The sequence below is a fragment of the Trachypithecus francoisi genome, unplaced genomic scaffold (assembly GCF_009764315.1).
Source record: "Trachypithecus francoisi isolate TF-2019V2 unplaced genomic scaffold, Tfra_2.0 Lachesis_group7, whole genome shotgun sequence".
Lineage (NCBI taxonomy): Eukaryota > Metazoa > Chordata > Mammalia > Primates > Cercopithecidae > Trachypithecus > Trachypithecus francoisi.
Genome location: NW_022681472.1, coordinates 7,025,741 through 7,602,456, shown reverse-complemented (window position 1 = coordinate 7,602,456; position 576,716 = coordinate 7,025,741). Strand labels below are relative to the sequence as shown.

Below are 576,716 nucleotides of genomic sequence, written 5' to 3'. Positions count from 1 at the left end.
AGTGCTCTTTTTGCCACATCATGTTAGTGGATACTTCATAGACATGTGACTTCACCAGTAATGTGACTTCACCTGGTGAAGGTGATGTCTGCCAGGTCTCTTCACTGTGAAGTTACTGTCTTCCCTTTCCCTGCTGTACTATTTGGAAACAAGTCACTAAGTCTAGCCCTTCCTGGAGAGGTGAGGGTGGAGATGAAACTCCACCCACTGGACAATGGAGTATCTATATGTATTGTTATGAATTCTCCTGTAAGGAAGGTTTGTGAGAGAAGACTTTTTTTTCTGAGACAGAATCTAGCTCTGTCACCCAGGCTGGAGTGCAGTGGTGTGATCTCTGCTCACTGCAACCTCTGCCTCCTGGGCTCAAGCGACTCTCCTGCCTCAGCCTCCCGAGTAGCTGGGATTACAGGTATGTGCCACCACACCTGGATAATTTTTTTTTGTATTTTTTAGTAGAGGTGGGGTTTCACTGTATTGGCCAGGCTGGTCTTGAACTCCTGGCCTCAAGCGATCTGCCTGCCTAGGCCTCCTAAAGTGCTGGGATTACAGGCATGAGCCACTGCATCTGGCCTGTGAGAGAAGACTTTTTAATTCCACTTTGGAATATTTAGGAAATAATGTATGCTTGAAGAACACAGGAATTTGACCAGTAGCTTCTATGACGGGAAGTCAGATAAGTTATAGGTCTTGGTCATATGGATGCTGTAGCCTCATTCTCAAGGTGTGACTATGGCAAGCTAAAAAGAAAGAGGGTGAGTTTGTATTTAACATGACATTAGTGACAGAAACTTAAAGGGCTTCAAAGAGAACACCAAACACGAAGGAAGTGGCAGATGGCGCCCACTTGGAATGAAACCTGAACCTTTATCTGTAAATAAAAAGGAAGGTGGTGTCTCATCCTTTTTCAGATTCTGGGAATCAGAATCAGAATAATTTGGCTCAGAATCTTGGCTTCTGCAAAATTAAGCAAATGCCATTTTTAGCCTCTGAACACAGCTTCTGGTGATTTCTGATGCTGCTGCACACTTTAAACTCCCGGAGGAGGCAAAGACACATATTTGAATTATCCTCAAACACACACACATTTATGCTGACAAATTCGCAAAGATGTAACATCATTATGACAATGGGTTTATATGATAAACAAGAGTGCCGTACCATATAGGACACCATCCCCAGAAGTTTACAGCTGAGAAAAGCATAAAATATTTCTCAAAGGGTAGAGGTAAAGACTTGCACTTAATAGTACTTCATGAAGACCAGTTAAAGACATATACCTCTATAGGCCCCGATGATTATTATTGTTGTTTTTTCAATCACAGGATAATGAATTATGTTCTTGTATTATACTACTTCTCCCACAAGACTGTAACTATATTTTATCAGACACCAATCACCATTGCATCTGTAGCACATAGCATTATAGCTGATCATGAGGATTTCTGCGCCTACATGAGGGAGCCAATCCCTCGTCTTGACGGTAGGGGTCGCTGCTCCTGGCCTTACTCACTTGATGTGAACCAGTGTTTCTCTGCGCTGTTGACCTTCCTGTAATCCCTCATACAATCTTCTCAGGGGAGAATTCTGCCTTTAATTTTTTAGGCGTCTGGAAACACTTCAGCTCTCTAGGCTCTCAGTTCTTGTATCCAGCATAAACATATTGTTAAAAGATAAACTGAGGCATATTCAAATATTCAAGAGTTAACTTTAGCAAACAGTAGTTCAGGAATGAGCAGTGCCAGGGTTCCTCCTGCTACGAAACCCCAGGAGCTGGGTCTAAGTCCTGCCGCTCACTGCAGGTAAAGCCAATCATGGAGACAAAGAAAGTCCTTCAGGTGGCGTCCCCGAAGAGAAGTGGAGATTGTTTCAAATCTGTCTCCCCAACGAACTAAAATGGGAGGGGGTGGGGGAAGGGGTGGTTTATACATTAAGAAATGAAGGTAACCACCCGTGGAGAAAACAGCAGTTAGGGAGGCGCATGGGAGCAAGCGCGAGGAAGAAGGGGTCTGTGTGTCCTCCAGATGCGGCGACCTGGTGAGTTTCAGTCTCTTGCCTGAGGGTTGGTTTCCCAAAAAAGGAACTCGGACAAGACAAATATAAGTTTCAAGTTTTAAGACTAGGAGGGTCAAATTCTCTGTTTATTCCTAAATATCATTCCTATGGGGGGAAATTGGGCGGCTTTCAAAGGGGATGAGCACGAGGGGAAGGCTTTTTTTATAAGGTGAATGAGGAAGCAGAGAAAAGAAATTATTTGATGGACTCAAGTTTGAGCAGTTCCTTGATGGCTCTTTGTGTGTGCGTGTGTCCAAATTTTCTTTCCATATAAGGACAATATCAGATTGGATAAAGGTTCACCCTAATGGCCTCATCTTAACTTAATCACCTCCTTAAAGAGCCTATCTCCAAATACAGTCAGATACCGGGGCCTAGGACTCCAACACAGGAATTTTGGGGAACACAATTCACCTTGTAGCAGTGCCTCTGCCTGGGACAAGAGACTGTGGTTTGCACTGCTCCCGGGACTCCGCTTTCTGGCAACTTCTGGCAGATACCCCAAGACAGAAACTGCCACTGTAAGGGAGCCAGCCAGATGGATGTCCCGCATCGAGCCTGATTCCTGACGTGCCTTGGTTAGAATAGGCAGATAGCCAGAGATGAACAGGCAAGGGAGCCCCTGGGAAAATAAGTCCTGAAGGCACTGCCCACTGACAGTCAACAAAAAGACAGTGGCTATGCTGGCTACTTCGGCCCTGTGATTGGGCTCCTCCAACCCGGAAGGGGGCTTATCGCGCCTTAGCCTGAGATAGCCATGCTAGGAACTTTCCCCGCTGAGAAGCATGCCAGTCCTCCAATAACTCACTGTGGGGTATGGTTTTGCTCAGTGTAACAGTAAAAAACACACCTCTGAGTGGAGATTTTAGATACTAATGTGACATAAGGAACGTGTACTAGCATGTACAATCAACAGAGCAAGCGTGCCTAAGGGGACTGCCTAAAACATGATTGCACGTGACATCCCCTCATGCCCCTTTGTGAGTGATCACGTAAGATTCTCCTAAAGAGAGACCCCGGCACTGGCTGCTGCTGGCTCACTCCCCAGCAGCCACACCGCCTCGTCTTCCAGAACACCCTGTCTCTTTAAATAAACACTGCTACGGTTATTTTCCCAGCTGGACCAGCCCAAGTGGTTTCCCACTCCTCTGTCGGAGTGTACTCTTGTTTCCTTAACAAACCTTTGGCTTACATTACGAATTGTCTCTTGGCCCAATTCTTTCTCTTATGTTAGACCAGAACCGAGAATTCCCGCACCTCCGAGTAACACCCCCTTCCCAGTCAGCCTGGTCTGCGCGAAGCTGATTGGCGGAGCCAAGTTCACCTGCCTGAGAGTTCTGGCTGCCATGCAGGGAAGACAAGACTTAAAATGCAAAAAGATCCCCAAATGTAGAAGACTCTTCAGAGTGTGATGGCAGCCCCATCACTACTATGCATGAACACATACCACCAGAATACGGCACAAAACAGAAGAGTCTCATTCATGACGGCCAAAAGGTGGAAACAGCTCATGCTTAGAGAAGGAGACCCTCCATCTCCAGAACCATTTGTACTGTAGAGCGGAAACTCTGTCCCCATTAAATACGAAGTCCTCATTCCCCCCCACCTTAGCCCTTGGCCACTCCTGCTCTGCTTTCTGCCTCTCTGACACTCATCTTAGGAGAGACATAGTTTCCTGGTCTCCCCCTCCCTTGGACCTCCACTGAGATCTGGTGCCGCGTCTTGGCTTCCTGGGGGTTTGTGTAGTGAGCGTGGGTGGCAGAGCCAGCGGTGCTTGGAGAAGGCCCCATGAGAGCTGGCTCCACAGCTTCAGCTCCTGGAAGGAATTAACCTGCTCAGTGCTGCTCAGAAAACAGGCAGCTTCAGTACCATCTGAGTAGTAGGTTAGCATGAAATTCTCCAGCCTCACCCCAGATATGACCAGACAGTTTTCAGGAACTCAAGTTGACTTTATGGAGCCAATACTTTCAAAGCCCTCTTGAGAGAAAAAAAAAAAAGAAAAGTGCTGGTACCTGGCTTATACGGTTCCTTGCCTTACAGATGAGTAAGAAAGGTCGCTTCCTGGCCCAGGAAACTTGAAACATCTTAAAGACTCAGAGAAGAGAGGAATTCACCCTATAGATTTTATAGGTAGTGAAGGTGAAGTCTAATTTGAAGTTGAAGACGAGTTCTTGATTTGATTTTCTAGCGTTAAGCGGCTTTTTAAAGTACAATATGAGATTCTTTATGAAAAGTTCCAGCAAAGCAAACTAAGCAAAGGCCTTTTGGTGAACTACCGTTCTTGCTGCATTTATGAAAATGATCAGGCCAAGATTAATTAGCAGTATTAACCTCTACCAAATTAGAGGTATTCCCTCCACTCTTTCTGCTCCTTCTCACATCATCAAAAAGCATATCTAACATGTTCCAGGGGCTATGCTGGACACACACACGTTCCCCTATGATTTGAAAACATTCACTGCATTCATAAAATACGGGTATTCAAACTGATTGCTGTGAGCCATGTAGATAAATGGACAATTTCCCAATTTTTTGTCTTAGAGATTTGAAATTCTTTTCTTTTAACTTTCACAGAATTTGCCAGCAGAGGGCCCCTGGAAAAATCTCAAAGGCTTTGTCTTTCACTGTGTAAAAGAAATGTTAACTAATTAGGTATATTTGATAGGTTAAGTCACATGGGAGATGCTGTCAAATGAAAAGTGATACTTAACCTTCCCTATGTTATATTTCTATAGGTAAATGTTGATAATATAAGTATTTCAGAACTGCTGTAAAGTTCATAGAAATCTGTCCATATGTTTGCTGTTCCTATTATGTGTGGCATAATGTCATCAGTCATAATTCCAGTTATTATGTGAAAATGTTATATGCTACAGAAATAGCTAACTTTTCTTACTAAATGAACTCTTATCAGATCTTTCTGGCTATTTTAAGTCTTTTGTTGTTCACAGGCTGTTTTACTCTGATGCTTTCCTCAAGCTTTTATAAGCGGCTGTAATCCAGAAGTGTCACCTTTAAAGATATTCACAAAAATAAACTGACAGGAACAGGTTTCTGAGAACCTGAAGATCATAGCAGTGGACTGGGTCAGAATTTTTAGAATGCTCATGAAGAAACTGACAGGTTCATGAGACTTCATCCAAGATTAAGCAGCACAGGTGAGCTGCAGGGGAATGAAAAGACTGAGAAAGCAGGATTACAGTTTTTATTGTGGAACATTTCTTGTGCTTCAATGTTTTGTTTGCCAGATATAAGGAACCCTTTTCCCCCATCCTCTTTAGCTATTTATAGCCTACAGCTATGTGGTAAAGTATGCCTTTATAAACAAAAATGAAACATTGATTTTTTTTTCCAGACTTTGGAAACTCCGCACGGACTTTGGAAATGCTTGTTGAGTATTTCTGTTTTCATTGCAATGTAGTTATTTTGCATAAGCTCAATAAGAATCTGTTCTCATTATAACAAGACATGATTTTATGGGAAACATTGGTCATATTACATGGGTTTTGACTGGAATGTCATATTTGAGAATGATGTACACAAAATTAGGTATGACCAGACAGTTTTCAGGAACTGAAGCTGACTTTATGGAGCCAAGGCTTACAAAGCCCTTTTGGGGGAAAAAGAAATGTCCTGGTACCTGGCTTACAGCATTCTTTGCCTTACAGATGAGTAAGAAAGGTCACTTCCTGGTCCGGAAACTCAAAATATCTTAGGGACTCTAAAAAGAGAATAATTCACCCAAATCTCTAGGTATTGAAGGTGAAGTCTGGTGATGAGTTCTTGGCTTGACTTTGTAGCCTCAAGCAGCTTTTAAAAGTCTAAAATGAGATTCTTAATGGAAAGTTCCAGCAGCACAAACTAAGCAAAGCCTTTTGGTGAGCTACTTTTCTTGCTGCACTTACTAAAATGATCAGGCTAAGGTTAATAGAATGAAACTTATCTTGCAAACAAAATAGTCTTACTTTGATAGAAATAATGGTGGTTTTAGAAAGAAAAGTTACATTCCAATAGAAAACTATAGCACAACCTGAGAGTTATGAGGTTCTGTCCCTGTTCTTTATCTTTGAGTTTTATTATCGGCCTGTGAACCTGACTGGTCTTGCTCAGTTCTTCTAGCTTCCTTCCATATCTGGTTACAACTCTGTAAAGTTTCCAGTTTTCTCCTACCTTCCTGACCTGGCATCCCTAAAAACTAAAACTTTCATTTTCCTGAAGCCCTGCAAGTTGAAGATAATAGGAACTTATATAAACTTCAGAGAAATACCCACAACAAATCCAGTAGACAGCCTTCATGCCTGTTGATGTGTGGCCACTCAGAAGGTTCAGTAGAACACTCAATACCATCACCACAAGCATTTGGCTACAAACCAGGGACTCTGTCGATGGCCATACCCGCCATCATGGCTCTACCAACTGAAGGTGCTTCAAGCTTGGCTGGCTGTCCTCTCGACTCAGAAACGGAGTTTCCAGTTATTAGTCTTGTTTTCTTGTGTTTACATAGAAACTCCACTTGTTAAATATCTGACTGTGAGGGCCATCCAGGAGGCCTCCTCACCATCAAGTTCCAGCAGATGGATCAGCTCAATGAACAAAAGGTGACTGAACAAGAAATTGGATTTCTATTTTCCAATGGAATTAACAAAGTTTCTTCTCTCCTTGAACAAAAGGGGGGCACTAACAAAGATTCTTTTCTTTTTTTTTTTTGAGACGGAGTCTCGCTCTGTCGCCCAGGCTGGAGTGCAGTGGCCGGATCTCAGCTCACTGCAAGCTCCGCCTCCCGGGTTTACGCCATTCTCCTGCCTCAGCCTCCCGAGTAGCTGGGACCACAGGCGCCCGCCACCTCGCCCGGCTAGTTTTTTGTATTTTTTAATAGAGACGGGGTTTCACCGTGTTAGCCAGGATGGTCTCGATCTCCTGACCTCGTGATCCACCCGTCTCGGCCTCCCAAAGTGCTGGGATTACAGGCTTGAGCCACCGCGCCCGGCCAAGATTCTTTTCTTGATCAAACTTTAGACAGGCTCCTGAACCTTCTCTTAGGTCCATCTGTGCACTTCTTTGTAAAGTCCACTTCTAGTCTAGTAAGAAACCCATGAAGTCAGTTTAGCCAGAACCCTCTACCCTACATGTCTCATCATCCTCAGTGTCTGGGTGTCTTATCCTCCCCCACCCTCCAGGTGGGGTCTGATTAGCCTGGCCTACCTTTGAGACTCCTCCTAGGCCAGGTTAGCCAGAATCCCCCTACCCCTGACTTTCCTCTTAGTAATTTTCCATTCCCTGACCCCAATCTGGCTCCTTGGATATCAGTTCTCACTTGCCAAGGCTGTATTCAGAGTGGAGCCAAAATTTCTCCCCTACTACAAATTCCCATTGCAATTGTCTATGCCTACTGAGATAGTCTCAAATAAAGTCGGCCTTCCCGTGAATAACTTTTTTTTTAAACAATTAATGGTTCGCAATAGAAAGAAATAAGTAGTCTTCCTTAGAAGAAATTTAATTAAATAAGACAAGTTATATATTCTTTAAAATTTACAAATGGTTAAAACTAGAAGGAATAGCACTTTGATGAAAATTTGTTAAATCTGCAAATGAGAAAACAATAAAAACCTACTTGCTCAATTGGTATTGAATTAAAATTTTATGCAATTAAATCATGAATGAAAGGCTGAGGAGCTTCAGTTGTCTTGCAAAGATAGAGACTTTAAAAGTTGTGAAATGCATGTGCTTTAGAGATGATGAGAAAGAAGAAAATTTGTTTTAAAATAACTTGTCCTGGAGTCACAATAAATTTTCTGCTGAGATAATCATTACATGTGATTACTTGTAATTTGCTTTTGTTAATTTTTTCAAATATATTCTTAGGCAACTGGTTAATGATTGATCCCTATTTCAAGTTTTAATTTGTCATTCTTCTGGACACTATTTTAAGATTTAGTGACGTAAGTTAATGTTTATATCTGTGTTTGGTAATGTTGACTGAATCTCTCTGTTCTGGTTGATTTATTTCTAATCAGTCAGCTCATTGTCAATTAGATTTTCAATAATGAAACCTTAAACACCTATTTGATTTTTAGCCATTGTATTGAGTTGTTCTTCACCATTTAGTCATTGTGATGGCATTATGTAATGATGCTGAAATGTAGAATGCAAAGTAAATAATGAAAGCAAAAACCTGATAAACAGAGATTAAAAAAATCCTTATTAACTCACAGCAACAGATTGTTTTAGAAATATGTACTCTTTCTCTTTTTAAGAAGCAAAATACAAACAACAACACATTTTATTTATTTATTTTTATTTAAACAGTTTTTTAACCTTTCCAACTGGGATGAAAAATTTAAATAAATGTCAGAAATCTCACTAGTGCATGGTGATTTGGTGGTCACTTCAGGACCAGTGCAGAATCTATGTTTGCGTTTATACAAGCATGTTTATTCTTTCTTCATTCTAACAAAGGTAACTCTTTCTGCAAAAATAAAGGTTTTTAGGTATATATTTTGCATGCTAAACAATGCAACGCTACTCAGACTGTGGACCCCAGCTAGCCTGCACACTTTGGCCTGGGATGAGGACAGGGGAAAGCCAGCATTGGAAACTTTCACAGCAATTCGAATCTCAAAAAAAAAAAAAAGAATTTATATGTATGTTTTCTTCATTTTAGTTTTCCAAATTGTCATTATCTTTTACAAAACTATTTTCGGTCCTTGATAAGCTGGAGGAAAAATAAAGCACAACAAACAAAACCAAATCTTGCCCACCACACTTGTAATTTTTGTGCAGTGCCAAGATCCTTCCACCAGATGGCGCCTGACCGTCAGAGTTGCTCCTGAAAGGCTGGGGAAATTCTGGGCTTGAGTGGCCACCGTGTGTGCGGTACCCTGCACTGTTGAAGTTTCTGGCTTGGAACGGAACGTCATTCCTTAACAACATATGCCAATAGACTGCTACTCGGTATAATTCTTTTAAGGGTATTATTTCACTGAGGGACGGGTGAATTTTGTGAGAGCACCTTCTGAGTGACTCGGGGTTCTGATCTCACACCAGGAAATCACGGTATGTTGTGAGGATGCAGGAGCGTTCCCGACAAGGGAGGCTGGTCGTTGGCCTTACAGACTATATTTTAGGAGAGTGGTTCTTAGAATTTCGTGTGCATCCGAGTCACCTGGAAAGGCTGTTAAGCCAGGGGTTGCGGAGCTCCAGCCCCGAGGCTCTGACTCAACAGATCTGATGCAAAGCCAGGAGATTTCAGGCTGCCGACGAGGGACCACACTTTGAGAACCTCTGCTGTATGACTAAGGGATGGGTCTTGGAGTTAGACACTGGTTCAAACACAAGCCTCTGAGATAGTCAAGTAACCTGGGGCAGGTGACCCTGCTGTTTCAGTGGAGGGGCTGGTGGTGGTAAAAATGGGTTGGAACAGTGTGGGCAGCAGGTTAGCAGAGAGCCTGGTCTCCAGCGAGAATCTGGACTTTGTGGAGTTCAAAGGTTGAACAATTTTGAAAGAGATTACAAAAGCGCAAATGCAAAGTTAGATGAATATTTAAAAAGCAGACCAATGTCATAATTGCCAGAAAACCCAATTGAAACAGCATCATATTTTTATTAGTTGCCTGACACCTCTCATTTATCATTATTTTTTACTGCACTTTTCTCCTTCTTTTCTGTCCATATAACAATTTTATGTACTATGCTTTTCTATAACAAAATTAGTAAGTCTTAACTCTAGCATTCTTGATCAAGATTTGTTTATCATTATTAATAGTTCAAGAAATTTCTTTCAACTTCACAATGATGCCATATAAAGTTTTAGGGTTGTTATCAAATTAGGTAAAACTATCAACTCTCTTTTGTGTATGAGCTGTATGATTTCAGGGCATTCCAAGTTTTCCTGTGCAAGTGCCAATCTTAAGTGCTTCGTGAATTCTTGATAGTCTAGCCAATTAGTTGTGGATGTCTTTGTCACAGTATTTTCTGTTATTGTATTATTGTAATATTGTATACAATATTATTGTATTGTATCCTTTCCTGTTTGCTACTGTAAAAGGTTACTCTTTGGGAGGCCGAGGTGGGCGGATCACCTGAGGTCAGGAGTTCGAGACCAGCCTGACCAACATGGAGAAACTCCGTTTCTACTAAAAATACAAAATTAGCCAGGCGTGGCGGCACATGCCTGTAATTGCAGCTACTCAGGAGGCTGAGGCAGGAGAATCACTTGAACATGGGAGGCAGAAGTTGTGGTGAGCTAAGATGGTGCCATTGCACTCCAGCCTGGGCAACAAGAGCAAAACTCTGTCTCAAACAGCCTGGGTGACAGAGTGATACTCTGTCTCAAATAAATAAATAAATAAATAACAACAATAAAAAACGGTTACTGAAAACTTAGTAGCTTAAAACAGCTGAAAACCTCAGACAGTTTTAAAATGAGCAGATCATCTTGTTACATTTAAACTCTTTAAAGAAAAATTCAAATTGTATGACACCAAATCCAATTGTATGACACTAACCCCAGAACACAATATACATCAGCTGCAAAATACCATACCAAAGCAGTCAACATCTCCAGGTGCTGTGGAGGCAAATTTTCTCCTATAAGATTAAGAAACTAAGTTGTGTATACACATCTCCTGCAACGCCTGAAGCTCAGTCCTGAAGCTCAGACTTCGTTAGCTCTTAGCATAGCTGCCTCTGCCAGTGCTAACAGTTAGCTGTTACTGTGTGATGGGCTCCCAATTTCAGCATGTAGCATTCTCCTGAAGTGTTAACAAGTTTAACTGAGCTGAAAAAAAAAAAAAACCCACAAGGAATTACTAACTCTTGTAAGTATTTGGAGGTAATCTCAGTGGTAGAATACATACACATATACCTTTTAAAAATGAAAAAGTAACTTTCATTTGAAGTCAAGAATTGAATTGCAAAGTACAGGAAAATTGGTTCAGACAGTATATTTCTTTTACAATTGTATTCAGCTTCTAAAGAATTATTGCAAACCAGAAGCAATAAATCAAACAACAAATGACAATGAAACTCCCAAAGCGTTATCACAGTGTTTTCTGATTTATTTTTTATTTTATTTTTATTTTTGCCAGAGAACTCTGTTTTACTTAACTTGGTGGATCTCTTCAAGCTTCAAAACAAAAACCAGATAACTAAACACCATTTGCAAACATTAGAAACCAACCCAAACTTAGATTATTTACAAAAATTCAGGAAGGAGAAAGGGACTCCTAGAACTTAGATTGACAAATGAAATAAAGCAAAACAAATACAAATGCATTTGAATAAATGATAGCCTCATTATTTCCACAGCCCTACCAACACATTCCATCTGTACATATGACTTTGTACATCAAGGAAAAGCAAACAGTATCATTAAAATCCCTGGATCCTTCAATCCCAAGGCTTATCTCTCCTGGTGAAGAGTTTCTATATTTTTATCCTTTGGCTTCTTAAGGAATCAGACTCCCTGCTTCCTGGAACATTATAAAGATGTGCACATATTTAGTCAGTCGATATTGGTTAAATACTCATTATGTTCCTTCCAGATATTACCAGATATAGGGATCAACAGAAGTTCACTGTCTAGTAAAGAAAACGGATTCTTAATGAATTAATAACAGAATGATATTAATGATAAATAGAATAAAGTCTAAGGTGCTAATCACCAAACAAAACAGAACATTTAAGAAGTTGGGGTGAGAATTTTCCTTGTTGTTATCAATAACACTCATTTTCATAATTTACCATCCTTGTTAATCACTGAGCACCAGAACTCAGTTCTCCTTGCCTTATTTTGTGTAATATCTGGCATGGCTGATGCCAGGGCCTCGAAGGCTGTGAAGGCATCTGGGGAACATGCAGCATGACTTGGAGAAGGAGGAATGGGTGTGTTTCCAGATGCTTGTTTTAACTTCTATGGCACAGAATTAGATTTGGGTTCTTATTAAGGCCTGAAGCAGTTGGAATGGTCTCTTTGAGTGAAGGCTGTGGTGGTGTTAGGGATGGGAGGCAGAGAAATTCTAGGCAGAAAAGGGTGGGGTCCCTGGAAAAGCCCCACCCTCAAGCCTGGAACTGCGGCCCATAGTGACAACATCCCTGTTTTCTGGTTCAAATATTGCTTTTTCCAAAACCGCCCCTGGCCCACCCAACCCTCCATCCTGTTCCCATAAAAACCCCAGGCTCCACTGGCAGAGAGCAGAGAAGGGAAAAAGAGAAGAAGCAGCTGAACATTGGAGAGAAGCAGCTTGACTTCAGAGGGACAGTTTGATGGTGGGACTTCGGAGAAGAGTCCAGCTGGAGATGACCATGCTTCAGAAGAAAAATACCTTCCCATCCATCCTCTTTCCAGGTCCCCCTCCCACTGAGAGGCACTTTCATCAGAAATAAACTCCCCAAATTTACTATCCTTCAATTCATCTGGGTGACCTGATTTTTCCTGGATGCTGGACAAGAGCTTGGGATATAGAAGGCTGTCACACTAACCCTCTGCCCTTGCTGACACACAGCAACTGTCTCATGCAAAAAGGCAGAGGGCCTACTGAGCTGTCAAACACTTAAGCAGTCTGTGGATGGCAAAGCTACAAGAGCACTGTAATACACACCCTCTGGGGCTTTGAGGGTTGTGGGTACATCCCAATAGATGATGCTGCGAGGCTGCACAGGGTTTTGCTCCTACTGGTGCCCAAAAACACTTGCTCCAGGGCCTGCACCCACTTACCTCTGTGCTCCCCCTCCCACGAGGGGTTGAAAGCTGCGGGCTGAGTAAGCGAGGAACCTCTGTCATGAGGCCTGCAAAGTGATCAAGGGAAATTTCCTGTTTCAGTGTTTTCTTTTCTTTTTTTTAACCTTTTTAAAGAATTGTGGTGGCTGGGCACTATGGCTTACACCTGTAATCGCAGCACTTTGAGAGGCCAAGGCAGGAGGATTGCTTAAGCCCAGGAGTTTGAGAACAGCCTTGGCAACATAGCAAGACCCTGTCTTTAAGAAAAAATAAAAAATAAACAAAGAGTTGTGGTAACACACAGATTATATAAAATTTAGTATTGTAGCAATTCTCAAGTGTACAGTTTAGTGGCATTGAGTGCACACACATTGTTGTGCAGCCATCGCCACCATCTAGTACCAGAGCTTTATCAATGCCACCCGTGAAAAACCAACGAAGAGTCGCTTCCCATTTCCCCCAATTCCCCATCAGATCCTAGAACCACCACTGATCTGCTTTCTGTCTCTATGCAGTTGTATACTCTGAATCCCCTTCTTATTTCCATTCCTGTATATTTTTTAGTTATTTTCTTAGTGGTTATCTTGGAGATTCTAGTTAACATTTTAAACTTTAAACAACCAGGCTTAAATTAATACCAGCTTAGCTGCAATAGCATATGCTCTATTCCTATACATCTGTGTTCCTCCTTTTTTATATTGTTATTGTCACAGATTACATCTTTATCCATTTGATACTCATTAACATAGATTTCTAGTTAGTGTCTTATGCCTTTGTCTTTTAAATCACAGAGAGGAAAAAAGGAGTTACACACCAAAAATACAATAATGCTTGCTTTTATATTTACCTTTAGGGTTACCTTCACTAGTGATCTTTATTTCTTCATATGGTTGGTGTCCTTTCATTTCAGCCTGGAAGGTACCCTTTGACACTTCTTGTAGGGCAGGTTAGTAATAAATTCCCTCAGCTTTTGTTTATCTGAGGACATCTTACTTTCTCATTCACTCTTGAAGGATAGCTTTGCCAGGACAGTTGACAGATTGGTTATCTTTTCTCCCCAGCACCTTAAGTATGTTATCCTGCTGCCTTCTAACTTCCATGGTTTCTAAAGCGATATCAGCTAAAAATCTTATTGAAGATCACTTGTACGTTTTGCTTCTCTCTTGTTGATTTTAAGATTTGCTCTTTTGACAATTTGATGATATCAGGCTGTTTTGCTGTGGACCTCTTTGAATTTATCTTACTTTGAGTTCATCAAGTTTCTTGGATGTGTAAATTCATGTCTTTTATCAAATGTGGGATGTTTTCAATTATTATTTCTTCAAATATTTTTCTGCCTCTTTCTCTCCTCATTTTCTTTTTTTCTATTAATTATTTTTTAAAGAAATAAAGACAGGGTCTCACTGTGTCACCAAGGCTGGTATCAAACTCCTGAGCTCAGCTGATCCTCCTGCCTTGGCCTGCCAAAGTGCTGGGGTTACAGATGTGAGCCACCATGTGTGAGGCCCCTCTCCTCACTTTCTGAGACATCAGTAGGTCTCTTAAGTTCAGTTCATTTTTAAAAATTCTTATTTTTTCTGCTCCTCAAACTGGATAATTTAATTTCACCTATCTTCAAGCTCACTGATTCTTTGTTCTATCTGCTCAAATATGTTGTGGAACTCCTCCAGTAAACCTTTGACTTCAGTTATTGTACTTTTCAGCTCCACAGTTTCTATTTGGCTCCTTTTATAATTTGTGTTTCTTTATTGATATTCTTAATTTGCGGAGACATCGCTCTCCTGATTTCCTTCAATGCTTTTGTTCATGGTTTCCTTTGGCTTTTTGAACGTATTTAAGACATTTGTCTTTGTCTAGTAAATCTACTGTCTGTGCGTCCTCAGGGACAGTTTCTCTTAATTCTTTCCTTCTGTGAATGAGCCAAACATTCTTATTTCTATGTGTGTTTCATAATCATTTGTTAAAACTTGCATTTTAAGTATTATGATGTGCAAAGGAAAATAGAAAATGAAGGAAGAAAAGAAAATCTACCCTCCAGGTATTTGCAGATGAGTGTGGTGCTGGGACACTCCTTTAATGCTTAGCTGAATCATTTACAGCGCTGTCCTTGCCTGTGCTTCTTGCTTGCACTGAGCCTAAGACCAGCCAGGGTCTTTTCAGGCCTTTGCTCAACATAAGCTCTGTCCCAAGAATGTACTTTTTGGGTTTCCTCTCATATGCAGTAACTTTTCAAAGTCCCTGTGTCTCCTCAAAATCCCACTCACTGGTTTTCCCTCCCAGGCTTTTGACAGTTCTATTGTTCACCCCATCTGCTATCTTTTTTGCTCCCAATGGCTCAATGCTTGTCCCAGTTGTTATTTTTTGCCCTAGGTAGCAGCAGTTTATTCATTTGGCTTTCATAGTTTTCAAGAACCAAGTAGTCTCTGCATCCTGATTTAGGCATTCCTTTGGGGAAACCCCCGTCAGATCAAAGCAGACAAACATAATTCCTTGGAAACAGAGTCTGTTCTGCTCTCTCCAGAATCAGACACTCACACTGGGAATGCAGGCTACCATCTGCAAGACCTCCACTGTGCCTGGGAAGGGGATGCTAGGCTAATGCCACAAAGATCTCTTATCCAACTTCAGCCACCTTTCTCCCGCCTAAATGATCACTTGGTTGCTGTAAACCTTTGACCAGTTTCCAGAGCTCTGATAAGCTTGATTCTGACAGTTTTCCCAAGGTTTTCAGTGTTTCTGGGATGAGATGGCTCCTGGATGTTCCTACTCAGTTATTTTTGCAGACATCATTCTAAATATGTATTTTAATAGTATTTTAAATATCCATTTTCTTTTTTTTATTCTTTTTTTTCCTTCTAACTTTTATTTTAGGCTCAAGGGGTACATGGGCAGGTTTGCTACATGAGTAAATTGCATGTCGTGAGGGTTTGGTGTACAGATTTTTTTGTCATCCAGGTAGTCAGCATAATGCCAGATAGGTAGTTTTTCAATCTTTACCTCCTCCCACCCCTCACCCTCAGGTAGGCCCCAGTGTCTGTTGTTTTCTTCTTTGTGTCCATGTGTACTCATTGTCTAGCTTTCACTTATACGTGGGAACATGCAGTATTTGGTTTTCTGTTCCTGTGTTAATTTGCTTAGGTCATTATCCATTTCCTGACCTGTAATCACTTCTAGCATGCACTCAGCCAAGTAAGCATAAAGCATCACTTTCTGTTTTACATGGGGGAGACTGCTGTTAAAACTCTGAATGAAGCCTCCATCCAGATGTATATCCTTATCAGTTCAGCTAGGGGCATTGATGTACATCTCGTTTTTTTTTTTTTTTTTTTTCTTTTGAGACAGGGTCTTATTCTGTCATCCAGGCTCGAGTGCAGTGGTGCAATCACAGCTCACTGCAGCCTCAACCTCCCAGGCTGAAGTGATCCTCCCACCTCAGCCTCCCAAGTAGCTGGGACTACAGGTGTGTGCCAAGCCATCATGCCCGGCTAGTGATATGCATCTAATGACAAGACTTCTGTCCTTTGTTCCTAGGGAAATCAACATTTATTATTGATTTACTTAAATTGCAATTTCTTCATTATCTGTTTGATTTATTAAATCATCACATGATCCCACTGTATTGACAATGAACATGAATTGTCACAAGGAATTCACAGAGAAAGAGGAAATGCATGGACAGGAGGGTGGGAGAGGGCAATGGCGGACTTTTCTGGCTGGTGCACACATTTGAAGTTCTGCAGGGAGGGTGTGGAAGACAGTGGATTGTGTATTTAACCCTGTGCAATGTCACTGCTTCGAGACATGCTTGGGGCCATCAAGGTCACTGTGGGAAAGATGAATTTCTGAGATATGAGAATTGTTAAAAGCAAAGTATTTCCTACAGAAATTTCCATGTTAAGCTGAATTGTTTATTTCACCATAACATGGTAATACAAAGAAAAAAGGCAGAGCCTTCTGAGCAAGAAGCTGACATCTGGATTCTGGGCAGTTGCTAAGTAGTTCAGCATAGCCTGCGCACTCTCAGAGTTAGGTTACTTGAAGATTTTTCTATTGGTCTAAAACCTCTTCAAGGGCAAGCATCCCAGCTCTTGTTTTTTTTCCTCCCCCATCCAAATGCCTGTGCCAGTGCTTCATGCCTAGTATCTGCTCAGCAAATTTTTGACATGCATGAATATGCCCGAACATCCTCATTTGTAAAGAATAAAGTTTAGATTTAATGATTTTGGAGGTCTTTCAGAATCTAATATTCTAACCCAAAGCACTTTAAGCCAGTTATTTTGATGTCTTTGTTACATATTCAACAACTTTACCAGAAATTCTTTTTCTTTTGTTTAAGAAACAATATTAAATGTCATGCTGGACATGAGAAGTCAGGAGCACTGGCTCTACAGTCAGACCTGACTTCAGATCCCGACTTGTGTGGCTTCCTGCAAAGGTTGAGATAACAACTATCTTATAGTGTTGCTATGTAAACAATAACAACGACAGCAATAATAAAAAAATGATAGCTGGGCATGTTGGTGGTGCCTGCAGTCCCAGCTTTCTGAGAGGCTGTGTCAGGAAGATTGCTTGAGCCCAGGAGACCAGTCTGTGTAACATAGTAAGAACCCATGTCTGGCCGGGTGTGGTGGCTCACACCTGCAATGCCAGCACTTTGGGAGGCCGAGGCAGGTGGATTATGAGGTCAAGAGATGAAGACCATCCTGGCCAACATGGTGAAGCCCTGTCTCCACTAAAAATACAAAAATTAGCCAGACATGGTGGTGCAAGCCTGTAGTCCCAGCTACTCAGGCGGCTGAGGCAGGAGATTCACTTGAACCTGGGAGGGGGAGGTTGCAGTGAACCAAGATGGCACCACTGCACTCCAGCCTGGCGACAGGGCGAGACTCCATCAAAAAAAAAGAAAAAAAAAAGAATCCACATCTGAAAAAAGTTAGGAAAAATAAGCTAAGGAGTCCTGAGTCCCTTCTACCAGCCAGGAGTGTGGCACACACTACATGTGAGGTAATGCCTTTGATCCTCACAGTTATCCAGTGAGGCAGGGCATTGTTACCCCATTTCACAGATGGAGGCACTGAGGCACTAAGAGTCTAAGCAACACGCCCAAGGTCGCACAGCTGGCAAGGGGAGAATTGGGGATTGAAACGCCAGCAGATTAAAATGAGGGGACGCCCATAGTAAGTGTTGAGGGATGAGTTGTGGAAGGTGGTGTCAGGATCTTACATAGGATACAAATGCACAGTGAGCAAGGCGAGTGCGTTCCCTTCGAGTTCTTGCAGATGAATAGGGAAGGTAAAAGTGTAGACTTCCACGATCTCATAGCGAAATCATACGTGCCACAGGGCACCCTGGAGAGGATTTGGGCCGGCAAGAGGATTGGAGGAGTTGCCACGGCGTCTGGCCCTTCCCCAGAGCCTTATAGGATATTGACAAGCAGGCAGGAGGGTATCTCAGGTAGGGAGAGCTTGAGAAGGTAGGAAGGAGCACCACGTGATGACGGAATGATTCCTTGAATAGAGTGTGGCTTTCAGGAAACGAAGTGGAGGCGGCCACGCCAGGAGGCAGTGAGAGCGTGGATGGTGGAGGCCCTGAGTGTCACGCTAAGAAACTGAATTGTATCCCGCAGGTAATGAGGATTTTAGTGCCAGTCTGAATAGCATCTTGTGTACTTCCATAGAATGTCCTGCCTTTGACGAGGTTGGAGCCGCTGTAGCTCTTGGCCTAGAATTTGAGCTAAACAAATGGGTGTCGTATGGAAAATGGCTCCAGACGCACGGGCGGACTCGGGACCCGGGAACGGGAGCATCTGCTCCTCCTCGCAGCGCTCCAGCCGACTCCCCCCACTTCACGGTTTTAATACCAGCATCATTTGGTAGTGTTTGCCACCTGCTGAACAATCTCAAAGTCAGGTTGCTGTTCTCTCCCCAGTCTCCCCTCCCCCATTGCTACTCCACAGGCCGCTTGGCTTTGTAGAATCATTTTCGAAAATGTTTATAATGTCTTACTACTGCCTGTTCCATCTGCTCCTCACTCATGGAGGTCTGGCTCCTTCACAAGGCCCGGAAGTCAGGCTCTCAGTGCCAGGAAAGGTTAAAAATGCAGCTCTGATCTTTCTGTCATGCGGTTGTTTACTTTCTTTGCATCCATCCTTCCATAGATGACTTAAAGCTATTTTCCCTTCCAAGAAAGTCAAGTCTATTGCTCATTAGCCAACAAATAAAAAGAAAAAATATGGCTCACTTTCTCATTAATATCAGTGAACCAGTATGACCGTGCTAGCACATACATGCATAGGAATGCATTACACACATGCACATGTGTGCACACATGCTTGTGCACACATGTGCACATACGCACACCATGGTTCAAAATAAATATTTTATAGGCATGTTATACTCAAATTCTGTGTAGGAGACCACCTATTTGTATGCTTTATTACTTTTATAAATGGTAAAATTCATAACAAAAAGTCATTCTCACTCAAGAGATGGAGAAAATCAATACATTCAAAACACAGAGCATCAAGGCAGTCTGAGTGAAAATGATATAGGTTTGCAGATAGGTTTTTGAATTCTGTAGGAACATTTGACAGGAACACATTTTATCATTGTAATTTAAGAACGATCAGCAAATTTAATATAAATGGAATGTTTTTGAAATAGAAATATTTAATAGAGGCTGTAAGAAAATCTGTTTTTATCCCTCCTGTTAAACTATATTATTCTTTTGAAGAATATAGTCATGGCAAATTGTCTGCAGTTGTACATATCACTTTTTTTGTCTTCATTTAGAGGGCAATACAAGTTTATAAAAGTTGGCTTCGATTATCGTCCTTGTTTTCTTTATTTTATAAAGTCTTATTTGAATATTTTTACATTTTATCTGCTGCCTCTGGAGCATGCATTTTTGTTTGCCAATATGAGTATGCAGAAAAAATTAAGGCAAGTACCAAATGTCTCAATCAGCAAATAGCAAAAGCTATCTTTTGTTTTATAGTTGTAGCAAGAACTCCTCCTAGTGGACTTGCTCAGAATTAATTTACTACATTTGTAGAGAAAGGCATGAGACATAGTGATTGCATAAGGTCAATGCATCATAATAGTCAGTACATCATACTATTTCACTAATAGTGCAGAAACTGTTTTTCCACCATCATAGAATAAATTGAAATAACTTACAAAGCACATAGAGCAAGTATTGGGAATGAAAACAAGCTAGATTGGACCTCTGGTTATTATCTACTTTATATTGTGTCATTTTATCTGGAAAAGAAATGTAATTCTAATTATGAATTATTCACTAAAACTTTAAAAATTTATTGATAATTGACACTTTATAGTTGTACATACTTACAGGGTACAGTCTGATGTTTTGATACACCCTACTGTGCAATAGAACAGGGGTCCCCAACCCTAAGGCCATGAACCAGTACCAGTTCATGGACTGTTAGGAACCAGGCCACACAGCAAGAGGTGAGCAGCGGGCAAGCAAATGAAGCTTTGTCTATATTTACAGCCACTCCCCATGGCCGGCATTACCGCCTGAGCTCCCCATCCTGTCAGATCAGCGGCAGCATTAGATTCTCACAGGAGCATGAACCCTAACTGCCCATGTGAGGGATGTACATTACATGCACCTTATGAGAATCTAATGCCTTATGATCTGTCACTGTCTCCCATCACCCCCAGATGGGACTGTTTCGTTGCAGGAAAACAAGCTCAGGGCTCTCACTGATTCTACATTATGGTAAGTTGTGTAATTATTTCATTATATGTTACAATGTAATAATAATAGAAATAAAGTGCACAATAAGTGTAATGCATTTGAATCATCCCAAAACCAGCTGCCAACATCCCCTGCTCCACCCCTGGTGTGTGAAAAAATTGCCTTCGTGAAACTGGTCCCTGGTACCAAAAAGGTTGGGAACCACTGCAATACGACACCAAAAAGTAGTCTTGCTATGTGATTGTAACTTTGTATCTGTTGGCCAACCTTTCCCCATCCTGCCCTTCCCCCTCCTCTGAATATGCCAGCAATTTCTAGATGTGCTCTGGATGTTTGTGAAATTGCTTTAAAAGTTATTTTTTTTTACAGATACAGAACAAGATGAATGCTAAATGTCTGATTTTACAAAAAAAAAAAGCACAAACGTGATGACTATTAATTCTTATTCAGTCAAAAGCCTACACTCTGAACGCTTCCTTCTAGATAGGTACAAGATAATGACGGGCTTAAATAAATGTGTCAAATTATAAAACTTTAACACAAGAATAATAAACTGCAGTTTATAATCTATGAAAATATTATATGGAAAAACTTTCAATGTGTTCATTCTGGAAGCAAAGAAAGAGTGTAGTGGAAGAAGATAATGTAATTGTAGTTATCAGAATGACACGAGATACTGTTCTTTTTGACTGTATTGGTTGGACACTCTTTAGCTTCTTCCCAGAAGTCTGTGCTGGATATTTTCTCTAATATCCAGCTTACTGAACACACATGCCAATAAAATCCCAAACATGATTGTGAATCTTTGACTAGAAGACTTACTTTGACTACATTTACTACAACATTGCTGCACTAACTTCCTTCCTCATTTAGTAGCTATAAATGATTCTTCAGCAGTGAAACCCTTAGCATGTAACATTATTACAAGATTACAAGGTGAAGAACCACAGACTTTATCTAATAGTCCATGTTACAAATGATAAAATGACATTTTTAAAAGAGGCATATGTCTCCAGTTCATTAAAATAAAACAGACCTTTCCCTGGGATACAGTACTTCCTTGTTTTTGTTCTTACAAACAGATTAATTATAGTCCATGACATTACCCCACAGCTTTATAATAAGAGAAGTTGTAAGCCACATTCTTGACTCAGATTACTTATTAGTAGTTCAAACAGTGCAAATGGCTTTCTGAAATAAAGCTTTTTGTGATTAATGTACCTCTATCCTGCAATTTAATGAACATATTTCGTATTTTTATTACTAACTACAATTCCTGTTTATTCATGACATATCATGCTGTAAGCATAACATATTGAGTGCACATATATGTTTATTAACCATTACTGCTTTGAAACCTGTTGGCTTTTTACCACTTTCGGAGAACACATTCCTCCACCCCCACCGCAGTCTCTGAACAAATTTATAATTTCCCTGTTACACCTGGAATGCTAAATGTAAACTAAACAAATACTGCACCACTTAACGCTGTCTTATGGTGGTCTTTCTATACCAGTCATGACTTATTCCAATGGCTATGCTTTAAATCCGAAACCATTAAGAGAGGACTGTTCCATGCAAACTCGTATTTTTAGCATGGTGGTGGGACCGTGAGCATGGTGGAAGGCTTGCTGTCACGACAGGGGGAAAGACACACACTTTCCAGGCACCTGTCACACACACATCCCCCATCAGCATGGCAGAAACAGCCGCTGATTTGGTTTGTTTAGGACACATTTTACTTCTCATACATCACCAAATGTTCTCTTCAGGCAACCAGTGTAGTCTGGTCTCTGGACATTTCCTGGGGGCATTTCTATACCACTCAGTGGTGCCCAATGTGAGCTGGGAGATGGTGTCAAAACACGAACGGCCCAGCCTACCCCAGGGGTTCTCAGTCAGTAATTCTGAGTGCAACCCTAGAATCTGCATTTCCAACAAGTGCCCAGGGAAGGCAGATGCTGTTGGCTCGCCACTGCATTTTGAGGACCCCTGAGCCACCAGAATCTGATCTTCATTAAACCCAAGACAGATCCCACACTGTCCAGATGCATGCCATTTTCTTTAATTCCTTTATCGACATTCACGTCATCTCTCTTGGTATTTGGTATATACTAGATTATATCATTTAAGATATATTTGGTTTGACTGTAAACTCCTTGAAAGCAGAGTACATGACTGACATTTCATTAGAACATTAGAACTGTGTATCTCAAAGTGTGGTTTACCAAGTACCTTTTTCAATACCCTGGGAGGCCTGTTTAAAAGCACAGTTCCTGGGTGCACCCCAGAAAACAGGCATTGGAGGTGGAGTTCCAAAATGTGCACGTTGACAAGTCCTTTGATCACTCTTCCGCGCCCTGAAAATGTAGGGCGACTTCTGGGAAGCCCGGTCCTGCTCTGCTGCCGGTCGGGGTCGCATTACCAGCTGCACGCAGGCTTGCGTGGGGCTCCGGAAGTGCGGCGGGTTGAGGGAGCCGAGCGCTTAGCAGCACGCACCAGGCTTCGCTAAGCCGGGCCTGGGTGGAGACGAGCCTTCTCCTTCCTCTTCTGGGGGTCTGGAGGAAGCTTTTGGAGGCTCCAGCTCAGCAGTGAGGTGACTCCTCAGCTCCGAGCTGAGAAGCCCTTCCCTAACCCCTGTCGTGGGAGGTCCACCGTGAGATGGGGAGGGAAGAAGGACACCAGCCTAGCTGGCCGCACTCGGCTGCACCAGCCTGGAGGTCATGGTACGGGGTGGTCACAGTCACAGATTTCTAAAGGAAATAGAGAAAACATAGGGAACCATCTAAGTTTGAATTCCATGAACTGTCTCATTCACCACCAGGCTGTTTACCTCAGTTGGTGTAGGACTTACTTAAAGTTTTCTAGAAAGGCCAAGGAAGGATGAAGTTAAGACCGGGACACAGTCAGTGTAGCTGGGACCGTCAGATCTTCCTCTAAGATGGCTTCTTCATGGAATGTTTGGCGCCTCTTGGCCCTTTGCCTTTTTCTCTCCTCATATGTGGTGTTGCATCTTCTAGGCCCTCTCTACATAGCTTGGGCTTCTCACAGCATGGTTATCTCCAAGATTGGCTCCCAAGACACAGGAAGCGGCAGCTGCCCCCCAGGTAAGTGCTGCCTGGGGCGGCGCCTCTTCCTTCTGCTGCGTCTGTTGGTCGGAGGGGTCACTGAGCCCTGCTGCTCGCGGTTGGAGAAGCAGACTCGCCTCTTGATGGGAGTGGGTGAGGCCACATTCCGGAATAGCGTTTGGGGTGGGGGATATTGTCGTGGCCATCTGTGAAAATATAATCTGCTACACTTAGGAATTAAAATTGGCAAAACACGTTTGACTGATTGGACACAGAGTGTGGGAGAAATGAGTCAGGGATTATTCCAAGGTTTCGAGGTGAGTGGTTGGGGGATGATGGTGGCTCTACTAACGCTGCTTTATGTGAAAGGTAAACTGAGTTTTGGACGTGTTAGAATGGTTGGATATGTGGTATTAGGAAATAACGAGGTGGAAATATTCAGTAATTAGCTTAAGTCTGATGTTTGGATCTGGGTACATCATGTGGATTTAGGAATCAGCATTTATTTGGAATCCTAAGGCAAATGATAACACATAGTGAGAATGATCAGCATCCATGGGCTGGGGACAGAAAACTAGGACAGTTGCCATCAAAGGAGTAGTAGAAGAATGAAGTCCAGTTGGAGGGGAGGACCAGCTGTCCTGGAACCAAGGACGCTCAGTCCTTTAAGAAAGGACTGATGCAGTGTCGGGGAGGTATGAAGTAAGACTGGACTGAAAGATACTCTCTGACTTTTTGACCAGTTAATTGAACATCCGCGTGAATATACCATTTCAGCAGAGCTGTGGTAAGATGGAGAGAAGACAGATGAGTTGAGGAGTGAAGGCGAGGAAAAGAGGAGGCGCTATACATTGGGCATTTGGATAGGAAGGGGAGGGGATGAGTTAGGCCTTAGCATGAAGAAAAGTCTCTGTAAAGATAGGAGGTAAATAAACATACCGATGGGACAAGGTGAAGGAGAAGAGAAGTGGGAACACAGGAGAATAAGGGCCGCGCACAGTTCTGGAGGAGAGGGGATGGCGAAGTCCCTGGGCGGAGGCGGGGGTCTCAGGGTCTTACTCTGAGCGTGTAGGGGAGTCCTGGGGTGAGCGTGGCCACGGAGACTGTGTGAGTGGAGGAAGGTGCTGTGTAGCCTCTAGTTTGTTGATGAAATTATAGACAAGTTTATCCCTTCTGAGACTGAAGAAGTTAGGAACTGCCCCAGCATCTTGAGGAAAGTAGTCAAGATTTGGAATATTTAGACAAGGAAAGGAAATGAATCAAGGATAAGAAAAATGGCTGACCGGGGGGATGATTGTCCAGCTGAGTGGCAGACTACGTATTTTAAGGACAGCATTCTGTATGACTTTTTAAATGTTTTCATCAGCATTGGGGAAGTATGGAAAGAAGAAAGGGCATAAAGGAAGTAAGGATGTTTTTGAGTGAGTAGTTCTGGTAGCCAATTAGATCCAGAAAGGAGTCAAAGAGAGAGAAGTGAGGTTGGGCAGACACAAAGTAAGGATCTGCTGTGAATCCTTGAGCTGAATTACTCAACTACAGAATTGAATAATGGAATAATTGTGCTCTTTCTCCTTTCTATTTCCTGTGTGTAGTTTTATGGTATGGCTACCCTGTGAATTAAATGAAGTCCATACATATAGAACACATGAAAACACAATAACACACATAGCAAAATGAACAAGGACACCTCAGAGCTACTTAGTATTCGACAGTGCTCAACGATTATTAAAGTGTATTTGTCCATTTTCAAACTTTCAGTTATGAGTGAGCTCTGGAGATCTAACACACAGGATGGCGACTTTTGTTAAGAGTACTGTATCGTACACTTGAAATTTGCTAAGACTTGTTAAGAATACTGTATCGTACACTTGAAATTTGCTAAGACTGTAGATCTTGTGTCCTAACCCTCACACACACAAAATAGTAACAATGTGTGGTGATGAATATGTTCGTTAACTTGATTGTGAAAATCATTTCACAATGTATATGTATATCAAATCGTTGCATTGGACATCTTGAATTATACAATTTTTCTGTCAATTATACCTCAATAAAGCTGGAAAAATACATTTTTGTTCCTTTAAAAATCAAGTTATGAAAGAACGTATTCTGAATATAAAATATCCAAATAATGTAGAAAGAGCAAAAGATACAAGACCCTTGCCAACCCCATTTCCCACCTTCTGGAAAGTACCACCTAGCGTCTGCGGTGCAGTAGCAGTTTCTCAGTTCCATCGGATGAGAGGCTCCCAAGCAGGGAGTGGAAAGAGCAGGGCTTTGGAGTACGGGAGTTCTAGGACCAGCTCTCTGTGTCATCTGTGTGATCTTGGAAAGGCTGCTTAAATTCCCAGGATCTCAGTTTTTTCATCTCTAATTGGGTACTTTCAACAGGGACCTCTTTTCAAATTTGAGACAGAAAAAGGAATGGAGGGCAAAATTTTAAAAAATGTATTGAGTCAAGAAAATTTCCACCCTAAGGAGATGTATTATTTCCAAGCTGTAGTTTCTCTTATGGGGTTGGCATAAGTGCTGAACAAGATCAAATGAAAGAATATAAATTGAAGAGTTACAGTGATGTCAAGGTTTTTTCTCCCTTCAGAGAAAGAAAATGTTTCTGTGAAGTGCCAATACAATTTTGCCAGCTCTTTAGTTCAGCTGAGGTATCTTTAGAAGAATGAGGCTTGAACACTACTTAAACATGGCAAAAAAAGAAAAAAGACAACATAAAACAGCAAAATTGCATCTTGCTTTCAAGGTTGCATCTTGCTCTCAGGTAAGAAGGCCGATCCCTTGTCTATTGCTGTCACTTGAGAAAAGTTGATGATTTTTCTATTGCGGAGTTTGTTTTTTTCTCTTACCAGGGATGAGTGTATTGTCACTGACCAGATAATTAACCTTTTAGAGGCCTTGGTACAAGTCTCTCGCTGCCCAATTCTGTTCAGGAGAATTTTCCTCTGCACTTGTGACATCAGAATTCAAACTAAAAGACTGGGATGAATGTCACAGAAGTGACTGTCCAGGCAGCTTGGCCACTCCCAAGCCCTGTCTCCTGCACTCAGGAGGTTGGATCTGAAAGCAGCAGTGGATATATCCCTTGTGGCCTCAAGGGCCCAAGGAGTCACCCTGCACAGTGAAGGATGCAGAGTGCATGTTTTAAACAAAAAACATTTATTTGGTGTTTTTTTTCAGAACCAGAAGCATTAGGTTTGGGTGGTGTATTCCACTCACTGTTCCTGAGGAAGACACTCAGCATCTCTTCTGATTTGTGACTTACTCTGTTCCAATGAGGCTAGTACCAGTAGAAGCACAGTAACTAAAGCATGCAATTTTCTCAAAGCTGCAGTCTTTCACCAGCTTGTTCCTGGTTCTGTGTGCAAACCTCAGGCCCTCATGACTTGCTTATTTTGTATTAGGAGCTGCATAACAGTGAGAGGAAGGAAAGAGAGGGAAAAGAATGACATTCAAAGCCAACCTTGGCTTTGTTGCTGCCAGCTGATTGGAAGGGCTGCTATTTTCAGGGAGGGGGATCAGGGATTCCGTTTTGAGATAAACTAGTTTTTGAGCCTCTTTGGGTCTTAGATCTTTGTTTTGAGAAAAAATAAAGGCTTAACACAAAACAGGGTAGAATTTTGGATTTGGGGGAGTAGTGCTGAGAGCCTCACACAGCAAGGCTCTGAATTTCTGAGACTCTTTCAGTTACAGTCACTTCTACAGACAATCTTCCTTTTGACCCTCAACTCAACCCAACCCATCAATGGGCCCCACTTCTCACTTCTTGTGAGGGAAGCACAAGGTAACCTGAGCAGTGAGAGGCCAGGACAGGGACATTAAAACTGCTGCTCTACCCAGTAGAAGGCTCCATCAGGATATCCAACTGGAATTTGAGAAGCACATGGTGATATGCCCAAAGTCCCATATGCTTCTGTTTCCATTTTCATATTTGTATATATGATAATGCAAAATTAGGAAAAGACGAATTTTAGATTCCACCTCAGTAGAGTTTCAACTACTTAATTTTTTAAATTCACCTAACAGATTTACATTTGTCTCTGCACAAAGTAGTCTGTTCTTGAGAAAATTTTAATGCTGTCAAGGTAGAGCTATTTTGTGTATTGACTTGGTATTTCTTTTTCACCACAGTACAATAGTCCCCAAATTTTTATTTTTCAGAGAATATTCACCATAGGGGTCAGATAATAGAATTTAAAAATTCTGTAGAGTATCTTAGTTATGCTGCTTTCACTGAAGTAACAGATAATTCAACTCAAAGTGGCTTAAATATGAAGGGTATTCATTGGCTCATGAAATCGGGATTCCAAAGGCAGGAGCACTTCCAGAACTGATTCACTCAGCAGCTCAGCCTGGTAAAAGGGTAAGGGTCTTCCTGACTCTCTCCTCCGCCATCCTCCACGTCACTTTGCCTGTGGCTCTCAGGATCATATCCAGCCATTTACTAAGTCTCCAGGCTTTCCCATGGTGTCCAAAGAAGAGTGGTACCCTGAAGCTTTCACAGAAGAACTAATATGATCCTTCTTGGAAGGCCCTCCTCTGGTCTAATTAGCCTTAACTGCAGCATAACTTAATGCTGAACCAATGACCAACAGGAGAAATGACCCACCCAAACTGGATTAGAAGAATCAGTGTCCACCTCGGATATGGGGGTAGATTTGGCTTCCTGGAGTCACGCGGACTCATGGAGCACGGTTAGAACAAATCCGAGAAAAAAGGATAGAGGAACGGATGTGGAGCAGACCCCCAGAGAATTCCCAACTGTGGCACATCTCAGGTGACATTCCATTTTATCTACGTTAGCGTGACCTCCAAGAAAGATCCTGTGTTAATACAGAAAACAATCACTACTCAGACGTTAGGGTGGCCTCCAAGAAAGATCCTGTATTAATATATGAAACAGTCACTACTCAAAATGGTTACCGGGTGGTGGGGTACAGTTTCCTGGGGAAAACAACCAACTCTGGGCCAGACATCCCATGCTTGAACCCCTTTTTCTACTTACAAGCAATATAAGATTTAGTCAATTAGTTAATTTCTGTGAGCCTCCATTTCCTAATGAAGTGTGAGGAATGACAGCAAGCCTAAAAGGAATGCCGTTGTAAACCTAAAAGAAGAATAGAAGCACACGCATGTGACTTGACACTGTAACCACATTCCCCAACAGCTGGAAATAACATGGACACAACAGAGCAAAACAGATCTTCCATCTCTAAATCCTGTGATGTGAGTATACAGGACCAATGTGAGTTCCTGTTTCATGTCATTTTGTAACATCTTATGGGGAAGGGATGCCTTTTATAAGTTATGTGGAGTAGCTTGCCATATGCTATAGTCTTGTCAATGGCAGAACCAGTTTCAGGCCACCAGGCTTGCTAACCCTTTGTTGTAACAATTCTTGATGTTTTACATGTAGTGTGATGAAGAGAACATTCATTTAACGCACACTTATTGCACACCTTGTATGTTATAGGCAGTTCTGCAGGCTCTGGGGCTGGCTGCAACAGTGATACATGATATGCATGTTCAGAGGGCAGTTTTATTTCCTCTCAGCAACTTGTTTTATGTGTAGGAAATTTTGGGTGATGGCTTGTGAATGGCTTGAATTCCTCCAATGGTTTGATATATTCTTTACCTATAACCACAACTGGTTATAACAAAAAAGTCAAACTGGTGTCTTGTACTGCTATTAATGTTATTTTCTCGATCACAGGAAATTGGCTAGAGGGAGCTTAATGTTAGCTACTTTTTTTTTGAGGGCTCTCCATGTGCCAGGCCTTGTGCTAAGCACCTTCCAATTCACTTATTCCTAAGGATAGAACATCCTCGGGAGCAAGCTACAGTCTCTAGCTGGGGATTTGCTCCAGCAGGTAGGCAGGCCCAGGCCTCTGCTAGCCTGAGGGCAGGAGGCTTGGGGTGACCAGATGGCCCACACAGAGAGGCATCTAACAGCAGGCTGCTGTTCAAGCCAGGGGCTCTGCCTTGAACACTGACTCTAGGGAAGGTTACTTTCCTTTGACCTGCTGACCTGTCAGCAAGAGCCCTCTCCAGATATGCTGTAGTTGACATTTACTTTAGTTTAGAAATTGCATCTTTACTTGCCATGTCGCTAACTTTATGTAGCAACTTCATCTTGTATGATTTTGCATATCAAATCTGGCTCTGTAGAAAGGGCTGTTTGGGGGCTTCCTTGCAGACCCTGTGCCCCATATTATGTTGCAATGTATATTGAAGCTCTCCACTCTGTTTCTTTGCTAAGATAGACGGTGAAGTTTAAACACGTAGGCGATGCCTGACGGGGCCTGGGAGAAGCACAATTTCAATCAAGTGTGACTTCATCAAGTGTCCCTGTTGTGGGTGGAATGGGGCAAATATCTACAGCACATCCACAACCAGGAGCTCAGTGTGTTTGGGGCTCTAGGTGGTGTCTGTGTCTAGACAGAGCAGAGCTGTCTACCTGGTGGCTACCGGCAGTCACGGCAAGTGTGCCTCATCACAGTGTATGAAGTGGATGCAATCTCCAATTGCTTCCAGACATTCTTGACAGTCAAATTTAACTATCTTTTGCTGTCTAACTTGGTTTTTTAAAATTGAATTTTATTTCCAGAGATGTGCTGCACAACAGCAAATCATCAGCAAGAAGAGAGAAGACAGAGAACTAAATTACACCCTGATGTCTACCCCTCTCATTTCTGCCATGCACCATGGTCACCCCCATTTCAGAACTGTCACCATGAACACTGTGCAAAGCATCAGAACACCAGGCTCCAATCACAGGGCCTGCTGGCAAAGACAATGCTAGCTATAGTGTGCTATTTTGAGCAGCTTGACCATATGTGTACAAATATTACTCTACATATTCCTATCAATAGTTTCTATTTTTGCTACATTTCCTAGGATATGATTTGATACTCTTTAACAAAATTCCCAGATAGCTGAAAATACCATAGATACAACAGAGCGGGAAACAGGAATGGTGAGAGAAAATCATTTTATACACCAAAGGACAGAGGAAAACTGATAAGAAGTACACAAGAAGAAGAAATGAGGACAATTATAGGCACATTCATTAAGACCATTAAAGGGTTATTTATGAATAGCTTCTATAGCCCTCGTTAAATGTTCCCATTTGTTTTTAATTTCAGCGTATCATCAAGCCAGTAAATCTTCACATTTTTCGAGACTGGAATACAGAGCTAGTCTTAGATATATTTATCCACCCCCCCCACCCATACATCCTTGCATCTATCTATCCATCCATCCATCCATCCACCCATCTGTCCCACCACAATTCTAATTCAACAAACATGCATTGCATACCTCCTAGAGGCCACACTCTGCAAGGCTGTGAGGATGTTGTCATGTGCCTTATGATCATTCTTTAAACCATTTGTACCCTCAGTTTTTGCATATGTGGAGTGGGAATAATTATGTCTACAGGGTGCTGCCTTCACTCATTAATGACCGATGTTTACTCTTTGAAGGTTTATGTTGCCCAACAGATTGACCAGGGTGCCTTGTGCAGGGCCTGATGGGTAGCAAGGTCTCTGCTAGTGGGACCCACTGTGCGAAGACCTGACTGTCTTGGGGAGAAAGAGGGGGTTTGGGGAAGGTGATGACACACTGAGAATTCCATACTGACCATGTGACCTTGAGCAAGTTCTCTCTGTTCCTCAGCATCAATCTTTAAAAAGTTGATATTATAATATCTACGGAGGGTTCCTGTGGGCATTAGAGATCATGTAGGAATAAAGGCTTAATGCAATCACTGGCAGAAGAGTGGGGACTCAAATATTAGTGCATTTAGGAGGGATGTGAAATGCCCCTTCGCTTCCAAGCAAATATTCCCCCAGACTCTACTCTTGTGTGTTAAAAGTCACACTGGGCAGTCCAGTCTGTTAAACACACTGGGAGAAGTACTAAAATCATCTATGAGGGGAAGGATTTTGCTGGGCTATTAGTGATGAATGCTAATCAGATGGGTGCGGCAGTTTCCAGAGCCCAGATTCTGAGATGAGGGAAGAAGATTCTGATGGTCCTAGGTCCCAGGGGGTGCTAAAGGGAAGGGGCATTCTGGGAAGCACACCAGGGCAGCTGTGGGTCCCAAGTATGGGCACTGAGGCCCCAGCATGGAGAGCAGGCTGAGGAGGGGGAGCTCTGCAGGGGAATGTTGTCTGGTGCACACTGTGCTCAGGGGCAGCTTGTGGCACACAGCAAACCACACCAGACTGACAGTCATTTCTTTTCTCTTCTCTCTCTCTCTTTTTTGTTTTTTTTGTAGACGGAAGGTGTCACTATGTTACCCAGGCTGGTCTCAAATTTCTAGGCTCAAGCAACTCTCCTGCCTCTGCCTTGCAAAATGCTGGGATTAGAGGCATGAGCCACTACACCCAGCTGACAGTCACTTCTTGGGAGCCTTTGGTAGCTCTTTCTGTAGGATGATTATTACTAATAGAACTGAACATGATCTTCAGGGATTGATAAATTCTTTTTTTGTTTTTTGTTTTCTAGAAGGCATCTCACTCTGTTGCCCAGGCTGGAGTGCAGTGGCACAATCTTGGCTCACTGCAACCTCCGCCTCCTGGGTTCAAGTAATTCTCCTGCCTCAGCCTCCAGAGTAGCTGGGATTACAGGCGTGTGCCACCATGCCTGGCTAATTTTTGTATTTTTAGTGGAGACGGGGTTTTGCCATGTTGGCCAGGTTGGTCTTGAACTCCTGATCTCAAGCGATCTGTCTGCCTCAGCCTTCTAAAGTGCTGGGATTACAGGTGTGAGCTACTGTGCCTGGCCTGTAAACTCTTATCAAAAACCAAAAGCCTGTAATCCCAGCACTTTGGCAGGCAGAGGCAGGAGAATGACTTGAAGCCAGGAGTTCGAGACTAGCCTGGGCAACATAGTGAGACCCCCCTCAATCTCTACAAAAAACTAAAAAGAGTAGTTGGGCATGGTGGCTTGTGCCTGTAGTCCTAGCTACTCAGAAGGCTGCATTGGGAGGATTGCTTAAGGCCAGGAGGTTGAGGCTGCAATGAGTTATGATTGTGCAATTGCATTCCAGCCTGGGTGACAGAGTGAGACACTGTTTCTATTTAAAAAAATCTTAAGGCCGGGCAAGGTGGCTCAAGCTTGTAATCCTAGCACTTTCGGAGGCTGAGACGGGCGGATCACGAGGTCAGGGGATCGAGACCATCCTGGCTAACACGGTGAAACCCTGTCTCTACTAAAAAATACAAATAAACTAGCTGGGCGAGGTGGCGGGGGCCTGTAGTTCCAGCTACTAGGGAGGCTGAGGCAGGAGAATGGCGTGAACCTGGGAGGCGGAGCTTGCAGTGAGCTGAGATCGCACCACTGCACTCCAGCCTGGGCGACAGAGTGAGACTCCGTCTCAAAAAAAAAAAAAAAAAAAATCTTAAAAACATAGCTCAGAAAGGTAAAACTAAACATCATAGGTTCTCACTTATAAATGGAAGCTAAGCTACGAGGATGCAAAGGCAAAATAATGATATAATGGACTTTGGGAACTCGGGGGAAGGGTAAAAGGGAAGTGAGGAATGAAAGAGTATACATTGGGTACAGTGTACACTGCTCAGGTGACTGGTGCACCAAAATCTCAGGAAGCACCACCAAAGAACTTTTCCATGCAATAAAACACCATCTGTTCCCCAAAAACTATTGAAATAAAGATAATAAAATTAAAAATATAATAAAATTTAAAAAAGTAGCCTAATGATCATTTTTTAACCATTAAGGCACTGGAATAACTAGCTTAGCATTCTGCAGAGTGCATTGGAATATTAATTGCCTATGGCAAAGGAGTCCTATGTTCAATTCAATTTGGGATTTGCTGCAGGTATTGTTCTTTTCTTGTATAAGATCAACATGTATTAGCACATTAAAAGCACTGAGAAGTCCTGCAGTAAATATAACTGCTTAACATCAGTTAAGCCAGTGTTTCCCAAAGTTATTTGACCACAGGCTACTTAATCAGGTCCCACAGAATCTCTGAAACATGGATCTCTGGACGAGGTTGGCATAATGGTGACATAGTGTGGGTTCTACTATTGTGTATCGTGTAGCCTGGAATAGTGTCTTCGTCCACTTCATGTTGCTGTAACTGGATCCCTGAGACTAGGTAATTTATAAAGAAAAGAGATTTATTTAGCTCACAGTTCTACAGGCTTGGAAGTATGGGAAGCATTGTCGCGGTACCTGCTTAGCTCCTAATGGGGGCCATGTGCTAGGTCAAAATAATTTATTTTTGTGAGAACCGTTCTGGTCTTGCCAGAGTGAGAACTCACTCACTGCTGTGAGAACAGCACTAAGCCACTCACGAAGGTTTCACCTACACGTCCCAAACACCTCCCACTAGGCCCCACCTCCCAGCACTGCCATACCAGGGACCAAATTTTAACAGGAGCTCTGGTTGAGACAAACCACCCATGTCCAAACTGTAGCAAGTAGTACTCAATTACTGGAGTTTCTGAGGTCAGAAATAAAGATTCATTCATTCAATCAGTTCATTGGTACTGAGGGCCTATCTTGTACCAAGCACATCTCAGCGCTGGAAACACAGCAGTGAACAGAGAAGTTGAAATTGCTGGTGTCTCAGAGCTTACATTCCATTCAAGAAGCAGATAGTAAACATGTGAACATCTAATGTGCAGGGGAGAGCTGTTGCTATGAAGAGAAAAAAAGCTTAATCCCAGAGGGTGCTCCTTCCTTCCAGGTGCTGGAGGAAGGCCGCCAGGCTGAGGCGACAGTGGAGCAGATGTCTGATGAGGAGCAGCAGTGAGCCACTGGGACATCTGAGGAAGGGCCTTCCAGGTAGAGAGGGGGTGATTGCAAAGGCCCTGAGGTGGAACCCTCCTGACCTGCTCTAGGAGCTGCCGGGAGGGGAGGAGGGGAGAGGAGGTTGGGGCAAGACAGATGGACAGAGCTTTCCAGGGCACAGCAAAGATTTGGGACTGCACCCTAAGGTACTTGCAACCCTTGGAGGGTCCTGAGTGGAGGATATCAGGCTGGGTCTTTGTTGGCCCCTATGGCAGGTGTGTGCAGGGTAGACCCACAGAGGTGAGGCACTAGCGGGATGGTTAGGAGGCTTCTGCTCCAATCCAGGCGAGAGGCCACAATGGCTGGGTCCAGGCTGGTGGCAGTGGAGATGGTGAAAAAGAGTTGAATTCCATAGATATTTCTAAGGTAGAGCTGACAGTGTTTGCTGATGCATTAAGTATGGAATCAAGTTAGTATCCTGCATGTTGCTGTGCACAGCAGGTTTGATGAGCAAACAGATGATGTAAACCAGCTGACTCCCAGAATCACTCTGGGATATTCAGACCAGCTGTGCGACCTGGAGCAGGGCATGTACCTTTTCCAACTGTCCTCCCTTCTCTTTGTAACAAAGATCAAAATGATACTTACTTCATAGGATGAGCTGAGACAATGCAAGCCTTGTACCTATAGGGGTTCCACATCATATGCCATCAGGGAAATGCAAATTTAAACAACAGTGACTTGCCACTACTCACTTATTAGAGTGGCCAAAATCCAGAACACTGACAACAAATGCTGGTGAGGATGCAGAGCAACAGGACCCCTCATTCATTGCTGGTGGGCGTAAAACTTGTACAGCCACTTTGGAAGACAGTTTGGCAGTTTCTTATAAGAGTAAACATACCTTTGCCATATCATCCAACAATTGTGATCCTTGGAAACTTGATATCCACATAAAAACTTGGACATGGATGTTTATAGCATCTTTATTCTTTCTTTTTTTTTTTTTTTTTTTTTTTGAGATGGAGTCTCACTCTGCTGCCCAGGCTGGAGTGCGGTGGTGCAATCTCGGCTCACTGGGGTCAAGCAATTCTCCTTCCTCAGCCTCCCAAGTAGTTGGGATTACAGGCACGTGCCACCATGCCCAGCTAATTTTTGTATTTTTATTAGAGACGGGGTTTCACCATGTTGACCAGAGTGGTCTGGAACTCCTGACTTCATGATCCTCCCATCTTGGCCTCCCAAAGCGCTGGGATTACAAGCGTGAGCCACCACGCCTGGCCAGCAGCTTTATTCTTCATTGCTCAAACTTGGAAGCAACCACGATGTTCTTCAGTAGAAGAATGAATAAATAAACTGCGGTACATGTAGACATTGGAATACTATTCGGCACTAAGAAGAAGTAAGATATCATGGCACGAAAATACATGGAGGAAACTTGAATGAAGGTTGCTAAGTGAACGAAGCCAGTCTAAAAGCCTACATAATTTTTGATTCTGACTATGTGACTTTCTGGAAAAGGCAAAGCTGTGGAGACAGGAAAAATGATCAGTAGTTGCTAGGGTTTAAGGAGGAGGGAGGGATGAATAGGCAGAGCACAGAGGATTTTTAGGGTAGTGAAATACTTTGCATGACAGCAGAGTGTTGGATACCTGTCATTATATGTTTATCCAAACTCATGGAGTGTATAACACCCTGATGAACCCGAATGTAAACCATGGACTCTGGGTGATAATGATGTGTCAGTGTAGATTCATCAATTGTATCAAATGTGCCACTCTGCGGGGCCTATCGGTAACAGGGGTGGCTGTGCAGTGTGAAGCAGGAGGTATATGGGAAATCTCTTCACTTTCCACTCAGTTTTGCTGTGAACTTAAATTTGCCTTAAAAATAATGATTTTTTTAAAGTACCTACAAGGGCTCACCTACCACCGATAGGCATATTTAGAAATGGAAACGATTGTTGCTTAAATAACCACAATTTAAAAGTGCATGTATCAATTAAATCAATATAATTAAAGAAATAGATATTGAGAAAGGGAGAAAGTTTGATTCTTAATTGTCAGTTTGTTTTGCTACATGAACAGGAGAGCAAGTTCGCACAGACGCTGAGAGAAAATGATGGGAGATGCCTCTATGTGGACAAACATCCAGTGAAAGTTGTTGGTCTGTGAGCAAATGGGCAGCACCAAATGTGCATAACTAATCTTTTGTTCTATTTCCTGAATGCAGTACAAGAGTCAGGTCTTTAGAAATCCTTTTCTCACTTACTGGAGAAGCTGCTGTAGCCAGGTACTCTCAGTCTGAAGTCATTAAAAACTCCTCCTGTATTTCCAGCTACTACGGAGGCTGAGGCAGGAGAATCCCTTGAACCCGGGAGGCAGAGGTTGCAGTGAGCGGAGATCGCGCCGCTGCACTCCAGCCTGGGCGACAGAGTGAGACTCTGTCTCAAAACAAACAAACAAAAAACCAAAAAAACGGAAAAAACAAAACTTCTCACTACAGCAGCAGCAATGGCCTCCCTTGCAAAATAACGCCAGGCTGTCAGGAAAGAGCCGCTGGGAGGGGAGGAGGTAAACGAAAGGATCTCGCGAGGTCGATCTGTCAGGTTTGTCATGAGGATTTTTTCAGGTTTGTCAAGAGTGAAAGAGTCGCTGATTACAGGACCTCCTTTGCCTGGAAAGGCAGGCAGTGGTCAGTGCTTCCTGTTCAGGGGCCACCGCAGGGGACTTGCCTGGCAGAGCAGGGAGGGAGCTGCAGGGCGGGAGTGCCACCTTCGCAGGGGGAAGACTCCCCCGTGGCAGCCCTTTATGCAGCGTGAGTATTTGTGCACCACACAACACTACTTGGCAGTCTCATGTGGACAATGCAGTTTTACAAGACGGGCAAGATCCTCAGATGTGAACTTTACCTCAGTAAATAAAGCCATCTGTCTAATCCAAAGTTTTCTTTTGTTCTGTATTAAAGTGGCTTCTAAGGAAAATGACTAAGTGTTCAGCTATTTCAGGAGAAACATGAAACACTGTTTCCTTTTATTTTTTTTCCCCTGTTTTTATCTTTAAGGAAAATAACCACTTTAAAATGAAAGTGTAAAGAAAAATTTCCTGTAGAGTTCAAGTTGGGCAGAGTGTAAATTATTATGAAAAATGCTAGGATAGTCTGAGAATTTATTTTGTCAAGTTTTTAAAATGTGGTACAACACAAAGTAATTTTAAAAAATCGTGTATTTATAGAATAGTCACACTAACCTGATCTGTCTATCTTAAATTTATAAACCAATAGAACTACAATTAAACACAATAAAAAAGGCTTTTTTTGTACTCTGCATTGCAAATTTAAAATTCCTCTCCTTGAAATGATACATTTAAAAATTCCTGAAGTCAGTTTGGAAAAAGACTGGGAGCTTGACCTAGTCACCTCCATGGAGGGTATGCGTCATCACAGACTTAGTGAGACCATAAATCAAATGAAGAAAGCCGTACCAAGCAAGACAGTTTTCATTTTCAAATTGAAATTAACTTATGCTTAATTTTGATTTAAAATTGAACCAAATAAAAAATAAAACAGGGAAATACAAACTTCCGAGTTGTTACTAGAACTTAATTCCTTTTGGAAATTAACTAATGCTGAAAATATGAGCTAATATAAACAAATATAGGCTGATAATATTAGCCTGTGCTGATAAATGTTAATAAAATGGCAAAAAATTTATTATTGATAAAATTGCTTTTTGAACAGATTCAGTTAGTTGATTATGATTTTGGGCATCTAATTTAATTATCAAATGAAAGTGACAAAAAGATAATTTGGTAAGTTACCTAAAATTATTTAGATTTTGTCAGCTTCCTAAGATGATGAATATCAATTACAAATAAAAAAGTTGAGGAAAACATTTTTCAATAAGATCTGTTAAATCCACTTAGAAATCTTCACCCTAAAGTTTGTTGATAATTTTCTATTCTGAATTTGGTATGTAATTGTTTGGTAGAATGCTGTCCTGGTGTATTATATTACTTATGAGTTTTTATTTTTATTAATTTCACTGTTCAGTATTGATGAACTCACTATTGAATGTTGATTCTTGAATGTTCTTCCTTCTGATCAACCGCATGTCTTTTTTTCTTTTCCTTTTTTTTTTTTTTTTAAGAGACAGGTTCTCACTCTGTCCCTCAGGCTGGAGTGCAGTGGTACAATGATAGCTCACCACAGTTTCAAACTCCTGGGGCTCAAGTGATCCTCTTGCCTCAGCCTCTTGAGTAGCTGGGACTATCAGCACACACTACTATGCCTGATTAATAGAGATGGGGGTCTTGTTATGCTGCCCACGCTGGTCTCAAACTCCTGGCCTCAAGTAATCCTCCTGCCTCAGCCTCCCTAGTGGCTGGGATTACAGGCGGGAGCCACCATGCCCAGCCCAACTGTTTTTTTTTTTTTTTTTTTTTTGAGACAGGGTCTCACTCTTTCACCCATGCTGGAGTGTAGTGGTATGAGTACAGCTCACTGCAGCCTCTGTGTCCTGGGCTCAGGTGATCTGCCCCCCTCAGCCTCCTGAGCAGCTGGGCCTATAGGTGTGTACCACCACGCCCAGCTAATTTTTGTACTTTGTAGAAATCGGGTTTCACCATGTTGCCCAGGCTGGTCTTGAACTCCTGAACTCAAGGAATCTGCCTACCTTGGCCTCCCAAATTGCTGGGATTACAGGTATAAGCCACTGTGCCTGGCCCCAGATGCATTTTTGAGTGCAACTTAAACTCATTTTGTCTTGTTCTTTGCTCTGAAAATATCCCTTTAGGACAAATAAAGAGTAGGCTTTATGAACCAAAATAAGAGAAACATTTATGAAAATCACCCAGTGTATCACTGTGTCTCCAGTCTAAGTTGTTACAAACTATTTAGAAATGTTATACTGTGTTATACTTAGTGCTGTATGTAGCTTTCACTTTATTTGCTCCATTATTTTAAAGCAGAAGTAAATGTCTTGCATATGTATCAAGCAAAGTTTTATTTTGTGTAAGGCCCTCAAATGATACACCCACAGACAGGTATAAAGTGTTTGGGATCAAGGTGCTGTGAGTGCTCAGAGCCGGGATGTAGTGAAAAGATGAGCCTACAGAAGTGAACTGGTTCCACATTATGCAGTACATTTACCAAAAGTTTAAAAAGTGTGGATCTGATTCCTTAGATGAGTGGCCTGCCTGCGTCCTTGTTTGCTCCAGTGGCAGGAGGGTTGAAATGTGAAGAGGTCAGCAGGTAAATTACAAAGTCTTGGCAAAAGATTTTGACGGCTTGAATCAAGGTAGTTAAGAGAGAGGAAATAAATTTGGATAAATGTGTTTCATGGATGAAATTTGTGAGATTGTCTGGCCAACACAGTGTTGTGTAAAAAGGAAAAAGAAAGGTGGTTCTTCCTGGATCCATAATGATGCTATTAACCACCACAGGTCATGCAGGAACAGGGATGAGAGTGGCATATTACTGTGAAAATTACCAAAACACTGCAGTGTACTGTTAACACCAATTACCAGTTTTAAACACTAGAACCACAAGCAATAAAGTTTAACAACCCTATCCTAATTGAAGTCACCAATGAACTACTTCCTCAACACTGAACTACTTTCACTTCTTTATGTATATTAAGGAACTAAGAAACATCAAAGACCAAAAAAAAAAAAAAAAATATCTATGTACCTCATGGATAGACATTTAGGTCAGATCCTGTGAGAGTCAGTAACTCAACCAGCAGGTTTTGTTGAGGAAATGCACATAATCTTTACCTTGTCCATCACTGGGTAGACTCTGCTGATATTTTGGTATTTATGCTATTGAAATCATGCTAAGAGTGACATTTTCAAAGTTGTTTCTGGATTTGATAGCATGGAGGCCTCAAGTAAGGAAACCAAATAGCCTGTGTTGTGCTCTGACATACGCATGAGAGGCTGTGTTGCTTTCCTACATAATCACAAGGTAGGATTCAGCCATTTACACCATCACGCATTCCACCAGCACGTGTCAAGAACCTAAGAACCTTCTGCAGGCCTTCCCTTCAGTGAGGGCTTGCTCTTCCTCTAAAATGTGGTAGTACTTACTCTCCAAAGCATTTCAACAACTGGGGAAAGCATAACATAGGTTATAGTCTTTTAGGTAAGTGAGTTAGTGGCAATTATACCAAATGTTAAAAAAAATGTGTGCAGTATACTAGAACAGGGGTCCCCAACCCCTGGGCTATGGACCGATACTGGGCCGTGGCCTGTTAGGAACTGGGCCGCATGACAGGAGGTGAGCAGCAGGCAAGTGAGCATTACTGCCTGGGCTCTGCCTCCTGTCAGATCAGCGGTGGCATTAGATTCTCGTGGAAGCACAAACCCTATTGTGAACTGCACATGTGAGGGATCTGGGTTGCCTGCTCCTTATGAGAATCTAATGCGCAATGATCTGTCACTGTCTCCCATCGCCCCCAGATGGGACTCTCTAGTGGCAGAAAAACAAGCTCAGAGCTCCCACTGAGTCTACATTATGGTGAGTTATAGAATTATTTCATCATATATTACAATGTAATAATAATAGAAATAAAGTGCACAATACATGTAATGCACTTGAATCATCCCAAAACCATCCCCCCTGCCACCTCATCTGTGAAAAAATTGTCTTCCACACAACCACTCCCTGGTGTCAGAAAGATTGGGGACTGCTGTACTAAAAGATCAGATATGTTGTTTTATGTTTAACTTGTTTAAATGTATGTGGGTGTCATTATGTTGATTTTTTACTTCCTTAGGGTCTGAACCATTTCAAAATGTCTCTATCAAAGTAGTCATTGTTTAGAATGCTCTTGAACCAAATAAAATAAATATGATTAAGATTCAGTTTTACTCTCTGGTTTAATACTTATTTTCTTGCTCATGATGGAATTCTCATTCCTAACCACATGGCTGAAAGGACAATTTTGTTCACCTTAACAAATGCAAAGTTCTCATGCAAATGTTTTTGAAACTGCTGGAGTCTTGCTCTACCTGATTTGACTGCTAGTTTGGATTTTGTTTTATTAATGCACTTGGGTTCCAAGTAAATTTTCAAAGTTTAACACACCTCAAGATATTGTTCCTTGATTCTAAAGCAGCACTTAAGTTATCCACTGAAAAATTATAATGTAATAGATATTTCAAAAGACATTTTAAGCATCATTTAGAATTTTAAGCCACTTATCACAATTTTAAATAATATGTGAACTGATTTGAATCTTACCATGAAGTGCTATGAAAGTTGAATTTTAAAGTTTTATAAAAGTTCAGTTACTATTTCACTCTTTTTGATTGTTGTTTGAAGCAGAAATATGGTGTTTTCAAGAGCTAGCCTAAGATGTAATGAGAGAGAACCCCACCTTTTGTTATTATTTGCTTTATTTCTATAGTAACAGGGTGCTGGGTATTTGCTTTTCAAATGTATTTGGTTACAGATATTAATACTACCTAGAGCTAGCACCAAACTGTTTCATAATAAAACTCACTCTGAACACCTGTCCTAAGCTTTACTAATAACATGCATTGTTATTTTCCAAATTTCATAGACAGGGACAATGTTGAAATTATGACTGTATTTTTGACCAAAAAAATCTTGCTTTTGGATGAAAGTTGCATCAAATGACTGAAATTGGTGATGGATATTTTTCTATTGCCATTTTCTTAGGAATTACATAGTTGAAGTTGGCTCAACATTGACGGCTATCTTGAATAACATGGAATCCAATGAGATGGTCTCAAGACTAAATGCTTTAGTTTAGCTTTTCAGTATCTTCAAATTTGTTTGCCTGTTATTGCTGTATTTAAAACACAGTTTCTCAAAATGATTTTTGAAAAACAACTTTGACACAGTTTTTTAACCATTCTAGAAAAGCAATCTTAGATATTTAAAAAATAAATGGTCAGTAAATGTCATTATAAATGTTGATAAATATGTGCCATTTAGCTCCATTATTTATTCGAAAAATTGGGGCTGGGTTTATAAACAAAAATTTTGTGCTTTAAAACAAAAGCTAAAGGAAGACTTATCTTTAACTTTCTCCCCCAAGAAACTTCTTGCACATTTTGATCAGTTTGGATTGTGGCAATAATCTTCATTTACATTGTCAGATTTATTGGCAGGAATAAGCCTGAAGCTTTTACTTAACAAAAGAACTGTCTAAAGATTTTTTTTTTCTCTCTCTGTTATTCACTTAATTATACAACAGCAATATTGGTCTTTTGTAAGATGAGAGAGAAGGAAATTCCTATATTAATCAAAATTTGGCACAGGTAAACCTAGCCTGAGAAATGTTGAACCCAATTCTAAGACTTAGACATGGGTTTTTGTTTGTTTGCTTGCTTTTGTTTGTATTTGCTTTTACATGAATGGTAACTTCTAAGAAAAGATTTATCCCACCTAGTTCATTTGGATCCCAAATATTTAAAGTCAGTAATGTATGTGTGGAATTTGCTTTTCTAGTTATAGGTACATAACTAAAGGTAATGCAAAATGTCAAACACCACACCAAATAGTGCTTTGTATAAGACCCCTGTGGTACGTTTTCTCTGATGGACTCTGGCAGGCCCTGCAGAAGGTACTACTCTGAGGCTGCAGACATGCCCGTGCCAGGGTCTCTCTCTTACATTTCCCCTCCTGGATTTTTGTTTATTGTTTATACCATTGAACCATGACAGCTTCTGATGAATTAGATGAAACACATAGCAAAGAGGTCAAAGAGCAATTAAAATAGTCTCAGTCACTCAATAAGATAATAGGCTGTAGTCTTTACAGTAATTAAGAAGGTCATAAAAAAGTTCAATTTTTCACAAAAAGATATTACTGAATTTGTGATTCAGTCTTACACAGAGAACTAAATGCAAATCCCCTGCATATAATAGGTAAATCTGTATACATTAGCATGAAAGTTTTGAATATGGACAAACAGGGGAAAAGGAGAAGTTGCTACGGGGACTAAAGTTGGAGTCACGTGGCTTCAAAGTTTGTGGAAAGTTTTCTTTCCTTTTTTTTTTAATGCTTTGTATGTGTCAAGGTTTTAGATGTGAGTTCTTCAAAACTGTCAGACGACGTTTCCCTTCAGCTGGTTTGGAGCACATTTTCCAACTGCTTTTACAAGTAAGAATTTAAACAATTTTAAAGAAATTATATGTTGGCTTTTTAATTCAAAATTCAGATGAAAGTACTGCTGTGTTTTAATTGCTAACAATTCTTCTCTTTTTGCTTGTCATTTTCTTTCTGAGACAAATGAAGAACATCTTAGAGTTTTACTGCCTGTGTAAAAAAATGGTCTTACTTTCCAGTGTAAGATTAATTATGTTTCGTTTGGGATGCTTCACCCTCTCCTTGTTATTTTTTGATTAGTCTGTGCTTACTTTGAAAGGAAATTTAGTGTATATTACCTTGTTAAAAGCCTCCGTATTGTTTACACTTGGTGACTAAAGCTAGATGAAAATTGCTTGATGTGTACATAAAAGCATGTATTCCATACTGAAATACCTGACCCACACTGGTTATACAGGGTAGAGAAGCATAGCCACAGTTTTATTCACTCTTAAGTTGTGAAACATGTTTTTTCCATATTCTGGTGAGTCACTCTGTCCTGATGGAACTGCTGCGTGTTGCTCACCAGCACATCTGCCACAAGGCTTTAAAAACCCCAGGACATGGCCTGAGGCAAGTCTCCCAGGGGCCCATTGCACCCTCACAGTCATGGGATCCCTTCGCCACTTCCCTGTAGAACTTGAATGTGAAACATGGAGCTCATGGTGGTCCCTGCAATTGTCCCGCTTCTACTAGTGCTCTCGGGCATCTCACAGATCTGGGCTTCAGATGTTCACCTAAACTTAAGAACCTCATGGAACAGATACTGTGTCGTCTACTTTGCAAGCCTTTCTCCCTCTCCAATGACCCTGAAATAATGTAGTATTGTATGAATAATAGGCACTCAAAGTATTATTGCTAAACAAGTAAAATTTATGTTTATGTTTACAAAATGGTTATTTTGGGACATCATAAAAAATCTCTTGTGCTATGATTTCTACTTATAATTTCTTGACTCTGACGGCATAATATCTATCCCATAATCCATGTAGAGTTTGTGGCAAAAATATTTTCCTTCTTCTATTCATTGTATGGAAGAAAAGGTGTGAGGTGACTACTTTTTTCCCTTAAAACAACAATCCACAAACCTAGCTGGTAAGCGCTATATGATATCTGATGACTAACACTTATTATTAGTAAGCCTTAAATCCACTTCGTGTATTTGTTTTGGAGACATTGGATCAATAGGTTGCTGAAGGCAGGTACTGACATGAATTTGTATTTGGTTGGATTTGAGTCAGCAAAGAGTGACATTTTATTAATATTTTACATATTTTTTCTGATGGGGCGGAATTTATAATGTCCCTTGCTTTCCCTTGCTGATTTTCTTTCTCCCTGCTTCCTTCCTTACAATAAGTCCTCTATATGATTTACTTTAATTACTTAAAAGGGCTGCATAAAGTTATTTTGTAGGCATAAACATAATGCCAAAGATATGTAGTTGAACAGAGGGATGCTGGTGATAAAATAGATCATGATCACTAATTATATTAATGACAAAAACTGTCATAGGTGCTAATTTGAGTTAAAAAATAATTTTAGAAAAGATACAAACCATCACAGTGAATGAAATATTCAGCTGGAAAACATGGGGAAGAGGAAATAAGGGCAGGGAAATTTTATGATTCTAGGATGTTTATCTAAGGGTCACTTCTAGTGGTGCATTGCGAATTTGGCTCTGAGCTTCCTTACAGCAAACTGAGATGGCATGACTGTAATAGTCACGTCATCCATGTATAAATATGCTGGTCACTCAGGGTAAGTAAAGCTTTTCCTGATACTGAAAACAATGAAATGGATACTTCTCATTCTTATATAATGAGGACATGGAATGATACTGGACTATGGTATTAGCAACATCCTTTTAATATTTACAATACTGAGTTCCATACACATTTCTTATAATGTCCTTCAGTGCCCTGTAGACCATCACGTCAGTTCTAGGAAGAACCCAACAATATTGTATCTAATATTTTGATACAAATATCTTTTTTTTTTTTTTTTTTGAGACGGAGTCTCGCTCTGTCGCCCAGGCTGGAGTGCAGTGGCCCGATCTCAGCTCACTGCAAGCTCCGCCTCCCGGGTTTATGCCATTCTCCTGCCTCAGCCTCCCGAGTAGCTGGGACTACAGGCGCCCGCCACCTCGCCCGGCTAATTTTTAAAAATTTTTTTAGTAGAGACGGGGTTTCACAGTGTTCGCCAGGATGGTCTCGATCTCCTGACCTCGTGATCCACCCGTCTCGGCCTCCCAAAGTGCTGGGATTACAGGCTTAAGCCACCGCGCCCGGCCTGATACAAATATCTTTAGATCCATGACAGTCTGGCTGGATCCAAGTATAAATGTATCTTTCTTTTTTTTTTTTTTTTTTTTATCAAAGTAGTATACAATAGAGTAGCATCTTAGGTAGAGGTTTGATTTTATTTATTTATTTATTTTATTATACTTTAAGTTCTAGGGTACATGTGCATAACGTTTATATCATGTATAACTCCCCAATGCAATCCCTCCCTCCTCCCCCTTCCCCCTGATAGGCCCCAGTGTGTGATGTTCCCCTTCCGGAGTCCAAGTGATCTCATTGTTCAGTTCCCACCTATAAGTGAGAACATGCGGTGTTTGGTTTCTCTTCTTGTGATAGTTTGCTAAGAATGATGGTTTCCAGCTGCATCCATGTCCCTACAAAGGACCAAACTCATCCTTTTTGATGGCTGCATAGTATTCCATGGTGTATATGTGCCACATTTTCTTAATCCAGTCTGTCACAGATGGACATTTGGGTTGATTCCAGGTCTTTGCTATTGTGAATAGTGCCGCAATAAACATACGTGTGCATGTGTCTTTGTAGTAGAGTAATTTATAATCCTTTGGGTATATACCCAGTAGTGGGATGGCTGGGTCATATGGTACATCTAGTTCTAGATCCTTGAGGAATCGCCATACTGTTTTCCATAATGGTTGAACTAGTTTACAATCCCACCAACAGTGTAAAAGTGTTCCTATTTCTCCACATCCTCTCCAACATCTGTTGTTTCCTGACTTCTTAATGATTGCCATTCTAACTGGTGTGAGATGGTATCTCATTGTGGTTTTGATTTGCATTTCTCTGATGGCGAGTGATGATGAGCATTTTTTCATGTGTCTGTTGGCTGTATGGATGTCTTCTTTTGAGAAATGTCTGTTCATATCCTTTGCCCACTTTTTGATGGGGTTGTTTGTTTTTTTCTTGTATATGTGTTTGAGTTCTTTGTAGATTCTGGATATTAGCCCTTTGTCAGATGAGTAGGTTGCAAAAATTTTCTCCCATTCTGTAGGTTGCCTGTTCACTCTGATGGTAGTTTCTTTTGCTGTGCAAAAGCTCTTTAGTTTAATTAGATCCCATTTGTCAATTTTGGCTTTTGCTGCCGTTGCTTTTGGTGTTTTAGACATGAAGTCCTTGCCCATGCCTATGTCCTGAATGGTACTACCTAGATTTTCTTCTAGGGTTTTTATGGTATTAGGTTTAACATTTAAGTCTCTAATCCATCTTGAATTAATTTTCGTATAAGGGGTAAGGAAAGGATCCAGTTTCAGCTTTCTACTTATGGCTAGCCAATTTTCCCAGCACCATTTATTAATAGGGAATCCTTTCCCCATTTCTTCTTTCTCTCAGGTTTGTCAAAGATCAGATGGCTGTAGATGTGTGGTATTATTTCTGAGGACTCTGTTCTGTTCCATTGGTCTATTTCTCTGTTGTGGTACCAGTACCATGCTGTTTTGGTTACTGTAGCCTTGTAGTATAGTTTGAAGTCAGGTAGTGTGACGCCTCCAGCTTTGTCCTTTTGACTAGGATTGTCTTGGCAATGTGGGCTCTTTTTTGGTTCCATATGAACTTTAAAGCCGTTTTTTCCAATTCTGTGAAGAAAGTCATTGGTAGCTTGATGGGGATGGCATTGAATCTATAAATCACCTTGGGCAGTATGGCCATTTTCACGATATTGATTCTTCCTATCCATGAGCATGGTATGTTCTTCCATTTGTTTGTGTCCTCTTTGATTTCACTGAGCAGTGGTTTGTAGTTCTCCTTGAAGAGGTCCTTTACATCCCTTGTAAGCTGGATTCCTAGGTATTTTATTCTCTTTGAAGCAATTGTGAATGGAAGTTCATTCCTGATTTGGCTCTCTGCTTGTCTGTTACTGGTGTATAAGAATGCTTGTGATTTTTGCACATTAATTTTGTATCCTGAGACTTTGCTGAAGTTGCTTATCAGCTTAAGGAGATTTTGGGCTGAGACGATGGGGTTTTCTAATATACAATCATGTCATCTGCAAACAGGGACAATTTGACTTCTTCTTTTCCTAACTGGATACCCTTGATTTCTTTCTCTTGCCTGATTGCCCTAGCCAGAACTTCCAACACTATGTTGAATAGGAGTGGTGAGAGAGGGCATCCCTGTCTTGTGCCAGTTTTCAAAGGGAATTTTTCCAGTTTTTGCCCATTCAGTATGATATTAGCTGTGGGTTTGTCATAAATAGCTCTTATTATTTTGAGGTACGTTCCATCAATACCGAATTTATTGAGCGTTTTTAGCATAAAGGGCTGTTGAATTTTGTCAAAAGCCTTTTCTGCATCTATTGAGATAATCATGTGGTTCTTGTCTTTGGTTCTGTTTATATGCTGGATTACGTTTATTGATTTGCGAATGTTGAACCAGCCTTGCATCCCAGGGATGAAGCCCACTTGATCATGGTGGATAAGCTTTTGGATGTGCTGCTGAATCTGGTTTGCCAGTATTTTATTGAGAATTTTTGCATCGATGTTCATCAGGGATATTGGTCTAAGATTCTCTTTTTTTGTTGTGTCTCTGCCAGGCTTTGGTATCAGGATGATGTTGGCCTCATAAAATGAGTTAGGGAGGATTCCCTCTTTTTCTATTGATTGGAATAGTTTCAGAAGGAATGGTACCAGCATCTCCTTGTACCTCTGGTAGAATTCAGCTGTGAATCCATCTGGTCCTGGACTTTTTTTGGTGGGTAGGCTATTAATTGTTGCCTCAATTTCAGAGCCTGCTATTTGTCTATTCAGGGATTCAACTTCTTCCTGGTTTAGTCTTGGGAGAGTGTAAGTGTCCAGGAAATTATCCATTTCTTCTAGATTTTCTAGTTGATTTGCGTAGAGGCATTTATAGTATTCTCTGATGGTTGTTTGTATTTCTGTGGGGTCGTGGTGATATCCCCTTTATCATTTTTTATTGTGTCTATTTGATTCCTCTCTCTTTTCTTCTTTAGTAGTCTTGCTAGCGGTCTGTCAATTTTGTTGATCTTTTCAAAAAACCAACTCCTGGATTCATTGATTTTTTGGAGGGTTTTTTGTGTCTCTATCTCCTTCAGTTCTGCTCTGATCTTAGTTATTTCTTGCCTTCTGCTAGCTTTTGAATGTGTTTGCTCTTGCCTCTCTAGTTCTTTTAATTGTGATGTTAGAGTGTCAATTTTAGATCTTTCCTGCTTTCTCTTGTGGGCATTTAGTGCTATAAATTTCCCTCTACACACTACTTTAAATGTGTCCCAGAGATTCTGGTATGTTGTATCTTTGTTCTCATTGGTTTCAAAGAACATCTTTATTTCTGCTTTCATTTCGTTATGTACCCAGTAGTCATTCAGGAGCAGGTTGTTCAGTTTCCATGTAGTTGAGCGGTTTTGATTGAGTTTCTTAGTCCTGAGTTCCAGTTTGATTGCACTGTGGTCTGAGAGACAGTTTGTTATAATTTCTGTTCTTGTACATTTGCTGAGGAGTGCTTTACTTCCAATTATGTGGTCAATTTTGGAATAAGTGCGATGTGGTGCTGAGAAGAATGTATATTCTGTTGATTTGGGGTGCAGAGTTCTATAGATGTCTATTAGGTCCGCTTAGTGCAGAGATGAGTTCAATTCCTGGATATCCTTGTTAACTTTCTGTCTCATTGATCTGTCTAATGTTGACAGTGGAGTGTTGAAGTCTCCCATTATTATTGTATGGGAGTCTAAGTCTCTTTGTAGGTCTCTAAGGACTTGCTTTATGAATCTGGGTGCTCCTGTATTGGGTGCATATATATTTAGGAGAGTTAGCTCTTCCTGTTGAATTGATCCCTTTACCATTATGTAATGGCCTTCTTTGTCTCTTTTGATCTTTGATGGTTTAAAGTCTGTTTTATCAGAGACTAGGATTGCAACCCCTGCTTTTTTTTGTTCTCCATTTGCTTGGTAGATCTTCCTCCATCCCTTTATTTTGAACCTATGTATGTCTCTGCATGTGAGATGGGTCTCCTGAATACAGCAGACTGATGGGTCTTGACTCTTGATCCAGTTTGCCAGTCTGTGTCTTTTAATTGGAGCATTTAGTCCATTTACATTTAAGGTTAATATTGTTATGTGTGAACTTGATCCTGTCATTATGATATTTACTGGTTATTTTGCTCATTAGTTGATGCAGTTTCTTCCTAGCCTCGATGGTCTTTACATTTTGGCATGTTTTTGCAGTGGCTGGTACCGGTTGTCCCTTTCCATGTTTAGGGCTTCCTTCAGGGTCTCTGTAAGGCAGGCCTGGTGGTGACAAAATCTCTAAGCATTTGCTTATCTGTAAAGGATTTTATTTCTCCTTCACTGATGAAACTTAGTTTGGCTGGATATGAAATTCTGGGTTGAAAATTCTTTTCTTTAAGAACGTTGAATATTGGCCCCCACTCTCTTCTGGCTTGTAGAGTTTCTGCCGAGAGATCTGCTGTTAGTCTGATGGGCTTCCCTTTGTGGGTAACCCGACCTTTCTCTCTGGCTGCCCTTAAGATTTTTTCCTTCATTTCAACTTTGGTGAATCTGGCAATTATGTGTCTTGGAGTTGCTCTTCTCGAGGAGTATCTTTGTGGCGTTCTCTGTATTTCCTGAATTTGAATGTTGGCCTGCCCTACTAGGTTGGGGAAGTTCTCCTGGATGATATCCTGAAGAGTGTTTTCCAACTTGGTTCCATTTTCCCCCTCACTTTCAGGCACCCCAATCAGACGTAGATTTGGTCTTTTTACATAATCCCATACTTCTTGCAGGCTTTGTTCATTTCTTTTTCTTCTGTTTTCTTTTGGTTTCTCTTCTCGCTTCATTTCATTCATTTGATCCTCAATCGCTTATACTCTTTCTTCCAGTTGATCGAGTCGGTTACTGAAGCTTGTGCATTTGTCACGTATTTCTCGTGTCATGGTTTTCATCTCTGTCATTTCGTTTTTGATCTTCTCTGCATTAATTAGTCTAGCTGTCAATTCTTCCACTCTTTTTTCAAGATTTTTAGTTTCTTTGCGCTGGGTACGTAATTCCTCCTTTAGCTCTGAGAAGTTTGATGGACTGAAGCTTTCTTCTCTCATCTTGTCAAAGTCATTCTCTGACCAGCTTTGATCCATTGCTGGCGATGGGCTGCGCTCCTTTGCAGGGGGAGATGCGCTCTTATTTTTTGAATTTCCAGCTTTTCTGCCCTGCTTCTTCCCCATCTTTGTGGTTTTATCTATCTCTGGTCTTTGATCACGGTGACGTACTGATGGGGTTTTGGTATAGGTGTCCTTCCTGTTTGATAGTTTTCCATCTGACAGTCAGAAGGACTGTCTGTTGGTCTGTTGGAGATTGCTTGAGGTCCACTCCAGACCCTGTTTGCCTGGGTATCAGCAGCAGAGGTTGCCAAAGATAGAATATTGCTGAACAGCGAGTGTACCTGTCTGATTCTTCCTTTGGAAGTTTCCTCTCAGGGATGACTCCACCCTGTGAGGTGTGGGGTGTCAGACTGCCCCTAGTGGGGGATGTCTCCCAGCTAGGCTACTCAGGGGTCAGGGACCCACCTGAGCAGGCAGTCTGTCCGTTCTCAGATCTCAACCTCCGCGTTGGGAGATCCACGGCTCTCCCCAAAGCTGTCAGACAGAGTCATTGGCGTCTGCACCGCCCCCGCTGCTTCCCCTATTGGACCTCAGCTGTGGGCTGTCCCCAGAGGTGGAGTCTACAGAGACAGGCAGGCTTCCTTGAGCTGCTGTGAGCTCCACCCAGTTCGAGCTTCCCAGCGGCTTTGTTTACCTACTTAAGCCTCAGCAATGGCGGGCGCCCCTCCCCCAGCCTCGCTGCTGCCTTGCGGATAGATCGCCGCAGACGGCTGTGTTAGCAGTGAGGGAGGCTCCGTGGGCGTGGGACCCTCCCGGCCAGGTGTGGGATATATTCTCCTGGTGTGCCTGTTTCCTTAAAGCGCAGTATTGGGGTGGGAGTTACCCGATTTTCCAGGTGTTGTGTGTCTCAGTTCCCCTGGCTAGGAAAATGGATTTCCTTCCCCCTTGCGCTTCCAGGTGAGGCGATGCCTCGCCCTGCTTCAGCTCACGCTGGTCAGGCTGCAGCAGCTGACCAGCACCGATTGTCCGGCACTCCCTAGAGAGATGACCCCAGTACCTCAGTTGAAAATGCAGAAATCGCCGGTCTTCTGTGTCACTCGGGCTGGGAGTTGGAGACTGGAGCTGTTCCTATTCGGCCATCTTACTCCGCCCCTCTAAATGTATCTTTCAATGAATGGGTCATTTTTTTCCCCCTAGCAGCAGTAGCCGAAAAAGAGCTAATTTATTGTTAGTAAAATATTTGCACACTTTGAATATCAACTGATGGTGAAGTGAGACTTCTCTTTGCAGAGTGAGGTGCCCAGAGCAGGTACATGTCAGAATCAACATCCTCCCTGTGCAGATGGCTAAAGGAAGATGTTTTTGACAGGGCCAAAGTTGTTTTAAAAAACGTTTCTGTATTTAATACGAGGATTTGAGGCTTTAATGATATGGAACATGGCCACAAAAGTTTTATTATACTTTGTCATTGAGGTCCTTAGATTTTGTTTAGCACACATACATGTATGCATACCTGTGTACAAATACACACATATAGATGCGTAAATCTCCACAAAAATATGTGCTTCATAAAAATATCTAATATTTTTATTTTGAACAGCTTCAAGGATGTGACAAAGTTGACAAAACTTCACAGTAAATATCTATAGACTCACAACTGAAATTCTACCATTAACACTTTAGTATACCTGTTTTATCACATGTACTCATCTCTTGTTCCTTCTATCCATCAGAGTAAATTGCAGACATTTGACTAAATAATTATTAACACTCATTAATTAGAGAGTTCAATATTTGTGTATAATTTTTGTGTTAGACAAGTATTATAATTTATATAACTACATATCAAATATAACACGTGTGCTTGTGTATCTCACAGATCTGGGCTTTAGATGTTCACCTAAACTTAAGAACCTCATGGAACAGATATTGTGTTGTCTGCTTTGCAAATCTTTCTCCCTCTCCAACTATCCTGAAATAATGTTGTATTTCACATTATATTAGTAATAATACATGCTAAATAATATAAAGTATTGCTTGTCTTAGCCTTTTTAGTGTTACTACAAAGGAATGTCTGAGGCTGGGTAATTTATAAAGAGAAAAGATTTTGGCCGATGATTCTGATGTCTGGAAAAGTTCAAGTTTGGGCATCTGCATCTGGGGAGGGCCTCAGGCTGCTTCTACTCATGGCAGAGGGTGAATGGAGCTGTGTAGAGGTCACAGGACGGGACAGGAAGTGAGAGGGAGGAGAAGTGCCAGGCTCCTTTTGCCAACAAGCTCTCTCAGGAACAAATAGAGCGACAACTTTCTCACCCTCCCACCTCAAGGAAGGAGATTCATATACTCAGAAATCTGCCCCCCATGACCCAATAACTCCCATTAGGCCCCACCTCTAACAGTGGGTACCAAATTTCAACATGAGGTTTGTGGGAATAAATAGCCAAACTATATTATAATATATATCATTTCATATAATAATATTTGTGTAATTTTAATGTATAATTTACAGATACATTTACAAATCTTAGGTACACACTAGATTTGACTTTTGGAAAATGTACACCTTGGTTTATCTAAAGAAAATATTATTTTTACCCGAGGAAGTTTCTCCTACTTCTTCCCAGTTAATCCCCATCTTTAACACCCAGTGGTAATCACTGTAGTGATTCTTTTCTACCATAGATGAGGGTTGCTGTTCTAGAAATTCATATGAATGGAATCGAACACATTGTATTCTTTTGCATAGGCCTTTTTTCACTCAGCATTGTTTTTGAGATTCATCCAAATTGGTGTATGCATCAGCTGTCTTTTATTAAAAAAAATACTGCATAGCATTCTATTGTATGAATTTGCCACCATTTGTTTATTCATTGACATGTAGGCTATTTCCAGATTTGGGCTATTATGAATAAAACTGCTTTTAGCATGCTTGTTTTAATTTCTTTTGGGTATATACCTAAGGGTGAAATTGTTGGGTTGTAGAATAGGTGTATGCTTAGTTTTGTCACAAACTGCCAGTCCATTTTGCAAGGTGGTTATTCTAGTTAACACTCTCATCATCAATATGTAAGAATTCCAGTTGCTCCTCATCTTTACCAGCATTTGGTGTTATTGATCTTTTTAGTTTTAGCCATCCTTGTGGCCGTGTGGTGCTATCTTGTTTGGTTTTACTTTGGATTTTGCTGATCGCCATGATATTAGGCACTTTTTCATGAACTTACTGGTCACTTCTACATCTTTTCTGAAGTATCTGTTTTAAATTTGTCCATTTACAAAATTGAAATATTTGTCTTATTCTTTAGTAGTAACAATTCTTGATATATGTCAGGTGCAAGCAATTTGTCAGATAAAGGTTTTTTGAATATGTTCTTTATGTCTGTGAATGTCATTCTTGTTGTTAGTGGTATCTTTTCATGAGGGTAAGGTTTTAATTTTGATCAAGTCTAATTCATTAATATTTTTCTTTCATGATTATTTGTTTCTATAACTTTAGAAACCTTTGCATACATACTCACAAATATGAAAGCTATTATGTATTTTCTTATGGCCTTAGTCTTTACATTTAGGTCTATGGTCCATCTTGAATAAATTTTCGTGTATGGTGTAAGGTATTGAATGTCATTTTTTTTTCTCCACAAAGACATCTGGCTACTCCAGTTCTATTTGTCAAAAAGACTATATCTGTTCTCCATTGAATTATTTTGGAGAGTTTTCAAAAAATGAGATAGTCTTTAAATATATGTGTCTGTTGCTAGGCTCTCCATTCTTTTCCTTTGATTTGTCTGTTGATCCTTAAGATTGACACTATCCTGAGATTCGTACTTGGCAGTATTTCTTGAAGTCAGATAGCTGTAAGTCCTCCAACTTGGATATTATTTTACAAGATCACTTGAGGCTATCTTGGTCCTCTATCCTTCCTGTAAAAACTCTACAATCAGTTTGTCAAAATCTATTTTAAAACTCTGTTGGGATTACAAATATGATTCTTTTGAATCTATAGATCATTTGGGGAGGAACTGATATCATACCAATATTGAGTTTTACAATCTCCGAACATGGAACATCTCTTCATTTCTTCAGGTCATTAATTTTTCTCAACAATGTTCTGTAGTTTTAAATCTAGAGATCTTGTTTCCATTTTCTGTTAAATCTATTCCTTGATATTTCATACTTTTCAGTGGTATTGTAATTGGATTTAAAAATTTTTAGTTTTCAATTGTTTTATGTTAGTATATAAAAGACATTATACATACAAATATCAGTTAAAGAAAGATGGTTGGTATCTGTTGCAACCTTTTATCCCACAACTTTAATATCACTTGTTAGTTCAGTGATTGTTAGAATTTTTTGTACTAATAATTACGTTTTATGCAAATAAGAACAAGTTTACTACTTTCTGTCAATTTTTTTGCTTGTTATTTCTTTTTGTTGGCCCTTCACAACAGCTAGAACCTCCATATGTTGAATAGAAGTAAAAAGACTGGGTATTCTTCCCTTGGTCTTGTTAGGAAGAAAGTGGCTAATATTTTACCATTAAATATGATATCAGCTATGGGCTTTTCTTAGATCCCTTTTATTAGACTGATAAAATTTTCTTCTATTCCTGGTTTTCTGGGTGTTTTCTAAAATTAAAAAATATTTTTTTTTGTTAAATGCCTTTCTATGTCTATTAAAATGATCATGTAGTTTTAATTTTTATTCTATTAATGGGATGGATTATATTGATTCTCAAATATTAAACCAACCTTGCAATATTGGGGTTAGCCCTACTTGGTAATAATTGCCAGGTCTAATTTGCTAATTTTATTAAGTATATTTGCATTCATTTTCATAAAAGATATTGGTCTGCAATTTCCTTTTTGCTTTTGTAATCCTTGCCAGACTTTGGAATGACCTTATCTAATGAGTTGGAAAGTGTCCCCACTTCTCTATTTTCAGAAATAAAATTTATATAAGATTGAATTAGAATATACCAGTGAAACCTCTGAACCTGGAGTTCTTCATAGAAAGTGTTCTGATAACAAATTCATTTTTTAAAATAGTTATAGGGTTGTTCAGATTTTCTGTTTCATTGCCTCAATTTTTGAAGGATGTATTTTTCAAGGAAATGTTCTATTTCATCAAAGTTTTCATATTTGGTAGTATAAAGTTGTTTTTGATAATATCGTTTATTATCTTTTAATGTTTTAATGTTTGTAGGGTCTGTATTGATAACCTCTTTTTCATTATTGATGTTAATAATTTGTGTCCTTTCTCTTGATCAATCTGGTGTATCAATTTTGCTGGTCTTTTCATGAAACCATACTTTAATTTTGTTAATTTTTTATTTTTTCTATATTTTTAATTATTTCATTAATCTCTGTGCTTATTTTCACTGTTTCTTTTTTCCTGCTTACACTGGATTTACTTTTCTCTTCTTTTTATAATTCTCTTCTTTTTATAATTAATGAAGCAGAAACAGTCATTAATTTTAGAACTCTCTTTTATATTCATTTAAAGCTATAAATTGCTTTGTAAGCAATCCTTTAGCTGCATCTCCCAAGTTTTCTTACGCCATATTTTAATTTTGAATCACAATTTTCTTTGTGTTTTGTTCTTTTATATTTGGATTATTTAGAAGTGTGCTATTTAATTTCACATATATAAGGATTTCTTGATTATCTGTTTGATTTCTAATTATATTCTATTTGATTTCTAATTATATTCTGTTGTGGTCGGAAAATGTTATCTCTGTGACTTCAAACCTTTTAAATTGATTCGGACTTATTTTATGAACCTGTACTTTTTTTGTTTTAGTAAACTGTATGTGCTTGAAAGGAATTTGTATTCTGCAATTGTGCTATAAATGTCAATTAAAGAAAGATGGTTGATAATCTGGGTAATTATGTTTTGTCTCATTATTCTATCAATTGGCAGGAGAAGAATGTTATAATCTTTAATGTTTGTTGTGAAATTGTCTATTTCTTCTTTTACTTCTAATAGTTTTTGCTTCATGCATTTTTAACTTTGTGCCAAGCATACATATTTATGATTGTGATGCTAATGAAGTAAACTTTTTTTCATTATGAAATGTCCCTTTTTATCTCTGTTGCTACTTTTTGTCTTGCAGCATATTTTATCTGATGTTAATGTAGTTACTCCAGCCTTCATATAACTGTTTTCATAGTGTATCATTTTCTATCTGTATTAGAGTTCCTCAGAGAAATAGAACCAACAGGACATAGTTGGATAGGTAGGTAGGTAGGTGAACAGATAAAAGAGGATTTAGTATGGAAATTAGCTCATGTGATTATGGAGGCTGAGAAGTCCCACTGTCTGATATCTGCAAGTTGGTGATCCAGGAAAGTGGGGGGTGTGGTTCAGTCTGAGTCTGAAGACATGAGCCTGGGGATGGGGTGTGCTGGTGGGGAGTGGCGATGCGGGAAGGGATCCTGCTGGTGTAAGCCCTGGGTCTGAGAACCTGAAGCTCTGATGTTTAAGTGCAGAAAAGGATGGGTGTCCCAGCTCCAGAAGAAAGAGCAAATTTGCCTTTCCTCATCTTTTTATTCTATTCAGGCTCTCACAGATTGGCTGATGGCCACCTACCATGGGGAGGGCAGATCTTCGTTACCTACTGTACCGATTCAAATGCTAATTTGTCTGGAAACATCCTCACAGACACATCCAGAAATAATGATTAGTCAGCTATCTAAGTATCCCTTAACCCAGACAAGCTGACACATAAACTGAAGCATCACACTCTCCATTGACATTTAACTATCTGGATCTTTATTTTTATAGTGTGCTTCCTGAGACAGTGTGTAGTTGGGTCCTGCTTTTTTTGTCTCTCTGCCTTTTAATTGAAGTACTTAATCCAACAACTTGAAAAGTAATTATAATTAAGTTATCATTGATATGAACTTATTTATTTATTTTTGAGACAGGGTTTTGCTCTGTCACTCAGGCTGCAGTACAGTGGCATGATCATGGCTCGTTGCAGCCTTGACTTCCTGGGCTCCAACAATCCTCCCATCTCAGCCTCTTGAGTGGCTGGCACTACTGGAATGCACGACCATGCCTGGCCAATTTTTGTATTTTTTGTAGAGATGGGGTTTTGCCGTTTTGCCAAGGCTGGTCTTGAACCTCTGTGCTCAAGTGATCCACCAGCCCTGGCTTCCCAAAGTGCTGGGATTACAGGCAGGAGCCGCCATGCCCGGCTGATATTTTACTATTTATAGTTTATGTTTTTTAATTACTTTGTTTCTCCTTTCTTACCTTTTTAATGAACTTTTGAGTATTTATTAGAATGCCATTTTAATTTATCTATTAAGCTTTTCGATCTTTACCTGTTGATGTTTTCTTTAAGTGGTTGTTCTAGGGATATATCTTCTTAAGTTTTCACAATCTACTTAGAAATAGGATTGCATACTTTATGAAATGTAGAAACCTGGTAGCCATGTAGGACTGTTTACCATCCCCATGCTATTATTTATGCTAGAGTTGTCATATGTATTACATTTACATACATTGTAAGTCTCATTAAATTATGTTGTATTTTTTGCTTTAGTCATAAGTATTTTAAAGAAATTAAGAATTATAATAGTCTTCCTATATTTACCTAGATTTTGACCATTTCTGATGGTCTCCATTCTTTCCTGAAAATCTGAGTTTCCCTCTAGTGTCATTTTACTTCAGCCCGAATAACTTTTTAAATAGATTTTTTATAACATGTTTTCTGTCAACAAATGCTTGGCTTTTGTATTCTTTTTTAGTGTATTTCCTTTAATCTCATTCTTGGAAGATATTTTCACTGGCTTGACTCTTTCTTTCCTCACATTAAAGATGCGGTTTCCACTTTTATTTTTCTTTGGCTTCATTAGCTTCTGGCGAGATGTCAGTGATCACTCAAATATTGTTCCCTGTAATGTAATGTGTTGTTTTCCCTCTGGCAGTTTTCAAGACTTTCTGTCTTTAGTTTCCAACAGTTTGTCTCTATGTAGCTAGGCATGGTTTTATTTGTTTTTATCCTACCTGGGATACACTGAACTTGAGCCTGTAAATTTATATCTTTCATCGAATTGGGACTTTTTTGGCCATTATTTCTTCAAATATTGTTCTGTCCCATTTGCTCTCTTCTAAAATTATTTAATATGCAGCTATAGTATATAAAACATTTGACTATCATCCCACTGGTCTCTGAGACTCAGTTATAATTTTTATTTTTTCCTTTTCTTCAGATTGGATAATTTCTATGGCTTCATTTTCAAGTTAATTGACTTTTTCCTCTGTCATTTCCATTCTGCTGTTAGACTTATTCAGTGATTTTTTTTTTAAATTCACAACTAAAAACAGTTTTAGAATTTCTGTTTGTTGGTTTGTTTGTTTGTTTGTTTGTTTCTGAGACAGAGTTTCACTCTTGTTGCCCTGGCTGGAGTGCAATGGCATGATTTTGGCTTACTGCAACCTCTGCCTCCTGGGTTCAATCAAGTGATTCTCCTGCCTCAGCCTCCCGAGTAGATGGGATTACAGGCATGTGCCACCATGCCCAGCTAATTTTTGTATTTTTAGTAGATATAGGGTTTTGTCATGTTGATCAGGCTGGTCTCGAACTCCTGACCTCAGATGATCTGGCCGCCTCAGCCTCCCAAAGTGCTGGGATTACAGGTGTGAGCCACCATGCCAGGCCTGATTTTTTAAATATGTGTTTTTATCTCACCGCTGAGCTTCCCTGTCTTTCCGTCCCACCAGGACAAATAGGCATTGAAGCATCTTTTCTTTGTGGAACTGTGGTTTATTATCCTGCTAGTGCCGCTGGGCTTGTGGGCACCTTCCTGCTCATCCATTTTCCAGTTCTCTACCTCATACTGTATGTCACAGAGATGCCATTGACATTTATGTTAATGAAAAAATTATCAACATTCATTAGTGTTATCTGATCTATCAACAGACATTCTCACAGATTCCAGTGCTTGCCTGGGGCTGAGAGGCAGATTATACCTAAAGTGTGTGGAGGAGGTGTCGGTAGGGGAGAGCAGAGGAGGAAATATGTAGGCTGCTCATTACAGGTTTATCTCAAAGCATTGGCATGGTCTTGTACTGTTTTTTACTCTTTAGTAACTATTCTTTTAATATTATGTTAATATTATATTTTATATACTATATAAAATAATGTATAGCTAATAATATAATTATATAAAATAATATTTTAATATTATGAAATATTCAATACGAAATTTCTTTGATTTGTATCTTAAATGGCTGGAGTATATTTTCAAATATTTTCTTCTCAAGAATATATCAGGGATATATATTTTTAAAGCCCACCCCACTTTTAAATCCACATATAATTCACATGCCATGAAATTCATTCTGTTAAAAACTGTACAATTCTGTGTTTTTGGTATATTCACAAAGTTGTGCAACTATTACAACTATCTAACACCATGTAATTTCAGAACATTTCTAATATCTCCAAAGACATCCTGTACATACTTGTAGTCACTTTTCATTTTCCCTTCCCCTTATCTTCTGGCAACTGCTAATCTACTTTCGGTCTTTACAGATTTGCCTATTCTGAACATTGCATGTAAATGGAATTATACAATATTTGTCCTTTTACATATCTGTATTTGAGTTATTTCTATTTTGTGGCTATTATGAATAACTCAGCTATGAACATTTGTGTGCAAGTTTTTGTGTGGATATATGCTACCATTTCTCTTGTGTATGTACCTAGGAGTATTGTGTATTTACCTAGGAGTGAAGCTGCTGGGTTCTAAGCCCTGTCATAGAAATGGATTCTGTTAGTGTCACACATTAGTGATAATACCACTAATGAAAGTATCTTATTTTAAAAACTAAGTAAATATTTATTTGTAAGTGTGTGCACGTGTGTGTGTGTGTATGTATGTTTTTGAGATGGAGTTCTGCTCTTGTTGCCCAGGCTGGAGGGCAATGGCACCATCTCTGCTCACTGCAACCTCCACTTCCTGGGTTCAAGCATTCTCTTGGCTCAGCCTCCCGAGTAGCTGAGATTACAGGCACCCACCACCATGCCTGGCTACTTTTTGTATTCTAGTAGAGACAGGGTTTCACCATGTTGGTCAGGCTGGACTTGAACCTCTGACCTCAGGTGATCTACCCACCTTGGCCTCCCAAAGTGCTGGGATTACAGGTGTGAGCCACCATGCCCGGCCTCACTGTGTTTCTTTATTGTTCTGTCCAGCAGCCTTTGTTTGTGTTGTGCTGTGTGCATATGTGTGTTTGTGTGTGTGTGTTTTCAGCTCATTTTCATCAACCTTACTTTTAGTGGAAAAGAAATTCTTTAGTGGAAAGTCTTTTTAGTGAATAGACTTCTAAGATTCTGGCATCAGGCTTTGGAGGTTGTGTGCTTTTCTTATTTTCTGTTTTCTTTTTTCATAGTTACTTTAGTGGGAAATTGAGAGACATGTCTTCGTTGACAGATGTTAATGAAACCAGATGTTTGAGTTCCTCTTTCCTCAGAGGTTAGTCTGTATCTTGGGTCTGACAGTGGATCTATTGTTACAGGGTTAAAAAAAGGCCCTAACAAATTGTCAAGAAGTCAAGCCAATACATTCAGAGTAGAGGTGGGACCATGGTGGTGGTATGAAATTTTCACAGGGTGTTTTGTTTAGCACCTTTTCAGGGCGTTTTACTGGGATCGCTTTCAGGTGTAGTTGACCTTAGTTTTATTTTTATTTTATTTTTTATTTTTTTTTTGAGACGGAGTCTCGCTCTGTCACCCAGGCTGGAGTGCAGTGGCCAGATCTCAGCTCACTGCAAGCTCCGCCTCCCGGGTTCACGCCATTCTCCTGCCTCAGCCTCCCGAGTAGCTGGGACTACAGGCGCCGCCACGTCGCCCGGCTAGTTTTTTGTATTTTTAGTAGAGACGGGGTTTCACCGTGTTAGCCAGGATGGTCTCGATCTCCTGACCTCGTGATCCGCCCGTCTCGGCCTCCCAAAGTGCTGGGATTACAGGCTTGAGCCACCGCGTCCGGCCGACCTTAGTTTTAAAAACGCATCAGAAATAAACCTCAGCCAGCTGTCTTCCCAAAACAGGTGATGACACAAGCAAGCCACGTGAATCCAGAAGCGCTGCAAGAGCGCGGAAGCCCTGGGGAGGGAGGAGACGAGACTGTCATGGTGGCCCCCTGGGAGGAGTGGGCGTTTTACCCTCAGAGCAAGGCCAGGACTGAGTGTGATGTGATCCATCTTGAGTCTTAAGAAGTAGAACAGTCTGGTTGTAGGGTGAGCATCGGATTGGCTGGGGCAGAAAGGGATGCTGCATAACCCTTTGCCCTTGTTGGTGGTTTAAACTCCAGTGATAGCAGCAGACATGGAGAAAAATGGATGGACAGGTCGAGATTTAAAGACATTTTGGTTAGAAATAGCAGAGTGAAGACATTTATCTCCTTGAAACTGCTAAAAGCAAGAAAAAAGGTAAAGGAGGAAAAACTTACTTTTCATAATCCTAAATCGTGTGATAAAAATATTTGCCAAATACAATACAGTTTGAGTGGAATGAATGGAGAGCACACAAAGCGGAAACATATTTCTGAAATTTCATGTTGGGCCACATTTTCCAGCAGTGGGTGGCACAATTCTAGTGGGGCCAACCCATGCTCCTTTACATGAACCGAGGTGGTCTGGGGTCACAGGGTACCTGCAGGGTTCCCAACCTCACTGCATATCACAGAGTGGAAGGGTGCCCGGTGGAGGCAGAAGCTCCAGATACATCTTTGTAAGGAACAACTGCCAGGTGTCAGTTGCTCTGAGGCTGCTATTCACAAGCACACACATACATACGTTTACACACAGGCAGTCTCAACCACGTCGCAAGCCCTCATGACATACAGGGGGTATGATCAGCAGTCATACACACCACTATTACTCATGTAGAGAAATGATGGAAATAAATTATCAATTAAAATAACAGTAAAACTATAGAGTTTCTAGAAAATTACCTGGCAAAGAATGAACAATATCTTTAGGGTGAAAAATTAGAAACAATTTAAAAACATTTTAGAAACACCAGATAGTGATGAAAATGTTAATTTTTCCCAAATAGTTTATACATTCAATTCAGTTTGAATTAAAATCCCAGCAGATGTTTGTGGGTGCTTGGGGAACTGATTCTGAAATGTATATGAAAGAATAAGGCTCCACAAAAAGGTTTGGCAATTTTGAAAAAGTAGGGCAAAGAGTTGGCATGCATCCCATTTTACAAGGCCATCCTCATGGAATGGGTGGTTGTCTGTGGGAGCCAACCAAGAACCTAGCAAAGCAGAGAAGAAAACCCATGTTCATCAAGCTTGATGTGTGATAGCAGAGGCAATGTGAATTAGTGGGAAGCATGTCTTATTTGTTGATGAGACTTGAAAAATTGGCCCACTATTGTATTTGGAGGAAAATTTTAAACCCTTTTAACTTTGGACATACAGGTGAGCTCCAGGCCAATACATACTCTAAGTGTGAAAAATAAAATTACAAATTAAATAGAAGAAAATGTAGGAAAATATTCTTGTGACTTTTAAGTAGGAATAACTTATTTAAAATTTGCCAAAGTAAAAACCAAAAGTGAAAAAATAGATGGATTTTATTATGTCAAAACTAAATATTTCTATTCTATAAAGGACAACAAAGACAAAATTAGTAACTGGTTGATGGACTAGATGAAGATATTTGCAATGTCCAATGCCAACAAGAATCAATATCTAGACTATTAGAAGTCAGAAAGGGAAATACAGTAAACCTGATAGAAAATGGACAAAGGGTATAAATAGACATTTTGCAGAAGAAGAAAACTGAATGTTTAATAAAGCATGTGAAGAGATGTTTAGCTATCTTAGTAAATGGGAAATGAAAACAACAGTAAGAGATGACTTTGAGTCCATATGGATAGGAAAAATTAGAAAACTGATTCACATTAAGTGCTGGTGAAGACATGAGTAATAGAGAATCTTTGAACACTGTTAGTTGCAGCTTCAACTAGTCACCCAACATCTAAATAATATTAAGAATATATGTTTCTATAACCCAGGGAGCCAATTCCTGGTTACTCCTTCCAAGAAAAATTTTGTACAAGTCCATGAAGAGATATGTACAGAAATATTTAATAAATCATAGTTTTGTTAAGGAATTGGAGGTAAGCTGGGTGGCCATAGGTAGGGGAATTGAGGAATAAACCCTGGGCCTCATATGTAAGGTGTTGGACAGCAACCAGAAATAACAATCAAGGATTTACCTAGAGTCATGGTTAGATATCAGAACATACAGTGAGTATAAAATAGGAAGAATAGTTCAGAATATTATTTATGTAGGTTAAAAATATGCACACAGTAAAATACTATATATTTTTACAAATATACACATGTATTAATAAGTAAGCATATAGAGAATTTATTAGAAGTATATATAAATTAAATATAATAGGTGGCTGTGCAGAAAAGTAATAGTAATAAAGGACAAAACATAGAAAATAATAAAATAAAATAAAAGAGACCTTGTATAAATAAAGATTTATGAAAGGAACTAGGAAATATTATTTCCCAGTTAATGCACCTGGGGTCTCAATAGAGATACAAAGTGACATAAAGACAAAGCAGAAAAATTTCAAAGACATAAAGAAGAAGAAAACTTTTTTAAAAATAAAGGAGTGTCCAAGTCTTCAAATTAAAACGGTACCCTTTGTCCCAGAAGAAAAGAGACAAAATGATCCTTATGATATTCTGGTAATGTTATAGGCTAGACAGAGGCAGAACTCTGTGAATCAAAACAAACAAAATATAGAGGGAAAGTCACGTTGGTCTCAGACTCAGCAGCATCTTTTAATATGAGGAGATAGTGGAGAAATGTGAATTTTATATAGCGCTTACTTAGTTCTACTCTAGTGGCAACAGATACTTTCAGTTATCAAAACTCAGGAAATATTGTCTGAGCCTTTTTGAAGAAACTGATGAAGACATCTAGCCAAACAGAGATAAAAAGAGAAACAACTGAAAATAGAATCAAGGATAAATGCTACCCACAGGGATCCTGGTTACAGGATTGGATGTAAGCTTCCTAGATCTCGATGATGTAGAAGTAACAATAGAATGCAGGAGAGCAGGAGTGGGATGGAAGGGCCAGAACAGGAGGTGAAGGGCTTTCTTCATGCTGCACTTTTAGCCCACGGAAGACTATACATAAAGCACATAAATCAAATACAGAGATTTACATATACAATCATTTAAAAACAATGGCATAAGATAATGGTTTATTGAATTAGAAAGGGAGGGGAGGCAGATAAGGTGGGGGAATTGTAATATACAAACATTACTCTTTCATGGATGAGAGTCAATAAAAATAGTCTAACACTGGTATATCAATAAATGGAACTGAAACATGTATTAAGGAAAGTTAAGGAGTGGCCACTGGAGAAACTAAAATTCAAGTAAGTGAGCATTGTGGAAGGAAAGGAAGTTTTGGTTAGATGGCAGAATTTCAGAAACAGTGATCACAAGAGTGGTGCCAATTGTTCTGGTCTACAGAATGGGGATCACAGGATATTTAACCTCCTCAAAACCTATGTGGAAGTGGTGATTCTTTCCTATTTTTTGAAACGAAAAGTCTCTCATATTTATTACTGAACCCTGCCAACCAACGCGTTCATAACAGATTCAGGGAGAAAAAATATATTCCCAGTAAAACATGTCCAACTCTTCAGAGAGTGATGACATTTTCCGCTCGATATGGTAACGTGATTGTGACCTTCAGGCAGCATAAGTATGTGTGCCATCTCATGTGCAATTCCTTAGAGACCCAGCTTGGTTCTTTTCCAGTGCCTCCAATGGCTGGGTGCGGTGGCTCACAGCTGTAATCCCAGGACTTTGGGAGGCCGAGGAGGGCAGAGTTGCACCTGATTTTATCACTAGTTTTCTTCCCAATCCACTGGGGAATGGGATGATTTTGCTTTTGTTTCTTGGTCAGGAATCGCTTAATCCTTAAAGCCTTGTGAGAAGACATGGTGAGAAGCGGAGTCAAGCACACACCAAGATGGCAGAAAGAGGAAGAGAAGGGGCTTGACATCTTTTTTTTTTTTTTTGCATGGAATTTGACTCTTGTCACCCAGACTGGAGTGCAGTGGTGTGATCTTGGCTCACTGCAACCTCTGTTCCCAGGTTCAGGTGATTCTCCTGCCTCAGCCTCTCAACAGCTGGGATTACAGGCACCCACCACCATGCCCAGCTAATTTTTGTATTTTTAGTAGAGACAGGGTTTCACCATGTTAACCAGGCTGTTCTCAAACTCCTACCTATTGTTTGTGCTGTTAGCTGTCAGTCCTTTTTTTTTCCTGTAAAACTGATGTGGGTGGTCTGCCTGCCACTCCGTGCATCACTTTCAGCATTGTCTTGTCCCAGTTCAAAATGAGTTATCCATTTACAAACTGGTGATTTCTTTTGGGCATAATTCCCATAACCTTTTCATAAATCATCAGTGATTGTATTATTCCTCTACCCAAACTATACCATAAGTATTGTTTTTTTGAGACAGTGTCTCGCTCCATCACTCATGCTGGAGTGCAGTGGCATGATCACAGCTCACTGCAGCTTTGACCTCCCAGGCTCAAGACATTCTCCCACTGCAGGCTCAACAGTAGCCGAGCCTGCAGGCATGTGCCACCACGTCCAGCTAATTTTTGTGTTTTTTTTGTAAAGAAGGGGGTGTAGAGAAAAAAGTTTCACCATGTTGAGCAGGCTGGTCTTGAATACTTGGGCTCACATGACCCACCTGTCTTGGCCTCCAAAAGTGCTGGGATTACAGGCCTGAGCCACTGTGCCTGGGCTCATTATAAATTTGATGTTTCTTCTTGTTTCAATTTTAGCAGAATATATATTGCTTCAATAGAGTCTCTTTTCAAATTTGTGTATTTTCCTTCTGAGTGTCTCAAACTAGAGCCTGTTCAGACATGTTATAACAGACTTGAACCAGTGTATTTTGGTGCAAAAAGTGTGAAATTCATGCACAATTTTCTCATAATACATGGTTTTTCATTAACTTCTTGAAGATCCTTTGTACTGGCAACCTGTAATCAAGAGGATATAAAAATGATTGTAGATATCCCAATGCCACACATTTCTGGCATGCAAGGATAGTTCAACATATACCACTTGAACAGAATGAATGATGAAAACCACATCATCTCAATAGATGGAGAAAAAGCACAAAATTCAACATCTAATCGAAATCCTAAACAAAATAGGGAAGGACATTTACCTCAACGATAGAAAGACCATCCATGAAATAACCACAGCTGAAATAACCAAGCAGGGAAAATGAAATACTTTTCCTGTAAGATCTTGCATGACGCAAGAATGCTCTCATCCATTCTATTCAATAAATACTGGCTGTCCCAGCCAGAGCAATTAAATATGAAAAGAAATAGAACTCATCCGAATCAGAAAGAAAGAAGTAAAATTATATTTTTATGTAGATGACATGCTCTTCTGTGTAGAAAATCACAAACAGGCAGTCAAAATACTACTGGAACTAATAAACACATTCAGCGTATTTGCAGAATATAATATCAGCACCAAAAATTAATTGAATTTTCAGACATTAAGAATAAACAATTTTAAAACAAAATTAAAAAACACTTCCATTTGCTAGAGAACTTAAAGTAAGAAATACTTAGGAATAAATGTTAAAAGGGGAGAAGTTTGTACCTTGAAATCTACAAACATTGATCAAAATGATTAAAAGCATATATAGAGATATAACCCATATTTATGGATTGGAAAAATTAGTATTGTTATATGATTATATAACCCAATTTGGTTTAGAGTCAACACAATACCCATAACAGTTCCTATCAGTTTTTGTTAAAGAAACGAAAAACAGGCTGGGAAAAGTGACTCATGTCTCTTGGCCATGCTCGTCTCAAACTCCTGACCTTAAGTGATCTACCCATCTTGGCCTCCCAAGATGCTGGGATTACAAGTGTGAGCCAGAAGTGATGATTATTTCTAAGGTGAGTCCTTCTGAGTCTGCCTATGAAATGGAACGTCCCTGTTGATACTGGGGCTTTTTGGTGTGTAGCAGATGGAACAGGTCCCAGTCTCAAAACACAGTAATATTGGGAGGCATGTGTTTTAATGACCAACATAGCTACGTTTTCTTTTGGGACACCGGGGGGTGGGGGGGGAGGGGGTAAAAGGAGAGGTCTGTAGGAGATAACAAGAAAGAAAGCTCCTTTGATGCCTCTAGATTTGGCCGTTTCTAATTAATTACAGGATTTCTCAGATAAGCTCCTCAGATAGAATGCCAGACTGATGAGATTTTTTTATGTTGGATTCAGTGACTTGGGGGAATGAAAATCCCTGCTTGAGATTCTTTTTTAGTTACTTTGGGATTAAGCTTCCCAGATCAGATACAGGATACCCAGTTAAATTTGAATTTCAGATAAACAAGTAATTTTTAAAGTTTATGTTCTATGTGATATTTGGGGTGTACTTTTACTAAAAATTATTGTTTTTCCAAAATTCAAATTTAACTGATGTCTTGTGTTATTTGTTAAATATACAACATTATTTGTGATAAATGGGAAGTTGCCCCAGGAGACAAAAAGAAAGGAATCCTTTTCTAGAAAAGTTGTCAATTAGCAATAATCACACCTCAGATAAACCTCAAAGTGCTGGGACTAATTCAGGTTCTTTCTTCTCTTTAAGAAAGTGGAATCTCGGCCTGGCGCAGTGGCTCACGCCTGTAGTCCTAGCACTTTGGGAGTATGAGGCGGGTAGATCACGAGGTCGGGAGATGGAGACCATCCTGGCTAACACGGTGAAACCCCATCTCTCTCAAAAAAACAAAAAAAAAATCAGCCGAGTGTGGTGGCATGCGCATGTAGCCCAAGCTACTCGGGAGGCTGAGGTGGGAGAATCGCTTGAACCCAGGAGGTGGAGGTTGCAGTGAGCCAAGATACATCACTGCACTCCAGCCTGGACAACAGAATGAGACTCCATCTCAAAAAAAAAAAAAAAAAAAAAAAAAAAGAAAGTGGAATCTTTCTTCTTTCTTTTCTTTTCCTTCCTTCCTTCCTTCCTTCCTTCCTTCCTTCTTCCTTCCTTCCTTCCTTCCTTTCTTTCTTTCTCTCTCTCTGTCTTTCCCTCCCTCCCTCCCTTCATTCGTTCCTTCCTTCCCTCCTTCCTTCCTTCCTTCTCCTTTTGTTTGATGGTGTCTTGCTCTGTTGCCCAGGCTGGAGTGCAATGGCGTGATCACGGCTCACTGCAACCTCCACCTCCCGAGTTCTGGCGATACTCCTGCCTCAGCCTCCTGAGTAGCTAGGATTACAGGCACATGCCACCATGCCCGGATAATTTTTATATTTTTAGTAGAGACAGTGTTGAACCATGTTGGCCAGATTGGTCTTGAACTCCAGACTTCAGGCCATCCTCCTGCCTTGGCCTCTCAAAGTTTTGGGATTACAGGCGTGAACTACCATGCCCAGCCTGGAATCTCCATTTTTTCTTATGTCAGGTGGGCATATATCAGCAGGGGAAAGAGGTCACTGTTGAAGCTGAGTGGATAGTAGAGATAGTTATAAAAATGTTAGTCTGAAATCCTTCAATGAGAATAAGGTTTATTGTTTTTTTTGTGAGAATGGGAGGTTGCCAGTTTTGGGGATGATCCTATATATTTCAACAGCTCCCCGCTTCCCTGCATGGCTTTGCCCCAGCACCCGGCTATGTTGTGGCTCTTGGTGCTTAACATTTCAACATTCATGAGATATAAATTGTCCTGAGCTCTCTCAGGAAATTAAATCTTTGGGAAAATAGATTAAGTGGAAAATTGCTTCCCCTTCCTCCTGTTGTTACTGAAAAAAAGTAACATCTTCTTCACAAAGTTATTTTGAGGACAAAATGAAATAATATCTATTAAAATGTATTGTGAACATACAGATTTGAACTGAAGACTGTTCTGTGAATTTAGTAAGGATATTATAAAGTTTTTGTTAAAATTCTATTACAGATTATTTCAATCATGAATCAACTCTTTTAAGGTAGTGTTTTTGTCACATTTTTATTACCCCAAAGTGAATAATTATTCATTTCATTAATTCATTTTCATTATCAGCAATTAAGATCAAAGTGAATTATAGGGAAATGACTATATTACTCAGAATTGAAAGGTTTGTTGTCTGTACAAGCGAGTCTTGGATTAAAAATTTAGGTTCTTATTTTTATTTTAAGGACAAAATTTATCTTGGTACGCTTGGTAAAGTATGCTGTTTTCTCTCTAAAGGAAGATAAAGGAAGACAATTTTTTGGTAGACAGATTCTGTGTGTAAACATGTATCTCTAAATAGTAGGATGTAAATCAAATATTGGCAAGTCAAATTTTATTAATTAAAAAGTCCTTCTCCAATCTGAAGGATGCTGATTCCCAGAGGCATAGCTGACCTACAGTAGAGCAGGGATGGAAAGGACTTAGTTGCCCACATCAGGTGATGGTACAGTAGCTCCCCTGCTAGTTCTACGCAACTTGTCTTTGTGTGAAATGGCAGGAAATGCTAAATAGGAAGGAATCTGTATGGGTAGAAAGAGAAATAAAACCAGTGCTCTTAAAATGATTTTCTGCAATTTAATCTGAACGTATTCACATATATTAAGAACTTCCTATTATTAGCATGTAAGTATTTGCCATCCATACATGGCTTTTCCTAAGGTTTTTTCCATGTTGTCACCAGGGCATTGTGTTAAAATGAAATCCTGGTCATGCTACTCTGCTCACACCCTTCTTCAGGCAGCACTCCTGCATGAAGCTGCAGTAGTTGAGCCGGGTCCTGGCCTGCCCATCTCCGTAGCCTCAGGCTTCCAGTCTCCTTTCCTTGCACGTGGCCATCCGCGAGGACTGGACGAGGACTGGTAGTGTTTCCGGACCTGACAGTTATAGTAGGGTGACAAGCGATATCCTGAAGACAAGTCCAAAACGGAGCTTCTGGTGTCTTGCCTTTACCTGTAAAACCTTTTTTCTCACTTGGTCTTACTGTGTCAGTACGCGGGATTTTCATTCTCCAGTTTCTCAGGCCCAGAATCTGGGTGTTACTGATCTCTGTCCACAGCTCACAAATCTCAGCATCCAAACCTCCTGGCACCGACCCCGCGGTCTTCGGACGCACCGGGATCCCAAGGCTTCCTGCAGATCCAGCCCTTCCGCCCTGGGCTCTGCGCTGCACTGCCGCTCAGCCTTCTGCGCGGGATCAGCCCTCAGTCCCAGCAGCTTTGGGGAACTGAGAGTCAGATCCCCACGTGCCTCTCTGCTCAGGTCTTTCATGGGTGCTCCATCGCACACAGAGGACATGCCAGTTCCTTAATGGGTCCTGCGGGACGGACCCCTCTCTTTGCTCTTTGACTTCTCTCCCTACTCCGCTGCCCTGCTTTCTGGATCTTTTGAACACATCCCATGCTCCGTCGTCAGGAGGTACCCGCCTGCTCCGCTGCCTCCTCTCCTCCAAGGCTTCCTTCCAATGTCACCTTCCTCCTGAGTCCTTCTCGAAAGACATCTAGACTGCACACCACACCGCACACCATGCACAAACCACACTCCCCCCATACCATGCACACACACGCCACACACGCACGTTACACACACACCACACCATGCACACACACACTACACACCATGCACACACGCCACACACCACACAAACCACACATTACACACACAGCATACACCACGCACAAACCACAAACACACACCACACACTGTGCACAAACACACATTACACGCACACCACACAACATGTACACGTCACACACACCACACCCCATGCACACACATGCCACACACACACTACACATACCACACACAGACTCCCCACACCAAGCACACACAACACACACATTCTACACACCACACACATTCCACACAAACCCCATCCATCACACACACTCCACACACCATGCACAGCACACACATTCCACACATCCTACACACCCCCCCACACACACCACACACACCACACCTCCCCCACACTCCACACATCACACCAGCCATACCACACACCACAACACATACAACTCCCTACACCCTCCACACACCCCACCACACACACAACACACACAATACACACACCTCACACACTACACACACCACATACACCACACACCACATCCCCCACACTATGTGCCATACACATGCATGCCACGTCCACACACCACATGCACACAACATACATTCACCATACACATCACACACCATACACACACACACATGCCACACACGCCGCACACACACACACCATGCATTCGCATGCCACACACAGAGCCTCCACCACACAGAAACACTCCACACACACCATGTGCTCATTCCACATAAACACCCTCATACACAAACCCATCCGCTAGCTACGTACCATGAACACATGACACAAACATCACACACACCCGAAAAACTGTATTCGAAAGGACATGTGTGTGTGTGGTGTGGGGAGTCTGTGTGTGGTATATATGTAGTGTATGTGTGGCATGTGTGTGCATGGGGTGTGGTGTGTGTGACGTGTACATGTTGTGTGGTGTGTGTGTAATGTGTGTGCACAGTGTGTGGCGTGTGTTTGTGGTTTGTGTGTGGTATGTGTGTAATGTGTGGTTTGTGTGGTGTGTGGCGTGTGTGCAAAAGTACGTATCGTGTAGGCCTTTGCTTAAACTAACAGGATCAGACCAGCACCGTGTGGGTAATCACCTGGAACTAATGGCGATCCAGTAATTTTGTGACTCCCACAACCCCCTCCCTCCCCAGAAAAACCCCAACAGGAACCCACACAGGGCTTTTATCCTGATGAAATTAGGTAGGCACAAAGAACAACCCCCCAACCCCAAATTCAATGAGTAATTTTGGAAAATGGTGGTCATCTGTAAGGTGGAAATCCCGTTTTCCTCTTTGGGAGGCACTAGTTGAGGTTTCAGTTTTGAAGTGAGGTTCCTCATTATACGAATAGTTACTCTGTTTTAACTTTATACTTGCAGGAAGATAATTTCTGAATCAGTGTCTAGAATCACTACATAGACCTATTACCTGAGGAACAATGGGTAGAGGGAGTAGTAGGAGATAGTGGAGAGATGTACATTATTTTTAAAAATAGAGATGCATTATAATTTACTTAACACTTTTACTCATAAACATCAGGATTATGGAGACTCTCAGGGTCTTACAAACTTGAGTCATAGAAAATTAACAAAACCCTGAAGGATTTTTAAAGAGAAAGTTTAGGGCAGAGGCTGCCAGATAATGGCCAGGCTGCTTACCTGCTCTGAATGCTCCTGCAACAAGTTTTGGCATAAATGAGCGAGTGTCCTTTATTTTACGCTAAAATTGTATCTTCTCCATGGAAATATTTTCCCCCCAAATGTTTCTTTTCTCTTTGGGGAAGAGAAATGGGCAGGGCTATGATTAAGCTATTTGTTTTGGAATAAATAAAATACATTTTCACTGGACTGTTAAATTATAACTTTAACTGGAAGTAGATTTACTAGGTCAGTGGCTATGGATTGATTCCATATACCCAGGGACTGTGTTTCCTTTTTTAAAGTAAGAGGATGAAGAGGTGAGCCTAGGACCAAGCTTCACCAACCCTGCCTCCTCTGTTGTTCTTCCTCCAAAGGCAAAATGACCCAGAATGTTTTTGCACCTGGGATTAATTTTTAGTTGAAATCCAGTGCTGAAATAAACAAGAGGGGCAGTTTGCTTCCACTGTGGAAAATTTGGTGAAGGTTAAGTTATCAGTGATTCAAGCCAAGCCATATTATACATGGTGATTCAATTGATAGAAATGGTCTCCATTAAAATTTTTTTCTGTGGGCTGCTAATTGCTATTTTCAGCCTACAATTTCTTGCAGATGATTTGTTTGAAACCATGATTGTGGCTTCTGCTAAACCCTTTGAAATTCAGCCTTTTAATCCTATGCTTTACAAATGGTTTTAAAAGTACTGATCTAATTAAGCAAATTGATGCAAATATCACTTGCCAAGACCAAATTCTTCTTGTCTAATGGACACTCTTTGTTCACATCATAACTTTAATTAAACTCATAGATTCTGACATGCACAGTCAAATGTGCCTCGATCATCTTCGGCATCAATGTCCGTGAAATTGGAGCATGTCTAGGTTTCATGGTACAGCAATGCCCTGGACCTTCCAGCTTAAAAATATCACTAACAATGTGGGGTTTTTTTTTTTATTATTTTTTTGCTTGTTGAGTCACCAGAGTGCTTTTGTCTTTATGAACAAACATGGTCTGATGACTTATAGTTAATGGTTAGAATAATATATTGATAAATTACTGCAACTATATCCTTTATATCCATCCAGTTTATTTTTGTTTTAGATGTTGTGTTTTCATATCAAGTTCTGTGAGTCTTTTTATATCTTCCCTTTTCTCACTAAATTAAGTTCACATTTCCTTCTAGATTCTTGAGCATAATAAACACATTTATAATAGTTATTTTAACATCCTAGATGTTAAATGATGAAGATGATTTCCCTGTTTCCTTTATACTTGGATCATATTTTTCTATTTCTTTTATACCTGGTAAATTTTGGTTGAGTGTTGGCCAGTTTTGGCCATTGTGAATGAAGTTGGGTACTGGATTTTGTTGTATTTCTTTAAATAGTGTTGCACTTAGTTCTGGAATGCAGTTACTTATAACCAATGAAATTCTTTCTAGATTTACTTGTAAGTTTGTTCAAAAGAGTCTAGAAGTCTTTTGTCTAGGGTTAATTTAGTCCCATTCTTAAGGCAATATTTTCTGAGGATTCTGCTCAGATTAAGAAGTCTTTTCCCTCTGGCTGATGTGAATACAAACTGTTCCCAGCCTCCTGCTTTCTGGCTGTTTGTTCCCCTGCTTTGGGTAGCTCCCTTGTGTACACAGATCAATACTCAGATGAGGACTTGAGGGAAGTATAATTAACGTCTGCAAATCTGAGGAGTTTTCTCCATGCGTATTCTTATTTCTGGTGCTGATCTGTGAATTCCAACTACCTTGTCCTCCCAGACTCAGATCTCTTGTCTTCTCAACTAAGCCAAACTGTCAGGCTCCTGCCAGGGCTCAGGCAGTACTTCCCGTTTGTGTTCATTTTCTCAGAGGTACTAGCCTTGCACATCTGTTGTCCATTGCCTGCATGTTGTTGTTTCTTGTGTTTTGTGTGTGGCTTTCTAGTTTAAGGTGGAAGGGAAAATCTGATTCCTATTACTTAATTAGGGCCAGAAGAGGAGGTTACCATGGCCCCCCATTATCAGTGGGGGATAGTTCCAAGATTTTTAGTGGATGCCTGAAACCTCAAATAACACCAACCCCCGCCTACACACACACACAGAGTCACGTGTTCTTATTGATGGGGATACGCTCTGAGGAATGCACCATTAGGTGATATTGTCATTGTGCAAACAACACAGAGGGCACTTACACAGCCTAGGTAGTGATGCATATTACATGCCTAGTCTTTGTGGTATAACCTATTCCTCCTAGGCTACACACTTGCATAGCATGTTACTGTAATGAACACTGTAGACAATTGTAACACAATGATAAATATTTGTGTGTTTAAACATACTGAAACATAGAAAGGTACAGTAAAAGTACAGTATAAAATATAAAAAATAGTACACTTGTTATTTCCCCTTCCCATGAATGTAGGTTGCAAGCCTAAAAGTTGCTCTGGGTGAGTCAGTGAGTGAATGTGAAGACCTAGGACATTACTGTGCACTACTACAGGCTTTATAAGCACTGAACATCTAGGATACACTAAATTTATTTAAAAATTTATTTCTTCAATAATAAATCAACCTTAGTGTACAATAACTTTTTTACTTTGTAAACATCTAAACTTGTGATAACACTTAGCTTACAACACATACACATCCAGCTGTACACAAATATTTTCTTTCTTTATATCCTTCTTCTATAAGCTTTTTGCTATTTTTAATATTTTTAATTTTAATTTTGCTGTTTAAACTTTCTTGTTAAAAACAAAGACACAAACACAGCACATTAGCCTAGGCCTACGCAGAGTTAGGATTGCCAAGGTCATTTCTTCCACTTCCACATCTTGTCCTACTGGAAGGTTTTCCAGGGCAATAACAAACACGGAGCTGCCATCTCCTAGGATACCAATGCCTTCTGGATACCTCCTGAAGGACCTGTGTGAGGCTATTTTACAGTTAACATTAAAGAAATAATTAGAAAAAGTACACTCTCAAATCATGATAAAAGTATATAGTACATACACAAACCAATAATGTGATAGTTTATCGGCATTATCACACATTCTGTACTGTACATAACTCTGTGTGCTATACTTTTATATGACTAGCAGTGCAGTGGGTTTGTGTACACCAGAATCACCACAAACATATGAGTAGTATGTTGTACTGTGACATTAGGACAGCTATGACATCATTAGGTGATAGGAAGCTTCCAGCTCCAGTATAATCTTATGGCACCACCACAGTATATGTGATCCGTCGTTGACTGAAATGTTGTTGTGTGGGGTATGACTGTATTGTTATTTTTCTATGTATAATACCTAAGATAAAGTTTAATTTATAAATGAGGCATAGTAAAAGATTAGTAATGATAACAAATAGAACAATTATAACAGTATACTGTAATAAAAGTTATGTGAATGTGGTTTCTCTCAAAATATCTTATGGTCCTATACTTACCTATTTTCAGACTGCAGTTGACCCCGGGGAATTGAAACTGTGAAAAGCAAAACCTCTGATAAGGAGGGACTACTGTATCTCTTTTGTGTCTGATAGTGTGCTTCACATATTAAGGGGATGTGCTAGGAAATAATTCAAAAAAATCCTCACTGCGCACATGCTAAGGGCAGGCAACAAGTTAAGCACTCTGAGGAATTATTAACTGAAGAACAATCAAGAGTCGTGCTTACTCCTCTAACCATAAGCTCAAAGAAACAGGAGCAGAATGTGTTGTGTGTCATAAAAGAGATAGGAACAGCATATTATAGGGTGAGAGGGTGAAGAAAATAGGCTGAGCTCTGAAAAAGAGCAGAGCATGAACACATAAGGGAATGAAAACTGATGACAAAGAGAAGTATGTTGGGGTCTGAGGAGCCGGCGAGAGGCAGGGAGAGGCCATGGCGGATGAGGTCAAGCAGGGGTCATTAAAGCGCCATGGTGGGCAGGGGCTTCACTGGAGCTGAGTTTGGCCTCTTTAATTCATATTATGACATTCTATGGTCAAGGGAGGCATTCTGTTTAATTTTAGTGCATAACAACTTATGCATTCTAAAAAATTCTGTTTTGGAATTTCTGGTAAGCTAATGAATGATCCTCCAAATATGTCCATGCCGTAATCTCCAGAACTGTGAATGTTAGTTTCTATGGCTCAAGGCACATTGCAGATGTGAATTAAGTTAAGGCTCTTGTGATGGGGGGTTGTCCAGGTGGGCCTGGTGTAATCATGAGGGTTCTTACAGGAGGTGGAAAGAGCCCTCAGAGACAAACTAGAAGGGGCTGTGATGATGGAAGCAGAGACTGGGGTGATGTGCTTTGAAGATGGAGGAGGGGGCCACAAGCCTAGGAATGCAGGTGCTGCTACCAGCTGAAAAAGGCAAGAAACCAATTTTCCCCTCAGGGCCTCCAGAAGGAACCAGCCCCGGGACACCTTGACTTTATCTCAGTGAAACTGAATTTGGAGTTTTGACCTTTTGAGCTGTCAGAGAATAAAAGTGTGTTGATTTAAATCACTAAATTTGTGGTAATTTGTTACAGCAGAAATAGGAAATGAATACAGAATTGTATATTCAAAATAACAAATTAAGGTGTCTACTCAATAACATTTTCTTACTATCTAAATGGAAACAGAAGAAAAGAAAATGGGAAAAAACCATACTGAGTTGCTTATACTGTGAGTTTCTGCACAGGATATATTATTAGGCACACAAAAGGTAAAGGGGTTACTGGTAAATGTTTTTTTTCTCTAATCTCTGTGACTCTGAGCACTGTTTAAAGTCAAGATACAATTTTCTGATTCTTTAAAATCAATAATCATCATTATCTTAGACACGGGAAGGGCAGCAATGATACACTTAAGAAATAATAGTTGTTGACCATTCTGAGTGCATAACAGGATTTTCTGATTGCATCATCACAGCGACACTATCGGTGGGTACTGTATTGCTATTTTCCTCGTTTTTCTGGCATAGATAGAAAAGTGAATACCTTTTCCAGGGTCACATAGATGAGATGTGTTAGAGCTGCTGTTTGCACCTCAGCCTCCTACCTCAAGAAGCCCAAAAGGCAGTCAGAAGTTTTGTTTACTGGTTGTGCAATTTGTTTATAGTCTCACAGGACAAGCTTTTCATGAAGATGGATAATCTTATAATATTGGGTAATCCTGCTGAGACCAGAGGGTTTTTTCCTTCCCTTTTTTCCCCACATAGAAATAGGCAAATCTTTCTTCTGAAATGGTGGGGGACATTTTTTAAACACTGTGGCTATGCATCATGAGGTTCAGTTGTTTGGCCCAAGTTGACCTACTACTTGAATTAAAAGAAGATTCAAGTCAGATGGATGGCTAGTTCTATCAGACATACTATGTAAATTCAGGTGCAGGGAAGACACAACAAAACCCAATTCTACTGTCTTGTCAGACAACCATACCTATGAGCTTCTCTACTTAGATGGGTAGACAACCATGCAGATGAGTGTTACCCAATAGAAATATAATGTCAACCACATGTACAAGCAACATATGCAATTAAAAATTTTTAGTGACCACATTAAAAAAAAGGAAAAATTAGCTGGCTTGGTGGCACACACCTGTAATCCCAACTACTCAGGAGGCTGAGGTGGCAGGATTGCTGGAGCCTAGGAATTCGAGGCAGCTGTGAGCTATGATCGTTCTGCTGTGCTCTAGCCTGGGTGACACAGTGAGACCTGGTCAAAAAAAAAAAAAAAGGAAAAAGTAGTCTTAAAATCATTTAACTCAATATAATCAGAATATTAACATTGCGATTGATGAGATACTTTACCTTCTTTATTTGGTCATACCAAATCTTTGAAATCCAGTGTGTGTTTTACACTTACAGCAGATTTCAATTTGATTGAACCACATTCCAAGTGCTCAGTGGCCAGCTCAGTGTCCTAGGAGCTTCCATATGGGACCCTGTGGATATACTGTTTCTTTATGTAGCTCATCCTGTATCCTGATATCCACTGACACCCTGGAATTAAGGAGAGCTAGAAATTCTCTTGCGTTTTTGGGCTACCAAGGAGGGTTCTGTAGGAAATAACACTGAGATCCCAGTATGTGCTTTGCAGTGCCCCATGTCCCACCCAGGGACTGTGTATTTTGGCCATCAGAGGAAAGAGGGTTTCTAGCTTCTTTCTTTCTCTTTCTTTCTTTCTTTCTTTCTTTCTTTCTTTCTTTCTTTCTTTCTTTCTTTCTTTTTTCTAAGACGGAGTTTTGCTCTTTTTGTTAAGGCTGGAGTGCAATGGTGTGATCTAGGCTCACCACAAACCTCCGCCTCCTGGGTTCAAGCAATTCTCCTGCCTCAGCCTCCCCAGTAGCTGGGATTACAGGCATACACCACAACGCCTGGCTAATTTTATAATTTTTGCATTTTTAGTAGAGACGGGGTTTCTTCATCTTAGCCAGGCTGGTCTCGAATTCCCAGCCTCAGGTGATCCACCTGCCTCGGCCTCTCAAAGTGCTGGGACTACAGGTGTGAGCCACGGCACCCGGCCAAGTCTTTTAGTTTCTAGTGCCCTGGTGCGGGTGTGTAAAATCAACTGCTCTTACTACACAGGCAGACATACCTACACACGCAGCTCGGATTCTAGCAATAGAACTAGAATAGGTTGTCACCTAGTTCAACTATGGAGAGAAGCGGAGTAGTGTTTTTTCCAAGATTTCAAGTTTATTTTTATGTTGAGAACGTCATAGTCATTGAACTTGGCCACTGCAACAGTAGAAATGGTGGTGGTGGTGGTGTGTGTGTGTGCGTGCATGTGCATGTACGCACGTGTGACTCATGCATAACACAAAAGTGAAAAATGCTGTTTCTAGCCAGTGTTTCTGAGAGAGCATCTTGGAGCAGCTGATCAAGCAGCACTCCAGCATGATAGGATAGAATGCCTCCCTGACCCGCACTCCTCTGCAGACTGCTTGGCTCTGTGAGCCCGCTTCATTTATTTCCTGTTGAGGTTAAGTCTCATTCCAGTCAGCTTGTTCATCTAATTTTGTGTTAAGGAATTATGTTTTCATGCTAAGGAAATAATACATCTTTAAATTTACTTTTATAAGTAGCTTTTTGATTTTTCTTTCAGCAGTTTGGCGTGGAGCAGTCTCATAGAGCATGGATCCTATGGAAGAATATGACAAAGAACAAAATGCAGTGTTTGCATTAAGTTTACTATCTATCTAGAGGTGGAAAAGTAAGGATTCTTTTTTTTTTTGAGACAGAGTCTCTCTCTGTCCCCCAGGCTGGAGTGCAGTGGCGCGATCTTGGCTCACTACAACCTCCGCCTCCCGGATTCAAGCGATTCTCCTGCCTCAGCCTCCTGAGTAGCTGGGATTACAGGCACCTGCCGCCACACCAGGCTGATTTTTTGCTAGTAGAAACAGGGTTTCACTATGTTGGCCAAGCTGGTCTCAAACTCCTGACCTCGTGATCCACCCGCCTCAGTCTCCCAAAGTGCTGGAATTACAGGCATAAGCAACCGTGCCCGGCCAAAAATAAGGATTTTAAAAAGCAACTCTTGCAATAGTTGAAATAAATGAGATTACAAGTGGTTTTCTAGTTAATCCTGATGCAAGGAACATTTCTGATTAAAGATCCTGAGGATCCTAAGTAAGGGGCAGCGTCACAGCCTCATAGGTTTGAGAGCTGCAGCAATGAAAATAGTTCATAGCTTGTGCCAAAGAAGGTAAATGATACACAGCACACAATGGAACACCCAGAAGTAGACAGGGACTCAAAGGGGGAGTTGTCAATATATTAAAAAGGGCATGTAAAATTCCTGGTGAAGAGATTGTTTATTCAATGACTATGTAGATACTTGGGGAAAACAAATATTGATGTCTACCTTTATATCAAAATAAATTCTTGCTTGACAAAATTTTTATTCGATAGGCAAAGAAACAGACATGGGATGATTGGTCCTGATATGTTCAGGGAATAATATGCAAATTAATTAGGCTGTGCAGCGGGATCAGGTTGGCACAGCAGATAGGGGCCCATTTGTAAGGAATCTTGAATGCTGGGCTTGAGAGCTGAGACTTGGCAGGGTGTGGCAGTGGGGAGATTTGCATGGAATCTTCCTGGGTGGAGCTGTGGTCTAGGAGGATGCTCATTCTTTTCACATGCTAGCCTGGTGTATTACATTCTTATACGGTATTATGAAGCTCCCAAGCACACTGTGATTTTAGAATATTTTAGCACTTCTAGGAAAGCCTTTCATTTGTCTATTTAACATATCAAGTGAATGAAAACTTGCCTAATGGAATGTTATAAAAACAAAATGCTTATTGGTGTTGTTTTTATTTTTCTAAAGATCAGACATGGTGCTTGATATTTTTCTCAGTGGTCTACTAGTTCCCGAAGAAGTTTCTCCTTTTATTCATCTCTATATTTACACTGCTTGTTACAATGCCTGGCACATTCAACAAATATTTATAATCACCTATTGTGCCAAGACACGAGTGCAGGCACTGAGAAAACACTGATTAGCATTTATTTTCCCCCAAGTATAGAAGTGTGGCGCAGTCTCTGCCCTTAACAGAGCCTGGGGCCCAGCAGGGGAGACTGGCAGCTCGGTGAGGATAACTTCAGGATGGAAAGACCCGACAGTGCCATGGGAACAAGTGCAGGAGGACTGACTTTGGTCCAGGGTGAGGATCAGGGAAGAGTTCCCAGAGGAAGCATCCTTTATTCTGTGTGCCAGTCATGCAGTTCCTAATTCTCAACTCCAATGCTGTCCTCAAGTACCTGGGATGCTGGGGAAGGAAGTCTGCAAACCACCTTGGTCCTCAGACAGAGGATCCCTGTTAGCATCTGACAATAGTGGGGCCTATAGGGAGGCTGGCCAGCAGAATGGGAAGCAAGGTCATGGGCCATCCTGTCAGCATGCTCTGGTGGTGGCTGTTAACATCTTTCTTTTCTGGGCATTCCTGAAATCGCCCTCCTGTGTCCCCTAAAAGGTGAAGCATGCCCCTCCTCAGATTTTCACTCTGCTCTGTGGGTTCCTCCCTTTCAAGGAGGCACCCAGCTCCATGCAGGGCCCCATCAGAGCTTCCCATACTGAGGCTTTGTTCCTCCAGCCCTGGGGCAGGGAAGTTGCTTTCCACAGGCCTGATCTCTGGGCTATTGCAGCTGTTCACTCTTTTATTCCTCTAAAGCCTGTGAAACTAGTTCCCTGTATTAAATTCCACCTGCCAAAACACCTAGCTTGTTTCTTTTTTTTTTTTTTTTTTTGGGACGGAGTCTCGCTCTGTCACCCAGGCTGGAGTGCAGTGGTGCATCTTGGCTCACTGCAAGCTCCACCTCCCAGGTTCACTCCATTCTCCTGCCTCAGCCTCCCGAGTAGCTGGTACTACAGGTGCCTGCCAAGACACCTGGCTGATTTTTTTGTATTTCTTTTAGTAGAGACGGGGTTTCACCGTGTTAGCCAGGATGGTCTCCATCTCCTGACCTCGTGATCCACCCACCTCAGTGGGATTACAGTCGTGAGCCACCGGACCTGGCCTAGCATGTTTTTGATTTGGGGATTGGAGCCACAATCTTTGAGGATGAAGAGTTAGCTGTGTTAATAGTGGGGTTTCTGGAAAGGGAGAAAAAACTATTTTAACATGAGTTAGTGGCTTGATCCATTTGTATTTTAGAAGAATCCTTCTGGCATGACAGGTGAGTGAACTGGAGAGAGAAGGATGGAAAGCAGTTACAACTGATCACCAGCCTCTGCCCAGCTGCCTAAGGGAAAGGCCTCAGGTTGCTCCTAAATACTTACCCTTTCTCCACCATCCAAATTAGCCACTGTCCCCAGAAATCTCTTTTTCAACAATTCTGACTTAGTCAGTTTGAGGTCCACCACAGCACCAGTGTTTTTAATGCATTCCAAGCCCTGGCCCTGGGCCAGAAGTCCTCACACTTACGCTGCATCAGAGTCACCTGAAAGACTTGCTGCATCATGGATGGCTGGGCTGACTCAGGGATACTGACTCTGCTGTTCCAAGGTGAGGCCTCAAAACTTGCATTTCTGGAGGGTTTCAGTGCTGCTGATGCACCTGGTCCGGAGGCATCTGAGAGCCACTGACCTAGGCAGGCATCACCCTGTGGGCCACAGTAGCCTTCTGCCTGGTGCCCTTCCTTCCACTTTTATCTTCCTGTGCCCCATTGTTCATATACTCGACAGGGAGATTTACAAAAAAGCAAATTGGATCATATGAACCTCTTTATCCCTTATATTTCCTTGCTTCAAACTCTCCAGTACCCTCCAATACAGTTAGAGTAAGATCCAAAGCTCTTAACCCACCTATGAAAGTCCTCTGCTATCCGGCCCCCACAACCCACTGATCTCCCACCTCGGTGGCCTGCCTTCCAGTATGCCTGCCACAGGCTTTCCCCTGGCTTCTGCCTTGTCCGCTTTGCCTGTGATGTCCTTCCCTTGCATTCACATGGCTGGCTTCTTCCTATCATCCAGGGCTCAGCTCAAATGCTGCCTCTGAGCCTCCCCACCCCGAGAAGTGACTCCGTCTCATGAACTGAATTTTATTATCTTTACAACACTTCCCTCTTTTTGGCGTGTGGTTGCTTGGTTACCTGTGCCTCCCTCACGGGAGGTAAGCTGTACAAAAGCAGGGACACAGTCTGTCTGTGATGGGCCACTGTGTCTGCAGCACCTACCAGGAGGCCTGGAATCTTGGAGCCTTGGAAAAAATACTAGCGAAATGAACAAACTAATAAACTATTGTAAGGAAAAAAATATCCAGAGAAAAGAGACAAGCAAACATATACGTATTTTGAGGGTGACCAACCTTTCCGGTTTGCCTGGGACTCAGGGGAGTTCCCAGGCTGAGAGGCTTTCAGTGCTGAAATCAGGACAGTCCTGTGCAGTAGGGACGAGGTGGACACCCTGATGTTCACCTGTGTGCACTGGAGACCTTCCAGCACTCTTGTGCTGAGTATTCATTCCTTGTTCTCTTTGTCATATCCTAGCACTGCCTTATTTACTTCCTTCAACTTCTTTAACTTTGAATACAATTGAGCATTCTATAGCCAGGAAGCACCTTCACAAATCATCCTGTCTTTTGATATTGCTTTCATGTTAGACCAATGATTCAGTCTAGATTTCTTTAGTTATTTCATCCTATTTGATATTGTTCCTTTAAAAAAAAAAAAAAGCTTAGGTTGACATTTAAACAAACCCTTGTGCTCTAGCTCGAGGACATTTCAGGTTAGACTTTTCACAAGGTAAGATCAAAATAAACAACACAATTCTAAGGAAGAGAAAAATCCAAGGGGTGTTGAATGACAGAAGACGATCTGGGGAGCAAAGTGGAGTAGTAGGCCAGTTTAGTAGGCTTAACCCAATCCAAAACATCATGAGTGAATAAATTGTGTAGCGATACTCATAACTGTCATGGGGAAAGGCAACGTGTTCCCGTTTGGGCAATGGTACATCTGCTGGTCCATAGGTATATTTGATTTTGACAAGATGCTCTTTCCTGCCCTCCTGTCCCAAGGGACAGCACTCTCCCATAAGCCAGTACTGCCGTCACTGAGTTCCTGTCTTTTTTTCTTTAGACTGTAAGCAGAGGATAAGAATATGGGTTTAGGGAAGAATATGCACTTCCTTAAAGAAGAACAGTGTGCTTTTTTCAGTTGAATAAGTGCAGAACCATTTTTCTATTGATAATCCTAATAATAATAATATAGCTTGACACTTCCTATGAAACAGATGTAGTGCCAGGTTCCTTACACACATGAACTCATATGAAACAGGTGCGTTATGACTCTGTTTCATAGATGAGAAAACAGCATAGCAAGGATAAGTACCATGTCCAAAATCACCTCGCAGGGATTGCAACCTCTGTCAGCCGGATTCCAGAGCTAGATCCCAGATTTTTGTTGTTTATGTAAAATAACATTACTGAGGTAAATGACCTGGGGTCTTGTCTTCCAGAAATCTTGAATTAAAAATACTTTCAGCTGGGCATAGTGGCTCACACCTGTAATCCCAGCACTTTGGGAGGCTGAGGTGGGTGGATCACCTAAGGTCAGGAGTTCAAGATCAGCCAGGCCAACATGGTGAAACCCTGTCTCTACTAAAAACACAAAAATTAACCGGACGTGGTGGTGCGCACCAAGATCACGCCACTGCACTCCAGCCTGGGTGACAGAGTGAGACTCCACGTCAAAAAAAGAAAAAAATATATATTTTCTGTGCTTTAGTTCAAAGCAATTCTTGCAGTGTTCAAATGCTCTGTGTTAGTACCAAATGGTAATTCTTCACATTTTGAATAATGTTATCATTTCTGAAATAAATACAGTTATCACTCTATTTGATGTAACCAGGGCACTCAGGTGCCATTAGAGAGTACACTGCATTTTGCACGAACTGTTCATCATGTGCCTAATCTCCACCTTGGCTTGTGGCATCATTAAAACATTATATATATATATTTCTTTTTTACAAGGATGAGTTAAGGGAAGTGCTTTTAAAATGCTTTTACAAAATCATTCTCAATAAACCAAGACATTTAAAAAATAATTCAGTCAACTTCAGAGAGGTCCAGCATATCAAATACAAAACTGACAGTTAATGTCCATTGTTCAAATACTCCTGAAATGATCAGAGGCTCCTATGAGGGAGAAATTTGAAGTGGCCACATTTGGCATCAGGTTTTGAGTAAATGGTGTTATTTGTCTTGGGATGTAATTGGGGTCAGCTATGCAATAAAGAGGTTTAAACTTTATGCCTGAGCTATTATTACTGGACCTACCCCCGCCACCTTCATTAAACTCTGGCTCCATTACCATCACTAACAATTGTTATCTCGTTGGGAGTTATCAATAAGATTATAACTGTTGTCCGAATCTGTTAGCCAAAAATTACTGACTCGGCATTTGAAGTTCAACAGCTGTAGGGTTTGTGTCATGCGGCAGGACTCTTCTTGATACAATGCATATGTCCTGTGTGTGAAAGGGAGTTAAAGTATTATGTAAATGCATGTATGTTAAATTATGTACATACACACATTTTTATGGGTTTGTACGAAATTGTTTGCCATATTTGGAGGTACAAATCACTTTATCAATGGAAATAATGTGAATTGCTACCATCTTCTTTTAAAAATTTGCAATGTTAAGGAAGGAACTATGTAATTTAAAGCCTAGAAGCCATAAATAACTTTATTACATTAAAACATATTACTTTTCTTTCCATGAATATAAGACATATACAAATTATATAAATATGGGGACTAATGATTGGAGATTTAAAACTGAAAAATCATAAAATCTGAGTGTACTCTTGAAGAAAACAATGTGTAGTTTTATCTTTTTTCAGTTACTCTTTTTTCTTGACATTTCATAATTTTTAGTACTGTAACATAATATGGAAATCCTGAGTGTACTTATTATATATCAGTTTAGTGTATGAAATATAATTGAAATGATATAGTCTCTTACTGTATGAGCCATTTAAAAATTTTGCTTAAACTCTTATGGTTCATGAATTCCTGTTATGGAAAACTCTCTTTCTGGCTAAGATTATTTTAATGGCTCTCACTTTAAACTACATCTACACCATCTGTTCTTCCTTTTGTTCTAAATACTAAAAGAAATTAATTTAAATGCATCATAAAAGAGCCATTTTATGTTTTTTAAATTCCTGTGTCTTGACTCTCAATCTAAATGTATGTTGGTGATCTCCAAAAACATCTGGAGTAAAACAGCTGTCCTTTGACATCTGACTTGGAATATTTCCCAGGGAAGACAAGAAACCATTCTAAAATGGATGTAATTACAGACTCAAATGTACGTCCCCTCTTCCCTTGCCCTGGCTAAAGTGTACCATTGCTACTCAGCTAATAAAGGACCGGCAGTTCTAACACAATGCTGCTGTGGTTTTATGAGTAAACTGAGTTTTTATACTCAGGTAAAGCTTTCTTCCCCTCAGTATTTTATAAAATATTAGCACTTAAACATTTTATTGATTGGTTGCATTTTCTCTTTAGCCAAACCTTAGGAAACATCATTTCTCGAGTGCAGGGAATAGTGCTGACAGAGGCTAGTTACGGTCACGGTCACAGCAGTGTTTCAAATGCCTGAGAAGTAACAAGGGAAGGGACCCAGGAACCCGTACAACTTCACATCTTAGTACTTGGCAGTGTCAGGAAGCAGTCAGCAGTAGCTCATTGTGAAAACTGAAAGATGTTTCCAAGGAGAGGACAGCTAGAACTCAGCTTGTGCCATAATTCCTGCCAAGTGTACTTTCTGTTTTTTTTTTTTTTCTTTCTTTCCATGCATGTAATCACACACTAAGGCTGCAAATGACATAAAATATGATGTCATTATCCTTGCACAAATGACACTGTGGCAAATTTGGCTTTCTCATGACAGCTTTTGGGAAGATTAGCAGCCTGTTCTTGATGCGGTGGTGATCCCGACAATTGCAGCATCCGTGTTGGGAAGCATCAAGCGGAAGGGTGTTCTCTGTCCCAGTGAGGACACCTCAAACCACTCACCACACCAGGAGCTGCTCCCGTGGAGGACTTACTATATGGCACTGACAGTGCCTGCACTCTCTTTACTTCAAAAGCTCCAGTTATAGGATGGCATTTCTTTGGGGCTGGCTTCTGGGCATCAGGACTTTGCTTCAGTTGTTTCCTATGGAATCCCAAAGATCTCAGTGACATTCATGGAAGTGAATCGCTGTGGCTGTGGGTGTACTTTTGGCACCACCTGTTCTTATAAGTTTGTATTTCTCTCTGTGATCTCCCTGGAAATATGGTGGCCTAAGAAAAAGTGAGTCCTGCTAACAGCAGACAGCTGAATGTCATCATGATGATAAGAGTTTGGAAGACAAAGGATGGGGCAGGGGAATGATTTTCATTGCAGGTCATTGAATCATTGGAAGAAAAAGAATGGATTGATATGATATACAGTAGAAGGAAAGAACTTTAGTTTTTAAAAGAGACATAGTAAATCTCTAACCAATATTTAAAAATGAACAACAGGGAAGCTGATGTTTCATTCAATAAGTAGAACAAATACCAGGGTTAAAGAAAACATATTTCAGTAAATACAGAAGGGGCAGTGAAGAACAGAACGATCTGGAGAAAGAGGACAGAATTGGTCTAGAACAGTAGAAGGATACATAAAAAGTGGTGAGAAAGGGACAGGAGTCATTGGTGAGGAACGAGCTAGGGAGGCCATTCTAAGCGAGTGTTGGATGAGTTTATTATTATTATTATTATTATAACTGGTTATTCATCAGGGTGTGGACTTCTAACTGCATCACTTCTTAACTAAACTTTTTGCCTTTTGTAGGTAAAGATCTCTTACAGATGCCAAGCTGCTTCAAAACCTAAACTTTTTTTTGGATAGGCATTGAAAATTCAAATGTCCAGTCTGTATTGGTCCCTTTGGCTTCCATAGAGGCTGTTCTGCTCTTGGATCCTCCATAAAGAGATTTACATAGTATTCCTGTTTTTTTTTTTTTTTTTTTCCCAACTGTGCTCTGCAGTTTCCAAAAGAATTGTCTATGAGCTTCCTTAGAAAAAATTGCCTATAGAAAAGAGTGGTAAGGCTGTGTGTGGTGGCTCATACCTGTAATCCTAGCACTTTGGGAGGTTGAGGCAGGCAGATAATGAGGTCAGGAGTTCAAGACCAGCCTGACCAACATGGTGAAACCCCGTCTGTACTAAAAAAATACAGAAATTAACTGGGTGTGATGGCGCACGCCTGTAATACCAGCTATTCGGGAGGCTGAGGTAGGAGAATCTCTTGAACTCGGGAGGCAGAGGTTGCAGTGACCTGAGATGGCGCCACCGCACTCCACCCTGGGCGACAGAGACTCCATTCAAAAAAAAAAAAAAGAAAAAAAGAAAAAGAAAATAGTGGTATGTTGAATTACATTGGCACTGCTAAATCACAGAAGATCATGAAGCTAGAAACAAGCTACCTTCCAAATTTTATTTCTTTGGCCCCAATCTTAGGGAAGAATGCTGCTGCTTCTCCTAAAACTTTGTAGTCTTCTCCTTCCAATTCCTGGGTTTCTAGCACAATTTTCATGGCTACCTTGTTGGATAACAAGAATGTGAAATAAGTAACCAAAGATCTGGGCTTGGGACCTCACGCTGCGTTTGTGTCTATGAGAAATGACTTCAAATAGCTCTGCCTTAATTTTCTTCCGGTAAATTGAGAATAATAAAAACAATTTCAAATGTCTTCAGAATCCAGGTAGGAAATGTAAATGTAAATTAGTAAAAAACAAAACAAGCCCATCTGCTAGAAACATAATCACATTTTAGTTTCACTCAACTGTGGTTTAAACACAAGTACATGTACTATACATACACCACAAAAAAAAAAAAAAAAGCATGTTTGTTGTTCTTTAGTTAAGAAGTAGAAATCTGACATTTTACTGTTATACCAAGGTCTAAAAGTCAGGTCTTCCATTTTGTGTTGTGATGTAAGTATGGAATTCAACTTTGACTTCTTTACCTGGGAGAGAGATTTAGATGAATTCATTTTTATATTAGAAAAGCAGCTGTTCACAGAGGCAGACACTTAAGCACATAGATACAATCTTTGTGTACCGATTTTTATTGTCTTGAAATAGTTGAAAAATTCTGGTATTTCAACGTTGTCACGTTTGAATTTTAGTGTTTCACTAAAGTTTGACAATGTCCATTTCTACCTTTGATTCACAGTTTCAATATTATTTCAGAAAGGAAAAATTAACCTATTGTTTTCAATAATTCTAGTTTTGAATGTGTTAAAATCACAATGATATGAATATGGGAAACAATATGTAGCAGCTTTATTTCTTGTTGTTTCCGTCTTAAAACTGGAAAGTTTTCAGTTCTGCCTGGTAATAGCTTTTTGGCAAACTGTGTCTCCCTCTAGTGATACAAATCATTATTCTCTTAAAACTATGGTAAAGGTTGGATCCTCTAAAGAAATGTATACTCCAATCCAGACAAGAGCATATTATTTAAAAAATAAAGTTAATACAGTTACTCCTGGATCATTATGGTGTGTTGTAATTACAGAGGGAAATCCCATTCATTCCTTCATTCATTCCACATCCCTTAAATCTCTCCTGAGTATCCACTCACGACAAACTAGATGCTGAGGAGATTTAGGTGAATAAGCCACTGTAATTGTTTGCAATGTATAGTCACAACAAAATTGTCTCAAGAAGCATTTCAAACATTTTCATATACTGTTTCAGAATTCAATTATTTTTGTCTAGAGTGTTTATTTTGGGGACCTGGGACATCTTCCCTAGCTCAGGCTAGGCAGCCTCCAAAGTAAAGCACATCTGCACAGGCACAGAGAAGAACTTCTAGGGCTGGAGAGATCTCCCTAAATAAACCAGGAGCAGAGGTGCAGGCTCAATGCGCTTCTAAATCAAACAGGTTGCAGACAACCTGGGTCTGCTACCTTCAGAATGAAAGAAGACTTTTTTGTTTGTTTGTTTTTGAGATGGAGTCTTGCTCTGTTGCCCAGAGTGGAGTGTAGTGTCACAATCTCGGCTCACTGTAACCTCCACCTCCTGGGCTTAAGAGACCCTCCCACCTCAGTCTCCCGAGTAGCTAGGACCACGGGCATGCACCACCACAACTGCCTAATTTTTGTATCTTTTGTAAAGGCAGGGTTTCACTATGTTGCCTCGGCTGGTCTTGAACTCCTGGCCTCAAGTCATTCACCTGCTTTAGCCTTCCAAAGTGCTGGGATTACAGGTGTGAGCCACCACTCCCAGCCAAGAAGGTGGTTTTGATAGTAAAAATAACAGTGCCCCAAGTCTTGATGACTGGCTTTCATGGTTTGGTGGGCCTGTGGGGTGAGAGTGGTTAGGAAGGAGGAGCAGAAGACCTCAAGATCCAAGTCCAGGAAGATGCCCAATACAGCTCAGCTCTACCTAGATAAATCTCGAAAAGCAGAGCCCACATCTATCGGGGAAAATTCAGCCCCCGATATTTCAACGTAGGTTCTTTTCTATTTCTCTAAGTGTCGGCTGGTCTGAGACATAAAGGGAAAGAGTACAAAAGAGAGATATTTTAAAGCTGGGTGTCCGGGGGAGACATAACATGTCGGCAGGTTCCGTGGTGCCCCTTGAGCCATAAAACCAGCAAAAAATTAGCAATTTTCGGCCGGGCGCGGTGGCTCAAGCCTGTAATCCCAGCACTTTGGGAGGCCGAGACGGGCGGATCACGAGGTCAGGAGATCGAGACCCTCCTGGCTAATACAGTGAAACCCCGTCTCTACTAAAAATACAAAAACTAGCCGGGCGAGGTGGCGGGTGCCTGTAGTCCCAGCTACTCGGGAGGCTGAGGCAGGAGAATGGCGTAAACCCGGGAGGCGGAGCTTGCAGTGAGCTGAGATCCGGCCACTGCACTCCAGCCTGGGCGACAGAGCGAGACTCCGCCTCAAAAAAAAAAAAAAAAAAAATTAGCAATTTTCAAAGGGGAGGGAGTGTACGAACAGGATGTGGGTCACAGAGATCACATGCTTCAAGGGCAACAAAAGATCACGAGGCAGAAGGTCAGGGTGAGATCACAAGGTCAGGGTGAAATTGGAATCACGAATGAACTTCCATGTCCAGTTGTGCACTCATTGTCATTGATAAACATCTTAACAGGGTTCAAGAGCAGAGAACCAGTCTGATTAGAATTCACTAGGCTGGAATTTCCTAATTCTAGCAAGCCTGGGGGCGCTGCAGGAGACTAGGGCATGTCTCATCCCTATCTACATCTGCATCAGGCAGACATTCCTAGGGTGGCCATCTTAGAGGCCCCCCCCGGGAATGCATTATTTTCCCAGGGCTGTTAATTGTTAATATTCCTTACTGGGGAAAGAATTCAGTGATATTTCTCTTACCGGTTTTCGGTAATAAGAGAAATATGGTTCTGTTCTGCCTGGCTTCCAGGCAGTCAGACCTAATGGTTATCTCCCTTGTTCTCTGAACATCGCTGTTATCCTGTTCTTTTTTCAAGGTGCCCAGATTTCATATTGTTCAAACACACGTGCTTTACGAACAATTCGTGCAGTTAATGCAATCATCACAGGGTCCTGAGGCAACATGCATCCTCAGCTTACGAAGCTGACAGGATTAAGAGATTAAAGACAGGCATAGGAAATTATAAGAGTATTGATTGGGGAAGTGATAAATGTCCATGAAATCTTCACAATTTATGTTCAGCGGTGGCAGTAAAGACAGGCATTAAGAAATTATAAAAGTATTAATTTGGGGAACTAATAAATGTCTTCACGATTTATGTTCCTCTGTCACGGCTTCAGGGGGTCCCTCCGTTTGGGGTCCCTGACTTCCCACAACACGCGTCAGCACCCTCAGAGGACTCACTTGCAGTGGGTCCTACATGTAAACAGCCTCAGAGGGCTGAAGAACACTGAGTAGAACTAGCGATTGGGAGTTGGGTGGGATCTGGGTTCAGGGGGAAACAAAGAGCAGCCCACTGCGTAGTACACCCTCTGGGACTCTCAGCTGCTCCGACCCTTTCAGAGGCTTATTGCAGTGTAGTTACTTTTGGAAAGAATTAGAAGTATCCAAGAAGCATCACTTTTATTATCTTCAGAGGCTGTATTAGGGTTCTCTAGAGAAACAGAACCAATAGGCTGTATCTCTGTATCTCTGTCTGTATCATCTGTCATTCATCTCTCTAGATTTATTTTAAGAATTGGCTCTTGGGATTGTGATGGTTGGCAAGGCTGATATATGTAGGGCAGGTTGGCAGACTGGAGACCCAGGGAAGAGTTGATATTGTGCAGAATTCCCTCTGTGTATTTCTGTCTGTGTCCAAATTTTCTCATCTTGTAAGGACACCAGTCACATTAGATTAGGGCTCACCCCAATGACCTCAGTTTTTCTTATTCACTCCCATAAAGACCCCATCTCCAAATATGGTCATGCTCTGAGATGCTAGGGGTAGGACTTCAACTTATGAGATTTTGGGGGACACGATTCAGCCCAGGCACATTTTGTGTGTAAGAGATGATGTACAAGTAAACCGACTCCTCATATCAGTTTTAGGATGACTTAAGGCCTATATCTGTACTGTACCTAACACTGTATGGTTTTAGCTACTTTAATAATCCATTAGTAGACAGCTGCTTTCCTTGTGGCCAAATTTGCAGATATGGAAACTGAAGCACCCAGAGATGAAGTCTTTGCCCAGTGGTATGAAATCAAGAGGTGGTAGCCCTGGGGGCTGAGCCTTGGCAGCTCAGCCCCAGGGAGACACTTTCCTTTTTTATTTTTCATTTTTTATTTTGGAGATGGAGTCTCGCTCTGTTGCCCAGGCTGGAGTGCAGTGGCACGATCTCGGCTCACTGCAACCTCTGCCTCCTGGGTTCAAGCGATTCACCTGCCTCCACCTCCCAAGTAGCTGGGCTTATAGGCACCGGCCACCATGCCTGGCTAATTTTTGTATTTTTAGTAGAGAGGGGTTTTCTGCCATGTTGGCCAGGCTGGTATCAAATTCCTGACCTCAGGGTGATCCGTCGGCCTCAGCCTCCCAAAGTGCTGGTATTACAGATGTGAGCTACCACGCCCAGCCAAGGCACTTTCATCAGTAGACCATGCTTGGAATTGTTGAACTCCGCACTAAAATGATGCTCCTCAACTTATGGTGGGACTCCTAGGGGCCTAGTTAAAATGCAGAGTCCTGGGTTCGGCACCAGACTTACTGAATCAAGATCTACTATGAGCGGCCAGTGATGGAGAGTTATCTGTATCTTTAACAGAAACCCTCTAGGAACATTTACACCTGTGGAAACTGGAGGATTACTAGAATTATCTTGTAAGTTTTTTCTAACTTGGATTCTTGCAGCTCCTGATTCCAGTGTTTAATGGCCTTCATTATCGTGTGTGTGTGTGTGGGGGGAGCTTTTTGTTTTGTGGTTTATTCATTTATTTAACCAATATTCACCAAGTAATATTGCTAGGTTCCAGGGGTTTTCAAGGATACATCAGATGTAAAACTTCTCTTCAAAGACCATGTGACATTATACTGATATTATTAGGTTTTAAAATGTTCTTTCAAATGAGAAATATCTGTACCTTATTCAATTTTGCAGGCTCTATTTTTATAAATGTGAATGCCTCTTTTATTTTCTATTCAGGAATGGCCCTATAAATCATGTATTTTAGTTAACTCTCTTAATTTTCTGGTAGAAAGGTGAATAACATGCATTATTATCTATACATAATCAGGACTATGTTTTTGAGAGAAGAATGGCAAAAAAAAATGTATGCCAGCTGCTGCTATTATTCAAGGCTTTGTATTGCTCTTGGGTTTTTATGAATGTATTGAAGTGTGCAGGTGCATGAATGCTTATAATTCAGATAAAAATGTTAAACCTATCATTAAAACAGTTCTTTAAAAAAACACATAATTCTTTTTATGATAAGCCAAAATAATTTTACTAGTTCCTAATGTCCTTCCTCCAAAAATTTGGTGGGAGAAATGTGGTTGCCTTCTGCCCTTCAACACTGATTCCTTTCCACTGGAGGTAGTCCCAGGATACAAGCAGGTGACTGAATGCCAGGTCCATGCAGGGGGATCAGTGCAGGCTGGTCATTGCGGATGCCATTCCCGAGAGTCCCGGGACTTAGCTCACCTGTGGTTCCAGAGTGTGTCCTGGGACACAGCAGCTCTAATGAAGACTCACTCTCCTGTTTCCTTTTTCCCTCTTTCCCCAACTTCCCTCTTTCCCTTGGCAGTTGTGATGAAGGTAAACACGTGAGTAGGCACAAGCCAAACATCAGCTCCTATAGCAGAAGTGGTCAAGGCTTACAAATTGACTGCTCTTAATGCATACATTCTTTTCTCTGTACAGAATTTAAAGTGTTGATGGGAGTGGGCATGGGAAAGTAGAAGTGAGTAGGTTTTCTTCCTTTCCTAAGATCAGAAACTTTCTTTTTTTTTTTTTTGAGACGGAGTCTCGCTCTGTCACCCAGGCTGGAGTGCAGTGGCTGGATCTCAGCTCACTGCAAGCTCCGCCTCCCGGGTTCACGCCATTCTCCTGCCTCAGCCTCCCGAGTAGCTGGGACTACAGGCACCCGCCACCTCGCCCGGCTAGTTTTTTGTATTTTTTAGTAGAGACGGGGTTTCACAGTGTTAGCCAGGATGGTCTCGATCTCCTGACCTCGTGATCCGCCCGTCTCGGCCTCCCAAAGTGCTGGGATTACAGGCTTGAGCCACCGCGCCCGGCCCTAAGATCAGAAACTTTCAAGAGAGTTGGGGTGAGTCCTGCTCCAGGAAGAGAGTGGCATTTTTAAAGGATGCGGTACAGTTGTGGGCACACGGCACGGAGCCAGTGAATACTTTTTGTATTGAATCCAGGTTAATTGCTAGGGTTTTGGTTTGTGGATTTTTTAAAATTTCTACTTTAATTGAGAGTGGGTCTCTTAAAGTCATACATATCATCCAACTCACTACAATCACCTAGCTAGTTGGTGGCAAAGGCCCTGGAACTCTCCCTCTGAGCAGAGAGTGAGGCTCCTCCGACCAGACCCCAAGGCAGGTACTGGACTTCCACTGGACTTCCAATGCCTAGTTTTAAAGGCGAAATAAATGATTTGGGCATAGAGCATCTAAGTAAAATAAAGGAAGAACAGAAGTATAAAATCTTTTCTATTAAGGCTATTTTATTAGTTCAGTTTATGGGCTGACTATAACTCAAAATGTAACGTATTTGCTTTATATATGTTTGTCATATTTTTAAGATCTTGAATGAAAACATTAATTTATTACCCAAGATGACTGAATAAGTCTTTCAAAAAATCTTTATTTACAAGAGAGCTTACAAAAAATAAAAAACCCAACAGTTTTGGAAAATTTTAATGCTTTTTTAAAAATGAAATAATGTAATAGACTGATTGGAGGATGGTTTTTTGGGGAGCAACCTGTAGGAATTCACTTTTCTATGAAAGAATGCCACGAAGCGTGTGGTAGAAGGACAATCCAGGTTTGTTAATATGCTAGACACAGATTTAAGGGTTTGTGCTCTTGTGTTACTTATGGATCACATCTATTTTTAATTTTTCCTGGAAATATTCCATGAGGCCCATTTTTCTATCCTTGAAGGAAACATTGATAAGAACATGGAAATAAATCTAGAGACCAGACAATCCAGGACCACAGAGACCTGGAGGCAAGCAAGCTGACCTGCAGCCGAGCTGGCGTCTCCGGGCTCTGCCTCTAGGGGCTTCATTCTTTGTTGCCTTGTCCACTCCTGTGGGCATTGTCCCTCACCCCCTGGACTTCAGCTGCTTTCCAGAACTCCCCCTTCCCCTCCCCCTTCTTCTTCTCCTTCTCCTTCTTCTTCTTTCTTCCCCTTCCTCTTCCTCTTCTCCTCAGAGTCTCACTCTGTTGCCCAGGCTGGAGTGCAGTGGCGTGATCTCAGCTCACTGCAAGCTCTGCCTTGCTGGTTCAAGTGAGTCTCCTGCCTCAGCCTCCCAAGTAACTGAGAATATAGGCATGTGCTACCACACTTGGCTAATTTTTGTAGTTTTACTAGAGATGGGGTTTCACCATGTTGGCCAGGCTGGTCTCAAACTCCTAGGCTCAAGTGATCCACCCACCTTGGTCTCCCAAAGAGTTGGGACTATAGGTGTGAGCCACTGTCACACCTATAGAACACCTAAAGGAGCCCGGTCAGAGCTCCTTTTCTTGACTGGACCCTTTCCACATGCCATTCCTTTGGTCAGGAAATAATTCCATTCCTTATCTAGTTCTTACTGCTTTCCCCATCTCAGATTAAACATCATTTTTCCAGGGAAGCCCTTCCTAGTTCCATGGAATGGAAGAACCCCTTGCTATTTTCCCCATTAGGTTGTAGGTGTCTCCTTTCCAAAAATGCATCCCAGTGTTTTATTTGTTCTGTATCTGTCTTGGTCGCTGGACCACAAGCTCCCAGAGTAGAACTGGTCTTCATGCAACTTTGAACAAGCCACTTGCTGACCTTGTGTCTCAGTTTCCCCAAGTGAGAACAATCATATTTTGCACTTAGTGTTGTCATGGGGATAAAATTCATTTGTGTAAAGTGGTGAGAGCGGGCCCTGTTATGCAGCAAATGATGTCTACATGCTTGTTAGTGTTATTACTACTAAGGCTAAGGTGTGCAGAGACTCAGAGCTCACTGCACTCAACTTCTTTCTCACCCCTCAGTGGCCCTTAATTGCATCCAAAGAACCCTCGAGCTATAGAGCACAGCTTCCAGACCTCTGCTCTGTAAAGCCAAGGAATGTGCTTATAATCTGGATCTTCCTAGAACAGTCCAGAATCACTGATCAATTTCAGGCCTAGCATTAAAAACAAGGATAAATTTGAACTAATGGATCACCTAGAGATGTTCACAAACAGCGTTGAGTCAGAGGCAGCCTGGCCATTAAGGGTTTTGTGGGGCAGCCATCAATAATTAAGCCAACATTTGTGTAGCATATACCATGGTTGAGGCAATGCCCTGGTAAAACACTGGCAAAAAAGACCAGTCACAAAAATAGTAAATGCACAACTGGGTTTGAAGCTAATAATCAGGTGTCAGAGTCATACTCTTCTTTCTTTTTTCTTTTGGAAATGGGGGCGGGGGTCGGGGAGACTCGCTCTGTCTCCCAGGCTGGAGTGCAGAGGTGCAATCACGGCTCACTGCAGCCTCAAGCTCCTGGGCTTTAGCAATCCTCCCACTTCAGCCTCCTGAGTAGTGATGAGTACAGGCGCATGCCACCATGCCCAGTTAAGTTTTTAAATTTGTTACATTTTAAAGGTTTTTTTTTAGAGACAGGGGTCTTCCTATGTTCCCTGGGCTGGTCTCCACATCCTGGGCTCAAGCAATCCTCCTGCATCTGCCTCCCGGGTAGCTTAGATGACAGGCTGGAGTCGTGATCTTAATAGCTGCAGTCTAATGCCTCTCTCTCATTATGGCGATTTGGTTTTTGTATGTTTTGGGTTCAGCATTTCAGGAAAGGCTCTGCTACCATAAAAACTTAAAACTGTTTCGCTAGAGCATGCCTGGATACCAAGGTCTTTTCAGACTTTCAGTGGGCGTGTTTTTTTATTTTCCCAGTGCTGGTACTGAGGCATGGGTTTGCCTATAATATTTGTGCTGGGCTGTGTGGATGTACAGAGCAACGTGAATGTGGGGCAGGTCTGGCTGGATGAAGAAGGGAGAGGTGGGAGCTGAGCCTCCAGGAGCACCCATGTGTTGGCCCTGGGCCCCATCTTCACGGAGGGCACCCCCTCAGTCCTCCCGCGCAGCCCACCGTGAGTGTGTACTCCCCATCTCACAACACCGGAGGGAAGCCTGGATCTGGGAGCGGGCCCTAACAACCGCAAGCTGCAAGGTAGCCTGAGAAATGGCTCTGGAGGGCGGCCACAGAGCACGTTTCTGCAGCTGCCTTGTGCTAATAATTTAATCCTCGTCTATACCTTCTCCTCCTCCTCGTCAGTTTGTCTTCTTTCAAAGAGTCAAAAGAGCAGATTACCGTCACCGGCCACTACGCCCGCTCTCTGATGCAGGCTCACCTACGTGTAGAGGATAAGTGCGTCAATGTGCACGGCTCCTCTCCCTCCAGCTTTGGGAACACCCAGCTCCGAGCCTGGCCGACCCGCTTTCCTCTCGCCTCATTGCCTAACTGGCACGTGTGCTGCACGGAGAGTCTCCAAGTTCCAGGCTGTGCTAATATTTCCTAAGTTGACTGCCTTTGCTGGGACTTCATTAGGAAAGGGCTGCTTTTATGTTTTCTGGATAGGTAAAGGGGATTCCTTTCCCTAAGCCGAGTTCCGGGCTCACCTGAAAGTGGGAAGTAAAGAGGCTTCTTAAATTAATGGCATCAAATTGAACATGTACAACAATCATAAAGCGACAAGCCTTTTATAACATTGGAGAGCAGTATCAACTCTTTTTTTTTTTTTTTAATCCGATGCTGTTCTTTAAAAATGTTTGTTGTGTGCACGGAACAACTGGTTGCATACTGAGCGGCAGCCCATGGGCTCATTGTTGTAAACAGACAGATCTGGGGTGGCTGCTCTCAGCCTCAGTTCCTCGGCGCTGGCGGCCTATAGGGGGCGCAGCGGAGGCAGCAGAGCCCTGGAACGGAGCGCAGGGGCCGCGCCATCTGGGTCCGCGAGGACGCGCCTGCAGAGGCGCGCCTGGCTCTACGCTCCACTCCAATACCATCTTCTTCCCTTTTGCAGCTTCCCACTTCCCATCTGTGCCCACCCACGGGTTTCTCAAAGAATTAAAAAAAAAAATTGGCATGGTTCACGGGAAAAGAATCAGGAATATGTGGGCTCCCGCTTCCTAGGTTCACAGTGCTGGAGACACGTGGCCGCTGCGGCCCGGCCAGCTTCTCACACCCATTCTGTAGCTCTGATCCGGCGTGACCTGCCGAGGCTGTGCATTTTGCCGCGCGGTGGAGACGGGAGTGCTAGTTGTACTTTATAAGTTGCCAGCAAAACGTTTTCTTTTTCTTTTCATCTTTGCCAGTACTGCCTGCAGACTCCAAAAGGCATCTTCAGAAAGCTGATAATTAAAGCTATGGAATCCGAGCATGAGTAATCATTACCTATTTTGCTTGGGCGCAGTTCTTTAGAGAAAATATGTCCTCTCCAATAATTATTAGGTTATCATCTTGTCATATTGACCTCTCCAGGAGCCACAATTTGAGGATAAATGTTAGGTCAACCTTTGGTATTCATTCTCTGATTCCGATAAATCTAGTATTCCAGGGGAAAAAGTCCAAAACAAAATAAACAACAAACCCCAAATCCTAGGCAGCAGTCATTTCTGAATAGAAGACAACTATATGACTGTTTTAATGATATTTTAAAAAAATGAGTACTTAATAAAATGGCCGTTTTAGCGAGTGATAAACACTTTGAAGCAGCCAGAAATTCAGTATCTCACAGCACATTTTGTGGAACGCTGTCTACATTCTGCCATCTTCCTGGAATGTTCCGCCATTGCTCATAGTAATAGCTTCTTATTGACTGACGAGTATTTGTGTATAGATGGATTACTGCAAATTCAACTTCTCCAAAGACTATAGCCCTAAACAATAGGTACCTGTAGATAAAATGCTTTGTTGACGTGCTTTGGGAAGTTCAGAGATAATTGATGGACAAAATAAGTACGATATGGGCAGACCAAAGGATCTCTATTTTGGCTTTTTTTCTCAATGAGGAGAGAGATTGGGAAGTAGAAAGAATGAGCTGAGTCAAGAGGCTGTCCTCAGGAGGAAGACCCGTGATTGTGTCTCTCAAGGCAGTGTCCCTGGCATGGCCCCAGTGGAAATTCCTGGCTTGCTTTGTCAACTTTCCCGAGTCCTGGGCCTCAATATCAGCTCTTAGGAGAAAAGACTACATTACAGCCCCAGGAGGGAGGTGGTGTGAATGGGGCTCCTTGATGAATGGATGAAAGGTTTTCAGTAACAAAGAGCATCAGTAGTTTGTGTTTCATCGGCTGAACCAAATCACATGCCCCAAAGGTCTGTGTTTTACTGTCAGTGTCTTTGACACCACCCACTCTTTCTCCACACATACCCATTCTCATCTTGAGGAAGGGACTCTGCTTGGCTGTTCTGGAATTTTCTTAACCAGCAATTGTTTTTGTTCTTGATCATATTTTATCAGGTAAGAACCCCATCTTTTCAAATGTGCCCCCAGGTTACCTCATCTTCACTTAGCAAGTGAAAAAAATATTCAAAATTATACGTAAGAAAAATTTTCCCATCTGAAAATTTGAAGCACTAGAAGTTGAATTTTGCAAGTTTGTTTTGGGTAATCAGCAAGCATATTTCCCTTGGTTGGTTCAGCAACAACATTTCTGTCCCGTCATCTAGTTAGGGATGAATGGCATATTGTGGTTTCCAAAACTGAGACTACATATGCTGCACCCAAACTTGCTCAGTTTGGGAAGCTCACAAGTAGGCTTGCCTTTGATTTTTTTCATTCCCCTGAGTTTCTCTTTTGGCCAAAGAGAAATCGCTTCTGTGCCATTCAAAATACTTGAACTTATCTGCAACCCAGAGTAGAGAAGTAGCTAGTGAAGCCCTTCTTGGAAATTCTTTGGCATGTGGGATGGGGTAGGGTGTAAAAGGAATGGGAAGGTCACAAAAGGTCCTGGAGTCTTTTTTTCTTTTTCTGGAAAAATGATCAATGTTGATCCACAAAGAGAAACTCAAAAAAAAAAAAAAAAATGCTGACAGAGTTTGCAAAGTGCCTTGAGTTTCTCTAGTAAGCTTGCTAAAGTACTCTTTGATTAGTCTTCTTTTGATTATCAATAATTAAACCTTGCATAAGACTAAGCTTGTGCCTTCTATATGCGGTACAACGTCATAGATATGTACGGTTCTCTGAAAGACATGGGGGCAGAGAGAGATTGCCTTTGGAGAAGTACATGAAGATAAACTAATGTAGTAGTAAGAATGTTTTAGAGGCAATCAAGAAATTTGAGAGAAAATATATTGATATAGATTTCTCTAGAAAGACAGGCATAGCTTAAAATAAAATAATCAAATAAAAACAGGCAGAACAACTAGCTGGCTTCCATGGGCCAGGTGCTTGACTCTGGGGAAACCTCAAGGAACGTAAATTGTAGGGTCTCTGTTTTCCTGCAGCTTCTAGTCTAGCAGAAGAGTTTACCATGTGCACCTCAAGTAATTGATATGTTAAGAAAACACAACACAACAGAGTCAAAATACAACTTAATTTTGTTTCTGTTGTTCTTGTAAACTTTATTCAGTGGGACCAACGACCATGACCCCTGGATGAAAACTCTAGCAGGCTCCACGGCTCTTCTGCTCATTCTTAGATAATTCAAAAAGTCTTCTGGTCAACTGGAATCACAGACGCAGTTTCATTTCAGCACTTACAGTGTCTGGTTCCATGCAACAATAAAAAACTGACTTTGGCCTAGCTACGCCCCCTCCACATGTCCTGCCTGTGTGCCTGCAGTGGGGAGGGGAGGCTGAGGAGGCACTGCTGTCTCCCAGCTCCTGCTCCCAGGCCATCTCACCGCAACTGCTATGGTGGTAGGGGGTGTGTTGGGTGCGTGCTGGAAGGAGAGGTAGGAACTTTAGCCCCTTCTAACCTGACTGACTGGTGTTCTATTTTCTGGTCTGGCAGATGGTTTGGGTCAACTTTCTATGATGGACTCTCCGGAGCAGTGAGGCTTTGGAAGCACCCAGTAGCTCCTTTATTCTTGCAGCTCCGTCATTCCTGGTGGGTGCATCTCCCTTCCTTCAGATCGTCAGTGGACCCTACCTTCCTTAGCCCTGGCTGTCCAATGGATAACCTCCACCCCCTTCTTGCCCGGGTCTCCTCCTACCTCTAAGGATCCCTTTTGCACATGTTGGACAGGATTTCTCCTGCTGACCCAGGACACACAACTCCGTCCTCCATCCCCACCTGTGGTCAGCAGGTGCAGTCTGTGCTGCATGCATCCGTCCACGCTCTCTGGCTCTGTCCCCAGAGCTGTTTGCCAACGCCTCTGCCATCTTAGGCAGATTCTGGGACAGACCCTGCTGCATGGTCTTCTTGTGTTTGTGTGGCTGGCTCCCATCTCCCAACTGCAGGAACAAGCCTTGAAGCCCCCGTTCCATGGGCCTTGGGGACGTGGGACAGGAGGCCAAGGAGGTCCCTTCACGACCTCCTCTTTTTAATCTAAGCTTTTTCCATATCCGTGATCTGGCTGAGGGATCCAGAGTCGCTAAAGAAGTCGTTGAGCTGTTTCCTCTGCACTCCTTGGCACAGGGGGAGGGTAAGTGTCCTACTGGGATCTGAGTAGGACACAGAGGGAAAGAGTCTGTCCTAAAATCTGGTTACTCCTCAGATCCAGTGAGCCAAGTGCAATCACCATAACACAAAGAGAAACTGAATTCCAGGTGGTTTAAATAACCTACCCAACCGCAGCAACCCGGTGACGAGCTTAGGCCTCAAACCCGGGCCCACTGAGCAGATTCTGTATTGTCACTGCAGAGGCATCATGCATGTTCAAGATGAAGGGGCCTTGAGGGGAGAGGGCTGCCTCCTGACAGATATTCGGGGCAAGCAAGTAAAGAAACTGGGGTGAGAAAGTGAAAGATCCTCCGCCCCTCCCCCTTTCTTGACTCCCACCGGCCTGCGCGGCCCACGCGGCGTGGACAACAGACCCTTGTGGGCCACCGCGGAGGCCGTGCCACTCGGCGCCGGCCCCACGGCCATCACCGGACCGCTGGAGATGTGACTGGGCTCGGGACATGAGCCCGCTTGTTCGCTCACTCTCAGTGAAAAGAGTTTTGAAATGAGTTCTGAATAGACAGCATTTTCTTTGTGCGGTTGGTAAATAACACAGAGCAAAGTTAGCAAGTTGCAGCGCCTCTGCGTTCTGATTCTATGGAACCTTTTTGTAGGGAGAAGGGCAGGATGTTTTTAACTGAATGTGACCTCACGGGAATACTAGAGGTAAGGAGGAAAAGATGATTGAGGTAAAAATGGGTGTTTTACATCTCAGAAACCATGGCTTTTAATAAAGCCACATGAAGAGAGAAGCTGGCATCATCCCACACAAAAACCGGTGCCTGGCAGAGTTGTGAAAGGTGCTATTCACATTGGTTTGGCGTTTGTGTAGCTTTGATTGAAAATCAATGGCTTTCTTATGATAATTTTCATATTTTTTTATTCCTTAGAAAATAATAAAATTTCTGAATGGGGCAGCGTGGAGAAATCCTAAGAGAAATAGCATAAGAGCATTTTGGAACACATCCAGGAAAAGATAACTTTCGACACACCTGTAGACGTTCGCCAGGTAAAGGTAAGAAAAAATATTGTAAAAAGTACATTTAGGTTATTTTAATACGTCGTACTGGGTTGAACGTTGAGAGAAAACACATACCACTGACACGAGATGGGCGAGGAGGAGTTAGGAGGGCTCACCTTCTGCCCCTCCCTCTCGTGGGCATGGCCGTGGCAGCCGTGTGTCCACCGTGACCATCAGCGACCACCTGAGTGGTTTCTAATGCCGGCTGTGGAGCAGTCAAAGACATGTTCACCAACCAGGTCAAGGGGATCTGACTGAGTATGATACTCGGCAGACAGTTCTGCGAAAAAGTCAATGTATTTAATACTGCAAATATTACTTGTACAGTATGGAATTTCTTTTAGATTTATATTTGCACTGGGACTGACTCATTTTCTATTTAAGATTTTTAAAAACATCACTTTTTCTGTGCTCAGACGAGAAGTACATCTGTTGCTTTCACATAATAAGCATCAAATATGAAGACACGTTGAATGCTTGAACCATTTGTTTGTCGCTATAGGAGACCTGCAACATATGCATGCTATATGGCTGTTTACTGGAACACAGGCACTGAGGAATCAACCTTCATGGTTCTTCATGGTTTCTTTGAGCCATAAGATTTTTAAAAATCTCTAGCTAATTTATGTCACTGAAAATGAACATTATTTTGGACTTTTGAATGGGTATTTTGAAGGAGGTTCAGAAGGACAAAGATTGCATTGGCCACTACGCAGTACTTGGGATTGTAGATGAGTTTCTTGAGCAAAGCATAATAACCACTTTTATTTGTTGGTATGATATATACACATAACGTTAGCACTATGACAAGATTGTTCTTTCAGTTTGCATAGAAATTAGCTGTTGGTTCTCAGGACTGTGCAGTGTTCTGTCTCATGACTGTGGGTTAGGGAAAGCACTTGTGACCAGAGGAGAGCAGACAGTGAGGCTTACAGTGCTGTTGCAGTCAGGAAGAGCTTCTGATTTTCTGGCAGTTGGTGAATATATTTATTGCACATAACTTGGAGCCTTGAGCTTTCTAACTATTTCAGATAAATTGCTGTCAAATTAGCAGGAATGGTCCCTTCAGCTCAACCTAAATAATTTATGCCAAAGTAGTGATTCTCTTGTAAGCCACCTTCATGCGGCCAGGATAAAAATGACATTCCTAGCAACATGGTCCTACATTAAATTATTCATAGTCCTACATTAAATTATTTTGATGTTACTCAAAAATAACATCATTTTTCTTACTGACTTTGTAACCAAACTTTTTAGGTGAGACGGTGTCCTTACTTTGTGACTTTGCAAGTTATCTGGGAAAACCTGTATTTACAACAGAAATAAAAATAAAAAAAAATCCAAACAAAAAAAAGCTTTGCTTTGATTATACCTTTAAACGATTTGAATTAAAGTTCAGTTATATACATCACCATATAGGAAATCTAGGCCCTTGAGCAATGTATTGATGAATTGGGGTGGAAATGTAGGAGGATGGAAACGATGGCGGCACAGGTCTCTTTTCCAGAAACCATTTACACAGGCTTACCAGAAGAGGGCAGGGCAGAGCAATGAACTCTCCAAGGAGTTTCCAAACAGATGTCTTGAAACCTGAAGTGAAAATCTCTGCGTGAAAGTAGCCGTTTTTGGACAGCGTCCTCCACCAAAATCATAGATCTCTAAAATAATAATAAAACTCCCCATACATGCTAATCTCGAAATGGGCCCCTTAACATGGAAGGATTGAGTTGCAAGGGACAAAATTTTAATTCCCTGAGGTCATCAGAGATGTTTTCACTTCAATTTTCCTTTTGATTTATTTTATTATAAAAGACTATGTGAAGTCTAGTATTAGTCATGTGCACAAATTTTCATTATACAGCTTTTTGGGGTGATTTTTTTGATGAAAGTATTGAAAAAAATCACAAATTCAGATTCGTGGAAGATTCCCTATGTAACACAGCGTTTGAAGCAAAATGCAGCTTAAGGAAGTTTCCCATTAAATCCATATTCCTTGATGCAAAATGATACCACATTGTTTTACTTGTTAATTTTTTTCTTCTCAGAATTACCACCGAAAACATTTTTTGTTTTATAATAAAACACTTGATACTCTACATTAGACATACATTTTACACTTGAAATCTGGAAAGAAAAACCTACTAGACTGGAACAGAATTCCAAAGAACGTGAGGGGACAAATCTCTGGAGTCATGTTATATTTTGCTTTAGGGTTACTATAAAATTCAAGTTTCATCGTCTATGCATAAATGTTTAGGAGATCTAAATGTCTTTTCACTAAATTTTATTCTGTAATCTGAAAGTTAGCATTTAAGATGATCATTCTTATAGGCTAATTAGGATGATAAAATCCTTTCCTCTTTTCAAAAGTTCACGAGCGCATAACAAATTGGAACTACTTTTACAAGCCAAGTGTCCCTCTTATGCCATTAGCTTTTTTGGATTTACCTTCTAGATGACTTTGACTCATGTTAACTTCAGATATTTGACATATCAAGTATGGTTGTCTTCAAAGGTTTCCCAGGCAACTGCAACAAATTCATCTGGTTCTAGTCAAAAGTGCCCTTGAACTCTCAGCTCACTTCCCTTCCCTATATGAGTAATGTGTGTAGCAAAAGGAAAAACACCAAAGACTTCATGTAACAGGCTAATGTGAATGATTTGGTGAAGAGAGGGATGGATTTCACAAAAGGATCCACTTGGATGTTAAGACCTCAGCTGGCTGCCTGAGTGTTCCCTTTGTCAAGCTCTCGTTTGCGTTTAGGGGGAAGGCCACAACCCACATCATGTGTTCTGGGTTCTGTTTAACTCTTCCTCACAGTTCCTAGGGCCCCAAACTCTTATCCCTGGGTAGCCCCAAGGATTCCTTCAAGGCCAGATCGCCAACCCGCCAGGGAGTGACTGCCCCCAAATCTCTGAGAGATGCCTCAGGCCTCCAGCTGATTCACACACACGCTGACCTGTGAGAATCATTCTCTGCTTCTTGTTTCTCACATAACCCACTGGGAAGCAATGGTTAGAGTCTTGTTGCATTTTCAAAGCTTAGAGGAAGAGTTTTATAATTACCTCCCAAATAGTTCCTGAAGAATAGAGGAGAGAGTAATTGGAATCTCTGGTCCTGTTGTTTGTGAAAGGTTCCTCTGCTTAACATTGATTACGTTCTCTGTTGTGTTTAAAAGAAAATATTTCACCTCATCTAGGCAGACAGTGAAGTCAGACCATTACCTTTTTTGCCCTTTATTTTGACTCTTGTCTTTACAGTCGACTGACTAGTGCCTGGAATGATGGCAAATAAGGCAATATAACATGGACAGCCTGCAAATCCCACTCATGGAGCTCTGTAAATGGGAGCAGATTGCTGTCTGAGTACAGGGCTTCTGCAGACGTCTCCTTATCAACTCCACATTGAACTCAAAGTCTAGAGAGCTTTAGCAATTAATGATGTGTCATCTGGATCCAACTATAAAAACATGGTGACCACCCTTTCCGCCACCCCTCACCATTCCTTTCTCCTTGGATTTGTTGTATTTCGTTCTATTCAATATGCTTACTGAGAAGTAAACATTACATTGAAATGTGTCTAAGTAGGCAAAATTTTAAGAATCTACTTTTATGGGTCTATAACAAATTTTAGGAAGGCTATTTTCATTGATATGTGAAAGTATATTATAGTTGCTTTAGCTACTAGCCTTTCCAACAGCTACATTTACCACTGTGATTGTCACTTTGAATAATCCTTGGGTTATTAAAATTAATATAGATAAATATAATTTTATAGTAGGAAATGTAGTTGTCAGGATGTGAAATAATAGTAATCAATTTGAATAAATATTTGCTATTTGTTTTCATAAAAGTTTTAATCCTTAAGAGAGAACTCTGACCAAAACAGGAATGTAGCAGGATCAATGAAACAGGTGGCATGAATCATCTCACTGGCTTTTAATTAAAAAGGATGCTGTGGTTGTTGGCGTGGACTGGACTGCGCATAGACAGTTTTAGAATTTCTTAAGCTGAAATCCAGCTGGAGAGTTCTTAATCGGAATGGACTTATTTTGATAACTTATAATCTGTGTATTCAGAGCATTGATGTTATAGTTTTGATACCTAAATTACCGTTTTAAAAATTCAAAGAGATATATGAATTCCGAGTCTCGGACAGTTATTCCTGAGCCAAAGGATTTCTGTGCAATGCTAATATGTATAATAGAGAATCAGTTTTTCACTGTACAGTTTTGTCATCATGTTTCAATAACTGAATGAATATTCTGAATTAATAAGCATAACGTTTGTATAAGCTAAAGACTAGTCTAAGCTCTGCATTCAATGATGGGAACCTTAAACAAATGTTTCTTTTCATCAGCTTGTTCAAAAGGCATAAACATAATTACAGTTCTGAGGTGATAACATATTGACTGCTTAAAATAGTAAGTGGGTCTGGACAAGGTAACTTAAAGTTATGGGCTGCACGTTGTTTTGAGTACTTGGAAGAATCTGGAAAAAATAATTTTTTTAAAAAAAGATATGCTTACTGTTTATCTTATAGAAAAACAGTCTGAGCATTAAACACCCACTAGAATTTTGGGGGTTTTGTTTTTCTAAAGCATTGGTTAAAATTCAGATAAGTTGATACTTATAGCTTGAGAGAAAAGATGGGGAAATGGTAGAAATATCAAATGATGAGTTAGTTTTAAATTTCTCAGAATGCTCAGGGGATAGTGAGAGAAAGAGGGACTTGCTGGCCATGTCCCCACACCTCCGCTTTGCACCTTCTGCTGAGGTTAGTTCCCGAAAACAGTGCTGGGTCTTTGCGCTACATCTGGTTCGGCTTCTTTTCCTCCTTCCTTCTTTATCCGTCACATGGCCTGCCCTCTATCTCTTAAATCTTAGGTCTGTTGTGAGACTGGGGAAGGAGTGGTGTGAACACATGCTCCTGGACCTGGAAACGCCCCTCTGCCCTGGCTCCTTCTGTCTTGGCAGAGCGTGTCATTCATTCTCCCAACAAATACCTGAGCACTTCTCTGTGCAGGGCGGGTCTCAGTGCTTTGGATGTGCTGTCTCACTTAATTCTCTTAAAAGCTCTTAGAGGTTGTTCCTGTTACCTTCATTCTACAGATGATGGGACTGAGATTTTCAGAGAAGTAAGGATAAAAATTTAAGATCAAGGCCGGGCGCAGTGGCTCAAGCCTGTAATCCCAGCACTTTGGGAGGCCGAGACGGGCGGATCACGAGATCAGGAGATCGAGACCATCCTGGCTAACACGGTGAAACCCCGTCTCTACTAAAAACTACAAAAAACTAGCCGGGCGACGGGGCGGCGCCTGTAGTCCCAGCTACCCGGGAGGCTGAGACAGGAGAATGGCGTGAACCCGGGAGGCGGAGCTTGCAGTGAGCTGAGATCCGGCCACAGCACTCCAGCCTGGGTGACAGAGCGAGACTCCGTCTCAAAAAAAAAAAAAAAAAAAAAAATTTAAGATCATAAAACCCCTAAGTGTTGACGTTAGGATTTACGTCTTGAACCACCTCTTTGCTCATTGCTGCTTCAGAAACAGACCTGTCTCTAAGGCATTTATGCCTTAGTACTGATATTTCAAACTTTTTTATTTTGAAACAATTTCAAACTTAGAAAAAGCTATAAGTACAAAAGTTGTAGCATAAATAATTCCAGAATCACCCAGATTTCCCAGTCGTTCACCTTTGAGCACATTTGCTTTCTGTCATCTATCTCTATTTCTGTGTGTATGTATGTGTGTATGTGCATACATACGTATGTTTATATTTTTCATGATGAAATATCTGTGATGAGTTGTAGATGTGATTCCCCTTTACTGCGACACATCTCAGTGTACGTTCCTAAACACATGGATGTTATCTTATATACCCACCAGACAAGTTCAAGTCCATGAAATTAACAGTAATACAACATATACACTTTATTCAAATTCTACCACAGTAAAGACAAACAAAGCAAAACAACTGTGGTCTAGGATTCAATCCAAGCCCATGCATTGTATTTAATTGTCATGCCTCTTTAGTCTCTTTTAATCAGGGACATTTTCTAAGTCTTTATCTCTCATGATCCTGACATTTGTAGACAGAGAGGCCAGCTACCTTGTAAATTTTTCCTGTTTGGGTTTTTCTGATGTTTCCTCATGATTTGATTCAAGCTATTCATTTTGGCAGGAATTCCATAGAAGTAATATGATGTTCTTTGTAGTTTGTGATGCGTGATGTCAGGAAGCACACAGATTGATTTTCCACATTACCAGTTTGTTAATTTGGGTAAGGTGATATCTGCTGGACTTCATCATAGCAGAGTTACTATTTTTACTTTTGTAAGTATCAATCAAAGCAAAGTTACTCTTTTTCCTTTTGTAAGTATTTTACCTTGTAAAAAGATATTTTGGGGATATGTAAATATTTTGATTTTTATCTCATTGGTTTTAATATCTGCTGATGATCCTTTCCTGGATCAGTTATCATCATCATGGTTGCCAAATGGTATTACCTATCTTTGTTGGCTTCGTTATTGAGTGATTTACTTATTAGTCTAGAGAGATACAGTGTCTCTAGTTTCTAACCTGTAGTCTTGTGTGGTTTTATTATTAATCTAGGAACACACAAAATGCTCCACAATACTTATTTCATTGGATTTTCACAACATATCTACTAGGTAGACATTATTATATCCACATTTTGTTTGTGAGGAAACTGAAGAAATAAGTTGGCAACATTTTCAGAAAGAAAATGTTAAAAATTAATCCTTAAATAGCATTGATGATGTCCATGGTAAATAGAGTGAAGTTTTAAAAGTACAAAACAGAATTTAAAAACTATCAGAAAAAAATCATTATAACATTGTGCCATGATTGATAAACTTTGAAAGCAGAAACCAGGGAAAGAGACAAGACTTTACCTCACCCTGACATTTGAGCGAGGTGAGGTGAGTGGATGAAAACCTGAAAAGCTTTACCACCATGGCCCAGCTTGGAGAGAAGACTGGAAGGATACACAAATTCCAAAGGAAAGAAGGAGGAGATCCCTGAATATGGAACTTGGATGTTTTTCCTGGGCTGAAAAAATGGAGAACAAGAGGAAGTAGGAAGGTTAGAGTCATCAAAGCTAATTTTTATCTTAGCAAATAGCAGAGATTTAGCAGGATGGAAAACGAAAGAGAAAGCAAGACACAATTCTTTAGCTGGCAGAGGGCCAAGCGATGAAGGCGGAGAAGACCCCAGGTGAAGTTTGTCTCCCTTGCTGTAGGACCTCAACCTGTTGATTTTCCTGCCTTTTCCCCACTCATGAAGAAGGGAACTATATGATCCCTGGGGAGAAAATCCAAAACAGGGTAAGGGAAGGCCTGGGGCAGATTGTGTGTCTGGCTCCACTGAATTGTGGTAAGGATCCAATGTGCCTCTAGGTGTGTAGCCAGAGCACTGATGCAGGATCTTAAAGTGAAGAATCCTAGTCCACCAACCGTTAAGTACCCAAACCCAAGGGGAAGCTCCTTTTGACTTCTTCCCATATAGTCAAGTCGAACAAGAGTAGTAGAAGAGAAAATAACCAACTCCCCAACTTGAGTTCCAAGGAGCAGATAAACGGGTGTCAGAAATGGTGGGGCATGTGATAAGTAAAGGAGAATTTATCCAAAGTAGTTCAAAAAGACAAAAGAAGTTGAAAAGCAGTACTGGTTAAATAAGCACACAAGAAAGGAAATGTCATGGAGACCAAAGAAAGCATTACCAAAATGAGAACAGAAAAGAGAGAATAGCACATGATGGGAAGGAAAGGCAAGAGAAGTAAAATGTAATGAAACATGCAAGAGATATATCTCTGAAATCCATCTGGAGGATCTCTGGGCAAAGATGGTAGATTGTACATATACATCTACTTTTGCTTTCTCCCAAATCCTCACAGAAATAATAAAGATAATTTTAAAAATTTTACAAGCCAGGACATAGATGAATGAGATGTAAATGACCTAGCAGGCCCCTCAAAATCTAAAGACAATAGATGTGAAGTTTATAGGGCAAAATCCCCCAGTGGCTAAGAAATTGGGAGTACTTGGTAATTTTAGAAATGGAAAGTGAAGTGAGGCAGTTGACATAAAGGAGCCTGATTGGAGGTCCATAGAAATAGAGGGATATTGCCAATACTCCCTCCCTCACATATCGCTGGAGACCAGCCACCCTCACTGAGGCTGATGACACAGGCTTGTTTTTTGAAATTGGTAATACAAGAAGATTTCTCTACTGAAGGACCCCAGCCACACCTGAGTGTACACACCCCGAAGTCAAGTGGATTGAGTGAATATTTGCATTCTGGAGGCTGAGATTCCCATCCTCATTCTCTCCCCTACCAGCCTCCTGCAATAATAGCAGACAGGTCTTTATCATCCAGAAATTCCCCTCCTGGGATTTGGACCCAAGAAGAAAGCTCCTGGAGATGTTGACAGCGGAAGACCACCTGCCAGTCCAGCTCCCAGTCACCAAGCCCACTCCCATACCCAGAGCCCCATCAGCCCTCCATTATGTCACCCTTCAATGTTAGAGGCTAACCAAGGCGTACCAGAGAAATGACAAGTAAGCAAAACTGCCAAACAGAGCAAAGCAGCTTGGAGGAAATGGAAATGACAAAGATGAAGAAAAAACCCACAACTCATATTAATGTCCCCAAAGTGATGTAATCGTGAAACAGGTTACTTGGAGAACAACAACAAAAAACTCCTAGAAATAAAAATAATTTTAAAAAGTTTATAAAGTGATGGCAAAATACAAATGTTCCATAGAAGCATTAGGAGGTGAAGTTGAGGAACCTTCTTTCCAAATGGAGAAAATATATCAGTTGAAATATAGGAGGAAAATAGCAGGAAAATTTGACACTAAGGGGAAGAAATCATCCACAAACCAATTCAAGATAGTTCCAGGAAAGTGAGCTCCTCAAGTTTCTATTCTTATAGGGTTTGTCTACAAGAAGAATGAAAACACATAATTAGCACACCTGTAGTTCTGAAACTGTAGAACTTTGAGGACAAAATAATGAACCTTTAAGCTTAGAGAAAGAGAGAGTTAAAGAGAACAATCACAAAATATGATGATTTTTGGACTATGTCATAGAAGCAGTGGTACTTAGTCCTAACCTGGATTTTTACACATAGCCAAGCTATCAATCAAGTGTGAAGGCTGAATAAAGATGGTTGAAAATATGCAAGAGTCAAAAACGTTTTAAACATTTTAACTTCCAGGTTTCCTATCTCCAAAGCTACTGGAGGATATGCTCCACAAAATTGAGGGATTAAATTAAGAAGGAAGAAAAGGTGGGATCCAGCAAACAGGGGTCTATTACCAGACAGAGGTGAGGGATTCCAGAATGTGGGTGAGTGAGGTTTGAGGATGATAGTTCTGTAGAGCTAGAAGCCGACTGGTACAGAATGGAACAGGCAGGATGTTCTGAGACAGATTCTCCAGGAAGATGAATTGATAACGTGCCCGAGGCATCTGAACGTCCTGAGAGGAAATTTCTGTGACTGCATAAAACAGTGTGAGGTCAAATTCATAGTAATGTCTTCGAAAACACTGCAAACAATTATTGGGGTGCAGAGCTGTATTTGGGGAGCCTGAAGCTTATAAAATTGTGGGGGCCTCTTTTGAAATAAGAATACAAAATAATAAATACACATTTATGTTCCAGAACAAATGTTTATTTAGAATGAGTAAATATAATGATAAGAAATTACACATTTAAACATGCAGACATATATTGAAAGCAAAGCAAGTTAAAGATACCGTTTTCATTATTAAATTGTTTTTATTGATCGACAGCCTTTATATTCCTATATTATTATTATTATTTGTATTTTAATAGAGATGGAGTTTCTCCATTTTGGCCAGGCTGGTCTCGAACTCCTGACCCCAAGTGATCTGCCTACCTTGGCCCTCCAAAGTGCTGGGATTACAGGCGTGAGCCACCATGCCCAGCCTATTCCTATTTTGTTTTTAATACTTTTTTGAGCACCTCTTTATTGACAGTGCTCGTATAATATTTTATATAGAAAGAATGGAAAGCTAATCCAATCTTTTTCTAATGTGGTTAATCAAATTTATTTATTTTTAATTAATGATGGCTTAGAAAGCTTTCTTTTGGCATTACTATTCTTTATGAGATTATTATAAATGTTTAATATTTCTTCATTATTTATGGCAAGGTGACAATAGATCTTGTTCAGAACTGATAATCAGTGTGATTTACCTGATAGCCAAATCGAAAATCAAACTACTATGCTATTTAGATATAATGGTAGCCACTAAAAGATTTAATCAAATGTTAGACCAGAAGCCCTTTCCATCAGTGACCAGGTTTGGTATCTGCTAGGAGGGAAAAGCCTGGTATCTGATCACCAGTGTTTCTGTTCTTTTTGCTTTATAGTTTGTAATTTACTGAGGCATATTTAATTCATGATTAATTTTGTTGATGTTTAAGTTACTTATAGTCATATTAAGAGTTAGAGAGGAGTGATATCAGCAAGATGACTGACTAAAAGTGCCCAACACCCATTTCCTGGCCTACCCCCACAAAAAATGAATAAACAATGAATAAACAACTACATTTTGATCAGAGTGGCTGAAGAAGAGTGTGGGAGTATAGCAGGAGTGGCAGAAATCCAGTGGATCACAAACATTAAGTCTGGGCTCACACAGAAGGAATCATGCCACCCCTTGCCACCCGACCTGTGCCAATTCTCTTATTCAGCTCAGAACCAAGAAAGACTCCTTCCTGTGGGGAAAAGGTAAGCAGGAGGTACCCAGCAGCCCCCATTACCATTGTGGACACAAGCAGTCTTCACTACTGGAGAATCCTACAGTCCTCCAGGTCCCTGAGCTCAGCTTGGGGAGCTGCCTGGAGTTCACATAGCTGCACTGCTGCAAAGGAGGAGCCCACATTGTGCCTCACCTCTTATAGGCCAAGCTGCTACTGCACTATGCCATCTGGAAACTAGAGCCACTGCTAGAGTGTGTCCTGCTTGGGGATCTAGTAGCTACTATATCCCTTTATTGCTGAGGGCCAGCCAGCATTGCATCATGCTCTCAAACACAGTAGTGCAACATTCCCCAGCTGAGCCACAGCAACTTCTTATTCCCTGGGAACAAGCTACCTAGAAGCCACTCCATGTCCCCCGTCCAAGTTGCTACTGTGCCCCAGCCCCAGCTACTTGGACTCGAGGCCCAGTAGAGCAGCCATGCACTTCAGTGCCTGAACTAGCCCAATGTCCCACCCCCAGAAAATTGGAAATTTGGTCCAGGGGAGGAGCTACATCCCTGGTATCCAAGCCCTTATGGCAGTCTACTCTTCAGGTTCCTGGATCCCAGCCCAGCAGAGCAGCCACACCCCATAGTGCTGAGCTGATGTGGTATACTAGCCCTTAGAGAAACAGAGTGTTGGCTGAGCTGTGCTGCCCCACCCCTGGACTGAACAGCTGCCGTGCCCCACCTTCCTGGGTCTGGACCAGCTCTCTGGAGTCTGACTTGATGAGACACACATCTCCCTCAGAAGTGGCACCTGCTTCCCAGAGCCCAAGCAGTAACTGTGCTCCACTATTCTTGGGTCCTTGCTGCCACTGCACCTGGCCTCAGAGAGACTGACCTACTGCTGTATCCTACTGCTCTGGGGCCACAGTCATCACTATGCAGTACCTCCACTTCTGATGCCTGAATTGCCATTGTGTACTGTTGGTTCTAAGACCTGAATTGCAGCTGTCTCCTGCTCTCTGGGGACTGAGCCTCTAGAACATCCCTTCTTCCCTGGAGCCATGTCAATGCTATGCCCTGATCGCCAGGATTAGAGTCACAGCTACATCCCTGAACCCTGGGCCCAAGTTACTGGGAAATGCCTCAGAGTCAAAGTTCTTTGCTTGGTGGGAGACCTGCATCCACCTGTGCCTCAGAGAATGAACCTGTGCCCACATCTCAGGTGCCACAGTAGTTCAATAAGACACTGAGCCTAGGACCCCGATTCTATAGCCATTCCAATCACATGTGTCCTTGAACACAGTGATGCTATAGCTGCCTGTGGCCCATGTCATACCTGATACCAACAGGGATCCCCTCAGCTAAGTGTGCCTACTGTGGGGAAAATGACAACAGGAGAACCCCTAATGCACTTGCTGCCAAGAACCCTAACTACCATGCCACCACCACTGCCACAAACAGCCTAAGACACTGAGGTACTCGCAGTCATTGCTGATGTTAATCACAGCTGAAGAAGCTGCACAGAGACTACACTACTATACCCACTCAGAACCAGAGCCAAGTACCCTGCTGACCTGACATCCTAGGACTCATCTACAGGCAAAAAATCTTACCCTATGAAAGCCCTCTTAGAAGAGACAACTGTTCCACTGGATGCACAGGCATCAACATAGGGACATAAGAAATATGAAAAAGCAAGGAAACATGACACCACAAAAGGAAGAACATGATTCACTAGTAACTGGCCACAAAGAAATTGAAATAGAAATTGCTTAAAAAGGAATTAAAAATAATAATTTTAGGGAAACAAGAGAATACAGATAGACAATTCAACAAAATCAGGAAAACAATTCATGATCTGAATGAGAAAGTCCACAAAGAGATAGCTATCATAAAAAAGAACCAAACAGAAATCTTGTAGCTGAATAACTCAATGAATAAAATTTTAAAAATTGACAGCTTCAACAGCAGACTAGATCAAGCAGAAGAAAGAATATCTGAACTTGAAAAGAAGTGTTTTGAAATAACCTAGTTGGGAGGAAAAAAGAGTGAAGAAAATCTATGGGATTTATAAGACACTAATTAAGTGAAAAAATATTTCAATATGGAGTTATCAGAGGGAGAAGAAGCGGAAAGGCATGGAAAACTTATTTAACAAATGAGTTGCTGAAAAATTCTCAAGTCTTGGGAGAACAACAGACATGCAGATTTATGAAGCTTAATGATCTCCAAATGGGTTCAACCCAAAGAGGGCCTCACCAAGGCATATTACAATAAAAATGTCAGAAATCAAAGACAGAGAGAGAATTTAAAAAGCAGCAAGAGAAAAATGTCAAATGACATATCAGGAAATCTCTATTAGACTATCAGCAGATTTATCAGCAGAAACCTCGCAAACCAGAAGAGAATGGAACAATATACTGAAAGTGCTGAAAGAAAAAAAAACCTGTCAGCCAAGAATATTACACTTAGTAGTGCTGACTTTCAGAAATAAAGGGGAAATAAAGTCTTTCCCAGAAAAGCAAAAGCTAAGGAAATTTATCACTACTAGACCTGCCTTACAAGAAATATTTAAGGGAATTCTTTAACCAGAAACAAAAGGATGATGATTACTATCATGAAAACACATGACAATATAAAGCTCACCAGTAGAGGTTCATTCATTGTCAAATTCAGAATATGTAATTACTGTAGTGGTTGTGTGTAAATCTTTCAACTTTCTAGTATGAAGGTTAAATGTCAAAATGGTCAAAAATAACTATGGCTACATTAAGTTGCTAAGAAATATGCAATATAAAAATATGTAAATTGTGACAACAAAAACATAAATTGTGGCTGACAGGGGAGAAGTTAAAAGTCTAGAGTATTTTTATGTGATCAAAGTTAAGTAGTTATCATCTTATTATAATCTATTATAACTATAAGATGTTTCATGTAAGCCCCATGGTACACAAAACAAAAAATTATAACAAATAAACAAATAAGGAAGAAAAGGGAATCAAAGCTTACCACTACAGAAAATCATCAAATCACAAAGGCAGACAACAAAAGAAGAAGAAAGGAAAAATAATCTACAAAACAACCAGAAAGCAATTAACAAAATGGCAGGAGTTAAGCCAATACCTATCAATAATAACTGAATGTAAATAGATTAAACTTTCCAATCAAAAGGCAGAGGGTGTCTAAATGAAGAGAAACCCAACATCCAACTTCATGCTGCCTACAAGAGACCCATCGTAGCTTTGGGGACACACATAGGCTGAAAGTGAAGGGAGTGAAAGAAGATATTCCACGCAAATAGTAACTGAAAGAGAAGAGATGGCTATGTTTATAAAGAGACTTCAGGTTAAAAGGTAAATAGACTTCAAGTTAAAAACTGTTGTAAGAGACAAAGATTGTCATTATTTAATGGTAAAAGGGCCAACCTACTAAGAAGACATAACAGTTGTAAATATATATGCACCCAGCATTGGAATACCTAAGTATATAAAGCAAATATTAATGGACATGAATGAAGAACTAGATAGCAATACAATAATAGCTGGGGATTCAACACCCCACTTTCAACAATGGATAGATCAACCAGACATAAAATTAATAAGGAAACACTGGATTTGAGCTTCACTTTAGGCCAAATGGACCTAACAGACATATATGGAACTTTCAATCTAATAGCAGCAGAATAAACATTCTCTAGTGCACATAGAACATTCTTCAGGAAAGCCCCTATGTCAGTCCACAAAACAAGTGTTAACAAATTCAAGAAGACTGAAATTATATGTAGCATTTTTTCCAACCACAACAGTATGAAACTAGAAATCAATAACAGGAGGAATCTTGAAAAATTCACAAATATGTGGAGATTAAACATGTTCCTGAGCAACCAATGTCTTAAAGAAGAAGTCAAAGGGAAATTTAAAAATATCTGGAGAAAAACGACAATGGAAACATAACATATCAAAACCTATGAACTGCAACAACAATAGTTCTAAGAGGCAAGTTTATAGCAATACATGCCTACATTAAAAAGAAGAAAGATCCCAAATAAATAGCCTAACAATATGCCTCAAGGAGCTCAAAAAAAAGAGTAACAAATGAAACCTAAAGTTAGCAGGAGAGAAATAAAAAAAATCAGAACAGATATAAATCAAAGAGAACAGAAAAACCATAGACAAAATTCATAAAACCAAGAATTGGCTCCTTGAAAAAAATAAACAAAATCAATAATCCTCTAACTAGACTAAGAAATAAAAGAGACAAGACTCAAACAAATAAAATCAGTGATGAAAGTGAAGACATTACAACAGACACATCAGAAATAAAAAGGAGCATAACAAACTATTCTGAACAATTGTATGCCAACAAAAGGGATAACATAGAAGAGATGAATAAATTTCTAGAAAAAATATAACCTACCAAGATTGAATCAGGAAAAAATAGAAAGCTTTAATTTACCATAACAAATCAAGAGAATAAAGAAGTAGTTAAAAACCAAAAAAAGCCCAGGACCAGATGGCTTCAGAGCTGAATTCTATCAAACATTCAAAGAAGAATTATTACCAATACTTCTTCTATTCTTCCAAAAAAATAGAGATACAGATAATACTTCCAAACACATTTTACGAGGGCAGTATTACCTTGATACCTCAGCCAAAGACACCACAGAAAAAGAAAACTACAGGCCAATGTCTCTGATGAATGTTGATACAAAAATTCTCAATAAAATATTAGCAAACCCAATTCAACAATGCATCAAAAATATTATACATCATGACCAAGTTTATTGCTGGCATGCATGTTTGGTCTAACATACATAAATCAATGTGATACATCACATTAGTAGAATGAAGGAAAATAACTCCATGATTATTCTCAATTGACATCTCAATTCTGTGTCTCAACTGATGTGGACAAAACATTTGACAAAGTTCAGGATTTTTTTTCGGATCTTTCAGGATTAAAACTCTTAACAGTTTAAATACAGAAGAAAAGTTCCTCAACATGATAAAGGTCATTTATAAAAACCCACAGCTAGCATCATGATCAGTGGTGAGCAACTGAAAGCTCTTCCACTATGATCTGATACAAGGCAGGAATGCCCATTCTCCCCACTTCATTCAACCTAGTACTGACTACTAGCAAAAGCAGTCAGACAAGAAAAGAAATAGAAGGCATCCAATGACAAAAGAAGAAAGAAAATTATCTCTATTTGCAGATGACATGATTTTATATACAGAAAGCCTGCAGATTCCACAGAAACTCTTAAAACGAATACATGAATTCAGTAAATTTGTAGGATATAAAATCAATATAGAAAATCAGTTACATTTCAATATATAAATAACATCCAAGCTGGAACAAAATCAAGAAAATGATCCCATTTTGATTGTCTAGAGATGCTTAGGAATAAATTTATCCAATACAGTGGAAGATTTGTATGCTGAAAACTGTAAAACATCAAAAAGAGAAATTGAAGAAGGCACAAATAAATGTGTCCATGTGTAGGAAGAACTAATATTGTTAAAATGACCATGCTACTTAAAGCAATATACAGATTTAATGCAATCCTTATCAAAATTCCAATATTATTCTTCACAGAAATTGAAAATAAACTCTAAAATTTGTATGAAACCACAGAAATGCCTGACTAGCCACAGCAATACTAAGAAAAATAAAATTAGAGACATCACACTTCCTGATTTAAAATTATATTACAAAGCTATAGTAATCAAAACAGTATGGTACTGGTATTAAAACAGAACCATAGACCAGTGGAACAAAATAGAGTAGCCAGAAATAGATTCAAGCATATACACTTAACTAATTTTTGACAAGGGTATAAACAGGACATAATGGTTAAAGGATAGTCTCTTCAATAAATAGTGCTGGAAAAATCAGATTTCCACATGCAAATGAATAAAAATTGGACTCTTTTACCACAAAAGTCTCAAAATGGATAAAAGGCCTAAATGTAAGACCTGAAACCATAAAACTCCTAGGTGAGAATATAGGGGAAAAGCTACCTGACATTGGTCTTGGCTGTGATTTTTTTTGATATCACTCAAAAACCTCAGGCCACAAAAGCAAAAATAAATAAATAGGACTATATCAAACTAAAAGTTGCTGCACAGCAAAGAAAGCAACCAAGAGGAACAATATTTCAAACCACATATCTAATAAGGAGTTAGTTTCCAAAATTTATGAAGAACTCTTATAGCTCAATAGCAGAAAAACATAACCCAATGTAAACAAAAATGAGTGAAGGACCTGAACAGACATTTCTCCAAAGAAGAATGGCCAACATATATATGAAGAGGTGCACAACATTAGTAGTCATCAAGGAAATGCAAACTAAAACAACAATTCTATTAGTTATCACTTCATACCTGTTAGGATGATTATTATCAAAAAGACAAGAGGTAAATGTTGGTAAGGGTGTGGAGAAAAGGGAACCATAGTACACTGTTGGTGAAAATGTAGATTGATACAGCCATTATGAAAAAAACTATGGAGGTTTCCAAAGAAATTCAAAATAGAACTACTTTATCATCCAGAAATTCTCTTTCTGGGTATACATCCAAAGGAGATGAACTTAACATCTTGTAAAGATGTGAAAGATGCAAATATTCATTGCAGCATTATTCACAATAGCCAAGATATGGAAACAACATAAGTGTTCATTGATGGACAAATGGATAAAGAAAACGTGTTATATATTTACCAAGTGATATGGTCCGCTTTGTGTCCTCACCCAAATCTCATCTTGAATTGTAATCTGAATTGTAATCTCCATGTGTTGGGGGAGGGACCTTGTTGGAGGTAATTACATCATGGGGGTGGTTCCCCCATGCTGTTCTCATGAGTGAGTGAATTCTCATGAGATCTGATGGTTTTTTATGGGGCTTTTCCCCCTTTGCTTGGCACTCTCTCTCCTGCTGCCTTGTGAAAAAGGACATGTTTGCTTCCCCTTCTGCCATGGTAGTAAATTTCCTGAGGCCTCCCCCGGCCATGTGGAACTGTGAGCCAATTAAACTTCTTTTCTTTATAAATTATCCAGTCTTGAGTATTTCTTCATAGCAGTGTGAGAACGGACTAATATAACAATGGAATATTATTCAGTCTTACAAAGGATCTTGCCATTTGCCACAACATGGATAAAGCTGGAGGACATTATGCTAAGTGAAATAAGCCAGACACAGAAAGAAAAATAATATGTAATCTCACTTATATGTAAGATACATAGAGAGAGAATAAACTAGTGGTTACTAGGGGTGAGGGTGGGGAAGGAAATGGGGAGATGTAGGTCAGAAACATAATGTAGTCGTGTAGAATGAACAAGTCTAGAGATTTAATATAACGTGAAGACTATAGTAAATAAAATTGTATTAGGGATTTTTGTAAATAAGTAGTTTCTAACTGCTCCTGTCACAAAAAGTAACTATATGAGATGAAGGTACATTAATCTGCTTCACTGCTGTGACTATTTTACTACCTATATGTTTCCTGTAATATCATGTTGTAAACCGAAATATATACAATAAAATTCGTTTTAAAAAAGAGTTAGAAATTTTGTCTACCATTTATTTTTGTGCTTATTGTTTGTATGTTTAAATATGTGGGCATATGGATTTTGTGTGTTTTACACACAAATACTTTTTAATTTCCATAAACATATCATTTTTAGTAATTCTGTAAAAGTTTTCTTAAGTTCAGTTTCTAGGTTTAGTTAAATTAAGTTTTCGCCTATCCCACCAAGTTTGCTTGAATCCTAAAATTAAATATTTAAGTTGGAGAGCACTTTCAGTTTTGTGGAGGATACTGCTTTTCCAGGCATGCTCATCCCCAAGGACAGATTTTGGCCAGTGGCCAAGCAGGATATGACGTCACCAGTACCCTCAACAGTTTTCTGTATTTGGATCCCAGTAAGCACATCAGTTTCCTCCCTTCCTCATGTTAAGTTCTTTCTCATGGACCACAAGAAAGTCAGTGTCTGTAATTTGGCTTCTCTCTGACCATGGGAGCTTTATATTCACCAGACATGGTTCTAGCACCTAAGCCACAAGCTAGCTCTCCCCAAAAGATTCCTGGGCTCTTACCTAGATATCTTCATGGTTCCCTTAGGCCCTCACTTCCTTACTGAAATGCTAACTTTCCAACAATGTCTTTCAGGATCACCCTGTTAAGCCGGCAAGTCCCATTCCACTCCTAACAGCTCTCCCTACTTGCAGTTTTGTTTCTTTGCTCTGCGAAGCACTTATCAATCTCCAGTGTAATATGTTTGATTTCTCATCTTTATTTATATGCTCAAAGAACAAAGCAGAGGATTGTGTGTCTTTTGCTCACACATCTGTCTCCGCCCTTAGAACAGTACTTGGCACATAGTAGATGCTCAGTGAAGTGCTGTGGTACAGGGCAGAAGGTGGTGGTCCCTATGTTGAAATAAGTCAAAGTCATACTCCAGCCCAGCCAGGACACTCTGTGATATCCATAATTATAAACTTTCTCTGATAGAATTTTTCCAATGAGAGACCTCCCTCATGACTGACGTTAATAGACTTTCTGGCCTCCTTGCCATATGGTTCCGGAAGTGTTCCCTTCTTGGTGCGTATCCACTCTCATGTCTTGAATCATTGCGCCTGCTGTGTTTCTGTAGTTTCTTTTCCCTTCACTTGCTCAGCATGTTCATTTTCAAAAGCCAACAGCTAATACCAAGCACAGAAGACTGGTTTTGAAAAAGGTAAAATTTTCATTCATTTAGCAAGTGTTCTAAGGTTCTTTGCTTAAGGAATTTATACTCCAGTTGGAGAAACAAACAAAACTGTGTGGGTGATGATATAGTAAAGGACCCAGGCAGAATATAAGGTGCTAGGTTGCCCTCAGTGTTCATTTTGTGGTGAGAATTAAAATATGAAATATAAAAGCAGTTTTCTAACTTCCCTTCCCACACCATTTAAAGAGAGGGAGCTTCGAGGAATATTTTCTTGTCTTACAGAGAGCATAGGAATTACTAGGGTTTAAAAAATTTCTGAGACATGAAGAAGAGGAAAGAGGAGGTGGAAGGGGGAGCTGGGACTCGGGAAAGATCCTGCTCAGGCAGGGATTGGAAAATAGAGGACAGGAAGTCTGAGCAGCTCTCATGGGATGCACTTTTGGAGAGAAGGAGGACTAAGGAAGATTTTGAAGACTTTTTTTGGTATGTTTTGAGGATTATAGCCTACCCCAGATCCACTTCCCTCAAGAGTACGTGAGGGAAATTGTGAAATTTTTCTGAAGATATATATATATTTTTAATTTTAAGAAAGATTGGAGTAGGGAAGGGCAATTTATAGCAAGACCAAAAACTCAAACACCCACAAAGGAAAAACATGACAGGTGGAATTGGCAGAAATTACTGAGGGAATGGCTACTATAGGGTTCACGTGTGACAGCTTGGGATGGCTCCTCTACATCTGGAGAGACTAGGATGCCCTTCATTAAGACAGGGGGGGCCGGGCGCGGTAGCTCAAGCCTGTAATCCCAGCACTTTGGGAGGCCGAGACGGGCGGATCACGAGGTCAGGAGATCGAGACCATCCTGGCTAACATGGTGAAACCCCGTCTCTACTAAAAAATACAAAAAACTAGCCGGGCGACATGGCGGGCGCCTGTAGTCCCAGCTGCTTGGAGGCTGAGGCAGGAGAATGGCGTGAACCCAGGAGGCGGAGCTTGCAGTGAGCTGAGACCCGGCCACTGCACTCCAGCCTGGGCGGCAGAGCGAGACTCCGTCTCAAAAAAAAAAAAAAAAAAAAAAAAAAAAAAAAAAAGACAGGGGGATGGAACGGTGCCTGTGGGACATTCTGGTAGAGAACACACCACACATTAATGGGTATTGCTGTCAATCTGTGAGTATGAAGATATGATGAGAATTACACTTAGATGATCTTGGCAGTAGCCTTTGACTTGTGTTTTGGAGCGGAGAGAGACAGAGATGCATGTGCACGTGTGTGGTGTTTGGACGTGTGCCTTATATAAAGAACATTATTAATAGTTTCATGATTTTTTTGTTGTTGTTTTGAGATGGAGTTCCACTCTTGTCACCCAGGCAGAGTGCAGTGGCAGAGTCTCAGCTCACTGCAACCTCTGCCTCCTGTGTTCAAGTCATTGTCCTGCCTCAGCCTCCCAAGTAGCTGAGATTATAGGTGCCTGCCAACACACCCGGCCAATTTTTGTATTTTTAGTAGAGATGGGGTTTCACCATGTTGGCCAGGCTGGTCTCAAACTCCTGACCTCAGCTGATTCGCCTGCCTCAACCTCCCAAATTGCTGGGATTACAAGGCTTGAGCCATTGTGTCCAGCCTTCTGCATTTTTTTCATTTCCCATAAATATGCAAAATTACTGCCTCTTGAGTGTGACTTTATTTTGTCTTGTAGTAACAGTTTTTCCGAGAGGAGTGTATCTGCACTTTTACATGGTCAGTGAACAGAAAATGATTGACCATGTGAAACTGGTCAATGCAGTTTGAGGACATGCTGCAATACATGTTGAGGACACTAGTTCAGGACTGAGTCTATATGGTGATGCTGGCTGCACATGTGTTATTATCTGCTCTACATTTCTCTCCCCTGTTGTGGACTCTAAGGGGTCTGTGCCACAGGTCTGAGCATCACTGACCATGTTTTCCAAAAGTGACAGAGAAGGATACATCATTCTTAACACTTTCCTATTTTGAGTTGATCAAATTAATTTTACTAGATGTGTGGATTGCACCACGGAGCCAGCCTTGGAGTAAACAGAAAGTGGGGTTTCAGGGTTCTCAGGAGGGCCTAATGCCTGCTCAGAACTTTGTCCACCCAAAGTGAATTCCATATCAAAGCAGGCAAAGAGGGTCTAGAGGCAAGGAACTTAAGGGTAATTTGTGCTGACTTCCCAGAACTGAATCAAAAGGAAAATCCCATCTCTCCACATCCAAGTAACAAAGGATCAGAGGCTACTCCCTTTACACAGTATCACAGATGAAAAATAGAAAGTACCTCTGATTGGTCCCTTCCCACAACCAGTCAGACCAGTCAGACTGGTCATGGGCCAAGTCTTCATGTGTAACTTTGTAATTTCCTTTCAGCCTTTGATTGGCTGCCTTCTGCAATCAATCAGACTGGTCATGACCTACTCCTTCATTTACATAGTGTGTAACCAAGTAACCAATGAGAAACCTCTAGAGGGTGTTTTAATCCCAGAAAACTCTGTAACCAGTGCTCTTCAGCTGTTTGCTCTAGCCTGCCACCACTCTGTGGAGTGTACTTTCAACAAATCTGTTTCAATAAATCTGTGCTTTCATTGCTTTATTCTTTCATTGCTTTGTTTGTTTCTGGACTTGTGGTCAAGACCCTGCATCAGTAACAATATTGGAATTTTATCTGTTATATTAAGGCCATTATTTCCACATGGGTATAATTTCTGCTCTATTAAGGCAATGTCTTCCCTATTCTTAAGCTCTTGGTAGGCATCTCTCTTGCTAACCTCATGCCTCATGTTCTACTTTCCCAGCATAGTGAACCACTCATCTCCACCAGCATCTCCACCTGCGCCATCACCACCTGCTTTATCACCATCCTCACCACCACCACTACTACTGCCACCGCCACCACTCCCCACTTACCACCACCTTCACCATCACCATGCTCATCACCAGCATCAGTAGCTATTTGTCAAAACTACTCCTTGCTAGGAAACTGTGCTAAGTTCATGTAGATGTTCTCCTTCAATTCCAACATAAATCCTCTCAGGTAGATATTCTTAATTCAGTTTACCCTCAACTCCATGCACAGATCCTGGCACGTAAATGTGTTGATTGAATGCATTCTCATTTTTCTGATGAGGAAATTAAGGCTCAGAGAGGCTAAGTAGCTTTCTGAGGTTAAACAGCTAATCATTGATGGATCTAAAACTCAAAAAGACATGTGGACTACTGCCCCTCGAATACTGCCTGAACCCTCCAAACTCCAGACCTTTGTTACCTCTATTTCTACTCTTCCATCTACTTGGAGTGCCCTTCTTCCCTTTTCCTTCCATTCAGAACTCTTCCCTGTCCTTTCCATTGTTCAAGTCATAGTTCAAATCCCACCTCTTCCCCAGGGCTCCTTGGGTCAAATGTCTCCATTTGAAATTACAGTCATGTGTTGCCCAATGACAGGGATGTGTTCCGAAAGATGCATCCTTAGGTGATTTCATTGTCCTGCAAACATCAGAGTGGACACAAACAGATGGTAGCGCCCAGTACACATCTAGGCTATAGGGTACAGTCTATTGCTCCTAGGCTGTACAGTAGGTTACTGTCCTGAATACTGTAGGCAGCTGTAACACAATGGCAAGTCGTTTGGTATCTAAATATAGAAAAAATACAGTAAACATGTGGTATTATAATCTCATGGGACCACTGTTATGTGGCCCATGATTGATGGCAATGTCTTTGTGAGATGCGCGACTGAAATTCTCCTTCCTCCATGCTTCCATGGCAATTTGTTTGCACTCCACCAGCCCACTTGTAGTATCTGCTTTCTGCTGACCGGTGTGAATGTCTGCACCCTTGCTGGTCTGTCAGCTACCTGGCTGGTGGCTGAGTTTACAGCCTTTCAACCTTTCCTTTCTGGTCTAGCACAGTGCTTTGCTTGCTACTAGGTGTTACAGATACATTTGTGAAATCAAACAGTATTTACCCAGGAGAATGAGAGAAGGCTCTGGGGGTGGGTTCGCACCAGGGGAAGGGGGTGAAAGAGCAGAGGCGCTGACACCTGGTAGGACAGGGAGGAAGCAGCATGGGCCAGCTGGCCACGGAGAGCACCAAAGACAAACTTTGCCGAGTGCACAATAGACAGAGGCTGGTCCTGGGTACACACAGCATCTTTTACAAATAAAACAGCTTTATTCATGGCAAACCAGAGAGAGGAAGAAACAACAGGTGCCAAAGATGAATAGACTGTTGTTATCCATTTATTGATTGGAAACCAATCCTAGATTTCTCTTCTTCCTGTTTTATCAAGTGGCCTCTGCCCGAGTGTAATTTTTACTTTTTAGTGCCGTCTGCACCTGTGGCCTTTGGACCTAATGTTTATGACAGATGGGCCAGGCCGTGTTTGCACCATTTAGTGGGTACTTTCCTTCTGTAGCGCTCCATGCCACCGTCGCTGTGGCACGGGCCCAGCGGGCATGTGTGTGGGGAGAAGTCCACGTCTGCAGCCATTGTTCAGCTGCTGTCCTCGGAGTCTAGCCCTGTGCAGTTGGGTCCACTTATTGCCCATCATTTCTCTTTCTTGCCAGGTCACCATCCCTCAAAATATAGTGCTCAATGCAAGCAAATCAAGGGGATGGGGACATTCACCTCAAATGTCGGAATTGGACATATTTCGACAACTTTTCGCTCTCTTGTTTTTTATAGCTATTATTTTAGGAAAATATTTCCTGATTCTGTTTTGGTTCTTCTTGTAAAGAAAGTTTAAATGCATCTTGTCCACTGACATAAGAGGGAAGCCTTGCTTTTTTGTCTTGAGAGACAGAGTGATGTGCGTGTAAATAGTGCACTTTGGACTTTTTTTTAACAGAGATTTACCTGCTGGCTTCGTTGCTTTTCGTCCTGACAGATTGCTAAGTCAGACTTTAGATCAGCACAAAGTCAATATTTGCCTAGCAGACAGGGAGATAACGGGAAGGGAGGAAGGGAGGTGTGCCGCTCGGAAGCTGTGTCAGCCCGAAGACATTGACTCCACATCAGAGTTCAAACAATCTGCTCCCCACTTTCCCCGCTTCTCTGCAAAGCAGCATGCTTGCATGGGAAATGGCCCTGTCTTAGAGCCATTGGTTCCCTCTTTCTAGAATCAAATACTGGCCATCCGGTACCCATCTCTAGCCAACCAGAAGAGAGCATTCTATTTGGACAAGAGAGGAAAGTGGTAAAACATGTCTCTCCAGATATTTAAATGTTTAATTAAACTTTTTGCTATTGTTGGAGTAAATATACAGAAAAATGCACAATAGCCAGCTGTATCTGTATTTTCCTTGTAAACATTTCCTGTTAATCTGAGCGCCACTACCTGGTCTCTGGTTCCTGGCTTTCTCTACTGCCCCACGGCTCTGGTTGGCTCAGGAGCAGGTAGACCAGGTGGATGAGGTGAGGCTCCTTTAAGCAAGGTGGCGAACACGTGGCTGGACGAGGGCAGCCGCTCTTCAGAGAGCAGCTTCCTGTGACCCAGGGGACCTGCACGACGCAGGAAGGCCCTTGCATGGCCAGTCGGGCCGCTCTTCTGCAGTCTCCTTACTCCGCATGTACACGGGCGGTGTGTGCAGAGTAGGAGAGGTGCGGGCTCTCTGGGGCCCAGCAGATTTCCATTCCTGCTTTGCGCTTCCCAGGTGACGACTCAAGGCAGCTTCCTCCCCGCTGCCTCATGCCTAGGGTTGAAGGAGTCGGTGTACCTAAAGCACACAGCCAGTGCTAAAGCCTTTAGGGAGGACTTTGGTGTGCTCAGAAGAATGTGCCTTGACCCCACCAAAGACGATGGGATCGTACATTCCGGCGTCCCTGGGTTTTCCTCTTTTAACATCATCACATCCCATCATTCAGAAGGGCTCCTCCAGGCCGTCTCTGGAGCACATCATCCCCTGTACAGGGAAAATGCAGCTTTCCTGCAAACCTCCACTGCTAGACTCCTCACCGGGCTCCCTGCTTCATTCCCTTTTCCTCTCCACACCTTCTCTGACTGCCGGGCGCCAACTGGGAGCCTGACGGTGTTGCTCCCTTGCTGGAGCCCTCCGCACTCTTCTCCTTCAAAGGAGACTTCCGCGGTCTGTGCTGAGGCCTGGGAGCCCTACAGTCAAGCCCCACAGTCAAGCCCCGGGCAGCATCTCCCCTGAGCGCCAGGTTCGCCTCACCTCCTCTTGGCTGTGTGGGTCTCTGGGCTTCATGCAGCCCGGCCCGCCGCACGCTTCTCGGGCCCTGGTCTGCCCTTCTCTCTCCCTCCTCGCAGACACCTAGTATTGCTTGTTCTTTATCCTCCGGGTTTTCAGTGGAGAGACACCTTTTGAGAAAGGCCCTCCCTGACCTCTCATCGGAATAGACTTGTCTCTCCTTTCCTACGCTATTCCCTTCCATCCTTCCTCTGGGACACTCATTCCTGCCGTCAGTTACGCCATCGTGCACTGTGCGAAATCACCCAACAAGCACCCCGGGGCTGATGGGGAGACTGGGACCAGTACTCAACACTTTATTCGTAGCACCTTAAAACACAGATGGAAACCTAGTAAAAACGTTAGCACTTTCATCCAGGGTACACGGCTCAGCCGTGTGCAACGTGCTGCCATAAATATGGCACTTTACCTTGAGAAGGAAGACCCGAGGCTTGTTGTGGAGGTGGGAGTTGGAGGCGGATGGGAGGAGGAGTCTGAACTCGAGGAGAGGGGACTCAACGATGAGTGTGGGTGGCTGAGGCTCTGCAGCTCCTGGGAGCTGGGAGCCCGTAGGAATTCAAGGTGTGCTCGGAGCGCGCTGGCGTTTTCCTGGGCCCTGCTCAGCCGGGTGCACATCTCCGTGTTCGCCCAGTGTTTCTCACAGATGACATTGCACATAAGCAAAACAAAATTTGCCTTATGCTCCTTATGCTCAAATTGCTCCTAGTATATCAATCACGTTGGAACAAACTCGCATTTTCAAAACAAGCGTTACAGCAAAACTGACTGTATCTATATTGAATCATTTCATCTCTCTCCCCTGCAAGCGTAGACTCCGGTCAGAGCGGACACTCTGCTAGCTTTCCACCTTCTGTAGAATAGTGCCCGACGTGGGAGGGGGGGCGGGATGCTGGCAGTGACCTGTCCAGTGGACAAATGTCAGTGTTGGTTAAATGAACTCAAAACAGGAGTTATGTTTAGTCACTGATCATGTCACTTTTACTTAAAACTTTAGAAGTTACTTGTGTTCACAAACCAGTTCTTTTCTTTTTCTTAAAAAAAAAAAATTGTTGCAAAATGTCTTAGGCTGTCAAAGGATCTATCCAGACATTCCTGGCAGGCAAGTTAACGTAATTATTCATCTGCTTGGGTCATGGTAACTGTTATGAACATACACTTTTTATGCCTTTTCTAACACTAGCCCTGAGAAGAGTCAGCATTTTGTATATCCTTCAACAGTGGTAGAATAATGAAGATAATGAAAGCGAAATTTCTATTTTGTGAAGAAGCAATCTTCTCCACAAAATAAGCCTGACCTGTAAAAAACAACATCGTCTTTTAGGGAAAGAAACCCAAAGTCAAGCAGAGACAAACAGTTTAAGAGAAATAGGATCTCGCATTGCCTTGGCTATTGACAATAATGATTTTGAGTTTGGTTTAACCCCAAAGCTAGGGGCACACTCTAGTGGAACAAACATATTGGTAATAGTGACAGTGACTTTTTTTGAAATATTTTTACCAAAAAAAGATTCCATCAAAAATGTTACTTGAACTCTCCAAGACAGAGGAGAAAAGGTAAAACAGGCTGAAAATAACTTGGCCAAGAGATTTAGAGATGATAATTTTTCATTGTATCTATCATCAGTTGAAATTTTAAAATCTCTGGACTTTTTCAGTTTGGAGATAGAAGACAAAAAACCAAAATGAAGGAAGGGACGGATAGATGGATGCAGAAAAGAGGAAAGAAAAAGGCTAAGAGAGAGAAAGAGGAAAGGAAAGGAAGGAGGGAAGAAATTATACGTAAATTTGGTATTATAACTTATCATGGAATGACAGTGACAGACTTTTTCTTTTGGTTTTTTAAAAAGCTGAATATGTTTTCCAAAGTGCTTCCATTTAGAAAGCCCATTTAGAAAGTGTTATTTTAATTATACTAGTTGGATTACTAGAGCATTTATCTCTGATAGCTTTTCGTGGATTTGAGGAACAGAAAACCTACAGGATGATATGATAATATGTTATGATCTTAGGATAGTGTGACTGTTTTCTGGTCTTTAAATTGGTCATTGTAGTAGGGTGGTTGCTTTGACTGGCACATTTGACATGGCCCTGACACAAACTCCACTAAGGCAATGCTTTGATGTCTCTAGAGTTAGCAGGCTTGTAAGGAGAACTCTCTACTTTTAAAATAAAAAGAAGGATAATATTCAAAAATGAACAAAAGTATCTATTCACAAATTTAGGAAGAGATGGCTTGGGTTGTGTAGGACATCAAGAGTAACATTCCTTTATAAAACTAACAATTTTGTTTTAGCATTAGTTTTTTTTTTTTATAAAGAACCAAAATTTGTCTCCCTAGTTTTTCTCATTTGCTTGCATTTTTTTTTTTTTTTTTAAAAACAAGACTGCCTTTTCTAATTATGAGAGTGGTAAAAACTCATTTAGAAAGTAGAAAAAACCTGGAAATAAAAACAATAATACCATTGCACAGAATCAAAGTGCTAAACATTTTGATATTTCATTGCAATCTTTTTATGTATTTGTATTTTTGACGTAGTTGGATACACTATATATACCAGTGCATTTCTTATTTTAAAATTTTTAAAAATTTATTTAAAATTGTATAATATAAATTCTATCATGGCATTAAACATGCTTTATAAAAGTAATTTTCAATGACTGTCTGATATTTTGTCCTGTTTTATGTAACCAATCCCTTCTCATTGGATGGATGTTTCTACTATCTCTAGTTTTCCTGTGATGAAGGAGGCAATCAATGTCTGTGTGTATGTGCATCTCTGTCTGCATTTGGATTTCCTTCTTCATAATCAAGTCCCAGGCATGGAATGACTGGGGTCAGAGGGTGTGATGAAGTAGGAGGCCTGTAAGCTACAGAAGAGGTGCTGACATTTGTGAGGGCCCTTCCCTAGGATGCGGCAAGAGAGTGAGAGGTTTTCCTTATTCTCTAACCAAGTTCAGAAATCTCCACTGCAGCACCCTGACAGGGGTCCCTCGACTCTACTGCAATTCCGTCAGCTGTTCTCTGTTTTACTTCCCTCACTGAAATCCATGCAAATAGTGATAACATGTTGGCTTTATTGCATGCATGAACTGGAAAAGTCTTCTTTTTTTTTTTTTAAATTTGTTTTCTGTGAAGTTAAGTGAGAGGGCTCTGGGACAGTAGGAGGCATGGCAGAGTGGGCAGCAGGTGGAATGGGAGGCCCAGGAATCCAAGCTGAGATGTCTTTTTTTTTTTTTTTTTTTTTGAGTCAGAGTCTCACTGTTGCCCAGGCTGGAGTGCAGTGGTGCGATCTTGGTTCACTGCAACCTCCACCTCATGGGTTCCAGCGATTCTCCTGCCTCAGCCTCCCGAATAGCTGGGATTACAGGCTCCTGCCATCACGCCCAGCTAATTTTTGGTTTTTTTAGTAGAGGTAGGGTTTCACCATGTTGGCCAGGCTGGTCTTGAACTTCTGACCTCAGGTGATCAGCCTGCCTCAGCCTCCCAAAGTGCTGGACCAAGCTGTGATCTCTTATGTGTGCTTTGTCGTTTCATCTCTCATGCTTAGCGTCCCTTCCTAGGGAACTCCATGGGATACCATAGGGTGGATTAACAGTTGGGGATGCATTTCTTAGCCATGACAAGAGTTTCTGGGGGAACCAGCTCATCCTTGCCAGCTTCAACACACATTTACATTCTGTATTTCTAGTTCAGTCTTGTCAATCAGAACCTTAGATGTCAATAATTCTAGAAACTGAAAAATTTCTGAGTCTCATGTTTCTATCTTAAGATGGGTGGAGGGTTGTTGGACACATTAAATGAAATAACTTGTGTGAAAGTACTAGTCAATGTAAGGTACTACTATTAGTAATGTTAGTATGTTTCTCTTGAAATGAATTAACCGACTGTAAGTGCTGCCGATTTCTTTCATGTCCTCCAACAGTACCCGGTGTAGGTACTGATGCCATACTGTGCTCACAGCACTGAAGATATCCAAAGTGGCACATGGCATAGTTCCATTTTTAAGGGGCCCAGTGATGGTGATAGATACACACACACACACACACACACCCCTGTGCACACACATAAAGCCAAAATGCATGGTAGAAATGGATGAGTGTTATAAGAGGGAAATGAATGTATAAAAGTAAAGTGAAAGCAATTAGAATGACACTTGGGAAAAGACAGCCGAGACACCTCTACTCAAGAAGCGATACTTAAATTAGCCATTGAAGATTTTGAACAGGCTGTTAGGAGGGTGGTGGGGTGTGTGGCATTGTAGATTGGAGAGAGAGTTGAATTAAGGTGTGTAGCAATGAAAGAGAATGGCTGAATCAGGGAATATGGAGTAGCCTGGAGTGTGTTTGTGAGAGAGTGTGTGTTTGTATGAGTGTGTATTTGTGTGTGAAATGGGAGTGTGTGAGAAATTGTGTTTGTGTGCGTGTGTGTGTGTAGAGGATGAGTGAAGTGGGGAAGGAGGAAGGAACAAAGTGGGGGGACTTGGTAGGAGGCAAAGCGGAGAAGAGTTTGGAGCTGGATTGTGGTGCTCCCTGACTGCTTTGTTCCTGAGATTTGCCTGTAAATTATCTATTAAAATAGGAGAATAATAGAAGTGACATCCAGCAGGCACTTAGAGATTATGCTGCTATCATCAGGCCTTCTCTTTGCTTTGATTTCTGTAAAAATGTTATCATGATGGGATAGTAATTGCCAGGGGATAGAAATAGGTTGTAATTTTGGCTATACTGCATGTTTGCATGTTCAACATTACTCTCCCATTTATGTTTCCAAAATCTCAACTCTGATTTAGAGTCTTGCTGTATGACAAGGATGGAATGTATGAAGTATATCCTGAGTATGGTATAGAGGTGCATTTCTTTTGGAAATCGTGTTTAAAAGTTAAAAGTCCTGTAATCTCAGCACTTTGGAAGGCCTAGCTTGAGCCCAGGAGTCTGAGATCGGCCTGGGCAACATAGATCTCCTTTCCAAAACAAAGCAAAACTAAAACAAGCTGTGTGAGGTGGTGCAGGCTCATAGTCCCAGCTACTCAGGAGGCTGAGGCAGGAGGATCTCATGAGCCAGGAGTTTGAGGCTGCCGTAAGCCATGATTGTGCCACTGCACTCCAGCCTGTGCGACAAACTGAGATCCCATCTTTTAAAAATAAATAAAAATGGGGCCACGAGCGGTGGCTCACGCCTGTAATCCCAGTACTTTGGGAGGCCAAGGCAGACGGATCACAAGGTCAGGAGTTAGAGACCAGCCTGACCAACATGGTGGAACCCTGTCTCTACTAAAAATACAAAAATTAGCTGGCATGGTGGTGTACACCTGTAATCCCAGCTATTCAGGAGGCTGAGGCAGGAGAATTGCTTGAACCGGGAAGGTGGAAGTTACAGTGAGTCGAGATTGTGCCACTGCACTCCAGCCCAGGTGATAGAGCAAGACTCCATCTCAAAAATAAATAAATAAAAAAGTAATAAAAATAAATTAAAAAATAAATAAAAGTCATCAAGGTGAGGGCTACCACCCATGGTTTTTCAGATCATTTTATGTGTTCATTATATATTTATCCGAACTCAGGGCTAACTTTTAAAACATTCTGTTTGTGTGTTTTTCTTGGGGAAAGAGCAAGGAAAACAGTTTAGGATAATAGAATTTGTTCTCTTTCTTTAAATGACTAGCAGTAAGCCACACTGAGAACCTGCACTTGCCTGTTTATCTTTCTAATAAAGTTAATTTGAAGGCTGAACCCTGAAATAGAAGTCGCCCTTTGAGTTTACTCTTCTCTTTGAGTTTCAGAACATAAAAGGTTAAGAGCTTGCTTCGAGTTCAGTAGCAGAGAAGTGAGGGAAAGTAGTAGAGAAGAAGAAGAGAAGAAGAAGAAGAAGAGGAGAAGGGAGAGAAGAGAAGGAGAACCCAGGCTTTACAACAGAAAGGTTTACTGGAAAGCATGTACTTTGTGTTACCAGACAACCCTTGTGACACATTTGCTCTGAGCCTCTTCCTCAGAAGCTGGCTGCTGTCACAGAATGTCCACTTCCCCAGGGAGTGTCCCCCGAGAGCCATCTCTCCTGGCTGTGCTGTACTTTGTCGCCAGGGTCTGGAAATTTATTAGTTTCTCTTTCATGTGGCACTTTCTTACCCTATATCTTTATTAAAAAAAAAAAAAATTGTAAATGAACTTCCTTGAAGGAGCTTCTCTTCCTTCCTGCTTCTGACTGCTTCACGGTGATTGTACTCCTCGGATTCCTCCCCTTTCCTGTGAAAATCTCTTCTGTTTTCCTTTCCTTTCATCTCTGTTCATCCTCTTCTTTGTGTCTTTTGGACAAGATGTTTTGTGTCTCAGCGATTCCAAGCAAACAAACTGTTCTGCTATACAAAAAGAATAAGAAAAAAAAAAAAAAAGAGAAAATGCCTTGAAACACTACAAAGTCAATCACTTGCCTTTAAGATTAAGCTAAAAATGTTTTCTTGAGCTTCATGCTTCATGTCTGAACATCTGAACATCCCACCACTTAACCAGATGATAACAGTGTTTTTTTATTTTTGCTTCTTATTTTTTTTTTCTGCCAGTAAACCATATCTGTACTAAACCAGGGCCACCTTTCAGTGAGAATGAGGCAGGAAGCTGCCCTCTGTCATCCAAACATGCCTCTAGCCCTATTTATTTATGAGAAGCTTTGTACTGGATACAAACTGCTGTAAATGTTATCCAGCTTTACGGGAGACATCACACGGTCCTGGTAATCTGATAGAAGGCTTTAAATGGATAGGCGGCTCTGCCAGGTTTGGATGCCAGGAGGTTTTGGGCTTTGAGAGAAAGAAATAACAAACAAACTCCAAATCAGGATCCCTAACTACTATTGAATCACATGCCCTAGGAAACATCTTAAGTTTTTCCAGAGAGGGTTTTCTGTGGCCTGTGGCAAATCTGTAACTTAGGTTTTTATTTATTTTTTAATTTTTTTTAATGCAGCATATAGACCTTGAAGCTTACTTAGTAAGTTATTATTGTGGTCTTTTAAATTTCATGAATTTTGTTCACAAAAAAGCAAGATTAATGAACATTGTGCATTGTTTGTAATGTGCTTCAAATACACTGTTTCCAGTTTGGAAGGAAGGCAGGGAAAAATCTGAGAAAATACTCACAGGTTGGCCTCAGATGGGAGAATTCTAGTCCTGATTAACAAGAACACATACTAATAACACTCAGTGCTCAGTATTAATTGATGACATTCCAGGATCTGGTGCAATCTGCCCAGCAGTGTATGATAATTATTAACGCGATGAGTTAACATGTTGTACTTATGAGATGAATCCAAGAATCTTTGCTTTTGGGGGATGGCAAAATATATTATGGCCAGTTTAGAACATTAATAGTATGTATTAAAATAAGTTGTAAGAGCAGCTGTTTTGATAGAAACCAATGAATTTGTAAATATTTTTAAGTAGTTATGAAGTATTTGTTAAGTCTTGGAGATGGACTGTAAAAATTAAAGTTACTCCCTTCAAGGATTTCTGTCTCATTTGGGAGGCAAAACTACACAGAAGAAAACAGAGAGAAGCATAAGACGGCATATGATTCCTCTCCATGCTCCATGGTGCTGACTGTCTTTGTTGGGGAATGATGTCTGGAATCTTCCGAGAAGACGTTATGGAAGGTGAGATGACTCCCCTCACTGGATAGGAGCTATGTATAGGGTTCCAAAAGCATGTGGCGTGTACTGGTTCTTAGTCTGCAGGTAGCTGGGACATGCCTCTCCTTTTCCACCCTACAGAAGAACTTTCTTCAATTGCTAAATACAGGGAACTTGTGGAGATATTTAGGCTTCAACAAGAATGAAAGTTAGGTAGCAGTGAGTTCCACGTTACTTCATCAGGCCACCACAATACTGACCATATTTATAAACTTCTTCTCTTAACACTTTCTGTATTTGCAGTTAGGAGAAAATACCAGAAGGAGAGACTGTTGTTGAGAGGGGCCCTGCCCGTGAGCATTCACGGAACTCTAACGCTCCATCCCTGGGGCACAGCCTGAACTTTCCCTTCTGACACCCAGTACAGCTTACGTTGCAAGGATTCATTCATTCATAGTCAATAGGTATTGATTGAATGCTGATTCTCTCCTGAACCATCATTCCCTCAAAACCATGATGTTAGGGTCTAAAGGTAAAGCAGGGAATAAGATCAATTGCCAGGCCTCTAGGAGGAGATTAATACTTTTTTTAAATGAATGAATTTAGGCATCGGCATTTCCATAATTGTTAGATTCTTCTGGATGACACTGGATAGTATATCATATGGAAAGATATTTCTAACTATGAGATTGGAATTTGCCTCTAATGTTTTACACAAAGATAGAAGAATATATAGGGAGTGCTAGGGAGAGGAGACAGATGTGTTCTTTCTCTATGGATCAATGCAACATTGTGCAGTGCACCTTTGAACAACACGGAGATTAGCGGTGCCCATCTCCCATGCAGTTCAAAATTCCTCATATACTTTCCACTCCCCCCAAACTGAACTACTAATAGTAGTAGTTGACTAGAAGCCTTACTGATAACATAAACAATTGATTAACACATATTTTCATGTGCGTTATATACTGTATTTTTACAATAAAGTTAGCTGGAAAAAGAAAATATTAAGAAAAAATAAGGAATGGAAAATGCGTTTATAGTTCTGTACTGTATATATGAATATCATAAATTTATGTCATCTGTTTGCAAGATGATTTGTCTGAAATGGCAGGCAATTGCAGACCTCAATTTACTGTCCATATCAAACAAATCAACTTTTTCTTGTAATGTCATGACTTTTCTCTGCTTCTTGGGAGCTCCTCCAGGATCCCTAGTGATACTTTGTGTGGATCCCATGGTGTTACTCAAGGTTTATGGTATTGCACTAAACACGATGAAAAATATTCAGGAACTATGAGAGATCGCTTTTTTTTTTTTTTTTTTTTGAGGCGGAGTCTCGCTTTGTCGCCCGGACTGGAGTGCAGTGGCCGGATCTCAGCTCACTGCAAGCTCCGCCTCCCGGGTTTACACGCCATTCTCCTGCCTCAGCCTCCCAAGTAGCTGGGACTACAGGCGCCTGCCACCTCGCCCGGCTAGTTTTTGTATTTTTAGTAGAGACGGGGTTTCACCGTGTTAGCCAGGATGGTCTCGATCTCCTGACCTCGTGATCCGCCCGTCTCGGCCTCCCAAAGTGCTGGGATTACAGGCTTGAGCCACCGCGCCCGGCCGAGAGATCGCTTTTTACCATGAAATGCAATTTACTGGAGAGAAGAGCTGCTCACGTGGAGATGATGAATGTTACATGGCATTTTGAGCAGATACTAGCAACACTTGAGCTCACCGTAATCACAACAGGAGGTGGCTACAAAATTATTACGGTGGTACAATGTGTTCTAAAGTTAATCTTATACAGTTATGATTTTTAATACTTCATTTTTCTATTTGTTTATATTTCTCTCAACTGTGAATGATGCCATGTGTGGTCTATAAGTGTATGTGTGAGTTTTGATAAACTTTAACTTTTGTAATATATTCGCGTGTATTTTATGGTAGTAAATGATACAATAGACTAGTATCTACATATATTAATATTTTATGTATTTGTGACATACCTTTTTCTATTTTTTTCAATATTTATAGGCTACAAAATCCATCTGCATTTTTTTTGAAGTGTTGGAAATGTCCCCCAAATTTTGTAATATATTCATTCAAAAAAATGTGCATATGTGGATCTTTGGAGTTCAAACTGTGTTGTTCAAGGGACAGCTATACTTCACGGTGCACAGGAAATAGTTACCTATGAGCTTGGCTCTATCTTAGCCTTAGAAATAGATTGTATTGGCTGGGCGTGGTGGCTCATGCCTGTAATCCTAGCACTTTGGGAGGCTGAGGCAGGTGGATCACTTGAGGTTAGGAGTTCGAGACCAGCCTGGCCAACATGGTGAAACCCCGTCTCTACAAAAAATACAAAAATTAGCTGGGCATAACTGCACACACCTGTAATCCCAACTATTTGGAGTGCTGAGGCAGGAGAATTGCTTGAACCTGGGAGGTGGAGGTTGCAGTGGTTGAGATTGAGCCACTGCACTTCAGCCTGGGTGACAGAGCAAGACCCTGTCTCAAAAAAAAAAAAAAAAAAAAAGAAAAGAAAAGAAAAGATTTTATTATTACTTTAAAGAAGATGTGTAGATAGCATTATTTGATGTGGCAACATTTGATCTTTAGTAAAATTTCTAATGAGGTACAATATATGGAATACAAGAGTTACGACACAATCGAAAGCATGATGAGGGACACAGAATCATTGCTTGCAGCAGCTCATAACGACTCCATGGTTCTTACTCATATCACATAGGTCTTGTTTTGCTTACCATTACAATGTTTGATGCAATCAAGAAAATGAGGTAGGAATTCTAGCACATTCAATATTTGAGTGATATTCTCTCATTGAAAAACAAATGGGAGAATAACATTTTAATTCTCCAAGTACTCAGTCTTTATTATCTCTAAAAGTATTCAGATTAAGTAATTAACCAGATAAGTTATGGCACAAAGGGAAACCAGTCAGAGGTGAAGTTTCACACTCCCCAATGTGTGAAAAACTTATGCTTGGGTAGCATATATATATATAGGATTTATTATATCTTAATTAAATGCACACCTGAAGATCTGCCTCTCTTTTTCACATGACTGCCTGCCCTCCTGGCTTAGGAAAATGACACAACACTTTGAGAACATTAAAACATGTGATTTTCAGTGCACATGCACCTTACTTTGTGGTTCAGCACAGACATTTTTGTAAGAAAGGATGCCCTTTTTAGCAATAAATAGCTCATTGCTCTTTTTTCTTAAAAAAAGTAATTATTGTATATACCTTATAGTTGTATATACTTCTGGGGTACATGTGATATTTTGATAGAGACATACAGTAGGCAATCATCAACCAGGGTAACTGGAGTATCCATTACTTTAAACACGTATAAAATCTTTGTATTAGGAACATTCCAATTCACTCTTTTAGTTGTTTTAAAATATATGATAAATTATTGTTGACTCTAGTCACCCTGCTGTGCTACCAAATACTAGGTCTTATTTAATCTATTGAGCTGTGTTTTATATACTCGTTAACCATCCTCTCTCTATTCCCACTTCCCTTCCCTGCCTCTGATAATCACCGTTGTATTCTCTATCTCCATGAGTTCCCAAACAAATTTTTATCTCCCATGAATAAGTGAGTACATGTGAAATCTGTCTTTGTGTTTCCAAATTATTGTCTTTCTATTCCCAGATTATAATGCCCTCTAGTTCCATCCATGTTGCTGCAAATGACAGAATCTCATTCTTTTTTATGACTGGATAATATTCCATTGTGTATATATGTACCACATTTTCTTTATCAATTCATCCACTGATAAAGAGTTTGCTTCCTAGTCTTTGCTATTGTGAATAGTGCTACAATAAACATGGGAGTACAGATAACTCTTAGAAATACTGATTTCCTTTCTCTTGGGTATACATCCAGCAGTGGGATTGCTGGATCATATCATAGTTCTACTTGCAGTATTTGAAGAACTTCCACACTGTTCTCCATAGTGGTTGTACTAATTTACATTCCTACCAACGGTGTATAAGGGTTCTCCTTTCTTCTCATCCTTGCCAGCATTTTTTATTGCCTGTCTTTTGAATAAAAGTCATTTTAACTGGGTGAATTGACATTTCATTGTAGTTTTAATTTGCATTTCTCTGATGATTAGTGATGCTGAGCATTTTTTCATTGCTCTTTCTAAGGTTGAACTCCCCTCATGAACCACAACATGAAATGTTATCCTTTCACTATATCTTGGAGCTGTTTCTTCCCATCATTTGGCCCATGTCAACTTAGAGAACAGTAACTAAATATCCCGATTTATCAGTTACCACATAGATCTAGAGTTGTGAGGTTGTGTTGCACTAAATCAGATATAGGTAGAAGCATAAACACCAGAAAACAACAAAGTTAGTTGTCCTGTGCATTCTTTATTGAATCTTACTTGAATGGGTATGGTCAGCATTTAGGTTATGTAATTATTTTTTTTCTAGGTTGAAAAATTTTAAACATGTTGTATACAGCAATACATTGTGGCCTACATCACCAATGTTTTCTGTGTACTAATAGTGATGCAAAAATACATTTGGCTATGGTTATGGTGCTCCCTTGATCTACCTTCGAGTGTATGTGGCATCCTTCTTAAGTACATGTATTGTCATAAGAGGGCATCAGTGTTAACCCTAGACAGACCATTAGTTAAGATATATGGTTTCACATTTATTTAATTGGGAACAGAGTTTAGCTGCATTTTAAGTACTTAAAAAGGATGAAAATCCTGGACCCATTAAAGCCCAAATTGACTGAGCTTAGATTTATGAAGGTATTATGAAAGGAAAGGCATTCATGTATTACCTTAGAATTCGATCATGTAAACTCAGATTCAGCCAGATCAGTGATGGGGCTGCCACTGACTTCCTCATCCTGTCCTCCCTAGAGAACAGGTGTGGCTTAAATGCTCACTGTGTACCGGGCTCTGTTCTAGGTGCTTAGGATGCACAATGAGTGAAGGAGACAAAGACACTCCCCATAAGGGGCTTGGCGTCTAGTGCAGGGAGACAGACCATCAGTAATAGCAATAATAAATAAGTGAACCACAAGTATTTTAGAAGATGATGAGTACTATAGATGGAAAGAAAGAGTAGGGCAGATAGGGGAAGCCAAGGACCCTGGGGGTGAGTGAGAAGCAATTTGCAGTGTTAAGTCGTCATTGTGGGCTACATAGGGAAGGTGAGGTTTGCACAAAGATTTGAAGGAGGCCACAGAATCAGCTGAGCAGCCTCCTGGGAGAAGAGTGTCTTGGGCAAAGGAAAGAGCCAGCACAGAGGCCTCATGGTGGGTAAGCTGGGTGTGTTCAGAAAAGGATCCCGTTGTGTTGAACTATGTGTGGGTGGAGTGGAAAGAGAGAAGGTCAGAGAGATGAAACAGCAATGAATTGCATGGTCCCTTAGAGGTCACCGTGAGAGTGTTGGCTTATACTCTGAGTAGTATGGGGAAACATTGCAGGTTTTGAGTAGATGAATTTTGATTTCTGTGCTGATAATCGGTTGTAGGGGGCAGGTGGGGGCAGAGGCAAGGAGACCTGTAAGGGGCTGTTGCTCTCCAGGTGAGAGATGGTGGCGGCAAAACCTGGGTGATTGTGACAGAGCTAGTCTAGACAGCCAGAATCTGGATGTGCTCTGAAGGTAGAGCAAGTACAATTTCCTGAAAGACTGAAGATGGAATGTGAGCAAAGCAGTAGATGCAAGGCTCCATCCTAGCTTTTGACTTGAGCAAGTAGAGGGAGGAAGTTGCCTCTTTTAATATGGGAAAGGCTGCAGGTGGAGCTGGTGAAGAGCTGCAGGGGGGCTGGTGAAGACCTGCGGCTCGGTCTGGGCGTGTTGATTTAATGTGCATGCTAGACATCCTAGTGAAGATACCAAATAGGCAGTCGATATGAGTGTGGAGTGCTGGAGAAAGGTCTCGGCTGCAGAAGCACATTTGGAAGTTGTTGGCATACAGAGAGTGTTTAAATCTGTGCCATCACCATGGGATTGAGGATAGAGAGGAAAGAGGACCAAGGGGCATTCCACTGGGGCATTCCACAGTTAGGATGAGGCAAGTAGGAGGAACCAGTGAGGGAAACTGAGAAGAAATCATCAGTGACCACGAAGAAAAACAACAGAGTGTGCTGTCCTGAAAGCTGAGAGAAGAGAGAGTTAGGAGAAGAGAGTAATAGCTCGGTCAGATGCTGCTTATTTGTTCAGTAAAATAAGGCCTGAGAATAGGTCCTGGGATCCAGCAAGTCAAGGTTTTCGGGGGCCCTGGTAAGGGAAGCTTCATGAGAGGCAAAGGCTAAGGCAGTGGTTTTGAGAGAGGATTTGAGGAGGAGGAGTTTTCCTGCAAAAGGGAGCAAATAAAAGAGTTGATGGCTGCAGGGAAAGTGGAGTCAAGTGAAGATTTTGTTTTTGTTTTGTCATTTTGGTTTTAAGATGAGAGAAATAACAGCATGTTTACATGCTGTTGGGAATCACGCTGCCCAATTAAAAAATAGGCAGAGAGAGAGAGAGAGAGAGGAGAGAGAGAGAGAGAAAGAGAGAGAGAAGAAAGAAAGAAAGAAAGAAAGAAAGAAAGAAAGAAAGAGAAAGAAAGAAAGAAAGGGAGAGAGAAAGAAAGAAAGAGAGAGAGAAAGAAAGAAAAAAGAGGATGTTTCTGAGTGAGAGAAGACAGGATCAAGTTGAAGAGGGATTTGTTTGGACTAGGAGTCTGGAGAGTTTGTGTTAACACATGAGGAGGAAAGGTCTGTGGCTTCTGCAGCCTTCGGGTAAGTGTAAGTGCATGAGTGGAGTCTGTGAGTTTCCTGTGGCTGTCCTAACAAAGTACCACAGATATGGTGCATATACACAATGGAATACTATGCAGCCATCAAAAAGAATGAGATCACGTCCTTTGCAGGCATATGGATGAAGCTGAAAACCAGTATCCTCAGCAAACTATCGCAGGAACAGAAAACCAGACACTACATGCTCACACTAATAAGTGGGAACTGAACAATGAGAACATGGACACAGGGAGGGGAACAACACAAACTGCAGCCTGTTGGTAGGGGGACGGGTGGGTGGAGAGCATTGGGGAAAAGAACTAATACATACTGGGCTTAATCCCTAGGTGATGGGTTGATCTGTGCAGCAAACCTCCATGGCACACGTTTACATATGTAACAAATCTGTACTCCTGCACATGTACCCTGGAACATAAAAAATAAAATAAAGGAAAAAATGGAAATTCATTTTCTCATAGATCAGGAGGCCAGAAGTCTGATATCAAGATGCCAGTAGGGCTGCTTCCTTCTGGAGGCTCCGAGGGAGTGTGTTCCTGCCTCTCCCACTTCTGGCAGCTGCCAGTGCTCCTCCGTGTTCCTGGCTTCTAGATGCATCACCCAGTCTCTGCCTCCATTCCACATGATCCTCCTCCTCACGTGCCTCCTTTGTGTCCCTGTATCTTGTTTCCTATTCTAAGGACACCAGTCATACTGGATTTAAGGACCACCCTAATGCAGTAGGACCTTATTTAAACTCCATTACGTCTGCAAAGACCCTATTTCCAAATAAGGTCATTATTTATGGGTTTTTGGTAGACGTGGATTTTGGGCGCACTCTTCAACCCAGTAGAGAGTCTCTGGAAATTATCTGTGGATTGGCTCAATTTTTTCTGTTAAGTAGAAAGCAAGGCCATCTGCTGAGAGAGAGGCAGGCAAGGAGGTACTAGAGAACTGAGAAACAGAATGATAGCAAGAACTGTTTGCCCTGGAATGTGAGGAGTGCACGCCCCAGGAGGATGTTGTAACCTGTGACCTGGAGGCCCCACTTGAGATGTGTGCTCCTGAATTTGTGGGAGCTGGGTCAGCATGGTATTGGGTGCTTCTCCAGCCTTGCTCAGTTACATGGGTGCGGGGATGGAGCAGGCATAGGGTTGGATGCTTCTGCCAAACAAGTACGACATAGCGAGGGAGAGGCAACAGAGTTGGGGGCATATCTAAGAAATGTATTAGAATAACTGACCCTGAAACTTACATTAGGAAAAGAGGAGAGTGAAGACAGGAAGATTGTGAAGATCAGTGAAAAAGACAAGTCGTCCGGTGACCTAGGAGGGTTTGGGGTGGGGGTATTGGAGGAGGTGCTAGCAGGTAGCACTCAGGGAGTGGGATGCATGAGACTAGCTTGTGTGGAGTCTGCTGGCTTTGAGTCTGGGAAGGAGCTCCTGAGAAAGGGCGAATAACAAGATCACTGGAGAGGAGGGCTCAGGAAACCGAGAGGGCAGGGGTGGGAAGCACCACCTGCACATGCACTGACATTACCAAAAATTAATACAGGATGGCAGTGGTCACATCAATAGAAAGCAGGAGCTAACATCTTCCAGAAATGAGGAGAGATGATTGGGAGTTGATAAGTAATTATAAGTTGGAGATGGTATGTGATATCACTTGATAGCATGAGATTCAACAGTGGGGACTTTGGGGAGGAGGGAGGGCTTATTCTCTGAAAGGGGAAAATGAGGATGTCACCTTCTGTCTCCCAGGCTAATTGAACTGTGTGACCCCTTCCCCTCCTTTCCCAGAAACAAACTCTTATATGACTTTCCACTAAGGACAGGAGGTGTAAGTGGAGCAGCTCTGGCTGAAGATGGGCAGAGACCTAGGAACTCTGTGCTGACCTCATAACTGAGGCTCCTCTGCAGAACTCCTGGGTACCCCCAGAACATGGCATTCTGCTGAAGGGAGTTTTAAGAATAAGCTGTACAAAACTTTTCACGGTGTTTTAAAAAATCCTTTTAATTTTTTATTTTGAAAAAATTCAGGTATGCACTGTACAATAAACATTTATACTATCCATTACCCAGCTTCATAACCATAAACATTTTGCTATATAGTTATGTGTCACTTAACAATGGGGATACGATTTGAGAAATGAGTTGTTAGGTGATTTTGTCATTGTGCAAACATCATAGAGTGTACTTACACAGACCCAGATGGTACAGCCTACTACATACCCAGGCTGTATTGCTCCTAGACTACAACCTGTACATGTACAGCATGCTATTGTAGGCAGTTGGAGCCCAGTGTAAGTATTTGTGTATTTAAACATATTTAAACATAGAAAAGGTACTGTAAAAATACACTCTAAAAGATTAAAAATGGTCCACCTGCACAGGGCACTTACCACGAATGGAGGTGCAGGATGGAAGTTGCTCTGGGTGAGCCAGTGAGTGAGTGGTGAAGGCCTAGCACATTCTTGTGCAGTGCTGTAGACTTTATAAACACTGGACACTTAGGCTGTAATAAATGTATAAAAAATTGTTTTTTCTTCCATAATAAGTTAACCATAGTTTACTGTAACTTTTTAAATTTATAAACTTTTAACTTTTCTTTAGCTTTCTGACTCTTTTGTAATAACACTTAGATTAAAACACAAACACATTGTACAGCTGAATAAAAATATTTTTTCTTTACATCTTTATTCTGTAAGCTTTTTACTATTTTTAAAATTTTTACTACTTTAAAAAAATTTTAAAAACTTTTTTATTAAAAACTAAGACGCAAACCCACACAAAATCCTAGGCCTACAAAGGGTCAGGATCATCAATATCACTATCTTCCACCACCACATCTTGTCTCACTGGAAGGTCTTCAGGGGCAGCAACATACGTGGAGCTGTCATCTCTATGACAACAATACGTTCTTCTGTAATCCCTCCTGAAGGACCTGCCTGAGGCTACTATATACTTAACTTTTTTTTTTTTTAAATAAGTAGAAGGAGTATACTCTAAAATGATGATAAAATTATAGTATGGTAAATACATAAAGCAGAAACATATTTATCATTATTAAGTGTCATGGACTGTATATAACAGTATGTACTAGACCTTTACAGACTGGCAGTGCAGTAGGGTTGCTTACTCCAGCATCCCCACAGACATGTGAGGCATGCATTGCTCTGTGATGTTAGGATGGTTGTGATATCACTAGGCGATGGGAGTTTTCCAACTCCATTATAGTCTTATGGGATCACCGTGTGTATGCAGTCTGTCATTGACTGGAATGCCACTAGGCAGTGCATGATTGTATTTATTCCGCTATTGCCTTTTCTTTGGTGGAATGCTGGAAAAGCGTAAAGCTTATCATGTCATTTTATCCAATATACTTCAGTTCAATATGCATCTCAAGAAAAGGATATTTTCTTAGATGATCATAATGTCATTGCCATAACTAAAATTAACACTATATATTTTTTTAACAGCACCTAATCTCTTGGTGTCTTTTCAGTCATACGTCGTATGCATGATTTGACACAGTTTTGAGAGGATCATTGTCATACATGAAAGCCTATATGGCTTCAGTGAAAGTTTGAAAATTGCTGTCCAATAATAACCAAATGATTAGTTTGCAAACTAGTATATTTTTAGTTGCCATTTATTGGCCACTTTCTATATGCCAAGAGCTGCTTTCAGAACTTTGATTAGGACTAGCTCATTACATTCATTAAATTCTTTCAATGTTATTATGGAGTAGATGCTACATTATTCGCCTTTGTTTTACCTAGGAAGCTAAGAGTCTAGCAGCATATAGCTCACAGAGCCAGGAGGCAGTGGTGGAGCACAGTGGTTGGCAGCATAGCTCCCAATAGTGAATTGCCCGGGTTCAAGTCTTGTTAAACAATAGGATACTAGTAAAATCACCGTGCAGTATTGTTTTGAGGATTCATGAGTTTATATGCATAGTACCAGGCACATAAGTGTTGCCTAGTGTTGTATTAGGATTTTAGGATTTTAATCCACTTTTATCTGACTCCAGAGCCCAAGCATTACACTACTATAAAAGCCACTACATTTTGTAAATTAAGACATAGAAACATGTTTCTCCTTTTACATAGACTGGATCAGTTGGCTTATTTCAGTACACACATGCAAAAATTAATTGGCGGGGATATACATAGGCAGAGAACTAGGTTTTGTGATTGCCTCTTAGCAACTTCAAAGAAGAAGAAGAGACAATGAGTAAGAGCCCCTGAAGGCAAGGGGTGATGATAGAAAGGGGCCCTCATAGCTGCAGAGTCAGAAGTGCAAGGAAAGTCCATCAGTCCCAGATGCAGGCCGTCATGAGGAAGCCTGCTTGATGCTAGCAGTGTGATTATTTCAATAACATTGAGTATTAACTTCAAAATCTGAAAACTTGTAGTTATGTTTTGTTTATGGAATGTCCAGAATGCTTAAACATGCATGTGTAGCTCCTTTAAGACTCCAGAAGGCCTGACCACTGGGTACATCATGGGCCTAGAACAGTGTTGTAGCTTCCCCCCTCTAAGCAGTTCTAGCTCTTTGCTGCTGAACATGTGCACACACATACACAGTCACACACATGCCCACACACATACACGCACACATGTGCCTGCCTCATAAACATCCTTATTGAAGATCAAAGAAATATTCCCATTAGGCGTTTGCATCTTTCATATTAGAGCTTAACCTACTTTGGCCCTTTGTTTACCTTGTCTTGGTTGTCACAGGAAGTTCCTTATTAGAGGCTAGACCCCTCACCTCAACCCTGAATTGCAACAGTCTTTGTCATCTCTTACAACAATCCCCAATGCAAAACCAAAGTGGTGCTTCTATTTTGGTTGGGGTTTTATTTACAATGTAGTTCCCATGGAGCATGAGCTCTCACAGCTAACCTGGTCAGTGTGTGCACATGCGTGTCTGCGAGGAGTGGGTGACCATGCGCAGTGAATGACATCTGAAACCTGCATTGGTCTGACTAGGTGAATATTCTTTGGCAAATACTGCCACATGCTATTCAAGGAAACACAGAGAACCCCTCCAGAGCATTTTCAGGCAATTGTCTAAATAAACCATGTAGCATTTTTCATGAACATCATAAGGATGAATTTGGCCCTTGAGCAGGGATGGTGATTATTTTTTATTATTACCTCACCTTTGATAGTCACACATTTAATGAAAAAGGCCACTAATATCTAGTTCAATTTGTGTTGTATGACTAGAATCAATACGTTTATATTTTCTGTCTTCAGCCAAGTTTCTTTTTTTCTTTCCCTTTTTATGACATTTTAAATGTTGAATCAGGGATGAACAGAATTCCATATTGTTTGCCATATGTATTAGTTATAGGTTTGGCATCTGTAATGGAGATTTATAAAAAAACAGTGGCTTAAACAAGATAGAAGTGTATTTCTCTCTCATTTAACTGTCTGGGCATAAGTAGGCTGGTACGTTGTCAGAATCCGGGCTCCTTGGATCTTTTTGCTCAATGATACCAAAGGTTTTGCCCTCATCAACACAGTACCAGATGGCTTACCACGTCATCCACAATCCAGTCAGCAGGAAGGAGAGAGTATTTCTCTTTTTCTTAAGGGCATGACTCAGAAATAGTATACTCCAGTTCCACGCTTTTCCCTTTGGCCAGAACTTAGTGACAGGACCACAGCTAATTACAAGGGAAGCTGGGAAAAGTGTTTTTAGTCTAGGAGACCATTTGCCTGGTTAATATTTAGGGGCTTTATTACAATAGAAAAGGAAGAAGAATTTGTTTGGAGGTCAATTAGCAGTCTCTACCGCATCATAGAAATGTAATTTTCATTCAGGTTCCAATAGACATTATTAAATAGTGCATATCTTTTGATATCTGGCAGATATGGCTTTTGGTCACTAGAATCTGCTTTTCCTTTTTTCAGCAAACGTGATTGCTGCGGTGTGGTTGTCAAGCAAAGGACTGACTTTCTGGCCCTTTTTGCTGTTAGGTATGGTTAGGTGATGGTTTCTTAACAGTGGAACGGGATGTAAAAGGAGGAGAAGAGTGCCCCACCTAGGCTGAGGGTGGTATGTAGTAGGTACCAAGGACCTTTCTATGTTTATGCCATTTGATTCCAATTGGTAGTGATTCTAATTTCTTGATATTTATCCTAAGGATAGTTTAACTACTCTTTTATCAGTCAGTGTGTTCATCCTGTTATTGTTGTTGCCCACTATTTTTTCAGGCATTTTTATAGATGTTTGAAGTATGTATGAATCTTCCAGGTTTTTTTTTTTTTTGGTTGTCTGAAGACTCTAAGGAGTGATGTGGCCACAACATGCAGAAACCTGGATCTCTGAGTCACTATGTGGCAGTGAGCTCCCCACTGACCAACAACTCTTCCTTGGTGTTATACGAGAAAAAACTAAGAATCCATTATATTTGAACATGATGCATTTTGGCGTCCTTTAGTTAATATCACTTTAGCCTACCCTAACTAATATATTCTCTCTTTTTAGGTCTCCATTTGCTATTGATTCTTTTAGTCATTGTGTTGTGAAACTAAATGATCCACAAGAAACACCAGAATTTTGATTTCTAAGCAGCTGGTGAACATTTTTGGGTTGTAACATTTCTCCAAATTTTGTTGTTATTCACAAATTCTCCATTTGTTTGTGAATTTTGTTCTCTGTCAAAACATTTAAGACTATTTTCCTTCTTTTAGAAATTAAACAGCAGTTTTTCTGAGACTGGTATTTTTTCATGACAAATAGGTTTTTTTCCGTCTATTTTTGGGTGTTAGGGATGCTTAATGAAAAAAGAAACACAACTAAGTGTGTACCGAGAGGCAGGAATTCCATATAAAACTTGCAAGAATTTTCCCCCCAAGAGATTGCCATTACAATATATTCTTAGAAAGCAAATATCGTGTACCTAGGAAATCCAAAGCCTGTTAAGCTAGAGAAATAGACAAGACCCTATCTTAACACTAAAATCCCAAGTGAAAATGATGTTATAATCCTGCAGAAGTACTAGCTCAGACACCTTGTCAATAAGCTTCACTAGACTACTAATTTTTACAAAGTCAATCAAAATACTTAAAAGGTCAAGAAAACATGGCAGTCATTTGCTTCCCCCCTCCAGATGTGAGTTCTTAGTTGAGGTTGGAGTTGTCATAGGTTGAGGAATGGAAGGTGATCAGGGGCTACAGGCTCAAGCACCCTATTTTATGATCATTCTCCCCACCCCCAATAATACCAGTTTAGTCAGGTTTGTTGAACTTGTTAATTGGTCACAATAAGGTCCAAGAGATGGGACCAAACACTAATTGGTGTATGGGTTGGACAGTCTTAAACCATTGCCCCCCTTTTGGGGCTATTGTAATTGGTTGGGTTCTTTAATGCTTTTGATGGTTAAAATTTAATGTAATATTCATCACACACATTTTCCAGAAAGAAAATTGCAACATACATCAATGACCTTTATATGTTTATATACTTTGATCTGGTAGTGATTCCAATTTCTTAGTATTTATCCTAAGAATATTTTTTAATTTAAAAATTTTTAGGTTTTATTTTTTTGAGACAAAGTTTCACTCTGTCGCCCAGGTTGGAGTGCAGTGGACCGATATTGGCTCACTGCAACCTCCGCCTCCTGAGTTCAAGCAATTCTGGTGCTTCAGCCTCCCGAGTAGCAGGGATTCCAGGCATGTGACCTAGAAGGTAAATTATATATTTTTTGTGTGTGACAGCGTCCTGCTCTGTCACCCAGGAGTGCAGTGGCACGATCTCGGCTCACTACAGCCTCCACCTCCACTTCCCGGGTTCAAGTGATTCTGGTGCCTCAGCCTCCCAAGTTGCTGGGATTACGGGCATGTAGCACCACGCCCAGCTAATTTTTGTATTTTTAGTAGAGATGGACTTCACCATGTTGGTCAGGCTTGTCTCGAACTCCTGGCCTCAAGTGAACTGCCCGCCTTGGCCTCCCAAAGTCCTGGGATTACAGGTGTGAGCCACTACACCAGGCCTATCCTAAGGATATTTTAACTGTTTAATCAATCAGCTCATTCAACCTGTAATTATTGTGTCCCGCTATTTTCTAGACACTTTTATAGGTCTTGGGAACATAGTGTAATGAATGACACATAGTCCCTGAACTCGTGGAGTTTGCACTACATTGCTAAAACTGATTAACAAATTAACAAATAAGTACAAACAATAAGACAATATCAGGTAATTAATTGGTGAAGAAAATAAAAGCAGGGTAAGGAAGTGGCTGGTGAGGAGGCTGGTGTGGGTGCTTTTTATACAGTTCACATAAGGGAGGGCAGGGGCATCTTTGAGGAGGTGACGTGGGCAGTTACCCAGATGAAGCGATGGGTCTCGTCCTGTGAACTCTCACTGTGTGAATATCCCAGGCAGGGGAAATAGCAAGTGCCAAGGTCCTGAGAGAAAATGAACAAGACTTATTCACAGAATAGCAGGAAGCCCAGCATTATTGGAGTGGGCAGTGAGGCTGGAAAGAGAGACAGGGGCCAGATCCTGTAGGGCCTCCTGGGGCAAGGGGAAGCCTGTAGGTGTTGTTCTGAGGAGAGGGGGAAACACGGTAGGATTTATGTTTTAGAAAGCTGCCTCTGCTCGCTGTAGAGAGTAGTGGTTTTTGTGAGGGGCAAAATTGAAACAGGGAGAGGCCAGAAAAGAGGAAGCTCAGAGGTAGGGGAGCAGAGGTGGGGAGCAGGCACGGTGGGAACAGATGGGCTCTGGGCTAGTGCCTTGAGTGCTGAATCAATTGTGACTGAGGTCCTGAGACTGCATCCCTGGGTTCAAGTCCTACCTCCACCCCCTCTGGACAAGTTGTGTGTCCTTTCCCAGTGTCATTCACCTCATTTGTAAAGTGGGAACAATGATGGTAATTCCCTCAAAGACTATTGTGTTGTCTAATGAAGTGATAATCCATGAGATCCACTCAAAACTGTGCCTGGCTTTGGTAGGGCCGAGGCAGGAGAATTGATTGAAGTTAGGAGTTTGAGGCCAGCCTGGTCAGCAGAGTGAGACCCCTATCTCTACAAAAAATAAAAAATTAGCCAGGCATGGTAGCATGCACCTGTAGTCCAAGCTACTCAGGAGGCAGAGGTGGGAGGATTACTTGAGCCTGTGAGGTTGAGGCTGTAGTGAGCTGTGGTTGCACGAACACTCATACCAGCTTGGGTGACACAGCAAGACCCTGTCTCAGAAACCACCCCCCTCAAACCCAAAATTGTGCCTAGCATTTGATAAGTATAAGATATTTGCAAACTATTATCTTTATTGATGTGTTATAGTATAGTCATGAAAATAACGTAAGTTTTTTTAAAAAACTAGTTTCTGGTTTCTATGAGGAAAGTTACCTGTATATATTATGTATATAACATTTTTTAGTCATATAAATTTTTTAAAGTTTCTTTGTTTTCAGGAACACCTCCATTTCATTTACTTCTGTTTAAAATATATTCCTAACTCTTAATTCCCCGTTTTATTTTAAGAAGTTATAAAACATGTCCTCCATTTTCACTGTGGTCTGCAGTGACTGAGTGTGAGATGACTCAGTCATACAATCCTGGTTCTTGCTACAGCCTAAATTACAAACCAATTCCAATATACTGTGTATACTCATTTGAACACAAGCAACTGTAGGCAAGCGAGATGTCAAAGATATGGAATGCAGCGAGAAAGACATGATGAGCCTCAGGCCTGGCTCCCACTCTCCTATTAACCAGAGTCCTTTTCCTTGCAGAGCTGGTTTTGGGAAGTCTTCTTAGATTTCCTCATTTCAATGTATTTTTTTTTTTTTAATATGGGCCAATCTACTAGAGGATGAAAAAAAAGGCAAAGGTTAGCTATAAAATAAGAAATACATATAGGAGGACACCCGTGCAATGATAAGTCATTATCTAATTTTCAAAGAAACTTTGCTGCAGCCTTTGTTTTACAAACTAGTGAAAGAGTGTGAATTGTCTGAAGCAAGAGCTTAAAGATGGTTTCATGTGGTTGAATAATCCATACTGTCAGGAAAGTACCCCTACAACTGGAATAATGTAATAGATACCATAGTCCTTTCAAATTGTGGGGATCTTGAAAAATAATGTCAGACATTCCCATGCTTTGATTGAGCCATTGACTTTTGCCAGTGATTCCTGTACTTCCTTCTTTGTAGAATAATCTTGCCAGAGGCATGCCTAACGCACCTAGAATTAGGACTGGCCTTACTTTTATAAAACTGGATCATGGTTATTATAAAAGTTCTGAAGTTGTAGAAAAACTCTCACATGCACAGATAATATCCACCACAACAATTGAAGTGAGAAATAATATAACCCTAGGGAAAAAAACCACTTGAATTCTTCTACATTATTGGGTTATAACCAAATTGAGGGTCTGAAGAGTTCCTTAGTTGGGCTCCTTATCTTGCTGAGGCCTAGCACATGTAACATGCTTAATATATGTTGAATGCATGAATGAACAGGCACTGCTAGATAAAAAAATTATAAACCAATTCCAATATTATGATAAAAACACAATACTTTGCCAATGTAACGATCCAAGAAAATAATGGCATACTTAAAAATATGCAGCATAGAGTTCTCTATAGTGTGTATAATTCACATTGAGCCCATGATAGAAACCAATCACATGATTGTTTTATTAATTAACAGGCTGAACATGAGAAAGAGATATATAAAAGACTAAAAGGAAACAGCTAGGAAGATATTCCTAAATAACCCCCAAATGGGCTGATTCACAAGAAAGATTCAAAAATTCTAAATGTTTACCCACTTAATATCATAGCCTCAAAATATGAAACAAAAAATGGAAAGAATGTACAGGTGAAATAGACAAATCTACAGTCACTGTGGGAGATTTTTAACACACCTCTTTAGTCATTGACAGGGCTTGTATTTTAGGGAGGGTTTTGAATTCCTGATGCTGAAGTCCAGAAGATGTGGACCTTGGATACCAAAGGCATTAAGTGTAAGAAGGACCCTACAGGGAAGTCTGTGTCCTGCTGGAAGGAATAGCCTGGAGAAATCTACCAAATACATAAATTTGAATAACTAAATTTAAATAGTCATGGGTCAAGGATTGCTTGCATCCTCAGCAATGCATCAGAAAGGGCACTGAAAAATTATATTTGCAGAATTCTATGGGAAAAATGTATTATATAATTATATCTAACAAGAATGCGACTTAGTCTGCATGCCAAGCATTGCTCTAAGTATTAACTCATTTATTCCCACAATAATCCTATGTTTGTAGGTTGTACTATGATTGTTTAATCTCATAAATGAAAAAATCTAGGCAAAGAGAAAATAAATGTGCCTAATGCTGCCGGTTGATGAAAACAGCATTTGAACGGAGGCAGCCTGACAGCCACAGCTACTCACTGAACTGTGCTGCCTAAGACTGCTGGTCACTGATTATTTCTTGGTTTGATACGATTTCTGGCAAAATTGCTAAATGAGCCTATTTTGTCTACCTTTAAAAATATGGTAGCTTACATTATTTATATTTGTGCAATGTAACTTTCATACCAATGTAAGGGAATAATTTTTAAATGTCTGTGAAATGACATCACATTACTGTATTTGTAAAAGTGACCATTAATGCAACCGTTGGTTAATCTGAATTGACTGGGAAAACATCCCAGGTTCAAATTCACTCGGATAGCATGAAATGAAAGCTGATTTTATAACCCTCCTTTTCTGATAAATTAAAAGCCAGGTAGTGTTTTTAAAATTTTGAACTAGCATATTGGTTCAAAGTGTAAAGAATATGGATAAACCAATAATTAACCTAAGACTGAAGCAACACCTGCAGAAAAATTATTTTCAGACATACTGGGTTTCATCCTGAAAGAAAAAAAAATAAAGTGTGAAATCAACAAATGCTTGGAATTGCAGAGATGGAAGTAAAGATCTGATCCCTAATCAGTTGAAATGATCACTAATAAACGAAATATAGAAATAAAACCCTACCTCTCAGCATGATCCCAAATGCATTTTTTTAATAATTAAAAAATTTGTTCTTAGAGATGTTAACTCTTTCTTTCTCTTTCAGCCACCTTAATGTTTCTTAGCATCGTTTAGCTGTTATGCAAAAGATTAAGATTTGAAATTAGGTGAAAAAATTGTTAAAAGGAATAGAAATATGCAAAATAATTCATGCCACTTTATGAATTATAGAGAAGTCTCAAAAACATGAACAAAAGGAATTATTTAAATGTCATCCCATTTAAATGGTAAATTCTCCATGACATGTTTTTCAGCTTATTGGCAATGAGTGAACTGATCGACATGGTCCCTTGTTTTGAATGTCCTTTCTCTCCCTTCTCCCACTCTCAGGCATATTCATGCCTTCCATATGTCTTGATCAATCTGCTGATTTCACTAATACTTTCCCATCCCCCTCAAGACTCTAGTGATTCATCTGAGACTCTGGTGTGATCAGAAATTAGAAAGTCCATTGATTATATATTGTCTTTTTATATAAATATTTCCCTGGTCCACTTCTTGCTTCTTGTTTGATGATTGAAGGTAAATTTCAAGAGTATTATAGCCAAAGATAATCGATTCTATATCTAAGTAAAGGAAACTATATAGGCTTTAAAATGTTGCACGATAACATTTTGGGGGAAAATATACTACAGTGAAATATTTTGAGACCAGGACCTGATAAAATACATCACAAGCTTATATGCAACGCATGGTTTTCAATTCAGGAAGTAGTCAATGGTAAGAGAAAACTCACAATGGAAGGCTTTACAATTTTTTCTTTGAAATCCTCATGCAGTTTAAGAAGACTGGAGAAAACACATTTCAGCAGGCTTGGCAGTCACTCAAATTTGTGTGCTCTAAGTTTAGAACCAAACTCAATCTGCACCTCCCGTTCGAGTTCTGTTCTGTGCTGGCAAAACACCGCTTGCTTGTTCAGAGGGAGAAGGAAGGCTTTGTAAAACTCAAAAAACTTACTGGGCATTAAATAACTCCCCAACAATTATATTGTTCTCAGCTTAAGTGAAATTGAATTAAACACATATGGGTGACATTTTCCTTCTAACACATGGCTATAAAATAAATCGAAAAATACTTAGCAACACCTGTTTGGGTTTAGCAAAACTTAATAATGCCTACAATTTGCCTCAGTTCACTTGAGTTTTCCAAGGTGCTATAGGATTTCCTAGCTCTTGTTTCTATATTCTCATCATCATGTCCTTGTATATTTTAAGAAAATACTTGTTTAGGTATGATAATTTTTTTTTTTGGAATTTTTTGTTGAAGTCCAACTACCACAATATTTTGTTAAGGAGCAAAAGCTGATATGTGAGAAGATGTACCATAATATATTTATATTTAATTATGTAGCCTGAATGAAGCATACTTCACAATATATTTATATTTAATTATGTGGCCTAAATAAAGCATTTATTTAAAATAAGATATTTTAAATATATATTTGTATATGCTTATAAAAAGTTCAACCTAAGTATTTAATATAAACATGCATATTTAATTATTTTTCATACCAACTCTCTGAAATTTGATAGCTGGATCTACGTAGGTACGAGTACAGTATGCTGGAAAGACTGACAGGTTAAGATTTAGGGGACTGAACTATAAACTTTGGCACAAAGTAGCAAGTTATTTAGTTTATCCAAAATATTTTCCTAACTATAGAAGAATGGAGTTGAACTTGATAATATTTAAATTAGTTTCTCATACTAATTTTATATAAGTCAGTGATTCCAATAAGAAGTTTGAAAATTACTTGTGATTTCATGGTTAACAATGTGAACTTGGTTTGCTACTTGTTGCTGTATTTATTCTTATCACAAATGGATGCAAGGCAAATGGCACATTCCAAGTTCTTTTAAAATTCTTCAGACTATTCACTGTGTACTTTTATCAATCTTAATGTGTAGCAGCCAAATTTAATTATAGCAATCAAAATGTATGTCAGTAGAGTACTTAGGAATCTCAGCAGTGCCATCTCCAATACCCTGCTTTATTTTTTGCTCCCCAGAGCTGTGACATTATATAGTATAATAGTTATGAACATAGTCTGTGAAGTTAGACTCTTTGGATTAAAATCCCGGCTCTGCCATTTTTTTACTACTTGAATTGGGACAAGTCATTTTATCTCTCTGTGCTTTGATTTCTTTATCTGTTAAAAGGAGATCACCTGTTTCACTGGAAAGTTCTGATGAGTTCATGATTTTGTACTCAAAGTGCTTAGAGTAGTGCCTGGCACGTAGTAAGTTTTCCACACGTTAGTTATTTCTTTGCTTCTTATGTGTCTACTACATTCGTATTTAAGCCCTATAAGAGCAGGAAACCCATCAGCCTCGTTCATGGTGGTTATGGCAGCTTCGCTTTCTTTGCCTCTTCCTCTTTCTCCTTTTTTAATTGAAGTAAAATTCACATAACCGAAAGTTAACAACTTTAAAGTGTAAAATTCAGTGGCATTTAGTAGATTCACAATGTTGTGTATCTGTCACCTCTATTTAGTTGCTTAAATGCCTTTTACCATGTGGAGGCAATTCCCTTCTCTTTCTATCATAGTTTGTTGAATGTTTTTGTCATGAAATAGTATTGAATTTTTCTCAAAGCTTTTTCTGTATCAATTGAGATATTATGTGTTTTTTTTCTCCATTCTATTAATGCCATGTCAATGCAGTTGATTGATTGTGCACATATTGAACCATTTTTTTTGCATTCCGGGGATGAATCACACTTGGTCATAGAGTATAATACTCTTAATATGATGTTATTAAATAGATTTGGTTCTTAGTATTTTTGTGGAGATTTTTGCTTGTGTATTCACAAGCAATATTGATCTAGAGGTTTTTGTTTTTTTTCTTGTGATGTCTTTATCTGGCTTTGGTATAAGGGTAAGGCTGGCCTCATAGAATGAGTTAGGATGTATTCCTTCTTCTTCTATTTTTTTTTGAAGAGTTTCAGAAGAATTTGGGGTTAATTCTTCTTTAAATGTTTGGTAGAATTCACCAGGCCAATTCACTGATACTGGCCTACTCTTTCATGGTAGTTTTCTGGTTTATTATTATTACTTCTTCAATCTCTTTACTTGCTAAAGGTACATACAAGTTTTCTATGTCTTCTTGAGTCAGTTTTGGTAGTTAGTGTGTTTCTAGAAATGTTTCCATTTCATCTAGGTTATCTAGTTTGTTGGTATACAATTATTCAAAGTATTTTTTTGTAATTCTTTCTATTTCTATAAAGTTAGTAGCAATAGCTCTACTTTTATTTGTGGTTTTAGTAATTTGAATCTTCTCTCATTTCTTGTCAGTCTAGCTAAAGTTAGTCAATTTTGTTCCCTTTTTAGAATAAACTACTTTAGGTTTTGTTGATTGTATTGTTCTTCTACTCTATTTCATTTAACTCCACTCTAATTTTTATTCTGCGGTTCCCTCTAGCTTTGGGTTTAGCTTGCTCCTATTTTTCTAGTTCCTTAATGTGTAAAGGTGGTTATTAATTTGGGATCGTTTTTCTCTTCGAGTAGAGGTGTTTATAGCTATAAATTTCCCTCTGACCTTGGCTTTCGGTGGATCCCATAGATGTTGGCATGTTGTATTTTCATTTTCATTTATCTCAAAGCATTTTCTAACTTTACTTATAACTTATTCTTTGGTCCACTGGCTGATTAAAACGTGTATTGATTAATTTTCATATACATGTAAATTTTTCAGTTTTCATTCTGTTATTAATTTCAACTTTTATTCCATTGTGGTTAGAGAAAATACTTTCTATAATTTTAACCTATTCAAATTGATTGAGACTTGTTTTGTGGTTCAACATATGGCCTATGTTAGACAATAATCTATGTGTGTATTGAGAAGATGTGTATTCTGCAGCTGTGAGGTGGAGCGATCTAGACATGTCTTTTGGGTCTAGCTGGCTTATGCTATTGTTCAAGGCCTCTATTTCCTTATTGATCTATTCATTAACACAAGTGGGGAATTAAAATTTCCAAATATTATTGTGGAACTATTTTTCCCTTTGAGTCTGTTTTATATATAAATATATATATTTATAGATTTGGGGGATTTGTTATATGTAAATACGTTTATAATTGTTATATCTTCATGATGGTTTGACCCTTTTGTTGATAAACAGTATCTTTTGTGTCTCTTTTAACAATTTTTGTCTTATATTTTATTTCATCTCACATTTGTGTAGTAAAATCATCTCTGTTTCGGTTACTATTTGCTTGGAATAGCTTTTTCCGTCCTTTCACTTTTAATCTGTGTATTTGGATCTAAAGTGAGTGTTTTATAAGTAGTATATAGTTGGGTCATATTTGTTCATATCCGTTCTTTTGATGACTGCATTTTGATTGGATAGTTTGTTCCATTTACATTTAAAGTAGTCACTGGTAAGAAAGGACTTACTTCTGCCAGTTTTCTGTTTCTTTTTTGTAAATTTAGAACTTTTGTCTCTCAATTCTTCCATTAATGCTTTCTTTTATGTAAAAGAGTGTAATTAGATTGCTTATAACACAAAGGATAAATGCTCGAGGGAATGGAAACTCCATTCTCCCTGATGTGATTATTTCACATTGCAAGCTTGTATCAAAATGTCTCGTGTACCCCATAAATATATACACCTACTATGTACTCACAATAGTTTTTTTATATTTTTATTTTAAATTCAGGGGTACATGTGGAGGTTTGTTACATAGGTGTCATGGGGGTTTGTTGTACAGATTATTATGTCAGCCAGGTATTAAGACTAATACCCATTAATTATTTTCCCTGATCTTCCAGACTGAATAATCTCAGATGACTTATATTGAAGTCCATGAATTCTTTCTTCTGCCTGCTCAAATCTACTGTTGAACCATTCTAGTGAATTTTTCATTTCGGTTAATGTGGTTTTCAACTCCAGAATTTCTATTTCCTTTATTTTGAAAATTTCTCTCTCTTCATTGATATTTTCTATTTGGTGAGGCATTTTTATGTTTGTTTTCTTCTTTCTAGAAGGCATTCTATGGTTTCCTTCAACTCTTTGAACATATTTAAATTTTAAAGTTTTTGTCTAGTAAGTCGTATCAATGTTCAGGCTTCCTCAATGACCATTTCTACTGATTTCTCTTTTTCTGTGAATGGGCCATTTTTTTTTTTTGTTTCTTTTACATGCCTTATAAATTCTTGTTGAAAACTAGACATTTTGAATATTATAATGTGACAACTCTGTATATCAGACTCTCCCCCTTCACTGAGGTTTGTTGCTCCCACTTGTTGTGAGTTGCTACTGTTTGCTTGTTTAGTGACATTTCTAAACTATTTTCATAAAGTCTGCCTTTGTGTGTGTATGTGTGGCCGCTGAAGTCTGTGTTCTGTTAACTTAGAGGTCACCTAGTGTTTTGACAGAGTTTTCTTAAATACTTGGGGCTAATAAAAGAAAAAGAAAAAACAATAAATATTAATAAATACTCTCCCAGTCTTTTCAAACTGACTCTATATTGGGACACTCCTTTAATATTTAGCCAGGCTGTTTACAAGTCCACTTTAGCCTTCAGTTCCTGCTTGTGTGAAGCTTGAACGTCAGCCAGAGGTGACAGCTTAGGGTTTTCTCAGGCTTTTTCAGAACATACATCCAACTCTAAGCCTGTGCATATCTTTCTTGATTCCCTGTGTACATGGGAACTGTTAAAATCCTTTATTCTCCCATGTACTTCCTTTTCCAACCTTTTTCTTCCACTGCTTTTCAGCCTGAGTGTTGCTTGTCTGGTTGTTATCCCTTGCTCCTGGCTGCTGTGGTCAATACTTGCAATTTTTTAGCAAAAACTTTTCAGGAAGCTGCCCTAGTCCTTGTAATGCTTCAAGTCAGATGAAATGAAGGCAAGCCCTGTTCCATTTGTTCAGGAAGCTACTCGGTGGATCAAAATGGACAACCACAGTCGCTTGAGAATAATGCCTACATTGCTCCCTTTGAAACTAGAAACCTGAACCAGCAGTGTGGGCTGCTTGACCTCACTATCACCACTTACCTAAGGATTGGAGAATGGTAGGCAGTTTAAGATGTCACGGTATGTTTTACTGCCAAACAGTGACTTCTTTTATTACCACACCTATGACTCATTGTCATAAATTTTTGATGGAATTCCAAAATTCTGTAGAAGATGATTCTGATGGTTGTTGCCAGCTTACTGCTTTTGTGGATGAATAGAGACCTAGAGTTCCCACTTCTGTCGTTTTCAACCTAGCTTTATGTCCCCTTTTTTAGTAATCTTTATTATCGTTATCCACAAATGTGAACATACCAGCCTGTGTGTCCTTATTCTGTCTACATTTTTGCAAACAACTACATTTTGGCTACTCTAGGGATTGGGGGCATACAGTTGGGAGGATGAAACTGGGACGAGGCCCACACAGGCAGCGGAGGTAGGTTCACGGCCATTAGATAGATCCTTCCATAAGCCCAGTTACCAAAGCATGGTCTATAAATAAGGGCACTGGCTCCAGGTGGGAACATTCCTTTGGCACTGTGAACTTCTTGATGGAGTGGAAGGGAGAGGGTGGTCATTGGCGGATAATAAGGGCCTAAGTCTTTCCCAAGTCTAGGAGTGGGCTGGGATGTTCACACTTGTGTCTGCAGGAACCCTCACAGTATGGAAGGGAAAAGGGGATGGGCCAACACCCCTGTGCTGCTGAGTTCCCTCTAGAGCTATGAGGAGTCTGAAAAGTCTCCATTTGGACATGGCCTTCTAGGCTTTTATGAAGGTGTAATTCTCAATGCAAGAGAATGGAATATGTTTTATCTTAATAGTCTTTGAATTTGATTTATAATGTTCAAGTATTTAGACACATGGGGAGCCCATATTTGTGCTCTAGTGCCAAGCACTGCCAGCATTAGAGGTGGGCTGTTGAAGGACATCTGTCTTGACCAGTCTAAAGCTTGAGCCTCTTGATCCCTTCTCTTTCTTGCTCAACTTCTTCACTAGGCATCAGGGACAACACACTCTCTTGAGTTTCCTCTTATCTCACTGGTAATTTCCCTCACTTTCCTTTGTTTATTCCTTTTCTCTTTCCATGTAAAATAACACTGGAGGGCTCCAGGGCTCAATCCAGGGTCCTCATCTCTTTCTGTCCATGCTCTTATTATTATATCTCCATCTCAGACTTCTCTTGTGAAATCAAACACTATGTATCCCCTGCCTGCTCAAGATTTTTACTTGGATGTCTTGACTTTCTGTATCAGAGACCTGCTTCATCTTTCATTTACTCAGGCTTCACATATTATCTTTGACTCCTTTCCTACTCTTGCATACCACATCCAGTCATTCAGGAAATTGTCTTGGCCATGCTCTGAAAATACTGTATCCTGAATCTGACCACTTCTCAAGACTCCCCCTGCCTTTACCCCATCGGGGCAACCATCATGGCTCATCTGATTGCTGCTAGAGCCTCTAGACTGGATTTCCAGGTTTCACCTTCACTTGCTGCAGATTGTGTGATTCTTATAAAACTAAAGTCAGATCATGCCTCTCTGCTTCTCAAAAATCTCCAGTCACTCCCCATTTCATTTTCGGTAAAAGCAAAAGCCCTTCCAGAGGTCAAGTGGTGAGCACATAACTCAGTCCTGGCTGGGGACAACCGAGTATATGACAGTGATTCAAACTTTTGGAAAGATTGGTGCTCTTTGGTGCTGGACTTGGGCAGGGAGAGTAAAAGCCTGTATTCGGAAGACGCTGTTCAGCAGGTGGAGTGGGCTGGCCCAAGAGCAAAACACTGAGGAAAGGGGCTGAGAAATAGAAATAGGCATCTTCTGGACTTTGTAGCTACGCCATGGGCCAATATACATAACCTAGTTTGGCTTAAAGCAGATGGAGCTGTATTTCTATTTCCTGCAACCAGGAGTCTTAAGTACAGCAGAGGCAAAGGGAGAGGCAGAAATTGACATTCACTGAACATTGCCTTTTGGTCAGGCACCATGCTAGGTGAGTTACACTAATTATCTTATTATATTCAACTCTTTCTTTTCTTATTTGTTTACTGTTCTAGTCCATTTCCCTTACCTAACTAATTATCTTACTAACTGAATTATCTTTCAGTTCTTCCCTGGCATATGCTTTGAAACACCTGATTAAAACTCTTATTTTCATAATAATACATTCACTTTGCCTCCCATAAATATTTATGTAAATAGTTTCTCTATGTTAATTCCTAGGTGCTCATATATTTTTGTGTGTGTGTCTGTGAGAGTGTGTTTTTATTTAGACTAGAAACTTTCTGGCAGCAAATGTAACATTTTCTATTTCTTCTTTATCTCCTCTCAGCATCTAGTACCATTATTTGTTGTGACCAAAGGACTTACTAAAACATTATTTATAGTGGTTAAAAATATTATTTGCCACAGGGCACTACATTATTTATGGTGGCCTTAAAATAATTTATTTATAACGAGCCATCTAAGAAAGATTATGCTTATTTTATCCTTTTAGAAATTTAGACAAAAACATGTAAAGTGCTTCGACAGTGTGAGGTACATTATTAAATGTTCAATAAATTGTATTATTATTATTATCTAAGAATTGTCCCACATTAGCATATTCTATTTGTCTTTTGATACATAACTCTACCTTTGAATACCGTCATTTATGTCCACATCTTACTCCCTTTGATATACAACAAACCCCTTGATGCTGGATCGCTGTGCACTGCCTATTTGTGGGAAAAAGTGTGGAAAGAACAGGAGTTTAGAATCAGACTGGACTGGATGATTTCTGAGTCTACCATAATAGCTGGAAGATCACAGCTTGTTTATTTTATTACATGCTGAACTTCAGTTTGACCCTTCCGTGAAATGAATATTGGTCACCTAACCCTTAGAAAACTCGTGAACAAGAAATGAGGAATTTTAAATACATGCTGCCTGGTATATAGGTGGTAATTCAGCAGTTAACATTTCTTCTCCGACAGTTCTCTGCAATGTTTTGCCCAGTACCGTGGTTTTCCCTTTTAATGAAGGCAGATTGAAAACACACTGGGCTTATTTATTCATCCCACTGGAGCAGGGGATGGTGTCTTCTTCATGTGTGTCACTAGTGCCCAGCACGGGGCCTGGCAGAGAGTAGAGGCTCTTTGATTGTTGCTGATCCAAACCTTTCACACACCTTGTGTCTATCTTTACCTGGAAAACAGCCCTAGACCTAGCCGATGGGTTCATTCAGGTGACATTGTGACTTTCACTTAAAATAAACTCATAAATATACAGAGAAGAGATGCACACATAGATTCTGGGGAAAATGAGGATTGTGAATCTTTAAATCTCTGAGCACTCTCTGGGTTCCATGACCATGTTGAAGCTAGTTTCAAAAAAGGCACCCAGTTGAGAGTATTGATTTGTCTTTGTGCTCACTGTGTTGCTTGGATATCGAGGAAATCTTACATTACACAATGTGCAAGTGAGCCTAATGCCTGGGGAAAGCTGGGGCTTGTGGTCTTGTCCGCGCCAAGTGCAATCTAGGCTGACTTTGTCTCCATTGTTTCTCCATCGCCTCTCACTCCTCAAGAGTCACTCTTAGCAGACGTGGCAAACCGTGCCAAAGTATATGGGTGTACAAAGAGGCGGGGGGGAGGTGCTCTGTTTGGCATTGGAACCTGCCAAATCGACTACACTTAGCATTTCTGGCTCTTTCATCCACCTGGTTTCCAACTCCAGGTGCTCTGCAGGTTTGGGTTTTCATCGATGCCACATGCACATTGTTTTCTGAATTTCCATTGCAGCTACTTGCATATAAATTGTTTTGATCTCTATAAAATTGGTTCCAGTATTAACACACATTTGTACCAATGATTGAAGTACTCTTCTCAGACTCTGTGACTGCATAACATGAAGTTCTTGTTTTTCTACCCAATCTTTAGATTCTAGAGTTTTAACTGATTGTTCATTGTTGTGAACCACCCGAGGTCATGCCATTTGTCCTTAAAATAAATCAAAGCTAGATCAATGGAGTTTTAATTTGAAGTTGAAAGAAGTTGCCCCAAATCTTCACTCATAATATAAATATTGGAAGATCACATTTAACTTTTAAAAAGTATTTTTCCCTCTCCCACTTGAGCTGGTATAATTAACATTAGTTCCACTTGACAGGACAATTCATGTGTTTGCTTCCAGAATTACAAAGAAGACGTATAAAAAATTTGTCAAAGATGGCAAATAGAAAAGATGCTGTTATGTCATGAGAGTTCAGTATATCTCAGTGTTGATTTAATAAGCATTGGGCCCCTATGGGGAAGGAACCACTGTGTGAAAAATATGTAGTATGCAATTAAGCTTTGTTTTCAAGGAATCTGTAATTAAGTACCTAGTAGTGAGGAATAACTGGTGTGTAGAAAAAATTGCTAACAAGACCTGAAAGGCAAATCAGTGTACTCTGCAGATTCGGTGGAGACAGCGCTTTCAATTGTTCATGGAAGGCTTCCTGGAGGAAGTGTCACTTGAAATAGGAGTTTATTGTTTTCTCATCTCATCAGATGCTGATAAACTAGAAAGTGGTAGCGAAGTATTCTGAAATGATCCATTTTGTATGAAGTAAGCCTTATGCCAAATGATGTGTTGGAAAATAAATATATTTTGATATTCATTCATTTAACAAACATTAATTTAGCATCTACTAGGCGATACCAAGACAGACTTATTATCTGCTATTAACACACTAACATTTATTGAGAGTAGCAGTCAAAAAAAGACGGCCGGGTGCGGTGGCTTACGCTTGTAATCCCAGCACTTTGGGAGGCTGAGGCAGGTGGATCATGCGGTCAGGAGATAGAGACCATCCTGACTAACACAGTGAAACCCCATCTCTACTAAAAATTTGAAAAATTAGCTGGGCGTGGTGGCACACGCCTGTAGTCCCAGCTACTCAGGAGGCTGAGGCAAGAGAATTGCTTGAACCCGGGAGACAGAGGTTGCAGTGAGCTGAGATTGGGCCACTGAACTCCAGCCTGGGCAACAGAGCGAGACTCCATCTCAAAAAAAAAAAAAAACCATCTCAAAAAAAAAAGTATATATATATATATATATCAAGTGATACGAGGGGTGAGTGTTGTGATGAAAATGGCATAGAGGGGTGATAGAAGGCCCACGATCTTGCCTCCCCCACTTCCTCTCTGGGAACATACAGGGTTTGTTGTAGTCTGTCTCAAAACTTTGAAAACAAGTTTTCAAGAGTTAGAAAAGGATTGTTCGGTTTGTAGTTGCTGCTGTTTCCAAATGAAGGATGACTGTACCTCATTTCACATTAAAATAGGGATGGTACTTGAGTACCCTCTGATGTTTGGGACCATGATATAATTTTCTAGCTGTGGGGGTCTCTGCTGTCTAAATCAGACCTTGCATATTTGTACACAGGAGATCACCAGATTCGTTTGTCTTAAGGCCAAACATGTCACAGAAGTTTATTTTTCCTCAGATTTTTGGGAAACAGTCTCTAGTGCTATAATCCACTGTGTTCCTCTGTCCCTAATAGAATACAAGGACAGGGATACCTAATAAGAGCTTCTAATGCAAGGAGTTATTTTTCATGAGCATAATGATCAAGTTAGAACCTCAAAGGATATTTTAACCCACACACTTTGGGTTTTCTGTCTTAGGAGACCTGGATGGCTATTGTCCCTGGTCCCTCCATGCTCATCCCCACACTTCCCACCCTGCTCCCTCCTCAGACTTCAGGCTGGTATCTGTGATAGGAGGCCCTGCGGGGTGTGGAACAGGAGGAAGGGCGTGGAGCTGCTGTGTTCAATTCCTGATCCCTCTGTTTCTCCCCGCACAGTTGCTGTGGGGAGAGGTGTGCCTATCTCAAAACCTCCAGCCCCTGCTAGGTGCTTTCCAAACAGTCCTCTTCCTTCCCCCTGACCCCCACCTCCCCCTCCTTGTTCTGCCTGGGATATTCCACGATTCCTTACTGATTCCCACATCCTGCTCACACCTTTGCAGTCTCTTTATATAACACTCCTCACATTACCCGGCTTGAGCGTGCCATCTGTTTCCCACCAGGACCCTGACTGATACACAGAAAACCTAGATTTGTAAGTTGAGCTACACATTTGTGCTAGAAATCAGAAATTTGTTTTGCTTCGATCCTTATAAGTCAGATTGGTTTCCACTCAGTATTCTCACACCTTTATATTTGTCCCAGAAAACAGAGTTAAATGACTACTTAGGTATAGGAAAAGATGATCATTTTGTTTCAATTTGAAAAGCATTACCCTATAATATGGAGTGAGGACCTATTTTTAGATGGTTGGGTGGGATGAGGTCAAACTCTATGCAACATGTTTGAGTAAGTTACATTAACAAAACGTAAGAGTAATACACTATCATATTTTATTGGTAAGCAGTAGGTTTAGCTGAGAGAAGCAAATACTTAAAATACAGTGATTAATAAAGATAAAAAGGCATCTCTTATTCATATGAAGTTTAGAAGGTTGGCAGTTCAGGACAGTTATGGCAGCTTTACCCCACAAAGCCTTCAGGACACAGGCTCTCTACCACGTCTCCCCCATTGGGAAGGATAAAAGGAAAAGAAGAAGGGAAGGGAGAAAGAAGGAGATATTGTCAAGTGCTTCAATGTGGATGAACCTGGAGGACCTTGTGATTTCCAGATTGAACAAAAAATGAGCAAGGCTTGGAAAGGCAAATACCGTACAGTCTCACTTGTATGTGGAATCCAGAAGTGCAGAGGAGCATGGTGGTGACCAGAGAATGGTTGGGGCATGGGGGTTGGGTGTGGGGGAGATGTTGGTCAAAGGGTACAAAACTTCAGCTAGAAGAAATCAATTTGAGAGATCTCTTGTATAATAGGGTGCTGCAAATATATTGCATCCTTGGAAAATGCTAAGACAGTGGGTGTTAAGTGTTCCCAGCACACAAATGATAACTATATCTAATAATGCATATGTTGATCAGCTAGATTTAGTCATTTCACAATGTATATATACTTCAAAACATCATGCTGTACAGGATAAATATATACAATTTTTTTTTGAGATGGAGTTTCCCCTTTTTTTTTTCCCAGACTGGAGTGCAATGGCATGATCTCGGCTCACAGCAACCTCCGCCTCCTGCATTCAAGCAATTCTTCTGCCTCAGCCTCCCAAGTAACTGGGATTACAGGTGCACACCACCATGCCCAGCTAATTTTGTATTTTTAGTAGAGACAGGGTTTCACCATGTTCACCAGGCTGTTCTCAAACTTCTGACCTCAGGTGATACGCCCGCCTCGGCTTCCCAAAGTGCTGGGATTACAGGCATAAGCCACCGCACCCAGCTGAAATATATACAATTTTATCTGTCAGTTAAAACATTTTTTTAAAAATAGAAGAAGACAGGACAGTGGTGAGGCATGTCTGCTGTTTTGAACCAAGATGTTCAGAAGCTGCCGGTGGTTGGGCTTTCTCTTATTCAAAGCAAAGCAAAGCCTCATGGTCTTCCTTAGTTCCAATGAGGCTGAGAGATGCAGTCCTTATCTGAGGCATCCACTTGCCTGGCTTTTAACTGTAGAACTGAGAGAACTGGGGTTGGTAAGTCATTTCTGTAAATGATCAGATATAAAATATTTTAGGTTTTGTGAGCCACATGTGATACCTGTTTCTCCTCTCTTTCTTTTCCTCCCCTTCTTTCATCTCTTCCTTCCCCTTCCTCCACACTTAAAAAATGTAAAAACCAGCTCATGAGCCACTCAAAATCAGGCTTCAGTCCACATCTAGCTCATGGACCATAGTTTGCTCACCTCAGTTTCTTCATCTGTAAAATGAGAAAAATATTGATACACATCTATATTTAAATATATGTTGTCTTAATGTATATCCATATTAAATCAACTCATCTAAAGAAATTGGATTGGTGCCTGGCACTCTGGAAACACTCCGTCTGTGGTGCTGTGAGAAGGAAGTTTATGCCTTGATCAAGTGCATAGGCTCAAAGCCAGACGAGGTGGATTTGAATCCAGGCTCCACCATTTCCCGAGATGGGTTTCCCTGGGCAAGTTCTTTAACATCTCTGTGCCTCAGTTTCTTCATTTTTCTCTTTGGGTTGTTGTGGGAATTAATGCATAAAACTTCCTAGAATAGTACTTAGGATACACTAAGTAGCCATTAATGGCTAACTATTCATACTATAAACCGTGTTTTTATTTATGAATTTTAGGAAATATCTATTGACACATCAACAAGAAAAATGAGGAAAAATCACGTTTATTCTATCCTTTCTCTCTCTCTTCATCCCAATGTTTGATATATAAATATTTTTAGCTCTTCTATTGATTACTTTGACATTGCCTATAATGTATTTGAACTGTTCTGGTCCATATCGATCACACCATTTTCTATCAACACCCTGCTTTGTAAGATGAATATAAGCACCTCTGCTGTTTCCACTGCTTTCCTGTCTTCCATGTCCCACTTCTCATCAATTTATACTTTCAGAATGTTGAGGAATGTCTGCATTTCATCTTGTAGTCACAACCAAGCTTTTCCTGCTTTTATAGTAAAACCTATTTATATTTTATGTCATAACCTTACAGATTTATATTATTTATTACTTCTTACTTATTATTTCTTGCTTACTATTTATGTCACCATAACCTTACAAATAACATTTTGTTCTAGACCAAGAGGCATTGTGCCAGGACTACCTAGCTACCTTCGTGTGCCCAATGCTCCGACTGCTGGATCACTCTAGGGAGATTGTTCCCATCATCAAGGCCAAATAAATCTTTTCTTACACGCCTTTTATTTCTTCAGATGAAACCACAGTTTAAATTGCTTTTTACTTAGACCATGGTTTTGTTTATATTTTTTGGATTTTCCAGAATTTCTCTTTGCTTTCCCCTGCTCCAGCCATTTCCTCCTTTCTCCCCAAGAGATTGTTCATCTCCCATTGTCTTTTCCTAAAATCGTACCACTCATTCCATTTGGTCCTTCTCCGTCTCTCCCCACCCTCGAAATCTTTCTATCCTCTTGAATCCACAGCTATCCAAAAATGTCTTTATTTTGATCTCACACTTGAAGTTTTGCTGGAGCTAACATTCTAGGTTAAAACAAATTATTTTCCTTCAAAGCTTTTAAGGTACTATTCTACTAACTTGTAGCAACAGTGTGGCTGGCGAGAAGGCTGATGCAGTGTGTTTATCATTGCTTTACAGTTGGCTTTATTTTTCCTACTAGAGCTTGTGATGATAATGCGTGTGGGTCATCACATTGTTTATTTATTGAGCTGCCCACTAGGGGCCTTGTAGTCTGGAAATTCAACTCCTCTTTCACTATGGGAAATTCTTTTATTGTCATTTCCTCCTTTCTACTTTCTCAGTTTTTCTAGGGCTCTTTTTCATTGCATGTTGAAACTATTGGACTGGTCTCATCTTTTCTCTCATATTCCTGGTCTTTTTGTCTTTTTATTTTACATAATATAAAATTTTCTTTTTTCTTAACTTTGTGTTTTAGGGCTTCTCTTCAGATTTTTATTTTGGCAATTCCATATTTAAATTTTGAGAGAGTCCTCTTATTTTCTGTTTAAAAATTTTATGTATGGCCTTTTTCTCATTGTATGCATATAATATCTCAGCTACTATTTTTAATTTTATTATTTGGGGTTGTTAGTTTTTCATTTTTATTGTGTTCCCTGAATTTACTCTAATTCCTCTGGGGTCAGTTTTTCCATTGATATATTTGGTCTTTCTCTTTCTCGTGATTATTTTTTCATATAACTAATGATCTGTTTATGATTTCTTGGGTAGAAAGTATAACTGTTCTTTGTTATTATATATTTAAGATATTTTTGAAATTCTGTATCTCTTCTTTGAGTAGAAATTCTGGCTGAAGATTCTGGGCAGAGTAGAGAAAGATTTAATCACTAGGAATCTTTGCTTTCTAGTAAGCAGATAAGAAAGGAGTCAAGCTGAGGCCCTACCAAATGTCAGAATAAGAAGGCTTTTCCCTAGAGGTAGAAACACATGCATGAGATGTCTTGGAGCTTCCCAGACACTTAATGACAAGTCTTTAGAGGACAACTGTCAGGTTTTGCCTGTGTGGACATTTCAACTTCACATCCTCTATGGGCGTGGTTGGAAGAGCTGGGGTGGAGATGAAGGCAGCTGGGACTGCTGCAGGTTTACTCCTGCTTACACCATCCCCATCACTTTTAGACTCACTGGAGTTTGTCAGACAGACTGGTATTATCTCTTCTGCAGCCTCTTAACAGAACATTCTGGGTCATAGCTTTCTCCCTTCATTTCATGCATCCATTCACTCTCATCTGCTTTTCATTTTCTTGAAATGTAGTGAAGTCATCATTCTTTGACAAGCCCTCTCCAATTGTTGATGTGGGGTTCTTTCCTTTTTTTTCTTTTTAAATCAGTTTTAACATTCATTTCTGTGGAATATCAGGAAGGATAAGAGACAAATCTGGCTGACTAATTTGTCATCTAGAGCCCCAAGTCTAGGTTTATCTTTTAAATTGAAAAATAAGGGATATTGTTATGATGAGTATGTCCTGGAGATCTAGTGTACAGCATGGTGGCTATAGTAAATAATAATAAATACTTGAAAATTTTTAAAAGAAAAAGAAAAGTGACATTTTTCCTAGTTTTGGTTTGTTTGGAAATTAAAGAATATGTTATATTTGTATGTATTGCGAAAGCAAAGCATATTAGCCAAGCACACAAACTTTGGAATCAAAGTCACTTAAGCTCAAATTCAGTGACTGCCATATTGTAACATCTCAGTTTTCTTATTTATACAATGAGAATAACAATGACAATAATAATGACAGTAATGCATACCTTACAATCAAATAATAAGATAAAGTATTAAACATGGTTATTGGCACATGGAAAAACTTGCAAAGTTATCAGCTTTATTATTATTAACTAAACCTTTTTATGGTTAAATGTATATATTAACTACAAAATGTGAATAATTTCAGGTGGTGTATCTATTTTGGTATGTTACTGATTAAGATCCTCCCTCATTAGAAATGGCAGTTATTGGTCGGGCGCGGTGGCTCATGCCTGTAATCCCAACACTTTGGGAGGCTGAGGCAGGCGGATCACCTGAGGTCAGGGGTTTGTGACCAGCCTGGCCCACATGGCAAAATCCTGTCTCTACTAAAAATACAAAAACTAGTGGAGCGAGGTGGTGGGCTCCTGTAATCCCAGCTACTTGGGAGGCTGAGGCAGGAGAATGGCTTGAACCCGGGAGACAGAGGTTGCAGTGAACCAAGATCGTGCCATTGCACTTTAGCTTGAAACTCCGTCTCAAAAAAAAAAAAAAAAAAAAAAAAAAGGCTATTATTGTAGAGGTCTTTAATCAGATTTAATGTATTTCATCAGGGATGTAAGACACTTTCCAGGCTCCTGTTTAAATTATTCTAACATTTTTCGACATCTTAAAAAATGGTAAGACTCTAAAACTTTGTTACACACACTGTATTAGTTTAGAAAAAAATAAGGCTTCTTTTATAGTATCTTGCTCTTTATTAATTGGCTGAACTACTTAGAACGCTTTGGGGGCACATTAAAATTCTACATAAAAGGAGTCTTAATAACTTTTTGATAATAACAAAAGTTCTGACTAAATTTAAATTGATTTTGTACCTTAGTATTAATAGCTGTACAGCTATTATATAGCTATTAATGATGATACAGCTATTATAATTACAGCTATTATAATAAATGAGGGAATTATTTTACTGGTTAAACATTATATTATCATCTGCATAAAATGGTAATTTTTTGCTGCTTGAAAATACTTTATTAGCATAGCCATACTGTGTGTTTATGTTAGCTGAGAATACCTTCCCAATAGAGTGTAATATTTCCTTTAAAATAGCAGGAAATATTAATACTTTCCAGTGAAAAGATAAATGAGTACTTAAAATACCTTTAGAAGTACTTTAGGGGTGTGGAGTCTGGGTTTGAAAAGAAATTTTTACAAATCTGTAATTGAATAAGGTAATCCCATTATTCTACTTAACTTCTTAGCTTGCTGAGTGGTATCTGTGTATCAGAAATTGTTAGTTCATAGCGACCATTTTAATCCTGTGGTGATACTTTTAATTCACTTACAAATGACTCTCTGTGTGAAAGGTCATAGGAGCTCTGTCCTTTACGGTCAGCGATGGCTCCACTGCGTGTGAGGGATTTGGTTTTTGGCCACGGGGACTTTGCTCGGAGGACTAATGGAACTTTTATAAAGCCAGCACGGTCCCCACCGTTTGTTCTTAGGGGAGATTTTATAATCAAGCTTTAATGACAGAAACGTCTATGGTTGGTACATTCAAGGACATCGTTCCCAGCTCTGTGAGTAAAAGATATGATCACCTCATATAAAGTAGGAAGGGAGATGAGGAGCGTGAACCTGAACTGTGCATCTGGGAGCAGTTCAGGCACGGTGCTCTGTGAAATATGGTAGTAAAACCCAACTCTCCTGAAGCTTTATTGTCTGGCGGGTTAGTAACGGCCTGGTTTATTTCAGTACGCAGGGCATTCAGTTGCCCTCCTCGCCCCCACCTCTGCCCTGGCTAAAGAGCTTTACTTCCTTGAAAGCTCTTTCTGAACCCTCCAGTCCCTTGTTTATGATAGGCACCTCTTCCTCATCCTGCTGACAAATGCCGCACCTGCTTGCTTCGTCAGTTCAAGAGCTTCAGTGCTGTTGACATTTTGAGTCATTCTATTTTGATGACTGTAGGCAACGTATTTCCAGATTGATACCTCATCCATATGTCTCTCCCTCACACAAAAATGAAAATATACCTTGTTCTTTCGTTTTGCCATTCACTTTTATATGACACTTACAAAGGTCAACATCCAAAAGGATTATTGCCTTGTGTAATATAGTTGTGCAGTAGTGATGGGGAAACATATCTTGTCTTGGGATTTTATAAAATGTTCTTAGGAGAGCAACAGTGAATTGAGGTGGATGAAACAGAGTCCTGGATTAGAGTGTCCTGCTACTCAAACTGCAGGCCCTGGACCAGCAGCTTCACCATCTTTTCACATCCCATTAGAAATGCAGGCTCTCAGGCACCATCCCAGACCTCCTGCATCAGAGTGCTCCTTGCAGGCCCCTGGAAGGTTTGTGTGCACGCTGAAGTTTGAGATGTGCTGCACAGCTGGCTGACGCACGTAAAGTTGTTTCTAGAAATGTCACATCTGATGAAAGACTTTACAACATAATAAACTAACACTCATGTTCTCATCTCCATCGTGGGCTGGAACATCATAAACCATAATGTTTGTTGAATGAATAAACAAAAGACCTGGGCTGCTCTTTGGCAACAGCTGTTGGTCTCCTAGATGGTCTTGTAATATTTTGGGGGTGAGAGTTATGTGGAGTCATATATAAGGTCCTAGAGTCTTTTTCCTTTTCTCTTTCTTTTGGCTTCATTTCTGTTCTGGATTCCTCCCATGAATATGATTTCTTTTTGTTTCTTTTTGGCTGTGAATACAACATATTTTTTAATTGACAAGTAAAAATTGTACATTATTTATGGTGTAAAACATGATATCTTGATATGTGTATACATTGTGAAAGGGCTAAATTAAGCTATTTAACATGTGCATGACCTCACATATTTATCATTTATTTTGTGGTGTGAACACTTAAAAGCTACTCTCTTAGGAACACTAAAAAGTAATCAGTATACTATTATTAACTGCAGTTACTATGATATGTAATAGATCTTTTGAATGTATTCCTCCTGTCTACTTGAAATTTTGTGTCCTTTGACCAACATCTCCCCAGTCCCTCCACCCCACTAAGTACAGCATATTTCTAAAGGCCGTACTCTTTGGAAAAATATTCCTTAAATACAAGGAGGTGGGTGCTCTTTGGCAGCCCATGAGGGGATCCTGCCACACCAGCTGTCCCCTCCACTGGGCCAAGCAGTGGGGAACTGGGAGCCTGAGGGGCAGAGGCTGCTCTGCGTCCAACAATACAGCTCTGGGAGCCATGGATCCTGGATGTAGAGCTGCAGCATTGAGTGGGAAATGCAAGGAAAGTCTCACTATTCTATCAAAGTGAATGTCAGGGAGCACACACCAACTCTGTCTTATTTATAACAAAATTCTGACCACAGACTCTTTGGGGATAATTTAAAAATCTGGACATATGTGGGAATATGATGTACATCCTAACATTGGTTGAAGGACTCTTGTGATGACGTTGGGCCCTCCTGGATGCCCCAGGAAAATCCCCTCATCTGAAGGCCTGTTGATTAGCAGCCTTGATTCCCCTTTGCCATGCAAGGCAACGCAGTCTTCATTTCCAGGGATGAAGATGCGGACTTCTTTAGGAGGCTGTTACTCTGCCCAACACAAACAGATGTGCAGAAAAGGTCTCCAAGTCTTAGCAAATTTTTAGACACTTTAGATACTTTCCTTCAGTGTCTTAAGAAGTTGAACCTTATTTGCATGTATTTCAACTCAAAGTCAACCATATCATCCTGATGGAAGTCAAGTGGAAGAACTGCGTTTTATCTCTTTCTGCGTGTTTGATTTTGGGATCTCCAAAGTGAAAAATAAAACAAAAAAAAAACTTTAACTTTTTTAAGGGGAGTGGATGACAATTTATTTCATGTGAACTAAGATGCCTAGTAAGCTGCATTTTCTCATGTGAACTACAGGGTGCAGTTTGATTGGGGGGGGTTGCAGTTAGAAGAGAATAGACTTTCCTAGTATTTAGCATGATTTAGGATAATGTCAATCTCATTCACCCCTGTATTTTTATGCCTTTGGCCCCAGGACTCCAGGAAATCTTAGGTTTTCAGTTGTGCCCATTTTAAACTCAGGAAAGAGGCATAGAAACTCAGTTCTTTTGTGAAGCATTTCTCGGAACTCTCCCTTCTCATTGTTGTTAAGGTTCATTGCAGGCACTTCGCAGTTTTTTATTTCTCACTGCACAATTAAGACGAGTTTGGTGATGATAGGGAGGTATATTTGAACTTTGGAAGTAGGTGGAGAACAAACAGCACTCCTATTCCTTGTGTAGAAAGCACTAGAGTGTGTCTTAAGGAAAGTGGGTCATGTTTTCTAGCAGTTTTGTGGAGTGAGGGGCAAGGGGACAGATAACAAAGCGAGTGGAGAAATTTTTATTTTTTATTTGAGAATGAGTGCAAATCATCCATCTCTTCTGCACTGAGATACAAATGAAATCATACCCAGGTGATATTGCAGGCCACTGATACATGATGAAAACACTGTAAGTAGACTTTTTGGAACATTAAAATGTGGCTCTTCTCCACTTTGTCCATGTGGTCATAGAGCCACATCTTGTCTCTGAGTTTCCTGCACTGGCTCCAGGCCCACAGTAGGGGAGGACCAGAAGGAAGACTGAGTAGTTCTCTGTTTATTCATATGAGTCAGGAACAAATATAAGCTTCAGGGCACATCAAACGTACACCAATGAAATGTGCCAGGGCTTGAAGAATTGTTGGTCTGGTATCGATGGTAATAGTTCTGTGCTTTAGCTTTATAACGACTTTGAAAGAATTTCAGTGTTGGAATAATGTTGTAACTCTTTCTTAGAGTTGAGGCTCACAGTCTGGCTGAATAGGTACACTGTAACTGTGCACCAAAAGATGGCATTGAACTTCAAAGCAAATTTGCATTATTAACTTGCCTTTGCTTTTAGTCAGTATACATATGAAGAAATAAGACTTTGAATCTAGGAAGCCCTACAATCTTGTGTGTAAAATAACCCAACTTCATGCTATTTAACACTTTACAGCAAAATTAATACAGGGTTAAAGGCAAAGCAATGTAACTTACAGAAAACAGCAGTGGTAAAACATTATTTGGCAAATTATTTAAAATGCTCCTAATGCCAATATCAAAGGGTGAGAAAACTTAATAGGCGTGGGAAGAGAAGAGCAATTAAAGGTGTCAAAAGATCCATAAAAATGAGTAACATCCAAATAACTAAAATAGAACTAGGAAAGAGATGACATGGGAAAGAAGAGATGACAGCTCAGAGCAGTGGCCCCCGAGCACCCTTTGTGTGGCCGCGAGGAGTGGCCTTGGGCTGGCCTCAAGCCCAGCAGAGGGTGAAGCGATGGTGCTGAAAGAGTGAGCTGAGCTGTCTTTAGACCTCAGGCCTCGGACCTCAGCCCAGTGCTCCGTCACTGTACATAGGGTAGAAGCCATCAGGCAGATCTGTGGAACTGGGGACTCCATAAAATTCAAAACTTGTATGGAGGCAGGATTCTGAGGTGGCCCCCAAGATCTGCGAACCCTGCTGTATGTGCCCTGCAGGATCCTGGGACTGTGAGCAGGATGGAGCTTACCTCCACGGTGAGGTTTTGTTGTGTGGTACAGTTGGTTTAGGAAGGGAGCTTATTCCCAGTGGCCTGACCGAATGTCCTGAGCCCTTGAGATCTAGGTCTAGAGGTTGGGAAGGAACATGTCAGAGAACCCCAGCAGGAGAGGAGTTAGATGTAAGAGAGTTTTCTATAGTTGACTTTGAGGATGGGGTCCACATGGTAAGGACTGAGAATGGCCTCTTGGGGCTCAGAGCAGTCTGGTGCCAGCCAGCAAGAGAAGTGGGACTCAGTCCTACAGCTACAGGAGTGAATCCTGCCACAGCCTGGATGGGCATGGAAGAGGTTTCCAGCCCCAGATGACTGTAGATCTGCCAAAGCCTTGATTTTGGACTTGCGAAACCCTAAGCAGAGAACCCAGCCACTTTGCAGGTGAACTTCTGACTTAAAGAACTGTGAGTGTGACAGATTGGATTAAGAACATGTGGCACATATATACCATGGAATACTATGCAGCCATAAAAAATGATGAGTTCGTGTCCTTTGTAGGGACATGGATGAAGCTGGAAACCATCATTCTCAGCAAACTATCGCAAGAACAGAAAACCAAACACCACATGTTCTCACTCATAGGTGGGAACTGAACAATGAGATCACTTGGACACAGGAAGGGGAACATCACACATCGGGGCCTATTGTGGGTAGGGGGGAGCAGGGAGGGATAGCATTAGGAGATATACCTAATTTAAATGATGAGTTAATGGGTGCAGCACACCAACATGGCACATGTATACATATGTAACAAACCTGCACGTTGTGCACATGTACCCTAGAACTTAAAGTATAAAAAAAAAAAAAAAAAAGAACTGTGAGCTACTTGGGAGGCGAGGTGGGAGGATCACTTGAGGCCCAAGTTTGAGATTAGTCTGGACAACATAGTGAGACCCTCTCTCCCCCCCAAAAATTTTTGAAAATAGCTGAGTGTGGTGGCATGTGCCTGTACTCTCAGCTATTCAGGAGACTGAGGTAGGAGGATCGATTGAGCTCAGAAGGTTGAGGCTGCAATGAGCTGTGACTGGGCACTGCACTCTAGCCTGGGCGACAGAGCAAGACCTTATCTTTAAAAAAAGAAAGAAAAGAAGAAAAAATAAAAGAGGCTAGGTGTGGTGACTCACACCTGTAATCCCAGCATTTTGGGAGGCCAACGTGGGCAGATCACTTTAGTCCAGGAGTTTCAGATGAGCCTGGGCAACATGGCAAAACCCTGTCTCTACTAAAAATACAAAAATTAACTGAGAGTGGTAGCCTGTGCCTGTGGTCCCAGCTACTTAGGAGGCTGAGGTGGGAGGATCACCTGTGCCTAGGAGGTCAAGGCTGCAGTGAGCCGAGATGAACCAGTCTATCTTGGATACTGAGGGATGACTGTAATTCCTGTAATTCATAAAATATTTTAAGTTAAAATTATAGATTTTAATTTTGTATTAGGAATCCCCAGAAGACATGCCATTATAAAGGATGCCTGACTGGGCATGGTGGCTCATGCCTGTAATCCCAGTACTTTGGGGGGCCGAGGTGGGCCGATCACCTGAGGTCAGGAGTTCGAGACCAGCCTGGCCAACATGGTGAAACCCCATCTCTACTAAAAGCCAGATGTGGTGGCACATGCCTGTAATCCCAGCTACTCAGGAGGCTGAGGCAGGAGAACTGCTTGTACACAGGAGGTGGAGGTTGCAGTGAGCCGAGATCGTGCCATTGCACTCCAGCCTGCGTGACAAGAGTGACACTCTGTCTCAAAAATAAATAAACAAGTAAATAAATAAATAAAATTAAAAAGGAAGTCCTTGAAATAGATGTAGTCATATTCTCTACATAAAGATGCCATCTAATTCATCCTGACATTCTTAACCTGGTAGACACTGTCACCAAATATAAAGGGTATGGGCTGGAGTTTTAGGTCAATTTGGCCTTAAAACTTGGGAAATGAGGAAAACCGGTTAGGCTTATTCACACAGTCATTCTTCAATGACCACTGCTGAGTGAAGCAGGATTTTGTACAACCACTGCACTGAGGCTGAGGTGCCCTGCAATGCAGCTTACTGAGGGCTTTGCTGTACATAGAGAAGCTTTCGTATCCCTGAGAAATGCCCACTCTATCAATAATAATGACAGTTGATGGCTTAGCCTGAATAAATTAGTTCCAAGAGAGCATGTGATATATCTTTCTGGGTTTAGCCCCACACCCTCACACTGCTCATCAGAGATATTTCCCTGATACATATGGGAGAGGCTAAGTGATTGAACCACCAGTGAATGGAGCTATATAGATACATCACCCGTCTGGATCTTTCGAGCCAATGGTGGAATAGTTTTCTTTTAATTCCTGTTCAGAGTGACTTTGGCTCATTTCTTCTTTTCACTCGTCCAGGGTGAAAAGACAGAGAGAGTACTTGCAGTTTCCACTCACTAGTAGACAGGCATAATAATAATCAAAGAACATGAAGCTGAAGCCAAAACCTTTGCCAGACGAAGAGAAACAAATTGCACCGAAAAATCATCCCAGACTTCCTGGCGGTTGCAGTGGCAGCTCTTGTTATTGTATTTCTCAGCCCCATCTTTCTGTTTTTCTTATGGCAAATGTCACATTGTTGACTTTCCATCGTGTAATGTCAAAAAGAATGATCATTAAGCAACCTTTTGAAAAAACAAACATCTTTACTTGGTCTATGAAAGATCTGGAATAAAGAAATTTCTGAAAATGTTTCCTGCGTATTTTAATGGAGTGGGCACTTGAAAAGGCGATGTTATTCTGAAAGCACTAGTTGATTGTTAGAAACTGGTTGCATTACTTTGTGTCAAAATCATGCACAATGAAGGTAGATGGTTTTCCTATTATTTTAAGGGTAGAAAAAATATTTTATGAATGACTAAGGAGTGTGACAGAAACTACAGAAGGGGCATGGTAGGGGTCACTCTGAGCCTCAGGGCTTACAACCCCTGCCTACATACACCACCCTGGAGTGTCAGAAAGTGTGGTCTTTTAAAAACAAAATTAATTGATTATATTTCATTGACAGATACAAACGTGGCTTCTTGCCCAATTCCAATGTTTATGTATTTTCTTTCATAATAAATATGCTTGTATCACTGACAAGCTAGGAAGCAAGATGTCACTAGGTCTACCCACTTCCCACCTCACCCCACCTCACTTGTGAATAGTGAAAACCTATGGGAAGGCTTTTCCCGATTTCCTCCTTCTCCAGTTAATACTGGTGCCATTGTTTTTATCCAGCTAGCTATGCTCGTCTTTCCTTTCTTCCTGACTGTGGGAGAGCAGAAAATGTAGACCTGGCTCCAGAGACGACTCTGTGAATTTTCTTGCATTTTCACCTAAATAATCCAAGAAGCAGGCCGATGTGGTGGCTCATGCCTGTAATCCCAGCACTTTGAGAGACCAAGGTGGGCAGATCACTTGATGACAGGAATTTGAGACCAGCCTGGTCAACATAGTGAAACCCCATCTCTACTGCAAATACAAAAAATTAGCTGAGTGTGGTGGTGCGTGCCTGTAATTCCACCTACCTGGGAGGCTGAGGCAGGAGAATCACTTGAACCTGGGAGGCAGAGGTTGCAGTGAGCTGAGATCGTGACACTGCACTCCAACCTGGGCAACAGAGGGAGACTCTGTCTCAAAAATAATAATTAATAATAATAATAATAATCCAAGAAGCAGTGGGGACATCGGTGAAGAATCCCATCCACTACATTTCTGTTCACTAGTGCCTCTTGAGATATGAGTTAACTAGGTGAAGACGGCTTCAAGGAGTGTTCTCTGTGAAGAATAGACAAGACGGGCAGCAGAGGAGGGGAGATGATGGGACAAGAGGGGAGACGGATGGGGGCCACACAGGCTGACCTTGTAGGCCACGTGGAGATTATTGCTTCTATTCTAACAGCGCTGGGAAGCCTCTGAAGTATGTAATCGGAGGGCGAAGGGAGGTGCTTACAGAGGACACCTTGTTGGCTGCAGTATGGAGAATGGATTAAAGGAGGGAACAGAGAGGATATCCAATCAGGAGGACGTTCGAAGGTCCCGGCAAGAGGTGGTACAGGTTGAGCACCCCTAATGCAAAAATCTGAAATCTGAAATGCTCCAAGATCCAAAACTTTTTGAGTGCTGACATGACACCACAGGTAGAAAACTTCAAATGTAAGTACTTCACACAAACTCATTCATGTGCAAAATTACCAGAAATATTGTGTAAGATCACCTTCAGGCTAAGTGAATAAAGCATATTTGAAACATACATGAAATCCGTGCTTTGACTTGTGTTTCATCTCCAAGATATCTTATTATGTGTATGCAAAATGTTCCAAAATACTAAAGTATCTGAAACTTGAAACTTTTCTTGTCCCAACCATTTTGGATAAGGGATAATTCACTTGTATTCCCTTGGGTTTGGGAGGAGGTGGAACAGAGAGGACTGGTGGTGGATCGTCTGAGGCAGGTGAGAGGGAGGGAGATGTCTAGGAAGATTCCTGGATCTTGGGGTGGTTATGCTATTCTCTGGAACCTAGAACCTTGGAAAAGAATATTTACTTATTTAAAATTTTACTTTATTTCAGATAGAGAGCTTGCATTCCATTTTGGACGTATTAAGTTTAGGGTTCATTTTAGAAAATCAAGGGATGTCCTGAAGTCATAAGATAGCTAATTTCTCTATCATCTGGTGGGAAAAAATTGAGAAAACAAGGTAAAATTCTAGAAATACAATTCTATAGTGTTAAGGCAAAAATCAGAGAAATTTCCAATTCAATTTTCAAGACACTCTTTCATATACTGTAATTTTGTTATTTTTCCAACAAATTGTGGCAACATTTACATTTTCATGATGACTTCTGAGACAAGAAAAGGGACGGTGGTGACAGAAGGTGGGTGGAGCAAGCTTGGAGGTAGCTCTGTGGGTTGGCATGAATGGGCAGTTGGTGAAGGGTTCCTTCTGAGTCATTGGATTTGCTGAGAGAAATGAGCAAGGTGGAGCAGGTGAGCTGGTTCGATCCAATCCTTAGAACCATAACTGCCAACGGAGAGAAAATACAGAGGTAGCTTTAAGGAAAACGTATTTTTTTTTCACATTTCCCTTTGGGAAGACATACCATTTAGCCTGATTTTTGAGCAGAGAGATACAAAAAGCCCCATAGTCCCTCTTAAACCTCAATCCTTGGAAACATACTTTATCAGATCCTTAAAATGAGGCAAATATTTTCCTATAAGAATGTCCTGTAGACCATAAGAAGGAAACTAAATAAAAGTTCAGTATCTGTCTGGATATCCTTGTACACATTTAAATTTTCTAGTGGTGTCATTGCATGATCCAGATTTCTACAAGGAAGAGTGATCTTTCTATGGAAATTTCAAAGGTGAGTTATACATGTGAGTGCTTTCCTTTTCAGCCAAAACACATACTATTAAGAACAATTGTAAATCAGGTGAAATAATTTTTTTCCTTCACATTTTAAACCATACTATCAGGGGAGAATTAGGAAACAGAATTTGCCAAATGTGACATTTTTTAGTGAAAATTTATTTATTTATGTCTTTATATTAAATTAGAAAATGAAGGCAACAAATCGAGATAAGCTAAATGTTGCTGGCTAAGGTGTGGAAGAAAGATTCAAATTATTTCAACTAAACAGGATTCTGTGGCATCAAATATCCTGCAGAGAATATAAAACAAAGTTTTAAATGTACAGCATATGTCCGTTCTCAGGGCCATCAAACTGCATTTTTATTACCTGGTCTGAGAGAGCAAAGGGCCTCTCCTGCAATATCTGAGTGCTGCCCTGTAGCTGACAAGGGTCTCTCCGGGGATAGGGCTGACCCACTCCCCCAAAACAATTCTCTTTTACAGAAGTGGAGCCCCCTGGCTTTTCTGAGACCTTGCAGAAACTTGTCTATTTCTTCTGCTAAAGGCAATAAACTTGTGCAATTATTAATACTGAATATATGTAGAAGTAAGATATTCTGTTTGGTGTGGCCCAGTTTCAGTAGCAAGAGAGTCATACTTTCCTGGGACTGAAAGATTCACATATTGTACATAATAGTTTTTAATGAAAGTCGGCACAATTTCAAAGTTTATCAAACTTAAAGAAAGAACTAGAGAAGTATGTTCCTCTTTTTCTTTTCTAGAACTTATGTTTCTTATTTTCAGGTTTCCTTTGTCTCCTCCCTGGCTTCACCCCCACCCCAGTTTTCTTTCTCTGACTTTACTTTGGCATTGCCTATTTCTATCATTTGCTCCTTTCAAGAATCCTATTGTTCTCAGAGTTCTTTTCTTTCTTTTCCTTCACCACATTTTTTTCTGTCTCCTTTCAACTGAAACTACAACTTATTGGTTCAGCCCACTGGCTTCCTAGGTAAGAAAATGTGTTTGACTCATTGGCTAAATATAGGTGCCCCTGCTGAGCTGGTTGCTTTCTTTAAAGAATTCTCAGTGGTGTTCTCTCAGCTGCTTGTCTTTTCTATTTAACCTCTTTTTTTTTTTTTTTTTTTAAATAGAAAATGCTATGCAGGTCTTATTTGGTAGAATGATTAGTTATATAAGAAAATGCAGAAAACTATCCCTCGAGAAACACTTAGGATAACCTAGTTGAAGAATTTCCTCTTTAATACCTCAAATATGTATCTCACTTTACAGCTCATCAATGGCTCAAAGCAAAGTTGGGTCTCTCCTCTGGCCCAGAAAGGTAGACATCAACTTGATGGATGAGAAATTGGGCTCCAGAGTCCGACAGGCTTAGGTCTGAATCCCGCCTCAGTTCATGTTGTTCTACATTTGTGGCAATTGATTCAACGTCCCCAAGAGCCAGTATGCTCAGCTGCAAAATGGAGGTAGTAATAAGGTCCTCTAGGGTTATTGAATGATAGTTCTATGTGCCTTGTGCATAGGCAGGACCCACTGGAATTTTTTTTTTCTTTGACAGAGTCTCGCTCTGTTGCCCAGGCTAGAGTGCAGTGGCACAATCTCAGCTCACTGCTACCTCTGCCTCCCAGGATCAAGCAATTCTCCTGCCTCAGCCTCCTGAGTAGTTGGGATTACAAGCACTAGCTAATTTTTGTATTTTTAGTAGAGACGGGATTTCACCATGTTGGTCAAGCTGGTCTCGAATTCCTGACCTTGTGATCCCACCACCTCGGCCTCCCATAGTGCTGGGATTACAGGCTTGAGTCACCGTGCCTGGTCTGAATTTTAATTAAAAAAAAAAAAAAGCTACTTTGGATGCTCTTGGGAAAGTGCAAGTAGTATCGTTAACATGCCTTCTATAGCAATAAGAATGAATGAGTTCTAGGTCCAAGTGAATATGCTTCCATTATAAAAGAATTCTCTTCTCTTAAATTGAATGTGGAAAGAAACAATGACCAAGGTTTAGGCACTTCAAGATATTTCTTAGAGAAAATGTTGTGATCATAGTTCTTAGAAATGATAAAAAAGAAAAACATACATCAATACAGTATAAGTAGGACCATGCTCAAAAATTAAGACCCATCAATCAAATATTTCTACCCAAATATTACAAATATTATTTATCCAAAATAGTAATTTGATTTTAATTACTGTTTAGATTGTTTAGTATAATATTTGATATATAACTGATAACAATGAGTAGTTATACTTACAATGGCCAATGTAACTCATTTGGTTATATTTATTTTATATATTTGTTTTATATATGTATATATACATACACACTCACATAAATATATATTTGTTTTATATGTGTATATATGCATACACACTCACATCAATATATATTTACATACACTTTTTCACACAGAATTATTTGACAAAATTGCTTGACTTTTTAAAAATAATTCTGTGATGATGGCAGAATGTGAGGAGTCCTTCCTTCTCTCCCCAAAACCCCCAAAACATTTACTGAGGGCTTGCTAAATGGGAAAATTTGGCTCCAATTATCTATTATTATAGGTAATTGAATTGACCACCTTAAGCCAACTGCTCACCCACTACATAAAATCATGATCCCCAAACTGGTGTTTCCCAGTGGGGCTTTGCACTTTGAGATGCACATGAAGGACCTGTTTAAAAAGAAAAGTTTCAGTAATTACAACAATATGTGATAGTTCACTTGTTCATTCATTCAGTCATTACATTTATTCTGTGACTATGATTTTTCAGCCATATTTCTAGTTTTTACATAGGTAGATGTTAATGTCCTACCTAAAGCCGTGTCTTCCCTGAGTTTTCTCCCTCTTCGCTTCTCATTGCAGAGACAGGCTGGTTGTGTCAAGTCTTGGTTATTTGTGTATGTGTGCATAGGCCCATACAATGCTCTGGAAATGACCTCTTAAAAAATAAATTTTGTATTTATATGGACCTTAAGATAATTTAGGAGATATATATGTGTGCATAGATATATGCATATGTTAATATATGTGTATATTATATAACAAATATTATTCATAAATACAGATAAACATATATGTGAATAAATACATAAAGGACATGAACACATATTTGTTTATATCTATATCAGAGCTTCAAGTGGAGGTGGGTTGACAAGATGTACAGTGTGCTAATTGAACCTACCTCTTCCATTTGAAGGTGTGGCTCCTCAGATGGCTCGGCAAACAAGAGGTTAAGGGAGGAGGAGGAGCAGACAAAGTCAATAAAGTCAGTTAATTGCAGGAAGCAGTTGCACAGCAACTGCAGCCAGGGAAACTGTTCTCTAGGAGCAGCCAATCACACAGGGGACCGAGTTCACCAGGAAGTGCTTGCCTCCGCCTGCCCCTTCCTCTGTGCCTTGGCTCTCCACTGTCTGTATGTCTTTCCATCTCTCTGTCTCTGTGGCTTTCTTTTTCTGTGCCTCTTAGGCGCTCCCTCTTGGTCTCTGCTTCTTTGCCTTTTTTGTCTATGGGCTTGCTAAGATGTACACACACGAGGTTTATAGAGGCAGACAAGGAGCCCTTTTCTAGCTTGTCCTCTTCAGTTCTTTGCCCATTGCCCAGACACAGTGTTTACGTAAGGTAAAGGCAGGCTGTGCACTTCCTGCCCACGCCATCACCTGCCAGGTAAGCACAGGGCATGCCCAAAGCCGGTCATCTCCACATGTTGGATGTGACGTCATAATGTGTGGACGCTGTATTGTATCAGCATAAACTCCAACGTAGCCATCAAAGTAACTTGACTTATGATAGAGAATGACCTGGATGCCATATATTCTATCAAAAGATTCCTGGGCCCACCATTTATTTTTCCTTTATCCCCTGTAATGAATTTTAGATTAGCTACTCTTTGAAAAAGGACATTTGCTATCAGAGTTCTGGTTAGGCTTTTAATTTTTATGAAAGAGGTGTATTGGCCTACAGCCTAGAAGAGTCTTATTATTTTTTGTCTGTCAAAGCTGGGACTGGCAGGGGATTTCCCAGTATTAATTAATTAACTCCAGGCTCTTTTGGCAAAATGCCTTGAAAGGGATGGCCTGTCCTGAGTGACCCTCTCGTGTACTTTGTGCCAGTGATCATTAAACTCGCAAAATTGTCTCACCTGGTTCCTCAGGACATTAAATGAAGATAAGAATAATAAACTCTCATATTAACATAAAGGAAATATTAATCTACTAGACACGTAAAGAAAACGGTGTAAAATTCCTTCTGCATCCTAGGGCAAATGAATATCTTAAGATCATTTTTAATGTTTTTTTGCCCAAGGTTCAATAAGAGTCCTGAGATATTCAGGGCTCTGTCACACTCAGTCATTTATAAAACATGTAAACATGCAAGACAAAGGGCCCTTGGAGCCCACCGTGGCACTCCATAACACAACAGAAACATTCACAAGCCAACCCACTATTAGCTAGGAAAACAGATGGCTGATCCTTTTGGATATAGAGAAGGGTAGGTAGTGATATTTTGCAACCTCTTTAACCTTCTGGAGAAGCACTAATAGAAATTGGGTTTGGGTTCAACCTTTCCTGGTTTCTTTCTTTCCTTTCTTCCTTTCTTTCTTTCTCTCTCTCTCTCTCTCTCTTTCTTTCCTTCTTTCTTTCTTTCTCTCTCTCTCTCTCTCCTTCCTTCCTTCCTTCCTTCCTTCCTTCCCTCCTTCCCTCCTTCCCTCCCTCCCTCCCTCCCTCTTTCTTTCCTTCCTTCCTTCCTTCCTTCCTTCCTTCCTTCCTTCCTTCCTTCCTTTCTTTCTTTCTTTCTAGACAGAGACTCACTCTGTGGCCCAAGCTGGAGTGCAGATGCAGTGGTGCGATCTCGGCTCACTGCAACCTCTGCTTCCCAGGTTCAAGCAATTCTCCTGCCTCAGCCTCCTGAGTAGCTAGGATAACAGGCACCTACCACAACACCCGGCTAATTTTTATATTTTTATAGGGACGGGGTTTCACAATGTTGGCCAGGTTGCTCTTGAACTCCTGACCTCAGTTAATCCATCTGCCTCGGCCTCCCAAAGTGCTGGGATTACAAGCATGAGCCACCATGCCTGGCCTCCTGGTTTCTTTAGAGACTTCAGGATTTCACAAACAACGAACATGTTCTGAGAGGATCCTGTGCTGTCATGAACGTGCAGTTTGGGATCTGCTGGAGGCTGTCTCCATGAAGCCTGCACTCACAGGAAGTAAGAAATCTCCCAACACCTGTAACTCAAAGGGCAGTGCCAATCTTTTTTTACCATTCCCCACACATGGAAACACACACACACAGAAACACACACACACGCACAGAAATACATACATAGGAATACACACCCAGAAATGCACACAGAAAAACAAATGCAGAAACACAAACACAAACACACACAAATATACACAGTATTCCTCTAAAAAGTTTCTCCTGTTTTTTAGTCATTGGAATATGCTGAGTGACAGAAAGCAGAATTAATACCAAATTTTAAAATGAACTGAAATAAATGAATCATCAGGGCATAAAAGGTGATGTTAGAGAACCATGGAAATACGGCTGGGGAAAGTTGTGTTTTATGAATCAGTCACATTACCAAGTTTCAATGTGAATTACCTGAGGGCTGGGGGAGAGCCAGCACTCCCTACCCCAGCAGACAGAAACTTCCCCTGTTTATCGGCAGTGGGCCTGGCACACTTTCATCCATATGCAGTCCACTTGCTGAAAAATGCTGGTATTTTTTTATTGGAAAAATTAAACTGTAAGTTATCCCTGAAAGGCTTGCATCTTTATGATAATTTTCTAAATTATTATCATTTTTACAAACATGTGAAGTCACACATGCCTAGGATAATGCTGTATACAGTAGGCTGCAGATCTCAGTGCTAGGGAACACATAATGTGAGGTGCTGCTTAAGCAGACCTGGGTGATGGAGGGAGCTTATGTTGTCATTAAAATGTCTTTAAGAGTTTTATAAATTCTGGAAGTATGAACACCATGTGCTAAGTTGTGGATGTGAATCATAGTTCACGTCCATGTTTTCATTTCTCAATAACAGTCAATAAATGCTAGTTATTATTATTATCACCATAATTATTAACAGATGGGGTGAAAAGTTATATCAGAGAGCAAACCAGTGTTGAGCCACTACTGTGTCTAACTCTCGTGGCCATATGGTGAGGTGTCTTCATCCTACTAATGTCATTTTACATACAGCAAGTTATGGCCAAGACCACCCTGTTAATAAGTTCTCATTCTGGTTCTATTACTCTAGGCTGCTCATGATTGAATAGCTTAGGAGGCAGGAAAACTATTGAGGCTTTATTAGTACAGGATTTGCACTTCCCTTGTGTGATTCAAACTTAATCACAAACCGAAACTAGGATAAATACTCAGAGACAGCTCTGTTTCCTGGGGCTATTCTCTCACTCTGCTAAGGCTATAGGATGCACTTTAGGCTTTGTTTCTTGAGTTAAGATTATTCTCATGTTCCTGAAAGAAAATGTTCCTCCTCCCATTTTCCAGATGGGATATCAGCACACGTAGCCATCTCAGCTATAAAGACAATTGCAAGAATAAGATCTCCGAACATGAATTAATGATCATGGCTGAGTCTCCTATTGAGTTTTCCTATGGAGGCATTTCAGGGGCCTGAATTACAGCTAAAATGGAGTGGCTTTGTGTGTGCCCTGTAAGAGGGAGGTATTGCATTGAAGCAAGTGTTGGCTCAACTTCATAATGAGAAACCTGGATACTGATGGGGTTTAGCTTTGATTGCATTCTGGAACTTACTGCACTCAGCTGGGTGTAGTCCAGCAACTGGGTGGCACTGGCAGAGGGAGGCCTGCTTCTACAACAATTACTGGTCAATTGCAAGTGATTATAATGGCACCATGTCTAAAACAATATGGAGAAAAATGCTGCCTGGAAAACATAAAACAGTGGTGCTCTACCACAGAATGAGCAAGATGCTGAGAATATCAGAGTAACCAGAGATGCTGGAAATTCAAGTTGCTACTCTAGATCACAGGACGATTGTACCCTTTTAAAAAATCTCCGTGGAAGCCGGGCGCGGTGGCTCACGCCTGTAATCCCAGCACTTTGGGAGGCCGAGGCGGGCGGATCACGAGGTCAGGAGATCGAGACCATCCTGGCTAACACGGTGAAACCCCGTCTCTACTAAAAATACAAAAAATTAGCCGGGCGTGGTGGCGGGCGCCTATAGTCCCAGCTTCTCGGGAGGCTGAGACAGGAGAATGGCGTGAACCTGGGAGGCGGAGCTTGCAGTGAGCCGAGATCGCGCCACCCCACTCCAGCCTGGGCGACGGAGCAAGACTCCGTCTCAAAAGAAAAAAAAAAAAAAAAATCTCCGTGGTATATTTTCAACTACGTTCTTCATCACAGACAGTCAGAACAAGATGCGGTGGGTTCTATACAGACTCTCTTTTGGTGAGTTGAGACGGCTGGACAGAATTCAAGAAAGAGCAAGGCTGACCAGTCTTGCCACATGAATCCATCCGATAAATAAGAAGAACTGAGAAAAATACCTTACTGCATCTAACTTCACTTCTACCAAAAGAGACATCCCATTGGTATGGGAGAATGCAGATTCCAAGAGATGACTGTATCTGGAAAACATCCTGGAGATCCTTATGAGTACGTGATCAGTAGGTAATTGCTCTGATATTTGCAGACAGCATAGAAGAATTATCACTTTTGCTTTTACATCCTTTATTGGTTGTGAGTGATTTGGCCACAGGAGGTTGCAAGCAACTGTGGACCAAGTAACAATAAAACCAAGCTTAAATGAAGGCTATGGGGCTCCCTCTCCAGTGGCACCTTGAGAGAGTGGGCAGTCTCCCTTGAATACTGCCTCTCTGGCTCCCCAGAAACACTACTTGGAGTTGGCCTGGGCCAGTGGACTCTTTGCAGGCTGTCGATTGGCTGCTGCCAGTCCTGTGGTGGTTTCCTCACTCCTGTGAGAAGCTGTGACATATTCATTCTTGGCAGTCACCATCTCAGGCGTTAAATCACTGTCCTCAAATTTCCAGAGTTCTGACACATATAATGGGCTTGGTAGGGGATCTGCAATAATTCTTTTTCAGTATTTATGAAATCGTGTGCTCCCTATGGCTTCTGGGCCTTTCAGCTGCCTTTCAGATATCCCTCCTATAAATTTTCCATGATTATCACTTTCTAGCTTTGAAATATACATTTTATGCATTGTTATTGGGATACGGGAGGCACCATTGACTTTGCCTTCTGTTGTGAATTTGTAATATGCCTATAGCCTCACCTGCCTAAATATATAGTTCACTTGTGTCCATTTTAATACAGAACGAGCTTCATTACTATGCATCTTTCATTTCTGCAAATCTGAATCCTGTGGTTCTCCCCAATCATATAAACCTTCACACACTAAACCAAAGGTCACGCCAATAAACATTTCCTACATGGTGGTGCCTAATGTTGCCAGAAAAGTCTTGCTTTTAGCATCCTGTGCCTCTATCTGTGGTAAATTCTCTCATTCCCAGTTCTTGTGAACTCACTCTGTCCTCGCCTTTCCCACTGCTGCAGGCCAAATCCCACTGTCACCATTGTGGAAATGAGACTCCATGGTAAGATCGAGGCTTGCCAATCAAATTTTAGCCTCATTTTTTTGAGTTTATACCCCACTGTTAGAAATATAAGCAGTTGAGACTGTGTCTTGTGTTTGGAGGCACAAGGCTTTTTAAATTTTTCTCTATGCTTTGTATTTTTCTACCTATAACCTCTAGCTAACTATGGATGAGGGTCTGAAGTCAGGCTAGGACTCAACCAAAGGTTTTATGAAACAATGACTAGGTATTCTCTACAGCATCTCAGAAGCAGCTTACTGCTGATATCCTAATATATTGAAAAGGAACACTTGGGAGAAATGAACAGTTTGTTGGGACTTCCAACAAATGGGTATCACGGGGCTAGCTCCCATTTATTTATGAAGTTGAGTGGCTTATGTGATCTTTTTTCTTTAGATCCTGGGTTAGCCTAAGTGAGGATGGGTAATAGCAGAAAAAGAGTAGCACAGAGTCCTGTTTGGAAAGTGTCTGGGCAAAAATTCCTAGCTGGAAATAGGGAAATTTTAAAAACATAGAATTTTATATTTGAATTTTAATATACTGAAGATCAGAAAAGTCACTCTAAGTATAAAACATAGGGGAATTATTCTGTTTTCGTTTTATCATTTTAAAAAATTATGTTGTTATTAATTCATTAATATGATGTAATAATAATTATAACAATGCATAGATACCTTGTTCTAATTAAGCATTCAGGATGCATAACGATTATAGGGAATATGTCATTCTTAGATATGGTAATACCAGAAACTGACCATTCTTAGATTACCTCCAGCAGAAACATATGAATTTCTGTTCTGTTGTAAGCAATATGGATTCAGGCATTTACAGATTTCTTAACAGGGAATAATAAACTAATTCCTTTTCAAATGATCTCTTCGGGTCTTACCTATTTCCATAAATAGGGCTATCGTTTTCTCAGGTACCCAGAGTTGGAACTACACCGAATTAGTCATGAAACATTTCAATGATTTCCTTTGTCAGATTTTTCTTTTCCCCCTCTCTGCAGTATATTCCCTCCCTCATCAGCAGCTCCACCATTGTAATTAACTTTTCTGTATTTCCCTCCCTCTCTTCCGTTTTTTTTGACTCATCATTTGCTCAGAACATTGCAAATTGGTTAATTTTCATAAGGTGACATTTGATTTTGCAGCTATTATCTTTAAAACCTCTATTGGTCCTTCATTGCTTAAAAATTAATTCCTCCATCCTTATAGACTAATATTAAAACATTTTTTTTTTTTTTTTTGAGACGGAGTCTCGTTCTGTCGCCCGGGCTGGAGTGCAGTGGCCGGATCTCAGCTCACTGCAAGCTCCGCCTCCCGGGTTTACACCATTCTCCTGCCTCAGCCTCTGGAGTAGCTGGGACTACAGGTGCCAGCCACCTCGTCCGGCTAGTTTTTTGTATTTTTTAGTAGAGATGGGGTTTCACCGTGTTAGCCAGGATGGTCTTGAACTCCTGACCTCGTGATCCACCCGTCTCGGCCTCCCAAAGTGCTGGGATTACAGGCTTGAGCCACTGCGCTCGGCCTAAAACATTTTTCAAATGTCCAACTTATTTTTCCAAACTTATTTCCCAGTGGGGTTTCACAAGGGGTCTTGATTGGCTGTTTGGATCAACATGTCTGGACGTTAAGTCCAGCTTTGTCACATATTGATTTTATTATTTAGAGCAAATGTAATTGCTATAGTCACTGCCATAAAAATAGAACTTCCTTCATAGACTCTGACACAGATTAAATGAGGTAATGAATATCAGGTCATGTTTCTTTGCCCAGTATAATCACTAAAAATGTTAATTATTTTTTCCTCTCTTAAAGGACATTGATAATATGTACCTTATAAAGTTGCTACAAAGAGTAATTGAAATGGTTTTTTGTAAAGCACGTAGTGTGCTACCCGGCATAGAGTAAGCCCTCAGAAATGGCACAATCATAGCTCCTGAAGTCAGAGTGATCATCCCTACTTCCCATTGCCATGCATCTGCCTATATGTTTCCTTCCATCTGGAGAGCCTTGTCTTTTTGCTATAGTCCATCCTTCAAAGTACCTTTCTAGGCCCCTCCTCTGTGAAACCTTACCTGCCCATAGTGTTCCTTTAGTCCCCAGAACTCTTATGACCCATGCTACACATTTGAGACGTCTATCTGGTCATTCTATCTATCTGTCTATTCATCCATTTTATCCATCCATCCATCCATCCATCCATCCATCCATCCATTCATCATCTATCAACCTGTAATTGACTGCTAGTGAGATTGTTCTTATTGTCTTGGAATTAAGGACAGTAACAAACCTGAGGCCCAATGGCACTAAAGATCCCAAAGGACCTCATGCCACCTCTCCCCAGAGCTTCATGATAGGAACCAGCTCAGAAGGGACCCAAACACCAACCACTGCCATCCTCATTCCCAACTCTCCAGAGATCCATTGTTTGTGACAGAGTCTTGGGAACATTCTCCCCCCATAGCCAAGGAACAAGGGTTGAGCTTCAAGTTGTGAAGCCTGGAGGGCAGATGAAATGCCTTGTCGTGGTTGGACATGTGCCCCAGTGGTAAGGTGAGCCCCCTGACATGTTGGGACTGCTCTTCAGATTACTGAAACCTTAGACAAATGGCTGCAGTTAGAGGAACAAAGAGTACCTTGGATCTTTCCCATTACAAAGGTCATACTTGCCATCTCTGTGTTATTCTGTCTGGAAAAGTGAGAAGAGTGAGCACTGAAGGCAGGCTGGAAGTGGAAGTGTGTGGGAGCAAACCATACACAGTCACCCAGCCTCCCCCTCACCCAGAGTCTCTGAGCTATGGATTGGTCTAGAAGCTCAGAGACTGATGGGAGGCAGAGGGTTTTGGATTTAAATTTAAACAAGACCAAGTCGGAAGTACTTAAAAGAGACACTGTTGGTACCTGAGCTTGACTACAGAGTTACTCAATCCTCTCTAGTTCTCACTGTGGCACTAAACACCATCTCCAGCAGGAAAGACAGGACAGCTGTAGCCCAGCAGGAGAAAGGAAACTCTAAAAAGAAAGGTATTTGAAGTTTACATCCCAGCACGCTGGACACCACAATAAACCAGAAACGCTGGACAGATCTTTCTCCTTTGTGACAATGTTAGCTGCCTCCTTCAGGAGGACATAGTACTTCTTAATTCCTTAAAGTCCCTGCATAGTGGCTGTTAAACATAGTTTGATGGTGCCACATGTATTTCAAATTAAATCTTTCACTGAACCGCAAATAAAAAGTAGATCAAATGGAACATCTGTCGTTAAAATACGGGTGGGAATGAAGAGCTCTAGCCTCTTGGCCTCTCCTGGTTTTATGTGATTTTTAAAAAATTCATAATTCTAGACATGTTGCTTTTGTGTCTAGAGCCCAGCTCTTTCTCTCCATGCACAGAGTTCCTGAACATAGCTATTATGTAGAATGGGACCCTATTTCTTGGCCCAGGGCTCCTCCGAGGAGCTAGGTCTAAGGCAACCTGTTTGACTCCTACTGCTCTGAAGCCCTGAAGACATGCCCAGTGAGAAATCAGTGCTCAGTGAAGGGCTATCACTAGATGGATGAGAGATAGCAAGTTGCTGATTCCTTTGGTGGTGATGGTGGATGCAATATTCTCAAAGTGTTCAATAACACACCAAATCATCAATGATAGCTATCACAGTCTTTTAAAGTGAACTCTTGACTGTGGTATTTTCTTTGCCTGGGATTATGATTTCACTATGGATATTGTTTAGTTTTTAACCAAAATGAATTACATGACAAGGGAAGTTCCGTATTCTTTGGATGTCGAAACAATTAGTGCTCTATTTGATCTACTCTACTGGAAAGAAATACCTTCACGTGAAGGAGCAAGACACAGCTTCATGATCACACTGAGCTCTGTCTCTCTGGACCAGCAGGACAAATAATTCATCCTTAGGGATGAGACAAACGGTTGAGTGATATTTTATTGAAAAGAATGCGTCAGGAAATAACCACATTATGTATAGCTTATTCTGTATTATATAATTCAAGTAGTTGTTTGATTAGAGTTGTTTTGATGTAAACAAGTTGATCAGATATCATGGTCACAATGTTTATAATTTTATTTTTAATCATTGTACATATGATAAACAACAGCCAGTAATAGTATTCATGAAAACTGCCCTTTGTTGCAAGTTCAGAAATTCAATCCGAACTAACTCAAGTAGATAAAGGGAAGGAGAGATCTACTAGGAAAGTATCTGACTATCTCACAAGACAGCCAGCCTGTGGAAAAAATGAGAATTGTAGAAAAAACTGAAGAAAGGAACTCACAGGTTGCCAAGACTCCTCTCCCTCCTCCTTGCCTTCCATACCAGCTTCATGCTTCTCTCTCATTACAGAATATTTTTCCAAAAATTTCAGAGAAGAACCCTAACTGACCCAACTTGTTAGAAGCCCACTTCCAACTCAATCAAGAGTGCCAAGAAGGCAGCATTGTATTGTACAGAATGGTTGCTCCCACAGTCACTAGATGGATGGGAGGGAAGGCAGGACGCTGGGAACAAAAGCAATGTGTCTAGTTTAATAACTTAAAAATATGGCTTTGCTGTGATTATTTAGGAGATGATAGAGATGTTCTGTTTAGTGGGTAAAGACTTAGAAACAAAGCACCTCTAGGCTCTATTTAATGGTAATTCAAATGACATCTCTTGAGTGGCAAGGCATCAGGGTGAGGGCCTACTTCCACTGGATAGATCTCTACAAGGAATTTTAAAAACATATTTAAAATACATTAAATCCTTTTCTGACTTAATTACTTAAAAACTTTGTTTGCCACTGTTTTTGACAAGCATTGTGAAACTCATAAATGACCTAGTTGGTGATTGTATTGGCATCACTCTGTGATACTAGGAATATGAAAATAAGCTCACTGCTTACCAGGAGGCAATGGGGTGTTCTCCTTTCACAGCTGTTTGCAGCTAATTTCCATTCACATTAGCCAAAATGAACTAAATAAACAAAATAACAAAAACGTTGTGTCAATTGCTTGCACTTCGTGGCCATTGTCTTGATTATTATTTAAATAGTGATTGATTAAAATCGATCCTTTAGAAAATAGGTCCTTTAAAAATGCTTCCTGGTCGTTGTCAAAGTATTTCACATTGACAGAGAAGTGTAGATGACACTGCAGCTAACAGTTAATAGCACTACCCAGATATAAGAGTATTATCATGTTGCCAAAGTTCTTTAGATCTTCCTTGAGAAATTGAATGGTCATTCCTAGGCCCAGCTTCCTCTGTGCTCCACCCTGGCCATGCTCCTTTGTCCCCCCCAAAAAGTAGCCTCACCCTGAGATTGGAGTGTCTCTTCCTGTCCAGGTTTTTATATTTTCTGCACACATGCATATAGGCATAAACAATACATGGCCCTGCTCTTGTGTGACTGAAAATCTGTGACTTTGGTGACATGCTAAAAGAATTCTTCTACAACTTGACGTTTCTTCACTCCAATTATGTTTACTGAATGTAAACATTTTGAAACATAATGTCAAAGGTAAGTTAGTCAAATATTTTAACTACATTTCACGGTATGAATGTACTCCACTATATCCCTATTGATGAGCATTTCTTAATTTCCACTGACATGAACAATGCAGTGTGAGCATCCTTGTGGATGTCCTCATACACAGTCTAAAGTTTCTCTAGGCTGTGGCTGAAAATCTCCTGTGGCTGAAAGGCTGGGTCATAAGGCAGATGCATCTTTAGCTTTTCTAGGTGTTACCAAATTGTTTCAATGTTGTCTTAATTTACAGCAGTGCCTGAGCTGCTTTGCTCTGCATCCTCACCAGATTGGGTATTATGATACCTTTTAATGTTTGCCGATCCGATAGTATCTCATGGTATTTTCAGTTAGCACTTCCCTGATTATTCGTGAAATCGAGCATTTTTGTTTTCAGGATTTGGGTGTCCCAGTAAGTTGATTGTGAATAGACTTGTCTCACCCTTTTCAAAATTAGGTTGTATGTGTGTATTTATTAATTTACATGAATTCTTTATAAATCCTGAAAAAGAATTCCTTGTGAATTACATGTTTTACATATATCTTCTCCCAATATGCAGCTTACATTTTTATTTTTAAATTCAATTTTATTTATTTGTGGTAAAAAAAAAAAATCAATAGTATGAACATTTACACAGCCTCCTTTCCATGTCTGCCCTCCAGCCCTGTGGGTTTCCTCCACAGAGGCTACCTAGAAGATCATTTTCTTGAATATCCTCCGTAAAACATTCCTTGGCATACAAAAATATATACACACATATATAATATATGTAATTCTTTCGTGTTTACATAAATTATAGCAAACCACACAATGTTTCTGTACTTTCTACTTTTACTTAACGCTGTATCTTTAAGGAAAATGTTTACATACTACATATATATAGAGAGAGAGATTTTAAAATATAGGCCCACATTTTCTTGACATTCCTCTTATTGAGAGTTAGAGAGTTTCTGTCTCCTCCTCTTGAATCTGGGATTGCTGGTCTCTGTTTCAGCCAGTAAAGATGGCTGTAGTGATGTGATGTGACTTTCAAGACCTGGTCAGAAAAGGCCTTCCAGCTTCCACCTGGTCCTCTTGGAATACTCACTCTTTGGGGAAGCCAGTTGCCATGGAAGAAGTCTGCCTATTCTGAGACCATCATGTTGGAGAAGGCACATGCAGGCACTCTGCTAAGGTCTTCAGAGGATTGCCAGCCATGCAAGTCCAGCCTGGTCGAACCTTCAGATGAGGTTGCCCCAGCTCACATCTGACCAGAAGCAAACAAGAAACCTCAATCGAGAATCACCCAGCTGAGCCCTTCCTGAATTCTTGTCTCACAGAATTATGAACCAAATAAAATATTTGTTGTTTTATAATACTAAACTTATGGGATACTTTGCTACACAGCACTAGTAACTAAAGAATTACTATAGCACAAAAAAGGGTTTATGGTAAAAGAAAATTGTTAAAAACTATAAAGGAAGATATTTCATAATGATAAACTAAAACAGAGAAACATATTGTAGATGCATATTTATGCATCAAAAATGAAGGTCTGGAAAATGGAAAGAAGAAATGAAAAAAACTATAAGAAGATATCAATGAATGCACAATCATAAAAGAACACAACAGGCATTTCTCAGATAATAACAGATCTAGTAGACAAAAACCTATAATGATTTAGAGGATTTGAATGGCATGGTTAATTAATACATACATATGTACACACAGAAATGCTTTGTATTGAATGAAAGCAAATGCATTTTCTTTCAAACATACCTGAAATCAACAAAAATGGATCATATTCTCCTGAACTGAAAGTTTTCACAAATAAAAAAAGTTACAGGCCACTTTCACCAATATTTTTTTTTGTTTGTTTTCTGAATGGTGTCCTAAAAATACATATTTTTAAATTTCCAACTTTTATTTAAGTTCAGGAGTACATGTACAGAATGTGTAGACTTGTTACATAGGTAAACATGTGCCATGATGGTTTGCTGCACAGATCATCCCATAATCCAGGTATTAAGCCCAGCATTCACTAGCTATTCTTCGTGATCCTCTCCCTCTTCCCACCCCCCAACCTCCAACAGGCCCTGGTGTATGTTGTTGTCCCACCCGCCCATGTGTCCATGTGTTCTCATAATTTAGCTCCCACTTATAAGTGAGAATATGCAGTATTTGGTTTTCCGTTCCTGTGTTAGTTTGCTAAGGATAATCCATCCATGTCCCTGCAAAGGATATGATCTTGTTCCTCTTTATGGCTGCATAGGATTCCATGGTGTATGTGTACCACATTTTCTTACCCAGTATATGTACCACATTTTCTTATCCTAAATGCCCATCTTATCATTGATGGGCATTTAGATTGATTCCATGTCTTTGCTATTGTGAATAGTGCTGCAATGAACATACGTGTGCTTGTGTTTTTATAATACAACAATTTATATTCCTTTGGGTATATACACAATAATGGGATTGCTGGGTTGAATGGTACTTCTGCATCTAGGTCTTTGAGGAATAGCCACTGTCTTCCACAATGGTTGAACAAATTTACACTACCACCAACAGTGTAAAAGCGTTCCTTTTTCTCCACAACGTTGCCAGCATCTGCTGTTTTTTGACTTTTTAAAAACAGCCATTCCCACTGGTGTAAGATGGTATCTCATTGTGGTTTTGATTTACCTTTCTCTAATTATCAGTCATCTTGGGCTTTTTTTCATGTTTGTTGGCTGCATGTATGTCTTCTTTTGAGAAGTGTCTGTTCATGTCCTTTGCCCACTTTTTAATGGGATTGTTTGTTTTTTTCTTGTAAGTTATTTTTTTCCTTGTAAATTTAAGTTCCTTATAGATGCTGGATATGTCAGATGCACAGATTGCAACAATTTTCTCCCATTCTATAGGTTTTGTGTTTACTCTGTTGATAGTTTCTTTTGCTGTGCAGAAGCTCTTTAGTTTAACTAGATCCCGTTTATAAATTTTTGCTTTTGTTACAATCGCTTTTGGCATCTTCATCATGAAATCTTTGCCTGTGCCTGTGTCCTGAATGATATTGCCTAGGTTTTCTTCCATTATCAATAATTAATGTGAATTTAGAAATGTACAATAAAAATGTGGCCAAATATTCCACGTAATATTTCTAAGTAAATTTTACCATGAGAAAAGTCAAATGGACATGGTAAACTATTTAAAATGAGAAATAATGAATAATCCATGTGTTCAGCTTTGTAGAATATCATGAAATTAGAATGCAAAAAGAAAAATTTATATCCTTAAATGAACGTATTAGACAAAAAGTTGAAACACAAACAAACTGCATTTTAAGAACTTTTATTGTACAAATGAAACAGCTAGATAATTCCAGAGAAAGTGGAAGAAATAGTAAATAAACTATTTTTTATGATGGCATAGGGAGAAACAGTCAGGTCCAGCAATATAATAATTTCCTAGAGTTGATTTAACAAATTGCCACAAGCTGGGTGGCTTAAAACAACAGAAATGTGTCCTCTTACAGTTATGGAGACTAGAAATCTGAAATTAAGGTGTTGTCAGGGCCACGCTCCCTCCCAAGGCTCTAGAGTAGATATGTGTTTCTTCCAGCTACTGGTGGTTCCAGGTGTCCCTTGACTTGCGGGAGCTTCACTCCAAGCACTGGCTTCACCTTCATTCACGTGGCCTTCCCCTGTGTCTTCTCTTCTGTCTCTTATAAGGACACATTGTTGGATTTAGGGCCTACCTGGGTAATCCAGGATGATCTCATCAAGATCCCTAAATTAATTACTTCTGTAAAGACTCTTTCCAAATAAGGTCACAGTCACAGGTTCTGGGGATTAGAATGTGAATATATCTTTTTTGAGATGACCGTTCAAACCACTACAGTCAAAAGATGGCTTTGAAAAAAATCAAAATATGAACACAGCTTGCTACGTGAGATTAGTTGAAGTTTGAATTAGAGAGAATAATACACATTTATAAAGTTTAAGACTCACGATAAACATTGTTTGTGAATTGGGTAGAGATGAAGCCTTCTTTAAGATAAAGGACATCTTCCTGAATTCCTGATAAGGGTGATACTTTAGAAAAATCCCCCTTGAAGCCAAGCATGGTCATTCTCACCACTTCTTTAATGCATGGATCTGGAAGTCCTTGCTAATACAGTAAAATAAGAAGTTTAAAGATGTAACATATTCAAGAGAAGATATACCATACAGCACATGACCACTGAGCTAGAAAGTCAAATAGAATCAAGTGGCAAATGCTGAGAAGCAGACATTAACAATGCAAAATAGTATCAGCTTTTTTATATATAGGTGATAGTGACTTAGGAAATGTAATGTGAGGATGGGGGGGGACTACATTCAAAATAGTAATAGTAAGTCTAAAATGTCTACAGTAACACCCAACCAAAATAACCATCATCCTTATGGAGAAAGTTATAAAAAAAAAATGAAGTTCATAAAATAAAACTTGAATGTGGAGTTATCTTATGTTCATGGGAAGACTCGATATTATAAAACTGTAAATTCTACACAAATTATAAAAAGTTTTGCAAAAATTATAAAGTTTGCTAATATCACAGGTAAATGAGGATCTGTGCACAGCACTCTCATTGCTGCTGGGGGAGCCCCTACCAGCACAGGCTCTGGGTGGCATTTTGATGATAACTATTAAAATTTAAAATATGTAAATCCTATTGCCTGGAAATTCTACTTTGTCATATTTGCTCTCAAGAAATACTTGCATAAAGGGAGACACATTCAATGATGTTATGACATTCTCAGTGGCCATGATTATGGGATAACTTAATAAATGTTGGTATATTCACACTGAAATTCTAATTAGAAATTTTAATTTGACCTGTGTTATTTAATACGTATATGTCACATCAATGAACCTTTTAAGTTGTAAGATATGCGCAATTGATACCTTTCACCTAAAATGCAAAACACCACAATAATTTTAATGGGTCCATTTATGTGTGTATCAATAAGTAGAGAAGATTCCAGAACACTACACATTAGACTTCTCATAGTGATTATGTTTCAGGGTGATGTCAAACGTTAGTATAATCTGTAATAATTTTCATTTTCATAATGGGGCTTTTTTCTTGTTTGACTTGAGTACTTTAAAAATAGCAGAAGAAAGAGCAAATAGTAGGGAGGTATATAATCAAGAAAACATGGGAAAGATGGTTAACTGAAGTTTCTAATTTAAATTTGCTTGACAGCGATGTAGCTAAGTTGCAGTTACTCATAACACACACTTTCTTTAACAAACATTCACCAGCACTACTCTATTCTGAGTACTGTTTTAGGTATTTGGTATCAGGAACAAAATAGGTAAAAGCTTAGAAGCTTCCTCCTACAATGAAACCTAAATTTTTGTGGAAGATGGCTGACAATACAATAATAGTAAGTAAATTAAAGAGAATACAGAAGATAATAAGTACTATAGACAAACAAACAAACAAGCCAATAGGTTAAGGTGGATAAGTGGGGGTACAGTTTTGAATAGAAATGTACATGTTGGCCTCCTTGAAGGGACATCTGAGCAAAGATTTGGTGAGGTGGAATCGGCCATGTGGATCTGCTGCCTTAGTGATGTCACTCACCTCCCAAGGTTGATGGGTCAATGAGGGGCTGTTATATATGCCTAATTAAAAATGTGTTCTTTACAATGAAGCATCTTCATAAATAGCCTCTTCTATTTTCTACCACATCAGAAGAGAGGATCACCATGGAAATATGGCAAAGCCTTGTTGAATTTCCTTACTGAATAGAGTCAGTTTTGTTTCTATACAAGGGTGGAAATAGGATATAATTAAATCAACACTACTTTAATTGTTTTAGTTTATTTTACTTTGGATAAACAATGTAGAATCACAGCATTGGCCATATATGAAAGAGGAAATCTGATGTCTCTTCAAGATTGAGCCTCCCTGCCAGCATTTCAGTTTTCTGAAGAGTGATTTGAAGCCACACCATCTCCAGTGGGGGCCAGGGTTCATGCCCTTTCTCCTGGCCCCCTCTGTCCACTGTTCTTCGGAAAGTGAGGTCTGAACCTCTTAGGTCCCAGCTGCTTTAGAATCGAGGCTGGTTGGCTGTGTCGGGGCAGGAGTCTCTCCGTGGAATGATTAATCGCTGTGCCAATCCCTGCTGCCCCAGGGATCTGGAGGGAGGACTAGGCAGTCTCACAATGGGTGGGTAAGAGGGAAGGTGCCAGTGGGCACAGAGGAGGCTCTGGTTGGGGCCAGGGAGGGTTCTAGGGGAAGATGGGACTGAAGAATGATGGAGGCCGTGGTTGGTTGGGTTGTTGGACAGGCTAAGGTCACAGGCATTTTCAATACCCTGGAAAAGGGGCCATCAGCAAAAGGGAGAGGAGAAAGCTGGGCTATAAGTCATTATTTACACAGAATCAGAACCTGAAGCAGAACCAGCTATTAATCTGGTCTGCTCTGGAGTTAGCACTAGTTAAGCTGAGTTTGAGGCCAGTGCCTTTGATGACTGTCAAGGGGACAGGTACAGTAATGTCTTCAGGAAACAGAGGCAGTGAGACACCTCAGCTGTTACATGCCCTACAGTAGGGGCAGATAATTCCTAGCAGATTCAAAGGGTCCATTAAATGGGCCTGTTGGGTCCATTAAAGAATGTCATATTCTCCACATCTGTATCCCCACCCAACCAGCATCACACAGTCCTGTGCCCATGGCCTGGAGGCAATGCCATGCCATGGCCACTTTCTGGAGCAGGTTCTCAGTTAGGAGTGTTGGAGGTTTCCTGGGAGTTAAGGCCAAGAAAAGACAAAAGGGAGAGCAATTGGGACAGGGCAGGAGAGGCTCAGACCACCATGCAGCTCTCAGGCCCCATTTTGGGCAAGAATGGTGGGCCCTGGTGCCCCTGTGGTACTGTTATCAGCAGAGACTGCCAGGGAAGAGTCTGGCTTTGGCTCGAGAACTGTGCTGGGTCCTGAAAGTAGCCCAGTGGAGCCATCAGCTGACTGCACTCCCATGGCCGAATGGAAGCTCTTTCATTGTGGCCACCACTCCCTTGTCAAGGGGCTCCACTTTTCCTTCTGTGTTTGGGGAGCAGTACCTCTGGGATCCCAGTGGCCTCTCTCTCTGGGCAGAAGTTTCCAGGACTGAGCTTGTGGGAGGAACCACAGCTCTCATTGCTGCGGGTGACCTCGGGGCAGCAACGATCCCTTCTAAATTCCTCTGAACCTCAGCCATTGCCTCTGCTGGTCTCTGTGCTTACCCAGTAGTGTGGTCCAAGCTCTCCATCCTAAGGTGTCTGGGCCCTGGTAACCACACACTTCTCAGGCAAGGGTGGCTGCACTGTATTTGTCTCTTCACAGCCAAGGGGTGCCCAGATAGACAGAATCCTGCACATATTCCTTCCTACCTTAAGTATAGAATAATCCTGCCACAATTGAACTTCTTTTACCTCTTTCAGAGACACTGTCTATAGGCACTCAGAATGGCCCAGCATTTGACGTACTGTCGTAGGCTTTCCTACAATATAGCCTCTAACAAAACTAGGCTGTCCCAAGCCCTGGTAATACAGTTGTTTACTTTTATACTAAGACATTTGGGGAAACACCAAAGTCTGCATGTAGTGTGTACCCAGGCACATTTTGAGGGCTTCTTGCTGTGAGACCTGAAGTTCTTATGAGGTTGTCTAGAAGGAAAAAAAAAAAAAAAACATGCCAGCAGGGCTTGCAGTGGTGCCATGTGTGCTGAATATGTTTGCAGCAGGATCAAACATGTGTTCCTTATCAGGGAGCAGAAAATCATGAAAGAGTTCAAGGTACAAACACAGAGTCAGAATGCTAAATTTAAAAATGAGATGTTTTGAGCAGTAACAATTAAAAGGCTAAAACAAAATGAAACAAGAAGAATCCTGCCACAATTTCTTAAAGAGCTTGGGCTTGTCCTTCCATGGAGTGGGGAGAAAGGGGGTTATTCTGCTGGACACCACACAACCATAGGTGCAAGCTGGGAGAAGAGCCTGGGAGCACATGGCTTTGGGCTACCTGCTCATGCAGCTTACCTGTGTCCTCAAGTCTCATTCAGAATCAATCTTCAAGGACCTAGTTCAGGATGGGCTGTTTAGGACACATAGATACTTGGCATCCTATGGTACCAAACATGCATAAAATTCTCAGTTGTGGATACAATGCCCTTGCTCTAGAAACCCAGGGGCTGGCATTGTTTCCTGCCCTGGAGCTTGAAGCTTGACACAAATGCTACACTGTGTCTTTTTTTCATCACTGACCCCTCCAACATTGTAGGGTCTGTATAGCTCAGGTGGCCAAGGCAGCAAAGCAGCTGGCCCTGCAAAGCTGTGTTTTTCTGCAGATCCACTCAAGCTAACTGCTTTCTCGTGGCCAGGCATTTGGGCTGGAGCATCACTAAATGAACACTGCTGTGCACTCCATGTTTCTGGCCTTTTTTTCTGATTGGGATAGAGAAGAATGCACTCACTGCATCAATATCATGTGGCTGATGCTATATTGATCTGCTCTAGCAAAGATACTATATCTGACCATTCTCCTAGGATCCATCTGGTTTCAGGAAGATCCATTCTGGTGAATCGAATGAAGATATGATAGGGAACACCATGCTACATCCTTGAGACCACCAAGAATGTCATTAATCTCTGTCACTTCTCTTCTCCGTGTGAGGCTGTTTTTGATTTATCGTACTTGAGGTAGTGGAGGGGGTCAGTTATAGAAATTCCTTTGAAGGCATGTGGCATTATGAAGACATTAACTGCTGGAGGCAGCCTGTTAACAGCCCTCCTTGTGACAGAGTAAATGACAAGCGCTTCCCTGAAGGGTCATGGGTGCCACCTGTCCACATCTGGGCCCTGACCTTGAGGAGTAGATCGATCATTTGAGAACCCTAATAAATTGGATATAGATAGAATATGGGCTTGAGTGAGAAAGATGTCCAGGCCTGTTTCAGCAACTGTTTATCTGTCTGATTTGTGTAAGTTATCAAATATCTCTCCACTCATTTCCTGAATAATAAAGATGGAATAATAACCCATAACATATCTCATGAGGTCTTATGAGAGGTTAATGCAAAAGTGTATACGAACGGGATTGTGTTTAAATAGCAATAAGAACATGTACAAGATACTATTTCTGCGAGCTTGTTTTTCACCCAGTTACTAAATGCCGACGTTGTCCAGTGGTTTCATATTTCTAAAGATTATGCTAAGTGCCTGATATGGTTTGGCTGTGTCTCCACCCAATCTCATGTTGAATTGTAATCCCCATAATCCCCTAATCCCCACATGTTGAGGGAGGAACCTGGTGGGTGGAGATTGAATCATGGGGGCATTTCCCCCATGGTGTTCTCATGCTAGTGAGTGAGTTATCACAAGATCTGATGGTTTTGTATATGTTTGACAGTTCTTCCTTCACGTGCTCAGACTCTCTCTCTCCTGCCACCATATGAAATGTGTTTGCCTTCCCTTCTACCATGATTGTAAGTTTCCTGAGGCTTCTCCAGGCGTGCAGAACTGTGAGTCAATTAAACCTCTTTTTTTATATAAATTATCCAGTCTCTGGTAGTATCGTTATAGCAGTATGAAAATGGACGAATACAATGCCTTTAATGAAGTCTTCGAAATGGGATCATTAGATCATTTTTTGATGAAACAATAGAACTATAGAGGGGGAAGTCTCACAGGCAGGAAGGGAGGAGCCAGTATGGAAAATACTCCTTGACAGAGGTCTTAGGAGCTGCTAGGAGCAAGGACAACGTTAGGCTTTAGGCTGCAGCAACTTTAAAGCCATAAAGGTTTTTAAAGTTCAGGGGAGAGAACATAACAAGAGAGACTGTGAAAGATGCCCTCAATGTCCAGCTCAGCCTGGTCCTCACTGATGAGCCCTGCAGGAACAGAACATGTCCAGGAAAGAATGTTGACAATGGACCCCTTCCCTATCTGCTTCTTCCTCAGCCTTCACTACTCACCTGTTTGCTCTGGAGAGGATCTTGGAGTTTTCTGTCTTTAGGTCATTTCCATGTCCAATCCATTGAGAGGTCTGATGAGTGCTCTAGAATATATCTTGAAGCTGACCACTTGTCCCCGTGCTCACTGCACTACCTCAGTCTGTGGCATTCCTGGTGACTGCTGTTGCAGCTTCCCAGTGGCACCCAGCCCACCTGCCCATTCTCCGCAGAGCAGTTGGGACCTTTGAAAGTGTGGCTTGGGTCTCATTACTCACCTGCTCATGGCTCCCAAGACTCCCTGCTGCACCTTGAGTGAAAGTCAAGCTCCTTATCATAGCCTAAGACACCTACCTCTCTCTGGTTAAACTGGAGGCCACAAGAAGAAACAGAGAGGAAGAGAAGGTTGGAAACAGTAGACTGCAGCCACATTGCAGTGGCCCCAGAATAGGAGCCATTCATGATCACTAGAGTACAAAATGCAAAAAAAAATGAGTAGACTTTTAAAAATTTCCTCTATTTTTCCCTTTTATTTCTTTGTTCAGCATTTTTTCTTTCAAAACGAAGCCTAGAATAACACTAACAACTCCTGTCCACCTTGCCTGCATGAAATTTAGATATAATTCTAATTCAAAAACACAATTGAAACTATGTCACAGACACAAGGGATTATAGTGGAAATATTGAGCAACCTTCAATTAAGGGGAATAAAAGACATAATAGTTACTCAGTGCTCATTTTGTTTATAATGTACATGTGTAGGTGTGTAGAAAAACTTCCTTGTGGAACTGTTGCTGTTTTAGTATCACAAACAGACATTACACAGAGTCCTTTGGTTGCTTTACCTACCTGCTCCTAATACTGATGACATCTGTAGCAACCAAGATGCATAATTGCCGGGCCATCATCACTCCCATTAAACTGCAGGAAAGAAAAATGAGGTCTCTTGTTCTCTTCCTAATCCATATTTTAAGCATTGCAATGCCATGAGTACAGAACATGTCACAAATGTAGGATTGAAAATATATATAGATTAAACACTAAATGAGGGTTTGCATGACTAAACATGGCCTCTCTGAATTCAGGATGCAGAATGTGCATTTATTGATTTCTGTCTTTCCCCTGCCCCAAGCACAGTATACATTATGCACGTAACGTAGAACGTGGGGCAGGTAGAAAAAGAATGGCGTTAACATCATTGTATTAAATGCTTCTGCTTCTAGTCCTGGGTGAGGAAAGTAAAATAGTTTGGTTTATGAGATTGTGCTGCTGACTCTGGAGTCCATAATGTCCTGAATCTGAGTAGGTCATGGTGGTCTGGGCTGCAGGTATTTGCAGGTAGGAGAAGGAAGCAGATGATGTATGGTTTCCCCCACCCACACCCTACATGCTTGCTATTTGGGTACTACTTTCCTATTTATTTTATATTTTTGCATCACTTTACTATTATTTATTCTTACTATTGTTTACATAATCTCACTGTTTAAAGAAGCTGTATTTTAGTCTCATGATAAGAAAATAATACTCATATTTCATAGTTTCCATGAGCCACGTGATTTCTCTTTTTTTTTTTTTTTTTTGAGATGGAGTCTTGCTCTGTTGCCCAGGCTGGAGTGCAATGGTGCAATCTCGGCTCACTCCTAACTCCGCTTCCCAGGTTCAAGCGATTCTCCTGCCTCAGCCTCCTGAGTAGCTGGGATTACAGGCATGTGCCACCATACCTGGTTGATTTTTGTATTTTTAGTAGAGACGGGATTTCACCATGTTGGTCAGGCTGGTCTCCAACTCCTGACCTCAGGTGATCCACCCACCTCGGCCTCCCAAAGTGCTGGAATTACAGGGGTGAGCCACCACGACTGGCCTATGCTGCTGGATTTCTAGCATAATTAAAAGGAACTCATAATTGACCGTTGCACCTTGGGTAGTCACCGCCACCCACCACCCTCACTCCCTCGCCACTTACTTGGCTTTGTTGTTCTTCACTGAGCCTAGCAGTACCGACCCTTATGTAAGATCTCGATTTCAATCTTTATATTCATCAGAAAGAAGATGAGGTTTTGTTTTTTTCGCTTGGCTTCCCCTGTTTTGTCCACTGCAGTGACTGATACACAGTAGCCACTTAGCTAATGTTTAATACATATTTATAGAAATAGAATATGTCCATCTGTGTACCATGGTGAGCACTAGCTTACTTGCAACACTTTGTTATAGCCTTGGCTTTGGCACTCATCAGACAACTACCCCAGACCCCCTGAGCCGCCACAGGCACCTGGACAGCAAATGTGGAGGGTGCAGTCCAGATGGAGCTGGTGGCCATTCTAGCATCTCCCCAATTGTTCCCTGTTGGATATCAGTATATCCAACATTAGAGAGTAGTCAATCAAGTTGTACATGCAGTGTATATTATGCAATCATTAAGTGAGTCATGAAAAGAGTTTCAGCAGCAAGGAGTTACCCATTGGTCCTTGGATAGCTTCAGAAACCTGGCCAAACCCACTTACTTCCCTGGACACGGTTCTTTCAGGAAGGCGCATATGACTCATGTAATGAAATTCAAGGTGACATTTCTGGAAAATATTTCTTACTCTCAAGAACTTCCAATCATCAAACATTTTTTCCTCCGAAAGAGTAGAATGGAGAGAACACAGGGCAGGAGTGAGTAAGGCTGTCTTTCAGCTGTGGCTCTGCTTATTTCTGGCTGTGTGAGTTTCAAGAAACATTATCCAGCCTGTCTGAGCCCATATCTATTAAATGTGAAATAATGGAATTGTCTGTACTGCCAAATTCACAGAGTTATTTTGGAAATTAAGTGAGAAAACGTATAGTACAATGTTCTACAAGATACAAAATAACAATAATATTCTTTGCTTTGGATTTTAAAAAATAGTGAGAGTGGCATAGCTCTGTGCAGGCACTTTTGCTCACCACCGATGTGGTTTGTTTGCCTCGGTTTAATTGTGCTCTGGGACCAGTCTTGGTATGAGAGAGCAGACTAGAGTGAATGTTTAAAAAAAAGTATAAAAATGTAGAGAACAGTTTGATGCATGCTCATTCATTCTCCCTGGGTCTTCCTGGCAGAGCTCCTATGACCTTCAACACGGTTCCAAAGTATGTCACTGGCAGGAATCAGGGAGATAAGAAAAGGCTCTTTAGGTTTCTTTAAAAAACATTTTGTGCTCCTATTTCAAGATGAAGACATTCATGCTACCCAAGTGTCTATTTTCTTCTCTCTTTACTTCATTGTACATGTGAAAATTTTATTTACCCTTTCCAAGCAAAATATCAGTATATCCAACATTAGAGAGTAGTCAATCAAGTTATACATGCAGAACATATTATGCAATCATTAAGTGAGTCATGAAAAGAGTTTCAGCAACAAGGGGTTGCTTAGGCTACTGTAATAAGTAAGAAAATACAGACAAGTGTACACAGCATTAAAAACTGCATGTCTGGGTATCACATCCTCATATACACATTCATACATAAGAAATAAAAGGGCTATGTCAAAATCTTAACAGTGATTATTTGGTTGCTAAGAGATGATTTTTCTTACTTTTTCTAAATTTTCACAATTGTCTGCATATTGCTTTTATAAATCAGAAAAAGTATAGTCATTTAAAGTTATGCAGTGGGTGAGGGAAAATCTAAAAAATAAAAATCTGGAGTTCCAATAGTTAATACTGTTATGATATATAATGTGTATATGACTTCCTGAATTCCCTAGTAATTAAAGATTATTGTTTATCATGGACTTTGACAGAATGCCCAAAAGTATGATGAAGATAATATAACTCTTCTAACCATTAACAAGACTGAGTTTTGTTCACTGTTTGTCTTCCCCTCTGGATCTTATTCGAATTACCACATTTTGGAGCTTGGAATTTGGGCTAATTCAAAGAACTTTAGGGAATCATTTTACAAGTACTGGTAATTTCATATAATTCTTGCTCTAGAATCGCCTCTGGTATATTTTCTTCTTAAGTCAAAACTCCAGCAGTTCACATCTTGATTTTTTTTTTTTTCTAGAGACAGGACCTCACTATGTTGCCCAGGTTGGTCTTGAACTTCTGGACTCAAGTGATCCTTCTGCCTCAACCTCCCAAGTAGCTGGGGTTACAGGCATGAGCCCCTGAGCCCAAATGAATTTTTGATTTTTTTATTCTACAGACAAAACCTTAGTTTGAAAGTTGTACCTGAGAACATTCGGACCCTAGTTTATATTTCAAATAAACGTTGGGCTATTAAATATGCTAAATCTAATGTCTAAATGTATTACATATTTATAAACTTAATAATATACTAAGTTGATGCAAAAGTTACTGTGGTTCTTGCCATTGAATGGGACTTTTCCATCAAAGTTTGGGAAATAGATTTGATTTCTATTTCTTTCTTTCATCTATATTATATCAATAATTAAACCAGGTAAGTCCAGGATCCTCAGGGCCCCTGGTTTCCACTTGCACCACCACTGACCTATTTCAGGCCTTTGCTTCTTTCCGGGGCCACCACATTCCAGCAAGTGTCCTGACTCTTTTTCTGCTATTGTACTTTGTTCTTCAAACTGTTATCAGATTAATTCGGCTACTATATAGCCCATTATATTTTCTAGAAATCTTGCATGGATTTCCCTTTTGACCTCACATACCGGACTTACTATACACCCCTTGCCTTGGTGCACGATGCCCTTCACAGTATTTGTTTTCACGTATTTATTTCTTCATGTATTTGTTTTTTTCAACAAACTCACTGCACACCTTCTCTATGTCAGCCTGTTCTGTTCTACATATCAGGGAACACAATAGACCAACATCCCTGCCCTTAAGGATTCTGCATTGCAGCAGAGGGACCAGAAAATCAGTGTAATAAACAAGGGAATTGCTGAGCATGCCAGAATGTGATCATTCTAGGGAGGATCCTCAGCTCACGGCAAAGAGGCACCAAATTAGCCTTTTAGCTAAGACGACCAGAGCTGGCATCACTGAAAATATGACATTTGAGTAAAGATTTGAAGGAGGTGAGGGAATGAGCAACACGAATGTGGGGAAGAGTGTTTAAGCCTAGGGAACAGTCAGCCGTGCTGCCTGATGTGGAGTGTGGCTGTGTGGCCAGACCAATGTGGCCGAGTGGGGAGGTGTAGGGGAAGACGTCAGACAGGTCACGGAGAGCCACTGGGTCTGCAGCCTCAAGGCCATTGGAAGGATGAGGCCTTTCCTCTGAGAGACACAGGGAAGCCCTGAAGAATTTGCAAGGTGCTTTATCTGACAAACACTTTAAAAAAAGCATTCTGGCTTAGTTGAGAGGACATAGTGAAGAGGCAATGGTGCAAGCCAGGAGTCCTGTTAGGAGACACTTGCAGTCATCCAGGCAGAAGATTGAGTGCTTGCACCATGGTGGTAGATGGGCACCCTGCAGGTGGTGAGAAACGGTCTTCTCTGGAGATACTGTGAAGGAAGAGCCCAGAGGATTTGCTGATACACTGGATGTGGGGAATGAGAGAAAGATAGAGGTCAGGGAGGCTTCTAGGTTTTCACACTCAGCATCTGGATGGATGGGTTGGCATTAGCTGAGATGGGGAAGACTAGGCAGCTATGGTGAAAGGGAAGGTAAGAAGTTTTCATATGAAATTTTTATTTCACATCCTAGAGAAGATGCAAGTAGGCCGTTTAACAGACAAGTGAGTTCAGAGAAGAGGTCCAAGCGGGATCTACAACTGTGAGAGCTGCGAGCTCAGAAATTGTCTTTAATGCCCTGAGACTGAATGACAGCAACATAGGAATGAGGGTAAGGAGAGGATCAAGGAGACCAACAGCTTAGTACTCATGCACCACACAGACACAGGTGAGACCGAGGAGTGAGAATCAGGCATGGCCACTGAGTTGGGAGGAAAACCAAGCAAGGTTTTCTAGGATGCCCAAGTGAAAGGCTTTTTCCAAAAGGAGGACATGACCTACTATATTAAATGCTTCCATTTATTGTGATATAAACCATTTTCTAGCCATATCATATAGACATTACCTAAACTATATTATTCTTATGCTACATTGGATTAGGGACAGTCCATGAGCCAGACCCTAGAATTTCCTACTACTATTTAAGCTATTATTTGTTTTTAAATGATCTTTCAACATTTCAGCACAATGTACTTCTTACATTTTTAATTACATGGATTACCTAAATTTTACAGTCATTAAAGAAAAAAGAGCAAATACAATTAAAGCATGCTATAGACTGAATGTTTGTGTCCCTTCCAAAATTCGTATGTTGAAATCCTAACCCCCATGGTGATGGAACCCTTATGAATAGGATTAGTGCTCTCGTAAGAGAGACCCAGAGAGCTCTCTTGCCCCTTCCTCCATGTGAGAACACAGCAAGAAGACGGACATGTAGGAACCAGGGAGTAGGCCCTTCCCAGACACTGACTATTCCAGCACCTTGATATTGAACTTCTTGGTCTTCTGAACTGCAAAAAATAAATTTCTGTTGTCTAAACTACCCAGCTTATGGTAATTTGTAATAGCAGCCCAAGTGGACTAAAACAAAGCACAAAAAAGAAAATCATCCTAAACCCAACAATATGCACATCATTGTTCATTTAACTTGCTTGTAAGTTTTGATATGATAAACATCATTTTAGTGAGCTTCTTTTATGTATGTATCTTTCTTAAGTTATATAAGATAATTTCCTTCCAGTAAGTTTTTAGAATTAATATTTCTGGATCCAAATGATTTTTAAAAATTCCATCTAATTGCTTAAATTAATATAATCTACATTTTAATTCTCTGATATTTTTTCTCTCCTTACTTTTAACCTTATCAGTACAGATAGGATGGTGTGCAGGTGCACATGTGGCTGTGTGTGTGTGTGTGTGTATATGTACTCACACAGTGGTCTTTTTCAGATTTACTCTATTAAGAAATTCTTCTAGTATTTTAATTGGAATTTTATATGATAACTTTATTTTAAACATACAGATTATTCCTATCTAGGAACATAGTCTCTTTCTTCATTTAACTAAGTTTATTTTATGTCCTGCAGTTATTTTAATCTTTATTGCTTTTTATGCTATAAATGACTGTTATTGAGAAGTAATTTTAGGCTTACAGAAGACATTCATGAATAGTAAAGGGTGCTTTTTCCAAAACTATTTTAGAGTAAGTTGCCAACATGATGCCCCATCACCCCAAATACTTTAGTAATTCCTACAAGAAAGGACGTAATCACAATATAGTAAATTACCATGAAAATCAGGAAATTAACTCCTTGGATTTCCACCATGCAATCCAGAGACCCCATTCAAGTCTCGCCAATTGTATCAAATAATGTCTGTTACAAGAAAACGATTCAATCCAGGACAAAGCACTGCATTTAGTGTCTTATTTTTTTATACTCTTTCAATCTAGAATAATTCCTAAGTTTTTCCTTAACTTGCACTACTTTGATGCTTTTGAACACTATGGATCATTTCATAGAATGTCTGTCCATATGAATTTGTATTTCTTCATGTTTGCATTGTTTGTGGATCTTTGGCAGGAACATCACAGAAGTGATGTTACCTTCTCTTCATTGCGGCCTATCAAATGTTGTGTAAGTTGTATTGGTCCCATTACTTATGTCCACTGTGATCTCTTGATTAAGGTGTGTCGCGTGTTGAATTGCGTGCCCCCAAAAGATACATTGAAGTCTTAACCCTGATACTTGTAAGTGTGGTCACATGCACATACCTTTGGAAATAAAGTCTTTGCAGATGTAATCCAGTTAAGATAAGGTCATGCTGGATTACAGTGACCTTAAATCCAATAACTGATGTTCTTTCAAGAAAAGAGAGACATGAAAACACAAACATAAAGGGATGAAGGCAACATGACAAAGGAGGGAAAGACTGGAGGGATGCGTCTGCAAACGAGGGGACCCCCAGGACCGCCCATGGCCACTGGAGGCAAGAAGTGGCAAGGAAGGGTCCTTCCCCATGCCCTCAGAGGGTTCATGGTCCTGCTGACACCTTAACTTCACACTTCCGGCCTCCAGGGCTGTGAGAGAATAAATCTGTGTCATTTTAAGCCACCAATTTTGTGGTAAGCTGTTATGGAGTCCTTCAGAAACTAACACAAGGTAGTATCTGCCAGGTTTCCCTATAATAAAGTTACTCTTTTTTCCTTTTTAATAAATAAGGATTTTTTTTTTTTTTGGAGTGGGAGGTCCTTTGAGACTAGGTAAGAAAGTTTCCTATCAACCTTCACCCATTAGCTTTTAGCATCCATTGATGCTTCTTGGCTGATTTAATTATTACTATTAGGATTGACAAATGATGATGTTTCTAATGACTTCATTCCTCTTACATGAATTTTTTGGTATTCTACGCTAAGGAAGGAGCTGTTTTGCTCTAGTGTTTAAAATATATTTTTATACCTGTATAGATTTATTATTCAAGGGGTTATAAGTTCCTATCATTATTTATGTTGATGCTCAAATTGCGCCAGATATGGCCAACAGAACTCTGTCAAGCTGGTTTCATGTCCTTTTGACATAGTCCCATAATTTTTTCACACTACAAAGTGTTTAGGTCCACTTTGTACTTTTCTGCCCTTGCCTCAGCCTTGGATTCAGCCATTTCTCTGAGGACTCCAGTTCCCTGCTAGTGGAGAACAGTACTTAGCAACCAAGACCTGGGTGCTTGGTGTGCCCATTGCTGTGGAGGTGTGGCTGCGGACAGACTCTCTCACTGAACAGAGTTAGGGAATAGATTTCTGCATAAACAAATAAACATACATAAATACAGGCAAGCACGTACCGTTGAAATCTATATTTATTTCTACATCTATCAATTTATATACTTATTGAAAAGCATATACTTATTGAAAACAATGATTCTATACCTCCAATTCCAGTCCAGCACCTGAAGGTTTGTTTAATTTTCTCCCTTTCTACATTTGTAGCATTCCTCTCTGACATTGGGAGACGTGGCTTTGAACATCCCCAACATATATTCTTACTCATTTATCATCCCTGTATTTAACCAATCTCTGCCACTGTGTCCACTCTCCACCCCGTTGCTCCCAAACTTCTCCTGCACCTATGTGGATGCCCTCCTCAGAAACAGACAGGCTGCCACTCTCACTCTGCATAGATGCCCTCTGCAGGCTCGGAGTCCCGCAGCCCCTCTGAGGGAAGCCATCTTCACTCTGCTGTGGCTCTGACCCCACGTGCTAGTCTTCCTGGACTCTGTGGACACTGTCCTCACATGGCCTGCACTCCATTAGCCTTGCCAGGGCGTGCCCACACCACCTCCTTATTTGGATACCTTCCTCAGCAACCTTGACTCTGACATATAGTACCATCCTGGGAGGAAACAAGGAAAGGAGGAAAAAAAGGAGGAAGGATGAAAGGCAGGCAGGAATAATATGTTTCATCATTTTTCAATTGCTTTTCTTAGATTTTTACAAGCAGATCATAATATCTGCAAATAGTGATGGATTTTCTATTGACTTTCTAGTATTTCATAGAATTGTACTTTCAAAGAAATGTTGAATAATGTGACAATAATTTATCTTAATTGGAAATGTTTTCAGTGTTTCAATTTGTGTAAATGTGGGCAGTTGATTTGAGATACACTTTTTTATATATCATATTAGAAATAAATATCAATTCTTGTTTTACTGAGTTTTTATCAAGAATGTTGAATTTTATCAAATATATTTTTGACGTATGCTGAGATGATAGTTTGCTTTTCCTCTATGACTTAGTAACATAACCAGTGCATTATTAAATGTTTTAATACTGAACCATTCTTACACTTTTAGAGAAGATAGTACTTGTTTATAGCACACCATTCTTTAACTATGTGATTAGATTTAATTTGACTATTTTTCAGTAATTTGGTGTCACTTTTGCTATCTTTTTAATATTTTGTTATCAAGATTATACTATTTTAGGAAATTGAAAAGATTGTTTTTCTAATTTTTTCCTCAAAAGAGTTAAATAGAAATTATTTGATTTGAAGAAACCTGCTTGTAATAGCATTAACATATATGGCCGTTTTGAAGGGAAGGAGGCATATCTCTGTGACAACTTTAAACATTTCTTCCATTATTAGAAATCTATTCAGACATTCTACCTTTTCCTGATGACATTTTGGTAATGTGCATTTTCCTAGAAAATACTTTGTTTCATTGATATTTACAAATTTACTCTCAAAGAAAGTTGTAGTGTTTAAAATCTCTTCTGTATTTGTGGTTATATTCCATTTTGAAATGTGTATGGTGAGTCTCTGCTTTCTCTTTCTCTTTCTGTCTCTCACATTTCATTCTGACAGTTCTGCTAGTGGTTTGTTTGTTTTTTTTTCTCCAGGAGTTAGCATGCTTTTCTGTAAAGGGTCAGGAGTAAATTTTAGGCTCTGTGGGCCATACGGTCACTATCAGAACTATTCAACTCTGCTTTTCTAGCATGAAAGCAGCCAGGGACAGGATGTAAATGAGTACAGCTGGGTTCCTATAGAACTTTATTATAAACACTGAAATGTAAATTTCATATAATTTTCATGTGTCATGAAATATTATTCTCCATTTCCCCCAACTATTAAAAAATGTAAAAACCATTTTAAATTGAGGGTCATACAAAAACAGGTAGAGGGCAGGATTGGGCCCATAGTTCTGTCTGCCAACTCCTAGTCTATGTCATAGATTTGGACAAAAAGCAAAAAAGAAAACAAAGAAAGAACCGCTTAAATATATTTGTCATAGCTACATATAATTCTCTGTTCTCTAAGTTACTTACCATATTAAGAATTTAGTCATCTTTTTAGTCTACTTTTGTTAAAATTTGTTTTCTAAAATCTTCTTGAACTTAATGTTTGGTTCCTCTTTTATTCTGTTCCATGAATGTTCAAGTATTCAAGAATCTGTATAATAATATAACACACAGCCATCTCCTCAATACCTGGCTTAATAAGTAAGAAATTACAAGCAGAGAAACGCAATTCCCTGTTTGGCAGGATGGTGGAAGAACCAACTTACATACCCTCTCAATGGAAACATTTTAAAAATCAAGAAAGCTGGATTATTTGTGTTTTGAAATATACCACGAGCTAAATAAGCAGAAGGAATCAACAGAAGGCTGAAAACCATTTACAATCAGGGACCTCAACGAGTTTATCAAAAGGTGTCAAAGCAACTTGTGTCCTAAGAGTGTTATCTGCCAATGCTGTGGTCTAGAGCTTCTGTTTTGATGACACAAGAGGCACAGGAAGGGAGAAATCCATCATGGGCTCCCCAGAGCAGAGCCAGGACCCAGGGGCTACACCTCAGGGGAGGTAACACACCTTAAAATGGCATGACTTGAACTGAGCTCTGTGGCAGAAAAGTAAACTTCCATGAATATTTGTAACCCAGAGGTGAAGCTTACACCCACTTTTGGCCTGAGTTCATACCACTTATGTGGTTGAAAAGCTGAAATTGACGATTTAATTTAAAGTGGTCTCAGGTTGATAATACTTTCAAGTGATTGGCAAAAAAGTAAATAAAAACCTGCTCCAAAACAATGCTACTTCATGTAGACCTGAAAAAATTTCTGCAAGACACATGGACTCACATTTTAAAATCTACAAAGGAAATAAGAGAAATAACAGAGCAAAGCACAGCCTCCACATGTTTTAGAGAGGGTAATTATCCAATTTCGAGTAGAAAATAAGTAAGTTTAATATGTTTTAAGATAAAAAGAGAAGCTTGAAAATACAAAACTGGAGACTGATATTTTAAAATTGACTTTGAAGATTTGAAAAAGAACACAATGTAACAACTAGTAATAAAAATGTGATTGAAAGTTTTTCAAGATTACAGGAGAACAAACTAGACAAAATTAAAGAGAGAATTGAATTCATGAATAGAAGGTAGACTAAAAACATTATCTAAAATGCTGCCCAGAGAGAAACAAAGAAATAAGAACTATGAAAGAGTAGCTAAGAAATCACATAGCTGATAAGTCTATACATGTACACATATGTGTGTATACATATGTGTGTGTACGTGTGTACGATTTTATATATATGTATATAAATCTGAGCCCTAGAGGGAAAAAATAGATGAGTGGGGATGAGGCAATATTCCAAAATATAATCACTGGGAATTTTACTGAATTGTTGAAAGATACCAAGGCCCAAATCCAGGAAACCCAACAATTCCAAAGCCAATTAAAATACAAAGAAATCTACACGCAGTAATAAAAATTCAGACCAAAGAGAATGACTAGTTAGGGAAGAGAGATCACTTACAAAGACACAGAAATTAGACTGACAGCTGAATTTCCAGCAGTAACAATGGACGCCAGAGAGGGGAGATTATCTTCATTGTGCCAAGAGAAAAACCCAACAAAACAGTCCTTCAAGATTGAAGAGGAAATAAGACAATTATTAGTTCTCTATTTCAGGTAGAAATAGTATCTTGAATGGAAAGTATAAAATGTAAAAAGGAATATGTGTAAAAATAATGGTAAATCTATTGATATAATTTCATATAGTTTCATGGCTCCATGCAGTTGAATGCTAAGCTGAAATCTCCATCTTCAAAGGAAAGTTTCTCAGTCTTTTTTAAATTTTAAAATAATTGTAATACATGCCTGTCACACATGGTTTGGAAAAGAGAAAAGTAGAAAAATAAGTGTAAGGTACCTGTAATTTATCAGTTGTTAATATTTTGATATATAACTTTTAGTCACATCTATTTATGCCTTTTACTTAATTAGATTAATGCTAATTGTCTGATCCAACATTTTGTTTTGAATCATGACCATAAAATGAGGCTTTCTCCATGTCATCAAATATTCTTCAGAAACATCTCTTTGTAGTGCTACTTAATATTCAATGCTTTGAATGTATCATAATGTAGCTGAAACCAGCTAGATGCCCAACAATCCCAGTTCCTCTTTCTGGGCACACAGATTGTTTCTCTCAGCCTCTCTAGCATTAATTTTGAGCCAATAACTGCACTCTGGCCAGTGAAATATGTGCAGCACTGAAATGTACCATTTCCAGGGTAAGCCCTAAAATGCCTCATAGGGTCCCCCTCTAGCTGAAAGCCAGGGACCAGTGGAGGACTCTGATGAAGCTCTCATGGCCAGCCCTGCATCAGGGTCTGAAATTCCACCTGGCAGTGTCAATTTAAAAGTAGAGAGCTGGGTCCAAAGGGTGCAAGAACGAGGTTATAGAAGATAACATAAAGGGAATGTCATTGGGGAAAACAACGAGAATTAAAATGTTTTCTATTGTCAATTAATTTCAGGTGAGAAACCCCGTTTTAGACAACTTCTGTGAACAGCTCTCATTTACTCATAGTTGTGGTAATGGTCACTTTGTTTCCTGGGCATGCATAGCAGACATTTAGAAAAATGTCCATTTGGCTTTCTTCGTATGTGACTTGTCATTATTCTTTGCCATTTGACTGATTAACTTAAAATCTATTTTTTTTAAATCTGGGAATTAGTTATACATTACATGTTTGTAAACAATTATTTCTACTTTATTAATAGCTCTTATAATTTATGATGTTTTGATGCAGGCACCTTTAACTTTTCAAATTTTATAAAGTCAAACCTATTTTTTGTTGTTTATAATTTCTTCCATTGATTTTATCTTAGAACCTTAGTCCTGCCAGAACAAACATACTATTTTTCTAGGCTGGCTTTAAGTTCAACATTAAATTTTTACTGTTTAATTTGTCTGGAATTTATTGTGTTATATTTACAAGTTAGGAATGCATGTAAATTATTGTTCAAAAACTTCTTTAAAAAAGATTGTACCACATATTGTCTGCTTATTGAGCAAGTACTCTGTGCTTTACATGCACTGCTTCCTCCTTGCAGGAATTCAGTGAAGTAATGCAGCTATTAGCACCCAATTTTAGAGATGGGGGAAGGGGGCTGTGGCACTGTCACATACTTCATGTACAATGACAGGGCCTGGAAGTTGGGGAGCCAGGCTCTGAGCTCGTGTGCGACTGCACCCCCCACAGCCTGCACTGCACTGCAGTGTCAGCACGCAGGGCTGCAGCTGGTCCTTGTGGAATCAAGGTGAAGCTTTCTACACTACACACAGATTCTTATATGAGTTGGGATCTGTTCACGGGATGTCAGTTCTGTCCCATTTATTTCTGGGACTTGCGCATTATTATCTCATTATTAGGTGCTAGTAATTCTTATAAAAACCATATTAGGCCAGATGTGGTGGCCTAATATGTTTTTTTAATTATACCCTATTGATATTTTCTTTAGGAATTCATGCTTAGAACATGTCTAGTCTTGATTCTATTTGTTTAGTACTTAATTGCACACTTGTCTTAGTTCCTGTACTAGACTGCAACCTTTTTAAAGCATGCGAGATTTATCTGTAGCACCAGGCACTGTGATTTCTCATGGTTATTTAATAAATCATTGTCTGATTAATTATTTTAAAATGAAATACATTGATTCTATTTAGCTTAACATAGTATTATAGTGCCTACTATGTGCCAGACTTTCTTCTAGTGCACACAGTAACTTGGAAAGGTAGAATCAATTACTGCCCCATTCTAGAGATAAGGAAGCAAGCAAGAAAGTAAGTAAGCTGAGTTACTTACATTATTACCACCAGTAAGTGACGGTCAGAACTCGAGCCTGGGCTTGCTGGTGTGCGTGCTCGATGTTCACTGTGCTGTGTGCCTCTCTGCTGATGGGAGCATTAGGTGGTGAAAGATGGGTGGCTTTTGACATTCTTGCAGAGGACAGGGAGTTCCCTCAGCCTAGGAGGGGCTGGTAAAATACAGGTAGGCTGTAAAAGCACTTTGGGCCAAAGAACCAGCTTCCCTAATGTGGGAAAAGCAGAAACATGCCATTTGTGGAAATCAGCCAGACGTCAATGAAAGGTGTCTGTTCAGAAATCAAATAACCGTAGGGGAAAATATGTTACCAACAAGTCATTGTTATTTTTAAAAATAATTTTTGATTGCTACTTTTTCTTTATCAAATCTAAGCAATTGAAAATTCTCCTTTCCCCTAGCATTGCACTATTTCTTTTTTTATATGCATGATGTTAAAACAAAATGACGCCAAGCAGCTGCCGAACTTGCTTGTTAAGTTTGGCTTGCATTTTCCAGGCAGGGGTTAAGTTAGGGAAATTACGTTGTCCCCATTTTTTCTTCCAGAAAGACATCATGGTAGATTATCTGGCTGCCACCACTCATCCCATGCAGCTGCTCCCCTGTTCTGTTTGTCCTAAGCTCCCTCGAACTCTGCGGAAGTCAGATGGGACGCAGAACATACGGGGAGGCAGGCTGGCTTAACAATAATAAGGAGGCAGATTGAGCGTGCGGGGAAGAGGCAGGCAGAACTGGCGCTGCAAGTCCAGCTTCGACAAACTATTTTCTATCTGATGTGCTAACACATTGCTGGAGCTTGTCTCCCTTAATTCAAAAAAAAAAAAAGAGAAGCTCTTTAATTTGAGCCTCAAAATTGTCCCTGAAACCCCTTTACTTTTCAGTGTTTGACCTTACTAAAGAGGTACTATAACCACTCCATTTTTAAAAGGGGGAAGTCAGAGATATGTCAGAGAGAGAGAAAATGAAATTTTGCATCAGGCAAAATTTCTGTACTGATATTTCAGAAGGCTTCATAATTCTGTGGCTGTATACAAATGATCCATTTTGTTAATCTGAATTTCGAGGGTCATTAAAATTTTTTTTCTCTCATCTGGAGTAGTTTATTACTTAGAGAGAGAGGGGAAAAAAGCCAGTTTAAAACCAGGTAAGGGAAGAAAGCTGACAAAAACATAAATTAGAGGAAGAACTTAATTTAAAAAGTGTCAAAAAGGATAGATAGTCTTAGTTCAATAATAAAGCCTGGTTCAAGAGCCTTCTATCTTTAAATAAAGCGTTCAAGCACTCTATTACCTGTATACAACCAATCTTTGATTTCCAATCTAAGTCTATTTTTGCTTCTCGTGATTAGCATACAAATGTGAAAAAAAGAAAAAAGTGGTTACACGCGTGACGATTAGGACATGCCTTTGCTTTAATGTCACTGGTTTGTCAGGCTGGAGGTGATGAAATGAATTGCTGCCTAGCAGACTCCTTAGAGGTAAATCTTGTCCGAAAATGACTCCTATCCATCTCCTTTTATTTTCATTCTAAGTTCATCATACAAACGGCAAGCATATAAGCATATATTTGTTTTAAGAGATAAAGCACAGTGGCATATAGCAACTTGCAAATGTATGTGAGAAGGCGGTAAGCATGGCTCCTGCAGCAATACCATCCTCTCCACAGATTAGCCGTAAGTCCAGAGAGTTAGCCTAAATGTGGGGCTCTACCCTGCCAAGAATCACATGTTCCATATAAGAACTGAGAGGATGAAGTATAGAGACAAATCTTATGGTGCTCCTGACTCAGTGCCCAGGAAGAACTGAGACTGCAGGAATCTGCTTTAGTTTTCGCTCTGGGCATATGTTGAAAAGCACCACCTGTCTTATTTACTTTTGTATGAGCAGGGTGTAAGCCTGCCAAGGCTAAAATGCAAAACTCTCTAATAATATTGTCAGGGAGGGACAGATGCCAGATCCCTGCCTACCAGTTTCCTCTGAGCCTTCTCCAGAGTCTTCCCCGAAGCCTTGGTCCCTGGTCAGGAAGGGCCCTGACTTGCTGAGGCTGTGCTAGAACGACAAGTTCCTGGGGGTCTTGGTCCCCACGGGAGGGGCCTCACAGGGATGGAGGAGAACCCACAGCATCCTGCTGACTGATGGCCCCATTTACATCCAAGGCAGTTATTATGCATGAAACCACTCAAGCATCATTTGTTTCAGGGAGTTCAACCAGTCAATTTTTCAGTTCCTTTCTGGTTCAGGGTCAGAAGCAAGTGACGGATCTCAGGTTGGCTTCATTTTGGGCCAGTGATACTTCCCACCTTATTCAGAGCAAATTTGTTTAAAGACTCTTCCACTTATGATATGTGGAAACGTCCTTTCCTTGTGCCTCACAGAGGCCCTGGAGAAGCTCTGGTGGGACTGGAGCCCCATTAGCACTGCACTAAAATTCACCTAAACAGATAAACTGTGCCCTGGACTCACTGGTCGCTTGAAGTCATATACCTGTGAGCCTTGTGCAGTGAGGAGGATGTGTGCAAAAGCACATGGAAAAGTGGGCTATGGGCCACTGCATGAAACTCCGAGTCAGCTGTGAAAGTCACTTGAATTTGAACTTAAAGGAAATCATCTTTCTCCACTTTGAGATGAGGCTTCAGATTCAATTCTAGGACAAGAAATTATTGATATAGTCTTGGAGCTCCACTCAGAAGTTTACTAACATTTGTGTAGTGTGTTACAGTTCAAAAATGATATATTATTTATAAATAATATCCTATTTAATCTGCATGATAATCATAGGAGGAAGGCATTACTCCCATTTATCAATGAGGAAACTGAATCTCCAACAAGCTCAATCAAATTTCACAGACAAAAGAGAAAACAAAAGCAACAAATATAACAAAAGCATAAAAAAATTATAGGTCATATAAAAAACTCCCTCAAGAACCATGCTCTGGATGTAAGAAATGAGAGAGCCAAGCGTTGTGACAAATGTTATGTTGGCCACTGACCTGAGAGACAGAAACACTGGGGCAAAGCATTCTCCTTTCACTTTTATTTTGGGGTGCAGAGCAGAAGAAAGCTGTTTCAACACTAAGCAGATAGGAAAAAACGCACTTACCACTAAGCACGTGCTCCCTAAGTTACCCGTCACATTGGCACATGCGCTGCACACATGAAATCACCCAGCCTTTCCCTCTTCCCTACAGATCAGTCATGGTGGCCATCTCTGGTTCATGCAGCAGAGTCAGGGCTTCCCTGTCCTGCACAGCCTGGCCCTGCAGAACAGAGCAGCCAGTGCTGCCTCCTGACCCTCCACTGCATTGTTTCTGCTCTCCCTTGCCACCTTTGGTAATTCTCTAGTGTAGCAGAAAGTGAGATGAAAAACTAAAACCCTTCCTGTATCATGTTGGAGAATGCTACTTCACACAAGTGGCAAAACCACATTTTAGGGGTATGCATGTGGACACATAAGTATCTACACACAAGGAATTCAAGGTCCAGAGGGAAAACATATAATTCTCATGATTGATTAATTGCCAAACTTATATAGACAGAGCTGAGGCTATCCTAGAATGATATAAAATTTGATGAGTTCTGGATGCCTATTTGTTCATAGGAAAGAGGCCAGAATAACTTCATTATACACAGATCCCATATCTGAGGTTTCCCTTCTTTATTGGAAGGGAGGAGACCGAATTGATTGACAGGCCAATTTCTAAACACTAGTGTCTCAGTATTACAAAACCAAGGCTTTGTGTGTGTTTGCTTGTGGAATGAGGTTTTGTAGATGAGTCCCATCATTTAAAAACACTCAATTGTAAATCTGAATAAAAGTAAAAAACAATTAAACTCAATAGACACACATTGGAGTTAAATGGCTTCCTCGGTATTCCCAGTGATCGCTGACAGGAATGCTGAGCCAAGACTGTTCCCCATAGGAGAGTGTGTCAGTAGCTTATTCATTTTATGTTAATAACACGTCAGAGTCCAGAGTGTAAAGATTCTGTTCGATAGACACACACCTGAGGCTGCTTAAGGCATTAGGTACATATACTTGTAAGAAATAATATCTTCTAGTATCATCACATCTCCTAGCAGATAGTTCATACACACATAATATATTTAATCAAGCATTTCTGTCACTGATACACACACACAGGCACACACACGCATGCACAAAATGTAACCAGTTCTGTTTGTCTTCCCACTGTCATATGATGTGGTACCATCTGGCATCCAAGCAGCAGTACCTCTGACATCAGTGCATTTCTGTGTGTAAGTAAAGTGACACTGCATTATTAAAGCATTTAAATAGGTAGTTCTTAAGCACTGTGCAGAAATAAATGTTTTTTCAACATTAATGCATGGAGCCCCAGAAGTGGTATCAGTGAGCATATGTCTGCTTTGCAAGTTAAATATATTTTCTCAAAGAAGAGTTAATATTTACTTTAGAGATTTTCAGTAAATAAAAGTTGTTTATGGTGGGGTGTGGTGGCTCACATCTGTAATCCTAGCACTTTGGGAGGTTGAGGTAGGCAGACATCTTGAATCCAGGAATTTGAGACCAGCCTTGGCAACATGGTGAAACATCGTCTGTACAAAAATATAAAAATTAGCTGGGTGTGGTGACGTGCACCTGTGGTCCCAGCTAACTCGAGAGACTGAGGTGGGAGGATCACTTGAGCCAAGGAGGTCGAGGCTGCAGTGAGCCATGTTCTTGCCACGGCACTCCAGCCTGGGTAACAAAGCGAGATTCTGTCTCCATAAAAACAAACAAACAAACAAAAGCAAAAAAAAAAAAAAATCCCACAAAACTTGTTTATGTACATTTTCTTCCATCCATTATATGAATATTATGTAAAATAATGGAAATCACATCTATGAATGAAACTGAAAAGTGAGAATTTGAAGGATACAATATAATAAAGGTTTTTTCTAAATCAAAAGAAGATATAGAAATACATATATGTTTTAATGAGCAGTTGTAGTTCTTTAAAGTGGATTTATCTAGAGTATAATTTATGTAAAGCACTCATCAAGTGCTTAAATTGGTTAAATTGGTTCTGCAAAATAGAAAGACTGCAAAATTAATTTAATATTCAACTTAACAATTTCCAACAATGTCAAACTTTTCTGATAAGTGGTTAAGCTAAAGGTGGTGGTAGGTCCATCTCACTTTTTCAAAGCAAATAACAACCCTTAACAAGCAGTCAGCATCTCCACACACTGATAGGGCTTGCCCTGTGTGCCAGTGCCTTGCCAGCCACCGTGGGCATCATGTGGGTGCAACTAAGAAACAGACTGTGTGACCTGCCTATGGTGGGGAAGAAAAGGCGTTGGTTGAAAAATGGGAGCTTAACCAGCAGATGTTTGGTGACACCTACTAGGTAGGGTTGGGGCAGTGAAAAAGGCTGATGGAATCTTTGTTCTTCTGCAGCTCATATTGTGGTGGGAAAAGAGATTCCTCCATAAGCTGATGGTATCAGGCAGTGATGGATGCTATGCTGAACTCAATGGGGCTCCTTGATGGACAGAGACAGTGACGTGGGATGACTGCGGGGTGGTGTTCTGAACTGGCACTCCACAAGGAGATGCTGTTTAAGCTGGTGATGGACAGACACCAGCAACCGACCACCAGGAGATCTGCAACACAGTGTTCATGGGGCAAACAATTGGTACGAAGCCCTAAGGCGAGAACAAGGTGGTGGAGAGTACAAACAAGGTGGTAATGAGGAAGTCAGGGAGGAAAGCACAGGAGTCCGCGAGGTTCTCTATCAGGAAAACCAGACCTGACCTCATCTGGTTGGTGAGGAGAGGATGGGAGAGTGGCGGTCAGGGCTGGTGAAGAAAGGCTTCCCTGAGCGGATTCTGTGGGCTAAAAGGAGATAACTGGATGTGCAGGGTTCAGAAGGGTCTTCCACACCTCATGCTTGGTCCTAGAGGCACACTCAGAAGTAAGACTCAACATCCCTGCCTCTTACACAGAACTCTGTGTCAGAGAACTTCCTCTGTACTGAGGAATACTCGCCTCTGTTGATGCATACTTGCCTCAATACAGAGGAAGTTCTACTGATGAACCTCCCTCTTTCTAATATCAAATGGGGCAAGTATGCATCAACCTTTTTTGGCTTCTCCATCCTTTGTGCTTTAAAGATAATTTTGAAAGCATTATTTATTGATACATAAACATTCCATCATCTCAAGCTCTTACTCATTAAGCATCTTCACCTATGAGCTGGTCTGAAGGGTAGCATTTCCCTTTGCGGGAACACAATGTGTTCACTGAAAATCCATCAGGAGAGTGAGATATCTCCAAATCCTGTCATATGCCCAGCCCACCAAGGAGCTAAGGATGCTTATCAAGGAGAGATAAGGTCAGGTGGGAGCCTTTAGTGAGCTGGATGTCAGCAAGATAAAGGGTGGTCACATGAAGGAGGAGTGGATTTGCGGCTGGGGCTGGGCTAAGGGAAAGGCAGTGAGAGATCAAAGCTGCCAGAGATAGATGGCCTCTATGTGAGGAGGGACATGCCCCCACCAGAGTTGTACCCGGTGTATCATAAGAGTTCGATGCACCTGAAGATGCTGCCTTAAGACCTGTGTTCCAATCCTTGCTCCACCTTTAACTGACTCCATGATCTCAGGCCAGTCACTTTGCTTCTCTCAACTATCATTTCCCAGTCTATTAAAAAAAAGGGTATAATCACCCCCATCTCTAACCAGGGGTAAAAGGCAAGGCTTGTCAAAGAACCTAGCACCCAGTTGCAACCCTGTAGATGTGAGTACTACCTTTCCAACAATGCAATATGCTCCATGTGGCTCCCGCTTCCCACCACTGGGATGGACGTCAAAGAGAAGCTGATGAGTGCCTGCAATGTGGAGGGTGAGAGAGTGAATTTGACAGAAGGTGATCATCAGTTACTTCAACATCGTGAGCAGCCCACCCCAATGGCTTATTTTCCTATAGAAAAAAGTGAATGACATCGGCTGGAGGAGCCCAGAGTAGCAGGCCTGCTAGTAGTATGGTGGTCACTATCAAAATCCTCATGACACTGGGGTGTTATGGGCAAAACTTCCTGCTTCCTGAAGTCTTCTTAGTTCATATCATCATTAAGTTACAATGGAAAGACCTAGGTTGTTGTTGTTGGTTTCTTTTTGTTTGTTTGTTTGTTTGTTTTTTGAGACAGGGTCCTGATCTGTCCCCGAGGCTGGAGTGCAGTGGTGCGATCACTGAAGCCTCAACTTCCTGGGCTCAGGTGATTCTCCTGCCTTAGCCTCCCAAGTAGGTGGGACATCAGGCATGCACTACCACCCCTGACTAATATTTTGTATTTTTTGTGGACACAGGGTTTTACCGTGTTGCCTAGGCTGGTCTCCCACTGCCTTGGCCTCCCAAATTGCTGGGATTATAGGCATGACCCACCGTGCCCGGCCTAAGACCCAGGCTTTAATGTAAGCTTTCTTGAAAAATTCAACCCTATTTTTACCATCTGTAGAGGGTTAGCATCTAAGATGCTTTCTGGCCTGCAGGGGCTGGAATTCTTTGATTCAGAGGAAAGATTGTTTGCTACAGCTCAGTTACCTTTCGTTGCAGTTACAGGTGCAGATGGAGAGTTCCTGAACTCTGGTGGTCATGTAGGAAAATGGAGAAAGGTTCCAGGACCTTGCACACATGCCATGAATCTCCAGGTGCCCAAGGAGGCAGAGCTAGTGGTGGAGTCAGCAAAGCCCACACTGCCAAGATTTCTCACCTTCCCTCTTCTCCTTGATGCTGTTATCAGAATTCCATCCTGTACTCAGAATCTGCTCTAGCCAATATTTTTGATGACTTTTTTTGATGTTTGTGGGCCAATAACCACAATCTTTATCCTCCTAAAGTTTTCTGGTGATAATAACACTCTTTTTTTTTTGTTTTTTGAGACTGCTTCTCACTTTGTCACCCAGACTGTAGTGCAGTGACGTGATCTCGGCTCACTGCAACCTCTGCGTCCCAGGTTCAAGTGATTCTCCTGCCTCAGCCTCCCAAGTAGCTGGGATTATAAGCATGCGCCACCACGCCCAGCTAATTTTTGTATTTTTAGTAGAGATGAGTTTCACCCTGTTGGCCAGGTTGGTCTTGAACTCCTGACCTCAGGTGATCCACTGGCCTCTGCCTCTCAAAGTGCTGGATTATAGGCATGAGCCACCACGCCTGGCCTATTAATACTCTTAATAGGCAACACTGAATGATTACCTGAATTTCTTATTGTTTTAAAGGCATTTTCTCATTATACTTTCTCATCTTGGCCTGATCTTGTTCCTTTCCTTCCTCATGCCCTTCTTCTGAGTCTAATTTGCAGATTTTCTGAATCTGTGTGAGGATGAAATGCTCCCACCCAGCACATCACAGTGGAAGTGAGTGGCTTCTGCTGCTACTCAGGGTAATACCAAGGGATGAACTGGTTGTCCCATGGAAGGGACTTTTGAAACACTTCTAGCAGTACTGAATCAGGCAAAGGGCGGGGTGATGAAGTGGGCATTTAGCTTCAGTTCTGTTTATGTTTGAGGTAGATTTCTCTCAGATTACTTGGAGAAAGAAAGTTTTTCACAGGATACACATAACATGCTTCAGTTTATGGTTGTGACTGATATTTCCTGAGCCTTTGAGCCCTTTGCATGGAAAAACTGCTCAAATCTGCTTCAGTCGGTCTTAGAGCTTTCAGGTTGGTCCCTGGGTCTTTTGTTTGAAGCCCTCGGAAGCTGAATTGACTCCTGTAAAATTAGTGTAAATTAAGATGTAATAGGTGGGACTCTCAGCCCACTAGCTCGGATATGTAACTTCATTTTAAAAAATGCCTCTTAGTTTTTAGTTCAGAGCGTCCATTATGCTGGGTGAGCAGAAAAACTTAACTTCAGTTCTGCCTGGGGTTGCCTGTCCACCTTTGTATATGCAGTGCCAAAGCTTGGGGGTTACTTGGTTGTTAGTGCACGCGGTTTACTCTCTGCATAGCCTTGAGGCGGGGCAGCTCCCTTCTCCTTCATGGCCACTGGTATCTTCCCTTCTCTCTACTTGTTCTGGAAGAATTTCTATTAAGGATTTGTTTCAGATGTTGCTCTGTGTCTGAAATCCCCCTCAACTGGACTAAGCTTTTAAATTCTGTATTTCTTTGCTTGTTTATTGGTTTTCAAAATAAAAGCGCTAGGAAGACTTGGAGGCTCCCCTACGTCCTCTTTGGGACAAAGAACACACAGACATCATCTTCTTGAATGTAATAAAACACAAAGAGAAAAATAAACTGGTTAATATAGCAGAAAATTTACCCAGATAATTTTACTGTAATCTTAGCATACTATGTAATGCTTTAAAAAATGTTCAGCAACTCTTGCAAAACCTTTGGTATTGTGGATAGATTCTATGTACGTAGAAATTTGGGGATGACCATCATTTTGAATTTCTTCTAATTTATCTGGACCTTCATATATCCTGCTGTTAATGTTTAAAAGGCTTACTGAAATTCTAGATTTTTTGGAAAAGTGTTTGTATAAAAAATCAGTAACATGTTTCAGCCTTGGATATTGTAGATTTTTGCCCAGTTTTTTTTTTTTTTTTTTCTTTAGACCAGTAGTTTTGAAACTTGAGCATGCCTGTATCACACTTAACCAGAATCAAGCCCTGGTGGATTGGTTAAACCACAGACTCCCAAGCCACAGCCCCAGAGTTTCTGATTCAGGAGGTCTGGGGTGGGGTTTAAGAATCTGCACTTCTAACAAGTTTCCAGGTGATGCTGGCCCAGAGACCATGCTTTGAGAACCAAAGACTTGATTATCTAGTAGCCAGATACTATTGCTGTGAAGCAGTATGGCTTGGTGCAGTGAGCATGAATTGTTGAGTCAGACATAACTGGTTTCAAACGTGAGGAAAACCTCAAATGCTTGACCATGCATAATCAGTACAAAATGGAGGTGACCCATATTTCTGCACCTATATGTATATCCTAGCTACTGGCCAGCTCTCACAACTTTTTGTCATCTTTATAGCCTGTTAAGTTAAAAGAACTTGCAATAAAGAAGAGCTGATCATAATGATGGTAAGAATATTTTTTACTTATGTGAAGATCACAGACAGCTTGAAAGCATCACGCATGAAGAGGTAATGTAGCATAAGACAGTTATGGAATTTGGGTCCGATACCTGCATTTGAAGCTCTACTCTGCTGTTTTCCACACAATGATGTGACTTTAGGCAATGCAGTTAATTTCTTCAATGCTGTTACTTCTTACATGTAAAATGGAAAAAAAATAATGCCAGCTTTGTACTGTGCCCAATGCACAACACAATGTTACTTCCTTTTAAAGCTCATCCTCTTCCATTTTTGAGTGTGGACATTTGCAAACTGACCAAAACTAAACTTCATGTGCAGGAATATTCACTGATACATGGTCCTCTAAACTCCTGGAGAATAACTTCGATTTCAGTTAATTATTCTAGGCAGCCAAACGAAGTTAATAGGAAAGAAAGGCAAAAACAAACTCCTTTTGGCAAGGATATAGCAGAAAGATTTTTTTAAAATCTTGTCTGGCAAAAAAATAAATGTCTGGAATCATCAAGTAGTGGTAGTAGCAGCAGCACCAGTGGATGTTGTAGTGAATTAAAGACTAAGAGGCTTGACCAGATGGTTTAGTGTGAAGTGTGTAAGTTTAACACTGTCCTGGCTCCAGGAGAAGTGGAGAACTATAAGGCAAAGAGAAGTAACCTCAAAAGTGGTATTTTGATTTGTCAATGCACCTAATTCAGGAGAGACGTGCTTCTCTTGGGAAAGAGCCACTGAGGACCACGAGAAAAATGTCACAGAAATTGGATATATTCCAAGGAAGTTGAAGGCCTTGATAGCATTTCTCAGCATCAGCAGGGGGCCCATCATTTCAGGTCACAGCCTTGAGTCCCTCTGGGGACTCAGTATGGTTTCAAATTCTAGCCTTGATCCCCAGGCTCTCGGATTGAAAGCTTTGTGTGTTTCTCATCATTGGCAGCCACCTTTTTCTTGGACTCAGAAGCACCTTTTGCTCCCTATGTAACGCTAATGGCGACCACTCTGGGTCAGAGTCTGGAATCTGACTTCTTGCGTTAGGAGGAGAGGTTGGGCACAAATGACAAAGCAGATAAAGAAAACACAAGGCAATTCTGTCGTTGAGGTATAGACAGTTTTCTCAGCAACAGAAAGTTAACAACAGGTGTTGGATATATGGAACAAGAAGTTCCATCGTCATTACATGTAAGGAATTATATTTTTAGTCTCTATTTTTTAAGAGTGAAAATCAGACTGTGTAAGGGGAATGGTCCAATATCATTGGTTTTAGTTTGGACCAGAATCGAGCATTATGGCAACGATGAATATGAGGATAAATGTTTAGTTTTCTCATGTAATGGATACCAAATCCCGAGAGTCTTGGAACTAAAAAGGGTCTTAGAAGCCACCCATCCAGCTTTAGTCCTTGTGGAAAATCTCAGAAGCATCCCACAGACAGCCATCCAGTCTCTCCCCACACCTTCCAGTGATAAGTTAGCACATTCCATTTTGAACAGCTCTTATTGTTAGGAGTGTTCTTCCTTATGTTTGTTCAACATTTCCTCCCTCTTGCCTGTGTCTTTTGTCTTAATTGTGCCTTCTGACATGAGACAGAATTATAGAAGGGAAATAAATCCTTAAAGGTATGATAACCAATTTTCCTAAAAAAAATTGTGATGAGAATGAGCCAATGGATAATTAAAGCTACATTTGATTTTTTGGGGGGGAGGGGTTAGTCCCCCTGAGGGTCTTCACATTCCCTAGTCCATTTTAATTTTCCATTCCTTCTCAGTTCTCAAAGCTCCGGAATTGTGTGGGACTCATGGTTCATCATCAGTAATGTTTTCTGTAAACTGGACTTCTTGAACCTGCTGTTCTAACCAAAACCTGGTGCTTCCAGAGGACACTGCCTCCCCTTGAGTGTGGCGCTTTTCCTCTCTCAGGTCCACCCGGTGAGACAGGTGTCCTCCTGGCTCCCTGTCACTGCTTCTAGACCATCCTGGTTCCTCCCTGCATAGCCATGCCCTGTGTTCTCTCATAGAGATGGTCACTTGGAGACACATTGGTCATCCCCCTCATTTCCCTGAGCTCTGGGCTTACACTCTGGGTGATATTTTCTGGGCGATTTCAACATCCACATAGAAGCTGTGTCAGAGATGATTCTTTCCAAGACCTAGCCCTTCAATTACTTGTATCCCTCCTCATGCTCAAGCGTCTGCCACTGGCTTCCTTACCTCACTTTAAGAAATACCTTTTGAGAAGACATTTATGCAGCCAACAGACACATGAAAAAATGCTCATCATCACTAGCCATCAGAGAAATGCAAATCAAAACCACAGTGAGATACCGTCTCACACCAGTTAGAATGATGATCATTAAAAAGTCAGGAAACAACAGGTGCTAGAGAGGATGTGGAGAAAAAGGAACACTTTTACACTGTTGGTGGGACTGTAAACTCATTCAACCATTGTGGAAGACAGTGTGGCGATTCCTCAAGGATCTAGAACTAGAAATACTCCTTCCTGTGTCCAAGTGTTCTCATTGTTCAATTCCCACCTATGAGTGAGAACGTGCGGTGTTTGGTTTTCTGTTTTTGCGATAGTTTGCTGAGAATTATGGTTTCCAGTTGCATCCATGTCCCTACAAAGGACATGAACTCATCGTTATTTACGGCTGCCCAGTGTTCCATGGTATATATGTGCCTTCTGACGTGAGACAGAATATAGAAGGGAAATAAATCCTTAAAGGTATGATAACCAATTTTGAACAGCTCTTATTGTTAGGAATGTTCTTCCTTATGGTTGTTCAACATTTCCTCCCTCTTGCCTGTGTCTTATATCTTAATTGTGCCTTCTGACATGAGACAGAATATAGATGGGAAATAAATCCTTAAAAGTATGATAACCAATTAGCCATCCCATTACTGGGTATATACCCAAAGGATTATAAATCATGCTGCTATAAAGACACATGCACATGTATGTTTATTGCAGTACTATTCACAATAGCAAAGACTTGGAACCAACCCAAATGTCCATCAAGGACATACTGGATTAAGAAAATGTGGCACATATACACCATGGAATACTATGCAGTCATAAAAAAGGATGAGTTCATGTCCTTTGTAGGGACATGGACACAGCTGGAAACCATCACTCTCAGCAAACTATTGCAAGAACAGAAAACCAAACGCTGCATGTTCTCACTCACAGGTGGGAATTGAACAATGAGGACACCTGGACACAGGAAGGGGAACGTTATACACTGGGGACTGTCGTGGGGTGGGGTGGGGGAGGGATAGCATTAGGAGATACACCTAATGTAAATGACGAGTTAGTGGGTGCAGCACACCAACATGGCACATGTATACATATGTAACAAACCTGCATGCACATTGTGCACATGTACCCTAGAACTTAAAGTATAATAAAAAATTAAATAAAAAAAAAAGAAATCCCTTTTGAGCACACTGCATTCCCTAGTCCAAGCAGTTCCTCTGATATTCTAACTGTAACATCCTTTGAACACAGCAGGGCCTAAAGCTCGCAATTCCATAATCAGCCTTTAAAATCACCTCCATGCACACTACCTTGGCTCTGCCTCTCACTTGCTTCATCTTGCTGTCTTGACAAAATTCCAGTCTTGGTGAAATCCTATTTTTGCCTCCTTGCATGTGTACCAATGTGGGTTAAATGCTTCAGGAAAAATCAACCAAGCTGAAGGATCCCATTGTAAAATCGGCCCCAATTCCACGTGGCCATCACCATGGATTTCCCGTGTGCATTCATGACAAAAGTTTCTACTCTTGTAGAAGACTACTTCATATCTTTTCTTGTCTTCTCAAACCTCCCATGCTTCCTCCTCCATATTCACTCTCAGTTGATGAAATTTTACCAAAGAAGTTGCAGACTCAGAAGAGAACTTCTGCAAGTTCCCATCTAACTGCCTCCCAGGGATGTGACATGCAGTTCACTTTCCTGCCAGAACTGTCAGTACTCCTCTCAATCACTGCTCCATGCAAAGAAACTGCCCCTGTGAAAGCCAACTGTGCCTTTAACACGTGACTTCCAGCAGCTGAGTCTCGATCTCGGTCTTCCTGTACTTGGCCTCTCAGCAGATTTGACATGACTCTCCTTTTCCTGAATCTCCATCACTACCATTGACTTCTGGAAGTGTCTTTCTTTTTCTTAACTGGGCTTTCAGTTCACTGCCATCTCCTCATTTTCTTCCTGTCTCACTGGCTCTTCCTTCTTTCTCAATTGCCTTTACTCATTCTTTGTCAGTTACCAGACCGTGGAGAGACCTAGGTCACACCTGAGTTATCTCATAAGCAGTCTTGCAACTTTGGACACAATCACTGTGCTGCCAATGCTCGCCTTTCCCTGATCTCTAAACTCATTACCAAACCTTCTCAGCATCTCCATCTCAATGTCTGACAGTCACCTCCATCATGGTGGGTTACGCACGAGTGCCTTATCTTTGCCTTAGCTCGGGTCTCTCCTAGTGGGTGGACAGTTTCCACCCACTGTCAAGCCCAAAACTTCGGAGCCATCTTTGACTTCTCTCTTTCTCACCCGTTCCATATCTCATCCACCAGCAAGTCATCAGTTCTAACCAAAATACATCCAGAATGCGAACACTTCTCCTGGGCTCAGTCCCCAGTGCCCTGATCCATCCTTGATCATCTCTAGCCTGGACTGTAGCCCCTTACTTGGTATTCCTGCTTCCACTCTTGTTTTCTTATATACTCTTCATGGCACAGTAGCCAGAGTACCTCTTTAAAAGCGCACATCACATATGCCACTCTTCTGCCCAAACCCCTCCATTCTCTTGGATGAGAAAGCCAATTCCTTACTATCCAAGGTCTTGCATCCTCCTCCTCACTCCCGAAGGCACTGGGCACCAAACTTTCTTGGGGCCTCTTCCCTTGCTGTTCCCTGTCTAAGTGGCAGATGCTGTAAGAGCCCCACCCTTCCCCATGACTCACCCCAGTGGCACTGTGGCTCTGGAGGATGGTTCTAGTACTGGCCGAGGGGTTCATACCTTGAGCACCTAAGCTTCTCTGCCTGTGGACTATTTTCTGAGATTGTGCTCAGCTTACACAAGGTAGACCAGGGGTGCCAGGGAGGTCCCCACATCCAGTAATGGAGGGTGGCACCTACCCAGCTTCCTTACTCCTGGTGGGGCCATCCTCAGTGTGTTTCTCACAGGCCCTCAGAGGTCCCCAGTGACTTGAACCTCCCATGGCCCACAGTGGTCAGCCACCCATCGGCATACACTTAATTTTTCTGTGTAAGCTGTTACATGATTAGAATTTTTAATGTTGAATCAACCTTTACTTACTGAAATTAGCCCAATTTTGTCACAGTGGATTATCTTTTTGGTACATTATTAGATGGGTTTAATAATATTTTGTTCAGGATTTTTGTCTATGTTCACAGGTAAGATTATCCTGGAATTTCCTTCTCTTGGGTTTTTTCTTCTTTTTTCCCCCCTGGTTTTGGAATTATTCTACTTTACTTCATAAAATGAATTGAAGGATGTCTGTCCCCTCTGTGTCTCCTTTCTGTATGAGTTGCATGTGATTAGAATCATATCTTTGTTAATGTTCTGGAAAAAGAAGTTCCAGAAAGCTTAGCTTTTTAATTTTATTTTTATTTCAATAGGTTTTGGGGGAACAGGAGGTGTTTGGTTACACAAATAAGTTCTTTAGTGGTGACTTCTGAGATTTTGGTGTACCCATCATCTAAGCTGTGTACATTGTACCCAGTGTGTAGTCTTATATCCTTCACCCATCTCCCACCCTTTCCCCTGAGTCCCCAAAGTCCATTGTATCATTCTTATGCCTTTGTGTTCACATAGCTTAGCTCCCACTTATGAGTGAGAACATACGATGTTTGGTTTCCATTCCTGAGTTACTTCACTTAGAATAATCATCTCCAAATCCATCCAGATTCCTGTGAATGTCATTATTTCATTCTTTTTATGACTGAGTAGTATTCCATGATGTATATATGCCACATTCAGGATGTTTAGCTTTGTTTTGTTTGTTTTTCAGGGGATAATTTAATGTACTATTTCAATTTAATTAATTCTGTGATACCATTAGCTATCTAGATCATTCTGAGACAGACTAGCCTATTATGTTTTTAGAGGGATTTGTGTCTCCAGTCTTCAAATATAAGATTGCTCAGATTATTCACATTCCTAATGTTTCCATGAGTTTTCCTTCTTTTGCATTTCTAATACTGTTTATTCGTACTATTCTTCTTTCCTTGATCGTTCTCATCTGAATTTTTTCTTTATTTTATTTTATTTTTAAATTATACTTTAAGTTCTAGGGTACATGTGCATAACGTGCAGGTTTGTTACATATGTATACTTGTGCCATGATGGTGTGCTGCACCCGTCAACTCGTCAGCACCCATCAACTCATCAGCACCCATCAACTCGTCATTTACATCAGGTATAACTCCCAATGCAATCCCTCCCCCCTCCTCCCTCCCCGTGATAGGCCCCGGTGTGTGATGTTCCCTTTCCCGAGTCCAAGTGATCTCATCGTTCAGTTCCCACCTGTGAGTGAGAACATGCGGTGTTTGGTTTTCTGTTCTTGTGATAGTTTGCTGAGAATGATGGTTTCCAGCTGCATCCATGTCCCTACAAAGGACTCAAACTCATCCTTTTTCATTAGTCTCTTCAAACAGTGCTTGACTTTGTTGATCCTTTTAATTTTATCTTTCTTTTCATTTATGTTAAATTTGCTATTTGTTATTTTATTTCTTAACATTTCTTTATGATTATTTTCTTGTTTGTTTTTCCAAATTCTTAAACTGGCTATTTAACTCATTACTTTTCAAATTTTCTTCTTTTTAATGTAAAATATACATACATTTAAGGCTACACATTATCCCTAAGTAGACAACATTTCCTATATCCCGTGAGTTTTAATGCGTAATATTTTTGTTATTTTTCTGTAAGAGTGTTTTCTGATTACTACGAGCTTTATGAGCTTTTTAGAAGCATTTAAACTTTTAGTTTTTTAATGTGTGGTTTTAACTTACTCTTTGTTATCGATTTCTAAGTTAATTACCTTTTGCTTACCTAACATGGTCTCTATGATATTACTGATTTGAGTTTATTTTCTAGTATATCATCATTTTTGTAATGTTCTGTGTATGTTTATAAAGAATGCTTGGGGTATATGTGTCTTTTAGTTCAAGTTTGTGTATTATTTAAATCATCTGTGGCCTGACTGACTTTTGTCTGATTTATCAGTCAGTTACTGGAAGGATTTGTTTAAAACTTTTATATTATGATAGATGTGTCCATTTTTATTAGATTTGTCTTAATTTTTGCTTTACATGTTTTATGGCTGTGGTAATGGATGCTTACGAGTCCCAAATTGTTATATGTTCCTGATAAACTGAAAATTTTGTCATTATAAAATAACTTAAAGTCATTAATAAAGCCATTTAATAATGCCTTTGCTTTTGAATCAATTTTGCCAGATATTAATATATTTTCTTTTGATTTGTGTTTGCTTGATACATTTTACAACTTTTTACTTTCTGCTTTTTGTTCTTAAGTTCTAGGTGTATATTATACACATATAAACACAAGTGTATATACATCTCATCCGTAATATAAATATGTAATATGTACATGTATATATGTTCATGTGTACATAGATTATAAAGATTTAAGAGGACATATAGTTGTATTTTTAAAAAGTGAAAATGTTGTTTTTTTTAAAAACATGAAAATGTTGTTTTATGACTAGTCCCCTTACATTTATTGTGATTTTTTATATATTTCAATTTATTTTTGCCATTGTATCTGGTAATTTCTCTTTGCTCTGCTTTTTCTTTGTTTCTTTTCCTCCTTCTTACCTTATTTTAAACTGATTAATTTTTTTAATTCAATACTTCATTCTTTTAGTGGTTATTCCTACAAATTTTCACATTTATGTTTTACTTAAATTTAAAATTAACCAAGACCTTCTCCATTCTCTCAAACAATGCAACCATGGGCTTCTTCAACTCAAACCCACCCTCCTGCCTCCTGTATTATTTTCAAACTTTAATAATTTCCCCCAAAATAAGGTGTGAGTCTTATTCTTTCTAGCATTGGTATCTGTTTAGCCCACAGACTAACCCTCCTCTCCAGTCATCATTGCTTTTGCTAGTCAGATTTTCGTTTTGGATGATTTCTTTCCTCCTGAAGTACATTCTTTAAGAGACACCGTAGAGGTGGGTCTATTTGTAGTGAAGTCTTTTGATTCGTGTTTATTCGAAGATGGTGAAGACAGAATTGTTCACTTTGCATATCCAGCTTGGTGGTGTTTCTCTTAGTTTCTCTCAGCCTTTAGAGATGCTCATCCACCAACACCTGGCTTCTTTTTTGTTGTGGAGAAGATAGCTACCAACTCACTCTATTTCCCTTCAAATAATCTCTATTTTACAAATATTCTTGTCTCTTTATTAAGTATTCTGCATTTTTACTGTCTTGTATGCAGGTTTAGATTTTTAAAATTTATTCTGGGTAGAGTTCATTGTGACTCAGAAATCTGAGGAAATTTCCACCCAACTTCTCTTTGAATATTGCAGTTCCCCGATTCTTCTTACTGTTTTTTTCTGTGATTTCTATTAGATGTGAGTTAAGATTTTTCACTCTGTGTTCCATATCTTTTCATAACTTTAATATTTTAATCTCCTTATCTCTGTGCTATAGTCTGAGTAGTTCCTTCAGATGTGTCTCCCAGTTCTTCACATGTATCTAATCTGTTGTTAGGTACACATGCCAAGTTTCTTATTTTATTTGTTATATATTTTTTATTCCTAGATGTTATACTTAATTCTTTGTCAGTCCACCTTGTCACTTTTAATAGTTTCCTCTTCAATAATCATAGATTAGATATGTTTACTGACTGCTTTAACTATGCTAAATATTTTATATTCTCTAACTGTTATTCCCACAATTTGCAGTCTTTATGGGTCCGACACTGCTGTCTTTTTCTTCTGTTTACTCTCTCTCACTCATTAGTTTTATTATTTTTTAAAAAATTATTTTCTGATTTATTATTGTCTTTTAAAAGACTTGAGCATTCGTATGCATTGGAACTTTACCTGCGGGATTCTTCCAAGATTCGTTGCAAATCTCTTCCTTCAGGGGAATTTGTACTTGCCTCCAGCAGGAGGCAACCCAGACCACTTGAAATCCAGCAGCACATCAAAAAGCTTATCCACCATGATCAAGTGGGCTTCATCCCTGGGATGCAAGGCTGGTTCAACATTCGCAAATCAATAAACGTAATCCAGCATATAAACAGAACCAAAGACAAGAACCACGTTATTATCTCAATAGATGCAGAAAAGGCTTTTGACAAAATTCAACAGCCCTTTATGCTAAAAACGCTCAATAAATTCGGTATTGATGGAATGTACCTCAAAATAATAAGAGCTATTTATGACAAACCCACAGCTAATATCATACTGAATGGGCAAAAACTGGAAAAATTCCCTTTGAAAACTGGCACAAGACAGGGATGCCCTCTCTCACCACTCCTATTCAACATAGTGTTGGAAGTTCTGGCTAGGGCAATCAGGCAAGAGAAAGAAATCAAGGGTATCCAGTTAGGAAAAGAAGAAGTCAAATTGTCCCTGTTTGCAGATGACATGATTGTATATTTAGAAACCCCATTGTCTCAGCCCAATCTCCTTAAGCTGATAAGCAATTTCAGCAAAGTCTCAGGATACAAAATTAATGTGCAAAAATCACAAGCATTCTTTTTTTTTATTATTATTATACTTTAAGTTCTAGGGTACATGTGCATAACGTGCAGGTTTGTTACATGTGTATACTTATGCCATGTTGGTGTGCTGCACCCATCAACTCGTCAGCACCCATCAATTCATCACTTATATAATGTATAACTCCCCAATGCAATCCCTCCCTCCTCCCCCCTCCCCATGATAGGCCCCAGTGTGTGATGTTCCCCTTCCCGAGTCCAAGTGATCTCATTGTTCAGTTTCCACCTATGAGTGAGAAGCATTCTTATACACCAGTAACAGACAAACAGAGAGCCAAATCATGAATGAACTTCCATTCACAATTGCTTCAAAGAGAATAAAATACCTAGGAATCCAACTTACAAGGGATGTAAAGGACCTCTTCAAGGAGAACTACAAACCACTGCTCAGTGAAATAAAAGAGGACACAAACAAATGGAAGAACATACCATGCTCATGGATAGGCAGAATCAATATCGTGAAAATGGCCATACTGCCCAAGGTGATTTATAGATTCAATGCCATCCCCATCAAGCTACTAATGAGTTTCTTCACAGAATTGGAAAAAACTGCTTTAAAGTTCATATGGAACCAAAAAAGAGCCCACATTGCCAAGAGAATCCTAAGTCAAAAGGACAAAGCTGGAGGCGTCATGCTACCTGACTTCAAACTATACTACAAGGCTACAGTAACCAAAACAGCATGGTACTGGTACCAAAACAGAGATATAGACCAATGGAACAGAACAGAGTCCTCAGAAATAATACCACACATCTACAGCCATCTGATCTTTGACAAACCTGAGAGAAACAAGAAGTGGGGAAAGGATTCCCTATTTAATAAATGGTGTTGGGAAAATTGGCTAGCCGTAAGTAGAAAGCTGAAACTGGATCCTTTCCTTACTCCTTATACGAAGATTAATTCAAGATGGATTAGAGACTTAAATGTTAGACCTAATACCATAAAAACCCTAGAAGAAAATCTAGGTAGTACCATTCAGGACATAGGCATGGGCAAGGACTTCATGTCTAAAACACCAAAAGCAACAGGAAAAAAAGCCAAAATTGACAAATGGGATCTAATTAAACTAAAGAGCTTCTGCACAGCAAAAGAAACTACCATCAGAGTGAACAGGCAACCTACAGAATGGGAGAAAATGTTTGCAATCTACTCATCTGACAAAGGGCTAATATCCAGAATCTACAAAGAACTCAAACAAATCTACAAGAAAAAAACAAACAACCCCATCAAAAAGTGGGCAAAGGATATGAACAGACATTTCTCAAAAGAAGACATTCATACAGCCAACAGACACATGAAAAATGCTCATCGTCACTCGCCATCAGAGAAATGCAAATCAAAACCACAATGAGATACCATCTCACACCAGTTAGAATGGCAATCATTAAAAAGTCAGGAAACAACAGGTGTTGGAGAGGATGTGGAGAAATAGGAATACTTTTACACTGTTGGTGGGATTGTAAACTAGTTCAACCATTATGGAAAACAGTATGGCAATACCTCAAGGATCTAGAACTAGATGTACCATATGACCCAGCCATCCCACTACTGGGTATATACCCAAAGGATTATAAATTATTCTACTACAAAGACACATGCACACATATGTTTATTGCGGCACTATTCACAATAGCAAAGACTTGGAATCAACCCAAATGTCCATCTGTGACAGACTGGATTAAGAAAATGTGGCACATATACACCATGGAATACTATGCAGCCATAAAAAAGGATGAGTTTGCATCCTTCGTAGGGACGTGGATGCAGCTGGAAACCATCATTCTTAGCAAACTATCACAGGAACAGAAAACCAAACACCGGATGTTCTCACTTATAGGTGGGAACTGAACAATGAGATCACTTGGACTCGGGAAGGGGAACATCACACACTGGGGCCTATCATGGGGAGGGGGGAGGGGGGATGGATTGCATTGGGAGTTATACATGATATAAATGATGAATTGATGGGTGCTGATGAGTTGATGGGTGCAGCACACCAACATGGCACAAGTATACACATGTAACAAACCTGCACGTTATGCACATGTACCCTAGAACTTAAATTAAAGTATAATAAAAAAATAAAATAATAAAATAAAATATGTAATCCAAAAAAAAAAAAACAAAAAAGAAAACTAAACTCTTAACTTGGCCTTTTTTGGGGCCACAACAGTAGGTGAATTCTAGTGCCATGCACATGTGAGGGCCGAATTCTTGTTACAAGTTATTATTATTGTTTGAAGGTGGGATTTTCACTTTACATATCTAGGTAGGTGGTTTTCCACCTTTTCTCAGAGGCAGGTCCGAGGCATGACAGTGTTCTGTCAGTGACTCTTGGTAGGGCAAGTGTGTTTGTGTGTGCGCTTGTGTTTTTTTTCTAGTTCTCTTTTCATCATGAGCGTTTCTTTCCAAGGCTCTGGGCTTCCCCAGGAGTGGGGGTTGGGAGTAGAAGGAAAAGGGGTGGTATCTCCAAATCTCCTCTCCAAATTGAATAGCTAGGATAGGGCTTTATCTCCATTCACCTTTCAGAGTGAACTAAAACCAGAGCTCCAGGGAACCAGAGGTTGGTAGATGTCCCCCAGATATCTGTCAGCTTCCTTTCTTGCCTCCATGTGTATGTTATTTAATCATTTGCCTATGTTTAAAAACATTCTGTATATTCATTTTTTTGCACAAGAAGGTGTTTTTATTTTTACACCATTGACTCTCCATATAGCCCAGCAAATAGAATCTACATAATGCCTTATCATCCTCTGTGAAGAAAGCTCTTTCCCAGAATGTATGATGTCAGGGGACAATCATTATGCTCATTCCTGGCCTAAAATCTGTTAAGAGGATGCTGTCAACGTTTAGATTAAAATCCACGCATCCAACTCAAGATAAGCAAGCCAAAATGTGTAGCTTTCAGAGTCATTGGTAAATGTGGTATTGTTATTATCAGCTAGGAAGTTCTATCTACTAAAGCGTATTGTATCTTTATAAAAACAATTAATAATATTTTGTGCATTTATACAATATTATGCAAAACCTAATGATGTGTCCTGTTCACTCCAATTACCCATTTTCTGTTTTATGGCTGTTATCAATAATGGAATTGCTATCAGGTCTGTATGGTTGCTCTGATAACACAGAAAATAAAAGATTATGAGATAAAAATGGTCTCAAAGGATCACTTTTTCTTCATATGAAAATATGCTCATCTCAGCAACAAGACCTGGAAAATATAGAACTTTTAAGTAATCCTTGAATTAAAAGATGACCTAAAATGCTTTTGTTATTTTGTGATTTCTAAGTATTGCTGATGGTGAGATTAAGCATCTAAGTTTATTTCTACTCTTAAAGTTATTCACCTTGATGAAGAAATACAGTATTTTATATGTTTAGCATGTTTTTAAGAGCATATTTATTAGTACTTCAAATCCTCTTTCCGATGAGGCAAAGCATAGATAATCAAAACCACAAACATAGATAAAATGATATTTAATACATTTCTTCTGCAGTCTAAGAACATCATGATATGGTACATTCTTTCCTTGGTCAGAAATCTCAACATTGCAGTGGAAGAAAGTGGAGAAAAGTACTACATTCTGCTATTAGGGGGGTATCATCACGCTTTAGGATAAAGAGAAGATCCTTGATTTCCATGGTTCAGGGCCTGGAAGCGGAGAGGACTTGAGGTGGTTTATGATGTCACCCAAGAACCAGGCTCGAGATGAGCAGGAGTGGATGTGAGATGAGCAGGAGTGGATGTGATGGTGACGAGTGTCTTTAGCTGGTCTCTGTTTCTCACATCCAGAGTGCTTCCTGTGGCTCCTGAGGCCTCTCTCAGCACCTTGCCACCCCATGCCTTCTGCAGTCCTTCAGGCAGTCTCTGACCCAAGAGGTCTCCAACACAGTTGAAACATAAAGTTGGGGGGGGCGGAGCAAGATGGCCGAATAGGAACAGCTCCAGTCTCCAACTCCCAGCGCGAGCGACACAGAAGACCGGTGATTTCTGCATTTTCAACTGAGGTACTGGGGTCATCTCTCTAGGGAGTGCCGGACAATCGGTGCGGGTCAGCTGCTGCAGCCTGACCAGCGTGAGCTGAAGCAGGGCGAGGCATCGCCTCACCTGGAAGCGCAAGGGGGAAGGAAATCCCTTTTCCTAGCCAGGGGAACTGAGACACACACCACCTGGAAAATCGGGTAACTCCCACCCCAATACTGCGCTTTAAGGAAACAGGCACACCAGGAGAATATATCCCACACCTGGCCGGGAGGGTCCCACGCCCACGGAGCCTCCCTCACTGCTAACACAGCCGTCTGCGGCGATCTATCCGCAAGGCAGCAGCGAGGCTGGGGGAGGGGCGCCCGCCATTGCTGAGGCTTAAGTAGGTAAACAAAGCCGCTGGGAAGCTCGAACTGGGTGGAGCTCACAGCAGCTCAAGGAAGCCTGCCTGTCTCTGTAGACTCTACCTCTGCGGACAGCGCACAGCTGCAGTCCATTAGGGGAAAGAGCGGGGCCGCTGCAGACCGGAACGACTCTGTCTGACAGCTTTGGGGAGAGCTGTGGATCTCCTAACGCGGAGGTTGAGATCTGAGAACGGACAGACTGCCTGCTCAGGTGGGTCCCTGACCCCTGAGTAGCCTAGCTGGGAGACATCCCCCACTAGGGGCAGTCTGATACCCCACACCTCACAGGGTGGCGTCACCCCTGAGAGGAAACTTCCAAAGAAAGAATCAGACAGGTACACTCGCTGTTCAGCAATATTCTATCTTCGGCAACCTCTGCTGCTGATACCCAGGCAAACAGGGTCTGGAGTGGACCTCAAGCAATCTCTAACAGACCAACAGACAGTCCTTCTGACTGTCAGACGGAAAACTATCAAACAGGAAGGACACCTATACAAAACCCCATCAGTACGTCACCATCATCAAAGTCCAGAGACAGATAAAACCACAAAGATGGGGAAGAAGCAGGGCAGAAAAGCTGGAAATTCAAAAAATAAGAGCGCATCTCCCCCTGCAAAGGAGCGCAGCCCATCGCCAGCAACGGATCAAAGCTGGTCAGAGAATGACTTTGACGAGATGAGAGAAGAAGGCTTCAGTCCATCAAACCTCTCAGAGCTAAAGGAGGAATTACGTACCCAGCGCAAAGAAACTAAAAATCTTGAAAAAAAAGTGGAAGAATTGACAGCTAGACTAATTAATGCAGAGAAGATCATAAACGAAATGACAGAGATGAAAACCATGACACGAGAAATACGTGACAAATGCACAAGCTTCGGTAACCGACTCGATCAACTGGAGGAAAGAGTATCAGCGATTGAGGATCAAATGAATGAAATGAAGCGAGAAGAGAAACCAAAAGAAAAAAGAAGAAAAAGAAATGAACAAAGCCTGCAAGAAGTATGGGATTATGTAAAAAGACCAAATCTACGTCTGATTGGGGTGCCTGAAAGTGAGGGGGAAAATGGAACCAAGTTGGAAAACACTCTTCAGGATATCATCCAGGAGAACTTCCCCAACCTAGTAGGGCAGGCCAACATTCAAATTCAGGAAATACAGAGAACGCCACAAAGATACTCCTCCAGAAGAGCAACTCCAAGACACATAATTGCCAGATTCACCAAAGTTGAAATGAAGGAAAAAATCTTAAGGGCAGCCAGAGAGAAAGGTCGGGTTCCCCACAAAGGGAAGCCCATCAGAATAACAGCAGACCTCTCGGCAGAAACTCTACAAGCCAGAAGAGAGTGGGGGCCAATATTCAACGTTCTTAAAGAAAAGAATTTTCAACCCAGAATTTCATATCCAGCCAAACTAAGCTTCATCAGTGAAGGAGAAATAAAATCCTTTACAGATAAGCAAATGCTTAGAGATTTTGTCACCACCAGGCCTGCCTTACAAGAGACCCTGAAGGAAGCCCTAAACATGGAAAGGAACAACCGGTACCAGCCATTGCAAAAACATGCCAAAATGTAAAGACCATCGAGGCTAGGAAGAAACTGCATCAACTAACGAGCAAAATAACCAGTTAATATCATAATGACAGGATCAAGTTCACACATAACAATATTAACCTTAAATGTCAATGGACTAAATGCTCCAATTAAAAGACACAGACTGGCAAACTGGATCAAGAGTCAAGACCCATCAGTCTGCTGTATTCAGGAGACCCATCTCACATGCAGAGACATACATAGGCTCAAAATAAAGGGATGGAGGAAGATCTACCAAGCAAATGGAGAACAAAAAAAAGCAGGGGTTGCAATCCTAGTCTCTGATAAAACAGACTTTAAACCATCAAAGATCAAAAGAGACAAAGAAGGCCATTACATAATGGTAAAGGGATCAATTCAACAGGAAGAGCTAACTCTCCTAAATATCTATGCACCCAATACAGGAGCACCCAGATTCATAAAGCAAGTCCTTAGAGACCTACAAAGAGACTTAGACTCCCATACAATAATAATGGGAGACTTCAACACTCCACTGTCAACATTAGACAGATCAACGAGACAGAAAGTTAACAAGGATATCCAGGAATTGAACTCATCTCTGCACCAAGCGGACCTAATAGACATCTATAGAACTCTCCACCCCAAATCAACAGAATATACATTCTTCTCAGCACCACATCGCACTTATTCCAAAATTGACCACATAATTGGAAGTAAAGCACTCCTCAGCAAATGTACAAGAACTGAAATTATAACAAACTGTCTCTCAGACCACAGTGCAATCAAACTAGAACTCAGGACTAAGAAACTCAATCAAAACCGCTCAACTACATGGAAACTGAACAACCTGCTCCTGAATGACTACTGGGTACATAACGAAATGAAAGCAGAAATAAAGATGTTCTTTGAAACCAATGAGAACAAAGATACAACATACCAGAATCTCTGGGACACATTTAAAGCAGTGTGTAGAGGGAAATTTATAGCACTAAATGCCCACAAGAGAAAGCAGGAGAGATCTAAAATTGACACTCTAACATCACAATTAAAAGAACTAGAGAGGCAAGAGCAAACACATTCAAAAGCTAGCAGAAGGCAAGAAATAACTAAGATCAGAGCAGAACTGAAGGAGATAGAGACACAAAAAACCCTCCAAAAAATCAATGAATCCAGGAGTTGGTTTTTTGAAAAGATCAACAAAATTGACAGACCGCTAGCTAGACTAATAAAGAAGAAAAGAGAGAAGAATCAAATAGACGCAATAAAAAATGATAAAGGGGATATCACCACCGACCCCACAGAAATACAAACAACCATCAGAGAATACTATAAATGCCTCTACGCAAATCAACTAGAAAATCTAGAAGAAATGGATAATTTCCTGGACACTTACACTCTCCCAAGACTAAACCAGGAAGAAGTTGAATCCCTGAATAGACCAATAGCAGGCTCTGAAATTGAGGCAACAATTAATAGCCTACCCACCAAAAAAAGTCCAGGACCAGATGGATTCACAGCTGAATTCTACCAGAGGTACAAGGAGGAGCTGGTACCATTCCTTCTGAAACTATTTCAATCAATAGAAAAAGAGGGAATCCTCCCTAACTCATTTTATGAGGCCAACATCATCCTGATACCAAAGCCTGGCAGAGACACAACAAAAAAAGAGAATTTTAGACCAATATCCCTGATGAACATCGATGCAAAAATCCTCAATAAAATACTGGCAAACCGGATTCAGCAGCACATCCAAAAGCTTATCCACCATGATCAAGTGGGCTTCATCCCTGGGATGCAAGGCTGGTTCAACATTCGCAAATCAATAAACGTAATCCAGCATATAAACAGAACCAAAGACAAGAACCACATGATTATCTCAATAGATGCAGAAAAGGCTTTTGACAAAATTCAACAGCCCTTTATGCTAAAAACGCTCAATAAATTGGTATTGATGGAACGTACCTCAAAATAATAAGAGCTATTTATGACAAACCCACAGCTAATATCATACTGAATGGGCAAAAACTGGAAAAATTCCCTTTGAAAACTGGCACAAGACAGGGATGCCCTCTCTCACCACTCCTATTCAACATAGTGTTGGAAGTTCTGGCTAGGGCAATCAGGCAAGAGAAAGAAATCAAGGGTATCCAGTTAGGAAAAGAAGAAGTCAAATTGTCCCTGTTTGCAGATGACATGATTGTATATTTAGAAAACCCCATTGTCTCAGCCCAAAATCTCCTTAAGCTGATAAGCAACTTCAGCAAAGTCTCAGGATACAAAATTAATGTGCAAAAATCACAAGCATTCTTATACACCAGTAACAGACAAGCAGAGAGCCAAATCAGGAATGAACTTCCATTCACAATTGCTTCAAAGAGAATAAAATACCTAGGAATCCAGCTTACAAGGGATGTAAAGGACCTCTTCAAGGAGAACTACAAACCACTGCTCAGTGAAATCAAAGAGGACACAAACAAATGGAAGAACATACCATGCTCATGGATAGGAAGAATCAATATCGTGAAAATGGCCATACTGCCCAAGGTGATTTATAGATTCAATGCCATCCCCATCAAGCTACCAATGACTTTCTTCACAGAATTGGAAAAAACGGCTTTAAAGTTCATATGGAACCAAAAAAGAGCCCGCATTGCCAAGACAATCCTAAGTCAAAAGGACAAAGCTGGAGGCGTCACGCTACCTGACTTCAAACTATACTACAAGGCTACAGTAACCAAAACAGCATGGTACTGGTACCACAACAGAGATATAGACCAATGGAACAGAACAGAGTCCTCAGAAATAATACCACACATCTACAGCCATCTGATCTTTGACAAACCTGAGAGAAACAAGAAATGGGGAAAGGATTCCCTATTTAATAAATGGTGCTGGGAAAATTGGCTAGCCATAAGTAGAAAGCTGAAACTGGATCCTTTCCTTACCCCTTATACGAAAATTAATTCAAGATGGATTAGAGACTTAAATGTTAGACCTAATACCATAAAAACCCTAGAAGAAAATCTAGGTAGTACCATTCAGGACATAGGCATGGGCAAGGACTTCATGTCTAAAACACCAAAAGCAACGGCAGCAAAAGCCAAAATTGACACATGGGATCTAATTAAACTAAAGAGCTTTTGCACAGCTAAAGAAACTACCATCAGAGTGAACAGGCAACCTACAGAATGGGAAAAATTTTTGCAACCTACTCATCTGACAAAGGGCTAATATCCAGAATCTACAAAGAACTCAACAAATATACAAGAAAAAAACAAACAACCCCATCAAAAAGTGGGGAAAGGATATGAACAGACATTTCTCAAAAGAAGACATCCATACAGCCAACAGACACATGAAAAAATGCTCATCATCACTCGCCATCAGAGAAATGCAAATCAAAACCACAATGAGATACCATCTCACACCAGTTAGAATGGCAATCATTAAGAAGTCAGGAAACAACAGGTGTTGGAGAGGATGTGGAGAAATAGGAACACTTTTACACTGTTGGTGGGATTGTAAACTAGTTCAACCATTATGGAAAACAGTATGGCGATTCCTCAAGGATCTAGAACTAGATGTACCATATGACCCAGCCATCCCACTACTGGGTATATACCCAAAGGATTATAAATTACTCTACTACAAAGACACATGCACACGTATGTTTATTGCGGCACTATTCACAATAGCAAAGACTTGGAATCAACCCAAATGTCCATCTGTGACAGACTGGATTAAGAAAATGTGGCACATATACACCATGGAATACTATGCAGCCATCAAAAAGGATGAGTTTGCGTCCTTTGTAGGGACATGGATGCAGCTGGAAACCATCATTCTTAGCAAACTATCACAAGAAGAGAAAACCAAACACCGCATGTTCTCACTCATAGGTGGGAACTGAACAATGAGATCACTTGGACTCGGGAAGGGGAACATCACACACTGGGGCCTATCATGGGGAGGGGGGAGGAGGGAGGGATTGCATTGGGGAGTTATACATGATATAAAAGTCATGCACATGTACCCTAGAACTTAAAGTATAATTAAAAAAAAAAAAAAAAGAAACATAAAGTTTTATAGCCTTTGGCCGGGCGCGGTGGCTCACGCTTATAATCCCAGCACCTTGAGAGGCCAAGGTGGGTGAATCACCTGAGGTCAGGAGTTCATGACCAGCCTGGCCAACATGAAGAAACCCCATCTATACTAAAAATAGAAAAATTAGCTGGGCATGGTGGTGGGTACCAGTAATCCCAGCTACTCAGGAGGATGAGGCAGGAGAATTGCTCAAACCCAGGAGTCAGAGGTTGCAGTGAGCTGAGATCACACCACTGCATTCCAGCATGGGCAGTAAGAGCAAAACTCTGTCTCAAAACACAAAAAGATTTTATAACAGATAATTCTTTATTTTCCACCTTCAAAATAGAGTATTTAACTCCCTGTGGAGATAAAGGCATGGACTTGGTTTTGTTGATGGTAATTGAGCTGATCTGCTGTGGTGGCATTGGGGGTGTGTGATCGGAAAGAGAATGGGCAGAGGAGCACCAGGAAGGACCGAGTACTCACTGAGGCAAGGTGTTTGCCTCCTGCCACACAACATAGGCTCCTGGAATGTCTAGCATAATTTTCCTAAAAGAACTGGGAAAATAACTTTTCTTTTTTTGGTTTCATAGAAGTCATCTTATGTTTGATGTGCATGCGTTGTGTGTGGTGTGTGTAGCTGTGGTGTGTGTAGGTGTTGTATGTGTGTGTGAACGTATGGTGTGTGTATGTGTAGTATGTGGCGTGTGTGGGGGGGGCTGTGCATGTATGGTGTGTATGTGTGGGGTGCGGTGTGTTTGTGTGAGGTGTGGTATGTAGTGTCTGTGTGGTATGTGTGTATGTGGTATGTGGTGTGTGGTATGTGTATGCATGGTGTGTGTGGTGTATGTAGTGTGTGATTATGTGGTATATGTGTAGTTTGTCGTGTGTGTGTGTGATGTATGGTATATGTTATGCCTGTGTGGTATGTGTGGTGTGTGTGCATGTGGTACCTTGTGTGTGTTTGATGTGTGTGGTGTGTGACTTGCATGTGTGATGTGTGTGTGTGGTGTGCGTTTGTGTGTGTGGTGTGCGTGGTGTGTATGTGTGATGTATGGTATATGGTGTGTATGTGATATGTGTGCATGTGGTGTGTGTGTGTGGTATGTATGGGGGGTGTGTGTGTGGTATGTGTTTGGTGTGTGTGGTGTGTAGTTTGCCTGTGTGGTGTGTATGTGCTATGTGTGGTGTGTGGTGTGCGTTTGTGTGTGTGGTGTGCGTGGTGTGTATGTGTGATGTATGGTATATGGTGTGTATGTGATATGTGTGCATGTGGTGTGTGTGTGTGGTATGTATGGGGGGTGTGTGTGTGGTATGTGTTTGGTGTGTGTGGTGTGTAGTTTGCCTGTGTGGTGTGTATGTGCTATGTGTGGTGTGTGGTGTGCATGTGGTGTGTGTGTGGTATGTGATATGTGTGGTGTGTGTTTCGTTGTGTCGTGTGTATGTGTGATGTCTGGTGTGCAGTGTGCATGTGGGGTGTGTGTGTGGTATGTGGTATGTGTGGTCTGTATGTATGATGTGTAGGATGTGGTGTGCATATGGTGTGTGTATGTGTTGTGTGGCGTAGGGTGGTGTGTTTTCCTGGGTCCATAAAGAAGTGCTTCTCACATTTGTTTCTTGCTGCTTGCTATACTGATGAACTCTGACCTCCTAAATTTAGGGGACTTCCGATTGTTTTGTGTCACTTATGAGGTGTGGGTATGAGAAGCACCATCTCACAGTGCTATGAAGAATCTCATCTTGGTAATTGTGCAGATTTACTCATGAACAGGGCTCGCAGGTTTTATTGGCTTCACAAAATGGTTTGTGATGTGCTTCTCCTAAAAAATATTAAATGATTTATTCTAACAGCTTCATTTTACAGATATGTCTGCTTAGTTTCTAAAAACCATAGCCTATTTTCTATAACTCCTCCAACTTTTTAGTTAGAGGATAATAATTTACCCCAGATACACATCTACTTTCCGTGCACTTGCATTTCATAATGAAGGAATGATTATGGTTTGGACCTTCAGCTGTGATGGATTGAATTTGCAAAGCGTGATGGTATGACACACGAAATGCCCTGAGACAAAATCGCTTCAAAGTTGATAAACTGAAACAAATGAATTTAAACTTGAACTGAACTTTAGCAAAAGTCATCCATCTCATTTTATTTATAATTTACTTTTTAAAAGGACATAATAAGCAACATCATATCTAGACAGCAGAAGACAGTGTCGTTGCCATTCACAAGGTCACAAGTTTTTATTTACTCACGTAGTTTCCCTATTTCCAGGTTCAATAGTTAAGGTTTATTTTTAGTTTTTGCTTAAAGTAAAAAAACAAAAAAGATATGGAAACATCTTTCATTACATTATTTTTAAGTATTTAAATTCAAATTTTATATTGGTTAATGTCTAGGGCTTTTGCTTTCTGTGTATCATACAGAAACCAAACCTACCAATGCTGGCAAGTTTTTAATCTGGAGGAATAAGTAACATTCTCAGTTTAAAAAAACATCAGAATTGAAATGTCACAAAGCTCTTGTGACTTTTGACTTGACTTAAGATAAAAACATAAACAACGTTCTGTATATTTTCCTCAAGTAAGTACTTAACAAGTAAAAAGGTGAAATTTAAACAAAATGACACTTTCATAAATAGTTTTCTTTGAAACAAAAAATTGGGGAAAAGAGAAAAATACAAGAATTATTAAAATATGAAATTAACCGGTTTTTATAGACTCCAAAACATGACTGGAGATCTGGACAAGTTTTAAAAATTGGGTTGTTGCTTATAATGTGATGGTTCCTTGAAAATTGATGTGTTGCGTATCAAAACTATGTGCAACGAGAATGCAATACAATGTGACTATGAAAACAAGTCAGTGCATGCATGAATTAAGGTGTTGAAGAAGACGGAGTAAACAGGACCTACCCCTGTCTCCTTCTCCCCACTTATTACGTATTTTTAGGAAATGGCTGATTTTTGATAGAACAAAAAAAAAGAAATTTGCGACGGAAACATCATACAACTCTTTTTCCTATTTCTGTTACACTCGCTACTGGAATTTTGCTTGAGAAATAACTGATTGCTGAAAGCCAAGTTTGCAGGTAAAGGAAATGTATACTTTACATATATACATACATTTCTAGTATTTAACATATATATGTATATACACATGTGAATGTCTTATCTACATGAAACATTTTATCTACATAATGTATTTTATGTTAACCTTTTTTGATGTATTTTCTTCTAAAGGAATTCTGTGTAGCACCTAAATATCAATCATTACATTTCAGGAGTGAAAGTGTGGAAATAGGATACTGTTTAGTGATGATTGCATTTGATACATTTCCATCTTTTAGTCTCAATTATTTTCAAGGTTCCTATTAACAGTTAGCCTATTCTTCTTTAGCTTCTTTTAAAAAGTTTGCCAAGTTATCCGGTTTAAGGCCAGAAATGTTACTACTGTAGAGGCCTTCAGTGTAGTGAGGATACACAGATGTGTCATGATTTAAAAGAAATTCACTTAAGAGAGTAATGTCAATGGGCTATAGAACTGCTGAACTTGTCTGAAGCATTGTGGAATAAAATGTATGAGAAATATAGTATGTGTAATTGAGATTTTAATGAATTGCCTTGTTAATCCATACACTGTATGCATGTTGCAACATTTTCCAGGCTTAATTAGTGTGCTTGATGATTATGTTTACTTTCTGATATACACACTGATTAAGCATTGTCCATACACTGGAGCTTGAAACAAGATCAATCTGTAAAGTAGCACCTAGTCATCTAACTGGGGACTCAAAATGCAAATTGACCAACTTATGGAAAATTAAATTAGTTCTAATAGAACCCATTTTGCCTGAGCGGCCAGTGTCACATTATAAACAGTGTTCTCTTGTTGTAAAAGAAATAAAAGGCTTCTGTTGACAGATCCTTGTATACTTTTAAGCTCAAAAAACTGAATGCATATAATGTTAGAGTTGACTGTAACTCTTAGACGTGGGGAATTGTGGAATATTCCGAGTTAACCCGTACTATTGTGCTCTGGAAATGCAACTCATTCTGCTATTATGGCATTTCGGGTCCTGGGGGCTCTCAGGTTTCAAAATGTTTTTTATTAAGATCTCCTATGAATTACAACTTTTGTAAATTTTCTTCTGTTGTGTTGAAATTCTCCAGATAGTTCTTTTTTTTTTTTTTTTTTGAGACGGAGTCTTGCTCTGCCACCCAGGCTGGAGTGCAGTGGCCGGATCTCAGCTCACTGCAAGCTCCGCCTCCCGGGTTTACGCCATTCTCCTGCCTCAGCCTCCCGAGTAGCTGGGACTACAGGCGCCCGCCTCGTCGCCCGGCTAGTTTTTTGTATTTTTAAGTAGAGACAGGGTTTCACCGTATTAGCCAGGATGGTCTCGATCTCCTGACCTCGTGATCCGCCCGTCTCGGCCTCCCAAAGTGCTGGGATTACAGGCTTGAGCCACCGCGCCCGGCCCCCCAGATAGTTCTTTTTTATTCAAATTTAATTTATTCTACTAGATGTTTATTGACCAACATGTGAGTATAATTTGGGCTCAGTCTGTCCTCCCCTGTCCATGATTCCCAGCTTAGACTGCAACTCAGGCTGGTTTCAGCTGGATGATGGATAAAGCTGTCCAACTATTGCTTAACATAGATATGGATGTAATGTTAGTAAATCAGATGGACTTTTTGGCTCTTTTCAGAACCTTTCCAATCTTTTTCTTTTAAACATATAGTCTTCAAAATAATTGTGTTGAAAACACTTAATTGAAATCTGCTGTCTTAACAGATTTTTAAGTGCACATTATTGTTGACTCTAGGTACAGTGTTGTACAGCAGATCTCTAGAGCTTATTTCATTTTGCTTGACTGAAATTTTATGCACATTAATAACTCCCAATTTCTTTTCCCTCCCAGCTAATTTCCATCTTATTATTTGATTCTATAAATTTGACTATTTTAGATAACCTCACATGAGTGGAATGCAGTGTTTGTCATTTATGAAGGTTGTTTTCACATCTTAACTATGGTGAATAATGCTACAGTGAATATGGGAGTGTTGAGACCCTGATTTTAATTCCTCTGGATATATACCCAGAAGAGGGATTGCTGGATCATATGGTAGTTCTATTCTTAATTTTTCTGAGGAATCATCATACTGATTTCCATAATGGCTGAACCTGTACTAATTTCCATTCCCAACCACAGTGTACAAGTGTTCTCTTTTCTCCATATCCTTGAACACTTGTCTTTTTTGTTGTTGTCTATAATCGCCTTCCTGATAGGTGTGAGATGATGTCTCATTATTTTAATTTGCATTTCCCTGACGATTAGTGATGTTGAACATATCTATATCTATATCTATATCTATATCTGTATCTATACCTATACCTATATATCTGTTGGCCATTTGCATGTCTCCTTTGGAGAAATGTCTATTCAAGTTCTTAGGCTATTTTTAAATTCGGTTATCAGATTTTTTTGCTATTGAGTTGTAGAAGTTCATTATATATTTTGGAGATTAACTCCTTATCACATATATGGCTTGCAAATATTTTCTCCCATTCCGTGGGTTGCGTTTTCACTTTGTTGATTGTTCCCTTTCCTGTGCAGAAGCTTTTCAGTTTGCTGTAGTCTCGTTTGTTTATTTGTGTTTTTGTTGCCTGTATTTTTGGTGTTATGCCCATGAAATCACTGCCAAGAATAATGCATGAAACTTTTCCCCTTTGTTTTCTTCTAGGAGTTTTACAGTTTCTGGTCTTACATTTAAGTCTTTAATCCATTTTAAGTTGATTTTTCTGTATGGGGTAAGATAAGGGTCTCCAGATAGTTCTTAGGGAAGAAAGTCATGTATTCAACATTTTATGAACCACTACTCTGCCTTAATCTACAAAAACTTTAGGCATGTCTTCTTGTTCTGTCTTCAATTTAATGACAAAATATATAAACTTAAGTTTAGCCTTTAATAAGTGAATAGACCAAAACTTTATTTTAAAGTTACTTGCAGCACCAGTAAGAAAGCATTTGTTCATTTATCTGTGTATTCCACAAACATTTGTTGAACAGCTTCTTCTCAGTATTACACACTGTACAATGCACTGCAGTTGTGTAAAAAATAGCTACTCTCTTCAGGTAGATGATGACTTAAAGAAGAATATGTTAGGAAGGAAGCTAAATGACAGAATCGCAGTCTGAATGTTATTTGGAGGTATTAATAATGCACGGGTGGAGAACAGAGAAACTAAAGGAAAACTATTATTATAAACCACACGGGTACTCATACTCATGACTTCTGTGAGATCTGTTTCCCGCAGAAATCTTAAATTTCATGATTCCATGCACTTTCAGGGAGGGAAAACTGGGGAAGAGTTATGAAGTGGTGGTATTGAGTATCTATTGGTAAGCCCCTAGATGTTACACATGGCAAGGAATAGTGCCTTAATGAGATTTGAAAGCTATTCAACAGCACTACGGATTCACTATTGGAAAGAGAATGGGAAAAGTCTCTCCTGGATCCATGGAGGCAGTGTGCGTTGGTACCACTGTAGTGGAATACAATCTGGAAGAAGGTATCAAACACTTTAAATACATGAATACACTTTGGTGCAGTATTTTTATTTTTAAAAATCTTTTCTGAGATAATTCTAAATAAGGAAAGAGACTTTAAAAAGTTATAACCCTCTTTGGGAGGCTGAGGCGGGTGGATCACGAGGTCAGGAGATTGAGACCATCCTGGCTAACATGGTAAAACCCCGTCTCTACTAAAAACACAAAAACTTAGCCGGGCGTGGTGGCGGGCGCCTGTAGTCCCAACTACTCGGGAGGCTGAGGCAGGAGAATGGCTTGAACCCGGGAGGCGGACCTTGCAGTGAGCCGAGATCACACCACTGCACTCCAGCCTGGGTGACAGAGCGAGACTCCATCTCAAAAAAAAAAAAAAAAAAAAAATTATAACCACTTGATTGAGTCATAATTCACATAATACACACTTCACCCACTTAAAGTACACAATTCAATAGACTTAAATAAACTTGAAGAGTTGTGTACACTTCACCACTATCAATTTTAGAACATAATCACTACTTCAAAAAAAAAAGTAGCCTTCAGTTATCACCCCTTACCCCTGCATCACCCCCAAACAACCACTTGCCTACTTTCTTTTCTTGGAAGATGCATTTTTCAAAGTTGTGTATATTCAGGAAGTACAACATGATGATTTGGTATGTGGATACATTGTATAATAATCACTATAATCAAACTAATTTCATATCCATCACGTCACAGACTTACTAATTTTTAAGTTTCAGTTGTGCAAGATGAGTAGGTTTTAAAGATCTAAGGCATGGCATGGGGACTTCAGGTAACAATGCTGTACTATATACTTAAAATCTGTGAAGAGGGAAGGTCATGAGTGTTCTCACCACACACACACAAAAAAGGGAAAAAGACGTTTTCAAACAAGGATGTCCATCACAGCATTGTTTATAATGGAGAGCCACTAAAAAGCCCCTGGAGCACAGCAGGGGAATGATTGAGCTTATCACAGAGCAAACATTTGATGAAATGAAGTGTGTTGATGTCATCCACTAAAATGATTTTTACAGAGTTTAGATGATTTAGTTCTTATGCTATGAGGTTAAATGAAGTTAAAAGGTAAATTTTTATATGCAATATATTCACAACAATATAAAACAAGAAAAACATTTTTCCATGAGAGAAATTCTGTAGGAAAATAAAACAAATTATTGTCGTTCTATTTTATTTTCCAAATTTTCTCTAGATAAATATTACATGTGTGGGGAAGGGGAAACTAACTTATTAAAAATTACAGATCACTTACAAGGGATAAAAATGTGGTTTTGCTCTGATTAACACAAGCTGTTTTTTAAACTCAAGGATGACTTTGACTTTTCTTCAACAACATAAGTTTTAAGAGCCTTCACAGACTCACTCGGCAATTTCCATCTCTGAACTTGTAAGAGAGAATGTTTCTGCAGAGAGTGCTGGGTCAGAGATCTAATATACGGCCCAGTAAACTGGGCCTGCGCCAACTTCTATCAACTTCCTCATCTGTAAAATAAGGACATCCGTAAAATAATTCCCAGTGACTTCTAAGGACCATCTCCCATTTTGACGACATAATCCCACCATGAAATTGGCAGTGCAGAGAAAAGGGTCACTCTCCTCCTGGCACTCAAAGTATACATGGAAGAGTCACTCCGAGGAGAATCCAAACAGCTCATAATGTGTTCTAATTTGCCCAAAGACCACTCCAACACGTGGCTTTTGATTGCATGGAGTCACCCTTATTTGCACTGAACTCGCACCTAGCCCAGCTGCTTGCTGGCCTAACAGGCAGCTAGTATTGTCTCAGGAATGTCTGTAGCAGTGACATAGATTTTGCCTTCATGTAGTTCTAACATCCTATTAAGTGACAACCTGCAGATCTTTCTGAAGCCTGGTTTCCCAGAACTGCATTAATCTTACCCCTTGGAATGGGGCATCTGGTTACACCTGTCATCACCATTTTCTTGGAGAAAACCATCAGATTCAGGCTATGTGAGAATGCATTTACCCATTTATCTCTGCAACAGAATTCATCAGAATGGTTTCCTGGGTGTAAACCCTCAGTCCACATCCAGATAGAGGGTGATGGGTCACTTATTCAGGTGTAAAGTCATTGCCGCCCAGCATTGGCCTACATCTTTGATAGAAGTAATATCTAGTCATAGTGTTTGAAGACTATCCTGGGTAGTCTAAAATTTTTCTGTAGGTTAAGTTACAGCAGCAGAACTGTTCAGTTTGGACTCCACACACTGATGTCGGCATTCTATACTGAGGAATAGCATCAAAACGTGCTGTGAGGATGCTGCAGAGGGCACTGCCCGCTGTGTTCTGCAGAGTAAGACAAACATTCATTCAGTCTGACCTCAGTGCCAAGAGTAGCTGCACTTCTCCCAAGCAGCAGGTCTCCTATGACCTTGTTGGTGCTGTGAGCTGTGTAACAGGTGCCCCTTACATGGTGCTTGTCAAGAGGCTTTACAGCAATGTTGGCGGCGTGCGCCACCTTCCATCCCCAAGGGATCAGGGCTTTCTGCTCTGCATTCTTGTGTTCTTCAGCGTATGCCTGGCCTCTTTTATGTCTCCTAGCTTGGTTTTTTCTTCCTTTACTCCTCCTCTAGATTTATTACACATCTGTGCATTTCATGAATTCCTATAAGCTGCTGTAAGTTCTTTCTAGGCAAACAATATATTGGTAGATAGAGATAGATAGATAGATAGATGCTCTTCTCTGCTTCTGTGTCCCCACCCAGCCATCTGTAGAATGCGCCAGTCCTGCTGAATGTCCGGAAGGAGCTCTTCCTTCATGTGTGTCCTTGGTATGCTCTAGCTTTTAAAACCCGTTGAGTCAGGAGCTAGTCTATACATCTTTTGTCAATGCTTAGTACAGTAGTTGAAACACACTTAAAACTTGCAGACAACTCTTTGAATAGGAGAAGACCTGGGAAGGCTGTGATTGCTGTCTTCATTACCACTCAGTTGCTGGAGATAAAGAAGGATGAGGATTCATTTTAGGATGTACAGACCCATTCACAATGGACCAAAATACTCTCTGATATTTCTCAGTATTTGAATTTTGTCCTAATCGGCAAACACGCAGTGACACATTCCGACGCATTCTATTCTTCCCAAAGGGAACTTGCTAATGAGGGTAAACAAATAACAATAAGTCACCAAGTTCATATTTTGGCGTGAACTATGATCGTTACATGTATTTTCCTGGCCTGTGTCCTATTAATCTCACTCTGATCTCAGATGTCTGCCCTAGATGAATTAGATACTGAGATGGAAGTGGAAATGAGACAGCAGTCGAGGAATTCCCAGAGAGAATGTGTCTAAGATCAGCTCAGGACCTGGCAGCCAGAAGTTTCTGCTTTTTGCCACCAAGCCTGGCAGTCATGTGCTCTCCGTGGATTCCCAGGTGAAATGTGTTGAGAGAATACCCTGCTTAACATTTTTCTGCAGCAAAGGAAACATATAACACTTATCTTAAGTACAGGCTGCATAATAATTATTCCACCATGCTGTTTTGGTTGGCTAATAATAGGTATGTGTTTCCCCATTCAATACTAAAGCTCTTGGAGATGTGGAACTTTTAGTACACCGTCTTCTGAGGACACCATCAGCACTAAATCTCCTCCAAGAGGAGTGTAGAGGGTTTGAGGGGGGGGGTTTATTTTTTAACTTACCTCTGAGTTAGAAGGAGAGCTGATGATCTTGCACCCCATTGCTACTTTCAACTTATTTCTTCTGCAAATTTCCAACATTCCAATTTATTGCAAGGTCCTGCTCTCTTAAGGCTCCTTGCTGTTCCTTGTTGCTGGTTCCTGCGTACTCCTGCATATTCCCAGATGGTTCCAGCTCCAGTCCAGGGTCCTCTTTCTCACCACCCTCCTAATACCACTCTTGGCAACATACTTGGCTCCCTAAAGTATGACCTTTCATTCCCCACCTCCTCACCTCCCAGGGTCTTACCAGTTAATCCCCTCAGAGTTCATCTCCATTGTCATACCTGTGACCTTATCACCAACGACTGTACTGCACTGTCACAGAAGTCATTCCAAGCATCCCACCCACTCCCTGCCCTCCCCCCTCCCCGTCCCCCCGTGATGACTTCCCCAGTCTTTCCAAGCACAGGTGTCCATGACTCATCATTCCACCCCTTCAGGGCCACCACAGCCCTCTGCTGCACCTGCTCTCAATTGTATTCACCTGCTTAAGACTTAATCTTCCTCCTCTCCAGAGACCCCTCAGCTCTACACCTGCACTGACCCAGAGGCACAGGGCTGCAGAGAAAGGGGACTGCTTTATAGCCCCCACTAGTCCCAAGCCACCAACACTTTCTTACTCCTCTAAGAAATAGTCGAAGAGGCCAGGTGCGGTGGCTCACATCTGTAATCCTAGCAGTTTGGGAGGCTGAGGTGGGCAGATCACTTGAGGTCAGGAGTTCGAAACCAGCCTGGCCAACATGGTGAAAACCCATCTCTACTAAAAATACCAAAAAAATTAGCCAGGCATGGTGGCACATGCCTGTAATCCCAGTTATTCGGGAGACTGAGGCAGGAGAATCGCTTAAACCTGGGGGGTGGAGGCTGCAGTGAGCCAAGATCGCGCCACTGCACTCCAGCCTGGGCAACAGAGTGAGACTCTGTCTCAAAAAAAAAAAAAAAAGTGGAAGAAACTCTGCTATCCTTCCCCCGTGAGATCTGCCTGCCATCTTGAATCTATACATTCTTTTCATGTGTGCAATGGATTCCACACCTGTCCACTTCTTTAAGGGTTTGCTCCTGTTACCATACCCTCTCTCTATTTCACTAGCAGTTTGTCCTTCTCTGGTGTCTTCAGCACAAAACAACATCACCAGTTTAAAGAAGCTTTTCCCTGGTCCCATCTCCAACTACACTTACATCCCTATTGCTCTGCTCACTGCCACAGTAACAAGTCCTGAAAGATCCATCAGCCCAGCCTCCACTTCTGGGCATCCTGGCTTTCCCTCAGATCATTGCATTTTATCCTTACAATAGCATTTTTTCCCTTTAATTGTTCTTGACAACCTAACCATTTTCAAAACTGCTCTTGCATAGTTTAAATAGTATTTGACCACATTATTGACCTCAAATTGCCGATTCAATGATCTTTTCTGTCCTCAACTAATTTGTCTGACAGTACTTGATACAGTTAACCACGTGCTCCTTTTTAGTCAACTGTTTTCTCTTGACATCTGTGACTTCTGCTCAGCCTCCTCTCCTGGCTTCACCTCCTGTGCTTGTCCCTAAATATAAGCTTGTTCTATGGTGTGGCCCTTAGATTTCTGTTCTTTCCTCGCTGTAGCCTCCCTGTGGAATCTTATCCAGTCCCTTGATCTTGAAATACTAGCTACATGGCTATGACACCCAAATTCCAAATGAGACTTTCCACTAAAGTCCAGAATTATCCCCAAATAATAATTTTATTCTTAATTTTATCATGGCTACAAGATAACTCTATTTTCCTAACCCACCAGGACATTTCTTTCAGTTTCCCTTTGACACTAAATGAACTACCTTCCATGAAGTTGTTCAAGTCCCCAAAAAGAAGCACCACCAGCAAATTCTGTGGATCCTATTCCCAAACTATTTCCTGAACCGACCATACTTCTTCACCTCCATGGCCACCCTTCTAGAACATAAGCTACCTTTGGCTGTCTGCTTTGTTTCAATGCCATTTCATTTGTCTGCTTGCTTGCCCTCTGTATCCCTTCAATTTATTCTCCATACTGCTGCTAGAGCCATCTTCTAAAAACAGAAGTCAGATTGTGTTTCTCCTCTAACTGGAGCCCTCCCATAACTTCCCATCACACTTACAGTAAATCCAAACACCTTGGCACAGCCTTAAACACCAAATCACAGGATCCTGGCCAGGTCTCTGACCTCATTTCCTCTTCTCCCCATTGTTCACCTGTTGCACCGGAGGCTCTTCCTATTTTCTTTCAAATATACCAGGCTCCTGCTCTATCTCCTTAGGGCTTCAGCAGTTGCCTTGTCCTCTGCTTGGGGCTCTCTGCCATCAGATATTTAGTCTTTCAGGTAACAAACATCATCTTTTCAGTGATACCTTCCATCATTTGTCCCACCCTTACCCCGTCATTCTCAGTTCCATCGTGCAGCTTTATTTCACGTACAGCCGTCACCTTGTACTCATTTGTTTTTCTGTTTATTCTAGAATTTAAGCTTCTTGGTAGCTGGTACCTGTCTCATTCTTCACTAAGAGACTAGAGAGAAGAAAATGGGACCAGGTGGAAGAAACGTTTTCTAGAAAACGAACAATTACAGACAAAAATTTGCTGAAATCACTGGTGTTTGAAGGCCACCTTCTCACATTTCCCCTGAGCCAGAACTTCTCCTTTAAGCTGTGTCTTAACTCTTTGAGCATCTTTAGATTCAGGTGTCCTGGGCAGTCTAGATTTGTCTTCAATATACTTCTGTTTGTTTTCTCATTTTTAAAAGCTGTTCTTGAATATTACTCAGCTTCTTGCACTTAAAATAAATACTATGTATTTATCAGGACTCTTGTTCACAAGGACAGAATTCTAATAATTCAAACCATGAGGACAAAAGTCAGGTTTCATGGGAAGGGCAGGAATGCATTTGAGTTTCAGAAATTATTAAAACCAGGAACTTTATCCCTTAAGCCTCTTGTATCTGGATTTCTCTCTCTTTTTTTAATGAGCTTCATTCTCTCCTGCTAGTGTCCATAGCTTCAAATAAATATCACAGCCACCCAAGAAAGACAAGAGCTTTGTTTTGCTGAACCGAATTACAAAAAATCTTAGAGACATGTTTTAATTGGCTGATATGGGTAATTTTTAAACCCCAGATGGATAAAACATGATTTGCAGTGATTTTCACGCTAGATTCATGGATAAGAAGCAGGCATCTCTATAATTTCCACATGGGTATCAGTTTTCTTAAAATCTTATTCCTTAATGTTCACGAATTAGGACACTGTACCCCAAAACACTTGGACATAAATTCAGTTGAAAAAATCACTGTTTTAAAGAGTGTACAGTAACTAAAGGGAGCTCTGATAGATTTCACTTACAAAAATCTACATGGTATTGCCAGGCGTGGTGGCTCACACCTGTAATCCCAGAACTTTGGGAGGCCAAGGCGGGCGGGTTACTTGAGGTCAGGAATTCATAACCAGCCTGGCTAACATGGTGAAACCCCGGCTCTACTAAAAATACAAAAATTAGCCAGGCGAGGTGACAAGCACCTGTAATCACAGCTACTCAGGAGGCTGAAGCAGGAGAATCGCTTGAACCCAGGAGGCAGAGGTTGCAGTGAGCCAAATCGTGCCACTGCACACCAGCCTGGGCGACAGAGCAAGACTCTGTCCCCACCCCCTCCAAAAAAAAAAAGCCAGGCACAGTGCCTGACACCTGTAATCCCAGCACTCTGGAAGGCTGAGGTGGGTGGATCACCTAAGGTCAGGAGTTCAAGACCAGCCTGGCCAACATAGTGAAACCCTGTCTCTACTAAAAAAATAAAAAATAAAAAAAAGAAATAAAATAAAATCTACATGGTATTATGAGAAATTAGTAGGATTAAATGTACACAGAAAAATGAGAACACCAAGATATTGATCATAACCATAGTTAAAAATGAGGAACAACACTTGGCACTCAGAGTGCCATACTGATAGATAGATAGATAGATAGATAGATAGATAGATAGATAGATAGATAGAATTGATGCCCGCCACAGTGACTTGAGTACATCCTTGTCAGAGATGTTCTGTGAAATTCAGGTCTGGGTAAGCACTTGCATTTGATAACTTCAAAATCTTCCAATGTCAATGGTTTATAGATCTATTTTAACATTTTGGGATTAGGTAGGTAGCTTGTTTTCTCTGCAAAGCTTGAAGTATCTTGAGCTATCTGTATATCTACCTGGGAAATGAGTTAAATGGAGGAGCCCAGGAGCAACCACATCCTCTCTGTACATGCCAGAAGAATAAAGTCTTCTCAAATTGCAATATGCTAATCACTGATCATTCTCTAATCTGGATGTGTGTGGGAAATGGAAACTAGCACTATTTTTAAACTGCTCTTTGTGAGAATTCAAACTGGGGCAACTAAAAGCCAAGGAGACAGGAGAAGTCCTTCACGTCAGCCGAAGTGGCTCTACAGATGTGGGTTTCAGGGGAAAAACTGCAACCTTTGTAACAACTCAGCCTGAGTTGAGCAGTGGAAAAAGTTTTGGCCCCTTTTGATAAGAGTTTTCTGGGAGACAGTCACTTATGCCTCGCAAATGATGTCTAGAGATTAAATAAAGTTTTTCCCAGGCTAGAATGAGCATGATGCCTTCAGTAAATGGAGAGAAGTCAACAATGCAGTCTGTGTGCAGCGAGTAGGAGGTAAGGCAGTTGCAAAGGCAGCCTTGGGCAAAACAGAGAAAGTTCAAATGGTACTTAGAAATTTGGATTTAATGTTACGGGTGAAAAAGACTCTTATGTAGGAGATGTATTTATTTGGGTAATACTAGCTTTATTAGAAATCAGCAGAAAAATGTACAATGACACAAACACAAGAGTAGTTCATTTATTGGTCATGTAAATAGTCTTAAGGGTTCTTGTTTTGTGAGGGAAGTTGTGTGCTTTGGTACACATAGTCATTCAGGACTCAGATTCACTGGAGCTCTGCCATCTTCAACATGTGGTTTTGGAGGTCATCCTGTGAAGTCAGTAGAAGGGAATAAAACTTACAGATTTTGTTTGGGATGGTTTTACTGCCATACCAGAAGTTCCATATACATATACTGCTGCACTGCCTTGGCACAGACCCATACCTAACTTCAAAGGCGTGTCAGTACTGTGGTTTGAATGCATACCCCAGAAGTTTATGTGTTGGAAACTTGGTTGCCATTGTGGTGGTGATGGTAGATGGGGCCTTTGAGAGGCAACTGGATCATTAGGGCTCCCCCCATATAAATGGATTAACTCCATTATTGCAAGAGTGGATTAGTTCTCACTGGAGTGGCTTTGTTTTAAAAGCAAGGTTTCTCTTTTGCACACATACTCTTCCCCTTCCATCCTTTCATCATGTTTTCACACAGCAAGAAGGCCCTCATCACATGCTGAGCAGATGTTGGTGCCATGCTCTTGGACTTCCCAGCCTGCAAAACCATGAGCTTAATAAACTTTGTACCCAATCTGTGGTGTTCTCTTACAGCAACAGAAAATTGAGTAAGACAGTTGGAAACATAGTCTAATTGTTTGTCAGGAAGAAAAGGAAAGCCATCAGGATGGGGATCACTGGATTTCCTTTTTAGAAAAATAATACTGAAGGCTGGGAATAGGATGACCTGGAATGAGACACATTTCTCTGGGGCTTTTAGAAAGACTGGGTCCTGGGAGATGTTAAAAGCCCAGATAATGGAGGATGAAATGTTGGGACGAAACCTTGGAAATAGGGTTGGAAAGGTAGTTATAGACATTTTTAAAGGGATGTGGGGAGCTGTGGGAATGCTAAAAGGTTTGTTTGAGCCTCAGGGCCCTGGATGGGTAGATGTGTTATAGAAACCAAATTGGAAGCAAAAGGGAAGTAATTCTCAGCATGGTAACTAGTCAGTGACTCAATAGAACTAGAATCTTAAAATCTGAACATCCTGCTAAGATTGAGAAAGTTTATATTTGGGAGTTAACATAGAACAAGCAAGGAGAATGAAAAAGGGTCTTGAATCCTACAGCAGTGAAATGGTGAACAATCTCATTAACAAACTGAACATTTCCACACGATTGAAAACTCTTAACTACGGTGTAGAGCAGAGATGAATAGTGAATGACAGGAGACTCACCAAATCCGAGACAGTCCCCCAAATCACATCATTTGTCATCTTTGCCTCATTTCCTGGGATTAGGGCCAAAATAGCCCCTGGTCATGATGTCTGTTGAGCAAAGTGTAAGAAAAATATTGTGTGAACTCTGGAAACACTTCACCCATTTTAAAAGTCTTTGCAAATGATTTATTTAGGTGTGTTTTCTCTTTTTCTTCCCTCTTTAGCCATCAGTAGCAGCAGCTGAGCATCAGCACAGCATGTCACCCTCACCTCCAATCCCAGGACATTCAGAGTGTTCGCCAACAGGCTTGTTGGTTTTGCTTAGGCCATTTTGAAACCATCCTTCCTCTTTTGCTCTATCTTTTCTTTTTGTTGTGTTAAATGCCAACTATTCAGTCATGAAGACACTTCTTCCAAACACATTTACAAAACTAATTGTGGAAGCTGCAGAGAATCCTTTGTTTGAGACATTGTGGTCTACTACGTCAAATTATCTGTCCAGGAAATGTGGATTTTTTTCTAAGTGGAGTCATTATAAGCTTTACTTGCCTTTCTGTAAAGAGGAGAATAAACCAGTTTAAGAAAAATCAATCTAAATAGAAAAAATTGTGGTATGTGTATGTGTATAGAAGAAGGAAGTGTGCATAGAAATGAGAAATTACTGACCTGCGCAGCTAGAATGACTTACACATGCCCAGTGCATGCCCAGTGCTGGGCTTCCAGCTCTAGTAATGTGAGGGAGTAAGAGGGTTGAGGAATGAAGTAGATGAACACTTCAGGAACCCTTTCAGGTCACCTACAGTCCATGATCTAAAGCTTCACTTCATCATACATATGAAGTGTGCAAAAGGATCTTAAGCCAGATTTCATGTAGCTGGTGATGCCACATGTCATGTGATAAATAAGAACAAGACATAGTGATTGAGCTGTGTACCAAATGCATGGACCGTATATAATTCAGTTGCTTTGTGAAAAACAAGAACTTTATCCACCTGATATGAAAGCCATATTGAAAAGATATAGATATAGACATAACAGACAAATGTAGATGCAGCCATAGGCGTAGGCATAGGTGTAGGTATAGATATACATACAGGTATAGAAATATACATAGATACACCATACTCCTTAGCAAATACCTTACTCCTCGCCATATTGTAAACTACATCTTAGTGTTCATATTCATTTTACATTATGATCATGTTCACTTTAGTGTTCACGTTCATTCTGCTGATGGAGCGAATCACCGGCTAAAAGAAAAATAAGTAAGGTTTCTTATTGATGACATCAATTTGAAGAAAACTTCACTTTGTTAAATGATAACAGCTTCGTAAAAGTTTAGAAGATGCAGCATTAGAAACCTTTTTTACTGGTATAAAAAAGACAAAGGACAAAGGAAAAGAAAAGGGTCACTGAAAAATTCACTGGAGAGTTTCCTCATCACATCCATGGTGGTTTTTACTGGCTGGTAGGATGTGTAGATATAAGTGAAATTCACAGTATTGCCTTGTGGTTAAGAGCATGTACTTGTGGTTAAGAGCATCTGAGTCTGAATTCTAGCTCAGTGGTTAATGGTTTGGACTGGGAAAAGTTAGTTGGAAGAGTGCCTCTGCTTCCTAATTAACCCATGAAAAGCACTCAGAACAGTGCATGGCATAATATAAGCAGTAGAATAAGTCTTAGCTATCATTACTGTTACTAATATAATCATCATCATCATCATCATCATCATTATGGGAATCATTTATCATCTTTCATTCATTATCAAAATGTCACTTGATTTTATGATTTTAATAATATCTGATTTTACTATGCCACATCTTATTGACTATAAATATAACTACTTTTGCAAACAGACCGAGGAATTACCCAGAGTCCACATGTAGAGATTAAATATTGCAAGTATGAAGTGGACAGGCAATAAACTTATGTCTAGAGGTTGATTGGTTTAATCCCAGGCAGCAGGTGGAATTTAGGTGTGCTGTCTACACCTGAATCTGACTGAGTATGGCATAAATGCTGGCATGACAGATGGAAGACCCAGAAGTCAAACTTGCAGTTTGGCTTCTCCAGCATCACTGAACTTGGGGTCCAGTTGACCCTTACTATGAGAACCTGAAGTATCCAAAGGGAAACTCTGCCACTTGGCCCTGCCAGGCTGTTACTGACTACCTCAAGGATGCTCTGAGTCACGAAGATAGCCCAATCTAGAGAGAATGGATGCCCTGTGTCAGGCTCTTCTAGTTGTGTCTCTGCAGGTTTTAGAGGGACAGCTGGGGATTAGGTCTGGCCAGCACCATGACAGGTCTCACACAAGAGACTTGTAAAATTTTAGAGTAGAGGATTTGTTTTTGGTCTCCCTGGGAGTTACACCAATGTAGGGCAGGTTACTGTGCCAGAAAGCAGTTCGCTTTTTAAGTTGAAAATGCTCTTAAGCTGAGCTTTCAAAATTCCAAAATTAGCTAATATCATGCTAAAAACCAAAATATTTCCCCATAAAATTAGGAACAAAACAATGAAGCCTCCTTTTGCCACTTCAACTCTATATTGGGGTTTTAGCCAGGACAGTCAAGCAATAAAAATAAATATAAGTCATCTGGATTGGAAAGGAAGTAGTAAAACTATTTCCATTTGCAGATGACATGATCTTTCATACAGAGTTGTATTTAGAAAATCCCAAGGAACCCACTAAAAATGCTATTTAGAGCTAAGAACCAAGTTTAGCAAGGTTGCAAGATATAAACATAGGGAATCAATTTTACTTACAATGGCTTATAAAAGCATAAAACAATTAGGAATAAATTTAACAAGAGAAGTGTAAACCTTAACTCTGAACACTATAAAACATTGTTGAAAGAAATTTTTAAGAGCCAAAATAAATAAATGGAAAGATATGGTCATGGATTAGAAGTTGTAATCTTGCAAGATGGCAATACTACCCAAAGTGATGTACAGATTTAATACATTCCCTATCAAAATCTCAGGTGGCTTATTTTCAGAAACTGACAAGTTGATCCTAAGTTTTATATAGAAATTCAATGGACCCGTAATAGTCAAAACAATCCTGGAAAAGAAGAATAAAGTTGGAGAACTCACACTTCCCAATTTCAAAACTCACTACAGAGCTACAGTAATCAAGACAGTGTGGTACCGGCATAAGGATAAATATGTACATCAATGAAATAGAATTGAGAGTCTAGAAATAAATTCCTGTGTCTATGATCAATTGATTTCCAACAAGGGTGTCAAGACAGTTCAATAGGGAAAGAATATACTTTTCAACAAATGTTGCTGGAACAACTGGATATTCACATGGAAAAGAATGCAGTGGGGTCTCTACCTCACAGCAGATACAAACATTAACTCAAAATGAATAAAAAACCTAAATGTAAGAATTAAAATTCTAAAACTCTTGGAAGAAAACAGATGTAATCTTTGTGACATTGAATTTGGCAATAGTTTCTTAGCTATGACACCAAAGCACAAATAATTAAAGAAACATATAGATAAATTGAACTTCATCAAAATAAAAACCTTTGTGTTTTAAAGGAAAACATGAAAGTGAAAAGACAGCCACATAATGGGAGAAAAGCTTTGCAAATTCTATATCTGATAAGAAACTTGTATCTAGAATACACATATAAAGAGCATCTACAACTCAATAATGAAAAGACAAATAACTTAAAACTGGGTAAAAATTCCGAATAAACAATTCTCCAAAAAAGATATACAAATGATCAATAAGCACATAAAAAAAAAATGCTAGTGTCATTAGTCATTAGGGAAATGCTAATCGAAACCACTGTGCAATGTCACCTCACACCCACTGAAACAGTCATAATAGAAAAGACAGACAATAACAAGTGTTAGTGAGTATATAGAGAAGTTGGAACTCTTATACACTGCTGGTGGAAATGTAAATTGTGCAGACACTTTGAAAAACTATTTGGCAGTTCCTCAAACAATTAAATATAGAGATTACCAAATGATCCAGCAATTCTACTTCTAAGTAGTTATTCAAGAGAAATAAAAACATGTGTCCACACAATCATTTGTACAGGAATGTTTATAGTATCCTTATTTATAAGTGTCCATCAATCAATGAATGGATAAATAAGATGTGGTATATCCAAACAATAGAATATTAATCAGTAATACAAAGAAATAAAGTACTGATATATGCTACAATGTGGATAAACCTTGAAAGTATTGTGGTAAGTGAAAGAAGCCAGTAATAAAGGACAACATATTATGTGATTCCATTATTATAAAATGTCCGAAATTGGCAAATTTATAAAGATGGAAATAGATTAGTCGTTGCCTGGGTGTGAGGGAGGGAATTGGTGGGTGGAAGTGTGGTGAATGGGGAGTGACTGCTAATGAGTATGGCATTTTTGGCAAGGAAGGATGAAAATGTTCTAAAATCTTGCTAACAGTTGCACAATTATGAATATACTACAAGTTATTTAATTATATACTTAAATTATACTTAACTTATAATTATATACTTAAAATAGGTGACTAGTATGGTATGTCATTTATGTCCCAAAGAGCTATTATTTTTAATTCCTATTATTAGGTGACTTTATTTCTATGATAATGATATTCATTAAAACCACTAAAATTGATCAGGTGACTGAACTGTCAGCTAGAAATCCATGTTGTCACCACACTGTACCTGTGGCAACCACATTTGCCTCATGTATTGGTTCACTAATACTATCACTGATAGCTCAGTATAGGGATTCATTTCACGTGGAGTTTAAGTTCTCTGTACACTCTTAGTGTGGGAATTTTCAGATTAGATGACCGAGCGTACTGACTCACACCTGTATTCCCAGCACTTTGGGAGACTGAAGCAGGAGGATCGCTTAAGCCCAGGATGTTGAGGCTGCAGTGCACTGTGATTGTGCCACTGTATTTCAGCCTGGGCGACAGAGGGAGACACTTCTCAAAACAAACAAACAAAAAACCAGATTGGACATTTGCTGCTCCAAATTTGTCCTTGCGTTGGAGTATCACCTTTAAATAGCACAATGAAATTTTGCACTAGGCAATTACATTCTTCACAATGCCAAATGTACTGCAAAACATTGATAATTGATATTAGCCCACATGCTAAGAAGGAAAGTGAATCTGCATGCATACACTCCCTCGCATGGGAAAGATAACTGTTTTTAAAGTCAGGTGGTAAAGCATGTAGTGTTGCACCCCATTTAAGCAACTGATGGACTGGCTTTATTTTGATGGATATGGACTTGGAGGAAGTTAGCATCACAGGCTAGGAGGCTCCATTCCCTCTCCTGTGCTTCCTGTTCCTTGGGAGGAATGAACTCCAGGGAAAGAAAGCTGGGGCCAGCCAGAGGGGGTGAAGGTGCCTCTCAAAAAACCAAAACGCTGTGAGGGAGCAATGGGGCAAGGGACCTCGAACAATTTATTTAGATCTTCCTGGAAGAGAAGACTGAGATATTTTCTCTCATGTTCCTCATCTGTACAGAGAGCCTTGCACAGTGTCTGAGGTTTATTGAATGTTGAAAGGACACGAAAAGTTTTGAATTCCTCTTTGATTTTCACAGCTATTCTCTTCTAAGGCAACAAGTTCTTATTCATGTCTTTTTTATAATGGACACAGAGTAGAGTTTGCTCTTATAAGATGATACTTCCATGGTGGTTTTCTAAAAAGCAGTGAAAAATAAGGAAACTTAAAGTTTTAAAAATGTTAATACGTAGTTCAGCCCTACAAGCAGAAAAAAATTAAATCTTTATATTAATTAGTATGAAAAATGTTGTAGAGGGTGTTTTCAAAAGAGTTTCCAGGAAAATATTTGGAGACAGGTTTTTCACTCCATTTTTCATCCTTGCATGTTTCATAAAAGCTCCCATTGGTTTGGGCCGTTTGACAGTCATTCCTTTAAGATGTAAAAGGGCTTGTGGCAAATTTGGGAGGATGAACTGCCTTTTCCATTATTTAATTTTTAAAAATACTGTTAGGAGTGGGAAGGGTAGCAAATGTCCACTTGGAGTCAGGGAAAAAAGTAGCCCCATGAAAAAAATTCCCTGTGAGAGCAACATAACGTGCAGAGACGTGGGAGCAAGTGTCCAATCCTGACAGCCAGTCATGGAAATAGAGCGCTCGGGGCGTGCAGAGACCATTCTGTGTGCCACTCACATGGAGTCTAGTGCAGCATAAAGCTTTCCTAAGCTCCACCCAGAAGTGTGGTTGCCTTTGTCATTTTAATTGGTCTGTGTTTGTGAAGTGGGGCCTCTATTTACTTATAGCTTGGGGCTTGTGTTTACCAAGCCTGGTGGAGGCCAAGTGACAGGGCCCCTGCAAGCTCTCCCGCTGTATCTTGAGGCACTTTTCTTTTCAGTATCTGTGCCTGTCTAATTCGTGAGCTTCTGTGAAGCAAGCACAGGAGGGTACAAGGCCTACAGGGAGGAATTACACCTAATTACTCAAATAATTGCTAGGCTGTTGCCTTCTTAGTCACTGAAAATAATTTCCAGGTCCCTGGCTTTTATAGATAGTCTTCTAGAGGCAGGAGGACACAGCCCCCTTTTTAACTCAGCCCATTCACTCACAAAATCAGAACACTCGAGCCTGCAAAATTAATAAGCACCACTTCCATTACATATATTTTAGGTTGTTGTTGCCGTGGCGATAAAGTCAGGGACATTGAATCTCCTCTGTTGAGCCATTGTTATCATCCCTGGCCATCTGCTGCAGAGGAGTGATATTCCATCTCATTTGCATGATGACTGATATATGGGAGGTTTGGAAGGACATATGCCACAGCAATCATGTGATGAAAATTAAAGTGAAAGTTTTGGGCCCAGAGCCGAAAAAAATCTGTGTATGCGCATGAGGCTGTTGATGTGCAAATGTGAATCATATTGAGAAGGTCTGAATAGGGAGGTGTGACGTAAGGAGGGGACACAAACGCAGGTGCTTATCTCTAAGCAGTCAAAGGCACTGGATGTCATATCATGGGAACTACCTTTCAAAGAAACAGCTTTAGTGTTTCCGTTCAGCACACCAGGGAGGAGAGAAATATAAGTTTTGGAAACAAACAAAAAAGTAAGTTTAAAACTTTTGAACCGCATACTGCTCACACTGACATTTAAGTCACTCGGAATTTTAGCAAGTTTTTACGTCTTAAGTCAGAATATTCACTTTTGTTTTTTTTGGGGAGTGGATGGTAGCAAACGTTGGAGTTTAGAACTGTGTTGATGGTTTTTCTGATGTTTGTTTTGAACTTCTGTTTCTGATGTCTGTTGTGATGTATATTTGAGCATTCTTTTAAATGTATTTCTCTCTCTGCCTTTCTCTCTCTCAATCTCTCACACTTTCACTCTCTCTTTGGCAAAAAAAAAAAAAAAAAAGCTTATTGTATCTAGTTTGAGAAGAATTTCAGAATAAAATGTCATGGTGCAATTACATTTATACTGCACCAGTAACGCCTTTGTTTATATAGATTTTTGAAACGTGCAAATGTGCAACAGACTATTTGATATGAAATGAGACTTAGTACACTTTTTGCTTAGCAAAAAAGTAAAGTGGAAATAATTTAGGAGATTGCAAAAATTACCAGTGAGATCCCAAATCTGACATCTCTCTAGAATTGTGGAGATGTTTGCGAGGGATGAGAAGTTAACACAATTGTATGTGAATAACTGATATTAAAAAGATGTTTTATGTATGCTTTTTGAAAAGTCCAAATTCTGATAGTAGCTATACATAAGGAAAAGAGTTTGTGGGAGGTCCCCAGGAAATTTAAATTGATAAGTATGGTAGTTATAATTTTGTCTTTAAATATTTAGAGAATTGGATAAGAGTAGCCTCCTATAAAAATGATACTGTTCATTTTTGATAAATGTAGATGTCAGAAGACTCATCAGAAAGTTAAAGAATAAATAATACCAGAAAGGCTGAAGAATGAAAGAGAAAATACTAATCTTGAACAAAATTTTGCAGAAGGATGATTTCAATGAAATATTACTTAGTTATACAGAAAAATTTCAAAACCTTTGATAAACAATACTTTGCCTCATATTTCTTTTGTTTTAATAAAGCATTTATTAAAAATGCTTACTTTGATACATGTGGAAATAACTGGAGTGTTTTTCAGTTTCAAAGAACAAGGCAGTCAACAGTCAAAGTATGCACTGTAACTTCTATAACCTTAATTTTCCAAATAAGAAAGTAGCTAATTGTCAGAAAAAAAAGTTCTATCAACTCTCATGCCACAGCTAATACTGCAAAATCCAGTTCACTAAAAAGAAAAAAAAAAAAAAAACTGATGAAGAAATGTTGAATATAATCGTGTGTACTATCATTATGTTAGGGAAATAGTAAATAAGTTCCAGCAATAATCAAATTCAGAATCCAAAGTAAGACTAAAATTAGACTTCCCTAACTTTGCTTTTTATTTTGCTTTGCAAATATCATCTGCATGGTATCCTACTTTTATGCCTGTAACTTAAGATTACCAATGTTCTCTTTTCTCCTTCTTCTAAATATTCAATTACTCAGTGGTGATTATTATGTGGCCTTCTTGGCTTACTACAATATTAGATTAATATAGATTTCTCTTGCCAAATTAGCGGAAATCACTGTTGCACATAAAAGCAATTCACTCTTTTTTGTTGTATTTATGTTATGGTAGGAGCATCATTTTAAGCTTAAAAGCTTTTATATTTTAAATTTGGATATACTGTACCTTAGAGAGCATAAGGTGGTTGTATTTAAAATGTTTCAAAATACATTGAAACTTTTATGAGATCCTAATGTGGTTATGTTTAAAGGAGTCTTTTTTTTTTTTTTTTACAGAGTGGTCATTAGTGTTCAACTATAACATGAACCAGTAAGATGTGAAGTTTCCTGGTTTCTCTTAAATTAGACAACTTCAAGTGACCTAGAAAAGACCAGAAATGTTAGGAGCTGTCCATGGTAGCTGCCTCCTTAAAAAGTTAACATAGATACTCTGAATAATTGTCTTTATTTCCATTTTTAGAAGTCAGAATTAAATTCTCATTAGATAAATTAATCTGGTATATACAGAAATTATTTGTAGATAATTAACAATCTTACTTGCAGTAACAACCTTACTCCTATAACTAATTGCAAAACCCAGAAAAACTTTAAGCTTTCATAATGTTAATGAATGTTTCCAGTTGCAGCTTTAAACTATTTATGCATAAATAAACAAAATGTATAGCTATTAAATATATAACTCTTTAGGTTGACAACAGTTAATTGCAAATAGTTTCTATGGTAGTAGAGCAATGTGAACAGACATATCAAAAAAATGTAACTTGCATGACTTTATTGCTCTTGAAATTAATTCTTGTCCTTATGTGACCTGCCATGTCTGCTATAGAAATCCAAAAGATCATAATTGTTTGATATGAAATGCAAAAAGAATAGTTAAATTGAAAGTTTAACATCATGAAATTCAAAATCCCAAGCGGTATATAAACATTAAAAGAAACTTTGGACGGCTAATCCTAGGAAATGAGTTTTATGGATTGAATTCAACAAGGCTTCAGAAATGGTTCCATCTGCTGCCTAGCAGCTGGTGAAAGGATAAATTTAATTCATTAATTCATTTGGAAAAAAGGATCCAAGTAGTAAAGACTTCATTGCTCATAATGCATATAGGTGAAAACACAAACTGAAATCTGGACCAATTGATCATCCTAGATAATGAGCTGCATTGTCTTTCCTTTTACTGGTAAAGATCTTAGTGATTGAGTCAATGCGGTGTTGATTTTTATGACAATAACCAATCATTCCCAATCATTTCAATGATTTAAAAAAACTCAGAGAAATTTAAAGTAAATCTCAGTTTTTAATCTGAGGAACTCCAGGCATTAGAAATTATGCACTTCTCATTTTGTGTATGTGTATGTGAGAGGCAGTGAGTATACCTATGCTTATAATATATTCATATATATATGTCTATACATACACATATATATTATATACAAATTCTGAATCACTTCAAAGAAATGTTTATATTAAGCAGGGCTTTTCCCATTTGTTGAAATATTCAGGTAAATATTTAGCACTTAACATTAATATAACTAAAGTTTTCAAGATTTGTATTTCCTCAAAGGTTGCACAGTTCAAAAAACACTTATTTTATTCTCTCCTTTTTCCACACTTTAAACTAGTTGCTCCAATCTCAGTTTTTGATCACACCCTGCAGAGTGCTTCAAAATATTAAAAAGTTGTCCATGAAGTAGTCTTCTCCCAACTTCTCTGCCATGCTAATCATTTTGACATAAGGAGGTAAAATCCACAAGACATGAAGATGATTTCATTGGTTGGATTGTACAGGACTTTTTAATATCTTTACATAAAAAAGGGGGTTTAATACCGAGAGTCTTGAACTGCTTAAATTCAATCAATGTGATAAGGTGTTAGAAAGGTTGGTGTTGCTTCATCCTCTTTAGCTTGTAATCATATTGGTGGATTTTTTTTAACTGCTGGCATTTTAATGAGAGCCAGGCCTCCCTTAGAAATGTATAGGTCACCTTTCCCAGCAAGGTAAATATCTCTTGGTGGCCAGTTAATTGATCTATGATAGAGATAAGAATATCCCTGAAAGTAAGGCTGCTTCAGTAGCCAGTGTATATTTTAGCAATTTTTTTTTTTTGGATGGTGATTTCATGAATGGTGTTTTGACTTTTCTTTCTCTGCGGCCCACAGCTCACTGTGGTGGGTTTGTTGGATTTACTATAAAGGTTCTGTTTGCACCCTGTGGGTTGGGTTAAGAATCAGGGTTTATGCATTTACTTGTACTGTGGCATTGTTTATACAGCTTTGGTTTAGTTTTGATCTTTTTTTTTTTTTTTTTTTTTTGCCTTTGAGGCTCTTCCACAGTGTCAGCTGCTGACTGATAGTAGGAAAACGGCCTCGTGGTGTGAATGAAAGGGACCTAGCGGTTGGTAAACAGAGATAAGGAATAAATAGAGCACAGGCAAAAGGAGATAGTTCTGTGGGGGCCCAGATTGCTGCCAGTCTGTTCAAGGGAGATGCAGAGCCTGTCCTTTTCCCAGATTAAATTAGTGTGCGAAATCTCCAGTGACCTCCTCCCCTTCTCCCCACACTCTTTAGCCAAGCTGAACAGCCTCTGCTGTAAAGTATTCATTTTATCCAGGGACAAGCTGGACAATAGAACTCTCCCTGATACTTATGGACAGCTGTCGTCATTCATAGTGCTCTCAGCATTTCATTTTTCATAGGAGTTAAAAGGGTTTTTACCTTGTAACTGAAAGAGGGCGTAAATGCAACTTTGCCAGGTCTGAGGCTGCTTGGGTAGGGGGTAGGACTGGGGTGGGGGCGAGGAAGGAGGAAGGAGAAACTGCTCAAGAAAGCAATTCTTTTTTGTTGTGCTAATATGATTAAACTAACACAGAAATTAAATTTCAAATCTGGGCTCCTTGCTAAGAGAAAATATCTTTGATCTGAAAGTTTCCTAAAATTAAGGTCACCAGTGCAAACCAGACAATTCATCTCCACCTGCTCTATCCTTGTTTGGGCTAAATATGCATGCATTTTATTACCTGCAAATAACCACCAGGAAATATGAAGCCTGTAAGATACCTCAGTATTCTCATATTTTTAAAATTTTTTTAGTGATTTACTGCAAATATATTCAGCATTTGACTGATTAAATAGACCTTCGGCAACCTTGAGGGTCACTGTGTGGAGTATGTACATAGAAAATGCATCAGCCCATTGTACCCTGGCAGCTAATGAGATTGGTCGTTAAGTAAATGACACAAAGCCTACAAAAAAAGCTTAGCAGCTCACTAGAGTATCACAGAGTGTCCCTGCACACCACACAACGACACAAACACTGGACTAACCTAGCCCACCCCTGCTTTATTCTACATCACTGCTTCCCTGATGTCAGCGTGAGAGGCAGAACAAAGGCTAGGAGGCACCGGTAAGTCAGTCTGGCAATTAAGCCCTAGGGAGAAAGTGGAACAGATCTTAGCCTAACCGTGGGGCTGAAAGTCCGTTTCTCGACAAGTAGGTCAGAATGAAGGGATTTTGCTATCACTTCTGGAAATACCGCTTCAGTGATCAGTGTTCTTATTTTGTTGTTATTGTTGTTTTGTTTTGCTGTTTCACAAAAGTTTGTAAATTTAAAAAGTAAGTAAACTCCAAAACGCAAGTGAACTTGAATTTGAGAGGTAGGCTATTTGTTGGAGAAATGGTGCTTTTGCCCATAACTACCATTCAGGTTATTGGTTCAGGTTTGAAAACTTTCAAATGTACGAGGCAACTTTAAATTTAGTTAGTCTTACTGCTTCTGAAAGATAATGGAAACCTGGGGCACGAATGTGAGCAGTGAAGTTCATTCTTGACAATGCAAAATTGCCCCAGCCCCTAATATATATTTAATAATATAGATGGAATAACTATTTCCTTCATCATTGTCTTAAAAACCAACCAATCAAGCACAACAAAACAAGAAAACAAAAGCTCCTCGTTTCCTCTTGTATTTAATTTCTCTTAAATCTGGAAATAGAATCATTACTGTGAATCTGTAATATTGAATAGGATTAGTGGTTATTTGCTTGCTGTACTTGGGAAAAAAATCAAAGCTTCTGACACTGGAGCAGCATTGGCTTGCTGTGTCCCTTGGAAAAATGCGTTTGCAGGATTGAAGTGTAATATTGCAGGATCCTTTTAGAGAAATATGGCAACAGGAAGTTGCCAGAAAGTCTTATTTGCCTTGCTGAAATGTCTGTCTGCCTTAGATTTGTGTATTCAGAGGATGTTTAGTTCAAGAGAGGATGATATTGTTACAAGACATTCAGGTAAATTAAATATTTTATTCTAAGAACTGTCCGCTAAGTGGGTTGTCAGTGGTTTAATAAACTCTGACGGTCTCATCGAAAATGTTTAAAAAGTATTGTTAATGTAAGTGTGGTGTTTTAAAATAGATGTGTTCGTAATATCAGTATCAGTATTCAATTTTAAAGCCACTGTCATTTAATGTTAGAATGGCATGTCATAATCATCTGTTCATGAATTAAAACTCTGTATAGAAATCAGTTTACTAACTTTCATTACTTATACTGAAAAATATTTCTTTCTATAAGGATATAGCAATATTGTGATACTAAATAAATAGCTTATTAGTAGTATTCATGAAAGATTCATAATATAGGTAAATAATACGGTCTGGGTGATCAGAGGTCACATACTTCTTTACCAGTTTTTTCATGAAGTACTTTTCCTCTATTAAATGTGCCCCTAACATTCATTTTGTTTATCTAATTTGTTTAGAACTATATGTGTGTCTGTAGAGAATGTAATATATGTTGTATATTACCAACTCTAAGTATTGTTTTAACAATAGCCAGAAATGAGGAGGCAATAAATTTTGTGAAGAAAGTGGTATAATAGTGTCTTTTTAATTTCAAGTAAAATATATGTGGGGAAAATAGATTTTGATTTTACTAAGTTGAAATTTTTGTAATATGTCATATCATCATTATGCCTTTCATGTGATAGAAATCATGGAAAAAGCAAACCATCTAAAAATGGCTACAGTTGCTGCCTAACAAATTTAGTTTAAGGCAGAGTTGTGCAACTAGTTCACTCTTTCAGGCATTATAAATGTATTAGGCTATCTTTCTGTGATGAATGTTTTATTTTTGAATCTCATGTATTACAATTTTTTTTCTATAGTTGTTAATGTTCCCTCCTGTTAATACAAGAATGAATGTTTCAGAAAACACGTAATTGTTTTGGCTGGCTGTAAATATTTTGCCCCCATCCTTACTAGTACAGCAAAGGGTGTACAAACTTGACTGAAGTTCGTTTAGTTGCATTGCTGTGGATGAAAAGGAGTGGAGCTACTTTTACAGAAATGTAATTGTCATTCTTCAAAACAGAATAGGTCTGTGTTGTCATTAAAATGAGAAGGCCCAGATCATTACTTTTGGTTTATGCAAACTTGTTTCCACCTATATGGGTCTTGCATCTGAAATATATATTTTTTTATTTAAAGAAAATATGCATGGCTTTATCTACTTGACAACTTCCTTCTTTAAAGAAATTTGAGAAACTTATTTTGTGTTGTCAGAAATAAACTTTGTGTTACTGAACTTTTATTCTGATTCACTCATTTAACGAATAAATATTAAAACTGCTTAGCTCAGAAGAGTGTAGCAGATGCTGTTAGTAATACCTCTTTTCCACCCCTAAGGATCCCCATCTAAGAGGAGCTATAAAATGCTTGCTAGAGAATAAGGCAGTCATCCTAAGTGCATATGAGTGACAAAGTGACAAGAGAATCTACAATACTCCCTTTTCGAGTTCACATATCTGAAACCTGGTTCTTCCACTGACTCAGTCTGTGCCCTGGATAAGTTCTCTAACTTTTCTGGGCCTCGGTTTCCTGGTCTGTTAGATGGGAGCAAGAGTGATGGGAGATAAATGTTGCCTTATAACTTATGTGAAAATTAAGTAACATCATCTACCTAATGCCCCTGGCATATCGTGTTTGGTGTTTTTAACTTTCACTTGCGGTTTGAGGCAGCGAGTGGACGTGCCAATGTCATGTCACACACCGCCTGTGCATTCGCTCATACCAGTACAGAACTCTTTCTCGTATTTTCACTTCCAGAGCCCCCAATTTTGTGAGTGTCCCTGAAGCATTGTGACAATTCCATTTTATGTGTCTGCGTGCTCATATCAAGACTAAGGTAACATGTTAAAAATTCTAAACATATATTAAGCATATATGATTAAATTGGCTTATTATGCAGAGTTTTATTAGTAGCTAACAAAAGTATACCTAAAAATTTTATTACTCTTCCACTTAAACTCCCTATAAGCAGAAATATTTAATTTCATTGAATTTAAAAAGGAAACATATATAACTTAAGTATTTACAGCATAGGTCTTTAACTCTTAAGATTATGGGGTTTTCTTCTTTCTGTTTTTTTTTTTTTTTTTTTTAATTTTTTTGCCCCTTTGGGATTTACTTCGTAAGTTTTTTGACTTAGATTGTTTCTTTTAATTGATACATTGAATTTGGTTTAAGTTTTCCCTCTTTAAGGATGTTATAATTGAAAAATATTTTACTTTATTTATTTTCATCACCTATGTAAAGAATCTTGAACCCAGTTAATTGCTGAATATTTAATCTTAGGAGATAAAATTCCATTCCAGTGAACTCAAGAGATATCTGAATTTCTTTATGAGTATTTGAATGTAGTGTTGTCAAATGTTACATCAAATTTATAAATTTTTAGGCAAAAACTTATTACTCTTTTGGTTTAACTTGTCAGAACATTTGTTCTGATAGGGTTTGATGTATATATTTAAGTTGTAAGTTGAAAGAATTTTGTTGCTGAGAATTTCTGATCTCGTATCTCTTGTGTCCATAGGTAAATTGCATTGACCTGCAAAAATGTCAATACCTTTAAAGTTTTATTAGTAACTTATTTACACTATTAAGTGTAGTTAACTTCAATACTATAGGAGCATTTTAGATCAGACTGTTTTAATTTTTTTTGATTTATATAGTGCAACTAACTTTGAAGGTGCTAGAGATATCTGCACTAAATATAGGTTCTCCAAATATTCTTAAATATTATATTTGTTGGTATGCTGGGTGAAATGTATATTAATTGATACTATTCTAATGAAGAGTTACACTTGGTAATTCTATAAAAATATTTCCATTACTATTTTATAAAAAAAAAAGCATGAAAATTTTTATGGTACATTTTCTCTACTCCTTCCAAGATTTGAAAGTAAACAAAGCTAGCTTAACTTAATTCCCTAAATTCTGAGGTTCCTTCATGAAGGAAACATGGCAGAAGGCCAGTATGTAAACCTCACCACATCCTTTTTTTCAGATGTGTCATATATATATCCAATTTCAATATGAGTGAATTCATGCTTGGCATGAGATAAAACTTAGTTGCCCTTACTTATAATGACAGGCAGAAGCAAACTGAAAGGAAATGGTTAATTATTTAAATAGAATAAAGAGTACTTTCATTCCTGGAATGTAGATTAAATAGAATATGAAAACAAAAAAGTGTTATTGAAAATCTAATTTGTAAAAGAATACCATCAGATAGAAAGATGTGTCCACTGTTTGCTCTTTTGTTTCTATAGTATACTTGGTATGAATTAGAATGAAAGTATTTACCTCTTTTAAATTTTCTTTCAAATATCAAACAATGGTAGAGAATTAGTCTTAACATTTCTATTCTGAAGGGTGAAAATGAGGTGAGGTTGAAATATGTTCATGAAGTAAATGAAATCAGGAAAAGATTGAGGCTGACAATATGACTACTCTAGAAAGGGGCAAAAATTAGAGTACACAACCTACTCTCTACGCAGTCCTGGATCTTTTTTGTGTGTGAAAGACACCAGTGTCTACCAAAAGGGTTAAAGAAAATGCATTCTGTTGCATCTGCTTACTAAATCCCTTACTTTAGTAGAAATTCAAATTTTGTAAAGATTATTCGTTTTATTGATGCATATAATTATAATCACAAGCCATCTGCTGGTTTGGCAGGCATGGTTAAAATTCTCTAACTCTCATAACCTTTCAAGTACAGTGCCCTTGGGACTCTATTTCACTTTTATATTTTGGAAAACATGTAGGGACAAATAAGGGCGGTCATCTGCAGAATGTCAGACCTGAGGAAATGGAAGAATGGGGATAGGAGTGGATGCTGTGGTTATTTTAATGGTAGAGGAAGTTATTTCCTGTTTTCTTTTTTTTTTTTTTTTTTGCTTCTGACTTCATGAAGGATTATCCTAGTTTCTATGATGTATTCGGGAATTTTTTTGCTAGGGATTATAGCTCTGTCATTTCATTCCTGAAAGGCAGGTTCCAACTCTAAACAAAATGAGCAAACAAGAAAACTCTTCCAGATATTGCTTACATTGGTTTTCACAGGTAAATTAGATATATTTCACCTAGACTTTCAGAACTAATAGAATATCCCACTGGTATTTATTTTTCTGAAATACTCACATTCAATTGAAGACCCTTCCAGCTTTCGATTTCAGATTGTAAAACAGCTACAGCTGATGATACAGACCTTTTGGTTTAAAGGTCAAATTTCCAAGCATTTTTATCTTGGTATAAATCATGTACTGACCAGGTTTCCCATTCAGTCTCATCATGGCCTGTCTTTACTACTGTAAACATTTGAAGTTTGGTGAAGTTCCATAACCGATGCCCTACTTCCTTGGGAATGTTACTTCCATAATCAAATCTTGTCAACTGGAGGATCCAAGGGTCAGGTTTTGCATATTAGGGTTAGCACACAAGCCATTATCACAGGGACCGCAAGTAAGCTGAGGGGAATTGAAGAAGCCATAGGATCCAGGGCTACCTGACTTTGTCAAATAATGGAAACATGCACATGCACAGCTCTCTCTCTCTCTTTCACTCTTTCACACCCACTCCCTGCCACCCTGTGGAAAATCATTGACTGAAGAAATATGTCTTAGGGTTTGGCAAATGAGAAAAAGAACTTTTGGTACCAACATTGTACATATAATTTGTTCAGAACCACGGTGATATATGTGACAATAATTATAATAATGATCCTTAACATTTGTGAAGTGCTTACACTGGGCCAGGCATTGTGTCAAGTTCTTTAGATGCATTATGTAATTTAATGCTTATAGTAATTCCATTAGTGTCCTATTTTTGCAAATGAAGCAACTGACTAGAGATGTGAAGATGCCCTTCCTTATGTCGCTAGCCTTGAACCCAGATTGAGCCCAAATCTGACTGTTCCCCAAACCCTTTCCCTTAATCTCTCCTTAGAATACAGTGTCTCTGGGAACAGAATAGAGAAGAAAAACCTGTGTCAGCAATATAGTGTCAAATTACGCTGAGTCCCAAGTACACCTGGGTTCCAGTCATAGTTAAATATCATTAAGTAGTTGAATGATCCTGATGAAGTGACTTGACAAGTTGCTTTATTTTTCTTATTAATAAGATCTGTCACATTAAGAGTCATGCTAGGGAACCCCTGGAGCCCTTTACATCCCCCAAATTCTATAACTCCATGAGCTTTTTAAAATTTAAAACATCCTATGAATTTGAAAAATAATTCAAACACTGCAGAAGCACTCATGATACCTCTGTAAGATATGTATATTTAGCACACCAATTAACCTTGATATCAGAAGTAGCCTGTTCTGAGAATCACAGGAGCTTCAGCTCTGATGCTACACATTAGATCCAAAGTTCAACATTTGGCCAAATAGCCAGAAATCTTAGCTCTATGAATATAAACATAGATACATAGAAATATCTGGTAATTGAATTCTTCCTCTGAGTATTTTAGTGTCAAGCAGAAAACATTTTTGTCCAATAATAATAATAATAACACAGACATAGAGCCAACCACTTTTCTAAGTACATTTTTTTTTGAGGCGGTGTCTCACTATTGTCGCCCTGGCTGGAGTGCAATGGCGTGATCTCGGCTCATTACAACCTCTGCCTCTGGGATTCAAATAAATCTGCCTCAGCCTCCCGCCTGAGTAGCTGGGATTACAGGTGCCTGCCACCACCCCCAGCTAGTTTTTGTATTTTTAGTAGAGGTTTCTATTAAACCTCTACTAAATCATGGGGTTTTGCCATGTTGGCCAGGCTGGTCTTCAACTGCTGACCTCAAGTGATCAGCCTGCCTCGGCCTCGCAAACTGCTGGGATTACAGGCATGAGCCACAGTGCCTGGCTACCTAAGTACTTTATATTAATTAATTCTTTTTATTCTCACAACGTCACCAAAGCAACAGTCTATAAGATAAGGTCAGCTAGCATCCCCTGTTTATCATGGAGAAAACTGCACCATGGAGAGCCATGCAATTTGTCTGTGATGCCGGGGCTGCTTGGTCAGAGACTGGATTCAGCCTCAGGCACCATAGCCCCCAGAGCAGGTGTGCAGCCACCCAACAGTCTGACTCTGTGCTTTTACTCTATGGGCTTGTCACTAAGATTGCACTTGAAAGAAGGCTCAATTGCTTTAAAAAATATTTGAAAAGATAGATTACAGGTTGCTAATATGTTTAGACACACTGTAATATTTATTTTGTATTTTAGATCTTAATTAGGCAGTTACTGTTACAATGCTTGTATAGTTTCCTTAACTTATAGATTAATCTGCAAGCATTTTTTAGTCTTTTGAAAAATGCCATGTTGAAAGTGTACTAATAAGTAAAAAGAGTCAAGTTATTGAGGGTTGACAAAAATCACTTGGAAGAGAAACTGTATTTAAAATCATTTTATTCTTCTCAATACCTAGTGGAGAAACTTTAACATACTGAGAAATGTGTACATGTTTGCTTTTATAAAAGAAAGCATGTAGAAATGAAGAATTTCCCCAGTTTTGTGCCTCTAATGGAAAAAAAAGAAGGAAGAGTTTCAATTACATTATTATAGCTCCTCCTAGGTAGATGTCACATCATGTTCATAGGAGATTAAGATATTTTATTCCAGCTGAATATGATTTAGAATGATGTTTGTATTTTTCATGTACTAAAGTTTCCAAGACAGTGAAGTAAAAAACGTTAACTATCAGAGCTAGAAAATTGTGTGCAAGTTATTTAGGTTCTGTGCAATCAGTTGACTAAGAAATATTTACAGGCCTAAAAGTATCAGAAGTGTAGACAGTGAATATGAGCCACAGCATCTGCCCCTAATAACCTTATGAGCCACAGTAGAAGAAAGTGATACGTAGGCAAAGCTGCCAACCTTGTCTGGGTTGTTGTTCACATGCTAGGACAGACTTGCACAGCACCCTCTACAAAGACAGAATAGGCTGTGGCCACATCCGGTTTCACTATATTACTCAGCCTTAACGTATGTGGGGCCAGAGCATCTTCACCAGGCTTGGCCAATTCTATTTTCCTCTAAAAAATTAAGTTCTGTCTTAAAGAATAGAAGGACCACCTTTGTTTAAAGGTAGCATCAAGGAAGATTTTTATGGAAGAGCCATTTAAGGAGTCTTGAATCCATCCATTCAACAAACGTATTGAACATTGACTAGTTTCCAGAAACTGAATCAAGAAGTGAGAATGCAGACTTAAGTACTCAAGGAACTTATTCCAATGCAGGTGACAGGAGCAAATGGCAATCACAGTACAGTAGGACCTGTCCTATGCAAGAGGCAAGCTCAGGACATAGTTTTGAAAACTGGTAAAGACTCATAAATGACAGGTATCTGGCTTGGATTACCAGATGAATGGTTAGCCAAGTTAGGAGATTCGGAAGGAAGAGGTTGTTTAGAGGGAAAAGTAATGGGTCCTTTCTTGTACATATTGAATGAAAGACAACCGGGTGGTGACATTGAATGTACAGTTGATTAGTGGATCTGAAATTCAGGAGTGAGACCTGGGATGAAGAGATACACTTTTGGATGTGGTTTCCAAGGAGAATATACAGAGTGAGACATAAGCCAGAGACATAAACGGCTTATTTAGGAAAAGACTGAGCAATCATGTGAGTTGCTCTGAAAATAGACTGATCCGGCACCATTAGATGTGCCAGATAGCAGTCCATGAGTTGTGTAGTGAAAGCAAGGTAAGAAAAGAAAGTAAGCCTCTGGGACTATTAAGAAGTTTGACCCTGAAAAACAGAGGTAGTAATATATAAAGAATAAATGTGTTTCTATGCTGAGGAGAAAGAACCAGGAGAGATAAGAAGACAGAAAAGTTCTCAGATACAGAAGAAAGAAAAAGTAGATGAAGTAGGAAACAAATGTAAAGTGAGCCCAGTAAAGAACCCATCCTTAGAAAGAAGGAGAAGATCTCTTTTCTTCCTCTAAAACCAGAAGAAAGGAGGAATGCACACAGATTAAGACACCTTTATAAGCCTACAGATAAGATGTTAAGACTATTCAGAATTAATAGTCTCAAAATTTTCTGTAAAATGAGGTAGCAAAATTCTGTAGACTCAGTGTGAAATGATTTTAAACTACAATTTCCTTTAATATGTTGGTTTTTGTTAATTTTTATATTTACAGAGTATAATTAAAAAGAAAACATTCTATCTAACACTTAAGTTTTATATTATCATACATCAATTATATATCATTGATATTGGCATAAAAACTTAGAAAACTAAAAAACTAATGAGAACCAGAAAAGCTAGCGATTTTTCTCTTGGATTTGAAACAGTCTTAAACAATTCATGCAATTAGAAAGGCTAAAGGGAAAATAGAGGCTGGGCTTGGTGGCTCACGCCTGTAATTACAGCACTTTGGGAGGCCGAGGTGCGTGGATCACTTGAGCCCAGGAGTTCGAGACTAGCCTGGACAAAATGACAAAACTCTGTCTCTACAAAAAAATACAGAAATTAGCCAGGTGTGGTGGCATGTGCTTGTGGTCCCAGCTAGTCAGGAGGCTGAGGTGGGAGGATTGCTTGAGCCAGGGAGGTCAAGGCTGCAGTGAGCCATGAGCATGCCACTGCACTCCAGTCTGGGTGAGAGAGTGAGATCCTGTCTCAAACAAGGGGATTAGGGTTGGGAAATGGAAACTGTTCTCCCCATCCGGGGTCCTATAGAGAAAAAGTCGGAGGCGTGAGAGAAGGAAGAGCTTGCCTTCTCTAATAGAGACTACATGTTGGGGAGTTGAAAGTCATGCGTTTGGATCACAGCAGGCAGCTGATACACATCTGTTCTTAATTTGTGGGGTGATTTTTTTTTTTTTGTATTTTTCTTTTTTATAATGGAGTTAGAACTTCAACTGCTTGCATTCTCTTCACCTTTACCACCTCCACCCCATCTAGGCTCATCTTCTCATACCCAGTTGACTGCTATGGTCCAAAAACTGATTTCCCTGTGCGATGCCAGCGCTCAAAGCTGTCCAAGAACTGCCTATCATTCTTAAAATAGCATGCAGGCATCTTACTGTGGTCTCTATGGTTCCACCTGTTTTCTTAACAGCTTTCTTGAGATATAATTCACATACCATACAATTTACCCATTTCAAGTATACAGTTTAATGGTTTTTAGTATATTCAGAGTTTTGCATTCATCATCATGGTCAAGTTTAGAATATTTTTATTTCCCAAAAAAGAAACTCTGCACCCCTTATCTATCACCTTCCAAAGGGAAGATGCATCATTGTCCTCCCAGCCCTGCGCAACAGCTCATCTACTTTATGTCTCTATAGATTTGCCTATTCCGGGCATTTCATATAAATAGAGTCACATAATATGTGATCTTTTTGCCTGGCTTCTTTCACTTGGCATGTTTTCAAGGCTCATCCATGTTTCAGCATATATAAGTACTTCATTCCTTTTATCGGTATAGATATAGGAGGTACAAGTGCAATTTTGTTACATGGATGTATTGCACAGTGGTTCACCATGGATGTATTGCACAGAAGTCTGAGTTTTTAATGTCACCATCATCCAAATAGGGTACATTATACCAATTAAGTAATTTCTCATCCCTCACCCTCCTCCCACCTCCCACCCTTCCGAGTCTCCTATGTCTATTATTCAACTTTCTATGTCCATGTTCATACATTGTTCCTATTTATTAGTGAGAACATGTGGTATTTGACTTTCTGTTTCCAACTTACTTCCCTTAAAGTAATGGCATCTAGTTCCATTCATCTTGCTACAAAGGACATGGTTTCACTCTTTTCTATGGTTGAGTAGTATTCCATGGTGTATACATGTATATGCACATGTGTGTTTAAGCCACATTTTCTTCATCCAGTCATCCATTGATGGACAATTAGGTGGATTTCATGTCTTTGCTATTGTGACTAATACTACAACAAACATACATGTTCAGGTATCTTTTTGGTGTAATGATTTTTTTCCTTTGGGTAGATACCAGTGGTGGTATTCCTGGATTGAATGGTAGTTCTGTTTTTAGTTCTTTGAGAAATGTCTTTACTGTTTTCCATAGAGGTTGCACTAATTTAGTACTTCATTCCTTTTTATTGCTGAATAATATTCCACTGATTGGACATACCACCTCTTGTTTTCCTTTAATTGATTGATAGACATTTGGATTGTTTCCAATTTTTGGTTACTGTGAATAATGCTGTTATGAATATTTGTGTACAATTTCTCAAGTAGACACATGTCTTCATTCTTCTTGGGTATGTACCTAGAAGTCAATTGTTGGATTATATAGTAACTCTATGTTTAACCATTTGAGAAATTGCCAGCTATTTTTCAATGTTGCTGAACATTTTACATTTCTACTAGCAACATGTGAAGGCTGGATTTCTTCACATCCTCTTCGACACTTGCTATTGTCAGTCTTTTTTATTTTAACCATCTTAATGGGTTCACAGTGGTATCTCATCATGATTTTAATTTGTATTTCCTTAATGACTAATGATGTTGAACATCTTTTCATGTGCTTAGTGGTCATTCTTCTTTGTAGAAATGTGTATTCAAGTCCTTTGCCCATTTTTGATTGGGTTGTCTTTTTATTATTGAGCTGTAATGGTTTTTTATTTATTCTAGATACAAGGGCTTTAACTGTTTACACTATGGCACATGGTTCTTACATCCTTTCTTCAGTCAACAAAGGTCATTCCTGCCTCAATGTGAAATGGCCCATCCTCTAGCCTACATTATTTTCCCATTGCATTTATCACTGCTTTCAACTGCATTGCATATTTATTGTTTCCTTGTTTTTGAGTTTGGCTCCCACACTGAAATATAATATCTGTGTTATCCATCCCTTCATCTCCATCACCCATCTTGTGATGATGATAGATTGTTTTGATCAAACAAATGGGCTTTAGTGCAAGAGTCCAATCCCAGTGCTACTCCTCAGGAGCTATGTGACCCCAGGCAAGCACTGAGATGCTCTGCATTTCAATATCCTCACTTTAAAGATGGAAATAATTAATAGTTCCTGATTCATACATTTGTTATGCAGATTGAGTTAATATACATAAAGCATTGATAATAGTATCTAGTGTAAAGAAATAATAGAATAATAGAAAAAATGAATATTTTTTAATGAATGCTTAACGAGTTATCCTACTAACTCCATGTTCTCTTGAAGAAAATGAGCTGCTTAATCCTCAGAGATTTAATTACTCTCATCAACACAAGTCCTCGCCATGCCCACATTGGGGCATTCATTGTGGACCACATACCTGTGGGCTTTGCCTAGGGACTGATCTCTTTTTGGATCATGGCATTTTACTGAATGTCCACTGTGTACCATGCTTTTTACCCGTGGCATCTCATGCGATCCTTGCAGCTCTAGAGGGAGGATCTCTTTGTCCCTTTTAACAGATGAGGAACCTGATGGTGAGGGAGGTAACTGCAGTTCTGAAATCACAGAACAGCAGAGTTAGGATTCGAACGTAGGTTGGTGTTACTTGAGAGACAGAGTGTGTCACCGTTCTAACTCTGCTGAATCAGACAGTGCTCACAGTCTCCAATCATCCATAAAGTATTTCCCAGGTCATTTATTGCTGTCCTCCGCAGCATACCAGTTTTACGATTTTTACCGTATTTCAGTGTTCCCATTATCTTAGCTCTTTTGACTGGTGTTCCAATAGTCTATCCAGGCTATCTCCTGTCTAATTCAGCACAAAAGCTCACATTCCCTAAGAGACCACCCTATCATTGTGGGTCTTTCTATGATTTTCTCAAAGAAAGATGTTCAGGTATCTTGCTTCCACTGCCGTCTTAGCTAGAGCTACACAGCAGAAAGAATGTTGGCATCAGATATCGGTTTTTTTTGTTTGTTTTGAAAGGGAGTCTCACTCTGTTGCCCAGTCTGGAGTGCAGTGGCGCCATCTCGGCTCACTGCAACCTCCACCTCCTGGGTTCAAGCGATTTTCCCGCCTCAACCTCTCAAGTAGCTGGGATTACAGGCACCTGCCACCGTGCCCAGCTAATGTTTGTATTTTTAGTAGAGACGGGGTTTCACCATGTTGGCTAGGTTGGTCTTGAACTCCTGAACTCAAGAGATCCACCCGCCTTGGCCTCCCAAGGTGTTAGGATTACAGACGTGAGCCACTGCGTTCAGCCCAGATACAGTTCTGAATACTAGCTCATACTAAAAGAGTGACTTAAGTTTGCTCACCTTAAATTGGGAATAATAATGTGAACCTCCTTAGATTGTGGTGAGATTTAAATACCATAACTATGCAATGCCTAGTCCAATGCCTTCGTCAGTGGCAATGTATAGTGACTGCAGCAATTGCTGGAAGCCTCCTCTGATTCATGCTTACTTGTTGCCTCCTTTAGACCATTTTAAAACATCATCTGCTATTTTCTACTTCCCACCACTGCCACTATTTAATCCAAGATCAGTATGTTGCTTAGCATATTCATTTATATTGTCATGATAAATAATATTTTATTTCTTCTATTTTCTTTTTATTTGTTGCCCGGTATTTTCAGAACTACTCAGTTTCGTTTAATATTTTCTTTCGGCATTTTTAATATGCCAATCACTCCTTTAATTGTAGCATATGATTGATCTGGCAGTGGCGGTCCTTCAGTGTTAATATCCCCTCCCCCTGCACCAAAGCTGATAGTTGTTCTTATGTCGAAGATATAGTAATACTGCATAGGCTTTTTATCCATTTGTATTTTCTTAATTTGTAAAACTAAGCTCAACTTATGAGTAAACTGTTCATAAGATTATTTCCTACTTCACTAGTTTTCAGATATAACAAATAATACAGAATTACCTGGTTTAAGCTTCACATGTATGAGTCTTACAAATGAATTGGAACTGCATGTTTTCACCAGCATCACTTTTTGCTACAGGCTGTGGATATTTACTGTTTTATCTCTAAATATTTGGTCCATAGTTTTCCTAAAATTCAAATCACAGGATCAGGGGCCTCATCATACTTCCCTTTTTTCTTAATACAACAATTAGCAGCTGGTTCTCATGTGAATAGGCCATGCCCTCAGGAGCACCTTGCTTACAAAAGAGAAGCAGAGAAAAGAGCCCTTCCTGTAGGAGCTTCCAGTCTGGAGCTGACCATGAGCTCTGAATCAGGACTCCGCTGTGGGCTAGGGGCTACCATAGGAGCAGGTGTGGTTTCCTGTTGGAACCCAGAGACCAGGTGTGGGGCAGGAGAAGTTCAGGAGATGAACTCTAGTTCATCTAGTTTACCACAAGGCAAGAATTTCCTTTAAGGAGCATTCTTTTTTTATTTTTATGTATTTTTTAAGTGGCATTCATCTGTCTTTTTTTTATTAATGCTTATTGCTTTTAAAACTTTTTATTTCCATAGGTTTTTGGGGAACAGGTGATACTTGGTTACATGAATAAATTCTTTAGTGGTGATTTGTGAGATTTTGGTGCACCCATCACCCAAGCAGTATACACTGAATCCAATTTGTAGTCTTTTATTCCTCACCCTCTTCCCACCCTTTCCCCCAAGTCCCTAAAGTCCATTATATCATTCTTATTCCTTTACATCCTTGTACCTTAGCTCCCACTTAGGTGTGAGAACATACAATGTTTGGTTTCCCATTCCTGAGTTACTTCACTTAGACTAATGGTCTCCAATCCCATCCAGGTTGCTGAGAATGCCATTAATTCATTCCTTTTTATGGCTGACACACACATACACACACACACACACACACCCCCCACAGTTTCTTTATCCAGTTGTTGATTGATGGACATTTGGATTGGTTTCACATTTTTTGCAATTGCGAATTGTGCTGCTGCAAACATGCGTGTGCAAGTATCTTTTTGGTATAATGACTTTTTTCCTCTGGGTGGATACCCAGTAGTGGGGTTGCTGGATCAAACGGTAGTTCTGGCAGGGCGTGGCGGCTCATGACAGCACTTTGGGAGGCCGAGGCGGATGGATTACGAGGTCAGGAGTTCAAGACCAGCCTGGCCAAGATGGCGAAATCCTGTCTCTACCAAAAATACAAAAAATTAGGGCGTGGTGGCAGGCATCTGTAGTCCTAGCTACTCAGGAGGCTGAGGCAGGAGAATCACTTGAACCCGGGGGGCGGAGATTGCAGTGAGCCGAGTTTGGTAATTCTACTTTTAGTTCTTTAAGAAATCTTCACACTGTTTTCCTTGGTGGTTGTCATTCACTTTGAAAGCACCTTGTATAAATTAGATCTTTAAAGGCTGGGATTCTGTAGTTCTTCTAAGGCATTTTTTGGGAATGCCTGTGCATGCTATTTTTTTGGAAAAATTTAACATAGCCAAAAAATACATAATCTGTTACCTTGGACAGAAAACTAAGAAGGACTGGACATAGCGTCAGGGAACAGAATGGTGGTTACCAGAGGTTGGGGTAGTAGGGATTGGTGAGATGTTGGTCAAAGGTGCAATGTTTCAGTTAGGCAAGAGGAATCAATGATAAATATTTGAGGTGATGAATGTGCAAATTAGCTTGATTCAATGATTCTGCATTCTATCTACACATCACTTTGTATTCCATAAACATATAGTTATAATGTGTCAATATCCAATAACAAATTCGATTAAATTTAATTTACTTTAAAAAGAAAACCAAAAAGGTCAGATTCCCTCAGTAATTTGCCACAGCTAATGAGACACTGTGATCTAGAGAGAAGCCAATTGGCTGGTGAAAGCCAATGAAAATAATGACTTAAATTGGATAAGCATTGGACAAAACACCTGATATAAACTGTACTGACCTCTCATTGGTCATGGGAGACAACTATCAATCAGATGTTCAAATAACCAGAGGCACTTATTTAGTCTGAATCATTGTAACTCTTGAAAGCCATCCAAGGAGAGAAGGATCAACTAGGATCTTGACATTCACAATCAGGTTCACACCATGACAACAGAGTGTATGTCCATCCTAGATCTGTAGGTTTAGGAATTCTTCTTCACTCAAACTACACACCCTGATGTACTCCTAGGGTAGAGTTTTTGTCAAACTTATCAGATTGTTCTCCCATGTTATCAAGAAATAAATTTGGCCTCCACATCTGCAGGGAGATTCTTATTTTATTATCTCTTTGATTTATGCAACAGAAATAGATTCACTATTAGAGTGGCATTCACTATACACCCCTCTCCACTCACTGAGGACTCCACTGGTTTATACAAACATTCTCCAGAAGAATAGGTGCTTAATGAAGATTTGAGTACATAAATTAATGAATTAATTAAATAATAGTGTTCTATACCAAGAGGGTTAGTTACACTGCTATTAATCACGTTTTTTTGTTTGTGATATTATTATCCTCTTGTATTTAGATGAGACTGATATTTTAAAGTAGCTTTTTAAAATAAATATCTGTGGAACAGCAAAAACAAGTAGGTAGCAGTGAGAATTCAGAAGGGGCACTGATTCTCTTAAAATCTTTCTCATGTGCTTACATTCTCCCAGCTTTACTGGAGAACTAGTTGATAAGTTCATGTTTAGAACACTAACTAGTCCTTTCTGAACTGAGCAGATCACTGCTAAAGCACCTAACTTCTGCTTGGTGAATGACTTGCTGCTTAGAGAAGCACCCTCCATCTCTTTACTGAAAGATATTCAGCAGATGTTTTATTCTATAATTTATCTTATTATTTCCTTCTTCCTGAAATATGTATTCCTGTGAACAATATTGCAAAATACCCTTGTAACAGATTTATCACAGAGATATTTACGTGAACAGCAATGCAAATATATTTTTAGTATTAGACTAAAATGTTTCCATCCTCCAAGAAGTTTTCAGGATAATGTGTTCTTCAAAATAGCAATGATCAACAAAGAACACCTCATATACCACTATATATAAGAAACTCGTTGCACCATTTGGAAAGTAAGTCAGAATTTACTAGGGCTGATAAAAATATTGAATGTCTCAAGGAGATTTGCATCTTTGCTTGACATTTAAATTTGTTTTTATAAGATGATTTGTAATTAATTCATTCCCATATTTTATTTGCTTTTGGCAAGTTTAAATATTGTGCAAACTCTTAGATTTGTAATTTGTGAGCTTATATTTGATAATGGCACCTTGAATGAAGAAGTACATAATTGCTGTTTCTTTCTTGACATGAATGGCTTCATCTGAAGGGAAGATCAAGTTCAATAAGCTATAAAGTGGATCTGTATTTCAATGATGGGCCAGAACATTCACTTTTTATCTGTTCCTTTCTATCGTAGAGTATTAAAACCAGAGCAAATAAATAGCTCAAAAATAAAGTGGAAGCGCTTCTGCTCTGTGTGGGTATATTTAGCTTTTGGGGGTTGGGATTCTTCAACACATTTAATATTGAATACCTAAGAAGTAGTTTTCAAAGTATGGTCTGCAAACTTATCAGCACCAGCATCATCTGGGAACTTAGAAATGCACATTCTCATGTCCCACCACGGATCTACGGAATGCATAGCCTGGGCTTTCACAAGCCATCCAGGAGATTCTGATGTCGTTGATGATCCAGAGCCACTGCTCTGACACTTTGCTGTTCAGTGCAGTCCGTGGAGCAGCAGGAGCACCTGGACCCTTGTGAGAACCTCAGAGTGTTGGCACCAGAACGTGCCACTTAAGAAGCCACCCGGCCGGGCACTGCGGCTCACGCCTGTAATCCCAGCACTTTGGGAGGCCGAGGCGGGCAGATCACGAGGTCAAGAGATCAAGACCATCCTGGCCAACATGATGAAACCCCGTTTCTACTAAAAATACAAAAATTCACTGGGCGTGGTGGCATGCACCTGTAGTCCCAGCTACTCATGTGGCTGAGGCAGAAGAATCGCTTGAACCCGGGAGGCAGAGGTTGTGGTGAGCCGAGATTATGCCACTGCGCTCCAGCCTGGCCACAGAGCAAGACTCCATCAAAAAAAAAAAAAAAAAAAAAAAAGCTACCCAGGTGATTCTGATGCATATTAATGTCTGAGAGCCACTGTTCTAAAATTTTAAGATTTAGAGTGAGGAACTTACCAGTGAGACGGTATCCTTTACTCAGAGGCATTCTGGAAGCTAAGAAAGTGGAACTCAGTGTATGCTTACTGTTTGGACATCCCTCTCAGTTACCTCTGGAATTAAAAGGAGGGAAGAGATGCTTAAACTTCTGGTTGCCACGATAAAAAATATGTAAGGGCCCACTGTGTCTGCATTGTGGGATGGAAAGCAGAGCCACTATATGGATAGAAGAGCTATTATCTGGGTAATAAACTGTATATATATGCATACATACACATACATATATATAATTTCCCACAGTGATCTAGACATATTAGGTCAAAACATAGCTTTCAAGTCCAACTTTTTTGTGTGTGGAACTTGCAATTTTCTAATTCACTTTTCATGTACAAGCAATGCTAAGATATTTTGGGGATCTTTTTCTTTTAGGTTGTTTTTTTACCTTGAATCAAATTTTCTGCAGTATGAATTTTTCCAGAAGTCTTTTTACTAGTGGTAGAAGTTGCAAACTTTTGAGGCTATCCTTCCACCCTATAGGGTGATTGTTCTGGTGTCAAGGCATCAGTGAGACAAAGCTTTCTGTGGAGATGGTGAAGTTCGCCTCTTTCCAAGGATTCGGCACTGTTTTATATCTACTAGTGGTGAACCCGGGGACCTGGGAGGAAGAACAGTAGCTGACCAAGTACAACCTTCTTTGTAAAAAATATTTTTAGCATGGAAACACATGAGAATTAAAGGATTTTTTTAAAAAATCCCTTTGAAATCTTTACACAATATGCCCCCACCCCGTATGTAAATGGGACTGTCACTCCTGTGTTTGTCCACAGCTAGAGTTCCAGATGAACCAGTGTAGTGTGCAATGACAGGAACAGCTGACTCATTAGTAGAGAGCAGTGAAAGGTAATTAACCCTGGGAAAAGTACAGCTGCCGTGCGGGCTGTTCCTTTCTGTAGGATCTGATTAGAAATTAGTGTTAAACCACTGATTCTTTTTTTTTTTTTTTCCAGAAAAGACTGTCATTGATAATTCACTTTCACTCTCAGGTGTGTCCCTAGAAAAGGTTCTCAAATGTACTTATGAACAAAAGGGCTCAAATCTAAAAAGCATTTTCTGATAACAGTAGACACCTGTTTTTCTCATTAAGGCAGAGTTCTTTCAAATGAATATTGTTTGACTATTGAAGATCGGTAATACCTTAACCCATATTCTAATAGTCAGCATGGAAATTACTTGAAAGGATTGTTTTATACAGTTAATAAGCTGTAGATAAATACCATTTAATTATGTTTTTTTTTTTTTTTGTTTTTCTTTCCATTTTTCCTCCTCCGATGCTTTTCCTCAGGAGTGATGGAAACTCTCCAGTTCAGATCCAGTAGCTTTTAGGGAAGGTAAGTAAAATCTATTTAAAAATACACTTTTCCCCCAAAGAAAAAGAATCTCCAACTTTTCAACATCCATCAAAAACCTGAGAAGTTAAGGAACTTCATTTTAGAGGACCAGAAAAGATGCTTGCTTTGGTTTCTGTTGGTATCCTCATGGTAATTTGGGTTATATTCATATAGATTTTTGAGGAGTGTTTATACCTGATCATCCTAATTCATAACTTCATATGTCTGATATTAGGGGCATTAATATGTAAGACATTTAGAATTAACATGTATGATTTAAAAATGTGGTAGACAGGATAAAGTATCCTCCCCCCAAAATATCCCTGAAATCCCTGAAATCTGTGAATATGTTATCTTGCATGACAAAAGGGATGTGATTTAATGAAGACCTTTGAGATTATCCTGTTTATCTAAAAAAGGCCAACTAATCACATGGTCCTTCAGAAAAAGGCCAAGGAATGAGCTGGGGAGATGAGATATGAGTGGGACTCAACATTACCCAGCATTGCTGGCATTGAAAATGGAGGAAGCAGGCCATTCACCGAAAAAGGAATGGGCTATGGAAGCTGGGAATGGCTCTCAGTTTACAGCCTGCAAGAAAACAGGGAACTCAGTGCTACAACAGCAAGGGACTGGATTCCACCAACAGCCCAATGAGTGAGGAAATGCATTCTCCCTTGGAACCTCCAGAATGGAATGTTGCTTAACTTGGTTTTAGTCTGGTGAGACCATACCAGAATTTGGACCTCTAAAACTGTAAGATAACACCTTTCTGCCTTTTTAAGCCATCAAACTTGTAAAAATTTGTTACAGCAGCAATAGAAAACTAATACATAAAATAAGCCCCCAATAGATGGGACATATTTTGCAGCTGGCAATCTAAATCCCATGAGTAAATTCCTGTATTTGAGTAAAGAGAAAATGTTCTTGAGAGGCTAAAATTGGTAGTCTGTAAGAATTGGAATATTGATTTTGTCAATTAGAATGATGGTTATTGCCAACTCAAGAGAGTTCTGTTTTCTACTTTGTGACACCCTTCTTCCCCAGAAATTCTTTATATGATATATTTGTAAATGCAATACCTGTGTCACCCAAGGTACCAATGAGTACACGCTTTATTGGACTTTTTAGTGAGTCCACGTTTACCTGAGCATGGCTGAGTGGAATGGAACATTGAGGGACAGAAGGCCAGGTCTCTGCTGCAGAGACCTGACAGTCAAAGAATGCCGAGCCTAGTGTTTGAAAGCAGATGGTGGCCATGTGAATCCTGGTTCTACCTCTTTCTACCTGTGTGAACCCCGGGTAAGGTGGTGAGCTCAATTTCCTTCCCTTTTCTCATATGTAACATCAATAATACTTCACCATAGACATGCTAAGATGACTAAGTAAGAAAGCACATACAAATTCTCACAAGAATGCCTATCACTCTGTGAGTTTGGTAAAGGTGAGATGTATTTATTTAGAAAATACTGTGTTGCCTCATCATTTTGATTAAAAAAAAATTGGTTTTGTCTTTACTTATGGTGAGTGCCATTTTCTGTTCCATACAAAAGTCATCAGTATGAATATATGAACATACATTGCTTAAAATAAATGTAGGTGCACAATAGTCAGGCCAGTCTGGAAAATATAAGTGAGAAAAGTGAAGTCTAAGAACTAGGGACTGTGTTATAGTTTAAATGAGTTGAAGATCTTCCTATATAGTTTTCTTTCCAAATCTGGAAAAATATGACTATGATTTCTATTTTACATTTGACTTTTATTCCTGCAAAAGGACTCATTTAAATCATAAACCATAACTTTTCATGTAAATGAGATAAAAGTAGACATTTGAAAAAATCTGACCGTAAAATCTATTACACTTCACACTTGCTCTCCTTTGCATGTTGGGAGCTGCATATGGGAGCTCATAAGAGAAGACAAAATTGTAAATTCTTCTTAACTGGCATGGCAATCAAACAGATAAAATCTATAGTATTTCAGATGCTAAAATATCTGGGTTGTTTTGTATTGAAATCCAATTAACAATTATCTCAAGCATCTGAAAAGTGTTATTTTTCACTTATTTCAATTCAATTCAATAATAATGAATTGAGCACCTATTATAGCCACAAAATTATGTTGCATCAAAAGGTCAACAATAGAGCCCTTTGCTTCCATGAACCCATACCAGCCCAGGGAAGGGAAACTGGACCTAGACAAGCTAATATCAGGCAGAACATAGTCATCAAGATGAGAGTGCCATCAAAACACTATTGGAATACAGAATTCTGGGCGATGCTGTCAACCACAATATGAATGACAAATCACATTTCAGCAGACAGATCTTGCAGTTCTGACGCTAAAAGAAAAAGTTCCTTTGAAATGTAGAAATGAAATCATCAAATTCAAAACATTTCATTTTAGGTATCTAATTTGACCATCAAGTCTCTGACCCTCTTATAACTATATAAAAATATGGCTTTAATTCATTGTTTAACAAAGTTAAGAACAATTTCAACCATTGGTGTCCTTTCAATTGGTCTTTGGGGACATTGCTTTATCCTAGTCATAGTTCTCTGAATCTCTCTAGGGATGAATTTTTCAGGAATCATCATCTTCTGGAAGCTTTTCCAGTCTGGTCTAAGTCTGTGTTCCCATTGTTCCTTCTGCCTCCCTCTGTAATAATACCTTGCACATAATATCAGAATATTCAACTTCCTGGTTTGAACTCTTGAGAACAAGAATTGTGCTTTACATATCCTTTTATGCCCACTGTCTAGCTTGGCAATCCGTAGATTTCTTCTCAATATGTGTGTACTGAACAAATAATGAGTAAATTCTTAGGAGAATAATACTCGTATTTTTTAAAAATCTGTATTAAATTAAACACTGTAGTGAGAATAAAATCCAAGGATCATTCTGCAAAAATCCAGTGCCCCATTGGCCTCCACAATTGAGTTGTGTCATTTGCTTTGCAAATTTCAGTATATTCTCCCATTCCATATTTCATAGTCAGATAATAAAGATAAATAACTATATTTTATCTTAATTCAAATGTACAAAATATAAGGAAGATTTTATGAAAAACAAACAGTTACTGTTGGGAAAAACAGCAGACTTTTTGAAAACATTCTAAAGAACCTCTTAAAGATAGATAAGGAAAATGGAAAATGTCTAAAGCTATCAAGTACATTGTGTAATAATCTATATAGTGAAATAGCTTAAATAGAGAAAATTCCCTTTACATAATAAAAAGCTTTATTTGTGAATCAACAAGTGCTCTTTGAACTTTATTAAAAATGTTTTGACATTATCAGTTTGTTTAGTATAGATTTACTGAAAATAGCACATTTAGTTGCAACACAAGCCTTGAAGTTAAGTGGTTAGTTTAATAAAACAGAGTTTCCATAGTTACCACAGGAAAACAGAGAATAACTTTTATTTCTTTGGAAGCCAGGAAGGGGCTTTAGAGAAAAGATTAAGCAAACAGACCCAGGCAGGTTCATTATGTGGAGCTTCGTACCTGATTGGTTTTTTAAAAGAGAAAACTTAATATTACAGAAAATTAAAGTTTTCCCACTAAAATCTATGGAAGCACATTAAGAAGTGTGAACATTTCCTTTCTCTAGGTGTTTCCAAGTAGATTCTGGGTTACAGGGAAAGCTAGTTTAATCCAGCATCTCTGTGAGATGCGTTTTTTTGTTCATAGTATTTTGTTAATAAGCCTTGTAAACAAGTGGTTAAAAATGCCACCCCAAAGACAGCAATGCATTGCTCTGCTTGACAAATCAAGCAATCTTAGATCTAACTTTACTATTCATGGTCAACGTTTTGTTGAAAGGCCTGATGGAAGGGAAATTGAAATCCATGCTGGTGAAGATGTCGCCTTGTGCCAGCTTCATTGTTTTCTCAGTTTAGCATGGAGATGTGCTCTCTCTGAGTGTTAATGGAGGTCACTGTTGCTCTGTCCTTTGCTGCATCTAACCCAAGGAGTTCTTCACAGTTGACTGTTGAGAAACAAAATGATGTGGTTTCTAGTATCTCACCTTCAGCTCGCCAGCCTTTAAAGCAGCAGTGATTAACAGGACTTTTACAAAGTTTCTATGTAGTTACAAGGACAGTTTCAATCTTCTGTCATTTTTTTGCATTAGCTATGATTATGCTTTTACCACAAAAATGCATTTGTTTTAAAGGTAACAATACAGACTGGGAGAATAGCTTATGTTTCATCTATATTTATCAGCACTCACTGTACATTTGTGTCTTCATTACCAGGAAATATTAAGGGACATTGTGCCATCTATTCCTGTTTACAGTTTATTATGCAGAGATAGGAAACACTTAGCATGTAAAATGAATGTAGAAATTATTCCTGGATAGAAACACGGACATTTCCCACTCGTTGGCTCTTTCTCCTCCATCACCGGATCAGAGTGTAATTGTCAGTAATCAGGCCTGCTTGCTGCTGATAAAACCACTCTGAATGCTAGCAGCCTTCTTTGTGTGATGACTCAATTATTCCAGAAGTGCCTCATCAAATCTGCCCCATCAGCTGGGCTAATAAATAAGGAGAAGAAACTGGCCCCCCAAAGCAAATTATAAATCCATTTGCATTAACCATTTCGCTGGTCCATGATCTAGGCAGAAATAAGCATGGCAGATTGTGTTAAGCTTATTTGAATATGTTTATAATGTTTACAGCATGCAACTTTTTTTCCCACAAGGTGTTAGAATTATCAGTCATGAATGGCATCTAAATGCAGTTATGTTAATTACAGCAAGGCTTTAAGTATCTTTGAGGGCTATTTTGTTACTTAAATCAGGTGAAAGTTAAATCATCTTGCAGAGAGAAATATAGGTCTTGCATAAGTTATTGGAATTGCTTCAGAGCTTAAGGAGAAGAGATCTGTGTTTTATTTTTACAGGGACTGGAAGGACAAATACAAACACTGTTATGCCTACTAGTGTAAGTGCAATTACTTCATATCTATCACAGTGAGAACCGGAAGTTATTGTGACGCTCTGGATGACTTCAACAATCTATCTGCAAAAGCAAAAATTGCATTTTTCTGGGAGCCTATGAGAGTTGCTATAGCATTCCCTGTACTGAAAATTCTTTGAAAGGTTCTTTTTTTTTTTTTTTTTTTTTTGAGGCGGAGTCTCGCTCTGTCGCCCGGACTGGAGTGCAGTGGCCGGATCTCAGCTCACTGCAAGCTCGGTCTCCCAGGTTTACGCCATTCTCCTGCCTCAGCCTCCTGAGTAGCTGGGACTACAGGCGCCCGCCACCTCGCCCAGCTAGTTTTTGTATTTTTAGTAGAGACGGGGTTTCACCGTGTTCGCCAGGATGGTCTCGATCTCCTGACCTCGTGATCCGCCCGTCTCGGCCTCCCAAAGTGCTGGGATTACAGGCTTAAGCCACCGCGCCCGGCCTGAAAGGTTCTTAAGACAGATATTTCAAAACTGGGCAAACTAGTAAAAATCATTTAAATTCATCCACAGAAATTGTGTGCATTGACAAATTTTATTATTTTAAAATGACAAGCTATACTGAATAACAAGAAGTTTTGCGTGTATATTTACAGCAATCACTTGGGGAAGCAAAAAATGTTAAAAGGTGATCATGAAAAGTAGTCTGCTTGCTAATATCAAATAATTCATCTTGTTGAATATGCAATGATTTAAAATCTGAGACATCCTCTCTAAAAGTAAGCGAGATACCATTGACCCACTTTGCCATGGGAGTTGTTTATCCTGCAGAGTGGTTCCAGTTTTGCTGAAGCTCTTGTTTCTACTCCTGCTGTGATCAGGGGCCTAATTCTGGGCTGGTGGTAAAAGTGAAGTTTATGGCCAACGAAGAGTGTTTGTCTTTGCCTAAACATCTTAAATGAAATTCAATGCTTATCTTCATTTGCTCCAGCCAACGAAGCATATGCCCTAATATCAACCTGGAAAGCTAGGCAGAAGAAAGTCATTTTTGATGGCATAAATATAAAGTGGCAAAAGGCTTACATAATTTTTGTTCATCAACTTCTAAATATATAATCTCTTGCTATGTTGAAAATACCAATTCTGCAGCTGATTGATTAGGAACTCCAAAATAAAGGGTTTAAGTTTTCATTAGAAATTTAATGGAGCAATATGGGTTGTACAAACTTGACTATAACTTAAAGTATCATACTGACTAATATAAAAATAAAGCTAGAAACTTGGGACTGTAAAGAACTTGCTTAACATTCAAAAAACTGAGCCAGGCAAGGTTAATCCCCTCTTTTTCATCATTCCAACTAACAAATAATTGGTGAAGATATTAACGTTAGAAGAGCGATTAAGAACTCAATCTGTTGTAAATTGTAGAGATAGGGCCTCAAGGGATAGCAGTACTAAGGTAAATGTGCTAAAATTTTTATGTTTACTTATTTAAAAAAAAAAACAAATCTCAGAGTGGTCTTTGGAGTCTGTATCAACATTCTGAACTTCTGAGAGGATGCTGTGGTTTATATTAGAACCACAGAATGTGCTGGTTCCCGTGGTATGCAAGTTCCAAAATGAAATTGGTGATGCTGATGACCTTGGATTAGTTACTATAGTACAAGGCTATGAGTGCTATATACATTTCATATTAAACTCATTTGCCATTTCAATAAAGTTTTCTCTTTGACTTTAGTTCTGAGGACTTAAAAAAAATTACAACCTTTGGAACCATAAGTACATGTTTTTTTTTTTTTTTTTTTTTGAGACAGAGTCTCACTCTGTTGCTCAGGATGGAGTGTAGCGGTGCGATCTTGGCTCACTGCAACCTCTGCCTTCTGGGCTCAAGTGATTCTTGTGTCTCAGCCTCCCAAGTAGCTGGGATTACAGGCATGCACCACCACACTTGGCTAATTTTTGTATTTTTCGTAGAGACGGGGTTTCACCATGTTGTCCAGGCTGGTCTAGAACTCCTGGCCTCATGTGATCCACCTGCCTTGGCCTCCTAAAGTGCTGGGATTACAGATGTGAGCCACCACACCTGGCCAAGGACCCATAAATAAATCTATGATTGTCTACTTTGGGGATACAATTAACATGTATATCATTATCAGTTTAGGTCATTCATTCTACCTGAAAAAATATAATCTGATATACTCTATTTTTGAAGAAAGTAACACACCAGACTCATTACCTTGTAGCACAGGTTTAAAGAATTGTCTTTCTCAGAAGTACTACTCACCCATTAAGCAGCCATAAAGGACTGAGAGTCCCTAATTATTGGCAGATAGTAAAGTGGACAAATGTAGTCCTTCGTGATGACTTCATTTAACAAGCGAACCCATGTCATCATCAGAGAGCACACTTAAGAATTGGGTAGCCCATTAGGTTACTAACACCTTGCTTGTCATATTGTTCCCTTTTTAAAGATTCCTTTTTCATTAAAAATGAGTTTCAATGCAGAAGTATTCATCTAAGCAGGCGGGGGCTGAAACTAACTGTTACAAGTTCTGAGAGCTTGATCAAGATTCTAAGTCTTAGGTTAACTGCCTTCAAAAATATGTATACTGCATGAATTTTTGGTAAGGCCTTAACTCTCATAACATACTTAAGATCAAACTCAAAACAGTATGGCAGTTAAGACAAATGGTTTTTTTAAAGGTATCTCCTTGATCTAATAGTGCACATGCAGGGGCTAGAGGGATCCGATGTCAGTGGCAGATTCCTTTTGGTATCTGCCAAGGGTGTGCTTCCAAACAGCAGGTGGGTGGAGTTATTAATGACAGACACATGGATGGAGAGCCTCTGCAGGGCTCCTCATTCCCATTTGTATTTTGGTGTGCTTAGACTTCATGAGCTCTATTGTGTCAAATCATATTTCTAAACTTATATTTTGTCAGTGCCCTCTGTGCACTTCTCCAAGCCGATCTCAGCTGTGCTGCCTTCACTCTCTTCCCCAGGGAGGGGAGCCACGGCAGATGGGGTTAGGGCAGAGGGCTGATGCATCTGACAGCAAACGGCCGGGCTGTTGAGTGGAAGCTGTGAGCGTCAGGAAGCTACTTTTCCCCTGAGAACCAACTAACCACTGAAGAAAGTTGAAAATGAGCCCTTTGAGAAATGCTATTAAAAGTAGTAAAAAATTGCAATTGTGCAGATGATGTGCTGCTGTGTGCTTATTCGAATGCTAATGAGTTTGACATTAGGGAACTCAGAGGCTTTACAGCTACTCCCTTATGTGATTCAGTTCTTTATTGGCAATCTTTGAGAAAATAAATGGAAAATGTATTGCTAATAAATACATAACACGATAGGGTATTAGACAAAAAGCCATTACTTTCAGGATTTAGAAAGAGCTTTGTTTGCCAGTGTGACTGTTTTCCAGGATCTTTTGTTTTAGGTTAGTGTATGGCAAACAAAGGGGAACAGGCAGGTGGAAAGCTTCAGAACTCTTTCTGAACTGAGGGTGCAATAGAATAGGCCAAAAACATTTGGAGAGAAAGCCACTTTTTTTTTTTAATTGCAATCAAACACAAACTAAGAATTCCCAAACTCCTGTGCTACTTTTCAATTCTCACATCATGTGCAGTAATCTGCTATATCACTTGAGAATTTTATCTCCATTTTCCCACAGGAACTATAGTTGCTGACTTGAGTTGAAGAAGCATCTACTTAATGTCTGGTCAAATCCTACAAGAAATACAGAAATCTATGATTAAAAAGCTGAGCACTTTGATATACTGCAAAGGGTAGAGAAGGCAGGACGGCAGAAATCTTCTGCAAGGAAGGTTGGTGGCTTGTGTTTTAAAACATCAGAACTGCCAGACATAAACACTTTAAATGTGCATGGATATATGTGGTATTTGCATAAATTGATTCCTGTAGTATGTTGAGTGCACCACACTGAATTTCAAAGTTTTCTCTCGAGGGCCAAATGGCCTGATGAAAACTGATTCTGTGCTCATCCCCGGGACCAAATAGAGGTGAGGCAGCTCTGTGTATGATGACTGAACACAGAGTAAACCAAGGGCAAATCGTTTCATTGGACAAAAAGTTAAAGCATTAGCAAAAGGATTAGTATCATGTTATGATGGTCTCATTAAAAAGAACCCTAAGTAACAAAAGAATACATTTTGGATCTGCCTTTTGTGACCGCTTGAGTATAGTACATTCCAAATCTTTTTTAAACTTTTTATTTTGGTGGTTAAAAATAAAAATAATAGTAATGATCATTGAGAGTCCCTCTTATCTAACTTCCCAACTAAATTGAAGAAGTAATACAGAGGTAAGTAGATGGATAGATAGATATAGATAGATAGATAGATAGATAGATAGATAGATAGATAGATAGGTAGATAGATAGTTTGGTAATAAAGACAAAAATAAATTTGGCTTACCTTAAAAAATAAAAAACTATTTTTCCCATTGATACATAGTTTAAGAATTGTCATTCTATTTGTACTCTAGTACAACCAAACTATAGATAAGTGTCAACACTTTGTTGATTGTTCATTTAAGTGTTTATTGCTGCTCTTCTATTTATTTGTCCAGCCTGATATACTTTTCTTGTTTGATTTCTTATCTCAATAGAATGAATTTCAGGATTTATCATTAAATCAGACAAAGTCATTTATTTAGTACCCCTGACACAGCAGGGCAAACTGAGTTGGCATACAAGTTACCTGGAGAAAAAGAGAGGTAAGGTGACATTTTTATTTATTAAAAAGTAGAACACGTTGAAAGAAAGTGAATTCAATCAAAGAATTTATATGAAAGCTCTCCTCTACAACAGATCTTTCTCTGTGGATTTGCTTACAAATTTATTGTTAGTGCTGAATTTAGAATTGTGATTTTTTTCAGAAACACAGCTATTTAATATTTTAAAATATTAAATAGGCAAAGTCCTCTGAGCCTACAGCCCTTTTCATATTGATTGGTATGTGTTATTTGTTCACACATGTTTGCCTTTAAAGAAAGTTTCTTTGTTGAAATGTTTTTCTAAATTCAGCTTACATTCATTTGTGTTAGAAATTAGTTTGTCCCAGGAGGCAGAGCTTGCAGTGAGCTGAGATCTGGCCACTGCACTCCAGTCCGGGTGACAGAGCGAGACTCCGCCTCAAAAAAAAAAAAAAAAAAGAAATTAGTTTGTTTATGGATTAAGAGTAAATAAGCGAGATTTTTCGAAGCACAATGTTTTAAAAAGTACTGTGGATGACTTCTGGAGTGAATTTATGCAAACACTAAAAAGTAAGGAATTGGATTATTCTTGAGAGAAATCTATTTCAAATGATCTATCCCTATATGAAGGAGCTTGATTTCTAACATTGACATATTTTGCAACAGATGCATCTCAAAATATCAGCAAGAAAACAATTTTAAAGGTCCTTTTAGTGTGTTACTTGCCCCGAGTTATCTTTAAACTGGGCATATTAAAAATATATATCAAAAAACAAACCATCTTCTAAAACATAAAGCTGGAGATTGTCCCCTAATGTCACAAAGCTGTGACTCTGAGGCCGTGGTACGGCGACTAATAGAAATCCTTGGCACAAGTTGGTTACCTAAGGGAATAATAGGACTATTTGCTGGAGTCGTTTGGCAAAAAGACACCAACACATGGCTTTGGTTTATATTCAGCATTGCCAGTTGCACAAAGTTGCAGGATGAAGTCTACACTAGCAGTGACAACTCAGAAATCAGAGAGAATGAAAACCAACCATTCACCTTACGATGCTACCCAAGCTTGTTTCAGGTCTCAGATTTCTTTACGGCAGTCCATTTCTTTTTTTTTTTCTTTTCTTTTTTTTTTTTTTTTTTTTTTTTGAGACACAGTCTCGCTCTGTCGCCCAGGCTGAAGTGCAGTGGCGCCATCTCAGCTCACTGCAAGCTCCACCTCCCGGGTTCACGCCACTCTCCTGCCTCAGCCTTCCAAGTAGCTGAGACTACAGGTGCCCGCCACCATGCCTGGCTAATTTTTTGTATTTTTAGTAGAGACGGAGTTTCACCGTATTAGCCAGGATGGTCTCGATCTCCTGGCCTCGTGATCCACCTGCCTCGGCCTTCCAAAGTGCTGGGATTACAGACGTGAGCCACCGCACCCAGCCTAAGGCAGTGCATTTCTACGAAGCTCTAGGAAATTTCCTTTGAAAATCATCTCCTCTGAGGGGAATGTGCCTACACATGGCACTCAGGAAGATCTGCTTCCCAGAAAACTGTACTTAAAATGACAGCGGACTGAATCTAGTTTTTCCTTTGAGTTTGGTATTTACAGGGGTAGGAGCGATTAGGGGAGACAAGGAGAAAGATCATAAATCCAAAGTGCACACATCCTTCGATTCTTCAGCTCTCTATATAGAACCAAAGACAGTACAATAAGAGGTATATGAGAACAGAGCATTGAAATCAAGAATAGTGTGCAAATAAAAGATGAAAGGCTCTGAAAATTATAAATATGTCATCACAGATGGCATAGAAAAGATATGGTTTTGTTAGAATTTAATTTTTTTTAAAGTTTACTTTCTGAATTTATTCCTATTCTTCCTGAGTTATTAATAAATGTATGAAAACAAAACTAGAAAAATAAGAGGAAGGGAAGAACAGAGAAAAAACATACTTAAACATTCTTAGTATTCCTCTCCACAAGTCAACTAGCATCCTTTTAGTACTGCAGCTCATTTTTCCCATGATTTCTGCTGTGTGACAGGTAAACATCTTTGCTCCCACTGTGAGCTGCCCCAAAGCTATGTTTAAAACAAAATTATGCCAGAATCATCAAAAGAAAGGGCACTCAGTGGAAGATTCTTTGTTCTTCAATTTGGCCAAGTTTCAGTCCAAGATGCTGGCGTCATCTAGTTGTTTGGTTTTCTGGGCCTAGCCATTTCCAACTTTCTGAGTTTTTCTTCACCATTTTTTTTAAACACGTGTTTTTTGAAAAGGAAGCGTCCACTGTAGATAAAGCGTTCCTCATGGAAAGGACCCCAGCAGCTCTTCTCAGCAGTCACAGATCTTCCTCCCACCATTGCTGTGAGTCCCCAGGATTGAAACGACATCTCACAAGAGCAATGTGACACAGTGACGGAACCGCATTGCCAGGTCAAAAATCTCAGGAGATGAGCAGAGCAAAATCTGGTTCAAAAGGGAGCTTACTGCAAGTTGAATGTGTGTGATGGACTTCTCAAATTAAGAGTGGCAGCTGGGTGTGGTGGCTCACCCCTGTAATCCCAGCACTTTGGGAGGCCAAGGCAGGTGGATCACCTGAGGTCAGGAGTTCAAGGCCAACCTGACCAACATAGTGAAACCCAGTCTCTACTAAAAAAAAAAAAATTAGTCAGGCATGGTGACACACGCCTGCGATCCCAGCTACTTGGGAGGCTGAGGCAGGAGAATCACTTGAACCCGGGAGGCAGAGGTGAGGTTACAGTGAGCCGAGATCATGCCATTGTAATCCAGCCTGGGCAAAAAGAGCAAAATCTCATCTCAAAAAAAAAAAAAGAAAAAGAAAAAGAGTAGCTACCTGTATGATATATCTATCTAACTAGATAGTGTTTTTTAATAAGTAATTAAATTTTTACTTGGACAGCCGGGTTTTGTTTTGTGTTTTTGTTTTATTTGCCATTAGGTTAAAATAGAATTTTAAGTGAAAAATAAAATCTAAGGGAAATAAAACCTCCCCACATGTCAGTAATTGGCTTGTGTGAATGAAAGCAAAATGGAGTTTATGAATTCTATGTCCTGCTCCTTGAATCTCTTCCCTCCCACAAAACAGCAATTCCAGGACTTCCTCTTCAGCCCAAAAGAAGGTACCAGATCTGTGCACTGGGGCGATGTGGAAGAGACCTGCTTATTGCCCCTGATGTAAACTCCAGTAAGAAAAGACGTCAAGTACACGTACTAGGGAATCACTTTATACATATGTTTATAGGTTTGTAAGTACATAAAGATATTAAATGAGAGCTTTCCAAACTCAACTCAAGAGTTCAATTCCATTTTCTGGTCATTTTTCTTCCTCATTGTATACCTGCTTATTTCCATTTTTAGCTCTTGTATGTTTTCCTCCAAGTTTTGCTTTTTGGCCTCTTTATTTTATACATGTCTTTTCCTATTGCCATTTCACCTTGCATTCACCCCTCTCCCCAGAAAACTGGGACATTAAGCCCTTTTCAAAATGTTTTTCATGGCATTATTAAGAATCAGAGACTGAGCAAGAACCACTTTTTTCTCCTTTTTATATAACTATTGTACATAATAAGTTGATAGTTATCATTTAAACTGAACTTTTTTCTTAAAGCAGTTTCAAGTTAGGGAAAATAAGAGTGGCAGAGTTTACCCTTACTGTTCTTACTCCTATTGAGAAGTAGATTCTCAAAACCAGGAAGAACGCATTATAAGAATTTCAGAATATATCTTCTGTCGGTTTTCATCTATAATGAGGTATATGAGAATGAAGTATATAAATGTCCTAAGAAATTTGGAAAGGGACAGCTTTTTAAAAAAATAAAACGTCTGTTTTGAGAAAAGAAGTGACTCATTAGGTTTTACAGAATTAATTACAAGCTTGTCAATAGTATCGGCGCTTAATCAGTAAAGATGATCAAGTCTTCTTTTCCAGGGAGAAGAAAACAAAGTTCCCAATAAGAAGTGTAATTTTCAAGACTGTGGTACAAATTAGGTTGATTTCTTGAATCACACCATAATCATGTGCCTCATCTCTAATTCTGGAAGACTTTGAAAGAATGATAATCTACCTTCACCCCATCTCAGGGGCCTGAACGCACATACTGAAGTAGAAATCTTTTTCCACTTCTAATGATCCATTACTTGGACAACGAACTCATTGAACATGAGGCCTGATTTTACAAAACTTAAACCTTTCCATTGGCAATTTATTGGGGTCCATGAGAATAATCCAAATGAAGAATACTTAAAATATCTACTCCCATAGACAAGGTTCTAGAAACCAAAACCTATTTTTGAATTGAGATCTATGAGAAGAAAGAACCATCTCCTGAGTGATGAACTCTCCACACTGAAAAACACATATGCCTTCGGTTTCTTATGTTCTTGTTTCCCAATGACCCTCAGACTTGAGTAGACACAATGTAGTAACTTTTGTTTTTTACCTGTGAAGAAGAGAAAGCAAGTGAAACAGTTGAGTTGTATATTATGACCTTGATCCATTTCACTCCTGCAACTTGACCCACAAGTTAAATTTGAAAACTTAGTTCTATGAATGAGTTCTCAGTTTTTAAATATGTTTGTATAGGATATCTATATCCTAGACCAACAAGAGGACAATAGCTCAAACAGAACACAATTATGAGACCAGCATTCCAAACACAGTCAAAGGGAGGTCCATGAATATTTATGTATCCTTTCCAATGACTTTAGTGGGGAGCGGCTGCCTGGAGTGGTGACAAGGCAACCAGGCCCTTGGGTAGCTGAACTGCAAAATAGAATTCAGCTTAAAGCCAGTCTAAAGAAGATTGCACTTAAGTGTGCTTCTGAAATTTTTATTTGTGTCCACTGGCACTCTTTGCGGGTTATGTTTAGTTTTGCTAAAGAAACTCACGGAGTTCATCCTTGCCATTTGGGTAATTCTTCAGAGGGTTAGGGTGAGTTAATAGCATCCAGGTGGCAAGATAACAATAGATTGGTGTTGCTTTGTGGAGGCTCACACATAGAAGTGGCTCCCTCAGAAATATGTGTTGGTTTTCATTATTTTAACCCTCACATGCTACTGATCTCTTGTCATCTAGTTATTCATTTAGCACATGGAGGGGCATTCGCTAGAGTTGAGCCACTTTGTATGCAACAGAGATACTCACGGGCAGAGGGGGATTTCACAACGCAATGCTTACTAGCCTGAGTAAACCAAGCTATTTTCATCTTAGGCAGTGTCACATCTGTCATAAACTCCTGTGGCTTGAAAAGAAGGAAAATCGACAGGAAAAAAATCACCCATATTTTATTGTTGTTTTCTCTTATTTTGTAGTTTTAAAGTATTCACAACAATGGACCATTTTATTTAGACCATAGCAACTGCCGTTCAGCAAAGGCAGTGAACACTTTTTGTTTGCTAGTTTAAAAAGCAGTTCAACGATTGGTGTGGTGTTTATTATGAAATGATGACAAAAGAGTTCTGGTGGTTTTAATAGTTTTAGCTTACGAGAGCTGTCGTTAATTTTGTCTGTAGTGTTGCAGGTGAAAAAATGCACAATGGATAAATAGTCTATATTGGTTTAACTGAACATAATATATAGTGTGTTCTGGAGTTGTTTGTCTCAATAGACTATAGTAATCAAAAGTAATGAACCTATTATGTGCAGGACCTTGGAGAGCGTCGAATGGCAGTAAAAGTGTGGCACATAAAAGGTTTATTAAAGGAAATTAAAGTCCATCATTGCCACACCTGCTCCCCTATTATAAGTCTATGGCAGGTCAGTGCCTTCAATCACAACTCAGCCTCTGAGAGCAGAAATGCAGCTCCCATTACCATTGCAGTCACACTGCATCGGAGCTAGTGTCAGGATTTAAGGATGGGAGCCACTGAGCGCACCTTCCGCCTGCCTCTGATTTTCAACAAGCAAAGCAACTTATTTACGTTTAAGAATTCCTTCTGATAATGTGCAGAAGTGAATTAAACTAAGAGATGATTAGCAGATTCTAGTGAAATGGATGGGTGTATCAAGGTCAGAGTCTGAAAACAACAGGCTTTTAAAGTCTTTGCATCCCTTTGATCATTGATTTGATGACATTTAAAATATTTAGCAATGGTGTTTTGGGGAATTTGATACTGACACATATATCACTCAATTTTCACCTTCCTTATACCTTTGAATGATTATAACTGGTATTTATTCTGAAATTATAAGAGTAAACATATGTTGTTGTTGATAATCAAAATTTCTCATGGTATTTTCTGGGGGCATTTCAGGGGTTTGTCTTCATGGTGCTTTTTTACACAAGGAATAATTTTTTTCCCAAGCTTAGAAAGAGATATGTATTCAGAAGAAAGGACTTAGATTTTAGTAAATTGGTCTGAAATCTTTTGGTTTGACACGTGAGGTTTCGTCTCCTTCACAGCCACTGTTAATGAGATGAGACTTTTTCCATCTTTGTAATGCCAGAAGTGTTTGAGTCACTTCAAACACTTGTGGACAAGGACATCTGCCCTCTTGTCGCTGTTCTCTCTGGTTTCCAGCAACTGTGGATGTATTTCCAAAGCTGGTGGTATGTGGGGGGAGTCATGGTTATGTACTATAGAGCCGGGCTGTGAGTCAAGAGCATGGAAGGCTACTGTTTTTCATAATGACCTTCAGAACTTCTAATTACATGTTTTCATATTTTGGTCAATGTCAAAGGAATGACCTTAGGACTTTGTGTTCATGTTATAGATGGATGCAGAGGCTGAAGATAAAACGCTGCGTACTCGCTCTAAAGGAACTGAGGGTGAGTTAGCAAGCAGGTTCTATGACACTATGCCCACCACACCATGAAATATGAGAGTTCCAGTGCTCAGTCCCTCATGTGCAGTCAGAATGATTACAACTTCCTCGGGGCTTCTTTTTTCAAATCAAGCCAGGACACTGGCTCTTGGCATGGAGAGGCAAAATATTATGAACCAGGAGTTAAAGAATTCAGAAAAGTCCAAATGATATATGATGCTAATTTTTACAAAATGCAATCATGAGTGGATTTGAACATCACGCAAAACAGCATAAGGTTCAGCAAGTGAAGGATGTTTCATGGAAAACTTCAGATTATGGAAGTGACCTTTAATGGCCAAAGGAAAAGCCAGAATTGTTAGTTTATTGCCAAAGCAGGTTTTGATTTTTATGTTATCTGGTTTAGTGGTTCCCAACCTAAACTTAGTTCAAGTAAAATGATGGTGTTTGTGTTTTGACTGTCTCTGCTGGGAATTTCCAGCAGCTCTGATGTTTGGAAGGTTTAACTTGCTGGTTATCCCTCTCTTTTTGTAACCAACAGATGGTAATGTAATATTGAAATATAAACAGGCCCTTGATGATCTAAACATCTGGAAAACAGGATTGACTGGCAATAATACCCCTTAAGGAAAATAAATTTTATTATAATTGGCTATATTTTTGTGACCCTTAATTCTAAGTGGAAAACTCTAGGTTTACCACAGCCTCTGAAAACACTCGGATAGCTGTTCCCTACCCACCCCACCCCACCCTCCTTGGAGTCCACCTCACAGAGGAAGAGCTGCGGCAAAGCCGTAACCCTGCAGCTCTTTAGAAGGGTGTTGAGAAGTACAGTTGACAGTGGCTGATCAAATGGAATGCTTTCATTATCTGTATATTTGTATATACAGTCAAGGTAGTTAATTCCTCTTTGAGCAAAGTCCAGAATCCCAAAATTTTTAATAAATTCAAGGATAAATTTTTTCAGTTAAAATATAACCATGGTTATCATTAACCATGGTAACCAAAATGCAGAATAATGTTGTGCTCATGAGACTTTTTTCTACCTAAACAGAAATTTTATACTGTATTATTTTCCAGTCTTACTTTATATTACTTTTAAAGTAACCACATTATATATCCTAATATTTGGAATGTAGTATTTCTAAACAATAGCTTTTTTATGAGCAAACTTCTCAATAGGATACCAGCTTAAGAAAAGCAAATTGACCTGTTATTTGGAATAAGTTTATGCCTGCCATAAATATCAGCATGCTAGAGTGTGTATTTGGATTATTTGAATTTCTTCTTTTGACTTCTAAAAGCACACTACTCTGTCATACTTTTAAAATGTGGGTTTTTTAAAATTTGCAATTCCTTTTGGACTTCAAATTCCTCTGGCACAGGCATGAACACCCTTAATAGAGCCAAAATGTTCTTCTAGAAATGAAACAACTGTTTCTCGTGAGGCATGAGTAATCTTTAAAACCACCTGTTGTCTCGCTCAATATGCTGCTTATCCTTGTGTAGGCAGGTATTTATAAACATGAACTTCTTTAGTTCCCATCATTTCAGTCAGAAAAATCAAAGCTGTTTTTCCCGTAAGTTCTTCATTTTTAAAAGGTTGGTGATACTAACATGGCTGAAGCTCATCCTCCCCTTTCTATATGGAGGAAGTTTACGAGTAAAAGCATGGGACATATTTATTTAGTAAAGTTTTACCAGTTTTATTTGAATATGTGTTTAATATTAATAAAAATATAATCTTGGGATTCCTTTTGAATAATTTTCTACTAAAAATAAAATGTATTTTAAAAATAATCTGAGTCATTTGTGCTCCTGTGAATTTTCAATGAATCTTTAAGAACAGGTACCTGGAAAATCCAATCTATGATTATCAGGCCCCAGGGTCACCCAAGGTACTCAACCCACAGTCTGCCTATTCTGGGCCATATCCATCTGTCCTCTCATCTCCAAAGAACCAGAACAAGAAAAGATAAACTCACCCAGTGAGAAACTTGTTTGTCATTACCTCTAGGTGGGTGAAAAGTTTCCATTACACAGTTTTGAAAATTATCAACTGATTGAGTCTTCTTTTTCTTCTGTTTTTGTCAACAGTGCCAATGGATTCGCTAATCCAGGAGCTCAGGTAAGATTTGCCCTGTATTACTTTTTTTCACATTAATGGGCTTTGATTATTTGAATAATTTGTACTTCTGAAGCCTCAGAATACTTGTTTTAACAGAAGGAATTGGCTAAAGGGCTTTTTCCATCCAGACGCTGTGTATGCACCAGGAAGGCAGAAGAGAATAACTGTGCTGATACTTGATCCTGAACAACTCAATCTATTGTATTAATGACACAACAAAACAACATTTTACTGTGATGTGAGTGGTAGCCCACTTTTCTTCATCAAGCGTGTGCTCCCTTTGTGCACACCTCGCATGCGGTTGGATTTCACATTGATGGTCAGGGAAGAGCTGAGCTGTTATCCATGAACCTGACTGATGGATAACCCAGATCCTAAGTTATCCACTTCTTGCATTAAATAATTAGATGATTCCAGGCTGAGGTGAGCAGATTTACTGAGCTGAGGAGTTCCAGAACAGCCTGGGCAACACGGTGAAACCCTGATACTACTAAAATACAAAAAATTAGCCGGGCATGGTGGCGTGAACCTATAGTCCCAGTGACTCAGGAGGCTGAGGCAGGAGAATTGCTTGAACCTGGGAAGTGGAGGTTGCAGTGAGCCGAGATCACACCATTGCACTCCAGCCTGGGTGACAGAGTTAGACTCCATCTCAAAATAATAATAATAATTATTATTATTATTAGATGATTCCATTGTATAACTAATTTTTTAAACTAAACATGGGAACATAGTGTGACCAATAGTTTTTTTGAGTGGGTTCATGCATTTTCATCACAGATATTGTTGCTACTACACCTAGGCAATATTGTGAAAATTCCACCCTAACATATTTTCCAGGATAAATTCTAATTAGATTTTCTTTCAGAGTCTTTGTCAAGGTGTAGTCAAAAGAAAGTATGTTTTTTTAGGAAGAAACACATGCAGATGACACATTTTCTGTCAGGAACAAGATAATTGCTCTGTACATTTATCTGCATGTGCTGTTGACAACCTAGGAAGTCCCAAATCCACTATTTAGTCCACCTGTCCCGAAACAGCAATGGTCTGTATTTGTTCCTCAGGGAAATGTTTGAAAAATGGAGGATGTGTAACAGTGTCTAATACACTTAAACTTTGTAAGGTATGCAATTTACACAGTTCTTTCTCCAGGCAACTGAGCTTGTGATTCCCCTAAAACACAGGCTGTCACTGTTGCTTCCATGTGGCTTATGATCTCTCTCATAGCCTTGGTTCATTTATGTAGCGAAACACTTATCTGTTAGAATTCATGCAGATGCTCTTCTCTGTGGAATTTTTTAGTAGGGAATCCATGGCCCTACCTGTGTAATCAATTTTGTCTTACGAATTTTATTTTATTTTTATATATTTATTTTTTTGAGACATGATCTCAAACAGGGTCTCACTCTGTCTCTCAGGCTGGAGTGCAGTGGTGCGATCTCGGTTCACTGCAACCTCAAACTCCTGGGCTCAGGCAATCCTCCTGCCTCAGCCTCTTGAGTAGCTGGGAGTACAGGTGTGTGCCACCACACCTGGCTAATTTTTGTATTTTTAGTAGAGACAGTGTCTTGCTATGTTGCCTAGACTGGTCTCAAACTCCTGGGCTCAAGCGTTCCTCCCACCTTGGCTTCCCAAAGCTCTGGGATTAACAGGAGTGAGCCACTGCACCCAGCTTAAGAATTTTAATTTTGAAAGTATTTTGATAAGAACAGGACATAAAGTATACCCCTACATTTGGACAGGATTAAACTGTTGAATAACCTTGCTCATTTAAATTATTGCCTTTAGAATTTGCTCTTATTTAAAATTCTTATCTTTCTGGAGGCTTTCTTTATATCTCCTGTATAATGTTCAAGAGAAGTTTAAAATGACCCAGTGCTCCAAGTGGGGGATGTGTTTGCAGTCCCTGGAGTGGTTTCTTGGTTCTTGTTGTAGAATCGGTGTGCCCGTGGACATGAGGCCACTTACATGGTGAGGGACACCAGAGCCTTTTAAAGGAATCAAGCCATTTGGAGAAAAAAAGACCTTAATTTTAGTGATGTTTCTTGAAGGCAACTTTCATACAAGATAATCTTTAAGGAATGAATGTGTGTACATTGGCCTAAGAAGAAAAACATAATTCATAGAGAAAAAGTTAGGCATTAGCAAAGAGAAGCAAATTAGTGGGAAGAAATGTTTACTGTGCTCTATGTGGAGAAATAGAAATTACTATTTGAGCATGTCAGTAGCATTAATAATAATTATATATATATACATATATGTATATATATATATTGAGATGGAGTTTTGCTCTTGTTGCCCAAGCTGGAGTGCAATGGCACAATCTGGGTTCACTACAACCTCCGCCTCCCGGGTTCAAGTGATTCTCCTGCCTCAGTCTCTAGAGTAGCTGGGATTACAGGCGTGTGCCACTATGCTGGGTTAATTTTGTATTTTTAGTAGAGATGGGGTTTCTCCATGTTGGTCAGACTGGTCTCAAACTCCTGATCTCAGGGGATCTGCCCATCTCGGCCTCCTAAAGTGCTGGGATTACAGGCATGAGCCACCGCACCCAGCCAATAAACTAATATTTATTGGGGTCCTATGTGCCAGACACTCTTGGGCTTTCTTAACCTCTATTATCTCACTTAATCCTCCCGATAGCCTTATAAGGCAGAAACTCTGATATTTCAATTTTCAGATGAATAAAGTGAAAATAAATAATTTATGGAAATGACCCAAGGCTACACAGCTGGTAGGCAATCCAGACTTCGGACTCAAAGGCCAGCTTCTCACCCACCAGACTAGTCTTTCTCTCACACACAATTAATACTGTTTAGAGTAGAAACCAAAAAGTGATGTAAGCAACAGATTTCTCACAGTCTATATTTTTAACCCTTATGGTTTATCTTTCAAACAGCCTAGTTTTCTTAAATTTGGACAAATAATATAGTTTAAGATAATAATGTTTCTATTTTCCTAATTCTCTAAAGATTATTTTTTTGTCAGCTATTTCATTTTAACTAATTTGTTATTAGAGTAACTCAGAAAGCTGATGATAATTGCTGGGAAAATTTATAAACATCCTTAATTCACCTATTTTTCTTTAACAAGACCCAGCTAATAAAAATCACTAAGTGATTATTTGAAATTTTATAATCATTTCTGTTCAACAGAATGACCGTGCTTAGACAGGCAAGGTCCCAAGTTGTTTCTTTCTGTTTTTGGTGGAGCCTCACTGTGTTGCCCAGGCTGGACTGCATGGAACAATCTCGGTTCACTGCAACCTCCACCTCCTACGTTCAAGCTATTCTCCTGCCTCAGCCTCTGGAGTAGCTGGTACTACAGGCCTGTGCCACCACGCCTGGCTAATTTTTTGTATTTTTAGTAGAGATGGGGTTTCACTGTGTGAGCCAGGATGGTCTCAATTTCCTGACCTCGGGATCCACCTGCCTCGGCCTCCCAAAGTGCTGGGATTACAGGCCTGAGCCACTGCGCCTGGCCCCAAGTTGTTTCTTAAGTAGTTTAAGTTGACCCAGACATAGATTTTAATTATTATTCTATGTAGATCTTCGGGGAAAAGTACTGATTCATATGGAAGCTTGTATTTTTAGCATCTTTTAAATTTTTGTCCATTTCCTGTAATTCCTCTTCCAATGTTTTCCACAGGTTTGTTGTGATCCAGCACAACTGTGCGCCTGAATTCTGAGTATCTTAGGAAATGTGGCATGTTTTCCCCAGCGTAAAAGTTATGGCTATTTTGTAGAGAACACTGGCAACTTTATTTGGTTCTTCTTTTTAGAATGCATTGGACATGTTATTGCTTCTAGAGCGACTACTTACGAAAGTATTAATACAAATAAAGCTAATTTAAATATACTATGTATTGTTCATGGCACTAATAAAATTGATACTGACATTCTCATCTTCTTATTATACTCTATGTCAGCTACTATCATCACCATTAAAAAAGCAATTTATAACCACAGGACCACCTTTAATCATATTCCTTATTAGCATTTCCAGTCTTTCCTCTAACACAATTCAGGTTACAGGTGGTGTTGAGAAGGCTCTCCTGTGTCTTTCTAAATCATGACCATTGCATTATCTCTGCGCTTTTCTTTTATTACTATTATCCTTAGTCTGAACCTCATGCTATTGCATCTACTAATATTGGTAATTGTCTCTTACATTGGCAAAGTGTTTTTACACCAGTCCAGCCCCCTTCCTCTAATTAGGAAAACATATTCTAGCCCCTGAAATGACTTTCCTATGTGACTACTTAGAGAGACAAATGAATTCAGGCCTCTTAAGTATGTTAGAGTCAAATCTCTCTGTCCGTTCATGGTCTTTTTGCTGTGTACCAATTTGTCAGCTTAAGTTTGGTAATGAAAGTTTTAATTTAAGTTTCTCTCTTTATTTTATTTTACATAATTTCTTACTTTATATAAAATCCTATCATTTGGCATTTTCCTCTAAGTTTTAAAATGTTAAATATTTTATGAGCTCTCTAATCAATAAATTATAGGTTTATTTTATTTATTTATTTTGAGACAGGGTCTCACTCTGTCACCCAGGTTGGAGTACAGTAGCGTGACCTTGGCTCATTGGAACCTTAACCTCCTGGGCTCGGGCAATCCTTCGACCTCAGTCTTTGGAGTAGCTGGAACTACAGGCATGCGCCACCACACCCGGCTCATTTTCTTTATTTTCTGTACAGATGAGGTTCTCACTATGTTGCTCAGACTGGTCTCCATCAAACTCTTGAGCTCAAGTAATCTTCTTGCCTTGGCCTCCCCAAGTGCTGGGATTATAGGTGTGAGCCACCATGCCTGGCCTAGTTATAGATTTAACAATAACATTTCATGAGTATGTGAAAATTGTTATGAATTACAGATCTAGATGGCTTTCTAGTTTTTCTTTTATCTTATTTCATTCACTATAGTCTTTGTAACAGTAATAAATACTTTAATATTTTGGAGGGTTTTTTTAGAATTCAGTTTCCTTTAGCGGTCATAATTTTATTGGAACTTATTACATAAAGATTTCTGGAGGTGACAACTAAAGAAAAAAGTGAACTGATACTGATTTCTAATAGTAAGTGTTCCATAAGTCCATCAGCCAGGCAAAAGGAAATGAATCATTTTAATCATGAGGTTAGAGAAAATAAGGGAGAAACTCTCTTCTTTCCTTTTTTTGGTATTATTTCCAAATGTGGGGCTCAATGCATGTTTTAGAGATTTAATAGCGTAACTACTATATCATGTTGGCAATGTATCTTTTTCAATACTAGGACAGACCTGAACATTAGAATCCAAGAAACTAACGCCTTCAAGAAAACCCTTTTTACCTATAAGCCACTTTGAGAGGGATTCTAGACTGATTACCCAAGGAGCTGATGATAAGGATTAATTTAGAAGGGAGAAGTGTCCCTCCCGGGTGTGAGGGAGTCATCTGTAGGGTTCAGCCACCCCGGCATCGGTATTGTCCGTGCCTCTGTGTGATGGAGGGGCTCTGTGTGGAACATGAGGCTGGAGGTCTCACACCAACAGAAGCATTGCAGAGATTATTTTATGTTTACTGTACTGTTCTTACTAGGGCAGAAAAGTGTCTTAAAATATATCGGGGAAACTTTCAATAAGAATAAAAACAAAAAAGAGTTTGTAGTTTAACAAGAAAAGCTGATGAACTCTAATGCTCTTATATATTTATGTATTTGCATAGCCCATTCTAGCATTTAGCGCTGAAGGTGTACCTCAACAGGTAGGCACTGAATGATTTGTTGGAACAATGTGCACAATGTCTGGTTGGAGCCATAGAGCAAGTCCGTAAGATTGTCAGGACAAATGACATTATCTGCCTTTACTCATATGTGCTGAGTTCATGGAAGTTAAGTGCTTTGTACCTGGCCTGTGACAGGGAAGCGACTGAAACAGAGACAGGACTCAGGTCCCGTTTCCAGTCCAGACCCCGCACACCCTGCAGCCACAGGATATTGTCTGCTTCCACTGCAGGCTGCTGCAAGCCACTTTACCATCCATACTTGGGGGGACTACTAATTTAAATTTTATCAATAAATTAATATATCAAGCTGAAAAGTTTCCTAACCTTCCGACAAACCCTGCCACATCTTCATAATTTCCTGCACTGCTAATTATAAAGAGACTGCTGGCCGGGCATGGTGGCTCTTCCGTGTAATCCCAGCACTTTGGGAGACTAAGGCAGGTGGAACACTTGAGGTTAGGAGATTGACACCAGCTTGGCCAACATAGTGAAACCCTGTCTCTACTATATGAAAATTAGCCAGGGGTGGTGGCACGCACCTATGATCCCATCTACTCGGGAAGCTGAAGCAGGAGAATTGCTTGAACCCTGGAGGCGGAGGTTGCAGTGAGCCTAGATTGCACCACTGCACTCCAGCAGCCTGGGCAACAGAGTGAGACTCCATCAAAAATAAAATACAAATAAAATCAAAATTTTTAAAAGAATTTTAAAAAGCAGACCACTACCATTTCCTTCTAAATTGTTTCCTAGGAGATAATTATGTGATTTTAAGTAGATGTTAAAATATCTAGGAATGACTCAAATATACATCCATTTTATTTGTTTTTTCTTTTGAAATGCCATCTCCCAAGCGATGACCTATCAAGGGCCTTGTACTTCCAAGGCTGATTTTTCAGTATGGGAGGTGTGAGTCACTTAACCTACACCTGAGGCCTGTAATAGTCATTTACAAATGGACTAAAAGTGGAATCCTCTTCCTTCATAGTACCCTAACCACAAAGGACTAAATAGTTATGTTTTTTCCAGTTTTTATTACATGTATGTAATAAAATATATATATTATTACATAAATTACATAGTACATAATATATATAACTGTGATTATACCAACCAACACATTGTAATAAAGCATAGTGTGTGTGTGTATATATATGTATATATATAAAATGGTGATTACACAGGACAGAGCACTCCCCAACTTGTCTAAGGTGTACTTTAAATCTTAATATCTGTATTTTAGAAAAATACTATGGAGCTAATGAATAAATGTCCATAGAGTTAAGAGACTCAGAAACAAAATAAGAGCAGGAAAACGTGCTTCATTTTCTTTGCTTGTTTTTCTCTACATTCAAATATTATCACAAGGATATTGGTGGCCTCTGTCAACCAATAGATTACAGGATTTGAGAGTCTAAGGCACTAACATCTCTAAAAATCAGACATCTTCTAAAACTGTGGCAAAATATCACCACTGCAGGCTGCATGTGAGGATTGACTTGCATTGCTGCTTTTGCATTGTCAGAGCTTACCTACAGAGACAATTTTTTCATCCATTTAGCTTTTCTTTTCTTGTAACATAAACACTTTTACACAGCAGAATTTGCCACTCTTGACTGAGGCATGAATATTTCCTTTGATACTTGTTCTTGTGCTCTAGCACAGTATTAGATGTTGCAGTGGATATGCAATTCACAGCATTGGTAACAAACCCAGGGTGTTATGTAACAGCATTGTTGAGGGTGAGAGGAGATCACGTCCAGCTTGGGACTTAGAGGTGCCCCCAGAACCTGCTGGCTCAGAACCATGGCATCCCCTGGAGGCTCACTAGAAATGCAGACTCCAAGGCTCTCTCTGGCCTTTTAACACGATTTATAAGAATCTTGTTCTTATAAATGGGTGTTTGGAAGTTTGAGAGGCACACATCACAGAGACCATAGGTTGAACTTTACTAATTACTTAGAAAAACTCTTCTCACCATTGCTAATTTTTAGTGGTATGAAGGTTAGCTGAAAAGTCAAAAGTCTGGGTTTCTTTGGTATTTTCTTGATCTATGAATTCTTGGGGAATGTTAATCATTGTTTGCATTTCTATTTGAAGAAAAGCAGCAGAATACAGAACAAATGTCCAAATCTTGACAGTAGTGTGGCAAAATGCACAACCCTTGGTCTATCTTTGTTTTTATCTCTTAGAAGTGTTTGAAATCAACCGGATCTTCCTTAAACATTCATCATGTATCAGAAATCAAGTTTAAGGATGGAAACTTTTAAGATGCTATTTTATATGCTTCCACAGATGACTCTATAACCACCTAGATTGTGTTCTCAGAGTATCTCATTACATGTCTCTGATAGAATCTGAAGTCTCCGTCAAATTCCATATGTCTGTCACACAGCTCCCTTGCAGCTTTGGTAATTTAGAAACTAAATTGCTAAGGCTCCTTTGGACTTGCTCAGGCACTGCACAGGTCATTGGCTCTCTTTGTTCCAAATCTTCTCAACCTCATGCACTCTTCAGCACCTCCAATGCAAGCAAAATTATTTGACTGCATATCTCGTTTCTCCCCGGTCCTACTTGAAGAAATGCATGAACTTTAATCATCAGGCAGAATACTTCCTTTCTTGCTATCTTTTAAGTAAACTATACCTATTTGAGGTCTCATTTTAATTATATTATATGCTTGCAAACATAATGTTTCTGACACCTTGTAAATTTTTTTGCTGCTTAAAATGTGAACTGAAATAAAATGTGTCCCATAATGTTGACAAATGAACTCCCTACAATCCAAATATCATGTGCTCTGGTTTCCAATATTTCGTTTCAATGGGCAAATTCTCAAAACTCTACTGCAAACCCTCACCTAGAATTTGACCGGTTTGTCAAATTCTATTGTATGAAGGTTGGCAGAAAAGCAGAGAGTTTTTGTAGTGGAAGGAACACTGGGTTAAGAGCAGCCCTGGGTTCCGGGGCTGTTTTCCCTGACTAGCTATGTGACCTTGGAAAAGTGTTCAAAGACCAAGCCTTGCTGCCTTCTTGACTAATGAAACTTTTTGCATATAGCACTTTGAGCCCTGGTGTTACAGTTCCCCCTGCCCCGCTCCATCTCAAAACATACCTTTAAAAAAAGTTTTAATTTATCATACCTAATTCTGACTTTTTAATATACTGCCTACTTTTTGAAGACAAGGAATCTATTTTATTTACCAGTGTAGGCCTCATACATGATGTTACTTGAGAAATATTTTATTTTACATGTTTTTTCAATATCATCACTGTCTTATTTTCTGAGAAAATCCTACATCTAACACTACTTCTAATTTTTCATGTTAGAAAACGTTCTTTCCATCTCAACTCTGTTCTAGGCCATGCCTGACATAATTCTTTCCTTTGTCTTTTGACATATGGAATTTGTACTCATTCTTTCAGGCTCAAGACTGACACCACCTTCTCCATGAGGTGTCCCCATGACCTCCCAGACTAAGACTTTTTCCCATTGTGTTCCCCAAGCACTTCTTTACTTATCTGTTTCAAAACACTTATTACTTTGAATTGTAGCTATTTTGTCAGTCACTCATCCATCTGTCTACCCATTCAGAAGAAGAAAGCAGATTATCTGCCTTCGGCTTTACAATTTCTTTGGGGAGACAATAAAAAAAGGAAAAAACTATATTTTTAAAAAAAACAAAAATGTATCATATATAATTCTGCCTTTTTAATATACTGACTACTTTTTGAAGACAAAAAAATCTCTTTTATTTACCAGTGTAGGCCTCATACAGGATGTTACTAGAGAAATATTTTATTTTACATTATCTACCCTTGTTTGTTTTGAGAATAAATAATGTAGCTTGTAATTCATGATAAAGGCATTTCTATTTAACATGTTGATTCTCTACAACTGTCTTTAAAGTGACTACAACTTCTTTCCTTCCAAGTTCGTAAGTTCTTTCCCTAATTCTATCCCTTTACTTCTATTTTTAAGAAAATTTTATTTTATTTTATTTTATTTTATTTTATTTTATTTTTTGAGACGGAGTCTCGCTCTGTCGCCCAGGCTAGAGTGCTGTGGCCGGATCTCAGCTCACTGCAAGCTCCGCCTCCCGGGTTCACGCCATTCTCCTGCCTCAGCCTCCCGAGTAGCTGGGACTACAGGCGCCCGCCACCTCGCCCGGCTAATTTTTTATATTTTTTAGTAGAGACGGGGTTTCACCGTGTTAGCCAGGATGGTCTCGATCTCCTGACCTCGTGATCCGCCCGTCTCGGCCTCCCAAAGTGCTGAGATTACAGGCTTGAACCACCGCGCCCGGCCTAGAAAATTTTATTTTATTGTGATAAGAACACCTGAGCCCTACCCGCGTAACAATCTAGTTCTGGCCCCTTTAAAACCAAGGCTGTTTAGCCAGCAGTTTCCATTGGCCCCTCAACTACAAATCAGCCTATTCTGTTTAATCGTTTCTAGTTCATTTTTCTACAATCAGTAAGGGTCTTCCTTTATAAGTGTATTTTATCAAAGTATCAGACATACAAAGGAGATGTTCTTAATTCTGCCAATGTCTCACTTGGTTTCATTTGGTCATTTTCAACTGGGAAGAGAAAATAAAACTGGAAACAATGTGCCCACCGCCCATTCCTGACCTGCTTGTAGGAAGGGGTCAGCCCAGGGAGTCTGAGGATGGGCGTGGTCTCAGACTGCCGAGCCAGAAAGCAAAGTGACAGCCAGAACCCAGGAACGCTTAGACGAGATTGAAAGCTGAGCAGCCGGGCATGAACGCCGTAGATTGGGACAAAGAGTTGCATCTGAACAGCGGGTTTTTTGTTTTGTTTTGTTTTGTTTTGTTTTGTTTAAAGGATTCTCACTGTGGTTCTCTGCCTGAGGCACAGAAACTACTCTGGGAGGCTAGCCTGGGGGTGGTTCTCAAAACTGGGGTGGGGAATGTTCTTCTAGGGTCTCCTGAAAAATCAGGGCAGGGGAGTGAACCCTGCATAGGGATATGTTGTAACATGCCCCTGGGAGCGTTCTCTTTGCCTTTGCCCCAGTGTTGAGGCTCAGGGTAAATTCTGTTCTTCCAAATTGCCCCTGTGAGAATAGAGTGAAGTAGACTCCTAGACTCCTCAAAGTACTCAAGGTAATTCTCCCAAGCCCCTAAGGGCCATCCTCCTGGTCTTTGGAAGCCGACCCAGAGCCTACAGTCTGTCCTGGAGGATCAGCAAGCTCTGCGTTCTTCAAGGAAGGGCTGGAAGGCTCACACAACCCTGGCCATTGTCAAAGAAACTTGGCTTCCCAACACTGCAACCTCCCTGGTTTCCTCTACCTCTCAGACTGCATCTTCTCAGATCTCCTTGCTGGTTCCTCAACACCCCAGTCTCTGACACTGTATTCCCCAAGGTGCATTCTTGATCCTCTTTGGTGGTGATCATTTGGTGATCTCCGTGGGGCTTTCAATACATTTGCATGTCCATAATTTTACATCCCTAGCACTTCGCTCTTTCCTGAATGTCAGACTCATATAACCAACTGTGTAGACAGCATCTGCAAATGGGTCTCTGATAAGTATTCAAAATTAAAATCCTTATCTTCTGCCATAAAATGATATACCCATCATCTTCCCATGTCAGTAAATGGGGACATTCAAAAGTCTTGGAGGCATCCTCGACTCTCCTCTTCAGACTCTGTATCCAGTCTGTCCAAATATCCTGATGGCTCTAACTTCAAAATGAATCTGACCATTTCTCACCACCTGTGCTGCTGTCACCAGGCCCCTAAGCCATCACAGCTCACTCCAATCACTGTCAGCACCTTCTCACAGGCTTTCTTGCCTCTGTTCTTCCTCATGTAAGATTCACTCCACGAGACAGTCAGAAGCCCTTCAATGAGTTTCCCGTTTCTTAAAGGAAAAGACCACATCTTTACTCTGGCCTGGTCTCCCTGCCTGTTCATTGCCCCCTGCCCAACTAGAATCCACGCTGGGTCCCCCAGACCTGCCAAACTCTCAGGCCTTGGCATGCTATTCCCACTGTCTGGAATGTTGTTCCCTGCACAACTGTGAGTCTCACATGCTCACTTGCACCAGGTTTTTGCTCAATGCCTCCTTGTCAGCAAGAACTTCCTTGACCTTAGTCTTTACAATTACAAGCCCCTATTCCACCTTTCTTTATTATTCTCCTTCTGCTTTATTTTTTATGAAAAAAAATTTGTCATCTTTTGACACACAATCCAACTACTTGTTTACTTTGTTCCTAATCTGTATTTTTTTCACAAGAATATAAGTTTTGTGGAGCAGGAATCTCCTATCTCATTGATAATACCCACAACATCTAGAATAGTGCCTGCCACATTATAGGAGGTAATGAAAAAAAAACCTGAATTAATGTGTTCTGAGTACTGTAGAAGGCATTGGAATGAGACACAGGAACTCACAGTTTTTGAAAGCTAACACCTACAAGTCATGAAAACACATTGTGGTAATTCCTATACAACAGATTTATGTAAGGGAGCACAGTGGAATGAGCAGCTCCTTCTGACTGACCTGAGTTTGAAGGAAAAGAAATTGCCCAGGAACTTCTGCTGTCACAGAGCAGGCACTCCATACAAATGAGCTAAATGAGAGCGTGCGGCAAACTTCCAGAAGTCTGGTTCTTGGCTTGCTATGGGTTTAGGTGGCCTTGGGTCAAAGGAGCAAGGATATATAGGAACAGAGATTGCTCCTTGAGTTCTCTCCGTTACTTTGAGCTTACTTCTACTGGCCTTTGTTTAACAAGATATCCTCATCTTTTAAAAGCAACAGAAAATCATATATCAGAAGAAAGCTTATAGTTCAAGATCGAAATGTCTTCAATTTTTATAATTTTATGCCTTCATGAATCAAGCTTTGATGTTCTGTTTATTTCTATATTTATAACAAATGCAGGGCAATCTCTTGGCAACACAGTAGACCAAGGCTGCAGACAGGTCTTTAACCCCACGCGATGCCTGTGTACCATGGGAACAGCCCTATAAGTAATGATTTACATTTGCAGGATAGCTCCCAGAAGTCCAGCCAGCCAACATGAGGGTCAAATGGTAAACTGAGCATCCTGAGCCCTTCCATGCCCTGAAGCACTGCCTGTGTCTCAGAAACTGTGCAGACACCTTTAAATGCCTTGTCTTGCTTGCTTGATCTTTAGTACCAGGCAGTGGGTGCTACTGTCCACGTTGTCTAGATGAACAGACTGGCTCAGAACTGTGTCACAGGTGGTTTTGACATTCTCCAGAAAGAGCAGTTGTATAACAACCTGAATAAGAATATGAAATGTTAAAGAAAAAATTTATGTGATGGAATCTTAAACTAGGAAGCAAGCACTGGCAAAACAGCCACTTCCACCTCCACTGGTGAATGGAAAATCAGGGCACCGCATGAGTACCAATGAGGCCATGGCAGAAGCAGTGTCGGGGCTAAGCCTATTGACCTCTAGGTGCCCATAGCTCCTCGGTGGGGCTGGAAGGAGGTGGGCCTGGGAAAGTGTCATTTGTCAGTAGCTCTGGTATTGCATTCGGAGGAAGGCACAGGTACATGTGGAAGAGGTTAGGGCTACAGGAAGTGATATGTGGAGCTTGCAGGCTTCATTTTCAGTTGAGTGCTCCTCTATCAGGTTATTTCTGTTTCAAGTTATTTGTAATTCAATAGGATACTTGGCTGCGGAAACATTCCACAGATTTGTGTGTATACATATATATACATATCCACACACATAGAGATACTACACATACATTTATATACACATAATTATAATAATATATCAAAGTAGGTGATCCTTGCTAACTCAGTATGCACATGACTACTATAACACATGGTCCTTCTTTTAAATATTACTCCAGTATGTTAGTGAGTTCTGTTAAATGATTCATGCAATGTTCCAGTGAAGTGGAGAAGGATAAATGGAAGTATTCCAAATATCAAACAAATCTTATTCATATTTAGCAAAGACCTGTGTATATCTGTAGGTTTTTAGTTTTTTTGGTGCAGAAAACTAAAAAAGGAGCCTAGATTTATGAGCCAAACCTCCATATTCGGCTAAATGTCAAGAAGTGAAATTGACATGTATGATAGTAGTTATAAAACAGCCACGGCCAGGCGCAGTGGCTCATGCTTGTAATCCCAGCACTTTGGGAGGCCGAGGCTGGGGGTCACAAGGTCAGGAGTTTGAGACCAGCCTGGCCAGTATGGTGAAACCCCATCTCTACTAAAAATACAAAAATTTGCCAGGCGTGGTGGCAGGTGCCTGTAGTCCCAGCTACTCGGGAGGCTGAGGCAGGAGAATCATGAAGGTTGCAGTGAGCCGAGATCGCACCACTGCACATTGCACTCCAGCCTAGGCGACAGAGCAAGACTCTGTCTCCAAAAAAAAAAAAAGAAAAAAGAAAAAAAGAAAGGAAAAAAAAAAAACAGCTATATGGTCTTCAGAAAGCCTTTTGTCTTAGTAACTTAAAAAGCCAGAAAAGTACTATATTGCTCATATTACTGAAGAAGTTCTGTCTTTGTGTGTGTGTGTGTGTGTGTGTGCTTGTTTTGTTTTGCTGTTTTCCCTCTGTGGGTCTCTATCTTCTATTATCATGTCTGTCCTGTAGGCTGTCTCTCTGTGGGTTGTGCTATGCCTGTATTTCTGCTAGCCTTTGACTATGTAACTGTGACATGTGCACACTTGGTTCCCTTCCTTCTTTCTGGCCTCCCTGCCTTCATTCCTTCTGTTTTCTTCCATCTTACCCAGTCTTTCTCACTGTTCCTTCTTTTTATTTTATCTTTCCTTCTTCAGATTTCTACTCTAAGTGTTCATGCTAGAGAACAGAAGGACATCTGTACTTTATCATTACCATACTAATTAGACCTTTATGTTTCCTGGTCTTCACTTAAAGCCCTCCTAAATTAACTCAATTTTACATATGTGGCCCTGGTTTGAGTGCTTCTGGGGGTGACTGACCCAGAGTAACAAAGAAGTTCCAACCCCATCATCAGCTAATGATGTTTACTTTGTGAATAAATGAGATCGTTTTCATTAGTAAGGCTGTGCCTGCATCACAAACATAAATAGAAACTTAGTATTCGATGGATTTGGACATGATGTGTTACAGAGACAATTTTCTTAGGTTGTCCACAATAACCTCCCCAGCACATCCTGAGCTGTCTGGATAATTCACGTGACCTTAAGTTTAGGTACATGAATAAAATATTAATTGCCTTTGTTACTTTTGTTTAAGAGTAACTTTGCAGCAGGCATTTTTCTAAGTATTTTACAATCACTGTCACTTACTATGTTCCAATGTCCGCATTCAACACTGAGAGCCAAAATAGAATTTTGAAATGGATTTTGCTAGGACGTGGCTCCTGGTTCTGCATTCTATTCAACAACCTCCATTAACATGTAAAATTCTTATCTTGTTTATAAAATAACTGCAATTTACTTTGAACTCCAACTTTTATGACAAACTTAACTGTTTCTCCTTTTCTTGGAAGTATGCATGCAAGGGTTCCATTTCTCCTCAAACTGCAAAAAGTGTTTCCACAGTGCCTAGAAGATGCATAGCAAATAACCCTTACCTCCAGGAGGCCCTGGGACCTGTGCTATGCGTGAATGGCAGTTGGCTCCCTTCTCCTTGAGGGTTAATTCCAAGACCCCGGTGGCTGCCTGAAACCTCAGATAGTACCAAACCCTATATACACTATGTTTTTTTCCTATACATACATACCTATGATAAAGTTTAAGTTATAACGTAGGCACATAAAGACATTAACAACATAACTAATAATAAAATAGAACAATTATAAAAATAGGCTGCAATAAAAGTTATACGAATGAGGTCTCTCTCTCAAAATACCTATTATACTATACTCACCTATTTTCAGAACTCGGTTGACTACAGTCAACTGAAACCATGGAAAATGAAAGCACGGACAAGAGGGGGCTACTGTATGAAATCAGGGAGAAAAGACATGGGACATCAGTCCTCACGAATGCAGGCATTTGTCAAATAAAAACAGAGGAAGTGGATTACGTGGTGGGATGAATGAAGCTTCTGCATCATTCATGGGGGGTTTTGAAAAGAATATGAAGGTATTTGTATTTAAGATTTCTTTTTCTTTTAAGTATGAGGTTTAGGGTTTACCAAACTTTCTCCCAGGGAAAAACTGAGCCGGCATGGTTGGTTCCTCCACTGACCCAGGAGCAACCTTGTAGCCCTAGCCTAGGCAGGTGGGATGAAAGAAGGGGAGAGGCAAGGGCACCTCCCAATCTTACCCTCTGCCCTAGACCTCTACTTCTGTGCTTAAGCAGCACCCAAGTCTTTTTTGCTTTTAATTAACCATTTTTTGCAAGCATATTCTGCTAATAAAATTTCTGCTTGGTAACGTGATTGCTATTTCAAATTAGATGAAATACTAAATGAGGGAACATTTCATTTTCTTCTAAAACTAGGTGTTGGTGAATTTACAAAATGTGGAATCTGTGTGGTCTGATCACATGCTAAGATGATATATACAAATAAAGTACCGGATTTTTATCCCCCATTATTGTGGGATTTCACAGCTCTTACTGTTTTACTTTATTGTTTGGTTAGAAATGCAAACTTCAAGCAAAAAAAAAAAAAAAAAAAAAAACAAGATAATTTAGATTATTCACCAAGTTAGTTAAGGTAAAATTGAGGCACTTTGAACTCAATTCTATAAATTCATTTAACAGGAATATGATTACCTTAGATGATTAAGGTGCTTCTGTTACTCAACCACATTTAATATTTTTTAGCAGATACAGTCTGTAATAAAACTCAGTACTCATCCAAGATCAATTAAAATGCTGCAATAATATTCTTTAAAAGTTTTTTAAAGATTATTTTAAATATTCCTTCCTCAAATGTAGTGATGATTTTGGTAAAGCAAATATTCATAAACTAAGTAAATTTTATTTTTGTCTTTATGATCAAAATAAGATAATTCATTTAATTTTTCCTAATACTTTTTGTTTTATAATGCTGTTTGACAAAATAAGTATAAAATCACATATATTTTATTATATTATATACTCAAAAGAAAGTATTTTGAAGTATTACTCAAATTAAAATAACAGTGTGGGCTTTAATGAAGCCAAATTTACTAGCAAACAAAAATAGTAATAAATCTCTCTTTGTATCTGAATTCTTCCTGAATTCTTTCAGTATGTTGATTCTAAAATCCACATAATGTTCATCTCTTAGTATCTTCAATTTTCTAATTTTATCTTATTATATTCAACTTCTACTCTTTCCAGTACATCCCTATGATCCATCATGTTACCTTTTTGAAGAAGGCAGATCCTATTTCTATACTGTATAGCTAATCCATGGCTATGCAGTAGCTGAACTGCTCAGTCAATTTCTAGGCACTTAAGAGGAGTTTGAGAGTGCTCAAATGATTTAACTAAGACATATTGCCTTTGAGTATAAATTAGAAGACATTTATTTATATTTTATATTAAATGGTATTTCAAATGTTGGTGTATAATTTTGTGTTTTAGCCAATGACTGAACAGTTGTTTCTTTAAAAACTTTGGTCCATGTGAGGATTAAATTATCTTTAAAACTGTATGATTGTTCATGTTTTTGAAAAGCAGATTTTGGAACTGATCAGTTCATGTCAGGGTCATTCAGTCAATCTTTGTGTGGACCAGTTAGGGTTACCTGGCTCACCGGCTTCTGCTGACTTACTTCCTATCTCTTCTTTGGCTGTCTAGCAAAAACACATCCTCAGTGGTGGGGAGCCGGGCAGAGAAGTCCACATGGATAAGGGAAGTTAGTCCCATCATCTGCACAGTAATGGGTGGCTGTTGATGGCTCTCCCAGAGGAAGGCAGTTCTCCAGATGCAAGATGTGTGCTTTCACCAACATACATCTTCATATGCTCGCATCTGGGTGGGGCTTAACTTCAGTGGTCATTCACTGAGCATGCTCCTAACACACAGACCTTATGTTATGCACAAGAGATATAAAAACGAGCAAGAAATGGTTTCTGTTCTCTTGTAGATGTTTCCAGGTTACTGGGGAAGACGATTATAATGTAGAGAGATAAGGTTTATAATCAGGGTGAATGCCAAATGCCTTGCTGGCACAGAAGCAATGTGTTGTGACGGTGTCACTGGAATTACATCACAAAGAAAGATCTATTTATCCAGCGTGAAGTGGTAGCCGGGGAATCCCACCTACCTACTATTACCTCATGATTCAGAGGAAATTTCCTGTTACTCCTCTTACTGTTATTAAATTGTGTCTTGTAATGGCTTGGTTATTTTATGAAAAAAATTCTGTGGTAGACGATATTCAATTAATTTATCATTTATAAAACTTAATCCCAACTAAATGAGAAAAAAAGCATCTGTTAGCTTTGGCCTTATGGTAAAAAATTCTCCCCTTTTATGAACCTGATATTATCAGATAACCTTGTCAATGGAATCAATGTTCCATGACAGCATGGAACCATAGTGAACCATCAATAAATAGCAACAACTTATTAGTTGCTGAATTTATGACATGAGTAATAGGAGAAGGCTTCAATTATAGGTTCACTATTGGACACACTGTAGCTCTGTAAACATGAGTGTGGTCACAAAGTTTCTAAGACATAGGTGAGAGAGTCAGCTCATGAAGTTCAGGGATTATCCTTACAGAAGGAGCAATAGCTTCACAGTCCTCACTGGGTAAAAGTGAATTTGTCATTTACAGTGGCCCGTTAACTCTCTTAGGAATCACAAGGCCTATTTCAGATGAATGCACAAGACTGTAACTTTTCCCCAGGGTCCTGTCTCCTGATTTCCTAAAAATGCAGCCCAGTTAGCCATGTACAGATTGTTTGTGTATCTTGCAGCACAGCCTGCCAGGGAGTAGTACCTGTGAGGGAAGTGGGACTGGGCAGAGAGAAGTTGAATTGCAGTGCAGGTTCTATGGAAGCCTTAGCCAACTCTGCCAAGAGCTTTGGTGATAGGTTGCTCTTCAGAGTCAGTCCTGCCTTGAGGCAAATGTGAATATGGGCTGTCCCAGGGAGATATGACTTTGGGTTAAATGGCTCTCTGGTTGAGGGCAATTTTCAGAAGTGAATTCAGCTAAGGCCCATCAGCTCCCCATACTTTCAGCCAGTGGGGAAGATGTGTACCTTAGTCCTGAAGGGAGGAGGAAGTGCATACCAAGGTATCCACTAACATCTACACCTTTTCAGCTTGAATCCTTTTATACTTGCTTCGTATATTAACTTCATTATGTACCTATACTTCTACCCATTCCCTTCATCCTTGCCAAGTTCCTCTGCTTATCTAGACAGTTTATTTGGTTGCACGACTCAGATCCTTTGAGCCCTTGGTCGCCATGACCTTCAGATTCTCTGCCTGCTAACCTGTTGATTTGCTGACAAGTTTGGGCCAGGAACAGTAAAGAGATACCTCCAGTGGATCACTTGGGTGCTATATATATCCTATCCCAATATGTAATAAGCCCCCAGCCCTACAACTTCCAGTGACCAGGGTCAGTGACTCCTACCAGGATGGTGACTATTTTCCTTGCCTGTTATCTCTCAGCACAAGAACCCAGGTGACTGAGAAGGAGTCTGAGCTCAAAGTTGAATAGGACTCTTGCTATGTACCCTAGCAGCAGCATTCTCCCCTTGGGAACCAAGATTCTCAGACCCACAGGACCTAGATTTGGGGTAATAAATGTACAAATCCTTTAAGTAGTAAAGGAATTATGGTAAACCAATCTCCTCCTTACTGTACCTTTTTTGTTTTTGGATCCTTATATTCAAACTGTTGAAGACATCGCATTCTCTAATGATTTTTTATTAGGCATGATGCCTCTCAGGAAGACAATCATCCTGGTAGGTGTCACCTCCAAGCTAGCCTCTCAGCTGTGCCTCCACGAGGTCATTTTTGCTGCTCCATCAGGCTAGCAATTTCTGAGCTGTGTGATATGTGATAGTATCAGTGAATCTTATGATTGTATTTCCACGGTTATTTTCCTAAGTGGGTCCTTGGTCCAGGGAGATGCATGAGGATTTCCTGTTGGTAGAGCAGATGCTGTGCATGACCTCAGGTAGATATTGTCCCAGCTGAGGCCCTGAAGGCAGAGAAGGCAAACCCATGCCCAGAATTCGTGTCAGTTCCAGTCAAGTTCAGTTAATGCCCCTTCTAGAGTGGAAGGGTCCAGTGGTTGGTTGGTTTCTTCCAGGAATGGTTCCGTGTTGGGAGGATTCATTGTCAACATTGATTTCTTTTGGAGGCAGATTGGACATTGGGCTGTGGGCATAGCCACATCAGTCTTAGTGAGAGCCTATGCTGTTGGGCCTGTTCAATGCCCCAGTCACTGCCACTAATGCTACTCCATCAATGACCTCACTGTGCCAGCCCTGGGAAGCTTGAAAACAGACTAGACAACACCTGGTCAGGTTGTTCTGTCTGTGGGTGAATTAACGCCTCCTCTGGTAAATGCCCTTCAGTGACTGTTATCATGCAAACTTAAGACTTTCCCATTTCACCCCCCGTCTCCTGAGTTCACCCACATGCCTCCTCCTCAGACCTCCTTTTCCCTGATATTCCAGTTAAACCATTCATCCCCTTGTCCCTGCCTGACTAGCTAAGCTCTTCACTTTGCCCATGGGCCCACATATTTTCTTACCTCAGCCACTTTTCTCTCCACACAAAGTGGAGAACCAGCTGCACCAAAGCCCTGCGCTATAACTCTGCCCATTGGAAAGATTTCTTCTCTCTGCTCCTCTCAGACTCACCCTTAAGTTGCAACCTGCTGACCATCTTCAGACTGCGCTTAGATGCTGAGGCGACCCATGTACGAACCAGCTCTTCCTTTTCTTTTCTTTTCTTCATAGCTGGTATTCATAAGCCTGCACATGCTCTGCATGTGGCAGTCAAAGTTGAGGAACTCCTGCCACTGTGGTGGATGTCATGGGTCTGGGCTGCCTGCTCATGTGGCTTGCTTGTTCCCGCTAGACTTGCTTCAGCTGAATCTTGGACTTTCCATCTCATGATGGACTGTTTCTGGGCCTGCTTGACATTATGACTTGGTGGGTCTAATAGAATCCAGTTCATGATGGTCGGCTCTGACATATGGTCAGGGATTTTATCTCTACTAGGGCGGTTTTTCTAGCAGTGTATAATTCTGTTCTGCACATGACATGGCATTGCTCCAGTCCCCTGTGGGTCTGCATTGTGATTTGTCTATTAGAACCTGCCATGAATTCCATCGGCATCTTTTCTGAGCACAGATACCTCTAAACAAACCATTGGCTTTACCAGGTTGTCTGGTCCAAGCAACAGGGCTTCCCACACTGCAGCCAGGACTCACTGTGCAGCCAAAACTGGCCTTGTCTCTTAATGTGTGATTCAGAGCGGTAGTCCCAAGTGTGGAATATGCTATCACCAGAACCTAAAACAGCCAATACGACATTATGCTTCCTTCCCAGTGGTGGGAAGTGTGAGATGCAATATAATTTGTCCTTTGTTGTAAGTGGGCACATGCCAGAATGCCCCAGACCACTGAGCCCCTAAGGGCTTCACTGATACGGTGTGCCCCGAATCTTCGTTCGACTTATCTTCCACCTCTCAAACACTGATGTCTTGTCAAAGCCTCCAAAATACTTGCCACTTCTTGCTTCTCTGTTCTCCTTAGCATGGTACCATCAACAAAATTTACTAATGGAATGGTCTGTGGGTTATCCAGATTCTCTGGGTCCCTTCAGACTACATCCTGACAAAGGACAGCAGTTAGCACAGCCTTCAGCAAGATCACAGCTCTGCATGATCTCATCATCAGAATGCTAACTACTCTTGGTTCTGCTTCCTGATAGAGATGGAAAAGAACACATTTGCCATGTCAGGAACTGCAAAACATGCATTTGAGTCTATGTTAATCCACTAAAGCAAAGATCTCATATTTTGGCATAGCAGCTATGTTGGAATCAGTACCTGTTTGACTTGACAGCAGTCCACTGTCAGCCTCCAGGATAAGTCTTGTAGGGTCCACACTGGTTAATTAAATGGAAAAAAAATGATAGGGACCATCAACCATGCATTCTATAAGTTTTAAGGGTGGTACAACTTGAATCTCCCTTATCTGAAATGCTTGGGACATAGAAGTGCATTGGATTTTGGATTTTTCAGAATTTGGAATATTTGCATATACATAATGAGATATCTTGGGAACGGTACCCAAGTCTACACATGAAATTCATTTCTGTTTTATATATGTGTTTTGCACATGGACTGAAGTTAATTTCATACAATTTTTTTTTTTTTTTTTTTTTTTTTTTTGAGACAGAGTCTTGCTCTGTCACCCAGGCTGGAGTGCAGTGGCCGGATCTCAGCTCACTGCAAGCTCCGCTTCCCGGGTTTACCCCATTCTCCTGCCTCAGCCTCCCGAGTAGCTGGGACTACAGGCGCCCGCCACCTCACCCGGCTAGTTTTTTGTATTTTTTAGTAGAGATGGGGTTTCACCGTGTTAGCCAGAATGGTCTCGATCTCCTGACCTCGTGATCCGCCCATCTCGGCCTCCCAAAGTGCTGGGATTACAGGCTTGAGCCACCGCGCCCGGCTCATACAATATTTTTAAAAATTTTGTGCATGAAACAACGTTTTGACTGCACCTGTCACATGAGGTCAGGTGTGGAATTTTCCACGTGTGGCATCATGTCAATGCCCCCAAAATTCAAATTTTGGAGCATTTTGGATCTTCAGATTTGAGATACCCAACCTGTACTAGTGTTTGCCATTCCATCTAGAATATAATGTTTAAATCTACTATCTGGTAACAGAATGGGAGAAGTTTTAGAGGATTTCATTTGTGGGTCTCACTTTATTAGCTCCTACCACACTAGCCAAGAAGCCAATATGTATCTGCACCAACTGTACATGCAGAGACCAGTGGTACACCCATGAGAAAAATTTGCGAAGCCAGGACACCCCCTGGGACAGGGTTTAATTTGTGATCTGCCCCCATATTCCCCCACTCTATCAAAGGGCTATAATGAAGCTTCAGTCCCTAGGTGTCAACTCAGACAATGAGTGCAGTAGTCCTTGAATGCTGTGTAGTCTTTTTTCCCCAGCGCAATTGTTCTCCAAGTAAATGACCACAGGTCCTCAAGAAAAGAGACTAGGGAGACCTTCACCATAGGGAACTTCCTTGAAAGGGCGGGCTCTTCTCTTTCAATCATTGGGTTCTGAGTTTAAGAACTGCCTCAGGCCCAGAGACAAAAAGCCAAGGATCATGGATTTTTATTAGGATGGGTTTCCTGGCCTATGCAAGGTGTCTGTCCTAGAATGTCCACTTCTCTGAATCTTTTGATCCCTTCTTTATCCTTTGCAATGGCAATTCTGGAATCACTGATTAGTGTGAGCCATTGTTTTTCTAGGCTTTCAAAAGTCAATGCAGTATAGGAGATGGCTTGCACATCAACTTTCCTTTATCCAAGTTGATATTCCATACCTTTGATCCAGCACCTTCATGATCCAGCCTGTCTGTACACCTCTAGCTCCTGCCATGCATATGAGCTAGATCTTGCAGCTCCTTTTGGCCCATGTACCCTTCCCACTCTTAGAAAGCCAGATGCTGTGGTGTGTTGATGTTGGTTATTGTTAACGGGCAAGGAGGGGTGATGGAAGCATGTATTCATCATCTCCAGTGTGATGCAGAGAGAAGGGGACTAATTGTTTGGTTCAAAGGTTCCAGGGCACTCTCAGGATTTAATATTTTTTAGTGCATCAGCCAAACGATCCAGATCCTGTCACCATATGCAGTAAGCGTTGCAAGTTTAACATGCTCCAGTTTGAACTCCCGATCTCCAATCCTTGTGAATCCTGCTGCAAGTCTTATCCATCTCAGAAATGGTAACTACATGATTTCAGTTCTTAAGAGAAAACCCTTGTAGGCACCCTTGACCCTTCACTGTCTTTTACATCCATCATCTAATCTCCCATAATTCCATTTGCTTTCTCTTGCAAATGTATTCAGAATCTCTCCAGTTCTCCCCACCACTGCTAGTACAGCCACAATCCAAATCACTCACATCTCTCATTTGGTTTATTGCCACAACCCCTGACCATGCTCCTTGTTTCTAACCTTCTATCTACAACCTGTTCTTAACATGGAAGCCAGAATAGTCCTCCTAAAATACAAATCAGCCCCTGTCACTCTGTCAAAACACTACAACATATTCAAATCTCACTAAGAGTCAAAGTTCCTAAAATGGTCTGTAGTTCTCAGCATAATCTGAATCCATTATTTCCCTGACCTCATCTCCTATTATTCCTCCTCCCTCACTGTGCCTGAGCCTTCGTGTTCGCCTTCAAATGTGCCTTGCACAGCGCTGTCTCAGGGCCTTTGTACCTGCTGTTTCTGCTGCCTGTCATCTTGTGCCCCACTGTTTCTGCATTTTCTCCCTTACCTAACCTCCTTCGGATCTTTACTAACATTCAATCTTCTTAATGGGGCTTTTCCTGACCACGTGATCTCAAACTCTGATCCTTTGCTAACTTATATTTCCTATTTCCCTTCTCTGATGTATCTTTTTCCAAAGCAAACATCTTCGAACATACTAGTATTTTACTCAGTGTAACAATTTTCTAATCTCCTTTCTCCATAATAAAACTCTAGGAAGAGAGACACTTTTTCAATTTTATTCAATGCTATATCCTTAAAACTTAGGACATTGCTAAATAAATGTTTATTTAGCACTTATTACATATTTATTGAATAGGTGAATATTTCCAAAGATATACAAGCTGGAAATATAGTACTGTCCATATACATTGATATTGCTGAATAATTGTTGAGTTTTGTTTTAACTAGAAGTATGCAAAAGGAATTAAAAATCAATTGCATTAATTAATGATCATTATTTTAAGTATTGATTGCATTTGTTTTAGAAATGTGGTATAGAAATGCAAATTAACTCAGATATGGTTCTTTAAGTAATTTATGTATTGGATAATTAGGTCAAATGTACACACGGATACCACTGAGAACATATGCAAGACAAACTCTCAACCAAAAAACAAAAAGGATCACCTCTTTTTAATCATGCCTCATCTTATATTTAGTAAATGAAAAATGCCTGTCTTTTCCTGGGTCAAGGAAAATTTTCTCCATCAGTATCTCAAAAAAGTGATCTATTATCCTTTAAGAAAAAGTTGAGGACTGTAATTCTAAACCAAATAAAGTTCAACAATTAGCCTCTACAAAGTAAGACCATCAATTTGAAAAGCTTTTTATATTCCTCCATCATTGGCTGTGTTCACTCACTGGAGCAAGTCTGCTCATTAAATCATTGAACAGTATGATATGGATAGTTTTAAGGATAGTATTAAGTAATTATAGGTATAATTTAGGTCCAGACTGCCTGAGTTCAAATCTGGGCTCTTTCATTAATGGCTGTTTTATATTTTACAAATCAACCTCTCAGAGCTTTAGAGTTATAATAGCACCGACCCCAGGACATTATTACAAGAATCCAGTGGGCTGATACATGTAAATTATTTAGAGCACTCCCTGGCACATTGCAAGTACTCACTAAATCTTACCTGTTATCATTGGTTCCACTGGGTTAGAACCTACAATTAAAGTCAGGACCTTTAACTTTAGTCTATAAACACTTTCGGTAATCAAACAAATTTGCAGCTCACATTGGCTGATGGACCGGCTAAGACTCTTTTTTTTTTTTTTCAAGTAACACTTGATTGAAGTATAACACATATCCAAAAAATTCGCAACTTATGTATGTATAGCCTTATGAGTTTTCACTAGATGAACATACCCATGAAACCACCACCAGAACAAGGAACAGGACTTGATCAGCAACCCAGCCATTTCCATCATACCTCCCCCAGCCGTGACCCTTACAAAAGTCATCACCTCTGACTCCGCCTTCCTCGATTAATTGTGTTGGTTTTGGACATTATGTATGCACTTTCATTGCCTAGATTCTTTGATTCAACCATATGTGCATGAGATTCATCAGTGTTTTTTGTAGCAACAGTTGCCTTTTCCTCATGGCTGGCATATTCAGGGGCATGAATATTCCACCATCTTTTTATTCATTCTGCAGTCAAAGGACTATGCGATGTTTCCAGTTTGGGAGAGACTACTGCTGTGAATATTATTGAACATGCCTTTTTGTGCATATATGGACATGGCTCTTTCAGGTATGCACTTAGGAATGGAATTTCTGGGCCATGGGTAGACATCTGTCCACCTTTAGTAGATATTGCCGAGCAGTTTCCAAAGCAGCCATACCGATTTACCTGTGCCAGCAGTGTATGAGCATTCTAGTTGCCTGAGATCCTCGCCGACATTTGGGGTTTGTTGGTCTTTTCATTTTAGCCATCCCAGTTGGCATGAACAGTACCAAAGTATAGGTGTTTGCATTTCCCTGGAGATGAAAGAATCTGAGCATGTTTGCATTTGTGTATCAGCCAAAAGTTCTTTTGTGAAGTGACTACCCATGTGCTTTGCCTAGGTTTAAAATTGGCAGTCTGTCTTTTCTTATTTATTTGGAAGAATTCTTTATATATTCCGTATATAAGCAATTTTTTGATGTAGGTACTGCAAATACCTTCTCCCACTCTTTGGCTTGCATCTTTTCTCTTAATGGTCTTTGGAAAACCATACAGCATGTCATACATATAGAAGAGTGTGCATATGAAGAAGCGGGGTTCATGGCTCTTCACAACCTGACAGTGCTTGTGTAAATGGATGGAGAAGTGGAATGTTAATAGGAGGCTCCCCTTACTGGTTGGCAACTTCTGATAAATAAAAGTTTTTCATTTTAATGTGTTCTGATTTATCACTGTTTTCCTTTAAATTAGTGTTGTTTGTAACCTGCCTGAGAAAATTTTGCCTACCCCAATGTCGTTAAGATATTATCTCACATTTTGAAGATATTATCTCACATTTTCTTCTAGAAATTTTATTATTTTACAGTACAAATTCACAATCCTTCTGGAGTTTATTGTATATACTGTGAGGTACAAGCAGAGGCATCTCTTTTTCAGATAGATATCCAATTAATCAAGCACTGTTCACTGAAGAAACAACCCTTTGCCCAATGATGCCTTTGTCATCAATTAACCATGTATGTGCGGGTCTACTTCTGGACCCGATGAATGGAATATCTTGCTGTTACATTGGTCTGGTTTTTTTTTTTTTAAGTTTGCACCAATAATACCTCATCTCAGCTACCACAGTTTTATGATAAGTTTTGACATCCAACATTGTAAGTCTTCCAACTTTGTTGTTCTTTTCCAACATTGTCTTTTCTCTTCTTGGTTCTTTTCATTTCCACAGAAATTGTAGAATTAATTTGTTAACTTTTAAGATATATCCTCTGGAGTATTGGTAGGAATTGCATTGAATCTAATCGATAAAGAAGGGGAAAGTTGAAATTACTATACTGAGTCTTTTCATCCATGAACACTTTGCATCTCTCTATTTATTTAGGCCTTCACTGGTTTTCTCACTATGTTCTTTACTGTGTATAGGTTTGTACATCTGTTAGATTTATTCATAGGTATTTCATAGTTCTATGCTATTGTAAATGTTTTTAAATTTTTATTTTCTAATTGTTTGTGACTGGTTTATAGAAGTACAATGAATTTTTGAATAGTGAACTCACTAAATTTACTTATTTTTAAATTGTATCTGTAGATTCCTTTGGATTTTCCTCAAACACAATCATGCCTCTGCAAATAATAATAGTTTAATTTTTTCTTTTTGAATCATCATACCTTTGTTTTTTTCCATCAATCTTCTTAGTCTTAATTCAGATCCATACTTCTTGGCCCCTTTCAATGTATCTGTGGTGTTCTGTCTGATTAGAAGAAATCAGTAGGAATACCTGTTAAGAATTTCCCATGAAAATGTTGAAGCATGTAAGTGTTTTCCTCGGACTCAGAGGTTCACAATCTTTGTTTATTTTTGTATTTTATTCTTTTTGGGATGTGTGCACAGAATGCATCTATTGCTGAACCTATATTTAAAAAATATGTTGCATACCTTCTGAAAACTTCATTGAGAATGTATTACTATAGCAGATCAGTTGAAAACTCTAGATGTGGGGGAATCACATTTTCCTAATGTATCTTTTCCGAAACCTGAAAGGTCAACATATTTGACTTCTCAACATACTTCCAGCGCAGAATTGATCACTAGTGTTATCTAATTATGGTTTGCTTCAATTATTTTTCAAAAAAATTTTCAGCCAACTGTTGTCATCAAAGGGAATACCATTTCAAATGAGAATTCAAGTTTCTAAGTAAAGGCATTTCTCAAATACGTAATCAAAAAGTTTCAAGTAAAAAATACAGATCTTTTAAATATATTTTAATATAGTCAAAACCTGAAAAGTATAGAGTTGAAAGATATTTGGTGCTTTGATAAAATTCCCTGGGGGACACTCGATGTTTAAAGCAACAGTTTCATTGAATAGAACAATAAATGCAGGGCTGAGTGTATTTTTTCTCTTTCTTTCTCATCTACTAGAAAAATATAGATAATAGAGCTCATTTATTTCCTTAACATTTCAGAGCTCCGCAGATGGGAAAACACAACCCAGTGGAAATGATTTCTGGCAACCTTGAGAAGATATGTTAGCATTTTGTGGCATTTCTCTTAGTGACATGTAAAGCATGGCTTTCCCTCATTGCAGTGTCACAGTGAAGTGTCACAATAAAGCCAAAATAGTGTGCCCTCAGGGAAAACTAGGAAAAGAGACCATTTTCCATGCACACACAAAGAGTAATATTTATTATAAAGCCTTTCATTTTAGCTCCAAATGCTGCCGGGGCCGTGGGTATTTTCCAGTGGAGAAATGCACAGAATGTGAGACTTAAAGCAAATGTTATGTGTAAATCTAATGCAATTTATGTAAATATAAATAATATGTTAAAAAGTAGAATGCATTTATGGACATACATGCATGCGTAAATCTCTGTAGCGTGCCAGGGAGAAAGCTTGTGATGCTGCAAAGTGACAGCATTAGCCAGTGTTGATGGAGTCCAGAGAGCCCTGAGCTGGGAGCCAGGACAGTTCCATCTTTACCTATTTTTGTCACTACTAGCACAGATGTTGTCTCTTTTATCCACAAACCCTGTGATATGGAAGTTATTAATTCCATTTGGTAGATGAAGAATTTGATATTCCAAAAATTTAACTATCTGTTTCAGGTTACACAGCTAGTATTACTTACGTGATTTCACATACTCTTATTATCAAGTACAATAGTTTATTATAAGCTAAACTTGTAGTTCTGATAAAAACCTTATATATCCTCTTCATCTTACACTCACACACAGTTATTATTTGGACCCAAATGTTTAACTTGATTTTTATAGTCATCAACTGCCATCTCATTAGGTTCATTCTCCTGCCCCAGGCTATAGACATTTTGGGAGTGTCTTAGTTATTATTTTGCAAGGTGTTTCTCATTGCTGCAACTCAGTGTCTTCTTCAGGCTGGATGACTGTTGTCAAATCAGTGGGCAAGGTCCTGTGGCAGCCACTTTTCTTCTAGTTAGAGAAGTTGCTGTTTCATCCGGGTTCTACTTTAACCAATTGTCAAATGTATACAGAAATTACCCACGTCTATGCCCTGATGTAGTAAAATGGAGGAGAGAGTGTGAGCTTTGGGGCCCTATAGACTTGGATTCAAATATCGGCCCCACTATTAGCAGTTAATGTGATTCTGAGAATGTTACTAGCTTTTATAAGTACATTTGGATGATGATATTAACAAGATACAGTTTGTAAGGATCTTAAAGGTAGTATGAGTTCAGGCCCATTCATCACCCCAGTCATCAAAGAAAGAAATGATAACCTTTTTGATGACCAACCTTTTAGTAACCACCCCTGCCACCTGAGGTCTCATTGATGAATGCTTCCTGATGCCAACAAATAATCTCCTCTTTCTCTTTCTCCTCCTTCCTCAGTTCTATTATGGAAGATGCAGCATGAGATCTCACTTTTAAGTGTGCCGTACACTATTGTTGACTCTAGGTACAGTGTTGAACAGCAGATCTCTAGAGCTAATTCATCTTGCTTGACTGAAACTTTATGCCTGTTTGATTAATAACTCTCATTTCCCCCTCCCCCATTCCCTGGCAACCACCATCCCACTCTGATTTTATAATTTTGACTATTGTAGATACTTATAGTGCAGTCACACAGCATTTGTCTTGTCTGTCTGGCTTATTTCAGTGAGAATAACATCCTCAAGCTTCATCTACATTGTTGCATATTACAATATTTCCTTCTCTTTAAAGAATGAAGAGTATTTCATTGTATGTATGCACCACATATCAATTTGTCAATTATTCATGGACATTTAGGTGGTTTCCACATCTTGGCTGTTGGGGATAGTTGCAATGAACATATAAATGTAATGGATGTAGAAAACTGGGTGAATGTTCCTCAAAAATACAACTACCATATGATCCAGCAGCTCCACTTCTGGGTATTTATGTAAAAGAATTGAAATCAGGATCTTGAAACATCTTCACTTTAACACCTTTTGTTAGCTGTTTTCCCAATACCAATGTTATGCTTAAATTACTATGATTTTTAGAATCCACTTCCTTTCCCTGCTTTAATATCTGAATGACGTAGGAGCCTCTCCCATTTGCTACAAATCTTGGCTCATGATAATGGCTTAATGAACTTAGTTTTATATTTGCAAGGATTTTTTTGGCGGAAATTCATTTGACTCAGGATACTTTAACTACTTTAGGGAACCTCTTGAACCTCCTGAAGAGAGTTTCTCTAGGAACTCTATGCCTCTTTGATCTGTTTCTTCTGCCTCCCTGTGCCTCCCTGTTCAGCCCCTCAAAGCCAGTCTCCTTTGACAAAGAAGGCAAGCATAAGGGTGTTTCTGCTTCTTTGTGCTGGCTCTCACTACATCATAATCTATCGTGTAGACTTCTGTTTTCCTTGACAAACGAGCAGAGGCAGTCCATGTTGGTCCTCACTTCCTGCCCCATCTTCTTATCATGGCAGTGTTTGCTCCCATGGTCATCTGGTTATATTCTATTTTGCTCCATATTCTGTACATGGTCACTTTACATTTAGGTTCATCAGAGAAGTTTTGTGAAAGCACATTGCTTGATTTAGAAACTTCACTCTTCTTTTACCCATTAGGGTGATTTTTAATTCTCTACTTTTTAATCTTCTTAAAGACATTTCCAGCTCTCTAATTATCTCTTCTTCCAGGATCTTTTTTCTTCTTTCTTAGAAGAAATGACACTTGTCCCCTCGTTGGAAGTTTTTGAATCTACTCTTCTAAAGCCAAGAGTTCTCGTGAGACTATAACCGAATCATTTTCATGAATACGCCACCATCTTTTGCGTTGATGTTTGTAAAATAATGGTTTAAGGCCTTTCTTTATTTAGTAATATTCCTGAGGATTTAGTTATCTTCTAGAGATGGAGTAAGTCATATCTTTTTACTCTGAGTCTAGGATTCTCTTCTCTGGATCTTTTCATCTAAAGCGCCACATTTTTCTTCAAAGTACATTTAATAAATATCTCTCATAGACTCACAGTTGGCTAAACCCTCTGATTTTCATGGATCTTGCCAAGAGAATGTTTGTCTTAACTTCACACATAGAGTGATCTGCATTAATTCTGAGTGAGCTATATGTAGGAAATCTATTTTGAAAGGGCCACCCTCAGGAGCATTTCCAAATAAAACCATATGAGAACAGGAGTGAGGATAAACTGTTGTCCATTTTTGTGAAATCCAATCTTATTTCTCCTCCTTTTATTTGTTCTGTGTGCCAAGTGAGTGAGAATCAGAAGGCAGAGTGCCATGTAGCATCTTTCCACTTATTTTGTGTTTGATGACTGGAGATGGGAGACAGGATGTTCATAGCTAGCCCCCTTGCTCTACGCTCCTTTCTTTTAAGTGAAAGCACAAGATATGTGACATTTCAAGTTTGAGCCACAACTGTGGCAGAGATAAGCAGTTTCAGTAGCAAACAACTGTTTGAAAAACCTTGTGATTTATCCATACTGGACACATTTTTTTTTTTTGTATCTGGTGGTATATTTTTCACATTAGCTGTTTCTTAGGATTAGCAAACCAGTGCAAATCTTGTTTCATCCCTCCCTGGATATTTAGTGTAGTGCCAAGCAAAGCACAGATTAACATATGCTTACTCAGGATTAAGGATGATTAAAAAAAAAAAAAAACTCTTCTGATAGGCAGTAAAATAGAATCCACACAGTTCAGTGGAGTCCACAGATGGGATGATTTTGTTAGTGCCAATGACCAACCCTAAACCTCTAGTCCCAAGTTTCCAAAGGCTTTAGGTTAGACTTCATGAAAGTTAAATGCCAAATAGCAGTAAATGCTAGTTTACCATATTCTTAATTTTCCTCGATCACTACAGTGTTGCCTATGATTGTTCCATGGCAAAGAAGAGAAGAGCTGAAGATCCAGCTTTGGGGGTTCCAGTCAACAAAAGGAAATCCCTGCTAATGAAGCCCCGACACTACAGCCCAAACGCAGACTGCCAAGAAGACCGCAGCGACAGGACAGAGGACGATGGCCCCTTGGAAACGCATGATCACTCTACTGCAGGTAGCAAGGAGGAGAGCCCAAACTTTACCTGCTCCCTGGCTCCAAGGACTCTGTACTAATTCCTGTAGAGTGTGTGGTTTGATGGTTGGTATGGTTGTAAAAGTATATTCAGATTTGGAAGCAAAATCAAACATTTATTTTACTTGACATTTATTTATTGAGGACCCACTTTTTAATCAGTAACTGTGGAGGGTCCGTTGATAAGCAACAGAGTCTTGCCCTATCCATTTTCAAAAGCAGATGGTTGAACTATGCCTCTTTTTGAAGAAAATACAAGATACTAAGTCTTAGAGTTGAAGAGTACTTTTTCTTCCTAATAGGAAGGATTCCTGAAAGAATCCTTTAAATTGAAGAGCATATTTAAACTTTAAGACACCTTTGCAATGATCAAGTTATATATAATGTTCATTAGTGATTATGATATATATGTATATATTACAGTTAAAACGTTTTATAAATTTTTTTATCAACATGTATGGTTTTTACTCCAAAATATAATTGGTAATAACAACATGAACCAATGCAAGTGGTCTGTGGCCTTAATATTTTTAATATTTTTGAATAAATGCTTATAGCAATCACGTATAGAAGCAAACTCAAGTTGGCAGATTAGAGTCTTCTTCAGAAGGAGACTGAAGGAAAATGATGTATTATAGAAAAGATATCGCTGTGCCCATTATTTCAAAAGTAAGTTACTTAAGTTTCCCTTTAGCAGCACATTTTAGTTCATTGATTCACTTCTTCACTTATTCATCAAACACCTTTTGTGTGCTAAGTGAAATGTAGTTACTGTTTCAAAATTTGAGGATTTCTTTTTTCCCCATTGAATGTTATTCGCATTAGTTCCTGGTAGTCACATGCCTCTAGGAGTTGGAATTCCATCACTGATCACTTTGTGCATGAGGCGAAGCTGAGCGACATGTAAAAACTCTCAAAAATTATAGAAAACAATTAAGATCTAAAACTTGACTTAGTAGAAAAATGAAACTAGGTGTATATTCTACTAAACATAATTTTTTTTCTGAATGTGAATTTTAAAGGAATCAAAATATACTAAATAATTTGTTACTTAAAAAGAAGTACTAATTATGCAAACAAAAGGCAATGAGATTCTTATATAATACATTTTTATGGTATGTAGAATTATAGTTAGCAATAAGAATTAACAGAAAAGATTTAAGGGCATACTTATGAGTGAGCACAAATCTCAGTTCAGAATCATCCTAGATTCAGTAATATTGACTTGAAAGTAGAGTTTGCAATTCTGTGGTTAAAACAAAGCTGTATTCTGATTTGAAGGTATTTATGTAAATTATTTGGCTTTTCTGTATTTAGCATGTGATTTAAAGTCTCATAGCTCATCTGTAAATTATAATCACCCTTGACTTTTTTGTTTCCTTGAACTGATCAATTTTATTCATTTTGTTGTTGTTGTTGTTGTTGTTTTGTTTTTGTTTTTTGAGATGGAGTCTCACTCTGTCACCCAGGCTGGAGTGCAATGGTGGGAACTCAGCTCACTGCAACCTCTGCCTCCCAGGTTCAAGCGATTCTCCTGCCTCATCCTCCTAAGTAGCTGGGATTACAGTCACACCCAGCTAATTTTTGTATTTTTGGTAGAGACAGGGTTTCACTATGTTGGCTAAGCTGGTCTCAAACTCCTGACCTGAAGTGGTCGCCTGCCTCAGCCTCCCAAAGTGCTGCGATTACAGGTGTGAGCCACCATGCCTGGCTCCGTTTTATTTGTTGATTCATGAAAATTTGCAGGTTGAATCTAGTATTAGGGAAAGTCTTTGAATCATTTGTGGTTGGACTTGCAGTATAATACACCAACTGACATTAATTAGCCAAGCGTTTAAGAAAATGTGTGTGCTTTTGCATCAGCACATTCTTGTAAGTGTTGTGAAAACAGACTATATCTGGCTTGCTGACTTGTCACCTTCTATTGTAGTTTGTTGACCCCTGTACGTGTTTAATATTAACCAATTGAATATATTGTCCAGATGTCCTCCAGTTAAACACACAGTTACAGGCACTAATGGACATTTATTTACAGGTTCACAAAAAAAGGTTAACTATTTTCATATTTCATATTAGAACCACTAATAATAATAATGAATATGCTAAAATTACAGCAGTGATGACCATTGTTTTTGAGTTCTTAATATATTCCAGACACGTAAATGATATCGATTAGTCCACATAATGCCACGAGTATGTGTGATTATGGGCACAGTTTTACAGATGCAATCATTGGGGACCAAAGAGATTTGACGCTGAAGGTAATGCATCTTATAGGTGTTAAAAGGAAGATAATTAGGAAACAATTGGAAGGACAAGCAAAAATAATTATTTCCCAGCTAACTATGCTCCGTAATTCAGCTGTCCTCACGCACTGACTACCTTCAGAATGCAGACTGGGCAAAGTTCCTACAATGTCAAATTCTGCAGTCACAGTTTCCAGTAATGGCAGACCCTGTGCCTGGTCAAAAGAACAAAGATTCTAAGTTGCCTTCAGCCCTCTGAACAAGTTACTCCCCACCCCACTACGAGGAAGGAGAGCTGAGTTAGTGTCCAAGCCAGCATAGGGCTTTTCATCTGGCCTCTCATTTACTCTGGTTGCCCCAGGGTATTTACCTGGCCAGGTGTGTGCCCAATTATATCATCTGCAGCTGGGAAGCTCAGATAATGAGAGAAGGGATAGTGCTCAGGAAGAGACTGAGGTCAGGTGCTTGAATGCTGCAAAGTTTTATTCCATTTTGTAGCACAAACTTCATCCATATCCTCAACCTGCTGTCTTTCAAAAAGATGCAGGTCACTGTTAAGGGAATAGAAGAGAATATGGACAAACCATGCCGTTACCTCTTCCTTCCTGAGGAGACGAGCTTGCAAAGTACTGCCAGAAGGGAGGAAGAGCAATAAGCACAGGCTTTCCTGACACAGGCAGGGAGAATGAGAGTCACCAGAAGGAAGATTAACCAAGCCCAGGTGTGGGGTCCCCAGCAGCATAACCACAAGCTCATGGGGAAATCTGTCACAGTCCTAAAAGTTCTAGGGGCTGGGAGGACACTTTTAACACATATTATCTTTCAACTAATAGCAAATAAGGGATAAACCACTCTGCTTTCAGAACTTTGAAAGATGAATTCATTTTTTCCAAGGCTTTTATTCCCAGCAAAATGTACATATTCAGGAGGCCTGAAAAGCCAATTTACCTATAAGAGTAACCCAGCTAGTTACAGAAACAGAACTGAAATCCAATTATAATAAAATCCAGTGTTACTAAAGGAGATAAACTCAAAATATGCTGTGACTTTCAGAGGATGTTTTAAAGTTGTATCGTTGCAGAACAGCCAACATCTATGCCAGGATTCATTAGTATGTATCTGTAGGATTACCAGAAAACTCCGAGTAGAGGTCTTGGTTTAAAGTAAATAAACAGCTGTGACCTTGTATGTATCAGGCACAAGCATTTACTTTTTACTCTAGAAAAGCATCCCAGCTCCAGCCCCTACTCCCTCCCCACACTGTGAATGCACTCAGGATGGAGAGAGGCCTGGACTAGTGAACAGTCTGCTCTCTGGCTGTAACCCTCTGGTTATGCCCTCCCAAGAGCTGACCCTAGAAATTTTCTGACCTATTAGAGTTTTGTTGTTAAGAAAGTTGAGGTTGGTTCACTTTTAGTTTTTGTTTGGTCGTGTTGTTTATTTTACTTATAATTTGAGCAACATTGTTCTTCTCCTTGAAAGTTACCTGACAATTGGCTGGGCGTGGTGGCTCACTCCTGTAACCCCAGCACTTTGGGCGGCCTAGGCTGGTTGATCACGAGGTCAGGAGTTCAAGACCTGCCTGACCAACATGCTGAAATCCCCGTCTCTACTAAAAATACAAAAAAAAAAAAAAAATAGCCAGGTGTGGTGGCGCTTTCCTGTAATCCCAGCTACTCAGGATGCTGAGGCAGGAGAATCACTTGAACCTAGGAGGTAGATGTTGCAGTGAGCAGAGATTGAGCCACTGCACTCCAGCCTGGGCGACAGAGGGAGACTCTGTCTCAAAAAAAAAAAAGAAAGAAAAAGAAAAAGAAAAAAAAAGTTAGCTGACAATTGCATTTTAGTATCTTCTGCATATGAATTCACTCTTGAAAATATCCAAACTTGGGAAAATAATGAGCTACTAGTGTTCTTAGTCATTTCTCCTAAGGGTCACTGTGTTTCCAAAACACCAACCAGGACATATGACCTTCCATGGCTGCGGGACCTGGAGTAGCATGTTTCAGAGGGCAGAGCATGGAGTGGGGGCCACGTAGCCCTGGTCCTGTGTCTCAGTCTTGCACTGGCTGGCCATGTGGTCTCCAGCAAGCCCGGCCCTCTGTAGAATTATAGTTTCCTTCTGTGAACTGGAGTAGAAAATGCCTTTCTTGTGCTTATTGTGACAATTAAATGAAATAAACAGCTGAACACCATGCCAGGAACATAACAGTTTGTTGTCCTAGGAGGGATCCTTGAAGTACCCATCCAGTCATCAGATCATTGGATCTTCCTTGTTTTGAAGATGAGGACCCAGTCTCAGGCAACCAAGGGCCTGTCCAAGGTCACATAGCAGGTAGTGCCAGGCCAGCCACACCACCTCATCCCTCTAGAAGTTTCTCCCTCCACATTGCACATCGTGCACTCACTCAGTTTCCAAAGGCAGTTAGTGAACATGGCATAGTGTGCTGGGAGTGGGGATGAACTGAGTTGAGCCTTCTCAACAGTGGGACTCTGCCCGTCCTTGGGGGTCAATATTAGTAATTATCCTAGGTAAAAAAATAAGCCCATCTTATTTATGATAAGGGTTGCATAGAACCCCTGCCATGACTACCTTCTAAAATAGTATCTGGGGCAGGGGCAAGAGAGCCACCCTTGACTGGATACCTATTGGGTATTCCCGTGTGGCCCCCACAGGGTGCACAGGGAGATAACTGTTCTCCTCAATGTGCCAGTGGTGGTGCCAAGCTGAGACAGGTGACACAGCCCCACTGAGCTGTCAAGAGAGGGTGGCAGGATCAGAAGTCCACCTGATGCTAACAACAGTGTTTTTTAGGTTGGTTCAGTGGCAGAGGCACAAAATAAATCACCAGGCCCCCAAAAGAAATAAACACACACATCAATTCGTCATTTATATCAGGTATAACTCCCAATGCAGTCCCTCCACCAACATGGCGCAAGTATACATATGTAACAAACCTGCACGTTATGCACATGTACCCTAGAACTTAAAGTATAATAAAAAAAAAAAAAAAAAAGAAAAAGAAATACACACACACAGCCTGAGAAAACGAAGGCAACTCATTGCAAAGCTGGGAGAAACAAGCACCCCATCACAGATCTCTCAGCTTCCAAAGCAAACCCAACTTTTTTTCTTATGACTCCAGTGAAAGCCTGGGAGGGGGTGGAATGTGGAAAGTTGGTTTGCAGATTTGCAGAACATCCCTGGAAACCCGTGTGTGCTGTGCAGGCACCTCTGTCGGAGGCGCTCCTCTTTTTCTGAGGAATAATTAATAAATATTTTCTTTTAGCATATAACAAACAGTTGAACCAAACAATTATGTAAACTGGAAATGACCCAAAATGCGAGCAGTTGGCAGCAGCACAGTGAAATGCATTGTCGTGCACATGTGCATTTTTGTCACTCCCGCCTCTCTGGTGATCTGCACTTAATAGGAATATTTTAAACTATGTAGCTAAGCAACAGAGGTAATTGTTGCTTTCTAGAGCTTTTGTTAGCACTCTAACACAGCCCAAATATGCATAATTAGGTATAATGTCTATAAATCATTATCGTACACATGTGGGTAGTTAAGTGGAGTGAGAGAATAGTTCAATGAATTGAGCATATTCACTGAAAATGCTTTTTATTTGTTTTCTGTAGTTCATAATACTTTAAAATTATCATAACCCTTTACACTTTCTCTTAATAGCCAACTGTGATATTGAGAAAAACTTCATTTGCATTTTAGACTATGTTTAATATATTATTTAAACCTGGAGTTCCTCTGATATGAATTCAGGAGAGGCTAGGCCATCCTATCAAATATTATGTGCCTGTTTATCCAGCCTCTTTTCTAGGAACTAAAATGTTAAATTTTTCAGTTTATGTTGAATAGATCCCAACAAAAGACTGCACCCTATAATCAGCATTATTTACAGGGGCTAGTGTTGTGACTGAATTCTTCCCTTCATCCAAAAATGCTTTTAGTTACTATGGCAATATTTACTTGATCCTGGCAGTCCAGTGTTGATTTAGGGAGATAATTACCAGAAAGGAAGATGATGGAGATGTATTTTTGAGTGTCCTTGTCAGAGACAATGTTTATAAAAAATTAAATGAGACCAAAAAGACACATTGTCTTCCGCATAGACACTCTCTCCCTCAGCGCTCACACCGGATGGCTGTGCTTTTCTTCCCTCCAAAGATGTTTATTAGCACAGAATGCACTGCTCTTGGTGTCTTTAACAGTCTTTAATGGGGGCTTATTCCTGGTTGCTTCCCATCCCCCTACCCTGCCTTTGAGACACAGAAACAGGCCTCTTATTTTTTGGATGTCTGTGCACTGTTACAGGCACTTCGCAGACTGGTGTGCGCTGGGCACACCCCAAGTGCCTGGGCCTGGGGTGGAGTCACCTGTGAATCCACTCTCACTTGCTGTGTCTTGCACTGGGACAGGCTTGGGTAGGCTGATTATCGTCTATATACTCTGTCACCGCAACCTGGCCACTCCCAGAGCAAGGGGGGGATGACACGGACAACAATGGCTGCCTGGGACAATAGCCACTCCATAAACTGTCCTGGACGGACAGGCACGGGGGGGTCCTCACGGGGTGGCCCTCACGGAGTGCCTTCACATTCAGGACCCAAAGCAGCCTTGTACTGAGAACAGCTAGTTACCATTCAGCACCCTCCAACGCCCCACCTTGTGTCATTTTCTTGTTACACAAGTGCATGCAACTAATGGACCAGAAGATGTGTTACTACTATTTAAGATATGATTTGATCATGCTAATTTTCCTGTTTGTGTTTCCTTCAATATGGAATTTTAGGATGACAATTACAAAGGTAAACAGGAAGTCTTGAAAACCTCAGTAAGATGTATTGTATCTTAGCTAACAGTCCATAAAATCTGAAAGTATGTCTGAGAAAGACTAGAGAGTAGAGAACATAAACCAAATGGCTTTGAAAATACATTGCCATGCTAACAGAGAAACTGATTAATATTTCCTTTACAATGTATACTATTATATATTTGATTTTCTTCTGGTTGGCTAAGAGTTGGAAATATAAGAAGTAGAGTAACAATAATTTCACATTCAACAAATACTATTATTGTTAAGTGTCTACTTCTTGTCTTGGTCAATACCTCAGAAGTACTTACCTCTTAACATGTTGGAAATTATAATAGCTCATTTCTTTTAACACAGTTCTTAGAATATTAAGGTCTAAGTTTTCTCTTAAGAGGATATATGTTTTTCTCACCAATGTTTATAAAATTAATAGAGATTATATATTACACATACTATGTATGTATATGTGTACATATATGTATGTGTATGTACATATGTATGTGAATACATGTGTTTGTATACATATAACTTGTTGCAATTTTCCAAAATATTTTTTGTTCTTGCTCTTCAAATATTGGTTTTCTTTTTCCGTAGAGGAAGTCATGATAAAACCTATGGATGAAAGTCTCCTTTCAGCTGCACAAGAAAACTCTAGTAGGAAGGAAGACAGATACTCTTGTTATCAAGAGCTCGTCGTCAAGTCTTTAATGCACTTGGGGAAATTTGAAAAAAATGTATCTGTTCAGACCACAAGTGAAAACTTAAATGACAGTGGTATCCAATCTTTAAAAGCAGAGAGCGATGAAGCAGACGAGTGTTTTCTGATTCATTCTGATGATGGAAGGGACAAGATCAATGATTCTCAGCCACCCTTCTGCTCCTCTGATGACAATGAAAGTAACTCTGAAAGTGCAGAAAATGGCTGGGACAGTGGCTCCAACTTCTCAGAAGAAACCAAACCACCTAGAGTCCCAAAGTATGTTTTAACAGATCATAAAAAAGACCTATTGGAAGTTCCTGAAATAAAAACTGAGGGTGACAAATTTATCCCTTGTGAGAACAGGTGTGATTCTGAAACAGAAAGGAAAGACCCACAGAATGCTCATGCAGAACCCCTGGATGGCAATGCCCAGCCCTCATTCCCTGATGTTGAGGAGGAAGATAGCAAGAGCCTGGCAGTAATGACGGAAGAGTCTAGTGACCTGGAAAAGGCCAAGGGGAACTTAAGTTTGCTGGAGCAGGCAATTGCTCTGCAGGCTGAGCGAGGTTGTGTTTTCCATAACACCTACAAAGAACTGGACAGGTTCCTGCTGGAGCACCTAGCAGGGGAAAGGAGGCAAACCAAAGTTATCGACATGAGTGGAAGACAAATCTTTAACAATAAACGTAAGACCCATTTTTGCATTTATTTTAGGAATAAAAGTGCTTTAAGGTTTGAAAAAAAGTCAGATTTGATTTTTTTTCAGATAGCTTTTTGACAGTTTAATGCAACTTAAGAATCAATTTATAATTATAAAATAAACAATTTCTTTCTTTTCCCCCACTCTCTAGATGATTCTCCTGTCAAGCTGTGTTAGTTTTGGGTATTTTCACACATGAAAAAAGGTTCATTGAATCTATTTCTTTTAATTTAACTGCTTTTTAAAAATGCATCATACCTTTAGAAATAACTTTATTTGACATTATTGGAAGTACATCAGTATTTACTGGATCTTAAATCAATTCCAGAAACTTAATTTTTCTTTGCACCCTCATTCTTGGATTATTTAACTGCAAGCCAGGCAGGATGCTCTGCTCCTTTTTGGGATAAAACTGGATGTTAATGCGTTTATGAGCCTACACTTTCACTGGCTCTCTACCTCAGGGCTCATACATCTCTGGGCCAAACTTCAATGAGAGAGTAGGTGTGCTTTGAGGAGGTTTTAGAGTTGTTCTTCAGGCCTTGAGAAAAGTGTGTTCCTGCTTCGCTGGAGCATTCCCCCTGCTCTTTCTCCCCAGAGTCTTACACCAGATGAGCCTGATGCTGGTTCTAGCAGTTTTATGGAGCTTCCCAAGAGCAATCCTTAGTGTCTAGAATGCTTGTTTAAGATGAATATTTTCAGATTCCATCATCATCAGTGCTCCAGAATTTGCATTTTTTTCCCATAAGCTTCCAGGTGATTCTTGGTCTCTCTGAAACCTGAGAGCCACAGAATTAGGGAGAGGAGTACCTTAGGAAAAATCAGGGCAGTGGACCCAAACAGCTTACAAGAATAATATGTTAGTGTGGTTGAGAAGTTCTGATTGCTGAGAGTTATCCCGAAACAAATTGTATATTTTGTCAATTTAAATCCATTTTAGCACTCACCTGCAATCTTGACAAATAATGTCTTACAGCTCCGAGCTGAGGAAACAAAAAAGGATAAAATGGTGTCATGTAGTGAGGAGCAAGATAATGCCATGCAAACATCCTGCAAGGGTTGGAGTGGGGACAGAATATTAATGACTAGCCTGTGGTTCAGGACAGGACACTGTATCTAGCTCTGCACTCCCACTAATGTGCAACTTTTTGTATTTAACTTTTTAAGTAAACTACAAAATCAGAAAAGAAAAATGGAATTTACTCAAAATTCCCCAAATCCACAATTTATGACATACTATATTTTATTGATCCTAAGAGATATCATTTCTATTTATTTATTTATTTTTGAGTTTTGCTTTGTCACCCAGGCCGGAGTGCAGTGGTGCCATCTCAGTTCACTGCAACCTCCACCTCCCAGGTTCAAGTGATTCTCCTGCCTCAGCCCCCCCGAGTAGCTGGGATTACAGGTGCTCACCACCACACCCAGCTAAGTTTTGTATTTTTAGTGGAGACAGGGTTTCCCCATGTTGGCCAGGCTGGTCTCGAACATGATTCACCCGCCTTGGCCTCCCAAAGTGCTGGGATTACAGGCATGATCATTTCTCCATTTTATCATCTCTGAACTCAGAATAATATATCATAGTTTAATTACCAATCTTTTTTTCTTTCTAAGTAGCAGACAGAATGATGATTTGTTTTGTTTTGTTAAACAATTGCTGATACCTTACAGGCAATTAAACCTAGTATTTATAGAAACTTAATTATTTGAGCCACATCTTAAAGTATTTGATGATCCTTTGGATAATTTTATAGAGCTTTTAAAACTTCTTTTTTTGTTTTCAAAAATTAAGGGCATATAATTTGTGCTTGTAAACATTTGGGCCAGTTGGAGACTTACCGAATTCCTACTAGGGCTGGATGAGTCAGCGGTGTATCCTAGTGCCTAAGGCATGGGGGCAGCCTCTGCAAGATCAATACCAGGCAGGCTAGTCAGCAAAACAGGTGAAGAAGGTGAAGCCCACATTGAAGAAGAGCCACAGGCTTAGTCTAGAGGAGGCCTGCAGAGTCCAAACTGAGTATTCCTTTCCTGTTCCTTGTTCCCGATGTGGGATCCAATGGCACAAGAAGGATGTTTTTTGTCTCTGACATGCGCTCCATGATGTTAAGTCAATGCTCAACCCAACTGGTAGCCATATTCTCCAAAATACCAGCCTAACTTCCCAGACACCTTGCCCATGCAACTTCACTGTTAAGGAGAAAACTCAGGAGTTTTAAAATCTCATTTAACCCCAGTTTTCAGATAAGTCAGCAATTCTAAAATTAGTTTAGTTAGACTCTTGCCACTAAGCATTTAGTGAGATTTAGGTTGCAATGTAAGTACAGTCGCCATGTCATTGACTGTCCTGCTTATGAAAAGGGGAACACTATGAGCCATTACATGAGTACATCAGATGTGAATGAGGACAGTCCCAGGAAAACCAAGGTGTAACATCACCAGAGAATAAGGTCATCCTCATTATGCAACACTGTACAAAGAAAATAGAGGAAGGGCCAAGCCTGAGAGTCGCCCCAAGCTCAAGCTCTGGCTTCTTATCATGCAAACAGGTTCTGTCCTCCAGAGCATTTCGCTGCATTTGTTTCACCCAGCAGAGGAGGGACTTGCAGACAAAGGGGCACGGTGAACTGTCAGTGGGCTGCACCTGGGCAGGAGCCAGCCTGCCTTATCTCTAGCACCCTCTCTGGCTTCCTGCAGACAAACAGTGTGGTGAGGAGGGGAAGTGTGTGACGCCAATCCTTTCAGTGTGGTTTAGAAACGTGGCCTTACCTGGGCAAGGTCCAAGAGAGGAAGGGCATCAAAATACACATTATTGCTCTTCTCCTTTTTTTCTACCTTACTCTCCTATGGTGTCAGGGCCCTCAGTTCCCCTAATCAGACTTTAAGAATTTGGACCTAGTGGTCTACAGATTTCACATCAACTTGAAATTTGGCACTATTTTTGGATTAAATAAAACATATATCCACAAATCACAGAGCATCGCAGAACTCTTAATTTGTCTATTACGAAATGCAGAGAGCAGTGTTGACACCGGCACATTTAGGTCCTATCTTTCCTTAAATGCCCCCTGCTGGCCGCAGCCCCATCATCTGGCCATTCCTTGCTCATTTAAGACTTCCTGCCTTGTCTCCTGACCTCCCTGACCCTCAGCACAGAACGACTGGAAGGATCCTTGGCTCTTCCCCCTTCTGCTGAATCCATGCCCCCATATAATTGCATTACATACAACCTGCTGTGCCCCATCTGCCCAGGACTGTTTATCATCCAGCAAATGGGGTGCCATGGTATGGGAGAGGCACATCTGCTCTCGCAATACAGCGCCCCAGAAATGTCTGTCGCATCCCGTGAAAGTGGCCAGACTTCGTGCTCCGTTGCACAGGAGCATACGAGGCTCCGCACGCTCGCACTTTGAGACAGAGTCTCGCTCTGTCGCCCAGGCTGGAGCGCAGTGGCCGGATCTCAGCTCATTGCAAGCTCCGCCTCCCGGGTTCACGCCATTCTCCTGCCTCAGCCTTCGGGGTAACTGGGACTACAGGCACGCAGCACCACGGCTGGCTAATTTTTTTTTTTTTTTTGTATTTTTTGTAGATACAGGGTTTCACCGTGTTAGCCAGGATGGTCTCGGTCTCCTGTCCTAGTGATCCGCCCGTCTCGGCCTCCCAAAGTGTTGGGATTCCAGGCTTGAGCCATGGCACCCGGCCCCTGTTTTCACTCTTAGCATCTAGGTGCTCATTATTCCTGAGGCCTCATGTTGCAGACCCCGGTAGCCTCCTTTCCTCCTGCATTGCCCCTCTCTGAGGGCTCCTGTGCATCTTCTCATGCTCTTTCTTCTCCGTGACCCGAGTGCCCTGGGACAGGCGCTCCCTATGGTTGGTGTTATTCCCAGCACAAGTTAGTGGGGCAATTTGGCTCTAGGAGTGAATATCTGTTTCAACTTTATCTGCCATCTCAGGCATAAATGTGAACATTTCTGAATAAGGCCTCATCTGTGTTAGTTCTAAGCTCACCAGTATTCATGTTTGGTCCTCATTTATTGCATATATTTATGTAACCCTTTAAGTTGTGGCAAAGTGTGTGCCAGAAAATCAAACCCCAAGCTTGTCTGGAGCCTCGCCCTCCCCAGGCTCCCAGAAAATGCATGAGCAGGTGGTGTCCCTCGCCGTGCCTGGCTGCTCCCATGGGCCCCACCCACACTGGTGTTCCTGAGGGTGCTCTCTGGACTGCTGCTCCGTGGTCTGCACTCTTTGCACTTTTATTTTCTGTAAGCCTCCTGCAAGAACATTTCCCTTCCAAGTCTTCCTGCTGTCTCAGTTTTCGGATTCTGCATTTAGAGTGAGATCAGCAGCTTCTTCCCCGTACTCACTGCACGCTGATCCCAAGTGGCAACCCGTGGGGGTGTTGGAATCTCGAGACCATGAATCACTAGCACTGGACATGCAGGACACAAGCCAGTATCCTTGCCCTGTCCTAACTCTGCCAGCTGCTCTATAGGGAGCAGGCTCTGCTCTCCACCCTCAAGCCCAAGGACCTGCAGGGCCAAGGCCAGACAGGTCTTTCTCAGATATGGTGGTTTCTTTGTTTCTGTCATTTTGAATCCATCTTTTTCTAGACTTTCAATAAGAAATGGTTTTGATTTAAATAAATTCTTTCTCACTTTTTTTTCTTTTCGGGAGCCTGTTCATCCCCTGGCACAGGGTTGATTTTTCATAATGAGGCTCTAACTGCAATATGTGACATGACAACTTAAAACCATCTCTGTATTTTAACACTCCCTTGCCCTGTGTCAGCCTTTACTTATGAAACCAAGAAAATTGAAAACATGTTTTCTGTTTCCACAGGTCTTAGTTGAGGGTCTTATTCAAGGCAATGTGAGAAGAATGTTTATAACAGTAAAACTGAATGAAGTGAGAATGTTACCCTGCAAGGCCATTCTATTGAATGGGAAGAAAAACAAGAATAACCAAATGCATTTCTCGATTTAATTTCTCCACAGATTCACCAAGGCCTGAAAAGAGGGAGACCAAGTGCCCGATCCCTGGGTGTGATGGCACGGGACACGTGACGGGGCTCTACCCCCACCACCGCAGCCTTTCGGGGTGCCCCCACAAGGTGCGGGTTCCCCTGGAAAGTGAGTACTGCTTGTCCCTCAAAGCAGAAGCCTCCTTCTTATACACACCTGATCATCAAGATATTATCCTCTTTCTCTCCCAATTTGGAATTAGGAATGGAAACAATGTTTTTAAAACTGTGTCAAGCCAATTCCATCTAGCTGTGGGTTTTAAAACACAGTGTATTTATAGAAAATTCAAGGTGCAAGAAAGCCAACAGATCAAGAGACAATTGCCATAGGAAAACAGCTAGCTCCTCACAGTGCCCAAAGGAAGGGCCAGGCCACAGCATCGAGGGTCACACAGGAAAGCGCAGGGAGTTCAGGGATAGAGGGAGTGCAGACAGTGGGTCAGAGTCTTTATGGTGGTTTCTGATGGGGCAGGGTAAGCAACCTTAGGACTGGCCAGTTTGAATGATTTCAGCAAGCTTGGGGACATAAGGGCTGTCCCTAGTTGTCTGGTACCTGCCTCTGGAGCGATCCAGTCAGAAGAACAGTGCCCTAGACAGTGAGCACCCAGTAAAGGAGGTAGTTGGGCTGTGGGTTCCAGATAGGCTGGATTGCATTTTTAAAGTGTTCTTGTGGGAAAGTTGTTCATTCTCCCTGGGAATTGGCTAGCCTGGGAGGGGCAGTCCCTCCAGAGTCAGCAAGGCTCCAGATGTTAAATCATCAGAATATAAAAATAAGTCGTGGTTATTAAGCTGTGTGACTACATAGTTCTGTTTCACCTGGAGGCATGGATTCCTTAAGCTCAGGACCAGTCTGCCTTGAGGCATCACAAGGCAGTAACCATTGTCCTCCTGGCTTCTTCTCGCAGTGGGAACACACTCCTTGGTGTTGTCTCACGACATCCTGCAGCAATGGAGGGCCCTGAGTAGGAGCAAGCCTTGGCCCCCTCTCTACCCTCAGCCCTGCTGTGAGCTATCCACTGGCAGTGAAGTAGAGGGCTGCCACCTTCTACACTGTACAATATCGACCTGTTCACTTTGTGAACCTACTTATTGAGACATCTTTTGGGCCAAAACAAATTGCAAAAATGGAAGTGCTCAACATCAATCTTCTCAAAAGTGAGATTTTGCAAGTCACTAAGTCTAATCAGCTCAGTACTGTCCTGCCAGATTAGCAGTTCCTCAGACTGGTTCTCTGGCTGTTTGCTCAATTATACTTTTCTCCCAGTAACCAAACGGCAGTGGGGTGTGGGGAGTAGGGGGTGGATGGACAAAGAATCAAAATAATATTACTTAGAAAATAAAGAAGACTATACACAGAACTTCAAACTGCAGGGAAAAGATAGAAAGAACTATGTGACACATGGTGTTCTCCTTCCATCCCCCAGGGAAAATCACATTCATGTGAAGGGAAGGTTACAAGCTTTTCAGTATACATTAAATATCAGCAGAATCATCTCATTGAAGTCTAGTGTAAATATGACATGGAGTTTAGAGAAATTAAAACTTGATCAAGCTTGCTCGATTTAATTTCTGAAGTTCTTCCATGCTCACTTGTTTGTGTCTGAATAGAAAGAGCATGGTGGATGATGGAACTAAAGTCATTTAAATGCAAAGTTGAGAGCTACATGTGTTAGTGTGCTTTGTATTTGTGGTAAAGTCTTCTTTCCTTTATGTGTTGTTTTGTGCTTAGTTCTTGCCATGCATGAAAATGTGCTCAAGTGTCCCACACCGGGATGCACAGGAAGGGGTCACGTGAACAGCAACCGCAACACCCACAGGAGGTAATTCTCATTAGACGACAATCACTTTGCATTTAAAAAAATGTGGTAGAAATGTTCCCCCAATAAAATAATGGATAGCAATGTGTGATGCAAATTGCTGCATCACTATGCAATATGTGACACTTGAAATAGAGAAGAAATATTCTCAGCAAGTGCATTGTCAAAAAGAAAGGACCTCATCCTTTGCTTTCTTAGAAATGTGTCTATTAGCAGCCAGTTATGATCATGAAAAAATACTACATTTGAAGGTGCTGGGGTTCCCTATTGATATAATCATACAAATAGAAACGTTGTCTTTTGCTCCAGAACCTCACCATTGCTGTTTGAACATTGCAAAGAGTTGCTTCTAGGTTATCCTGTATCCTGTCCAACAGACATTAAAAAGGTACCAACAGGGCTTCAGTGGTTGTAACTATAAACCAGGTGTAGGGTAGACATCATTTCATTGAAATTGCAACTAGCATAAGACACACATATGTGCATTTACATGCAAATGTATTGTGTATCTATAAATATTTGGGGTGAAAATGCTGATGGTTTGATATTCACATTTTATATTACAAGTCGATTATGCGGCAATGAGGTACTATGTGACCTATAAGCACTATGCCAGCAAACTTCACATTCTGCACTTTGAATTTCAACTAAGATGAAGAACTGAGTTCCTAAAATGTTTCTAAAGATGCCAAGATAAGTCAAAGAGTTATCATGCTAACTTCTACAGTTGGACACATTGCAATTGGAATGAGCACATTCACTTAGAATATTAAGAAGTTTCCAAAAGCTTTAGTGATTTATCCCTTACATAATGCTTTTATGTTTAAAAATGAGTTTGCTACCTTTCACCTCTGAGATGGGGCTGGGAGCAAGTATTGACACTGTAGTTTGCAAAACCCTTTGGGATCTTTCAGTGTGTGCGTGGTGCTAAGTGAACTATTAATATGACTTAACATTTAGTGTGTGCCAAGTGTGCTGTGAGGCACATGCCAAAACAAATCATATTATCATTTTAACTCAAATCTTCCTGTGTTTCCTTTTTTAAACAGTCTTTCTGGTTGTCCAATTGCTGCAGCTGAAAAACTGGCAATGTCCCAGGATAAAAATCAGCTTGATTCTCCCCAAACTGGGCAGTGTCCTGACCAGGCCCACAGGTATGAACCCCCAACGATATTCTCGGTGCTCTCTTCATCCAGGCTCCTGCACAGCAGGGCCTCTGGTCCTTCCTGTGTCAGTTCCCTGTGGCTCGCCCTCCCCTCTCAGCCCCAGTAGACCTGGGTGTGCAGCCCACCCCACTAGACCAGAGGCTGCTCTAGTTAATGATGCCATTGCTGAAATGAACTACTAAACTCTTCAGAAGTTTGACTTGGAAGTCATCTCTTTGCCAAGGTAACATAATAGGGGTGAATCTAAAAGAATTAATATACCATAGCTTACATTAATCAGAATTGTGAGTTACTAAGTATACCCACAAGTCAAATGAGCACCCCTTCATCACTGACTTCACCTTTCCGCCAGGAGAAAATGCCATCAAAAGTCACTCCTACCTTTCCAAAATATGTGATGTTATATATTCATCCTTCAGTTCCACAAACACATATAATGTATTTAAAACAAAAATTCTTTCCATGATTGACAGCTATTAATAAAATATCTCCTATTGGTCCTGGTAGCTCCCAGGCTCTTGGTGATGTCTAGAAATTTGGAAGATCTTATATCTAAATACTAAAGTATGTGTATATGATGATATTTAATGTGAAGTTATATATTTATTGCCATAAAATCATTGTTGTCGGGAAAATGATTTCAGGATTAAGCTAGATGATCAGATAACTATTGTTACTGAGTCACTGAAATACAAAACCAGTTATTGGACATTTCAACGTTTTCAAGATACGGCTTCCCTTAATATTTTGCTTCTATAGATTTGATTAAAAGAGTCAAAATTGGCATTTAAATCACATGTGTGAAGAACATATGTCAAGTGAAAATTATGAATTATTGAATAAGTAGCAATTAAAAATCTTAAACTAGGATTCTTAGATGGTATGACTGTATACTCTAGTTTCTCCCCAAGTAAGTTAGTTAGCAAATATAGAAAGAACATTGAATTTCATTTTGCTCATTTCTTAAAATATTAATATTGTTTTAGATTAGAATATATATGCAGCTTTAAGGCTCTAAACCAAATTATATAGGCAACAATAAGATCAACTAGTTCCTCAGATGTTTTTCTATAGCAGCTAAAAAGTTTTTGTAAAATCTAATCCAAAAAAAACTCATTGAAAACTTTGGCATTCTGATGAGTTTGAGAGTTTTTGGTGGAAAAAAGAGAAAAATATATATTTTAATATTGCTAAATTTTGAAAGTATGTTTGTTTATGTTCTCTTACCATTACACCACAGCAGAAAATCAGTCGTGTTTTACTTGGCTGGAATCAGTGCTACACAAATCTGATGCCCTTGTTTAATCCAAATACAACAATTCTAAAAGAATATGTAATTGACATTTAGCTTAGATTGTGATAATTATGTTGAAAATATGATAGATATTATAATACAGTAAATTAGATTCATATTGAAATGATGGTAATTCAATCGATAAAATATTGAAATGCCATTTAAAGTATTATATATATCAGCAAAAACATTCTGACTGAAGGCAGGGAAAAAAAGTGAAAAGCCCAGGAAGAAAGTCTCAATTCAGGAATCAAATCTCCCGTGTCTGCACTGCCCCTCTTAGGCATCAGATTTCTGCCAGCTCTGCAGGACTGAGCAGGGCCTAACATCACTTCTGAATGGAATATAATGACACTTCCTCACTGGTCACAGTTGTGACTATTCATTGCCAATCTAATGAACAAATCTAACAAGCAGAACGTGCACACCTTGTCAGTGCCTTAAGCAGTATTTACTGATGGTAACATGGCTTTTTTTTTTTTTTTTTTTTTGAGATGGAGTCTTGCTCTGTCTCCCAGGGTGGAGTGCAGTGACATGATCTCAGCTCACTGCAACCTCTACCTCCTGGGTTCAAGTGATTCTCCTGCCTCAGCCTCCTGAGTAGCTGGTATTACAGGTGTGTGCCACCACACCTGCCTAAGTTTTACATTTTTAGTAGAGACGGGGGTTTCACCATGTTGGCCAGGCTGGTCTCGAACTCCTGAGCTCAGATGATCGACCCACCTTGGCCTCCCAAAGGGCTGGGATTATAGGCGTGAGCCACCACACCCACCTGACATGGCTTTCCTTTAAGAACTCAAAATGCTAACAAGCATCAAATATTTGCTCATGATACCTTCATAAGATGAATGGAGGATTGCATATTCTCAATTTGCTGATGGGAGGACTGGAACACAGAGTACGCAGCATCATGGTAGCGACGTACAGCCCAGAGCATCTTTCCATCTGGCCCTATGGGTCCAGAGCACACTGCTCTGTCCTGCCATGGCCCCATCTCTCGTATTGTTCAGTGTCTCTGTGGATACCTTCAGGAGCGACGCACGTATTTATTGTAAATTCTGACACTAATGTGCTCACCAGTAGTTTCACTATATTTCTTTTGAACTGCTTCACGCCCCCCCCCTCCAGGACAAGCTTGATGAAGCAAATTGAATTCAATATCCCGTCACAAGCCATCACCTCTCCCAGAGCCACAGTGTCAAAAGAACAAGAGAAGTTTGGAAAAGTACCATTTGATTATGCCAGTTTTGATGCCCAAGTTTTTGGTAAACGCCCTCTCATACAAACAGTGCAAGGAAGAAAAACGCCACCATTTCCTGAATGTAAGCTTTGAGCTCTAATACTCATTTCTCCAAAATGCTTCTTGTGTATAGGTGTATGTGTGTATCAGGGGCCAGGGGGCTGTACTTAAATATATGATATACTACATACAGCTGGCAGGAGAGGAAATACATTCGAGTGAAACACAATAAGGAAAACAATAATAAGTTGATCAATGTTACTGATTTTATACTGAAGTTACACATAATATAGTGAATAGTTAATGAGTTAATTATTCTACAAATATGATGCTATTGTTAAATCTAACTACAATAATTCTAAAGAAATATTTAACTCACAGTTAGCTGGAGTTTGGATTACTATATTGAAAAACGTGATGACTGTTGTAATGCAGTAATATTTATTTTTATTGAAATTATGGAAATTAATAGGTAAAATGTTGAAATGCTGTTTAGAATATTACTCAACTCAGCAAAAGCGTTCAACTAAAGGTGGCAGGGAAGGTGAGAAGTCTAAGAAACAATCTGAAAGTCAGGATTTTACTATAATAGAAGAATGGTGTGGCTGTGGAAACTTGACTCACAAACTGAAGCATTAATATGGAAATACTTAAAATGCATTAATATTCTTCAATGCTAACACATCCATATAGAAGACCATAACTCAAATATGGTATAATATATAAAACCTGGTGTTTTTTCTTCTTACACATTTCTTCAACTTGTTGGGAGTCCTTAAACATTCTAATGAAAAGGTGTGAAAGGAAATATTGGGAACCAGTAGAGGCCATGATTTCTTCATTATGGTCACTTAACTTCCACAAAGGAAGGAGCTAAATAATGTGCACGTTGTGATCTCCTAGACCATGAATTTTTTACAACATTCTGCATAGCCATAGAATCCCTTTGAACTTACACCAGGCTACGGAAACTGAGTGCTCTTAAGAGCACAGAATGTTTACCTCATTGTGTGATGTTAATGAATTCTTTCAGAGAACTAGAATTTCATGTAAAACCCAGTAGTAAACAGACTTGAAAGGAATTTGCCTATCAGGGAGAGGTACATTACACTCTAAAAGATATTTTACTTAATCTTATCAAATGTACGTTCCAACTAACATAAATAACCACGGACAACCTGTTAGATTTAGGGGAAAAGTTATACACACATAGTTTTATATCTATCTATCCATGCAATTTTATGTGTGCCTATACACATAAAATATACAATTTTATTATATATACACGCAGTATACACACATACATATATGTTTAATTCTGGCAAGGCTAGTTACTAAGAGCATTCAATGCACTCATATAGTATGGATATTGATTTTTAAAGTGCAAAACATTCAGTGACATTTTCATATTCTTGTAATTACAGAAATATGACATTTGCCAGTGTTTTAAGTTTTGTTTTATGAAAAATAAGAATCAAATATTTAAAATAAAAAAATTAATATAAAATAAAAAGCTAAATGCTTTTATATTAACTCACATTAAATCTTGAGTATTTCTCCTGTAACCTTGAGTGATGTTTACAAATACTCAAGAATGAAGAGAAATATGTTTAATTCTATCTCTCAGTAATGCTTTGGTACCCACAACAGAAACAGAAAATGGAAACTCAGCCTTGATACCTAAATTGCCTTTCTGTTCACCTTGAGAACATTTCCTCCCTGCCCTTTATTTGTCTCTCTCTCCCTAAATATGCAAAATGCCAGCTGATTAAAGACTCCACCATCTATTTAGTTCCATCTAGTTGGATGAAGAACAACTTCTACTGGTTTAAGGACAAAACGAGCCTGCATATCAAATAATAAAAATATAATTCCATGTCTAAGTAGAAATTGTTATTGTGAAAACAAATATTGAAAGGACACATTTTTTTTCCGCCACTGGAATCACTGGTCGTCACATATACGCAGTTTTCCAGTGGGCATGCCTTAAACTCTCTGTAGTCCCTGGTGGGTTTTGCTAGTATGTTTTTCTATCTACAATTTTTGTCACAAATGTTGCCAGTGCACCTGCCCCATAACATTAGTTATGGAGTTTTTGTCATAAGAAGTGTAAATACAAAAATATTAAGAGAATAGGCTTTCTCTCCACGCAATTACATCATTTGTTCTGTGAATCTCTGTGAAAACAGGTCTGGATAACCTTCATTTAATGTTCCCATGGATAATGGATCGTGTTTTAATTTATTCTTCACATATTTTAATGCAAGAAGTTACCTCTTTAAAAAAAACAAATCTACTTAATGACTAAAACCACGTACATGCAATTGCTAATCAAATCTCTCTTCAACAGCAAAGCATTTTTCAAATCCAGTGAAATTTCCTAATCGACTGCCTAGTGCAGGCGCCCACACCCAGAGCCCTGGCCGTGCCAGCTCTTATAGCTACGGTCAATGTAGTGAAGACACCCACATAGCAGCAGCTGCTGCCATCCTGAACCTTTCCACCCGCTGCAGGGAAGCCACAGACATCCTCTCCAACAAGCCACAGAGTCTGCATGCCAAGGTAGGCCAGTCCAAGAGCCTGGAGGGTGGGCCAGCGACTGAACTGTGAGAATAAACTGCCTTTCATGTTCCTAACCATATTCACTACCACTCTGCTCCCCCACCTCTGAAGCGATCCCCTCCCTGTCTTAGGAAGAGGCTCAGAGGAACGCAGGCAGGGATGAGTTTGGTGGGGTCAAAGAAGGATGAAAGTGTGCACATCTTGCTTGTGGCTCCTCTTGAAGTTGGGGTACCAAAGTTTGGGGAGAAGTGAGTTACAGAGATGGGTTGGGGAGAATTTACACATTTCAAAGCTATTTTTGCTATGGGGAATTTGGCACACAAGAAAAGAGGGTTGCTATTAAAATAAATCTCAACAATGGGGCCGGGCGCGGTGGCTCAAGCCTGTAATCCCAGCACTTTGGGAGGCCGAGACGGGCGGATCACGAGGTCAGGAGATCGAGACCATCCTGGCTAACACGGTGAAACCCCGTCTCTACTAAAAATACAAAAACTAGCCGGGCGAGATGGCGGGCGCCTGTAGTCCCAGCTACTGGGGAGGCTGAGGCAGGAGAATGGCGTAAACCGGGAGGCGGAGCTTGCAGTGAGCTGAGATCCGGCCACTGCACTCCAGCCTGGGCGACAGAGTGAGACTCCGCCTCAAAAAAAAAAAAAAAAAAAAAAAAAAAAAACAATGGAAGCTTTCCAGTGTCTGCAAATCAAAGATGGTAAGAAATGTGTGACCAAACGGTGACTTGTAAAACATTTGCAAAATTGACCCATGAAATTTTATCATTGCACATGTTACTATTGTGTAACATAAGATAGTCTAAGTCGCCATAGTATTCTCCAGGGACATGTGGTAGAACCTGGATACATTAAATCAACAGGAGATGATTCAGGGAGAGTTGAGAACTCAGGGCATTCAAATACAAAATCACATTCTGTGAAGTTTGAAAAACACCACATTTCTGAAGCGCATGAAATTAATCACATTTCTCCAATACCCTCTCCTTTCCTTCCCAATTGATATTGAGAAGTAACTTGATGAAAACAAAAAAACAAAGATCCTTCATGCCCTTTGACAGTGAAGGGCTTCTGATGCCACAGTCACAGCGATCCACAGAGCTTGTAAGAGCGGCTCAGCCATTTGCCCCTGCTGTCAGCTGGAGCAGAAACTCCTATTTACAGAAAGGGCTACAGTTCAAAGAAATGATTTCCCTACCTAGATGGCTGAAGCCACGGAAATAAGTTACCCAGACTCACTTGAGAAGAAATGTTACCCTGCTTTATGTGGAAGATTTTCTGAGTTAAATGCCAACCCTGAAACCTGAGCACTTGAAGACCATGGCTTCTCTTTTCCCCTTTAAGTGTGCGGGTCCCCGGCATGGTCAGCTGCTGCCTGTGCTGTGCCAGGCCTTCAGGAGAGCAGGTAACACGGTGCCACCGAGCATTTGACAGAAGAATCAGAATTAGCTTCTGGACAAAACTGAGCCAAGTAAACCCCAGGAAGAGTTGGTGGCCAAAAACCACTCAAAAACAATTTTTAAACAAATGAGGTTCTTAAACAAAGAGAAGTACATCCTCTAAAAATAAAAAAGATATACATATGTATACCAGGCCATCCAAATTCAAAAGATTCCTAGTCACAAATTATTTACCTAGGTGATTTAAGGAATTTTTTAATGCAACTTTATTTTGAATTCATTTTTTAAAATCTGAATAAAGTTCTCCTTTTAAAAGGTATATATATTCTAGTAGCTATCTACTTGGAGAAATACTAAAATAGCTTCCTTCTTAGTGCCTTATCATTTGGTTGTTCAGGCTGTCCTATGAGAATATAGGAACCAATATTATAATTATTGATGTTACTGAAATTACTTGGGTAAGTGGTTCTAGAATGAATACTGTCCATCTGTGCCTATAGATGTGTTCCTGTTCCTCAGAATTCTGCCTCTCACCTTTAGATTCTCTGTCTTCTATGACAATGACACCAAGCGACATATCAAAGATGACTAAAATTACAGTGCTTTTTCCCTTATCAATATATGTTCTCTTTTAAAAACATATTTTTGGTTAGAAAAGCAATTGGTAAGTGGACACATTTCAAAAAACCATATAGTCGATTTTCAGTGTGTGTTCTCGGGCTCCTGGCGGGAGAGCTTGGTGCCAGGCTGCTCCACAGAGCTCATCCTGCATGCCCAGGTGACAGGAGCTCACCGCATGCCTCAGCCTTTCAGTGCCAACCAAGTCTTAACTGCAGAAGCCAAACAATAGATGTGGTGATGAGGGTGGAAGAGACAGAGAGCACACAGATTGACTTCCCAAAGGAGTTTGTTATGCTGGGAGTTCTAAAAACCATTTTCCCATGAAAATTGTCTCCTCTGCATAGTAGTTGCTAAAATGGGATAAATATGGTGACCTAGATGGTCACTTTGTGCAGAATCCTTCTGCCAGTGCATGCATACACACACACACACACGCACGTGCACACACACGCGTGCACACATTTGCATACAACTGTAACAATGTCTAGAATTCTGTCCTGGTTGGACCTTAATTTCTTAATGTTGAAGAGAATCTCATATATTCCTGAATTAACAAAAGATAATTATTTTAGCAAAAGTGAGAGAAAGCCAAGGTAATTCACCCTGAAACTGAGCCTCTGATGAAACCATGCCTGATGTGGGCCTTTTCTGTTGTCAGTTCTGCCTTTTACTTAATGTAGGAATAAGCAGAGGCAGACTTTGCCTCCACATTGAATGCTAGCCTGATTCTCTCTCCCCTGTTATTTGATTCTTCCGTGATGGTAGGCTGCTAGTATGCTTATTTCTCATAGCTCAGATCCATAGATCTCTTGAGTTTCATGTGTAGAAATAAGGGTCTTGAAATATACAGCTTCAGCGGAGCACTTTGTATATATTAGCAAGACATCCTTGTAGGTGGACTCATAGCTGAACCAACCAAAGGTCTCTAAGTGCTGGACAGTCCCGGCCACAGGTTAGGGTCAGTCATAGACTTTGCTCTTGAGGAGCTTACCAATAAAGCAGGAGAAAAGAAGTGACCCTCTGGGAGCTGTCCCTGCCTTCTGGGTAGAGAGCTAAGCTTGAAGAGGCGAGCTTCCTTTCATCCAGGAAAGGCATGGTGGCTTTGCAGGGAATTTGACCAGAACTTGGTTGAGGGCTGATTTCTTAGTTCCCCTCTATTTGCATCCAGTTCTTTCTTTTACACAATGAGCGTCTCTCATTTGCATAAAGCATCCCATAGGAGCATGAATTACAGATCTTACTGTCACCCATGGGCACAACCTTTTTGACATCAAGCCAAAGAACACTAACTTTGAAATTGCCTTCATGCCCACATGTTGGGGCTAATACAGATTAACCGGCTGTACGCAATCTTACAACGGACTCCAAGCTTAATGGGCAATCTGAATTGGTGCTTTGTAAAATCACTACTCTTATAGAAGATCATAGGAGCAGACATTGTTTTCAGAGGGGCAAAAAAACTTTGATTTCCTACACACTTTAAAAATATAATGAATGGACATTCCAAAATGTTCTCCTCCTTGCAGTCTCTTGGCTCCCAAAACTGGAACATGTCACTGATCCACCCCTTCCCAACACAGAGGGCTTATGCTGCTGTTCACATGGTCATCCATTCACTCAACCAGCATCCCTCAAGTGTAGGCTCCCATCACGCTCCAGTCTGAAGGCACCAGTGCTGTGACATTGCCAATCACTGCCCAAACCAGAGCCCATTATGTCCCGAAGGCAGAAGATTTTCAAAGGAATTATTTATTTGTTAAAATACAATCCAGCATATATATAACATATTTGTACCACCAATATTGCCTACATATGTTTTAAGTATCTCTTTGAGAAATTAAATCAGGAGAAAACAATTAACACTATCAATGCTTAGTGGATGACATAATGGTTAAACGTAAATTTGTCTGAAGTATTAGCTTTATTTACTTAATTTTTTAAAATTTTCTTTTATTATTATTTTTTTGAGACAGGGTCTCACTCTGTCGCCCAGGCTGGAGTGCATTGGTGCAATCTTCACTCACTGCAACCTCTGCTTCCCGGGTTCAAGCAATTCTCCTGCCTCAGCCTCCCAAGTAGCTGGGACTACCGGCTTGCACCACCACACCTGGCTAATTTTTGTATTTTTAGTACAGACAGGGTTTCACCATGTTGACCAGGCTAGTCTTGAACTCCTGACCTCAGGTGATCTGCCTGTCTCGGCCTCCCAAAGTGCTGGGATTACAGGCGTGGGCCACAATATCAACTTTATTTTGATTCTAAAACTTTTTTTCTTTCTTTCTTTCTTTTTTTTTTTTTGTTTTGAGAGAAGATCTGCTCTGTCACTTAAGCTGGAGTGCAGTGGTGTGATCACAGCTCACTGCAACTTTCAACTTCTGGGCTCAAGTGAGATTCTCCTGCCTCAGCCTCCCAAAATTATAGGATTACAGGCATGAACCACTGTACCCAGCCTGATTCTAGAACTTGGTTGTAAGATGCATATAGTGTCCTTCATTTTAATTTGGAATTAATATGATTTGGAAGACACAAAGGGGCCACAGCTCCAAAGAGCTCCCCTTTGGTCTTGCCACAGAGCCACAGGTAGGAGAGAGTCCTGGGTCTACTGGGCCTCCTGAGCGTCTTCCTTTGGTATAGGCCTCAGGCAGATGCACCCCCGTTTTCTTCCTTCCTCCCACCCTGATCACCAGAGGTAGGAACAGGCCTTGCAGTCTATCTTTATCCTCATCACTGCTGCTTGCCAGGCATTCTGTTGTTTGTTTTGGTGTTTTCCCCACCTGTTTAGACAAAATGGCATATGCAGAGTGTGCCTTAAAAGAAAACAAAAAATTGACACTTGCTTGAAATGTTTAAAGTTCAAAGTCTGTTTTGTGCTTGAACAAGGCCTAGAAATAACATGATGTGGCATTGCCATTCTTGTCGCCTGGTATCAGGAAGTCTGGCGGCCCTCTGGGCGGTGAGAACCCTCATGCCGCCTTTTCTGGTAACTTTAAGAGTGGGGCAGATTTGCCACACATTCTGAGTGAAATGTTATGAGGGTCTTGGGTCAGGGATCACAAGGCACTGGTTGATACAGGTGCAAGGAAACCAGCTATTTAATAATTGACTTTTCAGCCCTGTGCATAGTAGCCTAAGGACATGTCTCTTTTGGTGTTCAGAAACCTCGTCCAAACCCCTGAATCTAAAATAAAAGTTGAAAAAACAAACTCGGTCAAGTTATTATGATTATCAGCTGTCATTTATGCAAGACGTATTATGTGCCAGGTACTGTAACTAAGCATGTGGCTCACATTAATCCCTTTTAATCCCCTAGAATTTCTGTAAAGCAGATATTATTATCCCATTTTGCAGATGAAAAAACAGTAGTACAGAGATACTAAATTACTTTCTCTGAGTGGCACAACCATAATTGTTGGAACAGAAATTTTAACTAATGCCTGTCTAACTTCTCTTCTTAAGATCTTAGAGCAGCTAAGCTGCTGGCCAACCAGTGTGGACCATGATTCCAAGTCCCAGAGATCTTGGGGAAGCTGTTTTAAATTTCACTTAAATTTTATACCTTATATTAGTTATTTCTCCTCCGATCATTTCTCCTCTATTTATATTGAGTATATTTCACAAATTTATAATCTAAACAGCTTTAATAATTACCATTTAGTAAGAATAAGATATTTTCATTTCATCTGTTTACTGTTAACACCCTGCTTACTTTGGAAACATATTTAACATAGCTTTCAGTATGGAAAAGATACCCCCAAAACAAAAAACCTTGAAGCAAGAATAAAAAACATCAGCTGCTAGATGAAAGCCAGGGGCTAATTATGGCAGAAACCTAATCAGAAGGACACTTAGTTTTGCGCTTCCTCTCAGCCAAGTCAACAGGGAAAAGATGGCAGGTGACCCATCCTGTATTCAGAAGACAGCTTGCCAAGTCAGGAAAACAGTGCTTTCTTGTTTTATCAATGTTTGGAAAATTAATAATTTTCACAAGATAACATTTAAGTTAAAATTCCAACTTTATCTTTACTTTGTCACAAACTTTGAATGTGTGATCACTTAAAATTGCTAGAACAATATAATGTTATCATTTGCCTGAAAAATAGTAGAAGAAAATAGCCACAAGCCTACCTTCTATATACAAAGACCTACAATCGTTTTTCTGTTTTCCTTTTGGTTCTTTTTCAGAAAACACATTTCTCTCTTTTTTCCCTAGTTGTAAATATAGTAGGAATGCCACATTGTTCCCTGCTGTCAGTGATACAAGTATTTTCCATGTAGAAACAGTGTTCATAATTATCACTTTCCTGACCACATAATATGCCATTAAATAGGGATAGCATATTTTCATTAAGTATTTCTCTGTTAATGGCCATCTAGGTCACTTCTTATTTTGTAGTAAAGGTAAGGATTACAATGAGTAATTAGTTCAACCTTCAGTTTAATTATAATTTACATGAAATTCATAAAATTACCTTCACTAAAAATCTATATGCATAAAAAATAAGTTTCTTGAAGGCAGAAGCAACCTATTTTCCAATTTTATTTTCCCTAGAATATAGTGTCTTAAAAATGTGAAGTGCTTTCTCAATAACTTAATGAATAAATAAAATGTAGGTAGTAGCATCAGTAGCTCAAAAGTGGCTGGAATTGATGGCCTGGGATATCCCCTCTCAGTCGGAAAGAGCGTGAATAGCAGTAATCCTATACCTACCCCCAAGAGAACTTTAAATTTAAATACTTAAAATAAGGACCCAGAACAACACTTGAAGAAATCAGAATATTAGAAGTTTGAGGGAGTGGGGGATGCATATCTGCCACAGCTCCCCCAGCCCCTCCCTCCCTTTTGTGCTGCCATTTGGAGTTTCAAGCACAGAGAGAAGTGATGCCCATTGATACTGCTCTGAATAAAAGCCCATGCTGTAAACGTGTGATCGCCCATCTATGGGCAGAAAGGGACCCTTCTCTGGTACTGTGTGTAATTGTTGAAGGCATCTGTGCGCTCACTTAAAGCCCATCTGTACCCTGCTCCCCAGCGAGCCACCCGCTCTCTCCCAGTGAAGTCAGGTGCTCAGAGCAGCAGGCTGGGCGCAGGATGTAGGAAAGCGCCTCTTTTAAACATTAGGAGCGATTGACTCGAAATGTGTAATCGTAACAACTCCTAGAATCTATCATTGTCTTAATGGACTATTTAGAATTTTTGTCTGTAAAAACTAAAATATATATTAATCTTGTCTTGGAAGAGTTGATATTTTTCAGAGAAATCGAATCTGCACTATTTATGGGTTTTGCACTATAAAACTCTGCAGCCCAGTCACATGGCTTCTTTTTCCTAAGCCATCTGTCACAGAGGTCTGGAATTTTATGTGAACGTTGGTTGTGCAGTCTTAACCCAAGTTTTTTTTTTTTTAATTTTTTTATGAAAAATGTCAGCAACTACAATATTTAGCATTTTACTTTACGTTGGCCATTAAACTTGATTACTATAGCTCTGTTTCATTGCTATTTACATGTCAGCTATGAAGCCAAAAATTGTTTTGATGCGCTCCTGGCAGAATACATTGTGAGAGCGTGGAGAGAGAGCACACGTGGCACTGATATGGTTAATATCTTGGATTTTTGTAACTAAGGTTTATTAATGCTGGTATAAAAATGTATTTGATATTATACAGATGGCATAAGATGTTGTGGTTACTAAGTTATTATCCCGGATAAGCTGTACTGCCAAATTCGGGGCTTAAAACTATCACGAGAGATTAAACTATTTACTAAAAAGGGACAGAAAGATACGGCCAAAGCATCTTAGTACAACATATTAGAAGTGTATTTACCTCTCACAAATGTAGTAAAGCATATCTATCTCGTAGGCTGAGAGATTGAAAATACGAACTTTGCAGGTAAAACAAGCAAATAAAAGAAGGGCTTTTATTTTCTAAGTCAGGCACAAGCAGCAAGCCCAGCTGACACAGACCAGTGGTGCCTGTTTGGGGGCTGGGAGTGAGGGCTGTTTAAAGGGAAGAGTTAAAACAAATCCCCTGGGAAGTATCTGGTTACCACAAGAGTTAAGGATCTTGCTAAATATTCAAAGAAGAGTGGCCAGCCAAAAGAAAAAAAGAGAGTAGCCAAATTATCAGGAAGTTAATTTTAAATGGATGGAAGATGGAGAAAATACCAGAAAGGTGTTATTTGACCCATTTAGAAAAATGACAAGCACCTTCCTCCTACCTTCGGAGAATGACTGCATAGTAATGTTCACAATTCATGACACCACATGAGCCGTCCCAGTGTGTGAATCTTGCAGAACATACGAGGCACGTGAGCAGTTTGCTGGAGCTTGAACCAAATACAGAATGGGGTACTGTTCCTCCTGACACAGAAAAATGAAACCAAGAAATAACACATGGCAAAAGGTAGAAGGTATCTCAAGAAGAAATATTGTGCAGTGAATTTAGTTTTAAGTCTCACACTAAATGTGGAGAAAATAAGCCCTTTTATAGTATTCTGAAGTTTTCGCTCTAGGGCTTCGACCTCAGTCAGGCTGTCAGCTGCTACCCAAAGCACGCCCTCTATCACCACCAGGGTGAAGCGTGGTTTGTACTGTCTGCCTCCCTCTCCCTGCCCCCCACAATTAAGCAAAGCGTTTACGGCTCAAATAGCCTAGGGTAAAATGTTGCTTTTATATTAGTTTAATATTCCAATAAAAATTCTCTTCCAGCGGGTTATTTTTGCTTATTTCTCATGTGAGATTAATATTATGATTTGAAGGGTTGGAAAGTTATACATGCCTTTTGATAAACACAAATGTGAATGCTTTAAATGATGAATTGGGAGTGATAATTCTGTAAACTAGAAGAGAAGATGTAAATCTAAACTTGTAAATGTGTGTGTATGTGTGTATGTGTATACATATATATATTTTTTTTCATAAAACCATTTTAGCCAATACATTTAGTATTTGGAGCGTCTTATTAACATTAAGCTTACTTTGTTTAAACCCAGAAACACAAAGCTCACTAATGGGGCTGTTCTTAAAGTCTGCCTAAGAATTGAACATTACCCAAAGCAAATCAGAAAGCTAGATTTAAAAGCAGATATACTTACATAAAAGCTTACATTTAAAATGATCCCTTAAAAGCCCCACATGGCTAGGCTGTAACTGCAAACTGCTTAAATGTTTTTCTGTTTCCTGTTGTATACCAGGGAGCCGAAATAGAAGTGGATGAAAATGGCACATTGGACTTAAGCATGAAAAAAAATCGAATCCTGGACAAGGCTGCACCCCTAACTTCCTCTAACACTTCTATTCCAACTCCTTCCTCTTCCCCATTCAAAACAAACAGCATTCTGGTCAATGCGGCATTCTATCAGGCTCTTTGTGACCAAGAGGGCTGGGACACTCCTATCAACTATAGCAAAACTCACGGGAAGACAGAGGAGGAGAAAGAGGTATTGTTTCCATATGTCAATCAATAAGTTGAAGACAGCATGATTGCAGGGTATCACTAGCTCTTCACTCGTAAATTATATTTCACCTTCCTGTTTAGATGATATGTAATTTTGTACCTTGCTTTAGATTTTGATAAAGTGATGATTTTTAATGCCAGAGGAAATTCATTAACAAATCCAACTTTCATTATCACTTGCCTCAAATAATGTCACTATAGTGAATTTTATTCCTATTAAGGCTGAAATTTTGTGCCCTGCACAAGAGATTATATTATCTATCCCTTCATATAACAGCTGTAAGGGGCAATGTATTGCTCAACATTGAAATGCCAGCTTACTAATTCTCTCTGAACCAGAGGGTTGAAGATGAAATCAAATCAGAGTCAAGTAAGAACCTTTGAGTCATGTCAGATTTCTTTCCATGGTTTTGTGAAGGAACTGTGTTAGCATACCTAAGTATAGATTCATTGTTGGAGGCATTGGATCGAAATGTTGGATGTCTAAATCAAATTAATCTTGAAGTCAAGGAGACCTATTTGTGTATTTGATTATCTTGGAGGTGGTTTTGGCCCCAAAAGCCAGTTGGTGCGACGGTGCAGGAATCCATCTAACCTTTGCCTTATGGCTTGAGCCACCTGACTAGGCCTGATTAGCCATGGACTACTCAGTGTCATTCAAAAGAACTGATAGTGAGAACTCTCAATTGTTTAGACTCTATGTAATTGCAGATATGACCTTAATTATTACAGTAAGCAATCCTATTTAGCTGTTTGTCAGGGAAGTTGTTGATGGGCTTGCCAGTTGATATGTGTAAAGAACTGAAATAGCCATTCCTGCAGAAGTGTGCAGCGCCTTTTACAGCTTTTTGAAGTTTAGAGACTTTGGGTGGTGAGATCTAATTTGATTTTTGCACATGCTTAACATCTCAGAGTATAAGTCAACATACACAGTTTTGATCACAGGATTGGGCTGTTTTTCCTTCCCTTTTCCCTTTCCTTCCCTTCCCTTCCCTTCCCTTCCCTTCTCTTCCCTTCCCTTTTCCCTTCCCTTCCCTTCTCTTCCCTTCCCTCCCCTCCCCTCCCTTCCCCTCCTCTTCCCCTTCCCCTTCCCCTTCCTTCCCTTCCCCTCTCTTCCTCTCCCCTCCTCCCCTCCCTTCCCCTCCTCTTCCCCTTCCCCTTCCCCTTCCTTCCCTTCCCCTCTCTTCCTCTCCCCTCCTCCCCTCCCTCCCCTCCCTCCTCCCTCTCTTCCTTCCATTCTGTCTTTCTTCCTTCTTTCCTTCAGCACAGTTTTGCCAAAATCTCCAAGTCCAGTCAGTGACATGGGACCTGGAGATACAGCAATGAACAGGACACGCTTCCACCATGCCTGTGTGCCACAGTCATGCGTGTGCTCAGAAGATTGATCTGTAACCAAATATACTGATAAACAGAGTAGCATGCACAGGCGCACAATGTGGAGAGGGAGGAATGGCTAACTGCATCAGGTGGCTGGGTGTGGACCCCTGGAAGATGCCCTCAGCATCTGAGGCAGCCTGTGTGTCTCCACCACTCAAGCCATCACATGAAAGGATGAGGGGATTCACACACTGCAGCTTTTGATTCGATTCTCTCATACTGGCCTTAGTCATTTTATTCTGCTTGGCTTTTCAAAATTCACCCAAAGCATCCGAGGATGTCCTTAATTAATCTATCATAGTACTATTTTAGAAGAATCATTTATTAAAATAATACATGTTTGACTATAACGAACATGAAAGTGACGCATGCAAAGTATAAGAAGCTCATTTGCCTTAAATGACGACCACAAACCGGCAAGTGTGCATCTTTCCGCCGACCACTGTGCCACCTCAGACTTGTGCCAAAGAACAGAGGTTACACCTAATTCTGACTATGTGTATCATCTCAAAGTCTGTCAGTGTTCACATCCCTCGAGTATCCTGCACATCTTGTCTGAAATGGAAGTAAGCAGTAAGCTAGGAAGTGGGGAGGTTAAGAGGCACAATTGTGATGAGATCAAAATTGTTGACACAGAGTTAGCTTTGGGTAAGGGAATGCCCTTCAACTCACATAACTGCTTCATCTCCAGCCAGGCCACTGTTGCTCAGATCATGGCACATTGCATCTACAGCCCTAAAGGGAAACCTGACCCTTGGCCCAGGATGTGTGGATGTCCAGTAGAAGTCCTTATGTTACAGGAAGGACAGTGTCTCATGAGTTAAGTATAACTGCTTCATGCAGGTTCAAAATCCCAACATGTTCTCATTTCTGGGAGTATCTCAGTGCCATGTGCAGAGTGGCATTTGGGCTTTCTGCATTCATCCTTGTGATTATGGCGAATGCATTTACCAGAAAGTGTCAGGCATAAGCATCCAATCCTGGGTAGTAACAAAACACATTTGCCTCAAGTAGGTTCTCATCTTCATCTAGGGTGTCTTGCATTGTTTGACACTGATTATACTTTTGTGCCCTCAGCAACAATGTCAACATTGCACTCTTCATGTTCTCAGAGACCCGTTCCTATCACCTCCTTAGCCACAGTTCTTATCACCCAGAATGCCAGAAAATGAGATTTTGTAAGAAATATTTTACGTTACTTTTTAATCCTGCTTTGCTTAATTTCAAAAAATCATCTGGATTTATCTTTGTAGCTTTATAGATTCAACTTGAGTATGTTTTTATCTCATGCATATGTATCAGGGACAGTGTTTCATTTCCCAGCAAATTCATACACACAAAATGGGATTCTTTAGAGTGGATTTACGCTCTTTACAGAATGGCTTACTTACTCCAGGTCTGACAACACAGGCTTGGACTGCTACAGTTTTCAACCTAAGTATTGTGACATCTGGAATTTAGAAGCTATGTGGGAATTCAGTGTCACTAAGAGTGTCAGAGAGGACTTTGGAGATGCTAAGTGAGCTCTTGGACTCAACGTGCTTGCCCTAGGTTTGAGCTGACAGAATATTTGTCTAAGCTAAATGCTTATTGTCCCAGCTATCTGAACAGGGTGATTCATTGCTTGGGGACACTAAGGCTGGTGGAGACACACACATAAAAGTACTTCTGAATCACTCTAACTCCTGATACGGTTTCTCACCCTTGTTCTCTGTTCCCTCATCTGTGCCAAGGTAACCTACTAACAGTACTTTTCACATCCTGTTCTGAATCTTGAAAATGAAAAATGTAATGTTTGGTAGGTATTATTTTGAAAAATTAGATTGTATTAAATGTGCTCATTGAGAAGCTATCAGAGGGATACTATGTACAATAAAATAAAGATAAGGAACCTTTATACACAATATCTCATTATCCCAACAATCTTGAAAAGCAGGATGATTATCAAATTTTTTAGAGGAGAAATTTGAACCTCAGGGAGCTAAAGTTATTGCTCCTGGTCATATGAAATTAAGTCATAGGCCTAGAATTCCCTACAACGAAGAAAAAAGAGAGAAAAAGGTAAATGAGGAAAAGGAAAAGAAAAAAAAAATCACCAAAAACTGGAGACTGCTTAGGGAATATTGAGAAAAATTTAATAGGACAGACAAAAGAGAAGAATGAAGAAATGGCAGGTGGCAAGGTGTGTTGGCAGCAACAGCTGTCTAATGTGTTTCTGCGGGTGCAGGACTGGAACTCCTGCGACCCAGGCAAGTACACACGATGTGACCACAAAAACCAGTTCCAGGACTAGTCCTTTCTTGTCACTTTCCAGTGAGCTTCCCTGGAATAGCTACGTGTGTTCCAGACAATCTATTGTTCACATTTGGAGACTGGAATGTGGTATGTCCCTGCTCCCACCCACATCTTTCCCTTTGCCGCTTTCCTCTCCCCCACCACATAAGACACATACACAACCAGAAATTGAGTGATTATTTCTAATTCATTGTTATCTAGTTCATATGCACAACAGTTGCTTAATTTTGGTGGTAATTTTCAGAAAATATTTTCTGTCTCTCTCAGTGAAATAGCCTGTCCAGATGCCCCCTAAAAAAAATTCCTGAATCTGGAAAAAACTCAAAATATCTCGAAAGGAAAGTGTTGAGAAATAACTAGGGCTGTCACTTTCATTCAACTGTCAGTTCTCCAAAGATTTCAGGGCTTAAAATGTTAAGAGTGCCAGATGCTATTATCTGTTATTCATGTTACCATTATGTCCTGGTCTTTATTGAAATCAATATAAACTTCCATCTGTACGTTAAAGGAATTTCATTGCATGCATGTACTCTCTAAACACACACATATATACCACATCCTCTTTTACACAACCACAAAATAAAATTATTTTCAAAATTGTACTTTAAATTTTGGGAAAAGATTTTTACAAATGCTGTTGATTTACACTGGCTGCCATTTAGGAATTCATTCAATATAAAATGCCTCCATAACAAAACTAATTATTTTAGTGACAGCCACCTGGATTTTAATACATATACTCTCTGCAGGTTTCTAAGGGTAGAATATTGAGCAAAGAGAAGGGGAAAAGACAGTTATTTCATAAAACAATTGTATGCATATGAGTCTGTGTGTTAAAGTTACAAAATATTTGAAAGGTCGTATGCAATAAAATTATCCTGTTGAAACGTTACCACATATTGCTATACCAAAATAAATAACATATATCCTGCAAGTTTTATGTTTATATTATTTAGTAAAATAATAACTTAAACTTTCATAATTGATTATTTCTTTCAAAATTTCCCATTCTCTTGCCTTCCATAATTATAGATTCAGGCCTAAAACAACAGCTAGAAACTTGTAATCATCTGTAAATATACAGGTCTTCTTGGAGGGACTTTGTTCATGACTTTGCCATAAGTAATAAAATGACTCTTTTTACTTTATGCCATTTTCATTAAAAAAAAAAAAATCAGCATCTAAACAGAAAAACAAAGGCTGTTCCACGTTGAGACAATATTGGATTTAGCATTTGTATCTACTTTCAAAAAGCCAAGACATTTTTAAATTATAGTGGAAAATACTACTCAGGCCAAATCCAGATAGGACTAAATAAAGTGGATGGTGGAATTATCAGGTTTAAGGCCTTAAAATTTGGAATTTTTTTCATTTTAGCCATTTACAGCATAAAACTTTAAAAGGATAAGCGCTAATCATCTATTTTGCTGTAGATCCCATGGAGGCAGCATTAAACCAGCACCTCTCTTTGCATCCTAGTGTGGAATTATGATCAAGCACACATTTCTCTTTATTTTTAAATTGTGTATTTTTATCGGCTTCTATTTTCAAACATTTACCAGTAAAACAAATGGAACACTTAACACCATCAATAATATTGATAAATTGTCCTAAATCAGGTTTCATTAATGTAATCTGAAGACAATGTCACTTGCTTGAGACAGTGTACCGATGTATTTACTACAATGGGCTCTTGTGTAAAATAATTGATCGAATTGTTATTCAAGTAATTAATTTAAAAAATTACATTTGCCTTGATGACTGAGATCAGTATTTAGAATTTTTCTTTGGTTGGGAAAATCCAGGAATTTTGTTTTTTTTTTTTCATTGCTTTTGAATGTAGACTCAGAATTACTAAAATTATATTTTGCTATAGTATTTTTATATTCATTTAATTTAAAAAATATTTATTTTGAACAACTCAAAATAGTTTACTTACCTTAAATATATCAGTACTTTTGAGATTTAGAAGACAGTTTTTTTATATTAGTTCATCTGATTTTCATATTAAATCCAGAAATTATTATATTTACTGAATACAAGATTAATGATGAAAGTAAGCTAATTTATGTGATCGAAAAAAAACCATCATTTGTTATCTGTGAAATAATACATCACTTGGTAAATAAACTCTTTGAAAAGATTAGTGAGTCTTCTTTATGAAATCAAGGTTGGTATTAAACTTAAGAGAAGAGCATGAAAATTAGAAACATCCGATAAGAAATTCCATCCAGGAAGGAAAGTGCTACAGGATACTAATTTAGCAAAATAGGTAATTTCAGAAAAACGGGAAGTAATACAAAAGTAAAAGGAATTATCCAGAAAGATCAAATTAAATGCCAAAATACTGTAGCCTCAGTTATTACGTATTTAAATGAATAATTTAGATCTTAATTATTTGTACATTAAAAAGGGCATTCAGTTAACAAAACTTCCCCCTTTTCTGCTTAAAAGTTTGTGTGATTCATTTTTGCAATATTTCTTTGGCTTTACTGCTGTTATGACTGCTGGACATATAAGCAATTCCTGTGCTCTCTAGGGAGCATTCCTAATACAAGAAACCTTGAAACATAATAAAATACTAATTACATGGCTCAAGAAATACCTACCTCTGTAATCATATTTGCCAAAATGTGAACTTTTGAAAGGTGTTCCATACCAATTCCACTTTTTCATTCTTCACTTAGGATAAAGATCTGTTATAACCAGGACGTATTATTATCTCATTTATCTCCTTTTTTTGAGATGGAGTCTTGCTCTGTCGCCAGGCTGGAGCGCACTGGCACCATCTTGGCTCACTGTAACCCCTGCCTCCTGAGTTCAAGTGATTCTCCTGCCTCAGCCTCCTGAGTAGCTGGGACTACAGGCACGCACCACCATGTCCAGCAAATTTTTGTATTTTTGGTAGAGACGTTGTTTCACCATGTTAGCCAGAATGGTCTTGATCTCTTGACCTTGTGATCCCCCTGCCTCGGCTTCCCAAAGATTGAGGATTACAGGCATCAGCCACGTTCCCTGGCCTATTTTATTTATTTCTTATACAAATCCTCTAAGGTATTTCAGCCAAGTCCAAGTTCAAAGCCAAAACTCAATCCTAGTCCCAGTGATTTTAAATCTAGTTGTCTTTCCAGGGTTCCCTAATGACTTCTGTGTTTGTTTGTGTGTGTTTGTTTCTTTTCCAGAAAGACCCAGTGAGCTCTCTAGAAAATTTAGAGGAAAAAAAGTTTCCTGGAGAGGCCTCTATACCAAGCCCTAAACCCAAGCTTCATGCAAGAGATCTCAAAAAGGAACTAATCACGTAAGTAGTGCCCAGTGCCATGCCCTCTAAGATTCTGGAACGAAGATTCAAGTTCATGACTTAGAGTTACAATATCCTGGCTTATACAGTTGACGTTAGGGTGATTTCTACCAGTCAGCAATTAAATGTTAGACATGCACCTCACCTGAGCTAAGAGGGTATACATGGTCATATGCTAACAGAATTTAAAACCTGTTTATTAAAAAACAAAATAAGATAATACAATTAGAATGCTTCTTAACCTGATAACCATTGACCCGCAGATCTAAGGGTTGACTTCGGGGACTCTACCAACCTTCTGACACTTGATGTAAATTGTTATTTGAGCAAGGGAGTTACTGGTTTTCATCACATTTTCAAAGGGGTTCTGAGGCCCAGAAGAGTTTAAAGGGCAGGGTACCCGAAGGCAGTAAGTACGAGTTATGTACTAGCGGGTGAATGAGTGAATGAAATGCAGGAAACTGTTTCCCATGTGTGATTAAATATTAATCAAATCTACTCATATATAAATCTATTTAAAGCTGTCAGTTAATGAAAGTTTATAGCAAGGAGTAATTCGTCCACTTAGGACAGGCCTGTACCCTCTCTTCTATATCCCTCATCAAAAATATGTTTAAACTTTTCAAAGAAAAAAAACTGTAAAAACCTCTCCTGACCCAGCTTCCACCTGGACTCTCTGTCTCCCCTTCCTTTTCCAGTTGAACATATCCAGAAAGTTGTTGCTACTGTATGAGGCAGTTTCCCTCCTGAATCTTTCCCAGACAGATCTCCAGGGACCTTCCTTCCCTCAGCATCCCCTTCCCCTGTCAGGATCTTGGTCCTGGAGCCTCCTGTTCCTACTTGACAGGCAGCAGGATGCCACAGAACTGATCTCCCCCCTCCACAATCCATTGTCTACACTTGGCCTCTAGGATGCCTCACCTCTGGACTCTTCCCTCATCTCACTGCTAGTCCTTCTAGACTCATGTGTAGCCATCTAAAGAGTAGGGTGCCTCTAAGCTCCATCCTGGAACCCTTCCTTCCTGCTATCTGCACTCACTCTTGCTGAGGACTCCTTGGCTACCACCCTGCTGTGACTTCCACATGTCCACCCACCACCCCACAGGAGCAGTGAGTGCTCCCCTCCCCCAGCCTCCCGCTTTGTGCTTCTTGCTTCCCCTAAGCACTCCAGGAATTAGGCAGGGTATTAGGCCTGCTGTTCCTTCTGCCCAGAATGCTGTGTCCAAGGCCTCTGCAGGGCCCACATCCTCTCCTCCCTCAGCACAGCTCTTCTCTCAAACATCACTTATGTGAGAGGCCTTCAGGCTACTGTGCTTCCCCACCCCCAGCCCTGATGCTCCCATTCCCAGATCTTTTCTTCACTTCCCTCCACTCTATTTTCTGCCTCCCTCACCAAGAACAAAGCCTCAGAGAGCACAAAGTGGGTGCTGGGGGTCTTCTCTCCTCTGTCTTTGCTCTCTACCTTGTCCGCATCATTGGTTCATAATATTTATTGTGCAACCTCTTATTTCCCCTTATTTCCTCTTCTCTACGTTGTCCACACCATTGGTGTATAATATGCACTGTGCAACCTCTTATTTACCCACCTACATGGACAGTGACTTGGGAGCAGGCAATACATTTCAAATGCAGGTGCCAACAACAGGGCCTTGCACATAGTAGGTGTTCAGTAAAAATTATTCCAAGTCTGTCATCCGATTGCCCTGTTGACATGTGAATGACTTTAAAATAAGCTTAGACTCTGCATTCTCGAAGGATTTTGTAGGCAAACATTACTGGCTGAAATAGCATGCTCCCTTATAAACTTGATGTCTGCCTGGGGCTTGGTGGTTGATGGTAACGAATGGTTCCAAACATGCTGGAACTTAAATCGGATTGAACACTGTTTCAGGTTCAGTGACTTGAGACCTTAGAAGCCACTTCTCACTTTTTAGAAACTTCTTAGAAGCCACATAGGCCAGCCAGACACCTTTTCCCACGTGGACCTGCTGTTAGAAACTTTTCATCTTTGTGTATATTTTTTTCCATGTGTTATTTTTAATATCTTCAAAAATGGCAAATTTTTATCCTTTGAAGGTAGATTGTTGGAAATTGATAAAAGTCATCCCAAACTAAAGGTAGTGCAAAAGATTGAAAATTAACCTGCATTACCATTTTGGGTCAGAAAAATGAAGCATGATTATTTTGCAAAGGGCACTTCTCCATGGTGTGAAGGTAAATATAAAAGAGGAAGGATTTCAAAAAGATTATGAATGATTTTTGGAATATAATCATTCCAAAAATTCTTAAGAAATTATTATCTCAGAGGCCTCATAGTTCATCCATTTTATTTTATTTTATTTTATTTTATTTTATTTATTTTGAGCCAGAATCTTGCTCTGTCTCCCAGATTGGAGTTCAGTGGTGTGTTCTTGGCTCATTGCAAGCTCCACCTCCCAGGTTCAATCTCCTGCCTCAGCCTCCTGGGAAGCTGGGATTACAGGGGCCCACCACCACACCCAGCTAATTTTTGTATTTTTAGTAGAGATGGGGTTTTGCCATGTTGGCCAGGCTGGTCTCGAACTCCTGACCTCAGGTGATCCACTCGCCATGGCCTCCCAAAATGCTGAATTCCAGGCGTGAGCCACTGTGCCCAGCCTAATTCATGCATTTTAGACAGGGTGAGTGCTTTGATGGCTATCACTTATTTGCATGTGTCTGCCTTGGTATATTTGTTTTGTAAAAGTCATACTACATTCCATGTCACCCTGTCCTTATATTATACTTTGTGTTTTAACAGTACCTTGATTACTTATCAAAAACTTTGTTTGCATTAGGACATTTTGGATGTCACTAATTATCTTAGAATTTCCTTACAGTTTCAGTGCCACTTATTTAGAAAACTAGTTAGTTTCTTTCTTCCAATTTTTGTATTTTCACCTGAAAACCTTCCCAAAATATATCACCCAACTAATATTGGCACATGTCATTATGTAAGATATTTCACTCTAGATTTGGAATTTAGTCTAGCTATCAAAATTCCAAACTGCAACTTTTCCCTGTATAACGTTGTCTCCAGTTCTTTCTTCATTTCTTGAACTTTTAATACCGCCAAACTTAAAAATAAATTATCAGCTAATTAAATGAATATTTTATTATTATATTTTATAGGTAATTTATAGCTGATGTTTAAAAACCGCTGGCACTTCTTGGCTTCTCCTGGCAATATTAATGGGCGTAACTTAAAAATATAAAATAGGCCAGGCATGGAGGCTCATGCCTGTAATTCCAGCACTTTGGGATGCCGAAACGGGTGGATCTCCTGAGGTCAGGAGTTCAAGACCAGCCTGGCCAGCATGGTGAAATTCCATCTCTACTAAAAACACAAAAATAAGTCGGACGTGGCAGTACACGCCTGTAATCCCAGCTACTCAGGAGGCTGAGGCAGGAGAATCACTTGAGCTCAGGAGGCAAAGGTTGCAGTGAGCCAAGATTGAGCCCCTGTACTCCAGCCTAGGTGACAAAGCGAGACTCCATCTCAAAAAAAAAAAAGAAAAATTAACATATATACAAAATGCAATGCTATTTTTAACACTAGGTGGCGATATATTTCTAAAGTGGGAATTCCCAGGCAATTGAAACACCTCTCTGAATATTCCAGTTGTATAATGTTCAGAAAAGATTTTTTTACATTTAGTGAGTGAATGGCACTTGCAAGATAACTCAGTCAAAATGTTAATAACTGTTTTTTGTCTTTACTTTCTAGCATATATTTATAGCTTTTACAGTTTTTTTTCTGATATCTCATCCAGGAAAAGGGACGGGGAAAGGAGACAGAATGACTTAGCTTGGATCAGACCCTGAAAACCAACCATTCCTTTGAAAGACGGGAATGCTGTAACTCTTATAGTTTCTTTAGATACCTGAAAATGATTGGAAAGTGGATCACAGGAATAAAAATACTTAGAAAGTGATAACTCAGAAAATATAGGAATAGTGTTAGTCTATCCCAAAACGTCCCTTCAAAAAGCTAAAACCTGTATTCTGTATATATGGATAAGGCCTTGCTTTAGGCAGGATGTCAAAAAAAGAGCAGATGCATGACTGGCATAGTTGATGTTCCCCTCTGATTATTGACATCACCGCAAATAACACTAAGTAGGCTGGGGTCCACCCGCTTATTACAAATGAGTGACTTTCGAACACCATCAGAGGAAACTAAATGACTGAGAAACCAAGGAATCTATTAATTGTGGAAGAAAACTGCTTCCTAACTACCTTCTTTCATGATTATTATTATTTTAGAGACGGGGTCTCACTCTGTCACCCAGGCTGGAGTACAGTGGCTCACTGAAACCTTGAACTCCTGGGCTCAAGCAATCCTCCTGCCTCAGTTTCCTGAGTAGCTGATTACATTATTTTTACAACACACATAAGGTGGACAGGACATGACCAGGTTCTGAGATAAAATGAAATGCAGGGGCACAGATCTTAATGGAGAGAGATTCTTGGCAGATGGCCTGAGAGCCTATTCTTAGGCTAATGGTGAATTAGCAGTTGTCTTTGCTGGCTTCAAGCTTTGGTTGAAATTGCTTGAATGCTTTACAGACTAAACTTCTTGCCTGCTTCATACTGTTAGCAACTTTCCCACCTAAAATTTCAGTTTATATTTTAGTCAAAGGTTTTCAGTGTTTTCTAAAATGTTTATAAAGTTACTAGGCTGCCTTGCTCTTAAAAACTCACAAAAATTTCTTTCTGGAATATGTCATACAATTGGTGCTGGTATCATAGTAAAGCGTGGGTTTCTAATATTTATTTTTATAACATATGTATTTTTCTTTTTCTTTTCTTTTTTTTTTTTTTTTTTTTAGACAGAGTTTCACTCTTGTTGCCTAGGCTGGAGTGCAGTGGTGCGATCTCGGCTCACCACAGTGTCCGCCTCCTGAGTTCAAGCGATTCTCTTGCCTCAGCCTCCTAGTAGCTGGGATTACAGGCATGCGCCACTGCACCTGACTAATTTTGTATTTTCAGAAGAGACAGGGTTTATTCATGTTGGTCAGGCTGGGCTCGAACTCCCAACCTCAGGTGATCCACCTGCCTCCACCTCCCAAAGTGCTGGGATTATAGGCGTGAGCCACCACACCCAGCAACATATGTATTTTTCAAATGAATTGAAACATCTTTGATTGCTAACTCACAACATCACTAGGACATCACTTTCCCACATCAATGGAATCAAATAATCGAATGTGATGTTGAAACAGATACTTAAGAAAGTAACTCATCATGCTATGATTTTTAGTTTTCTTTTAGGTAGTCCACTGGTTCTTATATAATATAAATCCTTGATACACTAGCTTCTGCATGTCCTATACTGTGTTAACTTATCTAGCACAGAGAAGCTACCTCCTCCATAATCTACTGGGCAGAGGAAATTAACCTGTGAAATGTGCTTGTCTCTAATGATGTATTTTCTATTGACTCAGCTGTCCAACACCAGGATGTGATGGAAGTGGCCACGTGACAGGAAACTATGCGTCTCATCGCAGGTACCTGATAACTTCATGTGCAGTCAGATTTTCATGGTCTTCTTCTATTTTAAATACTTATTCTCACCCTTTCTAGCCGTGTATTATCTGAAGCAGGAAATGGAGAGTGAGTTGGTTGGGTTTTTGGTTTATTTGGTTTGTCAGAAATAAAATTATGTGATCTAAAAATCATGATTCTTGATCAAAATGGTTTCCTGATCCTGTAGTCCAGGTTATAAGTGAAAAGTTGAGTTCATGTCAGGCTTCAGTTCTGTGTGGCTTGAGGACTCATGTGGAATGAGGAATAAATACAACAGAGTGACTCAAATAGAACATTTGCCCCAGGGAAAGTAATACCCTCAATCCTGGGCAAATAACAAATTGAGGCATTCGAGAGATTAAACAGTGCAAAGGGGCTGCTTTAATCTTTCCACCTACTATCTCCATTGATGGGATTTGTCTTCCCACTGGAAAAGCACCATCACCTGGTTGTGCAGCAGGAACAGACTCTGTGTGTGGGTGATCATTGCATCCTGAGCGTTAGAGCTGGGGAGTCTCATTGGGCTAAAGTCATTCATTTGATAAACAGAAACTCTGAGTCTATGAGAAACAGTTGAAGTGCCACCAGCCCAGACTGGTGAGAAAAGAAAAGCCAGATTCAAAGCCAGTTATTTTTTTTCCCAATCCCCAGTCACCAATAATTTAACGTATGTTCACGACTCAGAACGCCATTTGACTCAGATTTGTATATGTCAGTGTTGTGTTGTGTTTTTTTCCTCATCCCTCTCTAGTGTTTCTGGATGTCCTTTAGCAGATAAGACTCTAAAATCCCTCATGGCTGCCAACTCCCAGGAGCTTAAGTAAGTGCGGGAAGCATGGCCGGCTTGCCCTTCGTCCACACGGTAGGACCCTCTCGTTCAATGCCCATTCATTGCCCAAGTGATCAGCAACAAGCAGTATGTCCTGCCTGCTGAGATCACAGCAAAGGCACTTTCTCACTAAAGCGCTGGGATGACTGAAACAAAATCACTGTAATTTAATTTAGTTAATTTGCTTGCTTTGGGAGCTTTGTATTGTATAATATTTTTTAAAAGAGTGACGTAATAAACACAATACTTTTTTCTGTAAATTTCAGAATCTATGTATTAAATCAGACCTGTGAAGGTGTCACAAAGCATACCTGCCATTTAATGTTAAGGAAATTGCATAATTCTTAACCTGCTGAGTATTTTGATTCATACAACTGCCTTTCACTTTGGGTGCCAAAAACAGTTTGGGCTCATTCCTGCCTCATCTACAAGATCTCAAAGTCACATGTATATTAACTTTTACTTAGTGATTTCATTTTTCCTGCTCATTTTCTTTTAATACAAAGTTCTCATTTGTTTATTTTCATATCTTATTACATTACATATAGAACAATAAACATTTATAGTCTACCTTTTACCTCCTTAGAAATACGATAGGGCATAAATTTTAAAAGATAAAGAAATAGGATTAAACAAAACTAATTAATTTTTTTTACAAATAATAAAGCGTTAGAAAAAATGAGTGCTATTACATCTACTGGTAAAACAATACACATAGGCAGCAGCATCAGCGTTTGGTGTCTAAAACACATGTAACATTTCATGTATTATATTTTCTTAGTGTTTTGTTAGTCTTTCACCTTTTCAAGTTGTTTAAAATATTTTTATCTAAAAATTTTAAAAATTAAGTTTATGAAAGAAGATGTGATAATGGACAGATATGAAAATTTGGAATCTTAGTACCAAAAATAGTAAAAGAAACTATGAAATATGCTTTTCTCATTTTCTTTCTTTTTTCTTTTTTTTGAGATGGAGTTTCAGTCTTGTTGCCCAGGTACCCAGGCAGGAGTGTAATGACACAGTATTCGGCTCACTGCAACTTCTGCCTCCCAGGTTCAAGCGATTGCCTGTCTCAGCCTCCTGAGTAGCTGGGATGACAGGCATGCGACCACCATACTCGAGTACTTTTTGTATCTTTAGTAGAGACAGGGTTTCACCATGTTGGCCAGGCTGGCCTCGAACTCCTGACCCCAGGTGATCTGCCTGCCTCAGCCTCCCAAACTGCTGGGATTACGTGAGCCACCGTGCCTGGCCACTTTTCTCATTTTCGGTGTAAAGTACAATTTACTTTGTCAGTGTGGATTTTAGAAGTCATTTTATTGACTTGCAGTTTTCTAGACTAAAATATAAGTAGTAAGTAGAGACTAATAATTAACAGACTGAAGAGTGAGATGTACCAAAATATCTTACTGAATCAGCTCTAAATTTCTACATTGCCACATCTTAATTATAGCTATTGGGTCTCTTAAATATTTTCTCTAAAACTAACTTCTAGAAAAATGTCGGTAATACACTGAAATTATGTAAATTTAGACATCCTATAGCAATACTCATTATTTAATATTTTATGCAGCTTTCTAATAAGTAATGTCTTTGGTTTTTTTTCCATAGATATGTTTTTTCCATACAAGAAAATTTCTTCCATGCAAGAAAAATCAAAGAGACATTTTATTGACTTCTTGTTTAGATATTAATGGGGAATGCCCAAAAACTGTTATTCAGCACAGATATTTCCATATCAATATGCTATAAAACCACTTTTTTACTAAAAAATGTTAATAGAAAAAGACCAGCATGTAAAACTTTCTTATTATGGAAGATACATATTATGTCTTTAAATGGTTGATAAAAGACTCAATGTAGGTTGCTCTGGTTAGCCGGAAGAGATGCATGCTCATTTTATATTACATTTGAAAAATAAAAGGCATTTATTCCCTATTTTCTGACTCAGACTTGAATATAAATGAATTCTGTGAAAGTTCAGGGGAATTGAATTGAAGAAAAGGGATAGTAAACACATTTTTCTTTGGATTATCGTTTTTCTCAAATGGAACTTTTGATCTGAACCACAGTGTGCATTCAGAAAAGCAAATATTTCATGATGGCCTCTAGTTTTTGTTTGTATTTGGGATTTTCTAAAAAAGACAGCAAAAAGGTGAAAGTCTACATAAACTTTTATATTTAAGAATATTTTGAAACCTATTCCTAATCAGCATTCCTAGTAGAAATTGGATTCCCTGTCGTTTTTCCCTTTTCTCATTCCGGATTTAATGGTTGATTGTTGATGTAGTTATTGATGGATTTTCCCCAAAGACTGTTTAACTTGGACCATGAGGCAGGATAGACCAGGTGCAAATAATGGAGGTTCTTTGGTAATCCCATAAATGTTCCAAGTCTCTGCAGTTCACATGTATCACTGTTGTTCATCTGAAATCAATGGATTATCATAGTGGCACAGCATATCAGAGAAAATAAATTATTCATAAAAATCATTTGGAGGCCGGGCATAGCGGCTAGTGCCTGTAATCCCAGCACTTTGGGAGGTCGAGATAAGCAGATCACCTGAGGTCAGGAGTTTGAAATCAGCCTAGCCAACATGGTGAAACCCTGTCTCTACTAAAAATACAAAAATTAGCTGGGTGTGGTGGTGTGTGCCTGTAATCCCAGCTACTTGGGAGGCTGAGGCAGGAGAATCACTTGAACCTGGGAGTTGGAGGTTGCGGTGAGCCAAGATCGCAGCATTGCACTGCAGCCTGGCCACAGAGCAAGACTCCATCTCAATAATAATAATAATAATTTGGAAAACTTTTCTTTTTACATAAAAGGTAAGAGCTTTGCATGATATAGACAGAAGTCCAGCAAAAGGTTGTGGACTGATTTTCAAGTCCCTTCTAGATGAGGTTTAAAAAAAAGAATGTACAATAAATAACAACTAATCCATTGTCACTCAGTAGTCATATACCCTAAAAAATATTTAAATTGATTATTAACAAAACATAATTATATTTAAGCAAAAACAGTCTCACACAAAAAGCAGCTCATTGTTTTTAGTTATATTTGGCTGTGTGACTCCGCCTCCCTGCATGTGAACTGCAGAGACTTGGAACATTAATGTGATTACCAAAGAACCTAAATAATTGGGGTGTGACCCCCGCTCCCTCCACTACAACTTCTCGGCCCATGCTCTCTTCCTGTGCCTTTCAGGTGTCCAACCCCAGGCTGCGATGGCTCGGGGCACGTGACTGGAAACTATGCTTCCCACAGAAGGTAGGATTAATCCTAATTCTGAGATGTGGAAATGAACTTGTTGGCAGCAGTCAGAGAGATCACATAATTTTATTTTTTTCTTTGTCGGGTCCCTATTTCAGCTTGTCCGGATGCCCTCGTGCAAGGAAAGGTGGTGTCAAAATGACCCCTACCAAGGAAGAAAAAGAAGACCCTGAACTGAAGTAAGTGCAACAGTTGAGACACGGGGGTCAGCTGTCTCTTGTTGGCAAAATGGGAGGGACCTTGGTTGGGATACAATTGAACATAGATTGACTTTCAGGGAAGGTGTACCCTGTTAAATATAAGCAAGAGTCAAACTATTTGGTGGTTTGAGAAAAGTTTCCAATTTATAGCTACATTTCCACAGCTCTTTGATAATGCAAAATATTTTTTTAAACAATAACAATTTCACACGTTTCTCAATTGTTTTAAAGGAAAGTAGTATTGTGGAAGTGCTATACACTAATAAATATGGCAGCATTTTCCCCTGAAACTTTAATTTTGCTTAAGGAGAAATTATATCTAAATTGAATTCCTTCCTCTAAGGAAGGTCATGGATGATATATGCAGATATAGACATAGAAATTTAAGTTGTTTTCTCAACAACAGTTCTATTTTTTTTTTTTTTTTTTTTTGAGACAGAGTCTCGCTCTCGCCGGGCTGGAGTGCAGTGGCCGGATCTCAGCTCACTGCAAGCTCTGCCTCCCGGGTTTACGCCATTCTCCTGCCTCAGCCTCCCAAATAGCTGGGACTACAGGCGCCGCCACCTCGCCCGGCTAGTTTTTTGTATTTTTTAGTAGAGACGGGGTTTCACCGTATTAGCCAGGATGGTCTTGATCTCCTGACCTCGTGATCCGCCCGTCTCGGCCTCCCAAAGTGCTGGGATTACAGGCTTGAGCCACCGCGCCCGGCTCAACAACAGTTCTAAATGCAATATTTAAACATTTAGAAACCTAAATTCCAATTCTATGAGTAATGTGCTATGTAGCATCTGTCAAGACAGTTAATGTGTTATACCTTTGGTCCTTGGAAGCAACACAACATAGTCCTTATGTGATTGGCTCTAGACCTAAAAAGTGTGGGCATGAACTTGGCTCTACTTCTTATAAAATGGGCGGCAAGTTACCCGAGCTCTCTAAGCCTCGTTATTCCTCATCTGCAAAATGGGATAATAATACTCTCTACCCAGTAGATTGTAGTGAATATTAAGTGAGATAATGCATGAAAATCGCATAGCTCAGAGCCTGCTTATGCAATGCTGTTTTGCTAGTTATGTTGGCATCTTTTATTAAAACTCTATAATTGCATGGCTTGTTCTCTGGAGAGCATAGGACTATCACTGCCTTCTTCCCGGCTGGTAATGTCTCTGCTTTCTCTCTAGATGTCCTGTGATAGGGTGTGATGGCCAAGGTCACATATCAGGTAAATACACGTCACACCGCACAGCTTCTGGCTGTCCTCTGGCTGCCAAGAGACAGAAGGAGAATCCTCTCAATGGAGCCTCCCTCTCCTGGAAACTGAACAAGCAAGAGCTACCACATTGTCCCTTGCCAGGCTGCAATGGGCTGGGCCATGTAAATAATGTTTTTGTCACCCACCGAAGGTAACATGAGTTTTCTGTCTTTTTGTTGTAGTGTTGTGATCGGTTGTCACCTAGGCTGCCTTGGGGAGAAGGTTGTGAACAACCCCCTAAAGGTTGTTCACTGTAACAGTTGAGATATCATAACATGAAGTCTTGTTATATAGATATTAGATGAGCATGAAGAATGAAAAATGTTATTTTCTCTATTTCTTAAAATTACTACACAGTTTTCAAGTGCTCTAGAAAATGTAGAATTGGTTTTATTTGTATTCTAAAATATTGCTTAGGCTGCTATTTCTTAACAGTTCAGTCATTAAATGGTTTACTTCAGTTCCAAATGGTGATATCTCTTCTATTATGTTATATAATTGCAAACTTTCATTTTACATATTTATAGAATTCCCTCTGTCTTATGGACTGGCTCAATTTCGGGCCAAAATCGTAGTTACTTTGCTACTGGGAGGGTATGACTCATCTGCAGCAACTAGAAAGAAAATGACACAGTGACTGCAAAGTGAGCAGCAGGATACAGGAGATCTGGAAACCCTTTTATAGTTCCCAGTGACTGAATTCCTTTACCACCGAGTGTCACGCATTCAACCAAGCCCTTTGTTGGGCAGTAGTGATCTTTGTCCAGCTTTTTGGTTCACATTCCACCTAAAGGAAAAGATTAGAAGCTTCCCTACATATTTCTGCCATCAGTGGGGTCCTGTCTCATCTTTTGGGCCACTGTACATGATGCTGGTTTAAAATCCAATGAAGCTTTAGGAAACCATTGATGTTTTGTATATGAGCAGTGTAAACATTGGGCAAAATTGGGGCTTTTTGAGATTTTGCTCAGTTCTAAAGATATATATGGATGATATCAGAAAATAAAGCCTTCCAGGAATTGCTTGTTTGAAGGTATTTAAATATTCAGTAAAACCTGTTTATGGAGAAAACTTGACTTTTTCAAGTGGTTTATTTTTTGATGGTTTTCAAATGTAGACCTATGTCCACAATAGCACACATTATTTTATTCTGAGTTTGAATTATTATTTCATATTCAGGAACTTCACTCACAAATCAAGTGTGCCTAATGGCACATTTACTGTACAGTAGCTTGACTTCCTTGTGATGACCTCAGTAATATCCATATTGATCCTGATAATGAAATATTAATACTGTACTGTGGTGAGCACATCCCTCAGTTAGCAATAATGAAGTTATCTTTAAAAATAGTGAAGAAGTTTTAAATGATGATGCCAACGCTTAGTGAGGATGTGGAGCAACAGATACTCCCATACTCTGTAGGTGGCAGAGCAACTGGTAGTGCCACTTTAAGAAGCAAATTGTCTTTAAAGAGTCAAGTTGAAAACTGAACTATGCACTTGCCCCAGCACACAGCCAGACTGATGCCCAGAGGATCTCTGTGTATGAGAACCCGGAGGTCTGTCTGACCACATCTGAGCAGTGCTGCTCTACTAACTCCATGCTGGAAACAGCCTTGGTGCCCACTAACAGTGGAGTGGGGAAATAAGTAGTGCTTATTGGTGGTGGTACATGCTTGTGGTCCCAGCTGCTCAGGAGGCTGAGGCAGGACGATTGCTTGAGCCTGGGAGTTTGAGGCTGCAGTGAGCTATGATTGTTCCCCTGTACTCAAGCCTGGTGATAGAACAAGACCCCATCTCTAAAAAAAGCATATCCTTTAAACTGCAAATACACATCGTAGGTAGCTGTTTACATATTATGTATTTCGTATGAGAGAAAGAAAATTCTGATTTCAAAAACATAGGCTGCAATATTAATGCCAAGGTACTATTTTCTTTCTTTCTTTTTTCATTTTCTTTCTTTTCTTTTTTTTTTTTTTGAAACGGAATCTCACTCTGTCACCCATGCTGGAGTGCAGTGGCTCAGTCTCGGCTCACTGCAACCTCTGCCTCCACAGTTCAATGATTCTTCTGCCTCAGCCTTCTGAGTGGCTGGGACTACAGGTGCACGCCACCACACCAGGCTAATTTTTTTATTTTTAGTAGAGGCGGGGTTTTGCCATGTTGACCAGGCTGGTCTCGAACTCCTGACCTCAGGTGATCTGCCCACCTTGGCCTCCCAAAGTGTTGGGATTACAGGCATGAGCCACCGCACTCAGCCTCCAAAGTTTTATTTTCTAGGAGATGGAAAGCAGTGAAGAATGTAGACAAAGGTAATTCAGATTTCAGCATTCTTGACTCAAAAGTTCTCTTGCAATTTAAAATATTTAAGAAATTGGATTTAATTTGGGGTATTCTCTTTAAGGTGGAATACTCTTTCTTTTCTATGTGTAGAATTTAATGGAATTGAATTTCTCTTGTGATTTCAAATATTTAAGAGACTGTATTTAATGTGGGGTATTCTCTTTAAGGTGGAAAACTCTCTCTTTTCTGTGCATATAATTTTTTTTTTTTTTTTTTGAGATGGAGTCGCACTCTCACCTAGGCTGGAGTGCAGTGGTGTTATCTCAGCTCACTGCAACTTCCGCCTCCCAGGTTCAAGCGATTCTCCTGTCTCAGCCTCCCAAGTAGCTGGGACCACCATACTCACTTAATTTTTTGTATTTTTAGTAGAGGCGGAGTTTCACCATGTTGGTCAGGCTGGTCTCAAACTCCTGAACTCAAATGATCCGCCCACTTCGGCCTCCCAAAGTGCTGGGATTACAGGCACAAGCCACTGTACCAGGCCTATGTATAGAATTTAATGGAACAATATCGCAAAACACCTGGCTTATGCCTGGCACACAGTAGGGGTTCAACACAGATGATTGCCTTTCCTGTTTGTGAAGATAATATTAAGCCTATGTGTATATATGCAGGATGACTTATATGACTTGGAATATAACTCACAACTGGCTTTTATATGTTACAAATTTGGTTCTGAAATCTCTGAGGTTGTTCGTATTCTTTCCCATCACTTGTTACCTAAAAATAGCTCACACGTATTTGGGGTTCTCACCCATAGACAACACTGTTATAAGTGGCTTGCATGGTTTATTCCTTTAAACCTTTACAAAACCCTGTGAACTACAGGTATTATAATTATCCTCAGTTGACAGAAGATGAAACAAGCACAGGAAAGTTATGGAATTGCTTTGAATACAGGTTGGCATGCTAGAGCCAGTGTCATCCTGCTTCCCCTAAGGTTTAATGATGGGTCCTCACCATGGGCCAGGCACCAAGCTGAGGTGTCACAGGCACCAGTGCATAGACATTTTCTCAATCAAAATGGGAATAATTACAAAACACACTTTGTAGGATGGTTAAGAACAATTTGACCCACACACTATATCCATATTATATTTATGTAATGACTACTTTCAAACCTTGCTTTAAATCTCTATATGACAAAATATTTCCTTTGAAAAAAATAGCAATCTGAGAAGATAACTGATATGTTAAAACACACACACACTCACACACACACACACAATTATGGATATTTGTAGCTTTAAAATCAGAAGTCCTGTGATTGATAGAACTCATTTAGTGCTATGCCATATCTTTGTGATTTTATTGAAGCTTATTAATATATTGTAAGCAATTATGTTCCCGACATACATTGTATCACCTGCTATTTTGCTTTAAGAAGGCAGAGGAAGATATAATTTAAAATTGTAGCTGGGCACCGTGGCTCACGCCTGTAATCCCAGCACTTTGGGAGGCCGAGGCAGGTGGATCACATGAGGCCAGGAGTTCGAGTCCAGCCTGGCCAATATGGTGAGACCCTGTCTCTACTAAAAATACAAAAATTAGCCAGGTGTGGTGGTGCGCACCTATGATCCCAGCTACTCAGGAGGCTGAGGCAGGAAAATTGCTTGAGCCCAGGAGGTGGAGGTTGCAGTGAGCCAAATTGTACCAGTGCACTTCAGCGTGGGTGACTTAGTGAGACTCTACCTCAAAAAAAAAAAAAAAAAAAAATCCCTCACTATGTCATAATAGAATGATAATTTTGGTCAAAACCATAGAAGGCACATTTTTTTTCTGCCGTTCCAATATGGAGCCAAATACCTCAGCCTCTTAACATCTGCCTTCAAAAGGAAAAAGAACTTCTAAAATGCTTTTCCTGCCCATTTTTTTTTTCTTAATTTAAGATTCATTTTACATTCTGGAAGATATGAAAACTCTACATTGGAAGATACAAAATCAAGTGGCATTTTGGAAGCAAAGCCTCTCTTTCATAACTATATTCTTTGCTTCTAAGTCATGTAATTATGGATGGACGCTTCATTAACTTTTCCACAACACTGTGTCACCCTGAAAGTTTTCCGGCATGTTGTCTGAACAGAGTAAATCCTTTAAGGGTGAGGATCAGAGAAGTTCTAATGAGATATTAATATCCATTATGTTACAAATGGACTTACTAAAGGTCACCTTTGAATATCCAGTTTGCCAAATAAATATTCATGATTATTTTCTCAGAATACAATATGTGACATAAAACAAGACAGACGTGCAAACTCCCCGTAAAACAGATAATGAAACTTTTATAGGCCACAATTGACAGTGAGAAGCTTCTGAAAATAGAAGACACAGTTTCCAAGTTGAGTTTGTGCTTTTCATTATTTTCTTTTTCTGTGTAGAAAGATGTATAGCTTATCAAATTAGGCAAACTGCATACCCTTTTCTATATATGTAATAGCATATGTCTATTATTTTTCATATTTCATAGACTCAGTGTAGAATAATTAGTTTCTTGAAAAAATACAGTAATTAAGCACACATTTTTTAAGGGCTTTGCTTCAGAAATATTTTCTTTCACTCTGCCAAATGTCCCAAGCTTCAGGGTGAAATGATTGCTTTATAGATGAGTTGTAACTAACTTTCTGCAGAAAAAAAGACTTTAAATGACTGATTATGAGCATCACTATTTTGATCTAAAAATTGTTTCTACGAAAACACAGCAAGATTGCAAAAGAATTAATGGCTGGATAGAACAACAAAATTATCTGATCATAAATGATGAAAAACAAGTTTTCTTCAATGTTGTCATTTATCATGCTGGTGCAATTTAAATAAAACAGATGACATTAAAGGAAAGAAACCCTGCTGAAGAGTGCCACTGCTAAATGGAAAGGGTTAGAAACATCACTGCAGTGTAATAGACTGCCTCTGCAGTGATTGCCTCTGAATACACTTGTGGCGGCTCCTCTTATTCTCCTTCCAGGGTAGAGATTTTTTTTTTTAATGAAAAATGTTGTAAAAGTTAAAGAAAAAAATTTAAAACTTTCCCATAACCAAACTGAATTTGCCATGGGGGCGTGGGATAGGGCTTTATTTTGGCTTGGATTAATTTGAGTAATTCTATAAAGATCAAGGAACATTTTACATAAAGGCAGGAAGAACTAGATTCTGCTTTATTACTCATGGAATTTTGACTAATTGGGAACAATTCTTATTCATAATATGCATGTACAATTTCACATTTACAGAAAATAAAGTAACCACTACTAAACAAAAGAACTTACTTAAATGCAGATGAATAACAATTTAACAAAATAAATTAAATAATAATTGTGTGTCATCAGTAACTATTTGTACCTTGATTTAAGGAAAGAAAGCAAAACATTTTACATTATTTGAGGACACTTTGCCTTTGCTTTAATGGGTGTGTATTCATTACTCTCTACAAAGAGACTATGGGTTATAATGTAATTAATCGGCAGCAAAAACAGAAATAGTAGGTTGTGAATAAAACATCTTAATGCTTATAAGAAATAATATACATCTCATACATTAGTACAATTTCTATTTCACAGCTTGTCTGGATGTCCTCTCAATGCACAAGCTATCAAAAAGGGCAAGGTTTCTGAAGAACTCATGACCATCAAGCTCAAAGCAACTGGGGGTAAGAGCACAGGGCTGGCTGTCACCACCTCCTCCAGGGTGTAGACCCTGGCTCCCTAAAGGGTTTCGTGTGTCAAAGTATTCACTAGATGGGAAGCGTAATTTTAATGTACAAGAAAAAAGGTTTCCTCAGATTTGAACTAAAATTATAACCTTGTTTAAAAAACAATTTTTTGGTGTCTTCCTTATTTTTAAATAAGGAGTGATCTCCAACAGAGAAAGTCAGGCTGTGGGGTATGATGGATTAAGATACACTGGTGGTTGGCAGGGCATGCCAGTTCATGCCCGTAATCCCAGCACTTTGGGAGGCCAAGTATAGAGGATCGCTTGAGGTCAGGAGTTTGTGACCAGCCTGGGCAACACAGCCAGACCGCATCTCTTAAAAAAAAAAAAAAAAAAAAAAAATAGCCCAGTGTGGTGCTGCACACCTGTAGTCACAGTTACTCTGGAAGCTGAGATGAGACCAGGAGCCCAGGATCGAGGCCGATGTAGTAAGATATGATAGTGCCACTGTACTCCAGCCTGGGCAACAGCAAGAGAACCTATCTCTAAACAAAACAACAGCAACAAAGATACACTAGTGGAAGCTGTGTCCTTCAGTCTCTCTCACGTGTATGTTCTCTCTCTCGTGTGTGTTTGTGTGTACGTGTGTGTGTGTATGTGCACATTTTTCTCTTATAAATCCGCTATAAAAATTCAGGAAGCAATTTCTGGCATCTGTATTTGAATCCTTCAATTGTGTTCTTCTGTGCTCAACATGATATTTTTATAGAGATTCTGGAAGGTTTGGATTTAGCATCCAGATCTTAACCTAAGTCTACATTTCCCTAGATATTTCCTCAGTGTCAATCCGCTTTCCAAGTTCAGAGATACAGCTCCTGAGTTCTCTGTTTGGATCCTCCAATTTTCCTTTGATTCTTGAATGCATTTCTTGAGATTTCTAATCAGCATTATCTGGGGCCTGTGTTGTTTTCCATCAAAGATCATTCCAAAGCATTTGAGAAACAATGGCAGAGCAATTATTTTGCTCTGGAGACTTCATTTGATGGCATCTTTGGCACATGACTAGAATTGAGCTGGGGACTTTCACTGTTGTTACTTTCCCTGAAAGCAATGCTCAATCTTTTTAACTTGTGTGTGTGATTTTTAAAAAGAAGATATGCGGTATCTAAGGGAGGGAAAGCACTAGAGTTCCTACTGTTTCCCTCCGAGGGCTTCATCTGCTTTATTTAAAGCGGTTCTTGGCGGGGGTGCTCTCCCTCCGTGGGTCCTCACCGCTAAGCGCCGAAGGAGGGGAGTGTACACGCAGAGGAGGAATAAAGCCCCGGCTGCCAGGGACAGGCCTGCCTCCTCCCGTCTTTCCAACATTCACATGCTCAGTAAAAGAGCTTTTCCCTAGATGTTCTGACTCCTCCTTGGAAATACTCCCCATTCCCTAAATACCTCTAAGTACATATGCAGTGAAATTGGGACAATTTAATGTGTATTTATTTATCGTCCCATTTCAAATAGTATTTAAAGGATAAGGACTGCAAAGCTACATGAACTTTTTTTTTTAATGCTAGTTAAAAATTTAATTAGGCCAGGTGCAGTGGCTCACGCCTATAATCCCAGCACTTTGGGAGGCCGAGATGGGCAGATCACAAAGTCAGGAGATCAAGACCATACTAGCCAACATGGGGAAACCCTATCTCTACTAAAAATACAAAAAAATTATCCGGGTGTGGCGGCACGCACCTGTAGTCCCAGCTACTCGGGAGGCTGAGGCAGGAAATTGCTTGAACCCTGGAGGCAGAGGTTGCAGTGAGCCAAGAAAGCACCACTGCACTCCAGCCTGGGCAACAGAGTGAGACTCTGTCTCAAAACAAAACAAAAAAAATTAATTCAAAAATGAGACAAAGGAAAGTTGAAGATAAGAATGCAAGACGGAGCAAGCCTGAGGACACTAAGACGTGTGTGAAGAGTCGTTTCTCACTGGGTAAATAAGGATCGCAAATTTGACCTTGCCTTTTAGAAGTCAACAACAGAAGAAAGCTATAATCGCCATGTGAATCATGTGGTAGTAAGTAAATTCAGAGCAAAACTCCTTCTGGAACCCAGTGCATGAAGAAAATATTTCCTATGAGTTCTCATTAGGAGAACACCAATACCATCCATACTCTAAACAGAATATAAATTACAAGGCCACTCCTAACAAAGATAAAAACAAAACAGTTCTCTGGCGTCATTATATCAAATTGTGATGGAGCTTTGCAGGGGGCCAGCAGCAGGTGGTCTGTCGGAACCCACAAAAGACTTGCACAGAGACCCAGGAGCAGCAGGGCTGAGCACATACACTTCAAAGGGTCCCTATACTGTAGCATCTTCAACTGAGCTTTCAAAAAATATAGAGCAGCAGCGAGCTGGATTGAACCCATTGACAAGTGTCAGGGTGCAGTCATTCTATGTGGACAGGTAACTAACTGGAAAAGTACACGTTTTACAATCCAAGAAAGTAGAGGCTGATGCTCTGTAAAGCTTAAGAACTTACCATGACTTTGCATGAGAAAAAGTCCACCTGAATTCAGGTCCGTGGTTCGTTGAAGGTCGAGAAGGACCTAAAGTGATTTGGGGGCCTTCTCTAACAATGCTGTGCCTCATGATCCCTTACCTTAAAGTGAGGCCGCAATGACTGTTCTCTGGATGATCTTTAAAGTAGATGTAAATGAACACACCTTCAGACATTAAAAATATCAAATCAAATTGCAATGAAATATAAAGTGCATATGGCTTTAACTTTAGCATACTATATTAATTTAAACTAGGTACAAATCATTCATGCAATTAGTTGAATTAGATAATATTTTGGGGGAATATTATGCACAAGTCAGTTTAAACATGGAGAGTCTATGTCAAAAAATGTGTACATTAATTTTAGAATAATTGATCCTTAGTTCTCCATCCTTGCCGTAATTAAATTGCCATGTTAATTTTTAAAGACCTTTACTAGTCCTTGATAATAAAATTAGGCCGTCTGTATAAGAGAGAATGCCAGTCCTTCTGTGCTTTGTAGAAACAAGCAGAAGTTATGATAATTGGTCTATATATATGGTCTTGCATTTAGGAGCTCCATCTAGCTCTTCTCATGTGACAAAATAGTGTGTCCTAAACATTGTTATATATCATTTCTTTCTGGATGTTAACTCTCCTCACTCTTTTAGTAACTAAATAGCCTAATTTACATTAATTCATTTTCCCCTAAATAAAATAAAGGTACAATTTTGTTGTGTAAACCCAATTTGAAAATAAAAGTTCAGCTGGGCGCAGTGGCTCACACCTGTAATCCCAGAACTTTGGCAGGCCGAGGAGGGTGGATCACGAGGTCAGGAGTTCAAGACCAGACTGGACAACATGGTAAAACCCCGTCTCTACTAAAAATACAAAAAAAAAAAAAAAAGAAATAGAAAAATAAAACAAAACAAACAAAAAAAAAAACCATTAGCCAGGTGCTGTGGCAGGCGCCTGTAATCCCAGCTACTCAGGAGGATGAGGTGGGAGAATAGCTTGAACTCAGAGGGCAGAGGTTGCAGTGAGCCGAGATCGAACCACTGCATTCCAGCTTGGGCAACAGAGTGAGACTCCATCTCAAAATAAATAAATAAATAAATAAAAGTTCACTCAAGAAATATAATAGAATTTGTTTGAAATATGATAGAATTGCTTCATTTGTATAATATGAAAAAACATAACTATAGGACTTAAAGCCTCTTATAAGTTGAGAATACCTGCTCTATACAGGTATATACATAACTTGCATAATTATACAGAATATAAAGAAAATATAATATATGACATAATCCCCAAATATGCAAATTAGGCACAGATTAGTACCAACTAAACATTAGAATTATTAAACAAAAGAAAGCATAATCTCTTGCTTTTACATAGATGAATTATATAAAGAATCAAAGTCTCTGAAGAGTTAAGTAAAATATTTAGTGGAGGCTAGGCGCAGTGGCTTACGCCTGTAATCCCAGCACTTTAGGAGGCAAGGTGGGTGAATCACAAGGTCAAGAGATGGAGACCATCCTGGCCAACATGGTGAAACTCTGTCTTTACTAAAAATAAAAATATTAGCTGGGCATGGTGGCACACGCCTGTAGTTCCAGCTACTCAGTAGGCTGAGGCAGGAGAATTGCTTGAACCTGGGAGGCAGAGGTTGCAGTGAGCCAAGATCATGCTACTGGACTCCAGCCTGGTGACAGAGTGAGACTCTGTCTCAATAATAATAATAATAATAATAATAATTTAGTGGATAGTTTATATGGTTTCCTTGATCATCAGCCATACCTAGCTAGTCCAACACCCTACTAGAAGTATGTCTGTAAACATCAGGGCACACATTTTACTGATACTTCCAAAACAGATGAAACATCTATGAATAAAGATAGCATTTTCATGGTTAAAAGAACATATTTTGGAACCGGAGAGCTTATGTTTGAATCCCCCCTGTACCACTTACTTTGTACCTTGGTTTCCCATCCATACTTTGAGGTAATAAATGCTTCTATCTCATGGTTTTTAAATGAGGATCATATGAGTTAATATTCAGAAGTGCAGAGTGAAATCCAAAGGTTTTTAAAGACTGTGTGGATGGAGAGAAGTTTGACAGATAAGTGACTCAGTGGAAGCAGATAAAGTGATATGTTAACAGGAAACATTACAAAGAAATTGGTTGCATTTATCCTGTGGCTAAAATAGCTCTCCAGATCCCAGAAATTATAATAAAAACATTAATTCCTTCATTGATTAATTCTATGAGCATGTATGGGGAGCCTGTTACATATTAGATCCCATGACACTGTTTCTTTTTTGAGATCTCATCTTATGATCTTCCCTCACAAGCTCCAGGCATCTTCCAAATGGCCCCATCTTGATTAGGAGTCTGGGGTGTCTTCAGGAACATTGGCCCTCAGGGAAACATAATCCTAACGTAATCCCAGAACCAAGAATCCAGGCTGTCACTTAAAACAGTCTTCTCACAAGCACTCATAACTTAGCCAAAATTGAACTTTTATTTATCCTACTACAAGTTTCAGCTCCCCAGTCTGCCTTATCATAGAGACAGCTCTACAGTTGCCCACCTGCTCTGGCAGAAACAAGCAGTCGGGGTCGATTCCTCTCTTCTCTCGCCCCCTACCTCCAGCCCTCACAAGTCCTGCAAATTCTGCCTATAGATTAGATCTTGAGTCTGTCTCCTTCTCTTGGCCTCACTTCCCTATACCCAGCCAGGACTCCAGCAATCATCTCCCCATGGGTCTTCAGGCTTCTGCTCTGTCTCTTCTCCAATCTATCCTCTACTCAAAACTCCAAATTACGTTTGTGAAAAGTCAACTCGATCATCCCAGCTCCCCTACCTAAAACTCTTCCCTGGCTCCTGTTGCACTTGGAATAAACCTAAGCTCCCAGGATGTCCCCATGGCCTGCTCCCACCATTCACTGTCTTGCTGTCCATGGGGCACCCACTCCCTTCCCACTTTGGGCTCTGGACTTCCTCCCTCCTCTTGGATGCTCAACTCCTGGCTGGTTTTTCACAGGCCTGCCTCCTTCTGATCTTGAAAGTCTTGAAAGGAGTGCATCTTCTCCAGTGAAGGGCTCCCCAGCACCCTCTGTGCTTCCTTCAGAGCACTTCATGTTTTACAAGCATCTCCTTGGTTTTTGTCTGCCTCACCAGATATTATGTAAGAAAATAGCATTCTTTGAGGTGGAATTTTACTGTAAAAAGACAGAAAAGAAAAACAACATGTCAAAGAAATTTATAGCAATAGAAGTTTTCAATTGCTCAAATCAGAAAAATTTCAGGTGTTGATAACACTCCAAATACCTGTTTCATTGAGGATCCGGATATTTCAGTCCTTTCTTCCCCAGCTCTTACCCGTCAATTGTCTGAGAGGAGATTCCTGTACCAGTGCACCAACCGGTAAAGTACGGTGCTCCAAGATGCAGTGCAATTCTCCAGACACAGCCGGACAGTGCAGAATGAATCCTGAGTCCCAGATACTATAGTTCCATGAGTATGGTCTGTGGGTACTTACTCTTTATTAAAAGTAACTACTTGATAAAGTGAGCCATGCATGGACCAATGAAGAGAGTGTATCATAAGATTGATACAACTCTGGGCTCTAAGATTTAATGAAAAAAGGAAAACAAACCAACATATAAGACTTAGGTATTTTAGTAGCTAGACTCGTCTGAATATGAGTCAACAGTATGACATGGCTACTAAGAAAACAACCAACATTTTATTTATCCTACTGCAAGTTTCAGCCCCCCAGTCTGCCTTATCATAGAGACAGCTCTACAGTTGCCCACCTGCAACTGTATGACCTAATCTATAGGCAGAATTTGCAGGACTTGTGAGGGCTGGAGGTAGGGGGCGAGAGAAGAGAGGAATCGATCCCAACTGCTTGCTTCTGCCAGAGCAGGTGGGCAACTGTAGAGCTGTCTCTATGATAAGGCAGACTGGGGAGCTGAAACTTGCAGTAGGATAAATAAAATGTTGGTTGTTTTCTTAGTAGCCATGTCATACTGTTGACTCATATTCAGACCGGTCTAGCTACTAAGATACCTAAGTCTTATATGTTGGTTTGTTTTCCTTTTTTCATTAAATCTTAGAGCCCAGAGTTATATCAATCTTATGATACACTCTCTTCATTGGTCCATCCATGGCTCACTTTATCAAGTAGTTACTTTTAATAAAGAGTAAGTACCCACAGAATAGCCATCTGTTTTATCATGCTGTATGTGATGTAACTTTCGGCTTACTTTTTTCTCTTCCCACTAAATTACTAAGAGTCACCCATGTTGTTTTTGGTGGGCATGTGGCCTCCTTTCAAGTTTTGCTTTTGGCGAGCAATACTGCTGCGTACACCTTATGCATGCTTCCTGTGTACAACCATTTGTTTTGGGTGTGTACCTAAGGAAGAAATTGGAGGATCATAGAGAATGTGAGCATCCACCTTCAGGAGGTAATGGATTATTTCCCAAAGTAGTCACCCTAGCAAAGTATAAGAGCCCAGATCTCTTTCAAACCAATTGTCAGGCCAAGTACCCTTTATCCTGCTCTCATGAAATTGCTCCTATGAAGTCTCACTGTGGAAGTTCACATGTCCCTCTTCATTGTCACTCTGGTTCAGACTCATTCTTTTTTTTTTTTTTTTTTTTTTTTTTTTTTTTTGAGACGGAGTCTTGCTCTGTCGCCCGGGCTGGAGTGCAGTGGCCGGATCTCAGCTCACTGCAAGCTCCGCCTCCCGGGTTTACGCCATTCTCCCGCCTCAGCCTCCTGAGTAGCTGGGACTACAGGCGCCGCCACCTCGCCCGGCTAGTTTTTTTGTATTTTTAGTAGAGACGGGGTTTCACCGTGTTAGCCAGGATGGTCTCGATCTCCTGACCTCGTGATCCGCCCGTCTCGGCCTCCCAAAGTGCTGGGATTACAGGCTTGAGCCACCGCGCCCGGCCCAGACTCATTCTTCTAGGAGATAAAATTACCTCCAATCCTGCTCTCGCATCCTTAATATTAACTACCTTCCCTGGGTCCTTGAAACCTTTCAAATGTAGTCATACTCCTACAAAGTAATCATGGGAAGTAACCACCATTCATTGAGAGCCTGTGGCATGTTTAGCACTCTACATTTTATTGCATTCATTCTCACAGTGTAGATATCATGCCTATTTTACAGAAGAAGAAACTGAAGCACAAAGAAGATAAGTAAGTTGCCCATGTTCAAGAACAGGATTCAAACTCCCAAGCTGATGTCCTTCCCCCTAAATTACATTTTCCTCATCCATGTCCATGTGGAAGACTCTGCCAATGTGTCTCTGGACTCTAATTCACCTGCCAGCAGCCCCGGAGCTCTGCCTCCAGTCATGGTTCCTAAGGTCTAACTCAACTAAACAGATATTTAATTACTCGTCATAAAACTGTCCTTACAGCATTTTGAATAAGGGAATGCAAGGGCTTTGAGGTTTAATCCCAGCTCTGCCTCTTAATTTGAACTTGGGCAGGTTATTTAACTTCTGTCAGTGATTTCTGAGGCCTCAATTAACCTCTCTGGGCTTGGTGTCTTTATATGTGAGGAGGCTATAATGGAGTGAGTCTCGCTGTAGGGTGCGGTGAGATGTAATTGAAGACACATATACAAACACGCCTGGTAGCACCCCTGGGACATAACTGAGCTACATGCAACGGTGGCACTTCTCTACTCTCTCTTTTCTTTCTTACCGAGAAATTAAATGTGCAATTTCTCTTATCCACTTTTTCAGAATCCTGGATATGCATTGTTTTGGTAAAAACACTTCAAATGGAAGTCTCATTTTCAAGTAGCAAATCACATATTAAACATATGACTCAATTGTTAACAGTTTTCAGTTTGAACTAAGGTAGTCTTACTCTTTACAGGAATAGAGAGTGATGAAGAAATTAGGCATTTGGATGAAGAAATAAAGGAACTGAATGAATCCAACCTTAAAATTGAAGCAGATATGATGAAACTTCAGACCCAGGTAAAAAAAAAAAGTAATTCATGATCCTTAATCTTTGGTGGAAACAAAACATTGAACTTTTTAAAGCTTGTGTGAAAATATATCTTAGAGTCAATATGCTGAGTGTTTCTAGACTCCATAATTATTGTAAAATTCTGAATAGCTGGATCACCCCAGGTTACCATTTATTCAGTAGCTGTGGGCAAGCTGTCTCCTGTTTTCGTCCTGGTGGCATCAAAGGTTTCATAAGCAAACAAGGCAGATTATCCTATAATCAAACAGTCTGGTGGAGCACATAGTGCATTAGAAAAAAAATGTGATGAAAAGGTAAGAATCCTTGGTTTCATTCAAAATTCAAGTAAAATATAGCAACTTTTTCATTTAATGTTTTTGGAACACCTCTGAATGTGTAAGTATTTATTAGAAACAGATCTTACTGAACATTTTCTTGATCAAATTCTTTACCTAAAAGCCCAAGTAATTTCTCAATTCTGCATTCTTCTTTGTGATGTCTGCCTCATCCCCTGGAAATTAACAGTTCAGTCCAAGATTTTTAAAACACGAATCATAACTCTCTTGCAACAAGTTAGCAGCAAAAGAATGAGACAGAGAATAGGACTGAGTATCTTTCTCCCTTTCCCTGCAGGGGATTTTTATACCACCGTGATTACCGGATCTCTTGGAAGTCCTCACACAACAGCTTAAGACAAAGGGTTTTAATCCATCTGAAATTTTGGTTTCCTTACCCAGAGTGACCATTGTTGCCATCATCAATTAATGGCCATCTGGTCCACAGATTGATACTTTTGTCTAGAAATCATGGGAATTCCTCTAGAAAACCATTAGCAAAGAACACAAAGGCCTCTGCCCTCCTGAGACTTATCGTCTAGAAGGAGGAAGCGACAATAAACAAAAAAGTCATAAATGATCAATTATGTTGTATGCTAGAATGGCAGGGGGCTGGGTGAGTGGCTGTATTTCAATAGTTAATAGGACCACCAGCTGCCCAGGAGAAGAAAGGCATCCGCAAAGATTTGAGGAGTGAGGGAGTTGGCCAAACAGGTATGGAGAGTGTTTCAGACAGAAGAAACCCCGCAAGCGCAAAAGCGCTCATCATGAGAAGGTCTGGGGATTTGAGAAACAGCAAAGAGAAATGTGGTCGCAGGTGAGTGAGCTGGGTGGGGCAGGTCACAGGAGAACAGTCTCAGATGCAACAGGGCAGCTCACATGGGGCATCTTAGGCCATTTTAAAGACCTTGTTTTTTATTCTGAATGTATGCAGAACTGTAGCACAGTTTTGACCCAGCGAGTAACATCATCCTCTCTGATTGACATGCTGACTTGCATTTTAAGAGGCTCATCTTGGTGGCTGTGTTGAGGAAAGGCTGAGAAGAGATTAGATGGGGTAATGGCAGACACAGAGTCACCCACAAGAAGACAGCATAGTCACACTGGTGACTGGGCCCAGGGGCAGCAGTGTAGAGGGGACAGTGGTCCCATCCTGGATATTTTGAAGGAGGCGCCAGTGGAGGAGAGGTATGAAAGAAAGAGTCATGGGGGATCTGTACTTAAGTTGAGTTGCTGCTGGCTGGAAAAGGGAGACAGCGGATGGAGCAGGTTTGGGGAAAATAGCAAAGTTTGCTTTAAGCATGTTGAGTTTGAGATATTCATCATATAGCCACATGGAGAAGTTTCACAATTCCTGAGGAAGTCTGGGCTAAAAATGAAAATTTGGGGATTTGATTCCAGCACTTCAAACAATCCAATGGGGCTGCAGCTTCACGCTGAGAAGTTGCATGCATGCATCTCTTAGTGTTCAGATTCACTTGGTGCGTTTTCTTTCAGGGAGAAACCTTTTGTGCTCCTTCCAAACTCCACTACTCACATTCCTAAGTTATTTCTGTTGTAGATCACGTCCATGGAGAGCAACTTAAAGACGATAGAGGAGGAGAACAAACTCATAGAACAGAACAATGAAAGTCTGCTAAAAGAGCTGGCGGGTCTGAGCCAAGCTCTCATTTCAAGCCTTGCTGACATCCAGCTTCCACAGATGGTAAGTTCAAGGCCAGAACTTTGCTGTTCCATTACAAGCATTTGCAGTGTCATCATGCATTTAGTGACAGGGTTGCCACGACTGAGCTTTGAGGAGACCTGTGAGCAGTCACAGAGTGACCACACTCCATCACAGTCTGGCTTGGAGTAATCTCCCTCTCTGGGAACATGGTAGATACATTTATTTAAATTATATTAAGGCCAAGAATTTTTTAGAAGCCAAAGTCATTTAAAATCAAAGATTTTTTTAAAGCTCGGTTCATAACGTCATGTGAAAGTTGAATGGGCAAAACTCCCTCAGTGAAAATGTATTTCCAAGTAGAAGATTCCATATCTTATAAAATCTGAGACCACTATTTTCATTATCCACCCAACTCAAGAACTGTAATCAAAAATGTTCAATTCCCAATGGACTAGGTGCTTTCTTCATATGGAAGTATGAAGAACCTACTTCAGTTCTCCTCATATAAAATAAAAACAAACAACAACAAAAAAATGAGCAAGGAATCCTCGTTTTCAAAATTGAAGCATCTCTTTCAGGTATGCAACTATAGTCCTCCAACACTTAATAATGGGCACACATTCTAAGAAATGTGTCCCTTAGGCAATTTTGGCACTGTGTGAACATCATACAGTGAACTTCTGCAAACCCAGATGACAGACCCTACTTTACTTACTGCACACCCAGGCTATATGGTACAGTCTACTGCTCTGAGGTTACCCACCGGAGCAGCATGTTAGTGTACTGAACATTTTAGGCAATTACTAGTATTTGTGTATCTGAACATGGAAAACCATATCTAAACCATAAAAATATGCTATTGTTATCTTATGGGACTACCATCATATATTCAGTCTATCATTGACAGATGTTGTTATACATTGCATGACTGTATTTGGAATTCATAGAAAATTAGCTTCTTTTACATATTCTTAAATACAGGCAAATATTTGGAGGAAAGACTACATTGCTGAATGCTTTTAATTTCCTCAGAACCTAAATTTTTAGAATAATTTTTCCAAAGATGCCAATTTTATATATGAAATTATTTACGGAAGCAGCAATGTGATGAAGAAATATAATTGATTTTGGTTGAAACATTAAGCCCCTCAATTTTACCCAAGTTCTTAGCATGGAGTTCTTATCTTAAACAATTCCAAATATGTTTCTTGACTCCTACCTGCCAAAAAATCAATAATGTAATAATGAACACAAACCAAAATAAATGATGCCACTATGGTAAGGATTAAGATAATTATTCAAAATCATTGTAATGTTATTTATTAACATAGCATAAATCATACTTTGAACATGCATTCCTTAGTATTTTCTTCTTCACCACTGCCATAAAAAATAGGTACTACACAAGTTAACTTGTGCCTTGTGTACTCACCACACAGAGCACTCCAGTGGTGATTTTTAGGGCTGATCACACAAAATGTTACAAAAGCACCAAAGAGCGAGCATTAGTATTCCCATTCCATAGCTGAGGAAATCAGGGCTCAGAGAGTTTACTTAATTTGATCAAGTTTCCAAAGCTAACACAAGGTAAGTGGGCCCGGCCCTGCAGAGTGGCCTTTATCCACTGTGCTTCCTGGGTCCCCATCCCATTCCCTGACTCTCCAAGAAACACAAGGCACAGCAAAGGCAGGAAAGAGGAGGGGACAGAGAATCACGATTGGACAATACTAATAATTTAGATCAGCGCTTTGCTGAGCAGAGCACAACCAAATAGCTTCAAATTTAGAAAGCTTATTTCCTTAAATAGCAACAATAGCACTATACTTTGACATTTAAATGTCCTTTCTTCCAAGCACCTTGCAAAGTAAGTCTCACGCCATGTGTTTTTAAAAAGGAGGGAAAATGGTGGCAACAGAAATGACTGAGTAACGTGCCCTTTGTGACATTCATTCCGTTTCACATTTGTGTGAAATTTACACATATCCAGCCTGTGCTCTCCTTAAAGCATCACACTGGGTAAAGGAGAGACCAAAACATACAAAAAGAACAGGGAGGCCAAGTACAGTGGCTCACGCCTGTAATCTCAGCACTTTGGGAGGCCGAGGCGGGTGGATCACCTGAGGTCAAGTGTTTGAGACCAGCCTGGCCAACATGGTGAAATCCCATCTCTACTAAAAATACAAAAATTAACCAGGTGTGGTGGTGCACGCCTGTAATCCCAGCTACTTGGGAGGCTGAGGCAGGAGAATCGCTTGAACCTGGGAGGCGGAGATTGCAGTGAGCTGAGATCACACCACTGCACTCCAGTCTGGGCTACAGTGCGAGACTCTGTCTCAAAAAAAAAAAAAAGAATAGGGGATGAATAAATTTAAACTTTGTGAAATTGATATTCTGCCTGCAAAGACTGAGAAATGTAAAAAGTGTGCAATGATGCCACAGGAGAGAAACAGGTTCAAAGGGTCAGAGGACGGAGGAGGAAAATTTTCCATCACAACTGTTACTGAGTAACTTGCTCAAATTTAAATTCCTTAAGTTTCTACCCAGTGCTGTTAAAGGCACCATTTAGTACAAGCAACCCTTCCCAGCCTCACAATTATTCACCTTCCACAAACAGGAGCCTCTGTTGTGTAAGGCATGTGCAGTCAAGGCTGAGACTGCCTCCCAAGAGAAGTAGAAAAGTTTTGTGGAGTCCGAGTCCACAGCCAGACATATACTTTATGTGCTCCATATCAACCCCAAATACTGTACAAACCAGTCACATTTGTCTCCCGAATTAAGAGTGAACAGATGAATCCCGCACACACTCCATCTCTCTCCATCTCCTGCAACTCCGGCAGCCATATGCACCCTTGCCTTCCCTCCCGACTCCCGGATCACAGGTCTTCGATGTCACTGGGTCCTTCTTTTCCCTCAGCCTGAACCACTGTGATTGGGTCAATGTGTTTTGTCTCCATTTAGGGACCTATCAGTGAGCAGAATTTTGAAGCATATGTAAATACACTCACAGACATGTACAGCAATCTGGAACGGGACTATTCCCCGGAATGCAAAGCTCTACTGGAAAGTATCAAACAGGCAGTGAAGGGTATCCATGTGTAGGATCACAGCACTGCCGGGCAACAGAAATTACCAACAGCAGCAAACTCCAGATGGATCTGTTAGTGGTTCGTGTACTGCTAAGGCATGGAGGTTGCCGTACTGCATTTACAATTGCAACATTGCACTAATTTTATTTTCCCCAGCTGATATAAAAAGGAAAGAAAAACTATGATAGACTTCTTGGATTAAAAGCAATGCAGTCAATTATTAGATCTTATTTATTTTCATATGATTTTCTTTTATTTCTTCATTGTACTCTTTTTTTGTAAAGTATATGTAAAATAAATGTGACATTTTTATAATTTATTTATTACTAATTGAAGAGTTTTTTATCTTTTAACTGCATTTTGAAGTCTGCCATATTTTTACAAGTGTGTTATTAATTTATTTTCCAATAGGATTTAAATAGAAATGCTATTCTCAAGTCATCTTTCTTGCTGGGTTTTAATGAGGAAACAGGAAAGGGTGAAGGAAATCCTTGTCTAAGGACTGCACTATAGTTGAGTTTGATTTTTATTGCACACTTCTTCCCCCACCTTTCACTGGTTTTTGTATTTATAAATGAGTTTGTGGTAAGGTGAGCTGCACACAAGGAATAAGAAGACAAATGGCGCCCACTAGTGGGGAATCCGCACTCACAAAAGCACAGGATGCTGGAAAACAGCCTGCTCAGAATTTGTTAGCAATAATTAAATATAGCAATCAGCAAAGTATTCGACTTGGCTGGACGGTTTTCGTTAATATGAATTATTTATTTGAAATGTTTTAAAGAAACATAAGCTTTTTTAGTGATGCAGATTTATCTGTTTGTTTTTCAAGTCGTATCAGATCGTTGGCAACTCGTTTCCCAAGATGAAAAATAAGACTTGGTGTGACCAGCCAGGCTTTCCTGCCATATGTTGGTACAATATACAAGTGACAATATTGGTGTAGATTTGTACTTAGCAAATACAAACACATCCAAATGAAAAATTTTGTAGATACCATAGCCCCTGAAATAGCATTTATCTTACTGGGTTGACTGGAAAGGAATGGAAAATACAGTAACACATGAAGAAATGTTACTCCAATCTGAGTGATTACTTCAAACACTGGCAACTTGGGTCTCACCCTCCATAGGAAACAAGACAACATTCAATTTGACAGAAATCTTGCCATAGACCTTCAAGTACTACAAAGTATACACACACACTCACACACACAGGCATACTCACACACAGACACACACACACACACTCATCCACACTTTGAATTGAGCCCACAATCTTGAATTTCTGAATGGGTCAGAGTCTCATAGTTGCTATAGTAAAGGCAATGTCTATTTCAGGGATTGTAAAGTAGTTAAGCATTGTTTCAAAAGTTTTTTTATATTTATTTTTTTTAAGGAAAAGGTATAGACAACCAGCTAAACTGCCTTTTTGGTGTGCACACACATTTCATGTGCAGACGTGCCTCTGTGTAAATGTACACACGAACTTAGTGTGGGCTTAATTTTCTGTGCTATAAACAAAAGTGTTTATTTTTTATTAACCTCATGGATATTTAGATGGAACGTGATGGCATTCACAGGCTTGATATATTCCACTGTTATTACTGTTACCTGCACAAATGAAAAACAATACTCAACAATAATTCCACTCCCATGAAATTGTGGTCATTGTTATGCATTAAGTGAGGCTTATGTTTGGTTTGGAGTTCATTTGAACTCTTGAATCTTAGTTTAGTGAAGATGAACTGTCTGTTTTAGGTAGAAATGGTGTTTATTTAAAAATCAATTTAAAAAATGAGCTACTATATGTGCTATCTATTATAAATGGGATACCAAACAAAATTTTCTATTACAGTTATGTACTCACAAACATTTTGCTATACAGTACTTCATGGATGCATACAAATGAGTTCACTTATTACAAAGACAAACGTTTAATTTGCTAAATATTTTAACAAGTTTGTTATATATTTTATTTAATTTAAAAGAAATCTCTTACCAACCTACATATTTATTACTATGATTTACTATGACTTCAGGTTAATTTATTTGTGTTGGCATAGTTTGAGCAGGATGTTTTGTGAAGTATGTTTATATTTATTTGCCTACTTTGTACTTGAGGTGTTTTGTAATGTGCACTGAATTTGTTTTCTTTTCAACTATGTTAATGATCAATACTGTAAATTGGTCTTTTGTAAACAACAAAAAGGCAATGATGTATGCATTTTTTTATTTGAGGTAGTTTGTTTGTATACTGTTTCTCCAAACACTTAATATTTCTTACATCAAAGCAACAAAATTGTGTTCAGTGCTGTACATTTGGTGTATGGTAGGAAATAAAAACTGATAACGAGTTTTGATGTGATCTTTCTCAGGCTGTTATCTAGAGACTAGTATCCCCTTCCCATGGAATCCGCTGTCCAGAACGAGCCCTGGTGAGGTCCCCAGAGTGCACTTGAGCCTGCCAGTCATTCGGAGACATTTCTGTTCTGACAGCTGGCCTGCTTGCCTTAAAGTGGACAGGACTTTTGGCCAGTTGACAAGCTGTCACTGCCTTTGATGTGGCATTCACCTCCAGAAGAGGGAATGCTTTGACATAAGGAAGACCTTTGCTAGGAGTAGCAGCAAATTCACTCAGATCTAATAGGTGGCAAGATAGAGGGCCCACCCTCCTGATTCCAAAATTACTTTGGATACAGAGTATATCTCTAGATTCATATAAGCTAAAATTAAAGAAACTTGAATTAAAGAAAAATGATAATAAATTCTTGATAGCACCTCTTCTGCTTATGTGTTCTTTCTATCTAATGTCAAATAGTCATCCTAATTTAATTTTTCAGTTTCTGCCCAGATTCATACATCTCTGGAATAAGTTTCCACCTACATTTGATCTGGTTTAAAAAAAAAAATCTGTTTAACACATGTAATGAAGCCAAATTGACTGAAGGGAAGTCTGGGTCCAAAGAGGAAAGTCAGAGTTGTACTTGGGAGACCTTCATTTACCAGGAGCCAAAACATAACCATTAATGCATAATATAGCTTTCATTTAGTCACCACACTCACATGTTGAAGACGCACATAAAATGGATCACAAAATGCAAATCTGCTCAGTCAGGCTCTTAGGTTATCCTTAGCCAAGCATGTGCATCTTGTCCTGATTGGGATGTTTTTTTTTTTTCTGAGATAGAGTTTCACTCTTGTTGCCCAGGCTAGAGTGCAATGGCACAATCTCAGCTCGTTGCAATCTCCACCTCCCAGGTTCAAGCAATTCTCCTGCCTCAGGCTCCGAAGTAGCTGGGAGTACGGGCATGCACCATCATGCCCAGCTAATTTTTTGTATTTAGTAGAGACGGGATTTCACCACCTTGGTCAGGCTGGTCTTGAACTCCAGACCTCAGGTGATCCACCCGCCTCAGCCTCTCAAAGTGCTGGGATTATAGGCATGAGCCACCATACCTGGCCTCTGATTAGGATTTTATACCAACGAGTAGTGTCTACAACTCTGTCAACAACGAGTCATAAGAAGAGCACCAGTCTTACTGGAAATGGTGACTAAGAGTCATCCATTCATCAAAAAGATGTTTACTTGGAACACGTTTATGCCGGGCCCACTTCCTTACTCCTGTGGGAGTTCAGCCTCATGGGAGACAATGAAATAAGTGATGGGTATTTTGGTTTGGGTACACACAGGCTCCTATGGAAACCATGTGAGGGTTACCTAACAAACCTGGATTTCCAGAAAGAATACTGCTTCTGATTCAGCAGGGCAAGTTTGAGAACAGGTGCCGCAGGCAGTGACAACAGCATTGGCAAAAGTATGGCAATCATCAAGGCAGCAGCTTCACATATTTAAAGCACTGAAAAATTGGTGAGAAGTGAGAAGATGAGAGGCCAAAGCCCAGGTGAGTGGGAAGAGGAGGAGGTCATATTGTAGACTGGCACACTAAAGAGTTGTAACTTCCACAGACGTCAGCATGTGAAAGAAAAATTTAAAATCAGAGAATGACAAGATCAGATTTTCACTGCAGATCATTTGTTCCAGCAATTCAGACGATTAACATTTCATACATCAGGGCAAGAAAATTGTGTTCAGTGCTGTGTGTGTGGGGTATGGTACAAATAAAAACTGGTAAGGAGTGTTGCTGCAACCATTTTCAGGCCAGTGTATACAGACTATCATTACTATCCCATGAAAAGTCCTGAGGCCTTCAGACATAAGACTAAAACCTTTCTGCTGGAACCAAGGACACGAATAAAAAGAAGGGGGTGAATATTTTTTGATTTGCCCCATTAGAAAAAGTTTCAAAAATTAACTTGTTATGGTACATAAGTATTTTATTAATATTTGTAAAAACTAATGTTTTCTACATCTCTTTTCACACATTACATTCATTTTATTGTGGTCTGGGAAAAGTGCCCTGCTATTTCCTCTCATTATTCAGCAGATAATTATAAAGCAAGCAGATTTAATTGGCTAATAACTATCCACGCTGTCAGACACAATCAATGATGTTTTGTATACTTCATCTCACAAAATGTATCAAGCAAATATCACCATACACAATTAAACTGATGAGGAAACTAGTGTTTAGCAAAGTTAGTAACTTGCTCAAGACCATAAAACTAGGAAACAATGCAGCCAGGATTCCACCTCAGATGTGTTTGATTAAAGCAAGGCAAGTCCCTTGTCACTATTTTTACAAAAATAATTCTATTGTGGATAGTCCTTCTCTAATGAGGACAATAGCAGGACTCACTGACTTGCACATTTAGAAATAAGTGAGCCCCGTGTAGACCTCTCGACCGTGTAGATGCTCTAACCAACAGGATCTATCTCATCACCTGTCAGATGTAGTTTCATCTGGAGGACAGAAAATAAGAATGAGGTAAGATTGAGATGCATGCCAGCATCCAGACATGTTCCAGTATTCCTCAATCTTAACACTACGGTAATGAGTACATCTCTGAATTCCCTCTTGTAAGCTTCATGGCCACACTGCAACAGAATTCTTATGATCAGCATTACACTAAGAGACAACCAAGGGTTAGAGAGAGTAAACTCTAATCATTGTTTGATGCCCAGAGATAAGTACCAGGGTCAGAATTCAACTCAACTCTGACCCAGAGGCAAGTTCCTGTCCCTACTGCAGGCCATCATGACTGCATTTAGCCATACTTGCTGTGCTGGCCAGCACCTTACTGGCCTCTGTGAACAGTCATTCAGCAAGAAACAGTTAAGATATATGCCAGGGCCCATTTCAGGAAAAGTTGTTCAAAGAAGCACCATTTTCACATTTACACCACACTTTATGATGTGTTTTTCTTGTAAAAGCGTATCATAAAAAGTGTGACATCCTAATAGTGTATTTGATGAATTAGGATTGAAAAATCTTAATATGGGTTATAATAAATAGCCAAAAATAAGAACAATGCAAATTGCTCATTTTTTTATTGTTTTTAGAGCAAAGCAATATAAATATTTTGTTCTGTCATTAGCTGCTTTGTGTATGCTTGACAGTTTTGAATTGGCCCCCGACAAATAAAAAGACAATTTGTCCTGAACTTTACCAGCTACTGAATATTTAAAACATAAATAGAATGTGAAGTTCCCTGCTCTTCAGAAACAGCTGCAGTTTTAGTAGCGTTTTCCACTTAGATGTATATTCTCATATATAAATATAGTCATCTGCCTTCTGTAACTGATGGCCTTGTTCAGTTTTCAATGAAATCCAGAGTTAGATTTATGGGCACTTTGGGGGATATGTCGTGCTGCTCTGGTTTGGATATTTGACTCTCGAAACCTCATGTGGAAATGTAATCCCCAGTGTTGGAGGTGGGGCCTAGTGGGAGGTGTTTGGGTCATGAAGATGAATTGCCCATGAATAGATTAATGCCCCTATGGGCGTGGGGAGGGAGTGAGTTATCATTCCATTCACTGAGAGAGCTGGTTGTTAAGGAGAGCTGGGCACCTTACTCTGCCCTGCTTCCTCTGTCGCCATGTGACCTCTGCACAGTCCAGGCCCCCTTCAACTTTTCCCATGAAGGGGAGCTTCCTAAGACCCTCACCAGAGTGGATGCTGGCACGGGGCCCCATGTACAGTCTGGAGAGCCGTGAGCCAAATAACCTCTTGTCTTTATAAATTTTCCAGCCTCCAGTATTCCTTTATAGCAACACAAAATGTATTAAGACACACTTTAATAATGCTCTTAAAGGGTCAAACTTTTAACCATCAGAAATCTTTGTAAATATTAATCCCTGAGACTAGTATACTTGAATTTCAAAAATATGAGAGAGAATGCTCAAGTTCTGTGTCTCATCAAAGACCCAAGGACAAAAACATCCACACCCACGCAGCTGGCTTCTTGCCTGGGCCACGGGTCAATGTCTACGTAGTAGAGCCAAGCCAAGCCTCTACTACGGGATTGGCTCCATTAGCATGAATTTACTATTCCAGGAAATTCTTGCCCAGGATAAAAAATGGAAAATATCTTCATTATCTGTTCCAAGAACTTCCTAACAATCCATTTACCCGAACCAGATAAAACTAGAACTACTCAATGTACTCTCAGAATAAATATCCCTTCTCAGGACACTCATTCATGTCAAGTGATTGTTTACTCTTTGAGACTCACTTTGAAACCTTGGCTTTGCTGTGTGTCTTTCTCCTAAATTGTTATGTTGTGAACTTGCCCAACTCTAATCATGCCCTCACATTCAAGGGCCCTCCTTAAGTCAGTCCCCTCAAATCACATAAATACCCTATGCTTGCTAGCCCCCTTTCCTCACATGCTATTAAGATTCTGTCAAGGCAAACTGAGTTTTATCAATAGATTATTTCGGTTGTATTTTGTGGCAGCTAGCATTTGACAGATGCAAGTAATATCTACATACACCCACCAATGTATCTTCCATCCATAGCCCCACTTTTTTGGTAATTATGTACATAAATGCTTCAATTTTGAATAATCGAAAAGCTGTAAGTGTAACTGTAAATGTTTTCAACAACTTTCTTGGATATTTCTGTGAACAAAAAAAAAAGGAATGTTTTTATCTCTCCCATGTACCCTTTTCATCGCCAGAGATTCATCTAGATCAGCAGGAAAACTGTACGTAATCTACAAAACCAGGAAAGGAAGAATGGAGGAAAGGAGAAGAAACAAAAATAAGAAAATTTATCCATCCTGATAACATGAGGTTTTTAAAAGTAAGTCAAATGTCAGTACAAATTCCTCAAGGGCAGCAGCAGAAGTTAACACGTGGTCTTGGAAATGTTCAAAGTCCCCACAAGCACTGCAAGGTACCCTGAAGTTTTTTATAAAGGTGTATCTGTGTGTTTTAACATTAATCAGGCATTTAATATTCACCAGAAATTTCCCAAGTGCTTTATACATGTTATGTAGTTCTCACAACACACAAAAACAATTCTGCAAATTATGAGTTATGAAAATCAGGAGATGTTTTTTAAAGGATTCATAAAGCAGCTCAGTAGCGTGGGCACAGCTGTATGCATCCTCTTCTCAGCACTGAGTGGAGCCTTCTCCCCATCACGTGGAGGGAGTCCTGCCCTCTGTCCCTCCAATCTCTCCTCTTAGCCTCTTGCCCCACTGGCTTCTCCTCCATCGCAGCCTGGCTGCACTTCTTTTTTTTTTTTTTTTTTTTATTATACTTTAAGTTCTAGGGTACATGTGCATAACGTGCAGGTTTGTTACATATGTATACTTGTGCCATGTTGGTGTGCTGCACCCATCAACTCGTCAGCACCCATCAATTCTTCATTTATATCAGGTATAACTCCCAATGCAATCCCTCCCCCCTCCCCCCTCCCCTTGATAGGCCCCGATGTGTGATGTTCCCCTTCCCGAGTCCAAGTGATGTCATTGTTCAGTTCCCACCTATGAGTGAGAACATGCAGTGTTTGGTTTTCTGTTCTTGTGATAGTTTGCTAAGAATGATGGTTTCCAGCTGCATCCATGTCCCTACAAAGGACGCAAACTCATCCTTTTTTATGGCTGCATAATATTCCATGGTGTATATGTGCCACATTTTCTTAATCCAGTCTGTCACAGATGGACATTTGGGTTGATTCCAAGTCTTTGCTATTGTGAATAGTGCCGCAATAAACATGCATGCGCATGTGTCTTTATAGCAGCATGATTTATAATCCTTTGGGTATATACCCAGTAGTGGGATGGCTGGGTCATATGGTACATCTAGTTCTAGATCCTTGAGGAATCGCCATACTGTTTTCCATAATGGTTGAACTAGTTTACAATCCCACCAACAGTGTAAAAGTGTTCCTATTTCTCCACATCCTCTCCAGCACCTGTTGTTTCCTGACTTTTGAATGATTGCCATTCTAACTGGTGTGAGATGGTATCTCATTGTGGTTTTGATTTGCATTTCTCTGATGGCGAGTGATGATGAGCGTTTTTTCATGTGTCTGTTGGCTGTATGAATGTCTTCTTTTGAGAAATGTCTGTTCATATCCTTTGCCCACTTTTTGATGGGGTTGTTTGTTTTTTTCTTGTAGATTTGTTTGAGTTCTTTGTAGATTCTGGATATTAGCCCTTTGTCAGATGAGTAGATTGCAAAAATTTTCTCCCATTCTGTAGGTTGCCTGTTCACTCTGATGGTAGTTTCTTTTGCTGTGCAGAAGCTCTTTAGTTTAATTAGATCCCATTTGTCAATTTTGGCTTTCATTGCTGTTGCTTTTGGTGCTTTAGACATGAAGTCCTTGCCCATACCTATGTCCTGAATGGTACTACCTAGGTTTTCTTCTAGGGGGTTTTTATGGTATTAGGTCTAACATTTAAGTCTCTAATCCATCTTGAATTAATTTTCGTATAAGGAGTAAGGAAAGGATCCAGTTTCAGCTTTCTACTTATGGCTAGCCAATTTTCCCAGCACCATTATTAAAGGATCCCTTCCCCTTCTTTTCTCTCAGGTTTGTCAAAGATCAGATGGCTGTAGATGTGTGGTATTATTTCTGAGGACTCTGTTCTGTTCCATTGGTCTATATCTCTGTTTTGGTACCAGTACCATGCTGTTTTGGTTACTGTAGCCTTGTAGTATAGTTTGAAGTCAGGTAGCGTGACGCCTCCAGCTTTGTTCTTATGACTCAGGATTGTCTTGGCAATGCAGACTCTTTTTTGGTTTCATATGAACTTTAAAGCAGTTTTTTCCATTTCTGTGAAGAAATTCATTGGTAGCTTGATGGGGATGGCATTGAATCTATAAATAACCTTGGGCAGTATGGCCATTTTCATGATATTGATTCTTCCTATCCATGAGCATGGTATGTTCTTCCATTTGTTTGTGTCTCTTTTATTTCACTGAGCAGTGGTTTGTAGTTCTCCTTGAAGAGGTCCTTTACATCCCTTGTAAGTTGGATTCCTAGGTATTTATTCTCTTTGAAGCAATGTGAATGGAAGTTCATTCCTGATTTGGCTCTCTGTTTGTCTGTTACTGGTGTATAAGAATGCTTGTGATTTTTGCACATTAATTTTGTATCCTGAGACTTTGCTGAAGTTGCTTATCAGCTTAAGGAGATTTTGGGCTGAGACAATGGGGTTTTCTAAATATACAATCATGTCATCTGCAAACAGGGACAATTTGACTTCTTCTTTTCCTAACTGGATACGCTTATTTCTTTCTCTTGCCTGATTGCCCTAGCCAGAACTTCCAACACTATGTTGAATAGGAGTGGTGAGAGAGGGCATCCCTGTCTTGTGCCAGTTTTCAAAGGGAATTTTTCCAGTTTTTGCCCATTCAGTATGATATTGGCTGTGGGTTTGTCATAAATAGCTCTTATTATTTTGAGGTATGTTCCATCAATACCGAATTTATTGAGCGTTTTTAGCATGAAGGGCTGTTGAATTTTGTCAAAAGCCTTTTCTGCATCTATTGAGATAATCATGTGGTTCTTGTCTTTGGTTCTGTTTATATGCTGGATTACGTTTATTGATTTGCGAATGTTGAACCAGCCTTGCATCCCAGGGATGAAGCCCACTTGATCATGGTGGATAAGCTTTTTGATGTGCTGCTGAATCGGTTTGCCAGTATTTTATTGAGGATTTTTGCATCGATGTTCATCAGGGATATTGGTCTAAAATTTCTTATTTGTGTGTCTCTGCCAGGCTTTGATATCAGGATGATGATGGTCTCATAAAATGAGTTAGGGAGGATTCCCTCTTTTCTATTGATTGGAATAGTTTCAGAAGGAATGGTACCAGCTCCTCCTTGTACCTCTGGTAGAATTCAGCTGTGAATCCATCTGGTCCTGGACTTTTTTGGTTGGTAGGCTATTAATTATTGCCTCAATTTCAGAGCCTGCTATTGGTCTATTCAGGGATTCAACTTCTTCCTGGTTTAGTCTTGGAAGAGTGTACGTGTCCAGGAAATTATCCATTTCTTCTAGATTTTCTAGTTATTTTACGTAGAGGTGTTTATAGTATTCTCTGATGGTAGTTTGTATTTCTGTGGGGTCGGTGGTGATATCCCCTTTATCAATTTTTATTGCGTCTATTTGATTCTTCTCTCTTTTCTTCTTTATTAGTCTTGCTAGCGTGTCTGTCAATTTTGTTGATTTTTTCAAAAAACCAACTCCTGGATTCATTGATTTTTTGGAGGGTTTTTTGTGTCTCTATCCTTCAGTTCTGCTCTGATCTTAGTTATTTCTTGCCTTCTGCTAGCTTTTGAATGTGTTTGCTCTTGCTTCTCCAGTTTTTTAATTGTGATGTTAGAGTGTCAATTTTAGATCTTTCCAGCTTTCTCTTGTGGGCATTTAGTGCTATAAATTTCCCTCTACACACTGCTTTAAATGTGTCCCAGAGATTCTGGTATGTTGTATCTTTGTTCTCATTGGTTTCAAAGAACATCTTGATTTCTGCCTTCATTTCGTTATGTACCCAGTAGTCATTCAGGAGCAGGTGTTCAGTCTCCATGTAGTTGAGCGGTTTTGATTGAGTTTCTTAGTCCTGAGTTCTAGTTGATTGCACTGTGGTCTGAGAGACAGTTTGTTATAATTTCTGTTCTTTTACATTTGCTAAGGAGTGCTTTACTTCCATTATGTGGTCAATTTTGGAATAAGTGTGATGTGGTGCTGAGAAGAATGTATATTCTGTTGATTTGGGGTGGAGAGTTTATAGATGTCTATTAGGTCCGCTTGGTGCAGAGATGAGTTCAATTCCTGAATATCCTTGTTAACTTTCTGTCTCGTTGATCTGTCTAATGTTGACAGTGGAGTGTTGAAGTCCCATTATTATTGTATGGGAATCTAAGTCTCTTTGTAAGTCTCTAAGGACTTGCTTTATGAATTTAGGTGCTCCTGTATTGGGTGCATATATTTAGGAGAGTTAGCTCTTCCTGTTGAATTGATCCCTTACCATTATGTAATGGCCTTCTTTGTCTCTTTTGATCTTTGATGGTTTAAAGTCTATTTTATCAGAGACTAGGATTGCAACCCCTGCTTTTTTTTGTTCTCCATTTGCTTGGTAGATCTTCCTCCATCCCTTTATTTTGAGCCTATGTATGTCTCTGCATGTGAGATGGGTCTCCTGAATATAGCAGACTGATGGGTCTTGACTCTTATCCAGTTTGCCAGTCTGTGTCTTTTAATTGGAGCATTTAGTCCATTAACATTTAAGGTTAATATTGTTATGTGTGAACTTGATCCTGCCATTATGATATTAACTGGTTATTTTGCTCGTTGGTTGATGCAGTTTCTTCCTAGCCTCGATGGTCTTTACATTTTGGCATGTTTTTGCAATGGCTGGTACCAGTTGTTCCTTTCCATGTTTAGGGCTTCCTTCAGGGTCTCTTGTAAGGCAGGCCTGGTGGTGACAAAATCTCTAAGCATTTGCTTATCTGTAAAGGATTTTATTTCTCCTTCACTGATGAAACTTAGTTTGGCTGGATATGAAATTCTGGGTTTAAAATTCTTTTCTTTAAGAATGTTGAATATTGGCCCCCACTCTCTTCTGGCTTGTAGAGTTTCTGCTGAGAGATCTGCTGTTAGTCTGATGGGCTTCCCTTTGTGAGTAACCCGACCTTTTTCTCTGGCTGCCCTTAAGATTATTTCCTTCATTTCAACTTTGGTGAATCTGGCAATTATGTGTCTTGGAGTTGCTCTTCTCAAGGAGTATCTTTGTGGTGTTCTCTGTATTTCCTGAATTTGAATGTTGGCCTGCCCTACTAGGTTGGGGAAGTTCTCCTGGATGATATCCTGAAGAGTGTTTTCCAACTTGGTTCCATTTTCCCCCTCACTTTCAGGCACCCCAATCAGACGTAGATTTGGTCTTTTGACATAATCCCATACTTCTTGCAGGCTTTGTTCATTTCTTTTTTTCTTTTTCTTTTGGTTTCTCTTCTCGCTTCATTTCATTCATTTGATCCTCAATCGCTGATACTCTTTCTTCCAGTTGATCGAGTGGGTTACTGAAGCTTGTGCATTTGTCACGTATTTCTCGTGTCATGGTTTTCATCTCTGTCATTTCGTTTATGACCTTCTCTGCATTAATATTCTAGCTATCAATTCTTCCACTCTTTTTTCAAGATTTTTAGTTTCTTTGCTCTGGGTATGTAATTCCTCCTTTAGCTCTGAGAAGTTTGATGGACTGAAGCCTTCTTCTCTCATTTCGTCAAAGTCATTCTCTGACCAGCTTTGATCCGTTGCTGGCGATGAGCTGAGCTCCTTTGCAGGGGGAGATGTGCTCTTATTTCTTGAATTTCCAGCTTTTCTGCCCTGCTTCTTCCCCATCTTCGTGGTTTTATCTGCCTCTGGTCTTTGATGATGGTGACGTACTGATGGGGTTTTGGTATAGGTGTTCTTCCTGTTTGATAGTTTTCCTTCTAATAGTCAGGCCCTCAGCTGTAGATCTGTTGGAGATTGCTTGAGGTCCACTCCAGACCCTGTTTGCCTGGGTATCAGCAGCAGAGGTTGCAGAAGATAGAATATTGCTGAACAGCGAGTGTACCTGTCTGATTCTTACTTTGGAAGCTTCCTCTCAGGGGTGTACTCCACCCTGTGAGGTGTGGGGTGTCAGACTGCCCCTAGTGGGGGATGTCTCCCAGCTAGGCTACTCAGGGGTCAGGGACCCACTTGAGCAGGCAGTCTGTCTGTTCTCAGATCTCAACCTCGTGTTGGGAGATCCACTGCTCTCTTCAAAGCTGTCAGACAGAGTCATTCGCGTCTACACAGGCCTCTGCTGCTTCCCCTTTTGTTGTTTAGCTGTGCCCTGTCCCCAGAGGTGGAGTCTACAGAGACAGGCAGGTTTCCTTGAGCTGCTGTGAGCTCCACCCAGTTCCAGCTTCCCAGCGGCTTTGTTTACCTACTTAAGCCTCAGCAATGGCGGGCGCCCCTCCCCCAGCCTCGCGGATGCCGTTTCGGTTAGATCGCAGACTGCTGTGCTAGCAGTCATTGTGCTAGCAATGAGGGAGGCTCCGTGGCCGTGGGACCCTCCCGGCCAGGTGTGGGTATAATCTCCTGGTGTGCCCGTTTGCTTAAAGCGCAGTATTGGGGTGGGAATTACCCGATTTTCCAGGTGTTGTGTGTCTCAGTTCCCCTGGCTAGGAAAAGGGATTCCCTTCCCCCTTGCGCTTTCCAGGTGAGGCAATGCCTCGCCCTGCTTCAGCTCTCGCTGGTCGGGCTGCAGCAGCTGACCAGCACCGATTGTCCAGCACTCCCCAGTGAGATGACCCCAGTACCTCAGTTGAAAATGCAGAAATCACCAGTCTTCTGTGTCGCTTGCGCTGGGAGTTGGAGACTGGAGCTGTTCCTATTCGGCCATCTTGCTCCGCCCCCCGGCTGCACTTCTTAAAACAGTAGTTGTGGAGCACTGAATTATGGCTCAAGACCACAAATTGAAATAAAAAGGTATTGAATATATTGAGTTAAATAAAGTCTAGTTTTAAAATGAATTTCCCCTTTTCTTTTTATTCATTTTCAGTGTGAATGCTAGGGAATGCTAGAAAATATATAATAACATGTGTGGCTCTCCCCACATTTCTATTAAACAGTGCTACTTTACTGTTTTTTCTGCAAGAAACAAAAAAGGTGTTCAAAAAGAAAAGCCAAGGAAATAACCTAGTTTTTATCTTTCCTACAGTTCAGAAATCACAATGCTTTTTTTTTCCTTTTTTGTGAGGGAGAAACACCCCAAAACAGAAAAATATCTAAAAAGGATGACAATTTTTACATGATCAAAGAGAGTGGCTAAATCACACTCTAAAATCCACAAATGTATCAAATGTGCCTGACTTGATGCAACCTGAAAACCTACTCCTTTTAGCTTTTTTCTTTCTTTCTTTCTTTTTTTTTCTTACAATTACCCATCTACATAACCAAATTCTGACTCACAAGATGACCATAATGGTTGGAATAGGACGGGCATGGTGGCGGTTGCCTGTAATCCCAGCACTTTGGGAGGCCGAGGCAGGTGAATCACTTGAGCCCAGGAATTCAAGACCAGCCTGGGCAATGTGGTGAAACCCCATCTCTACTAAAAATACAAAAATTAACCGGATATGGTGACACATGCCTGTGGTCCCAGCTACTCAGGAGAATTTAATTACAGTTTTCACAGAAATTCCATTTATCATTATGTCCTTGAGAATTACAGATGAGCTATACAATGGCTTGGGTTGGTTTATGCAGGCTACCTACCATTCAGAGAATGGGGTGCAGTTCATCTCAGCAAGTGTATTTTCATATTCTTTGTGCCATATTGCTTAAGCTGATTATGTTTTCATTGTCTTGTTTTGTTGTATTATATTTCTGATGCACACAAATGAATCAAGCACACAAAACATTTACTGACATGGAGAGGTGGGAATTCCAACATAAAAATTTAAACGTAAAGAAGCATATTCCCATGAGGCAGATACTAATACTCTCACCAATGATAGATGGGGAAACTGAGGCATGGTTTTATTTCATGTCAGCTGCTCTAACAAACTACCATAGACTGGATGGCTTGTAAAAGACAGAAATTTATTTCCCATGGTTCTGAGTCTGGGGAGACCAAGATCAGTGTGGGGTGAGGGCCTGCTTCCTGGCTCATAGATGGCTGTCCTCTTGCTGCATCCTCAAAAAGCAGAAGAAATCAAGGTAACTTTTGGGGGTGTGTTTTATAAGGGCACTAATCCTATTCATGAGGGCTCAACCCTCATGACCTAATCACCTCCCACAGGCCCCACCTCCTAATATCATCGCCTTGGGGATTAGGTTTTCAACACATACATTTTAGTGGCACACAGAGATTCCTTAGGATAGGATTACAAAGCTCCTAAGTGGCAGAGCTTGGATTTTAACTCTACCCTAGTGGGTCTGGAGCCCACACTTGCACACACTATAAAATGCTGCCACAAAGTGAGTGAGGGAGACTTGTGCTGTTATTACTCAAAGCCTGTGAGATTTCTTGCTAAATTAATGACTATTTTTGATCCATTATTTACACTTAGTTAGTACTAATTTGGAACACTTGCTAAGTGTGATAAAAGGAAGGGCATTAATATTGGAATAAAACTGGCTAAACTTGAATGCCCATCCAGAAACTGCTTCATTCACAGATAGCAGCTGGCACTGCAATATGTTTCTGATCTTAATGTTGCATTGGAGGAAATAGGGGACACTGCAAATTTATCTTTGGACACTGAAGATACATATGTATATATATGTATATATATCAAGAGCGGGAACACATGCTTGGTGAAGAACTAGAATGTGAGTTTCCTTCTTCACATATTAGTATGCTCTCTAATAAAGGAGAAGATGTAGGTGCAATTCAAGATTTTTTGTTATTTATTTACTTGTAGAGACAGGGTCTCCCTCTGTTGACCAGGCTGGTCTTGAACTCCTGACCTCAAGAGGTCTTCCCTCCTCAGCCTCCCAAAGTGCTAGTATAACAAATGTGAGGCACCAGGCCTGGCCCCAACATTTTTTTGAATAAAGAATGAGATAAAAATATTTTCTCATTATCCTGATAATGTTACTTAAAACCGTCTCTGAGATTTCATTGAGATTTGTCAGTTTTCGATCTCAAACACATTCAGCATCTTACCTAAACTGAACCTGAACTTTAAAGCCAAAATGTCACAACTTTTAATGTTGAGAGCAAGATGGTAGGGTGTCCTGAATAAAACAAACTATGAATCAAACAGTCCAATCACCTGAAGCTCAATGTTTCATAGTACTTGATCACTCAATTATTTCTTCACTCACTGAAGAAAGAAATCAATGACTCATTATTAGATTATTTATATATAAATGACACTAAGACCAAATAGTTTCCAAAATGCTTCCAGGGACAGATACAACCAAGGAAAGAATTAGGACTCCACTTAGAGCTATTGTTCAAGTTCATACTTAATCTCCTAGTGTTTGAATGTGAGGTGTTTGTCACCTTAAGACGTTTGAATAATCGAAATTAGTAAGGAGCAAGAAATTGCAACATTATTTCTGGGTCCAGTTTCAATTCAAATATCCAGAACTTCCTGTCAGAACCACTGACCAATTGCTATCATCTTAATGACTTATAATGATGTTAGGATTTCCCAATTTAATAGAAATAAAGAGTAATACACTTTTATTGTGTTAGATTTGGTTTGTCTGGACAACATTAAAGTCCCAGAAAGAGTAACTTTAAAAAGATAGGAAATTATCTCTCTCTCTCTCTGTCTCTCTAAAGAAGTCAGCTGGTAAGCAATACAATGAGGCTTTAGTTTCATCTACCTTTCTAATCAATCAACCTGTCATCCTCAAAGTTATCACATCATCTAAGATGGCTGCTAGAGCTCCAGCCATTTCACCTGCATCCTACACTATGGAAGGAGGAAAGACCAAAGAGCAAAATTGGAACCCCCAGAGCTCAGCCAGATCCCTTTAATCAGTCACCCTAGACAGCACCTATTCCACTGGGACTTGCATTTCATTGGCTGGAATTAGTCACATGGTCTTACCTAACTCGAGGGAAGTCTTTGCTTCTGGGTAATAATGTGCATAGCTAAGAATTGGTGTAGGGAGTTCTGTTCCTCAGTAGGTAGAGAGAATGGATGTAGGGCGAACATCTCACTTTCTCCACCAGGAGATGTGAGCCAAGTGCACGTGGAGCTTGAACCTGTGGCTTATTTATCCTGGGTAGAATTGGATGAACATTTTTCAAATCATGGTATCCCTTTTACTGCAATTTTAACATTCATTATTTTCATAAGTATTATTTTTGTTTTATTATTTTAATATTGTGAACAGTCTTTTTTCTTCCTAAAAATGAACATTTGAAATTGTTGGACCCTCATTCAATGGATTACATATGCCCAAAGTTTGATATGCACTTATCCATATGATTCAACTAGAAGGGGCTAAAAGGCCCAGTTTTCCTGGACACCCATCCCAGTGGGTTCCGCTCCCACTGAGCCTAACATCCCCACCGACAGGATGGGCATGTGTTTGGTATTTCAGATACACCAAACATTTCCCAATTTGCGTGTGACTGTGGAACTGAAACACGAGCTACAGGAGGGCCAGATCTCTACCTTGGTCCTCACTGTTCTCAGGAATGGGGAGAGGCCCAAGCACAGAGTTGGAGTAACTGAGTGAATGAGTCAGTGAAGGAAAGACTTAGCGAGTGACATCGAAAAGGCCACCAGATACTCCCTATTCCTGTTTTCCCAAATGTAAAATAATATATGACCCAGTTCTGCTCTAGGTTCTTGAATGATAACAGGTGTGAGAACACGGGGTTAACTTTTAAAGAGTAGAGTTGTGTAGTATTTATCTCATTTATACACTCTGTATCATCTGCGATCACTATTAATCTTCAGTGCGGCACTGCTCTTCAGTTTTAGAAACACTTGCGGTGTCCTGAAAAATTACGCAGTACCTCATGTGACATAACCACGAGCTCTGGATTTTTTTTTCCATTTTCACTGTATGAGCTTTCAGGGGGGAAAAAAAAGCAGCGAACTTGTCTAGACCCCACTTCAATTCTTCTCCTGTGAAATGCAGAAATACATAAAGTTCTAGAAAATGTGGAGAACTCAGTTCAGCAGGGTGTGCTGAAAAGGGTAGGGTTTGAGCCCCAGCCCTCCGCTGGCCAACGGTGCGCACAGAAAGGTATTTAACCTCTCGCTGGGTGGGATCCGGAGAGGCCTCGCAGCGTCCCCAGCCCCAAGGCTCCCTGGCGCACATAGCGCAGGGGCCACGCGCCAAAGCCACCCCGCTGCCGCCACCTGGCCTGCAGCGTCCCCCTGAAACTGGCTGCAGCCTCCTCACAGCCTGGGAACTTCCTGGAACCGGACTCATTCCCAGCCTCTTCCACCTGCCCCTTTGTCTGGGTCAGACTCGCCCCAGACTGGAGTCTGTGCCCACCTCTCTTCCCCTCCGCGCCCTGGCAGGCACTACCCCGATCCCGTCCGGTCGGATCTGGGCGGATACTTCCCAGCAGCCCTGAGCTAACACGTAGCCTCAGCTTCTACCATAAAGTGGAGATAATCCAGGATAGTTTCAAACATAAGTTCAGGCTTGAAATGTGACACATGCTTCGCCTGGCACACTGAGGGGCAAGTCGGAGTCCCCCCTGCCCTCCCACCTATTTGCAGTAACCACGGTTAAACTCTTCCCTCCCCCACCACCCTCCCCCTCCCCCGATCGTGTGAAAATTTACATGTGTGGACAGGAAAGGAAGCCAGAGAGGATGGAGACTTGGGAGCTCAAGTATATCATCAGGGATAAGAAGAGCGAAGTGGAGAGGAGGCCCTGAGGTCTGGGCCGGTCCTGAAGTCTGAGCAAGAAGCTGCAGTCCCAGCGGAGGCTGCTCCGGGAAGGGGACGGGAGGTCCTCTCAGCCTTGCCAGGGGGCTTGGGGTCTCGGCGCCCTGGATTCCTTTAACAGTGGTGTGACCCCTGCCTGGGATGCACACCACTGATACACGCACCCGTCAGGCTGCCGTGGTGTCGGCAGGGTGGCAGGGCCCGGGGGTTTGCACCGGCTCCCGGAACATCGCCCTCCTCTACCCCAGCTCCCTCTCCCTTACTCACAAGGCTTAGAAGCGGGAGCTGCAGGGTCCCCAGAGCTCCCTTGTCAGGTGAGCCCCTAGCCTGGCCCTCTGTCTGTCCATATTCCCAATCCCTCACCACTCTTCCCAGACCAATTTTCCTTAGGAACACCTCTCACTGTCACATTGGCAAGAATCCTGGTCTCAGAAACTTCTGGAGGATCTGGGTTGAGACTCCACAAGGGTTAGGGGAGCAGCCCCGGGGCAGCAATGGGGTGTGGCCAAACACTAGGCGGATCCGCCTTCCGGTAACCACTTGAGTCACTTGTCTTGATTGAGGCTGCCTGTCGGCGCCTGGCCGAGGTCAGAAGGGCCAGGCCGGGACAGGCAGCCTCACAAAAACCTACTGAGCAAGCTAATGGTTGTTGTTGTTCCCACACGAAACTTCTGTAAAACTATAATTCATATTAGCAAAAACCGTACGTACTTCAGCGAAATATTTGTGTGTTAGAGCCAAAAACATCTGCAGCTATATGAATACAGTTTTCACTTCTCATCTAAAGGTTTTTGGCACTAAGTAGGCAGAGCCTGAAAAATATTACAGCCTGACTCATGTTAGCTAACGTTACATTGCTTTAGAAAAACAAATTGGCCAAGACGCAGTTTTTCAAAACTGCCATGCAATAATCCAGTGCTTATTTTTCCACTGCAATTACGTTTGGATCTGGCACCAAACAATGAGTAAATCAACTTTTCAATAGCCTTTTTTAGCCTGTTCCTATGACTGAATTATACACATTTCCCATGATGCTCTTAATTTCAAAACTCGTTTCCTACCAGAGTGGATAACATTTTTCTGAATGTCCTTCCATGATTTTGAGGCTGTTTCTGTAATTGATTTCTCAAACACCTGATTTGGTTAGGACACACAGTGCGAGGAAAGCTTATGTCACATATAAATAAACTTTTAACTCTTTAGTGAAAGGATTGGTTTACACGATTGTGGACTGTAATTCATTAAAATACGAAGGGGGGATTTACATGTATTTCATAGACAGTAACAACAATGACCTTGTTTCATCACCTTTCAGCACCTCACTGTAATTTTTCTTCCATCTCTTTTGTTATAACAATTCTCTTTCAATCAACCCTATGCAGTATTCTATTTGAAAATTAGTCTGACATATTCTCTGATTTAATTTGTCAAAAGCCCTGCTTAATCGATATATAGTCTATTGATTTTCACTCTTCCATTTTGTAGTCCTTAATATAAATTTCTCTTTATAATGCCCTTTAATTGTCTCTAGAATGTTTGGATTTCTTCTAAAAATTCCCATACTAAGTTTACTTTTATTACCTTTAGGGAATGCAAATATGTGATAAGGCAAAAGCATAACATATAGCCATAGTGCGGCAAGTCGTGTTTCTCCCAAGGATTACCAAGCAGACATCACTGCACTGTGTGCAATTTCTTCAGGGATCATCTGCAGAGCAGCCGCCCAAAGTCAGAAAGAAAGATCATCTTCCTTCAGTCATTTCCCACCTAGAACCACAGGGAGAATTTATCTCATACAGCCGGCCCATGAAGCTGTCAAGTGGATGTAACCTCCTCCCTTCAGGACACGTGATGCTGCCTTATCAGAGAAGAAGATGGAAATGATGAGTTCCAGGAAGCTACTTCCTTGGCATACACCTAACGCTAACCCATTGTATGACAGCTGGGGCTGTCATAACAAATACCACACACTGGGGGACTTGAATAACAGAAATTTATCTTTTTTCACAGTCTGGAGGCTGGAAGTCCAAGATCAAGGTGTCAATGGGTTGGGTTTACTCTGAGGTCTCTCTCCTTAGCTTGTAGATTTGTGGACAGTTGTCTTTTCCCCTGTCTTCACATGGTCTTCCTTCTTGTGTGTCTACATCCTAATCTTTTCTTCTTATAAGGACACCAGTCCTATGGGATTAGGGCCCACCTTCATTACCTCAATTTACTTTAATTACCTCTTTAAAGACCCTATCTCTAAACACAGTCCCATTCTGAGATACTGTGGGTGAGGGCTCCAACATATGGATGCAGAGGGACACAATTTAGCCCATAACCCCCACTTTGGGTGTGTTGCAGCCATTTACTCTCCTGGCTATGGCAGGTCCATCAGGAATTCAAACCATAGATTTGGGGTTGGCTATGGCTTGAATGTGTCCCTCCCAAAATTCAGGTGTTGCCAATATGAGAATATTGAGAGGTGAGGCCTTTAAGGGGTGATTAGACGGTGAGAACTCCTACCAAGTTAACGGGAGTAAGGTCCTTTTAAGAAAAGTTCACATAGCATTTAACTAGCTGGCTGGCTAGCTTTTTGCTTTTCTGCTGTGTAAGGAGTCAAAGTAGCAGCCGTCACTGACAACTGAACCTGTCAGCACCTTGACCTTAGACTTTCCAGCCTCTGGAACTGTGAGAAAATATGTTTCTGTTCTTTATAAATATCCCCATCTCAGGTATTCTGTTATAGCAACACAAATGAACTAAGACAGGGTCCAATGCTGGAGACAGAAGCCTAAGCCCTATTCAATTTACTCTGCATTTTTGCCAATATCTCACAGCTCCTTACCACAGCACTGCACTGCTGGACACGGAGACCTGAAACCCCAAAGGGTCCCCAAGACAGTGACGCCAAGCAGGGCAGAGGCTGCACATTCCTGCTGAAGACCTGGGGGCTCTTAATACAAAGCTACTATGGATGCACATCCAGAATTACTCATGACTCTGTGTCCAAATTGACTCTCCCAACTATAGCTAGAGAACACCCAGAAAAGACCCCAGGCTTCAGAGAGACAAGGAATGTCTGGATTTTAGTTCAGCAACAAAATTGGGCCTGAAACAAGAACATCAATGTAGAGATAAACTCCTTTTTTTCTTTTCTTCTTTAAATTTCTATAACGATTCAGTTGGAACAAAGACTATCAGAGACTGTAAGTCACAGTCTCTATATGGATGGGAAGATGTCCTTACCGTGGAAAGGACTAAGTTGCAGACCTAGTTCTTTTATGTGTGATCTCGGATGAGTTTCTTACCTTTCTTTAACTGTTTCTCCCACTGTAGGAAACATAGGTTTAATTTAATTCAATATTTGTTGCATTTTCACCTAAGAATAAAAGACCCAGTCTCCTAGGTAAGTTCTTTAAACAATTCAAAGATGTCATGAGAACAAGAGCTAGACTGGATACCATTTTGATATTGGGCTTTGATTAAAAGGTAGGACCAGGAACCTCTCTTCTGCTGAATCAACACAGTCTCAGTACTTCCGTAGACACATGCCAAGTGCTAACAATGAGGAAAAGGTGGGATCCCAGGAAAGAGATGCTGAGGTGAAATTTGCATGGAGGAAACTTAATGGGGAATGCCCTTGGGATCAAGTCTTAAGGAGTGAGAAGAAAGCAGGATAGGGCAGAAGGAAGAGTTAAATCCAGATGTAGTCACCACCAAGATCTTGGCTGAGCCAGGGGAAGCTCTGGAACTGAGACAGCCTTGCAGAACTGTTTCACTTTGAGGCAAGGGGACTTGCCCTTTATAAACCTAGCCATCCCAAATGGATGAGTCCTTAGACTAGCAGCCCAGGAAAGAGGATACAACCCAGCCAAGACAGCTCGATTCTAGAAAGGGACTCAGCTGCCAGGGGCCAGTCACCCATACTCCCAGCAGCTGGGAGCTCAGTGCTTCACTCTGGTAGCTAGAGAGCCGGGTGGTGCACACAGCATGCACCTCAACTGCACTCCCTTCACCAGGAAGACTTCTTTCTCATCACTATATCACAAAGCAGAATGCAGCAAGCACTGTACAGAGGGAAAAATACCCTCAAAACAATGCTCTGAGAGCACACAAGAATAACTCTGATGAGACCAAAGACAGCCCCATGGAAGCAATAGCATTTGAGCTGGGATTTCAAGCATAAATGAAATTTTGGAAAAAGGGATAAAAGATGGGCATTCTAAGTGAAGGAAACCGCATGAAAAGAGGAAAGATGTAATGTGCAGGATGGAGTTTTTAGGTAAATATTGAGCAGTGCAAACTGACTAGAGTAAAGGCAATAAAGGAAAAGGAACTAGGTGTCACAAAAGAATGGTGAGAGAAGACAGGAGGAAGCCTAGGGCCTACCATAAGGAAATGTGACATATAGTGACACTCAGCAATGAGGTACAGTGAACTAATAAGATGGACATTTAACCTGTAAAGTCTGTTGTAATTACTGCACTGTCTTTCACAAGATGAAACAACAGCTCTGGGCAGCATTATTTATAAGTATTAGGAACATCCTCGAGTTCTAGCTTCAGAATCATTTGGCTATTGAAGGAAACTGTGATTCAGCTCAAGTCTCTACCACATATCCTATGGGCATTCCAGCACCTTCTCCAATACATATTACGGTTCTCAAAGAGAGTACGTTCTTCTGGTCACCACTCACTCTAAATTCCTGCCTCATAAAATTTCTGGTCACCGCTCAAAGCAGTTACAGCTGCTGGCCTTGTTCCACCAGACCTCTTCCATCATGAGCACAGGCAGTGCCCTGCAGAGAGGTTGACAACTAGCCTAAGATCACAGGGCCACCAAGAGGCTGGCCCAGAATTGAGACCAGGTCTCTCTAACCCCAAGCCCAGCTTTTCAATCTTTCAACATTAGTGGATGCAAAGGGGGATAAAACTCCCAGTACCATGTACAGATTTTAAAGGAGATATAATGTCTAATATATACTAACTACAAAGATGTGTGTGGCCATCTAGTTATTATAATAGAATTATGAATTCCTTTCTATGATTCACGTTGTATGCCTTTAATAAAAGATACAGCATTTCATATATCCTTACGAGAGTCACTTTAGCAACAGTTGGATAAATAATATAACATTGTAAAAGCCTACAATTTTGTTACTAGTTCATAAACTATTCATTTTGTTTAAAAAATCAGGGTAATAAATTGATACAATTTCAACAGTATAATTTACAGTAATAGACTCATTCTCTTTTCCCTCAATGGAAAAGCTGAAAGAAGTGCAAATCTGTGACTGTGTTTAATATATATTGCAAGCAGCTCCTCTTTACTATATTTCAGGAAAGATTCAGGATAAAAAAAAAATCTCCATATGTTTCTCTTGTCTGACTTCTAGTGGAAATAACAATAATCTTTTTCATTGTTATTTAATATCTGTTTGCATTTTTTTCTTGCAAATTCTTCTTTGACATGCAGGTGTATTAGCAAGTAAATATAGAAAAAAATTACACAAAGAAACACTATAAACAGGTTTTTAAAAATGTTAATTATTAAATATATGCATTCATTAACAGCAGCCATTTCCTTATGCAGCAAATTCTTTATCCTGCCTTCCTCCAATGGTTCCTGAAGAATTTTCCTAACACCTATATATTTTTGTAAAATTTTCATCATTAAACAGAGGAGTGAAAAACCTGGTCAGTAAAAACCTTGTTGAAAAACTAGTCTGAAGAAAAAAAAATTTGTAGTTTTATCCAGAAAAAAACGTATTACCAGGTGCTTTTGTATGTCCTGCTATTCTCAGAAAACATGAAAATTGGATATGAGTCTTGTTTTGATTATACATGCCAATCTCATTTATCAGAGCGCAATGACAGCTTGGTGTGTTAAAGTAGGAAAGTTCTGGTGCAGCTAGACATTTTTACATCTACCCCCCTCCTCTCCATTTTTTAAATTGCATTTCCCAAAACAATAAAAACAGCAAGGATTAAGAGAACCCAAAAAAACAAAAAACAAACAACAAACAAAAAACCACGAGCATGAAGAATACTACCCAGTGAGAGAGATCCCTGTACAACTGCACAGGTTGTGCACTGGCTCAATGGTACCTGCAAGACATGAATGAGGGTAAAATCTAGTCCTCACCAAACTTACGTCCTGGTCCAGGCTGTGGCACAAGAGGAAATGGCTTTGCCTCCTGCTAATCCATCTACTTAAAAGGAGCTCCCTACTTGGGAGGCTGAGGCAGGAGGAACCCTGGAGCTCAGGAGCTGGAGTCCAACCTGGGCAAGAGAGAAAGACCTGTCTCTACAAAAGCAAGGGGGACCACTGTGTGTAATTTACTCAAAGGAAGTCTTTGTCCTCTCAGTGGCCTTAAAACAAGAGTGTACAAAAGAGAAGAGCAGTGAGGAGTGTGATGTTTACAGTGGGTGAGAGAGATCTACCAAAAAAAGGACCAAGAAGTACCAGTCAGAAATGTAGAAGGCCTAGGCCAGGCACAGTGGCTCACGCCTGTAATCCCAGCACTTTGGGAGGCCAAGGCAGGCAGATCACAAGGTCAGGAGTTCAAGATCAGCTTGGCTAACATGGTGAAACCCTATCTCTACTAAAAACACAAAAATTAGCCAGGCATGGTGGCACGCGCCTGTAATCCCAGCTACTTGGGAGGCTGAGGCAGGAGAATGGCTTGAACCTGGGAGGTGGAGGTTGCAGTGAGCCGAGATCACGCCACTGCACTCCAGCCCAGGCAATAGTGAGACTCCTTCTCAAAAAAAAAAAAGAAAGAAAGAAAAGAAATGGAGGAGCCCTGGGAAAAACTATCATGGAATTCAGGGAAGCAGAAGCTCTGAAGTAGGAAGAAAGTTCATATCAAATGTAGCAAAGAGGTCCAATAAGACCATAATGGAAATGTGTTCTTTGGATAAAGCCTCTGGAGATCATTAGGACCTTCCTTGAGCATTAACGTTGGCAGTGGAGGCAGCAGGGGCTGTGGCAGAAGAGGAAGAAGGAAAGGAGACAAAGGCAGGCAGTTCCAGGCAGTTGAACTTCTGATTGTCTTCAGCTGATTACGGTAGAGAAAATATTTGTTTGAGTTGGTTTCTGTAAGAATACAATTTTTTAGAACATTGTAAGCAGTGGAAGTTAAATTTCCTTAATTTCTGAGAATTTTAGGAATATTCAATGATAGAAATGCTTATTTATCTCCAAGCCATTCAGCGTAGTGTTCCTTTAAGATATTTTTATAATTTAAGTTATCAATACTATCTGGCGGTAGGAAAATATTACACACTCACACAATGAGAAATAAATGTCTTTCTAAATTACAGACAGAGAAACATAAATAATATGACATAGAGAGAAAGCATATAGCTTCAGTTCAGAATTTCAGCCATGGGTCAAAGTAACACAGAATTACAAAACTCACCAGGCCATATCGATAAGCTGTTCTCTTCCCAGAGAGTATGAATCCTTAATTGATTTGAGCTCAAAATAGACAATCAGAAAAGAACAGGCTGGGTGAAGTTGGCTCACACTTGTAATCCCAGCATTTTGGGAGGCTGTGGCAGTCAGATCACTTGAGCCTAGGAGTTCAAGACCAACCTGGTCAATACAGAAAAACCCTATCTCAGCCAGGCGTGGTGGCTCACACCTGTAATCCCAGCACTTTGGGAGGCCGAGGCGGGTGGTTCACCTGAGGTCAGGAGTTTGAGATCAGACTGGCCAACATGGCGAAACCTTGTCTCTACTAAAAATGCAAAAATTAGCCGGGTGTGGTGGTGCCCATCTGCAGTCCTAGCTACTCAGGAGGGTGAGGCAGGAGGTACGTTTGAGTTTGGGAGGTTGCAGTGAGCTATGATGGTGCAACTGCACTCCAATCTAGGTGACACAGCAAGACCCTGTCTCAAATTTAAAAAAAAGAAAAACAAAGCAGATTCTCCATCATTTTTCACACAGCAGACGTAAGATTTCTATAAATCATCAATTCATTTACAGAGAATCCCAAATGGTTAGATAATAAAATCAAAAGAAGCTGGCACACGAAATCGAGTGAATACTCCAAAAGAAGCATAACCATAACCTTACAAGGGGAGGGTTTGGACAAGAGGCAGAGCACAGGGCCAAATGTCAGACATACCCTTGGTCCACAGCTGGTGGGTCAGGGAAGAGCCCTGTGAAGAAGGCCTCCTTACTGGGCGGCATGAACAGGGCTTCACAGATGAAGTCCAATCCTATGGAGTCACAGCACCACAGTGACACACCAAATGCACAGGACAATTCCGGAGATGATTTTATTCAGGTTGTTGCAATAGGGAGAATATTCATTTATAAGGAACATCTCCGAGAAAAGGAAGCAGCTAAACAAGAGATTCATTGAGTCTTCAAACGGGAGTCATGAGGAAGGATGGAGAGGGATCTTATCTCAGAATAGTTGGGTTTATGGTTAGCTCTTTCTTTGGGAAATGATGGGATGCAAAATGATGGGAAGATTTTTGAAAACAAAGGGTTGTAGGGTGGTTTCTTCACCATTACTATTTTTCAGGAGCACAGGGCTCAGGTGAAGTTCAACGTTGTCAAGCATTTGGCTGGGTATGGAGGATAGAGTCGAGGAGAGGCACGAGGGAAGGATTACCAAGGAAGACCAGGAAATTTGGGGTGCAATGTACACCCTCTTATCTTGATGTAGATGATGGTTTCGACCATTACAGAAATGTGAAAGAATGTACATTTTAAATATGTACAGTTTATGGTACATCAGTGATGCCTCAAGAAAAATGTTAAAAAAAAAAAAAAAAAAAACCTGCTTGATAGATTTGCCTCACTGGCATAATATTTCTTCAGAGGAAATGTGCTAATTTTGTAAGTTACTGTATCATGTTCAAAATTTTGGAAGTCTGACTACTATTCAAAAGACATTTCATGTGTTCAAAAATAATGAGCCTTTGTACCAAATTGTATCCTATATTTCAAAACTAATAATCATTTGGGAGATATAATTATCTTAGATGTCATAAATTGCAACCATTGTTAGAAACTTAAAATTTAATTATTTGGCTTAGATTTATTTCCTCAAGTCAGTAATTAACATTATAAAAGAACAACTTTTCTGTCTTGTTCAATTCTACTCTGCTTTAATATATTAGAAAACCACCTTTGCAGCCGGGCAGAGTGGCTCACGTTTGTAATCCCAGCACTTTGGGAGGCCGAGTCGGGTGGATCACCTGAGGCCAGCAGTTCGAGACCAGCCTGGCCAACATAGTGAAACCCCATCTCTACCAAAAATACAAAAATTAGTTGGGTGTGGTGGCAGGCACCTGTAATCCTATTAGTCGGGAGGCTGAGGTGCGAGAATCACTTGAACCCGGGAGGCGGAGGCTGCAGTGAGCCAAGATTGTGCCACTGCAGCCTGGGCAACAAGAGCGAAACTCCATCTCAAATTAAAAACAAGAAAGAAAGAAAACCATCTTTACACACCTCAAGTGGAAACATACTGTGGTATTTAATTTTGCTGTATTGAATTATGTAAGAAACTGCTACAGTCATCTGTTACTTTGCGTTAAGTTCTTAATCATTGAAATATATCCTGATTGTCTATGACCGTACCATTCTGAATGTGCCTGATCTTGTCTGAAATATATCCAGATTATTTCAGCAGTATTTTAAAAATGAAATCTAAGCTCATTTATATCTATCAAATTGGGCCTAGATATTGCCCACATATTGTGATTTTGTTCACATTGTTTTTGCTCTTCCATATACAAATTACTTATAATAAAAATACTTTCTTCTTGTTTTGAGTTGAATTATGTGCCCCAAAATTCATATGTTGAAGTCCTAATCCCTAGTACCTCAGAATGTGACTACAGCATTTAGAAGTAGGATCTTTAAAGTGGTAATTAAATTAAAATGCAGCCATTAGGGTGGGTCCTAATCCAGTATGACTGGTGTCCTTATAAGAAAATGAGGCCAGTGCGGTAGCTCATGCCTATAATCTCAGTACTTTGGAAGGCCAAGGCGGACAGATACCCCGAGCTCAGGAGTTCGAGACCACCCTGGGCAACACGGTGAAACCTCGTCCTACTAAAATACAAAAAATAAAAAATAAAATTAGCTGACCATGGTGGCACACTCCTGTAGTCCCAGCTATTGGGGAGGCTGAGGCAGGAGAATCGCTTGAGCCCCAGAGGCAGAGGTTGCAGTGAGCTAAGATCACACCACTTCACTCCAGCTTGGGCTACAGAGTGAGACTCCGTCTCAAAAAAAAAGCAAATGAGATAAGGACACTGACCTATAGAGGAAGAATGCCCTATGAACATAAAGACAACCACCTACAAGCCAAGAAAACCCTTCCCTCAGGACCCGCAGAAGGAACCAACTCTGCCCATGCTTTGATCTCAAACTTCTCGCCCACAAAACTGTGAGACAATAAGTATTTCCTATTTAAGCTCTGCAGTTTTTGGTACTTTGATTGGCAGCCCTAGCAAACTAAAACAACCCCCAACCAACTTTTACTTATTTTTCTTTCTTTCTCATATGCTTTTTTTTTTTTTTTTGAGACGGAGGAGTCTCGCTCTGTAGCCCAGGCTAGAGCGCAGTGGCACCGAAACCTCCACCTCCTGAGTTCAAGCAATTCCACCTCAGCCTCCCTAGTAGCTGGGATTACAGGCGCCCGCCACCATGCGCGGCTAATTTTTGTATTTTTAGTAGAGACGGGGTTTCACCATATTGGCCAGGCTGGTCTTGAACTCCTGACCTCGTGATCCGCCTGCCTCGGCCTCCCAAAGTGCTGGGATTACAGGCATGAGCCATCGCGCCTAGCCTCTCATATACTTTTAAAATGTATCACTGACTCTGTTAATACCATATTAGATTTTTAAAAATGTTAACCTTTCAGATAGTCTTAAAGACTATCGTGTGAAGTCCGCCCTGACTGAGATATAAGCAGCAGACTGACAAACTAATTATCGTGTTACTTCTTCTATCTTGTTTAAAACAAACAAAATAAAAAAACAAGTGGAAGAGAGGAACTGCTCAGGCTAGGTAGTTGCAATTTCTCCCTGGGCAGCTGAGGGGCGCGCAAACAAACATCCCCACTGAGGCCAGTGCGGAGCTGGTTTCAGCCACAAAAGCAGTCAGCGTGCGCTGTCTACCCTCCCTGCACCAGCGCTGGTGTGCAGGTCTGAAACTCAGAGACAAAAAGGAAGTGTTTCTTATCCAAAGAAAAGGAGCATTTGACCGGTTCTGGGTAAATCTGTGAAAATCGCCTGATCTAAAACACAGTTTTCAGTAGAAAAAATATATATACGTAGTTGATAAACTTGTTAAAAACTAGTGAGAAATGTAAGTCTCAGCTTTCAAAAGTCCATCCTAGCATTAAAAATTGCTGTTAGCTAAAAATGTGAAATAGTAACAGTTCTGTCATTTTACAACTCATCGTATTCTCTCTCATGTGCTCCATATGATAAATTTCAGTAAATACTCAAACACTCATTACGGAGTTGGAGTTTTATGATTTTCCAAATTCCATTTTTATGGAGACTGGTTGCTGGTGGGAGAGGGATTCGTGCTGTAAGTGGATAAATTGGCAATACTGCTGTGAGAATGTGGAAGTAAATTTTCAAATGATTAAAATAATAATACTAAATGTGGGTGATCACATTTCCTTACTGTTAAAAGTATACAATTCTTCATGTTGAATGGATTTTTTAATTAAGTAAATTACTAATTGATGCCATATGTAAGAGTTTTTTAAAGAGATTAGAGGCCAGGCGCAGTGGCTCAGGCTTGTAATCCGAGCACTCTGGGAGGCCGAAGTGGGCAGATAATTAGGTCAGGAGTTCGCAACAAGCCTGGCCAACTTGGTGAAACTCCATCTCTACCAAAATACAAAAGTTAGCTGGGTGTGATGGCGGGCGCCTGTAGTCCCAGCTACTTGGGAGGGTGAGGCAGGAGAATCACTTGAACCTGGGAGGCGGACGTTGCGGTGAGCCGAGATCAGCCACTGCATTTCCACCTGGGCAACAGAGTGAGACTCGGTCTCAAAAAAAAAAAAAAAAAAAAGATTAGAACCTCACTGGTAATTCAAGGAGTAATTTAACTTCTTGTCTTTGGTGAAGCGTCAGATTCCTGCAACTTTGGAGTCTAGCGTTACACATCTGCCAAAGTTCTACTATGGTAGTCCCCCTTCTCTTCGGGAAGTATATTGTAAGACCTCCAGTGGATGCCTGAAACCACAAATAATACAGAGTCCTATATACATACATTTTTACCTCTGATCAAGTTTAATTTATAAATTAGACACAGGAAGAGGTTAACAACAATAACTAATAATAAAGTAGAACCATTATCACAATATGCTGTAATAAAATTTACGAGAATGTGGTCTTTCCTCTCTCTCTCAAAATTATCTGCTTGTGATCTGTTAATCTGATGGCTTGGGACAGCTACTAAGTGGTTACTGGGTGGGGAGCATGAACAGTGTGGAGATGCTGGACAAAGGGATGATCGACATCTCGGGAAGGACAGAGCATGACAGCGAGAGATCTCATTATATTACACAGAATGGTCTGCAATTTAAAACTTAGAAACTGTTTTTTTCTGGCATATTCTATTAAATATTTTCCAACCATTGTTAACTATAAGGAACTGAAACTCTGGAAAAAGCAAAACCACAGATAAAAGGGTACTACTGTATATACTTTGTAATGATTTCTATTAAGCAGTTGCTCTTAACACTTTCCTCCCCTTACGTATAGTTGTACGTTCTCTATCCCTATCTCTGTCTCCTCTCTCTATATATAACTGTCTCTTCTTGTCCTCTCTTTATCATTCCACCCCCATCCTTCATTTTGTAGTTAAATAATTCCATTTAACTTAATTGCTTTGTAACCTCTTATCAAGTTGCATCAGTTAGGTTGCATCGGGCAGCGCATAACACCCTGGCTACAACTCGATTAAACAAGGACACGTGCCATCTCACACAGTGGGGTGTCTAGAGATGTGGGAAGCTTCAGGGCTGGTTAGCTCATTGACTCAGTGAGTTCAGTCAAACTCCAGGGTCCTCCCATTTCTGTGCTCTACTCTCCTGAGCAGCACCTGAACTTCCCACAGCTCCGGCTGGTGTTGGCAGAGGATGAAGATGGTCTGCTTCTTCCTATGGCACTCCCTTAGGAACAAGGATTCATTTCCTGGAATATCTGATACAGACATCTCACCCCTCTTCAGTCTTTCCTTGAACCAATTGCTCATTAGGGAATGGGAGACAAACTGGGCTCCTGCTGTCTTTTTCATCTCCACTCTTGCTATGGGCTTTCAGTACAGAGTAGACTGACACTATCCTCCTGGTCCTCGCCATGCCCAGGCTTCTTGCTTTCCAGTGTCTCTGTATTTGCCTAACCTCAAAGATCCAGTCAGTCAGGGCCCATCACATTGGACTGATGTTCTCCCCCTAGGATTCACAGATCCCTTACCTTCAAGATTGCCCTAGTATCTTCAGCCCTTCAGTCGCTATCACTAAGCTGCCTGTGAGCTAATTGCCTGGCCTATCGCCATAGAACGAAGTGCCCAGGGACATTCAGCAGAACCTGAGATCTCTTCCAAACCCAGAGCCTTGCAAGTGATAGCAGCCACAGATCTGAGGAGATGCATGATTCAGTGATAAATGGAGGGTAAAGGAAATGTCAGGGCACAGTGTTTCCAGAACCTTCTTCCCAACAATTAATTGCCATTCTTATGTGAGCTCATTTGATTTGAGATTCTCTCACTTCAACCAGAAGAATCCTATCTATTCAACCACCCACTAGCTGGGCCTCCCCAGGACTTGGGTCTTTGCTGGAATTAACATCCTGGTCAGAGGAATCACACAGAACTGACATGCCCAGTTTCCCACAGAAAAAAAATAAAGCAAAAACCTGAAGGAGCTTCACGGACAGCTAGGAAGATCAAATGCTAAGTACAAAGGAAAGGGAGTGGGGTTATAAAAGGGAAACAGAGATAAGAACCAGGAGGGTATGAGATTGAAAGAGGGAGGTACAGACAGAACAAACTGGGTGGGTCCGCAGATGGGTATAGGAGAGTGACATACTGGCTAACCGGGACAGACTTTGGGTGATATTCATCTTCTTAAAATAGGATAAAATTATATTTACTGTCAAGGTTGATGTGAGGTAACTTGTATACAGTGTTAAGCACATTCTCTGGGCAAATAGTAGAATCTTTTTCGTCTTCAGTTTTTGTCAAGGTGAAGAAAATAATGCACAGATGAGTAGTGGAGAAATGTCGTATTCTATTTCTTTAATTAATAAATGTTCCCTGTTCCTCCTGTCCTTGTACACTGAGGAAACAGATGTTCTGTATTATCAGGGATCTGAATTCTCCCAGGTAACCACTTCCTCCATCAGTCTCTCCTCACCTCTGTTAATGTCTTGGCTCTGAGTCAGAATCTTAGAGGAAACGTAGGTTCTCTTATCTCTAAAATAATTGATTGTGTAATTAGAAAGTGCTTGGCACATTGGCTGTTAACATTTTATTATTACTATTGTCATTAGGAACTAAATCTGAGAAATAAATTTCTGATCTACAATATCTAAAACAAAAATATATTAATAAAGTTTTACTTAGGTCAGGAGAAACACATGGGCCAAGCAGAGATTTTTTGATCTATCATTTGTTTATTGTAATCCAAATATTTTTGTGTATCTTCCTTCTGAAGCATTTTTCCCACAAGTAGTATATTCATCCAGCTTTGCTACCACAACCTCATTTCTTTGGCAGATTAGGTGACTTTGCAACAATATATTAAATTAGTAATAAATTAATTTTGATGTATAGAGGTGATAAAAATATGTTAATGTGAGTAATATGTAATTTAAATTCCCAGTTCAGAATTAGTCAGTGAAATTCTTTAGTAAGCCATGTTTATATTATTTCAAATTCTGAGTTTCCTTCAAGAATCAAGGTCTCATAGTCTGGAGGAAATTGTTCTAGACTTTCTTTCAAATTTAAATACTTTCTGAGAACAAAATACTTTCAGAAAATTTTCCCCCAAAATACTACAAACACCACACACACAGAGAGAGAGAGAGAGAGAGAGAGAGAGAGAGTCATGATTACATAGATATTGGTATAGAGATCAATAGATGGTTGGGTGGGTGGGTGGGTGGATGGATGGATGGATGGATGGATAGATGGATAGATGGATAGATGAATAGAAACATCAAGGTAGAAAGAACTTTAAATTAAACTCAGTTGACACATATTCTTGCTTTTGACCTGCCTCTAACCTTGGTTAAGCTATTTATGTCCTCTGGCTCAACGTTCCACAATAATACAATAAGAAGTTGGATTAGATGAACTTTTAGGTATTTTTTCTTCTAAGGACATATTATTAAAATCCTCCTAGTGAAACAATTTAAACTCCTGCAGTCATTTTGTTGCCTCTCTATTGCTCCTTGTATCTCCCTCTGAGTCTCCTTTTTAACACCAGCACTGACAATAGAAGCTAATACTCTTAGAACAAAACTCATCTGGTCAAGGCTGCAGTTTACAAAGGATGTTAGATCAAAGGAAAATTAAGAAGGTTAGAGTTTGCTTTAAAAAACATATTGGAACAAACAAAAGAAATTCTATGCCCATCAAGAGAATTGTTCAGGAACCAGTAATCTCATTTAATCGAATATTTCCACGTTAATATAATTTTCTGTTTGGGGCTGAGCCACATGTAAGCTTATTTATGCATGAACAGATCAAATCAACATCTCTCTTCCAGACTTTGCAGCCACTTCCCTAAGATGACCTAAGGGAAGTGATTCTAGTGATGACAGATTATACTAGAATATCAAATTCACAGTAGAAAAAAATTATCATATGCGTTGAAATTCCTAAAAGGTGGGTACTTTCTAACTTTAGAATGGAGAACCATTAACACATGGTAAATTTCCTCTGATGTATATCATGAGTAAAAAAATTTGTTTTGTGATATTATTTGTGGAGAGAAAAAGTAATATTTATATTTTAATTCAACTATCCCAAGCTTGGTTTTGAAATAAATGCTATAGCTGGATACCTTTGGTCAAAATTAATGATGTCCCAAATATTTCAGCTAAACTAAATATTGATTCTTTGAAAACAAACAAGGTGTTCATTATGTAGAAATAAGGGACTGAGGCTAGCCCAAGTTTTCTATTATCCATTTATCCTCTACTTAAAAAAGTATTAAACATTTGGATATTATTTACATTAGCTTCAGCCTTCTGTTGGAGTTATTCAAGCCATCTGCTAGGGAGAATTCTTCTTCTCTTTTTTTTTTTTCCAGAGGTTCAAACCAGTTCTGAGACCTACCGTCTTTTGAAGGGCAGATAGAGAGTCTAATGTGTAACCACAGGACTGTTTAAGGTCCCCAGCACCCCATATTACTTTTCCTGGGGCAGAGCTGATGAGCCTTTGTGCATGGAATCATTCTATATTTGAGGAAAGTTCAATAGGCCAGTCCCTCTTTTGATTTAATAAGAACGTTAAAAGTGCCACAAGAATTAAAAACAGTCATAGCTTGCCACCTTCACAGGACTGTTTCCATGAGGAAGGGACAGCAATCATGCCTATAAAGGGTCTCTAGAAATGCTTGGTCATATACATTATACTGATATATGTGCATGCGTTCATGTGTGTGTGTGTGTGTTTGAGACAAGGTCTTGCTCTGTTACCCAGGTTGGAGTACAGTTTCACAGTCATAGCTCACTGCAGCCTCAAACTCCTCTATTCAACCTATCTTCCCACCTCAGCTTCCTGGGTAGCTGGGACAAAAAGCACACGCCAACACACTTGGCTATCTTTTCTTTTCTTTCTTTTCTCCTTTCTTTCTCTTCCTTCCCTCCCTCCCTCCCTCCCTTCCTTCCTTCCTTCCTTCTTTCTCTTTCTCTCTCTCTTTCCTTCTTTCTTTTTTTCTGTAGAGATAGGGTCTCACTATGTTGCCCAAGCTGGCTGCAAAATCCTTGGCTCATGATCCTTCTGCCTTGGCCTCCCAAAGCACTGAGATTGCAGGCATGAGCCACCATGCCCACTACTGGTGTTCTCAGTGGTAGAGATGATGAAGAAGAATCAGGACACATAAGATAAGCTGTTTTTACTCTGAACCAGAGTTTTTCTGCATTTTCCACCTGCAAATCTGTGAGCAACCACAGTTGTCTCTTTGTTGCTGTTGCTTTATCAGTAGAATGGGCAGTTGGAAGTCTCCAGAAGGAAGTTAGATTTTTCTGTCTAAGATGGAGGCTGGTATAAGACTTGTAGGAGGCCGTACCCTGTCATGCTCCCTTTGCACACTCCGGACTGCCTGTATGGATATAGCAGGTACTCATTTAACTCCTTTATTTATGCCCTTGGGAGTGCTGGTGAAGGCACACTGTTGTGCACCCTCATTAGCCAGCTCCTTGGCAATCCTATCTCAGAAGGGGCAGACACTTTGTGTGTCTTCCCCATCATCCCTCCCTACCTACTTCCCTGGAGACTATCTCAACATGTTCACCTGAGACGCATCATGTGTTAATGCAAAGTAAAGACGCCTGTACAATAGCATTTTTTTAAAAAATCAAAAAAATAGCAAGGTATCAGTGATGACTATCTTTCACGGATCTCCATGATTGAGGTCTATGAAGGAGACAGGAAGGCAATGGTTACAGCTGGAAAAGGACAAAGCCTTAGACTCCAGTGCACTGTTCTCTTTCAACTTCAGAGGGCTGTCATGGCATATTAATTACTCTCCTGTAATAATTTCCATCTGGGTTTCTGTCTCAGGGTTCCTTATCCTCTCACTTTCATTCTCTTCCCCCAGGCATCTCCAGACAATTCATATGAGGGTTTACCAAAGCTTGAGCTAGTCTCAAATTTCCTTGTGAAGCCGGCCCAAGGCTGATAACAGCTATGACTGAAGGTTCCTTCTCCTGCCTTTATTCTTCCTTGTTGGGCCTAATCCTTAGCTTCTCAGTTCCTACCTGGTGTGAAATCCAAAAGAGCTTTTCTTAACTTGGTGTGCTCAGTGCTTAGAGTGGGTGTTTAATTCTTCCTGTTTTCTGCTCATCTGTATACAACTGTTTAAAAATCAAAAGGTTAAACTTTAAAATGTTAATGTATTAGATTTTACATTTTTAATTAAAATGAGCTATCTCTATTCATCAAATTAGTAATGATAGGGGGTTTTGGAAAATAAGCTTTCTACTACACTGCTTTCAGAAGCAATGATTGCTTCATTTCTGGAGGAAGATTTGGCAATATGTATCAAAAGCCTTAAACATGTTAGTACCATTGACCTAGCAATTTTATTTCTAAATATGAGACCTAATAAAACAAATATATGTGCAAAGATCCTCATAGAAGCCTTGTTTATAAGGAGTATATAGAAATATCTTGTTAAGCAAGTGAATAGTTTAGTCATTTATGGCACATTTTTACAGTAGAATGCTATATTATCATCGAAAGGTGATGAAGAGTTAGTCTTCCTCAGTATCCGGGGATTAGTTCCAGGACACCCTCTTCCCCACCTCTCACTGTGGGTATCAAAAGCCAATAAAGCTCAAGCCCCTAATATATAATGGCGTAGTATTTGCATATAATCTACACACATCCACCTGTATACTTTTGTTATTATTTATTTATTTATTTATTTTTGAGACAGCGTCTCCCTCTGTCACCCAGGCTGGAGTGCAGCAGTGTGATCACAGCTCATTGCAGCCTTGACTTCCAGGGCTCAAGTGATTCTCCCACTTCAGCCTCCCCGGTAGCTGGGACTACAGGTGTGCACCACCACAGCCAGCTAATTTTTGTATTATTAGTAGAGACGGGGTTTCACTGTATTGACCAGGCTAGTCTCGGACTCCTGAGCTCAAGCAATGTGCCTGCCTTGGCCTCCCAAAGTGCTGGGATTACAGGCATGAGCCACTGCACCCAACCCTCCTATATACTTTAAATCATCTTTAGGTTATTTATATCACCTAATAAAATATAAATGTTATCTAAATAGTAGTTGTACTATAATGTGTAGGGAATCATGACAAGAAAAATATTTGTACATGTTCAGTACAGACGCAATTATTTTTTGAATATTTTCAATCCTCAGTTGAATCTACAGATGTGGAACTCACAAATACAGAAGACCAATTGCATATGCGCTAATACAAAAAAAAGTCTTACATACTTTTAAGACAAAAATGTGAGCTCCAGAACAATGTAAAATTATAACAAAATATTATCAGTGGTTATCTCGGGGTAATAAAATTATAGTTGAAACATTTTTAAATCTTCTTTTCATATGAACTTTTAAATTTTATCATCATAAACTTCTATCTTTCAAGATTAATTTTAAAATTTTCACATTGATTCAATTTTTTGAGATATTAGCTTAATGTACCTACTTCCTAATAATATTGAGACAAATTATTGGAAAGGCAGATAAACTTTTTTGGAAATAAAAAGAGAAGCCAATGAAGGCATGAATAATTGAAATCCAATGGTAGTTTAAAAATTTATCTTTCATCTTTTCTTTTTAACCAAATATGCAAATAAGACACACAGCTACTGAGTTTCATTTCTGCAATTCCTGTGTTCCCTGAACATTTTGGGGAAATAAGAAATAATGAAAATTGTGGGATAATACAGAGTGACTAAAGTGGGAAGAATTATATATAACCCACAAATAATCAACCAATTACACATATATAGAGCTATTAATTTGCTCAAATTTGATTATAAGCCTTTGATAATCAATGTCCATATTGATCAAAAGAGATTGAGGGGATCCAGGAATTCTGTGGGGGCTAAGTCACCAGAACTAGTTGTTAAGGAGTGAAGTGTAGACACCCATAGTGTTTCTTTTCATAGTATTTTCCACATTGCGTTTTTCTCATAATTACTGTATCAACCTCCTGTTAGGTTGTAAACTGTTAAGAGAAAGCATGCATCTCTTCTCATGAATGTAATTTCTTTTCCCTCCATATGCCTGATATGGCTACACTGGCAATACATTGCATGTCTTTAATGAATGAATAACAAACTCTTTGTTATTGATGGTCTTCTACCCGCAAAGCATATCTTGAACCTTCAGTTTCCGCTGCTCTGCAGCCAGCTTGGGCCAGATTCCCTGCCTGCCACACCAGGGGAGACCTTAGACAGGTTCCCTTCATCCTCTCACTTCCTCCTCCTCAGCCTCAGTGTCCTCATCCAACAGGAGCAATTTTACTTGTCACGGCAAACTGCTGTGACATCAAGCAAGTAGCCACATGAGCTCCTTGAAGGCAGCAACAGGGTCTTAACTCCCCTTGAAACCTTATGGACTGACTGCAGACCTCATCCCGCTAGCCTCCATCAATGTTAGGTCCTTTTCTCCCCTCCCCTTGGCTATGAGGTTCAACCAGAATGCTAGAGAGGCTTATTTGTAACAGAGAAGAGAAAACAAGTTGTTTCACCAGTGCTTAATTCAATTCCACACATTTCTAAGTCTCAGAATGTCTCAAATAGGAGAATTGGTCTGAAAATCTTCCCTCAGTAATTCTCCAAACTACCATTTGGCGCCTGAATAATTATTAACACCAATCTAATAATGGGAGGACAATCTATTTGTAGATATTTTCCTGAAAGTGGTTGTGATGGTGGCTTTAGTCCACTTTGTGTCATTTTTTTTAAGAGTTTCATCCTTTTATGTCATCAAGCTGTTAAATTTTATAGTTGAAAACTTTCAATTCCAAAAAGGCAAATACTTCGGTACGTTCTCCTCCTACCTTTTTTCATTATTCCAAGTGAATCCAAACTTTTCTTCAATAATGAAAAATCATATATTTATCCATAGATTTTGTATCTGCTTCTGTTCCCTTATACATTAAGGTTTTCCCTCAATTCTTTTACACTGTGCTTTTCAGGTAAAGAGCACAAAATTTTAAGTCAATTTTTTTTCTGATTTGAACATTCGTTTGAATAGTTACTGAGTTTTCAGTAGCTGTTCAATTCATTGAACATTCATACATGCATTTTTCAATTTTCCAAAATTTTGTTTATGTTTTGTGAGACTAATAACTACATGAAATTATACATTAGCAATAAATTATAAAGGATGAAATAAGTAATTTTAAAATCAGAGATTGCATCAGATTATGGTTCATCCTCTTGATTAGACAAAATATTCCTGACGTTGTTCTTCCAGCTTTATGCCATGATCCTTTCCTGAAGATCTCAACTGTGAGAAGAGTAAGTAGGTTCATAAAGCAGCTATCCTGACTGTTGGTGGTTGTCATGCGTGCACTCCTGCATCTTCTCCCCACTTTGTATAGTTATGGCATCACCCTTGCCCACCCTGTAATTATAGCTATCAAACACATTTTAGGTTTCATACAGAATCCAAGGGCGTTATACGACCTTTCGCTGACGAGTCCCAAATGTAAGCCTTCATTCTGATGTAACCCTAAATTTCAGCATCAAATTCAATTACACATCTGATATCTATACTTCACTAATGGACACTTCAAATTCAACAAACCCCAAACACAGTTCTTATGTATAAACTTCTAAAGGTGAAACCCTTCCAGGCTTTCCACTGAAACTCCTAGCAGCGCCTTCCACTCAATTGTTAACACTAAGTTCAAGGAATATCATAAACTCCTCCCCATTACTCATTTCACTTCTCTTCTTGGCTTCTAATGTTGACCACTATGTTCCATTCTATTCTCAGTAGTAAAAATTATCTTTATAGAGCATAAATCAGATAATTTCAACCCACACTACTGCTTAAAATCCTTCAAATTATTCCCATTGCAGTTTGAAAAAAGTACATAAGTTGTATGATATTGTTTGTTTGTTTGTTTGTTTGTTTGTTTGTTTTTCGCATGGGCTGACTAAATACTATTTCTGTATCCTACCAGACACAGGAGCCAGGCATATAGAGGTCAAAGCCTGACCTTTGCTTCTGAAAACATTGGGGAATGCAGCCTCTGAGTGTGGGTCAGTGAGCTGCTGGCACAGAGGCCTGGGCTGGACAGTGGTACTGCTGGAAAATTGTGGGTCCCAGCACAGGAGAGGGAGTGTTCATCCTATGGTGGAGCACAAACTTGACACGTGCCCTCTGCAGGCAGGTGGATCCCCAACAAAGAGAACACAGAAGGGTTGCTCTGCCACTCTCCATGTCTCACCATCTGGTGAACTGGTTTCTCTCAGACAGAAAGAAGCCAAGACCCTTCTCCTAATGGAATGCCCTCTCTAGGGGCACATAGGACTCCTTCAACATTCACCACAGCTACAAGCCCCTCCACCATGGGGGTCCCTGCAGCTACTCCACCCTGCAGGACTGTTTCACCACACCTCAGTCACAATGGCCTCCTCCTAGTCCTCCACTCTGTCAAGTGCTTTTCTGCCTCCGCTCTTTGCATTTGTTCTTTTCTCTGCCTGCAAAGGGCACGTCCCAAGGCTGGATACTTTTCATCCCTGAGGTCTTGGATCAAATGGCCTCACCTCAGAAATGGCAAACAGAACACAAGATGGTAGAATCGTGTCTAAATGTACCTGTAACCATTATTACTGGAAGGAGTTTTTTTAAATTCAGCAATATGGTGCTTATGTAAGACAGAAGTAAAGCAAAGAAGCTCAGAAGGTTGAAAATAAAGAATTAGAAAAAGGTATGACTGGCAGAACGAAAGATAGGGCAGAGATATTAATACCAAACAAAAGAAACTTTGGGGATAAAGCATGAAGACAGTGAGATGATAGGTAATAATTATAAGGAACAATTAAGCTAATAGATATAAGGAAATTATGAACTTGTATGCACCTTAAAAAGTGGCTCTGTGATTCATGTTGATATAGTAAAACCTGATGGAATTTTAAGGGAAATTGCCCAAACGATCATCATGGTAAAAGACTTTACCACCAGGCTGTGCCACATTAGCTTTGAGGCCAGTCAGTGAGGCAAGCCTGAAGATGCCTCGCTGAGAGGGAGGACCAGAAGCTCCATAAGAAAATGGGGGCAGAAGAATACACAGAATTGTTGCCTTCATAAATGGATGGAGAAAGAGCTCCTAATAAAATGATGGATCTGCCTAAGGAGCTTCCTTCAGCTGCCTATAATAAACCTGGGAGCAATAAAATAAGATAGAAAAAAGTTTTATTTTCAAGCAGAATTTAGGGTAAATATAAAGAAACCACGACTTTAGGATTCCAACATAAAACTGTTTCTCATCCCATCTCTCATAGCAAAAGATTCTTAGAGTGAATTAGTAATTTCCTCAGAATAAAGATCAAATCCAGGGCCCTCCCAGTAAAAGAGTTATTACAGAAACAAAAATATGTGAAACATTTGTTAAGACTTCAGAAAGACTTAAGACATTGTGGAATAATTCAGATAAACAGTGGGGCTTTTAAGAATCTTAATTTATCCCCTATCACTCTGATTTTGAGGTCCAAGTGGAAAGAGATCTGTTTTGAAGAGATTTATGGGTATAGCTTTTAATGAGTACAGTGAATTTATAATTTGATACATAGAAAATGTATTAACTTTCTAAAGAATTATACTATATTGAACTCAAAAGACCAGAGAGAGTTTAAAATGATAAAAGAATTTTAAATCGTGCAGGAAAGGGTTAACTCAGTAGACCCACGTTGCTCAAACCCTGCATATTCTGAGGGAAAGTTTGTGTTCCGGGCTAGTCTTTGCCTGGTTCCTGGGATATGAGCTCTACGACCTGGAATATGCTGCCTGATGAGCGTTTTGGTATGCCTGAGGCCTTGGGACATGCAGTACCAATTTGACAATTAGTTTATGCTGACAATATGACTTACAGTGAATGCCTATTTTGCTGAGGGGAAGAAGGATTCTGAGTGACTTCCCAACAAAAGCACTGGACACCAAGGTTCAGGGGAGCTTTTCTGGTTGTCATACATAGTTGCTGAGAGAATTAAGTACATTCCACAGGAATGGGACACCTGGAAGCTTGCAGCAGGTTACTCCTGGAAGTCACACCATTTGCATCTTTCCTTTGCTGATTTTAATCTATATCTTTTCACTGTAATAAACCATAGCTGTGTGAATAAAGCTTCCAAGACCAGTGAGTCTTTCTAGTAAATCATCGGGCCTAAGGTGGTCTTGGGAACCGCAATATACAGGCTATGAAAACCACTCAACTCCAAATAAAAGCCATTTCTCATAGGAAAAAAAAATGCTTCTGAGGGTGGAACCAAGGGCCATGAAGAAACACTCCTAGCGGGCAGAACTGGGACCTAGTCAAGGAATGACAAATTTATGCCTGTCAGGATTTCAAAATTTCTATGAATCAGTGCCTACTGTGGGCCTTCCGTTTTCACCCTTTGTAAATAGGAAAGCCTTTTTGGTTTTCCTGGCACAGCCTTACCTATGTGTGTTAGGTGTATGGAAGACAATTTGAATTTTGATTTCACTGGAGAGCCCACTTCTGAAGAGCATCATCTGCACATGGACCTAAACTAGGTAAGGAGACCCTGTACCTCAAGCTTGAGCCCTATGTCATAACAGAATGACAACTTTGGAAGGCATTCTAGAGAATGAATATATAACGTATATGGTAGAACTGTGAATCGTTAGGGGTCAGGGTTATGGTAATTCATTAAATTAGTACCTCTATTTACCCATACTTCTTATTATTTATACCTGTCCTTGAATCTAGGGTGAACCTGTGACTTAATTTTTAAAATAAGTCAGGAAAGATGTTGTGCCAGTTCTGACTAATCTTGAGAAGCTCTGTAAACTTTTACTTTTGCTCTCTTGGGAGCCCTGAGCTTTCAAGCAAGAGGTCTGGCTAGCCTGCTGGAAAGATCATGTGAAGAAACCATGTAGTAACGCCATGTAAACAGGATACCGGGTGAGGGAGAGAGGAGTAGAGATAGAGAGAGACTCCTGAGGCTACAACAGTGCAGAACCAAGGAACACAGCCAACAAAGAAATCCAAAAATCCTAGGCATAGGCATATCGTCCCCGTAAAGCAGCCCCAACCAGCCCTCAGTTACTGAAGTCAACTTAGCTGAGAAACCAGAAATGAGTGAAGTGAACATCTTGTACATTCCAGTCTCAGAAGACATCACTTAGAGTAGGATGAATCATCCTGCTGAGCCTTCTCTGAATGTGTAACCTACAGTGATTGTGGTGTTAAGCTACAAAGTTTTAAGGAGTTTGTTTTGCAGCAACAAATATACTCTAGCCAACTTTCTTCTAAGAAGTCCACTAACTTTTTGTTTTACCAACCAGTTCTTTCTTCTTGTTCAGAATTAATTATTAATTATTCATTCACTTAATGGGTAGAAAGAGTATGGGATATTGAGTCAGAGTCCAGTTCTACCACATTAGCTCTGTGACTGAATCCCTTACCTTTAAGTTTTGTCTTCTCACATGGAAATGGGAATAATATTGCCTCACTGCCTCGTGATGATGATTAAGTGAAATGACAATAGTGAGATGTCTTTGAAACAACTAAGCTTATTCTTCCATCCTTTTTCCCATTACTGAGACTATAATTTCTAGACTTGGGAACTTCCTTCTCCTTGTGTGCCCACTGCAGGACCATGGATGTGGTGACTGCACAGGGCGTGCTCAGTAGGTGTCTCGTTTACTATAAGATATTAGTTACGCCTGCCGTAGAAGGAGAAGCTACAGCCATCCTAAGGACACATTCTATAATTATTTATACAAATATATATATATATATATTTTTAAAGTGACTATTTTGATAACCACTGAGATTATAGATCCTTTGAGCAGCTGCTTTTCCACTTGTTATTATCATGAACTTTAAAATTAAACAAACATTGTTTCCCTGTGTATGAGAAAAAAATAAAATTAGACAAACATTTGAAATCTTGACTTTGTTGGTTATGCTGTGTATGATTTTGGATGTGACTTAACTTCTTTAAACTACCTCCTTTTTCCATAAAATGAAATAGTATACACATCACAGTACTACATTTTTGATGGTTAGATATAATATTGTGGTATTTATCAAGTTATTTTTCCATTCTTCTTCAGCTTCGGCCACAATGCCATAAAAACAAAATAAGTCTAATAAAAATAATTATACTTAATTGCTGGCACTAAAGTTAATGCTTAAAGCTCCATCATAGAGACTTTGTTTTTGAAAAATTTTACATAATTCTACAAAGAAGGTACATATTTTCTATTCCATAAATAGAAAGACTTTCTATGGTAGTTGTTTTTAATTAATGTTAGAATAAATTTTTATTGCGTGAATTAACCAATAGATGGCAGAACTTCAGAGAAAACTGACGTTCTGCTGCCCCATTACAAAATACCATCTGCATAATCCAAAAGATAATTAACAAAGATACAAAAGCTCCAATTCAGAGTCTTTAATGCAAGCTCTGCTTATTTATACTTTAAGTGTTGTGTTGTCCTCTTTCAGTCTAATCATAATTTGCAATTGTGCATAATTTCAATACAAAAATATTCTATTAAACATGAAAATATAATAATGTGATATAGTGCTAAGGGAGAAAATGCTTTGTAAAACACTGAGAAAGATACATAATTCATTTTAAAATAGATGGCTCTTAGCTTATGAAAATATATTTTCTAGGGAAAAATAAGGTTTTTAGGGTATTATCTGGAAGGAGATGGAGAGGAAAAGAAAGCTCATTTTTGCAGCTTAATACAATGATAGAGAGACTAGAAGAGAGAAAGTGGGAATTACCGGAACCAAGAGAAAAGGCAAGGTGAAAAAGACTCCATGAGAGAGAGCTATCTGAGCTACATGCCTCCCTCCTTTTCTTATACCCATGTTCGAACTCTCTTGCAAGGTTGGACTCCTGAAGCATCTTGTCCTTTTGAATATTCTTTAATAGCTCCTCTTGGGTCTTGTGACCTCAGGTACTTTAACGGGCTATAAACCTAGGGCTTCGTTCTGATGTCTATTTGCATACTTTTGCAAATGTTCTACTTTTTTTTGCAGAATCTGCCCTCAAATTCAAATCTACAAACAGCAGCTTGAGTAGGTTTTTGTAAATTAAAATAATTTTCAGGCACATTGGGACATTCACAGCCTATGTTCTGCTGGCACTCTTGGCAGGAGCCCAACAGTAATTGTACACTACATTAATATTAAATACGCCCTTTGAAAATTTTTCTGAAGGTGGTGATGCAATTTCAGTAACTTTTTCTCCCCCTAGGCATTTATAAATACCAAATTGGTTTAGTAAAGAGGCACTATTAGGGGACTTCATCATACATTCGCCTCTTAAAATAATCCTTCAATGTACTATGTGGAAATCCCCCAAACTGTGGTGTTGAAACAGATGGCACAATTGTGCTATTGAACATCAATGCCATCCATGGACTGCTAATTTCAATTATAAAATGTAAGGCATGGAAGGGTGGATTATATCACTGGTGATGGTCACAGTGTGTTTTCATAAGGTCACACATTTCTTGATGTTAAGTTACAAAGTGGGAGAGAGGGATCTTATGACACTCGTACCCAGACCACATCAGAAATATACAAGCTTAGTTTTTGGACATTCTTGGTTATCTCAAGACAGATGCAAAGTCTTTTCAGATAGGTCTCAAGAAGTAGGCTGATGAAACTGCAAATTTCCACTATCTTTCTTTTATTTGAGAGGCTCCTCTGAAGCAAGATGGCAGAATGAAATAATAAAATAAGGGCAGAATGAAGCCATAAGATAACATCTTGTTTTCTGAAACTGAACAAAATAAATATTAACAAAGCTTTAAAATTGTTAAAACCATACACTAAGGAAGTGGAATAACCTCATGTGGAAATCTCGAAATCAGCGAGAGAAAAATAAGTGATTATCTAGATGGGGTCCCAAATAAGATTATAGTTGACATAGCAGAAATTATGGAGGCCAAGAAAATACAGTATATACAGAATGGGATACTATTCAGCCTTTAAAAATGAAGAAAATCTTGTCATTTGCAAAAACATGGATGAAACTGGAGAACACTGTGTTAGGTAAAATAAGCCAGGCACAGAAAGATAAATACCATATGATCTCACTTATATGTGGAATTTAAAAAAGGAATTCGGCCGGGCGCGGTGGCTCAAGCCTGTAATCCCAGCAGTTTGGGAGGCCGAGACGGGCTGATCACGAGGTCAGGAGATCGAGACCACCCTGTCTAAAATGGTGAAACCCCGTCTCTACTAAAAAATACAAAAAACTAGCCGGGCGAGGTGGTGGGCGCCTGAGGCAGGAGAATGGCGTAAACCCGGGAGGCGGAGCGTGCAGTGAGCTGAGATCCGGCCACTGCACTCCAGGCCGGGCGACAGAGCGAGACTCCGTCTCAAAATAAATAAATAAATAAATAAAATAAAAAAGGAATTCATGGAAGTACAGAGGTGAATGACGGTTAACTGGGGTCTGGGAAAAGAGAGTGTGTTTGGGGAGATGTTGGTCAAAGGATACAAAACTTTAGTTAGGATGAATCAGTGCAAGAGATCTATTGTACAACATGATGACTATAGTTAATAACAATGTATTTCATTCTCAAAAAATGCTAAGAGAGTAGATTTTACATTTTCTCACCATAAAGAGTGAGGTAATACATGTGTCAGTTAGATCAATTTACCCATTCCACAATGTATACATACTTTAAAACAACATTTTGTACACCATAAATATACACGATTTGTATTTGTCAATTAAAAACTAAGTTAAAGAAAAGTAGTGAAGAAGTTTGGAAGAAATGGAAAAAAAACTATCAGTGAAGAATCTTATATTCAACAAAGTTATTCTATAGAAATGAAGGCAAAATATAGACACCCCTATGCAAACAAACTCTAAGAGAATTTGTTGCTAGTGGATTACCTTGCAAGAAACACTAAATAACTTTATTTAATATGAAAGCAAGTGACAATAATCATAATCCCCATGGAAAAGTTAAGAGCTAAAAGCTAATTATTGAAGGTATTCAGGTATTTACAAAAGACAGCATAAGTGCACATTTCTCTCCCTTCCTTCTCTTAACTGGTTTAAAAATTAATAATAAAAAACAAAAATATGTATAATTTTATTGTTGGACCTATAACATATAAAAATGCAATATATTTGCCAATAACATTACAAAGGAGGTGAGTTGGAATAAAGCTATACTAGACTATGGAAAGGGCTTCAGATGGCAACTTAAGCCACAGAACAAATGAAGAAAACCTGCACTAATTTTTAAAAACAGGGTTAATATAACAAAGACTATAAATATTTATTTACTTGCTTTCCTTTTCTCTCTTAGCTTCTTTAAAACACTTATAAGATGGTATAAGGTAATCATTTATAACAATGTATTGTTGACGAGGGGTGTGGTGGCTCACGCCTGTAATCCCAGCACCTTGTGAGGCTGAGGCAGGCGGATCACAAAGTCAGGGGTTCAAGACTAGCCTGGACAACATGGTGAAACCCCGTTTCTACTAAAAATACAAAAATTAGCCAGGGTGGTGGCATATGCCTGTAATACCAGCTACTCAGGAGGCTGAGGTGGGAGAATCACTTGAACTCGGGAAGAGGAGGCTGCAGTGAATCAAGATTGTACCATTACACTCTAGCCGGGGTGACAGAGCGAGACTCTGTCTCAAAATATATATATATATTGTTGAATTTGTAACATTTATAGATGTAATATGTATAACAATGATGCCACAAAAAGTAAAAAAGAATAGAGCTTCATATAAGTTACATTTTTATATTTCATTGGAATTAAATTAATACAAATCTGAAGCTGATTTTCATAAGTTAAGGTGTATATTGTAAGCCCTAGAGCAACTGCTAAGAAAACAACTTAAAAAATAGTAAAACATTATTGAAGAAATAAAAATGGTACTTTAGAAAATATCCACTAAATGCAAAAGAAAGCAAAAAACGGGGAATAAGGGAACAGAAAAGACATGAGACATTAACAAAAACAAAAAAAGCAAAATGGCATGTAATCATTTAATGTCATTATTGATGCAGTTGAATGCAAATCCAATATATGGAATTCCAATTCCATAAATTGGAAGTTATAGTTAGATGTAAATACAACTATAGCAATAATAACACTAAATGTCACCAAATTAAATAACCCAATCAAAAAGCAAATTGTCAGACAAGATTTAAGAAAAACGAGATCCAAACACATGCTGTCAACAGAAGACATACTTTATATTCAAAAATAAAGGAAAACTGAATCAGAAATGAAAGAGAAGACTTTATTTCCAATCTTAGTAAAAGCAAAAGGATTATAAAGAAATAGTACAAGCAATTGTGTCAATAAATTAGAAAATTTAGTTGAAATGGACAAATTCCTAGAGAACACAAATTACTGAAACCGACTTAAGAAGAAATAGAAAATCTGAATAGGGAGAGTAAAGGAAGAGGGCGGATAGGAGACAGGGCTAACATGTAGCTCCCACTTGGACAGACAGAACATGTGGAGACTCACACCATGAACTTTTGCTCCAAGAACCACTGCAGAAACATACCAAGAAAACCAAAAGAATTCACAGATCCTTTCAAAAGAGTATCATGTCACTATAAATTCCACGAGACAGGTGAAAAACTGTGAGTTCCCAAAGTGTGAGGGGTGAAATCTACCTCAGAAAACACATCCCCACTGGAGAACCCAAAAATCTAGATCACAGGAGAAGCATTTAACTTTACCAGGAGCTGAAATGGATTTAGGGAGCCATGCAAAACATAAAAGCAGAAGCAGGAGCAGGAAGAGACTTGTAGGCACTTCCAGTATCCAGCCTGGGCCCAGGGAAGACAACCCTGACTATATCTCACAGCGGCCTTGGGGAAGGCAGCCAGTGGAATTAGGGAGGGGTCACAGGGTGAACAGGGTAAAAGAAGTTTCCAGCTGAATTTTGTAGTAATTTTGACTGACCACAAGTTTTCTTGAGCAGAATCTGGGGATTGAATGGGAACTGTTGCAGATATGAGCACACGAGTCACTGCTGGCATTGTGGGCAGATAAGGAGGGGTGAGGCCTGAAAGTTGCGCCTGCTTTCTCAGCAACAAAGTTTATGGCCTAGGGCAAGATCTAAGTCCCACACACTGGCTGCCTGGATCTAAACTCATCACCGTTAGCTGAGCACTGCAGGAGGAAGGCCAGTCTCACCAACTGCATGGGAGCTGAGTGAGGCCAATCACTACTGGCTTTCCCCCATTTCCCTGGCAAACTAGATGGCACAGCAGAGGCAGCCATAATCTCCTCTGGAACATAACCTCATTGCCCTGAGAACCATCCTTCATCCCCCATAGTGGCTGTGGCAAGCCCTGCCCAAGGAGAGTCTGAGCTCGAACCTGCCTAACCCTGTCCCCACCTGATGGCTTTTCTCTACCCATCCTTGTAGCTGAACATAAAAGACATAAACTCTGGAGAACTTTATGGTCCTGCCCACTGCCTGCCTTGGCCTTACTCATCCTGGTCAACTTAGTGCAAGCTTATATCTCCCTTCTCCTACTGCAGCTGGTGCTCTCTTGAAAGTGCCACTTCCTGGTTGGAGGCCACCAACTCAGGCCATTACAGCAACTCATGATAGAATAACTCTACTCCCAAGAAATAGGGTTAACAATAGCTAATTCCAATGCCTGCAACATCTTAGCTAACCAGAGGTCCTGAGTCTATCCATATATCAACTTCACTACTAGCATACTCAGCATCCAAGAAAGCCAGTACACTAAACATATCTACAACTAATGACTGTCACACAGTCTACTTCACTCTCCTGCCACCTCCATCAAAGCAGGTGCTGGTATCCATAGCTGGAAGATCTGAAGATAGTTAACATCACAGGACTCTTTGCAGACATTCCCCCGCACCAGCACTGGGTCTGGTAGCCCCATTGGGTGGCTAGACCCAGAAGAGCAGTAACAATCACTGCAGCTCTCAGGAAGCCCCATCCTTAGGAAAAGGATGAGAGCACCACATCAAGGGATCACACCATGGGACAAAGGAATCTGAACAGCAGCCTTTGAGTTCCAGAGCTTTCCACTGAAATAGTCTACCAAAATGAGAAGGAACCAGAAAAATAATTCTGGTAATACAACAAAACAAGGATCTGTAACACCCCCAAAACATCACACAAGCTCCCCAGCAATGAATCCAAACCAAGAAGAAATCTCTGAATTGCCAGAAACAATACAAGATATGAATGAAAAATTCTCCAGATAAATAGATAGCATGAAGAAAAAAAATCATAACTTCTGGAAATGAAAGCCACACTTACAGAAATAAAAAATGCACTGGAAAGTCTCAGGAATAGAATCAAACAAGTAGAAGAAAGAAGTTCAGAGCTCAAAGACAAGGCTTTTGAATTAACCCAATCCAACAAAGACAAAGAAAAAATAATTTTTAGAAAATGAGCAAAGCCTCTAAGAAATTTGGGGTTATGTTAAATGGCCAAAACTAAGAATAATTGGTTTTCATGAGGAAGAAGAGAAATATAAAAGTCTGGAAAACTTACTTGAGGATATAATTTGGGAAAATTTTGCTGTCCTCATTAGAGATCTGTACATCCAAACACAAGAAACTCAAAGAATATCTGGGAAATTCATTGCAAAAAGATCATCACCTAGGCACATATTACTAGGTTAACTAAAGTCAAGACAAAGGAAAGAATCTTAAGAGCTGTGAGACAAAAACATCTGGTAACCTATAAAGGAAATTAGGGTCTAGGGTTCTATCTTTAGTCTCCTCAAACAAAATAATTGTCAGCTGAGAATTTTGTATCCAGCAACACTAAACTTCACAAATGAAGGAAAGATAAAGTCTTTTTCAGACAAACAAATGCTGACAGAATTTGCCACTACCAAGCCAGCACTATAAGAAATGCTAAAAGGAGTTCTAAATCTTGAAACAAAATCTCAAAATACACCAAAATAGAACCTCCTTAAGGCAAAATTCTCACAGTCTATAAAACAATAACAGGATTATGAAAAAAAGAGGTATTCAGGCAACAACTAGCATGATGAATAGAATAGTACCTCACATCTCAATACTAACACTGAATATAAATGGCCTAAATGCTCCATATAAAAGATACAGAATGGCAGAATGAATTAAAAAGTCCATCAATGAAGTATCTGCTGTCTTCAAGAGACTCACCTAACACATAAGGACTTACATAAACTTAAGGTAAAGGGGTGGAAAAAGATGTTCCATGTAAGTATAAACTAAAAGCAAGCAGGAGTAGCTATTCTTATATCAGACAAAGCAAATGTTAATGAAACAACAGTTTAAAAAGACAAAGAGAACATTATACAATGATAAAAGGCTTACTCCAACAGGAAAATGTCATGATTCTAAATATATAGGGACTTAACACTGGAGCTCCCAAATTTATTAAATAATTACTACCAGACCTAAGAAATGAGATAGTAACACAGTAATAGTGGGAGATTTCAATACTCCCCTGACAGCACTAGGCAGGTCATCAAAACAGAAGGTCAACAAAGAAACAATGGATTTAAACTATACTCTAGAACAAATGGACTTATCAGATATTTACAGAACATTCTCTCTAACAACATGCATTCTATTCATCAGCACATGGAACATTCTCTAAGATAGACCATATGATAAGCCACAAAACAAGTCTCAATAAATTTAAGAAAATCAAAATTGTATCAATTCTCTCAGACCACAATGGAATAAAACTGGTAATTAAATCAAAAATGAACCCTTGAAACTATACAAATACATGTAAATTAAATAATCTGCTCTTGGATGATATTTGGGTCAACAATGAAATCAAGATAGAAATTTTAAAATTCTTTCAACTGAATGCTAATAGTAATACAACTTATCAAAACTTCCGGGATATAGAAAAGCAGTGCTAAGAGGAAAGTTCATAGCATTAAATGCCTACATCAAAAAGTCTGAAAGAGCACCAATAGACAATTGAAGGTCGCATCTCAAGGAAGTAGGGAAGCAAGAACAAACCAAACCCAAACCCAGCTGAAGAAAAGAAATAACAAAGATCAGAGCATAACTAAATGAAATTAAAACAAACAAACAAAAATAATACAAAAGATGAATGAAACAAAAAGCTGGGTCTTTGAAAAGATAAACAAAATTGATATACAATTAGGGAGATTGATCAAGAAAAGAAGAGAGAAGATCCAAATAAGCTGAAGTAGAAACGAAATAGGAGATATTACAATTGATACTACAGAAATATAAAAGATCATTCAAGGCTACTATGAACACCTTTACACACACAAACGGGAAAATCTAGAGATGAAAAAATTCCTGAAAATATGCAACTTTTTAAAATTAAATCAGGAAGAAATATACACTCCAAACAAACCAGTAGCAAGTAGCAAGATAGAAATAGTGATAAAAAAAATTGCCAACAACAACAACAAAAAAATCCAGAACCAGATGGACTCACAGTTGAATTCTATTGGATAATCAAAGAATTGGTACCAATCTTACTGAAACTATTCCAAAAGATAGAGAAAAAGGAAATCCTCCCTAAAGCATCCTATGAAGCCAGTATCACTCTAATACCAAAACCAGGAAAAAACCTAACAACAACAACAAAAAAGCTACAGACCAATATCCTTGGTGAACATAGATGCAAAAATCCTCAATAAAATACTAGCTAATTCTACGCAAGAAACAGTTAACTGTTTCATACCAGGAATGCAGGGATGGTTTAACATACACAAGTCAATAAATGTGATACGTCACATAGACAGAATTAAAAAGAAAAATCATATGATTATCCCAACAAAAGTAGATAAAGCATTTGACAAAATACAGTATCCCTTTATGATTAAACCCTCAGGAAAATCTGCATAGAACGAACATAACTCAAAGTAATAAAACCCATCTATGTCACATCCACAGCCAACAATATATTGAATGGGGAAAAGTTGAAAGCATTCCCCCTGAGAACTGGAATAAGATAAGGATGTCCATTGTCACCACTTCTCTTCAACATAGTACTGGAAGTCCTAGCCAGAGCAATCAGACAAGAGAAAGAAATAACGGGCATCCAAATCAACAAAGAGAAAGTTAAACTGTCACTATTGCCAATGACCTAGAAAACCCTAATGATTCATTCAAAAAGCTCCTAGATCTGCCAAATGAATTCAGCAAGGTTTCAGGATACAAAATCAATGTACATAAATCAGTAGCACTGCTATACACCAACAACAACCAAGCCAAGAAACAAATCCAGAACTCAATCCCATTTACAACAGCCAGAAAAAAAAAATACTTAGGAATATACCTAACTAAGGACATGAAAGATCTCTACAAGGAAAACTCAAAACACTGCTGAAAGAAATCATAGAAGATAAATGAAACAGAAAGTTGACACAAACAAATGGAAACCCAATCCGTGCTCACAGATGGGTAGAATCAATATTGTGAAAATGATCATACTGCCAAAAGCAATACAAAGAATCAGTGCAATTCCCATCAAGGTACCATCATCATTCTTCACAAACTAGAAAAAAAATCCTTAAATCCATATGGAACAAAAAAGAGCCTCCATAGCCAAAACAAGACTAAGCAAAAAGAACAAATTTGGAGGTATCACATTACTTGACTTCAAACTATACTGCAAAGCTAGAGTTACCAAAACAGCACGGTACTGGTACAAAAATAGGCACATAGACCAATGGAACAGAATAGAGAACCAAAATAAAGTCAGATACTTACAGCCAACTGATCCTCGATGAAGCAAACAAAAACATAAAGTGAAGAAAAGACACCCTATTCAACACAGTGATGCTATGATAATTGGCAAGCCACATGTATAAGATTGAAACTGGATCCTCACCTTTCACCGTATACAAATATCAACTAAGATGGATCAAAGACTTAAATCTAAGATCTGAAACCATAAAAATTTTAGAAGATAACATTAGAAAAACTCTGCTAGACATAGGCTTAGACAAAGAGTTCATGACCAAAAACCCAAAAGCAAATGCAACAAAAACAGAAATAAGTAGATGTGATCTAATTAAACTAAAAAGCTTCTGCATAGCAAAAGAAATAATCAGCAGAGTAAACAAACAACACACAGTGCAGGAGTAAATATTCACAAACTATGCATCTGACAAAGGACTAATATCCAGAACCTACAAGAAACTCAAACAAGTCATTAAGGCAAAAAAAAAACAACAAATAATCCCACCAAAAAGTGGGCAAAGAATATGAATAGACAGTTCTCAAAAGAAGATATACAAATGGCCAACAAGCATGAAAAAATGCTCAGCATCACTAATGATCAGGGAAATACAAATCAAAACCACAATGTGATATCACCTTACTCTAGCAAGAATTGCCATAATTTAAAAATCAAAAGAGGACAGATATTGGTGTGGATGTGGTAAAAAGGGAATAGTTTTACACTGCTGGTGGGAATGCAAACTAGTACAACCACTATGGAAAACACTATGGAGAGTCCCTAAGGTACTAAAAGTACATCTACCATTTGATTCAGTAATTGCACTACAGGGTATCTAAAAGAAAAAGAAGTCATTATATGAAAAAGACACTTGCATGCACATGTTTATAACAGCACAATTTGCAATTGCAAAAATATGGAACCAGCCTAAACGCCCATCAACCAAAGAGTGGATAAAGAAAATATTACGTGTGTGTGTCTGTGTGTGTGTGTGTATGCTATTCATATACGTATTTAATTCATTCTGCCATTCTGTATCTTTTATATGGAGCATTAGGCCATTTATATTCAGTGTTAGTATTGAGATGTGAGGTACAATAGCATTCACAGCAACCTGGATGGAGTTGGAGACCATTATTCTAAGTGAAGTAACTCAGGAATGGAAAACCAAACATTGTATGTTCTCCCTTGTAAGTGGGGGCTAAAGCTATGAGGACGCAGAGTCATAAGAATTATATAATAAACTTTGGGGACTCGAGGGGAAGGGTGGGAGGGGGTTGAGGGATGAAAGACTACACATTGGGTACAGTGTACACTGCTCTTGTGATGGGTGCACCAAAATCTCAGAAAGCACCACTAAAGAACTGATCCATGTGACCAAAAACCACCTGTTCCCCAAAAACTATTGAAATAAAAAATTAATAAACAATAAAACATTTTGTAAAATTAACAAATTAGATGGGCATGGTGGTGCATGTCTGTAGTCCCAGCTAGTTGGGAGACTGAGGAGGGAAGATCGCTTGAGCCCAGGAGGTCAAGTGAGCCATGATTCCTTTACTACACTTCAGCCTGGGCAACAGAGCAAGAACCTGTTTCAAAAAAACAAACAACAAAAAAATTAAAGTTCAAATGAAATAAAAAAATAAAAATCTAAATAGGCCTATCAGAAATAAAGAGATTAAATTAGTAATCAAAAAATTACCCTCTATGAAATGCCTCGGCCAAGATGGTTTCACTAATAAATTCTAAAAATATTTAGAGATGAATTAAAACCAGTTCTTCATAAACAATTCCCCTTCATAAAAAGAAGAGAAAATACTTCTCAACTAGTTCTATGAGACTAGTTATTGCCCTGACACTAAAGCCAGCCAAAGATTTTTTAAACTACATACCAATATATGTTATGAATACATATGCAAAAATTCTCAGCAAAATACAAGCAAGCTAAAACTTGAGACATTAAAAAATAAAAATTGGGCGGAGCAAGATGGCCGAATAGGAACAGCTCCAGTCTCCAACTCCCAGCGCGAGCGACACAGAAGACCGGTGATTTCTGCATTTTCAACTGGGGTACTGGGGTCATCTCTCTAGGGAGTGCCGGACAATCGGTGCTGGTCAGCTGCTGCAGCCTGACCAGCGTGAGCTGAAGCAGGGCGAGGCATCGCCTCACCTGGAAGCGCAAGGGGGAAGGGAATCCCTTTTCCTAGCCAGGGGAACTGAGACACACAACACCTGGAAAATCGGGTAACTCCCACCCCAATACTGTGCTTTAAGGAAACAGGCACACCAGGAGAATATATCCCATACCTGGCCAGGAGGGTCCCACGCCCACGGAGCCTCCCTCACTGCTAACACAGCCGTCTGCGGCGATCTATACGCAAGGCAGCAGCGAGGCGGGGGGAGGGGCGCCCGCCATTGCTGAGGCTTAAGTAGGTAAACAAAGCCGCTGGGAAGCTCGAACTGGGTGGAGCTCACAGCAGCTCAAGGAAGCCTGCTGTCTCTGTAGACTCTACCTCTGAGGACAGCGCACAGCTGCAGTCCATTAGGGAAAAGAGCGGGACCTTGCAGACGTGAATGACTCTGTCTGACAGCTTTGGGGAGAGCCGTTGATCTCCTAACGCGGAGGTTGAGATCCGAGAACGGACAGACTGCCTGCTCAGGTGGGTCCCTGACCCCTGAGTAGCCTAGCTGGGAGACATCCCCCACTAGGGGCAGTCTGCACCCCACACCTCACAGGGTGGAGTCACCCCTGAGAGGAAACTTCCAAAGAAAGAATCAGACAGGTACACTCGCTGTTCAGCAATATTCTATCTTCGGCAACCTCTGCTGCTGACACCCAGGAAAACAGGGTCTGGAGTGGACCTCAAGCAATCTCCAACAGACCAACAGACAGTCCTTCTGACTGTCAGACGGAAAACTATCAAACAGGAAGGACACCTATACCAAAACCCCATCAGTACGTCACCATCATCAAAGACCAGAGACAGATAAAACCACAAAGATGGGGAAGAAGCAGGGCAGAAAAGCTGGAAATTCAAAAAATAAGAGCGCATCTCCCCTGCAAAGGAGCGCAGCCATTGCCAGCAACGGATCAAAGCTGGTCAGAGAATGACTTTGACGAGATGAGAGAAGAAGGCTTCAGTCCATCAAACTTCTCAGAGCTAAAGGAGGAATTACGTACCCAGCGCAAAGAAACTAAAAATCTTGAAAAAAAAGTGGAAGAATTGACAGCTAGACTAATTAATGCAGAGAAGATCATAAACGAAATGACAGAGATGAAAACCATGACACGAGAAATACGTGACAAATGCACAAGCTTCGGTAACCGACTCGATCAACTGGAAGAAAGAGTATCAGCGATTGAGGATCAAATGAATGAAATGAAGCGAGAAGAGAAAACCAAAAGAAAAAAAGAAAAGAAATGAACAAAGCCTGCAAGAAGTATGGGATTATGTCAAAAGACCAAATCTACGTCTGATTGGGGTGCCTGAAAGTGAGGGGGAAAATGGAACCAAGTTGGAAAACACTCTTCAGGATATCATCCAGGAGAACTTCCCCACCTAGTAGGGCAGGCCAACATTCAAATTCAGGAAATACAGAGAACGCCACAAAGATACTCCTCCAGAAAGCAACTCCAAGACACATAATTGCCAGATTCACCAAAGTTGAAATGAAGGAAAAAATCTTAAGGGCAGCCAGAGAGAAAGGTCGGGTTACACACAAAGGGAAGCCCATCAGACTAACAGCAGACCTCTTGTCAGAAACTCTACAAGCCAGAAGAGAGTGGGGGCCAATATTCAACGTTCTTAAAGAAAAGAATTTTCAACCCAGAATTTCATATCCAGCCAAACTAAGCTTCATCAGTGAAGGAGAAATAAAATCCTTTACAGATAAGCAAATGCTTAGAGATTTTGTCACCACCAGGCCTGCCTTACAAGAGACCCTGAAGGAAGCCCTAAACATGGAAAGGAACAAGCGGTACCAGCCATTGCAAAAACATGCCAAAATGTAAAGACCATCGAGGCTAGGAAGAAACTGCATCAACTAACGAGCAAAATAACCAGTTAATATCATAATGACAGGATCAAGTTCACACATAACAATATTAACCTTAATGTCAATGGACTAAATGCTCCAATTAAAAGACACAGACTGGCAAACTGGATAAAGAGTCAAGACCCATCAGTCTGCTGTATTCAGGAGACCCATCTCACATGCAGAGACATACATAGGCTCAAAATAAAGGGATGGAGGAAGATCTACCAAGCAAATGGAGAACAAAAAAAAGCAGGGGTTGCAATCCTAGTCTCTGATAAAACAGACTTTAAACCATCAAAGATCAAAAGAGACAAAGAAGGCCATTACATCATGGTAAAGGGATCAATTCAACAGGAAGAGCTAACTCTCCTAAATATCTATGCACCCAATACAGGAGCACCCAGATTCATAAAGCAAGTCCTTAGAGACCTACAAAGAGACTTAGACTCCCATACAATAATAATGGAGACTTCAACACTCCACTGTCAACATTAGACAGATCAACGAGACAGAAAGTTAACAAGGATATTCAGGAATTGAACTCATCTCTGCACCAAGCGGACCTAATAGACATCTATAGAACTCTCCACCCCAAATCAACAGAATATACATTCTTCTCAGCACCACATCGCACTTATTCCAAAATTGACCACATAATTGGAAGTAAAGCACTCCTCAGCAAATGTACAAGAACAGAAATTATAACAAACTGTCTCTCAGACCACAGTGCAATCAAACTAGAACTCAGGACTAAGAAACTCAATCCAAACCGCTCAACTACATGGAAACTGAACAACCTGCTCCTGAATGACTACTGGGTACATAACGAAATGAAAGCAGAAATAAAGATGTTCTTTGAAACCAATGAGAACAAAGATACAACATACCAGAATCTCTGGGACACATTTAAAGCAGTGTGTAGAGGGAAATTTATAGCACTAAATGCCCACAAGAGAAAGCAGGAGAGATCTAAAATTGACACTCTAACATCACAATTAAAAGAACTGGAGAGGCAAGAGCAAACACATTCAAAAGCTAGCAGTAGGCAAGAAATAACTAAGATCAGAGCAGAACTGAAGGAGATAGAGACACAAAAAACCTCCAAAAAATCAATGAATCCAGGAGTTGGTTTTTTGAAAAGATCAACAAAATTGACAGACCGCTAGCAAGACTAATAAAGAAGAAAAGAGAGAGGAATCAAATAGTCGCAATAAAAAATGATAAAGGGGATATCACCACCGACCCACAGAAATACAAACAACCATCAGAGAATACTATAAATGCCTCTACGCAAATCAACTAGAAAATCTAGAAGAAATGGATAATTTCCTGGACACTTACACTCTCCCAAGACTAAACGGAAGAAGTTGAATCCCTGAATAGACCAATAGCAGGCTCTGAAATTGAGGCAACAATTAATAGCCTACCCACCAAAAAAGTCCAGGACCAGATGGATTCACAGCTGAATTCTACCAGAGGAACAAGGAGGAGCTGGTACCATTCCTTCTGAAACTATTTCAATCAATAGAAAAAGAGGGAATCCTCCCTAACTCTTTTTATGAGGCCAACATCCTGATACCAAAGCCTGGCAGAGACACAACAAAAAAGAGAATTTTAGACCAATATCCCTGATGAACATCGATGCAAAAATCCTCAATAAAATACTGGCAAACCGGATTCAGCAGCACATCAAAAAGCTTATCCACCATGATCAAGTGGGCTTCATCCCTGGGATGCAAGGCTGGTTCAACATTCGCAAATCAATAAACGTAATCCAGCATATAAACAGAACCAAAGACAAGAACCACATGATTATCTCAATAGATGCAGAAAAGGCTTTTGACAAAATTCAACAGCCCTTTATGCTAAAAACGCTCAATAAATTCGGTATTGATGGAAGGTACCTCAATATAATAAGAGCTATTTATGACAAACCCACAGCTAATATCATACTGAATGGGCAAAAACTGGAAAAATTCCCTTTGAAAACTGGCACAAGACAGGGATGCCCTCTCTCACCACTCCTATTCAACATCGTGTTGGAAGTTCTGGCTAGGGCAATCAGGCAAGAGAAAGAAATCAAGGGTATCCAGTTAGGAAAAGAAGAAGTCAAATTGTCCCTGTTTGCAGATGACATGATTGTATATTTAGAAAACCCCATTGTCTCAGCCAAAATCTGCTTAAGCTGATAAGCAACTTCAGCAAAGTCTCAGGATACAAAATTAATGTGCAAAAATCACAGGCATTCTTATACACCAGTAACAGACAAGCAGAGAGCCAAATCAGGAATGAACTTCCATTCACAATTGCTTCAAAGAGAATCAAATACCTAGGAATCCAGCTTACAAGGGATGTAAAGGACCTCTTCAAGGAGAACTACAAACCACTGCTCAGTGAAATAAAAGAGGACACAAACAAATGGAAGAACATACCATGCTCATGGATAGGAAGAATCAATATCGTGAAAATGGCCATACTGCCCAAGGTTATTTATAGATTCAATGCCATCCCCATCAAGCTACCAATGACTTTCTTCACAGAATTGGAAAAAACGGCTTTAAAGTTCATATGGAACCAAAAAAGAGCCCGCATTGCCAAGACAATCCTAAGTCAAAAGGACAAAGCTGGAGGCGTCACGCTACCTGACTTCAAACTATACTACAAGGCTACAGTAACCAAAACAGCATGGTACTGGTACCACAACAGAGATATAGACCAATGGAACAGAACAGAGTCCTCAGAAATAATACCACACATCTACAGCCATCTGATCTTTGACAACCTGACAAAAACAAGAAATGGGGAAAGGATTCCTTATTTAATAAATGGTGCTGGGAAAATTGGCTAGCCATAAGTAGAAAGCTGAAACTGGATCCTTTCCTTACCCCTTATACGAAAATTAATTCAAGATGGATCAGAGACTTAAATGTTAGACCTAATACCATAAAAACCCTAGAAGAAAATCTAGGTAGTACCATTCAGGACATAGGCATGGGCAAGGACTTCATGTCTAAAACACAAAAGCAACGGCAGCAAAAGCCAAAATTGACAAATGGGATCTAATTAAACTAAACTAGCTTTTGCACAGCAAAAGAAACTACCATCAGAGTGAACAGGCAACCTACAGAACGGGAGAAAAGTTTTGCAACCTACTCATCTGACAAAGGGCTAATATCCAGAATCTACAAAGAACTCAAACAAATCTACAAGAAAAAAACAAACAACCCCATCAAAAAGTGGGCAAAGGATATGAACAGACATTTCTCAAAGGAAGACATCCATACAGCCAACAGACACATGAAAAAATGCTCATCATCACTGGCCATCAGAGAAATACAAATCAAAACCACAATGAGATGGCCGAATAGGAGCAGCTCCAGTCTCCAACTCCCAGCGCAAGCGACACAGAAGACCGGTGATTTCTGCGTTTTCTACTGAGGTACTGGGGTCATCTCGCTAGGGAGTGCCGGACAATCGGTGCTGGTCAGCTGCTGCAGCCTGACCAGTGTGAGCTGAAGCAGGGCGAGGCATCGCCTCACCTGGAAGCGCAAGGGGGAAGGAATCCCTTTTCCTAGCCAGGGGAACTGAGACACACAACACCTGGAAAATCGGGTAACTCCCACCCCAATACTGTGCTTTAAGGAAACAGGCACACCAGGAGAATATATCCCACACCTGGCCGGGAGGGTCCCACGCCCACGGAGCCTCCCTCACTGCTAACACAGCCGTCTGCGGCGATCTATCCGCAAGGCAGCAGCGAGGCTGGGGGAGGGGCGCCCGCCATTGCTGAGGCTTAAGTAGGTAAACAAAGCCGCTGGGAAGCTCGAACTGGGTGGAGCTCACAGCAGCTCAAGGAAGCCTGCCTGTCTCTGTAGACTCTACCTCTGAGGACAGCGCACAGCTGCAGCCCATTAGGGGAAAGAGCGGGGGCGGTGCAGACGCGAATGACTCTGTCTGACAGCTTTGGGGAGAGCCGTGGATCTCCTAACCCGGAGGTTGAGATCCGAGAACGGACAGACTGCCTGCTCAGGTGGTCCCTGACCCCTGAGTAGCCTAGCTGGGAGACATCCCCCACTAGGGGCAGTCTGACACCCCACACCTCACAGGGTGGAGTCACCCCTGAGAGGAAACTTCCAAAGAAGAATCAGACAGGTACACTCGCTGTTCAGCAATATTCTATCTTCGGCAACCTCTGCTGCTGATACCCAGGCAAACAGGGTCTGGAGTGGACCTCAAGCAATCTCCAACAGACCAACAGACAGTCCTTCTGACTGTCAGACGGAAAACTATCAAACAGGAAGGACACCTATACCAAAACCCCATCCGTACGTCACCATCATCAAAGTCCAGAGACAGATAAAACCACAAAGATGGGGAAGAAGCAGGGCAGAAAAGCTGGAAATTCAAAAAATAAGAGCGCATCTCCCCGTGCAAAGGAGCGCAGCCCATCGCCAGCAACGGATCAGCTGGTCAGAGAATGACTTTGACGAGATGAGAGAAGAAGGCTTCACTCCATCAAACCTCTCAGAGCTAAAGGAGGAATTACGTACCCAGCGCAAAGAAACTAAAAATCTTGAAAAAAAAGTGGAAGAATTGACAGCTAGATTAATTAATGCAGAGAAGATCATAAACGAAATGACAGAGATGAAAACCATGACACGAGAAATACGTGACAAATGCACAAGCTTCAGTAACCGACTCGATCAACTGGAAGAAAGAGTATCAGCGATTGAGGATCAAATGAATGAAATGAAGCGAGAAGAGAAAACCAAAAGAAAAAAGAAGAAAAAGAAATGAACAAAGCCTGCAAGAAGTATGGGATTATGTCAAAAGACCAAATCTACGTCTGATTGGGGTGCCTGAAAGTGAGGGGGAAAATGGAACCAAGTTGGAAAACACTCTTCAGGATATCATCCAGGAGAACTTCCCCAACCTAGTAGCGCAGGCCAACATTCAAATTCAGGAAATACAGAGAACGCCACAAAGATACTCCTCCAGAAGAGCAACTCCAAGACACATAATTGCCAGATTCACCAAGTTGAAATGAAGGAAAAAATCTTAAGGGCAGCCAGAGAGAAAGGTCGGGTTACCCACAAGGGAAGCCCATCAGAATAACAGCAGACCTCTCGGCAGAAACTCTACAAGCCAGAAGAGAGTGGGGGCCAATATTCAACGTTCTTAAAGAAAAGAATTTTCAACCCAGAATTTCATATCCAGCCAAACTAAGCTTCATCAGTGAAGGAGAAATAAAATCCTTTACAGATAAGCAAATGCTTAGAGATTTTGTCACCACCAGGCCTGCCTTACAAGAGACCCTGAAGGAAGCCCTAAACATGGAAAGGAACAAGCGGTACCAGCCATTGCAAAAATGCCAAAATGTAAAGACCATCGAGGCTAGGAAGAAACTGCATCAACTAACGAGCAAAATAACCAGTTAATATCATAATGACAGGATCAAGTTCACACATAACAATATTAACCTTAAATGTCAATGGACTAAATGCTCCAATTAAAAGACACAGACTGGCAAACTGGATAAAGAGTCAAGACCCATCAGTCTGCTGTATTCAGGAGACCCATCTCACATGCAGAGACATACATAGGCTCAAAATAAAGGGATGGAGGAAGATCTACCAAGCAAATGGAGAACAAAAAAAAGCAGGGGTTGCAATCCTAGTCTCTGATAAAACAGACTTTAAACCATCAAAGATCAAAAGAGACAAAGAAGGCCATTACATCATGGTAAAGGGATCAATTCAACAGGAAGAGCTAACTCTCCTAAATATCTATGCACCCAATACAGGAGCACCCAGATTCATAAAGCAAGTCCTTAGAGACCTACAAAGAGACTTAGACTCCCATACAATAATAATGGGAGACTTCAACACTCCACTGTCAACATTAGACAGATCAACGAGACAGAAAGTTAACAAGGATATCCAGGAATTGAACTCATCTCTGCACCAAGCGGACCTAATAGACATCTATAGAACTCTCCACCCCAAATCAACAGAATATACATTCTTCTCAGCACCACATCGCACTTATTCCAAAATTGACCACATAATTGGAAGTAAAGCACTCCTCAGCAAATGTACAAGAACAGAAATTATAACAAACTGTCTCTCAGACCACAGTGCAATCAAACTAGAACTCAGGACTAAGAAACTCAATCCAAACCGCTCAACTACATGGAAACTGAACAACCTGCTCCTGAATGACTACTGGGTACATAACGAAATGAAAGCAGAAATAAAGATGTTCTTTGAAACCAATGAGAACAAAGATACAACATACCAGAATCTCTGGGACACATTTAAAGCAGTGTGTAGAGGGAAATTTATAGCACTAAATGCCCACAAGAGAAAGCAGGAGAGATCTAAAATTGACACTCTAACATCACAATTAAAAGAACTAGAGAGGCAAGAGCAAACACATTCAAAAGCTAGCAGAAGGCAAGAAATAACTAAGATCAGAGCAGAACTGAAGGAGATAGAGACACAAAAAACCCTCCAAAAAATCAATGAATCCAGGAGTTGGTTTTTTGAAAAGATCAACAAAATTGACAGACCGCTAGCTAGACTAATAAAAGAAAAGAGAGAGGAATCAAATAGACGCAATAAAAAATGATAAGGGGATATCACCACCGACCCACAGAAATACAAACTACCATCAGAGAATACTATAAACACCTCTACGCAAATTAACTAGAAAATCTAGAAGAAATGGATAATTTCCTGGACACTTACACTCTCCCAAGACTAAACCAGGAAGAAGTTGAATCCCTGAATAGACCAATAGCAGGCTCTGAAATTGAGGCAACAATTAATAGCCTACCCACCAAAAAAAGTCCAGGACCAGATGGATTCACAGCTGAATTCTACCAGAGGTACAAGGTGGAGCTGGTACCATTCCTTCTGAAACTATTTCAATCAATAGAAAAAGAGGGAATCCTCCCTAACTCTTTTTATGAGGCCAACATCATCCTGATACCAAAGCCTGGCAGAGACACAACAAAAAGGGAGAATTTTAGACCAATATCCCTGATGAACATCGATGCAAAAATCCTCAATAAAATACTGGCAAACCGGATTCAGCAGCACATCAAAAAGCTTATCCACCATGATCAAGTGGGCTTCATCCCTGGGATGCAAGGCTGGTTCAACATTCGAAAATGAATAAACGTAATCCAGCATATAAACAGAACCAAAGACAAGAACCACATGATTATCTCAATAGATGCAGAAAAGGCTTTTGACAAAATTCAACAGCCCTTTATGCTAAAAACGCTCAATAAATTTGGTATTGATGGAACGTACCTCAAAATAATAAGAGCTATTTATGACAAACCCACAGCTAATATCATACTGAATGGGCAAAAACTGGAAAAATTCCCTTTGAAAACTGGCACAAGACAGGGATGCCCTCTCTCACCACTCCTATTCACATAATGTTGGAAGTTCTGGCTAGGGCAATCAGGCAAGAGAAAGAAATCAAGGGTATCCAGTTAGGAAAAGAAGAAGTCAAATTGTCCCTGTTTGCAGATGACATGATTGTATATTTAGAAAACCCCATTGTCTCAGCCCAAAATCTGCTTAAGCTGATAAGCAACTTCAGCAAAGTCTCAGGATACAAAATTAATGTGCAAAAATCACAGGCATTCTTATACACCAGTAACAGACAAGCAGAGAGCCAAATCAGGAATGAACTTCCATTCACAATTGCTTCAAAGAGAATCAAATACCTAGGAATCCAGCTTACAAGGGATGTAAAGGACCTCTTCAAGGAGAACTACAAACCACTGCTCAGTGAAATAAAAGAGGACACAAACAAATGGAAGAACATACCATGCTCATGGATAGGAAGAATCAATATCGTGAAAATGGCCATACTGCCCAAGGTTATTTATAGATTCAATGCCATCCCCATCAAGCTACCAATGACTTTCTTCACAGAATTGGAAAAAACGGCTTTAAAGTTCATATGGAACCAAAAAAGCCCGCATTGCCAAGACAATCCTAAGTCAAAAGGACAAAGCTGGAGGCGTCACGCTACCTGACTTCAAACTATACTACAAGGCTACAGTAACCAAAACAGCATGGTACTGGTACCACAACAGAGATATAGACCAATGGAACAGAACAGAGTCCTCAGAAATAATACCACACATCTACAGCCATCTGATCTTTGACAAACCTGACAAAAAAAAAGAAATGGGGAAAGGATTCCCTATTTAATAAATGGTGCTGGGAAAATTGGCTAGCCATAAGTAGAAAGCTGAAACTGGATCCTTTCCTTACCCCTTATACGAAAATTAATTCAAGATGGATCAGAGACTTAAATATTAGACCTAATACCATAAAAACCCTAGAAGAAAATCTAGGTAGTACCATTCAGGACATAGGCATGGGCAAGGACTTCATGTCTAAAACACCAAAAGCAACGGCAGCAAAAGCAAAAATTGACACATGGGATCTAATTAAACTAAAGAGCTTTTGCACAGCCAAAGAAACTACCATCAGAGTGAACAGGCAACCTACAGAATGGGAAAAAATTTTTGCAACCTACTCATCTGACAAAGGGCTAATATCCAGAATCTACCAAGAACTCAAACAATATACAAGAAAAAAGCAAACAACCCCATCAAAAAGTGGGGAAAGGATATGAACAGACATTTCTCAAAAGAAGACATCCATACAGCCAACAGACACATGAAAAAATGCTCATCATCACTGGCCATCAGAGAAATGCAAATCAAAACCACAATGAGATACCATCTCACACCAGTTAGAATGGCAATCATTAAGAAGTCAGGAACAGGTGTTGGAGAGGATGTGGAGAAATAGGAACACTTTTACACTGTTGGTGGGATTGTAAACTAGTTCAACCATTATGGAAAACAGTATGGCGATTCCTCAAGGATCTAGAACTAGATGTACCATATGACCCAGCCATCCCACTACTGGGTATATACCCAAAGGATTATAAATTACTCTACTACAAAGACACATGCACACGTTTGTTTATTGCGGCACTATTCACAATAGCAAAGACTTGGAATCAACCCAAATGTCCATCTGTGACAGACTGGATTAAGAAAATGTGGCACATATACACCATGGAATACTATGCAGCCATCAAAAAGGATGAGTTTGCGTCCTTTGTAGGGACATGGATGCAGCTGGAAACCATCATTCTTAGCAAACTATCACAAGAAGAGAAAACCAAACACCGCATGTTCTCACTCATAGGTGGGAACTGAACAATGAGATCACTTGGACTCGGTAAGGGGAACATCACACACTGGGGCCTATCATGGGGAAGGGGGAGGAGGGAGGGATTGAATTGGGGAGTTATACATGATATAAACGTCATGCACATGTACCCTAGAACTTAAAGTATAATAAAAAAATAAAAATAAAAAAAAAATAAAAATAAAATAAAAAGCAGTTTCAACACCCTTAAAAAAAAATAAATAAATAAATAAAATATTTCATTGACAGTTGAAAAAAAAAAAAAAAACAAAACCACAATGAGATACCATCTCACACCAGTTCGAATGGCAATCATTAAGAAGTCAGGAAACAACAGGTGTTGGAGAGGATGTGGAGAAATAGGAACACTTTTACACTGTTGGTGGGATTGTAAACTAGTTCAACCATTATGGAAAACAGTATGGCGATTCCTCAAGGATCTAGAACTAGATGTACCATATGACCCAGCCATCCCACTACTGGGTATATACCAAAGGATTATAAATTACTCTACTACAAAGACACATGCACACGTATGTTTATTGCGGCACTATTCACAATAGCAAAGACTTGGAATCAACCCAAATGTCCATCTGTGACAGACTGGATTAAGAAAATGTGGCACATATACACCATGGAATACTATGCAGCCATCAAAAAGGATGAGTTTGCGTCCTTTGTAGGGACATGGATGCAGCTGGAATCCATCATTCTTAGCAAACTATCACAAGAAGAGAAAACCAAACACCGCATGTTCTCACTCATAGGTGGGAACTGAACAATGAGATCACTTGGACTCGGGAAGGGGAACATCACACACTGGGGCCTATCATGGGGAGGGGGGAGGAGGGAGGGATTGCATTGGGGAGTTATACATGATATAAACGTCATGCACATGTACCCTAGAACTTAAAGTATAATAAAAAAAAAAAAAAAAAAAAAGAAAAAAATAAAAAAATAAAAATTATACACTATGACCAAATTTGAATTTATACCAGTAATGCAAGGTTTAACATGTAAAAATTAATTAATGTAATATACTATATAAATTGAATAATAAACAAAAACCACATTGATTTCAATTAATGCAGAAAAAGCATTTGACAAAATCCAATGCCCTTGCATGAAAAAAATTCTTAACAAACTAAAAATAGAAGGAAATTTCTTTAATCTGACAAAGGAAATTTGCAAAAATTCCATGACTAACATCACACTCAATATGAAAAACTGGTTACTTTCTCCTAAGATCATAAATAAAAGAAGGGTATCTGTTCCTACCATTTATATTCAGCATTATTAGAAGTTCTAGCCAGGGAAATTTGGCAAGGAAAAGAAATAAAAGGCACCAGATTGGAAGGGAAGACTTAACAGAATTTCTATTCACAGATAATACGACTTTGTATATTTTAAAAATCCAAGCTAATCTACTTTAAAATTATTAGAATGTATTCAGCAAAGTTGTAGGATATAAGACCAATATACAAAAATCAATGGCATTTCTAATACTGATAACAATCTTTAAATATAATTATGAAAACAACTTTATATATAACATTAAAAAGAATAAAATGCTTAGCTTTAAATTTAGAAAAAGGAGTGTAAAACTTATGCTGTAAAAATTATAACTCCTTAGTAAAAGAAATTAAAGAATATATAAATAAATATAAAACCATCACATGTTCATACCACCCGAACCAATCAATATATCCAGTGCAATCCACATCACAATACCAGCTGACTTTTTTGTATAAATTGACAAGATGTTCCTAGAATTCGTATGGAAACTCAAGTGACCCAGAAGTGCCAAAACAATCTTGAAATAAAAAATTCGAGGACTTAGTATTCTTTACTGCACATCTTATTATAAGGCAACAGCAATTAAGACAAATTAATCTAGCGTAAGTATAGACATATGATCAATGGAATCAAATGGAAATAAACCCATGCATTTATGATCAATTGAGTTTCTACAAGAATGCCAAGACTATTCAATTAAAAAAGAATAATGCATTCAACAAATGGACAACCAGATACCCACATGCAAAAAAAAAAGAAAAAAGGAATTTGAACACTTAACTTTATACTATATACAAAAATTAATTCAAAATGGATTAAAGACCTAAACTGAAACCTAAAACTACAAAACTCTTAGAAGGAAACACAGGAATAAATATTCATGAGATTAAATTTGGCAATGGATTCTTAGATATGACACCAAAAGCACGAGCAAAAAAAGAAAAATAAAAAAATTGGACTTAAAATGTAAATGTTTTGTGCATCAAAGGACACCATCAAGAAAGTAAAAAAGACAACCCACAAAGTGAAACAAAATTACAAATCATGTATCTGATAAGGAACTCATATCCAAAATATGTAAAGAATACTTACAACGCAATAATAAAAAGACAAATAACACACTAAGATACAGCTAAAGGTAAATTAGTGCAATCACTATGGAGAACAGTTGCGAGGCTCCTCAGAATACTAAGAATAGTATGTATGTACCCAAAACAAAGGAAATTAGTATATCAAAGAGATATTGGCACTCCCATATTTGTTGCAGCTCTATTCGCAATAGCTAGCATTTGGAAGCAACCTAAGTGTCCATCAACAGATGAACAGATGAAGAAAATATGGTACATATACAAATGGAGTACTATTCAGCCATAAAAAAGAATGAGATCCAATCATTTGCAACAACGTGGATGGAACTGGAGATCATTATGTTAAGTGAAATAAGCCAGGCACAGAAAGACAAACATCACATATTCTCACTTATGTGTGGGATCTCACAATCAAAACAATTGAACTCATGGACATAGAAAGTAGAAGGGTGGTTATCAGAGGCTGGAAAGGGTAGTGGGAGTGTTGAGAGGAGGTGGGGATGGTGAATGGGTATAAAGAACATACAGTGAATAAGACCTACTGTTTGATAGCATGACAGGGTGACTATAGTCAGTAAAAACTTAATTGTATATTTAAAAATAACTGAAAGAGTGTAATTGCATTATTTATAGTACAAAGAATAAATGAAATGCTTGAGGAAATGGAGACCTCATTCTCCATGGTGTGTTTATTATGCACTGCATGGCTGTATCAAAACAGCTCATGTATCCCATAAATATAGACACCTACTATGTACCCACAAAAATTTTTTAAAAATTTTTAAAGAATGCTGTCATGAAAAAATAGAAAAGATATGAGCAAAGGATATAAATAGACATCTTTCCAAAGAAGATATACAAATATCCAAAAAGTGCCTGAATGAGGTAAACACAGGTCAAAAACCACAGTGAGATTTCATTTACCACCCAAAAGGATGTCTATAATTTTAAAAATTGAAAATAACAAGCATTGGTGGGCATTTGGAGAAACTGGAACCTTCATATATTGCTGGTGAGACTACAAAATGGTTCAACCACTGTGAAAAAGTAGTTTGACATTTCCTCAAAAAGTTAAACACAGGATTACCAGGTTATCCAGGAATTCCACTCCTAGGTATATATACAAATAATTGAAAACTGGTAATAAAATAAATACTTGTAAAGGAATGTTAATGCCAGCACCATTCACAAGAGCCAAAATGTAAAATCAACCCAATGTTCCCCGACTGATGAATGGATGAACAAATTACAGTGTATATACACAATGAAATATTATTCAACCGTAAAGAGGAATGAAGTACTGATACATGCTGCAATACGGATGAGCCTTGAGAGCACCGGGCTAAGTGAAAGTAGTCTGGCACTAAAGACCACATACTGTGTGATTCCATTTCTGTGAAATAGCCCTAGTAGGCAGAAGTAGATTGGCGGTCTCAGACTTCGAGCTATTGCCCACAGACTAGGTGAATCTCCCTAGCTATGCTCAGTGTGCAGTAATACACAGCCCTCATCTACATCCAAAGTGAAGACGTGCAGGTCTCAGAGAAGGGATGGACTAATAAATCATCTACACGATGTAAAAGTAATGAGAGGGTGTCAAAAACAGTTGCCTACTTTAAACATGAGTGGGAGATGGGGAAGGGAAACAGTATAAAAAATCTAAGAAAGCATAGTAGGAAACCAGGTTGGTTCTTTATTCAAATAATAGCCATGCTTGACAGTACTGAACAAAATCATGTCAAAAGAACACGGGCTTTGGAGATCTAATTCTTATTTCTGGGCATATTCTTCACTATTCTAGAATCTTGAGCAAGTCACTTACTGTCTCTGTCCCTGGTTGTAAATCTGCAAAATGAGGTTAATCCCATGTACCTTGCAGAAATTGTCAAAGGGATTAAATGAGGTAATTTATTGAGAGAACCTGCATGACACTCAATCAATGATCACTGCTTTTCCAGATTCCAGGACAGAAATCACAGAAACATGTAGGTGAAATGTGAACTTCGGGTTGATTTGTTGTGAGGACAGAGGGAACACAGAAAATAGACAAGCAGGGACATAGGCATGAATGAGACCCACAGATGACTCCTGACATTGTACGCAATGAAAATAACCATGGCCATTTCTAAGATCTTACCCAACACTACCAGGCATGTTATATCTGATAATTCATTTAACTCCCCTAGCCATATGAAGTAGACAATGATTACTCTCATGTTATAAATGAGGAAACCAAGGCTTAAAGTAGTTAAACAACTTTCCCAAAGTCACGCGACTAGAAGTAATAACATTAGCCAACTCTAATAGTGCTCTCACTCTGTTGCCCAGGCTGGAGTGCAGTGGTGGGAACATGGTTCACCGCTGCCTTGACTTCCTGGGCTCAAGTGATCCTCCTCCCTCAACCTCCCTTATACCTGGGACTATAGGCATGTGCCACCATTCCTGGCTAATTTTTTTTTATTTCTTGTAGAGGCGAGAGTTTCACCATGTTGACCCAGCTGGTCTCCAACCCCTGGGCTCAATTGATCATCCTGCCTCGGCCACCCAAAGTGCTGGGATTACAGGCAGGAGTCACCATGCCTGACCTAAAGCACTCTGCATAAGCTCTTATACATCTGCACTATCCTCTCCTCTCTACGATACAGTATGTGAAGATTTAGGTCAATTCCTATAGTGTCGTATTTCCTCGAATCTAAGGTGCATGATTTTTCACATTTTACCACTTCTGCAATTAGTATGTGCTTCACAAATAATATGGTTTTTTTGTTTGGTTGGTTTTTTTGAGACAGAGTCTCGCTCTTTCACCAGGTTGGAGTGCAGTGGCGTGATCTTGGCTTACTGCAACCTCCACTTCCCGGGTTCAAGTGATTCTCCTCCCTCAGCCCCCGAGTAGCTGGGACTACAGCCGTGCACTACCACGCCCAGCTACCTTTTTTATTTTTAGTAGAGACAGGGTTTCACCATGTTGGCCAGGATGGTCTCGATCTCTTGACCTCATGATCCACCTGCCTCGGCCTCCCAAAGTGCTGGGATTACAGGCGTGAGTTACCACGCCCAGCCAATAATATGTATTTTTAATGAAATAATACTTTCTTTTTTTCTAAACCATTACTATTAAATCGGTGATACTTTTGTAAACTTTCTGAATTTGAGCTGTATATCATACCAATATATTATTTATAGTTTTTGCAATATATTAATTCCTTGATAATTACTTGTGAAATAACAAATTTTCAATATTTTTGCATAGGGAGGTCAGGGCTTTAAATGTAGAGCTCTTTTACCCAAATGCTTCTCACACTCCTTATGTAGTAAGCAGCTACTTTGTTTCCAACATTCTTTTATTTTCAACACTTAAAAAAACAATCTGCCTTGACCGGTGACTGGTGATGGGTACCTCCTGACAGGGGCTTTTCTGCTGTTCCCACCCAGTGTCAAAGGAACCCTTCTTTTAAATCTCTAACAATCCCACACAAGCTTCCTGAAACACTGTGAGATTCCCACTCATGTACTTTCCAGGGCAAGAATCTATCCAAGTATCTTTTTTAAATGATGGCACAAACAGACTAAAAGCCAGGGTACATTATGCCAAAGTTAGTCCTGAGACCTGTGATCCCACAGCCCATGCCACCCCTAGGACTCGCCCTACACAGAAGGGTGGAGCCAAGAGTTGTCAGAAGACTGACAAAAGAGGGAAATAAATAAATGCTGGGAACACATCTTTTTTTTTTTTTTCATTTTATTTTTATCATGAGATATTTCAGACATAGCAAAAAGTATTGAGGCTAACGTAACAAACACTCATATACCGTGAATCCAGTTTAAGAAATCAGACAATATAGACACATTTTTGTCCACGCATGTTTTAACATTCATTTAACTTGTTCAGTGGCCTTTATTCTAATTACACAACAAGAAGTCTCAAATCACATGCGAGCAAGAATTATAATCAAAAGTTCAGGTCACATCCTTTGGCTGAAATGCAGATTGACTTACATTTTTTTGCTATAATTGCTATCAGCTACAACAGGTTTTTATTTTTACTTATTCAAAAGCAAGTAGACAAAACATCACACAAAAAAGACTGCTTTAATATCAGTGTAAACAAAACCTTTTAAAAGTCTCTGATACTTGCAGATGAATGCACATTAAAGAAAGCTTTTAGAGCATCATTGTTAATTACCTTTAAACTTTTTTAGGCTTTTTGTCATTGATTAGAGATATTCAGACAATTAATGACTGTAACATCTGGTTGTTTTTGTGAATGCATACAACACAAATGTGGACAGCAGTCACTGCTTCTTTTTGGAAGTTTTTAGGCTTTTTGAATTTCCTATTCAGTTCCTATTGCTATCTAGTCTGGGAAGCTAGAATAATCATTCAAGCATATACTTAAAAGTCTTGTAAAATAATCTTTGTTAGAAGCAATTGTGCAAGTTTGACCAAGGCAAATTTATACTCCAATTTATGAATACTGGCTGGTTTTATATGGCAAAATATTTCACTATGACCCTAAAATCCTGACTTCATTGAATAGTGTTTTGCTTCAATAAGTCAGATGCTGTCCTCCCAACTGTAAAATGATATCATTCCCTAATTCAATGGAATGTATATGTCACGCTTATTTTTAGAAGAATTTGTGTTAATCATAGTGTATTTTTTAACTTTAGAATTGACTCAAAATTATAATCTATCTGTTATTATTCTCACAAAACATACCACTTGGTAGGAGATAAGGATTTGAAGATACAGCTCACACATGTTCTCCTTGCTTTCTTGGAAAAAGGCAGATTGTGGGGCTAAATCAGGCTAAATGCTTCATTCCCTATTATTCATTCAGACCAAAAGTGAAATATGAAATAAATGTGTTACTGATTAGTTTTCTAGTGGTGCCATAACAATATACCACAAACTGGGTGCCTTAAACAACAGAAATGTATTTTTCTCACAGTTCTGGAGGCTGGAAGTTCAAGATCAAGATGTCATCAAGGTTGGTTTCTTTGAGGCCTCTCTCCTTGCCTCGCAGATGGCTGCCTTTGCCCAGATGTTGCAGTGGTGTCTCTCCGTGTGTGTGCTTGTCTGGCATCTCTGTCTGTGTCCTAATCTCCTCTTTTTATAAAAACACCACCAGTCATATTGGATGAGGGTCCACCCTAAAGACCTCAATGTACCTTAACTACCTCTTTGGAGACCCTGTCTCCAAATACAGCCACGTTCTTAGATACTGGGATTAGGATGTCAGCAGGTGGACATGGGACACATGATTCAGACCATACAGTTACATGGATGAAAACACTCCAGAAGCCCCAATTTGAGTTCCAGGTGCTCACCACACTGCAAAGCCTGCCCTCTCACCAGCAGGAGCGAGGCTGGACTCACACATGGTGCCACTTTCTGAAAGAAGCCCTTTGCTTTAATTCAATGAGATGATTTTTATAATCAATTTCAATTCTAATGAAATATTAACTACTACAGCTGAGTCAAAGAATCTCCTAAGTATCTTCAGAAAGAAAAATAAATTTTTGGACATTCAGCTAAAGAGAAAATGTTCGCCTTAATTTCCTAAGACTAACAAGGTTAGGCTCCCACAGTCCTTCTGCATTTCTCATGGCTCTGGCATCAGCTAACTACAGAAAAGCTGCTCTGCCCTCAGCAAATAGGTCCAGTGATGGCGACAGGAGAAAGATTACATTTCTCAGCTGCAAGTGTCACCAGCAAGGCACTGGGGCCCCTGACATCCGGGCTGTCTGTACTTCCCTCTACAGGAACAAACTGAGTCCTGCTCCAGGGAGATGAGGAGGTGCCAGGTGCCTGCCTTTTGCCTTGACAATGTTTTCTCCAGGTGTGCTCAAACTTAAGCTAAATACTTTCAATACAGGATACCTTTACATGCACATAAGAAACACATTTTGCCATTTTTATTTTTATATACGCGGAATATGGAATTTTACACAGAATGCATTTTTATAAATCACTTTATATTCTGGGCACCTAGCATTTCTAATCTCTATGACTTGAGGACTTATTACCATAAAACCTTTATGGTTTAAGGATGCTTGAGTAATCCTTGGTCTTACTTGGTCCTGGAGCTCAGTGGTCAATTCTAGGTTCAGTGGAGAAGCCCCAGGACAGGACATTGCTGTTGGGAGCAATGCCATATGGCCATGTGAGCTATCAGGGCCATGGGAGCCACAGGAGCCAAAAAACCAAGGAGCCAAGCAGCCAGAGAAACCACAGAGCTACGGGAGCTGCCTGGCGTCTGACTGAAAGGAGAAAGTTTTCAGGCTGAGCACCTTCTGGTGAGGCTCATGCTAGATTTCTCTAGCTCATCTGCTCACTTCATATTCACAAGCCTGGGAGGGATATATTAATTCCTCTCCTTCTTTTCTCTTCCTCTCCCTTCTTCCTTCCCTTGCCCTTCCCCTCCCTCTCTCCCTCCCTTCCTTCCTTTTTCCCTTCCTCCCTTCCTTCCCTCTTTTCCTTCCTTCCCTCCCTCCTTCCTTCCTTCCCTTCCTTCCTTCCTTTCTTCCTTCTGCCATTCCTTCCTTCCTTCCTGAACCTGAGGTTCAGGGCCATTGCTTTCCTTTTGGCAAACAGGTTCCAAGTACAAAAACCAATGCCCTTTTGGTAGCACATGCCTTCAGTTATGTGTAGGGGGAACATGCATGGCCCTGATTGGCCATCAATGTGTGGCAACCTGATATGTGGTATCTTTTGTGAAATGTTTTCTCAATAACTTCTTAGAGAAAGCTAATCCACAGGAAAGAAACCCTATGGGCTTTTCACATGTTTGAGGATATGATTTCAATCAAGTATGTTATATGAGTTATTTTTATAAGAGCTAACAAGGCTCAGAAGACTGGTTTATGTGAAGGAGGTCTGTGAGTGCTTGAGTATTTGTGAGCGACGGAATAGAGGTGATTCCGATCCGGTCAGCTGAGGACAGTGGGTTTCTTTGGCAATGAGCATGGCTGCTGATCGTGCGGCCTCGGTGCCAGCCCTGCCCCTGCCTCCCATGGTCTATGTGGGGTTAGGTAAGTTGTTAACCCAAAGTGCTCCAGCTTTATTGTCAGTAAAATGAATATAAAACTAGTAGATGCATATATAAACAAATTTTGGTACATCCAGAAAGTGGAATGCTATTTAGAGGTATAAAGACATTAGTTCTCAAGCCATGAAAACACATGGAAATCTTAAATGCGTATTACTAAGTGAAGGAAGCCAACCTGAAAAGGCTACACAATGTATGATTCCAACTCTATGACATTCTGGAAAAAGGAAGAGTATGGAGACAGTAAAAGAATCACTGGTTGCCCACAGTTAGAGGAGAGGGAGAGATAAAAAAATGAGTATAAACTGAGAACCTATCTTATTAAGGCTGTTATTAAGACTACTGAGTTGCTCTATGTGAACCACTGGAGCTGGCTGGAGCACAGGCAGCATGGGGAGCTCTCACTACAGTGCTACAATGACCTCTGCTATGCTAGCTGTCTGAAGAAGGTGAGCTGCCACATCCATGAACCCTGTGGAACTCTCCAGTGAGCCAGGGAACAAAGGAAGGCCTTCCTCCTAACCCGATGTGGCTGGGCTAGTCAGAGCCTAGATATTGTTTAAGGCAGTGGCTCACAAACTTGAGCGCTATGGGCTGAATGTGTAGGCCCCTAACATTCCTATGTTGAAATCCTAACCCCCCAGTGTGATGGTATTTGGAGGTGGGACCTTTGAGAGGTGATTAGGTCATGAGGGTGGAGCCCTTATGAATGAAATTAGTGCCCTTATGAGAGGATTAAAAAGAGACAAGAAAGAGATGACCTCTCTTTTTCTCTCTCTACCAGGTGAAGACATAGTGAGAAGGTGGCTATCTGCAAAGCAGGAAAACAACCCTTACCAGGAATCCAGTTGGCCCCCACTTGGATTTTGGATGGCCCAGCCTTTGGGACTGTGAGGAATAGATTTCTGTTGTTTCAGCCACCTAGTCTATGGTGTTTTTGATGAAGAAGCCTGGACTAACATTGGCTGAACATCAGCAGTTTAAACACAGATGCTGGCTCCACACCCAGAGTTACCAATTCAGCAGGTATAAGGTGGTACACAATAATTTACATTCTAACAAGTTTTCAGGGGATGATGATGGTATTGGCCTGGGCGCCACAGTCCCAGAGTCACTGGTTTGCTGAAAAGCCCAGTTCTTGGTTAAAGCCGTGTATAACGTCAAATCACCCAGGTAACCTTCCCTACATAGTGAAGAGGCAAGAGGATGGACGCTGCCAGCTGACCCAGAACTCCTTGACTGCATATCTTTTTCTATGAGGTAGAATCTAAGAACATCTGGAAATATATAGGTCTAAAACAATGGAAATAAATAAAGCACTCAATTTCAGCAAATTGCAAAGGGAGGGATCAAATGTTTCTTTAAAAAGTTAAACTTTTAAAAATTCATTGGAGTATTTTAGAAGAGATCAAGGGAACGACAGAGAAAAAAGAATACTAAGGGATATTACAGTACTTTAGAAAATCACATGGCAGAAAGAAGCATGTATGTTGTTATTACAGGATCACAAGATATTCATTGTCTGAGAAATGTGAAGTGAGGAGAGGAAGGGTGTGGAGGAGGAACCCTGGCAGGGCTGATCCTCTACAGAAGCTGCAGGGCTCTGGCTTCCACAGCATCAGCTGTGTTTCTTCATCTGCCAACAGTGACTCTCCAGAGGAGAACTCCTGCAGGGGAGGCAGACAGCACAGTCCCTGCAACTCAACATCCAGAGGTAATGGTGGCAGCCACTACAGTACAGACGAAGCTCAGGAGAAAGCACAGGAGCTGTGGCATTGATCAGAGCCCCGTCCTCAGCTCAGTCCTAAAAGGTCAGGGCCACCAGAAAAAGGGGGAATTAGAAATAGAGGTTTGATTATGCTGGATGGGAAAGAAATGCACCTCAACATATCAAGGGTCTACAGCAAGCCCATTACTGGGTACATACCCAGTGGAAAATAAATCATTCTACCAAAAAGACACATGCCTCCATACTTTCATTGCAGCACTATTCACAATAGCAAAGACACCGAATCAAGCTAGGTGCCCATCAATGGTGGACTGAATAAAGAAAATGTGGTACATATACACCATGGAATACTATGCAGCCATAAAAAGAATGAGATATTTCTTTTTTATGAGATTCCTTTGCAGGAACATGGATGCAGCTGGAGATCACTATCCTAAGCAAATTAACACAGGAACAGAAAACCAAATATCCCATGTTCTCATAAGTGGGGGCTAACCATTGGGTACACATGGAAATAAAGACGGAAACAATAGACATGAGGGACTACTGCATGGGGAGGGAAGGAGAGGGGCACGAGTTGAAAAACTGCCTATTAGGTACTATGTTAACTATTCGGGTGATCAGATCAATAGAAGCCCAAATCTCAGCATCATACAATACACCCGTAAAACAAACCTGCACATGTACACCCTCACTGAATCTAAAATTTTAAAAAAATTCATTTAATTAAATGCAAAAATAAAAGTTAAAAAAATCTAGGGTCTACAGCTGCTAGTAGTGCAAATGTCTAAATTTTGCAAGAAAATTTTCAAAGTATTGAGGAGAAACAGCCTGTGGAGAGGAGCATTTTCCCCAACTATGATGAGCTCGATGAATGAGTCCTGCCATTAAATCCAAGTCTATACAATGGCCTCATGGCTGACATCAATTTTGTTTCTTCTGTCAGATGTCACCTTGTCTTTCCCTGGTTGGTCTCACGTTGGTGCCAACCATGTGGTTCTAGATGATGTTAACTGCTGAGTTCTTTGCTTAGGTTAACTGTGATACCATTTTTTTTGTGATGGAGTCTCACTCTGTCACCCAGGCTGGAGTGCAGTGGCGCGATCTCGGCTCACTGCAAGCTCCGCCTCCTAGGTTCACGCCATTCTCCTGCCTCAGCCTCCCGTGTAGCTGGAACTACAGGCGCCCGCCACCATACCTGGCTAGTTTTTTGTATTTTTAGTAGAGACGGGATTTCACCGTATTAGCCAGGATGGTCTCGATCTCCTGACCTCATGATCCACCTGCCTCGGCCTCCCAAAGTGCTGGGATTACAGGCATGAGCCACCACACCCGGCTATGCATGAGTGTATTATATATATATACGTGTATACATACATGAGCACATATATGCATATAAATGTACATACCAAGGGCTGAAGAGTAGAATAGGAAACGACTGTCAGCCATGGGACAGCAATGTTCTAGAGCAAAATGGGAATAATTAAGCTGGTTCAACAGAGCAATGCTGCAGGCAAACCTGAATGTCAGGGCACCCACCTCAAGTAAACTGGAGCAAGCTGATGAAGAAAACTGCTCATTTCCTGCATTTGGGGATGAACCACAGCCTGTTTAAGAAAACTAATTGGCAGGGTGTGGTGGTGCATTCCTGTGGCCCCAACTACTTGAGAGGTTAAGGTGGGAGGATTGCTTGAGCCCAGGAGTTCGAGGCTGCAGAAAGCCATGATTGTGCCACTGTACTCTGGTCTGGGTTACAGAGCAAGACCCTGTTTCAAAAAAAGCAAAAATTGCAGCCAGGCATGGTGGTTCAAGCCTGTAATCCCAGCACCTTGAGAGGCCAAGGCAGGCAGATTGCCTGAGGTCAAAAGTTTGAGACCAGTCTGGCTAACATGGTGAAACCCTGTTTCCACTAAAAATACAACAGTTAGCCAGGCACGGTGGTGGGTGTCTGTAATCCCAGCTACTTGGGAAGCTGAAGCAGGAGAATCGCTTGTACCCGGGAGGTAGAGGTTGCAGTGAGCTGAGATTGCACCACTGCTCTCCCACCTGGGTGACAGAGTGAGACTCCATCTCAAAAAATATATAAAAAATAAAAATAAAATAAACAGGTTCTCAGGAATGTTCACGTGCCTTGACTATTTCTGTGGGAGGCTCCTGCTAGAGAAGCACACCTGGCCTCTGGCCACTGCCTCTGCTGGACACTTGCTAGTCCCAAAGGAGGCGTGGCTTCCCAATTGTCCCCAGAGGAGACGTGCTCTTCAGATTGGTCAGTTCCAAGAGGAAACCGCATCTGTATGCATAGCTGTCCTTTCTTCTGCGGCTACCTGCTTGTCCTCATGACCTGCAATCTATGCTTGATCTTCAGTCACCCTTCCCCTGCAGGCAGGCCTGTGGCTTGGGAGGTCAAGTCAACACAGGTGGCAGGAAGCGGGCACGGGGTTGCTGCAGAGCCCAGTCGTGTCCAGACCCCTGCACTCCCCACCTTAGACTCCTCAGGAATATAGTGAATGTGACTTGGACCACCTGTCTGATTTCTGCATCTATTTTTCTGCTGCTCCCAGGCTTGGAGAAGGAACCAAAGTATGCAGGATTATAGCCACTAAAACCTCAGCCATGGTAACAAGGGTTTACTGGATAAGGCTAGGTTGCTTGAGACTTACAAACAGTGATGACTGCGGCTCTCTGGTTCCCATCTGAAACTCTGCCTCTCCAGCTCTCCCACCACTCAAATGCCTGGACGTATGCTCCGGGATGGCATGACATCTGTCCCTTCACAGGATTTTTAAATCTCTGAGAATCCGAGACAATTATACTAGGTGTGGAGGTGAGGGGAAAGAAATCCACTTCACTGTATACATAATTCTAAACTACAGTTCCAACTTCCTTCTTAATAGCCTCTTTAACTGCTACAAACAACAACGACAAAGCCAGGCAACATTAATTCCACTTTCTTTATGAATCTTTCCTTCCTTTTCCCAGTCACAAGTGCTTGTGTCCCTTCTATGAATTCTCAGAGCTCTTAATGCTTCTCTAGTGACATTTCCACATTCTGACACAGTGTAGTCATGGCTTATCTGCTACTGGACTCTAATCTGCCTGAGGGCAGGGGCATCATCCTATGCATTCCTTGTCTTTAGGATGATGCCCTTCAAAGAGTACTTGAAGCAAGTGTGTTTCAGACCTTTTACCTCCTGTCAAAGGCATTTAAAGAGCTTAGCATTACAGCTCTGTACTGTCATCCTGTGGGGATTCATTCTTTACCACCCAGAAATTGTGAATTGCATTTCAGATGAAAGCTTTTGATTAAAACAGGCCTTGCTGGCAGAGGCACCTCATGTCACTGGCTGCAAAGTGGTGCCAGGATGTGAGAATGAGCCAAGTCCCACCCGGCTTTGGGATTTCAATAAACATCAATACTCATATGTTTAAAACTGAAGCAAAATCCCTCAAAAGATCTTAAACTGCATTGAAGTGGGGATGAAAGATACTGCTAATCTTAGAGTTGGCATGGCAAAGAGAACTTTGGAACTCTTTGATCAATGCTGAAATAGGCTGTGAATCTCACAATAGAAAATAACGACATAGGTTATGCAGTCAAGATCTTACCTTTATGGATGAGGAAACTGAGACCGGGGGAGGATCAATGATGGGATCACAGCTGATCACCTGTTGAGACCGATCAGAACACTCACTCCTCTGGCTACAACTGAAGTTGGGCTGTGAGGGGCTAGGGACGTCACTGCGGGGAACTCAGAGTTCATTCAAGTCTGGCTGCTGAAAGCCATTAACAGGTTCTGAGCACAAGATACCATGGTCAGCATTTAGGAAGAAGAGTCTGGAGGGGATGCTCCATGCTAGGGGGAGGTAGGAAAGGCAGAGGACAGGGAGGGTTCTGCAGAGACCTGGGCCAGCAGGAGCCATGTGAGGACATGATGACAATGCAGCCATACCAGGGGATATTTTGGATGGACCAGCAATTGCAGCATACCATTGTATAGGAATAATTTCTTGATAAATTGCTTTCCAAATAAATTGTTGATTATTAACCCTTCACATGCTTTGTTACACTTATTTTCCAATGTCTCCTGCCAGATGTTCCTTCTGAAAAAGACATAAGGAAATGGTGAAGTCAGAATTTTTGTCCACAAAAAGGAAGATGTATCCCCTTTCATCTGCCTTGGAGAAGGAAACAAAAAGCTATGATGCACAAAATGGAATGCATCTTTACTTTTGAATACCATGCGGCCATTAAAAGCGTGAGGTATTGTGTGTGCAGTGATGTGGCACATGCATGTTATTCTGTGACTAATACAAGTCAGGGAACCATCATTATGACATCAGCCTGTTGATGGAAAAAACAAATTGAAGAATATCAGCATATTCATACCCCTGCTTTAATAAATACACAGCCACATACCTCAATGCTCCAGAGAGGAAAAGGGAGCATACTCTCATTAGTCTACATTTATCCCCACTGTTCACGTTTTTGCCAGCAAGAGTGTAGTTATGTAATTTTTTAAAAATTTTAAGTTCTGAGATACATGTGCAGAATGTGCAGGTCTGTTACATAGGTATACCTATGCCACGGTGGTTTGCTGCACCTATCAACCCGTCATCCAGGTTTCAAGCCCCACATGCATTAGGTATTTGTCCTAACGCTCTCCTTCCCCTTGCCCCCCACCCCCTGACAGGCCCCAGTGTGTGATGTTCCCATCTTTGTGTCAATGTATTTATGTAATTTTTAAATTAAAAAATACATTTAAAAACAGTTGCTGATGCTTGTATTGCCAACAGAAAAGAAATCTCTACCTGATTTTCTTAGCATGTGGAGAGAAGCAAAAACTAGAATGACAAAGTTTTGAGAGGATGTGGCTAGAAAAAGATGGAGCTGAACTGGTCCAGGAGCCTGTAATTGGGTAGGTCCTGGGGGGTTCCAGGAGGATGAAGCATGCACCTGTCCCAGGAGGCTTCAGCTGTCGTGGCATGCCACGGCTGGCCAGCTTTGGGAAGGCCACAGACATCCCTGAACCTGTGCACTGGAGACAGCAATTCTAAGTTGTGGGCTAGAAGACTTTATTGTGTCACCTACCATATAGTTTAAGAAATAATGTCTGTGTTTCTGTTTCTCTTCTTGATTTTCTATTTTCCTTTTTACTCAGTTGACCTTAGAAGATCAAATAAGATCACCTTTACGTAGTAAGCAGATTTCTTCAACTCAGAGAGCAATTAAGATGACATTAAAATCTTTTATCCATTCTCTTTTCTCTTCATGTTTTCTTTTTTTTTCTTTTTCTTTTTTTTACTTATTAAGATGATTTGAGGTTTTACTGATCTAATTTATTTTAGTTTTTTTTGGAAAATTACTTTGGCTCCCCAAAAAAGTGATCCATAAATTAAGTAATTGATTATTTTTAAGATTGAGGATTGCCTAAGGAACTGTAATTTTATTACAAATGTATTTTCCTTAAACTACAAAAAAATCACCAACTTTCTTGAAGCTGGGGGAATATTATTTATGTAGATTCAAACAAATGCTGAATATGCTCCCTTTTAAAATGAGAAAATAACCTTCAGCTCCTCTAAAATGTGGAGTTTGGCATTTTACTAAATTTCATAGGGAGAAAATGTAATGAGTCAATAAACCCAATTTGGAGGCTGGTTATTGTCACATAAATTAATTTGCCTGCTAAATGATCAGATTCACATCCACCTTTTTCCCCACCATCTGCCTCACAACAAAGTTGGCATTGTACTCCTTTGAGGACAGACTGTAAAAATGTCATTATTTAAAGGCTTATTATCCACTAAGTCATGTTAAATTCCAATTTCCTTGTGCTTGCAGGCTGACCAGGTAAGGAGCATAGTTTGGAATTTTCAAAAGAATTACATGCACCAGCGGTGTACCTTGAGGCATCTCTGCATTGGGCTCTTGTCCAAAGGCGAGGTGACTCCCGTGACCTTGGACTCCTGCTGGCAGGCCACTCCCACTCAGTGCGACGCAGCCACGTTGCCATGGCTCAGCTCTGACTTGCCTCTCCAAACACTTGTGATCTGTGAAATCTCTCCTGACTGTCACACTGAGTGATCCCATCCCATTTCTCTGCACAATCAGGCACCTGGCAGGCTTTGCCAAACAGAATGCTGGTTAGAGAGGAGTGAGTGGCTGCCAAATCCCTGCTCCGGCCAAGTCCTAAATATGACCCTAATGGAATCCAAAGGCCAAGATCGTCCTGACCATGTTCTTACTACAAGCCCTGTTTGACAGGGGAAGGAGAAATGTGTTCAGTAGAAAAAAAAATACGATAGCTATAAGAGAACAGCTTAATAGTTAAAGATTTTTAAAAGTCAGAAATTAAATTCAGAGTCACAATTAACAACCTTTAAAAAGAAAAAAAAAAAAAAACCAGCTATTGACAGGTAGTTTTTTGTGTGTTTTGTTTTTACTTTTTCATTTGTTGTCCCCCAGTAGTCGAGATGGCATTATACACAACGACTCATTCTTCATTGGGTAATTCCTGCCATTTTAGCCTCACTATATTAACGTGGTATAAGCTTGTCAGATAACTCAGTTTGTTGGAAATACGTTAAGTGCAAATAATGACAATTACTCAAGAAATTATTGATAATTACATAATTTTTTACAAAGGTACTAGGAATATAGTCTGGCCTCAGATTTTTATAAATATGTATTAATCCAACTAAGTTCTGAGGACTTACTCTATATTAAACAAGCAAACACATTCTAAAAGGAGAAGTCTGTGCTCATTGAGGCTCCTTGTCTAGACTCTAGAAGGAAAATCAGACAAGTAAAAAATAATCAACTACAGTGTATGAAATAAGCAAGTGTCATATTAGGTCCATTAGAAGGGCAGACTGACGTCATGGAAGGCCTCCCAGTGACAGGGACGGGGGTCGGCATAGCCTAGCATGGATGTGACTGCGAAACATGCAAGAAATAGGAAGGAATTCTAGTCTCAAGGGTTTCAAATGTCATGAAAACAATTTTAGAATTTGTTTAGTTGGAAACCATTGAAGAATTTTAAGCAGGAGAATCACCCCATTGGGTATGAGTTTTAGAAAGTTCCTTTATTCCACCAGCATTGTAACAAATGTGTTGAGGTGAGGGTGATATTTGAGGTGTGGCAACCAGACTGGAGGCTTTTATGGCTTAATTCAGGCAGGAGATTATGCAGGTGGGAACTGGGCAGTGACAGTGAGAATGAAAAGAAGGGGTGTGTTGAAGATGGTGGGTAGGAGCCATCCATAGCAACTGGTGAAAACAACATGAATGGAGAGGGAAGGCAGATGTCACAGATGACTCTCAGATGACTGTAGAGGATTATCCATCACAACAATAGAGTGAATTTCCATTTCCAATTCAAGTTGTGAAAATTAAAAGCAATGAGAGATATTAATGACCAATTTACTTGAAGGACAGACAGTTAACTTTGCAGATGAGAGGTAATGAGATCATGCTAAACCAACAGCATGGAGGTGAAGCAGAAGGAAAATGACAGAAATGAATCACCAAGTATTATCTATTGCTCAACCATCTAGAGAAGGTTTTGGGGAAAGTAGAACACAAAAGTGCCCAGAGAGGGTGGGAGACGTGGAGCAAGTGGGTTTGTGTTTTAATTTCTCAATTTGGGTTGGGAAGCAATAAAAAGGCAAATAAGACATTGGAACATGCTAAATATGTCTCTCATGGATGGTGGTGGGAGGGATCTTAAGGTTATTAGGAAAAGAAGATGAAGCACAGAAATTCAGGGCTACCCACCTGCATGTGAACCACCCAAGCACAGAGAGAGAAGCATTCAGTCTTCGAGGAAGGAAACCCCGAAAGCAGGGGAGGGTGCCAGCCCCCATCCGGAGTCCCAAGTTGTTTTTTCAGAGCTTGCCATGTGTAGTCCCTGAGTCAGTGAAGGGATCTTGCCTCTTTAAAATATGTTACTCTGTGAGTTTCCTCTCCAAGATACTAAAACATTTGGCTGCTCTGAATGTTGGGAAGCTAAAGAGGAAATGAGAACATTTTAAACAACAGAAGAATACCAAGGCAAGTTCCGAGTGTTGAGAGTTCCAGGCTGACACAAAATTTGTCAGGTTAATTTAAGTTGTAAAAGCTAAATATTGTGGGCTGATTTCTGTCCTTTCAAAACGCATGTGTTGAGGCCCTAACCTCCAGTACCTTATAATGAGACTGTATTTCAAGATAGGGCATTTAAAGAGGTGATTAAGTTAAAATGGGGTTATTAGCGTGGACCCTAATCCAGTATGGCGGGTGTCCTTTTAAGAAGAGATTAGGATACAGAGAGACACAGAGGGAAGTCCATTTGAAGACACAGGAAGATGATACCCTCTACAAGCCAATGAGAGAGTTCTCAGGAGAACTAACCCTGTTGACACCTTGATCTCAGACTTCCAGCCCCAGAACAGTGAGAAAACAAATTTCTGTTGCTTAGGTCACCCAGTCTGTGCACTTTGTCATGGCAGCCCTAGCAAACTAATTAACTAAACAAGTCATTCTCCAAGTATTTACCTTGAGATTTACTCATCTGAACTTGGTACAGTTATTCACTCTAAATCAGATAATTTCCACAAAGTCCTTTCAATTACAGTTCTGTGTGTTGCTTAATGATAGCAATACCTTCTGAGAAACGCATTGTTAGGCAATTCTGACATTGTGTGAACATCACAGAGTACACTTACACAAACCTAGATGGTAGAGCCCACCCCACACCCAGGCTATATGGTACAGCCCATTGCTCCCAGGCTGCAAACCTGCACAGCATGGGACTGTACTGGATACTGCAGGCAACTGGAACACAACGGTATTTGTGTATCTAAACATATCTAAACCTAGGAAAAGTACAGTAAAAATAGACAGAATAGGACCATCATTACATATGCAGCCCATCATTGACTGAAATGTCACTATGTGGCTCATGACTATAATACTGCATAGACTCAGCTTGAGGGATTCATTTCAAAAAAATTTAAACATCCAGGCCGGGCATGGTGGCTCTCGCCTGTAATCTCAGCCCTTTGGGAGGCCGAGGCGGCTGGATCATGAGGTCAGGGGATCAAGGCCATCCTGGCTAACATGGTGAAACCCTGTCTCTACTAAAAAGTACAAAAAATTAGCCGGGCGTGGTGGTGGGTGCCTGTAATCTCAGCTACTCGGGAGGCTGAGGCAGGAGAATGGCGTGAACCCGGGAGGCAGAGCTTGCAGTGAGCTGAGATCCCACCACTGTACTCCAGCCTGGGTGACAGAGTGAGACTCTGCTCAAAAAATTAAATAAAATAAAATTTAAACATCCAATCATGTCTTCACTGTAGTAGGCTTCAAGAGGGTCCCTCGCAAATTTAATACCAAAGAAGGCCTGAAGCTCGTTCTACATTGTGTCTTTATGAAAATAATTTCAACCTTCCAAATATAGCTTGAGTATCTGGGGTACTATTAGAAATGAAAAAGTAATCTAGTAAGCAGAAGAATTACATTTACAAATTGTCATGTTTGTATTTTTTAAAATAACATCTACCGTAAAGGTACTCTGTGAATTATTTACATGATTTCAGCCTACTTCCCTGAACAGCTGATTCCATTACTAACTCTAGCACCACATACCAATATTTAAAACTCTATCCTACACTTCATAAAAATATTTTTGGTCATTTATATGTCATGAATGATAGTGACAAGGGCAAAAATGCATCTGAATTAATACCTATCTGGTCTTTATTTATATGTACTCTAAATTTTCAAGTTTAAAAAAGATTTTAAAAATCAGCAAACATTTCCAAAAATTAGCACTAAGTTCTACATTGGCTTCCTTTAAAAGTTTATTCTATTTTAAATGTGTCGAAATAAAGGAATTTTTTTTTCCTCTAGAAAAGAGCTCTCAATGTCAAAACAACTTTTAGGAATGTTGACTCACTTTAAATTTTGGAACAAGTTTAATTATGACTACTTGAGGATAACATAGAAAATACATTTTATTATTAAGATTTTTTTCTAGATCAAATCTTTTATGGCTCTGTAAGTTGCATGTCTGACTGTGATTTCTGAATTCCTATAAGATGTATTGTTCTGCCCTTTTTCAGCTTTATTTTTATTTCAATTAATTTTGACTTTTTCTCCTGCTTTTTCTATAGAGTCAAAAACTGCGTATCTAACATGTCCTTGAATATTACACTATTATTCAACAATAATAAAACAAAGGTTTACTACAAAGATGTTGGTATAGAATCAGCTCAAGTCTATGAATGTCTACATTTCCTTTTTCTTCCTGAAAATTGTGGCAGATCTGAATACTAGTCAAGGAAAAAACTTGCTATTGGAATAGGATTTGCATTCTTTCAATGAAGATGGAAAAAGTAAAAGCTAGTCAAATTTCAGGGATGTATTTAATGCTGACACACACTCATATACACACACCACACAGTCACACACACTCTATACATATATCACACACATGCCCTCACATACACCCCTCCCACCCACACACACAGGGGTCTTCAGTTTATCAGAAGCATGTTGGAAAGTTTGAAACAAACAAGTATTCATCTTAGAATCAGATGCTAGAAGATCTACAGTATACATTCATTATTCAGATCTGTATAAACAAATCTCAACTGGTATTTAAATTGGATTCTGTTAACTCACTTTGATAATAGGATTAAATGGCTGAATATTATTTACTCACCCAGAAGCAAGAACAATTCGCCATTCACACTGTTCTAACTTGAAAAATACGCATGTTTTCAGTACCCCATGGCTCTAAGTATTTCTTAAAGTCTGTGCAAGTACCTAGTCTACTATTCAAAATAAGAAGCATATTTTAACATATTGATTACATTGAAAAATCCGATGAAAAACAACTTTAGTTTTTAAGACTCCAGATATCATTCTGAAAAACCCAAAAAGTCATCACTGATGCAGCATTTCTGTCCCTATCTTCTTATCACCTCTTGTAATAAACATAAATATTTCTAATTAAGAAAACATTTTCTAAGCTCGTCCTCACAAAATTAATATGGACTCCTATATAGCAACCCCAGTGGATTTTTAAGGAAATAAACCGGCTGGGAAAGGCACTGTCCATGCTCTTGGCCTTTTCCAAGCAGACTTTTCAGATCAAATCCTCGTAGTTCAAAGGCTGTTGTATTTTACCTTAGGATGAGTGTATATGCAAAATTTTAAATCCATTTTAGAAATATGACAGTAGGCCCAAGAAGATAATGTGTCTCTTTCTCTCTCTCTTTCTTTCTTTCTTTTTTTTTTTTCCTGAGACAACGTCTTGCTCTGTTGCCCAGGCTGGAGTACAGTGGTGCAATCCTATCTCACTGCAAAATTCTGGGCTCAAGTGATCTTCCCGCCTCAGCCTCCCAAGTAGCTAGGACTACAGGCATGTGCCCCCATGCTCTGCTATTTTTAATCATTTCTTCTTTTGTAGAGATGGGGTATCACTATGTTTGCACGTGAACCCCTAGCTTCAAGTGATCCTCCTGCACTGACCTACCAAAGTGCTGGGATTACAGGTGTGAGCCACTTTGCCTAGCTATTTCTATCTATATATCCTCTCTATCCTCACCCTTACAGTATCTGCTATGTAATGGATATTTAAAAAATATTTGCTAGATGGACAAAAATTCCCTAACACTAATATAATAACTCAATGACAAGAAAAGCTTCAGACAGAAGATGAACATTTTGTACACATCTCATATTATGCCGAATTCTGCTTTGCAATGATGGGCAAAGCTCAATATATAGTGAACATATTCATTGACATTACCAGAGAGTACTCCTCACCACAGCTGGCAGTACACATTGCTCAGAAGGAGCAAAGAGATCCAGGCACAAGGATAAATGCAAACACATCAGCACAAAAGCCTGGGGATGGTGGAAGTGACTGCTTGAAGCATTACTTCATGGAGAAGGCACCAGCAGTGCCCGGCTTGTATAGCTGAAGACATGTTCCTGAGCACACCAGAGAATGCTGTGTGGAGGCATAGCTCCCAGAACTGGACGTAGAAGAACTCTGGAAATGCACAAGACAATTGGGTGCCAACAGGAGCCTGCAGATGGGCAGTGGATATTTTTGAGTCAGAAAATCACACCTGGGCCTCCTGACAGCTGGGTCCCCTAAAGCAACTGGATCCTCTAAAAATTGAGCTCACTTTCTTTCTTTCTGTGCATTGCATTGCTCATAGAACACTCTACTCCCTTCTTTAAAGATTGGCTGTAGGGTTGTTCTTATTACTCCAGTTCCCTTTCTCTTTGTTGTTTCAGAGTAAAGAATCACACTCCTGTTATATGTTGGCTTTTATTCTACCAAAAGACAAGAAATTTGGAAAGTGGCGAGCATGGGACAAGTTTCAAAGGCTCAAGAAACCACCTGAAACTAACCGGCATGTGTCCCTCTGCGAGCCTGATGTTGCTCTAAGCACTAGCTGTGCATTACCACAGCAGAGAAGGACAATCATGATCCCCCTTATTTTTAAAGTGAAGACACCAAATTTTACATAGTAAAATTTTACGTAGTAAAATTAGTCCCTTACCTGTGTTGTAATGTAGATGAAAGCAGGCCTTACTTTTCACAGCATTTTCTTTGACTTGCTTCTAAAACGTCTAGGGGTTTCTCTCCCATGAAACTATCTCTCCCTTGATTCCTGGAATGCGTCAGGTCTACTCTAACCACCCCTATTCGACATTCTCTGAACGTCTTATGCCCTCTCTGTCTGGAATACAGGAAAGAGATGGTACTTACTGGGCACTGTACTGGTTGCTTCATATACATTATCTTATTTAGTTCTCACAGAAAACGTAAGAAGTATTTTCCCCAATGCTCTGAAGAAGAAAATGAGACTTGAAGAGATGAAACGATTTCCCGAGTCGTGGAGCCGGCACGGAGCCGTAGGGATTTGATCCCATGCACTCACATCCCTCTGTGCTGCCTGCCTTTCAGGCAAGTAGTACATGATAAATGACGCTGCTCACAGCAAAAGATTAGTGGAGGTGAAGAAGGCAAACAGCTTGTGAATTCAGAAAATGAAGTCAGTTGCACAGGGGCCAAAGTGTAGAAGTCTGGACTGAACAGGAAGAGAAATAGGGCCCAGGTGTTTACACAGATGTCAGAGTTCCAATTTCCGCTGGGCACAGAGGAGGAGACTTGCCAGCTACCGGGGCTGAGCTGGGTGCATTTCACCTGAGTTGTGCCTGAAGTAAGTCGGTGGGAGTGCGTGCCTCGCTTTGCTCTGGTACCTGTCTTTGAGGTAATTTCAATGTGCCTCTTGCAGATGCAGCCTTCATCCTTTTTCCCTCAGCCCTGCACTGCCTCCAGGAGCTCCTGAGCCTGGGCAAGACATCTGAGGGAGGAAGGAGAAGCTAAACTTTTATCCTCTGGCCCTCCCCAGCCCAGCCAGTGAGTCCCTCCACCTGGGCCCCAGCACTGCTAACGCAGTGGCTGCAAACGACTTTCCTTTGCATTCTGGGCACAGCCCTGGTGGTTTCTTACACTCGGTCCACTCATTGTATGTAGCCTTTTATTAAATCTTCCTAAAATGATCCTCATTAAAGAGTGTCTTCTTATCCCCACGGGTCCCCTGACTGGTACTCACATATAGTTACAAAACCAGTTCCAGGAATTCCTTTATCATAGGTTCCTAAGTTAGGAAAGTATAGAAAATAATGGAAAATGTAGAAATAGTATAGGGAAAGTATCAAAAAGAAATTATACTTTTCCTGAAAAGTATAATTCATTATACTTATTATCTAAAATTTATTCAAATACATTTATTAAAATTTTTATATTATGTATTTATTTAAAATTAATATTTGAACCATTGCAGTGATAGATTTCCATGCCATCAAAGTCACATAGTCTGTCCCTGTCCTGCCCCTTCACTCCTCCTGGGCATCCTCCTCAGAGCCTGCCACATTCAATTCGTTTAGCTGTTTCCTCAGCATTGACCTTCCTGTTTCCAGTTTTAGGCAGAAGCTGTCTCAGATACGTTTGTTGATTTGTTTAGAGAGATTCTCCTGACACCGATGTGAAAGACAGGGATTTAGGTCCTGGTTGCCCCTGCTTTTCTCCAACACTAAAACACAACTCTGTTGAAAAGAGGGTGTGTTTCCTGACACCAAGCATACATCAGAATAGAATAAAAGACAGGTTCCAGAGAACAGGCCATGAGACACAGAAAAGAGGGAAGTGGGGCCCAGGGGGACAGCCATGCAGCAGAGCTTGGGAGCACCCAATGCCAACTGGAGCCTGAGCATGGGGGCTTCTAGTGAAGAAGGAAAACGGCACTTGATAAACTGCAGGAGGTGTGGGCTCTGCAGAGGACCAGGTGCAAAGGCGTTCAGAGAGCACTGGTGGGAAATTTAAGAATTTATTCTATTGGGAGGAAAATAGAAGCAGATCACAGTTTCCTGATTAATACTGAGTGTAAACACTATTGACAATCTGTTTTTTTTTAAACTCCAGAGCCAATCGGCGTACTATAAACACATTTTCTTTTCTGTACAGTTGTATGAATTAATTCATTTATATTAGCTTGATTTTCTAGGTCCCTAACATTATTTCTTCTTAAATTTCCCAGAAACTGGTGTCCTTCAGATTTTTTATTATTCTTAAAACAATTTTTTTTTCATATAGAGATGGGGGTCTCACTTTGTTGCCCAGACAAACTCCTGGACTCAAGGAATCCTCTCACCTCAGCCTCCCAAAGTGCTGGGATTACAGACATGAGCGACAGTCTCTCACCATGTCCTTCAAATTAAAAAAAAAAAAAAAAAAAACGAAAAACAGAAAAACTGCATTTTAAGAAATATTTTCTTCTCTTCCATTTTTTTCTATTCTTTTAATGAAATTCTTAAAGAGACATTAAAACTCACAGACTTTTAAAAAATTACTATCTTTCCTGTTTTTCTCTTTATACCTTTTTAATTGCTTCTGGAAGACTTTCTCCACCCTATCTTCCGAATCTTCAACTGAATTTTTGTTTCAGTTCTTAAATTTTTCAGAGTTCTTTGTTGTTCCCTTTTTCTGCCCTTAGCCTTCTGATATGTTTTCTTGAATAAAATGTCATCTCTTATTTTTCCAAGGATCTTAAATATAATTTTTATCATTTTATTCTAACATATTTATCATTTTTCCCCATTGAATTCCTTTATTTTTTCGTATTTTGGTTCATTCATTCTTTCTCCTTTTCTTCTTTCGTCTCCTTACCTCCTTTTTCTTTTTCTTTTTTTCTTTCTTAGTTTCTTTCTTCGTTGGCTTTCCTCAAATGGCTACTGATTATTGGCTATTATTTCATAATTAAGAAGGAGACACTAGGCCAGGCACAATGGCTCATGCCTGTAATCCCAGCACTTTGGGAGGCTGAGGCAGATGAATCGCTGAAGCCAAGAGTTAAAGACCAGCCTGGGCAACATGGGGAGACCCCATCACTACAAAAAATATCACTACAAAAATTAGCCAGGCATAGTGATGCGTGCCTGTAGTCCCAACTACTCAGGAGGCTCAAGTGGGAGGATTGCTTGAGCCCAGAAGAGTTTTAGGCTATACCAAGATTGTGCCACTGCACTCCAGCCTGTGTGACAGAATGAGACACTATCTAAAAAAAAAAAAAAAAAAAAAAAGCTTTTCTCATGGTTAAATTATTACTTTTCTTTTTCATTTCACAGAACATTTTGCATTGAACTGTTTTTCAAGATAGTGGAGGAAAAACATCCAGAGAGGAACCTGTGCTTAGTCAAAGTGTAATACTCAATATTTTGACTGGACACATAAGAAGGACTCTGTTGAGCTGTCAGAAAGGAGAGCCAAAAGCTGGCAGTCTTAGTAAATAAAACGTTTGTATCTATATCTGTATTAGTTAATTCTTGAATTGCTATAAAGAAATACCTGAGACTGAGTAATTTATAAGAAAGGAAGTTTAACTGGTTCACAGTTCTTCAGGCCATACAGGAAGCATAGAGGTTTCTGCTTCTTGGAAAGCCTCAGTAAACTTCCAATCATGGGAGAAGGCAAAGGGGGAAACATCTCACATGGCAAGAGCGGTAGTAAGCAAGGGAATGGGGAAGGGGAGATGCCACACACTTTAAACAACCAGATCTCAGGAGAACATACTCACTATTTCGAGAACAGTACCAAGTGGATGGTGCTAAACCATTCATGAGAAATCCACCCCCATGATCCCGTCACCTCCTACCAGGTCCCACTTTCAACACTGGGGATTGCAATTTGACATGAGATTTGAGTGGAGACACAGATCCAAACCATATCATTCCACCCCGACCTCTCCCAAATCTCACGTCCTTCTCACATTGCCAAATACAATTATGCCTTCCCAGTAATCCCCAAAGTCTGAATTCATTCCAGCATTAACTCAAACGTACAAAGTCCAAATCTCATCTCAGACAAGGCTAGTCCCTTCCACCTATGAGCCTGTACAATCAAAAGCAAGTTAGTTACTTCCACGATACAATGGAGGTACAAACATTGGGTAAATGCTCCCATTCCAAATGGGAAAAAATACTCAAAACAAAGGGGCCACAGGTCCCATGCAAGTCTGAAACATGACCAAGCAGCCATTAAATTTTAAAACTCCAAAATCTCCTTTGATTTCATGTATCACATCCAGAGTTGAGCTCCCAAGGCCTTGGGCAGCTCTGCCCCCACAGCTGCTTTCACGGGCTGGTGTTGAGTGCCTGTAGCTCCTCCAAGCACATGGTGCAAGCTGTCAGTGGATCCACCATTGTAGGGTCTGAAGGACAGTGGCCCTCTTCTCATAGCTCCACTAGGCAGTGCTGCAGTGGGGATTCTGTATGGGGGCTCCAACCCCACATGTCCCTTCTGCACTGCTTTAGCAGAGGTTCTTCATGAGAGGTCCACCTCTGCAGCAGACTTCTGCCTGGACATCCAGGCTTTTCCATATATTCTCTGAAATCTAGATGGAGGCTCCCAAACCTCAATTTTTGTCTTTTATGCACCCACAGGCCCAACACCATGTGGAAGCTGCCAAGGCTTGGAGTTTGCAATGGCCCAAGCTGTACCATGGCCTCTTTTAGCCAGTACTGGAGCTGGAGTGGCTAGAACACAGGGAACCAAGTACCAAAGCTACACAGAAAAGTTGGGCCCTGGGCCTGGCCCATGAAACCATTTTTTCCTCCTAGGTCTCTGGGCCTGTGATGAGAGGGGCTACTGCTAAGATCTCTGACATGCCCTAGAGACATTTCGTCCATTGTCTTGGCTATTAAGATTTGGTTCCTCATTACTTATGCAAATTTCAGCAGCTGGCTTGAATTTCTCCCCAGAAAATGAGTTTTTCTTTTCTACCATATGGTCAGGCTGCAAATTTCCCAAACTTTTTTACTTTGTTTCCTTCCCTTTTAAACATAAGCTCCAATTTCAAACCATCTCTTTGTGAACACATACAACTGTACACTTTCAGGAAAATCCAGGTCACTTCTTTAATGCTTTGCTGGTTAGAAATTTCTTCCACCACATACCATAAATAATCTCTCTCAAGTTCAAAGTTCCACAGATCTCTAGGGCAGGGCAAAATGCCACACTTTTTTGCTAAAGCATAGCAAAAGTGACCTTTGCTCCAGTTTCCAGTAAGTTTCTCATCTCCATCTGAGACCACCTCAGTATGGACTTCATTGTCCATGTCACTATGAGCATTTTGGTTAAAACCATTCAATACATTTCTAGGAAGTTCCAAACTTTCTCACATCCTCCTGTCTTCTTCTAAGGCCTCCAAACTGTTCCAACCTCTGTCAGTTACCCAGTTCCAAAGTTGCTTGCACATTCTAAGGTATCTTATAGCAATGCCCTACTACCTTGGTACCAATTCTCTGTATTAGTCCATTTTCACTTATAAAGAATACCTGAGACTGGGTAATTTAAAAAGAACAGAAGCTTAGTTGACTCAGAGTTCCACATAGCTGGGAAGACCTCAGGAAACTTACAATCATGGTGGAAGGCAAAGGGGAAGCAAGACATATCTTATATGGCAGCAGGAGAGAGAGAGAGCAGGGGAAACTGCCACTTTTAAATCATTAGATATTGTGAGAAATCCCTCACTGTGATGAAAACAGCATGGGGGAAACTGTCCCCATGATCCAGTCACTTCCCACCAGGTCCCTCCTGGACACATGGGGATTACAATTGGAGATGAGAATTGGGTGGAGACACAGAGCCAAACCACATCAGTGCTTGAAACCCAGTCAGTACTTTATTCCGTCATTTAAGAAAAGTGTGTCGGTTGCCTCCTGTGTGGCTGTCCTGTCCTGGGTTCTGGGGAAACACATCTGCCTAAGGACAGAGGCCATTCTCTCATGGGGCTCACACAGGGATGGGGGCAGGGGAGGGGGAGGGCAACCCTGTCAGATGGGGCCAGTGACAGGAATGGAGGAGGGAGGTCAAGGAAGGCCTCTCTCATGAGGTGCACCTGGTCAGAGTTCAAAAGAAACAAGAACCAGCCAGGCATAGACCAGGAGAGAAGCAGACAAACGGCAAGCGCCAAGGCCTTGAGGTGGGAATGTGCTTGGGATGCTCAGGAACAATGCAGAGGCCACAGTGGCAGAAGTGGAGGCTTTGAATGGGAGGCTGGTGGAGAAGCTGTCCCGCAGCAGGCCTGCCAGGGGAGCTGGTAATCACAGTCAGCACTTCGGATTTTACTTCGAGTGAGCACAGGAAGCCTCTGGAAGGTTTTGATGGACAGAAGAGTGTCATCTTTTTGGAGTCACTCAGGCTTCAGATGAATATTAACCTAAAGGAAGGAGGGGACAACATGGTTATTATAATTATTATTATACCATCACTGTGATTGTACTATCATGAATATTATAGTTATTATGAGTAAAATGAAAAATTACATTTGGTGTAGAAATGAGAAGCTGGAATGGAAAGGTCTGAGCCAGTGCTTCTCTACCTAAGTGGACATAAGAATCCCCTGAAGGCCCTGCTCAAACACCCGCTCAAACATCTGTTCAACTACTTGCTCAAGCACCTGCTCAGACGCCTGCTCAAATACTCAAACATGGATTCCTGGGCTCTGCCACAGGGGTCTGCTTTGGCCTGTCTGGAGTGGAACCAGCAATGCAGATACCTAACAAGCTCCAAGAGAATAGCACTGCTGCTTGTCCCTGTTCACACAGACCAGCCTCATCTAAATGACATTGAGTCACACATTGTACTTTCTTAATATCAATCATAGAATACCCTAGTGGAGAAAAAAAGGCGAGAATGTCTGTTTGGCTGAAGGTGACTATGAAATGGTTGAAATGTGAGTAGTATTAAGTAACTATTTGATTGGAGGAAAATAATAACTCCTGATGGATAAACATTGACTTACATTTTGCTAGTGCTTTGCACTTCAGAAAGAATTCATGATCTCATTGAATTCTTACAACTTAGTACAGATTGGGTTTATTTGACAGACAAGGAAAGGGTGTAGAATAGAAAACCAATCTCCTAAAGACACAAAGATAATGAATGAGGAGCATGGCCTTGGACCCCAATGCTCCAGTTGACATTAAGTGTGTTTTTCCACTATACATCACTACCCCTCAAGAAGGACAATGAGGATTGGTGTTACTTTTTTTTTTTTTTTGAGATAGAGTTTCACCCTGTCACCCAGGCTGGAGTGCAGTGGCATATCAGCTCACTGCAACCTCTGCCTCCTGGGCTCAAGCAATTCTCCTGCCTCAGCCTCCTGAGTAGCTGGGATTACAGGCATGCACTACCACATCCAGCTAATTTTTTATATTTTTTGTAGAGACAGGGTTTTGACATGTTGGCCAAGTTGGTCTTGAATTCCTGACTTCAAGTGATCTGCCCACCTTGGCCTCCCAAAGTGCTGGGATTACAGGCGTAAGCCCCTTCACCTGACCTGCCTCATGTTACATGTTGACATAGAAAATGGCCAACTGAAATTGTTGAACGGATACCATGATACTCTCCCTCAAAACTCTCTCAAAATATCTAAGCATATACTCTTTACTATGCAAACTCATTAAACACAAAACAAAGCAATGGCCATCTGGAGATTGTTGCAAACCAAAGCAAAACAAGGAGCCATCACACATGCTGGACATTGTCAGCGTTCAGATATGTGGATTTCACACTTTTGGATAGAGCTGACTACTTCTTTGAAACACTCACTATGAACACAAAAATATCCTCATGGTAATTTTTTTTGTAGGAACAGTTTGCGTTGTAGGAAATGTTTATTAAAAGAATAAATGTAAGTTAAATACCTTACATTATAGAGTGCTTCGTGATTCGAAAAACACTTTCATTCTTTTTTTAAAAAAATTTGCTGTCACAGCAAGCCTAGTAAAAAAAGAGTATCTAGTAGTTTTATGATCATCATTTTACAGATGAGAAAGCCGAGCTCTGGAGGGCTGGCAGCCCGCTCCCAGTCACAGGAGCCATCTGTTGTCAGACATTGATAATTGTATAGTGGATTGATTGGGTATAACTACTTGACATTGCATAAGATAATGCTGGGATTAAAATATCTTTTTCTGTAAAATAAATTTTCCTGTATGTATTAGTTAGGATTCCCTGATTAACAGTAACAGGAACCCAAGCTTTGTAAGTGAAAAGGGATTTATTGTAAGGACCTCAGGTAGTTCCCAGAATTGAAGGGAAGCTGCAGAACTGGCCTTTGGGCAGACTGGAACGAAGGGCAGCTCTAGAGACCTGAGCAGGAATGAGTAGACACCTTGACATCTGGGTGTGGTGTCCGAGATGGGTACAGAGCGTCTGGTTGGCCTAGATATGTCACTACTGATGGCAAGGGACAGGAAAAAAAATGCCTTGGTTTACAGTGTTGGCAAGACTGAGGCAGTGAAGGGGGTTAAATACCTAATGCAAAATGAGGGTACTATGACCAGAAGAAGGAACAAATGTGGGGCTGGCAAAATGACATCTGTCCACTCTTCCTGCTCCATAGCCCTGGCTTACTGTTAGTGATGCTGAATGCAAAGTAGCTGAAGCTAATCTGTGCAATTTCCCCATGTACCTTATTCCTAACAAGAGGGAAAATATGTGAATAAATGCAGAGTTGGGTAAAATCCCAAAGAACTTGAAATTTCCTAGCCAACAGAAATAACTGTTTTATAATTGTTGCTGTTTTCTTCTAGAGAATATAGCTATCAAAGCTGAATAGAACATTAGGAGCTCTGTAATTAATGGTCTGAATTAGGTTTGATTTTGTATTTAACCAAATTTTGAATGATTGAGGACCCGTGAGTTATAAATTCTGAGTTTAAAGGATAGAAGCCAGTTATTTCAGCCTGTAAATAATTTTCTACAAGTAAATCAAGGAAATAGAACTTGGGTTTCTGGTTTGCCTACCTAATCAGAAGTCAAACTGAAAATACTTTATTATAAAATGAGAAGATACGATTTTCTCTCTGTGTTAACTATACTTCAAGTCCAGCTAGAATTTATATACTTGATATTAATGGAATATATCATATGCATTTCAGTTGCATTCTTTGCCAATGCCTATAGTTAATCTCTGCTTATATATGATATCGTTCATTCAATAAATATTTGAGAGTTTATCTCATGTTAGACTCTATGCTAGGTACTGGATGCAAAGATAGAAGGATGAATAGAACAAGAGATCATAATCTGGACAGCATGTATGGAGAACAAACAATACATCTACTGATTGCCTCGTACATAATAGCACCCCAAGATAGACATGATTATTCTCTTTGCATAGAAAAGGTTATATCTAAAGTCTTCAGAACTGAAGGTGGCAGTGCTGGAATTTATATCCTGTGCTCCGAACCTTGTGCTATTTAAAAAAAAAAAGACTTGGCTTTCTCAAAGGAGTTAAATTTGTACCAATGGTATACACTTTGATCAGTGCTCTAAGACTGGACACACAGCAGTGGGGCCACAGTAGAGTGCATGAATCTTTCTTCCTGAAGAGATGGTGACAATTGACTTAGGCCTTGAAGATTATGTCACGTTGTGCCAAGCAAAGAGGGGAAGAAAAGACATTGCATCTAGAAAAAAACAATTTGCCAAAAAGAGCATAGAGACATAAAACACACAGTTTTCATGGAAGGTCTAATAGCCACATAGTAGGCTATATGCTGTAATGAGTACCTGAGGATGATGCTGAAAAGACAGGCCAGAGCAGGTTCATGAAGATCACAAAAGTCATCCAAATTAGTTTTGTATTCCCTGCATGCTAGCTTGGTTTTTAAGCAGAACATGGTCAGATTAGTGCTATATAAGATACAAAATATCACTGGCTATGTGGAAAATGGGTAGAAAGGAAAGATGTTGGAGTGAAGAGGAGCAGAGTGAGAATAGTACAAAGGCTTATTGAGAAGGAAAGTCAAGAACAGATTGGAGATGCTGATGAGGTGGCGTACATTTGGTCAAAAGGGGCCTGAGGAAGGTGAGTGGGTGCTAAAGCCGTCCATTCTTGGTCTGTCAGGAATATTGCCTAAATAAGGAGCAAGTACATATTCCAATGTTGCTTGCTCAATTTATTCTTGTACTCTCAAAATACTAACTGTGGCTGAATGTGGTCATTTGGCAGGAATTATAAACTGATACTTTCATTTTCTCAATGTAAAAGATACAGATTATAAGCCTAGGGGACAGAGAAAGAGAGGGGAGGGAGGGAGAGAGAGAGAAAGAGAGAGAGAGAGAGAAAAATAAATAGATATATATATATATATTAGAATTAGTTTTCTTTTAATTTGGAATATACATGAATACATTCTCAATATCGACAGTGAAAAATACTCAAGTACTAAATTCTATGTATTAATAACATAATTATAATCAAAACAGTGGTTATCAACAATAATGCACCTAATTTTACAACTTTGGTTTTTTTAGTTCTAGTTTTACAACTTTGGCTTTTTAAATTCTAATTTTCTAAAAACTATGAGATGTAATCTCACAGATATAATTATATCTCACAGTTTTTAGAAAATATATACATTACAGAATGATATGTAGTCACCTAAGTACACATGTTTTTTCTTTTAGAATCGTATCTAATTCAGAGAAAATATAATACAACCTAATATCTTACCCAAACTCTTAGGGTAGACTAAGAAAGAGAATACTAAGGGAAGACGGAATTGTTTTCAACTGAGATCTTCCAGGACTTATTGAGGGTAGAAAAAGGAAGATTAAGAACAAAAGAAAGTAGATGCCAAGAAAAAAAAGAGAAGGGTGGCAAATATAAAAAACATGATATTAAAAATATTTATTTAAGCATCTTCACTTTCAGAACTATTTTCACAAAATATTCTTTTCACTTTGTAAAATACATTTTATAAAATTGTTCATAGTCTAGACATCCTAAATCCTAAGTAGCATTTCACAATGAATGGGTCAATAGCAGAGGGAAAATAGACAACCTAAAATCACAAAGATGTAGTGAAAATATTATAGAAATATTTGAACAGCATCGACAGTGCTTAAATTAGATGCATATATTGCATCCATTTGACATCAAATAGAATCTTTCCCTCCCCACTGGCTGTCAACAAAATCACAACTTTAAGTCCGTTAATCTCTACGAAAATATCTGAGGCTATTTTTTTCCCATGGAAGTATGCTGACATCTGTGAAATCCAGGTGGTAGGTTCTGTTGCATTTTTTACTGTGTTTTTTGAACATTTTAAATATTTAATGATTACATATTTAAATGATTGATAGTAAAAAGGAATATTTGTCGGTGCAGAATGATAAACAATTTTAAAGAAAGAAGTTGTCTGAAGAGGATCTTCACATTGGTTTGTTCAAGCTTGGCATGACAGGCTCAGAGACATCCTGTGATCAGGCAGCCTGGCAAAAACCACATTTCTCTAAATGCTCCTTTAATTCCAGAAAGGAGGACAAGCTTTATTACACTTCGACATAACCTCTGAGATGCTTTTCTATGTGTTTGCTTGAGTGTATATCACTGCATATGCTGACCGAGAAGCTTCAACTTTTATTAAAATAAAAGGATGACTAAGCAAAATACAAAGTTCTCTTTTACTTCTACAGTATAATATACTGTGCCTAATATTTTTCTTCGTCTTTTTACTGTTTAAACTAATGTGATTAAGTGCAGTGAAGATGTCAGAGAGACCCAAATAAAATTTTTACAGATTTTTTTTTAATGTTCAAAACTTTGGTTGAATTTTTGATAAAAAGATAAATAAATAATTTTTATATTAGTTTATTAAATAAACTAACTAATGGTTTAATTATGAGGTATTATAGTGGAGTGTGCCACTGCACTCTGGCCTGGATAACAAAGCGAGACGCTGCCTCAAAAAAAAAAAAAAAAAATCAAGGTTGTTACTTTTCAGGTCATATTCTGCCATTTTCAGTAAGATATAATGCAAGACGCCTTGACAAAATCTGACCAACAGAAAGGAGTATTTGAACCCACTTTATGAAAGATTAGTACACAACTTTAAGTCTTCCTTAATATATAAAAGTACCATATTGTAAAATAAATTCTCCACCTAGCATCTCAGGTGGTCCTGTTTAAACACAAGGCGAAAATGGTATTTTTCTGTTCAAATATTGGAGTGGCTTCCTGGTTCCTCAGAATAAATGCCAAAGTTCTGGAAAAGATCAACATGCCACTGACATCCTGGTGCTAGTCTGGCTTTCACAGTTAAGCCTGGGTGTTCCATACTGTTAAACACAAACTATTTCACAGAACACGAAAATCAGACAAGGTCATTCTGCGGTCATGATTGATTAAGACAACTTCCCTGTGTAAGAAATTCAGAGGTCGGGCATGGTGGCTCACGTCTGTAATCCCAGCAGTTTGGGAGGCCGAAGCGGGTGGATCACGAGGTCAGGAGATCAAGACCATCCTGGCTAACACAGTGAATCCCATCTCTACCAAAACTACAAAAAAATTAACCAGGTGTGGTGGCGATCGCCTATAGTCCCAGCTACTCGGGAGGCTGAGGCAGGAGAATGGCGTGAACCTGGGAAGCGGAGCTTTCAGTGAGCCAAGAGTGTGCCACTGCACTCCAGCCTGAGTGAAAGAGCAAGACTCTGTCTCAAAAAGAAAAAGGAAAAGAAATTCAGAAAGTAAGTGACAAGCTCCTGTACTCCATGAAAACGGACTCACCAAAGTTGGTAGGGAACATTGAGACACCCACTCGCTGGGGTCCCTGTCCCTAGTGCAGTGCCATATAATCAGAAAAAGACCTCTTAGCTCCTGGTTTCTCCCAAGGGGGGAAGGGGTTAGTTCCCATATCCAGCACCCCAACTTTCCCAAGGGGGCTCCCCAGAAGATCGACCACGTCCTGCTATTCTGGAAGCTCAGACAGGTCTACCACAGCTTACCATCCTGGAGGGGAGTGGAAACAGCAGCTCGGGCTGGCAACGACCATAGCTCCCCATCCCGCTCCCCACAGAGTGGTTGAACAAAAATCATAGCTGCTTGCCTCTCCCTAGAAAGGTAAAGATTTTGTAGAGGGCCCCAGAATCTCTGCCCAGTCTGATTGATGGAGGTCATCTCCTGAATGAGGCCAGTCCATGAAGATCAGCAGAGGTGGCTGCTTTGTCTAAATGAGCAGACACCAACAAAAAGAGTGCAAGAAAAACAAAACACAAAGAAAGACAGCAAAAGAAGAAAAGAAATGCTCGTGATCTCTAATTATTAGGGAAATGCAAATCAAAACAACAACAAAGTATCATCTCATTGACACCTGCTGGGATGACTGTTATCAAAAAACAAAAGACAACTGTTAGCAAGAATGTGGAAACTTTGCACACTGTTGGCAGGAATGCAAAATGGTGCAGCCACTATGGAAAACAGTATGGAGGTTCTTCAAAAACTTAAAATGAGAGCTACCATATGATCCAACCATCCACTTCTAGGTATTCAAAAGAATTGAAATCAGGATCTTGCAGAGATGTCTGCCCTCCCGTATTCATTTGCAGCATTATTCACAACAGCCAAGAAGTGGAAACAATCTAACTGTTTTTTAATCATCAATGAATGAATGGATAAAGAAAATGTGGCATGTCAGGCACAGTGGTGCATGCCTATAGTTCCAGCTATTCAGGAGGCTGAGGCAGGAGGACTGCTTGAGCCCAGGAGTCCCAGACCATCCTGGGCAAAATAGCGAGACCCCATCTCTAAAAACAAAAAGAAAAAAAAGTATATGCATAAACACACGTGTGTGTAATGAAATACTATTCAGCCTTTAAAAAGAAGAAAATTCTGCAATATGACACCATGAAAGACCTTGAGAATGTTATGTTAAGGGAAGTAAGCCAGATATTGAAAGACAAGTACTGCATGATTCCACTTATATGAGGTATCTTAAATAGTCAAATTCATTAAATTAAAGACTGAAATGGTGGTGACAAGGGCTTGGTAATAGGGAAATGCGGACATGGGGAAATCAACAGACATAGAGTTTCAGTTAAGCAAGATGAATATACTGTAGAGATCTGCTGTATCACACTGTACCTAGAGTCAACAATAATATATTGTACACTTAAAATTTGTTTAAAAAATAGATTTCATGCTAAGTGTTCTTACCACAATAAAATGAAACATTTTTGAAAAAAACATTTTTCAAACCACAAAATGACCAAACATCCCCCTCTCCTGGCTAGTATAAGTAACTGCTGCTTCTTTATAAATCACAGTGTCAGCCTTGCTTCTCATCTTGTAAGAAATGATTAAGCCATCCAACTGTAAAATTGCCCCTGCCTCCTGACAGTATTGATCCTTACCAAAGCCCCATTCCCTGAAACCCTCTTTCAAAATCACCTACTCTAAACCCAATCCTATAATACTTTCTTTTCAACACCCTCTTCCTGAGACATCCACGGTTTTCCACCGTGTTTGTTTTCTCTCGCTGCAACAAGCACGATCCACCTTCCTCAACCACAGGTGTGTTCCTGAGGGTCTTTGGTAGTTCTCTAATAAGATGTAGCTGTTTGCCTTTTGCTATGCATACAAAAACTTAAAAAACAGACATAAAAAGAGGCTTTTGTGCTGAGATTTTAACTTTTTTTTCCTAGCAACCAATACATAGCACTGGGTGGTTACCAGGCACCTTCTATCTTAATTAACATGTCTACAAAAATGTAGAGATTTGTCTTTTTGTTCCATATGTCTGCTTTGCAGGTATTTGGCTATCTGTGGTTGCTTTTTGCTACTATTCACATATCTATCAAAACACTAGGGTGAAGCTCATTATTACTGGTATAAATGTATTTTTCAAATTTTTCTTACTGATAGTTTCAATTTTTGTGTGATTTATTGATAGGTCTGATTTTTTATTCCTGCCCTATATGTGACTGATAATGAGCTTGATTTTTTGTCGTTGTTGTTGTTGTTTGGAGACAGAGTCACTCTGTCACCCAGACTGGAGTGCAGTGGTGAGAGTTCAACTCACTGCAACCTCTGCCTCCTGGGTTCAAGCAATTCTCCTGCCTCAGCCTCCAGAGCAGCTGGGATTACAGGCACACACCACCATACCCAGGTAACTTTCTGTATTTTTAATTTTAATTAAATTTTGATTAAAATTTAATAGAGACAAGGTTTTGCTATGTTGGCCAGGCTGGACTTCCTGGCCTCAAGTGATCTGCCTGCCTCAGCCTTCCAAAGCGCTGGGATTACAGGTGTGAGCCACATACCCAGCCACGAGCTTGTTTTAGGTGTAAGAGTGAGAACTCTACCATTTCTTATTTTTAGCTTGTGTTTGTATTGTTGCCATTATCTTCAATTCATGATTTCTTCACATGAATCTGTTTAGTCTTCTGTTCATTTTGTAGTGTCGGTTTACTTAGTATCAGATAATGTAATCTGCAAATACATTTAACTAGGCTCAACCAAACCATAAACTATTACAATATGTTGAAAGCAAACAGAGAGAAAGTGATGCCCTTGATCCCAGGTGTAGTGGATGTCACACTGTTCTCTGGGGAGGCCTGGCAACTGTTCTTGAAAAGTGGCCACACAGGCCTCATGATGACACAGAGTCAATCCTAACCGAACACTCTTGAAGTTCATTTGCCTTTCTAATACGTGAATACATGCGAAAAAGTTCTAGTATTTTCCTCATCCACCCAAATCAAGCAGCATATTGCCTTTTCATTGTATCTTTAGTGAAGGGCTAATTTTTTCCCCTCTTCTTGGACAGATACTTTTGTAAGAATACAATAAAAATAAATTACTAGGAAAGTGATTGTTTTAAACATACAAAATACAAATAAATTTTTGTTATTATAAGATGCATAAAATGTAAAACTACTCTGTTATGTTGTCACTGCACGTGTTCTGAATGCTCACTCTGATTTCCATTCTGATCTCACTGCAGGCCAAGAGTCTGCCAGCCAGCACCAGCCCTGCACCTCCCTCTTGGGAGCTCGGCCCGTTTAGAACCCTGAAGGAGACGACTGGCTCCATGAAGGTAGAAATGGCTGCAATACCGTTTCCCCCTGTGTATCCAGTACCTGCCATGAAGTCTGGAATGGAGAGTGTCCTCAACAAATATTTGTCCAGCGAGTGAATGAATATTAGCAGGAACAATATAAAAGGAGTGCCATTCATTCATTTACATTTATTGAGCATTATTATGTAGTAGACATTGGTCAAACTATTGGAGATAAAGCCTTGAACAAAATAGACTGAATCCCTGGTCCCATGTTGCTTGTGGGAATATTCATTAACACTAAATGTTTATCCTAAATGTTAAGAATCAGGAATATGTATCAGGTAAATGTCTTTAAAAAGTTCATACCCTTTGGTCTCATTAATTTAGGAGAAAAATTCTAAACATATAGAAATATATGTGTTATATAAATATATATACAGAAACATATACTATGTATACAGAAAACAATTTATGCTCAATAGTAAAAAGTTTAAAATCTGCCACCTAAAAATCTGGCAGGCTGGAAAGGAATGTTTAAAGACAGTTTAAAAAGTCCACTTGGTAGAGTATTATGCAACTGTTAAATTAGATTTCAATCATACTGAAATATTTGTGGATGAAATGGTATGTCTTGGGTTTGCTTCAAACGACTCCAGGAGGGAAAAAGGAAGAGGGTAAGTAAGTGAAGATTTAGATGCATCAGTGGCCTCTAGCCCAAACAGTGAACCTGTGCCTTTGCATTCTGATAGCAAATAATAGCAAAGCAGATACTTACATGGTGCCCAACACATGCCCAGCACCATGCTAAGTGTTGTAGTTATTTAGTTTTAATCTCACAAAAGCATGTTGAGGTTGGTACTACTGTTAGCACCAATTTTCAGGGTAGGGAAATGAGGCACAGAGAGATGAAATAACCAGCCCCAAATCACACACTTGCTGAGTGACAGAGAGAGGCTTCACACTGGGCCCTGGAGTACATCCTATAAACTTCCACACACTACAGGTGTAACTACAAAACCCATGCCAGTGGATTTCCAGAAGACACTTGGTTTCACCCCAAAGGTGAATGACAGCCTAAATCCTGTCAAAAGAGTACACAAGAGGAGGCTCTGAAATGACATCTTCATCTGCTTTTACCATCCCATCAAATGTTTATTTCAAACCTCGCAAGGTCAACTGTTGTTCACATCTCAAAATACTTGTACCTCCCTAATCCCTGTTGAGCAATCTCTGCTGGAAAGAAGTGTCTACCAAGTCCTTGCCTTAGGAAAGGAATGTAGCCCAGTGTTGATGACAATGAAAGTCTTCTTTTCTCTTTGACATTTAGCTTCATGGATTGTGACACATCCTTTTTCCATGTGCCGCATCCACAGAAACGAAGGCGTCACTGTTAACAGAAGCGTGCCACGTTCAAGGGCTTCAGATGGCTTGGCTTGGCCTAAGCATAGTTTATGATGCTTCACGGGTACTAATCCGCTGTGCACACTCACCTCCAAGCTTGTACATATGCTATTCCCTCTGCTAAGACCCTCTTCTCTGTCTTCACCTGGCTAACTGCTAATGCATCATTCAGGCCTCAGTTGAGATGCACTTCTTTTGATTCCCGAGTATCAGTCAAAGCCTCCTTTAAATTACTCTGGGCTTTCCCTAACACACCTGGATTGTAGTCACCTATTTACCTATATCACCCCCAGGGTGTGTGCTCCAAGAGAGGAGGAACCATCTCAGAAATGTTCACCATTGTAATCTGAGCAATGGCACAGTTACTAGCCTGTAATATCCAACAAAAGACTGGATTTAAAAATGCTATAAGGGTATCTCATTATGAATAGGATCCAGCATATCATTAGTATTCAAATGCTGCTAATAGCACATAACACTTAAGCAGCAACAAAGCCTAACAAGTTGTTCCTGATGCTACATAGTTTATTCCATTTATAGACTGGATAAAAAAGAAGTTCGGGAAAACTAAGAAATTTATGAATGAATGCTTGTTAAATGGGAAAGGTTAAAAGATAGCAGGAAAACCAAATTAGGTTGTCTAGCAATATGAGATTATTATGTATTTATCTAAACCCATTTTAGGGAAGTATTACATTTGTTACCTCAGAGTTACTCTAAGCACAGAGTTCATAGGAGAAAGTGATGGCAGGAGCTCAGATTTTAAGCACCCTTCTATTCATACCACACCAAAGAGTTTCCATTTTTTAACAGCCAGTGGTAAAAGGCATTCTGCAGGCACTCAGTGATCAAAAGACAAGGGAGTAACTTCATCAGATTCATGTTTTTGTGTGAGGAAATGTCTGTACAGTGTGCAGGCAAACAAAGGCAAGGAAAACACTTTGGAAGCTCTTACAACAGTCTAGGAGAATTGATAAGGGCTGAATTAGGGCTGTTTCCTAAACGCGAATGATTACCTCTCATTTTTACTGTTTTTGTATGTAGAGTAAACATTGGTCTTTTTTTTTTTTCTTTTCAGTGACTCGTTTTAAAAGGAAAACTTATATTCTTACTACCACTGTAAGTAGCATGACAGTATTAGTTGTCAGAAACAGAAAGTAGAAATAAAAAATAAACTCAGGAAAACAAAACCAGGCTCTTGAATCCTACCTCAGCCAGAGGCCAAATTAGAAAGGCTGCTAGGCTGCTAATCTCTCACATCACCAAGTTCCATTCCCTTGCTGGATGCTACGGTCAGCCCAGTTAAAGAAAATGTTAAGTAATTTCAGGCAAACAGTATAAAAAGTGAAAGATATGAAAGAGAAAAGTGTACATATATATGGCAGAAATCATGGAAGTCACAGAAATGGCAGAAAAAAAGTTATTTTAAATAAATACATGGTTAATAAATAATGGTTAAGAATCTGTAAGATTATGGGCTCCAAATTCTTTGACCCAAACCTGATTTAGATCATAGTTGAAACTAAGAATCATAAGTTTTTCACTAAGAAAACCTTGACAAATGCGCTTTAACAATACGAAGTAGCAGCTTATCCATTCTTTTGTGTTTAGAAAGAAAGACAAGAGAGCTGGGCCAGCAGCCAGAGCCTGTAATCCAGGACTGATCACTTGAGGCTGCGAGGAATTTGAGGCTGCAGTGAGTTATAATCTTTCCAAGAAAAATATGAAGAAAATTACATCTCTAGAAACTCTATGTTTGTGTATCTCTTTCCTTCTATTTCTTAACAACAACAAAAAACACTTTTCTATGCAAATGGAAGGTTTACCTTAGTAATTCCAAGGATTCGTAACCTTAAGATTTTGAAACTATATTTTAAGCATATTAGTTGTAGAAAACTATTTGTTTCCTTAAAGTTATAAGCAATTTTTCTCAAAGGAGATTTATTTTAGTCAACCGTCATGTCATAGTGAACTACTAAGACCTCGTAGATTTTATTACAATTAAGTAGGCTATTATTTATGAACAGGTCTTTTTTTTTTTTTTTTTACTGAGTTAGAAACATCTAAAAGTATTCACTTGTCCTTGCACAAGGTACTATTTAAGTAAAATATGTAAGTACTTTGACAACTTAGCTTTAATACATCATGAAAACAATCCTAGTTTTTCACAAACTAAAAGATAACACAATGTAAAGGAGAATACAATCTCAATCATCTAAATTTAAATTCATTCAATCCTGTGTTAGTCAGTTTCCGCTGCTGTAACATAAACTTATTTCTCACACTCCTGGAGGCTGGAAGTCCAAGATTAAGGCACCAGGAGATGCCGGGTCTGGTGAGGGCCTGTTTCCTGGTTCATAGGCGGCTGTCTTTTTGCTGTGTCCTTACATGGTGGAGTAGGGAGGCAGCTCTTTGGGGTCTCTCTTTCACAAGGGTACCAACCTCATGACCCAATCACCTCCAAGGACCTCAACTCCCAATATCCTCACGCCAGGGATTAGGTTTCAACATATGAATTTTCAGAGGACACAAATATTCAGACCATAGTAAACCCACTTTTCCTTCCTAATAAGTGGGTAAACGTGCACTGCAGGAGGGGCTGGATTTCAGTCAGTTGAAGGGAGAAGTGTGTGCGCCACTGCCCAAGCGTCCAGCAGAGGGCAGGGCAGCTGCATCTGAGCGCCACTGGAGGGCAGGGCTGGAACAGGATGTGGCTGAGCCCCGGGCCGGGAAAAGCAAGTGCTGTTCCCCTGCAGAGGGTAAATCTCCTTCCTTACCACTAAGCAGAGAGGTAGTGCCTGTGGCTGTGCAATTGCAGGGTTTATGCTTTTTAGAAGAGAGGACAGAATGTTGCTACAACGGTGGAATGGAACCGATTATGGTGAATAGAACTCAAGTCATTCTGGGGAATTGCTGGAATAATAAGCGAGTAGCTAAAGGAGAGCTAAGTCCCTATCAGTTTAGTTATAAAGAAAACTAAAATGAAGCTCAGCGCTTTCCTTATATGCAGGAAAGACCGGCCCAGACCATGGCCTTTCCCCCTTAGGTCGTCCTGGGGTGTCCCCTCCGTACCCTCCAGCGACGAGGGACTCACAGTTCCTTTCCCAAGCTGCCCGTGCGCATCCCCAGGGTCTTGTGCTCTTCCTCCTGGGCCTATGCCCCAGAGGCTGGGCTTGGCCCCCGTCTATATCCTTAGGCCAGAGGAGGACTGGCCCAGCAGGGGCTTTTGAGAGTCACAGGCTGCAGTGGTGCGGAAAGGAGCCGGTGGCTAGCGGAAAGCGAGGCCACCCGGTCCACCACCGCATCCTACAGGGGCACTCAGAGAGACCCAGAGCTGGAACGTGATGCCTGGACTCCCTCACTATTAGGAAAGGTATGAGGCTAGAACAGGCATTTTAAAACAGCTTTTAGCTTGACTTACAGCTTCTAATCTGTACTATTGCCCCTGACCTCACAAAAGTCATAGAAATCGTGACAGAATCCGTCTCATAGGTTGGGTGTAATAATGGAAGTCTGAAAGGAGTTCAGAGAAGGGAAATACAGATAGTGAAAATGTGCCAGCAGGTCAGACCTACCCGGGAAGCAGGGCATCCGAGTCGAACAGCCCTAAAAGCAGAGCGCAATCCAGAAACAGATGGAGCAGTTCAGCCTGTGCCACATGCACTAGCTGGCTAAGGCTGCCGGAAAAAAGTACCAAGCACTGGGAGTGCTAAGCCAACAGACATTTATTTCTTCATAATTCTGGAGGCTAGAAGGCCAAAATCAAGGTGAGGACAGGAGAGATATCTCCCGAAGCCTCTCTCCATGGCCGGTAGAGAGCAACTCCTCGAGTCCTCACACAGCCTTCCCTCATCTCTTCCTCTTATAAGGACACCAGTCATACTGAATTAGGTACCACCCATAGGACCTCATCTGAACTTTATCCATTTTTGTTTTGTTTGTTTTGTTTTGTTTTGTTTTGAGATGGAGTCTCCTTCTGTCGCCCAGGCTGGAGTGCAGCGGTGCAATCTCGGCTCACTACGACCTCCACCTCCCAGGTTTAAGCTATTCTCCTGCCTCAGCCTCTGAATAGCTGGGATTACAGGTGCCCACCACCATGTTGGGCTACTTTTTGTATTTTCAGTAGAGACGGGATTTCGCCATGTTGGCCAGGCTGGTCTCGAACTCTTGACCTCAGGTGATCCGCCCGCCATGGCCTCCCAAAGTGCTGGGATTACAGGTGTGAGACACCGCTCCCGGCCTGAACTTCATCTCTTTAGAGACCCCCATCTCCAAAAACATTCACATTTTGAGGTACTGGGAGTTAGAACTTCAACATAGGAGTTGAGTGGTGCAAGGCCTGGGGAGACACAGCTCAGGCCATGATCCCGGCCTCAGGGAAATTTTACCCTCAGCATACTCAGCGCTTTCCGTTTCCATTCTGTACCTGTGGTGAAACTCCGGGTGTGGACTTTGTTCCTCAGGAGGAAAGAGCACCGCGTGCAAAAGACACTTACCCTGCCAGCGGACTTACATTCTGGAACCATTCCGTCGGTCTCTTCGAATTTCGATGCAATTCCTAGATCTGAAAGTTCCTGAGGAAAATGATAAAACCAAATTCCTGAAACTGCGAAGCTGAAGACCGGCCCCTGGTTTCACTGCCATGCAGGTTTCGTCTGTGGAGAGGGGGCCGTCACACAGGTTCTACCGCGATTTGCCCGCCCTTGGGGGACCCTTTTTCCCACCGCAGGCGCCCTGCTCCAGCGCCGTGGGCTGCACATGGCGCTCCTTCCACTGCCCTCGGGCGCGGAAAAGCAGTTACCATGGAGAGAAGAGAAGGAGAAAGAAGACAGGGAGAAAGAGAGAGGCCTCTCTGCCCTGGGAGGCCAAGGGGACACATGGGGCACATTAACTGAGGGGCGGTGGCATCCCCGACGCTGAGACTCCAGCTGCCTCGATAGAGAAGAGTGGAAAGGACCCAGCCTTGGCGTCATCAGACCTGAGCTCAAAAACGACTCTGCTTCCTACGAGCTGTACAATTTCAGGCGCGCGGTGAACATTCACGACACACGTTTCTCATCTGTAGCTTCACTGCTCCGTGCAGTGGCTACCGACCGCAGGTGGTCATTGAGGCTTGAAATGTAGCTCTCCAAACAGAGGATCTATAACTGTAAAATTCACAAAAGATTTCAAGAAATTAGCACAAAAAGGAAGAATGTGAAATATCTCATTAACTATTTTTATGTTGATTACATTAGAAATAACATTTTGGATATATTGAGAAAACACTGAAATTAATTCTACCGGTTTCTTTTACTCGTTAATGTGGTTACCTGAAAATGTAATAATACTACATGTCCGGCTCGCATTTTCTTTCTACTTAACAGCACTGATCTAGAGCGCGGGAGGGATGGACATCTGTCCTGCGGCAGCCGGAACAGTCTTGAATGATGCCCAGTGCGCTTACGAAATCATCCAGTTTCACACTTTTACTGGGTTTTAAAAAAATTTTACAGCAGTACTAATAGGTGCATTAAAAGAAGTTGGAATGGGTTTGTGGACCTGCACTCCATACTTTCTGCTGCTAGTCGGCTGCTAGTGTGTGAGACACCTGTGATAACAGAGGCTGACTGAGGTATACTTGGTTCTGCCAGCACCTGCCTCTCCCTGACCCTGGCTAGAAGCAGTAGTACTCACACCTCCCTTTTACAGACACCTGCAGGCACTTGCAGATTAAAGAAAATTGCGCTCAGAAACTGCTGTATTTACAAATAAGTGTGCATTCTGACAGCTGCAGCTTTTCTGTACATTGAAACAACACTGCAGCTGGTGTGGACACAACCGTGAATTATGTCTGCACCCCACAGCCAAATCCAAATCTTTTCTATGCCACAACTTTCTCCACTTAGTAAGATTCCTGTTTTTACCATGCCTCCGACTAAAATGTTTTGTATTACCATCCCCAAACACATTATCTTCTGCTTGTCAGAATTTACCCTAGGCTAAGTGCTTCAACATCTGTAGAGAATTTTCTCAACTAAAAGTTATTTGGCCCATAGACTGAAGTCAGGGGAAAGTACCAATAATTTCGGGTTTATTAGCCCTAAATGCAACTTTGAAAAATACTGTGGGCAATTTTATTTTTAAAAACTTAAAATAAAAGCTACATTAAAAAATAATATCAGCCGGGCCTGATAGCTCACACCTGTAATCCCAGCACTTTGGGAGGCCGAGGCTGGCAGATCACTTGAGGTCAGGAGTTCAAGACCAGCCTGGCCAACATGATGAAACCCTGTCTCTACTAAAAATGCAAAACTTAGCCGGGTATGGCTGCGCATGCTTGTAATCCCAGCTACTCGGAAGGCTGAGATAGGAGAATCGCTTGAACCTGGGAGGCAGAGGTTGCAGTGAGCTGAGATTAGATTAGTGCACTGCACTCCAACCTGGGCCACAGAGTGAGATTCCATCTCGAAAAAAAAAAAAGTTTCAGAAAAATACCAGTGCCATAGGGTTTCTTAAATGTCTAAAACATTAATTTAAACATTCAAATATATACCAAGAATAATGATTCTGCTTATATTATTTTAATGATATCATCAATATAAGGTAGTTTTAAATATTTTAACATATGTACATATACACTATTTTTGGAATTAATATTTGAAAACAGTTGTTAATGTAATTATGAGTCTGTCCCTATAATACCAATATGTTGATTAATAAATTGATATTTCAAAAATTATAAAATTTTCAGAATTTAGGGGCCCCTTTCCATTCTCAAAAGTGTCCCAGGTTAGCTGGTCTACCATATAGTCACCAAAGCCCGGGGACAATCATACTCCCTGGACGAACCTCAGGGAGACCATTAACCCTCCAGGGCTGGATGGCGACTCCATGGTGACATAATTAGGGACATTTTACCTGCACAGCCTTCTAGCTGCATCAGTCCCCTTGTGGCTTCCCAGCCTCCTATGGCTTTTCCCCTCATTTCCACATGCTTCACCTTCAGATGCCTCTACAATTAGTTTCAAAGTTATTACGCCTTATTACTATGTTAAAGTAGTCAATAACTAAGAACTAAATGGTTAGCATACAAATCTCTCACTCAATTTGTCTTTTCTGAACAGCAAATCTTCTTTTAGGAACTTCATAATATCATATGGAACCAAGGGAAGTGTCTTTTTCTTTGAAATCATTAAATGATTTATAATGACAATTTATAATGAAATGACAAAATGTATAATTTTTATCACCTAGCAACTGTACCTGTCAAGAGAATACTAATTAAATCAGGGCCCTAGTGGTGTAATTTTTAATCATTATCTAACTCACCAATATATGTTTAAGTGTTAAACAAAATACAAAGTTTAATTTGTTAGGTTATAATTATTTTAATTACACTAATTTACTATATTAATTATTAAAACATCATCAAATACCTAAGATGGCTTAAAAGTGAATGTGTAAATGCAAAAGACGACAATGTTCTCAGAGAGGTTGAAACCAAATTTCTTGTATCATTTTGGGTGAAATTTATGTTTTCTAACAAGTGGTCCTTCCACATTATTTATTTGGACTTTATTGTTTAAAATAGAAAATCAAGGCTAGTGAATCAGTAAAAATGGATTCTGCTTTAAACTCTAAAGAACATGGGGATCATGAATTCAGAGAAAAGACGCCAGTTTTCTCTAGCTCCTTTAGGGTTATTTTCTCAGCCTGTGCTATGAGGCCACTGTGCACTTCAACAGCAGCTTCTCCCAGAATAGAGCAGCACCCTGGCCAGCAGAGCCAGCCTGACCTCAGCCACGTGGGCACAGGGCTTCCCAACAGTTTGGGACTGGATCAGCAGTAGCCTGAAAAAGCTCCCCATTTCTAGAGCTTTCTACAGCTGTATTCTTTCAGAAACTGCAACTATAGAAAGCTTGCTGCAGATAAAGCTCACTGCTGAGATTAAAACAGATTTTAATCAATCTGTGATCTGGATGATGGATTGTTTGAACTTTGAGAAAACTGCCTTATCCTGCCTTGATGCTCACATAAAGTAACATAGTTTTTTGCTAGTTTATTTAAGCACCATCAACTTTGCCAGTGGAGTTGTTAGAGTATGCTGAATCAATGAAGTGGTGTGAATTGGTATGAATATATTATGTGTTATTATTCATTGCTGCATTATTTTTATGAGATGCACAGGAAGACTGTATCTTAGGCTTGAATCCTGGATCTGCTGCTCACAAACTGCATTATCTAAGGCAACATATTTAATCTTTCTGGAATTCTGTATCAGGATTATGCTTGGTTATATAATGGAAAATCCAAAATGGCAGTGACAAATAACATAGACATGTATTTCTGTTACATCTGAGCGCCACAGTTACCTGCCCTCCTGAGACTTTACGTCTTACTGCTCCTTCATCCTTAAATCCTGAGTTCAGTGACTTCCATCTTTAAAATTACTTCATGGTCCAATAAGGCACATGGAGCTCGAGCTACCACTTTCGTAGTCCAGAAGGCAGGAAGAATAAAAAGAAGACAGTCAGAAGCCCAACTGTCTTCAGCCCAAGTTCCTTCAATAGACTCCCAGAAATCTCAAACAATACATTTGCTTACATCTCAGTGAACAGAATGTGGTCACATGGCCTCATCTAACTAAATAAGAGAGGGTAGAGATTTAGGCTTTTAACAAGGTACATTGTCAGTTACAAATGTAATCAGAATTATGCTGCTAAAGAAGAAGAAAACGGATGTTGGGCAGCAATTATCTCTAACACTGTTTTTATATGTAAAATTGTATAAATAATGCCTTGCTGAATTGTTTTGAGAATGCAAATAACATATGCACAGCACCCAGTTTAGTACCTGACCAAATGACTATAAGTATGATATTATATTTTGGAAAGGGACAGTGTCATTTAGTATCCACCACTTCATGTGGATAATTTTGATATACTGGAAGTCATCGCTACCATTGAAAGTATACAACATTATTGATTTTGTATTCTTCCCCTATATATTTAATCCAAAGTTAATCATGAGAAAACTATCAGACAAATCCAGAAACTGGGACATTCAATGAAAACAGTGGTCTGGACCTTTCAAAAAGTCTATGTCATTAAAAACAAAGGGAAGATGGGAGAAAGAAAAGGAGGGGTGGAGGGAAAGAAAGGAAGGGAAAAAAAGGAAAAGAAAAGCTGGTCTAGATTAAAGGAGATAGGGCAAGAAACTATAAGAAGTGAAACTTGATTGAGTCCCGAATTTTAAAAAACAAAAAGAACTTTGAAGGATTTTCATGAACCATTGGATAACTTTGAATATGGACTGGATATTAAATATTATTGAATAAATATAAAATTTGGGGTAGATGGGAATAATAATGTAAAAAGAATAGGAGAGATGTATTTAGGTATAAATATCATGATGTCTGATATTTATTTTGAAATGATTCCAAAAAAGTATCTATTGTATAAATATATATATACATACACATATTTTATATGCACATATATAAAACACAACAACATCAGCCACCAGGCAGTCCCTCCTTAGAAGCCAAGGTCCCAGCCCCACAGTGTCTACATCAGCATCAGCCAAAGAGCATCCTAGTCCCAGAGATCTGTGTCTCTGGGGTCTGTGGGTCTCCAAGCTTTTAAATTTTAAATATTCCAACTTCTTGTTCCACCAGCCCTCAGTGAGGGTTGCTACCTCGGTGATGTCTGGGTTTTTGAGCTGTCTGTCCTTCAATACCTGGTTAACAATTATTTGTATTAAATTATCTGCTAAAATAACTTGTGTAGTTCTGTCTCTTAATTTGACTCTAAAGAAAATATAGAAATTTGTGCTGTGAGTGGTCCCAATAAGTATACCCCAAAAAGGTATGGTTTGGATTTTGAATGGGACCTGAGCATCATGCTAACCTCCCTGCGGGGAGGAGGAGCTAGTCCTCCCAGGCCCGTAGGAGCATCTTGATTAGGCATAACTAGTTACCTGTGCTTGAGAGTAATTAATGACCACAGGATCAAGTGGCTGCTGCCACTGGCATTTTGCAGGAATGAATTCTACAAAGACAATGATTGGGAATAGCTTCCTCTAAATGCCCTGGATTGCTCACAGAAAGAAAATGACTGGGCCGGATACGACTGCACACCTGGAGTTCCAACTGCTCCAGAGGCTACGGCGGGTGGATCACTTGAGCCCAGGAGTTTGAGACTACCCTGGGCAATATAGTAAGACCCTCTCTCAAAAATAAAAATATAGAAAAGAAAAGAAGCACAGCTCAGGTATTTAAACCCTCAAAATCACAGAACAAAAAGCTTCTACAGCAGCCCTAAAAGAGTTTCTTATTTATTGTAGCTACATTGTTCTAGTGTTAAAAATTGTACACAAAACTTAATTCCAAAGGCTGCCGAAATTACAGCATAAGTTGAAATCATGACCTCGCCAACTCTCTTGAGTCAAGGTTACAGCATTGATTGAGAAGGAATGGGATCCTAGACTTTTTAAAGGACATCTAGGTGAATCCACAGAAAGCTGAGAATCTTTAACTCCCAAGCCTCTCTGATTTTTCCATTCCAGTGGCAGCAGTCTGCCCTTCCAGGCCTGAGTAGACTAGCCTTCCCTCACTTGAAGACATGCAGTAAGCTCACCTGGGATAGTCTCCACGTGAGACAATGTCTATTTTCCTTAAGATCCAACATGGCCACCTCTTGTAGACCCAAAGCTAGTGCCATATATCAGCAACTCCAGGGGAACAATTGCAAAGTAAAATTCTGGAGGAAACAGTTTATGCACCAAAACTATTGCAAGATGTTGCTAATTTCTGTTAACAGAAAGCTGAGGAATCTATTCAGGAATGGGTTCTCATGATATCAAGAAGGAAGTGTTATAATACCCTATGGTGCTAAATGTGTAAGTGGATGTCTTTGCAGGACCCTGCTGTGCTAATCCAAGTATATACCATAAGTCCTTTCCTGTAGCTCTCCCTAAGGGACCTGAGGCTATTTAATGAACTTACTGTTATTTGGAAAAAAGGAAGTACCTAGATGTTTTAGGAATTACTAGGCACTGATTCGGAACTGACACTATTTCCTGGGAACCCAAATGCCATGGTGGTATAGCAGTCAAAGCAAGGGTTATGATGGTGAGATGATCAATGAAGTTTGGGCTCGAGTGGACCAGTAGGTCCATGAACCAAACTTGTGCTTATTTTCCTGCTTTTGCTAAATCTTTTGTTGGAATAAACACACTCAACCACCGGCAGAATACCCACATTGACCTTCTGACCCTTGGAGCAAGGTCCATTATGATAGGAAAGGCCTAGTGCAAGCCTTTGAAGCATTCTCTCTCTCTCTCTCTCTTTGAAGCATGTCTCTCAAACCAATGACAATACCTGATAACCGGCTCACAAAATTTCACTTCCCATTACTGAGACTTTGAGTTCTGCTGGTCTAGAGGTTTTGTTTCATATGTCAGAAATTCTTTCACCAGGAGTCTTTTGATAGTCTCGTTGAACTGGAAGTAGAGAACATCATTTGGCCTTTTGGAATCCTCGTGCTACTGAAACAATAGGCAAAGAAGGGGGCTACTTCCCTGGTTACTGGATCCTGATTATGAAGAAGAAATTGGGTTTCTCCTACACCGTAGGGGCAAAATGGATTAATGTCTGGAAAACAAGGGGCTTCTATGAATGCTTCTTAGTATATCCATGTGCAATTTAAAACTTTCCAGGAAAATTGTAGCAACAAAAACAACTACTACAAAAATGCAGAACCACTGATAATTCAAAAACTTTGGCAAGGAAGGTTCGGGTCATTCTGTCAGGTAAAATATCACAACCAGTTCATTTCCTGTAAGAGGGCAAAGGAAACATACAGTAAGTAGTAGAAAAAGAAAGTCGGAGGACTAGAGCAGCATTAACTAATTTTCTCTTCTCCTTCCCTTTATTTTTTATTCAAGATCTGTGGTGATAATTAGCATGATAGTTTCCTGCTTAGGTAGCAGAATATTCACATAGGTTTGCGACTGAATTTTAATAGGATTAACAGACTCAGAAATACAGACTATAACTATTGGGACTTTGTGTGTCCTTATTTGGAGGAGAGATTGAGACAGTCTTTGTACTAAGGATAATTGCAGCTAATTAGGAAGATGTAGGGAGTTGTTTTGGATATTGTATGAAAATCCAAAAATGTGTGGAAAGGAGTGTGCATTGACTGTGTCAATTACCAATGTACTATCAGCCTTGAACCCATCCTTCTAACTCTGCTAGGATCCAGCAGACCTCATTTATATTCTGGCCACTGGCTCCATGTCAGCTTTCACCAACTGAAGCATGCAAGAAAGTGACCGACGGGAGGCTGAAGGAAAAAGAACGGAGACACCACTTCCTGTTTCTTGCCTATCCTGCCTCTGCCTCCTCTTCCTGGCAGCCAGTAAGGTTCCCTCACACTGACTGTGGTAGTTTGTTTCAACAGCATTAGTGAATTTACAGGCCCAGTCTGATCACGTGCCCTCAGGTGGAGGCCTAATGGTGCAGGGGCCCTTCTGCAAATATCTAAGTTCTGTTGATTCCAACCACTTCCCTTTGTTCTCCTAGCGCAAAAGGTAGTAGCTGCTTTCTGAAGTTGTTGCCACCATGAAAAATTAGTGTCCACCTCACCAGTTGTTCCGTATTAGTTAACAGTTGTTACATAGATTCTCTCTCCTAAAGTAATGGTGTGGTTTCTATTTCCTAACTGTCCCCGATTGATCCAGGGGTCAAAATAACTTTGGACTCTAGAGATCTGAACACAAAACCTGGGTGCATCACTTACTAGTTATGTAACGTTGGGTCAATTCATCAATCTAAGCCTTAGTTTTCTCATCTGTAAAAATGAAATAGTAGTATTGCCTAAAGTTATAAGGATTGAGTAATAAAATTCAAGTAGAACAAGGTTATTAATGAAAGTCATAACTCAAATATAAAGAACTAAAACAATGTTTTTGTATTACAGAAATTAACTTAGGTTGGGAGTGGTGGCTCACGCCTATAATCCCAGCACTTTGGGAGGCCAAGGTGGGCAGATCACCTGAGGTCAGGAGTTTGAGACCAGCCTGGCCAACATGGCAAAACCCCATCTCTACTAAAAATACAAAAGTTGTCTGTGCATGGTGGTGCATTCCTATAATCCCAGCTGCTTGGGAGGCTGAGGCAGGAGAATCGTCTGAACCTGGGTGGCATAGATTTCAGTAAGCAAGGATTGTGCCACTGCACTCCAGCCTGGGTGACAGAACAAGACTCTATCTCAAAAAAAAAAAAAAGTTAACTTAGCTCTGAAACATCCATTACTATTGATGGTGGAAATAATTTAATCTTGCTTGCCAATGTGATTGCTTCTGTTGAAGCCCATCACTCTCAAGTTAACTCCAGTTACAGTCCCTTTTCAGGGTTTCTCTCGTTGTGTCTTTTTTCCTGGCGTCATTGGCTTTGGGATTCATAGGAAGCCTACCACCAGGTCAAGATATTGCATCCTATCCTCATGGTTTCCTCTAAGGCCTTTCATCCACTGTGTCTCCAGGTGTGTGATTCCAGCCTTGGGTCCCTACTTCAGGGTGCAGACCAGACCAGTCTGTCCTGATGACTCTCAGTGGATTGAGCCACCTTCTCTTTCCAGCCACCCCTCCACAAGCTTGCACCACCCAACACCCTAAGTCAGACCCTTCCTCAGTCTTTGTTCTGTTCACAAGGCCTCTGAATCCCACACCCAGAGCTTGGGGAGGTAAAAAAAAAAGTTTGAGCCCATTGCCTCCCTGCCCCCAACACCTCAGGGGCATTATCTTCCCACCCTGCTAGAAAGACATAAAAAATGTCCTCAAAAGGCCTCAAGACACTGGCTTTGTAGAAAGAGAAAGAGGTGAAAAGAAATGCAAAGGATTTATCTTTCACTACAAATTATTTTGTACATTTTCTGAATTTTCTACTATTCATGTATTTCTCGTGTTTTTTTGTTTGTTTGTTTTTTGTTTTTGAGAGATGGAGTCTCACTCAGTCACCCAGGCTGGAGTGCAGTTGCACGATCTCTGCTCACTGCAACTTCCGCCTCCCAGGTTCAAGTCATTCTCCCACCTCAGCCTCCCAAGTGGCTGGATTACAGGCATCTGCCATCATGCCTGGCTAATTTTTGTATTTTTGTAGAGACAGGGTTTCACCATGTTGGCCAGACTAGTCTTGAACTGCTGACCTCAGGTGATCCACTTGCCTCAGCCTCTCAAAGTGTTGGAATTACAGGCATGAGCCATCGTGCCCGGCCCCATGTTTTGTTTTTTTAAATGGCACAGAGATTATTATCTGGGCAGTGGGATTGTGAATAATTTTTTGCCTTCTTGTAATTTTTTTCTACTAAAAATGCATCCATGCTTGACTAATGGAGAGAGGGGTACATTGAAAATTTGCAACAGTGTTTGCAGATTCTAAAAGGTCTTGTGACACGTCCCGTGATCCCCTTCCACAAGGACTCATCCCAACCACTTGCCCACTTGAGGTCAAGCGGCCTTAGCACCATGAAGGAAAGGCACGTAGTTTGGGAGGAGCAGGACAATTCTCTGCTCCAGTAATTATGGATTTTAGTCACACGAAGAATATTGCAGGTTTATGCTAGATGAGGCTTCCTTCCAGTTCATTATACATTATTCTATGAAGCATTATTCATTATTCCACATTTGTTTGAAAGATGATGTCTTCAGCAGGCAAGAAGCAGAATGTGGCTAGGGAGTTTACCAAAAAGAATTGATCCAAAACCATGCTCACTGATTATTATCCTCATTGGAGCAGGGACAGAAAAAGAACTGGTTATGTATTAGCAAAAATTAAATTATGATTTAAAGGCATTAATTTAGTTAACCAAATGTATGCATGTGATTAAAATGCAATATTGCTGTGATTATAATGCAATCAGCAAATTATTAAACTGCAATCAAAATGTAAACAAGTCCTGTGTGTCTGCCAGAAGTCTCCTCATCTCATTATTTTAACTCAATCTATAAACTAGTTTATAGTAAATAGACTCTTTCATATTTCTCAGTTGTCACATTTCGTTTTTTCTCTTAATTTGAAAACTGAAAAAAAAAAATCAGAGAGACATTGTTAAGGAATGTAATGTATCTTTCCAAATGTGATTTTAAGAGGTATACAAATCAGGGTTTATCCATATTACTATACTAAGTTTGATGTGCTAAAAGAAAAATAATTAATATAAACACCTTGTTTATATATTTAAAACACAAAGGTTAAGCAACATGTTAATGATGATAAGCTTAACACTATTTTCATGATTTGTAGATTAGTTTACAAATTAATTTTTAAAAGATAGTAATATATGCTGAAGAAAGCACTGGCTAAAAAACCAAGATAGTTGTATATAAATGTGTTTTGTTCCCTCAATACTAGCATTGAATATGATTGCACTTTTAAAAATATTTCAATACAGATAATTTTTAGATGTCAAAATTATAAAATCTCCAAAATGTAATTGGAGAAATGGTGTATTTTATTTAAATCCCATGTTAACCAAATCCCTAGTTCTGTATGTTCTGCCCACATTAAAAAAAAAAAAACCTTGCTAGGCCAGGCACGGCAGCTCATGCCTGCAATCCCAGCACTTTGGGAGGCTGAGGCAGGCGGAGAGCAAGGTCATCCTGGCTAACACAGTGAAACCCCGTCTCTACTAAAAATACAAAAAATTATCTGGGCATGGTGGCGGATACCTGTAGTCTCAGCTACTCGGGAGGCTGAGGCAGGAGAATGGCATGAACCCGGGAGGTGGAGCTTGTAGTGAGCTGAGATGGCACCACTGCACCCCAGCCTGGGCGACAGAGTGAGACTCCGTCTGAAAAAAAAAAAAAATTAGTTGGATGTGGTGGCTCACCCCTGTAATCCAAAGTATTTGGGAGGGTGCGACAGGAGAATCACCTGAACCCAGGTGGTGGAAGTTGCAATGAGCCAAGATTGTGCCACTATCTGCAGCCTGGGCAACAGAGTGACTCCATCTCAAAAAAAAAAAAAAAAAAAAAATACCTCGCTGGTTTTCTGATCCTAAATTATACCAGAAAGAAATAAACACGCTCTAAAATATTTCACTCATCCTATCCCAGTACATGCCCTAAAAGAAAACCTAAAATATTTTTCACCAGTGGTATCCTAATTTCTATTTTAACTTTGCATTACATTGTCTATTGTTTAATATGAGCTATCTTTTCCAGACTTCTTTGGAGTCTCGTCATCTAAGCTACAATAAAGCTATGCTCTTCACTGGAAAAATCTTGCTAGAAAATCTGACTCTAGCTGTGATGTTGTAATATAGGTGGGTTGGGCTGCCTTCAAAAGGTTGAGACACAAAGGGCTATTTCATTTAAGAAAAATAGAGTGTCTTGGAATCATTTCCTTAGACTAGGGTGGGTCCCAGTGGTAACTATGGTAGTGGAGCCTTTGCTTCCAGACAGGCTCGGTGAAAGCAGGCATTGTCTATGCCCATGACTGGAAGAGCTTAGAGGTACCTGAAAATTGTCATCGTTGTTAACTAAATCACAGTATCTCTTCTCTTTACCTTTGCCTTTAAAATAATAATCCACCATGTTAAAAAGTGATAAAGTACAACTTTTCTGATTCCATTCTTTAAGAACTCAAAGTTATATATAAAATCAATGGAAAAATAACATTAAGTATTCTATTTTTTATTGTCTTTTTTTCATGCAAAAACTTTTGCGAATCTATTTTTCCATGTCTTCCTTTTAATTTATAATAATATATTCTGTGGTTTACTTATTAATTCTATAATTGTTATATATTTGAGTTGTTTCTAGTTATTGATATATTGTGCAACTATTTTATATAAATAATGTTGCTCTACCTTAAGAATAAGTAAACAAAATGAATTGTTGGTGCAATCTATAAAACCAAACATTAAAAAAAATTAAAGAGATAATTCATTGAATTTTAAGAACATAGTACATAAAACAATAATAAAATGTGTGCCAGGCAATGTTCTAAGTAACTTACATATATTCACTTTTAATCCTTAGAACAGTCGCATAGAAGGCTATTCTATGGGACAAAATGGGATAAAAACGGAAACTGTTTTGGCCAGGCGCAGTGGTTCACGCCTATAATCCCAGCACTTTGGGAGGCCGAGGCAGGCTGATCATGAGGTCAGGAGATCGAGACCATCCTCGCTAACATGGAAACCCCGTCTCTACCAAAAATCCAAAAATTAGCCGGGCCTGGTGGCAGGCGCCTGTAGTCCCAGCTACTCGGGAGGTTGAGACAGGAGAATGGCGTGAACCTGGGAGGCGGAGCTTGCAGTGAACCCACATCGTGCCACTGCACTCCAGTCTGGGCGACGACTCCGTCTCAAAAAAAAAAAAAAACAAAAAAAAGGAAACTATTTTATTTTTTATCCCATTTAACAGATAAAACTGAAGCACACAAAAATAAAGCAACTTGTCCAAGGTCACACAGATATTATGCAAAAGAGCTGATATTCTAACTCAGGCTGTCTGGTATCACAGTACAACCTCCAACCATTATACTAGGTTGCCTCTGTAATGAGTATACAAATTGTGAAAGTTTATCATAGAAAGTGGGTCATTCTTGTTTATCATACAACTTGAATGGAGAGGCCAAGGGTAAAAGCACTCAGGGCACAAAATATTGCTCCATAAATGTAATTTTCTCCAAGTCTGGCAGCTGAAACTGCCTGCTGTAATCTGAAATAAGTCTCATCTAATGATTACCGAAACACCTGTTACAACTCTAAGACTAGTTTTGCCCGCTGCCATCACTCACCAATCAGAACTTGCCAGCTCCTCAGAACCTGCCAATGAAATTCCTCAGAGCAATATGAGCTCTTTCTCCTTTCTGTAAAATCTCTAACCTCTTTTTCCTTGAGACTCACTAATGGCCTTTCAGTCTGCATGTATGCCCTGAACTGTGATGCTTTCCTCCCAAATAAAGCTTTTTCATTTTAGGGATTGGCCTCTTTATTTTATTTGACTTTGACAAAATAAAGTGTCAAGCAAACAATAAAGATTGGATTAAGATAGTAGACTGATAACAGAATCCAATTTCTTTCCAAACACAAATCCTTTAAAAATGACACAACACACAAGAAGAAGGAACAGAGGAAAGAAGGGAGAGAGGCAGAGAGGGGAGAAGAGAAGGACAGAGGGAGGCCAAAGGAAAAGAAGGAAGGATAGAAACAAGAAATCCACAATAGTGCTGAGAAACAGGGAATAGGTATGGATGGAAGAGAACTTTTGAGCAATTCCTGGAGGACAGACTGAGGTGTGTAAAGGAAACCATAGTGCAAGCCACGCGGCAGAAGAAAAGATGAAAAGGCCCGCACTACAGGGAACCTTAAGCCCCGAGGAGAGGCCAAGAGTTCTGGGGCCTTGATAACGAGCACCTCCTGTGGAGCAGGTGGACCGGTTGCCTCCAGATCCATCCCCATAACACACACAGAGACTACAATAGCAGTCAGCAGTGGGTCTCAACAAGCGCTTTCCAGCTGAAACATGCCATCAGAAGAAAGAGAACTACTGTCTCAGGAAGGTTTCTAATGGGGAGTAGATACCTGAGAGAGGGAACGTGTGTCTCAAGAACCTCTGATCCTTCATGACAAGCATAAAAGAGAGAATAAAGAAAAGAACTTTCGCCCAGAGTGAAAGTCCACAGCCAAGGTGAAGGCGGCTTTCCTTTGCTGCCTTTGGGACCCTCAGTCCGCCTGACTGTATCGTCCCCACTGGCCCTAAAGTGAAGCCTGCCGTCCACACAGCCTGCTCCTCTTACGGGTGGCACACGCCTCCACAGATCCTGCATGCATGCAGCTGTCGCTCAGCAAGAGACTTGCTGGAGAGAGAAAGGGACCTGTGACGAATTGCCGAGAAATCCACATCAGCAATCTGTCGGGGAGGGTGGAGAATCACCAGACCGAGCAATTGATTCTGAAAAGCCTAAAATAATTCAGGAAACAGAAAATATTTTAGAACAAAATTAATTTGTTCTTAAAAAAGAAAACAAGCTTTCTTTTTTTAACTTTTTTTTTCTTCAAGTTTCATTTTAAGTTCCAGGGTACATGTGCAGGATGTGCAGGACGTGCAGGTTTGTTACATATGTAAATGTATGCAATGGTGGTTTGCTGCACAGATCTACCCATCACCTAGCTATTAAGCCCAGCATCCATTAGCTATTCTTCCTGATACTCTCCCTCCCCCGGATCCCCAACATGTCCCAGTGAGTGTTGTTCCTCCCTATGTGTCCATGTGTTCTCATCGTTCAGCTCCCACTTGTAAGTGAGAACATGTGGTGGTTGGTTTTCTGTTCCTGCATTTATTTGCTAAGAATAACAGCTTCCCGCTCCATCCATGTCCCTGCAAAGGACATGATCTTTTTCCTTTTTATGACTTCATAGTATTCCATGGTATATATATACTGCATTTTCTTTATCCAGCCTATCATTGATGGACATTTGGGTTGATTCCATGTCTTTGCTATTGTGAATAGTGCTGTAGTGAACAAATGTGTGCATGTATCTTTATATTAGAATGATTTATATTCCTTTGGGTATATAACCATAATGGGATTGCTGGGTCAATTGGTATTTCTGCTTCTAGATCTTTGAGGAATTGCCACATGGTCTTCCACAATGGTTGAACTAATTTACACTCCCACCAACAGTGTAAAAACATTTTCTTTTCTTTGCAACCTCACCAACATCTGTTGATCCTTGACTTTTTAATAGTAGCCATTATGATTGGCATGAGATTGTTTCTAATTGTAGTTTTGATTTGCACTTCTGTAATAATCAATGATGTTGAGTTTTTTTTCGTGTTTGTTGGCTGCATGAATGTCTTCTTTTGTGAAGTGCCTGTTCATGCCCTTTGCCCATTTTTTAATGGGGTTGTTTGTTTTTTTCTTTAAATTTGTTTAAGTTCCTTGTACACTCTGGATATTAGACCCTTGCCAGATGGATAGATTGCAAAAATGTCCTCCCATTCTGCAGGTTGTCTGTTCACTCTGATGATAGTTTCTTTTGCTATGCAGAAGCTCTTTAGTTCAATTACACTCCATTTGTCAATTTTTGCTTTTGTCACAATTGCTTTTGGTGTTTTTGTCATGAAATCTTTGCCCCTGCTTGTGTGCTGAATGGTACTGCTGAGATTTTCTTCTAGGGTTTTTATAGTTTTAGGTTTTAAATTTAAGTCTTTAATCCACCTTGAGTTAATTTTTACATGTGTATTGAAGGGGTCCAGTTTCAATTTCCTGCATATGAATAGCCAGTTGTCCCAGCACCATTTATTAAATAGGAATCTTTTCCCCATTGCTTGTTTTTGTCAGGTTTGTCAAAGATCAGATGGTTGTAGATGTGCAGTCTTATTTCTGAGTTCTTTCCTCTGTTCCATTGGTCTATGTGTCTTTTTTTGTACCAGTTGCATGCTATTTTGGTTACTGTAGCCTTGTAATATAGTTTGAGGTTGGGTGGTGAGATGCCTCCCACTTTGCTTAAAGACAACAACTTTCTATAGAAAAAGGAACCAAAACAATAATTTAAAATGCAATTGTCATTTAGGGTAATGGAATTATTCCATATCTTAATTGTGGTGATGGTTCCATGAGTCTATGCTTTTGTCAAAATTCATAGAACTATACCCTAAAAAGGGTAAATTTTATTTTGTGTAAGTTTCAATTCTGTGTAATGTTTTAATAAACATGACTCTTTAAATGGTTTTAAATGAAATTGCAAAAAATTTTTAAAAATTAGAACAACCATGTTTTAAAAATAGACATGTTTAAGGTAAATTAATAATCTAAAATACAGAGTCAAAAGACAAAGTCAAAACTTCTCCAAGAACATAAAAGAGGAAGACAAAGAGATGGATAATATTGGAAAACATTTTATGAGGCAGGAAGGATAAATCCACAAACTTTAACATGCTTTTAGAAGGAGTTCTAGAAGGATAAAACAAATGAAATCATAAAGGGAAAGAAATCAAATAAGAATAACATTTTCCCCACCAAAAGAAACACAGAAGTCCTTTTCTTCTTTCTTTCTTTTTTTTTTTTTTTTTTTTTTTTTTGTTCTTGCTCTGTCCCCCAGGCTGCAGTGCAATGGTGGGATTACAGCTCACCACATCCTCAACTTCCCAGGTTCAAGTGATCTGCTTACCTCAACCCCCTAAGTAGCTGAGGCTACAGGTGTGCACACCACACCCAGCTAATTTTTTTGAATTTTAGTAGAGATGAGATCTTGCTATATTGCCCAGGCTAGTCTTGAACTCCTGGACTCAAGCAATCCTCCCATCTCAGCCTCCCAAAATGCTGGGGTTACAGGTGTGAGCCACCACACCAGGCCAAAATACACGTCTTTAAATTCAAATTGCTAATTGTATTGGTCCATTTTGTGCTGCTATGAAGGAACGCCTGAGGCTGGTAATTAATAAGCTCATGGCTCTGCAGGTTGGTCAAGAAGCATGGCTTCAGCATCTGCTTCTGGGGAGGGTTTCAGGAAGCTTCCACTTGTGGCAGAAGGAGAAGGTGACCTGGCGTGTCACATGGCAAGACAGAGGGGAAGGTGCCACATTCTTTTAAACGACTAGCTTTCACGTTCTAATAGAGAGAGAACTTACTCCTTGCTGCAGGGACAGCACCAAGTCATTCATGGGGGAATCTCCCCCCATGACTCAACTACCTTCCATTCAGCCCAACCTCCAATACTGGGGATCAAATTTCAACATGAAATTTGGAGGGGAAAAATGTCCAAACTAAAATCACTAATCAGATACCACTTAGGATAAGTAGTCCCAGACCAACACCTGTGCACATCCTGATGAAATAAAAGAACCCAAAGGACAAATAAAACTGCTAATAGCATTCAGATAGAAGCTGGGGGAATGAGAACCAAATTGGCAGCAGAATCCTTGCTGTCCATTAAGTTGCTATTAAGCGATGAACATTATCTTCCAAGTCCTGAGGGGAAATGGCAGGTTTCTCCACTGTGAAGATGCTCTTTTTCTCCTTTCTGTGCCCCATTTGTTAGAAGCCAGCCTGTAGTCAAGGGGAGGAGAGTCAAGCTCCACCCCTGGAGGGAGGAGTATCAAAGAGTGTATGGATCTATATTAAAAGTATCATAGTGAAGAGAAAATATTTTGGAAGCTGTGCAAACATCCTGTTTCTCTTTAAAGTTTCATGCTCAGCCTTTTGCTCCTCCTCAAGTATACCCACTATGTCCCTCCTCCCAGGTGCCTGCCTGGGTGCTCTCCCCCAGAAGGGGAGCATGTGCTCGCCCCACTTCTTCCTGCCTGCACTCAGAGGCCTCCTTTACAGCCCTGTCTAAACAGCACCTGCCACCCTCAATCCTTTGACCATCTTTCCTTTCTCTTGGTAGCATTAACTGAGCTCACATCACACAATTACCTACTGCTGAAAGCTCACCATCACACCTAGCCTCACTAGAAGCATAAGCTCCAGGAGACAGGGATTTGCCTCTGTCCTTCTCTCCTCTATAGAGGGCCTACAATAGAGCCTGATAAATGTTTGCTAAATGAAAAATTGAAAATTAGGACGATTTGGGGTCAATGATCCTGAGATTGTAATTTATACTCATGCTAACTAGTGTTTCTCATCATTTTAAAGCCTTAGCCTATTATTCAGCCAACGCTGGAGTTCCTACTGTATGTGGTCAGTGGGTGGAGGCAGAAGGGAAAAGATCATGATAAATAAAGCCTTGCCTGGACTCTTGCTTATTCTTGTGTATAAATGCACAGGTCTTCACAGTGTTGTAAGTGATGAAAGTGATCATTGGCAAACAGTGTAAATGCCATTGGAACAAAAGAGAAACAACTAGTAAGTCTACCTGCATGAATCAAGAATGATCTCTTGGGTAGAGTTGCCAGTTTAGAATGAATTAGCCACTTAGAGAAGAGAGCAGAGGGTGTTCTAAACAGAAAAGGAAACCAGTGAACAGCTGTAATCAGTCATGCAGTCTTGAGGACATGGTGAACAACTGGTGCGATGGGAGCTAGCACCTGCTTACTGCATAACCTTTATAGTCACATGTGGACTGGCTCTCAGAAGCACCCATAGTTGGCTTAATTTTCTGCTGTCACTGTTTGAAATTCTTAACAATTTTATCTCTGAACTTGTGCTTTGTCAGTGAGGTGCAATGGGACAATGGAGCCTGTGCATGAGCACAGGAGATCAGGGCTGCTCTTTGCAACTTCATTCATGCATACAGCCCACTGACACCCCATGACCACAGAATTCCAGGAGATCCGTGCCATGCTGGAGTTCAGAGAGATTCAAAGTGAGGACTAGGTGAGTGCCTAGTCTATCGGCCAGGCACAGTGGCTCACGCCTGTAATCCCACACTTTGGGAAACCTAGGAAGGCAGATCACTTGAGGTCAGGAGTTTGAGACCAGCGTGGCCAACATGGTGAAAGCCCATCTCTACTAAATACACAAAAATTAGCCGGGCATGGTGGCACATTCCTGTACTCCCAGCTACCCAGGAGGCTGAGGCAGGAGAATCTCTCGAACCCAGGAGGCACAGGTTGCAGTGAGCCACGATCACGCCACTGCACTCCAGCATGGGTGACAGCAAGACTGTCTCAAAAAGATAAAATAAAATAAAAATAAAGTCTATGGCAGAGAGCCAGGAGAGGACAGGCTTTCCCTGCAAGCCACAACTTGCCAGTAGAAGGCAGAAAGTGTGCGAAGAAATACAAGGAGTCCTCTCAAACTCTTTCCTGCTTACACTGTTCCCTGGGTTCACTGAAGATAATGATGGGAAGAAAAGGGAAAGGGAGCAACACAGAGTACCTTTACCTTTACCTTTCAGTTCTCCCTTACTTGTTGCTAAGCCAAAGGCAGAGAGCATTGGTAGAACGTGCACATATCAAGAAGCAAAATAGAAAGTTATTTTGTGCAATGTGTCCTCCAAAAGACCACCAGAATTGCTGAATAGTAGAGAGGAGAACTTTTTTGTGATAGCAGTTTACAAATCAGGAAAAGACAGTTTATGGCGAGGATTGAAGGTGCTCTCTTTGAAGAGGGAAAGGGCAGCTCGGGTTTTATGCCCTGCAAGGTCTGTGTTACATAATAGAGTCCCACGGATTCAGCGTGTTGAGGGGGAAAGCTAGACATGCTCATTAGGGGATGCAAGCACATGTGCAACAGGTAAACATGTATGTAACATACATCGCATGTTTACTTTGGAGTGGGGTTTTAGCATCAAAAAGAGGTGGGACCAGGTCCGGTGGCTCACACCTGTAATCCCAGCACTTTAGGAGGCCAAGGTGGGTAGATCACTTGAGGTCAGGAGTTTGAGGCCAGTGTGACCAATGAGGTGAAACCCCATCTCTACTAAAAATACAAAAAAAAAAAAAAAAAATAGCTGGGCATGGTGGCAGGCACCTATGATCCCAGCTACTCGGGAGGCTGAGGCAGGAGAATCACTTGAACCCAGGAGGCAGAGGTTGTGGAGAGCCAAGATCCTGCCACTGCCCTCCAGCCTGGGCGACAGAGCAAGACACCATCTTAAAAAGCAAACAAACAAACAAATGAGGTGGAATTTGGTTCTTTACATCAAAAGGTGAACTACAAGACACAGGAACAGTTTATGTGCAGCTTCTATAAGCTACTGAAACTAGCTTAAGGTCTGCAGTTGCTTGTCAGAAAAGACTATTTGTAAGGTCAGTCCCCTGTCCAGAGTTGCAGTGATCTGAATTATAAATCAGAGTTAGGAAGAACGTGATAATTTGTTTAATAGCTCCTATTCTTAGCAAATTTAGCAAGACCATGGTTTTTCTTGCAGCTGTAGAAATTCAGGGAGTTGCCATGCCTGCTGCCCTGAACCCTGAATCCATAGGTAACTTTTCTTTCCTTAACTTTAGAGTCCATCTTAGTTGATAATGGGGTGTCTATTTTGGTCTCTCAGATCATAAGTATTTTCACTATTCTGTCAAAAATGAAATGTATAGACATGGACAAGTATCACTTGTGTAATTTAGGTGGTAAGAGTTCAATTCGGCCGGGCGCGGTGGCTCAAGCCTGTAATCCCAGCACTTTGGAAGGCGGAGACGGGTGGATCAGGAGGTCAGGAGATCGAGACCATCCTCGCTAACACAATGAAACCCCGTCTCTACTAAAAACTACAAAAAAACTTTTTATTCTTTTTATTTTTATTTTTATTTTTTTGAGACGGAGTCTCGCTCTGACGCCCAGGCTGGAGTGCAGTGGCCGGATCTCGGCTCACTGCAAGCTCCGCCTCCCGGGTTTACGCCATTCTCCTGCCTCAGCCTCCCGAGTAGCTGGGACTACAGGCGCCCGCCACTTCACCCGGCTAGTTTTTTGTATTTTTTGAGAATGGCGTAAACCCGGGAGGCGGAGCTTGCAGTGAGCCGAGATCCAGCCACTGCACTCCAGCCTGGGCGACACAGCGAGATTCTGTCTCCAAAAAAAAAAAAAAAAAAAAAAAAAAAAAAGAGTTAAATGCTTTACACCTACATTTAAAACAGGCATTACATAGTATAAAGATGAAGCATAAACTTCATGTTAATATTTAAAATTTTAATTCTTCTTTACTTAATATGAAACACCAAAATGAAAACAAAAGCAAAAACCAGTTCAGAAATAGATGTTAGATGAAAAGAAAAAAACTTTATATTTTAGCACCTGTAATAACACTTTTTCATGCTTTTTGAACATAGGACCTGTGTTTTCATTTTGCACTGGGCCTTGTCAAGAGATAAACAAAGCAGGACACTAGTTCAAGTGGTAAGGACAGCGTTTACCCAGGAATAACTGTTGCGATAGGGAAAAGAGTCCAGAATGAACTGAAGTCAACTCGGATTTGTGCAGAGGTGACTTTGTGTTATAAAAGGAGAATGAGGGAGTAGGAAGAGGGCCAGTGGGGGCTCAGTAGAGTCGGAGAAGTGAAAAAATACAAAAATCAGTCAGGGGCTGGTCCAAGTGCCTAGGCCATCTGGGTTTGCTAACTGGTGCTCGTGGAAGACAGGGTCTTACTCTCCCACAGACCCTAGAAGACGAGCAGGTTTTGGCTGGAACACACAGTGAATTGTTTTGGAAGCCTTGAGCTTTTCCAGGCAAAAACTTACCGGGTTTGGAGTCATCACTCTAGGGGCATGGCTTGAGCTGTTAGAAACTATGTGACTGTTTATTCAATCTCTTAGTGCAGAAGGTGAGCAAACTCATCTGTGCTGAAAGTCTGAAGTTTTCAAGTTTTCAAAGGCAAAGGTTGAGGCCTAGTCAAGAAAAGGGTTCAGAGGAGCCTGACTAGAGTTCAGTCAAGAAGCAAGTCATTGTCAGCCTAGAAAATTATGTCGGCTTTGTGGGGGTGCCTACTGTTCATGACAGAAATGACTGAGGTGTGATAGAAATGAGAAGGGCTTACATTGCAAAATGGAATTTCAATTCTAAATAAACATAATTCTGTAGTATGAACTTCTTCCAAAGGAACCACAGCATATATTTAGTAAATTCCTTCTAAAAGTTATCCATAAATTTAATAGAAACCTTTCCTCATGTATCTCAAAAAAATTTAGAAACCATTTCAAACCTTTATGTTAGGTAGGAAGAAACTAGGAAACTGAGAGGTTGACCAGTGGAAATTAAAGGGAAAAATCTGTGTCTGTTGATTTGACATTCAATCAATACAATAAGATGTGTATTCACTTATCTCTCTTCTTCCTTTCCCTTACACCTAAAATATTTCATTGTCTCTCCCTTCATAAGACAGAAAGGGCAGACATAAATCTTAGAATAAACAAAATATTTACTCATGTATGAGTTTTTACAGATTTTAAGGCATTTTTCATATCAGTGTTTCATCTCACCCTCACACTATTTCAGAGAGTGTGAAGGGCAGACTGTACCATTTATCTATAGGAGTTGGAGATTCTTAGGCCCAGAAAAGTGACCTGACTAGTGTCACTCACCAAATGCTGTATAGTCAGGGACAAGATGGTCTTCCAAGAACCAACCCCCATCCCCACTGCCAAGTCCTCCTGAGCCCTCCTGTAAGCCTCATGTGAAAGTTCACTCTTGGAAATCTACTATTTAACTCAGACTGCTATTTTAAAAAATACCACAGACTTGGTAGGTTAAACAACAAACATTTATTTCTCACAGTTCTGGAGGCAGGAAAGTTCAAGACATTTTAGTTGCTGGCTCGGGCTCTCCTTCTGGTTTGCAGATGGCCACCTTCTCACTGTGTCCTCAGTTCATGGAGAGAGAGATCGTTTCCCATGTGTGTCTTTATATAAAGGCACTAATCCCATTCATAAGGGCTCCACCATTATGACCTAATTACCTCCCCAAATCCTCACCTCCAAATACTGTGACATTTGGTATTGAGCCAGCTTCAACATAAGAATTTTGGAGAGACACAAATATTCCATCTATAGCAAAACCCTAGCAGCACATGAATGTTAGTTAAAAAGTAAGAAGTGTACCATCCCTGAAGCTGTGTTCACATGCAGTGATACAGAAAGGACAAATAACATTTGCTTTGGATGCCACCAAATTATAATGCCTTCCAACTATGCATGTGATATGAAAGATATCAACAATCTTTGGCGGAATATGTGTGTGTGTGTGTGTGTGTGTATATATATATATTTTTTAATGTCTTAAACTTGATTCCTGACAAGCTAAAAATAACACTTATTCCTTTCAAGGTTTCTGTATATTGATTCTTTAAAATATCAATTTAAATATCCTCCATAATATTGAAAATGTTATTTTAATATTTACTTATATATTCAAGACAACACATCTTACATAATGTCTGGCTCCAAATTAAAAGGATTTCCTCTAAATTCAGTGGTGGAGAAAATTAGCTTCATAAAAGTGATTTAGGATGAGATAAAAATGTTTTGGTTCTGTATTTCAAGAAAGCAAAGTAATGAGTCTCTAGGATCATTAAACTCTAAATTAAAAATTCCTCTGCTGAAACATTATCATTATTATTATTTTTAAATAGTGAAAATATATTTAAAGCCAATAATATGCTATGTAAGTTCGGAAAAAACAACTCATTAAAGGAGTGTGAATATGACTAAAATATTTAATGAGCCTATTCATTACTTAAGCTGAGCCAGTTCATGATGAGTGGGTATGTTTGCTGAAACAGAGAAGCAATAGGGAATCTAACCTGTTGAATTTTAGAAATCCCTTGTATTACTGTATGGTTCCTATGGGACATCTTTTGTTCATCCCTACATTTATTCACTTCACAAAGAATCTGTTAAGAGTCACATCAATAAGATATGGCCTTTGTCACCCATCTGGCAGGAAAGGAAGGCACATTCAAATCCTGACCCAAGTGAGGTCGGTCCAGGCATAGTGCATGCAACCTTAAGTAATTTTGAAATAAGTCAAGTCCTTTCTTAACTTAGGTTCTCCCAGGACCAGACTCTGAAAAAGGGAGCATGTAAGTCAATGATTTGGAAGTTGATTCCAGGAAATACTACCTGTAGAGGGTGAAGTGAAACAGGAAGGGAAAGAAGCCACTAAGGTGTGTGATACCAAGCGGGTTCCCCTTGGGGCTCCTGGAGGTGACTCTCGTGAGGATACCAGATGCTGGCTCAGGAGTCAGGCCTGCTGGCCCATGGTGACTGCTGGGGACATTGGGAGGGAAGGCACCAGTCATGTACTCCATGGACTTAAGACGTGTTTCTCAAACTCTCTACCTGAGCATAGAGACCCTAGGAATACTGCTTGCATTTCCCTCAGTCTTCCTAGAAAAAAACAAACAAACAAAACAAGGCTAGTTTTTCTACTTCTACCCTCTTCAGCTTTTAGTCTTGTCCCTTCCACCTCTGGTTTGGAAAAAGATGACAGGATGAAAACAATCTTAAATGATCCATTTTGCCTCTAATCTTCTTTAACCCAGTAATTGCTACGGCAGAGGTACTGGCATGGTGTTGTGGGAGTGCAGCGAGGGAATGGCAGCCTCTGCTTGGCAAGATGGGGAAGGCGTCTGAAGAGGTGAGGCTTGAAGGGGTGAGGGGTCTGCAAGGTGCAAAGGCGGGTGCGACTGGCCCTGGGTAAGGAAAGGATTCGAGGCCCCAGAGTGCACTCAGAAGGGTAAACTGTCCTTTGTGCCTGGAGCACAGTGTACCAGGGATACTAGAAAAGAGGCCTAGAGTTAGATAGGGCCAGATTGTACCCTGGAGGATTAGGGAGGGTGGCTGCCAAAAAACATGCTTTCCTCTGAACTTGCTAATCATGCTGAACGCAAAGTCCCATAAAACCATATAATAGCAAGCTGGAGAGAAAGGAAGTTGTGCATGGGTAATATGGCTTAATCTTCTTTTTCCATAACAGAAAATAAAAAATAATGAGTAATAAAAATTAATTTTAAATGACAACAAGGATGGGTGTGGTGGCTCACGCCTGTAATCTCAGCACTTTGGGAGGCCGAGGAGGGCAGATCACCTAAGGTCAGAGGTTTGAGACCAGCCCAGCCAACATGGGGTTTGGTAGAGAAACCCCATCTCTACCAAAAATTCAAAAATTAGCTGGGTGTGGTGGCAGGCACCTCTAATTCCAGCTACTCAGGAGGCAATCGTTTGAACCCAGGAGGTGGAGGTTGCAGTGAGCCAAGATTGCACCACTGCACTCCAGCCTGGGCAACAGAGCAAGACTCCATCTCAAAAAAAAAAAAGACAACAAAATATAATATTTAAAAGTAAGACCATTGGACGTTGCTAAATAAGCTACAAGTGATTGTAACTAGGAGCAGGATTTGGGATAGGGAGGCACATACAGGAAATTGATGAAGGACAATTTGACTTTTAAACTATGTGAATGGCTCACAACTGTAATCTCAGGGCTTTGGGATGCTGAGGTAGGAGGATCACTTGAGGCCCAGGAGTTGGCTATCAGCCTAGACAACATACTAAGATCTCATCTCTACATTAAAAAAAAAAAAAAAATTAGCCAAGCAATGTGGCTCACACCTATAGTATCAGCTACGTGGGAGGTCGAGCCAGGAGGACTGCTTGAGCCCAGGAATTCGAGGCTGTAGTTAGAACTATAATTATGCTGCTCCCCTACAGCCTGGGTGACAGAGCAAGATCCCATCTCAAACAAAATAAACAAACAAAAACTACAAGTATGTCAAAGTCATATAAAATATAGAGATAAATCTCTAAATTTACAACATTTTATTTGGCAAGCAAGAATTGCAATTCGGGGCATACACACAGACGAGGTACTCTTCCGTGTGTCTGAAGAAAAAAGAGAAGGTTGGGCATCTTGCAAAAAGGAGCAATGACATATTGTTTTGAAAGAAAATTAATTGGCACTAGTAAAGTTCTGGCGAGCTGGCAAGCTCTGATTTGTGCGTGACTGGTGGAGTTGCAGCAAGTTATTTCAGTAGCTATTAGGTAAACCTGGTTTCAGGCTACAGCCGCCAGCTTCAATAGCCAGCTTGCAGTGGATTACATTTTTGAAGCAATGTTTTGTGCCCTAAGTGCTTTTCTCCCCGTGGCTCTTGACTCTGTTTTAGTTGGATGTGACAAGAATGACCCAATCTATATGACCAACTTTCAAATATACAAGTATGTGTGGTACTTCAAATAAAAGTAGAGATAATTGTGTTACAACCTCACAGTTGAATACCTAAATTAATGTAGTGCATCAAAAAATGTTATTTGCATGATACCTACAAAGTGTGTCCTATTATCATCCATGCTTCCCTCTAAGAGAGCCATTGCATATTCTGACTGATTGGGAAAGCTCTGAAAAGTCTTCTTGCTTCCTTTACATTTATTAGAGTTATGGTCAACAAAGGATCATAGCTGTTTAGTGTGTTAAAAGTTTGCTCTGGCTGGGTTCAGTGGCTCATGCCTGTAATCCCAGCACTTTGGGAGGCCGAGCCGGGCAGATCACAAGGTCAGGAGTTCGAGACCAGCCTGACCAACATGGTGAAACCCCATCTCTACTAAAAATACAAAAATTAGCCAGGCATGGTGGCACACCTGTAGTCCCAGCTACTCAGGAGGCTGAGACAGGAGAATCGCTTGAACCTGGGAGGTAGAGTTTGCAGTGAGCTGAGATTGTGCCACTGCACTCCAGCCTGGGCAACAGAGTGAGATTCCATGTTAAGGAAAAAAAAAAAAGTTTGCTCCAGCTGGGCACGGTGGTTCATACCTGTAATCGCAGCACTTTGGGAGGCCTAGGTGGGTGGATCACCTGAGGTCAGGAGTTCGAGACCAGCCTGGCCAACATGATGAAACCACGTCTCTACTAAAAATACAAAAAATTAGCTGAGTGTGGTGGCAGGCACCTGTAATCCCAGCTACTTGGGAGGCTGAGGCAGGAGAATCGCTTGAACCGGGGAGGGCAGAGGTTGCAGGGAGCCGAGGTTGCACCATTGCACTCCAGCCTGGGTGACAGAGTGACACTCTGTCTTAAAACAATAAAAGGTTTGCTCTATTATCTGCTTAAATAATTTCTATAAACACAGTCACTTTGAAGATCACTAAAGGTTGCATTAGGAGAACAAAATTAACAGTTTGCCATTCCCTCCTTAGAACTCAGCAACCCCTTGGAAGTATTGAACTTTTTAATGTAATTGTAATTTGCAAGTTTGAATGCTAAAACCTTATGGGAGAGAAGCCACTATAAGTGTATGCTTGGTTTTGGGTTTTCACAATGGAAAGAACTAAACATTAAAATGTTTTCTGAGAAAAAATATCAATAGTCAACCACTATTGTGTAAAATTAATTTTCTAATTAATTTTTTTTTTTTTTTTTGCCAATAGGTAAATGTTATTAATGCTTTACCTAGCACCGCCTCCACCCCCCAACACAAACCTTGACTGTCGGGTGAGAAACAACAACTGAGAGAGGCATTATTATTTCTGACAGAAAGACAGAGCATTCTTTATTATTATTATTATTACATGAAATCTTTTATTTCCATAGGTTTTTGGGAAACAGGTGGTATTTGGTTACATGAGTAAGTTCTTTAGTGGTGATTTGTGAGATTTTGGTATACCCATCACCTGAGCAGTATACGCTGAGACAGAGCATTCTTACGCAGCTCAGCTCCACAGTTTTGTCAAGCACACGTCTATGTGCTCGAGTGGGTGAGGCTTTCCTATAATGTGCACATGTGTGTGTGGCTTTCCTGTAACGATTGGAAAAGGATTGGTGCTTTAAAGTCCTTTTGTAATGTCAAATACAAATAAAATAAATAATTTTCTTAAAAAGTTTCTGTGACGGTGTATCTGTCACTTACAGGACATTAGTCATTTGAAATGCAAAGATATCTGTTCATCTGGACTGTCATGAATAATAAATAATCTGTCAATAATTTGCTACGTAATGTTTATTACCTCAGATTTAGGATAACAATGCCAACCAGTTACCAAGGAGGATAGTTGCCTGAAGCTGGTTTTCTGTGATGTTGGTGGATTTTCACCTTGTTATCGTCTCTCACCCAATCCACTGGATAACTTTCGGTGCATATTTTCACAATGGCTGACCAGAGTTAATTAAAACCACATTCTATGGCCATGAGATACCACAAAGCTAAGTGACCTATATAGAAACTAATGGAGTTTTACACTTCAACATTGACTACATTTGCTCTGTTAGCAAAACACATGAATTGTCTCACTCCATTCTACTAGGTAAAAAGAAATAAGAATCATGTTACAAACTCTGGGAGGCCGAGACGGGCGGATCACGAGGTCAGGAGATCGAGACCATCCTGGCTAATACGGTGAAACCCTGTCTCTACTTAAAAATACAAAAAAAAATAAAAAAAAAAAAAAAACTAGCCGGGCGACGAGGCGGGCGCCTGTAGTCCCAGCTACTCGGGAGGCTGAGGCGGGAGAATGGCGTAAACCCAGGAGGCGGAGCTTGCAGTGAGCTGAGATCCGGCCACTGCACTCCAGCCTGGGTGGCAGAGCGAGACTCCGTCTCAAAAAAAAAAAAAAAAAGAACTTTAAGAACCCCAAGTAATACATTCTTCTGCTACTCTTCATTACTGCCACAAAGAGAAAAGGAAAGAACAAACAAAAAAGAAGAGATGAAATGACGTTTTCTTTACAACAATATTAATTAACAATTTAGGCAAGGAATAGACTTACCAACAATATCACACAAATATTTGTATTGTAAGAGTTAAGTCTGTAACTCCTTTTAGGATTACCATAACCGCCCAATGGGTTCACCTTGCCTGCTGCCTAGACAGAGCCAATTAATTTATCAAGACAAGGGACTTGCAATGGAGAAAAAGTAATTCATCCAGAGCCGGCTGTGTGGGAGACCAGAGTTTTATTATTACTCAAATCAGTCTCCTGGAACATTCAGGGATCAGAGTTTTTAAAGAAAATTTGGCAGGTAGGGGCTTGGAAAATGGGGAGTGCTGATTGGCCAGGTTGGGGGTGGAATCACAGTGAGTTTTTCTTGCTGCTTTCTGTTCCTGGGTGGGGTGGCAGAACTGGTTGAGCCAGATTACTGGTCTAGATGGTGTCAGCTGATCCACTGAGTGCAGCTATGAGATATTGTAAAATATCTCAAGCACTGATCTTAAGTTTTACAATAGTGATGTTATCCCCAGGACCAATTTGGGAAGGTTCAGACTCTTGGAGCTAGATGCGGAATGATCCCTAAACTGTAATTTCTAATCTTGTAGCTAATTTGTTAGTCCTGCAAAGGCAGACTGGTTCCCAGGCAAGAAGCAAGTCTTTTGGGGAAATGGCTACTATCAATTTTGCTTTAGAGTTAAACCATGAGCTGAATTCCTTCCTAAAGTTAGTTCGGCCTACCCCCAAGAATGAACAAGGATAGCTTAAAGGTTAGAAGCAAGATGGAGTGTGTTAGGTCTGATTTATTTCACCGTCATACTCTCCTCAGTTATAATTTTGCAAAGGCGGTTTCACTACTCTTTGGGCAGTACTTTGAAATCCACTACAAAAGTATTTTGGACTGGAAAGTTTGTAAGTAAGAGTTACTCTTCACTTAAATTTTTTTAGTGTCAGTCGTCTTATTAAAAAAATAGACAACTTTTTTTGACACAAAAGTGATTTAGAAGTATCACAACATGGTCTTATAATGCACGGTTTACAAGATTAACAAATGACCTTATTTCCTTTAGGACGGGGTCCCCAAGCCCCGGGCCGTGGACTGGTACCGGTCTGTGGCCTGTTAGGAACCGGGCCACACAGCAGGGGGTGAGTGGCGGGCGAGCAACCAAAGCTTCATCGGTATTTACAACCACTACCCATCACTGGCATTACTGCCTGAGCTCTGCCTCCTGTCAGATCAGCAGCGGCATTGGATTCTCATAGGAATGAGAATGTGCAGTGGCTCACACCTGTAATCCCAGCACTTTGAAAGGCCAAGGCGGGTAGATCACCTGAGATCAGGAGTTCAAGACCAGCCTGGTCAACATGGAGAAACCCCGTCTCTACTAAAAATACAAAAAAAAAGTTAGCTGGCCATGGCGGTGGCAGGCACCTGTAATTCCAGCTACTCAGGAGGCTGAGGCATGAGAATCACTTGAATCTGGGTGGTGGAGGTTGCAGTGAGCCAAGATAGAGCCATTGCACTGCAGCCTGGGCAACAAGGGTGAAACTGTGGCTCAAAAAAAATAAGAAAAATAAAAAATAAATTAAAAAAAAAGATTATCGTAGGAGCACAAACCCTACTGTGAACTGTGCATTCAAGGGATCTAGGTTGCATGTTCCTTATGAGAATCTAATGCCTCATGATCTGTCACTGTCTCCCATCAGCCCCAGACTGTACCTTCTTGTTGCAGGAAAACAAGCTCAGGGCTCCCACTGATTCTACATTATGATGAGTTGTATAATTATTTCATTATATATTACAATGTAATAATAACAGAAATAAATTGCACAATTGCATTTGAGTCATCCCAACACCATCCCTCCCACACTGGTTAATGGCAAAACTGTATTCCACAAAACTAATCCCCTGTGCTAAAAAGACTGGGGACCACTGCTTTAGGCATTATCCCTAAAATTTGCAGGCTGTGTCACCACGTGGCAGAGGTATACTGCTTCAAGTAATCTAATACTGTAGTTTGTTGAGGTCCAATTTTAACTAGAAATTTTCCAGAAATATGTATCCATATTTACCCCGTGGTGTGTATGCTCATTGAAATGGCTAGAGGCAACAGGCATGAAGAGTACATGAGGCACTCTTAAGAGCACATGCCTGGAAGGAGGTTTGTGTCTGTCTCTTCCCTGCTGTGCCCGGATCCTACGGATGATCTGACACTAATTAGCTGCTCAACAAACATTTGTGGAGTGGATGGAGAATGAATAGAAGGAGCCTTCCTGAAGTGGGTATAATTTGGTATTCTCAGTAATCACAACTTTATCATTCTCAACAATAAATTACTATATTCTATTTAGAGACTTTTTGTCTTGGAGTAAAATCTCTCAACAGACTTGTTTTATTCAATGAACATTCAGTCTGACCTGCATTCCAGATTTCCTCTGGGGAAATTTAACTGGACATGTTTGGAATATTTACTCCTTCAAGGGTATCAATGTGGATTAAAGTAAAAATGTTAATTTGTATTTCCTGCAGTCTGTAATATATCAGGGAGAGGAGTGGATAGGAAAGGATAGGAATGGCTCTGTGGCAAGAATAATATAGTTACACTCAATAGATGTGGAAATGAGCAGTTTCTAGTTTTCTTAGCCAGCACATGCTAAGTACTGACTGCAGGTTTCTTTGTTATCCTGTTGGGTAGGTCTCACCTTTCTTATCTTTAAAATGAGGACAATATTACCTGCCTCCTAAGGTCATTAGATCAATGAGCTGCTACATGTAAACTGTTGAGCACAGTACTTAGCAACTCTCATCCAGTTTTAATCAATATTCTAGACTTGAACTATATAGACAATACACTCTGGGAGTGTCTTAGTCAATTTCAGCTGCTGTAACAGAATATCTTAGACTGCAGTAATGAATAAACAACAGAAACTGCTCATTGTTCTGGAGCCTGGGAAGTCTGAGATCAAGGCACCAGCAGATTTGATGTCTGCTTCATAGGTGATGACTTCTTGCTGTGTCCTTACATGACAGAAGTGGGCAAACAAACTCCCTCTGGCCTCTTTTATGTGGGCACTAATCCCATCCCTGAGGGCTCTGCCCTCATGACTTAATCACTTCCTCAAAGGCCCCACCTCTTACAACTATCACATTGGAGATTAAGTTTCAACATACAATTTCAGGCGGGGAACACAAATACTCAAAGCATAGCGGGGATGCTGAATAACTTTGCTCACATGACAATTGTAGTTAAGTGATGGAACTGAACTTTGACCCCAGATCCACGAATTTCAAAACCCATACCTTTTAAATTGTTCTGCAATACTAGCTCTTTTTGTATTAAGAAAACCCTTTATGACTTGTTTTCCCCATCAAAATATTACTCTTCCTTCTTCTGTTTACAGTTTTACCTGTTGTGTTCCTTTTGTAACTTTTCTCTGAGTGATTCTTAACTTTTTTGAGTTTGCATATTCTTTGAACATCTGATAGAAGTTCTGCACCATCTCTACCCCCGCAAAAAATGCCTAGACAAGGAAAAAAAATCTTGCAAACTTGCAAAAAAAACTCCCAAAAATCTTGCATAGAATGTAGTCAACAAAAGTCTATCCTAAATACTCTTTTTCTAAATACCTTATGTCTTTAAAAATCATTTTTCAATGTTGGTACCTCAATAAGAAGTATGTCAAACCCAAAACTACTTCATGTTTGCTTTAAATTTTAACTTTTTTTTTTTTTTTGAGACAAAATCTCACTCTGTTGCCCAGGCTGGAATGCAGTGGCATGAGCTTGGCTCACTGCAACCTCCACCTCCTGATTCAAGCAATTCTCCTGTCTCTACCTCCAGTTCAAGTGATTTTCCTGCCTCAGCCTCCCATGTGGGTGGGATTACAGACATATGCCACAATGCCCAGCTAATTTTTTTTGTATTTTTAGTAGAAATGAGGTTTCACCATGTTAGCCAGGCTGTTCTCAAACTCCTGACCGCAAGTGATCCACCCGTCTCAGCCTCCCAAAGTGCTGGGATTACAGGCGTCAGCCACCATGCTGAGCCTAAATTTTAATTTTTTAAAGAACTCCAGCTTATAGAAAAATTGAAATATATAGCAAAGCAAAATGAGATAGCAATTTACTTTTTTTCCTAGGGATTAAAGGTAACTACTATACAAAATTTAGTATGCCTTCTGAAATATAAGTTGACTCATGTTACACATATAATTTTATATACTTTTTCAGGTAGCATTATGTAAAAATGTTTCTCCATTTTATGCATGAAAATAGCAGCATTAAACTCTCTCAAATGTCAACATTTTCCAGTTTATTTTCTTTTTTCTTTGACATAAATTTTTGACTATTTGATGTTACTCTTTGAATTAGTCACAGCATGAGATGATGGAACCTAATGTATGCTTTTTTAAAAGGCTTATTGGTACACTCTGACAAACTGTTTTCCTAAATAAAAACATTGCTTTTTATTTTATGTAGGCAATTCATGCATGTGTAAATATATGCACAATTTTCATATTTACAAATTTCAATTTTTATGATTTTGTTAAATAACACTAGCCTAACAGCTTAAATTTCAGTTTTCATGTATGTGTAACAAAGAATTTGACCTTGTCCTGTGAGGTACTCTCTAAAACCTTAGAATTTCTGGAATAATAGGAGAGCCTTTTTTTTCATGTTCATCCTCCTGCAGACCAGAGCTAATGGTTTATGTCAGCAAGTTGACTCGTGGTAGGTACATTGGGCCATGTAATATCAGCCTAACCTTTGGTGGGGAGACTGAGTTCAACCACGGGGTAATCAATCAATCAATCAATCATGCCTACAAAATGAAGCCCCAATAAAAACTCTGGACATTGAAGCTAGGGACACTTTTCTGTTTGGCAATACTGAGCATACTGTCATACGTCAATGCCAAGAGGGTAGCATGTCCTGACGTCAATAGAAGCTTTGCATTTGGAACCTTTCCATAAATATCCAATGTATGATAATATACCAGAATTAACCAGTCCTTACAGATGGACATATGTACATATATGGTTCTTAGAATAGTTCTGAAACACAGTAAAACTATGTATTTGTATTGTGATTTTCAGTTTTCAGTACTTTTACATTCCTTGTGTTATTCGCCACTGAAGACACTCCCGAGGCTGACCTACCTCTGGTGGCAATCACCATTGCTTTTTCTAGAGCTCATTCCTCCTTCTTTGTCTGAATAATCAAAAAGTAGGTCAAATCAATTAGTGCCAGACTTAATGCTGTGGGATTGTCAACCTTCAACCCTCTCTGAGAATAAGAATAAGCTGAGGAGCTTAAAAATAATATTGCAGAGGCTTGGGTCCCACCCACAGAGATTCCAATTCAATTTGCTTGAGGTACAGCCTTAGCATCAGTATTTTTAGAGTTCCTTAGGTGATTCTAAAGAACAGTCAGGAGCAAGAGTCAGCGTTCTCATGCATGATAAATTCGAGAATTAAAAAGTCTGAGGCTTTAAGTGAAGTAAAATAAGTTAGCAGCTAGTTTTTTAAAAATAACCACACCTCATATATTTAAAATAATTATTTAATATATAATGTAAATGTTTCCATGATTAGATTAACTAAATAAAGTTTACCTATGTAACCCCTGGCACTTGTATGGAGCAAAGCTGATGTAAAAAGTAAGGCTGGGAGGCGGGGTGTGGTGGTTCACGCCTGTAATCTCAGCACTTTAGAGGCCAAGGTGGGAGGATAACTTGAGGCCAGGAGTTCAAGACTGGCCTGGCCAACATGGTGAAATCTTGTCTCTACTAAAAATACAAAAATTAGCTGGGTACAGTGGCATGCACCTGTAGTCTTAGCTACTTGGGAGGCTGAGGGAGGAGAATCACTTGAACCCAGAAAGTGGAGGTTGCAGTGAGCTGAGATCACGGCATGCACTCCAGCCTGGGTGATAGAGTGAGACTCCGTCTCAAAAAGAAAAGAAAAGAAAAGAAAAGAAGCCTGGGAGAAACACTTACAAATTGGTGGGATAAGGACCTCTGAAAATCTGTTCCTCCAAAAAGCAACGTGAACACTGTCAACATGGTCAGAATCAACATCTTCACAACTCTGAAAATTAGCCAAAGGCTCACAACAATCTGTGAAATATTTATTCAAGAGCATGGCAAAATTTCAGCAGAAACAGTGAGCTTCGTGGTGTTGTAAGCCTCTTCCATCCCCATGGCAGCCTTGAAAGGCAGCAGCCTGGCAGCTCTTCCTGCCTTGAAAGTCAGCAGCCACTGGAGGGAGCAGGACAATGACAGAGCTCCCGGCAAGCCTGATCCCAAGATACAGTTGGGGAAAGCAAGAGCCTGGCCACAAATATTAAAAGGAAAATTCAGGGAATGAGATATCAATAGGAGACTTTGAATACATCCAAAATATCATAGGAAAAATAAAGACCCACACATGTACAAGGCTGTGTACATAACCAGTAAGGACTTGAAAAGCCCCAAACTCTCACCCAGAGGTGCTTAAGGCCTTATGCAAGGTTAAGGCAGAGTTGCAAACTGCCAGAGCATTGCAGATGTGCCCCACTGTGTACTCAGGGGCCCTTGTAAGAGTGGGAGACATTGGCTCAAGACCTTCAGGGAAGTTTCTGTCTAATCATTAACTGCCCCCTAAGCTAACCAGGCAGATACTTCGGAGGCCACACAGAACAAAGAGCAGAGGCTTTACAGAATTCATTCAGAAAAGATTTTAAACAAACAAAAGCAACATAAACAACAACAGACTCTGGGGATTGAGGGAAATCTGGTTTTAAGAGTTGCCACACTATAATAGTGTTTTCATTAATAGATTTCCTTTTGAAAGCCATTTTAGGTTTAATAAAACATTAAGCAGCTAGTACAGAGTTCACACAGCTCCCCTGTTCCTTTTTTTTTTTTTTTTTTTTTTTTTTTTTTCAGAAGGATTTTCGCTCTGTTGCTCAGGCTGGAATACAGTGTTGCAATCTCAACTCAATGCAACCTCCTCCTCCCAGGTTCAAGAAATTCTCCTGCCTCAGTCTCCTGAGTAGCTGGGACTACACCTGCCTGTTACCACATCCGGCTAATTTTTGTATTTTTACTAGAGACAGGTTTCACCATGTTGGCCAGGCTAATCTCAACTCCTGAACTCAAGTGATCCTCCTGCCTCAGCCTCCCAAAGTGTTGGGATTACAGGTGTGAGCCACCACACCAGGCCAGCTCCCCTGTTCTTAACAATGAATTAGTGTGATATATGTGTTATGATTGATGTGCCTATGTTGATATATTATTATTAACTGAAGTCCATATTTTACATTAGGGTTCATTCTTTTTTTATTTTTATTTTGTTTTTATTTTTGGTACAGGTCCTCCAGCCATTGCTCAGGCTGATATGCAGTGACATAATTATATCTCACTGCAGCCTCAACCTCCTGGGTTCAAGCAATCTTCCTGCCTCAGCCTCCTGAATAGGTGGGACCACAGGTGTGTGCACCACCACATCCAGTTAATTTTTTCTTTTGCTTTCTAGAGATGAGGTCTCACTATGTTCCCCAGGCTCGTCTTGAACTCCTGGGCTCAAGTAATCCTCCCACCTCAGCCTTCCAGAAATTACAGGCATGAACCACCATGCTTGGCCCTTTATTATTTATTATTTTTTTTGGACTCCTGGCAAGCTGCAAAAGGTTCACTCTTTATGTTTTATATTCTATGGGTCTAAAGACATGAATCCACCATTATAGTACCATACAGAATAGTTTCACTGCCCTAAAACTCCACCGTACTCCACCTGTTCATTTCTCTCCCGCTCACCATGAAGCACTGACAACCACTGATCTTTTCACTGCTTTTTTCTTGTCCCTCCTCCAGCAATTTACTTGTCCACCCTCAAGAGGTCACAGCTCAGGTGGTGTCTGACCACTCTTTACTCCAACAAGGTCAAAATAAGGGTTCTCTAAATACTGTGAAAATGACCACACTGCCCAAAGCAACCTACAGATTCAGTGCAATTCCCATAAAAAAAGACAACATTATTTTTCACAGAATTAGAAAAAACAAACAATCCTAAATTTCATATGGAACCAAAAAAGAGGCCAAATCGCCAAAGCAATCGTAAGTAAAAAAGAACAAATCTTGAGGCATCACATTACCACACTTCAAGTTATACTACAAGGCTATAGTGACCAAAACAGCATGGTACTGGTATACAAATAGGCACATAGACCAATGGAACAGAACAGAGAACCCAGAAATAAAGCCAAATACTTAGAACCAACTGATCTTTGACAAAGCATGCAGAAATATAAATTGGGTATTTAATAAATGGTGCTGGGATAACTGGCAAGTCACATGTAGAAGAATAAAACTGGATCCTTATCTCTCACTTATACAAAAATCAACTCAAATTGGATCAAAGACTGAAATCCAAGTCCCAAAACCATAAAAATTCTAGAATATAACCTTGGAAAAACTCATGTAGACATCAGCATAGGCAAAGAATCCATGACTAACACCCCAAAAGCAAATGCAACAAAAACAAAAATAAAGAAATAGGATATGATTAAATTAAAAAGCTTCTGCACAGCAAAACAAGTAATCATCAGAGTAAACAGACAAACCATAGGATGGGAGGAAATATTTGCAAACTATGCATACGACAAATACCTAGTATCCAGAAGCTACAAAGAACTCAAATAAATCAGCAAGAGAAAAGGCAAATAATCCCATCAAAAAGCAGGCAAATAACATGAACAAACATTTCTCAAAAGATACAAAATCAGTGCTTCTATGGTGGCAATGTAAAAAAGAAGAAGATATACAAATGGCCAAAAAACATATGAAAAAAATGCTCAACATCACTAATCATCAGGGAAATGTAAAGTAAAACTACAATTAGATGCCAGCTTACCTCTGGGAGAATGGCCATTAGTAAAAAGTTCAAAAACAATAGATATTGGTGTGGATGTGGTGTAAAAAGATCATTTATACACTGCTTGTGGGAATGTAATTAGTACAACCTTTTATGGAAAAACAGTATGGAAATTCCTTAAAGAATAAATGTGGTTCGACCATTTGATCCAGCAATGCCACCCTTGGGTCTCTACACAAAGGAAAAGAAGTCATTATATGACAGGCACATATATGTTTTTTGCAGCCCAATTCACAATTGCAAAGATATGGAACCAATCTAAGTGCTCATGAACCAATGAGTGAATAAAGAAAATATGGTATATATGCACCATGGAATACTATTCAGCCATCAAAAGGAGTGAAATAATGTCTTTTGCAGCAACTTAGATGGAGCTGGAGGTCACTATTCTAAGTGAAGTAACTCAGGAATGGAAAACCAAACACCGTATGTTCTCACTTACAACTGGGAGCTGAGCTGTGAATACGCAAAGGCATACAGAGTGATATAATAAACTTTGTAGACTCAGAGGTGGGAGGGGGAAGGAAGGGTACAAGATAAACTACATATTGGATACATTGTACTCTATTCCAGTGACAGTGCACTAAAGCCTCAGAATTTACCACTATATAATTCATCCATGTAACCAAAAGCCACTTGTACTCCAAAAGCTATTGAAATAAATGATAATAATAAAATAAAACAAGGGTTCTCTGCCCAGGTCACGAAGATGACCTGGACATACCAGGTGAGAAATCACCTACCCTCAGGCCTGAATGAGGTGCCACTGGGCTGCCAGCACTTCAGGAAGGAACCAGACCCAAGCCACACTCACTGGCAGGGGGTAAGTGACAGGGGGCAGGGTGGAGGTCAGGAGTGACACAGTACCATCTGTCCTGGCACGGTGTCGTCCCCATAAGCAATGGGTAGTCAGTGCACACATGTTGGCCCCCACCTCTCAATGCACATACATGGAAATGGAAATGGGGTGGGGAGGCCAGAGGGTGGCCCTCCAGCTAGTGTCATGCCTCCTGATCACAAGTTGGCTTGTTTCCGTTGAAGCCAGGAGTTGTGGGCACAGGACACGGTGTTCCAGGTGTCCATGTAGCAGTCTATTCACATGAGGATGCACTTCTGCTTGAGATTGTCCCGGGAGCCCCCAACCCACCTTCCCAATGTGCTTCCAGAAGCACCTGTCTGCAGGTGCTATGCAATCTGCACTTTCACTTGCTCCACGATGAGCCCTGGGTCAAGCCTCCTGCTGCTTGAACCCCTGAAATCCAAGCAGAAGCCGTCTTCCATAGCTCTGCAAAGTCAACCAGACTGAGGCTGCCTGCGCCCACCTGATCTTTGTATTGTTTCCATACTTTTGCCTTTCCCAGAATGTTATATGGTTGGGGCCATACAGTATACAGCCTTCTCACACTGGCTTCTTTCACTCAGCAATATGTGTTTAAGGTTCCTCCATGTCTTTTCTTGGTTTAATGGCTCATTTTCTTTTTATTATTGAGTAATATGCCATTATATGGATGTACCATACTTTGTTTATCCATTTACCTATCAAAGGATATATTGTTTGATTCCAGTATTTTGCAATTATGAATATAAACATTTGTGTACAAGTTGTGTGAGTAGACAAGAAGCTGTAAACAGTAGACGCTGGGGACTCCAATGAGGAGGAGGAAGAGGGGAACAAGGATTGCAAAACCAGCTGTTGGGTATTGTGTTCATGATTTGGGTGACAGGTTCAGTAGAAGCCCAAACCTCAGCATTACACAATATAACCATATAAAAATCCACATATATACCTCCTGAATCAAAATTTTTTTTAAAAAATGCCATAGGAGGGAGCAAATTGTGAACATAAGTTTTAAACTCACTTGGGGAAATACTTAGAAACATAATTATTGAATTACGTGGTTAGACTTGCTTTGTAAGAAACTACCAAACTGTCTGCCAAGGTGGCTGTACCATTTTGCATTCCCACTAGTGAAGAACGAGGGAGTTTCTGTTGCTCCACGTTCTTGTCAGCACTTGGTATGGTCAGATATTTGGATTTTAGCAATTTTAGTATGTGTGTCATAATATGTCACTATTGTTTTAATTCGCAATTCTCTAATGGCATATGATGTTGAGTATTGTTTTCTATGCTTATTTGACATCTGTATATATTCTTTGATGAGGTTTCCTGTTCAGATTTTTTTTTTCCCATCTTTAAATTGAGTTGTTTGCTTCTTTATGGTCAAGTTTAAGGGTTCTTTGAGCTGGGCACGCTGGCTCACTCCTGTAATCTCAACACTTTGGGAGGCTGAGACAGTGGACCACTTGAGCCCAGAAATTCAAGAGCCTGAGTAACATAGTGAGACTCCATCTCTACAAAAACTACAAAAAAAATTTGCTGTAGTCCCAGTTACTTGGGAGGATCACTTGAGTCCAGGAGGCAGAGGTTACACCGAACCGAGATTGCACCACTGTACTACAGGCTGAGCAACAGAGTGAGACGCTGTCTCAAAAAAAGTGAGGGGTTATTTGTATATTTTGGTTACAAGTTCTTTATCAGATATGTGTTCCATAAACATTGTCACCCACTCTGAAGTTTGTCTTTTCATTCTCTTAAAAGTATTTTTCACAAACGTGACATTTTAAATTTTAACAAAGCCCAATTTATCATTTTTTTTCCTTCATGGATAGTGCTTTTGGTGTTGCATCTAATAAGTCATCTCCCACCTATATTTTCTCTATTATCTTCTAGAGGTTATAAAACTGTAAAGTTTCTATGGTTTACATTTAGATCTATGATCCATTTTGAGTTAATTTTTTGTGAAAGGCCTGAAGTTTGTATCTAGATTTATTCATGTATTTTGCATGAGATGTCTAGTTGTTCCAGTTGTCTTTTTCTGATTTTGGTATTAAGAAAATGCTATCTCATAGAATGAGTTCAGAAGAGGTCTTTCTATTTCTATTTTCTGGAAGAGAATGTAAAGAATTGCTATTATTTCTCACTTAATTCTTTGGTAGAACTTACCAGTGAAACTATCTGGGTCTGATGCTATCATTTTGGAAGCTTATTGGTTGTTTATTCAATTCCTTTAATAAATAAGACCTAATAATATTACCTATTTTTCCCTGAATGAGTTTTGTTAGATTATGCCTTTCAAAAAAATTTGTCCATTTCATCTAGGTTATCAAATTTGTGGGCATAGACTTGTTTATAGCATTCTATAATATTCTTTTATTCTTTTTTTTTTTTTTTTGAGATGGAGTCTCACTCTGTCACTCACGATCTCAGCTTGCTGCAGCCTCTGCCTCCCAAGTTCAAGCAATTCTCCTGCCTCAGCCTCCGAGTAGCTGGGACTAAAAGTGCGCACTGCCACACCCAGCTAATTTTTTTTTTTTTTTTTTGTATTTTTAGTATAGACGGGGTTTCACCATGTTGGCCAGGATGGTCTTGATCTCTTGACCTTGTGATCCACCTGCCTTTGCCTCCCAAAGTGCTGGGATTACAGGCATGAGCCACCGCACCTGGCCCTCTTTTATTATTCTTTTCATGTCCATGTTATCAGTAGTGATGGCTCCTCTTTCATTTCTTATATAAGTATTTTGTACTTTTTCTTTTTGTCTTGGTTAGCCTGGCTACAGTTTTATCAATTTCATTGATCTTCTCATGGAAATAGCTTTTGGTTTTGTTGATTTTCTCTCTTGATTTTCTGCTTTCAATTTCACTGATTTATAGTCTAATTTTATTTCTTTTCAGCTGCCCACTTCAGGTTTGTATCCTTCTTCTTTCTCCAGTTTCCGATGATGAGAGCTTAGATTACTGAATTTTGATCTTTCTTCATTTTTACTATATGTATTGAATGCTGTAAGTTTCCCTGTAAACATTGTGTTTACTACAACCCTCAACTTTTAATAAGTTGAATTATGATTTTATTGAGTTCAAAATACATTTTAATTTCTCTTGTGACTCTTCCTTTGACCCATGTGTTATTTAGAATTGCATGATTTGGTCTCCAAATACTTAGAATTTTTCAGTTATATTTCTATTGTTGACTTGTAGTTTAATTCTATTATGATGTAAGAATATATGTTGTGTGATTTGTATTTGCTGAAATTTCTTAAGGTGTTTTATGACCCAGAATATGGTCTATCATCACCATAGTCTATGGTAAGTGTTCCATGTGAGATTAAAAAGAATGTGCATTCTGCTGTTGTTGAATGATGTGCTCTTTAAATGTCAGTTTGATCCAGTTTATTGATAGAAGTCTTCAATTGAACTATATCCTTGCTGAATTTCTGCCTGCTCAATCTGTCAGTTACAATAGAGAGGTGTGGAAGTCTTCAAATATAATCATAGATTTCTCTATTTTTTTCTTGCAGTTCTATTAGTTTTGGTCCCATGTATCTTGACACTTTGTTGTTAGGCACATACACATTAAAGATGTCATGTCTTCTTAGATAATTGATTCCTTTATCATTATGTAATTATGCTCTTTATGCTGGATAACTATCTACCCCAGCTTTCTTTTGTTTAGTGTTTGTGTGACTAAACATCCATCCATCCTTTTACTTTTAATCTATCTGTGTCATCATAAAGTGAATTTCATGTAAGCAGCATTAATTGAGACTTTGTTTTACCCACTCCATCTGTCTCTATTTCTTAGCTGGCATATTTAGATCATTCACATTTAAAGTGATTGATATAGTTGAGTTAATATCTGCTCTGTTTGTTACTGTTTTATATTTCTGGAATTTGTTCTTTTTTCTGCACTATATTTTACATGTTCACTTTTCAACAAAAATTTTATGAGACATGCAAAGAAACAGAAAAGTATGGCCTGTGCATAGGAAAAAATGCAGTTAATAGAAACCTTTTCCAAGGAAGCTCAGATATTGTACTTTATTGCTGATATAGTACTGATATAGCGCTTTACTGCTAAAAGACTTTAAATCTGCTGTTATAAATATGTCAAAGAACTAAAGAATACAATTCCTCAAGAAATAATGTATGACAATGTTGCCTTACCAGATGAGGAATACCAATAAACAGACAGAAATTGTAGAAATGAACCAAATAGAAATTCTGGATTTGAGAAGTATAATAATTGAAAGAAAAAAATTCACTGAAAAGACTCAACAGCAGACCTGAATGGCTGAAGACTCATAAAAGTTGAAGATAATCAAAGGAGGTTATTCAAACTGAGGAAGACAAAGAATAAGAATGAAGAAAACAAACAGAGCCTCAGAAACCTGTGTAACACCATCAAATATGCCAACATACATATAATGGAGTTGCTTAGAAAGGGGAGGAAGAAGAAAGAGAGGCAAAAAGAACATTTAGAGAAATAAAGCTGAAATTTATTTTATTATTAAATTGTATTATTTTATTATTAAAATTTAGAGAAATCCATGTAAAACATTATCTAGACAACTAAGAAACTCTACAAACTCCAAATAGAATAAATTTAAATAAATTTACATTATAGTCAAACTGCATCAGAGCCAAACTGCTAAAAGACAAAGACAAAAATAGAACCTTAAAATGGTACATTATATACAAGTGATTCTCAATGAGATTAACAGTTGATTTCTCATCCAAAACTATAGAAGCCAGAAGACAGTAGGATGACATATCTAAAAGTGCTGAAAGAGAACAACTGCCAACCAAAATTTCTGTATGCAGCAAGACTATTCTTCAAAATGTAGCAGAAATTAAGCTATTCCCAGAAAAACAAAAGAAAATTTATCACTAGCAGCCCTGCTGTACGAGAAATACTAAAGGAAGTCCTTCAGGCTGAAATGAAGGACATTAGACAGTAACTCAAATCCACATGAAGAAATAAAGAGGACTGATACAGATAGCCACATAGGCATACATAAAGGACAGTACACATATAACTGTTTTCTTCTCCAATCTGATTTAAAAGAAAATTGCATATAGCAATAATTTTTAAAATGTACTGATGAGCTTGCCATGTATAAGGTAATTTGAATGACAATCATAGCACAAAGTAGGTGGGGGAGGAAAGAGTGTTATTTTTGTGTGAAGTTTTTGTATACTACCAAAATTAAGATATTTAAAATTAGGATGCTAGTTGTAATATTTAGGGCACCACTGAGAAAATAACTCCAAAAAATATAGTAAAAGGAACAAGAAATAAAATCTAAAGTAGTGAGTAAAATAGATAGTAAGCAGTCAATCAATAAGTAAAAAGTATAGTAAAATGGTACAATAGGAAACGCTTATCTAACAAAAAAAGAGCAACCAGTGGGATGTAACAGGTGAGGAAATCACATAGCCAAATGCTAGAAGTAAATCTTGCCTCATTGTTAATCATGTTAAATGTAAATTGATTAAACATTACAATAAAAAGTGCAAAATAGGTTTTAAAAAAGAAAAAAATGCTCCAACTACATGCTGTCTACAAGAGATACATTTGAGTGTCAAAGACACAAATTAGTTGAAAGCAAATATGGAAAAAGATCTTGTAAGATAATAGTCACCAAACTAAAGTGGAGTGGCTACATTAATATGAGACAAAATGATCTTTAGACAAAAATTGTTTCTAGAAATAAAGGATATTTTTAATAATTAA

The 576,716-nt window shown here is 40.0% G+C and overlaps 1 protein-coding gene and 4 long non-coding RNA genes across 6 annotated transcripts; 2 read left to right on the top strand and 3 right to left on the bottom strand.

Moving 5' to 3' along the window:
• Positions 1-103,313: 103,313 nt before the first annotated feature.
• On the top strand, positions 103,314-299,849 carry LOC117079607. The gene is made up of 3 exons (XR_004435510.1): positions 103,314-103,511; positions 103,736-103,860; positions 299,804-299,849. It is a non-coding gene; the product is annotated as an uncharacterized LOC117079607 (long non-coding RNA).
• LOC117079609 lies at positions 183,043-187,333 on the bottom strand. The gene is made up of 2 exons (XR_004435512.1): positions 186,825-187,333; positions 183,043-183,293 (listed from the first exon to the last, which is right to left on the bottom strand). It is a non-coding gene; the product is annotated as an uncharacterized LOC117079609 (long non-coding RNA).
• ST18 (ST18 C2H2C-type zinc finger transcription factor) lies at positions 275,413-421,850 on the top strand. 2 transcript variants are annotated; one of them, XM_033203629.1, is made up of 25 exons: positions 275,413-275,655; positions 299,804-299,849; positions 308,431-308,584; positions 309,387-309,494; positions 312,562-312,717; positions 316,190-316,244; positions 318,338-318,368; positions 350,557-350,747; positions 358,439-359,230; positions 364,236-364,370; positions 365,991-366,081; positions 367,128-367,232; positions 369,667-369,860; positions 372,129-372,340; positions 381,561-381,806; positions 388,678-388,793; positions 394,259-394,321; positions 395,092-395,160; positions 398,374-398,436; positions 398,538-398,618; positions 399,818-400,039; positions 405,786-405,874; positions 414,311-414,414; positions 416,303-416,446; positions 419,366-421,850. In XM_033203629.1, exons 6-25 carry the CDS (start codon positions 316,190-316,192, stop codon positions 419,504-419,506), a joined length of 3,144 nt encoding a protein of 1,047 aa, XP_033059520.1. In that variant the 5' UTR covers positions 275,413-275,655; positions 299,804-299,849; positions 308,431-308,584; positions 309,387-309,494; positions 312,562-312,717; the 3' UTR covers positions 419,507-421,850. The 2 variants fall into 2 exon arrangements, with proteins under 2 accessions (XP_033059520.1, XP_033059521.1); XM_033203630.1 differs by lacking the exon at positions 312,562-312,717.
• Positions 330,993-336,211, bottom strand: LOC117079612. The gene is made up of 2 exons (XR_004435515.1): positions 335,821-336,211; positions 330,993-331,400 (listed from the first exon to the last, which is right to left on the bottom strand). It is a non-coding gene; the product is annotated as an uncharacterized LOC117079612 (long non-coding RNA).
• On the bottom strand, positions 403,763-409,524 carry LOC117079610. Its single transcript, XR_004435513.1, has 3 exons — positions 409,482-409,524; positions 407,694-407,695; positions 403,763-403,907 (listed from the first exon to the last, which is right to left on the bottom strand). It is a non-coding gene; the product is annotated as an uncharacterized LOC117079610 (long non-coding RNA).
• Positions 421,851-576,716: the final 154,866 nt, after the last annotated feature.

What these genes read in the sequence shown, in the direction of transcription:
- ST18 (XM_033203630.1), top strand. Translation starts at nt 316,190, where the DNA reads ATGGATGCAGAGGCTGAAGATAAAACGCTGCGTACTCGCTCTAAAGGA. An exon ending in TCGCTAATCCAGGAGCTCAG is followed by an intron (nt 318,369 to 350,556) that starts GTAAGATTTGCC and finishes CGATCACTACAG; the next exon opens with TGTTGCCTATGATTGTTCCA. An exon ending in AACTATGCGTCTCATCGCAG is followed by an intron (nt 394,322 to 395,091) that starts GTACCTGATAAC and finishes ATCCCTCTCTAG; the next exon opens with TGTTTCTGGATGTCCTTTAG.